The sequence below is a fragment of the Xiphophorus maculatus genome, chromosome 1 (genome assembly GCF_002775205.1).
Source record: "Xiphophorus maculatus strain JP 163 A chromosome 1, X_maculatus-5.0-male, whole genome shotgun sequence".
NCBI lineage: Eukaryota > Metazoa > Chordata > Actinopteri > Cyprinodontiformes > Poeciliidae > Xiphophorus > Xiphophorus maculatus.
The window spans coordinates 5214328-5787381 of NC_036443.1; the positions used below are offsets into that span (position 1 = coordinate 5214328).

The 573054-nt window shown below is 40.4% G+C and overlaps 30 protein-coding genes across 54 annotated transcripts; 18 read left to right on the top strand and 12 right to left on the bottom strand.

Annotated features, from left to right (window-relative positions):
• Positions 1–400: 400 nt before the first annotated feature.
• myt1 (myelin transcription factor 1) lies at positions 401–59298 on the bottom strand. 8 transcript variants are annotated; one of them, XM_023333183.1, is made up of 23 exons: positions 58979–59298; positions 52821–52927; positions 44334–44388; positions 42371–42401; positions 39640–39702; positions 35450–35817; positions 32549–33583; positions 26629–26757; positions 26210–26300; positions 25875–25991; positions 23285–23499; positions 22003–22190; positions 18349–18606; positions 17631–17785; positions 16070–16132; positions 15675–15743; positions 13593–13655; positions 13208–13288; positions 12508–12729; positions 10597–10688; positions 9189–9292; positions 5733–5876; positions 401–4950 (listed from the first exon to the last, which is right to left on the bottom strand). In XM_023333183.1, the coding sequence occupies exons 2-23, from the start codon at positions 52821–52823 to the stop codon at positions 4810–4812; spliced, it is 3687 nt and encodes a 1228-aa protein (XP_023188951.1). In that variant the 5' UTR covers positions 52824–52927; positions 58979–59298; the 3' UTR covers positions 401–4809. The 8 variants fall into 8 exon arrangements, with proteins under 8 accessions (XP_023188951.1, XP_023188940.1, XP_023188947.1 ...); XM_023333172.1 differs by having other exon boundaries at positions 401–4953; XM_023333179.1 differs by having other exon boundaries at positions 12508–12732.
• Positions 59299–150183: 90885 nt separating this feature from the next.
• tbc1d22b (TBC1 domain family member 22B) lies at positions 150184–169468 on the top strand. 2 transcript variants are annotated; one of them, XM_005804829.2, is made up of 14 exons: positions 150184–150469; positions 153692–153748; positions 155361–155550; positions 155655–155820; positions 157329–157496; positions 158199–158269; positions 158490–158618; positions 158728–158793; positions 160077–160191; positions 161583–161689; positions 161767–161842; positions 161930–162057; positions 164993–165088; positions 166336–169468. In XM_005804829.2, exons 1-14 carry the CDS (start codon positions 150414–150416, stop codon positions 166462–166464), a joined length of 1554 nt encoding a protein of 517 aa, XP_005804886.1. In that variant the 5' UTR covers positions 150184–150413; the 3' UTR covers positions 166465–169468. The 2 variants fall into 2 exon arrangements, with proteins under 2 accessions (XP_005804886.1, XP_023191973.1); XM_023336205.1 differs by lacking the exon at positions 153692–153748.
• Positions 169469–171987: 2519 nt separating this feature from the next.
• LOC111612275 (zinc finger protein 594-like) lies at positions 171988–176344 on the top strand. 2 transcript variants are annotated; one of them, XM_023353357.1, is made up of 3 exons: positions 171988–172147; positions 172791–173242; positions 173511–176344. In XM_023353357.1, the coding sequence occupies exons 2-3, from the start codon at positions 172967–172969 to the stop codon at positions 174942–174944; spliced, it is 1710 nt and encodes a 569-aa protein (XP_023209125.1). In that variant the 5' UTR covers positions 171988–172147; positions 172791–172966; the 3' UTR covers positions 174945–176344. The 2 variants fall into 2 exon arrangements, with proteins under 2 accessions (XP_023209125.1, XP_023180445.1); XM_023324677.1 differs by having other exon boundaries at positions 173514–176344.
• A 789-nt stretch (positions 176345–177133) lies between these two features.
• On the top strand, positions 177134–179791 carry snrpg (small nuclear ribonucleoprotein polypeptide G). The gene is made up of 4 exons (XM_005804830.3): positions 177134–177248; positions 177434–177456; positions 179212–179336; positions 179584–179791. Exons 1-4 carry the CDS (start codon positions 177217–177219, stop codon positions 179632–179634), a joined length of 231 nt encoding a protein of 76 aa, XP_005804887.1. The 5' UTR covers positions 177134–177216; the 3' UTR covers positions 179635–179791.
• Positions 179792–180621: 830 nt separating this feature from the next.
• plpbp (pyridoxal phosphate binding protein) lies at positions 180622–186001 on the top strand. Its single transcript, XM_005804831.2, has 8 exons — positions 180622–180752; positions 181785–181892; positions 181964–181999; positions 182081–182156; positions 182236–182376; positions 182452–182594; positions 183734–183832; positions 184273–186001. The coding sequence occupies exons 1-8, from the start codon at positions 180663–180665 to the stop codon at positions 184462–184464; spliced, it is 885 nt and encodes a 294-aa protein (XP_005804888.1). The 5' UTR covers positions 180622–180662; the 3' UTR covers positions 184465–186001.
• A 79-nt stretch (positions 186002–186080) lies between these two features.
• On the bottom strand, positions 186081–191242 carry LOC102218196 (transmembrane emp24 domain-containing protein 4-like). The gene is made up of 5 exons (XM_005804860.3): positions 191046–191242; positions 189661–189761; positions 189449–189574; positions 188626–188772; positions 186081–188532 (listed from the first exon to the last, which is right to left on the bottom strand). The coding sequence occupies exons 1-5, from the start codon at positions 191182–191184 to the stop codon at positions 188383–188385; spliced, it is 663 nt and encodes a 220-aa protein (XP_005804917.2). The 5' UTR covers positions 191185–191242; the 3' UTR covers positions 186081–188382.
• A 1954-nt stretch (positions 191243–193196) lies between these two features.
• Positions 193197–206370, top strand: ikbkg (inhibitor of nuclear factor kappa B kinase subunit gamma). 2 transcript variants are annotated; one of them, XM_014470921.2, is made up of 15 exons: positions 193197–193548; positions 195615–195755; positions 196584–196849; positions 198532–198606; positions 198935–199120; positions 199487–199545; positions 199843–199890; positions 200322–200424; positions 201654–201769; positions 201845–201997; positions 202092–202164; positions 202240–202374; positions 202869–203005; positions 203788–203864; positions 204497–206370. In XM_014470921.2, exons 2-15 carry the CDS (start codon positions 195617–195619, stop codon positions 204679–204681), a joined length of 1752 nt encoding a protein of 583 aa, XP_014326407.1. In that variant the 5' UTR covers positions 193197–193548; positions 195615–195616; the 3' UTR covers positions 204682–206370. The 2 variants fall into 2 exon arrangements, with proteins under 2 accessions (XP_014326407.1, XP_023194220.1); XM_023338452.1 differs by lacking the exon at positions 199843–199890.
• A 502-nt stretch (positions 206371–206872) lies between these two features.
• LOC102233767 (selenide, water dikinase 1-like) lies at positions 206873–214894 on the top strand. The gene is made up of 8 exons (XM_005804833.2): positions 206873–207251; positions 207692–207795; positions 210571–210678; positions 210828–210982; positions 211566–211656; positions 212753–212852; positions 213000–213212; positions 214062–214894. The coding sequence occupies exons 1-8, from the start codon at positions 206903–206905 to the stop codon at positions 214301–214303; spliced, it is 1362 nt and encodes a 453-aa protein (XP_005804890.3). The 5' UTR covers positions 206873–206902; the 3' UTR covers positions 214304–214894.
• A 1784-nt stretch (positions 214895–216678) lies between these two features.
• ap4b1 (adaptor related protein complex 4 beta 1 subunit) lies at positions 216679–236899 on the top strand. 3 transcript variants are annotated; one of them, XM_023341435.1, is made up of 14 exons: positions 216686–216720; positions 216856–216986; positions 217941–218165; positions 218251–218381; positions 219345–219492; positions 222005–222290; positions 222568–222666; positions 223381–223492; positions 224814–224897; positions 225022–225125; positions 228656–228863; positions 228941–229255; positions 232581–232733; positions 236215–236899. In XM_023341435.1, exons 2-14 carry the CDS (start codon positions 216874–216876, stop codon positions 236640–236642), a joined length of 2406 nt encoding a protein of 801 aa, XP_023197203.1. In that variant the 5' UTR covers positions 216686–216720; positions 216856–216873; the 3' UTR covers positions 236643–236899. The 3 variants fall into 3 exon arrangements, with proteins under 3 accessions (XP_023197199.1, XP_023197210.1, XP_023197203.1); XM_023341431.1 differs by having other exon boundaries at positions 216679–216986; XM_023341442.1 differs by having other exon boundaries at positions 216679–216986; positions 236218–236899.
• A 3774-nt stretch (positions 236900–240673) lies between these two features.
• LOC102218707 (alpha-1,3-mannosyl-glycoprotein 4-beta-N-acetylglucosaminyltransferase C-like) lies at positions 240674–250126 on the top strand. Of its 2 annotated transcripts, none has more exons than XM_005804862.2 (5): positions 240674–240877; positions 244751–244849; positions 244992–245133; positions 247860–248114; positions 248206–250126. In XM_005804862.2, the coding sequence occupies exons 2-5, from the start codon at positions 244754–244756 to the stop codon at positions 249090–249092; spliced, it is 1380 nt and encodes a 459-aa protein (XP_005804919.1). In that variant the 5' UTR covers positions 240674–240877; positions 244751–244753; the 3' UTR covers positions 249093–250126. The 2 variants fall into 2 exon arrangements, with proteins under 2 accessions (XP_005804919.1, XP_023194516.1); XM_023338748.1 differs by lacking the exon at positions 240674–240877 and adding an exon at positions 240884–241337.
• Positions 250127–253397: 3271 nt separating this feature from the next.
• cfap126 (cilia and flagella associated protein 126) lies at positions 253398–262054 on the bottom strand. The gene is made up of 5 exons (XM_014470912.2): positions 261988–262054; positions 261832–261894; positions 261542–261613; positions 261264–261452; positions 253398–253896 (listed from the first exon to the last, which is right to left on the bottom strand). Exons 1-5 carry the CDS (start codon positions 262012–262014, stop codon positions 253603–253605), a joined length of 645 nt encoding a protein of 214 aa, XP_014326398.1. The 5' UTR covers positions 262015–262054; the 3' UTR covers positions 253398–253602.
• An 898-nt stretch (positions 262055–262952) lies between these two features.
• On the top strand, positions 262953–271012 carry ccnq (cyclin Q). Of its 2 annotated transcripts, none has more exons than XM_005804834.3 (5): positions 262953–263331; positions 263641–263824; positions 264720–264852; positions 265195–265413; positions 270557–271012. In XM_005804834.3, exons 1-5 carry the CDS (start codon positions 263199–263201, stop codon positions 270644–270646), a joined length of 759 nt encoding a protein of 252 aa, XP_005804891.1. In that variant the 5' UTR covers positions 262953–263198; the 3' UTR covers positions 270647–271012. The 2 variants fall into 2 exon arrangements, with proteins under 2 accessions (XP_005804891.1, XP_023189552.1); XM_023333784.1 differs by having other exon boundaries at positions 270361–270650.
• Positions 271013–280155: 9143 nt separating this feature from the next.
• Positions 280156–342337, top strand: atp2b3 (ATPase plasma membrane Ca2+ transporting 3). Of its 2 annotated transcripts, XM_023335977.1 has the most exons (26): positions 280156–280797; positions 286447–287257; positions 295038–295235; positions 299428–299685; positions 301044–301169; positions 302943–303068; positions 306016–306057; positions 307329–307493; positions 310744–310815; positions 310927–311069; positions 311449–311581; positions 313269–313378; positions 313995–314129; positions 314981–315087; positions 315273–315348; positions 318357–318515; positions 318634–318813; positions 320578–320665; positions 320750–320856; positions 322585–322776; positions 323826–324039; positions 325301–325512; positions 326443–326550; positions 329112–329294; positions 331800–331959; positions 340803–340925. In XM_023335977.1, the coding sequence occupies exons 2-26, from the start codon at positions 287008–287010 to the stop codon at positions 340826–340828; spliced, it is 3570 nt and encodes a 1189-aa protein (XP_023191745.1). In that variant the 5' UTR covers positions 280156–280797; positions 286447–287007; the 3' UTR covers positions 340829–340925. The 2 variants fall into 2 exon arrangements, with proteins under 2 accessions (XP_023191745.1, XP_023191738.1); XM_023335970.1 differs by lacking the exon at positions 331800–331959 and having other exon boundaries at positions 340803–342337.
• Positions 342338–347688: 5351 nt separating this feature from the next.
• On the bottom strand, positions 347689–354467 carry crebzf (CREB/ATF bZIP transcription factor). Of its 2 annotated transcripts, XM_023335991.1 has the most exons (4): positions 354281–354467; positions 350113–351178; positions 349077–349740; positions 347689–348997 (listed from the first exon to the last, which is right to left on the bottom strand). In XM_023335991.1, exon 2 carries the CDS (start codon positions 351131–351133, stop codon positions 350363–350365), a length of 771 nt encoding a protein of 256 aa, XP_023191759.1. In that variant the 5' UTR covers positions 351134–351178; positions 354281–354467; the 3' UTR covers positions 347689–348997; positions 349077–349740; positions 350113–350362. The 2 variants fall into 2 exon arrangements, with proteins under 2 accessions (XP_023191759.1, XP_005815855.1); XM_005815798.3 differs by having other exon boundaries at positions 347689–349740.
• Positions 354468–355619: 1152 nt separating this feature from the next.
• On the bottom strand, positions 355620–358952 carry las1l (LAS1 like, ribosome biogenesis factor). Its single transcript, XM_005815799.2, has one exon. The coding sequence runs from the start codon at positions 358778–358780 to the stop codon at positions 357092–357094; it is 1689 nt and encodes a 562-aa protein (XP_005815856.1). The 5' UTR covers positions 358781–358952; the 3' UTR covers positions 355620–357091.
• Positions 358953–360094: 1142 nt separating this feature from the next.
• On the top strand, positions 360095–368410 carry LOC111606209 (proprotein convertase subtilisin/kexin type 5-like). 2 transcript variants are annotated; one of them, XM_023326245.1, is made up of 15 exons: positions 360095–360328; positions 361371–361498; positions 364072–364165; positions 364303–364428; positions 364867–365022; positions 365172–365259; positions 365345–365435; positions 365798–365891; positions 366029–366154; positions 366824–366979; positions 367129–367216; positions 367302–367483; positions 367570–367601; positions 367694–367739; positions 368047–368410. In XM_023326245.1, the coding sequence occupies exons 2-15, from the start codon at positions 361466–361468 to the stop codon at positions 368148–368150; spliced, it is 1416 nt and encodes a 471-aa protein (XP_023182013.1). In that variant the 5' UTR covers positions 360095–360328; positions 361371–361465; the 3' UTR covers positions 368151–368410. The 2 variants fall into 2 exon arrangements, with proteins under 2 accessions (XP_023182013.1, XP_023182066.1); XM_023326298.1 differs by having other exon boundaries at positions 360095–360316.
• A 6138-nt stretch (positions 368411–374548) lies between these two features.
• Positions 374549–382191, top strand: LOC102234281 (nudix hydrolase 24, chloroplastic-like). The gene is made up of 8 exons (XM_005804835.3): positions 374549–374667; positions 374737–374978; positions 375942–376005; positions 376106–376236; positions 376722–376840; positions 377914–378046; positions 378126–378222; positions 378303–382191. Exons 1-8 carry the CDS (start codon positions 374577–374579, stop codon positions 378347–378349), a joined length of 924 nt encoding a protein of 307 aa, XP_005804892.3. The 5' UTR covers positions 374549–374576; the 3' UTR covers positions 378350–382191.
• On the bottom strand, positions 380718–389726 carry LOC102234531 (rho-related GTP-binding protein RhoA-C). The gene is made up of 5 exons (XM_014470929.2): positions 389661–389726; positions 387768–387923; positions 384091–384211; positions 383883–384013; positions 380718–382534 (listed from the first exon to the last, which is right to left on the bottom strand). Exons 2-5 carry the CDS (start codon positions 387921–387923, stop codon positions 382361–382363), a joined length of 582 nt encoding a protein of 193 aa, XP_014326415.1. The 5' UTR covers positions 389661–389726; the 3' UTR covers positions 380718–382360.
• Positions 389727–389802: 76 nt separating this feature from the next.
• tpx2 (TPX2, microtubule nucleation factor) lies at positions 389803–403472 on the top strand. Of its 5 annotated transcripts, none has more exons than XM_023330519.1 (16): positions 389803–389822; positions 394160–394292; positions 396101–396220; positions 396326–396437; positions 396532–396594; positions 397292–397401; positions 397474–397622; positions 397863–398034; positions 399640–399778; positions 399904–400123; positions 400219–400314; positions 400390–400563; positions 400644–400790; positions 400873–400984; positions 401376–401560; positions 401936–403472. In XM_023330519.1, the coding sequence occupies exons 2-16, from the start codon at positions 394184–394186 to the stop codon at positions 402041–402043; spliced, it is 2016 nt and encodes a 671-aa protein (XP_023186287.1). In that variant the 5' UTR covers positions 389803–389822; positions 394160–394183; the 3' UTR covers positions 402044–403472. The 5 variants fall into 5 exon arrangements, with proteins under 5 accessions (XP_023186287.1, XP_023186268.1, XP_023186294.1 ...); XM_023330500.1 differs by lacking the exon at positions 389803–389822 and adding an exon at positions 393782–393856; XM_023330526.1 differs by lacking the exon at positions 389803–389822 and adding an exon at positions 393782–393856 and having other exon boundaries at positions 401394–401560.
• A 1452-nt stretch (positions 403473–404924) lies between these two features.
• plod1 (procollagen-lysine,2-oxoglutarate 5-dioxygenase 1) lies at positions 404925–421185 on the bottom strand. The gene is made up of 19 exons (XM_023330494.1): positions 420769–421185; positions 418333–418424; positions 418113–418246; positions 417280–417443; positions 415994–416106; positions 415262–415325; positions 413817–413914; positions 412993–413094; positions 412752–412883; positions 411800–411921; positions 410120–410224; positions 409866–409991; positions 408621–408762; positions 408390–408503; positions 408243–408308; positions 408045–408149; positions 407738–407884; positions 406239–406364; positions 404925–405619 (listed from the first exon to the last, which is right to left on the bottom strand). Exons 1-19 carry the CDS (start codon positions 420857–420859, stop codon positions 405464–405466), a joined length of 2199 nt encoding a protein of 732 aa, XP_023186262.1. The 5' UTR covers positions 420860–421185; the 3' UTR covers positions 404925–405463.
• A 659-nt stretch (positions 421186–421844) lies between these two features.
• On the top strand, positions 421845–430720 carry kiaa2013 (KIAA2013 ortholog). Its single transcript, XM_005804838.2, has 3 exons — positions 421845–423313; positions 424353–425206; positions 427589–430720. The coding sequence occupies exons 1-3, from the start codon at positions 422356–422358 to the stop codon at positions 427637–427639; spliced, it is 1863 nt and encodes a 620-aa protein (XP_005804895.2). The 5' UTR covers positions 421845–422355; the 3' UTR covers positions 427640–430720.
• Positions 430721–431209: 489 nt separating this feature from the next.
• Positions 431210–441791, bottom strand: LOC102219498 (polyhomeotic-like protein 2). Of its 2 annotated transcripts, XM_023341272.1 has the most exons (7): positions 441433–441790; positions 438660–438825; positions 438230–438308; positions 437759–437870; positions 435766–435889; positions 434934–435147; positions 431210–433598 (listed from the first exon to the last, which is right to left on the bottom strand). In XM_023341272.1, the coding sequence occupies exons 2-7, from the start codon at positions 438798–438800 to the stop codon at positions 433444–433446; spliced, it is 825 nt and encodes a 274-aa protein (XP_023197040.1). In that variant the 5' UTR covers positions 438801–438825; positions 441433–441790; the 3' UTR covers positions 431210–433443. The 2 variants fall into 2 exon arrangements, with proteins under 2 accessions (XP_023197040.1, XP_023197047.1); XM_023341279.1 differs by having other exon boundaries at positions 438660–441791.
• Positions 441792–444635: 2844 nt separating this feature from the next.
• Positions 444636–461181, top strand: LOC102219749. The gene is made up of 9 exons (XM_023340946.1): positions 444636–444979; positions 447694–447976; positions 448271–448789; positions 449951–450085; positions 451249–451423; positions 453896–453994; positions 456643–456734; positions 458209–458349; positions 460895–461181. Exons 1-9 carry the CDS (start codon positions 444729–444731, stop codon positions 461147–461149), a joined length of 1950 nt encoding a protein of 649 aa, XP_023196714.1. The 5' UTR covers positions 444636–444728; the 3' UTR covers positions 461150–461181.
• A 1427-nt stretch (positions 461182–462608) lies between these two features.
• Positions 462609–473068, top strand: rcc2 (regulator of chromosome condensation 2). 2 transcript variants are annotated; one of them, XM_023337814.1, is made up of 13 exons: positions 462609–462673; positions 464906–465122; positions 465573–465666; positions 467884–468027; positions 468108–468239; positions 468356–468444; positions 468553–468667; positions 469548–469714; positions 469800–469980; positions 470042–470147; positions 470239–470311; positions 470393–470470; positions 472216–473068. In XM_023337814.1, the coding sequence occupies exons 2-13, from the start codon at positions 464922–464924 to the stop codon at positions 472318–472320; spliced, it is 1485 nt and encodes a 494-aa protein (XP_023193582.1). In that variant the 5' UTR covers positions 462609–462673; positions 464906–464921; the 3' UTR covers positions 472321–473068. The 2 variants fall into 2 exon arrangements, with proteins under 2 accessions (XP_023193582.1, XP_005804896.1); XM_005804839.3 differs by lacking the exon at positions 462609–462673 and adding an exon at positions 462693–462801.
• Positions 473069–473704: 636 nt separating this feature from the next.
• On the bottom strand, positions 473705–479631 carry LOC102235575 (60S ribosomal protein L22). The gene is made up of 4 exons (XM_005804840.2): positions 479565–479631; positions 478961–479071; positions 476719–476843; positions 473705–473894 (listed from the first exon to the last, which is right to left on the bottom strand). Exons 1-4 carry the CDS (start codon positions 479574–479576, stop codon positions 473750–473752), a joined length of 393 nt encoding a protein of 130 aa, XP_005804897.1. The 5' UTR covers positions 479577–479631; the 3' UTR covers positions 473705–473749.
• Positions 479632–484095: 4464 nt separating this feature from the next.
• Positions 484096–489379, bottom strand: icmt (isoprenylcysteine carboxyl methyltransferase). The gene is made up of 5 exons (XM_005804843.2): positions 489148–489379; positions 487545–487633; positions 487003–487172; positions 486364–486581; positions 484096–484894 (listed from the first exon to the last, which is right to left on the bottom strand). The coding sequence occupies exons 1-5, from the start codon at positions 489364–489366 to the stop codon at positions 484715–484717; spliced, it is 876 nt and encodes a 291-aa protein (XP_005804900.1). The 5' UTR covers positions 489367–489379; the 3' UTR covers positions 484096–484714.
• A 685-nt stretch (positions 489380–490064) lies between these two features.
• On the bottom strand, positions 490065–511253 carry rtel1 (regulator of telomere elongation helicase 1). Its single transcript, XM_023339189.1, has 33 exons — positions 511011–511253; positions 510345–510543; positions 509439–509532; positions 508351–508432; positions 507585–507645; positions 506825–506900; positions 506661–506745; positions 506288–506353; positions 505839–505995; positions 505600–505638; positions 505439–505514; positions 503459–503556; positions 503248–503303; positions 502530–502601; positions 502066–502147; positions 501294–501426; positions 500863–500976; positions 499412–499452; positions 498965–499050; positions 498290–498367; positions 497881–497958; positions 497056–497202; positions 496860–496975; positions 495799–495922; positions 495458–495617; positions 494724–494878; positions 494546–494641; positions 494043–494253; positions 493833–493967; positions 492421–492537; positions 491261–491449; positions 491060–491173; positions 490065–490886 (listed from the first exon to the last, which is right to left on the bottom strand). The coding sequence occupies exons 1-33, from the start codon at positions 511110–511112 to the stop codon at positions 490828–490830; spliced, it is 3498 nt and encodes a 1165-aa protein (XP_023194957.1). The 5' UTR covers positions 511113–511253; the 3' UTR covers positions 490065–490827.
• Positions 511254–513990: 2737 nt separating this feature from the next.
• Positions 513991–532874, top strand: mfn2 (mitofusin 2). Its single transcript, XM_005804844.3, has 18 exons — positions 513991–514405; positions 515571–515752; positions 517746–517881; positions 519051–519213; positions 519337–519461; positions 519613–519721; positions 519885–519992; positions 520546–520699; positions 521384–521451; positions 521666–521787; positions 522471–522597; positions 523069–523173; positions 524608–524710; positions 526305–526525; positions 526868–527023; positions 529028–529224; positions 529421–529555; positions 531528–532874. Exons 2-18 carry the CDS (start codon positions 515575–515577, stop codon positions 531595–531597), a joined length of 2277 nt encoding a protein of 758 aa, XP_005804901.2. The 5' UTR covers positions 513991–514405; positions 515571–515574; the 3' UTR covers positions 531598–532874.
• A 4645-nt stretch (positions 532875–537519) lies between these two features.
• LOC102236974 (zinc finger protein PLAG1-like) lies at positions 537520–543664 on the bottom strand. Its single transcript, XM_023341687.1, has 2 exons — positions 543426–543664; positions 537520–541799 (listed from the first exon to the last, which is right to left on the bottom strand). Exon 2 carries the CDS (start codon positions 541380–541382, stop codon positions 540117–540119), a length of 1266 nt encoding a protein of 421 aa, XP_023197455.1. The 5' UTR covers positions 541383–541799; positions 543426–543664; the 3' UTR covers positions 537520–540116.
• Positions 543665–546310: 2646 nt separating this feature from the next.
• Positions 546311–564444, top strand: LOC102237232 (putative Polycomb group protein ASXL1). Of its 2 annotated transcripts, none has more exons than XM_023332364.1 (12): positions 546311–546626; positions 550801–550883; positions 551360–551362; positions 552338–552455; positions 552752–552953; positions 555906–556066; positions 556628–556712; positions 557718–557884; positions 559373–559469; positions 560100–560205; positions 560390–561347; positions 561452–564444. In XM_023332364.1, the coding sequence occupies exons 1-12, from the start codon at positions 546570–546572 to the stop codon at positions 564026–564028; spliced, it is 4614 nt and encodes a 1537-aa protein (XP_023188132.1). In that variant the 5' UTR covers positions 546311–546569; the 3' UTR covers positions 564029–564444. The 2 variants fall into 2 exon arrangements, with proteins under 2 accessions (XP_023188132.1, XP_023188134.1); XM_023332366.1 differs by having other exon boundaries at positions 555948–556066.
• Positions 564445–573054: the final 8610 nt, after the last annotated feature.

The following is a 573054-nucleotide window of genomic DNA, read 5'->3' on the forward strand; positions in this document are numbered from 1 at the left end:
GGGAACATGTTAACAAGTACACAAACACACATCCACAAACTTGGCCAATCTACAGTGTTATAACCCCCCCCCCCCAAAAAAAAAGGTTAAACAAAAGCATGAATCCCTAAGAACACACAGCCAAGGCCTGTCCCACTTTACAAAACGGTGCAGTCGCAAAGGAACAGCCACATCTACAAAAGTAACTAAAATGATCACACATTCTATAGTAATGGAAGTGCTTGTACTTCTGGAAGTTTTATACTATTTTTTTATTTTTTTTTAAAGGATTTCAACGTCAGTGTCTAGAAAATCACCAGTAAAAATAGCTCATCTCTGTAAAAATGTGCTAGCAGGACAACCCTTGGCTGTGGAGTTTTTTTTTTTGTTTTGTCACAGACTATTCTTTATTTTTAGAATCGTTATTAGTTTCGAAACCATTTTCAACTTCGATACAACAACAAATAACACTGTTTTTTTTTTTTCTTTTTTGTCTGGATACAAATATGTACAGAAACTCTTTCCACTTATGTCAAAATAATGCCCTGCACTCTGATGCATTATCTAGAGATGACTGCCGAGCTTCAGATCCCTTCACAGAAACTGTCCGTGCAGTTTGTGGTACCTGAATCGACAGAATGAGATCACAGTTTCTTCAGAGAGACAAAAGCTTTGAGTTTTCCCCTGTTACTCAGAGTGCTCTCTGTCTGCAGCGGACAGAAGATGACACGCTTTATTCCACAGAGTAAAACCGTTAACCCACCCCCACCCGTTTCCCCCTGAAAGTCAGACATCTGGATCAGGACCGAGGATTTTCAGCAGTAATTGAATGGGTGTAAACATACCATATGTTGACATGAGTGGAGGGAGAAAGGCACACATGATAAGACCACACATATCTGAGAACTACGGCTGGGGAGGTGGGAAAAAATGGGGGTTTCTTTTGGTTTTGTTATATTTTGGACAGCCTGATGAAAAAGTGCCACTCAGTTTTTCTCTCTCTCTCTGTCTCTCCTTATATATCTCCCCTTCACACTCACATTTGGATTTTGGTGTTGACTGAATTCCCTGAAAAGTGTCGTCACATCAAATAAAATTGAGAGAGGGGGAAAAGTGGGGGGGAAAAAAAACGGAGCCCCGTCTTGTTAAATGCTCTTTTTCCGATCAGAACAATAAAACTGACTCCATCACTCGGTACTTCTATGTAAATAGGAAAACATACAGTGCGTGGGTGCAGGACCGACCGTGGGCTGAGTTCGCTTTCTTAGCTGACTTTTTCAAAAATTTTTTTCTTCTTAAAACGCTCTGCTTTCATGGCCTCAGTGTTCTTCATTTACATATCTCAGTAGACAATTTCATCAAGCAGTTTAAAAGGGGTCATGCCATATCAAATAGGTTAGGAGAATATTCACAGTCTTAACACTCTCGGGGTAGAATTCTTGTGCATTTCAAGAGGAAAAAATACACTACTTTGTTAACCAAATGCATCCAAGCAATCTTTCTTGAGGAAAGACGCAAAGAAGACCCGGGAGAGGGTAAAGAGGGGCTGGAGCGACCGGGTGGGGGGTGGGAGCGGGGGTTGGGAGGAGGGCTAAAAAGTCAGGAAAAGCTTTAACATTCTCTTGAGTGACGTCCACATATTTATGCAACAAACGCCTCCTCCGACAACAAAAGGGGAGGCTGTGCAGCCCGGCAAATCAATTTTCCACTCCCACGCGCTCGTCTCATTTCACACGAGGCCTTGATCCAGCCGCTGCTATCGCCTCTGGCCTCAGCTGACTGCTCGACCTGTGGCTATGCTCCGCTCTGCCGCAGGTCACCTGAGAACCAAGCAACTCCTTTCCCGTCACTCTCTCTTTTTGGTTTCCCAGAATTTGAAAAAAAGAAAATCCTTTAATTTCATGAAACTCAGGGGGTAGAGCGCGCGACCCATTTACGGAGACCTTTAGCTCTCGCGGCCGTTGCAGATTCGAGTCTCGGCCTGTTGCCGCATGTCTTGTCTCACAACGCGCTTCTCCCGTCTGACCGCTGTTAAATAAAGGCCTCCAGAACATAAAAAGTAATAATAATCATTTCATGAAACTCTTCAGAGAAAACACAGGAAATTTCCTGATCTCAGATCTGTCCGACTTCAACTGCTGGCATCTTCGACGAGTTACTCAGAAAGTGCACATTCTACGCTGGCTAAGAGCACATTTACAACATGCCTTGGACATCAGAGCTACACATGGGAATAGTTTCACCCCAAAGGCAGGTCACACTAACGTCTCCTACTGGTTTGTCTGAACACGAAAGAGCTCGGAGCGAGCAGGCCTTTACCATGAACAACACACAAAGAAGAAGAATATTCAGAAACTGCACAACGTCGCTGAACACAATGTGCAGAACATTATTCAGAGGCATCGTCTTTTTTTTTTCCACTATACATGAACTCACACTGACACTTAGGATTCAGGTTCAGCCGTAAACATGCAGCTGATGTTTAGCACACCTTCGGGCCAAAGACGAGACAGGTGGACGAAAAGAAGAAAAAAGAAAAAAACGAGACGGGGGGGGGGGGAGGAAGGAAACTGACGGGATCCAAAAGTACTGTTCCACTAACCATCAACGACTTCAGCTTGACTGAATGTTTAAAGCCACAGTTGAGCAGGTCTAAGTGATATTAAAGAAGGAGCAACCGCCTCCTCACCATGACGCACCCTTAACGTCTCGCCTGAACAGCTTCTGATAATACAAGAGAAGAAGAAGAAGAAGTCAACAATTACACTGGAAAAATATATGTATGTTTATATTCATATATATAGCTTCTTTAAAATCTATTTGTACAGAATGTATATATAGTGTACTTATGGCCATCTTGGCAGAGAAATAAAGGCATTTTGAAACAATCCGCGTTCTCTCTCGATGCCGTGGTCGTCCCGGGCAACCAGACATTCTTACATTGCAGAGATGCAGAGAATCAGGAAAAAAGTAAGCTCTCCTTTTTCTTTTTTTTTTGCTCTTTTTCTTTTCTTTTTAATCAGTGGCACTTTGTGCATTGAGAAAAAAAAAATTAAAATCTAGAGTAAGGCTACAAGGGTGTGTATGTTTTGAAGTTAGTCAAAGATAGAAAGGACCTTATCGTATCCTCAAGGGTTTGGATATGTCGCAGTGTATTTTAGGAATCATCATGCATCCAGGCTGAAACACGGCCCGGAAAAGCGCTCTGTGTGGAACAGTTTTACGGACGATCAGAGAATAATTCGCCAAGCAGCCTCGGCGCATCGTAGAGGTTCTGGGTGAGCCAGTGCTGGCCGCTACAAAGAGCTTGGGAGAGGTACAAAAATTACTTTTTTTTTTTTCTTTTTAAGCTTTTTTTGTCTTTTCTTCACCTGACAGAAAGCAAATTAAAACACAGAAATGTGACAGTAACAGAGAAGTGAGTGCTTCTGTTGGGTTTACAATCAGCTGCTGGTTTGTCTAAGTACACGCCTAAGCAATCAAACAGTACTGGTATTGATGTCGTTTCTTTATTTAAGTATTAGCAGTGGATTATTATTTTTTTAAATCTTTTTTTTTTTTCTTAACTACTCAGACTCAACCGTCACAACACGCACATAAATAAGGAACAAAATAAATACACATCAGTCGACTTCTTTCTCATTAAATAAATAATAAATACATCATTTTGCGTTTTCTTTTTTCCCTCTGGCCCGTGGGGGGTTTTGTAGCAGCAACAGAAAAAAGCACAAACAAAACGGAGGAAAACAAGAAAAGAAAAAAAAAAACAAACCCAAAAAGATCATTTTCTTGTAAAATTATCAAAAGAATTTTGATTCCTTATAAAACATCTGCACGTAAAAAGTAAAAAAATTAAATAAATAAATAAAAAATACGCCTCGTCTGTCGTTATAGATTCTTAAGACATCTGCAGATCGGTTATCAGTAAAGTTGCATTTTTTTTTTGTTGGTTTGTTTTACAAAACAAAGTTATTAATAAATAGATTGCTTTAAATAAATAAACCTCAATAACATAAAGGGCAATAAGTTACAATTTAAAAGTTCACAAGTTTAAATAATTCATATATAACAATAATTATCGTACCACAAAACTATTCATTGAAATGAAGTGCAATTCCTATGTTGATAAATACTATTGATATGACTAACCGAAGCTGAGATGTGTGCACACTACTCCTATCATCATTCCAGAAAAAAAAACAGAGAGGGTTTGGTCTGCTGAGTATCCAGGCTGCTCTGAGATCTGCCTCACCGCTGCAGACACACACATTCAGGTGAGCATGTCTCTCATTTCGCTGGGATGTGTGTGAGAAGTGTGTGTATGTGCACGTGTAGGCGTGAGTGGTTGTGGATCACACAGCTGGTGAGCCCCCCCCTCTCCTCCCCTCCCAGCCAATGCTACAGGACAGCGGCGAAAGTCCCGTCGTCCGGAAGCAGATCCCGCCTCCTCGTTCCGGCGTTCCGGCCCCGTTGGAAGCAGACTCAGCAGGTAAACATACGGCACGTCGAAGCCCCTCGGATCTAGTTCCTACAAACATTATTCCTGCTTTTCCAAACACTCTGACTTGAAGGTTTCCTCCTCTGAATCTCAGAAGCAGCATGATGTGGATTTTGGTCGCTTTTTCTTCAACAGAGGTGCTCCCTGGGTTGATTTTATTTGAAAATTTGCCGTTTATTTAAGTAACCTGAATTCCCTTTTTGTTTTTGAATCATATTTAAATATATCGTCGAGCATTTCAGCATCTCTCCAACTCCCTCCCATCCCCGCTGCGTCCAGCTCTCCAGCTTCAGCAGCCGTTTCAGACTCCCTCCTGTGCCGCGCGTCGAGCCTCACACTTTGATGCCCTTCACAGCCTTGTTGATACTCTCCAGTAAGGCCTTGTTTTCCGGGCTCTGGAAGCACTCCTTGTTGGTGTACATGTCGGTCAGGGTGCTGACGTAGTTGTCAAAGTTCTGCTCGGTGATTGGCTCCTGCTGCCATGCAAGATAGATTGTGATAAGTGAGATAAACAGCAAGTGAGATAAGTGGAACGGTATGTGCATTTCTACTCACCGTAAAATTGCACAAATTTAAAATACGAAAAGAATTCAGCTTAATGGAAACATGCCAATTTTGAAGAAAACCCTCATATTTTTCGATAAAAGGTTTTTGAGTTACAATAAAGTGGTTTTTCAATCAAAAATGCAATGGAAACAATTTCTTTCACACCACATGAGTCATGTGTTCACTAGCCGGATGTTACTACTGGTGAAAACGCCGAAGAAGACAACAGGAAGTAGTAGGAGGGCGATGGTTTGCTTTTGTTTTTTTCGGACCATGTGCAGCTGGCTCCACCAGATATCTAGTGGCATCACAGAGCTCATAAAAAGTTGTGTGTCATTCCAACGCGCTGAATCCATAGATCTTCTGTAAAATCGGCAACTATGATTTCCCCAAAATGCCGCATGCATTTTCAAGTAGGCGGGGCTTTTTGTTCCAACGCCTGAATAAGACGCAGACTGTCTATCAGAAGGTGACGGCTGATAGAGGATGGGGGCCATCATCTATCAGCTGTTCATATAACTGCTCACACTCATGATTTTTAATGACTTATCCATGAACAAGCTTATTTACTTGTGATTTTGATATAATTTCTTACTTAATGGTAAACACAGCAATTGAAAAGTTGTGTTTCTTCGGCATTAGCAAAATCTAGACAAAGATTTGTGCACATCTGTAATGGAAACACAGCCTGTGACGTGAGAAGCCTCACCATGTGCGGCAGGCGGATGTTAGCCAGGCTGCGGATGAGGGCCCGGCTCAGACCGGACAGCTCCATGAAGAGGGCCTCGTTCTGCTCTTCGATCATCTTGTTCTCGTGCTCAATGCTCTTTAGGTTTTTTTCCATGGAAGAGATCTGCAACACAAAGTGACATTTTCAAATTAAAAAACCTTTCACTTAAGAAAGTTGTTTTTATCGGAGACTCTGTTCACACCGGAGTAATGTCCACACAGTTCAGATCCAGCCTGGGCCGCGGCAAGCGTAAATATATGGAGAGAAAATCGTCGTATATATTTGTGCACACGTAAATACTTGATTTGTAAACTGAGGGGGTTTTCACACCTGACAGTGTGGTAGACTCTGTTTGATTGGAGACCAAAATTACATTTCCATTTTCAGCTGCTGTGGTTCACTTCCGCACAGCTCTATGTCAAACCAAACCCTTTGAAAAACTTGTACTCCCTCCCTCTCCTGCACCAAGAACCACTAAAAGAAATAAGACAAAAACCTCAGAAGGAGACATAAGCACAACTTCCTTCTTAATGAAACGATGGAGAGGCATGAGATTTTAACGGTTGTAGGATTTCTCTTTTTCCATTGGTGTACGACTAAGAGACTTTTCTGCCCCTAGAACTGCTTGCATGTTTGGTTTGGTTGTATTTACCCCGAATGCCCTGTTCTATAGGCTGCTACCTGCTTTTGGAATGGTCTCTGGTCTACTTGGCCTCCATATATGCATTCAAACCGCACCAGACTGCAGTTATCATGTGAATGTCTAAAAAAATTCAAACACCTTGATATATTTTATATCTTCTGCCAGCTAATGTAAAATGAATAGCTATTTATTTAAATACAGGGATTATTTAATCCCTTTTTTTAAAGGGGTTAAATAGTTAGCATTCTTGCTAGTTAGCTAACTAACAAAAACGATGTGCTGTCACAACTCTGGCCTAATTGAGTCAATTCTAATGCAGTATGGGTGAGGAGCTTTTCTTTTTTTCAGATTTTTTGGACCGTGGTTCTAAATGCCATGATGTATTGTTAATAACTTGCCAATGACATCAAGAATAAGACGTGGCTGGGTTAAAATCATTTATGTCTATCCACTGACACTGAGCTATGTGAATGAATACAAGTTTTGTTCTTCTTCACTTCATTCACAGCACTTCTCTTAAGCATTATTATTACACTCTTTAAAACTTTTGTAGCAAATAACTCCACCAAAAATGCCACTCATATACAGTTTAGCCATGATAATGTCTAACAGAGAACTGCCTATGATTGTTTGTTACTCAGGTCAAAGGTCAAACGGTGATGTGGCTGCATGTTGGGGTATTTTTGCCGGTAAAGAGGGTAACTCAGGACATGTTTTATTGTGCCAGGGGTGAGTGGTTGGATTTTGTGAGTTTTGTTTTTGTCTGGATCAGCTGGAATGGATGTCAGCATCAAGGTAAAACGTGGTCTGAGAAATCTGCAGCGTTTGGCTCATTGTGGCAACACAAAACAATGTGAATGTCTGTAAACTTAAGGAATTTGAAAGGACAGACTCCGGTTGTCAGTTGTGGATGTGTTGGACGGTGAGGCTGTTACACACACTTCTACTTTTGTGCTGAACATTAGAGATGGATGACAACTACTTTAAATTTTAGCTTTTATATTTTTTTGGTAATTATTGTCTTAAAAGATAAAGTAAGCCATGAAAAACAAATATGTCACACACACACAAAAAAATCTAACTACCCATTATGAAATAAGTGACTTCAGTACACTGGGTACATTAACACTAATACCTCTAAGCAGCACAAAATCAGTATTCAAACATATATTGATATATATTCTCCACTTGTGAGAACAAGTGGAAAAATGGTTCAAGCATCAAAAGTAACAATCCAAGTAATACTGTCACCTCTCTTGTGTTTGTAAACATCATTGTCTCCTGCCACGAATGTCCCAGCTAACGCTAAACTCCTCCACATTCTGGTTACTGAATTAATGTTAGCGCCATGTAAATAATCTTCCACTCATCTTAACATTTACAGTCATATCCAATAAATTAGAATATGGGTTCCGATGAGGCTCGGTTGTCAGATTTTGAAAACAGCTTAGGCAGATATTAAGCATATTTTTCATGAGATTCTTCTCATTTTGCCTAATGACATTTAACCCTGCAGGTCATCCCTGAAATTATGATGCATAGAATCACAAATCTAAATCTAAACTGTGTAACAGAGAGTGAATACAATAAAAACACGCTTTATCTGCAGCATTGCTCATTAAAATGGCCCATTACTGATGTATTAAAATGAAAAATGAGAGGTACACTTAATTATATTGTATTAGCCATTAGGTAATACATCCCAAGTACACCTAAGTACTTTTACTTTTAATACTTTTAGTATTTTTAAAAGCCAGTACTTCCTTACTTTTACTTAAGTAAAAATGTTAAAGTGGTACTTTTCCTTTTACTACAGTACATTTTTGTCTGTTTATTTGTACTTTTACTAAAGTACATTGTTTGAGTACTTTCTCCACAACTGAATAATGTACAGTTTTGTTCCATATTTGAACGCAGACAGACATGTACACTGCAAAAACACAAATTCCTCCAAGTATTTTGTAGCCTATTTTCTACTGCAAATATCTTAGTACACTTGAAACAAGACAAAAGTAACTTACATGTAACTTTTAAGCAAGATATAGGAGCTTGTTTAGAGTCAATAATTCCTTAATATTAATCTTCTATTGGCAGATTATTTCTTTTTTTTTTTTTTTTTTTTTGTAACCCCTCCAGGGGGTCTTTTTGTGGGCTCTAGTGTCCCTTTTCATGAAGTAGGCTGACAGGAAAGGGGGAGGGAGAGGGGGGAAGACATGCGGTAAATGTCGCCGGGTCCGGGAGTCGAACCCGCGACAGCCGCGTCGAGGACTTGAGGCCTCCAAATGTGGGTCGCGCTAACCCCTACGCCACCACGGCACGCCCTGGCAGATTATTTCATTTATAACATGGCGCAAAAATGTTTGGTTATGAGTGAAATAATCTACCAACGGAACAAGTCATTTATAAAATACATTTTTTAGGAATTGTTGACTTAAAACAAGTTCCTATATCTTGCAGAAATTTTACTTGTAAGTTAGTTTTGTCTTATTTTCAAGTGCACTAAGATATTTGCATGAGAAACTCAGCCAAAAATACTTGGTAATATTTTGTGTTGTTGCAGTGTCTGATTGTTTTTGTTAACCCAAAGTTACTCTGAAATAAATAATAGCTTTTAATCAGAAACAATTTTGAATTCTCTTGTTACTGTGCCTTGAGCTTCAATGCTCATATTTGCTGCTTTTCTTTAAATTTAAATATACTGATGGGTCTATTTCAACATGCATATAAGATTACCTACAAATGATGTTATGCATTATATATGCAGAACCCACCTGCAGTACAGTGACACCCACCTGAGTTTGCAGGTTGACCATGTCGGCCTCCATTTCGTTGTTGGACTCGTTGAGGTCGTTTATCTCTCTGTTGAGCTGCTTGATCTCCTCATCGTTGTCCAGAACTAAAACAGAAGCGCAACCATGTCAGTGAAAGAGGAAAACCTGAGTATAAGCAGCCTTCTCCCATCAATTCACTCAACTACAAACATAGATATTGTACACCATATAACAGTGGTCCCCAACCACCGGTCCATGGACAATTTGGTGCTGGGCCGTGCAAAAAATAATTAAATATTTCCGTTTTATGTATTATTTGACTCTGGATGATCTTTTATTTTAAAAATCCTTTAACTGGATTCTCTCAGTCACGTCTTGCACCCCAACATTGAGCCCACAAGCAGCAAAATGAGTAAGAAACAAATCAGATTCTTTGGAAAGTTTCTTTGCGAAGGGGAAAAGGCCCAGAGAAGAGACAGGAGAATGGATTTATCCCGGCAGGTGATTCCCACATTCCAAGCTCTGCATGATATGGTGACCGGATGTTAATGAGCCAATGAAGCTTCAAACTGCTTCGCCACGTAGAGACCATGAGCACCCTGTGCATAAGCAACACTTCGGGTGTCATTGTCTCTCATCACTCCCAGGTGGGACCGTCTCGTTGCAGAGAAACGAGCTCAGGACTCCCATTGGTCGTTATCATGAGTTAAAATTTTCACAAAAGTAAAATGTTCGCTTTTGTGGCGCATCTGTATCTTATTTTGAAGGGATATGTAAACGTTACCATAGCGACCAGAGTCAGAGAGCGTTAGGGCAGTGGTGGAGACGAGATGAGTTTGTGAGTTTTAGGTCTGGTTCAAACGGCACGATTTAAGGATTGTGGACCAATTACATATAGTAATAAACATTTCCACATATGACTTCTGATGTCCACCGGATTCTCAGTTGCCATGTCAACTGTTTGGGATTGCTCTCCGTTCTTACGTCACCGCGCTTTCTGATTGGCTACCTGTCACATTCAACAGGCTGCGCTCTTGCTCCCAGTCAGGGAAAATCCCACAGGCTGCGATAATCAGGCCAAGACAACGTTGAATATGCCTGATTTCAGATCGGGCATATTCAACACACCACCAAGTAACACACCGCACCCTGCAGGACGTTGTAGGATGATTGTCATAAAGGGAAAATCGGGGCAAAAAACAACAAACAAACAAACAAACAAAAAAAGGCTTTAGCGGGTACACCGACATGCAGAAGCATTATCTGACGGTTCCTCCCCCGGGCCGCAGCAAAATTGCCAAGTCTTGACCGGTCCGCAGTAATAAAAAGGTTGGGGACCACTGGCATATAATGTTTTGTTCTGTGGTTTTCTCAGTAACCCCTCCTTTGTAACATAAATGCATTAGGGTGTTAAGTCCAAACATCATACCATCAGTGGCTCTGAACTTGGTGCTCATATATTCCTCGGAGGGGAACTTGGCCTTCTTCTTGGCGTACAAGGCTCTAGGACATCCTGAGAGGCTGGAGAGAGACAGACAGGGTCGTTAGCTGACCTATCAAGTAATAAAGACACCTGTCTACTTTCTATACTTGGCTTAAAACTTTCCTTTTTCATAAAGCTTATAGTTAGACTTGCGTAGGTTATCCTGAGATAGCTCTAGAGTTATGCTGATGTAGGCTTGGGCTAGTGGAGGACAACTGACCACTTTTTCTCACTTTCTTCTTCTACTCCTCTCCAATTTGCATTATTTACTGTTATTTCAACTGTTAACTTTATGTTTTCTTTCAGGTATTTTTTTTTTCCTCCATGGAAGCTACACCTGGTCTGGGACTCCGTTTGGCTGCGATTCCTTCCTGAAGGAGAACGTCGACCAGGAACTAATCGTTCTCCCTCTTCTGTCATTAACTTTTTACTTTCATGAACATTAAGAAATAGTCCTACATCAGTTCTTCTGTTTCTTTGTGTGTATCTGTCCTCTCGGTCTTTTCAAACCTCCAGTTGGGTCGTGGCAGATGGCTGGTTGAACTGAGCCACATTCTGCTGGAGGTTTCTTCCTGTTAAAGGGAGGTTGTTCCTCTCCACTGTTGCCACGCTCATGCTCGGTATCAGGGATTGCTGTAAAGATGCAGCCTGCTGGATTGAAACCGTTTTAAAACTCACTTGAAAAATAAACTGAACTTGACGTTTGATAACTATGATCAGTTGGAATTTATATATGAGTGAATTGAAAATAAATTTTTAGGTTACGTTTGCTGTGAATTGACACTATGGAAATAAAACAATTTGAACTGAATTTCAAATTGTATTCAGTATGAATTTTGTTCACTTCTTTTTCAAAAATGTATTTTTGCTAATATGAAGATTTTGTTCTATTAATTTAACCAATTAATCAATTTGAACCAAAACTAAAGGTATGCTAAATGTAAAAATCTATTATTTTAACCCTAACATTCTTTGTTTAATAATACAGGTTGTTTTTTTCCAACCCACTTCTTGATTGCTTTAATATATTAGATATTAGTCACTTTAGAAATCTTTTGGTGTTAAAGACCTAACCCAGTGCAGTGAGTCAATTCCTGTTGTGTTAAATCAACCCAGGCATGGAACAACCCCTACTGGATCCAGAAATGTTTAAGCAATATGATCCAAATTGGGTTTTTTACCTTTTCAGTTTAAAAGGGCAGTAATATGTATTTTCCAGGCACATAGTGCAATTTTATAACACAATCAAGTAACTATGTTAACTTCAGTTGTTAAAGAAGTGTTATATATATATATATATATATATATATCAAATATGACTTAAAAGAAATTTGACTTTGTAATTTAACATCTTGAAATTGGGTCTCTGTCTCTTTAAAAACTCCTGCTCTTTCTGAAACTCCACCTACGTGAAGTCATCACAACATGGCTCCTCTATTAACTCTTTAACAACGTTTTTACCAGCGTTGCACTGAGAAGTGGAGCTCAGCAGATTAGCAGTTTCACCAGGTCTTTGCTAATTGCTGCTGGCTAGTCTGAAGGAGCTGAGTGGGGGAGTCACGGAGGAGGGCTGCTCTGTGAGGCAGAAGCTTGCCGAGGAGGAGCTGCGCCTCGAAGGCGGTGCTACGTCCACCCAGGCGTTTCCCACAGCTGAATGGTTGCCATAGAGATTAACAAATTTCTTAAGCATGCATGAAAGAATCAAAGCAACACTCCAAATATGTTTTTGATTATAAGTAAAGCTCAAAAAAAGTTGATATTACACAACACTGCCCCTTTAAGAGAGTCCAGCTAGAGAAACAAAGCTAAGCTCAAGTCGTACCATGAAACAGCTCGGCTCGTCTGTGTGCACCTCACCTGCGATGTGTGAGGAAGCTGCCGTTGGCGTGTCCGGAGCCGTCACAGCCGGGGGTGGGGCAGGTGGGGCCCTCTGTCTTGAAGGCCTTCCAGTTGAAGGGCATCCCGTTCAGCAGGCCCTCCTTCTGCCTGCGGGCGGCCAGCGGGCAGCCGTAGGCGCTGCGGTGCGTGGCGTACTTGCCGCTGATGTGGCCCAGGCTGTCGCAGCCCGGCACGGGGCATCTGCTGGGAGGGACGGAAAGACGTCGGACAGAGAGAGAGAGACAGAGAGAGAGAAGAAGAAGAAGAAGAAGTGTTTAGGAGATTAGTACTCAAAAATACTCTACAAAAGTTATTTTTGGGGATTATTTAACAGATATGCACTTTCAATTTTTTAGGTAATTTTTTTTTATGTATTCTTGCTGTAGTATTATTACTAGTACATGTTATCAGGTTTAATGTTTTATGTGGAAATGCAACATGTATCCTCCATGCACTGTGCTCTACATCACTCTAAGAGTCAGTGTTTGCAGCTGGAGTGCTTCAGCAGTGAAGGCGATTACTGTTTGGTTCAACTTAAGGCCAAGGTCAGCACCTCCACATAAGACCCACAGTGACTGTCCTCTCTGTGCTTCTCTGTCTCTCTGTCCTTTATTGCATTTTACTCTTTACCGTCAGTCATGCTAAAAGCAGACGTTATGGCTTTCTGAGCGGTACGAACTTTAAAAGCTCCGAGTCCTCCTGGTTGTCCTTGGTAGGAGTTTTAATTCCACTTTTCTTGGCACGCGGGCACCCAGAGAGACTGAAAACAGAAAGTATGGAGTTGATAACAGAGGGTTGAAAACGTTACGGTAAGGTGACTGTTGCATAAAGGGACAGAACATGAGAAGGAAGGATATTCTTTAAAAAAAAAAAAAAAATAGAGGTCCAACCAACCGAAAAAGAAAATCAAATCAAAAACGCCTGAAAGGTGAGGAAATGTGGATGTGGTTCCTGTCTAACTCTACCATGAGCTGTAACTAGGCCTCTCTGACTGACTGACTGACTGACTGACTGACTGGTTGTGTGTTTTGTTGCAGGAGCTCTTTGCTCGGTGTGTTGGTTACCTTCGGTGAGAGGCGTAGTTTCCTGTGATGTGACCCGAACCGTCGCATCCTGGCGTGGGGCATCTGGGGACGGGAAGAGTTTCATATTTAGCGTTTAGAAAGGAACGCCAAACCTTCCCTAAAGGTGACAGAACCCAGCCGAGACAGCGAGACAAGATGGCTCGTTACTGCACCCTGCAAACGTGTTTCGGATTTTTATCACTTCGCAGTCACTAATTTTGAAGTCATTTATTGAGATCTTGTGATAGACGAACACAAAGTGGAAGTAAAAAAATCCATATGTTGAGAAAAAGGCTAGAACCACCTTTTGGGTTGTGTCTCTACCACATTGGCTCATCTAGAGACTGACATTTTTTTCTCCACTTTTCTTTGGAAGATAACTCAAATTCAGTCAGATCGAATGGAAAGCCTTTGTGGATAGCAAAGCAGTAACAAGTCTTGCTACCAATTCTCAATTGGATTTTGTCGCAGACTTTGACTAGGCCGTTAGAACACACGAAAGTGCTTCATCTTAAAATGGGGTCGTCAAACTCATGTTCATCTCGGGCCATATCAAGATGGTGAATGACCTCAAAGGGCCGGTGGTGGCAGAACGTAATGATAAAAGTACCTGTTAGCAAACTATTAAAGAATATTAATTATTAAATATATCTGCATTCAATTAGCACTTCTTAATTAAATCACTCTGAAGTGCTTTCCACATTGATGTACATACAAATTGATTTGATTTAGTTGATAAAATAATATCCAAGCAACTTTCATCTTGAAGATCCTCCAGTATAGTAGACAAAGCAAAAGCCTCCCCATAGCATAATACTCCCATCACTATGTTTGTCTGAGAGGAAGGCGTTATTTTAACATCACCATTATGCAGTAAAATAACAATCCCAACAAAGCACATTGAAGTTGGTGTCATAATGTGAAACTGTGAAAGAGTGTGAAAACATTTGTGTTTTACTCGTATCACATATCCCAAACGTGTTGGAGTGACCTTGAATTTCACTTTCTCCACTGCGACTGAAACTGCACGTTCATTGAGACTCAAGGATATTATCTGCTATTACAATAACTCTGACAATGGTAATTATGCAGTATAAAGAAAACGTCTGCAAACTCTGTACTAGCGCTGCACCGATTGCAGTTTTCTGGCTGATTGCCAATTATCGATATTCAGTATTTGCCCAATGCTGATTTTTTTTGTCTGAAATGTTTCTAAATATAGCAAGAAAGTCACCGAGTTTGCCACACTGGGGTGAATACTGTTAATTGCAAACATGCAGACAGGACCCGGTGGGCGGGGCCAGCAGTAAACCTCTCTCACAGCAGAGCGGAGTGGTTGATTTTTAGACCTTTGCCAAGGTAGATAGGGTCGGTGGATAAGATCTGCTTCATATGTAAGTGTCAGCCCTTCGCTGATCTGCCAAAATTAAGGAAATCTGGGCCAATTTATCAAAACAACCCTACTCGATACCAAATATGACTAATTTTCTGTCGGAATTTCTGTGTGAATCCTTCATTTTGATAAAAAAGCAAAAAAAAGCAACATGTTTCTTTCTAAATACATAAAATATTTTCCCAAAACCTCTGACTAATGTTTTATTTAATCAATTATTTAGTGTTTTTGTTTGTGTTTTTCTTTTTTCTTGCTACATTTATTTATCTTGGAAGAATTGTATTACTGTATTTCCTATCCCTAAAATATGTCTTTCTTCATCTTGCTTAAATTTAACCTTCAATTGTCTCACAACTGATTCTCTACACATTGTATCATATCTGTTGTTCTTCAATGCAAAACCTGTTTGTTTTGTGCATCTTTGCTCAATAAAGATAAAAAATTGAATTAATTAAATTATTCAAAAATAATTAAGTAAGGCATTTTTAGCGCTACTTTTTTTTTGTACTTATTCGTATGAGCTGAGTGATGTTAAAGCGAGCAGAGAGCAATCTGCAGAAAGAAACACAACGACAGACGCAGCAGCAGAGACAGTAGCTGAGCTAACGTCAGCAGAGTGCAGCGCTGGACGGTGTCAGTAGCAGTGCGCCGAAACGACAGTGAAAAACGAAGGTGAAGAGCAGACATACTTGAGTTCAGGAGTGTGGGCCGCCATGAGGGACCGAAGGCTCTTATCAGCGAGAGGACACCCAGACAGACTGAGAGAAGAGAGGAGAAAGAGCGAAGGAGAGGACGAGGAAAGCGAGAGGGGAGAAAGACGTGAGTGAAGGGAAATCCAGAAAGCAAAGGCTTACCAAGGTCATTTAGGAGTAAGAGGGCAGACAGAGAGAAGTAAATCACTGATAAGTATTAAAGTCATTGACAGTCTTTGCTTTAGGGCTCACTCTAGCAGGTCAGATCAGATCAAATGTTTGTTTTGGTCTTTTGTTGGACTCAGAGTCTCAGCAGAGCTAAACGTGTCACATTAGCGCTGACAGAGCAGGAGCCGCACACGTTGGGCTAACGGGCTTCAGACTGAACGTACCTGCGGTGGGATGCGTAGTTCCCTGTTATGTGGCCGCTGCCATCGCAGCCGGGTGTGGGGCACCTACAGAGAAAAGAACAGAAGTGCAAGGAGGAGAAAAGGGAGGCAGAGACCAAGAGTTAGAACAGACGAGCACAAGAAGAAGAAGAAGAAGAAGAAGAAGAAAGCACAGATCCCTGATGGAGACGAAGAAGCTGCCCTTAATGCATGTAAACCTCACAGTTTTTATCAAGTAATAACCAAAATAAGGTAGATAAATGACTTCTATTATTGGATCTAGCACAAAAAAAGGAAAAAATAAATGTGTGTGGTGGTTTGTGTGAAACTATCTATTAAAATTAGTGGAGCACCGATACATTAGCTGGCCGATAAATCAGCCCCGATTTCCTTGGCAATCGGCTGATACTTCCATGCGAAATCGATCTGACCCACCAATCCTATCCACCTCTCTGATCTACATCCACAAACTTATGAAAATCAGCCACTGTCCCCGTTTGCTCTGCCATGAGAGAGGACTGAGCGACAGCTAAGTCGACCCACTGCTGTTGCCAACCTTGTTGCTCTGCTTTTCAGACCAAAAAAATCGACATCGGCCAAAATCAAAATCAACACATCAGGCTTTTAAAAGATCGTTGATCTGCCAGAAAACTTCAATTGGTGCATCTCTGATTAAAATAATAAAAACTGTAATCATGTATATTAGTTTGAAACATAATGTGCATTTCTATCGACTCGTGAAAATTGTCTTTATATTTTAATAGAGGATTTTGTTTCTGTCAGCTGTTGCTTTGAGTCGTCATAACTAGCATAGCCTCGGTGCTAATGCTTTAGTCAGACTTGCTAGCAAGCTGAGCTCCTTTCCCTCTAGAGCGGCCAATGAAAGGCACATGCTGCTTATCAGGTTAGACATCTTTTTACAATTTGAGTTTTATTCCTTATTTGTAAAACAAAGTTTCTGACTCTTTTCAACAGGGAGAAAAAAACTTAACGGCTTCCTGAAATAAACAGTGAAGGTGTTTGTTTGGCATGATTCTACTGCCGTACGGCACTTAGCAGAGGTGTCTGCTTTGATAGAGGAGATCCTCTGCATCCATAAAAGTGGTTTGTGCTTATTACTGGCAGCAGCTGTGAATCAGTCGTGGCAATTTAGTGCCAATCGATCTGAGCTCGAAGGTTCTAAACGTATGTATGCGATTATGGATTGAGAGATAATACATTTTTGCTGTTATCCTATTTCTCGTGAGCCTCTAATTTTGTGAGAGCGCGGCTTCATTTTCAACTATTTCTACTCAGAAACGTAGAGTAGAAGTTTTGGGGATTAAATTGCATAAGTGATGTTAAAAAAAAAAGTTTCATAAGCGCAGATGTTGTACGTTGAAACAGCATGAAGCCACCGAAAGCGAATTTTAATTGAGTTGTGCACAGATGCTCAAATCATACTCAAAATGAAAGTTTCCTCAAACACAAAAAGCTCTGAGTTTGAGTTGAACCACTCTTTGGAGTGCTAGGATGTCATACAAAATAACGAGCCTGTCGAACTGTTAGTGTAACGGTTACTCACGAGAGCAGCTCTTTCTTGCTGTCCTTGGGCTGAAACTTGACTTTGAAGCTCGGGGTCGTGACCTCTCCGGGGTACTTCCTGTCCTCCACACAGTCCTGCATCATGTCACAGTCCTCTGGGTCAGATGAGACGTACGACTGACCTGTGTGTTCCATCTAAAAAAAGACATACCAGGAACAGATACGATATATTAACTCAATCTCTGATGATTGTCTCCATGAATCACTTCGCTTGGCTGTAAACAAGCAAAAAAAAGAAAACACGAAAAAGAAAAACTTTGCAAAACTCCAAACACACACGACCCCCTTTTATTCTTTTGTAGACTCAATTTTCCAAATGCAAAGTGTCCTCATAAAAAATTAACATCCAAGGCCCTTTATATTTCTTTTGAAAAAGTTCAAAGCGGTGAAAATTAGCATATGCCAAATCCTGGATGGTGCAATGCACCTGACACACCACCTCTGCTACGCAGTGCAATGTTTTAACCTCGTGGTAACTCTTGCATTTCACTGAAATAAATGAATAATAGAAAGAGGAGAACCGGGACAGGAAATAAGAAAAGGCGATTAGACAAAGAAAGTGATGTAAACAAGAAGTTTTCATTCCAAAGGCTTGAGGCTCTGTTTCGTCTATTGTTATTTATGCCGCAATAGCTCCTCTGTGACTAATGCAGCAGGAAACGTAGTGTAATTGAAAGCGGCCGTTTAATTGCACTGACCTCGTCTGTTTCCTCCTCCCTCTGGCGATTGGGTTTGGTGAAATCCAGAGGTCCCTCCCAGTCTTCCTGCTTGTACGTATGAAGGTTCGGGGACGTCATTCCACTGTTTCCGCTGTGATGGAACGAAGAGGAGGAGGACGAAGACGGATCCGGGGAGCGGACCCCGGGGCTGGTGCCGGACACGCTGCCCTCCCGTTTTATAGGCTTCTTCATGCTCAGGTCCAACGTGCCGTTCTCATCCACCTCAATGTCCATTTCCTGAGTGGGAAGCAGAGAAGCACAGCTGAATGAACAAACGAGTCAAACCAAATACAAATACCTTTTATATTTTTACAATTCATAGCATTTTATATTTTATTTTTTATTTTATCTAGAACTACTACTCAGTGGTAGTTGTTATTGTATCTTGTCTCTATGCTGTAACTGCGAAGTAATTTCCCTGCTGGGATGAATAAAGTACCTCTATTCTATTCTATTCTATTCTATTCTATTCTATTCTATTCTATTCTATTCTATTCTATTCTATTCTATTATAAAACAGTCAGACTTTTTTTTCAGTTTTTTTTTTACTTATGTGCTATAGGGCGATATTTACCGGTTATTATTAGAAAGCCAAGCAAAAACTGGCAGGTGACCAGATCGCATGGACCTGTCATAGTAAAATATTCTAGGAAGAGACAGCCTAAGTTATAGTCATGGCACATTAATAAGTGATTTAAATGTCTAACCCATAATTGAAAATCAGAGCTTTTTCCAATCAAAACAGTGAAAAAGAAAGAAATATTTTATGATGTAGTAGTGCACTTCTAAATTTTTATGTGTGTAAAAAGGAGAATTTAAAAGTCATTCAGCTATTATCTCTGTCATAAAATATTAGATGAAACATGCTGTAGCTCTTGTAGCTGGTCTTCATCTACACACGTTTCTGTTCAACAGCCTGGAGGATTTCACTGCATTTGTAGATTTTCAGTGATGCAGGGAGACATCTGTGCAGCGTTGAGCTCTGTTACTGTAGTCATTTCACAGCTAAGATGGTTCCATTTTAAATTTATCCAGAGAGTATGAAAAAATATTCTATATTTAAGTTGTTCATTATAGTTCTTTAGGAGGAATCAGAAGATAATCAGTAATGCCAGGCATGCTTCACAATATCTGTGGTCTATGATTGTGTGATTGATATTATATATAATATCTCAATAACCCACCTTAAAAATGACTTTTATGTTTATTCAAGTATAAAAAATGTTGCTCTACACATCTCAGCTTACTGAAAAAGATGTATTTTTAAGTATTTCTTATCAGGCTAAACACCTGACTAACTAGCTGTTTAGGACAAATAATGTCTTTGTTTGAGTCCTCTGTCTTTAGCTCAACAACATTTGAAGAATAATAATAAAAAACTGCTTCAGTATTGCTTTACAGAATAATTAAATTAATACAAACAATAAAAAACTGCATGTTAGGACGCATAGTCAGCAGCATGATATTTAGCTTAACTCTTCACTGTGGCTAATTAGCTGAAGCTAACTAAAAACATTTCCTGTTGCCTCAGAGGTGGTATTTGCTTATCAATACACAAGCAAATACTGTACATTGCTTATGTATTGTTGTATTATGGTTGTTTAAATCCATAAATTAGTTACATTGTTCAGCAAAAGGCCTTATTTAGACATTTTACATGGCCTAGCTAAAAAAAAATCCTTTTGTACGGAGGAGCATTAGGGCCATTCAAAAAAAAGAATTCCGACTTCTCAGAATTCAAACTTTTTTTCTTGGAATTCTGAGAAAACAAATTAAAATTCTGACTTTAAATTTCACAATTCAGAGAAAAATAATAATAATAAAAATATATACTTAAATGTTTGCTTTCTTATTTTTAGAACTTATACTTTTATTATTTTTACAGAGCAATTCTACAGCCATACATCAGTGGTACATATCACAAGTGTTGACAATATGAAGTTTTCCATAAAATAAACATCTTAGCATGATATCTTACGACCTCAGCATCACATTTGTAAACTCATCACCATACAACCCTAAAATAAGGATATACTTTGGCTGGGATAGCTAAACACCATATGCCAAAAGACAAACTAGTTGGACTTATTTACACCAACAGAGCTTCTGCTGGCCCCCAGCGAAGCTAAAAGTGGTTTTTTGAAGTCTTAATGAGTGGTTTATCTAAATCTTTGCTTTTGTGGCCGTAATCCTCTTCCTATCCTTTTGGGACGTATTAGCTAAACATGCTACTAATGTCAGCTAACCATTTTAAAATACAGCTAAATAAATAAAATAAAAAATGGTTGGCAAAATGATACATTCATCAGTCTTAGCTTTTGTGTCTGTACATCTTCTCTAAATGTTGTCTTCCAACCTGCTACTAAAGAAGCACTTATTTAGTCCTAAAGCAGTGTTATGCACTTTGTCGTATCGATTCCACAGCTTAAGAATGCCAACTCGGCTATCCGAGGTATTCCGGTGCCAGGAGCGCTGACATAGTGCTTGAAAACTCCACACTTCATTTTAGCGCTGGCAGGTGAACAGAAGCACAGGGGTGAACCGGGTTGTGTTTTCATGTAAAATGCTGCTCATATAGCCTGGTCAAAATCTAAAAATATCAAAGCCTTGTGAGAGGAAGGAAGCTAGCTGGAGCAGTTCCCAGAGACGTCCCGGGTTGATGAGCACAGTGTTCCGGTGCTTTAGTATTGGATTTCAACTGACTCCAACTCTGATTCCAGATCAGTTCCCAGCTGATTTGCCAAGCCTGCTCTTGGAAAACAGCCTTGCTGAATAACACCTTGGTTTGCTTTGCTGCCAGAAACGCAGATTTTCTTTTTTATCACCCTGAAACCACGCTAAGAAACCACAAAAATGATGAAGCAGTCACTTTCTCTCCTCAGCGAAACAGAAAGGCCATCCAAAATCACAATATGGGAGAAAGCGATATTGTAACAACAATGTTTCCTGTTGCAAAGAGAGGGAAAAGAGTAACAGAAAAAAAAAAATAAAGACGCACAAGCACACATAGAAAAACGTACACCTCGGTTTGGGAGAAAAGTGATGGAGATAAAGCGGAGTACCAGAAAAAAAAGGATGCTAAGAGAAAATTAAAGAAAGAGTGACGGGGGTGGAGAAGCAGAGTGGGAGATCCGTCCAGCAGATAATGAAAAAAGGCTACCTGGTGGAAAAGTAATCCAGGGAACTGGCAGTCAGCCAAATTCAATAACAACATGAAAAGTGTGTGGGATGGAGGGATGAAACGATGAAAGAGGATAAGAGAGGTGATGCAACTGAATCTCAACACCGTCCTGTTGCTGTAAGCCAATGCCTCCTGATGATATATTCATGTGGAGATGATGGGGAAAGAAAAAGTATGATGGAGAGGGAAGGGCACACCCACTGTTATCCCTTCCAATCTCACCAGCTGAGGCCTGAAATGTTTTATCTGAACTGCAGTCAGCTAATGATCCTTCTGCAAATGCACTAGAAAGAGGACCAGGGCAGCACTTGAAATGTTTAAATAAGCTTAGAGTGCCGATGAGGGCACATGTTTATCACTCATCACTTTATCATTTTCATTTTCTGCTTTGCTTAATGACTCTCCAAGATGATGAATGTGACATGGATCTGGGATTGTTGCAGAGAGCGTACCTTGGTTTGCGGTTTGATGCTGAGGTTCTCGGGTTTCTCCCAGCAGCGAGTGGACAGGTTGAGGATGGCGGTGGCGGCCATGTGGGCAGCTTCGGCGTCGTGGGAGTAGTCGTAGGGGAGGGTGGCGCTCTTCCCGTAAGCGTGGAGGCTCAGGGTGGGAGAGGACGACTTGGGGAACGAGGGCTTGGCTGCAGGAGAAGAGACGGGAATGTTTACCAAGAGGAAAATTCTGAATCCCAAACAAATCCCATGGTGGACATTTTACTCAAGAGAGCAGTTTCGGAACAAGACAATTATGGAGGAATTTTTCTGCCATAATCCAAGAGCACACATTTTTGTTTCATGTCTTTTGTTCTTAAAAACTTTAAAATACTTTTGCTTACATTTTTATTTTGAAAGCAGGATTTCATATATTCTCAAAACTTGTAATGATTGTACTCATTTTATTGGCAGAGAGGTTGCCAGGCGACGGTGCCAAAAGGCAGTACCATGTTTCACAAGCGAGCAGAGAGTCCCAGCGCGAGGACAGGTTTTGCGTACAAGCATTACAAGTTTTGAGAAGAAAAACATGAAATACTGCTTTCCAAATGGAAATGTAAGCAAAAGAATTAAAAGTTTTGAGAACAAAAGACATGAAATCCTGCTTTCAGACTGAAAATGTGTGGTCTTGGATTATGGCAGAAAAATTCCTCCATATAAAATACCTTCATAAACTTTTCCAAAATCTACTGTTGTAACAATAACAGTAACTTCCTCCAGGAAGTTGTGATGTTGCAATCACAACTATAATGCAAATTCACTCATCATTTGCACATTTAGCTCATCAGTCATCGCAACCTCTCCACAAATCTGACCAATCACCTATCTCTGCTTTTACTTCTTTCCTGACCAATCACTGCAACTCAGCTGAATTCTGACCAATCCTCTGAGCTCCCTTCTAGTTTAGCTTCCTGTTTCACAACAACTCTTTTAACATTAAATCATGTGTGACACTAATGATAGCATTTGCCTTTTCTTTCTTTTTTCTTTCTTTCCTCTTTCCATTTTAGGCCACGATAATCCCCCCAAAAACACTGCAACATCCTGGAGGGACTGAATAAAGCTTAAAAAAAACAAAACAGTGTAAGGATTTGTGTGAAATAATTGATTCTAAGAATAATTTCAGACCATGATCATTAACTGCTATAGCTTTTATAGTTTATAGCTCGTGCCAGACGACCGTTGGAGACTGGAGCAACCCCTCAGGCAGGAATCCAAACCCGAGAAAAGAATCCAGTCTTACTTTTGAAGGCTTTGGGTGAAGTTTCGCTGGTGGTCATCTTTGGAGCGAGCGTGCGCTTTCCGAACACTTGGGCATCGAAGCTTGCATAATCGAAGGAGACCTTGGAGTACTTCTCCAGCTCCTTGGCCAGGTTGGCGCGCGGCGTTGAGGGAGCCATGTTGGGCCTGTAGTTGCCATACTGGGGCACCTCCAGCTGCTTCACAAAGCACATGGGCCTGCAGAGGGAAGGGGAGGAAGGAGCAGGACATCAGAGAGACAGATTAAACATGATTTACACCGGAATGAAGACAAAAAACATAAAAAATAAAAAAAACAGAATTGATGAGAAAAGAAGACAGAAAAACAAAGCGATTGTATAAAAGAAAACAAGAATGGGTGAATGAAAGTAGAATGAAACAGAATGAGCAAAGATAGGAGCACTGGTGTACTTAGCAGGAGTGCAGCAGGATTAAAAGCTCTCTTATCAGCAGAGGGCACATTTGCATGTTGTACAGCATGGAATTTATGAGCCTTAAGCCCTCTCGTTTTCCTGGAGAGCCTGGGCTTTTGTCAAACCTGTTGGCGTAAATCCATTGATAGACCAGGGAGTGAGGGAGAAAGGAAAAAAAAGAAAGACAAAAAAAGAGAGCGCTCCTCTTTTCTTCTCCTCTTGTTATTTTGCTCTGCAACTGCGATATGGCCACAGAATTCCCAATCTTTGGTCTCCAACCATATGCTTGTTAATAAGCTCCATGACCTGGCCTGCAGTGTGAAGGAGGACCCTCATAACAGGGGGAAAAAAAAACTTTCTACCAGCGATCACAGAGGATTTCCTTTTGTCTTTGTAACAAATCAACATGAATGCCATTAGAATGAGGACTACACCAGGAATCCAGCGTACACATAACAGACAAGCGGGCTCATTTCCATAACAATCTGCAGAAGGAAAACAAAGGGAGCCTTATTATGTTTTAATCCAACGCTTTGTCCATCTAGTGAGGTTTTCCTCTAGGAAAGCAATTATTCTTTTCCCATCCTCCTGCAATGCCCCTATAACTTTCATAATTAGCATATCAGCTGCATTATTAATTAAAATACCAGTGTGGGAGAGCATGGACTTAGCATAATGCCGGTGTCTGGTTGGTTTTAATTAGCATTCTTTCTGCTGTGAACGTGGTGCCTAGCTGGCTTGGGGAGATGACTGAAGATATAGAGATCTTAAAGTGAGAGAAGAGATTAGTTTACACACAGGTCATCTCTGCATGTCGTAACTAAGGTCGTCAGAGGAGCAGCGACTCATGAGAGAAGCCACAACCGGTCTGCCTTTAGCTCTTCAGACTGACAGCTACTTGCCAAAGGAAATGTAAAAAAAACTTTAAATGTATATCCTTGTTACGTAGCATACTGTAACGGCTTTCTAACCAAACAGCCGGAGAGAAATTTGAAGAGGAGCTGCAAAAGCAAACGATATGGATTAGCGGTGCTTGCCAGCGACTGACTGAGTCATACAGGACATGTCACTGTGTGGAATATTATCTCTGCCTCTTGAAAAGCTAGCTGTTAGCATGTCATTACAGAAACAGTCTTCAGTCAGAGGCCTCTTCAGATTTGTTGCAACACTGACTGTTACTGGAGATCCTTCCTGCCCACTGCATCACCGCCCACAGTGACTCTTTTAAGATGATATGAGTTACAAAGATAAAATTTTGCTTTTGGGTAAATTAAGTATTTTTTAAATGAATTGAATTTAAGACATTGATGTTTTATGAAGCTGTGAAAGAATCAAGCGTGACTCAATAGCCTCGTTAAAAAAAAAAAGCAAAAACACTTTCCTAAAGGGTATCAGTCTTTTGATGAAACGTCATCAAGTAAAATTCACTTAAATAAATTTGCACTTAATCTACACCTGTTAATGCATCTGTTCATATGAAACTAAATCTGATTGGAATAGGAATACAGGGTGAAAAACTGATAAAGCAATAAAAACAGAGGGGTTGCATTTTAATAGGAGTTTAACAAGACACCTAGATCACAGTTTAGTAAGTAGCTCAGTTTTGGGTTCGTGGTTTGGTATGTATTTAGTAGAAGAGAAAGGAAAAGACAAAATGTAGGTTACTTTTCCATTATTAATGCAGAAAATAGCCCAGACAAAAACACAGGCAGCCAAAAGAAAACAACCCCTCCAAATGGAGAGATGATGCAAAGGTCTGTAGCCATCTGCTGGAGAAATATTTGAATATCAAAATCGAGGTGCGTCGTGTTACAAAATAGCATGAAACGTAAAAAAAAAAAAAAAGAAAAAAAAGTAGTGTTTGTTTTAATTGTTTTGATTTGGCTGTATCTTATTGCAAATATAAATAGTTATGTAGAACTGATGTGAAGTAAGATTACTGAACCCTCATAATGTGCTCACTCTTATTGTGTAAAAGAAGATCACCTTCATTCTCCATGTGATTACATGACTGATATTTGTACCATTGCATTTCAGTATGAATACTTGGTACAGGAAGGTACAGCTCACTTTTCCCAATAGAAAACAAATATTTCAAGATCCATAAATTGCACTGTCGATGCTTAACCTGCCAGTTTGGACTTTACAGTCTACACCCACCTCAGCACCCTGTCGTTGGGGCTTCCTTTGAGCAGCTCGCTGCCCGGCTGAGCGAGGTGTTGCTTATCGTGGGTCTTGGAAAGCTTCTCCGCAGCAGCGATCGGGCATCCGGAGAGGCTGGGAGGACGGAGGAGCAGAAAAGCCGATGAATTTTAAAAACAACGCAGAGCCGCTGACAACGCACATCGACATCACACTGATGCGGGCTGACACATTTGCTGTCCTGCATGCAAGCGCTTGCAAATCCTCAAAGGGAAATGCGTATGCTGTGCAAGAGCCCGTCCAGCAGAAACGCTCATAAACGACACAGATTAGCAACGGCTCAGACGGGATACCTGCGGTGTGTGTTGCGGTTGCTGTTTACGTGGCCCTGACCGGTGCAGCCAGGAGTCGGACACTTCAGCACATTTTCATGCATGGCCAGAACTGAGCAGAAGAATCACAGATTCAGAAAAAAAAACACCACACAATCTAAACAACTTCATGCCCTCAAACTATCATCAGACAGGTCTTTCAAACCAGATTGGTTCTTTCCACAGATCTGCTATTTTACACTATCCAAGAACTTCTAATGCTGCAAGTGTGAACTAGAAATAATAATAATAGTAAAACAGTGAAATCAAAATCAAAAAATGTAGCAGCCAGACAATCTTTTGGAACCACAAGTAAAGCTGCCATAATGATTCTGCCATTGTGAAATTTCCTCTCCTCAGAAATGTGTTTGTATTCAGAGTGAAGACCAACCCAAACTCACTCTCTGGGGGGATCCTGTCCTTGTGCGGACAGCCTGACAGGCTGCGGTGGTGGGGGTAGAGGCCGGTCACATGGCCCGTCCCGTCACACCCTGGCGTGGGACACTTGTTCTCTCTCTTCTCCGGCCTCTCTGGAAACAGACAGACAGAAAGAAAGAGAAATGAGAAGGGCAAGAATGAGGTGGGAGAGTGGGATGAGAAAGGAGGACAGGACCGAGTGGTTAATGCCATCAGACCGTCTGCTTGGCTGAGCGTGAAATCTAGACATATTTCAGACAACTGCACCAAAGCAACACCATCTGTATCCCCTCAGGTCTTAAGCATCTGCGTAAACGCACAAGGTGTTTTCTGGATTAACCTGAATGCAATTCTGCATAGATTATTGAAGACTCATTCTCAAAGATGCCCTGTTGCTATAAGGATGTGACATTTTCAGCAGTCTTGTTTGGTAAAACAAGGCATCCTTCATAAACTATCCATAATTAAAGAGGTGTGCTTTCACTTCAAATCTGGTTCTGGTGTAGGATGCAAAAATTCATTGCAACTTCTATCTAGCTACATTTTGTGGAACCATCCTGTCCGGCATGATGCATAAAAACCGTGGTTGGCTTTTACTTTCTTTTTCTTTAAATGGTGTCATGTCACAGGCAGTGAGGTGCAGAGGACTCCCGTACATTCCCACTTCCAGATGCTACTTGACACACTATTAGCTGGCATTTGCGAAGCAGCCAATCCAGTAGAGCCATTCATTTTCTTTGGCACTTATTAGCTGCACCCCTAGTCCAGATTTAAGGAAGACTGTAGATGTTAGCTTCTATGTTAGAGCCAAGATGGTTTCCACTATGTGTATTAATGCATATTAAGTTATGTTTGGTGTCTGAAATTATAAAAAAAGGAATTTGTAAACATTTTAGAGGTAAGGACTTATTTAAAAACTTGTGTTCTTTAGGTGTACAGAAGTTCTACCAAACTTTCCAATATTTCTAATAAGATTGCATAAAATCTGTAAAAGCTATGAAACAAATTTATGGGAACAATAACAATTGAAAAAAAAAATGTCTTGACTTTACATTAAACCATTTTTACATGCTGAAATACAGAAAGCGATAATTGGAATATCTAGCAAATCTGGTTTTCATGATGATGTTTTTCATTAGTAAACTACAGTCATTAAAAATTATTATTTGTATTGTTTGTATTTTTATTATTTGTAAGTTATATATATACATATATATATATACTGTATTTTCAGATTATCCAAATGGTAGTAGGTGGCTGGAACCGAAATTCATTCAAACTTAAGTTTTTCTTAAAGTCACAGGACGTAACTTTTACAAATATAAACAAATCATTTAAATATTTGCTAAAACAATATCATGAAAATATGAGATAAATAATTAGTGAAGAAAACCCGAGCTCCTCTCCCATCTTCCTATAGTCCTGCTATCGTCTGAACAAAGACATTGCTCCATCAGAAGCAACCAATCAGAGCCAGGAGGAGGGGATTAGTGCTGTCAATCAACGTCATGTACAGTCTATGCTACGCTGCAGCTCGTTCACCACACAGCAAAGTCTGCCATGAGTGCTAAGGTTAGTTAGCATGGCCACTGATGACGGAAGAAAAACAGTTTTCCTGGAATGGTAAGTTATTTCTCTGCCATTAGCACTTTTAGCAGCGTATGAACAGGAACAAATGACGGCGCTAAAATCCTCCTCCTGGCTCTGATTGGTTGACAGCAATAGCAGCTCAGGGAGGAGATCAATATTTCCACAGATTATCTGTCTAATATCAAACTGTCACAACTTGGTCACATTTTTAACACATGTGTAAAAAACATTTCTTTGTGAAAGTTAAATACTGCAGTTTTAACTAAGTTTAAAATGTTCCAATGTACCTTCAAAAACCTTGACTTTCCTAAATATAAGCCTGTAAAAACAGCCACAGAGATAAACATCTTTCCAGTTGAAATCCCACTCAGGTTTTCACTGGTACATCCATTTTGGCCCTATTGTAAATCAATGTCACATCTACTCTCCACAAACTTAACCCTCCTGTTATGTTGCAGGTTAAATTGACCCGTTTTAAAGTTTAAAAATTAAAAAAAAAATACTTGGAAGTATTTTTTTGCATGAAACTTTTTCTATTTGTCTTAATAGGTGCACTCTACATATAAATTGAAAATGTATTCATTTTACACATTTGCAACCTCCCTTGCATCTACTTTTTACATAGATACTGTTCGGGTCAATTTGACCCGGCAGTCAGGTTAAAGTGCAAAAAAAAGGTAAAAAATGTCCAATTCTATATGTTTCCTTGCTGCTATGAACCATAATTTCCTTGAAACTGATCTTTGGTAAAAAAAAAAAAAAATTATATTACACTTTTTTTTTTCAATGGGTGACCTTTATAATTGAACTTGAGACACACATACTGTTCAGGGTCAAATTGACCCGCTGATTAAAATCAAGATAAATGAGTTATGCAGAGAATATTTATGTTTTCCTCCACTTCTGCTGAGTGTCCACTCAGTGTGGGTGGAGTTTGTCTACGGACACAGAAAAGATTCTGTCAAAAGTTGTATGAACACCTGCTTTCTCGCAGTTTCCTACTGAAGTAAAGAGAGTAGTGAGAAAGTGGGCTTGTGTATGTCGGGGTGTGCATGTATGTGGGTGTGGGGGGGTGTTTGTGTGTGTGTGGTGAAATTACTGTTCTTTTGTGTCTAGGTTTTTTTCAGTGGACATAAAAAATTTAAATTCCTCATTGATCCTTCATTTCTGAGAAATGATAAAACATCATTGCACAAATATTGATTGAAATGGCTAATATTGGAGTTAATAATCAGATACAAAAATGTATTGGAGGAATATTTTGATTTCTGACACTACTGCATGATTAAACGTTCCCTGGGTCAAACTGACCCACGAACATTTTTGCTGTACCTCCAAAACTAACATAACAGGAGAGTTAAAATGCCATGCCATTTAGCTTTTTAACCATCTACTTCCCACTGAGCATGTTTTGGTTAAAATTACATTTACAAAATGTTCACATGTATCTAGGTTAATATTGGGGTAAGTTCATTTGAAAGGTAAATGCGGAAACTGGCACATGTAATTAAATATTGACAGGATGAGGGGCTGAACGTGCTAGCTTTGGTTTAGGAAGCCCGTATTTCATCTCAGTGAGTTAATTACACAGAAGTTACACATTGAGCTACTTGTGTTTAAAGCTACGACCAGTCGTGTGTGTCAGCTTAAATACTGAGTTATATACAAGTCCTTCTTGCATCAGCAGTTGTGTGTGAGACAGTTTGGAGTAATATTATAATCCATGCTAAACTTTTTCTGTTTATGCAGACGTTGCTGTGTTATCTTGTTGTATGGTTTGATCAAACGTATTAACCTGCATTGAACTTTTTTCCCTAAAATCCTTTACAAATATGCGAATATGTCTTCATTTTAGCGTTCAGTTGAAAAAAGGGCTTTTGGAAGACATGACATTGTAGCTATGATATTCAATACAAAAAGAGGTCCAAAATGAATAATTCAAAGAAATGAAGATTGGTTTGTGCTTTCTCTCTTTTTTAACGACTTGCCAATTTTGCTCATGTTTTTCCAATTTTTCATTTCTTTACATGGGAAATGAAAATGAAGGAATGAGATCTAAATGACAATCACAAAGTGAGAGTTTGATACGTAACAAACATACAGTACATCATTCTTCTTTGCCCCAAAAGTAAGAACTAGATTGAATTAAGCTAAGAATTAGGTTCCTCACCTGTCTATTTATTGAACAATTTAGCAGCAAAAAGGGGATTTTGAGTTGAAAATGTTGCTTATCTTGCCGATACATGGTTTTTGATTAAACTGCAATTAATTGTGATTCATTAATAGAGTCCTTGCAGTTAAATCGATTAAGCATTTTAATCGAGTTCCACTAGTCTTAACTATTTATCTGTTCTAAATTGGACTTTTATTGTTTTGTTCTATTTTTTATTTTTATTTTAAAGCATTATTATAATTAGTTTTATGTATATTTTTACTTGAATCTTATTTGTCTTTAACTGTTTCCCCTGTTTCCTTTTCTTTTAAAGTATTATGAAATACTGTGTGTTTCACAAATATATTTTTTAAAGATTTTAAAATGTATTCAAGTGGTATTTTTTGAAAGGTGGCCAATTAATTTCACATTATTATTTACATGTTTATTTATGTCAGAATCAGGTCAAAAAAAAGCAGTAATGGTCTGATTGAAATTGTGGCTGTTTGACCTCTTGTTTCATGTTTTCTATTGTTTATTTAATTAACAAATACTTAAGTAAAATCAATAAAAACTAAGCATGGTCCTCCCAAATGATTTTGGAGATAGGCCAGGAAATATCTGTGCCACTGGAGAGGAAAGTGGAGCAAGAGGACGGTGCGATGCTCTGTTGGCCTTCAAATTGAATGTTAACGAGACATGCATCTCCTAATTAGCGACGGGGAGAACATGAACGCCACCACAGGAGGGAGCTGGGGCCAAGGAGAGGGCAGCACTACCAGGCATGTAATCACACTGCTGCTTCACCGTGAGCATGACAAGTGGGCAGCGTGCCAGCAGTGAAATACGAGGCCCAAGCACACGTAAACAAACACTCCACGCACGCTAGCAGCGGAGCAACCCACACTCCTCCTTCTCCTCTCTTGACATGCCGTCTCCTCGGCCTTTCTTCGAGCACATCCTCTCCACACTTCGGTGCTGTCTGCTCAGCTGGAGCCTCTTCATCCACGTTACAATGAAGACGGGAGGACCCGCACAGAGCTCTGTGACTCTCCACTGTTAATTTGGTACACTGTTTATCTGGACGCGCTGCTTCCATGGTTAGGGTTTGGACGTGAACATTCGCGCTGATTTACTTCAGAGTTTTCTCGTACTCTCATGCAACTGTTTGCTTTCGTCATAAATATTACAATGTGAATAGTATATATGACTATCTTCCGCTTTAATCGGGCGTCACCAGATCAGCAATCTAAGACGCAGACTTCCCTCTTACTCACTTGGGCCACTTCCTCTGGGGGAATCCCAAAATATTAGGAGTTGAGGAGCCATTTGAACTGGCTCCTCTCGCTGTGGAGAAGCAGCGGCTCTACTCTGAGTCCCTCCCAGATGAACAAGCTTCTCACCCTATCTCCAACAAAGATCCCAGACGCCCTACAGAGTAAGCACTTTTAGTTGCTTTTTGGTCTTTTGGTCACTACCCAGAGTTTGTGACCATAGATGAAGGTAAGGAACATAGATCAGCCAACTGAGCTGTCTCTTCACCACAGCAAACTGCTGCAGTGCTCCCGTCATAGCAGATGCTGCACCAATCTGCCTATTGTTTGCAATTTTTTTTTCTCATTTTTGAACAAGGCCCTGAGATACTGGAACTCCTCCACTTGGGGCAGGACCTCTTCCCCACCCAGAGAAGCTCTACTCTTTGTCTGGTTCAAGATTGCAGTCTTGAATTTGGAGATGGTAAATGCCATTCCGGCCACTTCTCCTCAGCCACTCAGCAGCAGGTGTGATCCTGAGGACTCCAAATTGGATTCCCTCAACACTGTGGCTGGGTCTAGAAATTCTGTCTCTAAAAGTTATGAACAGAATCAGTGGCAAAGGACAATCCTGGAGGAGTCCAATTCTCACCTCTCACCTCAATGAGGCCCAAACGCTGACATGTGCAGTCCATATGAAGGTGTGTGATTGTATATTCAATAAAATTCTATCAATGTTCAGATGAGAATAACGACTCTCCTAAAGGTGACACAAGAGCCGAGCTGTCAGAGAGTTTGATATCAATACATCACTAGTTGACTGGAATCCTGATTATCTACATGTCTAAGGAAAACATGGTAAAACTACATTTCTGTTGTGCAGGTAAAATATTTTAGAGACTTTCTAACCTTTGCTGAAGTAGGTCTTCCGGATGATGTCTAGGTGCTTGGGTCTGTCCTCAATGGTGAAGTATCTCTGGTGGTGGAGGTCTGGAGCTCGGAGCAGCTCCCTAGGCCCAGCGGGCTTCACCTGCTCGGCCTTGAGAGCGATGGCCTGCTCCAGGAGACCCAGGTTCCCTCTGGTCATGTCGAACATCTCCGACTCATCGGTCACCGTGGAACGCTGAGACAGGCTGTCTTCATCATCTCGCTCATCGTCCCCGTCGAGGTCATCAAAGTCTTTGTCCTCCGACTTATCGGATCGCACTTCGATGACATCCGGGGAGGCCGAGGAAGAGGCCTTGTGGAGTTTGTAGTTCTCCAATCTTGGGATGGAGTAGTAGTCATCGAGCGGGCTGGCCCTGTGGGAGCTGAAGCTTAAAGGAGGGCTGCTTTTGAAGTTTTGAAGCGAGTCGTACCTGTCGCTGCTGTAGTCCTCCTGAATGATGTGGTTTTCTGTCTTGATGTGAGTTCCCTGAGCTGCTGCTGTGCTGGTGATAGTTCGGACGGCGGTTGGCACATCAGATATGGAGAGGAAAGGCCTCCTTTGCTCCTCTTCATCTTTCTCATCGTCCTCCTCATCGTCTGTCGGGGTCTCCTGCGTCTGCTGCACCGACACCACCATCTCCTCCTCCTCTTCGCCTTTGATCTGTTTGCCACGGCTCACATGGTTGCTCATGTTAACACGCTCCCCTTGTTCTTCCTCCACCTTCCTCGCCTCATTCTGCAGAACAGATGACTCCTCCGGAGATCTTTGTGCCTCCTCCTCCTCCTCCTCGCGCGCGGCCCCCTCCTGCTGATGCTTTGCTTCTTCACCCTGTTCAGCTGCCGCTCTGACATCTTCAATCTGCTGCACAACCACGCCAACAGCGTGGCCGTTGGAGACCTGGCCCAGGTGGAGCAGGGAGTCAGCCACCTCTTCGGGGCTCTGGGAGGGAGGCTGGTGCACCTCAGCGTCGGGCGAATTGGCTCGGTGCTCCGGCTCCACAATCACACACTCTTGCTCTGTGGAAGGCAGAGAAGAAGAGGTTCCAGCAGTCTGAGTCATGCAGTGAGCTCAAGCTGTTGTCAGCAACATCTCTGTCATCGCTTGCATCACCTCGCTGCCTGCGAAGCGACAGTGCAGTGAAAACGACCCGCTGCGACAAATCTGCAGCTTGTAGATAGAGAAGGAGAATTGATCCAGTTCTAATCAAGAGGTATTGCAGCACATTTCGTCTTTACTTTGTGTCCTCACTCTCTTGAAGATGAAGAAGCACAGCACTAACTCACCCTGCATAGTTTCATATAGTTGCTTAAAACCCTCTGAACTTTTTACTAACTTTTAAAAATGGTTTTAATGATCAACACGGTGGGATTTCTGCAGGTTTTTATGGGGATCTTGGTTTCTTTTTCACATATTTTTCTGTTCAGATTGTTGAGTCACCAAGCATCGACCTATAGTGTCCTGCAAAAGTATTCACACCCTTGAATCTTTTCACATTTTGCCCTGCACTTATCCTAAGCCATTTTCTCATCTACTCAGTTCAGCTTCACTTATCCTCTCAAACAAAAGCATTTCAGGAGAATAATGCCGTCACCACCATGTTTCATGGTGTTTTTAGGATGATGAATAGCATTTTGCATGTGGGTCAAAATACTTAATTCGGTCTCATTTGAACAGTGCAATTTTGGGTGCACCATTAATCAGCCACAAAGTCAGAGTCAAGTTTCGGAAAAAAAAAGCAAACAAACATTTTTTAATCAAATCTACAAAATCTACATCACCTCTAACTCTGCATTTCTGTAATCTGTCAAGGGCATGAAAATTGATTGAATGTGACGTTTACTCCATTAGAAGTATAAGTAGGCATTCAAGTGTTTTATTTTCAGAACACTTTTTCTGCCAAACTGTGTTATCTTTTAGCACTGTTGCCTTGCAGCAAGAAGGTCCTGGGTTTGATTCCCGGCTCGGGGTCTTTCTGCATGGCGTTTGCATGTTCTCTCTGTTCATGCGTGGGTTCTCTCCGGGTTCTCCGGCTTCCTCCCACAATCCAAAAACATGACTGTCAGGTGAGTGTGTGTGTGCAGGGTTTTTGTCCTGTCCGTCTCTGTGTTTCCCTGCGACAGACTGGCGACCTGTCCAGTTTGACCCCTGCTCTCGCCCGAAACGTTCGCTGGAGAGAGGCACCAGCACCCCTCCTGACCCCACTAGAGACAAGGGTGTTAGAAAATGGATGGATGGGTGTCAACTAGTAAATATTACCCTGTTGTTATTCATTTGTGCAAGTTTTATGTATTTATTGTTATTGACTTTGAAGTATTGTTTATCTTTGTTGCCTTGTCTCCTCGTCTAAGACAAATTTCTCCCATGTGAGACAGAGGAATTATGTTAAGTAATAAATATAGCTCATATTTTCTATTTTTCCATAAATTCTTTTAAGTAATTATCATTAGGAGTAAATGTTTGAGCGGTATTAAACTAAGAATGATATTTAGCTTTAACGTCCATAGGAATGTTTTCTTCTTTTAAATTGTCAACAAAGTGAAATATAAACCCATAGAAAACAGCCTGATGGCTTACCCGGATTGTTATAGCAACCTTGTAAAACGGAAAAATTTTGCACAGGTTGTTGCTTTCCAAAAATTCCTCAGCTTAAGCTCTGTGTGAGAAACCAACTCCTCCTCATAAACTACTGCGAGGTTACGGGATGCTTCATTCACAAGCTCCATGCTGTCTGTGTGGAAAATGCTGTTTCAAAGCAAAAATGGCTGAATAATGTCTTAATTATTTAAGGAGAGGAAGCTGATGGAGGAAACTTATGAAGTCAGAAGTTTTGTCTAAAGTTAAAATAAAAAAAAATGAATAACCTTCAGGTTCTTAAGCCTTACCTTCATCATCTGCTGATGTTTTCTCCTCCTCCTGCTGCTGCGTCTCCTTCTCCTCTTCCTCCTGCCCCTTCATCAGTCCATCAGCATCCTTCTCCAGGGACTCAGCCGCTATCTCTTCTTCCTCCGCACCTCCATCCTTCTCTTCCTCCTCTCCTGACCCGGTGACCGCCTTTTCCACCTTCCCTCCATCCTTCTCGGCTTCCTCCTCTGCCTCGCTGCTGCCGTCGCTCTCGGCGCTGAAGCCCTCATCCAAGGCGAGCTTCAGGGGGTGGGACTTCCTCTTGGAGGCGGGCTTCTCTGCTTCCTGTTCCTGCTCCTGCTCAGCTTCCTCCAGACGGCGCTTCCTGGCGATGGGGCAAGCCAGAAGGCTTGTTTGGGGAGGAGACACAATCGGGAACCGTTTTAGGACCAGAATCAAGTTCACCTTTGACCTTTGTGAAAGCTCATGCAGTATCAGGGAGCAGAAGAAAAGAAAAGAAAAAACAAAGGAAAAAGTTTAGAGATGAAGAAGCATGGAGCTGATCTTGCAGTATGACATGTGGCCTGCGGGTGGCGCCCCGCTCGCTCCCCTAGACATCAAAACCAATCTCAGCCAATTGAGTGGAACGTTTAATGAACAACTTGTATGGAGAGGCGGGCTGGCGGGCGAGGCAGCAGAGGGTGAAATCCAATAAACTCCCTCTTATTCGCACCTGGAAGTTGCCGAGGGACGATCTATAAACAAAGTGCATCTGAAATTGCCTGCTGAACGAATACACATGTAAACAGATAGCTAATATCTTCCCTTCAATAAAGAGGAGTCACAATCCGGTGAACCTCCACCCTCCCACCCCCTTTAGGCATCACAGGGTCTCTGTGGGCGACAGCACATGTGTGGAGTGGAAGGAGGAGAAATGAGGCTGAAGCGAAGGAGCCGGACAAAATCACATCTAGCTGCTGTTAGCTTCAAGAGTCAGAGCAGGAAAACAGCTGCAAATGGCATCTTTTGATTGGCTGTTATTCATGATGTAGTTCAGATTCCTCTGATCTTAAGTGACGCTTTCATATTAACGCTGCAGTGTGTCATTTATAGAATTTTTTTTTTTTGCATATTTGTTGAAACTGTCACCATATCATGACAATTTATGAGACAGATAATCTGTGAAAACATTGAGCTCCTCTGCTCCTCCCAGTGTTCCCAGTGCTAACTAGAAACAACCAATCAGTAAGTGGGTCTTAGGGCTGTCAATTACCGTCCGTATGGCGCTGCTCACTTCCCCTCCCTAGCCCTCTCCTTGCGCTGCAGCTAGCATAGCCTGTTGTGAATGCTCAGGCTAGATAGCATGACCACAGATGATAGCAGATAAACAGTTTCCCTGTAAAGATAAGTTGTTTCTCTGGCATTAGCATATTTAGCAGCAACTATACAAGGTTTACCGACAGCGCTAAGACCCTCCCCCTGGCTCTGATTGGTTGTTTTTGGTCTGGAGCTGTGCATCCAGACCAAAACGATCAATTGCTCTAGCTCTCTACAGCAATAGCTCAAGGAGAAGATGGAGGAGATCAATTTTCTTCACAGATTATCTGTCTCATAGCATACTGTCCCGACATGGTGACAGTTTCAGCAAATATGTAAAAAGCATATTCCTTACAATACTTTCATACTGCAGCATTAAAGCTGGAAATGCAACTCTACATATCCAAGTAATCAGAGTTGTATTAAACCATAAGTGCTTCATTTTGGATTCTTTTAAAACAGACACCATGTTGCCTCCATTTTAGTTTGTCAAGTTTTACCCCCGCACAATTAAACTACAGCCAAATGTCTCATCAGTTCAAATCTGAAGCTTATTGTCTCTAAACTGAACGATTATTTTTTATAAATGCTTTAAAAATTTATTTATACTTGTTGAATTTTTAGAAATACATCATTATATTACAAAAAAAAAAACTGCATCCTTTAATGGGATTCCGTGTGAAAGACCACCATGACGTGGTGCCTACATGTGGAGCAGGAGGAGAACGATACATGGTTGTAGTTACAAATAAAAATCTAAGAAGAGTGGAGTACATGGAGGGCTCCCTCTACTTTAATACAAATAAAAAATTGTTCTGCCGAAGAACTTGAGAGAAATCTACTGATTTGTGATCGTTACATTCTTTTAATTATTGTTCTTACACTATATTTAACTTAGCCTTAGCTTGCTCATATGACAGAGAAATTACTTCTCTGTCATATTTCAGAGAAATTTCAGTACAAATATCAAAATCTAAGGAGGTTGTTTTATCTTAAAGTTCTTGTACTGCCTACAAACAATCCGAACATATTAAAATGTTTGGCGTAGCGTGGAACACCAACGTGTTTGGATATTTTGACGTGATGAAGCCAAAAAGTTTCAGCAAGGCTGTTAGTATTTATTTAATTGAAAGAGGAAATCTTGTGTCCGGATGATGTTGACATGTAGAGATTCATAGGTCAGTTACTTCTTTGCCTGATGTTGGCATTTACTAGTCTTGCTGTGATCACTGTATTGTCAAGTTTGTCGCATCAGATCAAACTGCAAGAGTCCCAGCTTTTCACTGACACGTGTGTTCATCTAAACACACGCGGGACCTGAGTGCACAGCCCACCAGCTGCCCATCAGGTTTAATTAAAATGTTATGGATCATTCGTTTTTCATCTGTAATCCACGTTGGGACTCAAGTGTTTCTTGGCTGTGAGCAGCAACTCAGTGTTCGGTCTGCTCTTGACTGCCTGCTGTATCATTCATATTTTTTTTATTTATGAAGTTAATAATATTGTATTTCTACAGTGAAAATTGATTAATTAATTAAGAATGAATTCCCAAGGCAACACATAGTTTCAAAGCTGAAGGAAAAGAAAGAATCAGGACATTGAGATGTTGAAGGCTGTGGTAGAGGCCTGACAGTCGAATTAAAAGCTGATGCCTCGCTTTCACAGTTAAGTTTAGAAAGAGCCACCCAAAATATCAAAGAGTCTAATAAGACTAGTTTCTTAGATTTGGGGTTTTCTGAAAGAATGGAATCCCTTTGACACAGCATCTGTGGCCCCTAAAATATGAAATATGATATTGGTCTTGGAAATAAATCATGATAACGATTTCAATTTCTTGTATGAAATCAAACATTTTAATTCTAACATGCAATCTTTTACTGTGTTATATTATCAGCAGAAAGTGAGTCATTCCTTGTTTTTGATTTATTTTTAATTTTCTGCTTTCATGGCCAGTTTTTGACAAATTAATCCAGTTTAAATGTGTTTGCTTTTAGGAGTGTCAGCGATGTTGTTAGTTTTTAAACTTGAAATTTGCGATGGAAGCACTGTAAGCATAGCTTCCCCTAAACACAGGTCATCAACAAACATCTGGATTAACAATATTCCTGGCGATAGCCTTCCTGCTCACTTATCATCTCCCTTCAGTGTTCTGTCTGGGATTTCTCCCATTGAAGTGGATTTCTCTGGTAAAATTTGAAAAGGGCAAATCAATGAACAGGAGACGTTGTGAACAATGACATTGGTTTTCCACGCTGTTTTAGTATTGCTGTCTGTCTGTAGTTTTAGCAGTGGAAGAAGTGAGCACAGGCATTCAGTCCTTGTTGGCTGCACTTCCAAATAATGAATTAGCATTAGCAGCTGCCTCGCAGTGGAGGACGAATGTTTAATTTCCGGTAAGCTTCTTAGCGTCAAACTGGTAATGACAGACGTCACGGCCAACAGCCGAGGGTCCAGACCACAGGACTGGTTTTCACCAGGCTACAGCCCTTATTTAAAACAGAAAAAAGAATCAAAATTTTTAGCCTGTTGGTCTCGTCTGAATGTAGCCTTAGCAAAAAGGTTGACTGCCAGGCTTCCTCAACACAATTCGCTTTACAGTTAGATGTGGATGATTAGATGGTTTGAAAATGACTTCTCGAGTGAACTTTTTGTTTGTTTTTTTTTAATTCCTGCAGTTTCCAAAATTTAACAAAATTCTTTTTATTATCATACTGAACCCTGTCGCTACAATATCTAATCTAAGTCGAATCCCTGAATCTTTCCGGGTTCAAATTCACATTTGTGGAAGCGCTTTTTGTATCTTAAATCTGTCCAGAAACCTGTTTCCTCTGATTGTCTCTAAAAGCAAACAGCAGGTGGAGGATGGCAGACAGAGGAGGGGGGACAGACAGAGGGTGGGTTTAATCTGCCCTACCTTCTGTGTCGTGAGTATCTCCCACTGATATGGCCGGAGCCATTGCATCCGGGGGTGGGGCAGCTGGATGGGATGGATGGAGGTTAGAGATATGTTTAAGACACAAGAGCATTTTAGTCCTTGTGCAGTAGCAGCAGCAGCAGCAGCAGCAGCAGTGATAAACACAGGCAGTAAAAAGAAAATTAAGATAAAGAAAACAAAGCAAAGAGATGCAAACGTGTCACACAAATGCACATGTACAAAGGAAGATGTGCAGCCCGGCCCGTCCAGCCGACACACATGATGCATGAATGCAGGTGGCATCCAGCCGGGGGAAGCAGAATATTATGTGTCGTACATCAACCCTGGCCTATATCCTGTTACTACGAGTGATAAAGATCAGCCGAGACCTGCTGTAATTTCCCCTGTTCGCCTCTCTTCACCAGTCATCATCATCATCATCATCATCATCACCATCATTTTCGGTGCTCACTCCCTTCTTTTCTCTCTGCTTTTTGATTCAGGTTGCCATGACCCCTCAGGATGGCTCATTTTAATTCTCATTAACTTCCCCCAGCAATTGCCCTTTATTACTCCAATTATCCCTATTATTAATTTTACTTATTAAAAATTACCGCATTAGCATTTTAAATGAGACACTCGCTGGCCTTCCCTACTGTTGTCTTTTTTCTCTCCCCCTCTCTTAATCCCTAAAAAAAGGGAAGCTTTTTTCTTTTTCAAAGCGCTGAGTGCAGATCGATGCTCCGAGGTGAAGTATGACAAAATGAAGGCGGGGATGAGGAGAATCATTTAGAACAGGGGAGGAAAATTATTTTTCCCCAAAGGGCCTCATGACAAACCAGGACTGTTGTTGAAAGCCAAAACCACTGGCAATCAAAACTTTCCCAGTTTTATAATAAACTGCAAAAATATTGTTTTTCTTCATGTAGAAACCTTAGAAATTGGAAACAGCTGAGACTTTGCATTTGTAACAAAATCCTGAACTTCAATTTTAGCTCTATGTGGACACCTTACCATATTACAATAATATTATGGATAGCAATTTTTCAATTATTTTTTCCCCCAGAAAAAATCAAAGACTTTTTGTTCCCCTCATCCCATTTACGCAAATTGGATGTTTTTGCGCTTGATGAGTTTTCGTATTGTTTTGGTGAGCAGTACTTAAAAAAACATCCTAAACTTGATTCTTTTTCATCCCACACACAGAAATGTGCTCATGCAGCCAATAAAACGAATATCTTCTAACGCAGTAACGACAAAACGGACTTTAAACCAATGAATTAAAAAAAAGGGAAATTACAAATGCTTTGTGTTCTGAAATGGGGTACAGAGATTGCTAGTTTCAAATGCCTATAAATGACCTTTCCAAAAATAAATGTAAAAAAAAAAAATTAGTAAGATTTCATATTCCACTGTATGTTTGGTTCGATAATTGAATTGGAGTTTCTCCGTTAATACAGAACCTGCTTACCTCAGTCAGTCCCTCCCGGATGTTGCTATGTTTTGTATGGGATTGTTGCGGCCTAAAATTACTAGTTTTGCAGCAACCCTTTTCAAAAGTTGCACATTTTTAAAAAAAGTTTATATATGCCATAACACGAACTTAAAAAAAAATATTTGGAAGAGCTGCACATAACTTGTCCCAAAAAGGCATGATTTTAAGATTTGGAGTGAAAGTGACATTTTCATGCACCTTCTTGAAATATCCTCAATATAAATCAAATCATGTCAAAGCGCAAAAGAGGAATTCCACACTGGTCATTCAAATTAACATGAACTGATTACAAAGTAGAAGCAAATTCTACAGAACGTCTCAAAAAGGTTTTTGGAAAAAAAAGAAATGTGAAAAAACAGGAAATGTTATTCTTTAGCTTTCATGCTGTCATCTCATGAGCTCAGCTTTCAAGAGACATTGTGAAACAGTAAGTTAAATTATCAAGGGACAAAAGGAGTTGGTTAAAATTCAGCCGAGTTGCAGTGATTGGTGAGAAAAGAATGAAATGCAGAAAAGGTGAAATTTTGCTGTGACTGTTGAAAATCAAAAACACGTGCCAAATTTGCGAATGATGACTGCATTTGCATTAATAGTTGCAACATCTCAACTTCCCTGGAGGGACTGGGTAGCGGGCGGCTCACTGGTGGAGGACTTGAAGAGGAATCCCACATGGGAAAATGAAAGCTCTTTTTTTCCCTCCAAAATAAAAGCAACACATTCAGATTCATGCACAGTTTGATTTCATTCGAGTTTGATTTCCAATTTTTCCACAGGCTGGATGAGGCTGTCGAACGGACCGGATGTGGCCCGCAGACCATTAATCTGCAGGACGAAGCGGAGGAGAAGCGGCTTCCTGGTCCCCAAAGATGTCGGCTGTGTGGGAAACTACAGGAAGGCTGAGGCCGACCGACGAAACTACATAATCAGGCCTCGCCGTCCTCCCGGCTCACGCTTCCATCGGAAAGCAAAAGAGATCACACGGCTCTTTCATCGCATCTACTGTACGCGCTCGTAAGCAGGAAACAGCAAAAAGCTGCCAGGAATCAATAGCAGCATGTTGGAGGCACTGACCATGAGCTGAAAAGTGCTGATAATAACGAATAAAAACTAATACTGTACAGCATTGTCTGAAGGAGCACTGCTGGTGCACGAGTGCTGAGGGGGGCTGCTGCACGGCGGCGCACATAAAAGAACTTCATGAAAGGATTCTGTACAAAGATGAAGGTGTTTCCTTACCTCAGCTCTTGTCCTACGAGCTCAATGGGAACTGAAAGAAGAAAAAAAAAGGAAGGAGAGGAAAGGAGAAGGGGGAGAACAAAGGTGAATGACTGCTCAGAACGCAGCGCTGCTAAAAGAAACCCAGATCAATAAATCACAAATGCATACGAACCCCATGAGGATTTTCTCACAGAGGCTTACACGCTGCTGAATGTGTGATCAGATGGGGGGGAAAACCACACCTTCCGAGTTTACTTACACGCATACATATATATTTATATCTAAACATACACACATCAGCACACGTGCAAGATCGAGCACGAAACAAACAATGCAGTGTAAAATCTGGCAGGTGGAAACACACACACACACACACACCCACGCACACACACGAGCGGAAAGCCTAAATCAGCCCACTGCTGCTCAGAAAGGAGGCGGGTTATGTGCAGACTTCAGCAAGAAAACAAGATTAATTGTTACACTTTAGTTATCATAATTGAGAAAATGAAATTAAAAAGCAAAAAAAAAAAAAAAAGTGCCTTCATCAGTAGAAAACAGGACTTCTTTCAGGGGCAACTTATAGTAATTGGCTCGAAAACATAAATCAAGCTGTGCTGGCGCGCAGCACCCTGCTCCAGGCCGGCCGTGGGGCATCGATTGGGCGAGTTGAGCGATAGAACGAGTTGGGAGAAATATCCTATTTTCATTTGGAGCAAAATAAGAAAACAATAGCTTCCTGGAGAATTCAGTTTGGGCTCTGATATCACATGCATTAATCACATGTCAGAAACAGCCTGGGTAGCTGGCTAATCCAAAAGCAAAGAAAATAAACACTAACACACACAAGCTTCTTATTTTTGTCTGTGTGGGTGCGGGCGTGTGCGTGTGTGTGTGTGTGTGTGTAACATTTCAGTTTCTCGGTCTTTCATCATGTGGTTGGAATGACTGGACGCCTTCTTGCACTCTGAATGCTACGTGAACTGCCGCTCTGCTGTCTCTCTTCAAAACATCAAACACACACGCACGAGCGCACACAGTTATGCACAAAAGTTTTATAAATATGTGCGTAATAGACACTCATTCAAGGATACACCATACATAAATTACCAATCTCTTGTGAAAATTCCTAGGAAAACATGAAAACGTGCACAGGATTCCTTCTAAACGTCAGAGTCACAGCTGAACTGATTTGAAGACAGCTTCCTGTTTCTGTGGCAGATGTTTTCCCACATTAACGTTTTGCATTGTCTTTTTTGTAAAAAAGGATTTAGATCCAAAATACAAGGCCTCAACTCTTTTAGAAAATCTTTACACGCATCAGGCGACAGAGATGGCTAACAAAAAAAACTTGGATTATATCACCTTCTCATCAATATTGTTTTATATTAGTTAATATAAAACATTAGTTAGCAAAAACATGTTATGACTGTGGTCATCTGTTGTAGTAGACTTACTTACATAAGCTTGATACTGCAGCTTGAGCCCAAGTTTAGCTAGTGCTACACAAAGTGATGTAAAAAATTGGGGGAAATGAAAGAAATCGGGTTTCTACAAATGTTGCTTCAAATTCCAGACTCTTCCAGACTCAACTTGGTCGACTGGAATGAACAGTTAGACAGTGGAAGTCTGGAAATACCAATATGTTGTCTTGTTCATTAGTTATCCAGTGATTCCGTACTGGACAAGTAGAAACAATAACTAATCTTCGACAGCAGCAGAATGTCAAACATCTGGATTATGATCCATCAAACATGTCAGAATAATCTAGAAATACGCATGGGCAGAAATAGTTACTCCCTAAGCTAAATTTTGCACAAACTCTTCTACATGGAACATATGCAATGCACGCAAACAAAACCAAATAATCAGTCAGCTGCAGTAGATGAGCGGAGGATGTTAAGATGTGAATCAGGGTGACTGAATGTGTATTTAACAGCTGCAAAAAAGCTTGACAAGGTGGAGAGACGCTCCCGACGCTCACCTCTGATTCCCTTTGACCGAGTGCGAGTTCGCTTGTCGTCACCCTCCACACTCATCTGGGATGAAAGGAAGAGGCAAGAAGGGGTGGAAAGAGAAAAGCACACAAGGGAAGAAACGGGAGGAAACAGAAAAAAGAGAGAGAAACAGACAGTCAGTGGTTAGTTGTCGAAAAAAGCCTCCAGAGTTCATTGTCTTTGTGTGCTTCAAAACAGCTGCTATAAAAAGATCCGTTCAAAATGTTCCCGTTCAAACACAGATGAAGTGTGGCGCTGACGCAAAAGAGGCTGTCGCATCTAGACACTGGTGTTCACACACACCGCTGCATCGCCACGGGAAAAAACAAAAACAAAACAAAAACACACTTAAAACATGCTAACATCATGTTCGCTTCATCACAAATGAGGGTTACATGGAAAACAAACTAGGAGCACCCACCCACCCCCCGTCGCTCCCCCTGTAATTTCCTGCTTCTGAGTGCTACTCATGATTGTGGCCTGCGCGGAGGCAACAGGCGGCGCCGGCGCAGGGGGCCGCGGCCCCTGTAAGCAGGGGGGCCGCCGACAATCATAACTACGCTGAATATAATAATAAAGCGAAAACACACGGGCCGCTGTAATAACCCTTTTAAGAAGAGGAGATGTGTGTGTCTGTGTGTGTTTGTGCCTCGGCTTTTAAAGCCACAAAGGAGCAGGTGTTAACTCTCGTGCACACACCCCTACACTTACACACACCCGCACGCGTGCACACGCCGACTATGGACCACACCTCCTCATTGCTACCTCTCCACGCTTAGGGTTCCTCTATAAAGCTATCAGATGCTCTCTAGACACAATGGAGCCATTAGCTTTGATTACTGGACTCTGTTTTTGTATATATATATATATATTTCTGCTCTCCCTTCTTTCTGTCCCGCACTTCCTTCTGCACGCTACCCGTCTTCAAGCCTTTCATCCCCCCTACAGACATGCCGGCTTGCCCATCCACTTAACTGCTTTGTAGCTCCTCTTTAGTCAAGTTGGCACAGTCACAGTGGGATTCAAACATAGGGTCTTGGTTTCTCTGAGTCGTTTTTTTTTCTCGTCTTCACCCTATTTGGCAGAACCCCTTTCCTGCTAATAGACTACTTATGAAAAGAAGGAGTGGACGAAGGATGCAAGGAGGATGAAACAAGCTGTTGTTCTTGTTAAAGGCTTTTCTTCGCCCCTGACTCCCATCGAGGGTACATTCATTAGCAGTTGGCTGAAGGTACAGGTGCAGCCCCCAAGCCCCTCCTTCCTGTTCCCCGCCTCAGCCTGCTCCTCTCAGGCCTCAACGTTTTCCATCAAGCTACGTCGCTTTCTGTCCAGCCACTACTGAGCGCTTGAGTCCTTCTGAGAGAGAAGACAAGTGTATCATAGTTATTTGTGAGCTTGTCATATTTGTTCTTGCGTTCAGCCCAGAATTCACTCTAGTGTCTAAATGTGGAAGGATTGCCAACTTTAAAGGCATAACAATGGATTATTATTATTTTTTTCCCATACAAAATCACATCTGTTTTTAACAGATTTTTGACAGTCATAGATATTTTTTACATATGAAGAGCAGCTGTCTGTCACAGGATGTGGTGACCATGCCCAACTGAAAAGTCGCCAGCATTAACCTTAAAGCAATAACCGTAAACATTACTTCTGCTAAAGCTAAAGCGCAATTTCAACACTGTACTTAGCTTAAATTAATGCTAATATGCTAAATTCATGCTAAAAAGCGCTAAATTCAACCGTTTAGCAGGTATTTGTTTAATTAACATCAAAGTGTTGCATTTTTGTATTTCATGTGAGTTTTGTTTAGCCTACTCATTTCTTTGAATAAGGTAAACAATTGATCAATAAAGATTATTTTTTTAAAAAAGAGAACGTGAGGAGGGAAAACACAACAATCTTCACCTGTTTTGAAATATGAGCAACAATGTAAACTACTAATTACCTGAAAAGTTCTTAACAGCCGATAAGCAAAACTTCAGCACAGATTGCAATGTTTATTCAACTGAAGGTTTACAAAACAGCCAAGTGAATTTGTGCTTTAATTTCTATAAAAATTAATTTGGGGAAGCTAATTGCCCTTAGCAAAAAGTGATTAAAAGTTAGCAAAAAGCACTAAATAAAAAATGAGCCCCTCTTCTACAGCATTAGCGGATTAGTGGAAGTGTGCCGGCCACTGCGACCAAATTTAAGATCATTTTCAAAAATCTAATTGACACGGCTCCATTATGATCTCACAAAATGGCTTCAGGTGAAAATAAACGTGTAACTATTGCATTTTAAGGTACAGCGGAGGACGTTAGGGTTTGGGGACGGATTGTCTTCCAAACAGACAATGACCCAACTTCACACCACCAAACCTACGTACGTCATGAAGCCTCAGTATGACAGAAAATTTGTGGAAAGACAAATTTTTAGAAAAGGTAAAAAGAGATTTTTTCAGCAGCAGCTTGAATTTCATGCTGCATTATTTCTACTTTGCTGCAGACTTAATAACAAAGTGAACTTGTGTGATAAACAGGCCCGATTCAGAATGTATACTTGAGTTGGAATCTTTCTTTGGGCTTAGATTGAACTGACTACTTTTTTCGTGTTGTGTTGTGAATTGCTGCCATATAAATAAACTGAACTGAACTACATTGATTAAAATGAACTCTCTAAGCTAATTCAAGTTCATAATGTGAAAGCTGGGGGTCCACACTAAACCTAACCAACATGGCCACCAAAAAGTAGTGATAATTGTGGTAAATCGTCCCGATTTCTGTCTGTATGTCATTTGAAGCGTCTGACGGTGCACAGTGTCTGTTTTTGCAGAGTTTGAATGTGTGAAATGTAGAGAAATGCGTTGTTGTTGTTCACTTCAATTCCTTAAAATTGTTTATCCATACTGTTTTTCAGTGTTAAAATGGGAACACAGTGATATCGCTCCAATATGGATGGTGGAGAATTCTATTGTCACCTTGCCATTTAGTTTTTGGGGTTTTTTTTAAGTAAAGCAAGAAAAAATATTTGAGCTGACATTCTAGTCTAAGACATATTTTAGTTTTGGCAGACTACTAGAAGAATAACCAGTGTATAGATAAAATGACAATAAACACTCTTCAGCCAGCCAGGGCCAGTTCACAGCTTGGTCAGCTCTAACCAGTGACCAGCCAGTTTGAAACTCAAAACCTTGAGCTTTCTCTGACTGGTGAATGGATCGTGCCTCAGCTCTACCAGGCAACAATAACACTCTTCAGAGCAGATGCTGTTACTGAGCGTAGAAGACTGAAAGCGGTCTAATTTCAGCAAAGTGCATAAAAATGAAATCAGAAAAGAATAAAAACGTGTAAGATGTTATTTAAAGGGTAAATTTGCTGCATGTTCAGATGACCTTCAAATAGCTAGTAGTGTGACCTCTACAGGTAACAGTTTGGCTGAGATGAGTATCCTTTCGGCCTCGATCTGCCAAGGAACACACAGGATCTAGAAATGGTGGTAAATGATTAAGGGCAAGAGTCAGAGCTTCTTATGCTACTTGCTGGTGTAAAAAAAGCTAAATCTAAAACCACAAAATCATTTTCTTTGTTTTAAAATAACACTGATGTGTCTCAAACACACACAATGCTGCTTTTCCAACTAATGTAAAGTTCCTATCAAGTGGGCTATAAAAACATATTTTGAATGGTCTCTCTGCATCTTCCTAAATCACTGTACTTAAAGAAACATCTGAATCGACTAATTTCTATTTCAGTGACGTTTATAGACATCCCCTGAATTTTAAAATCCTCAGTACTAATACACTGAAAATGTGTTTATCTAGGTACATTAGCCATTACCACCTCAAAAACCTAAAACGGACAAATACGTTCTAAAAAGCTTGAAGATGACCAAGAAAAAGGCTTTTTGGTTATAACAATTGGCCGTTTCATCTATTTAAAAAATCCTCTGTGATGAATATGAAAACTTCGTAACCAGTAGGGAGGATGCCGTTCGGTTCGATTCAGTTGATTTATTTAGTGGCAGTTCACAGCATACATCACCGCAAGGCATAAAAATAAAGTCTAACAGGTTAAACAAGGGAAAATATGCTGCAGAACCATTTTAACTGGCTGAATGTAACCACAGGCTAACATAGAGGAGGATGTTTATGATAGATAGAAATTCCAGCTACATAATAAAACATATTGCACTGTTGTGCTTCTTTTTCCCTTCCTTTGCGTCCTCCTTACATCGAGAGTCACCGGGTGAATCAAAACCTGGACTGAAAAGGCCTCCTGTTGCTTTCATGTTTGTGTTACCATAGTTACGTACATTCAAATAGGTAAGCATATCAGAGTTCTCTTCTCTTTCCTGTCCCTTTTTTTTCCCCTCAGTTCCAGCTCATTAGATTAGCATGAACACAAATTCACAGCAAATAGATCCCAATGCAGACAGGCAGGCATTCACCAGGATCTCTTTCAAAGGCCTCCGAGTGTTCACAACTTGTCCTTTACAGTCGTTTAATTAGAGCACACCGACAATGAATGCATATGGGAGCACAGACGGCGCGGTCAGTACGGAAACCGGGAGAAAAAGGAGTTTGTGTGCAGAACCTGCTGTAGGTCCGTGCATGTCATGTGCTTTAACGAGTGTGAAATGTGCAGAGCAGCTGCCAGGGGAGGTGGGTGGGGGGGCTGAGAAGAAAAAGAAATAGGAGGAGGAGGAAGAAGACGCCGCTCGTCCCTTCAGGCTGTGTTGTACATTATCAATTACGTCCTTCTTTGTGTGCAGCGGCCGGAGCAGGAGGGCCTCAGCTCTGCTCCCGATTCTGACAGCTCCATGTAAATGTCTGGCTGGGGGGCAACGTCTTCACAGAGAAGGTCACCCTCCATCCCCTGGTGCACGTAAATGACTCTTTTATCCATTTTCGGGTTTACAACAACTGATGAGGGGAAGGAGGCAGGTTAAGGTGGAGAGAGAAGGCGGAGGAAGCTGACCTGCGGACAGCAGCTGCCAATTAGAGCAGAGCTTCAGAGCCTCCATGTCGGCGAACCTCTCTGCACTTTCACCCTGACAGTTCACACGAGGCAGAGCAGATAGGGCGGAGGAGGGGAAGGGTGTGACGGGGGTGGGGGCAGATGTCATGTTACCCAACTTGTATGTGAAAAAGAACGGAGCAAGTGTGACCACACAGTGGGTCATATGTGTGTCTGCCGTCAGAGGTTTGCCATTTACAGGCTGAGTCATCCTGATGTGACTCAGGGCTCAGAGTTAAGCCTCTTCCCGCTCTGATCCGGGGTCAGCTCATGCTGCTGTCGTAAAGGGAAACAATAAGAGGAGGTGGAAGGCCCAGCGGTGAGGAGGTTCTTTATTGATTATTAACCGTGTCTCCTTCAGGATTAAAAACATACATTTTTCTATGAGCTAAAACCAGATCTGATGCAAAGTCAAGAGTCAGTTCAGGAAAAGAAACCAATTGGAGTACTTTAGCTAATTAGAGCAGCAGAGTAAACGGTGAACTATTAGCTGGAGGTTTCCCCCTGATGTTCAATATTTACACTTCCCACATTCAGTGGTGGGCACACTTTTACTAATCCGATAATGCGCTAATAGCGAGATTTTTTTGTTTTATCTACTGCTTTAACCCATTTCCTAACTTTAATTTAGCCTCACCTAAATTACTGTTATTGTTTTTTGGGGTAAGGGATAATTTACTTGGCTGCTTTGTAAACTTTCAACTGAATGAAGTTCAACATCTGAGTTGACATTTTGGTTATCGACTACTACGAATTTTTCACGTAGTTAGATGTTGACATTCATGCTCTTATTTTGAAGTTTGAAGACTGTTTACGCAGCAGTTCCGTTTCCTCTCCTGACATTTATTTCAGACAAGAAACATGCAAGACCATAGAGAACAAAATATTAAACAATACAATATCCAAGAGCATTCTTAACATGTAAATTGTAATGTAAAAATGAAATTGGTGCTTGTCTACACTCTTTCAAGTGTAGATATAATATTAATTGATGTTAGAGCTTCAGCATTAGCCTCCGCTAAATAGCATGATAGCCTTAGCTTACATATGTATATACATAGTTTGAAGTTACTCACAGTGGGTAGAGAAGCCATAAATTTTATTCAGGAACAATGATACTTTGTGATGACATTAGTACGTTAAAGTAAAGAGTATGGTGTAGTAAAAATCCTCCACATTCTTGCAAAGTTAGTTAGGTAAATGTAACTAGTTCCTACCACTTCTGCATGTCTATCGCTGAATGACTTAAAACGAGCCAAACTTAAAATCTATTCGGATACCGTGGCATGACCTTCAGTGGGACGCTCATCCTTGAAGACCATCCAATGTGGCTGAATAAAAAGAGGAGGGCAGAATTCCCCCCACAGTGATGTAATAGACTAACTGGCAGTTATCATGAACACAGTCAATGGCTCAAGGGTGACACAACCAGCTATTAGGTTTAGAGGGCAATTATTTTTCGCATGGGAGCCAAACAGGACTGCATTTGATCATCTTTAGTTAAAAAATGGAAACAGTTTGACTGCTTAAACCTGGACTGGACAATTCAATACTGCACAACAGCGACGTCATAAAATACTTCACCAAAGGTAGAAAAAAAATTACATAGGTAATTTTGTGATTTTCTACATTTCCCTGTAAGAAATATTACAAATGTCTATTTCTGCTTCCTTAAGGTTAACATTTGATTTATTTAGTAGGGTCAGGATTTTAACGGGTTAAATTTGATTAATTAAATATGCAGATTTTAACATGTTAAAGGTTTTTAGCACAATTGATCAAAATTTTTTCTTGGGGTGTGCTGTGGTGGCGCAGGGGGTTAGCACGCCCCACGTTTGGAGGCCTTAGTCCTCGATGAGGATGTCGTGGGTTCGAGTCCCGGTCCTGGCGACCTTTGCTGCATGTCTTCCCCTCTTTCCTGTCTGCCTATTGTCGCAAAAAATATGAGCCACAAAAACTCTTTGGAGAAAAAAAAAGTGTTTTTTTTTCTTTTTTATGTTGTCTTCTTACGTTGCTGGTAGGCCAGTAAATCTGACGACAACAGTGACAGAGCCGCTTCTCTCCCCCCCCTACGGGTTAATTTCTGCTTCAAAAACGGACCTGATGGGACGCTTGGAAAGACTGTAGTTATGTTCAAGTTGTGCTAAAATGAGTTAGCCTATTAGAGAAGCTATTCAAGCCTAGGCAACAACACAGACATCGCCGACGCTAATGTCAGCGTCCACATTCCTAAAGAAGTTCCATGAATGATCAGGGCTTCTTGAAACACTGGAAAGCTGAATTGGTAGAGGAGCATTTAGGACCAATCTGATGGTTGAGGAACCTAAATAGCAGATTGAAAACTATAAATATCTTTGCTGTTAAGCTCATATGTCTATTTATGCAATAATTTAGCAGCACAATGAGTTTTTTAATTGCAACTGCTGCTTATTTTGTCAAGATATAGTTTTCAATTAACAGCGATTAATTCATTGCAGACCTGCAATTAACGAGATTAACCATTTTAATAGGAGTCAAAGTAGTATTTATACATAAATGATGCTCATGTTAGAAGTAGAAGTAAACAAAAAAAAACACTTTGAGACAATGGCCAGCTAATCCAATGCTAGCCCCTGCACATTCTGACTCTTGGGCTAATTCTTTTATGTGTGACCCCTGATGAGGCGTTTAAAAGCAGCACCTCTCACTCCTCGGTTGTGGCAGAAATCAAACCCAATCAATAAAAGTCATCTCTTCAGATGAACCCGAGCCATCAGGGGGAAGCAGAACTACTTTTACAGAGCCCAGGGGAAAACAACACCCCCACTCCTCCTGCTTCCAATCCCCGCCTCCACCCCCACTTCAATCCCTCCATCTCTTTGTTGGATGCCCCCTCTCAGTTGCTCGGCTCTGGAAAAAAAAAAAAAAAAAAAAAAAAAAAACAGGGATCAGGTGTTTAGAGAATCCTTGAAATGGTGGCAGCGGGGGTCAGACGTTTCTCCGCTCTGCTGATAACGCTGAATATCATTGCCTAAAAAAAAATAAATAAATAAAAATATAAAAAGTATGAGCCGCTCAAGGACATCCTTTTGAGATTTTTTTTCTTCTTCTTCTTATTGTGAGTCCTGTAAAGTGAACTCAGCAGCAGGAAAAAGCTGAGCTGTGCTGAGCTTAACTAAACCGAGTCGGAGCCGAGGCCGAGGCGAGGGATGGGCGGGGCCGGGAGCCCAGCAGAGATTTGATGTGCTGCTTGATTCATGTACCCCTCCACCCCCACATCCTAACCCAACCCCCACACTGCAAAATAACAACACCCACAAACACACACGACCCCTCCTTCCTCCATCCGAGCCAACTTTCCCCGCTGAGTTAGGGATCAGGGAAATGCCCAGGAAGCAGAATCAGCTCTGGAAAAGAGGGCGTTGATGGGTGTGGTGAGTGGGGAGAATAAGGTGGAGGGGGAGGGCGGGGAGGGGCAGGGAGGGTGTCACTCACCATGATTGGTCGACGGCTCTGCAGTCTCTGGGAGGCCTGACAGCGGCTGCTATTCCTCTCGCCTCGTGTCCACCGCTGGTTCACCAGCTCACCCCGAAACTCATTTTCTGAAGGAGAGAAACGAAGGAGGGGGCAGGACAAAGTGAGAGGAGGGAGGAGAATACAGGGGGGTGAGGGTGAGAGAGAGGGGAAAAAATATGTAAAATCATCAGCATCAGTACCAGTGGATTGGGTTTGGGTGAAGGGAGAGTAAAGTGGAGGGGGTTTTATTAAGTGGAAGAGGAGGAAGCACAAAGCCGTCCCTAAGAGCCACAGCTGGGATCCCTGTCACTTCGCTATTAGAATCAATCAAACCTGCACATTTTGATCCAGCTTTCCGAGGCCCGTGTATGATTAGAGAGAGGGTGAGAAGAGGGGGAGCAAATCACACATAAATCAAACCTTTTTCTTTCACCCTCTCACCCCCCGCCTCCCTGTTGTTGTTTTGTTTCTTTTTCCTCCATCAAGGTAAAAGCATTGGATCCAATCTTTGTGATGCCGTCCCAGGAGAAGCAGACTCTCTGGTTCTAAAGACACGGCGGACTGGAGGTGACGAATCTAACAGCCGAGCTGCAGCTTTAAGTTCAACCAAAGTGCAGTGCATTACACTACGAATGCCCAAGGCTGAACTTTTCAACTAATGCAGCTTTACGACACCTCAAACACACACACTCTCTCTGTGCGCGCACGGGTGTGCGCGTGTGTGTGTGTGTGTGTGTGTGTGTGTGTGTGTGTGTGTGTCATTGCCGTTTTCAGGCCCAGCTGGTGCTGTGAAATCCGACTCCTTTTCGGATACATCTCCACCCTTTAGCTTCACCCTCTGGAGGCAGGTGGGGGCTGTTGTGAAACAGGAAGTGTCCTTGAGTTTACACTCAACTCTGAGCAAACAGAAACCCAAACAGAGCAAAGTCTGGGTCACTCTGTCTCAGAAGTTCATCAAAGCTGCAGTATGTAATGTGTGTAAAAGAATATATATATATTTTTTCCATATTTGTTAAAAGTGTCACCATGTTGTGACAGTTTGCTATGAGACGGACAGTCTTGGAAAAGATCGATCACCTCCACCTCTTCCCTGAGTTCCTGTTGCCTTCTGAAGAAATGCACCACTCCTGAACAAAAACAACCAATCAGAGCCAGAAGGAGGGGCTTAGCGCTGTCAATCAACCCCATATGCTCCCTGCTCAACGTGCTAATGGCGCAGAAACAACTTACCGTTACAGGAAAACCGTTTATCTGCCTTCATCATTGGCCATGCTAACTAGCCTGACATAGCCTGGCAGGCTATGCTAGCTGCAGCATAGCAGAGAGCAAGGGAGCAGTGCCACACAGGATGATTGACAACACTAAGATCCACCTCCGGGCTCTGATTGGTTGTTTTCAGTTAGCACTGGGAGAAGGCAGAGAAACTTAATTTTTTCACAGGGAAATTTTTTCACATAACTGTTTTGTTGACAGTTTCAACAAAATTGTAAGCATCACGTGGTTTATAAAAGCTACATATTGCAGCATTAAAGCAGCTCATTGTGAATTATTCTGACAGAAATTCCTCCAGATTCCAACTTTAAATGCCATGATGTTGCTTTCTGAAGCACTCTGGCATTATGAGTGGGTAGACGCAAACCTGTCCCCCTCTGTCCTCTGTCTCCATTATCCCCCCCCCACCTCCCCAAATGTCCTGTGGCTGAACCTAAACTGCAAGATAAAAGTGGGCTGATGGGATTCTGTGGGCTCTCTCCTCCCTGCCTCACCTCAGCACTCTTCAGAAAACGCTTGTTTATCAACTTTCATCTGCCAGCAGAAAAAAAAAAAAGTGATTACAGCAGCAGTACTGTTGGTCTGCATCTCTATCTCAGCTATCCGTGTCTCCGCAGACACACAAACCACTTTATTACAGAGGGAAGGGGAGCATCCATCCGGCCGCTCCACGTTCAGCTGGGATGCCGGGAAGGTGAAAGAGGATTTTTCAGGACAAGTAGCCTCCGGCTGTGACCGCTTCTCAGGTTGCAAACGCATGTGGACATTTCAGAACGCTTAAAATCACAGGAAAAGGGTGATGAAAAGTGATCAAAGTGACCCCTCCTCTGATTTTTTATCTCTGGTTTTATCCCGCCTCTGTGCTGACAGGGAGACTAATCAGAGTTCCTGCTTCCTGTTGGATCACACGCTGCTCACCCCCACCTAAAAACGTGCAAAGCTCATTATTTTACGGTGAAAATTGGAGGAGCGCGAGACAATTAGCTGTTCGCTGGGGGAGGCCCGGATCGGGAGGTGGGAACGATTGGGAGACGAATACAAAATGAGGGAGTTTTAAAATCAAATCCCATTTTATAAAAAGACAAAATGTGTGAAACAAACGCTTCGGCTTTACTGTCGATCCAAACGAAAGAAGAAAAAAAAACCCCGTAAACTTTAGGATCAAGTAATGCTATTACAGGAGTGGGGCTTACTCTGCTGGGACAATGGAGCAAAGAGGCCTAAATCCAGAGTTAGATTAAACAGCAGGGTGTTCAATCAGTGACAGTAATACCGCAGGCCCAGATATACAGGCCTGCTCCTGTTCAGCAGGATTTACAGACAACTTTGTGTGATTACAGCGATCCACGCAGCAGAGACGGACGGGGCCAAAGGTGGGCTTTGTCTTTGTCAAAAAGCATGAAAGAAACGCCGAGCAAGAGGTCAGGAATGACTTTATGATGCAGAGTCAAGGAGTTCAAACACCATCATCAGGAGGTGAGTTAAAACAAAGAGCAGCAGATGTCCGATTTTTTCAATTATAGGATGATTGGAGGGAGGCGATGGAGGGGCCTGGGGGCGGATTTAGAGGAAACCCCTTCGGGGCTGTCGTGACCTCGGTATCAAATGTGTCACCAGAACACAAACTGTAAGAACGAGCGTCACGACTCATGCATCAAACATTTCTTTAAGTCTCAAATGGATCTTGCCTTACTAGTCCTGCCTATTTAGTAGGACTTCTTTTTTAATTAGCGTTCTTTTATTTAAATCAATTCCTCTTTCAGAGCTGAGGCATGAAATTCATTCTTCCCGTTCTTTAGATTGCGGATGCCTCCTCTCTCCGTTGAGAGCGTACGCGCGGTGCGACCCTGACCTCTGCCCGTGTTGCTTAGATTCTTGATACAGGCTCCGGGAAGAGGAGGGTGCAGTTTGGCCCCCCGCTGCTCTTCCACCGTGTTTACGGCCCTCCCTCCTCCGGCACCTGCTATCCTCACTGCCGCATTCTTTTTAGGCCCTCACAAATAAGAGAAGTCTCCTCTTATCACAGGAAAATAAAACAAAACACAAAAAGGGATGCAAAGGAGAAACATCTAGTCTATACTTCACTGTTACGGCCTCCTCTGACAGCATAAGGCACCGATAACCTAGTTCTGTAATCCCCCTCCCCAAACTAGGCTACACTATAAAAAGGAATTTTGCGAGGAATTAAATACAGACAGATACCACTAAATTAATTCGTATGTTAAAAAAAAAAACTTTTAAAAACTGTCTTGAAGTAAAAAATTCTACATAAACATTTTTAAAAGAATTTCATGGAGGATGTCAGTCATGATTCTCATTTGTTGTCCGACAAATAACAACAGGCTAATATGTTTATATAAGATGAATTAATATGTAAATTACGCAAAGTTAACAAACACCATGAGATTTGTAGGTGAAACAGATTCTCTCTTGGAAGCCATTTTTTTGAGTTTGAAACAGCTTTAAATGGCTTCCGAGCGCTAACGCTAAAGTCAAGCATGCTAGCACAATCAGCTTCGGGTGACTTCTCTTGACGTTTTTTATCCGTTATTTTAACAGGTTAAAATCTCATTAAGATTAAAAACTAATCTTTTCAAGGGAGTTCTGGTCAAGAGGCAGCAAAAAAAAAAAAAACAATACAAAAATGGCTTTTAAATGCTGCCACTAAAATCTAGCGTGCCAGCAAGATTAACTTCAGTGTCTTCTCTTTAGACTTTTTAAAAATCTTTATTTTACCAGGATACAATCCCATTAAGATTAAAAACTCGTTCTGTCGTCTTCTATTTTTAAAAGAAAATGACAATCGATGAAAAAAAAAAAATCAGCTTTAAGAACTTCAAGTTTAAGACACTAAATGAAATAAGTTCAGTCAAAACCTGACAGGGAAGTCCTGACATGACAAGACATGTCCTTTTGAAAGTCGAAGGTTGCTGAGTAGTGCTAGGTTAGCCAATATGGCTGCTGCATACAAAGAATGCAGCTGCAGCTACAAACAGCTTTTGCACATTGGACAGTTTGTGTCTTGTTTTGCACACAGTACTGTACAACTTCTATTTATGAAAATGCTTCTTTAAAACAGGAAAAAACTTAGTTGATAATTGTTATAAATGTTAGCGATTAGCACTACACCCGCATTGCCTGCTGCTGGTGGTTATTGAGCCCAGTGGCACTGATTGAATGGCTGCAACGTAGCTTAACAGCATCAGTGTGTGTACAGAGATGAATGTCTGATTGTTGTGTGAGGCACTTTGGAGTCCTCAGACTTGATAAAGTGTTGCAAGTACAGGCTATTCTCTCCTGCTCTGACCTTTTTTTTAAATTATTGTTTCTTTCTATTCAGTTTGGGAAATCAAGCCAGGTGAAAATGGTCTTAATATTTTTGTTCCTATTTAATTTAGTTCAATAAGTAACTTTTTAGTTATGTATTTAACTGTTTTAGGCCAACCACAACTTTCTTTTTTTTTTGTTTTCACCTACTCTGCCCAATTAAAATAATTTTAAAAAATAATATATATATTTTTTTCTATCTGGGTGGAATTACAGAAAAAGTTAAATTAAGGTGCTAACTCGACACATTTCTTGTAGAATTACAACATTTAGAAACTGGTTAAAGGGGAAAATCGGCCTAAAATTTCACCGCAAACAGCAAAAACATTACAGCAAAAGCCTCAGAAATAGCAAACACCTGGTTCTGTTTATTTACCTGGTGCTCTAAAACACTCAGCTGAAGTTTTTTTTTTTTGTTTTTTTGTTTTCTTTCCTGCTGGGATGGACGGCAAAGTTACAGAGCACGCGGACATGACGCTCCGCGCATCCTCATCCTTCATCTCCTTCCTCCATCTTAGGACGCAGGTGCTCTGACAAACCACGAGGCGCACACGGAGCACATTAAGCGGTCATGTAAGCAAAGCAAGAAGGTGGGAGGGGGAGGAGGAGGAGGAGGAAGAGGAGGGGGAGATAGGAATTAAAAATAAAAGATCCCAATCTGCACAGAGCCGCTGAATCGCTTCGGGAAAAGCGCTGAAATGAGGCTGCGCTTATTTCTGAGGACTTTTTTCCCCCCTTTTCTCTTTGAATCTGCGCACTATGAAAGGCGGCTGACATTTGAAGGGACCAACTCTGTGGGGTTTTTTTCCGCTGCAGAAGATCAAATGGCCAACCCCTCCCTCCCTTCCTCCGTCCATTCATCCATCCTTCCTTCCATCCGTCCGTCCATCTATCTGCATCTTTACGCTCAGCATCCTAACATCGCCTATAATCGGACGTACGGCTAACAGCGGGGAGGTCAGTCGGTCGGTGGAGACATTAAGGGGGGAGATCTATTCCCGGAGATCCGGAAGGTGAAACTAGAGGACGGGGCGCACTTCAGCTGCGACCCGGTCCGATAAGTTGGAACAAAAATGTGGTGCGTTTTTTTTTTTTTTTTTTTTTAATTATTATTTCTTTATTACACACAGAGGACGCTTCAGCTGATAAACTGTGAGCAATAAACACGCAGCGTCACCGAGCAACTGGAGAAGCAGCGCCATGCTTCCTCTGACTATTAAACATTAAAAGCTTCAATCTATTCCCGACAAGACGGAGCCCAACACACACTAAAAAATAATAATAATAATAATAATAATAATAATAATAATAAAAAAAGAAAACATTAACTTTGTTTTGCTCTAAGTTTTAATTCTGCGCCAGAAATGTAAAAATAAATCAAACAGAATCCAACATCAGTCGGGAGAAAAATCCACGTCCCCAAACAATGATGCGGACAAACATGAAAGTTATGCAAAAAGAGCCCGCTCACATCTGATCATCAAACACACACACACACACACACATCCGTACACACACATGCGCTTATTTCTAGTTACCTGCATCCAATTAGATGTGTTGGTTTAAGGTCCTCGCTGCGCTCTGAGAGTTCCGCCGCTGCTCAATTTGTTCGCTTTAAAAGATATCCCAAGTAAAGATTTGTAGACAGCAGCTATCCCGTTTCCAAAGATGCGAGGAATGAGAGGGGGGGGAGCGGGAGGAAGGTCGCAGCGGCCTCTCCTTACGCAGCGCATCGGCGCATGGCTCCGCATCCACGCGTTAAGATGTTTGTAAGCAAAAACATGGCTTCATTTGCCTTTGTCAGCGAGGAGGAAGGGGAGAAAAAAAACGTAATATTGACTTACCTTTCCCTCATGAGCCATTGTACCACCCCCCACCTCCCTCCCTCCATCCCGGCCCCTCTCCGCCCCTCCGAACCTCCCACCCCACCCCACTCCAACTCCTCCCTCCGCCCTTTGCCATGACATCACGGAACTGTAGTAAAACCTCCAGCATCACATGGGCAGGGCTTAGGACCCCCTCCCCTTTTACTACACACTCCCCCCCACCCTCTCTCTCTCTTTTCCCTCTCCTCCCTTTTTAGACTTTCTCTCTCTCCCTCTCTGACTTCAAACCAGATTTCCACCCCACATCATTTCCCAGATATGAAGCCCCCACTCACCCACCCCCACCTGCTTCCAACCATTTCAAACAGCTTCCTGCCATCACACAGTTCACACCACGCTGAGCTCAGATTTTACACATTTCAAGTTCCACAAACGGAGGGCCAGACTGAGCCATAAACCAATTTTGCAGCGTCGCTAATAGATGAGGAAGTTATTTAAATGAAAAAAAAAATTACTATTCTTATACTTTTTTTTTTTTTTTAAAGTGAGGCTCGGATTAAAACACTTATTGTTTTATCTATCTGTCTATATCTTTTCTTTTCATGTAAAAAGATACGCTGAGAGAAAAAAAAAGAGAATTTAATTAATTGTAGTCATTTGTACATGTTTAACTCTTTGTTTTAAATCAGAAATTAGTAGCAATAAGGTGAGTTTGAAAACCAAAAAGAAAAAAAACACTTAAAGAAACTAATAAAACTAAAACTATTTCTCAACTTGTTTAGTTTTATTTTAAGAAAAATATTTTCACATCTGTTTTGTCCTTTATGCTGAACAGAGATCTAACATAAGAATCAGTTTGGCATTGAGACCTACAGCAGAACTAAAAAGTTACACACATTTTAAATAATAAAGTGGCATATCTATTTTTCTTTTTTTACTGACAGCTTCTACACTGCAGTGACTGCTGTAGAAGCTGCAGCTTGTGACTATATTTGACTTGAGCGTTAGAAATGTAGCTACATTGGTGATATTATGATGAAATATGACGAAGAATATCTTTGGAGATGTGATAAAGTTAAATACTTTCCTAAGTGTATGTTTGTAGCGCAGACGCTGCTTAACGTTTCAGAGTCGAGTCAACACAGTTCACACCAGCATGAGCTCTGACATTCATTCCTCAAATAACGTCTGAGCATTATTTGAGGAATGAATAACGCTCCTTATTTTAGGTATATATACCTAAGGTTATAGGTATGTATAGTTTATAGGTATGTATAGTTTATAGGTATGTATAGTTTATAGGTATGTATAGGTTATAGGTATGTATAGGTTATAGGTATGTATAGGTTATAGGTATGTATAGGTTATAGGTATGTATAGGTTATAGGTATGTATAGGTTATAGGTATGTATAGGTTATAGGTATGTATACCTATAACCTTAGGTATGTGCAAACCTTGCAGCTGCTTGGGCTCACCAAATAACCTGACAGGTTGACAAGTTCTATGCAGACTTCAAAAGTACTTTCATGGTTTTAAAGCGAAGGTAACAGAAATCCATATCTAATACATTATCCCAACTGCAATTTTCTGTATTTATCATGGGCAAAAAGAAGCCATTGTGGTGGCTGATGAGCCCATTCTGATTTGGGCCTCAAACATTCTTGGACCGGCTCTGAGTCAATGTTTTTGAACCCAACATTTTCTCCCCCTACTCATTCTTTGCGGTGGCCCTTCCCAGTAATTCATTCAGAGATGACTCCTCCCCCCTCCCCCACCCACTTGGTTCAAAAATTAATATAGTAGTTGTGTTGATAGTTTGTATATGACGGCATCTGATAACTGCTCTGAATGGAAAGGTTTAACGCTTCTGAAAGGAACTCTGCTGGAAATTATTTATGCGCCGTGGAAGCAGAGCATATCAATGTGGAATTGCCAGAGTAGAAAAGCAGCTAAAAGAGCGATCAGAGTGAGAAACTGATTTTTATTTTTTTGTTTGATCGTTTTCGTAAACAACAAACAGCGAATCTTGACGGTGCAACTTGGACCCGGCCCCGAAATGTTGCTCACACCGCGGTTTTTGAGACCATTAGTGGAAATGACAACCATTCATTACAAGCCATTTGAGAATAGTCACCACAAATGCCATCCTTTATCTGCTGTCTCCACGCCACGCACGCAGGGAATATTCAAAAAGCCCAACCTTCAGCTTTCTGAAATTCTATTAAATTCTTATCTCTTTGCAGCAGGCTCTTTTTGTGCAATCCCATTGTTATGCATTGGAGCTGAAATCAATCACCGGGCCGTGCGCGCCGCCATCAGTATGATTTCAGACTGTGGCTGCAGAGAGAGGGAGGAAAGGATTCACAACTGCAGCAACAATCAAATAAACAAAGGGGAGGCTGTGGAGGGAGGAGGGGATCCCTGATCCAAAAGGAAGCAGGAAGTTTGATCCCAGGCAGGTTAGTTTCTACAGATAGGCCACAAATGAGCTCCAACTGCTGCTGCAGCCGCTGCAGCGTCGGGAGGCTTCAGCACTGCGGACAGCGCCGGCAGGCCGAGGTGAGCCCTGCTCTCAGAACCTCGGAGAGCTCCGCCGCGCCGCTCTGTCACTCCTGGAAGTCATTGTTGAGGAAACAAAGAGCCTCCAACCTGATCTGAGGAAACTCAAGTTTAATGGCTTCCTCTCCAAAAAAAAAAAAAAAAAAAAAAAAAAAGCCACAAGGGAACCCAGAGTCTGAACGTCATTTCAGTTCGCCTTCGATTCACCGCCCGGATCTACTTCCTACCTCTGATCAGCCTGAAAGCATCTGTGGAAAGACGAGGAACTTTAAATTAGAGGAATTATTTGTTCATTATCAACTAAAGTACAGAAAACGTTTGTGGCAATTATGCTTTCTCCTTTTGTAGTGGATGAAAACTTTGAAAGTTCTTCTGTCACCACGCAGGATTTGTTACAAGCAAAACTAACAAAAACTCATATGAAGTGTTTTATTTGTAGTTGATTAGTTTTGCTATGACCCTCTAGAGTAAATAATAGAAATGAACTTTAATGATCAAAACAGATTTAGGTAAATGTTCAACAATTTCTCTGCACACAAACTACTTCATCCATCAGGCAACGAGGTAGCTGCTAACTGTGAGTTTGTGTTTTTACAATTATATATGGTATAAGGTTTATGGGCTTTTAATAATACTTTTATTGTGCTTTCTTTCATGCATTATGAAAAACTTTTTTGTAATTCCTGCTTGTTCTTATTTATTGTTATGCGATGTCTTCAAATGATGTTTCCAGCCGTCCTCTGGTGAAGCTAAAAACTTCAATTCCTAGTATGTCAAGTTCATACGATGACTTGACAATGAAAATCAATGTTGATTTTGTACCAAAAACAAAACAAAAATACAATAAAACAGAGAAATCATCTTCATTTCACATACTTATTAAATCAACTATAAATAAAGACTAGATTAGACCCATTAAGAACTATTGAGCCTGAACTGAACTTATGAAATGGACCATTCCTAGTCTAAACTGATTTGTTTAACAATCTGCTTTTGACAAACTTTTTCCACTTGTTCTTCCAGAATAAAAATAAATAAATCCCATTAAAACTGCATCCTATCAAGCTGAAACTCTTGTCCAGGGGGGTCAGAGAAGCACAAGAACAACCTGAGTATTCCCAGGACGAGCGGGGAGGGAATCAGAGGCGAACTTGAATAATTAAAGGCGGCTTTCTGTGCGGGGATCAGGCAGCAGCCGCGCCATCAGCTGGGAAAACTTTTCCTCTTGTTGTTCACAAGTATGTCTGGATGCAGATGGCGCCGAGGCCTCGCAGCTCTTATGGATATATTGTGCGGCGCTGAGCAGCCAGTATAAATATTACATGGGGGCAGCAGCTGACTGGGCGCTGAGGCTGGGACCGGGGGAGGCCCCTGTAGTCCCTCGACAGATGGAACAAGCCGACAGACTAACACAACAACAACAAAAAAAGTTTTTTAATAAGCCCGCAGCCTGGCATTGTCCCCGCGGTACCAGGGCCACACGGTCCCCAAGGGGACCGACTGTCCTTTGTCTGGGCTGCTTTTTTCTTTCTTTTTAGCTTCTCCTCACAAAGCGACTCAAACTTTCAGCTTTGGTTTAATAGCACAAACTTGAAGTTTCTTGGTCTGGATGTAGAGAAGTTTTACAGTGATTAGACGGATGTACGCTTCGTTTAATCCCCGCAGGAACGTGTCATTTTATTCCACTCGGACATGCAAATAAATATATATATATATATGTTTGTTTATTTATATATAAATAAATTTACAAAATCTATGCTCGTGCGGAGTTTTCTTTTCTTTTCGTCACGAACTGAAGTCAAACGTACTAAGATGACGAAGGAGAGAAACTCGCTCTTTTTAGGCGCCGTTGAGATGCCGGAGCACAAAGTTCATCTCTTTAAAAAAAAACAAAAAAACCGAAAACAAAAACAACGTTGCGCAGAAATACGAGACAGAAAAAAAAAAGAGTTACGAACCCAGAAAAGAGCGGCACAGCTTCATGTTTGCGCTCTTCTTCTTCTTCCTCCTCTGAGTCTCTTCTGTCCCGCAGCCACCGCACAGAGTCCCGCAGGCAAGTTTAACTTCTGAGCCACAAAGTTTGAAGAACTTTACCGAACCCGCCCCCCCCCCCCCCCGCCCTCGCCCCCGTCACTCCCACCCTCCACAAAAAACCCGGAGTTCAGCCGGTCCACGGGGGGCGGGGCTACGCGCCTGATTGACGCTGAGGGAAACAGCCAATGGGAAGAGGAGCTGGAGCCAATCCAGAGCTCCCAGTGTCAGCTTTCAACAACAATAACGGTGAGCTCTCCAACAAAGAGCATCTGCTGCGACCCGAACTTCTCCCGGTCCGAGCCGCAGCCTGAAAACTCTGTCTGACCACCTTATCCTCCACACCTGATTGGACCAAAACAACCAAACAAACTCCAAGAACACTTCCTGAACATTAGAACACATGCACCTGATGGCGCGTGGAGTTTGTTTTTTTTTTTTTACTGGGAGCACTGGTGGACGTGTGCATGTCGCTGTGGGAACACAAAGGGCGACTTCCAGGAAGGTTTTCCCCCGCTAGTGGAGGCCTATTGACGGTGTCTGAGTCTGGGACGGACAGACACGTCCTCCCTCCCCACAGCAGATGGTCTGCCAGATAATGAGCTCTCCCATTGCTAGCTCCCATTATCCCCCTCATAACTCCCCCTCCCACAATACTCATTTTTTCCAAGATGGCATAAAGGGGGTTAAAGCAGCTACAACACACTCTCCGTTTCGTGTTATCTGAGAAATTATTGCTTTGTAGCTGTTTGTTCTGGTTGGCTTTGTGTCACCAAGCAGCTCAGCTGCTACCAGCTGAAGGATCTTTTTAAGGAGCTAAAATGTGAGTTACTCTGTAGATGTTTCACACAACAGAACTAACCTGATTTCTATTCACCTTTGAATATGTTGCGCTTCAAAAAGAATAACCCAAAAGCTAAACAGAAACCAGCCGCCCTTCAGGTGAAATCAGTTCAAAGTCTAAACTCGTGTTTTCCAACCCAGTGCCGTGCGAAACTTTTGAAACCATCTGTTTCTTTATATTGGACTCACAAGCAGCCAGAGATTCGTCTGATCTTTTAAGTTGGCATGACAGACTCTCTGCTAAAAGCGACCTCTCTCCATCTCTACCTGAAATCCCCATTTTCCTTCTTTCCAACATGTGGCTGGAAGGTTTTTAGACTCAACTTAAGAAACGGGAACAAAATGTGTCTCAGTGGCAGGAGCCTAAAGATCCTGTCGAAAACAGAATCTTTGATACAAGCTGACTCAAAACTTTGCGGCCCTTTACGTCACAATGATCATAAATGATTTATTGGTAAGACTTGAGTCTATTACAAAAGAAAAAACAACAACAACAAAAATACAAGATTCATAAAAAGCTAAAATAAATAAGCAGATTTAAAAAAAAAAACTGCTGAGGGACTCTGCATGGTGTAAAACCTTCCAGATATTATGCTCTTCTAACTTAAAGTCGTCAGATCCTCGTTATCGTGACAGATTGTTTCATAAAGCTGAAGGAAGGAAGATAAAACCCAAACAAGGCCACGTTAAATGCAAAAGTCTTTTTCCGTTTATGCTGTTAAGATTATTTTCTTGATATAATGTACATTTCAAGTAAGTCTTTGCATTGTCCTTCTTCTCCGCTGTGTTTTAAGAAAACAAAACTTCCCGGTGCGTAACGTTCTACAAACCTTCTGTCAGTAAAAAGCCAAAGATCTCGTTGTTGACTGAATTTTTTTAAAGTAGAAGAATTCTTACGATATTTGAAGAGTTTAAACTACTTTAAACCACGCCAAACTTGTGTTCACTGACACACGTTTTACATACATAAATATTACTATATAAATATTACTAAACGCCAGCTGTATTCATTTCATTTTAAGTAACAATTGGTTTTGTGCATAAAAAGTGAAAGCAGCACGGTTTAAAAGATTCAGGATGAGCTTCAATGAAGCTTGATCTCTTCAAAGCTTTATGAGGTATAAGGAAGATGTTTCCTACGAAGCAGCAGATGAGCGTAAGAAGACGCGTCTGCAGGTGGACAAGGTCAGATGTCACAAAGGTTGAGTTAAGTTCACGAGGAAGAAGAAAATAAAAGGTTCTGACCTTCTGCTTACAGAACTCTGACCTAAATATCACAGACAGCCTCTGCAAAGGCCTGAATGAGCTTTGCTCTTTCGCTGCCATTTTCCCAGAGCTGGGAGCGTCTGGGACCCTCAGAGCGTATCTCCTCACCCCTGAGGGTGAAATTACTTTGGCAAATAAACAAATTATTTTTCTCTTACAGCCAGGTTGTACCAGTGACAAAGTAAAGTCGCTTTCAGGGAAGAGAAGTTCCAACCTGAGAAAGCGTCTCAGTTTCAGCACCACACCACATCATCTCCCTGAGTCCGGCCCCGCCCTGTCTGTGGTTGGCCAACTTTTAAAAAAACCTGCAAACTTACAGACAGAACGAGATTAGATTTTGGCTCTGACCACCGTCGCCGCTGCCGTCCTCAGACTCACGGAACAACAAGCCTTCAGTCGGCGGACTCCAAGAGGCCTGAACAAAGCGCCTCAGTGTGGCACATCAGGGGTGAGAAAACAGCATATGGTCATGTTAATGAAGGACGGCGTCTTTAACCCAGGACTTAAGCCTGAACTCTCACCGCTCAACAGACTCTGCTAAAACCCAAATAGTCCTTCAGGCTCACATTGAGACAATCAGTTTTGATTTGGGAACAACTCATCTGACTGTAGTCTGTCTGACGGCTTCAAAATATGAACAAAAGAAAGGAACCAATATCACTTTCTAAAAATGAAAGTCCCCCCCCCCCCCCCATTATTATGACTTGCTATAAAGTATAAAACACCCAGAATTTTTAAAAAAAACCTAAACCTTCTGTCTTCTTTATGCTATTATATGATACATAAAGTTAATAAACTACATAGGAAGTCCAATAAGTTTCTACTCAAACCGAATAATTGTGTGTTGTTTAAAATAAACGTAAATAATAAATGAATAATAAATCATCTTAATATGTAATAATAACACATTGGATTCAAAAAGGTGACTTCAGAGCACCTTACAAAAATAGAACCAACGGAGAAATGGTGGGTCATGCTGATCGGTCAGAGTCAAAGTGCTTGTGTTGTTGCTGCATTATTGTTTTCTGAACTACCAGGGAAAAAAATTCAACTGGTGTATGGGGCATAACAATGCCGACAGAGAAAAAGAAATACCAAAAGTTACGATTCAAAATTAATTAAGCAAAGAAACTGTGACTTTAGTTGTTGTCACATGATGAAATTAAAAGGAGACATTTTAAATACATCAGTGATAAATAAGCAGGCATATCTTTAGGCAGCTCAGTTTCAGTGGCTGCACTGTCGGTGTTTAACATATAAGAGACGTCTTCAAGTCAGTCACAGGGCTGCGGGGAGAGCCGAGAGGTCAGGGGTCAGCTGTCTGAGTTTTCATTTCTGGGGAAAAGAAACAAAAAACTATGTTGAGAACTGAAGTTATTTTCATTTAATCAAATATCAAACGGGAAAAACCTTCAAAAAGCTCGGCTTCATAGTTCAGCTGTCTCTTTCTGGATATCTGAAAATGTGAAACACTACGGCTTTTATAAGGTTTACAGACAGAATATATAGCAGTGGTAATTCTGCTGGTAAGAAACGTTGATCATATAGTTTTTGTCCAAAACTTTTATTTCTGGACCAAAGCAAAACAAAATTATCCAAAACTGATGAATTTAAAATATATTCAGTTCAAATTAATCAAAAGTTTTTTCAAATAGAAAAAAATAGAATCAATTTACTGTAACTATAAGGTCAACATGTTTTCAGGCTGTGGGAGGAAGCAGGAGTACCCAGAAAGAACTTAGACATCAGAGTCTCATTAAATCTCATAATCAGTAACAAATACAGCTGCATTAGTGGATCTTTACTTATATATCTAAAAAAGCAAAAACTAATTCCCTAATTATGGGTCCATCTAACTGACATGCTGTTATTTTGGTCTGGCAGGTTTACACACGCCCACTCCCCGTCTTCAGCTCAGTACAAAGAAAAGAGTGACAGAGGGACACAAATCTGGAATGAATTCACAGCTGATTAAAGTCACTTTCTGAGTTTGTGGATAAAGAAGGTGTCACTGCTGAGGGGCACACACACATATAGAAGAACTGGAGGCAAATGAACAGAAATGAATGCACAAACAGATTCTCCTCTTCTTCTGTCTTCTCTCCCCCCACTGGAACTTTTTTTTCCTGCGCAGCAGGCAGCTGAGCTGAGCCTCCAGCTGTCCGGCAGACAGTGAGGACAAACCCGGTTCAAACACGCCAGGAAAAAGGGAAGCCTTGTTGGTAACATGTCCCACGTGACATTATCTGTCTTCAACTTCATTATGTTTATTCAAAAGTTCCCTCCTGTATGAGTCGTTATCCGACATCTGGAGCTTTATTTCTGCTTGAAGTGACAAAGAGAATAAAGCTTCTCGAGTCTCTTCCGCCGTCAGCTGCTTTTCTTTGGGCCGCAGACAGGAAGCCAGCGGCTTTATTCGCGTGCCGACGTTTGGCAGCAGGGTCCTGCTCCCGGCCTGATGATAACAATCAGGATCACAATGCGACGACTTTATTGTTCCGCACTCCCTCCCTCTCCATCTCGTCCACTTTCACACCCCCGACCTCGCTCGCTCTTTCTCTCTAACATCCATGGCGGCGTGATCATACCCATATCTGTCAACTCCCATTAGACACGGATAAGTGCATCATCCACGAGCCGACACACAGACGGGATTTGTGGAAAAGCACTTTAAACTTCTGTCTGATGTACAGTACCGCACGACAATTCTGGATCCAGTCCTCGTTTCTTCGCGCTTTCCCTCCAGGCCGACGTTGAAACAAATGCGTGATTGGCTGCTCACCACCGTTTACCTGACCATTTTCAGAGGAAATGCATTTCAAATGTTTGTTCAAGAAGCAACTTAATGCTAAAATACGACTCATTCGGCCTGTAAAAAAAGGCATTAAGTCTTTGCAGGGTTACACAGACCCAATTGCACAGAACCCATTTTAAATAAAGTTTTCCATTTCTTTTACTGTAAAAAAAAAAAAAAAAACAACAAAAAAATGTTTTAATGATGCACAGTTTTCCAGGGACTGTTCATACAATTGCCTTTTTCCGCTACTGCCGACTCAGCGCGGCTCTATTAGGTTCTAAGGGTTTTCTACCAGGAACTAGGAATGCACCGATCCACTTTTTTCAATTCCAATATTGATCCAGATATCAGAGCTTTAGTATCAACAACAGAGCTATTTATTTTATTTATTTATTCTATTAATTTTATTAATCTAATTTACAAACTCATTTTCACAACTGGATGGTCTGGAAAATGCAGCTGAAAAGGTTTCTTTAAAGAGATCAATAATACAATAAAACAAAAGAAAACCCTTAATTCTTTACACCTACAGTGATGCAATCAATGACATCATGACCCTATGCAAACAGGAAGTGCCATCCTCTGGTATGAGCAGAATGTGTGTGATGTGACGGAACCATCAGCAGACCCTGTCCGCGCCCGGTTTGTTGCCGGAGTGACAGTCCTGTCTGCTCCCTTGGCTTTGACCCATGTCTGACCCCCCACACCCTCTCCAACGACAGCCCCTCTCCTCTTCCTCCAGCTGCAGGTCACTTCTCTGACGCAGAAGCAAAAAACTTTTCAAAACCACAAGACAAGTGAACACAAAAGCTGTGACAGAAATGTCCAGGTGTGTGCGAGTTGTCGTGCCTGTCTCCGCGTTTCCATGGCACAGAAAGCAATGTTTTGCTGGACATACTGAATTGACCAGCAGTGGATAATCTGATTTTCGCTTCGATGGATGAAAACAGGATCCTTAGTTTCTCGGGTGACACAGTTGCAAAACAAACGTGTCAGTCTAGAGCCAGCTGGAGAAGTGGCTCCTGTTTTTGTTTTTGTTTTTGTCAAAGACGAAAGCGGAATTCTACATTTGCTCAAATCTGACATCACTCTATTTTCGTTTACATTTTGTGAAGAAGGAAGTCGTGCTCAGTTTCTTCTTCAGAGGTTTTCATGTTGTTGTTTCTTTCAGTGGTTCTTGGTCCAGCGTCCCCACAGGCCAGGAGGGAACCGGTTGCTCAAAGGTTTTGGTTCGTTTGCCACAGTGCAAGTGTGAAAGAAAGAGAACTGCAGCAGCTGAAAATGTTACAATCTTGATCCCCGATCAACCCGAGTCTATCTGACTACCAGACCTGTGCACAAAGGTGGGGCGTAGTTTATTTTCTCAACTTTTGTCCAGCTCATTCGCTTGATTAGAATGTTTGACATCCTTGTGTCTCTTTTGGACGAATCATGTCTATGTGCATGGCGTCTTTTGAAAAACTCTTTGTTTCCACATAACTCAGCAACACATCATTTTTTCAGTCAATATTTCAGGCTAAATAAAAAGCAAAAGGCATATGGTTCACCCCATGATGTCACCAGCAATTTATAAAAGTGTTGTCCACATCGAAAAAATGTCCGTCCATCCATCATCATACAGTGAGTGATGGTTCCAGCAGTCAACGGCGATGAGAGACGGGGTCACCCTGGGCAAGTTGCCAGTCCATCACAGGGCAACAAAGAGACAAATGGGACAAGGAGAATTTAGAGAGAACAGACAACCAGACAGCCATGTTTTTGGACTGTGGGAGGAAGCCGGAGTACCCAGAGAGAACCCACCATGCACAGGGAGAACATGCAAACTCCATGGAGAGCCTGGGCTGGGATTTGAATCCAGGACCCTTTTGCTGCAAGGCAACAATGCTACCAGCTGATCAACTGTGCAGTCCATCATAAATTATTATTTTAAAAAAAATGTCATCTGGAAACATTGAATTTGTCAACACTGCTTTCATTTTAGATCTGTGTTCATTTTATTGTCCTCTTGTTAAATATTACATGGGTCAACCCCTTCAGGAGTTGACCCATGTTCCCCTGGCTCTTTACTTACTTCTGGATCCCATTTGTCTTCTTTGCAGGATTTGCAGATGTTTTTCTTTGCAATCCAAGGAGTCAAAGTGAAAGCAAAAGGCCAGAAGACAGAGAAAGTTTGGTCTGGGTGCCAGTTTGGATGATTGTCACCTCTGGAGACTCCTCCCCCCTGCTCACCCAAACGCCCCCCTCCTATTTGCCCCTCCCCCCTACCCCCACTCCTCTCCCCAGGCAGAGGAGGGGCTGAGGCGGGGAACGAGGTCATCCCTGCCAAAAGGCATCTCATGGCCTGGTTCCTCTGCCCCGTCACTCGACCTGTCACTTCCCCTGATCCACACCAACTCTGGAGCTTTTTTTTCTGTCCTTTTTACAGTAATGTGGGGATTCTCATGAGAGCTGAAAAGCCTGCAGCCATGAGACAGCTTCTAGGGGGATGTAAATAAAAAACCCCAGCCCCCCTCAAACCTCCAATCTTGTCCAGACTAACATCCCAGCAGTTACCCCCCTCCCTGTAGAGGTCCCCTGCCTGACCCCGTGTCATCCTGCAAAGTCACTGACTCAGATTCTTCAAGGCCACCCCTCACTTCCACTCCCCTGTCAGGGCTCCATCCCCCCTTTTACCCAATAACCCCGCCTCACCCCTAACCCCCTTTCTTAGCAGCCTCCATCTTTTAGCTCTTCACCCTCTCTGCCACAGCAGCAGGCCGGTCAAATACACACCCCGAGCAGCGGTAAATACAGGCAGCCCTTCACAAACAAGGCCTGATTACAATGACAAAGGCCGCCACACTTTAGGGAGGAGCTTGGAGCAATTTGGAGGCTGCGGGGGCCATTGAGCGAGTGGCATACTTAATGGGCTTTGTGCGCCAGAAGAAAAGGGTCTGAGCTTCTGGGCCCAGCTGTCACCGCAGAAAATATCAGACTGACACAGCACCCGACGCTCTCTGGCTTGCTCTCTTTTCTTCTTCTCCCCATCACCCCACCTCTCCCTCTTTCTCTCCCTCTTCTCTTCTCTTTGCACTTTTTTTCTCCAGTTAGCGCGCACAAAAAAGTGAAAGCTGGAGAAGGGAGAGAAAAAAAAAAGCTAAATGAGAACTCCCTCTCTTGATCTTGCACACAAGTGAGCAAGTAAACACGGTTCTCTCTCTCTCTCTCTCTCTTTCACACACACACACACACACACATATCAAATGCACAGTAGGCTGACTCTGCAGCAATTACTCAAACCCTAAACCCAGAGGGATAAATGACATTATTACATTTCACTACTTAATTACGTATGTGGATAGTTACTAAGCGTTAGCCATCATGCATGCATAATGCAGTAAGATATAGTTTGTTTTGCTTCATAAAGCATCCTTTCATAACCAAATATATGGCAGCGTAAAAACAAATTAGCTCATGAGATGTTTTTTTTTTTTTTTTAAAGTTGCAAATATATGATCGCAGATCCTCACAAAGCAAGAAATGGAAGAAAAAAAAGAAAAAAGAAGAAACATTTAGTGGATTTCCAGCAGTGCCAAACAAGAGTTTATTTTGTGGAAATGATTTTTGCTCCAGTGATAATGGGCTTGGCGCAAAAACAAAGACTTTCAGAGATCCTCTGAAGCAGCTCTCTCTCTCTCTCTCTCTCTCTCTCTCTCTCTCTCTCTCTCTCGGTTCCGCTTTTCAGAATCCTCGTATGCAGGGAAGCGCTCACACTCCAGATCCGACTGTATTACACCAGCTCTGTGACTTATGGCACTGTAACCCCGAGCATAACATACACACACACACGCACACTCACGAAGAAGAAGAAGAAGAAGAATCACACACACTGGGGGCGAATGCATAAACACATGCGTGCACGGTCGCACAACGCTGCGTTATTGAAACCCAGCACACAAAGCCAGAGTTGGGTGTTGTTTCACCTAATCTCTTTGATACCACTGTGGTGCTGCTAAGCTCCAGAAAATCAGCTTAGCAGATGTCCTAAAGTGTAGGTGGCTTGTTTCATAAGGCAAGAGAAGATGCACGGAGACGAGGGGAACGAAAGGAGCGTGGGGGCAGGGCAAAAAGATTTGGAACTGCTCCCTGAGTTCAACTCAATCCCCTTTTTACTCCAGTCTGCCAGGCACAGTTGTTAAAGCGAACCAAAAGATGCTTCCCCCCCCGCCCTCCTCCATCTTGATCGTCCCCTGCAGCCTCTCACTTCAGAGCGCTCCCTCTAAATATGCATGTCTGCGTGTGTGTGTGTGTGTGTGTGTGTGTGTGTGTGTTGTCTTTATTCAGCCAGTGAAGTTGTCTTATTTCTGATAATGACGGTGATAATGACTGTAATGAGGATCTTTTTTTTTTTTTTGCACATGCTACTTTCACTTCAAGCTCCAACCTGTCCTCAGATGTCAGCTGATTACATTCACAACCGAAACAAGCTGTCGCCCGCACACTCATGTAAGCCGCATGCATTATCGGCACAAGTGAGACATCTGTATGCAAATGCCATTATGTGGACGGCGATGGGGGCTCGACGTGGGCCGGCGGTGAGTGATGTTGTGATAGTGAAGGAGGGACTGGAGAGGGCTGGCCTATGAAGGAGCAAGCATGTCAACAGTACGGCGTCCTCAATCATTCATTCCTCCTCCGGTTTCAGAGATTGTTGCCATGTTGGTTGATAGTCCAGCAGAATCACATACAGACATTGTTTTTTTCTTTTTTCACCCCAATCAATTAACACAACCTTTAATCTTCTGAGATATTTCCATGTTAACATAAAAAGGTCAATGACCTTGTTATTCTGCCTCAGTCAATGTGCTCAGTTCTTCCCCTCAGTGCGAAGGCATATCGTCATTACATTGTTCGATAATTATAGTGTCTCTAGGTGCTTCACTGGGTTGAAGGACTATTAAATACATTCCAATTTTTGTTTGCATATATTGTGAACAAAAAAATGCCCACAATACACGACACTTTTCACTAAGTATACATTTCTCAAAGCTAAGGATCTCGATTTTGTGTCTCGGTGGACAGAAGAAAGGTTCGCTAATCACAGATTATATTTTCAAGAATCAGTGATCAGTGCAGAATAACTCAGTCCAGGTTTGACTAGCCCAACATGTTTATATGTGGGCTGGTACAATGCATTCTGACCTTGTCTGTTGCAGTTTTCTTTTTAACAACAACAAAAAAGCTCACAAAAAGCACAACTGAAAAATGTTGGAGGGATAATTTGCTGCTTGTGTAACTAAGTGTTGCTAACCAGTGTGATGAATAGTCTGTAAAAGGCGACTGTATGTCAATCGATCGGGGCAACTCAGTTACTTTTTTCCTCTCCTTCTTCAAAAGAGTCTCAAACAAAAAAAATCATCAAGATTAAAACACCAACCTTCACACCCAGGACTTACTACAGTGGTTTATGTTTACTTCACCAGATCAAGTCACAATCTAAAAGCAACTGGATGAAGCTTTAGGAGACCAATTTGATTATAGGACTACAAATACTCTAGCATTTTAACATGTTGTGGCATGAGCTCTAATTGCTGCTCCCAAAAGGTAAGATAAGATAAGATAAGATAAGGTAATTTTATTTATATAGTACATTTTCAGCAACAAGGCAACTCAAAGTGCTTAGTGTGAACTACAGGATGAAGTACACCATCATTATTTCACCTCAGGACCGATCATAGAACCATCAGGATGTGTCTGCTTTCAGCCTTGTGAAAGGCTGGGGCAGCTCAGAACAGGTGGTCCCAAGTCCTGTCCTCTTTCATCCAGTCAACCTTTATTCAACCAGGATAAAACTCATTGAGATCAAACATCTCTTTTACAAGAGTGTCCAGACAAAAAAAAAAGAGTGTCCTTGCCTGGGACCTATGAAGATGCCATCCTGCAGCATTTGCCTGCATCCCTGATCCAGCACACCTGAATGAAATTACTGAATTCTCTCACCTGCAGTCATCCAGCTCTGCAGAGGCCATTAATTTGATTCAGGTGTTTTTGGTGACGGGATGCATCTAAAAGTTGCAGGACTCCAAAGGCGTCTAGGGCCCAGTGTCTGCCGTGGCCTAGAGACATATCTGTAATCCATGTTCAACAAATTCCTTTCATCTCAGCCCAAACCAAGACAATCTTCAAACTCTAGTCTTTGTAAGAAACTTAGCAAACATCCTCATTAGATCCACTTCCCTGGAGGTGCGTAGGATGTTTCCAAGGAGGGCTGTGGGCGCGCAGACTCTACGACAAACCCCTTACAGACTGTTACCACTTCATCCTTTTCTTAGCATCTCAGCATCCTTTGTAGTATTTCAGTCAATTGTGAAGAAACTTTTGTTATGATGACATAACATCACTGATTACTATGTTTTATGAATGCAACAAAAGGTACAGAAAAGTTCTGGGTTCAAATTTCGGTCTGAGGTCTTTCTGCTGGGAGTTTGCATGTCCTCCTGGTGCATGCTTGGGTTGTCTCTGGGACTTTCGGGTGACCTGCTCTCTCTGGACTGCCTTTTTAGTTTAAATACTCTTAAAATTAGTGTGCAAAAACACTACTTTAAAATAATGACACAGGAGAGTTTTAAAATGCTTCTCTAACTTCCTGCTGAAGCTGCTCTGCTGTGAAAAGCATTTCCTTCTGCTTTTGCCTACACTAAGCTGGGCAAATACAAAATGTAGTTTTCAAACAAAGACGTCCTTCATTGGATGAAAAAACAATTGAAGCCACAGCACCTCAATTCAATTGGTGTCCAGAATTTGACTAGGCCACACTAAAACCTGTGCTGTTTGAGCAATTCAGAAACTAAATCCTATTAACTGCATTTCTGATTCAACATTCCAGGCAGTGATCAGGTTTTGATAGCGAAAGTGAACCAAAAACATGGCTGATCAAAGTTAAGATTTAATAAGTTGTGGATACACATGTTCACATAGGCTAGTGATGATTTGGATAGCTTTTGAGCCTTTTTCCTTTAATATATGAAATTATTATTATTAGAAAAATGTGTTTTGAATTTACTCAAGTTATCTTTGTCAGATGTCAGCATTAAGCATGTCAAAAAAAAGGAAAAACAGAAAAAACCTGTAAGGTGGTAATACTTCACTGTCAGCATTGCGTTGCTAATGGTGGCTGTAATGCAAACAGGAAGAGGAGATTTATTTCCTCTGGTGTTTGTTCTCTTCTAACTCTACAGCTAACACGCTTCCTACCACTTCATATCCCGCCGCTTTATTTCTGTGTGTAAAGTATAAAGCTGCTCTTTGCCAGTATATTCTCCATATTGAATATTCTTGAAGACTTTGATCTGAACAAAATAAATCACAGTCCAATGTGGATCAACAAGAAAGAAAACCATTTAGTCAAGATGGGAAGCATAATAATCCATCCTATTTCATAAAAAAAATTTTCTTAAAAAATGTTTGATGATACTAAAGTATCTACATTCAAACCAATGCAAACATTTCTGAACAACTTTACCTTTAAAAAAAATCTCTATTGGAATAGCAAGTCTGTTGTCTGATTGGTGGTCACATCAAATGAATTTGATTAGTGCTTTCCTGTTTACTGCGCTTTGTGTAAAGTGACAAATAAAAGCTGCTCATGGAATTAGTTTTGAAAGCATTCTTACTACTCGCATTGCCTTAATCCAAAAGCTCTTTTCTACATTTCATTTATGGACGGACAAAGGCAGCGCCAAAGACTCAATTCATTTAGAAGCTTTCTAAAATAATTGTATGTTTGGCGCAAAATCTAATGTCTGGTTATTTTCAATACACACACGCATGGGTGTGCGTGTGCACATGCCTGCACCCCCCACCCCACACACACACACACACACCCAGGACACAAGATGGTGGGGAAATAAAGTTAAACACTAATAATTTGTCGGGGAACCAGACAGTGCAGTTGGAGCTTCAAAGATCAATGACAGGTTAAAAATGTCCTCTAGATCTGAAGAAGAACAAGCAAAATGACTGAAAAGCTGGGACTGGCAGTGTAAGGTAATGCTGTGGGGTGTTAGTAAAGTGGATCCAGGTGTGCTAAACGTGGGACAGAGAGCAGGTGGCAAACATTGCGTGCATCTTATTCTTTGGCAAAGATGTCATGGCCCCACTCCCCATTGTGTACATCGCACACAATATCTGGTAAGCTTCATCGATCTGGCACATTGCACAATGGCCAAATGTTAGCAAATTGGACAAAAATCAGATCCAATCATTTAAAACTTCAACAGAGCCCACGCCTCCAGTAAGCAAACATTTCTTAATAGCCGAGGGTCGAGACACTCTGTACGAAGCCAAGCTGAGAACGAGGAGCAGGTTTCTACCAGGCTATCGCAGGAATTAAACATGGCTGATTATCATGTTGTGGAAAGTAGTCTGAATTTCAACAATCAGCCTAAAATTGTTGTACTCAAAAGCACCTCCAACTGGTGGAAACCTGCCCAAACAGCGATAGGATGGATGGACAAATTCCATCCATCCTAATTGGGGATGAAACTTCTTTTGATACAACTTTCAGTCTTTCACCACTCCACAGTTACCACTAAGGCTCATTAGTACAACAGCCCCGACTGCTTGGAGGAAGCTGTTCTCCGAGCTTTCTTGGAGAACAGCTTCCTCATCAGGCTCCTCTGTCTTAATCCAATTATTTTATTGATTTTGGTGATGTTTGTTTAAGCAGTGCATGTTACAGACACTTCCACTTCCAACAGGACACGTTTCATGACCCGCTGACACCTTAAACACACAGACCTGAAGTCAGGCGTGCAACTGGAAAATAGTTTCCATGTCGCTTCCATAGCTGAAAAGGTAGAAAATTGAGCTTCTACCTCCATAGCTTCTGAAAACATAAAGAAACAAATTATAGAGGGAAATCAGCTTAATGATATGTGTGTGTGTGTGCGTGTGTGTGTGTTGTTTTAGAAGGCATAATGATTTATCAGAAAACTATTTGTGGAAAAGAAGGGAAAAAAAGGCATGTAGTGAATGTCTTGTGGTGATCCTCTGTGGTTCATAAAACAAAACAAAGTAAATCCCATATTAACACAGTTTCTTAGACGTTAAGCTTCGTCTGTTTACTCTGCACACAGTAATAAAGCCAAACAGAACAAGTATTCAGAGAGAAAAAAAATCCTTGTGATCTTAATTTGAACTCAACTTAAGTAGGATATCAGGCTTCCGTTCTCATTGCGTTGTAACTTGAAGCTCAAATCGTGAACCATAGCTAAATGCCACGTCGCCTTTTTACTGGGCTTCAAAGAAGATAATGTATATATTTTTTGTAGACATAAACATTTCGGAAAAACCTCTCGGAAATGGAGTATGAATACATATGATAACTCCCAGCAGTAGCACACTGCTTGCTACTGCAGATGGAGAAGCGACTGTTTACTTGACAGATGGGATCAGAAGAGTATTTTTGAATTGAATTGAAAAATAAACTAAAGCTAAAAAAAAAGAGGACACAACCCAGCTCCTGCCATGGCTGCTACTTTCATTAATAGGGCAGTGAGCAGTCAGACCATTGAAGAGTGTTGATCATGAGCAACATGGATCAATCAGTAAACTTTAATAACGGCTCTTCCTGAATGTTTACCCAAAAATAATTAGCTGCAGCAGCAACGTGTTTTCATAGCGCCTGAACAAAATGAATATGCAGGTGTACGTTTAGCTTAAATTCAAACCATTGTATGAACAGTATTAGTTTGATGTAACTGTTTAAGGCCAGATAATGTGATGGTGTGAGAAAACTCACTGTCAATGAACTTATTCATCTACAGTGACCTTTATATCTGTTCCAGATATAAAAGATCTGGAACAGAGAGAGAATGCTGGTCAGAACTGGAGCAGAAGTTGTGTCAACATGGACTCTGTCAGAAATGTAGTTTTGAGTCTCTGGGTAGGATAAATTATTTTAGGTATCTGACCTGTTCCTCTTATAAAACATTCTCCTGACATTCTCGTTCTCACTGCTAGTGGTAGCTCTATGCTATCGCTGCCTCCATCTTGGGGGAACATTGTGTCAACACGTGAGCTCACTCTTTGTTTTTTTCTAACATTTCTCAATTTTGTACATGGAAATGAATATAACTGTCACAAGCTTCAAGCCCAACACAACTGCTGCAGCTTAGCTTCTTATGCTTCTACATTAGAGGTGGGATTGATCCTAAATATCAATAATATTGACACCAAGTCGGTATCAGTATCGGATCGATACCGATACATTTTCTATCGATACTTTAGTGTCAGGTTGCCTCTTGAAATTTTATTTTATTTTTGTACTGTAGTTTCTCAACTCTACTGTAAAAAAGATTTTGTTTTCATTTGCTTTCAAATAATTATTCTTTGCACTTTGATTATTCAGAAAACAATACACCCACCTTTGTTTTGTTTCTCTACTGTTCCTGTTTATCATGCAAATATGTTATTAAAGTATTTTTTTGTAGACACCTATAAACTTTTTCTTAATTCTGTTGACAAAATAATGAAAAAGGAAAACACTACAAAAACACCCAAAGGTCAGAACTTTGACACTATATATTGGCAATATAATATATTTATACAGTAGATTTAGTTCCGGTCCAAAACAATCCCCCAAAAAATAATAAAGCAAAGACGCCAAAATAAGTATATAGAGTGTTAGTTTGAACAATGTGTCATCCTGGTAATCCAGCCCTGACTCCGTCCCAGTGACAGCAAAGACAGGCAGAGCAACAGAGGTAGGTGGTTGGCAGAGTGATGTGTAAATAACTGTCATGTTACTGCTTTCCTATAATATGGCAAAAAATAAAAATAAAAAAATCAAACCTTTAAATATAAAGGGATTGTGTTGACCCAGATCAGAGATTACTTTAATCACTTTGTCACAAATACATTCCCCCTCCTGACCAGGAGATTAACTGAACTCTTCCTTACAGGAGTAATTTCCTGCCAGGGTGAGGGTAAAGAACATGACTGACAGGATTTAAAGACTCCATCAACAATTTGCAGTGTTTGATTTATTAATATTTGATTGAATATTAGCTGCTGAACAATGGGGGAAAGAACAACCAGAGGTAACTAAGTGAAAATGACTTTACAGTAAATCTTTAAAATGAGAATTGTATGACTTGTTGAACAGGAAAACAGTTTTTCATATCTTTTCTGTTTTTTCCCACTCTGAGCAGGCAATCTTTGAAAGGAGTGTGTGGGGAAGGTGTTGTATAGCTGCTAATTAAACTCACCTTCTCTTTATGTTTTCCTTATTTTTCAGTTAATCGGTTTGTTTTACTGTTTGATTAAGAAAGAAAACTGTATTAGCTTAAACAATGTGTATTATGACCCTGTGTGACATATGCATAGAAACTGTTTTGAATATACAAACCGTGGGTGTCTGCTTTACTTTCATTTGGATGACTCCTTGAATAGCTTGGCAGCACTTTATAGCAACAATGCGCTTATAGAAATTTAAAATTGAAATTATTATTAACGTTTTATCAATTCTCGCCAAGAGGATTTCCATTTTTGCTACTTTTTTTTTTGTTATTTTCCAGATTTGTATGCATTTTCTTGACTGTGGTATAAACAAGTCATTTTATAGCCTTTACTACAGTTTGCTTTTTTTGTCACATTTTAATGTTTCAGATCTTAAAACAAGCTCTCACATTAGTCAAAGATAACTTCAATAAGCAGTTTTCATAAGATTTCATTTCATAAAGGAAAACATATCCAAACTAACCTGTGTGATCAATACATAACATAACATAACATAACATAACATAACATAACATAACATAACATAACATAACATAACATAACATAACATAACATAACATAACATAACATAACACACAATACAGATTTACAGCAGGTAGAATACGGACCCTGGGAAGAAAAGAGGGGGAAACCGAAGGACAGGGATCAAAATAAAAAGAAAGAAAAGAAAACATAATATTGGAGTGAAAGAACATGAGGAAGGGAGAAAGGAAGGAAGGCCACAAAGAAGGGAAGGAATAACTTTAAAAGGAAAGAAAAAAATCCAAACTAGAGGAAGAAAGGGAAGAAAGAAGGACACAGAAAAGCGAAAAAAAAAACTGTGTGGCTGAAAAGACCAGAAGAAAAGTCAACATTTTTTGTTTGAAATTGAGACGTAAGAATAGAATAGAATAGAATAGAATAGAATAGAATAGAATAGAATAGAAAAGAGAAGTTACTCCATCCAAGGTGTTAATATCAGATGAAATATTACAACACTGCATCTTAGAAGGTCAAGAAGATTTTTGAATGGTAAACTAAACATTAAAAGATTAAAAAGTAACTCCTGAGAAATAGTCAAAGACTGAAAGATAATTATTAAATGTTCTTGTAATAATTTGGGCTTCATGACAAACAGGACAGGTTTGGATTCCTAAACTATGACCGTACAGGTTTAGTTAGAGGTGACCCAAATCTGACCCTCCATAGGTTTCTATGTGGCCCTCCTGGCCCTAGGGAAAGACATACAATGTTTAGATATTTTATCAATTAAATCAAAACAGGTTTTTTTTCTGTATACTGCCAAATGACATCAAAGAGATGCAATACTATTTGATTTTAATAAGTACTCATCGAATGCAGAAACAAAAAGTTTGCTGATGGGAAGATTTGTCAAAACATTCTGTCACAACTGGTCCTTTGAGGATAGTTGTGATCTTGGAGTGGCCCAAAATGAAAATGAGTTTGACCTAAATGATGTGGATTTGATGAGAAAATGCTTAGGTGAGTAATTAGAGCTCGACTCTGATTTGCGGTGAAAAGCTTGAGACCTGAATTGGGCTTGGACATCCCCAGACAGAACAAAAAAAAGTAGAGGAGGACAGAGGGAAATATGAAAGGCAGGAAGGAAGATATTATATCTATAATTTCAGCATGGTTTAGTTAGTTTTACAAACACATCATGTAGTTCCAGTTAGTGTTTATATTTATTTCAGATAACAAAAATGTCTTCTCCATTTCAATTTTCGTCATTTTGTTCCTTTTGGATAACCTCGCTCTGCCGCCTCTACCCACAACACGGTGGAGGCAAAACGGCTAAGCAGAAAACGGTGCATTAGGTACAATTTCAACACATACAGTGTTAGCAACACTGAACGGCTCATGTATGCTACAACGGCCAGCAACGGTGGCTCATGAAGTCCAATCAGACGTACATTTCCTGAAGTTGGTTCAGATTGAGATCTGTATTTACGCCACCAGAAGCGAACCATACCGGATTTTGCTCGGAAGTGGGCAGACACCGTCTCGGAAAGCGGGTCTGGATCCAGTTGTTTGGTCCACACCAGGATTCGCTTGAGTGTATTCACACCTGCACAAAAAGGGACGGCCCAACGGGGGAAACCGAACCGGTCCGTTTGAAGCAGACCAAATGTGTCAGGAGTGAATACACAAAAATTTGCAAAACTCCAAATAAAAACTAGAATCTCAGATCTGGGGAAACGCAGGCCAGCAGCAGAGATAAGGAATGTTTTGACTCCATCTACATTCACACACATCCTGCCTCTCCGTCAGGCTGATGGGTAATTGAGGCAGTCACAACACAGATCGGGATGCAGTGTCATGCTGGGTTCGTGGTCTGGCTTCCTGCCCCGGCCCTCTGGCAGCGTGCTGCGACACACACACACACACACACACACACACACACACACACACACACACACACACACACACACACACACACACACACACACACACACACACACACACACACACACACACACACACACACACACCCACACACACCCCCACACAGAACACTTGCTCGCTGCGCCTGTGCACTCAGAGACATGTGAAGAATTCACACTCACACACACTCATTACCAACATATATAAACGCTAACAGGCTGTCGTTATGTGATTGTGCACGGTAGCCCAGACTGATGAAGACGGAGACGAAGGGCGCTGGGAGGCACCACCTGGGGCAGATCATCCATTTACCCTGATGAAGCTGAAAAACGTCCTGAAGAGACAGAAGGACCCAAAGTGTCTCATTTAATAAGAGGCTGATTGACGGTGTTACTGCCTGCTCACCTGATGCTGCTCCAACTTTTCATTTTCTCCCTAAACAGCAGTGTTTACATCGAACCCTGACACCACGTGAATTTGTTACAAAGTCAGACAAAAATAGGAGTCACACTTCAAAACGCTGCAGTAATCAGATGGCATCAAACTACTTGTTCTAGGCGTCTCTGTAAAAAGTTCTGATACAGTCAGGACTCCGGGTTGTTTTACACCCTTTACAAACATGCAAAACAGAGTTTGTTTTTTTAGGAGAGAAAAAATACGTTCATGTCCAAAAGTTCACACAGCCATGCTAAAACGAGAAGAGAAGAACAGAGTGAGGTTTTAGGACTTTCTCCACTTTTAGTGTGGCGTTTATTATTCCGTACAACTCAACCAAAATGCAAAAGACTGAGTCAGTAGGAAAAAAGGTTCAATAACCTGGTTGCATAAGTGTACTAATGCTTTGTTGGAGCACCTTTTGATTCATTTTCATATCATCAGCTCGGTAATATTCGGTTACTCTGCCATCCAAAAGTTCTCCAAACCGATCAGATGGTGAGGAAACATCTGGTCCAGTCCATTCCAGGTGACCTACAAACAAACTAGAGTTTGGACCAAACAGAGCCGATGTGAATTCACCCAAACACCTGCACAGGTCTTGCTGACATGGATTTTAATTAGTCAACCCCAGTAACTTGGTATGACTATGTTGTTTTTTTTACTAGTAAAAAAAAGCTGAGAAAGTGTGTGGAGCATCCAATCACTTAAGAAGTGATTCTGTCAGCAGGAAGACGATGTGCTGTATCTGGTCCTGGGTCATGTCTTCCTGATGAAACCCTGCTTTCTCTCTGTCAGGTTTGAAAATGTTAACTAGAGAAACGGGAACAAATTGTGTGTGTGTGTGACAGACCGGGTCGACGTGACACTGGTCCAGCCACTGAGTCTAGCCTTTCTGAAGGGTCCGTAAATCAGACATCAGCGACTTGACAAACAGAAAGCACACGATGCCTGGCTTGAGACTGGCTGAAAAACCAGCCAAAGTCTGATGGAAACGAAATATTAATCAGGACCACTGAAAAATGCAGCAGTCTGGATCCTTGGAAACAACTTTTTAAGAGAGATGATAAACAGTTCAACACCCCTCCACTCTAAACTCCTTCTCTTTCTTTCTTTTCTTGCCTATATGTCCCTCCTTTTGTCTAATATCCCCTATATTCACCTTTCTCTCCTCCAAGCCTTATATTCCTCCTTCTTCCTGATCTCACTCTCTGCCATCCTCTTCTCTTTCTTCCTGTTTGTCAGACCTGAGGCAAACACGGCTTGGCCCTCAGCATGCTCCTCTTCACCACGCTCGCTTCCTCTCCATCCCTCGTTTCTGGCTGCCCTCCAGTTTAAACAGAAGGCTGTGCTGGGGGAGAGATTGGGGGAATGGGGAAGGAGAGGGAGGCCAGTTGCTTGTGTGAGTGCTGCATGATTCATGCTGCCCTGTAATGAAGCTGGGCCGGTCTTTTAAGTGTTTGGTGTGTAATGGAGTTTCAGGGACAGGCCTATCATTTTCTCCTAATAGTGCTTTCTCCGCCGCACGCCATGACCCCTCTCTCCACGCCCCCCCCAGCCCCACACACCCCCTTCGCCGCCGCAGTAACTGCACATTACCCCGGCGCGGGCGCACACACACACACCAACAGACACACGCAGCGATTACTGACAGCTGCGGGAGTTTCTGAGCAGCAAAAGTGGCCAATTTTCTCTCCCTTCCATTTAAACAACAAACAGGGCGGTGTGTTAAAATGGGCAAAGGGAAGAGAGAAGGGAAATTGGGCTGATAAGGGTTATTGTAAATCAGAGGAGACCGAGTAAGCAGCAGTGTGGCGAAACTTGTGATTTCAATATTTTTGAGGGATTCTCACGACGAACGAGTCTGAAGAATTAACATCGGTTCAGTTCAGCCTCTTTAAAATGTAAATCTAAAGGCGAGTGTGTTTATCTGCCATTTATGCTCAAAACCAAACCAAAGAAAAAACATTAAATCGACATTCACCAATGGGAGTCTGCTCTCTGTGAAGCTAAATTTGTATGAAAACTTAAGATTAAAAGTGGTTGAATAAGAAATGGAGTCAATAGCTGGTCTTCATATGGGCTCATCTGACAGGAGCTGGAGTCTGTGGGGTGTGTGTGTGCGTGTGTGTGTGTGTGTGTGTGTGTGTGTGTGTGTGTGTGTGTGTGTGTGTGTGTGTGTGTGTGTGTAAAGACCAGTTTTACCAGAGCAGATTGTGCAGTGTGTGCACAGACCAGACCTGAGATTACTGAACAGATTGCACAGCTGGCACGCAGCCCTCTCTTCACACACAAACACCACACACACACACACACACTAATGCAGAACGGGAAAAACAAATATTGACAAAGTATTGATCTTGGCTGTTTTGGCTCTTATTGACAAGACACTAATGCCATGAATCTCATTCCGCTCCACGCGCTAATTCGCTACCGGTCAGGTTTTCTGGTTTGGGAACAAGAACTTTAGATGTTAAAAGGAGCAAAAGCTGCATAAACGGACATCAGGATTATATTGTAATTTTTGTGAACACCCTCTCAACATCCTTTCTTTTTTATGTTCCTTGCAGCAGTGATCATCATCACTTTCGTGGTTCTCAAAGCTTTCAGAAGGTCCTTCAACGATTTTCTTTAGACTTTGCACTCCACTCATTTTTAGCTCAGCGCCTCACAATTGGAAAGGTTCTGATTTGAATTACTTATCCAGTTAAGAAAACATCAGACACTCACTCAGGCTGTAAATTCCTCCTTGGCTAAGGGGATGAGGCAGTGTAGAGTCTACATGCAACTGGGATCCATTTTCATATTTGATCTTTGACCTTTTTACCATCAGCATGTCACCAAGACCTTATTATTTAAGTCTGCAACATATAATCAGGAAATGGCTTCGTGGCTTTAGTTGTCTATGTGTGATTTTTTTTAATGATCTATCAAAGAATATAAAGGCTACACCTCTGAGCTGAGTGGCTCCACCTTTCACCAGTGAGGAAAGGAAAACAAGAGAAGAAGAAAAGTTGGCTTCCTGTTTTCCTAACCATGGAACACCTGCCGCTTCACACCGTGCCATCGCTGACGTGCGGATCTTTGCTCAGTTGTTGCCAGTGTGCACGGACGGGCTCGTCTGTGTGTTCGTGTGTGTCCTGTCTTTGCTTTCCCCCAGTGCTGACATACAGGGAGTTTTCTTTAAGAGTTGAACAATTAAATAGAGACAAAGCCAGGGAGGGAGCACCTGCCGAGGCCTTTGTGTTCCTCAATATGTGACACCACTGATGGTGAGTGCACAAACCCCCACTCTAAACGCACTGAGCAGATCTGCAGATATGCAGAACGGACACACACACACACACACACACACACGCACACACACACACACACACACTATATCTATATATATAATTATTTTAGATGTGATCTATGAAAAAAATCCTGAATGAGTCAATTTTCGTGTGAATAATTTGGTCCAGTAACCAGGTGAATCTGTGGACATTGGACCAACTGCTAGCCAAACACTTTACAGAAACGGAAAACTGGTTTAGTGTAGCACCACCAGCGTAAGGTGAAGGTGATCTAGATGAGCCAATGAAACCCAACATATGTGATGTTAAAGTGGCTTGTTTGTCCCAAAGTGGCATCAACACAAATGGTCTAAATTAGCCTTAGCAGATGCCATTATTAACACCGGCCATTTGTGGGTCCAGAAGCCCTGGATTGTCATGTCTCTAAAAATTTAATGAAGTCACAGAGTGTGAGCAAGTAGTTTATGACCCAGCAAAGGAGGCAAAATTAAGAGGCTGGAAGCTAAAGACATAAACTGATCACCTCAGTAAGAAAATACCCCTGCCGACTTGATTGAATAAGCTTAGCTCTCAACACAAATTTGGAAAAGTATGCGGTCCACTGTAACATCGATCAACAAGGTTCCCTACTGTGAACAATATTTTTTTTCCTTATTTTGTGTCCTTTTTTCTGTGAATGTTTTCATTGTTAGGTTGTTCTTTGTTGTTGCCTGCCTGTTTTTATATTAAAATTGCAAAAAAATATATTTTTATTAAAAAAAAATACCCCTGCTAACTAATTGACTGATGTGAAATGAGATGGTCAGCAGAGTACTCAGACTGTTGTGTATATCAAGAAGACGGTCCAGGGAAAGAAACTGAACAGTTTAAACAGTTTGTGTCCAGGATGTGTGGGGTGTGCAGGGATGTCAATTGTCTTAAATGGGGAGAGAAGAACTAATTTGCAATGAAGGCTCAGTTGGGTTTGCATTGCATTGAATTTGCATTGCAGCCTTGTAATGTAATGGTGAAATCCTAGCAGAGTTACTGGTCTGTATTATTCATATCAGACTTTCTCAGTTACTGGTCCTCAAAGCAATATTCCACTGCCAGTAAAATCTAATGTATTAAAAAAAATGCCACAGAAAGACACTGAAGGTAAAAAAAAACAGTCTTCTTTTTCATTTACAATGCAGAATTTCCATCACTGCTGTTTTCCTGAACTGAAAAAGCGAAGGAGCTCTGGAGAGACGGAACTTTTAATAAACGAATACTTGGAAGCCTCCTCATTTGCTGATTAGGCTTTTTTAAATCATTCGCTGCGTTTAGTGAACGCTCAGCAGTACATTCAGCCAACACAACATTTCAGGCCAAGAGGCTGTTTTTTTTATTATAATTTTTTTTTTTTAAGCAGACAGGTTTCTAAGGTACAACACAATATAAAATTAACAGCTGATCAAAAACACTGGTCAAAACCACAGTTTGATATTTTATACTTGAGAAAATGTATTTAATTTAATTCACAGTGTTTGTCACCAGACTTTCGTAGTTTTGTTTTCTTCTAAACAGTTTTTATGTAAATCACTAAGAAAGCTTCACTTTTTTGTAAACACTGTCCTGCATCTCAGACGTTTGCCCAGTCGCTGGTTTTATTGATCCGCATTCAAAATCAGAGTACGCTCTGTAAGAAAAAACTAAATTAAAAATGGCAAAGAGAAGCAAAAAAGAAAATATCAGTGAGATCTTCTCCCCCTCTTCCCTCCGTCATCGTTTAATGCTTCATGCGTGTCTCTGCAGAGGGTTTCATTTATCTCACTGTAGGTGAGTTTTAACACATAGCAAGGTGATAAAGTTTTACGGCTGATTGGAACTGTTAGTCATGAAGGTGAGGCAGCGCTCATGTGAAACATATAAATGGAGATAGTCTCTTTTCCCCAACATGTTCTTTACAGTGACCCCCCTCCACCAGCACCCCAACAGCCAAGGCCGTACAAATGGCTGTATATTAAGAAGATCAACATTTTTTTAAAAAGGACTTTTCTTCAAGTGTTGCTCACTTAGTTTGTTTGAGGATTTGTAGTGGAAAATTAGGTCAGCAAAGTGGACCCCTGTCACTACCTGCGTTTACCATAACCATAAAATTGCACAAATTGGAATTATAAAAAATATGAATAAGATATGAAAAGATTCGGGGAGGCGGGCTGCAAACCCGACTGTGTTCTCATTAAGTTTTTTGGCATTCAGCCAATAGAAATAATTTTGGTAATTCTAACCGACCTAAAATAAGTCTGCTTTAACTTCAGACAGCGAGACAGAGAGATGAATGTGTCTGTTTATTTGCTGTATGTGTGTAAGCTTCTGGTTTCTACTGCATACATGGCACATCCTCTCCTCAGCCAGACGGTCTACTAGCTTATCCACGCGCGGCACGCCATCAGTCAGATTCCCATCTCTGAGGAAGTCATCCGCTCCTGCCCCCGATTCTTATCCAGACTTCTTCTGAAGCATCAAACCTGTCCACTGAAGTTGTGTTTGCTGCTCCCAGCTGTTTGTATGTGGGGATGGGTCTCAGAGATTATTAACTCCCTGCAGCCATCACACAGCAGGAGGACCCACGCATGCCTCCTCCGTGGCAGGAGTGGAGTTGAGTGAGTTAATGCAAAGTACAAAGAAGCAGCTGCAGACCTATTGATTGCTTCTCCAGCTATCAATTATCTGGATGTGCTGATGTGACTGGTAATTATGTAATGGCAACAACGTCTTTTCAAGTTGTTAAAAACAAACAGAGCGAATCCAGTAGCAGTCGGGTCTCCCTCAGATTGACTTCTTCAGGTATTTATGGTTTTAAAGCGGTCTTTAGGACCAAAGAGGATACTTCTTTGACTGCCAAAGCATTCACAAAGCCAAAGATAGCCGTCCTTGGCAAGGAGTGGTTAGAATATAGGCCTGCTACAAACAATTCAGACCGATATGTAATAATATTTTTGGTCTCACAGTAGGCGACTCCAAATGGGCAGAAGAATGACGGTTTGTGGGGTAAATTTCCATATTAAAGGGAAGCAGAGAAATACACTTTAGGATTTTTCTGCGTTTACAGATTTACTTCCAGCTGAGATGCTGAATAAATTCAAACCTAACAGAAACCTACTCAAAATGTCACACAGAGGTCCGCAGTTCTAAGCATTGTGCTTGGTTATGAATGGATGTGGAAAACCACTGGAGGGACATTTCTGGACTAACCGCTCAGTCCTCTGGCTTCGTAAAGTCAGCAGACTAAACCTGTCCGAAGTCTTTAGAAATAGGTTAAAAACTGCTTTTGGACAGTAAGAAGTGATTTTATGTTTTGTTTGCTTTAGGATACGGCAAACTTTGTTTCCAGTCAGTGAAAATCCCATCCTACCAATATTTTATAGTAAAATTTTAAATGAACATTCTTAAGGCCTCTGAAGAGTACTAGTTATGGTGTCTTGTTGAAAAAAGTACAGCATGGAGCTGGGGCTTTGTGCTGTCAATCACTGGTGTGTACACGCCGCTCACAGCCTACCCCTTATTCTCTGCTACGCTACAGCTTCTCTTCATCAGCTAAGCCTGTCATGAATGCTAAGGCTATAGTTGGCATGGCTACCGATGACAGCGGATGAACAGTTGTTTCTCCTCCATTACCACATTTAGCAGCGCATACATGAGGCCACTCCTGGCTCTGATTGGTTGTTTCTGAAATGGTGCATTTTTGCAGATCTATAGTGTTAGATAATAGCAGATTATCTAACATTGTGCTGACACAACTTGATGACAGTTTTATCAAATATAGGAAAACCACATTGTTGTAAAAGTGACATACTGCAGCTTTAAGAATGCTTTCTAAAAGGGGCTCCAACTTGCGCAACAAGCAGCCTGTAACGTCAGGTGTTTGGGATCGTTCTTCTGATTTAAATCCATTAAAGCCACTATTAAAGTAACGTTGGATACCCATGGTAAGTTTAAAGTCGAAAAGATGAAAAATAGTTCAAATCACAAGAATAAAGTTATGTCGATATCATAGCGTCACCACTGAACCAACCCAACACTGTCGCAAAGACCTATGATTAACATGTCTTGAGTAATGAGCAAAAAAGAGTAATACTTTAGATTTATTTAGAATTTTAGAGAAAAAGACATCAGGGCAATTTTAGCATTCCACATCTTCCTTTAACATAATAATACTTACAGTATTTTGGCTGTCATGAAACAAAATTTGGACTTTTTTCCTCAACATTTCAAACTTATTCTATGATTTTAAAAAAAAGGGAGAGAAGAAAAATCATCCCCCATGTTTTGCTCCTTTTTTATTCGTCAACAGCTGTGTCACATTCAGCAGACATTTTCCTACTAACTGAAAAAAATGGCCTCATCTCAATGAACGCCAATGATGAGTAAAACATAAAACTTCACTTACACCTACGCTGAGTTTTTTTTGTTCATTTATTTCCTTCCTTTTTACTATTAAATCTCAGTTTAGAATTTGCATTCAAATTTTAAAAAGGCAATTTTTTTCGGGGGGGGTTTCGTAAAACAGCGAAATTAATCAGTTTTAATCCGTTATTATTGAAAACACAAACTGGCGTAAAGGCTGTGCTTCAATAGAACAGAAAATACAGTTCTCAACAAAGAGCTTCCACTTTCTCCAAAGAAATATCCTACAAGTCTGGTGCCTGTCAAAGAATCAGCTGTAATGTTTTCTTGCACGCGAGCATTACAAGATATCCAGTCAAGTGACTTATTATTTCTCCTAAAAATCCCGACCAATATGAAGCAGCTTGTTTTGTCTTCATGCTTAGCTCACAGCATGCTTTATCGTACATAAAGCAGAATGTCACAGTCCTTTTTTTGCAATGACAAAGAGAATCAAAGTGCTTAAGTGGAAAGTAACTTCACTTCTTTTCAGTTGTACACAAAAGCACCAAGAGGAGTGTGAGGGCAAATATTTGCAATAATATTTTTGGTCTCCATTAGGTGAATTGCTATTTCTTAGACAAATGCTCCTGCTTTAGAACAGCACTGCTACTGAGCGTAGGATGGCAGGAAAGATCTTGAGGAAGTTCATTCATCAGGTAAAAACACAGGGGATACAATTTTCGCACCTTGTATGTTAAAAGGGGAAAATAAAGTAAAATAAGACATAATCTATGTCTGGGTAAAGCAACAAGCAATTTACAGTTACAGTGACAGATTCCCAAAACATACATTTTATAGCAGGATATAGTCAGGCTGCTACTGCTGTCATTTTTAATCCACCACCCTCATCATGCTGAATGCTTGAGTGGCTCGAACGGCAGAAAGTGCCAACCTATTGTGTGATATTTTTTTACAGCAAGTAATTATTTGACAACTTGCGGGCACTCGTAGACTGTACACAAGACCATCTGGATTGACTTGAATGAAACTGTGACATCACAGCAAATAAGAGCATGAATATAAATGTCTAAGTAGCTACTAGAGGAATTCTTAAGTCAGTAATCAAAACTTGAACTTCATTCAACTGAAATCTAACAAACAGTCAGTTTTGAATATATCGTGAACAATTAATTTAGGGGCAGCTATATGAGCCTAAAATTTTCAAAGTTACCAACAGGGTTAACGCATTAAATGAAAAACTAACTCTGCTATTAGCTCTTTAGTGCAAGTGAGCCCACTGCTGTCTGCCAGCACACCAGCCAACATAAGACAGTCAGCCAGCACTGAATGTAACTTATGAGCCCTGAAGGTCTTCTTTCCTCCAAACAAACACCACTGTATGAATGCTTTACAGAACATGCCAGGCAGAAGCCACATATTAATAATGCAATTTTCTATCTAAATTCTTATTTATGTGAAGCAAAAAGTTCCCCTGAGATTATTGCATTATTCATAAGCATCAGAGAGGAGGATACAAATCATCACACAATGTGTGTGTGTGTTTAGTGTGTTTGAACATCTTGTAATCTAACCACAGCAACAATGGGGGATTTAGATACATGCACTTCATGTATTTAAAGAAAAATGCTTTCCTCTCATCTCTGAATGGCTTGTGATATTGTTGTGGCTTTGTGGGGAATTTGCATCTGTTTATGGGTGAGTTTGCGAATGTTTGTGAATTCAAGTGATTATCTGAGAGGGGAGGCATGTGTGAAGGCGAACGTTAACGTCGGTGTTTGTGAACGACAAGAGGAGGAGGTAACACCGTCGGCACGTATCAGCGTGCGTGCCTGTACTGTATCCGGCTATATGTTGCCTGCTAATGTGAACACGCAGAAGTACTCGGCATTCAATGCAGCTTCTCTCCTTTCTGTCAAGTAGGAAGTTTGAGAGGAAGAAATGTCTGCATGCAAATGAAACACAAATCAAGTTGTTTTCTCATTCCAGAGCCAAACTGATTTCTTTTTGTTGAGAGTGCCATGATGGGTTGTTGTTTTGTTTTTTTTTTTGTTCGTGTATAATCACATTTACACTTAGAATTTGGGTGTGTGGGGAAAAAAAGGCATTATACTTGAAAGAAAGCAACAACAACAGCAAGAAAGCATTGCTATCAATAAAACATATTGTTTATTACCATTCTTCTATTGGGAAGAGACATGGGAGTAGAATAAGGAATTATCATTGGAATCTGAACACGTCTTGGGGGGTACGAGATGATGACTTCCATCTGTGCAGTGGTATTAATGGACGTGTTAATAGAGGTTGTAGCTGGGAATGGAGGGACTGACAGGGAAACAGCCAGCAGCACTGCAACCTCCTTGAAAATCATCAAGTGGGACAGATAACATCCTAGAATAACACACAAAACCGCAAATGAGTTTTGCATATGTCTGGAAAAAAATACCAAAACATACACATCAAACTCCAGGCTCTGGAAAAAATAGGGGACACTGTAAAACTCCTGGGCTAAAAACAACTCAATTCTTTGTCATTTTGTGAACCTGGTCAGGGGTCAAACCCGAACTGATGCACCTCTGGTTGAGCTAACAGCAGGATCTCCTTCATCAGTTGTGGACCCCTGCATGAGCCTTTTTAAAACTTCACAACTTTCCCTCTGACCAGTCTGCAGATTTCCGTGGTATTCATACTGTTTGTGCACTAATGGTCTCTCTTCAAAGAACAGCTTCCTTTGTATGCACAAGTAGACTCTATTCACCAATTAGTTGACTTTTGTAGAGAGTTAGTAGAACTGGACTTTATTTAGGGGCGTCTTACTAAAAGAGCTTACAAATGCTGACTGAATTTTAATGGTGAAACATTTTGAAAACCATGTATTATTGTCCTTTCACTTGATAAATGTGCTGTTCCTTGTGTTGGTCCATCATAAAAAAGACATGTGGGCTTTAAGCTGCAGTATGTAACTTCCATAAAAAATAAATATATATTTTTAACATTTTTGTTAAAGCTGTCACCTTGTTTTGACAGTTTGTTATGAGACACATAATTTGTGAAAAGATCAGTCTCCTCCACCTCCTTCCTGAGATGCTATTGCTGTCTGAAGAAATGCGCAGCTCCCGACCAAAAACAACCAATCAGAGCCTGGAGGAGGATCTTAGCGCTGTCAATCAACTCACTGCAAAATGTGTCAATGGCAGAGAAACAGCTACAGGAAAACTGTTTGTCCACCGTCATTTGTGGCCATGCTAACGCGGCTTAGCATCCACTACAAGCTGTGCTGTCAGGAAGTAGCTGCAGCTTAGCAGAAAGCAAATGTGGCATGGGATGGGGGAAGAGCAGCATCACACAGAAGCTGATTGACAGCGCTAAGACTCGTCTTCTGGTTCTGATTGGTTGATTCTAGTTACCACTGGGAGAAGGCAGGGGAGCTCGATTTTTTTTTCAACACATTATCTGTTTCATACCATACCACCATGACATAGTGACAGTTTCAACAAATAGATAAAAAGTATATTTTTGTATAAAAGTTACATACTGCGGCTTTAGTGTCATAAAATGCCAAAAAGTTAAAATGCCGGGAATGCTTTTGAAAGGCATTTAAAGTTTTGCTTATCTATCACAGTGCATCTAGTCTGAATGTCACAACTGCTGTTAAAAATACACATGGAAAATAAAATAAAAAATGTAGTGAACTCGTGTTTTCACAGACACAAAAAGACAGATGTCTCTTCCATAGTGCAGATTCAAACATAAACATATGTACGCAAAAGGCTTCAACGTGTACCTAAGCAAACATAAGCCCCCTTCAAAAGCAACAAAATAACCATAATGAACCACAGACACCTGTTAAATCATTCACACATGTATGTGCAGCGCTCACATGCACAAATTGAGAGATTTGAGGGAAACGTGCGACAGCTAGATAATTGAAAACTAAGAGCACAGAAAGCTGATCTGCCTTCTAAATCACCCGAGCAAACATGTAAACAGCAAATATTTGATGTGAGCCAATATTTATTCAACCACGCACGAGACGAAAAGAACGATAACAGCACCACGAGTGAACTAATATTTCCAGTCCAGTTCTATTTAAGTTCCTTTTGGCAGATGGCATCCTTGTTGTCATAGCTTGAAACATATTGACTATCATAAAAATACCTAAACGTGAATCAACAATCATTTCTGTTGCCTTCTTGTATCTAACAGAGCTCCGAAACGGTTTGATAACTAGTGAAAACGGATGGCCTTAGCAGTTTTTAAAATATTCCCAGAGAACAACTTGTGTTTATTCCCTCAGGAAACTCTCAGGTATCCATGGATTCACGTTTCTTCAGTTTTGCCTTTTTAATCACATGACAACCCCCCCCCCCCCCCCCCCCCCCCCAAAAAAAACCTGATCCAGTCTAACTTGTCCTTATGTGAAAATGTGACTAAACCTACTAGTTATGCCACGTTTGCTGGCAACACTTGACAGTAAGTGTTTGCAATAACAAGCAGGAGTCTTTAATGTAGCTGTAGAGGCATTTCACCCACTCTTCTGTGCAGAATTGTTTTTAATTTAGCCATATTTGTGGGGTTTGCCAGTACAAACGACTTAAGGTCATGTCACAACAACTTAATTGGATTTAAATCAGAACTTTGGATAGGCCACTTGGACACTATCCTTCAGGACTTTGTGCTAGAGAGCAGAATCCATGGTTCCATCAGTTATGGCAAAGCAACAAGGCAGCCCTCAGGTTACCACACTCTCACTAGTGTTTGACTGTCAGTTTTGAAGTTTATTTTTTGTTTTGTTTTTTAACATACAGTCAATTTTACACCAGATGTAATGAGACAGCACAGCTCTGTGTGGTGTGTTTTCCCAAAGGTGTTGGTCAAGATATATATATTTTTTTGGCCTTTTTTGGTCAGCAAAAGTTCTGGTCAAATCAAAACTCAAATCAAACTTTATTTGTATAGCACATTTCAAAGTGCTTTAAATAGTAAAAACACAAAGTCATGCACATAGAAATGTACATTGATGTACATTGAAACGTAATCAATTACAAATTTATTGATGAAACATGACTTAATGTCGTGTTTTGATTATTGATTCTATGTTGCTTTGTGTTTCTGTGTTTGTTATGATGTAAAGCACTTTGAAATGCCTTGCTGCTGAAATGTGCTATACAAATAAAATTTGATTGATTGATTGATGAACATAGAATCAACAATAGAAGTCTTAATCAATTATGCTTCAAAGGCAACTCTAAACAGGCGGGGCTTTAGGCTAGATTTATAGACACTCAGTGTTTCAGCAGTTTTGCAGTTTTCTGGAAGATTTGTGGTGCATAGTAGTTGAATGCTGCTTCTCGTTTGGTTCTGGTTCTAGGGATACATAGCAGAACCAGAACCAGAACCAGAAGACCTGAGTGATCTGGAAGGTTGGTACAACAACAGCAGAACTTTAATGTATTGTGGTGCTAAGACATTCAGTGATTTATAAACTAACAAGAGTATTTTAAAGTCTGTCTTGGAACTCTCCAATAAATGTATTTTTGTCCCAGTCTTTTATTGTGGAATCATGCTGAACTTAACTGAGGTAAGTTCAGCATACCTCAGTTATGCTGAGGTATGCTAAGGTATTGATGAGTGAAGCCTGCAGTGGCTTGATGTTGTCCTGGCCGCTTTGAGACCTCCTGCACTGAGTTGTTGAAACTGTCTTGCAGTAATCGTGGAAGGCGGACCACTCCTGGGACGGTTCACAACTGTTCCAGTTTCAGTTTGTGGATACTGGCTGGTCTTCTGGTTCACTGGAGTCCCAGAGCCTTAGAAACACTGAGTTCCTTTTGATCAAGGATTAAAAACCCACTGGCTTAGAGTTGCTTTTGACACATAATCACTGGAACATTGACGAATATGTTTGATTCGTACTGATGATTTTGACGATGGGACTCGACAAAATATGTTTACTGGTTTCACAATTGGTGACTGTATGATGGTTTTGTTTTTTATATATATTTTTGTGATGTAAAGCACTATGAACTGCCTTGTTGTTGAAATATGCTACAAATAACCATTTCTATACTAAATAACCTCAATGACTTTTCTCATCCGATCTAAATATTTAAATCTGGGCATGATGTGTTTAATGAGATGTTTTGGCCAACTTTATGCTGTCGGACGAGGTTCTTTAATGTCGTTTGAAAATAAGGTTCATCACAGTTAATTCATAATTTAACAAAGTGGGGTGATTGATGAGGGGAGCAAAACTTTTTATTTTTTACAGGTCAGGAAAGTTGTATTTATTATTACTCAGATTATATTTGTCTTGTATAAAACTTAGTTTGATGTGAGCATTTTTTTTTTTTTTAAAGTCAGACTGTCAGGAATGAGAGTCAAACCTTTATTTTGTGTTAATATAGTAAAAAGGGCCCAACACAGCAGCAGTGATAAAATCTGTGGTTCATGAAACCAAAGGTGTGGGATCGGAATATTTTTTTTAACTGCTACAGTAAAGTGAAGGCTACTTTACAGGCTTTGGCGAGTGTGTATGAAGATGAAAGAGCTATGTTTCCATTTATAAAGGTGATGGACTGAAAATGCTGATCATCCAGATTTAGTTTTTGGCAGCAACTCTGAGCGCTTTACTTTACGAATGTCTTGTGCATAATTTCATTTTGAGAAACGCTTATTAAACTGCACGAAACTTTGAACTCAAAAAATAATATGCTTCTGTAGTTTACTATCGGTCAAATTCAGAATCAGTATTTCATAAAGCAGAAATATGAATCGTCCTGGAAATATGGAATCTGTTTCAATTTTGATGAGACGACTGGAATCTGACTGCTGTTGCGAGAAGCTAGACAGTATATATACCTAGAAAGCATTCCATTTTGTGCTATATTATGTCACGATACTGCATTTTGCAGTTTTTATATTTCTTTGTTGTAAGTGGGCACAAAATAAAGCCTGACAAGTTGGACTAGAGAAGTTATGGGATGGTTTCCATGAGTTTTACCTTTAAAAAAATTCTCCTTTTATATATACTTTCTGAGAAAATAAAGCAGCAAAGAAACAAAGAAACTCCAGACTGTAACCTGCTTGCTGCAGGCTGATGGACGTCCTTTCACAGCCTCCCCTGTTTTGTTTAGTTGTTACTCTAAAAGAAAAAAAAAATCTTCAGTAGTTTGCATGTAGGGCAGCCAGCCTTTTATACTTCATTATTGTGAATTCAGAACAGAATAAAGAAGTAAGAAAAGTGACTGACAGGATGAAAGACAACAAAAGTGCATTCTTCCTTGTCAGTCGCGCTCTGAAATGTAACATAGGATCGTAGTAGGAAAGCTTTCTTCTGTGCTGAGCTGCAGAGAAAAAAAAAACGTTTAATAGGCTAATGTTCTCCGCTAAGATAAACAACCATCAAAATTAATCTACAATTAGTTGAGAATGTGGAAAGCAATAACTTCTGTGATTTATTTCTGTCACATCTGTTGTCATGTTCGGTTTAAGGTGAGGAGCCAAATGTAGAGAGTAACAGAAAGCAAAGTCTTTAATGAAAAAACAAATAAATAAAAAATAACGTACTGTACATCTGGCAAAGAGATGAATCAGGGAACAGCCAGAGAAACGGGGATTCAGATGGGGGAACCAGTGAAAAACAATGCAGAAAGGAAGCTTTATAGTGGAGAACGACATGAGAACCAGAAGAGCTAATCACAGGTGAGTAGATGCAGCTGGGTAAGGGGATCAGGATGCAGACTAGAGGAAAGGTGAAAGGTAAGTATGTAACTGCAGTATGTGACTTTTATTGAAAAGTACATGTATGTGTATATATATTTTTTACCCATTACATACAGTATGAGTATGTAATGATAATCTGTGAAAAAAATGTAGCTCCTCTGCTTTCTTCCTCTGCTCCTATTGCCATCTACAGAAAAGCAACCAATAAGACCATGGAGGAGGGTCTTAGCACTGTCAATCATTCGTGTGAATGCGCTGCTCGCACTCTCCCAGTTGCTCTCGGCTACACTACTGCTGGTTTACCACAACATAACCTGCCATCAATGATCTGGCTAATTGGCTACTAATGGGGTTTTTTATAGGATGATAAGTTCTTTCTACGCCATTGAGCACTTGGAACACAAGCATGATCGACAGCGCTATAAGACGCTTCCACTGGCTCTGATTGGTTGTTTCTCACCGGGAGCGGTGCATTTCTTTGGACAGCAATAATACCACTGGGAGGAGCTTCATTTCATCACATATCATCTGTCTCATACTATCACAAAACAGTAACAGTTTAAATAAAGGTGTAAAAACATTTATTTATTTATTTATTTATTAAAGTTGCATACTGGAGGTCTCAGGGGAACATTTTTAAAAAACTGTCAAAAAGTAAACAGAAAGAAACACTAATCTAAACAAATACAAATAACTAATGAAGAGAATATAAAGTGCAATAGAAGATCGAGGTGAATAACAAAGAAATGATCACAAACCAGAAGCACAAATGAAACTTTAAAAAAAAAGTTCAAACACCTACAGATGATGTCAGCTATTCCTTCAAAGTATTGGCTGGAGAAAGTGTGTGTACAAAGTATTTACACGTGCCACTCTCAGGAATACTGATTGTAGCGATTCACTTCATTCAGTCCTGACTTGCTGTTTCTTAGTGGAGCTGAGATCAACAGCAGATGTACAGTTTGTGGCGGCAGAATGTGGCGCCGTGATACGACATGCCACCCCCGCTACGACTGTGGCACAAACACAAGCAGTCTGCTGCCAAGCGGGAGGGGAGGGGGGCGTACATGGCACAGACGCAATGAGTAACAAATGTTCCAGGAGATCAGAGAGGGCGGTGAGATCAGGCGGGATTCAGGTTCTGAATGGCGAGGTGAGACAACAAAAGTAGCATGACAAGCAGAAAAATGTTTTCCTTATTCAGAATCAAAACAGGGGTGGGCCTAAACTTTTATCACGATATTTTTTTATTTTTAGAACTTACACTTTTATTATTTTTACAGAGCAATTCTACAGCCATACATCAGTGGTACATGACACAAGTGTTGACAATATGAAGTTTTCCATAAAATAAACATCTTAGCATGATATCTTACGACCTCAGCATCACATTTGTAGACTCATCACCATACAACCCTAAAATAAGGATACACTTTGGGCGGGATAGCTAAACACCATATGCCAAAAGACATTATCACGATATTTTGCGTAATCAAAACAACAGAAGTGATGAAATTAACTATTTGCTACTTCTTTTTAATTTTTTAGGTAGCGTTATAGCTCTGACTGCATGACACAGCAATCACAAATACAAATACTGCTCTTGACAAACAGTCCCACTTATAACATGGGTCTTTAGGACACCAGTCACATAAAGAAGTGCGATGTTTATCACTAAGCTGCACAGATATTTTTCACATTTATTTAACTTTTATTCAAAGGACTCTAGGGAAAATAGTAAAACTAACAATAACCACATCACAGATTGTTTTTGGAGGTTTTAAACGTCATTATTTGGGATTTATCATGACAATAAATGGTAAAACACAATAAATGATAAACGATGCGATAAATGCTCACTGCTACAGGTGAAGTGGTTGGGCCTGAGAGCCCACTGTGGGAGCTGAAATGCCAAATGAACAGGAAAAATTAGCAATCAGAAATAAATAAGAGGTGCATGGAGGCTCGGTTGTTAGCAATGTTGCATCAGAGTGACAAAGCATTGGGTCAAATTTACTATTATGATTTATTAAACTGTTTAGTAATGGAAGAAAAAGCAATTACTTTCACCAGATGCCACAACTGGCTCAAGGACATCATATGAAAACAACAAACAAAATGTGCATTTGTTGCTTAAGCAACCTGGTCTCAACATATTGCTTTGAAAGACGGAAATGTGCAACAGATTTCACATGAGCAGGTCGTGCGCTCCAGAGGTGAATAAAGCACCAAGCTGACTGAGCAAAAAAAAAAAACGTTTACAAAATGAATGCCTGAACATTACCACAGAAAGCAACAGCGGTCTCCCTCCTACCGGAATCACATAAGATCCTTTAAACATTTAAAGACAAACTTTAAGAACAACAACAACAAAAAATCAAAGATGTTCACCAATCAGTGACGGCCCTCAACCTGTTTTATTCAGACTTTTAAAAGCTTGATTGTAAAGAAACTCAACAGATTTGATTGTTGACAGATTGGTTTTTCACAAGCACTGTCATGCCATCACACAAATATGAACATTTCCACAAATTCAAAAATAACAATTGCACATTCAATGTTATTACGGCGAAGATTCATTTTTAGCATTTTAGAAATCCTTTTACAGCTAAAATCCATAAATTAACAGAGAATGTAATAAGTTAGGAAAGCATCTACATTCTTCCTTCTTTCCGCTCTTGGCAAGGGGAACCCAATCAGCCAATCAGCACCAAAGAAAACTGAACGGTGCTTCTGGATTGGCTGCTTTGCAAATGCCAGTGAATAGCGTGTTGAACAGCATCGCACCAACGCCTTTCAGGTTCAAAAGCTGCATTTTCTTTCAAATATTTCACATGTGCTCTACGGGAAAAACTCCACAAATAATTTAGAGTCACGTTCAACAAAAAAAGCCATGTTTAGGTGAATCTAACCTGAGAATATTGAATCAACAATCAGCCCCCGCCTATATGCGGTTCAGGACTGTGTCCACAGTATATTCCCAGACCCACCATATTCCCAAAAGTGCTGCAATTACTTCCATGGCCATATTTGTGGTAAGATGGGTCATTCCCAGGGAATTCCAATGTGGTGCCAAGATTGGATGCCACCTGTGCTGTTAGTCCGGTCCTGGAGTTTTCTTGCTACCAAATATTCCAAAATCCGCTTTTACCAATATCATCACAAAGTGAAAGTGATTGGGATTATCAGCAACTCATCTATATGTTGCACCCTTAAAAAGAACTAAAAAACTCAAAGGTCTTCGCTTTTGTGCAACTTCATTAAACAAAATCCACGGTTCGAGCAAACACAGGTCATGAACTTTTTACTCCCATCATGCATTGTGTCCTTAAAGGTGTATTATCATGACAGAAATCTATGAAGTAAAAAAAAATAAAGTAGTTTGAGCACATATTTAGCCATAGACCAAATGAATTGTTCTAACTAAATACTAAATCAAATGAATGCTTGCCCAATAAGATAATTATACCTATTAATTTAACATTATCACATTCTTAACATATTTCCAGGGCTCTACATATAGTTGTGTTTCCATTACAAATGGCAATATTCCAGTTGAATAAACACAATCTTGCAATTGTCGTGTTTCCATTTAATAAGAATCAAATCACTCGTGAATAGGTTTGTTCGTGTGGTATGTCATTAAAAACATGCTGTGGCATCATCCTCCAACTATTCCCTATTGTCTTCTGCCTTGTTTGTACCAGTGGTAACGTCCGGTTGTTGATCGTGTGACTCGTATGATCCAAAATAAGCATGTGCATCTCAGCTTTATGAGATAAACCAATTTTGTTACAGCCACAAATAAAAACCACCTCATCCTGGCGCAAAAATTTTTTATCACAAAATGATAGATTTTTTTGAAATTGCAATGTTTCCATGAAGCAAATTTATTCTCAAAATGTCAAATTACACATTTATACTCTCAATGGAAATGCAGCAAATGTTGTGGAAGGCCATGAAAATCTTAGACTCCATGTTACTGTGTGAGGACAGCTTCAAAGAGTGGGTTTCAAAAGCCATGCAGTTACACCCAAGCCCTGAAACATCAAGTCCAACACAAAGCGCCAGGTAGTGAGGCGCAAAACAACAAACATGCCACCACTCGACTCGAGAGCAATGGAAGCGTGTTGTCTGGAGTAATGAATCATGCTTCTCTGATTTCTAATTTTCTGAGTTGTGAAGAAACCACAAAACAGAAAATTAAAACACAGGACAAACCAGGTGAAGATTGCGAGATTAGATTCAAGATGAAGCAGCACAACATTCAGCAAATGGGCTTACATAATGCTAAATTCAATACAATTTGTTGGAAAATTATCATCACTTACATCCTGGTTTGGGTTCAGAAAGAAAAAAGCTTATTGCACCTTAAAATGTGTAATTCTGGACCACTTTTTGACCCAGAATCACTGTTTCATCGATACCTAGAGGAAATGTATGGGTCTCACTCAGAGCTAAGAGTGACAGCAGCAAGCCTCAAACTAAGGACAACATTTCTTACCTTGTTTTCACATGGCGGACATCAAATTTGTAGCAGATTTCAATGACTGTATGTAAAGCAATGTTTTTAGGATTCCCTTCGTCAAAGGGATTAGTGTATTCCTACCCAACTCTACGTGACGTTAAAATATCAGCCCAACCTGGTAACCCTCAATTCAGGACTTTGCCTTGTATTGAGGTTTGGGGCATTAAAGAAAAGGCTAAAATATGACCAGTTACGTCTCTGAATAAGTAGGGCATAAAGTCGCTCAGCTGGCTGGCAACCGATTTCAGGAAAGAGTCTCTTTACCACTGAATTGTGGTGCGAAGAATAACACAACAGTAAAAACCAGGAAAAACAAATAAAAGTAATGGCCACATCAACAGAAGCGGTAGTCTTGGTTGAGAGCTGGCAGCACCCCACTGGGAGCCTGATAGCAGGCACGGTTCTGAATGAAATACGGTACGAACCAAGAAAGAGCTTCAGAAAAAAAAAATCCTCCCTGTTCGTGTCGTGTACTGTTGGACTCGAACTGGACTGAGGAGATAATGTGCCACAGCAGTACACATTTTAGTCCCTTTAAAGCCTCTTTGTCCCCAAGACATCACATGTCCGGGCCCATTAGCATGGGCAGCTGGTTGTGGTGCCAGCCACAAAGAAAGCTTAAAGTGGAGTCTATTTCATTTATTGATTCCTCTCCTGTGTAGCGGGATACTTCATTGCTTTAATCAGTGGGTGGTTTAAACTGGGGTGAAATTACAGGTGTGGTGCCTGCAGATGCCATGTTTGCAGGTGGGTCGGATTGCATTTGCATCGTTTCCTTTGAGCTCTCTCGCTGTAATTGGAACACATCTTTCTGTGCTGCACTGAACCGATGAAGGATGTGTTAGTGAGAACATGAGAGTATGCATTTCCTGGAGTTTGTCTCATGCTTTGACCCCACAGTGTGTCAGTCTGTGGGAAGTAAGGATTGTTAGGGCAGATGGAAAATAATCCAAGAAGTCCAAAGTGGATGCCTGAAGTGATCCTGAAACAGGGAACTGGAATATGAATATTAAGATGTAAAACAGTCTTTTTTTTTTTTTTTTTTTGCTGGAGACTTTACAAGTAAGTCTCAAGTTTTTGTAACCAAGTCTCACGTCAAGTCCAAGGTTAATTATGCAAGTTCCCTGACTCTCTACTGTGGTTTACAAACCAAGTTTCACCAACTCAAAGTCATATCTTTTTCATCAACTTGTGATTTGGGCAAGCAAATTAAATGATGTGTTGTAGATTAAACAATTTGGAGAAGTTACTAAATTGGTTTGAACTTTGTTATTCCAAAGTGGCACTTTGGAATATACAGAGGAAGCTCTGGATTTAAATGATTTCATTGAAACAGTCAATTGTAGCCTGCAGATCTGCATGTGGAAAGAATTTTGATTCAAATCATTTGCATGAATAAAAATGTTTTCCCACTTTTGTCCTAAAATAGGTGCTCATCAGCGTGTTTAAATCATTCACAAAATACAGTAGAAGATCTGCTATAATAAGATCCTAAATAAAAATTAAAAAAATCATCAGCTGCATCTCTTCTAAAGCCACCAAGGAGTCAGGTTCCAGTCCCCGGCCTCAGACTAATCACAGATTACATTCGTGAAAGATCTGGGGTTCTTTAGCTTTTTCTCTGTGCAGGACCTATGGTTCTATTAATCTAAAATTACAACACAGAGATGATGAGGAGAAAAAAGAATGTGCCGTTTAGTTACTGCATGAGAGCTACAGCTGGGAACTCTGAGACAACATCGCCTTTTGATTTGTTCTGATGCCGCACATCACATCCCAAGGCTCTATTCTCGGTCAATTCCCTGCTTCAGATCCGAAAGGAGTCCAAATCAAACCAGGCACTAATAATCCACACACAAAAAAAATTACATTTAGTTACTGTTGAGATGAGAAGAAAGAAAACACAAAGAAGTTATTTTATTTTATTTTTTTATTATTATTAAAAGCTGAATTTGTGCAGACCCTGTGGCAAAAAGGTTGGACACCACAGGTTTAGATCAAAACATATTCAACCCAATCAAAGTCTAGACTTTCACTTAATCTGTTGCAAAATGATTTTAACAAAGAGGCAGCTGCTATCAACCATTTGCTTCATTTTGCAAAAAAAAGAAGAAGAAAAGAAAAGCAGCTTTGTAATCTAGTGAATAGTTAGCATATGCTAGAATATGGCACTGCAAACTGCCCACTATGTGGAATAGCAGTTATAGTGAAAGATACTTTGACTGATACTAAATAAAATTTAAGGAACATAAACATGATCCATCAGGAGCTCTAATGAAAACCTGGTTAGCTATTTGTTGGAGGTTTTTATTGTGTTTCTTATAAGTATGACATTCAGATACTGTTGATCTTCTGTTGTCCTGAAAATGATTATTGTCCCTCTCATTTTAAGCTAAACGTTGGTTCGGCATCACATCCACACATCCAGCTTTATGGATGTGTGGCGGCTTTAATAAAAGGTAATCAGCAGGACAATATGCTGACTCTCAGCACTCAATGCCCTATGACCTCTCTGACCTTTCACCTCTGAGTTCCATAGGGGTTCAACAGCCGTCGACGTATTGATCAAGCACGTGCTGAAAAGATGGATTCAACTGAAAGCAGCAGGCAGTAAACATACTGGCATTTGTGTAATTGTTTGGAAATGATGTGTCCGAACGCATCTGAAACGAGAATAGACAATGAGAAAGAATAAAATGTATTTCAATTTAGAAATAGATCCAGATTATTAAAATGAAAAAAATTACAAACGGAAGTTTCCTAAAAGAGTAAGTGTGTAAGAAATTGACATAATGTGTTTGAATCTGCATTTTGTTTTCATGCTCGGTGAAGACGGCCGAAAGCAAATGCGATAAGAACAAATTGTGAAACAGAAAGAAAAAGTGTCTTCGCAAAGTCAAATAGATAAAATCCCCAAAAATATTCCTTCTCAGACAACACAACTGTTATTCCTACCGCTTGCTTTTGTGTTTGGCCTTTGTAACGCTGGCTCGTTTCTGTGAATGATGGGAGTAGAATCCAATTTTTTATATGTCTAAAACATATGTGTCTGAACTTTGTATGTTTGATATCATCGCATAACAATACCTGAAGGCTTTCCGCACATTTTAATCTGTCATTTACAGTGGGCCGTTATCTATTGAAATGTAAATGATTATTTACCCAAGAAAGGTAGAACGTGGAGTTCTGATGATCTTAATGTGTAATACTTGAGCTGAGACCAAATATATGAATGATCTCAGTGCAACTGACTAAAATAAAGGGAAATGGTGTCATTTGTTAAGTATAAAACCATTCAGAGAATCCTATTTTAGTATATTAATGACTTTTGTACACTCTGCCCAGTGTACGCAAAAAACCAGAAACCAGAAACCCTCTGTTTTGGTTTCTGGATGAAAAGGTCTGCATTCGCAGCAGTCTTGTTTAGTCCGATTCAGAGGAATTCCACTTAGGTTGTCTTTAAAGTCTGGTTCATTTGGGGAGGTGTGAATGGAATCAAACTGCTGAGGGCCAAAAAAGTGATCACTAGTCCATCTCCAATCCCACATTTTCGGTACAGCGGAAGTGAATTAAGGTGCAAATGCATACGTGAACCAAGCGGACAAGAGACCGGTCCAAAAGTAGAAAGTGGACTATATACCACAGGGCATTCTGGGCAAATACAACCAAAACCAACGGGTGAGTCCAACACTAGCAGGAGAAACCCTACAATCACTTAAATCTGACAGCACTCAATTTTTGTTTACATGTCGTGAAGAAGGAAGTTGTGCTCGGTGTCTTCTTCAGAGGTTTTTCTTTCATTTCCTTCTGTGTTTCTTGGTGCAGCGCCACCACTGGCAAGGCAGGGAAAAAGTTTTTCAATGGGTTTGGCCGGTTTTACTCAGTGTAAAGCAGTGGTACCCAAAGTTGGGGCTCGAGGGCCGGCATCCTGCATGTTTCAGTTCTCTCCCTGGTTTAACACATCTGCGTCAAATGACGGTTCATTAGTAGGCCCAAGAAGAGCCGAAAAGGTTGTTACTGCCACCAGGGGGAGAACTAAAACATGCCGGACGCCGGCCCTCAAGGACCCACTTTGGGCACCACTGGTGTAACGTGAAAGCGAACTTCATTAGCTGAAAATGTAACAAATGTTGCAATCTCGATCCCCAATCCAACCGAGCCTACTGGACTATCAGGTCTGAAAACATCCTAAATTAGGGTCCGATGAAGTGATTGATAAGTTAATTCAGTGTGAAATAGAATAGTTTTTATTTTCACATTGTTTCATACATCCGCTCATCAGGCATTTAATGTGACCAGAAACATTTTGAACGAACCAAACTCAGAATTAAAGATCATTAGTGACCTTCTAGCTACAATCCTTGTATGAATGACCACCTTCTTTTGTGTAAATACCCACCAAATGCACATGTGATAATGGTTTAGAGGTCGATAAAAGTATTTGGATAAGGTTTTCTAAGATTTTTTGGATTTTTTTTAAGGTAGCAGTCCACTTTGGTCTAGGCCCATTTCAGCCTACAAAGTCATCCTCCAAGACCAACTAATCTGGACTTATACTCAGTAATTAAGCAGACTTATAAGATACTAACTCCTGAGAAACTTTCAACAGAACCCACCTTACAAAGTTCACCGACCTTTTAAACAACAGCAGCTACAAAGTTTTTTCTTCCTCCTTCTTTATTTCGAGTTGAGGCAAACGATGTGGATCCTGGCAAAGTGCAGGAATTCCCATCAGTAGTCGGCATGCAAAGTATTTTGACCGCAGCTCAATCTTCACACCTCTCCGACTGGCTTTCATTGATTTCCACGCCGTTAGATGGAGTGCGAAGGTCTGCACATCCCGGAGAGGCGACGGCTCACATGTGGAAGGCTTATAATTACAAACGTTTTCTCCATGTGGGCCCCACTGCACCTGAACCGGCAGGTGAAGACGCATGCATTAAGACAAAAAGCGAACACCTGTGTCTTTCTTTTTCAGTAATAGATCCAGCTCTCACAATCTCCTCTTATATTACGCACGAGGATTCAATCAAAGAAATCTGATTGTGTGAAAGCCAACGGCTATATGCAGGCGTGCAGATACTATTATACACTTGACAAAGAGTGACACACACACACGCACGCACCCACATGCTGAAACACACAGTTACTGAACTAACAGGTTATAGCTTGCCCCATGTGTTTCAGTAAGTGTGTTATTTTATCGCCTCTTTTCATCCCCTCTTCTCCAATTCTGCTCGGTGACACAGGAGGGAGAGTGAGGGGCTTCAGGGGTGGGGTGGGGGGGGATCTGCACCCTACTTTGTTGCCATAGATACCACAAACACCCCACATAGAAAATTCTACACAGAATAATAAGTGGCCAATTGCGTCTGTTTGCTCTCCAACAAACCTCGGGATTAGAGGCATTTTCTTGTCAGAGGCATAAACTATTTTTATGTTTGCACGGAACAAGCGGGAAGAGGAGAGGGAAGGAGAGACAGAGAGAGAGAGAGAGAGAGAGAGAGAGAGAGAAAAGGGAGAAAAAGAGGCACGGATATGAAAAGAGCATACTAATGCTGCGTGGTGACAGGTTTCTCCCTGCTTGGTTGAGATGAGAGAGGTTGGGAACAGAGGGGGAAGATAAAAAAAAAGAAAAGAAAAGGAAAAAGAAGAAGGGAAGAAGAGATGCTCATAAAAAAAGAGAAAGAAACTCAGGTGCTCGGGGCAACCTGAACAAATGAAGGAGAACATGGCAGAGAAGAGGCTGAGAAAGACGAAGCACATCATTTCAAGTCCAGTTAACTGGCAGCGCTGACATTTGTAACAGACAAGAGGAGCGGGGAAGTAGGCGTTGTTTAGCGGGGCAAACTCCAGCTAAAATGGTTCATTTTTGCTGCTCTTTTTAGATGAAACACTCCTCATCCCCCTCCCACCCCCCACCACCACTGAGTTTCAGAGAACATAACCCTAGAGTGCAGTGATGTCATTATGATACCATCTGTTTGTTGCAATGGAAAAAAAAAACACACACACACACACACACACGCCAACACACGCATGCACCAGATCAAATAACACGCAGAGGAAGGAAAACCTTTGACATTTGCTTAGCGTGCTCTGTATCCTGCTACACATGTCGGACTCTTCAGGGTTTATTGTAAAGAGGAAGTCTGATTGTTGACACAGAGGAAACTACAGCAGGATTCTTAGTGGCTGCTTTTAAAAGGGCAGGGCGGCGTCTTTCTGCTCGTCCTGGAGGGTGGAGCACTTCGCCTCTCAAGGTCAGAGGAGGAGATACTTTATGTGGATGCCAGTCAACCCCATCCCCCATTTAGGCATGGACACAACCCCCCACCCCCGTACAGTGTTTACACCTTTGCCGTCTACTGGCGGAGCCGGATGGGCGCGATCCAATCACGGCAGAGGTCAGCTGACGTTGGCTGACAGCGGCTCTGTTGAGATCACAGTACAGGTTTGCTCACAGCTCTGCTGCGTGAAGATGTATTAGCTTGACGTCTTGTACAAAACATTAATATGCAGAACAGTCGCTACATGAATTATACATCAACTTATCCGCAGCGGTGGAGTGGCCAGTTGTTTTTAGTGGAGTAGAGTAGTTATGTGTCATTGTGACATTCCTACAAAACCACAATGTTGTGAGACTTGAACTTTTATACCTTTGACATGTTGCAACTAGAGCTGCACTGATCTGTTATTAATGTCTGTATTGGTCACAATACTGAAAAAAATTCCAGATCAGGTATCAGTGAGCAGGTGCCCAATCCATAAGGGCAAATCTATTAAGTCTAATTCTACATTTTGTGCTCTGAGCGACGTCATGCTTTATCACTTATTTTACATTATATTTAGAATTACTTGCAGTTTATTTTTACATGTTTGACCAACATAGTCAACCTATGGTTTTTGTCAGTTTCAGTTTCTTTATTATTTATTTTTCATTAGATGTTCTACTCCTAATTGCGCTGACTGAACAAATTAAAGTTGTGTTGTTTTAACACATTTGACCAAGTTTCTAAAGCTATTGGTGTATTTAAGTGTGCTGTACTGGTGCCGTTATCAAATAAATTTGTAATTAAGTACACTTATGTCTGTGTTTAAGAGAGGAAGCGGGTTCCATTCATCACTGTTTTCCTATATTGGAGCGGAATCGGTCGAGGCCAGGCCTCAGATATCGGTATTGGTATTGGAAGTGAAAAAAGTGGATCGGTGCCTCCCGAGTTACACCCATAAACTTCTATTTTTGATTTTGACTTTTTGTCACAGAGTAGCACATGATTGTGAATTGAAAAGAAATTAAACAGGTTTGATTTGATAAATGTGTCTCACGTAAATCATTAGAGTGACTGGTATCACTGATTTTAGAGGTTGTACGAAATGTTTCTCCATCCTAGCATCTTTCTTACTGCTAATGACGCCACACAACTATTCTAATCAAAACTTAGCAATTATGAAAGTGGCACCAATGACTGAGGGCAAGAGAATGTATATGTTTGAATCTGTTCATATTTTAGGAACCTTGTGCACTTACTTAGCAAAGCAACACAAAAATAACTCCTGAGAATATAGTGAAAACAAACAAAGTTTTACAAATGCGTTGTTTACTTTTGACACAGCCCGCTTGTAAAGTGTGAGGTTTGAACACTTTTGCAGTGCATTGCAAAAGTATTCATGCACCTTGAACTGTCTCACATTTTGCCATATCACAACCAGAAACTTCTATATACTTTGGTCTGATTTTATCTAATAAAGTAGTGTGCAATTGTAATATAATATTTGGTTTTCTGTACAAGCCTCAGAAGTTTGGTAGAAGATATTGTGAAGATCAAGGAACACAAAAAACAGATCAAAGAGACAAATTGGATTTTTTTAAAACATACTTGTAAATTCTTAAGATAATTAAAAAAAAAAAACATTTAATAAACAATTAAAAACAGTAACCTTCCTTCTCCTTCAGAAATATTCTCCTTTATGGAAACCAGTGCCTGCCTGTGCTCATGTTTTGACTTCTGAACTAAATGTAGACAAACAGCAGGTACAAGCAAAGCCGCATGGGTAAAGTGGCGTGCTGTGCATGCATGAGCAGGCCAAGCCGACGTAGCAAATGAATTTGGAGGGGCGTAATGAGAGATGGCGCTGGGCTCAGGCCCGATTTCACAGCCGCATCATTAGGGTGAGGCAGCCCCTTCCCCTGAATTAACGCGCGCACATACACACACAACTCAGCAGAGTGGCCCGAGGAAAGACGACCAAGGTCAGTCGCCATGCGACTGTCTAATGAGAGGTGACAAGTGAGAAGAGAGGCTCCAGACTTTGCTCATTAAACGTACATTTTTAGGGCGCGTTTGTGCGTTTCCCCCTGTGTCCCAGTACGTTTCTCTGAATCACAACCAAATTCATGGACAGTGAATTGTGGGGAAGAAACTGTGTGGGCGCTAAAATATCCACACGATGCCTTTCAGGTGACCTTTGTGTACTTCCTGGGAGGCAGGTGTTAAGGCCGTAGGGGCTGAAACGAAGGGCCGTCAGGAGGTGGTGCTGCTTTATCCCTCTACATGTCCAGGTCTTGTAAATGCTGTGAAACCACAGGTTTGTTTTGGCTATGAATAACTGCAGAGGACAACTTGCAACACAACTTGTCATGTAGATCAAAATTGCCAATTCGGGGAGCCAAGTTGGCAGTATCATTAAAATAATAAAATAATAGCCAAATAGTTTAGTCTCAGTCACTGCTCATAAATAGCTGTGTTAGGCATTAAAAAAGAGATGAAGGAACGAGTCCAGCACAGGCGTTTTCAAACAGCACGGCTCTTCTACACATGAAGAAACAACATCTCTGCCACGTACAAGATTTTAACAAAAAAGAAGAATTCAACCTTCCAGTTAAAACACTTTTATCAATGGACTCACTAAGCCAGTAACTCTCACCTATTAAGCAAAAAATGAAAGAGTAATGAAACTAATAAACTACCGTAAGTAAAAGAGGAAAAACACCTAAGTAAAATATCCATATAGGAATAGACAAAAAAAAAATGCTATGATGTCACAGTTAGCATCTAGATTTTATCTTTAGCCTAGCATTACTCTAGGATAATGGACAATTTAATGTATCTAGTAAGAAGACAAGGAGCAGCCCTGGCATTTAGGAGCTGGTCTCTTTGCACAATGGCAGATGAAATATTGAGAGAGTGGCTTGGTTTTATTTACTGAGAGCAAGAGAACCTTGTCATCAGGCTCCTCTGCGCCGGCGTCTGAGTTCATCGGATAGTTCAGAGGCATTCTGAGTTTGGCAAGTTTCACCACCAACTCTGGGAGCTGATATATATAGTTATCAGTGTTTACATATATGTTAAACAGAAGGGTTTGAAATGGGGAGAGTGTCAATGAATACCCAAGACAGAGAAATCCAAACTGAAAACTCTCCTCTCCATGGTGTTGAGATGGACGGAGGGTACAGTAAGTAGCAGAGGGTACAGTAAGTAGCAGAGGGTACAGTAAGTAGCAGAGGGTACAGTAAGAGGAGTGGAAGATGAACAGCGGACTGGGAAGTGGATGTGAAGGAATCCAGACAGATGTAGAGGTTAAAGGTTGAGGTTACACATTTTGGCAACCTATTGCTTGCAGCTTTTGTACTTATAAGATAATCTAATTCATTGTTTTTCGCTTGAGTTTCACAGAGTATGCATTACATTAAATATAGAAAAAGTTTACATCTTGATCTAATTTTTGACAGATCTGGAGTTCCTAACAGACTTTTCAGACTCTCAGCGTGTTCTGAGGTTAAGATCTGACTGAGGCCTGTCATTGACGTCGGCTGATCTCCTCTGGTCGCGATTGCAGGTTGTTCTCATCCTGCTATCCCTTGATGCTCGAGCATCCCATTCCGCGTCCAGATGGCTAACCTTAAACACAGCTCTCCGCAGCTGTCCTCTTTGCAGTTAACTCTCTGAATGGCTTGTAACTCGGGAGGCATCTGACATTTCTAGTGACAGCCTCGAGCTTGACGAGGAAGCCTGAACGCTTGATAATCACCACGGTGACACCATTAGGATGACGCTCAGGGACCTCCCTCAGACATTTATCAAAAGATAAAAAGCAAACGAGTTAAACATCACATCCTGGTTTCATCGCGGCAGAAGACTGACACGCCGAGGCTGCCAGCGCGAACACTTGTGATTGTTATTGAGAGTTGTATCTATCCTCTCTGTGCCTTCTTCCTTTGCCTTGGTCACATTTTCCTGAACTGGAGTGTCTGACTTTACACATGCGGTTGAAACTAGATAGTCACATACTCATTTTTTTCTCACTGTCTGAAGTTAAATCAGACCAAACTTTGTCTTAGCTCAGTCAGAGCTACCAAAATTATTTCCATTTGCTCGATGCCACAAAACTTGGTAAGAAGATCTTTTAGAGATTATTTAGTAATTTTCCTCTAATTTATATGTTTACATACTTTGAATGTATGTAAACAGTATTTTGTAGCATTCCATTTGAACCATATGACCTTGGTCTCCTCTTTTGGGTTTCTTTCCAGAAGCTTCTCACAATAGTTTGCTGGAATTCTAGCTTTGCCATTCCTCCTGACATAGCTGCTGGAACTGAGTCCAGTTTGTAGGCTCCCTCTTCTCTATCGCACTGAGATCAAGACTTTGTGATGGCCACAACAAAACATTGACTCTGTTGTCCCCAAGCCACTTTAAAACCACTTTGGCTGTGTGCTGAGGGTTTCTGTCCATCTGGAAGACCAATCTGCTTTTACTTCCTGGCTGAGGTCTTTAGCTGTTGTTGCTTCAATATTTTCCCATGTAATGTTCTTTCCTCATGATTCCATCTGTTTTATGATGGAATCATAAAATTTGTACTGCAGCAAAACAGCCCCACAACATGATGCTGCCACAACCACGCTTCACAGTTAGGACGGTACAGGCATTATCCTTTTTCCTCCGAATGTAACAATGGTCAGTAAGTCCAATATGTTCCATTTTAGTTCCATCAGACCACTGGACATGTCTCCAAAAATGAAGATCTTTGTCCCTGTGTGGATTTGCAAACTGCAGTCTGGCTTTTTATGTTTCTGTTGAAGTAAAGGCTTCTTCCTCACAGAGTGACCTTTCAGCCCAGGACATTTCGTTGTGGATGATGACTCTGTCTCACCAACTCCAGCAGCATCCTCTGGGGTCAATCTGCACATTTTGGACCTGAACCTGTTCATCTCTGCCAGAGCCCGTCTCCTTCCTGAGCGATGTGATGGTTGGACATTCCCGTCATGTCCATACTTGGATGAAATTGTTTGAACACATGAACGCAGCAAATTAAATTGCTCTCAAAAATGAATCCGACTGGTGCAGCTGCACAATTCTCTTCCTGATATCTTGGCGGATTTCTTTTGACTTTCCCATCCTGCTAAATCAGAAAGCAGAGAGTTCCAGGTGTGGCTTTAAAATACATCCAAGTGTCAGTTAACCTATCAAACCCAGAAGGCTTGACCCGAATCATACGGCTTAAAAAACCGTTATCCTGACTCTGACCACATGTACAGTATGTTAACAAAAATCTAACTTAGTTTTCTGTCATTTAGCAAATAGAAATCATTTTGGTAATTACTACACAAACAAAAACAAGAAAAGTTTGGACTGATTTAACTTCAGAGGGGGAAAAAAAATGTGTCTGTGTCTTTTAATTTAGTGGAAACATCAGGTTTCAATTGTAAAGCTGTGCGTTTCATTGAGTTCTCAAGAGCTTCTGTTATGACACATTCTCTCTATTAAGACTTAAAGAAAAGTTTCCTTGGAAAATATCACTATCTGGGCTACAATAACACCATGTGAAACTGAAATCTTTTCTCCCTGATGATTCCTCCCTTCTTTTATTAGTCTGGCAAAAGAGATTCTGTAAAGATAATCTTTAAACAAATCATGAGAAATTGTATAGAAGTGAGGCAATCTCATGACCCTTTTTCCCCCATCAGTGATGCCCCTGAGTGACTTTCCTATCTTGTTAGCCTTTGTTGTAACATCATGTTCCCCAACCAAATAAAATTAAATCAATCACAACATGATCATCAGCCGCCTTAGTGTTTTCAGCCGTCCACTTTTCTATTTCCAACTGAGCCACAAACTGTATTAATAACTTATTAAATCAGATAATTGCATTACAGACATGCGTGCATTTATATACGTGAGCGCATCATCTTCCCTCGGATGGATTCGCCCTGCAAATCAAGTTAATCACAGCACTGAAAGCAATAATGAGTGTGGCATGCTACTCGACAAACTAACAAACCCATTAGCTAGTCTGCCTGTCTCCAAATCCAAAACCTTATATTCATTAGATAGTAATTCAGAGCAGAAAATGAGATTGAGATCCTTGATGCTACAGAGAAATGCATGCCAATCCCTTAGAAACAAAACAAACAAAAAAAGAAACCTGCGACGGCTGAGACAAGATCGAAAAACAAATTTCTAATTTTGTCCATGAAGTGAGAAAGGAGTTGATAATTAGTCTGGGATGAGAGGAAGACGTTCCAGACACGACCGAATCAGTTTTCAATCCATTCCTCTTTCTGTCCAATTTAACGCAGCTGCCGGAGCCGATCACGCTGAGGAGCGCTCTGCGAGCTTATGTAACTCCAGGAAGAAGTGGTGTGAAAAATGGTGCCATCAATCCATTTTGCAGTTTTGTGCTCTTTACCGTGGGGACTTTGTCACACCCCTGCAGAGTAGCACATCAGGATGATCCAATTCAGCTCTCTCAGGTTTGTAGGACAAAGGGTGGAACATTTAATCCAAGACGCTATCAGCCATCTTTATGAAAATGTCGACGTGATAAGCTAACTTTCCTTACCTTTAAATCAATGAGCGACCCGGAGGCCGTTTGCGGGCCTCAAAGTTATTTTGCGCGCTCCACAAAGACATTTTAAAATGGTGATGGACACTTTATTTTTGTCTTAATTACTTCTTCTTTTTTTTATAACTGTTTTGTAGTTTCCTTGGTTTGTATTTATTGTTTGCACTGACTGTATTTTTTGTACTTGTTGATAAAATTTGTGAAGTTAAGTCATTTTAACCTTGTTTGTATAGCCTTTGTTTTTAGCAGGATAAGTTGAGCTTCTGGCACATTTACAGAAAAGTTAATTAATGTGCATTGTCCCTACCAATTACATTAAATCTCAAATCTTTTTAAAAAAAACTTACTCCCAAATTTTCTCTAACAAGTTTAAATCTGCTTCAAATGTAAAATGTTAGGTAAAATACAGTCTTTTAAAAGATCTGTGATGATTTAAAGCTCGCTTTTGTACAAAAATACATCCACATTGTTTGATTTATTAACATACTGGATGTTTAGCTAATTTTATTGCAGAGCACAGATAAAATGACCAACTTCACAGCAGAATATTTTTGTAGTAATTAAGGTGGAGAGGGGGGAAATCTCATTTTTGAATATTTTTGTCCTTTCAACGCTGGTAGAAATAATTCATTCATCCAATAAAATCCTTTGTATTCTAGAGTCAAATGTGTGAACAGCAGCTACAACTGGGCTCAAAGTTATCCATCGAGAGACCTGTGAATCTAAAGGCAGCAGCAAATCTTCAACAGAATGGCTGCAGCAAAAGAATCGAGGAGCTGCAGTGGCCCAGTCAAAGTCCAGATCTCCTTCTGAAGTAAAGGTTGTGGTAGGCCTTTGGGTGAGCTTTGCAAATACAAGCTTCAATGATGTTCTCAAAGGCTGATGAAGTCATGCAGCAACCGACTGCTAACAATTTAGATACCTGAACTGTTAGATCATGGAAGGAACTGAATTTTTTATTTTTATTTATTTTTTTCAGTTTTCCATTTGGGCTTCGTCTCTGTTTAATTAGTAATGACAAAGGTAGAATCCGTTGTGTGTTTCTGTGTGTTTAAGGTTGGACTTAAATAATTTAGAGCCTGCATTTGACTAGATATTTTTATTTAGTCCGCATATCTATATGATTATATCAGAAGTCGAAGCCAGTTAAAGGTAGCGTATCTGGAGAATGAATGCGAAGTGGAGGAATCCAAGCTTCTGCTCGATGTGACGTCAATAGAAATATTTATCAAAGATATTCCGTTGGGGTGTGCTACAGACTTTTTCTGAGAATACACTCGAATTACATTGATTTTATTGTGGAAACACTTTCATGCCGTTTATTTCCCCGTGTGTTTTCCCCTTTTCTTGCTTTCCAATAGGAGGAAACTCCATTTTGTTTTTGTATATTCGCACTCTGCCATCACTCTGACATTCTGCTTGACATTCAGGTAGCATAGCAACATGACAAGATGCCCCTACAGCCTGGTGTGAGAATATAGATGCTTTTTGAAAAGGTTGACAAGAGAGAGAGAGAGAGAGAGAAAGAAAAAAATGGATGAAGAAGAAGAGGAGGACGAGGAGGGGTAAAAAGTGGCGTGAATCCCTTCACAGATTCGCCTCTTCTTTTCAACCCTCCTCCAAAATCCCATTTGAAATTTAAAGCATTGCGTTTTGTGTCTGAAAATACCTTTACTCATGCTGCCATAATACTGCCCAGAGGGAGAAGGCTTCACTTCCTCCTGCTGACTTGCATGATTCAACAGGGATGAGCAATTCTAATGGAAATCACACATGCTCTCACACACAGCATCTCTAAACGCACATATCATCACGTAGTTGTACGTTTATTCTTCTTGCGCACAAAGACATGCGCCGACGCGGACCTCAGGTGGCAACACTTTGCACTGGTTCGTCGAGCACAAGGAGAGGAATGTGAGTGAGAAATAATTTGCTGTAAAAAAAAAAAAAAAAAAAAGGAGTGCAGAACCAGAGCACAGATAAAACATGAAGCGCCGGTCATGGGGGGGGGGGGGGGTTATGTAAATGCAGTTTCTTTTTCAACCACAGAATTCGATTCATAATTCATAAAGATTAAAGATGAATTTCAGATGAGGCCGAGGCCCCGTTCGATTGCCCCTTTTTCACCGGCACGAACGCCGCAGCCCAAAGAGCTTCTCGTTTCTCAATGATTAGAGAGAAAGCAGATCTCTGTCTCCACTGACCAAATCAATACATCTGCTGATTTGATCCTTCATGTTCGGCTCCAGCTGCTCTTAAAATATATATATAAAAAAATCACACCAGCCAGTGTCAGATATCACCTTCAACAAAAATAACTAGTAGGGACATTTAGGGCCAGAGAGAGGTTTTTATTATTATTATTATTATTATTATATGGGTAGTGTTTCATGCACTGTAGCGTGTTTTACATTTTGGAAGCAGTGACTGAATGTCTGGTTGGATATAGTTAAAGAAAATGAATAACCTGGTTGGTAAGAAAATAAAAACTGGCGCTTTGTAAAAGAAGAAAAACGTGCAAAAGAAAATAGAATGAATGTTTGTCAAAATCGATTCCAGCCATCTTTTACAATAAAGATCCAGAATTTGGATCAAGTATCATGGGGCTTATTCGTTTAGTTCTTTTTTTTTTCTAGGACCTTTTCAACAGTAATGCTTCACAGTGTTTTACAGAGAAAAATTACAGAAAGAAAGCATACAAAACATGTATGCTAAGGATGATAACAACTGTGACTAGAAAGTGCAACTACAATATTTATGAAGTACAGGGCAAAGGCTTCATTGTTTAAAAAATAAAAGTTGCTTACCTTTTTCAAAAGTGCTTGAAAAGATTTCTGGAGACAAGATGATTGTGTTGCTTTGAATGAATAATTGAAACCAGAGTTAAAACCAGTACAGTGAAATATGTTAACAGGGATTATATTAACATTTATGAGTGTATTAGCAAGCAGCACAGCACTGACTTTTTCATTTCCAGTTCACCCTTGAAAAAAAAAATTCCTTTCATCCTTCCTGACTGCAAAAGCAGCTAAGATGCGTTACTGTAGCGTGTTCTTAGGGTGAACTAACATGCATACACACGTATGTAAAGTTACCCTGGTGTGAATACTGAAGACTTCTTAATAGGTTGGTCAGTCATTTATCTGTACAGACGTTGAGTGGGAAATAAATCGTGACTGAATGACAGAAATTGTATAGATAATAACCAAGTTAGAGTACAGCAAATGACTAGCTAGCCATTAGCCACAAACAAAGCTGCTTTGGGATTTCCCATTGAGCTTGTTGGGCTGCCTGACAACAAACAAACGGTTACATATGCTGTGATAAGGTCTTAAATCCAAAAACTGCAAATCTTACATGTGCCTCATTTAAGATACTCGGTAGAAAAAAAGAAACTTCGACAGGGTGAGACCAAATGTGAAGAGTTTGGAAAACTGTAAGAATATCCAAAGTGACAACACGGATGTTATACGTTTCCTGCGCTAAGCTAAGGGGCTACTTCACTGCTTTTTCATCAGAGGATAATCTCGTTTCAAATTTAAAATACTTGTAGCGCTAACCGAAAATGTATGACTCTGACATTATTTTATGCTAAGCTAATTTACCTGAAAAGTCGTTTCAGGTAAATTAAAGATGAATTTCTGGTTATTCTCAGAAATAACTTACGCTTCACTTCTACTTCCAAGAGCTCCAATTTAAACTAAAAGGATTATAGGCTGCTGCATGTAATATATGAATTTGATGTATTTAATCTTTGTACAGAAACCGACTTGGATTGATCATATTCGTTTTAATATAGTTTTTCTTCACATCTGCATACAACAGGCCCTCTTCTCTACAAGGCTGATTCAGGCTTTTGTTGACTGGAAATTCATTAATGACTTTTCCGCTAAACTTTAACGGGGGGAGAAGGGGGGAGCTAAAAGGCCACAAAAAAAGCCCCGTCTTCCCAGAAAGATGCAGCAGCCCACTCCAGACTTTATCACTGACTCCATGATGTAATTAGCCAACATGGTGGTGCAGCTGTGGTTCCGCTGATTGTATTAGTGAATCAGAGATGTCTTTCTGGGCAAAACCCCAGAGATTGGCAGAGGGACGCTCAGACAGCACGAAAACACAATAAAGAGGAGCACCAGAGCCCACAGACCTCCGAGGGTCGGCTCCTGCTAGAGCCGACTCTGAAATCTGAGGAGGAAAGTTTCTCTTTTCTCACTTTTGTGGCGGCTTGTTGTTTGGGATTGTGTTGGCTATGGGTTTATATCGCTCATGAGTTGTTATCTCTCAAACACAGAACAGAAGCAAAGACCTAGCTTCCGACAATGAAAATACACACGCATCACCGCACATGGAAAAAAAAAAAAAAACTCCTAGAAGGACACTGGGGACGGCTGGGGGGAAGCCCTCCTGGAATGAAGTGACTTTTGACACGAACGGCAACATATCATGGCCCTGAACTCACACACGGATCGAACATCACAATCAGCGGCCTTATTCGCCCCCGAGGGGCAAAGAGAAGGAGGCCGGCGAGGGAGATAAGCTCTGCTTTTACCCCACCACCTTTCTCCTCTCATTTCTAAAGCCATTCACCCCTCCATTTCCTCTTTTCCTTGCACACCTGCCCTGAATACACATCCTCTGCCAAGCGGTGTGTGTATGTGTGTGGGAGGGGGACTATCTGATCAATCTTTGGCGGGGGACACACAGAGGCCCCTGAAGCCACTCCATCCAGGGACAACAGACCTCCCTCACAGAAGCTGTGGGTGAAGATTTTACAAGAATAGAGTAATTAGAGAGGCACTCGCCTTCTGGAGGAAATGAAGGAGAGAAGAGGGGGATGGGAAGGGGATCCAGGAAGGACGGCTCAGTGCAGAAAATCCTGCCAGATATTTTTTGTTTTGTAAACTACTTTTGATCATTGATTCCTTGGACTTTCTCTAAGATGTCTAAAGTTTTTTGTTTTGTTTTGTTTTTTCTGATTCTGTGTACTTTTGGCACTCATTTTCAATTTAATACTCATAACGTATCTTATTCATGGGAATGCTTTGCTACTATTATGGTTAGTTAAAGGGTCGGTATTATGCAAAACGGACTTTTTTGATCTTTTCATCATGTTACATCCTCATCAAACACACACCTGGAGTGTTGCCTCGATCCTTTCATGCATGTTTGAGGAATCCTTTAATCAGGAGACCATGTGAACACAAATGTGACATACTTTAAGCTACATTGTAGCCACAGCTGACAGAACACGGATAGAAGTGAAGCTGCCATTCAATCGGTGCCACCAACAGGCAAGGTGAGTTACGGACACAACGGCAAAGTGACTGAGACACAGAGGATGGGGATTCGAACCAGCAACCCACGAGTTACAGGATGGACCAAAGATATTCCGACCGCTGCCGCCCCCTGACCTTAATAATCGGTGATTAACAGTTTGATTTTTGAGCTGCATGACAATATTTTGATTTAGCATCAACCGATATGCATATAACTAGCATCTTCAGTTTTTATAAGCACTGTTTTGCAAAGGTAATGCAATGTTTCAAATTAACAAGCAAGGAGTCTCTTATTTAAAAGATTGAGTCTTAAACCATTAATTTCCTCAGTCCAAATCCATTTTGTTGTCCAATAAAGGTTGAATACCAAAATGCTTCAAGGTGTGCCAGAGATTTTAAACTAGCATGCTTCGTCATTCCATTCCTAAAGTTTCAGCTCTTTTCATACAGTTTCCTTTTGTCTTACATAGCATTGAGTAGCACTTCCGTTCTCGTAGCCCGCTGCTGCACGACGTCAGTCAGGAAATGTCCCAATGGAGGACATTTCCTATAACTTTTTATTCTGTTACATAAAAGAAAAAAAGCTGGATTGTTAATCAGAAAATCAAGACCATGGTAAAAGATTAACCAAAAAGGCTGAATTCAGGTCAGATTAAGACATCAGGAAGTATAGAACGAGGGAAAGAAAACCAGATTAGACGTAGGAGGCATCAGGAGTCAAGCTAAAATCCTGTAACCACTGCAGAGGCGGCAACCACCAAGGAACAATCCAAGTGGAGATACAATGAAGAAATGGCCAGAGGGCAAACAGAGATCACACCACGGTCATGGCACGTGAGAGGAAAGGTTTACGGCTTCAGAGCAGTCAGGCATTAGAATATTAAATCAGAGGGAGCGCTCTCAGGCCTCCACAAAGAGCCTCATCCATCAATATTCTCTTTTGAGTGAAGCCTTAAAGATGATGCTGAAACAAAGAACTTCCCTGGCCTGATAAAAAAAAAATTGCTTTATTTCAAATGTGTCTTTATTTTTCCCCATCGGTGATTCAAAAATGCTCCTGAGCCTGAATTTAGCTTCGTCTCAGTTTGTTTTCTCTCAGTGCAACCAGGAGAAGATTATCAGATCTAATTACAGAAGTCAATCTCAGTGCTGTCAGCAGGAAAAGGCTCAGATTAGGATGCGACCATATGGCTTGTTGGGACGACTGTGGCTGTGGGGTGAAGTTAAGCGCGCGCACACACACACACACACACACACGCATATATACGAACAGGAAGTTTGGCTTACTCATACCACATAAGGAGAAGTGAGTTAAGCCATGCTGTCAGTCCAATATGTCTTCACCATCAGGAGTCATTTTAAACTAACGTACTTTTAAATTTGAGTTTATGTTCACATGAGGAGGTCAGAGATGACTTGTTCTCGTGATTTGACAAAAGAGACATTTAAGCTGGATTTCATACAAACTTCTACCTACAGAAGCAGATTCATAAGACAGTCAGGACAAGAATCAGTCTTGATGGATTTTTCTTGTTGTCAAAGGTGCATTGTTTCATAACCAATGGATGGACTGACTAATGCTTCTTCTAACTTTGTCGTTTAAGTTGTATCCTCCTGTCTGGCTTTTTTGGCCAGTTGTTCACCATAAAAATCCTCACTTGCCCTGGAATGACATGGCAAATTTTGTAATTTTATGATATCGCCTGAACAAACAAGCGTCAGTTATCCAAGTAAATTTTCTCTGCAACCTTCTGGATGGTTTGCTAGCACATTCAAGATCACAGCATTACAATATGAATATATTAGCTATTACTCAGAGTGCTCCTCTTAAAAGGCCAAATATGTCCCATTAAGGCAGTGCTTCTCAAATCCAGTCCTCAGCCGCCGTTGCCGCCCCCCCCCCCCTGCTCTGCATGTGTTAGATGTGCCTCTACTCTAGAACAGCTGATTCAAATGATTGCATGACCATCAAGTGCTGCAGAAGCCTGTTAATCACCAAAATATTCAATCTAGGTGTGTGGTAGAAGGGAAACACCTAAAACATGCAGGGCAGGTGGGCGTGAGGACCGGAACTGAGAAACACTGCATTAAGGTATGAAGAACCATTGGGTTTTCTGAAATTGAGTAAATTTGTATAGAATCTGAAACATGCAAATTGTACACTGGCTTTTTCCAGTATTGTTTAAAGCTACAGCCCACACTTTAGACTCAGATTACCTGCTGGAGACCTCACCAGGAATCATAGCCTTGATGTGGGATCATTCCTGGTGAATTTCTGCAAACCCACATTAATAAGCCTCACAGAGTTGGTTTTATTTATTGCACATATGTTCATGTTTTGCACTTTGATAAAATCCAGGGCGATCTACCTACCGTCCACATCTACTTCCGCATTTTAGGGCTTTTTAAACTTTCTGATAAGAGCTGACGTAGTTTGAGGGGGTCACAAAACGCATCCAGGGTTCCGACCTCATTGTCATACTTTACAACCAGAAGGTACTAAACAAGCAGTGCCCTCTGTTCTTAGCCAAGCTGTTTAGGTACTTTTTGATTGAAATGCACCTTCAATTGAGAACACAAGAAAAATTCCCAGATAAATGGAATGAAGTCATATGTCTTTTAAACCCCCAGGATGCATATCTTTGTTGATTACCAGGTGTTAGGTGTGATCTGGTCACCAGTCCAGCATTTAGACATTTAGAGTCTGCAGGGAAACTGGAAATGTGTCCTTGGACGCTGTCAAATGAGGCGCACATGCAACAACTCCCAGGAAGACCTTTTAACATCTTGTTATCCTGGGCTTTCACTCTGCTAAATGATGAAATGAATGAGAAAGTGTACAAGTGGATTAACTTTGAAGACAAGGCCAAGATTTACTTGTGCTCACGAAGGTCATTAATTAACTCTTCAGCCACAAAATCAGATTTGAAAACCACCACTGCCAGTCCATTGAAAGGAGGGAAAACATTCGTTTTCATTCACATCAATACTTTTCTTCACACCAGGTGGCAAATGTCTTTTTCCATGAAGTCGCTAAGATGCCACGAATCAACAGAGCCGCACTGAACAGCCTGATTATTAACAGTATATTAAATTCTCAAGACTCAAATGTTGCATTTTGCCTTCATTAGAAGACAGAGAATCTACCTCTTATTATTGATTTACAGACATGAAAACATTTGCTGACCCCCCCACGGAAAATATGTTTAAAAAAAAAAAAGCTTTTAATGCAAAAGTAAAAATTCACACAGAACATTTTTTGAATAATACAGCCTTTTAATTTCAGTAAATTTATTCAGAGAGTACAAATGTTGAATGTTACGAAATAATTGTTTTATCTAAATCAGTAGTGGCCCCTCTGGGATCAATGCTTTGAACAGCCCTATTTTGTCAAAAAGGACAGCATTTAGTCTGCTGTAGCATTTTCACAAGGTTAGAGTCTACGCAGAGAAGAATCTTTAAACATTCTATGTAATACAAGATTATCAAAAGCCCACAACCTGAAACTTTCCACTCGCCAACTTACTCCAACGGTTTTCAACAGAGTTTATATATAAGAACCAAGGCGTTTGATTTTGTGTTTGATCAACCACTTCTGTGATGCTTTGGCAATAGATCAATATACTTCTGAGAGACCCAATGACAATCAATCTTTTTTGGATTTGTACTAAAAATATCCAGATATTTCAAAGTGTTACCTTTTACTCTTACGAGGTTGCCAGGGCCTTTTGAAGAGAAACGGTTCCACAGCATCAGAGACCGTCCTCGATATTTAGCATTAAACATTAGGTGTTTTTCTTCCAGGTATCGATCTTCTGTTTTGAACTAAACCCACCAGGAGGATTTGTTGCTGAAAACCCAAATTTTTAGTCTCATCTGACCAAAGTACAAACTTCCAGAATCGTTCAGGAAACAGTACATATCTACATTTGTGATGGTAGGACAATAGGGGGCTTTTCCGGGCATGACTCCCAAACAGCTGGTTGGCATGGTGACAACATCCAGAGCAGGACTCTTCAACCTTAACAAAGAAAAGAGCCATTTTTGCCCTCAGTTTACAGACAAAAAACAATTTAAAGCCACAAAACATTCCTTTGAATATCCAAAGGAAATTTTTGGAAATTGACCGGTGATTGCGAAGCAGTCAATCCAAGAGCACCACTCATTTTACTGGGCACTTTCTGGTGGTACCCCTAAGAGCATAAACAAGGAAAGTCAGAGATGATAAAATCATCTATAATATCTATGACTGCAAAGCACTACTAGCTTTGCAGTAGTGCCAAATGGTTTCCATTCTGTGTATTGATGAGTATTACGCTATATTTCTTGTTTGAACTATTAAAATTGGCAGTTATAAGCTTTTTTACAGCGGGTTTCAAGTATTTGTGGATTTTAGCTAATCACGGGTGGCTGTGGTCTCTAACCACCATGAATACCAGTCCACTGTATTTGGGTTTATCCAGAGTTAATAAGACCCACTGTGGAAGTTCCAACAAACCATTTGTTGGCTCCATTAAGAGAACTGAGTCTCTGGGTCATATTTATACTGTCAGGTAAACCAAAAGTCATCGATTACCAAGTTTATAAAGAGCAAAGCTTAATTATAAAAATGTTTTTAAAGGGGAAATATAAAGGAAAATATACTTTTTGAGATTTAGATAATATTATGTTATTCTCTCATCAAAGACATACCTGGAGTGTTGTTTTGATTCTTTCATGCAGGTTTAAGAAACCCTTTAATCTCCATGGAAACCCTTTAATCTCCAAGGGTGGACCTAGCCCCACCTTCGAGGACGAAGCTCCTCCTCGGAGCTGCATTTTCCAAGCTTTCGCCTCCAAGAGCAGTCCTCCCCTCCGACTCCCCCACTCAGCTCCTTCAGACTAGTCAGCAGCAATTAGCAAAAACCTGGTTTAACTGTCCATCTGCTGAGTTCATTATACAAGCAACTTCTCAGTGCAAAGCTGGTAAAAACGTTGTTAAAGGGTTAACAGAGGAGCTATATTGTGATGACTTCCTGAAGGCGGAGATTCAAAAAGAGCACAAGTTTTTAAAGAGACAGAAGCCCAATTTCAAAGTGTTAAATTACAAAGTCAAATTTCTTTTAGGTCATATTTGACATAAATAGCATTTCATAATATCCAAAGGTAACACAGTTACTTTTTTGGTACTATAAAATAGCACTATATGCCTGGAAAACGCATAATACTGCCCCTTTAAAGAAATCAGTTTTTGGACAACTGAAATTAGATAATAGTTCTTAATGTTTCTCAATGTGGGATTTCTCCCCCGAGTGAATAAATGTATGAAAAACAAAAGCTGGCTTTTCTAAACGGTACAACATGAGATAAATGCATGGATCCATACGTATCTTGACCAGAATGAAAGTGACTCAGGAGATGTAGATCTTATTCTCCTTGCAGGTTTAACTCGTTTTGATGTAATTTACATCCATTTCTTTTAGAACTGAGGTGTATGTAGCTAGACTCCAAAGAGTTAATCATCTCTTTTGGCGAAAAGATATAGCGAGGCAGAAAAAAAATGCTTCACAGCAAAGGTTAGTGGCATAAATAATGAGCGAACGAAAACTGCGCCTGTTTGGCCCTGCAGTTGCAACAAGGCTAATTAGTCCTTAAGGGAGAAAAAACACATTTTGAGAAGAAAATGAATGATTCGGAACTAATACAATGCAGTGATAACAAGAAGGTAGCGGAAAATAATCAAAACAAGAGAAAATGACTGTGGAGGTCTCTAATGCACTTCAGAGAGTGAAAACAAAAGAAAGCAGAAGCCTGGTTTTAAAAAAAAACTACAAACTTAACCTTATTTGCTATCGGTGTGTTATTGATTGGCAGCATTTATGTCAAAGAGGAAACAGGCACAGAGAGAAACAGATGCAGGAAGGCTAGAAACAGAATCCTGATCAATACTGAGAGAGAAGTGATTGATTTACACACATAAACACAAGCATAGATAAGGACTTTAAGACCAGGAAGGTAAAAACATTGAACTGTGCTGTAATTCAACATTTCACCGGCCCAAATATGAGAGACTTTTGCTTGAAGATGAGATGTGCTCATTTTTTTTGCTCTCAACTGAACACAGTTTGGCTTATCTCTTCATTTTGCTTCTTCTTTGTTCTTTGATGTTCCTCTGATGCCAAAATGAGGGCCGCGCCGATTGCAGTTTTTAGGCCAATCCCCGATTACCAATCCTTAAAAAGCCTGACCTGCCAATTTCGACTTTGGCTGATGCCATCTTTTTTTATCGGAAATGTCGCTAAATATGGCAAGAAAGTCGCTGAATTGGAAACAGTGGGGAGACTATTGTTAACTGCAAATGGGCAGACATGACCTGGTGGGCCTGTATATCAGTCAAACCTCTCTCATGGGAAAGCAATAGAGGACTTTGGCTGATTTTTAGATCTTTGCAGAGGTAGATAAGGTTGGGGGATAAAATCAACCAATTACCGATCGCCCAAAGTTAAGAAAATTGGCACTGATGAATGGGTTGGCCGATAAATCGGTGCACCTCTAGCCATAACAGCAACATTGGTGACTGGAAATGCTCTTAGGAAGATAAAAGTGATTCACAGAACTTGCATGATTTGTGAAGTTTAACTGTTGGGATTTAACGGTAGAAGGGAAGTTGTCTGCTGCCATCTTTATGTTTCACAGCTTACAGGCCGCTCTCCTGTGCAGCGTGTGGAGGTTACAAGATGTAACCCTCGGAGCACTCAGAGGAAAGTACAGGCCATGAAAAGAATTAGCTCCCTGCAAATTTCTTCTGTTTTGGCTTTTTTTAAAATTATTATTTTAACAATGAATAAGGTGCTTCTGAGCATCAAACAAACTTTAACAGCCAATAAAAAAATAACGAGTCAAAGCAAAAGGTTTTCAAATAATGATTTCATTTACAGTATAAAGGCACACAAGTCAACCTGTCTATATGAATACATAATCCCTCTCTTGTTAAATGGGGAACTAACATTGTTAAAATAAATAAATAAATAAACATTTGGTACAATTTTACGTCACACCTGATTGAGATTCAGTGTTTCATGCTCAAAAATTCTCTGCTGTGGCAGAACTGAAAATTGTATTTTGTACTTACAGAGATTATCTTTGTCTGATACTGATCTACAAGAGCTAGAAGACATCACCAACACAATGCAATTGTCAAAACACGATGATCATAAATATTATTTTGTCAGTCTGCTTCCCATATGCCAATAACAGTCGCTGTCATATGAAACCATCTGAGCCCCATTGGTGAGTCGGTATCGGTCAAAGTCACACAAATGTGAACATGTTAAAATATGAGACTTGTCTTAATTTCCTGTTTTAGTAAAGAAAGTACTGTTTTTTAATCTCATTTAAGGATCCACTATCATAGTATTATGTTAAAAAGGATTATGATAAAAATTGTGATTTACTAGGACAACAATAAACTAAATGTTGCCGTTTACAAACGCTAAAACCTGACACAGTGGTTGGAATTGTTGCTGGCTGCATAGCAACATCTCAGTATTATTGGTCTACTAAAATATTTGTTAATAGGTAAGATAAAACTTTAACACAATTTGTCTTTTGAGAATCTGAATGTGTGCCGTGAAAGAGGCGCTGCCAGACAGCGATGAATCTTAATAGACAGACATTCAACACATGAAGACACAATGCGGGGTTTTGCATATCAATTAAACAAAGAAAAGTCAAATTTGAAGTATTTTCGTCTTCTCAAAACTCCAGTAATTTCCTTCAAAAACATTCAAAGAATTTTTTTCTAATTAATTAAGGCCTTTGCAACAATCTTCATTACAAACGAGTCCGCGTTCCTGAACGGATTCCACGCTGAAAAAGGTTTAAAGCTCTGAAGCCAAATATTTTGGAACATAAATCACGATGTTGTGACTTTTTCTCTGGCTTTTGTGTCTTTTGTTCGGCATCAAATAAGCTTCTGATATATTCATCCAGTCATCTGCGACGACCCCTCTATTATAAGCAGGTGAGTAAGAACGAGGGGTCAGTTATAAGAGAAGGTCAAGGTAAGGCATTACCATCACATTACCATTTTAACACAAAAACCTGCAAGCATTCCACAGGCTCCAATTTTTAAACAAATGCCCACTTTAATGAAATGGAAACAAAGTTTGCTTTTTTCAACCAAATATGAAAATGAAAACGCATCAGAGGGTCGAACAAGATGATGCATGTCAGCTTATTTTGTTTGTCGAGGCCTCTGCAGACAGAGCCGGAGTCATAAGCCTTTTTCGATATGTGTGATAATGAAATTCATTTCTCCCCCCCTCCCCTGTTCTCTTCATTCTCCTCTTCCTCCCCCTGTCCTACACACCATCCATTTAAAAAGGGAAAGCACTGCATTTGAATTACGTTGGCAGCTTACTGTAAGAGTCCACCGGGGAAATCGAAGAAGAGACAGATAGAGAAAGCGGGGCGGGAGGGGGCGGGGTGGAAAACAGAGTTATGGGAAACAGCGCAGGGCGAAAGTGCATCTTTAGATGGGGAAGATAGTGATGGGGATGTTGGGAAGAGGCTGGCAGGGGAAGTGGCGTGTGTAAGTGGATGAAGTGAGTAAAGAAAAGCAAAAGGTCAGGGAAAGAAGGAAACTCTGAATTAGGAGTTTGAAGGAAAGATGGCGTCGTGAAGTGACGGTGTTTATCCTGCGTCCTTGATCTGTGTTGCACCTTCTGTCTTTCGTCTTCCCTTCTCTCATGTTGCGTCAGCTCTCTCTGGTGATGGATGGCAAGCAGACTGGCAATCCCAGAATGCTTTTTGTCATCCGCATAGCAGAGAACTGCTGCGTTTGGCTATTTACATGCAAATGGGGATCCCCCTCCACCCGACTACACCCCACCCCCACCTTCCATCAGTCCCATCTAAGCTCTCATTCATTCTGTCCAGGACTGTTTTACTTCATTATATAGGTGTCTTCAGGGAGTGTTAGGACAGAAATTCACTTTTTAGATAAACACAAATGCTTCAACATCAGACTGACAAAAAAAAATGGAACAGAGAGCATTTATTCATCAACTAAGCCAAACTTCAAAAGCCATGTGCTTAAAAAATTAAGCCAATCTTATGATTTAGCAGCTCATACAACCACCTTCAGCAGTGACAATGTGAAGTTGTTGGCAAATATGACTTTAATAGACTGTCCGATTAAGGTTATTTCCATAAAACACAGTTAATCGTCTGGTATGACAGTCTGAAGGCTCAACGTTGCTTCCATGTTTTCTATTGTTGTGTTTTTGTCACATGCAGATCACACCATGTTAGTTTTCCAGACTCAACCACCCACTAGAGCCGTTACTCAATTCCAATGGAAAACCACCCAAAATGCTCAAGTCAAGTAGAGCAGAGTCGATGCCTGACTAGGTTCTAGTAGAAAAGGGTCCAACGGTTCTTCTACTCCAAACAATGCCGCTGCATTGTTGACTTTGTGTTAACCTGCATATGGGGGTGATAATGTACCAGTTTATACACGTCCCACTCAAAGGAGGAGAAGATGAGAACTGATAAGGAAAAACAGTGATTTCTAACCAGAATATCAAACCTGTTTTTGCATCTTTGATGTCTCTAAGAGATAAATTGTCCACACTGGGAAATGGGCCGACGTCCCCTACCTGTGCTTCTTACAAACAAGCCGTTTTAAAATACAAATGATGAAATTTACATCGCTCGGGTTCTGATGTCAAGTGGGCTGACAGTAGAGCAGACCACCGCACCTTGGACCACCTTGACTCCTTTCCTTTTCAGATATTCAGCTGTATATTTGCTTCTGTGTTTGGGGTTGTTATTCTTTTGATGACTTGATTTAGGTCAAGTTTCAGTTTGGATAACCGCACATTTAGCTGAACAATGCACTGGCATAAAGAGGACTTAATGATGGACTCAGTGAATGCACAGAGCCTAGCTGCGTTTCCGTTACAATTGTGCGAAAAGCTCAGATGGTATACCGTTAGTCAAGAAAACAAACAAAACAAAACACAATTTCACAATCGTGGTTTTTCTATTGAAAAAGAAATGTAACTAAAATCTCACATTAGTTTGTTCACATCATTAACAAACATGGAGCGCCATCATCCTCCTACCACTTCCTGTCATCTTCTTCTTTGTTGTTTCTGCTATTACTAACATCCGGTTGTTGGTCATGTGACTTGTGTGATGCTAAAGAAGTGTTTCCACTGCAGTTTTTTCAAAATACACTAATTCTAATATGACCAAAGAATAACAACATAAAAACCACCTTGTTCTTGTCCTAGCATCAAAATTTTACATCCAAAAACATTTGTTTCTTTTTTCAAAATTGGCATGTTTCCACTAAATACGTTTATTTTCAAAATGTCATATTGCACAAGTTTAGAGTTAATGGAAACACAGCTAGTGAGGCTGAAAAACAAGCCCTGCCACCACGCTGCTGATTGCTGGTCTCATGTGTTTGTGCTGATATATTCTGAGGAAATGGTTGTGTCTGTAATTCAATCAATGGTTTGCCGGTTCAATCCCTGCCGTCTGTCATTGAGTCCTTGGGCAAGACACTTCACCACCTTTCCTGCTGGTAGTGGTCAGAGCCCCCGGAGGCGGCGGTGATAGCACCCTCGCTTCTGACAGTCTGCCCCTGGGCAGACGTGGCTACAATCAAGTAGCTTGCCCACTAGTGTGTGAATGACTGAATGTAGTGTGTGGGGTTGATAAAGTACAGGACATTGGCCATTTACTGTATACTGTGTTTGGTTTTTAACAAACATGGTACAAGACCTTTTCTTACTCTGTGGCTGTCATCTATGGTGCAGTTTATTGGAGCTGCAGCTCATCTCATCCTCGGTAAGAAACCTTGGGATGTCGTCCGATTCATGTCTGACTCTGTAAAATCGAGTCAAGTCTCTGGTTCGCTCTGGATCCTACCATCAACGAAATACAGCCAAACCTAGCCCTGTTGTCTCTTGTTCAGAAAAGGAAATCGTAATTCATGTTTTTGATTCATCTTGTCTAGATTGTTGCAATGTGTTTAAACAAGATTGTACATATGTTTAAACAAAACTTCTATAGAGCTGTTGCAGTCTGTGCAGAATGCTGCCGCTTGACTCCTGACTGGATCTTCAGAGTTGTCTCATGCAGCTCCACTTCTAATGTAAATCCACCCGGTTCAATATCGAGTGGATTTGAAGATATTGGTTTTGACTTTTTGAGCTCTGCATGGACAGACACCAATCCACATCTCAGAACTTTTACATCCCTACACCTGCTGATTGTCCTGAACAGTAAAGGAAATAAACCTCCTCCAAGATCCTGGATCTCCCGCTCTCTGACTCTCAGATCAGCAGACTAAGCAGCTTCCTTTAAAGGCCAGCTCAAAACGTATCTTTTGAAATCTGCTTTTGCTTACATTTCTTTTGTGCATTTGTTATTTTGTTTGTCGAAGCACTTTGTGATTTTTATCTTGAAAGGTGTTTTAAAAATAACGTTTTACTTGCCATCTATACATGAGAAATTCATAAAATGGTTTACAGGCTGGCTAAGTAGATGTCAAGAACATGAACTTTGCTTTAGTCTGTGTCATATTTTTATCCTTAGTGGAGTTGGTCTGCTAAAAGCTGGTTATTTTTCTGTTTGCAAGTCTGCCGAGCTTCATAACTTTATTTCAGACATTTGAAGAGTCATCTTTTTTTTTTACATTTAAACTTCTTTTGAGAAATACACAACATACATTTAGTCAATATGTGACATTTTTCTTTCAAAGAGAGAGAGAAAAAAAATGAGCCCATGAAGCAACAGAGTCTTCCTCACTGTGTCGCTCTTTTCTCGTCATTTTCCTGTCCTTCCGTCAAACCCTTACAGCAGCACAAACAGACCATTACGCTCGACAGGCAGGCACGGATTCCTCTCTATCTGCCTCCGTCTCTCGCTTGCAGACTCAAACGCGCAATACACAACCCCGACACTTCCTCTCTGTGTAAATGAAAGAGGAAGTACGGAGGAGACTGAAGTGTAAAGAATCCTCTGTCTCCTCCGTCTCTCTCCCTCAGACAGGAGTGACACTGCAGCGACAACAACAACAACAAGGACAGTGACGAGCCGCACAGGCGAATTATTCATGAGCCCCAAAAGCAACACCAAAGGAGCTCAGTGTCTCCAAAAAAACTCACTCACTCAGCAGTCGGCTGAGCGCTTTCAAAGCCGTCCCGTTCATGAGTTACAGCCCGAAACTTTCACCCTGCGAGAAGACATTTCCCTCTCAATGGCGCCCACCTGGTCTGAGGAAGGAGCGCTTCCACGCTGAGGATTTGGGAATCAAAGAGCCTATTCTCCAACTTGTTTGAAAAGTTTGCAGTTTGTCACAAGCGGCGCTCTGTTGCCGAACAAGATAACTTTGTGTGCCACCTGAAATGGTACAAAGCACCGGTTACGGCACCAAGCTGCTGGAGGATACGCTCCTCATCCGTAATGAGGGCGTAAACAAACTTTGTCTGGAAGCACTTTTGACTTGGGGAGACTTTGAGAAGCACGAAATCAATACTTTTCCACAGAAGGAGACCTCTGTTTCTACTAGAAAAAGTAGCGATCGTCTCTCATCTTTAAAAGGAGCTATGAATCCCACATTTTAATGACTTGTTATTGCTGCTTAATGTTTATTTTATGCAAGAAACGATTATGTGTTTCGCTGGGCTTTACAAAGACACCTCTATCTGTGGTGTCAATGAGACAAACTCTAATGTTGGAAATTGTTTCAGTTCTCTTTAGTTCAGCCCAATAATGTTCTGAAAATGTAAACTTAAAGGTCTCTAATGTTAATCTACATCCATTCATTATCTATTATCCTTGCAGAGTGGCAGTGGGGATGGTGTGTTTTCAGTGGTTATTGGGCAATAGGCAGAGGCTACCCTGGAACAGGTCACCAGGGCAACACAAACACACACACAGGGCAAACAATTATGTACATGCACTTTCACAACTGAGGGTAATTGAGAGAGAAACCAATTAACCCAACAGTTGTGTTTTTGGACATTAGTTGTGTTTCCATTGGCCATATAATTGCACAAATTGGAATTACAAAAATAAATTTGCTTGATGGAAACATGCCGATTTAAAAAACAACAACTTATGTTAGTCAATAAGTAGTTTTTTTGGGGGGGGGGTTTTGCTAGGATCCGGTGGATTTTCAGCCGCAAATAAATGAGTATTTCGCAAAACTGCAACGGAAACTGTTTTCTCGCATCACGTGAGTCACGTGATCAACAGCCGGGTGTCACTAATGGCAGTAAAAACAAAGGAGACAACAGGAAGTGGTAGGAGGATGATGTCTTTTAATGAATTGTCGTGTGAACAAACCTTTAGACGTTTGATTTTGATTGTGCTTCTTATTTAATTGAAACATCGAAATTGGGAATTTTTTGTGCTTAACAGAATACCAACAAAGTTGTTGTTATGGAAAAGCAGCTTGTGAGAGGAAGCCCAGAGTACCTGGAGTGAACCCACACATACACAGGGAGCAGAAATGTTCACAAGTCATTTTTCCAGAAACAAGTCAAATCTCAGGCCCTTTGAGGGAAAAGTGCAAGCCAAGTCTGAATTCTTCCACCCAAAATAAGATCCCTTTATTCTCACCTTTTGCATCTCTAAAGGGGCCAGCATGGTCAGACAGAGGTTGAACTGTCAACGCACAGTGACCTTTCAGGATCTTGGTTTTCGCATAGACCCTTCAAGGTCTACAAGACACCTTAAAGTCAAGCTCCAGCGAAGCTTCTCCCGCTGCAGTAAACATGTTGGTGTTTTGTTACACCAAAATGTAACATTGCTGTGTCATGACAGAGACAAGTTAGGAGGAGAAAATGATGATTGATGAGTTGCAACATCTCCGTGTCCTTGCAGAGTTACCGCTAGCTTAGCAGGAAGAAAATGTCCACGATAGGTTAGTTTGCTTCTTAAATGACCCAACGTCATTTAATACAGCATTTATTTGGAGAGACATTCATGTGGTCATTGTTATGCAGCTACAGCTAGAATGAACAGACTGCTATGAGCCATTAACATCCCATGAGCCACATACTTTTCACTCTACATTACACAAGATAAAAACTAGCACCAAAACTCAAGTCTCAGACCAGGAGTCAAGTCCCAAGTCTTTAGGACTGAAGTCTAGCCTGAAGTCTTTTATTTTTATTTTTGCCTCTTAAGTGTGACTTGGGTCGGACTTTCAAACAGAAGCCTTGGGCTCTGACAGGAAGACCATGCACACCAAATGCATACGGACCGAAAGCTTGGACTGGAACCCAGGAACCTCTTTCTACCATGCAGCAGTCCTACCAGCAGCTTCACTGTGCAGCCCAATTTTAATTTCAATGACATAAAAATATCTGATCTAACCCATCTGATAGTCATAACATTACCTTTGGTGCAGCAAAAACTTTATTGAAGGACTAGCGATTATAGTAAAAAGAGTCAAATTAATACTAAGCAAAACTAATTTAAATTTGTCTCCAATCATGTACAATTTTAAAGAAATCCACCATTAGTGGCAACAATATACTTTATATGGGAAACATTTATTTCAGTTCTAAAAACAATAAAGTAAAAACATGTAGGCCGTTTAGTTTTTATAAATTGAAATAATACATCGTCACACAGACGTCGCCATTTTATGTTAAGCTGAATTGCATACTGTGGAAATAAGGTGTGCTAGGTTCTACGTTGATAGCTCTGTCCAGGCAGAACAGTAATTTTTGCGCAATAAGTAACTGTCAGTTTGAATCGGAGGCCGTTGAAACTGAATTGAGTGCAGAAATGAGAAACGGAAATTAAAATGAGAAGAACCGTGTGGATGAACAGGGGAGATTCTACTGAGTACGGTCCGCATCGGGATCAAAATATTTTCTCAAATATATTAGAATATATACTAGAATGGTTTGTTACAAAGACTTAAAGATGTAACACTAACAAATCCATTCACAATCTTGTCTTGATGTTTCGTTAGCTTTTTCTAATGGTGTTAGATCTAGCTAATACAGTAAACAGTGGATCAAAACCAATTTTTTTTCTGTTTGTTTCAATGGATATCTTATGTATAATCCACATGACAAGTTTATGAGGTAGTTTGCCCCAATCCAGATGTTTTGTGGGCTGTTTTGTTTATAGGCTCAAATCTACTATAACCTACTTGCTTCATCGGTCCGGTATGCATTCCGCAGGTTAAAATATCGCAAAGAAATGTAATATATATATATAAACAATTTTGAAGTAATTATGTGGGGTTTTTACGCTTTTACGTTAAAAGAAAAATTACAAGATATTCATCTCAACATGTCCAACGAGACGTGGATCCCTTTAAGCTGGTCAGTTATTAAAAACATGGTGAAAAAAATCTGACTTTCTATCTCAACTAAACAAATAGTTTCATTCAATTCAGTTCATTTACATAGTGCCAATTAACAAATAAAAGTTATCTCAGGGACAGAGAAATGGCTCAGAGATGAAGGATGGAGTGAAATACAGGACAGTCCTGCAAAACAATCACTGCTAGAGCGTTCAAAAGATTCACCATATTGCTGAATAATGACCCCACAAGGGTAAGTGGGTATAGACGGACGGACGGATAACAGCAAACAGACACCAGTCTTCACTAACTGTAGTCTCTTTGGACATAAAGGAAGGTCCGACGTTCATGAGCTGCAAAATTCAGAGTCTCTGCCTCACCATAGCGCCCCACACAGAGGGCACGGCCGCCCTGAAGCTCTCCTGAGGCCCCACAGGGTTGGATCATATGAATGTGGGTCACAAACAGCTCCTTCTCAATGCGCTCGCGCTCGGGACGCCCACCTCCCAGACTGCCTTTGGGGTGAAAAGGAAGAACGGGACGGTCTCTCAAAGCGGGTAGTAGGGCGGAAAGACAACATGCAAACACAAGAGACACGGAAACACAATCAGACGAATGTAAACCAGACGCGTACAAGATCAAATGAAACTTAAGTCCTGTAAGGTGAAAATGTTTCAGGGAGATGCAGCTCTCCTGAACAGAAGCTGACAGCGGTTCCCCGTACCCTGCATATTGTGTAACATCATCTGAGCTCTGCTGAGCCGCCCGCAGTGCACTTCCAGAGACTCTGCCGTTTCCACCATCCCTGCCTCACAGATCCCGTGACTAAGCCATGAATACTTCATGGCTTTCCTGAAAGCACAGGCCCCAGTGGAAGTAGCAGGCGAAGTGTACGAGTTCCTCTGCAGGTCACTGTGCCACACTGTCTCTGCTCTATATTTACTCCACACCGAGGGGATGTGTGAGCAAGCGTGTGAACGTGGGAGGATGTGTGGGTGGGGGGTGAGAAAAGGAGCGATGATAGCCGACACATTTTTTGCACTTTCAGATGTAATATAGCTGCTTGATGAAGCCGGAAGATAAATAAATCTGTGCTTGTGTTGCAGGTGAAATAATCCCCGGTAACATCACGCATTTGCCTGCTAGGAACCTCAGTGCTCAGACTTGCGTGGAGAACATATTCATCAGAGCAGAAGAATCATGTCTTGCACCGGCCGTTGGATGGGGGAAGGGTGTGTGTGTGTGCGTGTGAGAGAGCTAACATGTGAGACAGACAAAGATGACCAAACACTAAGCTACAGACAATCTGTGCAGCACATTTCCTGTAGCTCTTTCACTGATAATAGCAGGGAACACAGACAATGGTGAAGGTGATTCAATAAACAATCCAGATGGTTCATTTTGCAACAGAAAACACACACACACACACACCCACACACACACACAAGGTGTGCCATGAAAACCTCCTTTGCAGAACTTGACATATGGCGCACACAATTTCCCTCTCAATTTCAACTCCCACAGACGTTCCTCGCGCGCCGCAAATTACCCCCCACGCCTCCCTCCTGCTACCCCTTTTTCCTCATCTCCCCATCTCGTCATCCCCTTCCTCTAAATTCACTCTTCTTTCTAAAAGTCATCTGCTCGCTAAGCAGTAAGCAACATCACGGGCCGCTTGCAGAAATGAGAGTATACAAATGATTTGTGGCACAGCCGTCCCACTGGCGCCAGGCTGCGAGGACGACTGGGTTGGAGGGGGGTGAAGGAGTGAGGGTGGTGGGGCGGGATAATGTCACTTTCACCTTGTGTTTCCCTAGCAGGTCCATGATGATCATTTTTACCCATTTTCATTGCAAATTTGTTTTGGGTAAAAGCTAGCGAGGGAGGAAAGCAGGCATGAGGTGCTGCCTTTTGCTGAGTGGAGTCAAAAAGGCGAAGATGGGGGTAAACAAGGTGGAGGAGGGTGGATGTACATATATAAAGGAGTGGGTGGGGTGTAACAAAGGGGAAAGAAGTAGAGGGGGGGTTGCATCTGCACGGTGACCTTTTTCTGATCCAATCTCACTGATGAATCCTAATGAAGGATTTAATAAAAGCACAGTTTTACAATCTGTCTCTGCATCAAAGCGTGCAATTCAATTCAACAACACAGGCCTCGCATCTACATCTCCCAATATTGCAGAAAAACCCATCAAGCTATTCTCCGAAAACAAGCAGGCGCATGTTTGCATATGCTTGGTAAGAAATTGGAGAGAGAGAGTGGGGGTGGGGGGGTGGAGGGGCAGGAATTGGCTGGGCCGCAAAGCGAGCGGCTGGCACATTTGTTCCAGCTGTAGCCTAATGTCAAAACTCGTCATATTCATTTGGCCTCCTAATGAGCCTAAAGTCAACAAGGTGCAGCACACATGAGTGGAATCGCCGCTGCAGCCCCACCGCTTAATGAAGGGGGTGGAGGAGGTGGGGGGGGACACAGAGGAGCAGGCGGTAGGAGAGAGGGAGAGCAGAACATGGGAAATCATTCCAAACTTGATAAGACAAACACTCCTCACACACGCCGTCATCTGACATTTCGGTGAAATCAAAAGGGCACACCTGCTACACTGTCAGCGAGCTCAGAGTCTGTAAACAAGACAGATGGACAGATCAACACAACTGTCTGAACAGCTGCAAGTTGATGCAATAAAGCGATGAAGAAGAGGAGCAAGTGCTGGCAGACGAAACTAAAAATAAAACTACCGCTGGAGTTTAAAACTCCTGAAACACTCTACAACAGTGACATCTGCTGGCGGTGAGCTGGGATTACAGCAGACTATCCCAAACTTATCTTAGTACAAAAAAGAAGCTCTACATAACTGAAGCAATAAAATACTGAGGAAGACTCATCAAACCGGCATACAGTCACCTCCGCTGCACCAGAAACAACCTCCATGATGAGATCAACAGGAAATGTTTCAGAATGTTCTCACTTCCCCATGAGAACATTGGTGTCTCAGTCTGGTCAACTTGTGTTTCTTTTGGTAGCTTATAAATTCAATTAGAGAATTGCTCCAAAGCTTTCTAGCAACAACAAGAATATCCAGTTAAAAACTGGTGTTTTCTTAACTTATGTGTTGACACAACTTTGGTTAATCTCTTGACTTTGGAAGTCCTTTTAATCACTACATGACTTTCAGATAAAATAATGTATTGTCATGTGAAAAAGTATTTGCCTTCTGTTTTGTTTTTTTTTGTTGCTGTTTTTTCACCCCTCATTTTTAAACGTTTAATGTCCTTAAGCAATTTGTAATATTAAACTACAATGACTTGAGGAATTACAAAAGGTCTTTGCTTGCCACCCAGTTTTTGGCTCTCTTTCCCAGAAGTATAATTTTATGTAGTGGACACCTCACTGGCAGGAAGGAGCCAGAACTGGTTCAGAAGAACTATCTGGGACAAGTTGGTCTGACCTCCAGCAGCTTGCAGCTTAGGCTTTGGAGACCCTAACTCTTTGTGTTCGTCGGATGTCTTATATCTGTCTGTCCTGTTCTATCAACTGGTTGTATCAGGTAGTTGTTCACACTGTGGAGAAGTTATCCGTTCTCCATCCTGAGGTCTTGATGTATGAGGTTGAAGAAGAGTCAGTGAGTTGAATTCATGAATTCTATTTATTAATTAAAAGAATACAGCCGGTCCGTTTCTCTTGCTACCTGTAGGAGTTAGCAGGACGAAATGGCGTCTAACAAAAGTTTTCCATTCCTTTTGCTTGCCTCTATCTAAGCTACGCCCTAAAGAGGACGTTCCCTAGTGTGTCATATTCTTTAACCCTAACTCTCATTTGCATTTCCAAACATGTAATTTTCTTTAGCTTTACAACTAGCTAAAAGAGATAGAAGGAAAACACAGAATTATTTTTTGTCAACAACACTGAGCCCTGTTCTGAATCTTTTGCAGTTCACAATTGTTCACCAAAGTCACAAAGAGTTAAACTCTAAAGCAAAAAAAAAAAAAACAAAAGAAAAACTCCTTGATGAGTTTTGTTTCATAATTTTTTGAATTGTACCAATATTGGTTAGAATCAGCTAAGGAAACCATCTTTAACTCCGTGAAACAAGATGAAATAAAGATGTGTTATGGAGAACATTGTCACTAATACATTTGATTTCACATAAATGCAATTTTTGGATTTTTAAGACAGCAAATGCAACTGCCCAATCAGCTTTTTAAGGCCGGCCACTAAGCATGTCTCATAGAGCACAAATAAACCAATTAAATATGTTTAAAGAAAGTTCTACAGTCTGAATAAAACAGAAACACAATTTATTTGAATTTTATTCTATTTAAATTGAAATGGGTCATTTTTATTTGGACTGATTCATTGTCTCTGAGATTACTTCACACATTAAAAAGCACCTACAAAACAATCCATTTCTACAGCTCCAGTTCACAACAAATGTTGTCTCAAGCCGCTTGACGAAAAATAATTTCAATTCAATCACACTTACATTCCAACAAATCCTATTTATCAAAAAGTATGGTCATCTTATTATTCAAAGTAGCTTAAAATGTTTGTATCCAAGAAACCCAGCAGATTGCATCAGTCTTCCAAAATTGCTAATCTACCTAAGTCATATTATAAATGAATATCCACACTTTACCTCAATGCAAACAGCAAGTTGGAAAACATATATGTGGAGCAAGCAGTTGAAAATGCAGCTTTTTACTGGATAAAATAAAAAATATGCTATATGGAGCCACAAAACATGCCATAGGAAGTGCATCAGCTGGTTTTATAGATCAATAAATTCCTCAGTAGAAGAGATGAGTTACTTAAAGGGGCAGTATTATGCGTTTTTCAAGCACATTGTGCCAATTTATAACATAATCAAGTAACTATGTTAACTTAGGTTGTTAATAAAATGCTATTTATATCAAACATGTCTTAAAATAAATAAAATTAAATAAAATTACTTCCTAATTTAACACCTTGAAATTGGGCCTCTGTCTCTTTAAAAACTCTTGTTTTCGTCCTGAAACTCTGTCTTCGGAAAGTCAACACAACATTGCTCCTGTATCAACCCTTTAACAATGTTTTGGCCAGTGTTGCACTGAGAAGTAGCTCCTATGAAGAGCTCAGCAGATGGGCAGTTCAACCAGGTGTTTGCTAATTGCTGCCGGCTAGTCTGGAGGAGCTGACTGGAGGAGTCGAGGGGAGGGATGCTCCATGAGGTGGAAGTTCTGAGGAGGAGGTGGAGCTAAGACCACCTAGCCGCTTTGCACAGCTGAATGGCTGCCATGGAGAGAAAAGGATTTCTCAAACATGCATGAAAGAATCAAGGCAACACTGCTGGTACATTTTTGATGAGGGAATAACATTATAACATGAAACTCAAAAAATTAAATTTGATATTACATACCTTTAAATATCAGATTTTATGTAGAACTGCTGCCTGGATCTGAGAACATGTAATGTTTTCCTGATTAGACTGTACACTTCAATTACGGTACTTTATGTTGCCACAAAATGCATTTACTAGACAGCTTGTGCCAAAAATCTGCATGAGCCGTCACATCTCAGTATAACATTTTCCATATATACACGGTAAATGTGGACATTTAGGTGTGGCCTCAGTTCAGATGCAGATTGGTTGTGTGTCTAAATGTGTGATGGGAGAGTGTGGAGCGACAGCTGTGCCACAAATCAGCACCCATTTACTGGTGACAGAGTCATTAAAGCTTGCTCATCTCATAAAACACAATGCACATGGTCAAACACCGTGCACTCCATTCACGCTCATAACTCAGCCTGCTGCACACACACCCGCACATGCAAATGCAAACACACAATCCCACAAAGCGAAACTGAGTGTGTCAACCAAAGCGAGCGTTTGGGGGGTGTTTTGTGCGGGTGTGTTGTTTTTGAATCTATAATAAGGAGGGTGATAACGACTCCTGAAGCAGAGACGGATCTTTACTAAAAGCAGTGCAGCAGTTAACGGTGTCACACTTTGTTTTACGATAAGTGCAAACCTCCCTTTCCGCTCCTCTACCTCTCTCGATTTAGCAAAATTGCACAAACTATATGAACATTATGCAAATAGGCAGTAAAGTCCTCTCTTTCCGCAGTGCTCCACAGTCTAATTAATCTTTAAGACTAACTGAGCAAACCGGGGAGTCAAGAACTGTTTTTCATTGCTGATGCTGACTTCTACCTGCTGCTTTCAACTCCACAGATTTATACACCATATTATGAAGTCCCATCCAAGGGTTAATGTGCCATACGAAGGCACTGAGGTGTAAAATGTCACCAACCTCAATCTGATCCGGGGTCAGCTGCTAGACACCCAGAAGGTCACAGCAATACCTCAGCCGACACATTGAATCAGATCAGTTTGGAGAGAACTGCGAAATGCGTGCTTCACCGCAAAGTAAAGGTTATACATACAGATGTTTTCACAGATTTAAAAAAAAACATATCAAAGTGCTTTGAGATTACCAAAGGAATATAAATACAACATCAGCTTCTGGCTGACAGCTACTAGTTGACAGGGCAGATGAATGCTTGAGATCTGTCATAGAGAAAGCTCAGTGGGTCTGAAGGGCTGAAGCAGGGATGCACCGATCCACTTTTTTCACATCCAAGACCAATACGGCTGTCGGAGGTTTATTATCGGTTGATACGGAAAATGAGAGCTGAATTGACTTAAAGTGTTTTTTAAACAACAACAACAAAAAAAAAAAACACAGACATTAAAGTACTGAATTAAAATTGATTTGATGATTCTGCATGGGTACAGTACATGTAAATACACCAATCGCTTCACAAGCTTGGTAAAACATCTAAAAACAACACAACTTTAATTTGGTCAGTCAGTGCAATTAGGAGTACAGCCAATGTAAAATAAATAATAAAGAAACTGGAACTAACAAAAGCCATAGGTTGACTATTTTGGTCAAACGTGTACAATAAAAATAAATAATAAAGCACGACGTCGCTCAGAGCACAAAACATAGAATTAGACTGAATAGATCTGCTCTTATGGATCTGGCACATTGTTACTGATACCCAAACTAGAATTGCTTTCAATATCAGGACCGATACAGATATTAATAACGGATCGATGCATCTCTAGTCTGAACCGCCTCCGTCTGATCATCAAAGAACAAGTGGATATGGATATGAGTTTTAAAATGGAGTCACAATCAGTCACCTCCAAATCTGGATGAAATCAAGCTGTAGATTAAGAAAGAGACAGGCATCCACCAAACCAGGACAAGAAGCATTGGGGTATCATTCAGACTAGATAAGGGTAACCAAACTGTGCACAAGAGGGGCAAGGTGATCACTACCAGAAAGCAACATTACAGACTTTAAAGATAGCTATGAATGCCTTTTGATTCCACAGGCAATCGGTACCTTGGTGAGACCAAAAGGAAACCAGCCCCAAATGAATCCAAAGTAGAAGGTTTTGAGAAGCAAGTCGCACAGTAAAAGGAAAAAAAATCCAAACAATCAATGGCTAAGCCTTGGCAGTTGTCAAATACACTGCAGGAACAGCAACATGGCAGAGGAATGAGATAGAAACCTCAGATATGAAGACAAGGAATCTCTTCACAATGCCCAGAGGGTTTCAACCAAAGTCCTGAACCCTGACACTCTACAATGAGTGGACTAGTGAGTGCTAAAAGCAGGAAAACATCACAAAGAAGTTGTAAACATCATGAACAGGAATCAATACAGAGAAGCCCAAACTGGAGTAAGAAAAGCTATTCTGTTTGTAGCAGCAAATATTCTCATAGCTGAGTTCTGCAGAATCTGATGCTGATCCAGCATGGGTAACATTGGAGACAAGCAAAAGCAAACACATGCGAGACTTATCATCTCCAGTTTCGTGTTTGATGTGAGCTTCCAAATATTATTTTAAATATAAAAGTAATCTGAAGCCACCTATTTGAAATGACGCTCATGAACACATTTCTGAGACTCACTAAAGCAGAGGGGCTTGAAGAACAAATTATGTCAGCATTTACAGGAATCGTGTTATCATGGAATATGATCAGTCTTCGAACTCAGTACAGCTGGTGTCATCAGCATAGAGCTTATACCAACTAATAATCTGGAAGGACAAGGAGAATGGGAACAAGAACTGAACTCTGTGGTATCCCACAAGGCAAAGCTGTCCTTCGCAATATTATCTCTTCAATAAATATTTATATCTCGTAGAGCACTTCTGGATAGATGCAAACTACATCTCGTTGCTTGTACAGTGCAATGACAATAAAGTTGAATTCTATTCTATTCTATTCAATTACAGAAAGCAGCAGAATACTCCCCTTTGTTTCATCCGGCTTCTTGCCACTAAAAGGCCAAACACATTTCATCGCTCCTTTCAGGATAAACCTCTAATGACGCAAGAAGGAATAATTTACTCAGTTCATTATACTTACAGGCCCGAAAATTAACAACTGGATGAAGTAGAGACTTGTAACATGCAAATCTGAAATGTCCGACAGACACACACAAACAGACTTCCTCTTTCTGAGGCGTCGGACTGACCTTTCTCTGAGAATCCACAATCCTTCATGGCCTGGTCCCAGTCAGAGTGAGTGGGCAGTGAAAGTGATGACCTGTCACCCTGCAGAATAACTTGGCTGGACATCACCATGTGCCTACAGGAGGAAAGCCACCAAATCCAAAGTTCTAAAAGGTTGAAGTTGAGGAAGCACAAGTTGGAAAAGTTGTGCTTTTCCACAACTTGGAGAAGTTGTGGGAAATCAGTCACTGGACTGAAAGTAGTCCAATGAAACCTGGTTTCATTCTGACCAAATTGGATTTGCTATAATCAGATAATACAGATAGGACTCTTGTGTTGGTAGTTCAGGAACAAATATTGTTTATGTAGAAAGTTTAAAAATCCTGAGCCATGAAAATAAAGATTTAAAAAAGTAAAACATTAGCTTACCTCAGCTTACACAAACTCAGAATATGCTCCGACTTCAGTGTTGAAAACCTTCTAATTTCTTCGCAAGCAACTCTACAAACTCTGCACCAAAATTACAGGATAAGACAGACCAAAAGAAAAGATCCTCTTTTCTTAAAGAATGCAGACTGATTGGTTTTGGTGGTACTGAGGAGGAGAGTCACGATGCTGTCCTTGCATGGGTTGTGGAGAAGGAGCGCGAAAACACTGGAGGTCACATCCACAAAAATGAGGCTGAGGGGCAAAAATCTCACAGGGGATGTTCCATGGAAAAGCACATTTACATTCACTCTGATTGCATACAGCCTGTGGCGTGCTCCTCAGAAGCAAAGGTAGGATTGTAGGGATGCTTTTGGAAAGTTCACAGTTAAACATCAGTGTACTTAGAGAGCAATTTAAAGTAAGGACAGATAATCTTAAATTAAAGTATGAGGGTAAAAGTACAACATGAAAGCAGAGTCATTCAGCAAGCTGTTGTTCCCCCAGGCAACTCCAGGCATCCCACACAGTTCTTCATAGTTCTGCCTTGTGACTGAGCGGATCTTCTCTTTAGCTCGTTCCTTTCACGTTTTATCCCATGGCTTCCCACTCCAAACACAACAGAGGCAAACTTCTGAAAAAAATCAGCTCAAGTCCATTTTTTTTTTAGTCCAGCCGAAAAAGAAAAAAAAATGTGTGTATGAGGCGGGGGGGGGGGGGGGGGGGGGGGTTCTGCTAATAATCGGATTACAGTGTCACTTCTTTTGAAGTTTAAAGCTCAGAACCTATAAACAGCAGGGCGACAGGGGAGGCACCTCACCTGGATTTTTGTCAGTTGATGTCCGTTGGAGGTTGGAGGTGAGGGCACGTGGGAGGAGCCTGCTGTTATTTCCCTAAACAGACACAGAAACAGCACCTGCCATTCAAATACACAACTAAACCAAAGCATGTCTACAAAGCCCTCCATTTGCCTACGTTTGAATACACCAACGTAACGCGAGGACACTGGGATTCACTGAGCTCCTCTGAACTACACACTCATAGCAGTTCAACTCAATGCAGTTTGAGTTGAACTGCTATGAGTGTGTAGCAGTTCAACACACTCATAGCAGAAATATGTGTCTTACTATGCTGACACGGGCCGTGGTTAATCGAAAAGTCAAGCATTTCCTGTAAATAGGGAGGCAGCTGGACTGGTTTCATTCTGAGCGAAATTGTGTTTTTTTTCTTAGAGCGGAGGAACCCTGCCCCCTTGTGGCATCAAGCTGTGAATGCAGCATCTTAGAAAAAAGAAGTATCAGCGCCAGATAAGATATAATGGTCACCAAGCAGAGGAAGTATTTTGATTTGCAAACTCATAGTGGTGTGAAAAGGTTCTCGTTTACGGTGCATCAGCTCTGAATTATCACAGGCAAGTTCAATTCTTAACAATCTTTTTTTTCCTTCTCATTGAATGCCCTAAAATGGAAAATTCCCACATTTTTCAGTCTGTGGAAGGATTATCTAGCAGTATGTTCTTTGATGATGAGTTTTGAGTTGAGAAGAATCAGATGACGGGTTAGAGACATATGTCTTGATACAGCATCATACAGTGTTGACCATACATCTATGACTACAATCTCAGCTTTCTTGTTTACCTTAGTTTTATTTTATCAGAGACAAAATCTTACTGTGCAAGAATTCTTTCAAGCTCTAAAGCCTGCAAGTTCACCTTTTTAATGAATAAAAATTAGGCTGCACCATTTACAGGTTTTTGGTTTGCCTGACCTGCTAATTTTGATTTTGGGCGAAGCAAAAATTCAGACTTTTTTCTGAAGAGTCAAAGTTTCTAAGTTGGCAAGAGGGTGACTACTGTTAACTGCACGCATTCACACCTGACCTGGTGGGCAAAAGGGGACAGTGGCTTACTTTTAGACCTTTGCGGAGGTAAATAGGCTCAACCTGTAAGTATTGATTTTGATCACTCAAAATTAAGAAAATCAGGGCCAATTTATTGGTGTACTCCTTAGTTTAAGTGTAGGTGTGCTACTAGTTACTGGGAAGTGAGGAAACACTTATGATGCAGAAACAGGAACACTTGAGCATTATGTTGAGGCATTAAAAGTTTCTTTCTTTGGTATGAGGGGGAAACTTTACAAAATGTTTCCAGTGTGTGCTGTTCTAATGGCAACAGCCAAATCCAGACTCATCCACTGGGTTGGCAGACAGAGAGGCATGGCTCATCAGTCCAGAGAACACGTCTCGTCCAGTGGAATGGTGCTTTACCACACTGGACTTAACTTTTTGCATTGTCTTGGTGATGTGGTACTCAAGTACAGCTGATTGTCTGTGGAAACTCATTCTCAGTTAAAACCAGAGGTTTACACGCACCGAATAAAAACATACATCCATCTGTTTTTTCTCACTGTCTGAAGTTAAGTTTGACCAAGCTTCTCTTGTTTTAGGTCAGTTAGAATTACTAAAATTATTTTTATTTGCTAAATGTCACAATGAAGCAAAAAGATTCCCTACTTTTTCTCAGTGTTTGGTAGTGTTACATTTTAACTGTAGGGCCAGCGTGAAGCATGATGGACATCCTTCCATGAGCTTCTCTCAGAGTTTTGCTAAAATTCTGGCCCATTCCTCCTGACAGAACTGTGGAACAGAATCAAGTTCGATGTCGGTACAGAACATGTTTCACTGTGGATAATGACTCTGTCTTACCAGCTTCAGCCAGTGTATTCATGAGGTCTTTGGCTTTTCTTCTGGGGTCAATCTGTACATTTCATACCAAAACATATTTATCTCTTAGTCACAGAACCAATCTCCTTACTGACCGGTATGATGGTTGGACATTCCCATCATTTCTATACTTGCGTATAATTGTTTGGACAGATGAAAGCAGCACTTTCAAACATCTGGAAATTGTTTCTAAGGTTGAATCAGATGTGTACAGGGCCACAACCTTCTGCATCACTCAAGTGATTGGCTATATATACGTATATATACTGTATATATTCATTTGAAGATGTTTTTATGATTTTGACCATGCCTGGTAGATAGGTCCCACATAGTATTGATACCTTTGTAACAAACTTATAGCAATCTTTGGAAAACCAAGAACTACCGTTCAGTTTAAAAAACTGAACTCTGGTTTCTCTGAGGCAAAATGCAAAGAAAAGAGGGATTCCTCAAGACTGTGCTGTAAAATAGGCTTCGATATACCAGCCAGATGGTGCTGGTTAAATAATAAATAAAGGGGTGGATCTGGGTCACATACTTATTTATCTCAACAAATCTATGAACATACAGGCATCAACACAGCTGAAAGCCACATGAACAGTCAGATGTTTTATCATAACACATTACAGACTGCTATAGGTAGTTCATCAGGTAGGTGTTAAGCCAAAAAACATCTCTACAGTGAAGCACCTACTTTGCTATTACAATGCTCTTGTAATAATAATAACAATCAAAAATGACTGTTGATCCTTGGTTTGGCTGCTTCATTAAGACATTAATGTTTCTAAGGGCAATACAGCCAAAAACAGTGAGGTGGCTGGGATATGGGGGGCAACATTCACCCTATATGTGCCAGACCCGCCTGATCAGGGAGTGTGATGGCTGCAGTTACAGCCACACAAATGTGGTAATATTCACTCTCACCACACGCAATAAGTTCATTTCACTTATATTTGGATTTCTTTAAGTTTAGGATTTAATTTACAGAATAACTGGTTTTGTTTAGAAAGCAACACATCACAGTGTATTCTAGAATAAGTGCGCACATTTTAGTTTATATTGTTGTGTTTTGCTTGATTTAATCTTTGTTTTGTTTCTGAGTTTAAGTGCTGGCTGCCCAATCCTTAGGAGAGCAGAGAGGTGGAGAAGGGGTGGAGCAAGCCAGCTGAGACTGCAAATTGGTTCACACCATTACTCATCATCCAGAGGGGGGGAATGGGATTTGCTATGTTAGTTTCAGTTAGGTTTCTGTGTATTTTCCCCTTTGTGTTTTGTATGTGGCCTGATCAGCCAGTATTTAAGTCCCCTTTTGTCTCTGTTTGGGAGGTCTGTTTTTTGAGTTAGTCTGAGTTGATGTCTGTTACTTTGACCTCTTTTATGGGCCCAAATGTTGTCATTTTTTCTATTATTTACCCAAGTTTTGTTTTGGGTTAAATAAAAAACAATTATTTTTGACTTTGAACCGGTGCCTGGCTGTTCCTTAACTGCTCGGTCCATCACAGAGAGTCTAGAGGAATCGAGCTGTCTTGATGAGCTCCAACAATTATTTGCTTTTCTGTTTTCCTATTTTACATTTTGTCCCTGAAATGATAGCAGGATCGGATGCTTAGGCAAAATATTAGGAGATTCACTATATTTGAAATTTATGGAAACTGTTCTCTAATATCAAATCAGCTGAGTTTTGGTATTTAAAACATTAAGAAACTATAGACACATTGTATGTTTATGTTTACTTTCCAAAGTATGCACAGTGCACTGGTTGGCAGAAACCAGGAGGTGGCTTTGAAACCAGCAGCATTCCACTGAGGTGAGACATTCCATGTCAACAAAGCCAGGTTAGGCCATCAGGAATTAGTGCACTATGATCCATGATCTCACCTCCCACTCAGGATACCAACATTCTTCTCTGCAGGTGCTAGGCCCACTTGAATAAATTAATGTCCATAAAACTTGACAAACATATTTGCATTTTACATTATGTAAAGTCGGGGCATAATTTTGGTTTTAAAATACCAGAATAATCACAACTTTATATATTTGTCTGTCTGCATTATATTTCAAAAATATTAAATCGGATACTTTTTTACTCTTACTCGAGTAATTACGGGACTACTTTTTACCTTTACTTGAGTAAAAATATGATGAAGTACTGCTACTCTACCCAGCTCTGTCTGTTGGTCATTTTTATTCATTTGTCTATCTTTTTCCCTCTTTTCCCTGCACAACATCTGCTGCTATTGGCCACCTTCACCGCACCTGTTCGACCCGCGAGCCAATCACGCGCTTCGACCGTTGCTCCCCAAGATGGCGGCTTCCATTGAGCCGCTTTGCTCATCCTCGCAGCAGAACGACAGATATCGCCTTATCTCAGGATCGTTTGAACTCTCCCCGAGGCTGACCGCAGAGAGCTGAGCGGGGCCGCGCTGCGAAACACGGAAGCCGTCCCTTCCTCTTCACCCTATTGCGCTTTCATGGTACGCGGAGCCGGGCTCGGCGTTGGGCTGAAGGGGGTTGTGCTATCCGAGTATGGCCACCGACAACAGGATCAATTTCTGGAGGAGAAACACTAAGGTTCCCGGAAGGTTGGTTATCTCATTCTTATCAAAACACACCGCTGCCTCCCAGTGCTAACTTTTCGGCCGGACTATTGTGGTCAGGGAAAATCTCCAGGAAATCCTGTTTGGCGCACAATGAGAGAAACGGAGTCTTTGGTTGACATTAAACGGTTGACGTAACTGCCTGAAGTAATTATAGTTAAAATGCGCAAATTACTGTCGTTTTGAGTCAATCTGCTGTAGCACGCCAGAGAGGTTTCATTTGATTGTGTTGTCAGCTAAAAGATGACTGAGCTCCATCACTTTATTCTCTGCGGTTCGTGTTAAAGTGGGGGTGTCATCTGTCACCATCCGCCCGCCGTATGCTTCCTGGGTCTGTGCTGACAGCTGCTGCAACACAATGGACTCCATTCACCCTCATTTATAAACACCGATTTAAACTGGAGTTCAGCGAGCCTCCATTTAGGGTCATGTAGTGAAATAACACTTTAAGCCCCCCGCCCCCCCATTATCATTATGAGTTATAGCTTTGTGTATAAGTGATTTCTTTTCCACCCAACCTACTGTAGAAACAAACACTGCAGCTGGATGGACGTTTAAAACATTTAGTCACAGGCTGGTTGCCACCATCAATACCAAGTTTTAAAAAGATACATTTTGGAAATTACAACAAATTTTGTTTATGCTGTTGTGATTTTGTGTTCCTCCATAAATGTTGCTATGCACTGCTTGTCAGCTGGCTGAAAGAAGGCTCCCACACAGTCTGCTGTCAGCCACCAAAAAACTGTTTGCCAGACTCTAATATCTTTTCATTATTGGTGAGAAGAAACATGTTAGTAAAAAAATAAAAGTGAATTTAAATCCAGCCAGTTTGACCCCAATTTGACCCCAGCTACATGGCAAAAAGAAATATTTCTGCATAGGTTTTTCCTCAATAAACTTCTTCCAAAAGTATATTATCATGAGTTACGCAAAATAATTTTTCCCCACGCTTGCATATGATGGTAAATGGGATTTTTTTGTTAGATAACAGACTATGGCTTAACAAGTAAGGTTGAGGCAGAAGTGTGGTAAGAAGTAAGACATATTGTCACCTGCAGGTGGGAGTTAGGGTCACTTAAATCCCAGGTTTTTACCATTTTTGCTAATGAATTCTCACAATTACTCACAATGATGCAGTGGCATGAAAATATGCGGGGATTTGCTGATTTTGCGTGAATTTCCACTAATGCAGAACTCAAGAACAACTGGAGGGACCGCATTTTACAATAGTAAAGATAATTGTGTGATTTCTGTTATAGATATTTGAGCAAATATTCGACATGCGAATCTTTCACAGTCTAGCGATTCAACTCAGAAGCAATTTTTAATTTGAAAACCAATTTTTCTATTCTCTAGGGAGATTGTGCTTAAATTATGTGACAAAAGGAGAAGACGGTATAAACGAATAGAATACATTTCTATCTTAACCAGGGGTGTACCAATTGCAGTTTTCTGGCTGATTACCAATCTTTGGAAAGCCTGACTTCCCAATTACAAATTTTGGCTGAAACCAATTCCTTTTTTTTGTCTGGCACACGCAGCAATCAGAACTCATTGGACCTTGTTAAAAAGAGCTGAGCTGTGTGTTTCACCTACGTTGAGCTGTATGTTTTTAATGACTGACTGACTGACAGGCTGATGTGTTGGTTTCAACTGTCAGAGGGCGGGGCAGGAAGAAAACAGGAGCCGAGTCTGTTTGGGAAACCCGAGAGGAGAGGATTTCCAAGGAGAGGGCGTGTCTCTCTCTCTCTCTGTCCCACAGACGGATCTAACCGCGGAGGTTGGACACCAACAGATGTTTGAACAGGAAGACTGGAGGTTTGCGCTTGCTCCCTGTCCTTGCTGCTGCTGCTGCTGATAAAGCCAGCGTGACGATTGTAAACAACAGACTCTGGCACTGCCAGATAACCAGCAGCTCCAGTTCCCAGCCACAAGGCTTACTGTAAGCTATTCCAATAAAACGCCGCCAGTCATATCAGTCTTTCATGGCCATAGTGTGACTTGTTTTCTACAAGAAAAGGGATAATTGTGTTTTTATATCTCCTGCTATCTCCTCTACAGGGCTTGTGGCAAACTGCAACAAGACTTCCTGTGATTTTCATTTAATAATTTTATTTGGTCAGATTTAATCCAGAATCAGACCCATTTTCATATTAATTTGACATAAAAGTGAAAAAACATGGTTGTTGAAGGATGAGTACTTTGTATTGTACATTTCATTTTTAGAAGACTTTCATACGTGTGCATCTTTTTTTTTTTTGCAACTTGATTAAAATTCTTTTTTTTTTTTTTTTTTTTTTTAAACTTTTTAAAAAAACCAAGTTTGGGCCAGTTTTGTGTTGCAATCGGGGGTCGCCCAGAATCACTAGGCAGCAAATGGCCCCCATGCCAGACTTTGGACACCCTTGGTTTAAGAGTTGTGGAGAATTTTACAAGGCACTACGAGGTTGTCGAGGGGGGCGACATTTCTATGAAGAAACAAAGAAAGAAGTGGGAATTGTGACTTTTCCTTGTTTGCTCCTGGTTGCCAGAGAGTTGGAAGGGAAATGGAAAGCTGAGCTTTAAGTTTGTGCTGTCTGCTGAACATACTGCCCACCACAGGGATGGGAACAACATGGCCGCCCTGCAAGCTGTCGGCTACTTCTGTTTACTGCAGAACTACAGTCTGACTAAAAGGAAAGAGTGGTCAACAAAATACTGAAACTAAACAAACACTTTCTGACTTTGAACCTGTCACTCAAAATAAAAAAATACCTTCAGAGGAATATCCCTCTGAAGGAAAAACATATTCCTTATTTATGTTGTGCTATATTATCTTCTTCAACATTTATAGAAAACAAATTGTCATTTTTGTCATTGAAGAAGGTTTTTGAAGAAGACCCCCGACTTAGATATTACACCTGACAGCAAATGGGGTCCCAAACCCAACTGTGGAAACCTCTTCTTCCTAACTTTGTTCGCTTCCTGATTTAGTTCTCACATATGAGTGGGAAAAGCAAATTTAATGCTGTAATGTTGCGTCTGTACTCGGTCATATTTGGAACAATTGAGATAATAAATGAGCTTTTGGGGGGAAGAAAAACCACGACGGACAGTTTGTACCATCGCCAGCAATCATTAAACGATGGATGTGAACATTTACCCTCAGGTTAGCCACAAGTGTTTTTCCACGTCGAGGTGACTGCATTTTTACATTATCATCCACAGCGTGCAGCCAGTTTATGGAGCACAGCATCCACCTCTCGATCCCCGTTTGCGACGCACGTAAGTGCTCAGTGTACGCCTGGGCTGCTGCATGCCACGTGGACGCATTTAATTTGTCCTTTTTACCGGTCTTTGCAGTCGTTCCATGTTTTGAGTACATTTGTGTACTGCATGCATTTTGCTTTTGTTCTGCTTTTGGATCCAGTATTTTATGTTTCTTTTACTTTATTGCATTATTTTGACATGCAACAATTAGATTTTTTTTTTTTCTTAATTCAGATCTGTGTTGGGTTTTTTTTTAAACTCCTACAGAAAAATAAAGACTACAGTCAATTCCAACTTCTCTTTAATGACAATGATTAATCTGGGTGCAGAATATTTCTTTTTAGGCTTTCTGCCATGAACTGTTATGGCAAATTTGAACTAATTATTCAAATTTGAAGTGTCCAATGTTCAACTTTGTAGAGTTTAGCTCAGGACTATTCATACCCCGGCCGGATTTTGAATCAAAAATGACTTTCATTCAACCATAAAGTTGTTTCTGATGGTATATGAGACGGACGTCTTTAAAACAATAAGGTGACGGGAGTTTCAATGGATTGTAAACTTTGACAGTAATTAGTTTTACTTATGTGTTCTTGTAAAGTGATAAGGAAGGTGTATTTATACTCTTAATAATCAATGGATTTATTTTTAAACACCTTTCTTGTGCTGAAAGTACCTAACTTTCAGTCTTGATTTCCTCAGTAGCAACCTTACCACAGAAGAGCATTGGGAATATGGCCTGGTAACAATTGTGTTTCCCTACAATGGAGTGTTATGGCCAGGCTAGAAAAAAAATTAATGAATTACCAGAATGAAGTCATAATTTTATGAGAATAGGTCGTAATAGTACATGAAAAAGTCGTAAAGTAGGAGAATAAAGTCATAACATTACCAGAATAAGGTCACAATAATACAAGAAGTCATACAACAATAAAGTCGAATTAATGAGAATAAATTCATGTTATCAGAAAGTCATAATTACTTTCTGATATGGTCAGAAAGTCATTATGAATGAAGAATGAAGTAGTAATTTTATGATAACTCCTTCATGAAAGATAAAAGACTAAAATGAAGAGCATCTTATGAAGTAGTACTCTGGTATCGGTTTTACAAATAGGACATACTTAATCTTTTAACGCGTCAGCATCAAATTATTATCAGCAGGTGTTTGAAACGATTGAGCAATGACTGAGTCTATTCTGAATGAACCACAGACTTGACGATCTGGTCACATTACAGCTTGTAAACTATAAAAGCTTTGCTCTTGTTAAAACAGTTTTTGTACTTTTACGACTTTCGTCTGGTAATGTTGTGCCTTTATTTCTTCTAATAATAGGACTTTTGTGTCATAAATATGATCACTTTAATTTCATAATTTAGAAAAAAGTTATCTTTTAGTCTGGCCCTATTTGTATTTGTGTCTTTACCCAGAGAGTTTGGGTTTTTTTATTGTTTAGATTCCAATCAGTTGATAACTAAATAGGGTTGGTAAGCTGAAATGATGGTCTGATTTCCCCCTCACCAGCTGATTACATGGATGGATGGATAAAATTCATCCATCAATGGGATCTACCAGGTCTTGCATCTTTTTTTAAATTCCCTGTTTGTTCTTTATTCCAACCTGCAGGTACCCAAAAGACACAAAGCCCAAATTCAACAACGTTAAGTCTAAAAAAGCTTGCAGCTTCCACGAGTTTGCTTGCAGCACAAATGATGCTTGGGACATTGACGATGAGGAGGATGAAAACTTCTGCGGGACACCCTTCTCGGCTTCCTTTACGCCTTCAGGCCAGGACTTCACGTCTGCGCACAACCAGGTATCTACAAGACCTCCTGTTTCTCACTGAAAAACCACAGGCTGGTCTGGAACGGTGACAGATTCTCATCCAGGTGTGTTCTGCTTATTTCTGCGTCCACTTAGCAACTCCGGCATCAGACGGGTGAAACCGAGCATGTGTTGCCTCACATACTGACTCCACCCAGGGACGAGGGTCACAACTCCCTAAGGGATGACGGCTCAGAGTGCGAGCGCGTCAACGGCAAATTTGTGAAGTCTAGCAGTGACGCAGATCTCAACACGACCTCAGGTGTGTTGTAAATATCAGGCAGCAATTCATTCTGCTTAAAGAGTTTCTGAGATGCCCCTCTTGTGATTCACGCTGAAGCTAATTATGGACTTTGTTAGAAGGGACTTAACACTGCAGGTAGGTCTGTAGAGATTATCGGGATTTAAATATATGCCTGACGGGACACGTCCCAGTCCGCAGACACAACCACTAAATACTGGAGGCGTTTGAGGAGTTTTGTTTTACTGCTTGTATTCTGTTAATCATTGGAAATGTTCTCTGACAAAAAAAAAAAAAAGAAAGTCCAAATTGATTTACAAAACTGGGTTGCAAATCTGATTTTTAGTGACTTGGAGTCTAAATATAAAAGCTTACCCAAGACAAATATGTATACACGGATCACAATAAATAACAAAGCTATCTATTAAAGCGTCTTTCAAAGAGTACAAAGGAATCAATTAGTTAATTCCAATAAATAAACTTTCAGTTGAATAAAGTTCGACATCTTTGTTGAAGCTTTGGCTGTCGACTGTTAATTCTTCAAGGACTTAGACATTTACATTCCTGCTCTTATTTTCAAGTGGGTGCAGCAGTTCAGTTTCCTTTCCTCTTGTTCTCTCTCTTCTTTTCCGCTAATAACTTTTTTTCAAACAAGAAATAAATATAAAACAAAGTCATGTCAAAATGATGTCAAAAGTTAGTGCTTTAGCATTTGCTTCTGCTAAATAGCATGTTGGTGTGCCGCTTAATGCTAGCAAAACAAATTTAAGTAGTAGTGCCAACCCCTGCTGAGAGACATGGCTGCAGATGACCTTGTAGAGCGCTGTAGGTCTGAACGATCTCCATTATTTGTGATGTTTTAGAATTGATCTTAGTCTCTGAATTACTGACGGATCTCCCACAAACACAGTACCTGCTTCGACTGCAGTACTTGAGTGTTTGGTGATTGTAGATAGGAAACCACTCTAACACATTCCCAGATGACAATGTCACCAAACTCAATGGAGCCATTTCAAAATTTGATTCTGAGCACATCTTAACACAGACGTTGCATTAAAACAGAGTAAAGTTTGTGTTTTTTTTGAGTATGAATATAAAGGTGAGAGAGTCGTACTGTGTAAATGTTTTTTTGAAGGTATGTAAAAAAAAAATTCCCCTCTGCTTTGGAATCTACGTCTATAGAACATGTGGATTGAAACTTTTTGTACTTTTTGTATTAGTGTTGTGACCTGCAGGCACATTGTGGGTTGCTGGGTGAATATTTTGAATAATGCACAGGCTGCGTACAGCTTCATATTGAGGAGCATCTGCCACATGAATAGTTATGTGCTGTTCACCGAGCACCTGGACCTCTGCTCAGACGTCACCTGGATGCAGAATATTCAGGCTGTTGCGAATTAATCCTTTGATCTTATTTAAGTCACAAAACCAAAACTCAGTGGTTGTTCAGTTACTGTGTTCTTTTATCTGAAGAGAATTTGACCAATTTTCTTTCTTTTTTGTTTGTTTGTTTGTTGTTTTTTCCTCAGTCCGCTCCTCGCTGCAGAAGCAGCAGTCTCTCCCAGTGCGTCCCATCATCCCTCTGGTGGCTCGTATCTCGGATCAGAATGCGTCAGGGGCTCCACCCATGACGGTGCGGGAGAAAAGCCGGCTGGATAAATTCAAGCAGCTGCTGGCCAGTCCCAACACCGACCTAGGTACTGTTGAAGAGGGAAAGGTATTTGGATGCTGCCTTACTCAGCTCCACATGCTCAGCGATGCTCCCATCTGTCCTGTAAATCCTGTCCAGAAATTACACATGGTGTTTTTGATCTGTAATTGGCAATTGGCCGGAAAACTGCAATCAGTGCAGCACCCCTACTGTTTTTAATGTGGTTTATAAATTGTTTTAGCTTTTTTAAAACAGGGAAACACTCAATTAAAATATAATTATGTTTACCATAACTTTGCACTCTGTAAGATATCGTCCATCCAATGGATCAGTCATTGGATTTATTTGCTTGTTGTTGTTAAATGGCCTCTAAGAAGCTCCCAGAATGCTGCTGTTCCCAGTCTGAGTGGAACCTTTAGTGACTGCAGGTCAGGAGCTTCGCACAAAATACAGCGAAGCTCCTGACCTGCAGGATCTGACAATTATTGCAGATCCTGCAAAAGAATAATCTGACAATTATTGCAAAACTTTGTAATCTCTCCTCCAGATAGACCCTAAAGTTGAGTCAAAGGGGAAGATAAAAGTTCCACATATCATCCAGCGTCTGTGAGGAAAACTTTAATAAGTCCTTAATGAAACTTGTTCAAGAAAAGGAATTCAGTATAGCTCCCTCTGACAGCCGCTCTCTGGACTTAATGTGAAACTGACCGTTGATCTGATTGGCCTGTTTTGCTTTCTGCCATCACAGAAGAACTGCGGAAACACAGCTGGTCGGGAATACCAAGAGAAGTCCGACCAATCACGTGGAGGCTTCTCTCTGTAAGGCTCGCAACCTTCAGTTTTGCAACATCGCATAACTCACAACTCAGTACTAAACGCTTAATTTGTTTTTTCGTTTGTTTATCCAGTACTGTTTATTTGGTGTCAGCAGTTGTGCGTTTCAGCGGCAGCCTTATCTCCCCTCTGCTCTTATCTCCCTCGGCCAGCTTGTTCTGTTCCCCAGAAAGAAAAGTTTATTTTCTGTTCTTGCTCCTCTCAGGGTTACCTGCCGGCCAACAAGGAGCGCAGAGAGCTGGTCCTGAAGAGAAAGAGAGAAGAGTATTTTGGGTTCATAGAGCAATACTATCACTCCAGAACAGATGAGCACTATAAAGACACATACAGACAGGTAAAGATCCCATCTGTATAGAGTGGAAGCATTATGTTATCACTTTAAATGAATTAGACACGCTGCGCTTATCTACCTTCGCCTAAGTTTCATTATTTGTTCCTGGCAGATCCACATTGACATTCCAAGAACCAACCCGCTCATCCCTTTGTTCCAGCAGCCTGCAGTCCAAGAGGTGAGGTCCAGTAGAAATCCAGCGGCCAGAGAGTTTAAGGGCCAGCTCTAGATCAGTGGTACTACAGGCCTTTCTGGAGGAGGAAAACTCTCCTGGCTCGGCTACCTCAAAAAGATAAAGGCTTAAAAATAGTTTAATTTCACTTTAACAAAATTACATCTACACAATTGACTTAGATGTTCTATAATAAGTTGGTGATTTCATTATTTATTCTATGTTGTGTTTGACATTTTGTCAAAAAAAATGAAAGCAAAAAAATTTAAATGTAATGCATGTAAATTCTGAATATATTCAGCTTTTACATCTATAGATTTTTATATACCTTATAAAAATCAAAATACCTTTATTTTGTATTGTAGAAAATTTTAAACTCTAACTCATTTCAAACTTGGTCCAACTTTAATAACAATCAAATCTGTACTGCAAATTTACAGTAAATGTTCATGAAATTAGAGTCTGGATAACTTTAGAGCCTTGAAAGCTTTCTGTGTAAACTGAGGATGCAACTAATCCTCTGCTTCTTTTAGGAGTGTAACACATAATACATGTTTGATGAAGACTTAACATTGGTCCTTTTTGTGTTGTTTGATATCATCTTGTTTTCTTGATTGTAAATATAAAAATAAATTCTGCTGTTTTCAAAACTCCTCTTAGTCTGCTCTCCTGATAATTCTTTGTTCTGCTGCAGGTGGCTGGTTTGGAATTCAGATTTTGAGTTTATAGATTAATAATTAGATCACGCACAAAGCTTAATTTTCTCAATTTTTCTTCTTCATTGGTTTGTGGGGGGAAAATCGTATCAATAAAGCAATAGGAATTGTAACAGTTTGAAGCAAAGAGCAATTTCAGAATTGTACTCATCAGATTGGAAGTATCAGCTTCACACATCAAAAATCAACAACACTTCAAGTTACCGGATGACTAGACCTAATACTACTAAAAAATTTATAACTTGGGGAAGTTGGTGAAATATTGTGTTGCTGAGTCACTGAGGACGAAAAGAGGAAGTACACTTTGAGACAAAGCTTGACTGAGTTCCTCAAATCTCATTTTATGATGCTACAATTGAACATTTTAAAGATTTGTAACAAACAATTTGTAGATAATGAGTCTAAATTTGACTGTTCTAACAGATGGACACAGGTTGAACGTTTGGGACGTAGCAACAAACTCGGCCCTGACAAACGGCTACAAAATGGCAACAAAGGGAAAACAGAACGGAGCGTTCTGTTCCGCACAACATGATGTTCCTTTAAAACAGAGTTTTGCCATTTTGTCTTCAGGTGTTTGAGCGGATTCTGTTTATCTGGGCCATCCGTCATCCAGCCAGCGGTTACGTCCAAGGGATCAACGACCTCGTCACGCCTTTTTTTGTCGTCTTCTTGTCCGAGTTCGTCAGTAAGTTCATTTTTGCTCTTGAGTATACTTTTTTTTTCAGTACAGAGATGCACTGATCTGAGTGATGAATTTCATTCCTGATGTCCAATTTTCTGTCTGTGCAAAACTTTGATTTGCTTGTGTGGACTTTAGATGAATCTAGTTTCTCTTGTATTTAGGATGTTGAAGTTTGTCCTTGTGCATTGCTGGCCTCATTCTGCAGAAGCCTTTTTTTTTTCTTTTGTAAAAGTTGAATCCACATTGATCTGAAATCTGAAAACAGAAATAGATATGAGTTTATTTACTTAGTTTTCCAAAAATCTGTCTCATTTAGTACATTTATATAAATAAAAATCCCCTTCAGTCTCCTGCCTTCTCTGTAGTTAATGTGTGTCTTACTTACTTTTGAAAATATGTTTCATGTAGTACATGATTTTATAAAATGTATCTCTTTTTCAAGGCAAATTGCATTTTGGCTCTCGAGAGATTTAACCCTGAGATATCCAAAATGCTTAAACGTTTCCAAAGCTCAAACTGATGAAAGCGCACTTTCCTGACTCTTCACGTTATCAGCTAAAAGTGTTGCCTGGATGACCTGCACCCATGCAGTCGCAGGAACACGAAGGCCGAACGCCAAAAACACTGACGGTCATTACTTCACTGTTGTTGGAGAAAATAAAAATGAACAAACACCCTGATCATTATGGAAGTGAGCACAAGGTTGTTTTTTTTTTTTTTATGTGATAAGTATTTTTGGTATTCGGTTCAACTCCAAAGCATTTTGAAAAGGGAGATTTTTCTTTTATGCTAAAAACAACATTCAATGTTTGAGTTCTTCAAAGAAATGAGGGGAAACAATTATTTAACACCTTGTAAAAGAAAAGTTCTGTTGACCACAGCAGCCTGTTATATTTGTGAAACTGTGGATTGTTTTCATTCACGCAATAATTGTGTTGATTTAAATGCGGTTAAAATGAAAAACAGAAAAAAATTGAAATCAAATTGGAATATGAAAACATGAAATGGAATTTTGAAAAGAATAAAATAGATTTCATAGGATCCAGTTTAAGTAAACTACTAGGGCTGTAACGATTCCTCAAATTATTCGAGTACCTCGATTGTTAAAATTCCTCGAGGAAAATTGATCTGCCTCGAAGCTTCGTTTAATTACGTTCTGTTATTTAGCTCGCCGTGTTCCGGCCGGGTCGTTGTTTGCGGTGGGCAGCGCGGTCACTTCCACCTACGAGTTGTCGCTAAGTGCTAGCAGCGTGACGTAGAATTTTCCAGCGTTTCATCAGGTTTTGGAGAGACCAATAAGCACTGGTTAAATTGTCAAGCTGAAAATTAGCTGAGTCCTTTACAATATGGCTACTATACAAGAAACCTTTGATTTTTTTCCGTTCTCATCCTAGCGGAGGATGTGGAGAACTTTGACGTGGCGGCTCTGCCTCTGGAGACCCAAAGAAACATCGAGGCTGACAGTTTCTGGTGCATGAGCAAGCTGCTGGATGGCATACAGGTGAGGATGCACGCTTGGCTCTCAGGCTGCAGGTGATCTGTCTGTGTTCCTGACAAATAACATGGCCCGCCTTCCAGGACAACTACACCTTCGCCCAGCCTGGAATCCAGAACAAGGTGAAGGCGCTGGAGGAGCTGGTCAGCCGGATAGACGGTGAGGAGATGAACGAATTGTTCAGGCCAACAGAAATCATGAGAAATCGTTTTTAAAAATTGTTTGTTTTTTTTTGTCTGTCTTCAGTGGATATTCACAATCATTTCAAGAAATACGAGGTGGAGTACCTGCAGTTTGCGTTTCGATGGATGAACAACCTGCTGATGAGGGAGCTGCCACTTCGTTGTACCATTCGTCTGTGGGACACCTACCAGGTGGAGTTCTCTCCTTCAGATATTTAGATGTTCAGGTCTTCCTCACAGTATTCTTTACCGAACGAAATCAGTGCTAGTAGTGATTAGGGAAGCAGCGATCCACTATTTTCACTACCGATACAGATACCGATACCTGTGCTTTAGTGTTGGCCGATTCCAATGCTGGAAAACAGCTGAATATACTTAAAACGCTTCTCTTTTTTTTTTTTTTTTTTTTTTTAAACACAGACATAAATGATATTGAATTACTGATGTATTTGATAACTGTACAAGTGCAGCACACTTACATACACCAACAGCTTCACAAGCTTGATGTAGAAACATCACAACTTTAATTTAATAACATAACAGCCGATGTAAAACAAATAATAAAGAAACTGAAACTGATAAAAACAACAGGTTGACTACCGTGTTCAAACATGTAAAAAATAGCAACAAACCTGTTTTCAAATGGTTCAGAAAGTGCAATTGTTTTACATTACTGAATATGATGTAAAATAAATAAAGCATGATGTCACTCAAAGCGCAAAGTATAGAATTAAACTGAATAGATTCGCCCTTATTGATCAGGCACATCGTCAGCGATACCCTGTCTGGAATTGTTTTCTATATCAGGACCGATGCAGATATTAATATCGGACGGATGCATCTCTAGTGGTGATGGAGGCGTATACTCCCCGTCCTTTGGGCTTTACTCGTCTTCCTGCTTCAGGGCAGTTCATTTATAGAACAATCACAGAACCTGTTAACATGATGAGGAACTTTTTTAGATTAGATCATGGTGACATCAGTAACAGGCAGGACCGGAAAAGGCTGACCTGGAATAATACAGAGATCCAATAAGTGGTAGAGCTGCCTCCTCTGCTCTAACCAACTGAGGATTTCACACTAATTGTCTTAAGACATGAAATGTGTGCCCCAGCCTTAGACATGCACATGGATAGTCACTGATCTGGTGTTGGTAGAAAACTAATAAACTGGGGGGGAATTATGAAATCCAGATGAAAATGATCTGGTACATTTCTCAACTCCTATCAGCTTCTTGCTCTTGATGTCATATTAATTTTTTTCTTTTTTCTTGATAAAAGTGTTGGGACAACCAATTAAAAGCCTTGGCATAGCGCTGCCCCAGGGAATGGAACTTCTTGGAGCTTACAGATAAGCAAACACACCTCAGTTTTATTTTTAGCTGAGCTGAACCTCAGCTTTCCAGTTAGAGATCTAGTTTTCACTCCAGCCTTTAAGAGGGTGATGATTCGCTGGTTTACACACGATCTGCTTAGAGGGAAAAAGAAGAAAAGAACTATATCGAAAAAAATACTATTATTTCTCACCTAAATACCAAATATATTTTTGTGGTTATGGTTCCTAAGAGGTAAATGTTCTTCTGTTTCTACTCATGATCAAGTTTTCTGTCCTCTGTAGATGCTGTGTGTTTGGCACCAGCCTTTGAATTGGAGTGTTTCTATCTTTGTAGACACACACTGACGTCTGGGATCTGCATCAGATGAGCCTTGCAGCTGATTGGAGGGGGGATGTATGTCTCTTTGCCTGATGACTCTGATTTGCCTCGTATTGTGAATAAACCGGACCGACCAGTTAAACCCAAACAGTTTTGGTTTTGAGGTGGAAAATTAGAGACGTCATTTGCATTAATTTTGGTCGTGAGCAATCTGATTGCATTCGGATAGCAATAAATACATTTCTGTACACTGCTGTTCAGCTGGCTGAAAGAAGGCTGCTGCATGTTGTTAGAGATGCACCGATGTCATATTAATATCTGTATCAGTCCCAATATTGAAAAAAATTCTAGATCAGGTATCGGTGACAATGCGCCCAATCCATAACGGCAGAACTATTCAGTCCAACTCCATGCTTCGTGCTCTGAGCGTCATCATGCTTTATTTGACATTAATTTTAGAATTCCTATTTTCACTTTCTGAATCATTTGAAAGAAGGGGGTTGTTTTGTTTTGTTTTTTTTACATGTTTGACCAAGAACGTCGACCTATTGTTCTTGTCAGATTATTGATTTTACATTGGCTGTTATACTCCCAAGTGTGCAACTTTAATTTGTTCAAAAAAAGAACAACACAAATTCAAGTTAAGATGTTTTTACAAGTTTAACCAAGCTTGTGAAGCTATTGGTGTATTTAAATGTTCTGTACTGGGGCAGAGTCATCAAATACATTTGTAATTCACTACATTTACGTCTGTGTCTTTTTTTTTTTGTTTGTTTTTTTTAAAAAAAGGAAATGTTTCAAGTTCATTCAGCATTGTGTTTCTGTATCCGGTCGGTAGTTTGTCAGTATCAGAAGTGATACTAACAGTATCACTAGAGATCCTGTGTATCTCTACACAGGAAAGACCAATTTATCTGTCTACAAATGTTTTCTGTTGCAAAAACACTAACAGTCACGGTGGGGAAACTAAAGGAGCTCCTCTTATTAGCCTAATTCACAAAACCTTGCTCTAGAACTACAGCTGATAAGCTGTAAGGAATAAAATCAATTGGATCTTTGTTGTTTTAAATCATGTGTATCCTAGTAGACATTTTACTCCACTATGTGACCCATGCTGCTGTTGAATATTAGTCCATCCTGCAGCTCACTTTGTCCTGGTTTAAACCAAAGCCAATGAGAGAGTGAACTCAAACACTGCATTTCAGAGATGGGGTTAATTTTTTCCTAAGCTAATATTTGATATGGTATGACAGAACTCAGTATACAGTACTGCACACTGACTTTTCTATGGGAGAGATTCTATGGGAATCACTCATTGCATAAAGTGATTATTCAAAGATGAGGTTTTTAGGTCCTTTGTTCACAGAAGGACCTTAAGAGTGTAATTCCTCCTGATTTATCTCTAGGTGTTGCAGCAAAGACTTCTGGGTAAAGGTGTGTTGTAACAATCCGCTGTGTTTGTACTTTCCACAGGCTGAAGCTGAAGGTTTCTCCCACTTCCACCTGTATGTGTGTGCTGCCTTTCTCATCGAGTGGCGCAAAGAAATCCTCTGCATGGCTGACTTTCAGGTATTGATAGGAGTTTTTGGTTTTATTTAACGATGATGCAAAAAAAAAGATTTAAAAAAAAATATTTAAAGAAACCTTCCTCATATTTATTTCTGAAAAAACGAGGAATGGTAAAACATCCCGTTACTCTAACGTCTCTGAACTTGCTAGTTAGGTAATAGCTTGCTAGCATAGAGTGATTACTCAAAGATCTGCTATAAAATTCCAGGAGGCATACCAATAACCAGTGTTTTATTTACCTAGCAACAGAGCTGAATTCTGATAGGTTGCTTTTTTGAAGGAATACTGGAAGCACTAACATTTACAGAGGTTCATTTCTTGATAATCTAGTTAATCAATACACATATTAATTATAATATAAATCTTTCTTTTTTTGTCCATTAAAACACGTGGGTAAGCTTTATTACACTGTGGCAGTCCCCCTCTGATGTTCACTATAAACTCACATAATCACTTCTAAGTTATTAGAAGTTATTAGCCTATTACATTCCTCAAAATTTGGTTCTAATTTTAATAATTATGTATTGATATTTGGTCATCTATTTTTTTTAAAAAAAAACAACTCAATGCGTTAAAAAAGTAATTTTATCCCCCACCAAGGTCCAAGTGTCCATCTCTTTTTTTTTTGCTTTTTTTTTGCTTTTTTTCCAACATTAGCGGCATATCAAAGTTTTGCGCACATTTGTAATGGAAACGCAAAGACCCGTCACAAATCCATGCTGCACAGACGTATGCATCCCTGCTCTAAGCGCCAGTAAATTGTTTACAATAACTTCATTTATTCGACTTAATATTTTGTTGTTGAGGCTCATCCACGTACGGCTGCACATCCTCATATTTCCTGACAAGAAGATTACTTTTTTTTTTATTTCCCGTCTGTCTGCATATAAATCTTTAATTTGCCCAATTAAAGATTTATAAATCTGCTTCTTGCCATCTTTATCACAAAGACGCATCTTGGGTCGACGGGGCGTCTTCTCCACGCTGCATTTCCCTCCATTGGTGACCTTGTTCAACTATTCCCCGCATCAGCGTCATATTTTTGGAGTTTTTAGTGATATTGTTAATTTAGAACCCAGCGTGCCAAAATCTTCTTCGAAGACCAAAACACACAAACTGTTGATAAGAGAGTGCGATACGTTTTCCAGCTACGCCTCAGCTTAACCCGGCAGGCCTAGTTTACCTCCTCTCTGCGTCTTTTGACCAGAGCGATGTCGATGTAAACACATCGTTTGTCTTTCCTTCAGAGCCTCCTGATGCTTCTGCAGAACCTCCCAACCATCCACTGGGGAAACGAGGAAGTGGGTCTCCTCCTGGCCGAAGCCTACAGACTCAAGTACATGTTTGCAGACGCCCCCAACCATTACAAGAGATAGGCAACGAATCAAGCGCGCCTGTGACTGCGAGCGCCTGAGCAGTGTTTTGTTGCAGCCCTGACCAGACCAAACAGTGGAATAAACTGAACTTTATGCTGTGAAGAAGAAGTTTGCAGAGTCTCGCCATGATTTTTGGATTTTCGAGCAGAGCCACAAAGCTCCGGTGAATTTCCTGGACTACATGCAGTAGACGACATACTGCACTGCATCAGCGGACTGTTACAGTATATCAACCACGTGTATTTAGTTTTTCTTCCTCTCGGAAAAACCTGCTGGCATTTTAAAGGATGGTGAATGTTTGTGAAATCCTCCTTTTAGTGACATCTGCAGATTCTATTTTGTATTTGTTTTTCTAAAACAAAAGAAAACACTGTAAGAACCAAGCAACTACTGTTTTACTTTCCTCATTTTAAGCTTATTAAGTCAGACACTGCTGAGTTGTTCTAAATAGGAAGCACAACGAAGGCCAGGTCTCCCCTCTGATTCGTTTAGGACGACCAAATCTGCTGGGAACAATCAGCCTTTCAAATCCTGGGTTTGGACTGAATTGGCTTCCTGTTTTTACATTGTAGAAGAACTGTCGGAGTTTCTTTTCATGTTTTAGTTTTTTAGGTAAAAACTGAAAACCCAACTCTATTCCTGGCTGTGAATCACTTTGATCAACTTCTAGAGGGTTCAGCTTCCCTTTTTCTGTGTATAAAATGATATTTAAGGTATAATTACCTTAAATAATACCTTATGTATATGGTATTTAAAATACCTTAACTAAAAGTGCAACCTTTAGTTAAATGACCCCGACGTAGTGATTGTGAATTAAGCATAATGTGTGACGTTTTACACAATTTTAGTTAAAAAAAAACTAAATATGTCGACCCTTCTTAATGCCACTGAGTTAAAACTCCTGCAGACCAATATGGAATCCCTTTTGTTGCATGGTGGATCATTCAGTTTTAATCTGTAGCCAGAAAATGTATTCACATATGACAGAAAAGCTGAACATTTTTTTTGCTTTGGAAAACACGTCTGAGTGAAATTGTTGTAATTATCGGCACATCGTCTTTTCAGTTCTAGTAGAGGGAACTCATGGAATCCCGAATCAAAAACATGGGGAGTCCTTGAACCTCCTCTGAACCTTACTAGTATGAAAACGGGATTCCCGTCTTGTTTCAAGGTCATCAAAGAGCAGCTGGCAGATCAAAGTTTCAGGAGAAAGGCTTGTTGTGCACAGCGTTTTTTATTTTACCCTAAGTTTTCTTTTGGCTTGACATCCAGCATGTTAATTTAGCTGGTCTGCCTTTTTTTAGAGAAGGCATTTTTACTCTGCAACAAGACGCGTTATCATCGTCATCCTGATAAAATGACTTTGTCATTGCTAAATCTATGATGTATTGATTTTACAAGAAAAGTACCCAGCGATACATTTCCTGAGGAGTTGATCACTGCTCTCTGCTCTCCTGTCTTCCCTGTCGTACTGTCCTGCATCATCTCTGCTTCACCATCAGTGTGAAAAAAAAATCTGAATCGGAAGGTCAGGCTTTTTAAATATTGATGATCGGCCAGAAAACTGCAATTGGTGCATCCCTAATTTCTTTTCTTGCTCATTTTCTGTTCTCCAGGCACATTGCACAAGTAATGTCTAGTTTCTGAATACTTTCCTTTAGTAGCCTTCCTGTTTTTGTGGACTTGGTCCAAATTTTAGACCCAGCTAACCAACATTTGGCCAAACTACACATTGATTTCACCGTCTTAACGATGCAATGTGTCGTTAAGGTCTTCAAATTATTTTTAATAGAGACCTGTGTGTGTATTTGTTTTAGAAATGTTAGTCACTCAGAATCCAGAATTGTTTCTTCTGTTGGATTTTTAAAATATATGCTGTTGATGGCAAAGTCATTTAATGGCTTCAAGGTATATTTTTTAAAAGCCATAATGTTCAGCTGTTAAAATTATTTAGTCCTCTGTGTTTTGCTTTATATTTGTTATGTAGTGAAATAACGGTGCATTCTCCCAGGCCAGTGATTCCTCATTCGGTTCTGGTACGATTAACTTTTCTCCACTCCAGTAAGAATCGTTTCTACAGTCGGAAAACAGAATTAGTGTTTGTTTATTTTTCATGCCTGTTGGCACTGAAGAACGTTTAGTCTTAACCTGCTGCTGAACACAGTCAGGGCAGCTGAACATCCATGATGATGCCTTTGTTTTGAACATTTGCAATGTACTCCTGGGAGGTTTTTCTAACTTGTATTTATGTTTTTGGTTGTTTTTTTTTCTATTTGTTTGTTTTCCTGATCCAAGTTTGTTTCATACGACTTGGTTGTTTTAAACATTTGCGTTCTCACTCGTCCAGCTACCGTGTGGTAACGGCACAGCATACAGCACGAATGCTCTGTATTATGCGACTACTTGTTTACATCCTCATGTGAGCCAGTCTGGATGAAAACCACTGATGGAGTCTGAACATTGGACTGCAGCTCTGAAGATTTCGCACTTTAATTCAGTCAGTTGACGAGTTTCAGAGTTGAAGGTGCGACTAGGGGCGCTTCGGTACTTAAACCTCATCTCCCTCCCAAGACGACCTGGCCCCATCTTACACCACTTATGGTACAGTTAGTGTTTAATATTGAGGCTCATCATCTCCATGGAGTACTCTGAATGTTTTGTGAGCGTTGCAGTTTAACTGTAGCCTTAAAACCCACATTCATTCCTTCATTCAGGCGAGTCCGCTGATTGTCGCTACTACGACGGTGCTGTTCGATCCACGCCGACGTACTTAAATGTCATTTGCTTTCAAAACATGTGATGTGAAGAACTAAATGTTAGTTAGGGGTGATGAAGCGTTGATGTGGATTCAACATATGAAGCCAAGTACGTTGTGGGCCAAGGCAAAATGTTTTTGAAGCGCTTCGGTTGTCAGAACTGGCTTTAGCCTTAAATGAATAAATCATTACAGTTCCTGCTGTATACTCATTCTTTTTGTTTATATTAAACTAATTGCTATTATTCATTTCGGTGTCTTGTTTTTGAATGTGAAGTTTTTTGACAAACGTTTTCATCCAAAACCTTTGAGGCTTTCAAAAGTCTGCATGTTGCATCTAATGAGTCGAACCGTAAAGCAATTGGCCTAAAAGTATTCATGTCCTGTGTGTGTTTCAGGTTTTGTTTTACAAACTGTAAAAGTTTATATCATGATTTTAGCTGAACTAAAAGATGCACCTTAATTATAAACCAGTATAAAATAATCAAACAAATCTGATTAACTAAAAGTTCATATGTTCTTTTTTTTTTACTATGTGATGAAAACAAAGGTTTTTCCACACTCTGTCTGCAAGAGGGTTTACCTGTCCCTGAGTGACGGTCAGTAGAGCTTAGTTCAGAATATTCAAATAAGAGTCAGTTTAACCTAAACTGTCTTTCCCTAAAATTGTAACTTCAGGCTTCTACAGGAGTAGAGTTGGCTTCAGCCTAAGGTGAACAGATGTTCTTCTTCAGGATGTTTTGGTCGACAGCAGAATTCACGGTTCCACTGTCATAGCAAATCTCCCAGGCCCTGAGTCAGCAGAGCAGCCCAGACCATCACACTACCACCACGTTTTGCTGATGACGTGATGTTTTTCTGAAATGTGGTGTTAGTTTTATGCCAGATATAGCAGCACACACACTTTCCAAAAGAGTTCAGCTTTTGTCTCGTCAGTCCACAGAATGTTTTTCCTAAAAGTCTTGAGGATCATCAAGGTGAGTTCTGGAAAAACTGAGACAAGACTTAAAGTTATTTTTACTCTGCGGTAGTTTTTATCTTGGAACTTTACCATTGATATGGAAAAATTACAATAAGGTCACACCTGCTAGTTGTATTGCTATTTGTTTATTCTAAGTTCCTGTATATTCCCACCAAGTTAAACCATTTTGGTTACATGTACAAGGTTGGACGTTGTTTTTCATAGTTGCATGGGAACCAGTGTGTTTAGGATCCTTTATCCTTTGTATAAAACTCATGTGTTGTCTCTGCCTGGCAGAGCTTTTCATCCAGACCTGCTTCATTACTGATTGTCCTACAAGCTCTCTGTTTTGTGCACAATATATGAATAAACCTGATTGAGTGATTTCACCTGAACAGTGCTTGGAAATAGTTTTCTTCCACGACACCATCTAGGACATTTTTGTCTCTTTTTTTAACAACGTCATGACCTCTGACCTTAGCTGAGGCCAGAGAGGCCTGCCGTTCTTTAGATGTTGCTCTGGGGTCTTTTGTGACCTCTTGGATGAGTTGTCACTGAGCTCTCGGGCTAATTTTGTTCCACCAGCCAATGGGAAGCTTTACCACTGTTCCATGTTTTCTCCATGTGTGGATAATGCCTCTCACTGTGGTTCACTGCAGTCCAACACTTTAGAAATGACTTTGTGACCCTTTTCAGACTGATAGAAATCAATTACTTTATTTTTGTTCCTGAATTTCCTTGGATCTCCACATATTGTCTGCCTTTTGATGATATTTTGGTGTTCTTCACTATGTCAGGCAGGTCCTGTTTAAGTTATGTCTTGATTAAGATCAGCTGTGTCAGTAATTAAACCAGGGTGTGTCTAGAGACAGTGAACTCAAGTGTGATAAATCAGTTATGATTTAACAGGAGGGATAATCAGCTTACACACAGCGCTATTTAGGTTTGGATCTCTTTTTTCCCCCTTTAATAATAAACTTCATCTTAAAAATGCATTTTGTGTTTGCCTGTGATTAATATTTTTATTAACAACATTTGTTTCTCTCTGTTAAATCAGACCAAACGTTTCTTGCCTTAGGTCAGCTAGAATTACCAAAGCTAATTCTATTTGCCAAATGTCACAATAAGAAAAGAAAGAACATTTCAAAGATTTACTTACTGATGTTTTTCATTGAAGTCCAAGCATTTTAGGCTTCCTTCCATTAGCTTCCCACAGGAGCTTCCTAGATTTCCAGCTATTTACATCTCATATAAAGAGTTTGGTGGAAAGCAAATTTTGTTTCTGAAACACAGGACTCGGGGTTCCTTAGTGCTTCTCAATTCCAGTCCTCAGGCCCTCCTGCTCTGCATGTTTCAGATGTGCCTCTATTTCAGAACAGCTGATTCAAACGATTGCATGATCTCTTCTGCAGCGATCAAGTACTGCAGAAGGCTGTACCCACAGCCTATGAAGAACTTTTGTATTAATGTCTTACATATGTAAAAAAAAAAAAAAAAAAAAAAAAGAAACTTACTCCGAAATGGCTGAGAAATATAACTGCTGCAGAAATAAATAAATGTTTTTGCAAAAACTACGTCAGGAAAAAAAAGGAACAACTAAAAACAATATTATTATTGAATAAAAATCCCAAAATGATGCTACTTTTCTTTCCTTTTTTTTAGGAATATATTATTCCTAAAAAATATATCATATTTATATTTATAAAAATCTAAATAGTTTTATCTATTTATATTTATCGGGTGCATTTGTGGGCGGGTCAAAAACTCACTGGGAACTACAAAACTGTTTTGAATGACACACCGGAAGTGCCCCTGATTACTACAAAAACTTCGCTCGAACGAACCATTGCAGTCATGCCAATGCCGTGGTTCTGGACCACGCGGTCAGAACGGACCTGTGCCGCTTCCATGGTGTGACTGTAGCCAACTGCCCATACACAAGTCCCTCAGGTTGTGAAAGAGAGCAGGTGAGCCGTTAAAATACGGAACCATGTTCGCGCAGCTTAGCAACGAGCTAACATTAGCACACAGGGAGCTAACTGTGTTTACTTTCACATGGAGCTACTGGCTTTCACTTTGCAGCTGTCTGCTCGTTTAGGCTTCAGCCACATGGAAGATATCAAACTTTAGCAGCTACTGGAAACGTCAGTGAATGAAGGAAGCAAGCTAGAAGGGAGTGAGACCTCACTTTCACTGTCGTATCTAGACCTCTGCAGCTAAGTTTATTTATTAATAGAACGCAGTTAAATGTGGACGTGATTCCAAATGGTCTCGCGCCATGTTAGACATTCTTGTATTTTCCAAAGCCGCGTTCTGCCATTTGGGAAAAGCGGAAGTCCACACCTAAGCAGACATATCAACGCGTAAATGATCAGTGTCTCAACTTCGTGGGTTTTTTTTTGGGGGGGGGGGTTTAATAGAATAAAACTACAACCAAGGGTCACCCTTAAGTGAACAAGCCGGATTAGAGTGAGTTAATATTCTTGACAAATAAACGTACAAAATGTGACTGGAAAAACCACTAGCAGTTTCTCAGAGTGTGCTTATTTTACTTCCCGTTACTGATATTGTAACCCTATCAACGCTACATTTTCCTTTTATTTCTTTCAGAACAAGAAAGCTGGGGCAGGCCACAGAAAACCAGACAAAACTACTCCTGAAGATTAAATCAGAAGAAATGTTGCCTGTTCAGCCCCTTCATTCTGATACTTGTACATAAAATCAAATGCAAAGTCGACCCCTGCTAACTAGGGTCGAGCTATAATTACTAGAGGTCAAACGGCATCATGAAGACCAAGGAGCACAGCCGACAGGTCAAGGAGAAGGTTGTGGAGAAGTTTAAAGCAGGGTTAGGTTATAAAACAATATCCAAGTCTTTGAAGATCTCTCATAGCTCTGTTGTAGCCATCATCCGAACATGGAAAGAGTACGGCACAACTGCGAGCCTCACAGGACGTGGCCGTCCACCTAAACAAAGAATCCAGTCACAGAGGGTGCTGTTCGCAGAGGCGTTGAAGAGGCCTGTGGTAATCCTGGAGAAGCTGCCGAGATCCACAGCTCAGGTGAGAGAATCCGCATTAAATACCTCAGTTGGCTACACACTCCACCACCTTGAAAAGACATGAGACGTGGGTGAGGTCCTGCAGTCCAGCAGAATGGTCATATTACAATAGACAATTTGCAATACTACTTTATTGATGAAGTATGACCATACTGTGTCATACAAAGGGTTTCTCCCAGACCCCCCCTTTTTTTTTTTTTTTTTTAAAGAAAAATTATTTCCATTTGCTAAATGGAACCAGTGTGACTCTGATGTCCTCTGTCTTGTAGCAGGGCAGAGCGATGGACGGGGTCGGCTGGAACTCCTCTAGATCACAGGGCTCCTTCAGAGCGGACACCCTGTCCAGGCTGGCCAACTTCATCGCACGCACCGATGCCAAGCAACACGCTGCAAACCATCCGTCCCCCTGCCTTCCTCTGTACGGCTGTCAGGAATGTGGAAAAGGCTTCCCTTATCCCAAAGATGTGCTGCAGCACCAGGAGACGGACGGCATGCTGCCGAAGCCCCACCGCTGTACGCTGTGTGGCCAGCAGTTCTCCCTCAGGTCGTCCCTACAGCTGCACCGCTGCAACCTGGAGGCTGACGGCTGCAGCGCACCATGCGCCGCTCTGCTGTCGCACCCCGGCAGGCTGCAGGAGACGCCGCTGCACCGCCAACCCCACCTGTTAGACAGTAGCCCGTACGCCTGTGCCCCCTGTGGGAGGGGCTTCAGCCAGAAGCAGGCACTGCTGCACCACCAGCAGGCCGGCTGCAGCGAGTCTCCGTCCAACGCTGCCGACGCCCGCAGCCTCCCAGATGACTCTCCACCCGTTTCTGAGGGCGACTCCGCCCACTCGGATTTCTCAGACACGCCGGGGCCCAGCGGAGGCGCCATCAGCGCGTGCCGGATCTGTTCCAGGATTTTCTGCTCAGACACTGCGTTGCGGCGGCATTTTCAGGATAGCCACGCAGAGGAGACGCCCAGCACCAAAGTGACGAGTGAGGAAGAGGAGGAGAGGACTGAAGTGGTGACCCTGAAAGCCAAGAGGAAACTCCTGAGCTGCCGCTCGTGCGACATGGTCTTCAAGAGCACGTCGCAGCTGTACATGCACCGCAAAGAGAAGCACCGCAGAGAGAAGCTCATCAGGAGGGAGGTCAGGCCCGTGGTCAAGAAGAGCCGGAAGCACGGCACGTATCCGTGCCAAATCTGCAGCAAAGTCTTCAGTCACCATCTGACTTTCAGGGCACACTGCAGGCAGCACAAAGCAGCTGGCTCCGCTTCCATCGCCATCAACGACAACGGCAGCTCCGCAGACTGTGCTGTCCCTGACTCCCTCACTAACGGCCCGGCAGCCGGACCAAGTCCACTCGGGAAGCCGCACAGTATCTCGCCCAGTGTGGATGATTCGGGAGGGGAGTCAGAGCGAGAGGACAGCGAGTTCCCCTGTCCCTCCTGTCCAGAAGTTTTCTCCACCCAGCAGCAACTGAAGGAGCACATAGAGCTGCACCAGGCGTCGGTGAGACAGCGCCAGTGCAGTGTGTGTGCGTGTGAGATGGACGGGTCCAAAGGGCCAGCCTCCAGGAAGCAGAGGCTCTACCACTGCGTTCCCTGCCAGCAGGGCTTCTCCGCTTTGGACTCGTTTCTAGAACACTGCCAGGAGCACCTCCGGGTTCGGGTGGAGGTTGAGGAGCAGCGCCTCTCCCTGCAGCCCACCAAAGCCTGACCGCCAGCTGCAGCTCCCTTATGGGCCAAACGGACAGCAGCGGCTGGACCCAGAGTGTTGGTTCTGCTCCCTGAGTCGGGTTGTGATGCGTTCAGGTGCTGAACATGTCAGCTTGGTGTATGAGAGCTGAAAATGCTAAAATGTGTGAAAGTAACTATTTGACTGATGGAGCTGATGACTGAATGTTATTCTGTAGCAACATATCAGGTTCTAAAGGAAGCCCATGTAAGCCTTTAACCACAGATTATCTTTCAGGTGTTCTGATCTCTGGATTCTGATTGGTTTAAATGACACCCATCAGTTTAAACATAGCTGCTGATGACGGGACCAAGCATCGCCACTAAAACGGTTAGGAGCAAATATGAAATGGCAATCAGAAACTGCATTACCACAGATAGTTATCAGCTTGTGTACCACAGCAGCTTTTCACTGATGGGTTTAAATCTCTACACACTACAGTTAACATTAGCTAAGTGGATTTTTGTTCTTTAGTCAAATATCCAGTTTGCCTTAGAAAGTGAATAAATGCATTAATCAGATCATCCTTTCCCCCTAATTGAATCGCAACAGAAGGATCCTACTGGATCTCTATATGCGTTTGTGGATTCTAGTCTGGCTTCTTTTTTTTTTTCCAGCACATTTTTGAAGGACTTTTGTTAAATGCTCTGCAGCAATGTGTGCTATTATGCTGATGAAGCATACTTTATACTTCTGAAGACACAATAGTTCTCAACACCACTGGATTTGAATTGTTGCATTTTTTTTAATTGTCTCTAAAGTTGGTTTAAATGCAGCTGCTGATGCAGAAAATGGTTGTAGGTCCTGTGCCAAGTATTCCCTCTTTCCCCCTTCAAATGTGTCTCTACACTCCCCCCGCCAGTAGAATAAACTGGTACAAGATACTTCAACTTGAACATTTCTGACAATAAATCAATAATTCTGACAAAGGTTTTGGTTCAGCTGAACTGTCCCAAGCATCTTTCATGAAAATACTTGTTCTCTGTAGTTCAAATTCAGTTTGAAACAGTTGGCTTGAATGTCTCACCTATGCAAACGTGGATTAACAGCAGTTGAGAAGCAACTGGCATTTCTTTCTTTTTGTTTAGATACTGTCTTTAAGGTGCTACTGTGAAAATTATATAAATGATTATTTTATAACTTTTTTTTTTCAATAAATTGGTTCATACTGCTTTATAGATGACAGAATAAAACAACTATACAGCTGAAATATTAGGGTTTTTTTCTCATTGTGAGACTGGTGTTAAGGTTTGATGGTGGATTATTCTGCCTTAACATGACTGGCCTCTTGTATGTACCCAATGAATTTATTTACATCATATGAAGACCTTGACTTTTTTTTAAAATTTTTTATAATGCCCTAAATAAAGTAGTTTATTGCAGTACTATGTCAGCCTGAGAATTATTTTTGGGGTGGGGAAGCATTTTAGTGCATTTGTTCATTGGAAAAATCCTATATTGGAATTTTTTTTAACAAAGCCACATATGGCATATATATTGGTTCTTAATTACTTAAGATGTAACATATTTTTGGAATTTATGCTTTTTAACTTCAGAGTTTCTGAAAACCTCCATCTTCTGTTTAATCTGGGATGGTGTCATGGTGACAGCAGCTTATTAGAGAAGCCAAGACTTCCCTCTTCCCAGCCACGTGGCCCAGCTCTACCGGGTGAGCAGCAGGGCTATAAGCTGTTCAGCACAATAAGGTTATATGCATAATCAATTCTGGAAGTTCTTTCAGTTTATTGACCTGCTCATCATTTTCTGTCTGAATTGTTTTGAAATTCTATTGAACTAGACTGTGAATAATTGTATTTAAAAATATTTAGTCTGACTGGATACGTTTCTTATAAAATATCTTGACCTGACATATAGTATGGTCTGATTTATCTCTAAAAATATCTGGAAGTATATGTAATTAAACTGATGAGACATTTGGACTTTTTTTATTCTGAAAGACTAATGCATTGTTCTTCTATATAAGACTTTTGAATTGGTTTAAAACCATCACATTTCAACATTAAACGTGTTTTCAGTGATTCTACAAAACCTGTTTCGCTATTAGTTATTCAAGACTGCCTCCTCCCGGCCTCTTGGGGGCTGTGTGTGGTTGTTGGAACGTTGACGCCGGTCCCTGATAGGCCCTTTTCACAATTACGTCAGACAACTTCCGTTCTGACCCTATGCACGCTTTCCTTCCGCGGCTTTGTCAAACGAACAGCTAGCATACAGGCTTTCTGCAACTAAACACAAAATGAGCAAAGCACACCCACCAGAGCTGAAAAAGTAAGTCAACTTGGGTTTAATGCAAAGCGGGAAGGGTAATCTGACTGTTTTTGTTCTTGGTAGAAATTAAAGCAGCGTATTATCTCAGCTGTATTGTTTTCAGTGGCAGGATGCTAACATTAGCAGTGTTGTTGGAACTGTCCTGAATATAACTTTCATTTACAGAAAATGTCTTTCTATTTTAGGTTTATGGACAAGAAGCTTTCCTGTGAGTATGGCTCAATTTTCATTCACAGACACTGCACTTTTGTGTTAAAGTGTTAGCTTGTAGCATGCCAGAGGCAGATGTGGCTAGTAACTAGCTGCATTTACTCGATCAACTTTTTGAGCAATGAAATACTTCTAGGAGCGGTTTTACTCCACCTTCTTTGGGTAATGTTATTATGAAGTAAGGGTTGAGCACTGTTTCCGTCTAATTTTCCATCCTCTAATTATTTCACTGAATGACAGGCAGCCATGATTAAAGCAAAAAGAAACCCCCACACACCTCCAGTTTATGTTAAGACTTCTAGTTTGTTAGACAAGTTCATAGTTCTAATATTTTACCTACCGATCCTGTGTGACAGTAATAGTCGCTGTCATTAAGTATTTTACTCTCTTCTAACATGATTATTTTTATTACCTAATGGTTTCCACAGCTTTATGGAGAAAATCTTATTTGGAGTTGTATTTCTTCTGCCTAAATATTGTTTTTGTCATTTTCATAGCTTATTTCTTCATTGTGTTTTGAAGTACCACACTTTGCGTATAGCTTTATATTTTTCACTTCGGTTACAAAATTTCTATAAATAAAATTTTGATCAATTTAGAACTTGATTGGCCTTTTAAACACACAGTTTCTTTAACTTGTTTACTTCTTTATGCTACTACTACTCCAAACGATAGCACCAGAGGCTTTTAATACTATTATTTTGGGCTTTTGTTCCTACTACCTGGTTGGTGAGCAGCTTCACAAACAGGTGGATTTTGGTCTTGTTTTTGTTCGTTGTTGCAGTTACATGCCTTATCATTCGACTGTTCCTTCCATCCTCCTGTTTTGTCCATATAAATTCCTGCCATGCGCTGTTGAATTTGTACTTTAAAATGGGCTCAATTTGAGATGAAGAACGGGGAGGAAAGCTGTTGGATTTTTTCCCCACATCATCAGACTTCAGTGTTTCAGCACTTTCAGACTAGTATTGTAAATAAGAAGTTGTTCTAATGTTTTGCCTAGTGAAATTAAAGTTCAACTGATTAAGAAATTCCAGATTGTAAAAAATATAAAACACCGACATCAACCCTTTTTATATTTTCTTAGTAACGGCCTTTAAAGCCTTTCGAATATTTGTTCCAACAATTTCAGTTTAATTGTAGATTAAATTAATTCCTTGTTTGATAAATCTTAGTATTTTATATTTTTGAACTAGAGATGACCACATCTGCTGCTTTAGAAGCTGTGAAATGACCCTTTATTTCATTTCTTTTTTTCACTAAATGTTTATCGTCTCCTTTATGTTCTAACTTCAACATAATTTTTGTGAATTTGATCTAAAGAAATAAAAACGTCATCTGGAGCCGACTGCTTGTAGCAAAGCATTTCACGTTGGCAAAAAGGCAACATATTCACATGAGCAAACACCTTTTCTATTGCGGAAAAAAAAAAACCTCAGATATTTTCAGGTAGTCATATTGTTTGATGGATCAGTAAATCTCACTTTAACCTTACAAGAACATGACTGATAATTTTATCTATCAATCTTTTAGAAACACTGACTTATGCAAACGTTTGTGCTCATCAGGTTGTAATTTCTTTCTCTTTTTTTTATACCAAAATTATTAAAAATAATTAGACCTCTTAATGCCCTCAATAAGAAATCTGACAGTCCAAAGGAAACTGATCTGGAATAAATGTAGCTTATCGTTTTGTTTCTGGCGTCTGATGTGGTTTAAAAATCTTCTGAGAGGTTCTGGGTTTGTGTTGCAGTGAAGCTGAACGGAGGGAGGCATGTGCAGGGCATCCTACGAGGGTTCGACCCCTTCATGAACCTGGTGATGGACGACTGCCTGGAGATGGGTCCAGGTGGACAGCAGAACACCATCGGCATGGTGGTCAGTACCTGGTAGCTCAGGAACCCGCTTCAGCTTTTAATGTTTGTTAGCCGAGAAACGGCGAGTTAATCTGATAACAGACACGGAGAGAAACCACCCAGATTTCTCTCACTGTTCTCTGGGATTCTTATGTCACTTATTAATGTTTAAAACTACTGATTATATTCAATTACGATATAGAATTATATTTAAAAGAATGCAGTGTTTGATGTTTTGTATTTTCATAAGGGTTTTTTCTCTGCTGCAGGTTATCAGAGGAAACAGCATCATCATGTTGGAGGCTTTAGAGAGAGTATGAGAAGAGAGGAGGATGGTGGAAAGAATGAGCTGCAGTTTTATCTTTTGTTATTCATTTTTTAAAGTTTTTGTTCTACAGACTCAGCAGTTGTGTGATGGCGAATTTCTCTTCATTTTGGTGTTTTGTGATTTAATGGGAATAAATTACATTTTCCTTATTTGTTTTTGTGCCTGTCCTTTTTATGATAAGGGAATTTATTGTTTTATAATAGCCACTTAGCTAAAATGACTGTAAAGTAAATATTAGCTGGGTATGTCATTATATGATTTCTGGGTTTTATTTATTTTTTTCCAGATGGCAGTTTTCTCGAAAGCAGCGGTTTCTTTAAGCTGACCTTGAATGGAAATCCTCCAGACAAGATGTACGCATCAAAATTCCTGAACTGCAGTTACTTCCTACTTCTACAAGCTGCAAAACAGCATGTGGATAGCTAAGCTACAGCATCTGAAAGTTGGAATGATACAATATCCAAAATTGTTGTAAGGTATTTGATAAAAATGAGTCTGGCTTGTTCAGTTTAGGCAGGAAAGGCAATGTTTCTAGAATCAATGTTCTAGATCTAAATTTATGTTTGAAAAATTACATCTAAACAAACCATAATGCACAGCAGCATATAAAGAGAAAATCAAAAACTTATAGACACAAACGCCCCATTTCAGTGGTTAAGTGATTTAAGGGACTGAGTTAAAGGAGACGGATGATATAGAAAACATGGTCTGAAATTTTTACTTTAGTTACTTAAACAAACCTGCTCTCATCAGTGCAACAAAAGGGTTTCACGGGTATATATATTGAAAAAAAAGCAATATATATAATGAGCTCCAATACATCACAAAAACATTTGACAAAAAATACGTTTCAGTAAAAGATATACTGAATGTACTTCTCAAAAGTGAAACTCTAAGAGTTGACCAACAGAGGGCGCTGTCTGCGCTTCTGTCCTGCAGGTAGACTTTTACTTTGAAAGCGTATTGACGTCAAAGACGTTGCGTCTCCTTCACGTAGCGTTTCGTAGCCGTTTTGACGGAATGTGGAAAGTAGCAATGTCGGAGGAGGTTGGGAAGGCGGTCCAGTCGGTGCTGGAGCGGGTGAAGCAGGCGGCGGCGCGGCGGCCCAAGGTAACAGCTGCCCCGGGAGAGCCTCGCTGATGCTCCGCTGTGTGGAGGCGGGAAAGCAGCAAGGCGGTGGAGAGAGCTGAGGTTATGCAAGGCTGCCAAACATCTCAACCTTTGGATGGAAGGCACTCGAGCCTGTAGCAGCACTTTCATAACACGATTCGTGATTTAAAGCGACAGCATGTTAATGCGAGGATCCGTTCATCTCTTGGCATCATTTTGTGGATTAAGCTGAGCCAATAAGAGTAGCGTGTTTTGTTTGTTTTTTTTATCACAGCATTTCTGATTGTTTGTTTCAGATCATAGAGACCTTCTTGTTATTTTTTCATTTCATCTCTGTCGATAATTTTCATTTGGCCTAACTGAGCTGTTTCAGAATGTTTCTCGAAGCATCGGGGTATAAAAAGCCTCCTAAACTCTTGAGATGGACCAGTGTTGTATCAGACATATTGACAACCAAAGTCATTTGGAACTAACAGCTTGTCCACCAGAAAAAGAAAAGAATGTATTAATATTCCAACACAAGATGTGATTCTCAAAGTTATTTGAATGAAGGTAATGTCCGTCAGAGTTGGTCATAATGCAGCACACTGTCCCGGTTTGGTCCCGATGTTGGTTCCTCACAGCATCTCAACCAGTACAGAGTAGCTCATACTTGTGGACTAAACGGGACGTGGTGTTTTTCAAGCTTTTTAGCAAATATAAATCTGAGAAGTGTGGTACGCATTTCTATTCAGTCTTTGCAGTTCCAGGAACACCACACATATTCTTGTGGTGGTCAGAGGCCCGGTGTATGTACGCATCGACCGATCTTGTCCCTTAAATGGGTTCTGGCAAAGCGCAAGCAGAGATTTTTGATGGTTTTCTTCCAGCAGTACCTTTCTTTTTGCCACTCTTCCATGATAATAACAAACAATGCGACAGAATCTGAAAGAATTGTATGGTGTGAATGGTTTTTGGAGGCACTGTAACAACCGGCACCAACCTCGGAGCTCATCCACCGATTCAGATGACGGATAGTTTGTCCTTCCTCAGACGCTCCCGGCTGTGCCGCCCCGCCTTGTAGCTGTCAGCAAGACCAAACCCCCAGAGATGATTGTGGAGGCCTACAGGCAAGGACAGCGCAACTTCGGAGAGAACTATGTGAGTATGGAGCGCTGCAATTCATCAAGGAATTGATAGAGAGACTGACCTCCATACGTCTGTCCTTCCAGGTTAATGAGCTCGTGGACAAAGCGTCAGATCCACTGGTAGGTTCACATGTTCCAGAGGATGGAGTGCAGAGTTCGACCTTTTAGCTTTTACAGATGTCCTTCTTCCTCCTTATCTAGATTTTAGAGTCATGCCCAGAAATCAAGTGGCATTTCATCGGCCACCTACAGAAGAACAACGTCAACAAGTTGCTGGGTGAGTGGCGTCGGCTCTGCTAGTCTTTCCTCCATTAGCTTCCTGTTTGCAAACCGTCACAAGTCGTCGTGTCCTCCAGGCGTCCCTAACCTTTTCCTCGTGGAGACCATCGACTCCGCGAAGCTGGCCGACAAGGTCAACAGCTCGTGGCAGCGTCTCCGAGGGGCGGGCAGCCAGAGGTTAAAGGTCATGGTGCAGGTCAACACCAGTGGCGAGCAGAGTGAGTGTCGCTGACCACAGAAGTGAAGCTCCTGATTGCGTTTGCTGATGCAGGGCTCTACATATTTGGTTTCAGGCAAACACGGCCTGCCGCCGGAGGACACGGTCAACACGGTTAAACACATTGTGTCGCAGTGCTCCGCCCTGCATTTCTCAGGACTCATGACCATCGGTCGCTACGGCTACGACCTCACACTGGGGCCCAACCCTGACTTTCAGGTACAAACCTTCAGAGAAAGTCAGTTAATTTCTAGGAATGAAGGACATTTTTCACATGTTAATACAACTGAGGGAGCTCAGAGTACGCCAGGATATTATTTTATGAGTCTTGGCGAGACACTTTACTCCACTTCTGTAGGTTTTCAGATGATGTTTTTAGAGTCTGCCCATCAGTTAATCAGTCAACCAATAAACTGGATTTTGGTCACGGGGGTAACAGGTCCTGGAGGGAAAACCACACACCCCGTTCCCAACAACACTCCCCAGCTCATTCTGGAGGCTCCAAAGTTATTTTGGGTTACAGCCTATTTGGGTTTACCCCCAGCCTCGCTCCTCCAGACTAGAGGCAGCAGCCATTAGCACACACTTGGTGGAACTGCACGTTTGTTAAGCTCATCATATGAACTGCTTCTTAGACTAACGCTCCTAAGGATGGTTGTAAATGGCATAATGAGAAGCATTGTCATGACAATGAGCTGAAGTGGAATGTTGGAAAGGGTAGGAGCTTCTTAAAGAGACAGATGTCAATTTTATGGTGTCAAAAATGGCTGTGATGAAAATCCATATTTCTTTTAAGTTATTTCAAATATATATTGCATTTTCATAGTAACTCAAGGTAACAGAGTTACTTTATTGTGCTATAAAATGGTACCGTGTTCCTAGAAAATACATAATACCGCCCTTTAAATGCTCCAGGTCATCAAACAGATTTTGGTAAATACCAAAAAGTAGTTTTCAACTCATGGATGATTTATTGCTTCTTTCTTGGAGTAGTTTAGATGGGCACTGCTGAGAAGCTTCACCGGTGTTCCATGTGTTTTTTCATCTGAGCGCACAGTAACAGCTCCCACCGAGTCCTAATGTTGACGAAGGCCCTACTTCACGCAGTCAGGTTTTCTTGAAGTGATTTATTTTTTTTCTTCTGGCTAGGCAATAAAAAAAAAAGCCCCAAAAAGTGACTAATCACAGTTAGTTGTAAATAGACAAAGAGGGGAGTTGAAATTAAAAGAAAAAAACAACACCGTACATACAGATAGAAAGTCCTGTTGCCCTGAAGCATTTTGTGCTGTTTATATTTATATTAAGTTAGGACTTCATGTTTACGTACATTAAAGGTTGAGGTCTAAATCGTCCTGTAGATGCTGTTGAGTCGGCGGCAGGAGGTGTGTGAGGGCTTGAAGCTGCCCATGGAGGAGGTGGAGCTCAGCATGGGCATGTCCACTGATTTTGAACACGCGGTAAGTTATTTGCGCTTGTTGTCGTGACAAAGCAGTGCGAGCACTGGTTATAGAGACGAGGAGAGGGAACAGAACTGCCGTGCAAGCAGTCTTCATCCACTTCAAAATAAGAGCATCAATGTAGACGTAACTATTTTAAGAAGGCTTAACAGCTGATAAACAAGATGTTTTATGCAAGTGAAAGTTTATAGCTTAGCTTAAGGGAAGCCAAGTACGCCGCACATTTTCAAAGTTAGCTGAACCGCTGAAAGGAAAACGTAGCTATGCCGTTAGCGCATTAGTGGAAGTGTGCCCACCACTGGAGCATGCTAGCTCCATTTTTACTTTTTACCTTCCATTTTACACCGTTTTGGAATTTCAATGTTACTTTCTGAACAGCACTTCCAATTGACATTTCTTTCCTCTTTGGTCTGACTTGAACTCTCTCCTGCGGATTCAAGATCGAAGTGGGCGCCACCAACGTGCGAGTCGGCAGCATCATCTTCGGCAACAGGGAGTACCCCAACAGCGCGCTAAACACTCCAAATCCCAGTCCCCTTCCCAGTCCGGCTCCCAGCCCCGAGAAAACAGCCAAGACGGTGTCAGAAGAAGCTGCTAAGAAGATGCACCATCTCACCGTATCTGAACACTAAAATGAGATTATTAAAATACCTCCAGGACAATGAGGGGGGGGGGGGGGGTGGAGAACTAACATACATTTGGAGTTAGGACTGCAGCCTTCTTACATTGTTATATTAAAAAAAAGTAGTCACAAATTAATACATTTTCTTTCCCCTTTTAGATTTTTCTAATCATTAAATTGACATTCAGTTAAGAACTAAATTAGATGTCTTTTCCATCTCTACCAGTTGTGTCTAACAGCTGTTGCTCTCACTTCCAACGTGTGGAAAAACAGTGACCACCAGTGGATTCAAGCCAATGAAAAACAGGAACTCGGTTGTAGTAAGACTGTTTGCGGTGGTGGCTTAGGTGTTAGCAGTCAGTATCTACCATGAAGTTGACAGCAGTCCTGTAACAATAAGTAGGCTCAAGTTTTCCACAACTCTCAAATCAGAGATTTTTTCAGCTGTTTGATTAAATTGCTGCTTAAACATTTTTTTTTGCACCTCATATTTAATGAGACCGTCGCACAATTGGGTCACTATTTATTCCGATATGTAGCATGAACACCCATAATGGAGCTGTAACATATGCACCAGGAGTTGTTGTGGCTCTTTAAAAAGCAGATATTCCCTGCATATTATTCATTCCAGGATAAGGCCTGTGGTCTTTTCTTTCTAAATCTTACACTTTCATTGTCCAAGCTATCAAACATGATTCGTTTTTGCTTGTTTTACTGACAAAAAGTAACTGTTGCACAATTGTGACTCTTCATGGTTGTTATTCTTGACTCCCAAGTGAGAATTTCTCTTGGACTCCCCGAATGGCATGATTATTAGATCTACCACTGGTAGGATACTGACTGCTCACAGCTAGTCCACAAAACCTCACATCTAGTACAGTTGTTTGTTTTTAGTCAAATATCTAACTGGTGTAAACACACTCCACACATATGGAAGCCTTTTAGTTTCCATTACTTTGATACAGTTTATTAAAAAGAGACTAGCTTCATGAAATCAGTTTCCCTTGTTCTCTTGTTAATTGTTGAGTTGGTTCATTGTTTTCTATTTTTCCAACTGAACAACGCGAGGTCAAACGTTCCACTCGCTCCAATGAACCACTGTCCTTGTAAAACAAAGATTTGATTTAATAAATTGTTTATCCCTTTATAACAATTACCGTGCATTTGATATGGTTTCGTATGATGTGCCAAACGTCTCAGATTTTATTCTTGATATTGACAAATCCGAGGGGAGGTTTTGTTTCCGTTCTGTGTGTGTGTGTGCTTTTGTCTGTACAGTGGTGTGTTATTCCAGATGAGAGAAAGTGAATCTATGCAAATGTTTGGTTTTCAAAGCTGCCAGCTGTGACGTCCAGCGGTTTCCTCTGAGGAACGCAGTGTTTTCCTGTTCTCATATAAAAGTGTCAGTGGAATAAAAAAATAATAACTCTAAGATAGGAGGTAAACTTGTGATTAGACGTGTCCTTACTGTCAATAAGGCATTTCGGCATCGTTTGGTTTGGTTTTTCAGGAGAGGCCAAAGCCAAGCAATAAATTTTACTGTTGAAAATATCGGTTAATTGCTGTGTATTTATTCCTTTTGGGGGGGGGGCGGAAGTGGCATATTAAGCAGAAGACGTGGACATCTTTTGGACAAAGTTTCTTTATTAAGCTTTTCAAAATGAAATCCAGATCAAATTTAAATTAAACATATTGAAAAACAATTTTTAGCACTGACGTCTTCTTTTATGAGTTATTACCATACGATATTTGACAGCCTGCCCTGGACTGACAAATCGGCTCCCAAAATGGCAAACTTGACGTTTTGTAACTGCTAAATAAATAAAATCTGAGGAAACAGCAGTCTGTCAGGCAGCCTGTAGAAAACAGTCTGTGAGCTAAAACCTCAAACAACCTGGAGGAAAAACCTTCAGATTCACTCCCTATTTCACATTTATAAGACTTTAATGCAGCTGTAAGCATAAAGTACCAGCAAAACCAAATGTTTCCATTTTTTCCCCACCATACTTCCATGAGCTGAAACTTTGACTAACTGAAGCAGCAATTTGGCTTTTTTTTTTTTTTTTTTTTTTTTAATGGTGTTAAAAGGGTAAGAAAATGTATGTATGTATACATATATAATATCATAAATAATGTCAATAATATCCCTACCCTACTTGGTGGGATTTTTTAAAAATTATTTCCTGGAAAGAAAATTTTGACCCCGCTTTGCATCAGCCACTGGAATGATGAAAATACAGCAGAGAAACCTGGACTGGTGGGTCAAACATTCAATCTATAGCAGAAAAAAACAAAACACTGATGGTGACTGAACAGTTTAAGCTCAAAATATTCAAAATTTAGTAAAAAAGAAAAAGCCAAACTGCACAACCACCAAAAAACATTCAACACCTGAACCAACAATCACAAACTCGTGTGTTGTGGAATGAGTGAAACACATCGGCTAAAACGTTTACAATTACTTTATGAATTTTTTTTAAAATCTAATGTTAATCAAGAAATAGAAAGTGTTATAAAAACTTTTACCTAGATCACTATATTAAATACTTCCTGCCTCTGAATGTGTCGACAAGCTGATAAATGTTCACATCATGCGTGAGATCCAGGATAAAGAAATTCCAAAAGAGAAAGAAGGGCTTGCTCTAACGTTCTAAAATTCAAGTACACTTATATGGTCTAGTCCAATCACTGGAGAATTCTGTCCCTTTAATCAGTTACTGCACGTCCTGGTGTATGGCTTCATCTGACAATTCTTTTGAAAAGCACCTAAAGTCTGAGATGGCCATGCAGCCTTTATGGCCTCTGCAGAGACACGAAGGACGTGTTGCCGACATTCCAGGATGAAACACCCCGGGAAACCTCCAGATGGTCCTAATCAAAACCTGAACAGCTAAAAGCTGTTTTTGGACGGATTATTTGAGCTTTTGGTCACAATGTTGTGACTGATTGGTGTTTAAATTCAAGCAAAATTGAGAGGAATCAAAATGCATTTTGACGTACGTAATGACAGGCTGCAGCTAAAGTCAATATTCTTGTAGGTAGGACTTTAATTGGTTACAGCATGTTTTTGTTAGTTTTAAACCAATTTAATCATTTTACCTTTTTTTTTTACAGTTAAAAAAAAACCTCAATTTCCCTATGGGACTAATAAAGTTTAACCTAACCTAACCTAGCTCCTTTCACCCAATAACCACTGTGACCTGTATGGACAATACCTTCAGACAGCCTCCATGACGCCAAGCCAGATGGAAAAGGTTCCATACGTCTTATATTGGACACAGATCCATGAACACAGCTACAGACCACGCCCCTTTGGTTCCACAATCTCAGCTCTGTGTTCTGAAAGCTCACATGACCCCTGATGTCAGCAGGATGTTTAAGGTGGACTGATTACCTCAAACGGGCTTTAGAAAGGTTCCATGTCAGGAAACCAAATTCAACAGGTCAAGCTCTGACGTCTCCTATCTTAAAGAAATATTGAGGACAGAGATGAAAATGTCCTGAAATTGCGAACCAACTGTTCATGTATCGGGATAATATTTGGACACGTTGGAAATCAGGTTGAACACAACTGAAGGCTGTTACGAAACAGCAACAAAACAAACTAAACAACCAAACTTGTTAAGTTATTTTCATGCAACAGTTTTAACATTCTACGTCTTTCACAGAAATCCTTTAGTGTAAAAACCCACAAAAAGAACAAAAAAAAAATGTCCAGTGTGGTCCAAAAACTTTTTAGAAAAAACCTAAACATGAGTAGAAATGTAGCTGGAACGCGGCGCTTCTGCAGAAAACCGAAAACGCTAAGAAGTAAAACCTAAAACCTTCCCAGGACTGGTGTGTGGGTCAACTGGTACCAGATACGGCTGCCGACCGGGTTCTGCTCCTCCTTTTAGTCCACCGTGTTTCTCTCGTCTCCCGGAACGCGCTAAACCAGTTTTTTGGCTTCAAAGAAGCTTTTCAGGTGCCTCATCTGCCAGATCCCGGTGACGATGAGGATGAAGGTCTGAGCGATGGACCACCAGAGGACGCGCTGGTTGGTGCTCTCGCTCGTCATGCGGAACCTCTCCTCCCGGTACTGCCAGGCACAAACCAGCGCAGTGAGCTCAAGGCTTAAGCAGCTGTGGTAAACATCTCAAACGTTTTTCTTGTTTTGTTTTTCTGAACTGACCCGTTGGTAGCTCTGCTCCTTCTGGATCTGCTCCACCTGGTCCAGCAGCTGTCGCACTCGCAGCTGCAGCTCGGTCAGCTTGTCTTTCGCTGCGATCTCAGGGTAGTTGTTGGTGTGTTCTCCGACCTGGATCTCCAAATGGACTCTCTGCAACATTACAGAGGAGTTTACTGGCTGGTGTAAGGAGGCTGAGAAAAAAGCAATTTATGATGGAAAAAAAAAAAAAAAATGTGACGAACACAAAGCAGTACATAAGGCTGAAAGGGAAGGAAACTTCTAACTGAATGCAAACTAATTTAAAAAAATAAAAAATTTAAAAATGTGCGCCGCTAAATAAAAGGTAAGCCTTAGTCATAGACATTAACTTGCGCTAAACCAACACAATATTTAGCAGAAACTAATGCTAAAGCACTAGCAATAGCTAATCATAACATTATACTTTCAATATTATGATATTGCATTTATGTTCATTTCTTGTTTATTTTCTTCCTGTACGTTTCTTGATTGAAATAAAGTTTAATTAACTTCTGGTTTTTATTCATAAAAACACAGAAAATCATTATTGTTCTTCCAGGATGCATTTATGCACTACTTTGTATATGAGATCCCAATACAATACGTTAATGTTTAGGGCTGCAAAGTGAAAAATGTCCAGGGGTGTGAATGCTTTTGCAAGTCGCTAACGAAACACAGCAGAAAGTTAACAGCTTTAAGCTAAAGAAAAAATAAAAATGTCAAAACATCCACATGGAAGCCGTTTCTTTAATTAAATGTCAATCAGTCAATAAACCGTCAATGTGTCCGTCTGAGGCGACGTTCCTACCAGCTTCCCCCCAGCGAACAGAGCCATCTTGGTGGAGTTGGAGTGCAGGCAGATCTGATGCTCTCCAGGCGTGTGGGAGGTGAACGTGAAGCGGCCCTCGGAGCCGTACTGACGGGACAGGATGATCTGGAACACACAGAGACCAGGAGCTTTAGGTTGCCGTGGTGAGCGACACGCTGGGTGTCGTGGCGACACCTCCGCTGTGAGCTCACCTTCGTGTCTGGATCCTTGATCTCGACGTGCATCCCGAGGCCAGGAGTGGAGGGGAGGAAGGAACCGGTCTGTTTGTCCCAGAGCTGGGTCCGGTATTTTCCTGCCAGATACAGAACATCCCACAGCTCTTAAAGGGACAGTAGCGTGAATTTGTTACTTGGATTAAATAGTAGACTTTTTTTAAACAAGAAGATGAGGAGTTGGGATGTGTTAGCCAATGCTGTTAACAGGCAAAGAAAAAAAAGGATCCAAGTACTGTCTGGCTAACTTACGATTTCACAATAAAATAAATTTCCATTAGATTTTTTTCATGCTTGTTTTTTATGAGTATAAACTCTCAAACTTTTTTCCATTCATTGCAATGCTGAAGGGATGCAAAAAAATTAGCTGCATGCTTTTTATTTTGCTCTGTGGATTAAAAATCAAGTCTGAATTTTTTCCGCGTGAAAATATTTGTGACGACTTTGACTTAAGGTAAGCGATAGCGGCATCTTTTGCTGCTTTCTGTTACTTTTTACTGTGAAACACTTTGTGACTGCACTCTTGACAGACGTGCTACATACAGAGTCATTTATCTCCGATTGGAAGGCCTCCGTGCCATCGCCTTAATCTTTAGCGCCTTCAACGGATTCTCTTTAAATTTAAAGTAGGTGAGCCATTTCAAGCCTTTTTATTATATGTGCTGCTGATCAGACAACAAGCATAGACAGAAAAGTGTATGTCAGCTAAGATGGATGACTGCTTAAAACCCCACTTCAATCCAGAGGATTCCTCTGACCACTCTGACCTCTGGTTATGGATTCTGCTCTCTGGGTGGTTAAAGTGTCACCAGCTCTGTTCTGGATGATTGGATTAATAATCATCCTGACAGTAACGGTGTGACAGTGACTTCCTGCTGCTCCCTTCAGGTCACACTAAAGTGAAACCCCCACAACTGGCCTTCTGTCGCTGCTCTTCAGCAGATTTCATCTCCTTCTCTTTAATGAGACTTTTAATCAGATCCTGAACAGCGAGTAAAGTGGAATATACAGCTGAACACCCAATAGTTTACTGTGACAGAAAAAAAGGACCTCATGTTTCTTTTCTCCCTGTTAAATCAGACCAACACTTATTTTGTGAGAGGGGGAAAAAAGAGTGAGTGTTTCTTCTTATTCGGTGTATGTAAACTTCTGGTTTCAACTGCATATTGGATGAGACTTGTGTGTGGTGCAGTTAGCTGCTACATTAGAGAGCGATGCAAATGTCATGGACAGCAGAAATGTCATCGTTTCATCAGAATCACTGTAATCAGCCCAGCCGGCTTTGTCCGACGCTGCACCTTCGTTACAACGAGCAGCTGTTAGCGCCGCCTGCTAGCTGGCCTCCGGCTCAGCTGCTAGCTTACCGATGACCATGGTCTCGTCGGGAATTTCCTCAATGAAGCATTTTTTCTCTGTCTCTCCGATGTGGAAGTACAGCCCACAGCTGGGGTAAATCCAGGCTAGCAGGACAGTAACAGCAGCGGCTGGCACGGAGCGCATCATGTCACCTCCTTCGCTTTAGCATACATCAGCAGCTTCCCCTGCGGAACAAGGAAGGGGATTTCCTGCTAGCCGGAGAACTGTATGCCCTGGGTTTGAACTGACAGGCACAATGTTTTCGTCTAAACAAAGCAAAAGCCCCCTTGTTTTTTTTTACGGAAGAGGATTTGGACCACTGAGAAAAAAAAAAAAAAAAGAATTCTGGGGGGGGGGGGGGTTAGGTTTGTTTTCACCTAAAAATTATTTGAAATGATTTTTTTTGTGCGACATGTTCATATTCATTTAGAGATCAAAGATCTATCTGACAAGAGCATCTTGGCCAAGACAGGCAGCGGCAACAATGGAAACAGTTTTAAAACATTTGATTTGCCAGAATAAAGACACTTCAACCATGATCTCAGAAATTCAATCCATCAACAATAAAAGCAGCATCAAAGTTTAAAAATAAACTTAGCAGAATCACTTGCAATCCAATCCAGGAGAGATTCAAAGGTAATACACTCCAGAAGATTTCATGAGTTTTGTAGTTTATTCGATGAATACTTTAAAGACAATTTACTAAACATATCGGTTAAATTTTTTTTTTTGTATTTGAGTTCCAAGTTTGAAAACAAAACGTTTCACCCATTCGAATAATCCAAAAAGTCAAAGGTCATACAAAACAGAGGTCCATGTCTTATTAATGTGACCTGTCCATTTTGATCCCAGGAGCAATGATTTCATAAAGTGAATCATGCAATCAGGTTACCAGATATACTCTTTGTAGAGCGAAGCTACCCTGCTACATGTAGGCAACCAGCCTCTGTCTCTATGCCTGAAATCCCTCAACAGGACGCAGAAAATGAATTGGAAAGTTGGAAATTCCTCACCAACCCTGATCTCAACATCCATTATGTCAAAGTGAAGTCATGAGTTATTTGAGTGAAGGTTCAATACAAGTCCAAAGTCTTTCATGACGTTCCCAAGCTGAATCCAAGGTAATTTAATTTGTGACACATGTCTGACCTGATTCCAAGTCTCATGACTCCAGTCCACGTCTTTGTGATTTGCACTTTAGAATATACATCTTGGCATTTTGCAGCGGCATGTTCACAAAAGAGGTTTTTTTTTGTTGTTATTCATAAGACTCATTCAATGTGACAAACCTTCAGAGGTTTGCAAAGCTGGTTCATTTCTGAAGCGATTACTCCCTGCATAACACTCAGAAGCCTTTCTGAATTTAGGAGTTAACGCTGACAAGGAGCCTTTAACTTTCCAAGCTCAAACGGAGACCTGTGACTTCAGTGTGGCAACTTGGAAATTCCACCTTCAAGAACAAATACCACAAACCACAAGCACCACCCTCAACCAGCTGCATCCAGAGCACGGTTATGGTAGCTGTGACATCCTTTCCAGATTCAAGTTCTGGATTGTTGCAAAAAAAAATAAAAATAAAAATTTAAGTTGTGCCTCTAAAGTCAAACAAATTAAGTGGGAAGAGGAATGCATTTTTCAGCATTACGTTTTCTTTGCTGCTTTCACATCACAAGAATTTAAATTTCCCAAGAACTACAGTCTAGTTTTCAGGATAAAGAGGACAGATTTGACTTCAACTATTTCTGAAACCAGAGTTTAGTGTTTCAGTTTCAGTTGCACGAGAATCATAATCACTTTATTTTCATTTTCATCACTCAATTTTTTTAAGCTTTCACTTCTAATGACTAATGAGCCAATATACTCCTAAAAACTTACAAATTGTAGTGCTACTTTTTTTTTCCCAGTTTACTGAAGGCACAAACAAACGTGTAAAACCACACACAAGCTTGTTTGGTCTGACAAGCTTGTCAGACATTTGGTCTGTGGTCTGATATATATGTTTATATATATATGCATATCATTTTTTGACACGAATTCTTGTTATATTTACTAATACCTTCTGTCGCCTCTCTGGAAACTCTCAGAATGCTCTGTGGGTGACGTGTGACCTCAGTGTATTTGGATCTATAAACATCCTCCATGACTCAGAGCTAGTTGTACTTGACAGTCAACGCGCAGGGTAAAATACCCACACGGTCTCCAGCTAACAACACTCCGAATCGGCAGATTTCTTCAGTCAACCTTCAAACGCACTCGGGATAAGTTACAAAACAGGACAAAATGCCTCTCCGGAGATACTTAGGTCGTTGATTTAGGCCGGCGTTTATATTGGCTTAAAATAACTTCTTAATTTGCCCTGCCGACAGTTTGCTACATTAGCTTACCAAGCTAATTAGCTAGGTCTTAGCTGTCTGCTATTAGCCAGCTGTCTAAATAAACTGTGAAGGGCAGTTCCTTAGCGACAGCTTAGCCGTTTCTTTCCTGGCTTCAAAACTAAAAGAGAAGAAGAAGGTAAGATGTGGTTTGTGACTATAAATGCTCCAGGTTTCGTGTAAAAGTCTTTTGCGTTTTGACGGTAACGTTTAACGTTAGCCTAATATAACTGTCAAACGTTTTGTTTATGTCCCCCGAGCGATACCGTGTACGCTTAGGTGTGTTTTTATTTTTCATAATGCACAGTTTTATTTATTTGAACAATTTTCCCACGTTGTTTCGTCGCATTAGAGTCGATTTCAGCCCAACAGTGGCACCTTGAATGATGAGGTCATGTTTCTTTTTTTTTTTTTTTTTCCGCTCCTGCTCACCTGTAAGCAGGTTAAACTGCTCACGCGGAAGGGAGGTTTGGCATTTTTCCAAAGATCCTAACAATCTGAACCAGAGGCTCCCTGGGTAGTTTTTCTCCCACTTCAGGAGAAATCTGTCAGATTTCAAATGAAAGTGAAAGTAAGACTCGGCCACCTTCATCTGCAGAAAACGTGCTCAGCCCCACAAACCTATGAATAATGAATTGAATAGTTGTTGAGTGAGAGAATATATATTTTCCCTCAAAGGCTATATTAGTCGTTTTTGTTTTTTTAAATCTCCCTCCCCCACCCCGTTACAATTCATCTTAATCATTCACAATATTCAAGACCCTACTGGGAGCAAAAATCGATTTGTATAAAACCAGAAATATTCATACAGCTGGAGTTTCTTCAAACTTGGATTCGTTTCATGTGATCGGCCAAAACAAAACTGCACAGTGGAACGAAAACGGTACATGGGTTTGAAGTCTTTCACATGCAAATCTGAAAAGTGTGGCATGAGGTTGTATTCAACCAGGTTTCTACCCGGCTTTGCTTTTTTTGTTGTTGTACGTTTATGGTAAATTTAAAAAAAAAAATCAGTCCGATTAAATAGGATGCTTCTGTGAACATAAATCTTCCATTGTTGCTGCGGATTCTCCAATACGTGTACACTGGGATGTTCTACCTCGCATCCTTTGATCTACAGCAGCGTTATCGTCAATTTATCCATCGTTTTGACGATAAATTCCTACCGTGATCAATTTCTTATCATGATAAGAATTTTGATTTATTGTTGGCGCGATAAATTTCAGTTACTGATGATAAATTAAAAGAAAAAAAATTCAACTGTATGTATGATCAGAAATGTTATTTTCGCTGTTTTCTCTGCCGTTTGTTTCCTGAGAGCATCAATAAATATCAGTAGTTTTACAAACATGATTATTAAATGCAGCGTCTTGCAGTCACAGCCAAACAGCTGCCTATAAAATGAGTAATTAATAGTTTTCTTTTCTTTTCATCAGAATCTTTACCACAATAGTACCACAAAATACTGCAATAAAATTCTAAGTCCATATCGCCCACCCTTTTCCCCAGCCCTTGTCTTACATGTTTTAGATGTTTCACCACTTCAGGACAACTGATTGGGTGATTGCATAATCTCCTTAGTTTGCCTCAAATTGCTACAGAAACCTGTTAATCACCCATTCATTTAAGCCAGGTATGCAGCAGCATCTCTTCTGATTAGAGCAGCTTCTCCTCCTATTTACAAGTGGCTCTTGGAACTGATCCAGGTTATGATTCAGTGGCTCGTATCCCAGGGATGTTTTATTTATTTTTTTATAATTTCGTTCGAAGGCAACCGTTTGGTGCCTTTTATAATGTTGTGAAAAATGGATTTTATATGAGGGCATCTGAGTAAAAGGAGGGTAAATACCTGCTCAAAAAAAAAAAAAAATCATATTTGTGTTTGTTAAAAAAATGTGAAGGCCTTTTTCTTCCACTTTACAATTTTGCACTACCTTATTATTGGTGTATCGCAATGAGGTTTGTGGTCACGCAAAATGTGAAAAAGGTTTCAGGAGTGTACTCCTTGTAGTTGTCGGACGGTATACAGTACGTGTTTCTCTAAATCATACATACACAGAGACTGGACTGAAAGTGAGTGAAAGGACTTGTAAGCAAATGAATCGAGGCGTTTGCACTTTGCCTTACCTGCATTTCTTCCACTGTAGTAATACTTTCCTAAGTTGTGGATATTTATCAGCCTCTCTTTTTCCTGTGCCTCTGTAGAAATGGTGCAGCCACAGCCGGACGGCCCCATGCAGTGGGACATGTCTGGAGAGGACAGCGGAGGGACACTCAGGGTCCCACCAGAGCTCGCTGGCAATGAAGTGGTGACCAGACTGTTGGGCGACAACCAGCAGCTCCGAGGTATTGACTTACAAAACATAAAAATGGTGTGTATAAAAATAAATAAAATAAAAAAAGATGAAAAAAAGCAGTTTTCTGGATCCAAGATATTTCCACAATTTGTCATGTCAGCTTCATCTTATTCTCTTGTTCCCATCCATTCTTGTAGTTTATGCTGCAACAGTTTTTTTTTTTTTTTTTTTTTTTGGATGTTGCCATTTTTTACTGTGGAATGCAAAGGAACAGCTGAGGAAGAGCAGTCAACAGTTGCCAAAAATTATAGGCAGGAAAAGTGTGAAATCTTGTCATTCAACTTAATTAAAATTCAAAATGCTGTATTTATCCCAAAAGGGAAATTAAAAGTTGCCGTAACTCCTGTTATCCAACTATCCTTCAGTTGTTGTGGATGGCGGTTCTGTGGTTGGGGACGAACGATGGTAGCAGTTTGTGTTGCAACGAATCTAAAGCAGCCTCTGACAGACAACTGGTGCTGTATAACAGCCTCATGACATGCTAACAGCTCAATTTCCACACAAGCAAAGATGATGTTCCACAGCAACATCATCAGTTGTTAGCAAGCTCTGCTAATCCAGCTCATTTGTTTTTGCTGCTCCTCTTTAAATTTCTGGCTGCACGGTGAGAAAGTTAGAAAAGTTTGTAATTTGTTAAATGCAAGACGCAGCTAAAAATAAACAACCCAGTGAACTGAACCGGAACTGCGACATGCTTATTACGGTTCCATATGAAACTCTTGTATTTATTAATAGTGGTAGAGTCAAAGTTGGCTTTTCTAATTGTTTGTGCTGGAAGAAGACATAGACTGAAAGCTGGTACGCGTCTGTCGTCCAGAGGCTCTGCGGAGGAGCAACCAGGCCCTGCGTCAGCGCTGCGAAGAGATGGAGGGATGGCAGCGGCGGACCAGGGAGGAACGGGAATTCCTCAGCTGTCGTTTCCAGGAGGCCCGGGCGCTGGTGGAGAGGCTGGCGCAGGAGAACCACTCTTTGCAGAGCATGGTGAACGGACCAGGCTCATCGTCCAACCGCAGCTACAGCTCGGCCCAAATGGAGGCGTCACCGGGGCTTCCTGCCCGGAACGGCCCGCTGGATGAACCAAAGGTGGGTGTGCTCACTAAATGTGTCATTCATGTTCGAGATCATGGTGTCATGTGCAGTTAAAACAAGTTTGTGTCCTTATAACACCTGACAGTGCTAAAAGGTCACAGAATACACCTTCAGTGTTCCAATCTAATTTTATTCAAAAGCGCTGAGCCACACTGTGAAACAATACAAAACTTGTTTCAACTGCACATGATAGTGATCTTTAATATGAATGAAATGATTTAGGGACAATTAAGGTGACGACCATCTTGTCTCTTTCATTTCAAGAACTATAAGCAGCAGCGATTTCTTTAAGAAATAACCTTCAATTTTTCACATAAAATACAAAAGCACGTCCTCTCTTTGCTCGTCAGAGTGAAAGCAGGTATTCAGCCCAAACCCACAGGTGATGAACACAGTTCTCAAAGGAATCTCATTTGGGTCACTAGAAGGCGAAGTCCTCTTGTGTTGGACTTCGCCTTGTTTAGAGAGTGACTCTCCAAACGACAGTGGCTGATTTTCAGACCTCTGCGGGGGAAGATAAGATCAGTTTCACGTATAATTATGGGCAGATCCCCCAATATTAATGAAGTCCTGGCCAATCGGTTCCTGCTGCGTTCCTCTTTGCAGTACTGTAAGGTCTTCTGTATTGAGCCGCTGCCTTTTTACACAAATCACTGTAACTATCGCATGGAATCATCTCTCTTTGTTAAAGAGCAAACTTTAATAGTTAACATTTGAACATTTGTGGAATAATCATCAATCGTACCGGTTATGTTTTGTCTTCTTCTGGCTGCGGTTCTTATTTTTCCCAATCCAGCGGTTCTAAAACAGAACGTCACAGGAACTCGGCTGCAAAACTAGATTTTCCTGTGAGTTCTGTCATGAATTCCTCATTTTGTGAAAACAAAAATGTTTTATTTTAGTATGTTAATTTGCTTAAAGAAGGCTGAAAAGTAATTGTACATAGTTTTTAATATTTTTTTGTTTTATCACTAAACATAATAATAAAGCAATTACATTTATATCACTAGGTCTGTCACAATATCAAATTTTGCAAGACAATGATTTGTTCTAAAAATTACTGCAATAAACAAAAAAAATTAGATTCTATTTTCATGTAATATAATAATAATGGTACAATAATGAAGAAAAAAACAATAAATCAAAATAAAATAAAAACCACAAACAGCTGAAACAATAATTAACAATGGGTTATTGAATTTCTGCAAACAAAATTGCTCTTTAAAAAATATTAACCATCAGAATGGAAATTATTGTGATTATTTTAATTTATTGTACAATTAATTGATTGCTTCTATAAATATCAGTTACAGCAAACCAATAGACACAAGAGCTCTATTTATTTTACATTATATTTAGAATTCAGTTTGAAGAATTTAGTATGTAGGTGTGCTGTACTGGTGCAGAGTTATCAAATAAATGTGTAATTCAGTGCAGTTCCGTCCGTATAAAAAAGAAAGAAAGAAAGAAAGAAATGTTCAGCACTGTATTTCTGTATCGGATCGGTCTCGGCTGATACTGAACCTCGGATATCGATATCGGTATGAAAAAAGTGAATCGGCGCATCCCTAAACTCAATCTAGAATTTTCGATACATATGCTGTGGAATTATGAGTCTGAAGAAACAGAATTCTAGTTTTTTGAACAAAGTGGTGTTTTTATGTTTTGTCTTTCAGACTCTAGACCAATGGGAGAGGAAAAGAGTTGAAGAAACGGAGCAGCAGACACAAACCACACCACTCCGCAGCCTGGTAGAGTGTTTCTTTTGTTTGTTCCATTTCACCTCACGCATCTCTTGTTAAAAATGTTCACATCGTTTTAAGGGAAAATCATCAAATAAAAACCTATAAATCAGTTATAATAACTCTTTGTCTTCAAACACTTGCCCTACTTTTTTGGCATTGGTTCCTGAGTTGACACTAAGCTGCCAGCCAAGGGTGCACTGATTGCAGTTTTGGGACCAATCACAGATCTTTAAAAAGACTGATATGCCAATTACAATTTTGGCAAATAAATTTTTTTTTCTGTCTGAAACATCACTAAATATTGTGGCAAAGTCACCTGCTTCTGTCTCTCCAGCCTGCAGAGGGTGCAAATGAGTTCCTGCAACTGCTGAAGAGCCACAAAGAAAAAACAGAGGAAGAGATGAGAGAGATGAGAAGGAAAAATGAAGAGTTAAAGAGGGAACGGGACGAGGGAAAAGAAGTGTTAGAGCGACAGCATCGATGCATTGAACACCTGCGGGCTAAACTGTTCCATACACAGGTAGCACGCTATGCTAACTTCACTTCCTGTCCGCTAACATACAAGTAGACATGAGGTCTGTATGTATGAATTTCAGAAACATTCAGAACCATAGAAAATAAAATATTTCTTATAAGTGGGTGATATGGACTTAGAATTTTATCATGATATGTTGAGATGTCATTGTGACAACGATGAAAATGATGATTTAGAGTAAACTGTTAATTATTTTTCAGGCAACTGTATGGGAGTAACATCATATTCATAGCACCACAAACAATGTTTTTGAAAAATATTCCCAGCTGGTTTAGTCTTTAGTTATCTTTTTAGGATTTTTTTGTTGTTGTTATGTTTTGTGGCCTGAAGGATTGTGTTAATGTTTTGCAGATGAGCAGTAATGAGGAAGCTGTTCAGCTTCGCTCAGAGGCTCAGCACACCTCTGACTGGTAAAACTCAGTCACACACACACACACACACACACACACACACACACACACACACACACACACACACACACACACACACACACACACACACACAGGTAGAAGATTATTTAAGCTAACAGTGCTAAACTAACTTTAAGCCAAAACCTTAACTTGGTTCTACTAAATGAACTCGCGCTGTACCCTCTCATAACTGCAGCTTATTCTACTCTTCTAATGAAAGTTCTGTCCTTCCTCCTGCTTAACAAAACCTCTTCCTCTTCCTTATCTTCTTTGGCCTTATTTGGTTCCTTTTGCCAGCTCTAGTCTGGCTAAACTCACAGAGCAGCTTCAGGCCACACAGGGCAGGTGAGCCTACAGCTCTGTGTGGCTTTTTGTTCCCTCTCTGCATGTGTCACTGCTTGCCTGTCTGTCTCCAAAATCTGAACTCAATTTGTTTCCTGTGGGTTTTACAAGTAGATTAGACGTGTTGCACTGTATTATTCATCTACTTGGGTTTATTTTTTATGCCATTCCAACACACCACAAAGGAATTTTACCATGGTAAAAAATATCATTTACTTCTTATTTATTTTCTGCATCTTTTAATTCAAAGATATTTTATTTTGAATTATTTTCTCAACAAAAAAATGCATTGATTTCAGGAAAATGAGTGTTAATGGAATAACTAATCAGCAACTTTACTCGTGTTTGTAACTTCATTGCTCAAGAATGACTGATTTATATCAAAAGTTGTGCCTATAATAATGCATTTACCATAATTCTAATGTCTGCTGTAGGTATCGGGAGCTGGAGGAGAAACTAGATTACCTGCAGAAGAGCTCAGCTCAGCGGGACAGAACAGAAGCTTTGCTCAAACAAAAGGACAAGGATTGTGCCCAGGTCTGCTAGAAGGCTTTGCTAATCTTTTAGTATAACCTTAGATTTAGATTAGTTCATTTAATCTGAAGACTGCCAACTACAGCAGTTGGCAATCTTACAATACCCATGTTATATGTATACAAATCTCTGGAACTGCTGGGGATGGAAGAGCAGCTCCACCCGTCTCATCATTCTGCTCTGTGTTGTAAAGAGTGTCCCTCATTTCCTGGAGACAATAAAGTCTCCTAGGTTCATGTAAACCCACAACATGACCACTTCAAAATTATCACTACCAATGTTGTCTGAGGCGTCCTCTGTGTCCAGTGACCTTCACTCAGTGTTTACCTGGCTGTCAGAGGCAACAGCAACTGTTTCTAACACTGTTTCTTCACTAATGACTAGGGGTTCACCGATAAATCGGCCCCAAATTTCTTAAATTTTGGGAGATAAGCCAATACTTACTTGTGAATCTTATCTCCGCAAAGGTCTGAAAATCATCCCTTGTTCCCTTTTGAGCCGCAGTATGAGAGGGCTGACTGGCCCACCAAGTGAGAATGAACAAATTGGCCTTAAATACATCTAAGTTTATTCCAGACCTTCAAAAGAACAAAAGAATCAGATGGAAAGAAGTCAATTCAGAATCAGCAAAATAGATAACATAAATTAACAAATCTTCAAGACATCTCCTCCGCCTGTTATTCATCAGTTCCTGATCTGAAAAGTCGATAGCTGCATGTCTTAAATTTTGTTTTGGCAGGACTATTTAAGCTTGTTTATTCTGTGTAGTTTTCTTTTTGTCATGGGACTTTACTGTTACGCAAAACGTAGAATTATGTGCAGACATCTTCATTGCGTTATTTGAGTCAAGACGGTTGCAGCTACCGGTAATTAGCCGCCAATAGCCGCTTAAGCTACCTTGTTCCGTAAGTGCAAGTCTATTGGCAGTTGCCTGGATGATGTTCGTCTTAAGCATTGACTCGCTACTGTTGTCAACCCATATAATTTATTTGCAATTTACTTTCGTACTTTTCTGTTGTGATACAGGTCTTAAATTTCATCCATACTGCTCTTAAAAAGCCTTGCATTTGAGTTAACGAAACCTGCAGAAACCCTCTAATCACTTCTTAGTCAAATTATTTCCACAACTACATGTTTGTTTACCAAATTACATCCAAATCGCTCAATTACTTCTTGCCCTTATCTGTGAGTGCATATTTACAGCTTATTTTCTTCTATTTGTGTTCCACCAGTTGGCCAAGGACTGTGAGGCTCTGAAAGCTCAGGCGACGTCGCTGTTAGGCGAACTGAACGAGAGGCAGATCCTCCTGCAAAAGAGCGACGATGAGCGCAAAATGTTGGAGGAGAAGTGAGTCGTCTCGTCGCACCGGCGAGGTCGTATCCGGTCCGTTTGTCACGAGCCGTTTGTTGTTTCTGCGGTTAGGCTGGTCAGCAAGGTGAAGGCCCTGCAGGCGGCGGAGCGGGAGCTGGAGCAGCAGAGGAAGCAGCATCATGTGGCCAATGACAAGCTGCTGCTGCAGGTGCAGAGCCTGGAGAGCGCGCTGAAGTCGGAGAGGCACGTGGTGACAGAGGAGAAGTGGGTTCAGCACACCGTTCTGCTTGATGAAAATACTTGAATGTTTAGAAAGACAAAGTGTGTTTTAAAATCCCTTTTGTTCTGCGCTTGTCAGGAAAAAGCTGTCACAGTTGCAGCACGCCTACACGTGTCTGTTCAGAGACTATGATTCCAAACTGAAGAGTGAGGTAAAAAACACACTCGGACTCCTGTACCCTCACTAGCTCTGCTGTTCTAACGTCGGGTTCTGCATATCGCTGCAGGGAGGAGACCTTAGCAGTAAGCTAGAGGAGGCAGAGCGGGCACTGGCCATCAAGCAGGACCTGATTGATAAACTCAAGGAGGAGGTGGAGCAGCAGAAAGGCTCGCTGGAAACCGTCCCTGTCCTCACAGCACAGGTAAAGTCCAAACTGCCGCTCATGTCTTCGTAGTTTGGATTTCTGGCAATATCTGCTAATTTTAATCACGGCTCTCTCTGCTACACTTCCGACATTTCAGCAGTTGGTCAGTTGCTCTACTATAGGAAACATAACATTGGATTTGTTTTACGTAAATGTTTGTATTTGGAAATATATTCTTCAACATTTGTAACAAGCCACAACAACAGCTGTAGGATTGTCAGAAAAGATGTAGAGAGAGATGCTTTTCAGAGGCCGCCTTTAAAAAACAAAATCATCAAGCCACATGAAATGACAAGGAAGTGGAGTTTCTCTAAATGAAAAGATCAAAGTTCAAAGGTTGTTTCATGCTATACCAGTTAGGAAAGAACATGTTCAATTTAAAACAAGTTCTGATAACGCTTTTACCATCTTAAAAACGTAAACAGAATTTAAATTTTATTTTTTGTAAAGTATAAACACATCACCTTGTTCCCTGTTTGCGCTTGTGCCAGGCTGAGATCTACAAGGCAGATTTCCTGGCAGAGCGAGAAGCGAGAGAGAAGCTGAACCAGAAGAAAGAGGAGCTGCAGGAACAGTTCACTCAGGCTCTGGCTGAGATCGAACGGTTGAAGCACGAGCTCACAGCACGGTAGCCACACATTCATCAGGCTCCATGTTAATATTAATGTGTACTGTATATTTGCACATGCTTCTCGTGTGTGTGTGTGTTTTAAAGGAAATCTGTGGTGGTCACAACTCAGAGCTTAGCTGCTTATCAAATGCTCCTTCAGCTGCTTCAGCTTAAGTGCAGATGTCGTCAAACAAGGCGAGGTTTTTGGTACCGTCTGAGGCTGAAACCTCACATGGAAAATCACCTTTGTCTGGATCTGCACAGCTCTGACAATAAACGTAATCCGAGATGAAATCATTTCTACCTCAATAGTTTAGAATCTCAGTTTAAAAAGGTTTTGACAGAGTCAAACTTAGATTTCTGTCTGTGTGGGAATTAAAACTAAGTGGGTCTGCACTGTAAATGAAGAATCTTCAATTTAATTCAGTTTTGATTCAAAATACTTTAATAATCCCAAAGGGAAATAAAATACTGTAACTTGTACTGTAAATGTTTACCCAGTCACTGTAAGTATTGACAGCTGTTGTTAGGAACAGTCTCCATAGGTTGCTGACTGAAGACACTCAGTTGAAGATTGCTCAAGGTTGTCAATTATGATCTTCTGTTCATGATGGACAGCATCATTTGTTTTTCATCTTCAGTTGTAATAAATATGTATGAGTCCTATGGGTTCTTATACTTCTTTACCTGGGGATCAACAAACGTGTCCATATTTGTAGTTACCTAGTGTGCAGCAAAAATAAATTGGATCTTTTTTTAAATTATTTGTTTAAGGGTCTAACTAGTCACCTCTGTTTCAGTGCACGTTTGGAACAAATGAAGCTGAAACACATGGATGATTTTCCTGCACGGCAAACTCACATTCCCCCTCAGCAAGGTACAATACATCCAACACACACACATACACAGAATCCTACAGCTTTAAACAGCCTGGCCAGAGGGAATCCAGAGAATTTAGACATTAAGAAATGCAGAATTTTCTGAATGGGTTGTTCTAACTGAATGCTTCTCAGTTAACATTTTGTGGGTAGTTTTCAACTTTTTGGACTATTTGAAGTGCAACAACTTTTGAAACAGTGTTACTGAACTTTCTGGGGGAAGGCTATATGCAGCAATTTCACCTTTTTTAAGACAATTTTGTGGCAAAACAATGTTCATCTTAAACTGCCAGTTTTTGAAAAAGGTGCCGCAAAATCAGTGATTTTAGGCTGCAACAATGTAAAAAACATCCCCAGCATCCTGGAGGGACTGACTCCGGTGCCACATGCTGCCTCTGAGTTAACTCTGAAAATCTTGATGTGTGCCAGTAGGTTGTAGTTAGCGGGGATCCTGTCCAGTCTGGAATTTTATTTTAGCATTTCCAGATCTGCAAAAGTGTGAAAAAGGAGCTTGGAAAAAATTATTTTTCTGACATTCTTAAATGAATCTTAGTCTTGCACATTAGGCGTATATCAAAGAATGTTTGTCCTGTAGTAATCTGTGTTACGATGTTCTCCTCTTCTGCTGCAGTTGTTGGGTTTCCTGGTGCTGGCTTCAACACCGTGCCACCGAACCGGAACCACGTTTTGGCACCGGTCATCGATCCTGCTGCAGCAGGAGCTGCAGATCTGCCTGATTTATGCTGTCCAAAGTGCAACTACCTGGCTCCAGATATGGACACACTGCAGATACATGTCATGGACTGTATACAGTAATGCAACGGGCAAGCGCAGTTCAATGCATCACAATGCCAACACACACACACTTAGTATATTTACTGGTCATCCAGAAAGTATTCACATCCCTTCATTTTTAAAAAAATGTTGTATGTTGCAGACCAACTCTAAAACCCACCTAGGTAAGGTTTTGTTTGTTCTATAGCTAGACAACATGTTTTCAGACATATTTTCTAATTTTTTTTTTGATTGACAAATAATAGCAACATAAGTATTCACACCCCTTCCTATGGCAGTCAAAACTCAGTGTCTTGATTATTGGTAATTTTTTTTCCCCCCCTGTGCTAAGATCAGAAGATTGAACATGATTTGGAATGGAACTCATTTGGCTGCAGAAATCAAGCAATAAACTCAGAGGAATTATCTGTAGACCTTTGGAACTGAATTGTGTCAAAGCAAAAAACATTTGAGAAAGGATACAAAGCATTTTCAGGATCATCGCCAATCTTAAAGAACACTTCCCTCTGTTATTTGGAAATTGTCGACATTTTACCCCCAAAATTTACCCCAAAGCCAAGTTTAGAGAGACATGCCCAAGACAACTGGAGGCTAGAACTGCTGCCAAAAGGGCTTCAACAAAATATCAAACAATGGCTGTGAAAACTTATTTTTCTGTTAATTTAGAAAAATTGACAAATATCTGTAAAAACTATTTTGTGTAGATTTTTTTTTAAAGAGAGAACTGTACTCAGGCTGGTTTCAGTCTGCTAAGGTAAGAAATGTGGGGGGAAAAGAAGGAATGTGAATACTTTCAGAATCCATTGTACTTTCTTTGTCCAGCTCTGGGGGAAACATATTTGGTTATTGCACCTTATTTACTTTCTGTCATGCAAGGACAAATACAAAGACCTAAGCCTGTTTTGGATCCTGAAGTAAAAACCCTAATATATTAGAATAAGGAGAAAGTATGTGGAGGCAAATAAAAGGTCATATGATAAATTAGAAGACTTTTATTGTATTTCCTCTCCTGCTTCTGGGTTCCGTTTCTTTTGGCACCTTTCAGTCTTTCCTCATGTTTTTTCTTTTTCTACCAACACCTGGCCTTTTGTTTCCTTTTACCCCTCCCTGTCCATTCCCTGACACCACTTGCTGTTTTAAAATAAATAAATAAATAAATTTTATTACATAATTCAACTTTCCCTTTTCCACCATTTTGTCTCTTGTGCAAATGAACAGTAAACATGTTATGAAGTACATGTGTATACTTTGACACCGTCATCCAACATATCAGTATTCATTTGACCCAATACTAAAAATGTGACAATTTTTTTAACAATAGAAAATGCATGTGGATTTACCTGAAGAGCTTTAAAGAATAACGAATATTCAAATGTTTTGGTTGTAAAGGTAGCTTTTTGCATCAACTCAAAACATGTATTGTTATGTAGTAGAGATGGATTTACTCTTGTTGGAAAGAAAAGTAGCCATTCTCTGTTCTGTGCCTGTGTTTTGACTGCCGCTGCTTTTATCTCTGATGCTAAACCTGACCCTTAACCCGTCATAACTCTTGCTGTGCCCCTTATCCTGTCTTATCCTTTATCTTTTGACGCCTGCTATTTATCAGTATGAATGTAAGCACATTAAACTTTTTATTTCGTATTGTGAGGATATTCTTTGTAATTGTAATTTGTTGCAAGGATTCACGAAATAAATCATTTATTCAATTGCCTCTGTGTATTAGTGGCAGTTTAATGAGCCACTCGGGAGAAACCATTAACGATGATTCTAAGGGGTCGTCGAAGTCTGTTTTGCGTTTCCATTCAAAAATACTTTAAAAGTACCAAAGGGAGATTAAATAATTGGGAATGTTTCCCACATTACATACCCAGCAATAAAATGTTTATTTTAAATGCAACGAATTGGAGAAAAGGATGTTGGATTGATGGTACAGCCTAACCGTCCTGTTCTGCGACACGCGCTTCGATTTTTTTCCGGCTCAACCTGGAGACAGAAATCCCTGTTGAATTTCAAAATAAAAGGCCCTCTGACTTGTATATTGCCAACTCTACCTTTATTATAAAATTTGGCTATGATATAAGATAACGCGCAAATGTAGTTTACCATACTTTAAAGTTTCAAATACAACTGTGCATTTTCTAACTTTTGTTTTTAAAGTCTACGGTCTGTCAGGAAGTTAAACGGACTTTATTTTGGTAACGCGGGTCTCCTAGTCACACAACGGGTACTAGACACTCACCCCATGTTGCGTCTTTGCATATCGGGCCGAGCTGTCCGCCTTGCTTCGTGCTTTAAGACCACTCTGCGGGCAGGCATGTCGGGCTCACCTACCCCACCTCCCTCAGCTGAGGCTTCGGGTTCCGGGGGGTGTTTCCCTCCTGGATACAAACCATTTAAACCCGAGGACCACGGCTTGGAACGCGGGTTCCGTCTTACGTCTTACTCTGAGTTGAAGGGATGAGGATGCAAGGTCCCGCAGGAGGTTCTGCTCAAACTCCTCGCGGGACTGGAGACGGACCGAGGCGATGGACCGGGCAAGGCTGGAGACCAGGGTTCTGAGTTCGGCCAACAGTTGCCTGGACCCCGGCTTGGTAAGAAACTCCAGCACCATTCCTTGTGCTCCGAGCTGCCGAAACCCGGTAGCTAACCTAGATTAGCTAACGAACAGTTGCTAATACTATTAGCTTTGAGGACTCGTATGACAGATGATGTGGACCATTCACAGTAGAGAAAGTTTTACAAATCATATAACCTTATTGTAATGCAAACATAAAATAAGCGCGTGTAAACCAGAACAATAGTTCCCCGAGCTGTTAAATTACTGCACAAGGTAAATGATTCAGCAGAAACATGTAATGCTTCAAGTACGAAGTCCACCAATACTCATTCCAAGGAGTTACAATATATGCACAGTTACTCCTGAAATATGACCAATGAATGTTGCTGCTGTATAGTAACTCTAAGCAACAGCTTCACTTTAACTAATTACAGCTGCTTTTCACACTAGCATGTCTCTTTGTATTTATTCCAGGTATTGGGATGGACAGTTGTGTGACTCCATTGAGGCATGGAGGTCTCTCTCTGGTCCAGACCACTGATTTCTTCTACCCTCTGGTAGAAGATCCATATATGATGGTAAGTTTTTGCTGTGGATTTTTTTCCACACAGCAGAAGTTATTAAAAACTCTTACAAGTTTAGTATAAAAACATATCTAAAACTAGATTTGGCCCATATTAGTTCATCAGTCAAATGTGGCTTCAGACAGACAACAGATTATTGAACACACTGACTTGACATGGGTAGGTATCCACATAAAAGTAACAATTGAGAAAGTTTAGTATGTTGGCTCACTGCCAAAGAGGGCAGAGAACAGTGGCTATTTCTTTGGATCAAACTGGGGAGGGTTGGAAAGATAACAGATAAATGATTTAATTAATATTCAGCACGCTGAACAGAGAACTAACAATGTTAACGTCACACATCAAACATGTTTAACTTTTTCTTCACAGTGACTGCCAACTGTGGAGCCCAATAACTACATTAGAACAATGAATTTAAAAGGCTGCACCTAAATTCTGAAAGATTCACCTGGCGTGACCTGAACGCACCGTCACACAACTTCCTCCTGGTCCGCACAGACCTGACCTGCTTGTTCCTTGTCAAATTTCCCACGTTTTTGATGTTCTGTATGAATTTTCCTTCTGTTTAAATAATCGGAAGGAATTATTTATAATTATAATTATTAGGACTATTGTCCTTCTATTCAACAAGTGAAATGTGTTTTTAACACAATATGCGAGTAGCCATGTCTGAAAGTGAAAAGTTTGAGTTGCTTAAGAATCAGACAGAAAAAAATTCTTCCGGAAATCAGAAACGAAAATGAGATTGAAAAATACGACAAGATTATTCAGATACTAAAAAAGCACTCAGAAGCTGGATATGAAATGCGCTTCCAGTGTTTGCTGTGGGTTGAAGCTGCAGTAGTAGCTGTACAACGGGTCACTCTGAAAGGTTTCTAGACTTTTATAGAAACTCACAGGATGATCAGTGAAACCCTCCAAGAATCCTTTCTGCTCTGTGACTTGATTTCTGATCGTAGTGACTCCGACTTATAAATGATTGATGTGACTAAGTGTTAATGACTAACCGTGTCAGCTTAACTATCACCAAGGGTTTTAATGGTGATTGTGTGCAGTTTGAAGTTTAACTACGCCCGTCGTTGCATTAAAAAACACGCTAGCCAACTGAACGTTATCATGTTTGAGAGGGGAAGATGAGCAGAACTAAAGAAAATTCACGTTGTGGATCAAATGTCCAGAATTACTAGAGAGCGGAAAGCTTTGGCTGCAAGCTTAGCCGGTTTTCTTTTTCATTTGGCTCCAAAACTGCATTTTTAATTCCTCTACAGATGGATGTATTGGTAGGTGGATGAAACACACACACACTGTGGCAGCGGCTCGGTCATGAGTTCGGTCATACGTTACCACATCCCCCCTCAGAGCCTCATGAAGCAGCAGGGTGGTGAAAATTCTTGCCTAATGAAAACATGTAAGAGGTTTTTAAGCAGTTTGCATTAACTGACACTAAATGAAGCATCCAGCCATTGTTCTGCAAGGTTACGCTTTACAAAAAGAGATCAAACTTTAAACTAAATCTACATTCACCGTTTACAGCTCAGCTTCTGTACCAACCAGCCCTTTTAAATGGGTTTCCACTCTTTTTTCTTTTTTTTTTGTAATGCATTCACTTTTTATTTTCTGATTTCTTTTTAAGAATGATGATCTATAAGATATAAGAGGAGCATTTAAAATTTCTAGTAGCCCTGACATGAGTATCAGCATGCCTAGTTAAACCTAGAAATAAAGGACCTTTTCAAAAATGTTCTAATTTGTTGAATATGAATGTATCAAACCTTGACATTTCTAGAACTTTGACCCTTTAAAGACCGTATGCCTAAACAACTCCAGTTTTTATTGAAAAAATGTTCCCAAAATTTAATTCACTAACTTTTTAACGCAGGTTTCTTTATGCAAAATGTAGTCTGTTTCACATTTATTTCAGGAGGAATTGTTGCAGAAGACGGTAGAAAGTTGTGATGTTTTGCCACGAGACTATGACAGCTTTTTAGGGCCATTGTAAATTTAATTTTAAAAAAAGTATTAGAAGATTTCCACTAGAAAACTAAGACATTTTGTGAGTAATCTCTGGAACGCTCTAGAAAAAACAAGGACATTTCTGAGTTTGGAATGTTGAAAATCTAGAAAAAAACAAAGAAATGTAGATATCTCTGAAATCTTCTTGGGGGGGGGGAACAATCAAGTTTTTTCCAAGACACTTCTGTGTTTCTAAAATTCTAAAATGTTTATCAAATTCTGAAATTAGTCTCAAAATTGAAGTGTTTTGTTTTATTTTTATGGCAGAAATTAGCTTTTTTTTCTGCAGTGGCTCTAATGTGCCGTGGAAACGAGAGCTCATGCAGCGGACAAACATGAATTCCAAATTGACATCTGGTAGGTCCAAAATGTTCTAATGAAATGAAAGATACTATGAGGTGAAGAAAAAATGTAACTCATCTCACAATATCCACTTATCACAGTGGAAATCCTCTAAAAATGGATCTGTCATGTTGAGTCAATGCTGTCTCACAGAAAGGGGGACAGCATTGTCCCCCTTTCTGGAGAAAGGGGGACAATATTTGGAATATTTGGTCCTCTGTTTTAGTGAATATTTGGAGAATATTTGGTCCTCTGTTTTAGTGATTCTGGAAAAAAACTAATTTGCGGGGGGGGATATTTTTATTAACTAAATTCAGGTTCTGATCCTGTAACACTAGTTTGATCCTTCAGTTCAACGCCACATTTTTGTGACGGTCCTGATGTCGCTCATTTGTTGACCTCGCCGTGTCCCAGGGAAGGATAGCGTGTGCGAACGTCCTCAGTGACCTCTACGCCATGGGCATCACGGAGTGCGACAACATGCTGATGCTGCTGAGCCTCAGTCAGAAGATGAATGAAAAGGTAGCGACATATTCTATTTGTTTTGTAACTAATGAGCGCCAATGCCAGTAGATCGCAAGTGGCAGCGTAACTGATCCACCACAGCATCTGTAGCTGCGTTGTGTTCCCTTCACCGCTGATCTTTAGGTTTTTTGTTCGTCTGCCCGCAGGATCGAGAGCGAGTGACACCGCTGATGATCAAAGGTTTCCGGGACGCAGCGGAGGAGGGAGGGACGTCGGTGACGGGGGGCCAGACGGTGATCAACCCCTGGATCATCGTTGGGGGTGTAGCGTCAGTCGTCTGCCAGCCCAATGAGTTCATCATGTGAGTCGGATCTGAGCTGAAGACGTCCCAAGATGCAACACGTTCGCATTTCCACCTTCATCTTCCTTTTAAAATGGAAACATTCCGTGTCCAGCACCCCCTCCATCTTCACTCTTTTACTTTCTTTTCCCCTTTCTGTGTCTTTCATTCCTTCTGTCTGTTTGTTCTTCTCCCCCCTTTCCCGTAACACGTCAGAGACTGAATCTCATTATTGATTCCTGATTGGGAAGATGGATTGTTTGAAAAAAAGAGATTAAAATGCAGTTATATAACACCAACACTTGCTGCAAGATTTATTGAAATTCAAAAATATTTATAGAAAACTGTTGGATTTGTAAAAAAAAAAATCAAAATGAATTTCATAAATTATAAAGTAATTCACTGCAGGTTTCTCTGAGTTTGTGTGTTGGCAGGATTATTATTATTATTTTTTACCAAACATTTCTGGCAGCATCATTCTCTGGCCCTCTTGGGTTAGAAGAATCTTGTTTCCTTTTGGCACAAAGAACTATGAACACAGTTGAGTTTTTAATAAAAAAGAAAAAAAAGTAAATACGCTTGACGTTTTGTTTTTCTGTCCCAGGCCTGACGGCGCGGTACCAGGTGACGTCCTGGTTCTGACCAAACCTCTGGGGACCCGAGTGGCTGTAAACGCCCACCAGTGGCTCGATCAGGTCCTCCACTCACTTTAATATTGCTATATTTTTATTCATTCATTCTATCAACTTTGGGAGATTCATCTGAAACCAATCTCGCCCAGTGACCTTATCCACATCCACAAAGATCTGAAAATCCGCCGGTGTCCCTGTTCATTCTGCCATGAGAGACGGCTGACTGACAGACCCACCCACCGGGTCATGTCTGTGGGCGTGGCTAACAGCAGTAACTGTGCCAGCTGCGTTTCCATTTGCCATATAATTGCACAAATTGGAATTAATAAAAATAAATTATCTTAGTGGAAACATGGCAATTCCAAAGTAGTTCACGTTTTTTGATTAAAAACGTTTGCTCTTGGGGTGCTGTGGTGGCGCAGGGGTTAAACACAACCCACATAAAGACGCCATCACAGGTTCGATTCCCAGCCTGGTGATCTTTGCCGCATGTATTCCCTCTCTCACATTACCCACTTTCCTGTCCTAGCACTTTCAAATAAAGGCCACTAGAGCCAAAAAAAACCATTTATCAATATTAATGTATGTCGTAAAACTGCAATGGAAATGCTTTTTTTCCACATCACACGAGTCACATGATCAACAACCGGCTGTTACTACTGGTGGAAACGACGTGAAGGACAACAGGAAGTGGTTGGAGGATGATGAGGCAGATGTTTTTTTTTAATGACTTATCGCATGAACAAACCTTTTCATGTATGATTTTTAATCTCATTTCTTATTTAGTGGAAACAGTGCTATTGTGAAATTGTGTTTTTTCGACATCAGCGGCATATTGACAGTTTTGCGCAGTGGAAACAGAGCTAAAGCTACCTACTGGGCGACTTTTCAGACAAAAATATGAATATCGGAGAAAATCAGAATCGGCAGGTCAGACTTTTTAAACACTGCTGATCGATCAGAAAACTGCAATCAGTGCACCCCTAGTCTTTTACGTTATTCAGTCCTGGGGTTTCTGCAGTCAGAATGACAGATCCTCTGAAACGGACCCTGGTTCTGAGAAAAGGCTCCAGTCAGAACCCAACTGAAAATTAAAACCGTCTGTAGATCAGAAGTTTTCAATTCCTAAGCCTGCCTGTTTTTTTTTCTACTTCATCAGCCTGAAAAGTGGAACAGGATCAAACTTGTTATCACCAAAGAGGAGGTCAAAGAGGCTTATTATGAAGCCATGTTCTCCATGGCAACGCTAAACCGAACAGGTACAACTCCTCGAAAACTCCGTGATTTTTATTTTTGATTTTACCTAACTGTATAAATTCATGTCTACCTGGGATTCAGATCCACATTAGTTGTCAGTTGCCAATGTGTAACCACGTAACTAACCTGTTCTTTCCTTTCTCCTGCAGCGGCGAGTCTAATGCACAAGTACCAGGCTCACGCCGCCACGGATGTGACCGGTTTCGGTTTGCTGGGTCACGCCAACAACCTGGCAGAGCAGCAGAAAAACGAGGTGGCCTTCGTTATCCACAATCTGCCCATCATAGCCAAGATGAGTGCCATCAGTAAGGCCTGTGGGAACCTGTTCAACCTGCTGCAGGGCAGATCGGCAGAGACCTCCGGTAAGAGGATGACCTGCAGGGCTGCTAGACTGAGAAAGTAGACCTGTGTCAATATTTCTCTGCTTTTCACATTCTCACTTTTGAAGCTCATTAGTAATTTCTGAATGAGAAGCTAGCCCTGCTCCACCTTGCAGCTTGGCTGAATGAGAGATATTAAGGTGAAACTTAAGAAGTGTGTATATTTCTAAATAGAACCGCATACAGTGTATTTTTCATCATGCTCTGTATGGACCGTTTCTCTTTCTCTGGTGTTGCTCTGCCATCTTTGTTTCTGTATCAGCTGGCTCTGCTAAGGGTTGACCAGCGTCAGCCTCTTCTGGATGGAGGCCAAACTACAACACTAAAAGAAGGTCTAGGTGGGGGCGCGCTGTAGTGGCGCAGAGGGTTAGCACGCCCCACGTTCGGAGGCCTTAGTCCTCGACGCAGACGTCGCGGGTTCGACTCCCGGTCCCGGCGACATCTGCCGCATGTCTTCCTCGCCCTCTTTCCTGTCTGCCTACTGTCGCAAAAAATATGAGCCACTAGTGCCGCAAAAACTCTTCAGAGAAAAAAAAAGAAGGTCTAAGTGGATGTTATTAGTAAATTGATTGGAACTAATTTTAATCTAATAAATTATTGATCTACAATTAGCTGTAGGTCGATTGTTTGTGTCCCTGTTTCAGACTTTTATTTTTTTTTAACTTTTAACATAAAATGGGATTACGTTTAGATAAGCAGAGAAAGTTTAAAGAATAAATAAAACTTGAACTTTCAAGCTCACCTTAGAATGAAAAGTCTGAATGCTTGTAAAAACAATAGAAATCTATGAGGAGTGAATCCAGACGTTAACCCCCAGCCTCTCCCAAACAGGTGGGCTGCTGGTGTGTTTACCCAGAGAGCAGGCGGCCAAGTTCTGTTCAGAGATGAAGAGCCTCAACTCGGCTCAGGGCGCCTCAAACGGAGCCTGGATCATCGGCATCGTGGAAAAAGGCGACCGGCGGGCGCGCATCATCGACAAGCCACGCATCATCGAGGTGCCGGCCCGAGGAAGCCAGGCGGCCAATCAAGATAACAGCACCGCCAACCCCGACCCGAGCAGCAATTTGGCTTAGACAGCGCTGCTGCAATCTCTGACACTACCCTGGAGTGCGTGTGTGTGTGTGTGTGTGTGTGTGTGTGTGGGCGTGTTTGTGTTTATATGAAATTGTTCATCTAACTGGTGAAAGGTTATGAACCAAAACGGCCCTGATCTGTTGGAACGAGACGACTTCTACCTTTGACATGATCAACTCTGGGTTCTTTCTAACCCCATTCCTTTGCTTTCTAGCAGAACACCTCTTGTTTCCATTATGTCTTAATCTGTTTTATTTAATTTTGGGAATGTATTCGGATGGGATGTTGTTAAACGAGCGATGTGGAAAATCGACAGACTAATCCTGGCACCTGGTTCTGTCCGCTGTGCTCACTGGAAGGCTTGAGCAGCTTCCTCAGAACAGCTGGGTAGAGTCCAGGATGGCCGTCCATCAGAGTCCTTTCCTCTCTTCCCGTTTTATGAAGCTCTGCATATTAAACCCGAAGCACAGGGCCAGGCAGAGCGGATGTTACTGTTGGATTAGAGGAGGGACTGAATCTGCTGGAGGTTTAAAGCTGTTTGTCTGTGGATTTATCTGCATTTCATACTCAATAAAACCACCAAAACTCTGTTTAGCTGTTTTTGTTGAAAAGATCGACAAATTTAAAAGTAAAACTGAAGTTAAAACACTGTTCTGGAAAGTAAGTATATTCCATGTCTGGATAGATTTGAAAATGATCAAAATATGCAGCAATGATTGTTTTTGCAGACCTTATACTCTGAAAAGTATAAATATTTTATCCATCCATAAAACATACTTTTTGTCATCCTTAAAACATGTTTTTTTGTTTTTTTTTTGCTGGTATATTTATAGCCTTAGCTTGGCAGAAGATTCTGCAGCGAACTGAAGTTTTGCATTTACATTTTCAAAATAGACCAGGAATGAACAGGAAATTGTGGAAAAGTGGTGAATATTGATGTGAGGGCTCTGTCACGTAGCTGTACTTTGAGCAGAAGCATAAAAACATTCCTAAAGATTTAATATATAAATAGAAATGGCATCTTATTTGCCTTGAATATTTCTCTGAATCTTTTGGAAACATTTTGCCAGTTGCTTTTGCAGCGCACAGTGTTGTGGTACACAGGTTCATTACATTTTGAGCTTTTTGGTTGAAGGATGAGGTTGAGTTTTGGTGTTTGAACCTCAGATTTTCCTAGTTGAAAACATTTTTTTTGTTTTGTTTTATAAAACCTTGAACTTATGTTTAGACAAGCAAACAAAAAATAGTATTGGATGCAGAAGTAGTAGGTGCTATTTATGAAACAACGCCTCCTGGGTCCTTGAGCCACAGTTTGAAAGCCATGGATGACAATAATGTAGAAAGATTACAGGAAAGTTGCTGATAGCAGCAAAACAACGGATGAGTCGATGTTTCCAAACAAAACAACATTACTGAACAGAAATAAAAACAAATAAATTCTGAAGCATATGTACTGTATATACTGTACAGACCAAAAGTTTGGACACACCTTCTAATTCAATGGGTTTTCTTTATTTCCATGACTATTTATAAGGCAAGAAATCCGACTTATTAACCTGACAGGGCAACACCTATGAAGTGAAAACCATTTCAGGTGACGACCTCTTGAAGCTCATCAAGAAAATGCAGAGTGTGTGCAAAGCAGTAATCACAGCAAAAGGTTGCTACTTTGAAGAAACTAGAATATAAGGGCTATTTTCAGTTGTTTTACACTTTTTTGTTTAGTGCATATTTCCACATGTGTTATTCATAGTTTTGATGCCTTCAGTGTGAATCTACAATGTCAATAGTCATGAAAATAAAGGAAACTCATTGAATTAAAAGGTGTGTCCAAACTTTTGGTCTGTACTGTATATATATATATATATATATATATATATATATATATATATATATATATATATATATATATATATATATATATATATATATATATACACATATATATATATATATATATATATATATATATATATATATATATATATATATATATATATATATATATATATATATATATACACACTGCTCAAAAAATAAAGGGAACACTTAAACAGGTGTTTAACACTTAAAGTGTTCCCTTTATTTTTTTTGAGCAGTGTATATATATATATATATATATATATATTTGTTCTCATAAAATGAAATGTAGATTTTACTCGGAACCAAATTCAGCAGAGTATGAATAAGCAATGTGAACTTTTTCTTAAATTTGTGTAAATCCAGAATGTTACCTGATTATTCCACAATTCTCATGAGCGGAATACAGTACACGCAGAGTTTCTACATCTCTCCAACATGACGGCGCTCTTGTAAATTCCCTCCAGGACAGCAGAGGGCGATGTAAAATCAAATCCCCTGCGCCGCAGAAGAAAATGAAACATGGCGGATGTAAATAAACCAGTCATCAAAGCAGGTTATTGTGGGGGGAAAAAATAGTAGTTTGAAGCTCTGCTGAGTAATAATTTGGGAATATTTTATACTGAACCTATCTTGTGTTAGTCCGCCCTGTGTCACCTCTGACATTAAGATGGTAACAGGTAATTTATAGTTTTTTCTAGTTCTCATCATGCCGTATCTGAGTGGTAAGGAGACGGTGAAGGAGCTCAGGAGGGCTCTGTCCAACCCCAACATCCAGTCCGACCCTCTGCGGTACCGGAACACCGTCCTCAAAGTCATCAGGTGGGTTTCACCAGCTGTGTCTGCAGGGCCGCTTTTATTGGTTCACAGGGTCGAAGCTCCACAGCTCTCGGGCCCGCAGACACCTTAAACATTAAAACCTGTAAGAGCTTTACGAGACATGGACTACAATTTAGACTGAGGGAGCAGAAGCCAAACACGGGGAGCTGACTAATAAAGATTCCTATTAACAACTGAACACAATCAGTTATTATTCTAAATTCTTCTGCTGCTAAATCTTGCTGAACAGTAGAAAAGGGGTTTTATATGCCTTTAAAAATTTAAAGGGATTGTGTATATTCCTAATCTCTGTGAAGCAAATCAAAGTTTCTTAATTGAAATTAGCATTAAATTCACTTTTAAGTATTTTTTTGTAGCTTGCCTTCTCTGAGTAGTCATTAATTATTTACATATGGAGCAGGGGTGATGTCCCGCTGTGTGAGTGAGCAGTTTCTGTAAAAACTAGGCCATGCGAACAAAGACAAAATCATTTGAGGTGATACTTCAACACGTCTTCAGCATCTTTTGTTAGTGATTAGTGCAACTGTTACAGCTAGCATTCCCCAACCAGCTGTCTCCTTGTGTTTGTTTCAGATAATAGTGATCCTCACCTTGATTCTGAGATTTTTAAAAGCTGGTAAAATTTTATAATTCAGCTATAAATTTGAGGAATAAAACAGAGCGACTTCCCTGTACTTCTTCCAGCTTTCCGGTCAACCGTTGATGTCTTGCTCTCTCTCTCTACCTGGCAGCCTGAAAGTACCACAGACTCTTCTTCGATGTTAAAGTTTCCTTCCAATCAGCTTCCTTGTACTTGTCTTGACTTTGTTTTAAACTCCTCACATATACTGAAGACAGCTAACTTTGTTTTTTTTCTGCCTCACTAACGGGTTCCGCTCCGAAAAGTGTTTTTCTTAGCCACATGTGGTGATGCTGACGTGTGCTTCTCCGTCTCAGGGCTATGTCTCAGGGCGTGGATGTGTCTGACCTGTTCAGTGAAATGGTGAAAGCCTGCGCCACAGTAGATGTCGTCCAGAAGAAACTGGTGTACGTCTTCCTGTGTTGCTATGCCCACCTGAACCCAGAGCTGTCCCTTCTGGTCGTCAACACTCTGAGGAAAGACTGCCTGGATCCCAACCCCATGGTCCGCAGCCTGGCCCTGAGGAGCATGACCAACCTGAGGTGAGCAGGGAGACATGCATGGCGCTAACGCGGGCCCCGCAGCGCTCCGTGACAGATTCCTGATTGCTGCTTCTGTGTGTGGCAGGTTGCCGAGCTTGGTGGAGTACGTGGAGCAACCTCTGACCGCAGGGCTGAGAGACAGGGCGGCTTGCGTCCGGAGGGTGGCCGTCCTCGGTTGGGCCAAGCTGCATAATCTCCAACCTGGCTCTGAAATAGGTGGACTTGTCATTTCTTCTGTCTGTCTCTTAAAAAAGAAACAAAACAAAAAAAAGAGCGGAAAAAGTAAGAAATCAAACCAGAATAAGTGGGAGATCATTTTTCAGCCAAAAGTGATGCAAAAAACAAACAAACTGCCAAATCAGACTGATTTGATCATCATCCAGAAGCATGATGATCAGCAACAGCTAAAGGTTTCTCGTATTGCCAAGGAATTGTTAGAAAAGTTTGATTTAATCCGTGGGATCAGTGCAGGACCTAGCAGATACTGTCTTTTTGAATTCCTATAGAAGCAACTAATTATGAACGCAGTCTATTTGACAAACTAGCAACTATCCAGTTTTTTCATTTTAAAGACACATAATATGAGTTTGCCGATTAGAATTGATGTGTTTTAGTGAAGCGGCCTGGTGGTGGCGCCAGCGTTCACATATTTTATTCTCATTTACTCATTAGCCTGTTTTTATCACCAGTTGTGGAAATGCAATAGGAGTGGGTGATATAGTCTTAGAATTGTATTGTAATATTTTGTGGTACTATTTTGATAATACCAAAAATGACGATAAAAACGATTTAGTGCTACTTTTTATAAGTATAGAAAGTAGCACTTTTATACCTACAGGCACTAAATCAAAAAAACATTCTATATTAAATAACATTCTTATTTGATAGGGGCTTGTTCAGGAAATCAGTCACTTAAAGAAGTGTGACTTGTACCACTAAACTGCACACAATAACTGCTTTTTCATATTTTCAAATTTACTGACATTTATTAATTTTCAGTCATTTAGAATTTTGAAGAAATCAGTAAAAAAAAAAAGTGATAATACCGTCAGCTTTTTTATTATTTTTTTTTAGCATGATTAATTGAATGATAAATCAAAATTCTTTTCATGGTAAGAATTTTTTCCACAATAAATGATGAACGAGCGAATAACAGCTGGTGTTTGGGATGCGCTCCAGACGGCGCGGTGGTGAACGAGCTGTACAGCCTGCTGAGGGACCCGGACCCCGTGGTGATGGTGAACTGCCTCAGAGCTCTGGAGGAGGTCCTGAAGGACGAGGGGGGCGTCGTCATTAACAAGCCCATCACTCACCACCTCCTCAACAGGTTGGTCCAGGCAAACTGCCCTGGGTTCACTTAGGGTCCAGTGAGACAAGTTAAGGCATAGCTGAGAAGTGGAAGGAAAATTAAATATGGATTTTCAACTTGTTTCCAACATCCGGGCAATATGTCTGAAAAGCTGAATTAGGGCTGAAGTATGTGTCACAATATTTTATCAGTCGATATTGACAATTATTGATTTGCTTTTTTGTTTGTTTTAAATATTACCAAACTGGTGACACGACCTTTCCTGTTTTATCCAAAGTTTTCACTCGACGTCGTTATGTTTTTATTTTAAGTGGCGAAACCTGAAACTGCTGCTGCGCAAGTTACTCTACAGCAGGGGTGCCAAACTCCAGTCCTCAAGGGCCACTGCCCAGCAACTTTTAGATGTGCCTCTGCTGCACCACACCTGAATAGAATAATAAGGTCATTAGCAAGGCTGTCAACAACCATCACAATCCACAATACTGCTCTGAAGAACCTCGGATAATATGAGTTCCAACAACATTTAATTCCCTTTTGCGATCAATAGAGTATTTTTAATTGAATTGTATTGATCACGTGAAAGCATAACCGTCACAGAAATGTCAACAATCCATTCCCGGAAAGGGGAAACTCCAGGTAGAACTAAGCACCAGCACACAGAACTACAAGCAAAACATACTGAAAATATACTGAACTAAAGAAGAGGAACGCAAACGAGGGACAGAACAGGAAGTCATTACTGTATGTATGAGAGGAGCAGGAAATCAAATGAAGGAAATTGGATTGTCATCATAAACCTCTATTAGCAGCTGAGGGGAGAACAGGGTGGATGAAGGCAGCAACAGCACCATGCTAGCTCCAATCAGAGACACTTTACACTTCAACAGACAGCCAGCTGGATTTGAAACCACCTCCCCCGAACATCATTTATTCTCCCTCCTGCTGACCAGAAGAAGACACAGTCTAATTAAAGCTGAACTACAAAACAGCTTCCTCCCTTTTAGCGTGCTTAAACGTACACTTCTACAATGACTGAATTATTTCGTTCACCAGGGTCCTAAAAAAGAATTTGGATTATTATATATATTTTTTCTTTAGTCTTTTTGTCCTAAAAAAAATAGTCTCAGTTTGATTTTCTTTTAATTTGAGTTAAGTTCAACCCAAAACTGTTCAAAATATTTGTAATGATTCTTTCAATTCTATTTTAAGGATGGGTAAATTTCATCATCATCATCATTCCAGAACAATAAGAAGAAATGTTGTGAAAACAAAGAAATGATCTGGGCCAGATTTTAGAAAAGGACTGATTTTTTGAGAGGCACTTTTCCTTTTTTGATGAATGTGTTTTTTTCAAACATTGTACTTTATATGAAACTCATAGGCCCAAATTAAGTGATGTGTATTCATTTTGGGGGGAATTTTATGAATGCAGATATTTAAATATTTGAAAATAATGCAGCTGTAGCAGCTTTCTTTGGAAACAACGTTGAGTTATTGGTTAGAGCAGGGGTGGGCAATCCTGGTCCTCGAGGGCCGGAGTCCTGCAACTCTTATATGTCTCCCTGGTCCAACACACTTGAATCCAACAGCTGAATCACCTCCTAAGTGCAGTCAAGTTCTCCAGAGTTCTGCTAATGACCTCATTATGTGACTCAGGTGTGTTGAAGTAGAGATGCATCTAAAAGTTGCAGGAGACCGGCCCTCGAGGCCTGGAGTTGCCCACCCCTGGGTTAGAGGATGTATTAAATCTACCATGCATCAATTCCTACTTGCTGATGTGTAGGTCTGCCAATTAATGTACTGTAATTTGCATAAGTTAAAGCTGCAGTATGTAACTTTTGTAAAAAAAAAAAAAAGATTTTTTCTCATATTTGTTGAAACTGTCACCATGTCATGACAAGCAGATAATCTGAAAAGACCTCTTCTGCCTTCTCCCAGTGCTAACTAGAAACAACCAATCAGATCTTAGTGTCAATGATTGACAGCACTCCCCTCCCTCGCTTTCTACTCCGCTGCAGGTAGCATAGTCTGTCGTGAATGCTAAAGCTAGTTAGCATGCCCACTGATGACGACGGATAAACGGTTTTCATGTAACAGGAAGTTATTTCTCCACTACCAGCACATTTGGGAGCGAGTACATGAGGCCGATTGACAACACCAATCCCCTCCTTCTGTATCTGATTGGTCGTTTTTGGTCGAGGGAGGCGCATTTCTTCAGACGGCAAAAACAGTTCAGGGAGGATGTGGAGGACTACCTGTCTCATAACAAACTGTCACGACATGATGACAGTTTTAACAAATATGTAAAAAGCTTATTTTTTTATGAAAGTTACATACTGCACCTTTAAGGACTTTTTTTCGTTGGTGAAGAGGGCCCCAAAACTGGCTCCGGCCCACGGCCCCTCATCCTTGTGAATACGGCCCTGGTAAAGATAGACAATACATATAGAAGAAGAACAAGATGGAGCCCGCAATGAATCCTTCAGGATGTCTACCAGTGAACGTCGTATATAAAATGTTTTGCTTCCAGGCTAAAGGAGTGTGACACTTGGGGCCAGTCAGAGGTGCTGAGGGTCCTCCAGCGGTACCGACCCCAGTCAGAAGACGAGCTCTTTGACATCCTCTCCCTGCTGGACTCCTCCCTGGTCAGCCCCCACCCTCCTGTCATGGCGGCCACCCTCAGCCTCTTCCTGAGCCTCTGCTCCAGCCTTCCTGCGGTCAGCCAGGCCGCCCTGGAGCGAGTGCGAGGACCTCTGCTGGCCGCATGCGGGAGTGGATCGAGGGAGATGAGGTTTACGGCCCTCTGTCATATACAGGTGAGAGTTTCAGCACTAACCTCTCATTTATTTATGTGTCACTTCCAGACTGTTTCTACTCTGCAGTGTATAATATTTTTGCATACTTCTTACAATACAATGAATGCATTTTGAGCCTTATATCAATCTTATCTGTAAAATCTTATGTGCCTGATCATGTTATTACTTAACCCATCATCTGCCTCTGTTAATACCCAGAGACTAAAACCTAATATTTTGAGGTTTTATTTGTTCATTAGTGTATAAAATCAAATAAAAGTTTTTTGTCTTTTTGCAGCTGCTGCTGCGTTCCATCCCCGGCCTGCTGGGGGAGCACTACAAGCGTTTCTTCTGTAGCTACGCTGAACCGGCCTACATCAAGCGGAGAAAAATGCAGGTAGTGCTTTTATGCCAAGCAAAGTTTTTGTCATAAGTTATTCCTTCACACTTTGTGTGAAGCTGGCTGTTGGTTGCCAGCTGGAGGCAACCAACAGCTGGTTGCCTCCAGACAACCAGCTGTTCATTTAACCCTGGAGTGGTTTTGATCCGTGGTTCTCTGAAGGACTTTTAGATGACAATGTTCATTGTTGTCATTGCAACAACGATTCTCCAAGTATTCGATTGGTTTCTTTGTTGCTTCTTTTTATTTTGCTGAATTGTCAGACTTTTTGTTTCGTGAATATCCACAAATCGATCAGCATCTGTCACATCTACTGATGCTGCAGCAGTACCGTCCACTTCCAGCATTGGGTCCAGTTTTAGCTCAGAGACGTCCCACATTGGTTGCTAGTAACTACCACCGGGAGCAGGAGGAGAAGTCAGAGGAGCTCAATTTTTTTCCAAAGATTATCTGTCTCATACCAAACTGCTATGACATAGAGACAGTTTCAACAAATGTGTAAAAAGATTATTTTTTTTAAGATTTAAAAAAAGAGAGGAAATTATTGAGATTGTCTTAATGTCTCATGCGATTAATTGATTTATTGCTTATTGCTACAGACCTAACAGCATGATGTATTAACCAGAGGTGTGTGTGTGTGTGTGTGGGTGTGGGTGTGGGTGTGGGTGTGTGTGTGTGTGTGTGTGTGTGTGTGTGTGTGTGTGTTTGCAGGTGCTGGTAGAGCTGGTGAATGATGAGAACGTTGTGATGATACTGGATGAACTGAAGGGTTACTGCACTGACGTCAACACAGACACCGCTCAGACCGCCATCTCAGCCATTGGTAAGAACACACACACAAACACACACGCGCGCAAACCGTCACTTATCTGTGACGATATGTATATACGGTACCTTTTTTGTGTTTCACTTAGCTAAACATTGTCATTACAAGTGTGTATCCAAAAGGATCTAAAATTCAACCATCCCCTGATGGCTCCATTAAAGTTTTAAAATATAAACAACAAACAAAAGCAAGGTTTTTTACTGAAGAAGTAGACATCTGTAAAATCTGTATAAATAAATAAATAAATAAATAAATAAATCTGAAAGGGTTTTCTAACCAAATTAGAAAAAAAAAGCCTTCTCTCCCAAGAGTCCCACTTAAACTATCACTACAAGACATAGCATGCAAAAAAAATCCTGTTCTAGCAAGATGCACAACTTGTTAAAACGAGAACGTCTTCTTGTTTTGAGGAGATAAAAAAAAAATCTTGCTGCGGCAACATTTATATCTCATTTGAACAAAAAAAAAAACCTCTTTCAAACAGCAAAAGTTGTAACAGCAAAACAGCAACACCTCTCTGGATTCTCAGATGTCGCGTAGAAGAACCAGGGAGAGGAGGAGAATTAAAGCGAACCCTTTTACGCGTTTTTAAGAAGTAAAAAGCTTCAAAAGGCGAATTTTTATGTCTCGGTGTAACGAGAATCTTTTCATTCAAAACGAGAAACTTTCTTGCTGTAACGAGATATAAAGCTCATCTCACTGGGATGAGAAAGGTTCTCGTTTAAACGAGACACCGTCATGGTTCTGGGTTGTATTGAGTGCCTTGTGTACATAGTATCACCTGCGTCATTGTTTCCCTGCTGGATCCTTCCCTCTTCTCCGTCCTCCTCCTCTTCTTTGTCACCCTGGGTCTTCTCCTGGTCCTCTTCCTCTCTTTGGAATTGTTTCAGACTTTTATTAAACCTTTATTGCAACTTCCAATCCGGTCTCTGCCTTGATCCTCTACTCACCTCCATCAGATCATGACAGACACTGCTCCCGAATTTATTTTCGAGATCTGGCAATTAAACACATTTGTAATGATCAGTAAGAAAATCACAAAGTGTCTAAAACTATTTGTAGCATGAAATGGCAGGTAGTCTCTGTGTGGGGGTGGGGAAAACGTGCTGTTATTCCTGTCTGTGTTTCCATTGCTGAAACCATATTAGACGTAAAACAATTCTGTTTCCCTTTATTAAATCAAATATGCAGCAAAAGGAAAAAAATTTTTTGCTTATGTTTATGAAAGCACATTCCGGGATCTGAAGCTGAGATTGCTGTGGTGTTGACTTTTAAGCTCGTATATCCTGTTCCGTCTCCCTTTGTGTCCCTCTGTCAGGTCGCATTGGCCAAAGCTACAGTGACAAATGTCTGGAGATTCTCACCGGGCTGCTCGGGCTGAAACAGGATCAGATAACCTCAGGTATAAATCAGCCCCGCAACATTCAGAAAAATAATCCCCATCATCCTCTCTTGAGAACATGTTGATCACTAGTAACTGTGTGGTTTTCTGTCCTTTGTCCTCCTGCCCCGCCCCGTTCTCCCAGCGGTGGTGCAGACGATACGTGATCTGGTCTGGGCGTGTCCTCAGTGCAGCGATGCCGTGTCTTCAGCCCTGGAGGGCTGCGAGGAAGTGCTGCAAGACAGCCAGGTTAGAGCCCAGATCCTCCCGCTGTCGCCCTGATGGGGCTCCGTTTCACAGAGTAAATCAAATCAACCTGATTCATTGGATTTAGACATACACATAGGCCTTCATACACATAGGCTTTGGTTTGCAACGTTTGCAAATCAAGACCTCAAAGTCCACCTCCCTCAGCAGCTAGGACTCTATGGCCATCAGGGGCGCTACAAAAAGCCTCTTCCAACCCAGAGTGGTCATGAGGTCATTTTTCTCTTTGACACAGACGTCAGACTTTATTCAAATGAACGTTTACAAAACAGCCAAATAAAATGTTTTGTTGAGATTAAAATAATACATTTTTTGTTTTTCAGGAACTGGATAGACTTGCTAATAAATGGAGTATGCGTTTGCTTTGAGGGCTAAGTAGAAAGGCCGACATTCATCAACCGCTTTACATATTGTTGTTTCTTCATTTTGATCAGCCCTACTGCTTCTATTCCTCCCGTACACGAGGAAGCTGTTTCTTCCATGTTTGTAAATGAGAATAGTTTTTGCATTGTTTTACATGTGTGGTCTCACTCAGGTTTATGAGTAGTACAGAAACCAGGCCGCGTTACAACAGTGAGAAATCGCTCCTGTAACAGGAAGAAACCTCCAGCAGAACCAGAACCACACTCAGTGTGAGCGCTCACCTGCTACGACCGACGAGACGGAGCAGAGACACAAAAAAGATTTGTGGTCTCAAATCTATAAGAAGTTTGTGCATTAAGGGCAGAGGAAGTCTGACTACTAGCATGCACTGAGTTATTTTCATGTTCCTTGACTTAGATAACAGCAACCAACAAAATGCTGCATTCAAGCAGCTCACAGCAAGTATCATTATACACTAATATTGTGATGGTGACTGCAGCAAAGTAGGAGCTCTCATTTCATCCTTTGCTGTATTGTGTTCATTCCACAAGGTGTTTTTCAGGAGTGGGTGTGTTTCAGTGGGAGCGGCGCTCTCATAGGGTCGTGAGCTCAATTCTAGCTTTTCCCACCTCATATCCATGCCTTGCTCTAAGCCCCCGATGTTGAAACCCGACGGGTTTCAACAACGGGTTCACACATTGTCATGTAATGTGCGAGCGCGGTAGATGTTCCGCTCACTTAGTCAATTAGATTTCTATTTGCAATGACATAGAGCCCTGTTGTTTGTTGCTCTCCTAAATGTCGTCTCTGCTTTAAGGAAGGTGGTTTGTGGCTTTTGTGAGACAGGCGTAGACAGGTGAGATAAAAAAATACCTTCCCCCGAAACCCTCATACGCTCAGTTCTGTAAAATAGAAGCTGCACCCGTACTGACTTCTTCCGTTTGTTTTGGGGGTTTTTGTCGCACTTTCAGAACATTTTAAAATTAGACAAAGAAATCACTTTTTTCTTTCTTTTTTTGTTTTACATATTGACTAAATTAGTGCAGAAGGCCTTCATCTTGACGTCACTGAGCAGAAATAGTTTTTATATTACTAACTGAGAGTGCAGCGCTTAAAGTTCACTGAGATCACTATCTAAATGTCTTCAAGATGCAGTGGGCTTAGCATAGAGTATTACTGAAGAATATAAGAGGTTCCACATGTGAAACATTTCCGAGGATGTGGTAGGAAGTCCAAAGCGATAGCGATGAAGCCAAGAATTTCCACCAAGGCTGCCCTGCAGACTGTGGACCATGCCTTGGTAGCAGTCCAGCAGACGGTTGCTACTGCTGGACTCCGTAGATGCAGACCAAGGAGGAAGTGACCTCTGACCCAGTGCAAACGATGGGAGACTAGCTATGCTCAAAACTGTGTCGATATTCCGCTAATGTCAAGAAAACACAATTGCACAGTTTTTTCACAAGTGTTTCCAGTAACTAAAAAAATGCAATTAAAATCACACGAGTCCGAATGTTCACACAATAAGTTGTTCAACTTGCTGTCTTCTTAATTGTTTTCACCAGCAGTAAAATCTGGTTGTTCATATGACTCATGTGACGTGAAAAAAAGTGTTTCCAGTGCAGTCTTTCAAAATACACCAATTTCGATGGAGCCGAAAAACCGCCTCGTCCTAGCACAAAAGCTTCTGCCGCGTTTCCAGATTTAGCTTCGTAATTCCAATTTGCACGATTTTATGGTCGGTGGAAACATGACTAGTGTTGGACATCATCTCACTCCTGAACTGGAGAGCTCCTGCAGTGACAGACTGTGGGTCCTTCCTCCCAGCAAGGGAGCAACTCAAAAACTCAATAACTGTTTACATCCCTGCTACCGTTTGCATATTTTTTTTCACTTTCTTGTAAATATTCCAATATTTCTATTATTTGCACGTTTCTTAGTCTGAGAATATTTTTAATAGCCGTACTATACTTTTTCTTATGTTGTAAATTCTCACAATACCGTCTCATATTTCTTATTGTTTCTCAGAATCAGAATCAGAGTGCCTTTATTGTCATTGTACAAAAGCGCCACAAAATGCATATTGGTATTATTTCGTGGTTTGATTGGGCTGTTGCTTTGCTGCTGGTATGCCTGAATTTCCTCACTGAGTGATGATGAGGCAAGGTTTCCCCCAGTGTCATATTAGCCTGGCGGACCACCAGGCTTCACTTGCATCGTTTGTTTATTTATTCTAGGCTTTTTTTTTCCCTTTTCTTTTTTTTTAGACACTAGTAACAATCAAGCAGAGACGACCTGAAGTAAACTCTCTGGTGAAACTGTTATAAGCACAACGGCAGCATAGTACAGTATATTGTACAGTCAGTATGTAAACAGAAAAGGAGACTGAAGTCATTTGTCTTTTTATTAACCACAAAGAGCTCTGCAACCACTTCCTGTTTCTGCTGCTCCATATGATAACAACTTCAGCGAATAAAGTGACAAGTCATGGATGAAGTATCAAAAATGTTCTAATGCTTTAAGTAGGATTAAATAACAGAAGTGAAAAAAATATTTTTAATTGTATTTTTATGTGTTTGCCTTTTTTAAGACGTTAAAGTTCCTGTCTTGGTATTGTTGGTAATGTCGTCTAATTTCACATAACTACTAAGTCATGTTTTCAAATTTCCTGTTAGATTTAGAGTTAACTCATTAACACAGTGAGCCACTGGATGAATGTGCTAGCTGCTCAAACCTATGCTAGCATAGCCAGTTTTCTGGGGGAAACTGGGGGGGATATTTCCATTGTAATACCAATGGAGACATATAAAAATTATATAATGAGTTAGTAGAAGTGTTTTAGTTGCTGCAACAGCCACTAAAACATTGGCTTTTCTATTGTTTACTGAAAGGGCTACGAATAATTTCTAATTCCACTTCTAATTCTTATTCTAACAAAACAGGCTTTTACTGTTTTAAATCAGATACAGAGATGCACACTGGGAAACATTCACCACATGCTTGCATACTATTTTGTTTTATTGGATATATTTATGTATAAATTTCAAAAATAAACAAAGCATGTGGGGAAAGGTTTAAAGGCCAGGCCTGCACTGCCCACATTATTCCAATCTGTCTGGAAATAAATGCTTCATTAATTTTTCATCCACCAGGGCAGGCAGGCGTTGCTGTGGCTGTTGGGCGCCTATGGGGAGAGGATTTCCAGCAGCCCCTACACGTTGGAAGCGTTCATCGACGGAGTGAGAAGCGAAACCTCCATGGAGCTGAAGATGGAGCTGCTGACGTCCACCATGAGGCTGTTTCTGTGTCGTCCTGCTGAGACTCAAGACATGCTGGGGAGGCTGCTGCACTACTGTATAGGTGCGTGTCTGCAATTAGACGCCTGACTTGAGTGATAAACTGACAATTTTCACCAAACACAACGTTGTGTTTTACAGAGGAGGAGAGAGACATGTGTGTGCGCGGCCAGGCTCTCCTCTATTACCGCCTGTTGCAGCGTGGGATCGCAGAGACGCGAAATGTTCTCCAGCTCCGGAGATCAGACCCCTCCATGGGTGTTTTAATCGGCCGCCCGGCTGAACCCTTTAGCCAGTGGGTGAGCAGCTTCAACACTCTGGAGCCTCTGAAGCACTGTTCAGTAGAAGTAGAGTCAACCAGTAGAGGGAGCCCAGAACACCTGGCATCTATTCCAAAATCAAACGCGGACCTTCCGGATGATCTGGACTGCAGACAACTTGAGATGGTTCATTTAGGTGAGCAATCAAATTTTCTGGATTTTTCATTTTGCTTCCTGTCCTTGCACTGTATGCTGGCGTTTTTGAAAACACGTTACGTTTGTCAAAACGTGGTGAAATGGAGATTTCGTGGAACTCCCTGGAAAAGTCCTGACGCACGTTTGATATTTCTTGTTTTAGATGTGCTCCCATGCAGAAACGCTTTTGTATGCCGTAGCTCAATGATGTGCATTCATAGTGTCCTGCTGTGTCATGTCCGGGTGTGTTACTTTTTCTCCAAGTCATCGTCTCTTTGTTGTTTTTGTTTTGTTTTTCTTCACTAGAGGATCCGCTAACCACCTGGGAATGACATTTCAGAGCTCCCAGTGCGTCCACAAGTGCTCAGATACTTATTAGCCAAATGAATTAGATGGTAAATGATGGCCAAGATCAAGTGTTGGTATAATTCCAGATTTGAGTTGCAATGATCAAGCTGAAAAGTGGTTACCAGCCAACTTTAGTTTTTTATTTAACCTTTATTCGACCAAAATTCCATTGAGATTAAAAATCTCTTTTTGTTTAAGAGTCTCGGCCAAAATTGAGGAGAAAAGAAAAAAACTTTAAAAAGTTACACAGCTGAAAGAGAATGACAAGCTATGAAAAGCAGGTGCATGGTTTCTCTGTGCATCTCTGTTTTCTACTTTTGATATGTAAGGAAAAAGAAGATACAAAAGGCAGCCTGGATCTGGGGAAAAAAATGATTGAGACATAAAATAAGATTTATATATAGCGGTGGGAATATCTGGGGAAAAAAACTGTACGTTTTAAGAAAACACAGTGAGCATGTAGGAGTTTTCCAGGGGAAAAAAAAAACCTTCTTGAAACATATATTATACATAACATAATTCAATCAGCGTCTCCTTTGTAAAGCAATGCTTGATGCTTAATCATCCACAAGCAGACAGTGGCATATTTTTTGCAGGGGGAAGTTTGTGGTGTTCTACATAGGCTAAGTCATCACTTTGTGTGTAAATACATTTGACATCTCATAGAAATCGGCTCAAACTGCAGGAACCATGTAGTTTTAACAATTCTGTGTACCGTGAAAAGGGAACCCACGCCATGCCTGTTTGGCATGCAGTGAAACACAGCCTGGACTTGCCCAGGCCTCAGAAGCATTTAGCATGTGATATATTACACTAGACTATTGTTTCCTGCATAAAAACTAATCTGAATTGCAGCAGCAATGAGTGATAAACAAAGCAGCTTTTAGAACCACCGTTAGCAGCCTTGACCTGAGATGGTCCTCTGTCAGCCTCTTAACACTTTTGTGGGGAATTTTATCTACTATTTGCTCAAATATTTGTGATTTTGATGATGTCATTTGACTAAATGTAATGTTTATTGACTCGCAACTTACTTTAATTGGTTGTTTTAGTTTTTCTCTTTATGTGAATAGGGGCAGATATAAGTTTGTACTACTTAAATGTACTTATTTTGAATATGCAAATAATACCTAGCTTCCCACTTGTTTCTTAATAACATACATCTCACAATAATTTAATAAAAATTAAAGGAGGCACAATAGCTATAGAACACCATAACCAAGGAAAATTATCTGGCATAATCAAAAAGGATTGGACAGAAGTAGAAGCTTATTGTCTTATTATTAAGAATAATTATACATAGCCATATAAACACATATATACACAAATTCTTTACATACATGCTTGCACATACCTGCATATTTGCGCACACATACTTGCATAACATACCAATATATATATTTATACCTCTACAAATACAAATCTTCCCTATTATCACCATCTCAATTTGTGATAAACAGTCTTATCCACTATATGTTTCTAACATTACATTTTTATACATTTTCTTAAACTGTGTGATATTTGGATTTTGTTTGAGATCCTCACATAAATGATTCCATAGCCTAACACCAGAAACAGATACAGAGAAACTTTTGGTTGTTCGCCTGGTTAAGATTTTCAAGTTATACTCCCCTCTTAGATCGCACCCTCCCTCACAGTTCTTAAATAAATATTGAATATTTTCTGGTAATTGTCTCTTATTTGCCTTATACATAGTAATTGCTCTCTGGTGTGACACAATATCAATAAGTTGTAGTAATTTTGACAGCTTAAGATCGGTGTGTTCCAAATAGCTGGCTTCGTGTATAGTGCTCCATTTCATTCATGATTTCTTTTCGTCGTTACATAAACTATTCGTGTTAATTACTGAGCGAATGAAATTTGAAAAAAAAAAAACAAACATAAAATGAATTGAAAATTAAACTAAATCACTTAAAAGTACTTTGAACTGCCTTGTTGCTCAAATCCATCCATCCATGTGAAATGTGCAATACAAATAAACTTGACTTGTTCATTGAAGCACACAACAGTCACATCACCTGCGTATCCGCTGTGGTTAGCCTGGCAGTCATGGGTAAACAGGGAGAAAGGGGCGGGGCCTCTCCAACAACTTATCAAGGTTAGTTAAAAGCCGAGCTGAGCAGCATCCTGACTGAAGAATTTGGCTTTTCCAAACGAATGTTTTGGACGTAGGGAATTTTTGAATGTTTTGGGTTTAAAAAGCAATTGGTCTCTCTGTTATTTTTGGATGTAACGCCTTTGTATTTACAGAAGCTCAAGTTTTGCTCAAGTTTTACTCAAGTTTTGGTAACCAGATCTCTCCTCCATTATGAACTTGTCGTTAAACAGTTAAACCAACAGAGTGGTTTAATGCAGAGTGTTGCGATAAGGAGCTGGATTAGACATGCTCCAGACATTCTGACCTGTTTGGAAGAATCCGGACCAATCAGGCAGCATGACTCCTGTAAACACAGCCCGCATGTGATCGTTATTGCGCCGGACCGGTTCTGTGAATCCTACTGCATAATGCTTGTTGTGGTACCCCGCAGTGTGGTTTTCTGTCTCAAAGCGTGACTGCAATGTCTGCAGTGGGACCATCAAGGACATTTCATATTGAAAAGCTGCTCCTGAAGTGCATTTTGCTCTGCAGTTTTCCCCCAGTGTGTCTCAGGAAGTGACCGGCCCAATAGACTGAGCAATTTAGAGTGCAATGACCAAAACCGGAGCTGAATCGCATTTCTTCCATCATCGTGTTGCATGCCACACGTATCCCGCTACTAGAGTGTATTTATAGCTCTGACATCAGAGGTTCCTGTTTACTCCCTGCTAATCTAATGTGGCTGGTGGTCGTGGTGCACAACAAGCACAAGACGCTCGGGTCAGATTTGATTTAGTTTGAGATCAAACGATGATTGCATGTGCTTGAGTAGCAACTGTGTCTCCTGCACCCTGACTGTGAGCCTCTGTTCATCCTCCAGGTTCAGACGGCGCCGCTCAGCGTTTGGGCTGCCCGGCTGGCCTCCCGGCTCCCGGCGCCGAGCCCAGCGTCACTCTGTCTCTTTCTCCAGCCGTCACCCCGGAGGAGTTTGAGCGCCTGTGGACGCAGCGGCGTGCTTCACGCTCAGAACAAGGTAATGGAGCCGAAGCTTCCTCTCGCTTACATTGGTCAGGATTAATGTAAGCGTTAATGTGATTTTACGTTATTCGCTTACATTAAGCGAATAGGTCTGTCGAGGCCCAGGATGCGAAGTTTTCACCTGAGTGTCGTTACCTTCTCTATTTGAAAACAGCTGCAGCGTCTGATTACACAACTTTAATATTAATGTTGTTGCAGCCTTTTTCTGCAGTCCATCTGACAATTTAGTAATAAGCAGCTGTGTAGTTACACCATAGCTACTGTTAAACTGATTTAGGGTGTTTCCACACCCTAGTCCGGTAGAATTGGTTCAATTGGAGACCGAAATTGCAACGTTTGTTAGCTCCTGTGGTTTGTTTTCACGCTGCACTGAGTCAAACAATCTAAACTAATTGAAGAACCTGTTCACTCTCTCGCCTGTGGCTGCGCTGCACCAAGAACCGCTGAAGGAACAACACGAAAAACCTCAGAAGAAAACACTCTTCACCAAAAGTAAACAAGAATGGAGCAGCGTCAGATTTTAGCAGTTATAGGATCTCCCTTTTGTCTTTGGCAAAGGACCATGAGGCATTTCTCTCAGTAGCACTCGACTTCCCCGTTTGCTTTGGTGGTGTTTACCCACATAATCTGGTTCCTGCTTTCGGCCCGGTCTCCTCTCAGCTCATACATGCTTTGAATATGCACATTTGAATGCAACCGAACCGAGACTGAGGTTTGTGGGCGAGCCAGAGTTCACTTTTCTGATCCATTCTGAGTTTTAGTACTAGTTTGATTACTTTAATCAAACAAGAAGGATTGTTACAACAAAGAACAGAAAACTCCACCAAACACAAATTTCTTTAATTAAAGTAAGGGTTTTCTAGCCAAATTTTTTTGCTTCATTCAAAATCATACATAGCACTTTTGTAAGTAAATATTGTTGAAATTTAGTTAGCTGCTTAGTTGGCTTGGTTGATACTTCTTCAGCGATTATAATGTCTTCAGCGATTTGACTGTATTTGACTTGTTTTCAGTCCAGTAGCTGAACAATGATAGATCCTTTTTAACACACGTGAACTTTAAAAAAATAAAAATAAATTAACATCTGGGTAAAGAACCTGTTTCAATTTGGAAATTGCACATTTGTACAAGCTGTTTGCTTGAAGGACACAATTCCTTCCCATTTCTTAAACTGAATTTATGAAAAATATCAAAGAATTACTGTTCCTCTGAATAGGAAACTGAGAGCTGTTAGCAGGAAACTGTGCTAAACGATGAGGCATTTCCTCTGCCCTGTGCCCGGCCCAATTTCTGTTTTCCTCCTCCAAATGTTATTGCCCCTTAGTTTTGGAAGGAAGCACTGAATACAATAAAGATAAATACCAATTAAATTTAACTCTTAGCTCTTTGGGGATCAGGCTGTAGTCTATAAACCATGTTATCTTTTGTTGAGCTTTCTGGAAAATGCAACTAAAGGTTCTCGGCTAGCCTCGTGATATACTGGACTATAACACTTTTCACTCCTGTGGACTCGTGTAGAGTTGAGTGTGAAATGACCTTTGCTCTCCATGATAGGGTTGGAACAAGTACTTTTAGTTTGTGGGATGAGAAGATGGTTGATCCTGTGTTTGTAAGATATGAAAGCAAAGTGTCTCGTTTTCGTTTTTTACAGCCAGCGTAAAACATTTCCAAACTTTAAACTCACTTTTTATTGGCACCTGAACCCAGTTGGCCTTGGCTTCACGTATTTTGGAGCTGTTGCCACATTTACAATTGTTGGAGAATACTTTCAATTCTCCGACTCAAACCAACAATAAAACAAAAGACAAACTGATCTACAAAGACAGAAAAGGAGAAAAGAACAAGAAGAAGGAGGGAACAACTCAAACTCGGTGTCAATTTATTTGTAAAGCACTTTAAAAACAACATGAGCTGCTAATAGCTGTAGGGTAAAAACAAAGTAATAAAATCATCCCATAAAACAATAAAAGTCATCAGGCTTTACTTGAACACCATGGAGTAAAACGGAGTCTTTAGAAGCACCTTCAAGTTCAACTCAATCATGTTGTTTCAGTATTTAAAGAAAATACCTCTGCGAATTTCAGACAAATGAATTACACCACACAAAAAAGTTAATATTCAGCTTTCAGGTGAAATCTCTGGATAAACCTGAAATAACCTTACATTATGAATATATTGTCCGTGCAATATCAGTGTGCTCAACAGTCATGTCACAAAGGACTCGTTGGATTGAGATTATTGGTGGGGAATATATTTTAAGAGTTGGGAAGTTGTATTTTTCACGCTAATGTAAAGTCTCTGAGCAGGAAAAGCTCACACTACACACACATAACAGCCAAAAATGTTGAATGTCACAAAGTAGGAAACACAGACTAGAAACAAGAAAACACACACATGTACATCGCCTGATATTGTCACCAATATGATCACCATGGCAAGATTTTCTAATATTGTGCAGCCCTGTGACCTTTACAGTCACTTTCTCTAGTCAAGTATATCTTTATAGAATATTGAAGCAGGAAGACTCTTCAAAGTTCTTTACATCATAAAAACATCACACAGTCACCAATTGTGAAACAAGCAATAAACATTTTGTTTTATCAAATGCCGTCATAAGAATCAGCAATAAACAAGCAGAACATTGATTAGAAACTATTTATCTAAAGCAACTCTAAACAGGTGGGTTTTAGTTTAGATTTAAAGGAACTCTGTGGTTCAGCTGTTTTGCAGTTTTCTGTAAGGTCTGTGCGCCACAAATTGTTCCACATTTGTGGTGCATAAAAGCTGAATGCTGCTTCTCCTGTGTTTGGTTCTGGTTCTCTGGGATGCAGAGCAGAACCAGAACCAGAACCAGAAGACCTCTAAAGCTGCTTAAAATAGGAACGTCAAAGTTTCAGTACTTTTTGCACAACTTTGCTGTTTCACCAACAATTAGCTTAACAGCTAAATTCACAACAGGTGTTTGATCCATGAATCGATCGATAATAAATGTCCTGATTTGATCAGAATTGAATCCTTTCAAAGGAGGATTTTTTTTCCCAAAGAAGTTCCTGGATAGCTGAATGGCTTGAATAGCACTGTGCTCCAATCTGATGGTTGAATAACATTAAAAACAACAAACATCTGTGTTGCTGAGCTCTCACTTTTGCTATATAACATAATTATTCTTGCTGCAATAATTTAGCAGCCAGAGGAGATTTTGAATTGAAAATTTTTCTTATCTGGTCGCTATATGGTTTTTCAGTCATTAATTACAGACCCTCCAATTAACTTGATTAAAAAATGTAATTGAGTCCCGCCACTATTTTTTTAATATGCAATTTTTTCGTGTGAGATCTTGTTGCATCCCTAGTCTGTAATAGTGTATTGATCACTTTGAGATTAGATTTGAATATAATAGTTACTCAGTTACATTTACTGCAGCACACCCACTTGTTTCATGGTGTTTGTTAAAGACCTTCCTCATTCTGTTTCAGCAGAATCGGCCGATGAGGGAGATGACGGCACGTGGATAGAGGACACCATCAGGTGTGGGGCCGTGCCCCACTGCTCCCCACAGAGCCTTCACGCCGCCATGCAGCTCGTCAACATCCAGACACTTGCCTTCACGCCGTCACACTCGCTCCCGTGGAAAGTCTTCCTTTACACGCACACCTGGCGCGCCGACGCATCCTGCAGCACGCTGGTGCTGGGGGAGCTGCTGTACGCCGGAGAGCTAAATCCAAAACGCCCCGCTGAAGGAGAGACGGAGGGCAACGAACAAACGCAAGCAACTGCGGATGGAGATAAGGACGTTAAAGTGACTCTTCGGCAGCAGCCGCATGATGTTAGCGCCCTGAGGGTCTTTCTGTCAGTCCTCACCACTGTACTGCACACACTTTCCTCTGAGGTGGAAAGTGAGTGAAAAGTGAAAGTGAGCCTAAAGTGAGTTGCTTAGTTGATGTCTCTTCCATCGTGACGTTATCCAGTGCCTTGAATACGGACGTGGGTGAGAAAAGAATGACATGACTTTGACACAGTAACAGGAGAGTACACACCAACACTTGTTACAGATGAGGTTGGGTAAAATGTGCACAAAAGCTGTTCATATTTTGTGCTTAGTCATATCCAAAGTGTGCTACGCTGTGAGAAGCTAAATAAAAATCAGCTGAGGTTCATGAATCTCCTGTGTTCACTGTTATTTTGTTCTCATAAAGCAGAGTAAAGAAATCCTTTGATTTCTTTCTGGCCTGATGGCACTGGAACCACAATGAACTGCATTCATTCAGATTCAATTATTTTCAGGTGGAGCTGGGACCTGGAGTCATAAATTATAGCGCTGTTTACTTAGAGACTCACAGACGAAGGTAGTGTTATACTTTTAACAGAAGCAACTTGAACTTTAAACTCTTGTCTGCAAATCATGTGTTTAGATCAGTCACTCTGCTTTACACACAGAAACAGGTTTTTGTTGCTCTGTACGGCTGTGCAGGTCTGACAAACATTTCTGTGAGAAGGGAATAGAAGACAAGCAGGAAAAGAATCCTAAAAGTAAAACGAGAAAATGTCTGAAGAAATTTAAACGGGGCCTGCCAAAGTGTGCCCTTCGGTTGGAACCCAGTGTTCTGATGCTAAAAAACCAGCATAAATGCTAAGCTTAGCTAAAATAATATTAATAAATAGCATGTGGAGAATCTCAAGCGTGTTGACTAACATGGACTTACTCCATTCAATATGTTAAAACTAGTGTATAAGCTGAAATTTGCCAAAATGCTAATGTTAGCATAAATTCTGTCAGTGGCATGTAGGGTATCACTAGCATGATCTCTTTCTGTGCTAAACATGGCTATTAAATAAAAAAATAGTGAAGGCTTTTATTTTGGAGGGTATGTGATGCTCTCATTTGGACAGTCCAGTGTGGTTGTCAGTTAAGGGGTACCAAGTTCTGTGACTCATATGATACTTACTTCCTTTGCTCTACTGCCATCTTGAATATATTAATAGTGTTATAGTGTTCTGTCAAGGTGCTATTCCTATATTTCTAAATGCCAGATCTGCCTTCTGTAGTAACTCAGTGTTCCACCATCACTATAGTTTTTAGCTTCCTGCTCAGCCCTCCTCTGTAGTAACTGAGCGCTCCGCCATGTCTGTAGTTCTGACATTCTGCCATCACTGTAGTTCTAAAGAGCAGCTCGATGGGCAGACAAGGTTCTGTCTATTTTGAGTCTAACTGACACAAAGCAGTGTCAGAATTTGTTTTGCTTTGAATTTGGCTCATTTTTTTTGTTAATTATGTCGCCATGGTTACTCGAAAGGCCAACAAAAGTAATAGCACCCCTCACGGGATCGAGCTGCACGTTTTGATATGTATTGTGAGGGGGCACGCAGCGGTACGAGTCGCTTTAATGGTAACAGGAAGCGGCAGTTATTTTGAGGTGCCTGCCATAGCAATGCATGCCTTGTGAATGCAGTGAAATTATTTGCTTCTCAATAAATTTCACTGCTCTCCTATGCATTGCTATGGCAGGCCCCAATTAACGAATATGCATTATTATGTGCCACTTTATACTACAGTCAAATAACTGCTACCTTCAGTTGTAATGAAAACTCTGTATATACTGTATATCAAAATAAAAGACATTTGACTTTGTATCATAACTGTATCTGGGGCCTGAAATTGGTCTCTGTCTCTTTAAGAACCTCCTAGCTTTCCTGACCCTCCCCCTTCAGCATGTGATGATGACAACAGTGTTTCTCCATAATGGTGTCTACAATCATTCTTCGGAGTGCTGTAGTTCCTATGATGAGCTCAGCAGATGTGCAGTTCCACCACTGGGTGTTTGCTAACTGCTACTGCCACTAGTCTGGAGGAGCCGAGTAGGGGAGCTGCTGGGTGGGGGCGCCAAGCTGGAGCTTTGGGTAAGTAGGCGGTGCATTGTATGATCAGGTGTTACCGGCAACACTCCAAATCACAGGAGATTCAAGGATTCCTCAAACATGTACAAATAAATCAAGGCAAAACTCCAGGCATGATTTTTAATGAGGAAATAGAACTATTAAAGGACATAAAGCTCAAAAAGATGATTTTGCATAACATCCCACCTTTAAATAAACACATCAGTTGAAGAACCCATTGTCGGACGGATTCTGACAATGGGAGAGTTGTCACCTGTTTTCCCACAGGTTTGTTTTAGGTCAGTCACAATTATCAAAATAATTTCTCTTTGCTAAATATAAGAATGAGAGAATCTGAAGTTTACATACATTTCCTCAGTTAGCATTCCATTTGAACTCTTTGATCTTGGTCTCGACTTTTGGGTTTCCTTCCAGGTATTGTGGTTGAAATGAGTCCTGGTTTTTTCCTTCTGATGTAACTGTTTGAAGTCTGGTTTCTGGACCGCCTCACTCACACAGGCCTTTTCAGATTTCAGATATACCCACAACTTCTCCATAGGATTGAGATAAGGACCAAAACATTGACTCTGTTGTCCTCAAGCCGCTTTAAAACCACTTTGGCTGTGTGCTGAGGGTTTCTGTCCATCTGGAAGACCAATCTGCTTTTACTTCCTGGCTGAGGTCTTTAGCTGTTGTTGCTTCAATATTTTCCCATGTAATGTTCTTTCCTCATGATTCCATCTGTTTTATGATGGAATCATAAAATTTGTACTGCAGCAAAACAGCCCCACAACATGATGCTGCCACAACCACACTTCACAGTTAGGACGGTACAGGCATTATCCTTTTTCCTCTAAATGTAACAATGGTCAGTAAGTCCAATATGTTCCATTTTAGTTCCATCAGACCACTGGACATGTCTCCAAAAATGAAGATCTTTGTCCCTGTGTGGATTTGCAAACTGCAGTCTGGCTTTTTATGTTTCTGTTGAAGTAAAGGCTTCTTCCTCACAGAGTGACCTTTCAGCCCAGGACATTTCGTTGTGGATGATGACTCTGTCTCACCAACTCCAGCAGCATCCTCTGGGGTCAATCTGCACATTTTGGACCTGACCCTGTTCATCTCTGCCAGAGCCCGTCTCCTTCCTGAGCGATGTGATGGTTGGACATTCCCGTCATGTCCATACTTGGATGAAATTGTTTAGAGTTGAATGCTGCACCTTAAAACATTTGGAAATTATTTCCCGAGTTGAACCAGAATGGTGCTGCTCCTGATTCTCTTCCTGATATCTTGGCTGATTTTTTTTAATTTTTTTTTATATACATTCCCATAGAGTCCAACAAAAAGCAGAAAGTTTCAGGTCTGACCTTAAAACACATCCATGGCTGTCAGTTAACCTCTCAGATGTTTCTGAAGCCATGACATCATCTGAGCTAGTTATTTAAAGAGACGGTAATCATTCTGCATGTAAACTTCTGCTTTTGAGAGCATTGATAGATAAATGTTTGACATATTCTGTCTCTCATTATTCTGGCATTTAATAATCGAAATTATTTTGGTAACTGACCAAAAACGAGACGAACAATTTGGTCTGGTTAATCTACAGACAGGGAGAAAGAAAGAAAGAAATGTGTAGGTCTAAGTAAACTTTTGTTTTCAGCAGTTGCTTCTCCTATCATTAGCTTAGTTGAAACTAGAGGTTTACGTATTTTCTAACTATCTGATGTCGTGGTCAGTAAGGTCCACCAGTAGGAAACTTATGAGTGACATCTGTAGTTTGGAGAAATTTGATCATTCAGAGATTGGATGAAATTAGTTAGGCCAGGCTGGCTTTTTAAGAATGCAGCATAATAATGTGCTACTATCTTAAACGGCTCATTTAAGGGAATACATTTTCAGTCTCTCGGTGTCATTCCTGAGCCTTTCCACGCTGGGTCTTCCCACACTGTTTCTGTCTCCTAGCCCAGCCCCTGAGTGCAAACTGCGCAGCGGATTGGGCCTCGTTCCGGCGCTACGACACGCCCTCCCTCCGCAGCCGGGCGCCGCCACCTGATGCTCGGCAGCCTAAACTTCAGTTCTGACAGCGAGCAGAGGAGCACAGAGCTGCAGCTCTGGCTGTTTCCAACCCACTCAGCTTCTCTCTGTGGATTTCCGAGGCTGTTTATAAGTACCGTCCAGGGGAGGGAGAGGCGTTGGCTGTGAGGTTCTGCCGCGCCTCGGAGGCAAACTGACTGGAAAGAGAGAAGGGAAGTTTCAGTGAGGACGGTAAGCTTTGCTGCAGTGTGTCATCTCAGATTTGTAAAAATGTCGGACATGTTTCGGGGTTTTTTTTTTCTTTCCTCGAGCTGCAACTGAGAGTTTGTTATCTGTTGGGAACCGACGGAACAAACTCGCCCGACCTGCCGCTCAGGTTGGTTCAGGCTGGATGTTTTCTTCGCGGTATTTGCTAGAAACTCTTAGCGCAGACGGACGGGACAGAAATAGCGTCCATCCACAGCCTCGGTTATATTTGGAGCGAGCGCGAGCGCCCAGGCTGCTGGCTGAAAAGAGAAACATTTCCTGATTTATTGCGTCTCGCGCCCAGCAGAGAGGAAACCAGACCGCGAGAAGAAACTTCCATGAAGGGATGAGATCTTCAAACGACTCTATTGAGTTTAGGTTTGTCTGTGTTGCAGTGCCGCAGTGCTCTCTTCCGCACTGTACAGTGACATGAAGTGGATATACTGTAAGTATAAAAAAGTACTTCATGAAAAATAAGGCACTTTTTAATAGCAGGTCGGTTTACATGCTGTTATTTTTTAGCAGGTAAACATGTTTTTCAGACGCCCGCACATTGTAATATTCTTTTTTTTTTTTTTTTTTTAAATTGCCGCGTTTTCATTAGCTGCTAGGAGAAAAGTGATGAGACGACACACATTAAGAAAATATAAAAGTCTTTGTGTAATTCATCTATTTAATGTGTTTCATTTGGTGATGGAGTTACTGACGTAAACTTTTCAATAATATTCTTATTTACTGAATATGAATATTGTGTCTGATGTCCATATGGTCCAAAATAACTGAAAGAAGAAACCTTATCTTTAAAAACAATTCACACTTATTCTTTTAAAAACCTGTTTTCGTTTAATGTATTTTTCTCAACACCTACTTCTGGCTTAATTTGACACTTTTTACACCTTGAGCTGTTCATTTTCCTTGGATTGTTCTATCTACAGCATTGTGTACCTGTGATTTTTGTGCATTATTTGTCACCATGTGTTATTAAAAAGCTAGACCTGCACTAAATTTAAAAAAGTCACACCATATCACAACAATTTCAATTTATTGCCGACAATATCACAATATTAACCGCAACCATTCCACATTTTTCCGACTCCTATCTTTGTGCTTCCAGCAGTTTGTGTGACATTTATCACCTGGATGATTGCAACAATGTCAGCTGTGAACATACTCACAATTTACTGTACCAAATGGCCCGGAATCGCTTTTCAGTTCATAGAAAAATGGGAAAATAAAACTTAGGTTTTCGAAACAAAATATGCTCTCTCCATCACAATTTGGACTCCCTAAATGTCTCGTTGTTGCATGGACCTCGAGGCAAAGTGCAAAACAGTTGAAGTCAGGAGTCGGCAGCTTTTATAATCTAGAACCAATTTTTCCCCTTTTCCCTACAAACAAAATGTGTTTAGAGCAGTAAATCTTAGTTAATCCCCTCTTTTTGATGTACACTTACTGTACAAATCCTTTTTATATTTTATAGTTAAAGAACTCAAATTTTTTAAAGCAATTTTAGGTTTCAAAACAACAATAAAGACATTTTCTTGAGTGAAACACTTCACATATACACATGAAAAATAACATTAAAAAGCATGTTCCTTGCAGCTAAATGACAAAATTAAGAACTGAACAAGCAAAGAAAACAATCATAACATCAAGGTCATAATAGTGTGTGAAATTTATGCAAATATAGGATAAAAACATAGAAAATGGTGGAATGAGTTTTTTTCATTTGTTTTTTAATCTATACATTATAGACATTGTTCAGGCCTTCGCCAAAGAATTGAAAGGCTACTGAGGACACACAGGACTCTGGAGCTGCAGGTTTAACTGCAAGAAAACACAACGCTCATCTATGTGTTTACTTTTAAATCTGCTCCTATAAAACATGTCAAACGTGGACCACTAAGATTGACAGACTTTGGCTAAAACAAATGACAGTAACATATATATATAATTTATTTTTAGCAAAGTGATAAAATAAAAAGTAGCTACGATGCAAAATCAACTTTTTTGAGCTTTACATCATGTTAGAATGTTATTCCCTCTCATCAAAACCAAATCTGGAGTGTTGCTTCGATTCTTTCCTACGTTTTACACCTAACTGAAGTAATGACATAAATGTGTCACCTAGCGTTAAAGAAAAGCTATATTGTGCCTATGAGAAGGTTTATGGGTTTATGGGTCTGTGTGAATCATAAATTGGTGAAACATTGATCGGATGTAAGATCCAGAGACATGGTGAAAACTTAACAGAGGATAAAAACATCAGAGGACACAGGCTGTCCTCACGGTTTGCCTAGGGTGGAGGCAGATCCAAGGATTTGGATTGGAAATCAGATGCACTGTTGGAGAAGACTGGTGACCTGTCCAGGATGACCCCGTCTCTCACCTGGAAGGTTAGCTGGAGATAGACAGCAGCACCTCCAGACCTCACTAGGGACAAGGGTGTTAGAAAATGGATGGATGGATGTTGGAGAAGAATACCAACTTCTCCACACATACAAATGTTTTTCTTTTAATAGCTAACTTTGATTTGGAATCTATAGATTAAATACACGGAAACGTTTTTTAAAAATCCAGTTATATTATTTTACATTTATGCTTTAAACATTTTGTAATTGCTTATAAATAATAAAAAGCAGTAAAATCACTGCAAAAGACAAACCACTCAAGTTCAACACCTGAAGATGCTGTATGCATCCCTAAAACAGCAATATCTGAACAGCGTTCTTTTTCTTTTTTCCCCCCAAATTAACACAGCAGAGACTTTAAAGTTATAAACACTTATGAACGCAATAGCTGGGAATGAACAGTGATTAATCTGGGGGAAATGCGGTGTAAGCCAAAGTCAACAAAAGCATAAATGTAGGTCGGAAAGCTGCAGCAGCTGCAGCCTTGCTGTGCCAGGCCTGTGAGGTCTGAGTCCAGCAGAGGACCAGAGAAACCTGCTGTCAAGTCTAAACGCAACAAAATACTCCTCACAATCTGTTCCAGCACATTAGATTAACACTGGCCTCAAGTTGAATGTACCGCTCTGACGATGCAATATCTTAGTTTTAAAGGGACAGTATTACGTGTTTTCCGGCCACATAGTATTATTTTATAGCAGAATCCAGTAACTATGTTGCCTTCAGTTGTTATAAAAATGCTCTATATATCTAATATGACTTAAAATAAATCTCACTTTGTTATTTAACGTGTTGAAATTGGGCCTCTGTCTCTTTAAAAATTCCTGCTCTTTCTGAAACTCAGACCTTCAGGAAGTCATCGTAACGTCTGACTTTTATTAAACCTTTAGCAACGTTTTTACCAGGACTTCACTGAGAAGTAGCTCGCAGAAAGAGCTCAGCAGATGTGTTGTTTCACCAGGTGTTTGCTAATTGCTGCTGGCTAGTCTGAAGGAGCTGAGTGAGTGAGTCCTGGAGGAGGGCTGCTCTGTGAGGCGGAAGCTTGGGGGAGGAGGAGCTGCGTGTTGAAGGCGGTGCTAGGTCCACCCAGGCGTCTTGGACAACTGAATGGTTGCCATGAAGGTTAAAGGATTTCTCAAACTTGTGTGAAAGAATCAAAGCAACACTCCTGGTATGTTTTTGATTGTGGAATAACATTATAACATGACTTAAAGGTCAAAATAGTAGATTTTTGCATAATACTGCCCCTTTAAGTTAGCTGGAGAACAATCTTTGGAGTTCAGATCTCCAGAAGACACAGTGAGTTTATCTCAGTCTAGTCACACACAGCCGGGTGTTATCTGTATCTGAGCCTTCTGAAATATTAATCCTCCCACAGCTGAATTATTTACTGTTGCACTGACTTGGTTTCACCTCAACACAAACGTCGATGTGTTTGCATGTGTGACAGGAAATGCGACGGCGTTCTAGAAAGAAGAGTGCAGTTCTGGGAGTTCTGCTACTCGTCACTGTCCTGTACTACTTCTATCCGTTCGAATTCCTCCTCACGGTGAGATCCCCGAGCTAAACAAAAAATGAGGTGAATCCTGTCCAACAGGAAACGACACCTGGAAGTGTTTGAGTCTGCTCTGTTTTCCCCTCCAGATGTGGTTCCACCGAACAAGCAAACATTGGTCGTTTGTGTCTTTCAGGGTTTGACTAGATCGCCTCCAAAGCAACTGAGCTGGCAGGTGGAGAGGCTCGTCAGTAAGGAGTCCTGGGCGGAGCAGGGAGATTATCTGCCTCTCAATGTGTCCTATCAGCTGCTGGCAGGAACGCCATCGACTCAGCAGAGTGAGTTCCACTCACAGTTGGCTAGTAACTGGTTATATTTACTCAGTTACACTTAATTGAGTAAAATTATGGGGGGAAAAAATTCTTTTAGGAGTATTTTTACTATGCTGTACTTTTTACTTTTACTTGAGTATTTATATTATGTGTCACTACTCTTTGAGTAAAATTCCTGGATCCTCTGCCCACTGAGAGTAACTCCACTGAATGAAGAACAAACTTGTTTTAACCAAAACTTCACCACACATATACACACACACACACACACACACACACCCCTGCAGTTCATATTAAAGTTTTACACATCGAAAGAATTTGATTTGGTTTCTTTTGCCCGAGTTTATTTTACACATATGTTATTTATATGAATCATCATGTAGGTCTGTAAATATCAAAATCTCCACGTCACATCGTTGATCTCAGTAAAAGGTAGCGATATTGACTGACTAACAGTTACACCAAGCCCCCAGCTCACACTGGTCCAAAACACACTGATGAGCCCCAAGATGTTTGGAAAATATTCACTGCAAAAGCACAAAATCTTACCAAGTATGTTTTTGGTCTAGTTTCTGGTGAAAATATCTTGGTTAACTTGAATTAAGACAAAACAAACTTATAAAAAACGTTTCTGCAATATATAGAATCAATCTGTCGATCGATCGAGTTGGGGGTGATCGATCTGTGAAAAGATCGATCACCCCCAATTTCTCCCTGAGCTGCTTTTTTTTATTTTTAGACATTAATATTGATTTAAAAAAAGTATCAGTTCCACTATCAGATTATTTCACTTAAGACAGCAAATTTTTCCCAAATAATCTATCAAAGGAATTAGTACTTTTTTAAACATCAATATTAAGAAAGAATTGATTTCGAACAAGCTCCTATATCTTGTTAAAAAGTTACTTGTAAGTTAGGTTTGTCTTATTTGAAGTGTACTGAGATATCTGCACTATGAACTAGACCAAAAACACTTGGTAAGATTTTGTTTTGTTGCAGTATCTTGAGGACTGATGAGACAAAAGCTGAATTTTGGAAGGTGTGACCCCCTTGCATCAAGTGAAAACCTAACAGAGCTCTTCACAATAAAAACAACATACCTGCAGTCAGACATGATGGTGGGTGTGTGATGATTCTGGACCTTGCTCTATTGATGGAACCGTCAATTCATGTCTCGTAAAATGACCGTATCAGTTCGTGACTTAAAGCTCAGTCTCTTGTTTTATGTAGCAGGACGAAGATGAAGCAAACCACCAAGCCCACCTCTGGATATCTCAGAAAACCCAAAACTAAAGGAAGGTTTTAGAGTAGCCTGGAAAAAGCCCACGGTTAAATCTGATTGAAATGCTGTGTCGTGACTGTAAATAGGCCGTCCATGTCCGAAAACCCTGCAATGGGAACAATTCTGCAAGGAGGAATGGGCCACAATTGCTCCACAAACACTTGATGCCAGTTGCTGCCATACGGCTAGGACGGTTAAGATTGGCTCTTCTCTTTTAAAACATAACATTTTTATTAATTTAGTATTAATAAAAAAATCAACAGTCAAATTCAGTTGTTTTAGAACAATTAAATGAACTCTAAATGACACCATTAACAAAGTGAGTGTTCTGGCCCTCTAAACCTCACTAAACCTCTGACATTATAAACCTGATTGTATAAAACCCCGTCGGCGTCTCTCACCCTCCTCCTCTCTGTAGCAACACTTTGTAAAAAAAACAAACTGTAAAGCAGATTACAGTCTGCCTCTGTCCATCAACTAATGCCTTTAAAAAGACTCCATCATTAAAAATGCATGAAATAAAGTGACAAATCCATTTATCTGTTTTTTTCCAATTTAACTACAGCAGTAGTCATTTTAAGTGTATCAATAATTTGAGGGGTTGTGTGTTTTATTAAAAGACAAAAATCAGCATTTGTTGGGTTTAGAATATTAGATTATAAAAAGAATTACCTCATAAACTCCTCCGTCTCACTATTTATAAAACATTATATTTGTCTGCCTAGGATTGTATTCGATAAGTTAGAATATTGCTACATTTCAGTAACTCTGCCCTTAATTTATGTTTATAAAGATTTTCTGCTTACAGTTAATGAAAATGATATTTAGAATTACATCAGTCATTACATTTTAAATGGAGAAATGCAAACTTAATGAAAATGATGTTTAAAGCTGCAGCTGTCTCCATGTCGTGACGGCATGTTATGAGATGGATAATCTGTGAAAAGATCGATCTCCCCCAACTCCTCCCTGAGTTGCTATTGCCGTTTGAAGAAATGCACAACAACCGACCAAAAACAACCAATCAGAGCCAGGAGGAGGGGCTTAGCGCTGTCAGTCAACCTCATGTACTCACTGCTCAATGTTTTAATGGTGGAGAAACAACGTTTTTCCTTACAGGAAACCAGTTTATCCGCCATCATCTGTGGCACTGCTAACTAGCCTGAGCATCCAGGCTAGTTAGCAGTGTAGCAAAGAACAGAGGATGTCAATTTAAAAAAAAATAAAAAATTCCCCACATATTATCCATCTCATACCATACTGTCATGGCATGTTTTAACAAATATGTTATATATATATATATATATATATATATATATCATAAAAGTTACATACTGCAGCATTAATATTGAATAAAAGTTGTTATTTTCAAAAAGTACTTTTCAGGACACGTTCTAATTCATTAATATGACTGTATGTAGATTTTCATTCCCGTCTGGATACATTTCAGAGTTCCTAACCATCGGCATGTCGTCAGTCAAGCGGAAGAAGGGCAGCTACCTGGTTCCCACGCTGCAGTCGCTCTTCTCTCAGTCGTCTCCTGAAGAGCGCTCCTCCATGGTGGTGGTGGTGCTGATCGCAGACTTCGACGTTCGCTGGGTAACCAGTACCGTCAGGGAAATCAACTCAACGTTTGCCTCTGAACTGGACCGAGGCCAGCTTTTAGCCATCCACGTGACCCAGAAGTGGTATCCTCCTCTGACAGGTGCAGCAGATGAATTCCAGCCAGGCAGGAAGCTTGAGTAAAGTTCTTGCCGGTGTTTTATTCATGCAAGTCTCTCTGCTTCTTCTTGAAGGCTTGAAGAGGAACTACGACGACGCTCCCGACCGGGTGTCGTTCCGCTCCAAGCAGAATGTGGACTACGCCTTCTTGATCCACTACAGTGCAGGTCTGGGCCAGTACTACCTCCAGCTGGAAGATGACGTCTTTTCAGCGCAGAACTTTCTCACCACTATTCGGAGGCACATTGAGGAGCAAAACACAAAAAAGGGCACCTGGGCGATGTTGGAGTTTTCAGCCCTTGGTTACATCGGGAAACTCTACAAGTCCTCCGACCTTCCTCTTCTGGCTCGCTTCCTTTTTCTCTTTTACCAAGAAATGCCTTGTGACTGGCTGATGTCTCATTTCCGACAGTTGATGACCCAAAGAGAGACCATCCTCTTTAAACCCTCGCTATTCCAACACATGGGCACTTTTTCGTCATTCCAGGGAACATACAACAAGCTAAAGGATAAGAACTTTGAAGAGGGGCTGTACACCAATCCCTCAGCTGAAGTTTATTCAAACATTTCCACCTACCAGAAGAACTTCCCCAAACTGGCCTGGGCTCCCGGGGAGGGTTTCTTCTGGGGACGCTCTCCAGAAAGAGGAGATCATTTGACGGTGGTGTTCCAGGAGCCGGTGGTGGTGACGGGGATACTGGTGGAAACGGGATCAGGAGGAAAGGACCTCCTGGACTCCGGTCAGGTGGAGCTAGGCCAAGACGTACTCACTGCAGCGATAAAGAGCTGTAAAACCTTCCAGTCACTGGGAGCTTTTATGAATGGGAAATTTGAAATGCGAGAGGTAGACAAACTGCGCGGCTCTGCCTCTTCATGTCTGAGGATATCGGTGACAGCTGGGCAGAAAGACTGGGTGATCGTTCGGAAAATAAGAATCACAACGAAGTCCAGCGCATCCTGATGCCAAACGTAGCTGGTTTGTCTGTCTTCCAGCCTGACTAACATTTGACTTTCCAGTTGGAGTCAACATGCATGTTACGAAACATCGACATCGACCGTGCCTCAGTGGAGCTGCTTCCAACCTGGAGTTGTTTGACCAAAGCAAACAATGTGCAGTGATTAGATAAGCCATAGCAGATAAGCAAGCAAATCCATTTGGTCTTTGTGTTTCTTATTGTAGGACTCTGCAACATTTTTCGTTTTTTTTATGCTCCATTTTCCTCTAAACTATGTATTTGTACCTTTTTACTTAAAGTATAAATCACTTTTTGCAAATGTTTTCTTGCATCACATTTTCTAGAAGGAAACCCGTGCTACCTCACACATCAAATGTGTCATTTTCTTGGACCAAGGCTTGTGTGCATCAGTCTTTATTTATATGTAAAACCCTCAAATCTATCTGCTCGTAATATCTATCAGAGTAGCTGCGTTTCCATTGACTATATGATTGCGCAATTTGACATATCAAAAATAAATTTGCTGCTTCAGAAATACAGGTTTATCGCCAAACATTTTGGTTAATAGAAAACCATTTTTTTGCATCACACAAGTCACATGGTCAGTAAGTGGATATCACCATCGGCAGAAACCGCAAAGATAACAACAGGAAGTAGTAGAAGGATAATGCAGTGCTCATGTGTAATTTTAGTTGCGTTTCTTATTTAGTAGAAACACTGCAATTGCGAAATTGTCTTGTTTTCAATATTAGTGGAGTATTAACAAGGTATTGCGCACATTTCTAATGGAAACACAGCTACTGTCAGGCTATGAGTAGTTTTTTTTTTGTTTGTTTTTTTTTTACATACAAATGAACTGTTATCGTTTATCTGAACTGTTTCAAGGCAACAGATGTGTGGCCTGAGGCAGGAGTCCTTAGGAAATGTGTTTTCTGACCAAAGCTGTTATTTATGCAAAGGTGTGAGTTTGTCGGACAGCAAAAACTGCTGCTAAATGTCCTGCTACCCAAAACCATTAAAGTTATGCACCAACTGGTTACTGGTACAAAGGTTTACTGAGGTTTTACGGTTAGGATTCTGACTTTTATTATGACTTTTTCCACATCCACGGCTACGGTCAAAATAATATTGTTCTAGACAATAAATCAAACCAATTTTTGGTAGAAATTGTTTCTATGTGGGAAATGGTTTACCTGCAGGTGCATTAGAGTAATTGGACTCCTGCAGTCATTCTAATTTGAAGAGGGGTTAGACTCCAGATTCTAACTGAAAAGTGTTCCTCCTGAAAATCTGGGTAAAATGACTTGTTTCAGACATTGTTCAGGAGAACAGCTGAGCTTTGGTTATAAAGATGGTGAGGGGAAACCTATGAAGTTCAGAAAATGGCCGGCTGCTCAACTGAAATGATCCCAGGTGCTATGAAACTGAAACAAATATAAGAAAAATTTGGAAAAAAAAGAGAAAACTACATTTATGATATATTGAAGCATAGGCAAAACAGCCAATGATGATGAAGAGGGTCTAGAATTACCTGTTAGGTCTGTAACAATTAGATAATTTCTATGTGAAGCTAGCCTGGCCATTGCTTTCTTACGCAGTTCCGCTCTATTCTCATCTCCCTTCCATTCTCCGTCAGGGACTTCTGCTATTGAACTCGATTTCTCAGGATGCATGTCATCTGGGCCAATCGGCAAACAAAAGGAGTTGTGAAAAAAAAAAAAAAATTTAACTGTACTCTGCTTGTGGTTGTAGCTTTGTAATGGAAGAAGTGAACAAAGCCGTTCAGCAAGTGTTGACCTCGCTTCCAAATATGGAACAGTTAGCCAGGGGGATGTTTAAGACAAAAGGCAAAAGTTTGCTGGTTTTCCAGTTGGCTCAGTTCATTTCTGGTAAGCTCCGTAGCGTTGAGTCGGTGCGTTGCATACAGCATGCCGCCGCCAAATGTTAGCGATTTAGTAAAATCAGTTCCAATCATTTAAAACTTCCACAGAGACCACGCCTCCAGCAAGCTATCGTTTCTTTGTAGCCGAGGGTCCAGACCCTCTGTCCGAAGCAAAGAACAAGGGGCTGCTTTTTACCTGGCAAAAGTGAAGCAAAACTACCAACAAGAACCTCCCTCCATGTCCCAATGTGGTAGATGCTTACAAATACAATGGATACAGGCATAGAGGGAAATGTACAACGAGATGTAGAACAGGTTGGGAAGTGCAGACGAGACGCCTTAGAGGTGGGTCTTTAAGAGTTCCTTCAAAATAGCCGGGGTCAACACTGTTCTAGTATGACTCTGTAGATCATTACATCATCTTGAAACGACACATGAAAACAATCCGAATTGTCTTTAACAGGCGTGGGGACTGCTGGCCAACAATCCTTTGACAAATAGAGTGACAGAGTTGTCACAATCCTTGGTGACAGCATTCAAGTAGATGGGAGAAGTTCCATTAAACTTAAATTTATTTTGAAATTACATGCAGAGAAGGTTTCGATTTGTGAAAGAACACACTGACTGGCCAGAACGCTGCAACCACACAAAATCTTACCAAGTATTTTTTGATTTAGTTTCTAGAATAAATACACTTAGATTGTACACTTAGATTACGAAAAGTAACTTTTCAACGAGATATTGAAGCTGATTTTAAGTAAGTAGTTCCCTAATGTTGATGAAAAAGTACAAGTTCCACTGGCAGGTTATTTTACTTATAACAAGACATTTTCCCCATGATTTGAATAAAGTCTAGAAGATAGCACAGCAGCCTTAGAGGCTAACATCAGCTTTTCATACTTGTGTTGATGAGTCAAAAGTAGAAAAGTAAAGAGGGATAACATTCTGTGCAACAAGCACTTTAAAACTTCATTCATATTTTTTGGTCAGATGTTTTCTATTTTTTCTGTTTCAAGATCAAATGCTTACTTTAGAAAGAGCTGGAGAGGGGGCGGGGTTATGTTTCCTGTTTTGTATAAAACAATTTAGACTGTTACTGATTTTGTTTCAGATAAATCTAAAAATACCACATTATATCTCCATTTACTGAAGGTTATATCCGCTCGTGCATGTGTGGCAGTCAGTTAAAATTGTTTTCAAAAGTGTGAAAGAAAAGAAGAACTCCTGAGCAATCTGGCATGAGCAGAAGTAAATTTTACCCAACAAGTATTTATTTGGTTAAAACTGCCGACAGATATATTTATAAGTCAATAACACAATATAAACTTGTTGGAACGCATGTTTTTGTTCTGATGTTGGTAAAAAAAAAGAAAAGAAAACAGGACAAAATCTCAGAAAGAGGGAGTCCATCAGTTAATCTGATAATCCCTGCTGTGTCCTGTGAACGTTTACAGTACACACCAGGTACAAAATGGCCTTTGGCTCATCCAGCTGTTATTATTGCAGCTCTCCATTAACATCATTTCAACACGCTAATCCCTTTCCATTGAGCAACTATAATACCGTTTGTCTCCTCACTATGAAACCAGCTTAAGTGAATGGAAAATAGAAGTGTAAATGGGGCAACAAAAAATAATATTATGAAGTTATCTTAACCCTTTAACTGTCATGACGACATCGGTGTCCTCATGGACCCACTGACTCACATGCAAGCATTTTGAGGGAGACAGTCGAGGGGTTTTAACGTGTTAACCTGAATTCCACAGCAGCTTATTTACATCGATAGAAACATCTTTGATCAAAATTCTAATCTTTTGATCCAAATTGAGACTGACATGCATTATCTGCCAGAGACATGCATGGTGGATGAGCTGGAGGAAAACAATCCCTTTTTCTTTTGTTGCGTTCAAGGACGCTGGAACTCATAACACCGATCAGCTGACAGAACAATGAGACACACAGAGCTGGGACGGCAGCTTCTATCCAAATCACGCAAGTCTGTTAAACATGTTTCATTTGCTTTGAATGTGTTTGTTACTAGTAAAATTGTTGGAACAGCTTCTGTTATCATTTTTTACCTTCTAGTTCAAATTCTCCTAGCTAGCGCCTCTCTGGCCTGCGGGCGGCTCCTCTTGTGTTTCCATGGGGACTGATCTGTCCCAGGTTCGGCTGGAGACCCCAGCTCTGGGGGAGGAGCTTCGGCTAAATAGGCGGTGCTTTGTATGAGCAAACGGTTAGGTACCCCTGAATGGTTGCCAGGGGAGATTCGAGGATTTCACAATCATGCATAAAAGAACCAAAGAACACTCCAGGTATGTGAGGCAGTAAGATTATAGTATGATGAAAAACCCAAAACATGATTTTTCATAATGCCCCCCTTTAAAGAGACAGTTCAGATTATTTAGAAACAATCAAACATTTATAGAAGGTTGCCTTTAGATATTAGGTACCAAAAATGTATTAATAATCACACTTTATTTGAAAAAACAAAACAAAAAAACACTGAGAAACTCTGCAAACAGATTAAATCAGGTACAGTATCATTACATATTTCCAAAAGTATTGGACTCCAAATGCCTCAGTAGTCTGCAATAAGTTGAACTCTGACTTCCTGAAAACCACGTTTTATAATGTCACTCTTTATTCATGACATTTGCCTTGGTGTACCGTATAATTCTGTGTGGCGTTCCCAGTATGGACTCTGGTATGTCTTGGGTTTCACTGCCAACTCTACTTGTCAAAGACGGACTCTTTTCAGTTGCACTTGTTGGCTTGTCCTTCTGTGCGGCTTGAAGGTTTTGTTGAGCAGGAGATCCAGGCTCACGTCTCTGTGAGCCCTGGCTCCCACTCCCAGCGACGGAGCGGTTCTGAGACTCCGACCGGACTTTAGATGGGTCAGCAGCTTGCTCAGGTGCGTCCTCGCTGGTCTGAAAGAGAGTTTATTGTATATTATTATTATAAAACGATGGATTATCAAAGTTAAAAAAGCACAATGGAAGAAGATACCAAAGAGGGCCACATACACACAAAACAATTAAAGATGAGAAATTCTTCTGGTTTTTCAATTTTACAGTTTCACTGCTGCTCTTATTTGCTGAGGTATGAGAACTTATAAAATAGAGTATTGTTTGCCAACTACACTATCCTTTTTTATACTGAAAAGGATAAAAGCCAGTAGAAAAATTATTGCATTTTGCAGTCATTTTTTTATAATGTATTTTCTTTATTTACGTATTTCTTTCACGTTCATTATATACATAGTTTCTCAAGTAAACATTTTATGTAACTTTTAATCCTGTGTTAACCTTTATGGTGCGTTCAGTTTCACTCAGATCCCAGGTGGAAATACAAGGAGAAATATCCTGATGTTGGAATTCAAATAGGGAAAGTTGGAGATTGTTGAGCAGCAATTTATTGTACAATGTCTGTTTATAACCATTAATGTTTGAAGGCACAACACAGAGACAAATACATTATCAGCTTGTATTCCTACTAGTATTTACATCCAAAGCAGCCAGTCATACTGGTTTGCTGACGTGGAAGTAAAACAGGTTCAGTTCTGGCACCACAGACTGAAGGTCCGACTTCCCAGAAAAACTCATTCGCATTATTGTCATTGTTAGCAGTAGCAGCTAGCTTAATTAGCAGCCAGAGCAATAGCCTAAAAGTAGACAACTGTATCTGCTACGGACTGGCGACCTGTCCAGGGTGTACTGTTGTTTCTCTGTCATGTTCCAGGGACGGAGATTCAAATTAAATTCCCGTTCTTCAGATCGATCGAAATTTGTGTCGAACGTTTTAGCTGGTCTTCAGCAAAAACATTTTTTTATTTGTGCTGCTTCTGCTTTGCAGATATTTACAAAAGTTTAAAGGTCAAAAGATCAACCTCCACCCCCACATTATCCAAATTACACGAAATTGGTGTCTATTGTTTGCCATGTTTGTGCAGGAAACCTTTTTTGTTTGTGTGTCTTTTTAAAGATATTGATAAAAAAAAAGTTTCCAGAGGTCACCAGGGGTCAAGCCCATGCCTCTCAATTTCACAAAATCAAACACAATTGGTGTCAATCAACTCTGCCATGGCATTGCTGGTTTGTGCTGATGAAATGTGCTGCTTTTGACTCGAAGACATTAATGAAAGTTTAAGAGTTAAAAGGTCGACCTTTGACCTTGTTTGATTTGAAGGAGTCTAGTTGACCTTTCATGACCTCTTTAAACATTTATTACTACTATTAATGATAGCAGAATAAACAAAACATTGTTGCTGCACAAATGTAGCAGAAACATTTGGCACCAACTTTGTTAGCTTTGAATTTTTGGGGGGTGTAGAACTCCACTCAGGCAAAACCCAAATAAAGTTGTTTCCCCCTGTAGGACTCTGTGTGTAGCTGCAATGTTGGGAACCTTGTCATAACATTTTAAAGGCAGAAGCAAGAATCGATGAACAAACTTATTTTTAGCTGCAAGCCTGGAGAAAACAGCTCAGCTCCTGCCAGCGCTTCTGAATGATTATTACGTAATGCCAGCGACGATAAACTTTACATTGTCGTGTTGGGTTTTGGGCTCAGATCAGACGGTTCTAGGATTTATTCATTAAGTCATAGTGGAAGCTGTTTGTCTTTCCAAAAGTAAAAATAGTGGAAATCAAAAGATTATTTAAAATTTGCATAATAATTTGAGAGTTTTTCTTCTTTTACTCATAGAACATTGAGAAATCACAGTGTTTGAGGTTTGTGTGAATTTTAGATTTCTGACTTGCTTTTTATGTTCTGCAGGCCACATCTAACGAGAAACGCTTTTTAAAAAAAAAAAAACAAAAAAAAAAAACACGCACTTGTTGGCATTTGCTTAGTTTTTGCTTCCTTGTTTTGTTTGTTTTAACATATTTTTTTCCACATTAAATCCCCACAAATGAATTAATTTTTAACTTACATGTAGTATTTTATTTATATGGGATTCAGGGGAAGAATCTAATGTATCATCAGAAGACACAGCAGTTAGCACTTCACATTTTATATTGGTATTAATTTCCCAACGGGAAAAGGGAAGTTGTTTATTCCCAAACCTCTCCAAAGTGACTTAATTACTCTACTGGGGCTGATGCTACTTGGAAAGAAAAAAAAAAGAAAGAGAGCCTATTGTGATTCACTTTTCTCTCAGTTAAAATGTGCACAATCTGCTTCTACAGAACACACAACATTAGAAATGTATCTTCTTCAAGACATTACTGAAGAAACGTCCTCAAAATGTTTTTTTCTGATATCGACGGCCTGTTATTTAGGGACACAAAAAGCAGTTTTTTAAAACCAAATTTAGGCCTGAAGATGTACAGTTGTAAAAATAAATTAGGGTACCTCACGAGAGCTGAGTTTCTTTAACACTAGAAAATACTGACTTTATATATTTAAAAAAAGTAAAGAAAGAGGATTAAAGAAAGAAACTGAAACAAAAAAAACCCTGATTGCACATGATTAGAACACTGTTTTCCTTTTTTGTTTTAACACTTATTTATTTTTAAAGTAGAGCAAGTAGAAACTAGAAAATTCCTGAAGAAATTTAACCGGGGCCTGCCAAAGTGTGCCCGTCGGTTTGGACCCAGCGTTCTGATGCTACAAATTAGCATCAATGCTAAAGAAAGCTGCAATCATATGAATACAATGACAAGAATGTTTACTAACATTGACTTGCACCATTCAGTATGATAAAGTAAGTGTATCAGCTAAAATTAGCAAAAATGCTAATGTTAGCGTGATTGCTGTCAGTAGCATGTGGGACATCACTGGGATGTTTTCTATAATGGTATTACTCCATTCAGTAGACTAAACATGGCTAATAAGTCAAATAAATAGCTAATAGCTTATATAAGCTAAAATGCTAATGCTAATGAACTGCCTTGCTGCGCAAGGCAGTTCCCTGACCTGAGAGAAAAAGATAATGCAGAATAATATTATTGCACCGCCTGCGGCGGTGCACTAACCTCAGGGGCATGTTGAGGCTTTTATTTTGAAATTTTTGTTAAGCTTAATTTCAAAGGTCCAAACTAATCCCATGTCTAATAGTCATTGGGTTAAATCAGTTATTTATTGCTCAAAAGAGCAATTACCTAATGTAAGATTTCTCAAGGCTTTTATTTTGAAATTTTTGTTAAGCTTCATTTCAAAGTGCCAAACTACTCCCATGTGTAACAATTGCTGGGTTAAATCAGTTATATAATGCTCAAAAGAGCAATTATCTGATGTAAAAATTGTCAAGGCTTTTATTTTGAAATTTTTGTTAAGCTTAATTTTAAATTGCCACACTAATCCCATGTGTAACAGTGCTGCTTTGGATAAAAAAGTCACATAAAGCCAAAAAGAGCAATTATCTGATGTAAAAATATTCAAGGGTTTTATTTTGAAATTTTCAGTATGCTTCATTTCAAAGAGCTAAACTAATATCATGTGTAACAATGGTTGGGTAAAATCAGTTATAAAAAGCCCAAAACACAAGTAGTTCTAAAGGCCAGCTCAGTCCTCCTCTGTAGTAACTGACAGTTCCTCCATGTTTGTAGTTCTGACATTCAGCTCAGACCTCTTTTGTAGGCACTCAGTGTCCGCCATGTTGTAGTTCTAACCTTCAGTCATTGTAGTTCTAAAGAGCAGTTCAGAGAGGCAGACTAAATTCTATGTCTATTTTGAGTCTAACTGACACTGTTTTGTGTCAGTTAGACTTTTGTTTTGAGTTGAATTTGGCTCGTTTTTTGTTAATTATGTCGCCACAGTTACTCGAAATGCCAACAAAAGTAATAGCTCCCCTCACGGGATTGAGCCTCACGTTTTGATATATATATTGTGAGGGGGCATGCAGCGGTACGAGCCGCATTAACGGTAGTAGGAAGCGGCAGTTATTTTGAGGTGTAGAACAATAGGTGCCTGCCATGCAATGCATAGGGATTACATCCCTATGCATTGCTATGGGCAGGCCCCAAAAAAACAACTGATCCAGTTTTGCAGAATACAAGAGAAAATTAAGAAGATTATAGTCTGCTAATCAACTCTAGTTATTTACCTTTTATCCCTTTAACTGGGGGAAAGCAGCACCAATACAAATTGCCCTCGATGTTCAAAAAGTTAATTTTTTTTACAATTTCACGTGTCTCTTTAACTACACACTCCCAAAACTTGGATATGCAGCAGCATTCCCAATACGACCATTTTTATCTTTAAATGAGCCTCCGATGGTCAAAGACATCAGGGAACCTTTCCTTAATTCGAAGCGTAAATATAATAAATTTGAGAAGCTTTGACTTAATTGTTTCTGACCCCCTCATATATGTGTGGCATACGGGGTTTTCCAAAAATATTTTCTGTGTTTTGCATTCTGATTTGGGAAGACTTCATCAAAACAACCTCAGCCTTTCCCTGCATCAGCCCATGCAAGGCCTGCAACTATGAGGATGTGTGCAGAGAGCACTTAGCTGTGACCGGCCCTTTTTGAAATGAACCGCAAGACTCATTCAAAGGATGCAGTGCAAATATTTGCAGCAGCAAGAGACGGTAGGAAAAGACAAATCTACTACAACACAGATGGGACTGTTTACATTACACTGTGAAATTGAGGCCCACAAGCAGATATATATATATTTTTTGTTTTTGAACATCCCAATCAATAGTTACATTTCTATCCAAATGTGGCTTAAGTTGTTGTGGAAAAACCTGCAGTCTGTGATCCCCTAGCAGTCAGGGGTGGGCAACTCCGGGCCTCGAGGGCCGGTCTCCTGCAACTTTTAGATGTATCTCTACTTCAGCACACCTGAGTCAAACAATGAGGTCATTAGCAGGACTCTTGAGAACTTGATTGCACTTAGGAAGTGATTCAGCTGTTGGATTCACGTGTGTTGGACCAGGGAGACATCTAAGCGTTGCAGGACACCGGCCCTCGAGGACCAGGATTGCCCACCCCTGCGCCTAGCTGATAGGGTGCACACCGAGTCCTTTCAAAATCTCTGACGACTATAAAAGTTGTCTAGTGCACCTCAGAACTCAGCTCAAATGTATCCCAGTTACTCTCCGATTACAGTGTACAGTATTGTCACGAACAGAAGAGAGAGAACACCTGTACTATACTCCCCAGGGCAGTTTCGGAACCATTCAGACTTGAATTGGGACTGAAACGCCTCATGTTGCTTGGGTTGGTAAACACCTCCGAGGTGAAAACAACCTAAATGACTCACAGTCACAACAAAAGGATCAGTAACTCGAAGAACACGACTGACTCTTTCCGTCTGGCATTCCCCAAGTAAAACTGGCAAAACTTGATCTGTTAGAATTTTTACTTCCTGCATGTGGTAAGTTACATATTCTGGGTCAAACTGGGGGTTAAAAAAAAACCTTTTGAATGAAAGTTGAAACATCTACCAGGAAAAGACAAAAAGCCCCATTATTAAGGCACCTGGGGCCACCGAGCTCTGGACGTACACAAAGAAACCTTAAACATGAAAAATGCTGTAATCAATGAATTTGTTATTGTTGAGTATTTTTATAGATTTCTAATTTATTTTTTTCTTGTAATAATTAGACCAACCACTTCTCCTATATGTACTGTAGCTTCTCGTAATCAAAAATAAAAAAGTCAATATAAAGTTGTACCAAATTAGCATAAAAGCAAACGTCTGGTGGCGATGGTAGAAGGAGTTTGTTCTGTAATACTTATATTACAGGACAGCTTTTCACATTGATGGAATTTGGTGGAATGCAGATAAAAACAGCGTTGATTTGATTGATAAAATAATATTTAAACGCATAATTGTAATTGTGAAAGCTGTTTTTGTGGTGGCTAGCAAGCCACAATAAACTTATGGTGGGCTGGATTTTGCCTCTGAGCCTTGAGTTTGACACATGTGCTCTAAATGCTCCACCTAGCTAACATTTAGTGAATATGAGATCTGGAACATGAGGGCAGCTTTAGACACTAAATGGAGTTTAATAATCATTAAATATCTTTAAAACACAGTCTGAAATGATCTTTTGCAGTTTTTCTATTTTAGCAAATCAGGACTTAGTTATAGCCTTTAATTTGGAAGAATGGATTCGTCTTACGGTCTGGAATATTGGAAAATTCTTTATTTGAGTTCTTCATGGTGGTAAGTCATGCGGAACAAGGAAGGAAAAACTGATATTCACAGGTGAGTGTGCTGATGTTCAGACAGCACTATGTTATTCCTGCCATAAAATTACAGATTTGTCGGATTAATACACTCCCACACGCCACTTGCAGTGTGACCTCAACAGGAGTTTTTACAATGTAGAATTTACGACATGCTCTTTAAATTGTTAAGCATTGATTACAAGAGCTAGTAGTCCCTGGGAACTACTAGCTCTTGTGGACACAGCATTACATTTGTGTCCATGTAACGCTTCATGTACTCTGTTTTTCTTTTAAATAAAAAGGAAAAAAAATGTGTTGGAAGCACTTTGCTGTTTGGTTACTCTCCCCCTGCAGTGAAATGGCTAAGGACCACTTCTACACAGTCCAGTACTGTGAGAGTTAACTCAGGTAAGTAACCGGGTCAGGAAGCGGCTGTTCTTTTTATTTCATGTTGCATAGGTGTGCAACATAGCAACTCTATTGACACAACCTGAAGTGTCCAAACTGTTACAAGAAGAAGAAACGACATTTATTAATTTATCTTGATAGGGTCACTTTAGAACCGTGATGGAGCTGGGTCTCCACTGGGGGGGTCGTGAACTAGGATTATTCAATATAAAAGTACTAAAATATGATTAAAAAATTTGCTGTGATAATTTTACTCCTACAGTATTTTTGAAAACAAAATGTTAATATAGCTATTATAAATTGCATAGTCATTATAGCCACATTTAATTAGGTTCTACCTCTCTGCACTTTTCCTACTGTTAACTTACTACTATCGTTGCTTACCCCTCTGACACAGTGACTTGCCCTGTTACCCACGACCAAAATAAATAGATTTAAAACGAATGTAAAAGCAGCAAATCATGAGCACCTCATAAAAATCAATTTTGAACATTTTCTTTTAAACACAGCACAAAAAATTTACTTTGGTTTGGCTTGATTTATGAGAGTCAGACTGATTCATTTTGGCTGCAGCAAGATTGCTAGTAAATTGTCCCAATTTTCACATTCCTCAAAAATGCTGGACGAGGAAAGAGCAGCGATCAGGACGTGCAAAGGGTTGGAGTGACAAGATGGAGGCAGATAATCTGTTGTGGAGATCCTTCAGTAAGGGAGCTGAAAGGAGGAGGTGAACGTATCACACTGTTTGTGTGGACCTGACCTGCTTGCCAACATCTGTGTTCCTGCTGCCTCTGCCTGATTCTGATTTCCCCTCCTGTGGTGGGCAGATTCCCCACAACTTGAGTCTCCTGAGACCGTCCTTTGAACGGGCAGTTGGGTTGATGTGGTGGGCTGGGATACGAGTCGGTAAATCCCAAGTGCCCTTAAAATCTGGCCAGGTTATGCCTTTCTGTAAACCGCATTAGAGACATGCAGAATGGTCCAATCAGAGACTGCCTCAAATGAAAACAGAACAAGTGAATAGTTTTGTGCGCAGACCTTCACCCCTGGGAGCAGATGACCCCTGCTGTTCACAATGAAGGAGGTGTGACCCACGTGTGCACTGGGTCGCTGCAAACAGGGAAACCCACAATATCGTCACCTTCCGAAAATAATCTTTTTCTTTTTAATAAATAAATAAATAAATAAATAAAATCACCATCTCCTTTTTGCCAAAAGATGATTTCTGGGGGGCTTTTAGGAAAGGATTACTTATGCCTTTATTTTAGTAAGGCGACGATATTTACAGATAATCATAGCAGGAACAGGCTGTTGATTTCCATAACTACCTCTTTAAAGTCTTTAGATGTGCACCAGTTCTGCAGCCTCTTGGATCCAAAGGTGCCCTCATACTTTTATCCAAAAAAATATATATATAAAAAATTACTTTACGAAGTTAGAAAAACAATATGTCATTTCTTGCCGTTTACACGAAGTGAGTTTACCTGGTTGGCTGAGAAATTGGAAGACATTGCTGCATCTGCTACCGTCCGAATCTGTTGTGTTGTTGACTGGTCGCTTAGCAACTCTGTTAATCTGAACGCTGCTGAAAAGAAAACTACGGAAACCATCTAGGACAAGGGAGATTTTATTATTATTATTATTATTGTTGTACTACCTCGCAAACGAGCCCTCAATAAATTTGCATATACACTTATTTCTGTCATATAGTCAGAGAAATAACAATTAATGTCAGTTTAAAATGTCACATATGTACAACTTTAAGTTTAGCCAAGCAAAATTGTGCTCACATATTCTTGACTCTTTGGTGCAGAGAAGTGGTTGAAAATCAATCTTTTAACGCGTGTTCATATTTGCCTGAAAATAACTGAAAAATAGTCCAAGTACTTTGGATGTATTTTTTCTCTCCCTTTTTTACAGGATGTTTCTGAGGGACGGCCCTTTGTGCGTTTAAGAAAGCAGGTTTGAAACTTCAGACATCTCAAACGAGACATTAACATGCAACGTAAAATCTTACAAAAACAATGTTGTAGCAGAAAAACTGTTAGTATTCGAGATGCCGCAATGTTGCTAGAGAACTCACAGAGCTAACGCAAAAATAAAAGCAATATGGGGGGAAAGTACATGAACTGTCATTGTTCGTGAAAGAATAAATATATGAATAAATGTTATCGCACACATCTTCAGAACAATTCACATGAACACATACACTTATGGAAAATATTCGCATTCTAGTCTGTGGAAAAACTGTGTAGATTCTAGCGTCAAGTGTGGAGCATGTCTTGTCTTTGCTGTTCGACCAAACCAAGATAATTAAAAACCCGCAAGAAATGTCAAACAAAGAACATTTCCGTATTTAATTATATTTAATTCTTGACAACCCAGTTCAAAGGTCAATCTTCAAGTTACTTTTATTTTGAAATCATTGGGCGGAAGCTTATATATTTTTCTTCCGGTGTCAGAATGAACGTTGCGCGATACAACAGAGCTAGCTAAATGAAACGATAAACGTTTAGCAACTTCTCCTTTCCCCGCCGTCCCAGTTTTTTTTTCTCTGAAAAATGTTGAAATTAATTTAGGGGCTGCCTTAAAGTGTGAAGGAATTTACGGAGAGGAACAGTTTTAACGCCCACGTTGTTCTTTAGGCTCTCAGAGACAGTTTGGGTTTTGTGGTTTTCTTTCGGGCCCAGGTGTCATGGAGGGTCCGTCCTGTCGGGTATCTGCTGGGGCAGAAGAACCCCGGCCGTCGGGCAGGAGGGACGCTGGGTCGGAGCCCACGTGGGACACGAAGACTCACTTTCGTGTGTGTCGCTTCATAATGGAAACAGGTGGGGAGGTGGGCCAAGGGTTGGCCCTTGTCATTTAACATAATTTAGGACCATGCAGTCTACATGTGAGAGAGCAAAAGAATTTAAACTAGAGTTTATATAAGGTATATACATTTGGGGGGAATGTATTAGAAAAACCCTCTTCCCCTCTGCATATTCAGATGCAAACTTGGCTAATATAGTGTAAGAGGACCACGGTTCATTGAAACAGGTCCATCATCACAGAAATGCATAATGTGTGTGACTCAGTTGTAAGGAGGTAAGATGGAAAACCTTCTAATCTTCTCTGCTTGGCTTCTTGTTGCTCAGGAGTGAAGCTCTGTATGCGCTCAGTACCCGTGGCAACGGCCTGTGTGTTGTACCATCGTTTCTTCCAGCGGGTCACATCCCGTGTTTATGAACCCTACCTGGTGGCCATGAGCTGCTTGTACTTGGCTGGAAAAGTGGAGGAGCAACACATCCGGACCCGGGACATCATCAATGTGAGCCACAGGTAGTACACATGGATAAGTATTATTTGTTATTATTATTATTTGTAACTTATTTGTCAAAAAAAGTGAAAAAAAAAAACCCAACACAAAATCAGTTTCCAACCTAAAGATAAAAAATAGATGTATAAAAATTTTCTGTTACGGAAATTCAATGCGCTTATTCAATGGCGAAAAAATAACCTACTGAAAACTGAATTCAACTCAATATTAAAAAATATTCTTCTTCTTCTTATTATTATTGGAATAATACATGTGATTACTTATTATTAATAATAATTAATATATCAATAATAATATGATTACAATAATATCATTCTTGTTATTAATAGTAATAATAATATTGTTATTATTATTATGGCACTATAAGCCATGACACTGAAGAGCCACTTGTGCCTCCTGAACCTCAGGTTGCAGACCTCTGGCCTAATGCGACATATAGCCTACATCTTTAAAACTTTAACAAAAGGATGCGTTCATGAAAAGAGGGAAATGTCTAAATGTGAGTTGGATTTTGTTTTTAAAAGTTATTTATATATTTTTCCCTCTTTCCCCTGTGGGTTGGTCTCTCTTTGTATAGTTTATCTATTGATCTTATTTTTTTTTTAAAAAAAAAAGCTTTTATGTGATGCGTACAATAACTAAGGGTAACAACCTAAAACTAACAACTTAAAAATGTTCTTAAAAGTACAATATATGTGTGGAGTTGGGCTTTGTGAGACGTCAGTGGCGACACATCCATCGTCACGCTGTTCAGGTTACAGGACTTTCTGTTCTGTCCAGAAACTATGGAAGTGCTGGATATTTCCCACAATCCTTAGACCACCTGGAGACAAAGTTGAAAGCTGAATTTAAATATAAACGAAAAGCCTTTCCATTCTGTCTGTTTGTGTCTCTCAGGTACTTTAACAAAGGCAGTGCTCCTCTCGAATGTGATAAGGAGTTCTGGGACCTAAGGGACAGCGTGGTGCACTGTGAGCTCCTCATCCTACGACAGCTCAACTTCCACGTCTCCTTTGAACATCCTCACAAGGTGTGTGTGTGTGCAAACGTCCATGTATCCCTGTCTTCCTAATCTAGTTGTCAGCCACTGTTATTGCCTAGTGCTGCTACTGATGTGTGTTTCTGTTTGCATGAAATTCATAAAAGTTTTACATCTTTTAATATAAATGAAGCTTGTTGAAAGGAAACTGCACAATTGGAGTTAAATAAATCCATAGTGGTGTGAAAATGGACAAACAATGCCATCTAGTGGCTGAGATGTTACACCCTAATGCATGTAACTGTTTCATCAAAAAGATTACAAAAAGTGTGTGTTCTGTTGATTCCTAGTGTTCGATGCAAAGTGTGTTTTCCGCTCTGCCCCTCTCTGCAGTATTTGCTCCACTACCTGCTTTCTGTGAAATCACTGGTGAACCGGCACGCTTGGTCTCGAACCCCCGTGGCTGAGACTTCCTGGGCATTGCTGAGAGACTGTTACCATGGAGACATGTGCATCCGCCACACACCGCAACACATTGCGGTAGCTGCACTCTACCTGGCGCTGAGCAGCTATGGAGTGGAGCTGCCCGCTGGAGAGAAGGAGTGGTGGCAGGTGTGTTAACAGTGAGAACGTGTGTGTGTGTGTGGGTGTGTGTGTGTGTGTGTGTATGAGTGGCAGAGAGAGGATAATTTAATGGGGCCGACTGCTTTGATTGGAAATTTTCCAGTTTCTGATCTCTGGAGAGCTCTGTCGACTGATGGATATTTTCCACAATTCCGCTTTCTCTTAAGAACTACAGATGGCAACAAAATTATTATGTTATTTTCTGCTTTCTCAGTAAATTGAACATTTTACTCATTTAATACCAGAATTTCTAGATTATGACCCAGAGCATGTCTACATATAAAACTCAACTAAATGAATGATCGCTACATTTACTCCTCTGTCAGACAGGTTGTAGGTTTAATTTAATTAATGGGAAAATTAAATGCTGTCATAACTCATCATCCAAGTATCTTCAAAGAGTCATTTTGGATGGTAAGGGATCTCCAGTAGCAGTCAGTCTTGCAACAAGTATGAAGCAGCCTCTCACTGAAGAACATTGCTGCATAGCAGTCATATGATTCTCATAATATGCAAGCAGGTCACTATCAGGGCAGCAAAGACGATATTCCACAGCAACATGACCTGGATGCCATCAATTGTTAGCAGTTCTGCTAATCCAGTTCATTTGCTTTTGCTGCTCCTCTTTCACTCTCTGTCTGGCCGTTTGGTTAGAAAGTCGAGCAGAGAGACATTGGAGTCGGGATATGATCGTAGATCATTATGATGGTTGGAAGAGATGGTTGGAACTTTTTCCTAATAGTTCAGGTATTACACCGTGTTCCAAATTATTATGCAAATTACATTAAAGTGTCATAAAGATAACATTTTTTGTTGTGCTATTAAATTTTGTGTGTCAGGGCTCTTTGAATTACTATAATTTCAGAGAGCTGGTTGATTAGTTTGTCTGGTGAGCTCAATTAAAGGAAATCTACTTAAGAAGGATGTTCCACATTATTAAGCAGGCCACAGGTTTCAAGCAATATGGGAAAGAGAAAAGATCTGTCTGCTGACGAAAATCATCAGATAGTGTAGTGCCGTACGACAAGGTATGAAAACATGACTGATCACTTTCTTTCATGGTTCAAAAAGAAGAGCCGTACCTTCAGTTGCAAAATCATCTTCATCATGACAATGAATGCTGCAAGGAATACCACTGTGTCATTGGCTGCTATGGGCATGAAAGGGGAGAAACTCATGGTGTGGTCACCATCCTCCTCTGACCTCAACCCTATTGAAAACCTTTGGAGTTTCCTCAAGCAGAAGATCTGAGGGTGGAATGCAGTTCATATCAAACCAGCAGCTCTGGGAAGGTTTTCTGACATCCTGCAAAGAAATTCAAGCAGAAACTTTCCACAAACTCACAAGTTCAATGGATCAAGAATTGTGCTGTGATATCAAAGCAGGGCTCCTATGTTAACATGTAACTCGGTCTGTTAAGACGTTTTTGATTGAAATAGCTTTTGATTTTAGTACATATGGCCACTTAATGCTGCACATTCAAAGAATGACCGTTTGCAGTTCTTCATAATCCATAAAATGTTTAGAAAATCTGCTGTGCATAATAATTTGGAACAGAGCATTTTGAGTTTCTTTATTTTTGAAATAATTACTGTTCTCATGGGGAGCTTTGTTCAGTAAAATTTGATTTACACTGTAATAGTTCATGACTTGAAAATTATACTGACCATCATTTGCATTAACCATTTAAGAAAATCTGAGAAAATATCACTTGCATAATAATTTGGGACACGGTGTATTCAGCTTGTGAAAGCAAGGCTTTGTTCCCACGGTTACGCATCATAAAAGCTGTCCAAAAGTCAAGAATAAGGTCATATATCCTTGTAGCTGCACAGCAGCCAAAACCAGAGGAAATAATTGTCCAGATATGCATCACCTCAACCAGGAAATGATGAACACAAATCTACAAGAAGATCAAATTAGAACTACAGTAACAGCTTCGTCAACATGCTGCCACCATGAGTAGTTTTCATTAGCAATAATAGGACCAGAGGCATTGTCACACTGTGTGTGTGAGGCAGAGAGCAGCTGCTCTTACACTGCTCTGCAGTTTAACAGGATTTGACTAATGCTGCAAAACAAAGACAACCTGATTCAAGGGTTGAGACTTCAGCATCTGATGTTAGTGGTGAGCAAAATTAGAGTAATTAGCATTACGAACAGCATCATTCTCTAAACTCAGATTATCAAAACACTGGCGTCATTCGGACTACTGAACAGGATGAAACAGAACAACTTTCCAGAAATAAGCTTGCATGTACCAAATAAAATGCAGCTTTCCTTTTAGGTGCTTGTTGCCCATCTTGTTCTTTCTCTGACTTTATTCTTAAAGCCCTCATTATATACGGTGTGTTCACTGATGTGATAAAAGATTGGAGTTTTAAGTCCTACAAAGGGGAACATTTTCTAATTTCAGTCATTTGCTCAGTTCTTTTTTTATTTCTATCTTTAAAAGTCAAACCTACAGTAGATCTCACATTAATACAAATCCTTAAAATCAGACAAGATAACCCAACACATCACATATGGGAATGTGTCTTTCTGACACGTAAGTCGATGAAAGCAGTTAGAATGTCATTTTAAGTAATCAGGAAATTGTAAATCATAAAAGTTATTGAGATCTCAGGCGGCTGCGAGGCCTGCGGGCCGGAACGAGCCAAAGCACCACTGCATGTGGAAGCGGCGGCGGCGGTGGCTGAAACGTCAGATAGCTGGAAGCTGTTAAACAGTCACAGTGCAAATTAATTGCAGTGTAAGCTGATGTGTAGAGGCAGTTAAGCTGTCAGACGAAGACTGAAAGAGCTTTCAGGAAGCCGGCAGACTCCAACCAGGAGTTGGCCTGCTCTCGGCCAGATCTGGATTTTATCACAAGCTGCTGGAGCCGGGCAAATACTGATGCGGAATATTCCAGATGGTACCAATGTTGATCCAGAAGTACTTGAGGAAAGCAGTTTGTTCTTTTGCAGGCTTCGATGTTTAGGTGCCACAATGTTATATTTTTAGCGCCTTAAAAGCATCGAAGAGCTTAAAAGTTTTTCTATTGGGACCACATTGTATGACAGACCAGCACAAAATAGTGTATATTGTGAAGTGGAAGGAAAATAAAACCTGGTCCTCCAAAGTTTTTAACAAACTTGATGTGTATTTGCATTCAGGTCCTCTGAGTCAATTCTTTCTAGAACCATCGTTTTTCTGCAGCTTCAGCTGCAAGACTTAAAAGACCACCTCAATCAGAAGAGCTCAACATTCCTCCATTCTTCATGGAAACTAACATCTGGGAACATCTGTTTTCAAGTTTTGCTGCAGATTCTCAGGTGGCTTTAGGTCTGTTCTTTGACTAGATTCATATATGAATATACTGACGAAATCATTCCGTTGTAGATCTGGCTATATGTGTATCATTGTTGTCCTTTTAAAAGGAGACCATCTGCAGCAAGTCCTCTGCAGCGTCTGAGTTATTGTCCATGATTGTCTTTTATCATGCTCCATCCCAAACCATGTAATGGTTTTTAGAACCACCTCTGCTCTAAATGTCTCAAAACTTTGACCCCGACCCGTCTGCTGCGCTCGCTGGTCTTCATGATGCTGGTTGTTCTCTAACAAACCTCTGAGGCCAGAAACAGAAAATCTGGACTTATGCAGATGAAGTTACACACAGCCAGACTCTATTAGGACAGCTGATAGCGCTGCATTGTGTTTAGGTGCATCACATGTCAGAGGGCTGTCCCTTTGATGAAGTATCGGGGTTATTGTACATAGAAGAAAACAAAAAGTTGACCAGGGAGGAGTACATTTTTGCTAAACAAAGAACAAAAAAATAACTGAAAAATGTTAGATTAATTTCACATTATTTTTGAGGAAAAAAACGTTGAAATTCTGTTGAAAATGAATAATAAAAAAAAAATTCCACAATTTAAAGCATACATTTACAATGCTAAACACAAATTGTAAAGTCAGAAATTTGTAAGACAAAAACTCAAAATTTTTCAGATTATGAAGTCAAACAAAAAGTGACAGAAGTTTCAGGAAATGCACATGTGGATATCCTCCAGAGTGTAAGTGGTATATCAGACTCACTATGAACACCTCTGATGTGGTTAAACTTTTTGTTAAGGCCACATTTCTGTGTCAAAATGTATTTTTGTTATTGGTCTGATGTAATATTCTAATTTGAAATGTCTTTGTTGGCTGTAAGCAGAAAATAATCTTAATTAACAGAAATGAGCATCAATTTGTGTATAATTAATCTATGTAATCTCACTTAGTGATAACATTCCTGAAATAAATGGGCATTTTAATATTCTAAATTACTGAATAGGTTTCTAATAGTTTTAATGAATATACGTTGCTAATCCCAGAGGGAAATTCAAATTTCAGTTCAATACGCTGTCATTTAAATCCAAATACATGGAAGAAAAAAAAATTAAAACCTTATTTCATTTTCCTTCCATGTCCTGATTACACACCACTGTGTGTTTCCCATCCAATCCCAGTAAAACACTACAGTTAACTAGAAGAGCGAAGTCGGTTTAGGCAGACTGGTTCACTGCTGGATGAAAAGCAATTGTTCAGACTATATTGTATATACATATGACTTGCAATTCACCCTGATCATTGTGGGTCATAACACAGCAGGCCATAAAATGCATCAACGTAAAAATGTAGGTAATAAAATGATTACACTAATGTGTGAGTATGGAGGTTTTCTGTGCTACCGCTTCAAAATAATATTTAGTCCAAAGATGCTTGTGCTGTCATGCAGACTGTTTCCTAGCGCTCTTCAGCTGGATTACATTACGGCTGTCTTCGACGGCACAGACGGCTTATGTAACTGTTAGGCATTCATTTATTGTTGGCTGCAATTCTAGTTTTCTTTTTCTTTTTTTTGCGCCCCCTATTCACACGATTTCCTAAATGAGATCTCTTTTGTCACAGGTTTTATTTAGCAAGTCATCCGATTCCGATTGAAACGGAGAGAAGTCTCGTTTCGGTTCAGACCTCCTGCTCCATCCCTGAAGGCCGCCGAATCTGGGTCGTTTCAAATGGCGTGTCAACCTTTGATGTCCCTCCTGCTCAGTGAGGCCAGGTGTGGAGCTGAAAGTCTGCGCCGTGTGTTTGTGCGTGTGTGTAGGTGCTGTGTGAGGACGTGACCAAAGCAGACATCAACGCTGTGATCTCAGACCTTCTCCGGCTGTATGACATGGAGGCCAAGTGTATCTGAAGGACAAAGCGGTGGACCGGAGAGCCACGTGGAAGTTCTGTTGGTGTCGGTGCGGGAAGAAGGTGAACATCCTCTGATCTGTGCAGTGGACGGCTGGGGTTCAGGTGCGTTTGAATATGTGTGCATCCGAGGCAGAGAAGACTTTGGTTTTGCCCCAGTTACCCTGTGGAGCTGAGAAAATCGTACCTGCAGTACCGCTGTCTGCCACTGAGGGGAGACATGTCTCACTTTTGGGTGTCTCAACACTGCATGAGACAGGTTTGTACTTCAGATACCACAGTGGGAAGTCCTAGACCTCTCTGTGTAATTATTGGTACATTGGTTTGTAATAACAGAGAATAAATAAAAATGTTATGGAATTGTGAACGAAGGTGGGCTTTTCTTGTTGAGCTGCATCACAACACATGTCTGCATTTCCAAATGTTTTTTTTCTCCAAATACAAACCAAAATGTATTCATATATTTGAAATCCAGAATTAATTTCTGAGACCATTTATTACTAGCAAGTCTATTGAAATGAGGGGTGCAATAAATGCTTCTGTTGCTCTGCTTTTCCACTTCAGTATTTAGAATTTATTCATTTATTGCAGGGATAATCCATTCTTTCAAAAGCAACATGAAAATCCAGTAAACAGCCTTCTGACACACTCGAGTTGAGTCTTCAGAAAATAACAAAACTGCTACATTTGGAGGAAAAATAAAGCCCCTTTCCAATCGTCAGACTCCCATCCCAACTGTGACCTAGAGAAGTGGGTTTTGCCGCAGGAGGAGCTGCTGCACTTCACAAAGTAGATGACATCGCATTGAAAGAACGTCATGCAGCAATACTGAAGCAACATCTAAACAAAATCCGCTCTTTCTCATTTATATTTATTTGACTTGTTTTATGAACTATTCAGATTTATTATTGAATGAAAAAAAAAGAGAAAGACATCAACATGGAAGTTAAAGCTCAGGCTCAAACGGGTCTTCTAAATGAATGATGACCCTAAGCACAGCACCAGGACTGTTCCGAAGCCAGTGTTCTGGAGTGACCACCATCACTAAGTCCTACTGTGAGCCTCACTGCTCTGTGTGGACGGAGCTGGAAAGACGTGTGAAGGTGAAGTGAGTTACAAACCTGATTCACTTCCACCGGTTCTGTCTGGACTAACGGCCAGAATCCCAGCAAACTGTTGCGAGACGCTTGTGAACCACTGATCTCCCAGGTCTTACATGCTAAACAAACATATAAAAACTTCTCAGTTGGAAGAAAGTAAAAAAATAGAAAGAAATCAGCCAATTATTTTGAAAAAGAGCAAACAGCTCCAGAGTTTGGTGATCCTTACTGATGTAAACAGGAAGTGTTTAGTCCGATTTCCTGTCAATACTGTAAATATCAGCTGTATGTATTTACTGCATATGCAGCATGCTTCTCATCTCAGACTACCTTTGGATATCTGATCCTGAACAGTTCATGTCAAGGTCCTGACATGTTGTTGCAGTGAGATACGGATGGAGCACATCCGTCTGTTTCTGCTGTACCGAGTCCCTCTGTGACTCTGCTGAGCCTGAATACTGTTAAAGTCCGTCTTCATTTCCTCCTTCTTATCGCAACAAGCTTCTAAAGAAGTGATATTTTTAGCGGTGGAGTGCTGGGCTACTTTTAGGTGTGTGCAGGCAGGTCTGTGTGTCTGTTTAGTCCAGGATGAAGATGTCACATGATCAGTTGTGACACATGTGAGCCCCCCCTCCCCCACACTCCCTCTCCTGTCTTTTCCCGGGACAAGAAGCGCCGTGTGTGTGTTCCCTGTTCTTCACATGTCGCACAATATTCCCCATCTTGATTCTTCCAGTTTATTCCCCCCTCACCACTTCTAGGGGGAAAAAAAAAATCTGCCTGACTCTCACTTCATTTGCTCCAGTCCTCTCCTGCTCTATTTTTTCCCCTCGTCTCTCCATCTCTTTTGACTGATACCTTCGCTTCTTTCCCCTCTTTCTTATGTTGCCATCTGTCCCTCTCTCTGTGTCTTCCACATTTCTTTCCTCTCCCTTCCTCCTCTCCCTTGTCTCCCTAATGTTATATTAATAATGGAGAGGGCGCGTGTTCAGCCAGACTCCATGAATTAACCATCAGCTGGGAAGGAGTCAGAGGAGAGAAGAAGAGGAGTGCTAACGTGGACGGATGGACGGACGGACGGATGGATGGATGGATGGATGAATGGATGGATGGAGGAAGAGGAGCTTATCTTTGTATCACACTTCGACACCCTTCACTCCGCTCCGATCGCCTCTCCTCTGCGTGCCTCTGATCTGCTTACACATCACTTCAGCCTTTTACTCTGGGCTGGAGGGGAAGTCAGAAGGTCACACACACACACACACACACACCCACACACAAGCAGCTGCGTGCATAGGCACGTGCATGTGTGTTTATATCAAAATGACAGTTTGGGATGTTAACGTTACATCAGGCCCACAGTCTGAGAGGAGAGCACCCTTGAACTGATAAAAGCTCAGCAGCCTTCAGACTGATCAGACATCAGCCGAGCATTTGTAAACAGTGTAAGCGCCTAACGCATAATGGACAATGGGTTGAACTCAGATGTGTGTGTGTGTGTGTGTGTGTGTGTGTGTGTGTGTGTGTGTGTGTTAGGGTTGAGGGGAGGGGAAGAAAGAGCTGCGTTCATGATTTATTGTCCATGCAAACAGGAAGACGAAGGAAAGATGGAGGAGTCGGCAGGCGGAACAGATTATCAACCTCTCTATCAGGGTGTTTGAACTTCAAATGTCGGTAAAAATGAAGAAAAACCATTCTGAGAAAGTATCTTTGAAAGTATTTATTTGTTTATGAGTCAGCGAGGTCAAATCGATTTCCCGATGAGGGCTGAAACGATTAACTGTGATGATTTTTTAAATAATCGTTAACTAATTTGGTGAACGATGAAACGCTAACTCAGGCCATTTGCTAAAAGAACGACATATTCAGAGAAATAATTGACAAAAAAATATATGCACTTTGCTGAACCTCGCCACCTTTCCTGTCTGTAAATGTGCTCTACTCAAAACTCTTGAAGTGAAGGTTGAGTCTCACCTGGTTCAAATTCTGTAAAAACGAGCTAAGAAAATCTCCTATAATCTCCTTTTGCTATTATCAGTCCATTGATCCAATAAATAATCACCAGATCTGTCTGACGTTAGTCCAGCAGAAAGGTCTGAGCTTCTCACATGCGGACGTTAGAAGAACTTTTTACCTACAAATGATCGAGTGTTGTCGCTGCTTTTTAGGAAATAAAATGTCTATCTTCTTATTTAAAACAGGGAATTGAATTATTGGTTTACTTGTATCTTTTAATGTATTTCCAATACTGTACACATAAAGGCTTGTGTGATTAAAGATAAGACAAGAGATAAGATGAGGTAAGGTCATCCTTTCTTACTTACACAAGAGGGATTTTTAAGCTGTCATGGCAGAAAGTGGACAGAACAAAAGAGTAAAAAGAGTTCAGTGTAGATAAAAAACACCGTGCAGGCTAAACTCAAATCTTAAATGATAAATCTGCAGAATGTGCAGGCTTTTCAAAAACAGTATTTAGACATGTCGTCTGTGAAATGCTCTTTTTGTCCATGTTACAAAGGAAATGGTTTCCAACATCCATTTAAAGTGGTTCAGAGTTACACAAAAGGTTCTCCAATGATCAAATGGTTGTTTCCATTTGTGCACCATAACGACGGTTTTCCATTTGCAAACAAGTGCACCCCCTGAGTAAATAGGAATTTTGCTAAACATGAATTTCACTAAATCACCAAGTGATCAGCTTCTTTTGTTTTGGCAAAATGCTCCAAAAAACCCCAAAAAGCTGAGTTTTTAACTCACTCTGAAAGTCCATAAAAATGACCAAAAGTCTCTCAGAAGGATGCAGCAATCATGAAATTGCTAACATTTTGGGATGTGGTCACAGAATCATCAAATTTCTTGTTGCAAATAGTCAACAGGGTCACAAGAGATGTCTTGTCTTAGTTCAGATTGTGATTATTTTGTTAAGCAACTTGCAATACTTGATTTATGCCTTTTATAAGTAATTAGGTGACTTCAGAAGCTGATGGGTCGAACTGGGATTTGATTTAGGGGATCAAAGCAGAGAGGTTGGGAAGCAATCTGTCTATGAGACTAAAGGTCTGTGTTTCATTGATACAGTGTGCAGTATCATTAATGCAGGCTCACTGGACTAAAGTAATAACTGAAACCATTTGACGGCTGTCAGGATGGGTAGGTCTGGCGTAGCAGGGTGAACTGACTCGGGAACAGCCCCGAACTCCACCCTCAGCACTGCAGTCGCCTCTGATCAGCTCAGGTCGATACTGATGTCGTTTAGGCTGTGGCAGCAGGAGAAACACCTCGCTGTCTGGCTCCTCCACAGCCGACGTCTCATTTACTGATCTTTGTGCCTTAATTCTCAGAGTTTTGACTTTAAGCAAACAGGCTGCCCTCAGGAGCAAATGGGCGTTTTTGCACATCTCTTCAACATTCAGCGACCGGGATTAGAGAAAGTTTCTTCTTCTTTTTTTCTGTACTGGCCTGTGGGAGATGGAGAGGAAGAGTTAAAGATAAGAGCAGAGAAAGATAAAATCGGCAACAAAGCTTTTCATCACCATGTGTATGTGTGTGTCAGCATCTGGACAGGCGAGCGAGTCTGCAGCCCATCTTCCTCTAGTGTAGAAGACATCTATTAATAAGTTTGTCTGATTTATCTATAAATACATTTCTCCTCCTGTTCCTCACACAGACTCACTATTTAAGTACTTCTGACAGTCAGTGGGGTCGGTGAGGGGTGGAGGGAGGAGTTGGTGAGTGGGTAACTTGGCAGAGTGGGGGATGTTTGCAGGACCTCTCCGTGTGATTCGTTATCTGCGTGGAGAGACCCTGATCCTCCTGACGATCACAGGGAATGCTGGGAAACGCCAGGTGTTTGCACCTCTCTGGCTCCATGCTGGTGTCAGTGAACATGCAGAGGCCGGCGGCCATTTTTTCTGCTGCTGCCGCTTCTGCGGCCGGCCGACGTTTCCCAGAACCACAGGGGTACAAATGGTTTGGACCCTGAACGGAGGTGGAGTCAATGACTACATCACTTTTTAGACACTTTGTGCATTTACACACAAAGTATAAAATACTTGTACCTTTGGAATCCTCTCTCTATTTTCTGCAATCATCTTATAGCCTGTTAATCCTGTTGTTATGGAGGCTAAATTTCATGTCTATGAATGGAAATCTATTGTGAAATATTAATTCTTTCTTGCAGTCAGAAATTCAAAATGTACAGTGATTAAAAGAAGCAATCCTTGGATCCAAATCTAATTAACATCGTAGCACCGTTTCATAAAGCCAAAGATTTAGCTGAACATTTTCAGCACTTTTAAAATGTTTAGCTTTAGAGTTTTGGGGTTTTTTTTACAATGCATTTCATCATCCTAGCATTTTATTTCATCTATCTGTGTATTTGCATGCCTCTTACTGCTAAAAGAACAAAACCAACCACTTATAAAGGTGGTGTTAGATTCAGCTTTCAGTCACCAGGTGTTTTTCATATAAGCAGTGAGGCTTTCTGCCCAGGGCTGCACAGCCTGTTCTGGAAGGGGGGACTGTTGTGCTGATTTAGATGTCCAGTTACTGCAACCCGGTGGTGTGGACCAGTGGCTAACGATGCTAAAGATGGCGTCCGATTCACAGTTTAACGATTCAGCTCAAAATTAAAGAGCTGATTTTAGAGGATTAAAAAAAATAAATAAATAAAGTAAAAGACTGCGCTTAATTTGATCGTAAAATTGCACATCCTCATCTGAACAAGTCTACTCTGAATGCAGATTTTTTTTTTTTTAAAATGCAGTTTGAGATTTGTGAAAACTTTATTATATTAGGCTGATGTTAAATTGACAACAAATATGTCCGTTTCAACAAATATGTAAAATAAAAAAATTGTGCTTTTTATAAAAGTTACATACTGCAGCTTTGAAGTCATTTCTTTGGTGACTACTTTCTTTTTTTTTCTTTTTGTTACATTTGAGTTTGATTACTTTAAATTAACGTGATTCATACTTGTGTACATTATTTGACAATCTGCCCACATCTGTGTTTTATTGACCTTTCAGGCTTTATGTGTAAATGTTCATGTTTATCCTGGACTGCACTTTTGTCTTGAACTCCTGGCATCTGGACCGGAACAGCCCTGTAAATGAGGTTTTAAATGTAGTATATTTAAAGAAAATTGTACAAATGACACTCCCCCACGACAAATAATTTACAATGCTCTTTTGTGATTAAACCACCTCAACTTTTAAGTGTGAAAAACACAACACAGCGCTGTGAAAATTTATTTGCTCCCTTTATAGGTTCCTTCTCGGTATTTTTTCTTTTGCTCTCTTTTCTCAGTTAAATGTTTCTCATTTTCAAACTAATTTTAATAAATGGCCTGATGTTTAGCCCATTAGGACACGGTGTGCATAAGAGATCAAAAGTAAACCAGGGAATGGATTAGAAAGTGGAATATTTATAGAATTTAAGATCTAAGCAACAAGCATGACTAGATTAATGAAACCAAATCTGACAAAATTCAAGTTTAGAAAACGAGGGACAGAACCGCAGCGACCGCAGGATTGTTTTCTGTGATGTGAAGGTTACCCTAGCAACGCAGTAAATGAAAAGTGTTAAGAAGAGGATTTCTTTTATAGTTACAAATTCATGTTTTCGTTTACACTAAAGGTTAGTATTTAGTTTCTATAGGATATTTTTTGTCAACACAAAGAGGAGGTGTCACAATTCATCTGCATAATTCACGTCAACATACCAAAAAACCCAGAAAATTAAACAATATGAAAATGAACTGTTAATATCTTCTTAAATTTAGGATTGTATACATTGTTGATTGGGAGAACTGCGACATAAATTGCATTATTTATTATCAATAAATCACCGCCTTGTGTTGATTACAACTCCTTAAAAATATTGAGAAATTCAAATATAGTTTTTTTTCATCATTATTATTTTTACCAAACTTATTTTATACATTTCAGGATTTTCTGCAAAAAACGCAGGTGGTGTCGTCATCACGCAATTTATAGGCGGGGATGATTTGGACCAGGCTTCTCCTTTATGGCAGGCGATTGTATCATGTAATTTATTCATCTGCTGTTTCAAACAGAAATATAAGCGTCTTTCCCAAAACGCTGCACTTTAATTTCATCTTAGAATATGGAAACATGGTAAACTGGAAATAAATTAGAGAGTCATGAAAGTGACTGAACAAAGTACATTTTCAAAATCATTAATATATTTACAGTGAAACCTGGACACAGTAAAGAATGAAAAGTTATATTTTAAATATGGATAGGGTGAATTTTGAATGAGTGAAACTTTGTTTTGAATAAAGATTCGATTAAACCTTTCTTGATTATTGTTTTAAAAAGTTTTTTTGTTGTTGTTGTTGTCATTTGGAAAACAAAGTCTCATTGACATGATTTGTAAAATTTCCAACAACAACATCAGGCTCTATCCTGACCCTGACTGGCAATAATAGTGAGGTTAATAACACGTCATAAAAGAAAAGGAAGAGTTTTTCTGCAAATGGTATAGCTTCTTTACAATCAGTGTAAATCTGGAGTTTATTGGTCACACAGTCAGAACAAAGACAAAAAGGAAGGAAAATGTGTAAAAACAGCTTCATTATGGTCATAAAAGCAAGCTTTTATTGCAGCGAGTTGCACCAGCATGTCTCTGTCGGCCATCTTGAAGCTGAGATGAGCTGGTCAAGTGAATAAAGGAGCTGTCGCTTTAAGAACAGCACTAACGTTTTTTCCTTTCTTTTTTTTTCTTCTGGTTTATACTTCAGTTTATTTTCCCAGATGTAGGCTTTCATTATTTTCCTGGTGTTTGGTCTACAGTGATTTTGAAACTTTGTTGTTAGGCAGTACCACACAGACGCTCAAAAGGAAAGTCTTTACAGGCTGGACTTGGAGAAACTGGTAGTCAAAGAAAAGCACTCAGAAGCAGCTAGGAAGACTAAACTATGCAACGCTATGGAGCATTAATTTGTGTATATTTCACAAATCACATATTTATTTTTAGTATCAGGATTTTGTTTCCCCTCAAGTGATTTTATTTTCCTTGCTTATATTGAAATTCCAGGAAGAAAACAATCAAATAAAAGTAAATAAGTAATAAGTGGTGCTTCCTCTTTTTTCTTCTTATTGTTTGTTTGTTTATTTATTTATATTTTTATATAAAATGCTAAGGTTTCCAGCGTTGTCTATAAATTAACAGTCACTTTGGTTTAGATATCTTTGTCCAGAGATTAGTTTTAGTTAAAGGCTTTTGGTTATTCCCAGATACTGGAATCACAAACAATTATACAAGCTGGCCACTTTTTTAGGTACACCTGTACACCTGTGCTTAGCCAGTCCCATTGCAGAAACTTAACACATTTGATGAAGCTCAAAGCAAGCATCAGAATAGGGGAAACAGGAAGGTTTAAGTGACTGTGAATGTGAATCTGACTAGTTTGGATGCTGGTGATCTACTGGGAATCTCTTAGAACATATCCAGTGAGCATCAGTTGTGTGGAAGGAAAACACCTTGCTGATGGGAATGGATGAAATGGTTAGTGTGGTTAACACCACCTGACACTCCTTTGGGCTCAGAACAGGAAACTGAAGGTACAGTTTACACAAACTCAGCAGCGCTTGGTAACAACAGAATGGAGAAAACGCTGCCTGGTCCGATGAGTCTAAAGTTCAGGTGTGACTTTCAGATGGCAGGGTCAGAGTTTGGTGTAAACAACATGAAAGTACAAATCTGTTGTGCCTTTGATTAATGATTCAGGCTGGTGACAGTGTGAGGAAAGGCTTCTTGACACATTTTAGGGCCCCTTGGTATCATTCACTTACCAAGGCCTGCCTGAGTGTCGCTGCTGAGAGCGTCCATCCATCCATCCCTTTACGACAACAGTGTGCCCTCCTGACAGCTACTGCCAGGTGGAAGTTGCACAGCGTCATGAAGCTGAGCAATTTTGACTCAGATCAAGTCAAACTGGTTTCTTGAACATGTGAAAAAGTTTACTGCATTCAGATGGGCTCCAAAGTCACCAGATCTTCAAGAGAGGGAGATCTCTGATGTAAGCATATATATATATATATATATATATATATGGGGTCAGTGAGGGAGAGAAGAAACTAACTCCAAGTTTGACGTGACTTAACACAAACGTGTGAACTTTGATAATCAAATGCTTTTTTTTCTGCTCTCAATTTTATAAATTACTAAGACTCCAAATTATTTGACAAGTTCCTGAGGGATATACGTTAGTCCCTGAAGGGAAATGATCTATTTTCTTTGCCGGCCGCCCCTATAAAAACTTCTGGTGTCGCCACTGCCATCCATCTATCCATGGTGTGGTGTTGACAGCCTGAGTGTTTTATGACCAGTTTGCTTGCCATACCAGCGGATGCTGCGACCGACTCTCCTGTGCGCGCGAGCTGCAGCAGCTCCTCCTCCTCCTCCTCCAAAAATGTCGCAGGAGCTTCTCCTCTCGCCGCGGCGCTTCTTTTCTTTCCCTCTTTTCTTTTTCTCCCAGCGCCCCTAAAACCCCACCGAATTTGCAGCTGTCACAGCCGGAAACAGCGAGCTTCACCCGGACGCACGAACCGGCCCTTTTCCCCTCCCCACCACTGAGGTGTTTAAACCCTCAGCCCGGCGCATCCTCTCCCGCCCTCTCTCTCTCTCTCTCTCTCTCTCTCTCTCTCTCTCTCTCTCTCTCTCTCTCTCTCTCTCTCTCTCTCTCTCTCTCTCTCTTTTCATCTCTCTCTGTCATTGTCGGTGCCTCTCTCTCCTGAATCCGCCGCAGAACTCCGCCGACCGTCCACCAGGTGACTGCGCGGAGCGGAATATTCATCAGCACCGCCACAGTCGTCGTCTTTCATCCCTCCGCTCCTTCGGACTCCACGGGGACCGGAGCTGCCGCATCCCTGCATCCTTCCTCCCCTCGCCCCGCACCCTCTCCCCCCTGCGCTGTCTCCTCTCATCCGGTTCGGGACATTCTCCGCTCCACGCACACGCAGATTAACGGGGATTCTGCCTCCCCGCCCGAACACTGATGCTGATGTCCTTGAGCTCGGCCTGCACGGTGAGTCGGAGAGTCCGTGCGTGGCTGCGTGCGTGACTGTTATTTACCCCGGGCGCCTTGTATGGAGGGAGGATGTGTTGCTCATTAGTAGCATGTCGGACGGACTTGCAGAATGTGCTCGGCCTAATGTTCTCATCATAGGCCTTTTTTTTTTCTTTCTTTCTTTTTTTTTTTTAACAGAACTGGCCATACAGTAGAGCAGAACGCAACAACCTGCATGCAGACAACGTTATGACATTAGGAGGAAAATGTGTGTGTGTTTGTGCGCATCCATCCCTGCGTGTCCTGTGTCCGTGGATGAGCTGCCATAACATTTTCACCGATCAGCACTCGCTGTTCTCCACCCCCCCCAGCTCGCCTCCGTTTTTCTCGGACATCAGACGCGCAGTGTGTCTCGGTTCCGGTGCACCTGCAGCGCCGAGCCGAGGGAAGCCGAGCTGCCGGGTTTCGGTTCGATCCGGCGGGCAAAAAGGGACCCAAACAAGTAGCGCCGGCACAGGATGGCGGGGGAGGGAGGGAGAGTTTGGCAGGTGGAAGGCCGGTGGCCGGTAACCTTGCGGAGGGACATTGGTTGGAGACAAGCAGCACTCCATCGGCTGCGCTTCCTCCTCCTCCTCTTCTTCTTCTTCTTGGGTTTTAGTCTTTCATCCTGTTGTTGCTGTTGAGCTTGAGCAGTGGAATGAAGATCAAGCACGTCTGAAGGTGACCAGCAAAGGTCGTTTAATGAGTGGAATACTCACTGTTCCACTCCTGCACGGAGACAATGATTCAGGTGTTGCTTTGGGTGGAGTTGGGGAAGAGAAGGACCTGGGATACCTGGAGCGAGTCAAGTTTGAGCTCAGCTCTTAACTTCTCTGTTTTTTTCTTTCTTCCTTTCTTTTATCCTTTCTTTCTCTTCCATCCATCCTCTATGATAATGCAGATGCCTGTGCCCTATTGACAGCTCACCTTCAATGGCACAGCCTGCATTGCATCCTAAGTGTGCTTGTTCCCGCCGGGTCCTATAGAAGTGTGAGTGGCGCCGGGCCAGGCGGGCCAGGCGGGCCAGGCGGGCCAGGCGGGCGGCCACACAACACCGGAGGGTCCTCTGCTAGAGGTGACCCTGCAAACCTCTCTGCTGGAAATCAGGTGCTGCAGCTGCACAGGGGAGTCACAGAGCGTTGTCGGGAGCAACACGGCGTTCAGTCACATGTGCTCACGGTGTGGATCTGCTGTGGAACTGGTGTGCTGTGCCGAGTCGCGTCGCCGACCCCTCTGGCCTGGAATGAAATCCCGTGAGGAGCCTCTCCTCTGCTTTGTACCATTCTTGACATTGACATTCATTCTGTAGCGATGAAGAGAGAACGTCCTGAGGGGATGAAGAGTGGCCGCTTTTTTTTATTAAAAATGAAAATAAAAATAAGTAAATTACCCGTCCCCTTCGGGGGACAGTGCGTGGACGAGCTTTCAGGATAAATGGGCAGCCGGCTGAGGACTGTGCTGACCTTTTGTCTGACTCTTTTCATGTTAAAACACACAACCCCTCGCCCCCAGACCCCCTTTCTTATTCCGAAAGTGCTGCCCTGTGTGACACATTAGTGTGTGTCATGACAGAGATCATAGAACTCATGTCTCTGGGCATGAGTGCCCACGTCTTTGTGTGTCTGCTGTCCATTTCCCCTTGCATCCTATAGATAAAGGCCTGCATATTATTGAGTTAGGGATGCAGAACAAATGAAGTAATAACTTTATTTTTTATTCTTTGCATTATGCATAACAGACTCACAGGCGAGCATCAAGTCTTTGAGGGGAACAAACAGGACAGACTGAGAGCCGTGGCTGCAGTAGTTGTGTGTGTGTGTGTGGGTGGGCGTGTGTGTGTGTGTGTGGGGTGGGTGGGTGGGTAAACAGAGGAGGATTTTCCTGCATGAGCGTTATAGTATCAGACAGAATCAGTGAGTGAGAGATCAGGCAGGTTAGGGAAAAGTACAACTGACTGGGTAAATAAATGATTGCAGTAACAGGAAGCAGACGCAGAGGTGGGGAGACAAAATGAAAGAAAAAAAAGAGAGGAAGGTGACATAATAGGCAAGGATGTACAGATAAATATATGGTAGAGAAGGGAAGCAAAAGAAGATGGAGAGCAAAAAACGGGGGGAGGGGGGGCTTCAAAGGAAGCTGGAGCAGGGTGACTCAGTCATAAACTAACACTCTCAGTCAGGATGGAAGCATGGCAGGGCAGGGAGGAGAAGGGAGGGAGAAGATGCAAGAGGCTGAGGGAGCTGAGGGAGAGCAGGGAGAAGAAAAGGAATTCATGATGAGCTTCTGCTAGTTTCTTTCTTTCTTTTTCCTGCTCATCCTTATGCAAAACATCTTGATCAGAATACGTTTTGTCGTGCGTTTTGCTAAGAATATTTACAGCTGCCAGTAATTACTCGCGCGGGTCGAGGGGGGGCAGCTTTATGTGAAAGCAAGTTGAAGGGACCAGTGTTGGGTTTGGTTTATTAGGACCGAGGATCAAATGGAAGGCTTTGCAGCAGGTGCAACGAAGACGGGCTAATGCTCTCTGCTTCGGTTTTCACTAGAAATGCACCAACTGGAATGTGTTTGGATTGATTGCTGATTTTCGTAACGCATGAAGCGATGACAACAGCATTGGAGATATCTTCTCTAGCCTTCCTGCCTTGAGCAGTCATTAATTATTTACAGTAGGAAACGAGACGGCGTCAAACGGCGTGTTTCTGAGATCAGTAGCTTTAAGGCAGGGTTTTACTGTTTTAAAAACAAGACGAAATCATTATAGATTTGACCTTTCAAACTGGCGTCTACATTTTCCATTAGTGTTTACCTTGGTGGGACTTAGCATCTCTAACTGGAAACAGCAGTCTCCATTTATATTCTCAAGTACCACGTCAGAAAAACCAGTAGCGGCACAATTCTCTGGAATTGTGCCGCTACTGGTGACAACATGTTAAAGTATTTCTGCTACGTTCTGATTTATTCTTTTTGTAGACTTTTGTTTGTCGTTTTATTTTGTTGAGGAGTTTTTGACAACCGTAACCCTCTGCTACTGGATCCTGTGCAGCTGGAAGGATTTTTGCTCCTGGGGTTGTAGTTCAAGTATTATTTGAGCTTATGAGATGCTAAAACACATTGTTGCCATGGTTACACATTATCACCATTGTCCAAAAGTAAAAGCCTACTTTTTTTTTTGCTTCATGAATGCAGAGCAGGACCAAAGAGCAGAGAGGGAAGGAGAAAGTTCAAACCATCACTTCCTTTGATCACAACGGACAAGGATGATATCCCCTACTCCAACATCTCTCTAACCGTATGGCCAGACTGAGATTTAAAGTAAATGCAAATGAGGTGAATTAGCAGTTATTACTAACAATCGATGGTGTCATCCAGAATGTTATTGTGGAATATAGTCTCTGCTGTTAGCATGTTGCTAACTGTCAAACTGTCTTCAGTCAGAGGATTCTTTAGATTCATTGCTAGACTGACTGCTGCTGGAGATCCTTCCAGTCTACAGCATCACCATCCACACAGACTCTTTGGAGATATTTGGATGCTATGAGTTCCGACTTCCCATCGGCACAATGTTATTTATTCTGTTCTATTTATCAAGTTCTTAAATAGTAAAGTATTACAGCAAGTATCAGCATCAAGTTAAAGAAAAGTGGTACATTGAAAAAAATAAGAATAAGAAACTGTGCAGGGAGGGTACAGTTTACTTTCTTTACAACGTAAGAAAAAATAATACTGCACAGGTTTTAGAAATAGCATACTCAGACTGAAAGAAATGTACAACTGAGTAGAGTAATTTAAAAATGTACAAGATGTGCATGGAAATCTTGTGCACAAAAAACAAGAGACTTCACAAGAAGTAAAAAAAAAACATAAAAATTGAGATGTGCAAATAGCAGCAGGGATGTAAACCTATTGAGTTTGTTGGAGCAACGATGGTGGTAGAGTGTAACTGCTGCTGGGGGGGAAGGATCAGTGATAGCGCTCGTTTGTGCACTGAGGATGCAGCAGTCTGTCACTGAAGGAGCTCTGCAGGTCAGCCATTGCTTCTTGCATGGAGTGAAAGACGCTGTCCAGCTTTTATTTTAGCCAGAGTTCTTCTGTCTTTTCTTCTCTTGAAGAGAAACACATTGTTATTAGCTTATATTGCTGGTATTAGTTATCCTGGTTCATAGCATGCTAATTAGCCAAACCAGTTGGTTTCAGATTTTGAACTGGAACGGGTCCTGGTTAGATTTAATGTTGTTCCCAAACATTACAAGATCCAGTTTCAGATGCTAAGTGAAACAAAGTAATAGAAGCTACCATCCACTAAACCACATTCCGTCCGTCCGTCTGTCCGTCCATCCATCCATCCATCCATCTTCCACTTATCCGAGGTCAGTCTTGGGGTTAACAGGTCCAGGACGGAACTGCTAACTTCCCTCTTACCAGTGACATCCTCTGGTTCATTCTGGGTGTCCCAAGGCATTTCCAGTCCCAACAGGATAGATCGTCCCCACAGTGAGTTCTGGGTCTTCCCAGGGTCTCCTCCCAGTGTGACATGCCAGAAAAACCTCCAAAGGAAGGAGGCCAGGAGGCATCCTGATCAGATTCCCAGACCACCTGAAATGAGTCCTTTCGATGTGGGGAAGCAGCAGCTCTGCTAGCTCCCTGTGAATGATGGAACTCCTCAGCCTATCTCTAAGGCTGAGTCCAGCCACCCTGCAGAGGAAGCTCATTTTGGCCGCTGGGATCCAGGATCTTGTTCTTTTGGTCTTGATCCATGCCTCGTGATCATAGGCGAGGGTCGGAACATGGGTGGACTGGAAAATGGAGAGCTTTACTTTTTGACTCACCACAACAAACCAGATCAGTGTCTGAATAGGCCTGTCTCAATAACAAATTTTGCTGAATGACAAATTGACCCAGGAGTTACTGCAATAAATGACTTTAGTTTATTTAGCATGGTGAAAATATGACTGAAAAATTTAATCCCCTTTTTCCTCTCTTATGACTGGCTCAATAATCCAAATTATTGCTGTTAATGTTGGACCATGTATCTGTTCAAACAACACCCCACAGTTTCATGCTTCTCAGTGTCCTCAGTGGATCACAAGCTCTCTCTCTGATTTGGAGCTTTTTGAACTGATGTTTATTTGATTTATTTAAACCGTCTTTAGTTTTTGGATAAAAATGTTATCCAATTAGTTGATGACTTTGCGTTTGCTCCCTTTTTAATTCAACAAACGGTTTCACTCAAAAAAGCCGATAGAGTAATGTCGCTTGAGAACCTCATGGACCCTTTGCTGGACTGAATATTGAATATTAACTAAAAAAAAACAAAACAATTGTATCCTGCTGCTTCTCATCTGCTTGGATGAATAAACATGCTTTTTTGTGTGCACTTATAATTTTATTTGGAAGATAATGTTTCATTATTGTGTCTACGCCTTGTTACAGTGCCAAAAGGAATCAATAGATGTCGGTTTAAATATCACACGCGGTGATCTGTGGAAGGGTGCTTCAGGGCTCACAATGTGCTAGTTTGTGTATTTATTTAGATGAGGATGGATGCTGCTATGATTTTATTCTCACTTAAAAAACAGATCAATACAAGTCAGCATTGACGTTTTTGGTGTGTGCTGTGCTCTCTTGCAGGTCCTGGTGGTGTAGCACTAGCCACCTCTAAACTGGATCTGCTTCCTGCCTGTGATTTATCAGCCTCCTTTGCCCTCTTTCCATCTGTCCATCATCGCTTCACTCCTGTCTGCGAGTCCACCAGCATGTCTGTCCGCTTGTCCCCGGACCAGCCGTGACCCTGGAGGGAGGGGGACAGAGACGAGGAAAGAGTGGAGTCGCCGGGGAGACGGAGGAGAAGAAAGCTGGATTCATTCAGACGTCACGTCTCTGAAGTGCTCCTGCTCGCTGTCCTTCATCCTCCTCACCCTCCTCCCTCTGTTATGGAGATTTAAAGGAGCAGTGGGAGGTTAGGTCAAGGTAGATAGGAGGGGGAAAAAACACAACTACCACCCTTTACGAAGAAGTAAAAAAAAGACAAAAGAGAGAGAGGAAGATTAATTCAGTCACTCCGTTTAAATAACAATAACAAAGAAAAAAAATTAAGCGCACATGAACAACCCTTCACCTGCCAGACGAAGGAGGAGCTGAGTAGACTACGGAGAGAACGGACAAAAAACACATCTAAATTATCTTACTGACATGTCAACAACAGCAACAATGGGGGAAATGGCTAACAGCGCTGTGGAGTTTTATCCCAAAGGGACTCGAGGCGGGGGCGGAGGAGGAGGAAGGGCAGATGGCAGCCTCACAGGGGGAGACTTTGGGGTCACGGTGAAGGAGCTGAGGGAGCTGATGGAGCTGAGAGGAACTGAAGCCCTGCAGAAAATCCAGGATGGCTACGGAGACACAGAGGGCCTCTGCCAGAGACTACAGTCCAGCACCACTGATGGTGAGCACACACGGGGCCTGAATGGGCTGGCAGACAAACATGAATGGATGCTGAACTAGATTGATGACTTGTTAAGAGCACAGACTGGTACGCGCTCTTAAATGTGTCTGGAAAAGTCTTTAAATTCCACGTAAAATGTTTAACATTGCATTCACAAACGGGTGAGTGAATTGTTTCGACGGGCACGTCTGTGCTGAATGAAAGCGCAGCAGCATGAGCTGAAACGATAGTACAACTGTGAAAGCTGCATCCAAGTCATTTGATCTCTGGTATCAACATTTGGCTCAAGTGAACGGCACAGACTGTAAACACAACACACTAAAAACACAGACTGGAAATGAGCATTAATGGAGTTTCAGGCCCGGGTTATTCCTGCTCAAGCAAACTGAATTAACTTCAGTGCATCCTGCAGAATGAAAGCACTTAGGACAAAACTGTAGAAACACACTTCACTTCGGCCGGGTAATCCTGGTTATAGGAGGCAGGTTTTGGGTGAGCAGCATGCATACGGGTGGATGGACTGATTGATGAGTGGATGACAGGATTATGGTGGATGAATGAAGAAAAAGCTGAGAGCAAAAAAAAAAAAAAAACCAATGGGTGAATGAAGTAAAAGTGTGTTACTGTGGGATTACCCAGGAATCTCAGACAGCTCCAACCTGCAGATGTGCTTCGGTATGAACGACCATGGCAAAAAAAAAAAAAAAAAAAAAGGATTTCAGCAAAAAATCTGAATTTAGCTACAATACCTGCAGTGTGTACATGGCCTTAGTTCACATTCCTACCAGTCCCGTTTAGTTCGCTTTTGTTGAACTCTAGTTCATTTGCCTATAAATCCTGGTTTCTTTGGGGAGGTGTGAATGCATAATTGAACTTTGACTAGACCAAAAAATTGAACTCTGGTCTGTCTGAAAACCCAGGTCTCAGTTCGGTTGAAGTGAAGTCTGGTGTGGTTTGAATGCATATGTGAACACCAAGTGGACTGTAGTGCATGGCATTCTGGGAAAGTACAATCAAAACAACTGTGCATGTCTAGCGCTAACAGGAGAAATGGCTCATCGTCTTTTGCCAAGGACAAAAGAGAAAATCTTACATTTGCCAAAATCTGATGCTACTCCATTTTTGTTTCCGTTTTGTGAAAAAGAAAGTTGTCTTCTTCAAACGTTTTGTGTAATTTGTGATGTAAAAAGTGATGGTGCAGCGCCTCCACAGGCGAGAGGGGAACCGGCTTGTTTGCGGTGTGAAACAGAATCACCACAACTGAAAATGTAACAAATGTCGCAATCTTGGTTCTCAATCGAACCAAAATTGTCTACCAGCCTATCAGGTATGAAAACACCCTTAGTTTTCCTCCGGTGGTCCTCTGTTTTTACAGTGAATCTTCAAATATCCAAAGGAGAATAGAAATTTTTATTGTTTGTAGATTGGTGGGCGGAGAGGTCCTTTTTGCTATTGAACCTGTTTGGTCGTCCACAGTTGTGATGCAGACATTTGCTTTGTATGACAAACAAGAGGGAAAATCTGAATTCAGAGTGAAATCTATAGAGCATGTTGATTTTCACTGGTCGAGTGAACCTGATATTGACCCTCAGCTGGAGGCTGTTTAATTGTTGCAGCTCTTCTTTCCACAACTGTAGTTGAAATGTGCAGAGATTTACTGAGGCCAGCTGATTTAGGTGCTTTACAGCTTGTATTGGCCCAGCCACATTTCATTAAGCATCCACTAACATTAACATCATGGATTTAGTTGTAAAGCCGAACGCTGAGACACTTTTGTGGATGCATATTGCAAGTCAATAGAGGGGAAAAAAGCTAATTGCACAGTGTAAGGCTATATTTAACCTATTGCATGGTTTCAATTATACCAAGGACTTACACCTTCTTCTGTTTTTCGGCGGTCCCATTCATATAGCCTTTCACTTTAATTTATTCAACAGTATAACAACTAAAAAACGGAATGATGAAAGCATATTAATATTTTTCTTATGTACCAACTCAGTAGCAATGTAAAGTTACGATAAAAGAAGAGTCACACTCATAGCACTGGAGTTGTAATGTCTACATAATATGATCGTTAACCACACAACATGTTCCACCTCGTCACTATTTACTAAACAAAGATGAAGCCAAACTGGAAAGCTGTTTATGAAAAACTACGTGGGTCCTGTGGTTCCACAGTTTGTAGAACCATTAAAAGCCTTTTGTGTACGCTTTTCTTAGGCATATAAAAAATGATTGTGAATCAATTTTAGCCACTTTTCTGGACATATATCTTAAAGTTATTTCTGAGAATCTTTTCTGCACAGCTCACTGTGCAGCTCACTTAAAGTCCCAGGGCAACATTTCTATCATGCTGTTCAATATTTGCTGCTGTGTTTGTTGATTGGCCAAAGTTGAGCTTCAGCTGAAGGCCACTGTGTGTTAAGAATCTTGTCAGTCTGTCTTTAACGTATAGTGTATAAAGTAAGTATTTGGTATACTGGAAGTTTCTCCACTTCCAACGAATGGAGAGATCGGTCATTTTCATCATAGGTGCACCTCAACTAGGTCAGAGATTTCCTCTAGTTTTTGACCATACACATACATCTTTAAGGTTCTCTACTGGATTCAGGTCTGGAGACTGGCTAGGCCATTCTAGCAGACAAGATGGATGAAGTGTCATTCCGAAAGGACACAAACGACAAAGGCAGGTAGAGTGGCAATTGAACAAGTGGCCCACTGAATTCCTAACACCATTGCCACCGTCGTCTCTACTGTGTATATAGCTTCTCACCTATTGACAACTGTAGATAGATAAACTGGTTTCCCAGGAAACCAGGTTATCCTGGGAGTAGAAAATGAATGGATGGTAGAAAATGTTTCCAAGTTGAAACCATTTCACTTGAAAACATTTCAAAATTGTACTATATAATGTACACATGAGGCTAGATTTTAAAGACCTGGGTGCATTGAACCCATCACCTGTGTATGCAGATTACTTCTACAAACATTTGTTTAAGACTGGATCACTCTCAAAGAGTTGAGTGAATTCCAGTGTTGCACCATGACACGATGCTAGCAAGTCCAGTTGAAAAATTTCCTTGCAGCTAAATAATTCACATCCAGCTATTATCAACACAAAGAGGAAGCGGCGAGGAATGAACAACAAAAAAGTGGTTGCTCATGTGAAATCACAGCGTTGGGGTTAGACACATGATAGTGTTCAGAGGGCACCAACTTTCTGCAGAATTGATAGCATCATAACTCCTCTTCATGTTGCCTTCAGGTTTGCTCAAGTGTAGAGAGCTCAATGGAACTGGTTTCCATTCCTGAGCAGGTCTTACACCACTAAATGGAATGCAACGTGTCAGATGGGTATGGCAGTTTCCTTAGCCTGGTAAAAAACCAGCCCCTTGTTCTACGCTTTCCTTTGCCCAGAGAGTCTGGGTCTCTGAGTGTTGTGGAATAATTGCTTCACAATAGCGTAAACTCTGAAAGAGAGGTGTGGATTCGGTTGCTGAATTGGATCTGGTTGTACCCATTGGCTGATGTTTGGCTGTGACATATGTAATGTGCTTGTGAGGGAAGCTGCGCTATGAGGCTTACTAGAAATTGCTTGCGCTGTAAACAACATTTCCTGAGAAGAGCTGAGTCAAGCACACATATTAAATGCAATAAAATAAAATGTCTTAAACCTGCCTTACTCCAAGTTTAATTGTGCAATATTTGGAAGCGTGGCCAACATGAGTGAATGGCTTCGTTCACCTCCTCTACTGTCACTGTCATAATCGTAGTTCACAACTCCTCCTTCTGTTTGCTGATTGGCCCGGTGGAAATGAATCCTGAGAAATCCTGCTCAATGGGAGAAATCCCAGACGTAGCACTGAAGGGACCCAGACCTTCTGTCATAAAAATTGATTTAAAAAAACCCCAGATTACTTCTTTTTAGGTAGCTGCATGGCACAGCTTCCTAATGCCACGCACATGAATACTGGTCTTGAAAAACATTCCTATTAGAGATATGATATGATCACTTAGCTGCACACTTCAGACTTCACTTAATCATATTTGTGAATTTACTGATATTTATTAATGCTTTTGTGGGGCAAAAATAGTAACATTTACATTTTATTCTTTTTTTTGCACTAACTGACAAGCATAAATGTAAATTCTTATAACAAGAAATTTTCATGAGAAATGATAAAGATACAATCAGTGCCTGTCTTCGCCTGTTCATGTACTGTAAATGAGCACAGTGGTTCTAACAGGGGTGTGGTAACACGCTACGCCCACTACTTCAACTAGTTGTAACCTAGCAACACAACAGCGGCGACAAGTTGGCTCACAAAGTCAGCAACAGAAAGAAGGATAATGCCGAACTGTCAGATAGAGAGAAACAGAGATGGATGAATAAAGGAGGCTGAGTGAAAGTGTGTGTTTAACTGCAGCATCTGTGAGGTTTGTGGGTGTGTGTGTGTGTGTGTGTGTGTGTGTTGGGGTGAGTGAACGAGGGAGGTGGAGGAAAAGTGTAAGGGGCTGCTGGTGTTGAGTTACAGTAAGTCTGTGTTGAGTGTTGCTAATTTGATACTGTGAGTTGGTCAGGAATCAGTGCAGCAGGTCCCAACAAACCCATCACAAACACACAAGCACGCACACACACACAGACTCATGTCGGCAGAACCACCTACTGAGCACAGTTTACCCACAAATACGCATAAATGCTGCTCTCCTGTAACGTCTTTGGAGCCACAGCTCAAAAGCTGCCTGTATGAACTCGAGTCAGAACCCAAAGCATTTTAATCTGCTGCTGATCGGCTGCATCCTCTGCTTCCCTGAGTCCAAAAAACAAAAACAAAAACAAAAAACTGAGGGCTGGATTTGGCAGATCCGACGGTGAAGTATGGGCAAATGCATAGACATGCATGGATACGTTACAGTGCACTTGGTCCTGTACATCATCTGTAATGTGATACATAAAGTAGGATGGCTCTTCAACCAATAGAGTGAAGTCCCATTCCCTCTCTCTGACACATCTGGATACACCAGCACTGCGGTATGAGAGCATTACATCCTCAGCAAACAGCCAGAATGTAGGAGGGACAGCAATTTGGAAGAGGGAGTGAGAGACTGTATGTGTTTTAAGAGGAGAAGGCTAAGGGGCGAGGAGGGAGAGCTTGAACAGCTTGCCGCATTGTCAAGGACACATCAAGGAGAGATTGAGAGAGAGGGAAGAGAGCTATGGAAGAGGGATGAGAAAGAAGAGAGGAGAAGAAAGAGAGCTAATGAAAGGAGGATACGGCTCTCTGCGATTACTCAGCACTGGGTCACTTGTTTTGTGTCGCTCCTCTCTTTGCCTCGGCCTGAACCCTGTTGAGTGTCAGAATTCCACGCAGCTGCTCTGCTGCATGCGAATCCCTGCAGCAAGAATGTTTCATCCAGGATGGAAAGACAGCCGACCGTATCAGCCAACCGCAGCTCACAAAACCCCGCCTCCCTCAGTGCTGGTAGCCAATTGGAAAAAAAAGAAAAGAAAGAAAAAACTCCTCTCAAAACACACACACTGGAGCAATGACATCACCTGTTGCTGGGCAGTAACCTGTTAGACACAGGAAGCCCTGGACCTAATATCCCGGTCACCTTGGAAACTGCTGAGGCTGAAGGGGAGAGGAAGTTGAGGAGGCTGCAGATTGAGGTAGAGTTTGCAAAAACGTATATGCTCTCAAAATATTTATTTAGATTAACACATGAGCAAAATACACTTGAAATACAGGAAGAGCTCTTGGCCTGACTCTTTGATTTTGTTGAAGAAATGAACTCATCCATTTTCTAGAGCCACTTAGTCATTTTTAGGGTAGCAAAGGAGCTACTGCGGTAAGCAATAAATCAGTTAATCACATCATGACAAATTATAACAAGCTCAATAATTTCTATTTCCATGATTGTTTGTTTTTTTCTTTTTTCTCCCTCTCTTTCTACCAAAGGAAAAGCAAAGGTTGACAGTCTGGTGCACTGGTTTCATCTAGGCAATATTCTTTTTTGAAGAATAGTTTTGTTTACAGAGACTTCCATATCCATTTTATTTATTGTTTTGAGTTGTTTGGCTCATTTATTTGAGATATTTAGAATGTCTTTCAGGTCCAGTGTTAAATGTTTGTTAGAACTTAATGTTAATTGATCTTTGAGTGGGTGTACTGGCCTTATTATGCTGCCACCATTGTTTCTATTACAGAAAGGAAATAGAAACAGGAGCCAATGGAAATTAAAACAGCTGAAGATAAACTTATAAAAGACTCTCACGATATGATAGCCCAGAGATGAAATATCGCTGATTCACCTTTACACAAGAACTTCTAAGAAGAATGTATAAAATGGTCTAACTTTTTACATATAAACAGATCTGCAGCAGTTATTATCACTGCTACCATAATACCATAAAATACTGATTATAGTACAGGGTTCTTAACGCTAAATCTGCATCGATGCTTACCCCACTGTTGCCAACTTAGCAACTTTTTAGACAAAAAAATCAATATAAGCCAAAAACATTGACATTTTCAGACTTTATTACTTTTTTCATTGTTTAAAAATTCCATCCATCCATCCATCCATCCATCCATCCATCCATCCATCCATCCATCGGTTTGTCCTTATACCAATCATCCATCTCCCTTCCACCCCTCAGTCTTTTTTCAGGTTTCATATTCAAAGCCTGACCTCTGTAGAAATAATTTCAGAAGTAACTTTGCTATTACATTTTAAGAACCGAGCATTCTGGATGTTTTTGTCTGAAAAATGATGGATTATAGAAAGCTGATTTTGATTGGGCACTTTGTCAGCCTGTCTGCTCAGGTACAATCGGCAGCCACCAGCTTAGCAAATGTGCCGCTTGGAGCTTGGTAAATGTAGTTTTAAAGCAGTGCTAGCTCAAGAGTGTTGGGTGGTGTGTTTGTGCGACTGAGTATGGGGTGCTGTTTGTGACACAGTCAAATATTAACATCACTAACTTGGGTTACTTAAAAAGAACGGGTTTGTTTTTGAAGTCATATTTATTTTTACCACATTATTCATACATCCGGTTCCAAGCTATATATTTAGTTAGCCAGCTAAATATTTAGCTCCAAGCTAGATATTTAATTAGCAAGCTCCAAACTAAGTATGTAGTTTGAGCTCATACAGTATAATAAGACAATTCTACATTGATTTGAAGTGTATTTGTCATACGACCCGGAAAGTTAAAGTATGATCCACAATTTTGCATACAAATATTAAAATTGAAGCAATGACAATCTCATGAAATCAGGTGTGTCTCTATATGCAAGTGCAGAAATAATTTAGTATTCATTCTCGGTGTTTGGATCCCCTGAAAGCCTTTGATTTTTGGCGGCCTATTTGTTTACATGTTTCAGCCGAGTGTAATTTGTTGATGGTCCCTTTTGTCTGTCGGTCATATTGGATTTAACAAAAATAATTTCTTGCATTTACAGCTGATGGCCAGTAGTTGATAGTGTATTTTATGATGCATTAGTGTCCACTTCAGTGGTCTGTGTGCATTTATAACATAAAAATCCACAAGAAGCACAAGAAAATGGCTTTTAGATAGCTGTCCACTGCAGTGACCACTATGCATGAAAGGATTAAGATGAAATTTGGAATATTTTAGATCACTAATTAATCAAATCTCACTGGCATTCGACTGCTAAGTATAACATACGGAAGTGAATCATGTTGTGAAAGCGAATGTTGGATGTGAACTTCACCTTGCTCTAATTTTTGCTCTGACCAAACACGTTGGATCTTTCAGGTGTCAGCGGCGACCCAGCAGACTTGGAACGTCGATGTCAAACTTTCGGCCGGAACTTCATTCCGCCGAAGAAGCCCAAGACATTCCTGGAACTAGTGTGGGAGGCTCTACAAGATGTCACCCTCATCATCTTGGAGGCTGCCGCCATCATTTCACTCGGCCTCTCCTTCTACCAGCCGCCTGGGAAGGAAAGTGAATGTAAGGAGAAGGGTGGTGTTGGGCGATGTGGTGGTGGTGGGGGGCATTGGTCGGTTTTTGCGGACGTAAGAGACAAAGGTGATCTTTACATTGTAAGGGTTTTACATGAGGCAACAACACATACAAGCAAAGAAAGGCATTATTTCACCACAAAGAGGCATTTCCGAGAAAAATATTTAATAAGTATTGAATGGACAACAGGACCCAGCTACACACAGCTGGAGATAGATTGTGAGCAGCCAGCAGCTGTGCAAAGTGGCCAGAAGATCTATTTTGCTTCCATTTATTCACAGTGGAAATTAAAGAACCTCGGTGTGAGACACTTTGGTTGGTAACTGTGGTTTAATAAAAGGGTTTAAATGAATTCTGCTCACATTCTTGCGTTGGAGAGCAGGGCTGGAGGGATCGAGGTGACAGGTTACAGAAATATTAATATGTTTAAATGCAGCGATCTCTTTAAACTTTAGCTTAAAGAGATTGCTAGAACTCACAAAATCTCAAAATAGTCCAAAACTGTTTTTCTCTATTTGGAAATTTAGCAAATGACTGAAATCTAAAATGTAATACTTCATACTTTGGTATGAGGTATCAGTAATAGCAATGGTTTCTCAAACAGTAAATGAGTCGTGCTTACAATTTAGAAGACATAAAAAAATACAAGAAATGTATAGTAAATTGTACAGTTTAGTTTAATTTGTCTAACTAATTAGTCTAACATCTTTTTTGAGCCTGCAGTCTTTGCCTTCTTCTGAAAGTAATATTTTACTGTGCTTTAATTTTCCCCTGTCAAATGTGGTTGCAGTGAGCGTAAACTACATCAAATCATATTGATGTTCATAAATCAATCAGTCTCATCATGACTTTGCAAAATTGATCCCAAAGATTAGCATTTCATACAACTAATGAACCCCGACGACAATCAGACTTGTGTGTGAACGGTTAACAGGCTATTCAGCTTTGGGAGCCCAGAGTATTGTCACAAGATCATAGTAAGATGAAGGAAGCTAATAAAAAGAAAGCACAAGTAATGGCGACGGCCATTAGTGGAGCACTGACTGCAGCTTCTGCAGGGAAGTCTGTTTGGATGTGGAGTCAGAGCCAGGAGTGGTGAGACTGTGATGTTAATTGACACAGACTTCCTTCATAATTTCATAATATAGTGTTCAGCCTTTGCTTGCTTCTTGACTTACCTGACCTGGCTTCTTGTGTTGCAGAATTATGATGCATGTCTCACATCAATGACATGAAAGTCAGATAAAATGCGATATGACCATTCTGACTGCAGATGCTTCGAAAACAATCAGATTTGGTTCAGTACCATACGTGGAAGTGCCACAGATTGGATGTTTTGGGGGTTAAAAGATTGGAATTGAGCCGTTGACAGATTGCGGTGAAAGATTTGGGTTTGGGTTGCATTCACCTGCTGTGTGAACAAAGTCTTAGTTTCAATGAAGATTCAACTTCCAAAGATGGATCAGCCAGTTGGGAACTAATTGACCAATCAGTCGCAGATTTGCGGAAAACGTAAAAGTGATCAGCTAAATATGGATATGGCTTACTTTCACAGTCAATGGGAAAATTATAGTTAATTCTAAACTATTTCAAAACATTTACAGCTAGGTCATTAATCTAGATTATAGATAATGTTTGTGTTTGACAGAATCTATATGCTGACTTTCTTGGTGACGTCTTGGTTAAACAAATTGTATCAAATAAAGCAAAAAAAGTAGAATAAACCAAGGCTGAAGCATTTGTCTTGTGTCATTACGTATTTATTCTGGAGGTAACGTTTAGTAAATTATTTTTATTTTGTTTTTGGTTGTTATTTATCTTGTTTTGCTGTACAACAATAAGTATAAATTGAAATAATGTTGATAAAGAGAAACAAAAGGCCAAAAAGAAAGAAAGGTTCAACTGTGGTGTCCTGGTGAAAAGGAAGTGGTGTGAGTGAGCAGAGGATGCAAATATGGGACAATGTGGTTCAGTCTGAAACCTCAGAGTGTACACTTGGTAGCAAGCTGCGAACTGGTGCTACATCCAGCGCTGTACGTGAAGCAAGCATGTTCCAGCAAGCTGGATCCGGATGGATTTAAACTGTCAAGTTAAATCTAAACTGAACAAGCAGCTCTGCTTCTTTTGACAGTGAACGGCTGCTGGGAAGAAAAAAAAAACACCAGCAGGTTCACGCAGAACAGAGCTGATATATTAATAGCCTAAGAAGAATAATTTGCCTCTTGTGAGGTTGCCATGCGATCAACTGAGTAAGAAAACAACACGGCCTTTTGTCGGAAACTGCTACTGGTGAAATGTTGTTCTTCCTTGCTTTAGGTAAAACCTTTATTCTGAAACTAGGTGACATTAATGAACAGTAATACCAGAATGTGCCTGCATACCTGGCATGGCATCCTGATGCCGGATCCGGCCACAGAGGAAATTTAGATCCCAGAGAAGGAGAGAAGAGCAGCATCTTAAAAAAAATAAATACAAAAAAGCTGTGAGACATTCTCTCTCTTCTGACCTTCTCTAAGACGAATAATTGTACAAATGTGTTGAACTTACATAAACGGTTATGCTGCGCTTGAGATGAAATTATATAAGAACAGAACATCAACCATGAATCGCATTTAATGTGCCATGTTCAGGAACAGTAGCGGACTGGTTTTTGAGACTGGTTTGAAAAATATGTACAGTTAAGCCTAAAATTATTCACACCCTTCAAAAAAATATATTTTTAAATTGACTGATATTTCTTCTTACAAGAAATATTAATGTTTTGAAGTGGGCCAACTAGAATGCTGACTTAAATCTGACCACATCCCGGAATCCGTAGAGGGAGTTAAAGATTAGGGTGATGGCAAGGAGAACATCCAACCTCAGAGTTGGAGCTTTTAGCAAAACACATGTCAGAAATATCAGTGGAAATGTGTTGAGTACTCGCCACCAGATATAGGAAGTGTTTGATTGTTGAATTGCCAAAATTTTGTTGGCGAAGGGTGTAAAAAATGTGTAACAAGACAAAATTATTAAAACGTAGATAAAAACAGAGACGACCCTATGAGAAGCAAATTTTTCGATTGAATTTAAATAAGTTTAAATTCAACCAAAAATGTTGTACATTTCCCTAGGCTGTGAATAATTTTTGGGTTACCAACACATGAAATCACTTATGTGGGAAATTAGGTCATTTTAGCATATAGTGTGAGAGTACAGAAAATAGGATGAAGTCATATAGATGTAAAAGGATGATGGTTCGTAATTTAAATTCAATGAGATCATGAACCAAACAAGGCCATAAACACGACATCATGTAGCAGCATTAACTAACCTTCTTAAGAAATTGATGTGTAAATTTTACAGAAATGAAAGCTCAGTGTAGAAAATGTATCAGATATATCCGTCCATCCACTTTCTTACACCCTTGTCCCTATTGGGTTGCTGGTGCCCATCTCCAGCGAGACATCTGTCTGATCACGGATCATGTTTAAAAGCCTGACCTGCTGAATGGGATTTTGGATATTGATTTTCTTGAAAAGTCGAGAAAGTTATATAGCGACAAAGTTGCTAAATTGGCAACAGTAGGGTGATTGCTGTCAACCTTCCTCATACAGATGTGACCTGTATCAGCCAGGCTCTCTATCTGCAAAGCACAATGGCAGATAGAGATTTCACAGTGTCTGATTTTCAGACCTTTGCTGAGGCGGTTAAAACTGGTGGATAAGATCGGTTTCTATGTACAATGTAAACTGCCAGAATTCCACTGTAAGATTGTGGGTGAAATATTTTTTTTTCCATGTTTACGTGGCATTCTCGTTGTTAGAAATGATGCGGCGGTCAACGTTTTACTGTAAGACAAAATGTTTTAACTTAAGAAAAATAATGTTTTTCCAAAAATGAACATGAAAACAACTTATAAAATGAATGTACTAAAGTAAAAATCTACAAATTACTGTTTTCGCCAATGAATTTATTCAAGGTAACTTCATATCAAATTTGTAGTTTTGAATTGCTTTATAGTTTACAGATTTTTCCTTTCTCAATTTTACTGTATACTGTACAATTTTACTAACCCTACTTCCTAAAATTAAGGAAATAGGGGTCGATTTAAGGGGCCGCCAATGGAAATATTACACTAGTTGGTCAGTTAGAGTTTGATTGAAATGTGAAGCCTAACGTCTACAACTCCTCTCTTCAGTGTGCGGGGAAGTGAGTGGCGGAGCGGAGGACGAAGGGGAGGCTGACGCAGGCTGGATCGAGGGCGCTGCCATCTTGCTTTCTGTTGTGTGCGTTGTCCTGGTGACGGCGTTTAATGACTGGTCCAAAGAAAAACAGTTCCGGGGTCTGCAGAGTCGGATCGAGCAGGAGCAGAGGTTTGCGGTGGTTCGGAAAGGAAACGTCATCCAAATTCCCGTGGCTGACATGGTGGTGGGGGACATGGCTCAGGTCAAATACGGTAGGGGAACTGCACCTGTCTGCACCATCCTGCATAAGCTTACTATGTTTCCCTCGCATTGAAAAGTCGCAAAGAAGGTATAAGATAAAAAAGTTATGCAGATGACGTAGGGAAATCATTTAATTAAACTTACATGAGTTTGGTGTTTAAACGTTTATGGAACATGTGACTCTTTTTCTGCTTAAATATGATGTCATAGCAAAAGAAACCCTGATAAGTTAAAAAACATCATGTTTCATGTTTTTTCATGTATTTGATAGAAAAAATATGTGAAGTTCTTTAAAAGAAGTTGCATTAAAATCATGTTATTTTTGTTTTTCTCAGATTATTAACTCATCAAGTTGAGTTACGCCGAGCAGAACTATGTGATCAACTTCCGATCTGCATTTTTTGAGAAACTTTGACCTGCCATTATCAATTTTAAGCAATTTCAATTTCTCTTTAAGAGCTATAAAGACATAACAACAGCCTATAAAATGCGTTTTTCTAGCTTTGCTTCAGTGAGAGTTAATTAATTATTTATCTTAGAAGCAAATGTGACGCCATGATGTGTTTGTGGGAGTGGAAAGTTTCTTTAAAAGTGTTTCACCTATATTTTAAAAGAAAGACAAAATGTCATGGATTTGATATTTTAGACAGCTTTATAGTTGTGGTTGTTAGGTGTAGCATTACTAATACATCGGTCTCCATCTGCCAACGTTTCCAAGTCCAACTTGCTCTATGACAGAGAGGCTAAACGCCATTACTTTCCTCCCTGTCATCTTTGTGTTGGAATGAACCATGTACATATTTAAACAAGTTGAAAAACTATTCATTTAAATATCGTCCTACAGCTTCTGACTCTTTTTTTAAACAATTAACTCATACTGACAGCTGTATGAGTGAATTTAGTGCAGTTCTTTGGCTTCTGTTCAGAATTTTCCTCCTTTGTTCATCAAACTTGCATGTTTTCTCTGTAATATTATTTAAATAGTTAATACATAAATTATATTCCTGTTCGGTCACCCAATGTTACAGTATTTGTAAATATTCAGATTAGCCACAACTCTCCTCTTCTATATGTTTTTACATTGGCTTGTTTTTTCACTTGGGTAAAGTCATCTTCTCTAAACATAAACATCTATGTGAGTCTCCTGTGAAGGTTTAGTTCTTTTCCTCCTTCCCTCTGACTCTTAGCCCATTTCCTCATTAATTATTCAGTCTATCAATGGACTGCTGGTCCCTGTAATATGTAATGGTATCCACTTCTTAGCACAGGAACAAGATACTGTATATTGAAACAATAAGCGCATGCTTGATATCATTTGAACAAAAAAGACAAGCATACAAAGCTGATCTAGATGGGATTTGTGCTTCAGGTGACCTGCTTCCAGCTGATGGCATCTTGGTCCAAGGCAATGATCTGAAGATAGACGAGAGCTCCCTGACAGGAGAGTCTGACCACGTTCGCAAATCTGTGGACAAGGACCCCATGCTGCTCTCAGGTTGGTTCTGACTTCTTGCTACTCTTATGATCAAGCTAGCTTCAACTATATCATTATATTATATCTGCACTACATGATTTGATTGTTTTTAAAGGGCATAGTTGCAAATACAAACTTAGGTCATTGAATTAATTAGAATCCTAACTCACATTGTCAACTAGAAAGGTATGGATTTAAGTTGATGGAAAGTGCTGGGCATGCAGCTCTACCACTTTTTATTTAAAGAGTTCCTTGGCGGCACAGGAATGAGCAACAGTGATTCAGGTCAGATTTGTTGGTACATTTCCAAGGAAGTCACTTATTGTTCATCCACTCTAGGTAGGGCTGCATATAAACTCCAGGAAATGAGAAGGATTCATTTCTGAACCACACCAACAAGCTGCTCTTGCAGAACGATAAATTCAAACACCCTGCCTGGAAACCTTCTGGCCTTAAAGGGGCAGTGTTATGTAAAATCGACTTCTATAAGTTTTACATCATGTTATAATCTTGTTCCCTCATCAAAAACATGCCAGGAGTGTTGCTTTGAATCTTTAATGGAGGTTTGAGAAATCCTTTAATCTCCCACGGCAACCATTCAACAAATGCTTGCTCCAACAAAGCTCCACCTACTCCCAGAAAGCTCCTCCTCTGAGCTGGAGTCTCCAGCAGAGCTTGTGCCTCACAGAGTACCCCTCGCTCACAGCTCCCCCACTCAACTCCTCCAGACTAGCGGCAGCAGCAATTAGCAAACAGCTGGTGGAACTATGAGTTCCTATGATGAGTCTGCTGAGCTCACCACAGGAACTACTTTTCAGTGCAATACGCCTAAGAATGGTAGAGTAGCATTGTTGTGATGACATACTGAAGGCAGAGTGTCGGAAAGAGCAGGAGCTTCTTAAAGAGACAGAGGTCAATTTTAAGACGTTAAATTGCAAAATCTAAATTTTTAAAGTTACTTTTGATATATACAGCATTTTTATAACTGAAGGTAACAAACTTACTTAGCTGTGCTATAAAATGGCACTATATGCATGGAAACTACATAATACCGCCCCTTTAAGAAACTTCTCTCTTCACAGTTTTCTTCTAGTGTGTGTTAATGACTTTGTTAAAGTGAACTTCCATTTTATCGCTTAAAATTACAGTTGAATTGAAAAACTTTTCATATCCTAATTTTAAACATAAAGCATGTTATTCTCCACAAAGCACTGCAGTAGCTTGGACCCATAATGCTGTGAGATGATCGAGGTTCAGCTTCCTGCAGGAAAACTCCAAGCATAGAGCCAGAGCTACAATGGGATGACTTAGATCAAAGCATATTCAAGTGTTACAATGGCCCAGTCAAAGTCTAAACCTAAATACTACTGAGAATCAGACACTTGAAAACAACTGTTCGCACATGCTCTCTATTCAATCTGACTGAGCTGGAGCTCTACTCTTTTTAAGAGAGTGGGTAAAAATTTCAGTCTCTAGATGCGCAAAGTTAGTGGAGACAAAGCAAAAGATCTGGTTGTAAATACACAAAGGTGAAAACCATGGATCAGTTATGATATTTTGTGTTGGTCTATGACATAAGATCTCAATAGAACACACTGAAACTTGTGATAACAAAAGAAAATGTAAAAAAGTCAAAGTGGTCTGAATATTTTTGTTTTTTGCAAGGCACTGCAAAAAAAAGGAAGAACATATAAATGCAAGATTACACCTTATTACTGTTATGCTTCATAGCAAAACTTCATAAATATCTCCTGTCTGTGAACGAAAGCCAACCCGAAGTGTTTTTCTGTTAAGGAACCCACGTGATGGAGGGCTCAGGTAGGATGCTGGTGACAGCCGTAGGTGTCAACTCCCAGACGGGCATCATCTTCACCCTCCTTGGTGCCGGAGACATGGAGGAGGATGGAAAAGAAAAGAAAGGTAATCTACCCTGCAGTGAGACACACGACTAAAAAAAATAGACTAAAACAGCAGTTTACAGTCAAAAGATAAAAACTTTTCTTCTGGAGATGCTGTTCCACTTATTTGTAGTTTTGCCTGCTTGTATCAGTTTTTATTTGTGTAAATTAATTTCTAGTCATGATTATTTTAAACTGGTCCTAAATGAGTAAGTATGACTACAACACACCCACATAAATGAATTAATGAACCAACCACAGAATTAGCCCACTCATGCCTAAAGCAAGAGTCCTGGTTAATGACTGAGCCTGATGATGATCTGAAGAACTTTAGTGTAAGGAGCCTAAAGTTAATATCCAGAGGTGTATTCTTTCCACTAACTTCAGTGCAACAGTGACAAAAACACTACTGAGTAATGAGGTGTGAAGTCCCACTGCAGGGTCTTACATGTATATAAAATTTATATATATATATAAAAGTCCTGTTACACAAGTGCAGTAGACTCTACCGAAAGTCTCAGTAAAATACATAAGGAAGAAAATACAGTGAAAACCTGTGGTGTGCACCACTAAGTAAAAAATTAGTAACCCTAAAGCAATTAGCACTTTAAGCGAATGCTAAAGCCATCTGTTTTGAACCAAAACTTCAAAACAGATGTCGAACACCATTCGACTGAAAGTTTAAAACAAAGCCGAGTAAATTAATGCTTTAGAAATTATCCATAAGAATTTGTTTATGTGAAGCTAAATGGGCTAAATTTGCAGACCATGTTTGGTCTGAATCTACGGAAAAGTTTGACTTGAAGATTAAGCTACATACAATATAACAATTAAGAAGAAAGGAACAACACAAAAGCGACCACAACACTTTTGTGTTGTGTTGTGGTCTATATTACCAATAGTAATATTACTATTGGAATATTATTTATTCCAATAGTAATAACAACCATAAAGCAACGAGATGACGCATAAAGCTAGATGATCATCTTTGCTTTATGTATTTGCTAAAAACAGGCCATTATATGACCATAAATAAATCCAAAAAGAGCTCCATCAGATGCAACTCCCCTCTATAAGTAATTAAAAAATACATCACACCATGATCCTCCAACTACTTCCTGTCTTCTTCTTCATGGTTTGTGCCAGTGGCAGTTGATGATCGTGTGACTCGTGTAATGTGGACAAAGTGTTTGCGTCGCAGTTTTACACAATAAGCCAATTTTCATGCGGCTGAAAAGCCACCTCATCCTAGCATCAAAACTTTTTATCGAAAAATAGGAGTTTTGTTCTAAAATGGCATGTTTCCATTAAATACATTTATTTTCCGTTAATGTCACATTGCACAGTCATATGGAAACGCAGCCTGTAGTCATTGCTTGCTTTGTTGTTGCCATTTCTTTTTCTACTATAGTTTTTCCCTCCCAATTAATACTTGGACATTGTGTAAACAGTTAGCTTTTTTGGTAGTGATCTTTTGTGACTAACCTAATAGTGGCCACACACACATGAATTAATTCTTTTATTGGTCTAAAATGAAATGTTAGAAGATGACATAATTATTTTTAAAAAGTCTCAATGAGTAGCAGGCCACCATTTCTTTTGTATTTCCTTCCCTCTTGGGAGTCCTGCCTCTTGAATAAGGGGAGGGGAACAGGTTGTCACTTTAGTGCCCTGAAGCTTGTTGTTTTCATAATCCATGCACACTCTCACGTTGCTCCACGTGTGGTTTCTGGTGCTTAGTCAGATGCCTTACTGATTTCAGATAACAGATATGACAGGAAGCACGCCCGTTTACACTAATAGATCATTTAACCAACGTCCTCACCATCCTCCCTCACTATCTCTCTCTTTTTTAGATCTTCCTCACTTATCACTCCTCCTCACAGCTTCTTCCCTGTCTTTTCTCTGCTTATCCACACCTCTCACTCCTTGTTTACCCCATTATTCTGCCCCTCTTTGCACTCCCCTGTTTCTCCTTCTCCTCCCTTGATTTGAGCGAAAGAGAGGCTGTAGATTCAATCAATTATTGAAAGAGCAGAAGGGGAGGGTGGGTGGAAGGGGGATGGCAAGGAAGGGATTGAGGGTAAAGCGTTGTTTGGTCAATGCTCGAAGCATTAGTCTATTCTCAAATCTGTTTTGGAAGTGCCCTGTGTTCAGGAAACGCAGGCTGCACGGACTTTCAGAAGCACTTATAGTTAACGTCATTAGCAGCTTCCACTGCTGCTCTGGCTTCTGCACAGGAATGTATGTGCTATCATTGGCATCTTCGAAAAGAGAAAACATCATCCTGGGACGCAGCAACAGACTGGCTGATGATGGCTAGTTTCTGAAAGAAATACTCTCGTGACTCCTCCCTCTGCTCTCAGATATGTGTCAGGATGTCATGATTGGAGCCGATAAATGATTTAAAAACCGTAACATGCTAGCTTTTCCTTTCGCCACGTGTGTTTTCTTTTATAATTCTGTCGTTCATTTTCATGCTGAGGGAATATCATATCACATCTTTCATTCTTTGCAGTCATTTGAACAAATACTCACTTGTAATTATGATCACATTCATTGCTTGAGTTTCTTCTTTTTTTCTCCTTTTTGGCCAAATTTCCACCCAAAACCTTCCTTTCTCACAGAGGACAGTACTCAGTTGCTCATCTCTGCAGATGCCACTAACAGCACAGTCACCAATGGTATGTGAGCATAAAGTTCTCTGCCCTGTCCCTTTCCTCAGTCAGTGAATGGACCCCGCACTGTGCAGTGACAGTGACAATATGATGGGCATTTAACAATGTCTTTCAGTTTCCTGATCGACTGTAATAAGATGAGTGCACTTGGCTTTCTCTTTCCTTTGGTATTGTGTCTGTGTGTTCATTTTCTGATTCTGGAAGTGTGTGATTGTCCCCGAAATCAGAAATATAATATGTTTGAGTGTAAATATAGTTCTGTTTAACTCAGCTTTATTTTTTTCCCCTCAGGAAAACAAGCTGATGGAGCTGTGGAGAACAATCAGAATAAAGGTAGATGCTTTTGTCAGTTCGGTAAAATTCAGTGTAAAGTTCAACAATATGTCATCTCAAGGCGCTTTACAAAAACAAAACAAAACAAAATTTAATTCAATCCAATCATACAGACAGATTCCAAGTCAGATACATCAAGTCTAGTTGATCCTAGTTATCAATCAATGCCGTCATGTTCAGTTTATTACACAACAGAATACATTTGTCTTTGTTAAAGCAGCAGTATGTAACTTTTATTTTTTTTTAAATTAAACATTAGTTAAAACTGTCTCTATGCCGTAACAGTATAACATAAGACAGATAATCTAAGAAAAGATGGATGTCCTCCATCTCCTCCCTGAGATACTATTGCACCACTCTCAACCAAAGACAACCAATCAGAGCCAGGAGGAGAGTATTAGCTCTGTCAGTCACCTGCTCAGTGTGCTGATAGAGGAGAAACATCTTACTGTTACTGGAAAACCATTTATCCACCAGGTGGCAAGCTAATTAGCCTTAGCATTTATGACAGGTTATGTTAGTTGCAGCATAGCAAAGAGAAAGGATGAGACAAAGAGGAATGAGCAGCGCCACACGGAGGGTGACTGACAGCGCTAAGACCAGCCTCCTGGCTCTGACTGGTTATTTCTAGTTAGCACAAGAAGAGGACCTCAATTTTTTTCACAGATTGTCAGTCTCATATTACGACATAGTGACAGTTTCAGCAAATATGTAAAAAAATATTTTTTTTTATAAAAGTTACATACTGCAGCTTTAAAAGGGTGACATTTTTTATAATTTTGTCTTTAAGACAAGCTTTTAGTTAAAATTATTGGATTATCAGACTACCTAGATTTACTATAGCAGGCAATCGTCAGCATAGCAATTAACTTTTTTGACAAGTAACGTTAAAAATGGTGTTCTCTTTAAGTGCAAGCCCGGTGGAAACACCTCAAAAGACTTCCAAATGTATTTGAATCACTAGTTTAAGAACCTTGCAACTTTTACTTTCCACTATACAAGCATGCGCTTTATGGTGCTGGTCTATCACATCATTTCTCAAAAACGTAAATTGAGGTTTTTGGTTGTAAGAAGACAAATGAGAAAATGTCCAGGGCTACGAATGCTTTGACAATACACTGTAACCAAGCTTTAGGTTGTAAGTGAATTTTTTAAAGTTGCTACTTCAGATTTCAGTTTTTGAGCCGAGTATGGCTGTGGCACTGGCCTACTTCATCTTAATGTGTAAAAGTTTATTAAATGTTTTCTTTTGACGTGTTTTTTTTTTCTAGCCAAGAAGCAGGATGGGGGTGTTGCTATGGAGATGCAGCCCTTAAAGAGTGCAGAGGGAGGAGAAGTGGAGGACAGAGAGAAGAAGAAGACCAGTGTCCCAAAGAAGGAGAAGAGCGTTTTGCAGGGAAAGCTCACCAAACTGGCTGTGCAAATCGGCAAAGCAGGTGCACAAATCAGCCTTTAATATGTTTATGTGTTTATGGGTGGTTGAATGGAGTGCTTATTAATTCAACTCAGGTTATTTATAAACTGCTAATTAATAATATGTGAAGGAGCGTCAGTACATACAAAAATAAATTCCAACTTCCTTCCAGCTCTAATATAATGCAGTCAGTCTCATTTATAATCCTGGTCGGTTAAATGTTCACTAGTTAAGGAAGATAAATGTTTTATAAAGCATTCGGTACAATTTATGGGACGTAAACAAGAGTACATGCAGTATGACATCTGGCCAACAGACAGTTTTGTGTTAATTCCTCCCTAACAAGAACTATCTGGTTCTAAACCAGTTTTAACTACCTGGTTAAAACCAGTTGATTCATGTTCACATTACAGGGTGACATAAGCGTGGCTCCCCGCCAGTAACAGTGATAGCAAAGACGGGTTAAAGAGCATCGTTAGTGAAAATGTTGAAAGCGAAATGGTGAGATATAATTGTTTTTTGGTGTTGTTTTTGCATTTGTCCTTTTTAATGCTCCGTAGTTGATATTTAAGTATTATTAATAATCTCATCAAATTTCCTGTCAATTTTGACCATTTTTGTACACAAAAACATGGTGGGCTGCCGGTGTGCTGCCCCACCACTTCTACCTCCACCCTTAGCTTGTTTTCTAGGGGGAAGCTTGCACGTTGGCGTATGTATTATCACATTACCTAGCATTACTGTCTCCTGACATTTTGCAAATGGTATTTTATATTGCCTGAATTCCCAAAACAATTAATCACATATTTCGATGCTTTTATAAACTGAGAAGAGAAGTGAAATTTTGACCCAATTTAAGCTATTTTTGTAGATGCAGCCACTTTTAACCCTCTTAATTACCATCAAGTCAGAACACATGGGATTTGTTTTTTTTTCTTGCCCTTGAAACTATTATTATGCAGTGAAAAAGACATAGTAATACTGATTGACTTCCAAATACTGAATTTTGCTCCAATAACATGAAGATAAATTCTCATTGTCTTTTTATAATTTTGTCCGTATGACGTTCCTCTTTCAAATAAAATCTCAGTTCTGTTTTAGCACATTAGCCGACAAAGTCTTCGATCATGTAAACTAAACATATCTCTGTTGGGCTTCACTCTGGGCGAGGCCTCTTTGCTCCATCCATAAACAAACAAACCAATAACAATCGGGCAGCAAAAATCTCTTCAGTGTAACCCGATAGTTTTACGGGTTGAAGCTTGAGCATTACGTGGAAAGGAAAGTCAAGCATAATCAAGTTTAAAATGAGGGGAAATACATAAATGACCAGTATAAGTCTGCTGTCACGCACACACACACACACACACACACACACACACACACACACACACACACACACACACACACACACACACACCCACACACACACACACACACACACGCACACTAAGGAAAAACATCATGCACGCCTTCAGAGAAAATGCTGCAGCTCTTTCTCTGTGAAATATTTAAAGTTTGACCTAAAAAAGGCTCTGAATCTTTCATTCACCCACAAACAGAGTGTTGATAAAAGAGCTGTTTAAAATGGCATCATTCAGTTCTAAGTCTTCAAAAAAATATGGGCTCATGGTCATACAGCTCCAACCTGGTTCCACAGGAGAGGAGCTTGGTAGATAAAACATCTGCCTCCCGTTCTAGTTTAGAAACTCAGTAAACTTGCAACCTGATAGCAAAGGGCTGCATTGGGAAGATACAGAACGATTAGATCTGTGGCATATGTAATAACTTCATTATTAAGGGCTGTGTATTGTATGTTGGTAGGCGAATGTTAAATTCTACTTTGGATTCAACAGGAAGCCAAAGAAGACACACAAAAATTCAACAAAAATGATTTTTTTTCTGTTTAATTTTCATCAGAATCTGGCTGCAGTGTTTTGGATAAGCTGAAGGCCATGGTTATGGTATTACTGTTGCCCTGACTAAGTCAGGTAAAAATTAGGGATTTCAAAAGTTATGCAAATTTTTTTCTCAAGAAAAATAATTGTGTGTATGAGACAGATCCAAGTAGGAAAAATTATTTCATAACTGAGACTAGGCCTCACTAAATCAGTACTATTAGGTTTACAAAGTGTTTTTTCTCCATTTCATGTGTTTAAAAAGTAAAGAAACATGTTCAGAAATAGATATGGTACAGCTGTTTGTCAATAGTTTAATAAATATGAACCATCAGGAAAACCTCACTTCAAACTAGAAACAGGACGCTGAAACTGAAGTCTGTGATTCCTGCTAAAAGGCTGAGAGCAGAAAATCTTATTTTTTACGGTGTTGTGTGGGAACATGTGGGATGGGCAATAATTATATTATTAATTATTACTGGGGGGGGGGAATCAATTGCAACATGGATATTAATTTATATTAATGATATTTGATATCTGATATTTACAAACGCTGAACAGAGATTGTTGCTTTTGCAGATTTTTTTTTCTCCCCACTGTTGATTCCATTAAAAACATCAATAAAAATGAATACATAAAAAAAAAATGATTGGACCAAATAATTGTCAGCTGCTTTGTAAAATGTAATGTAACTGGTCTACTCAATTAAATGATGGGCAAGTTTCTGTTGAAATGAGTATTTAAAAATTGTGATTAATGTTTAGATGTTTTTTTACTGTCATTTTAAATGTTACAGCAATAAATACTAGAGCTAAGAAGAAATGACAACAAAGTTCAAAGTGGCCTCTAGCAAAATTAGCGATGTTTAAAAATACTTAATGTGACATTTGTCAAAACTATTATGAGTTTGAACTGATGAAGATAATGGCTCTTCTTTTAGCCTCGTTCTTGTGTTAGTATCGTTCCTTCATAGTTCTCTTTGATTCTCCAATCCTCTTGCATACTTATTAGGATGGATTGTGTTTTTGTTGTTTTTACCTGAAATAAGTTGCATATAATATTTACGGCCAGTTTTGTAAGACTGTTTCTGCTTGGGACGGCTTCCAATCCTGGAAGAGAGCTTGTCTTGTGGTTTGAGTGTCTAAAAGAACTGACAGTGCGAAAATAGGATAAATAAAAATACATTTTAAAAATTCTGTTGTAGCTGACGTAAAGCAGAAGACGCCTATTATTTTATATAATAAATATATAATATAATATATATATATATAATATAATATAATATAATATATAATACATATATAATAGTACGGCTCTAAGCAGAATGCTTCGTAACTTGCTGTTTTTAATTTCACTTCTCTTTTCTCCCTGCAGGTTTGGTGATGTCAGCCATCACTGTCATCATTCTGGTGCTGTACTTTGTCATAAACACATTTGTCGTTAAAGGTTTGTGTGCATGAACCATTTTAGCAGAGCAATGCTGAACGCTGGCTACTCTAAGGAGCAAACTTGAAATGAAACTGTTTGGCTAAACATGGTCTCCGGTTTGTGTTGCAGGTCATACGTGGCTAACAGAATGCACTCCGATATACATCCAGTATTTTGTCAAGTTTTTCATAATCGGAGTCACTGTGCTGGTGGTGGCTGTGCCAGAAGGCTTACCTCTTGCTGTCACTATTTCTCTGGCCTATTCTGTGAAGGTATAGCCAACACACCTGGTTCATGTAGTCAGCCTTCACTTCAGTTTTACTCCCGGTGCAGACACTATCTGAAGTAGTCAGTGTGATGTTTAAAATTATTTCTGGTGTTGTATTGAAAATATCACTGTGCCTGTTAGTGTTCCAGTTAAAAACATTCAGGATAGTTTGTCAAAATATGTTTTAAAGCCATTGAATTAGTCCTTCTAGAAGTCTGTTTATGTTTAATGTAATAAAAAAAAAGAAAAACCTTCACCCTTCTCTTCATCTTCGTCCTGCCCAACATCACATTGCTCCGTGCACTCATGCACAAACCATCCATCATCATTTACTGCCTCCTCCTCATCCACTCCACTGTTTTCCCTTGATATCTCATAACCAGAAAATGATGAAGGACAACAACCTTGTACGGCATCTGGATGCATGTGAGACCATGGGGAATGCCACGGCCATCTGCTCCGACAAGACCGGCACGCTCACCACCAACCGGATGACTGTAGTGCAGACTTACATAGGTGAGGCAGAAGAAAGTGCATGTTAAAGATTAAAGCTGCATATGCTGGGTTAGACAGAAAATAACTCCTGTTGCATTTAAACAACTGTTATTTCCAAGCTTGTTTTTTTTTTCCGAAGGGTGAATATTTTTTCTACAAATCTGTGTCCTTTGAGCTAATTTCTTTTTTTTTTTTTTTTGCTACACAAATTGTTGTTCATACCTACTGGCAACTCTGGTAAAGATTCATGACCAGTCTTGAAATAACTGGGTTCTTTATCAATCAATCATGTTTATATCCTACAAGGCAGTTCAAAGTGCTTTAGATCATAAAAACATGAAAACATCATAAAAGTATTGAAAAAGTTGTGAAAACCAGCAACAGATATTACATTTTGTCAAATGACATCATTAAAATCATCAGTACACATAAAATATGCTTATTAAGGTTCAGTAACCATGAGTCAAAAGCAACTATAAGCAGGTGAGGTTTTGAGTCTTGATTTAATGGAACTGCTTCTCCATGTTTGGTTCTGGTTCTGGGGATACAGAGCAGGACGGAACCAGAAGACCTGAGGGGTCTGGAACGTTGATACAACAGCAGCAGATTTTTTATGCATTGTGGTGCTAAGCCGTTCAGTGAGTTATAGACCAACAGTATTTTAAAGTCTATTTTCTGAGTTTCACGGAGCCTTTGGAAGGACTTTAGAACTTCCACTGGTTTTAAGGTGAGCAGCAGCGTTCTGGATCAGCTGCAGCTGTCTGATTGATTTTTTTAGGCAGACCTGTGAAGACGCTGTTGAAGTAATCAATGTGACTAAAGATAAACGCACGGATGAGTTTGTCTAGATCTTGCTGGGATATTAGTCCTTTAATCCTTGAAATGATCTTCAGGTGATAGAAGGCTGACTTTGTAACCATCTTTATGTGACTCTGAAGGTTCAGGTCTGAGTGCATTAAAACAGACTTCCTGATGGCAGAGTTCCAGAGAGAGTAGGAGTTTTTAGGGACAGATAAGTTTTAAGGGACAGAAGCCCAATTTCAAGGCATTAAAGTATGAAGTTAAATTTCTTTTTAGTCATGTTTGATATCTGGCACTTTAAAGGGACCAGTTTTGTCAGGGCTTTGTGACAGAATGATGCATTGTTAAGCTGGAAGTAACCAAAAGAAGATGGGCACACTGTGACTGTAAGAAGGAAATGGTCAAGTATGGTTGATCATTTCCTTCCCAGCAAGTATGCTGGGATGTTCAACCTCTGAACTGTCATGTGGACACTGGTATCCCCTACTGTGTAGTCAGTGGCTATGAGTGGTTTCCATCTGACCATTCTCTTCACACAACTGCTGCTTATTGGATAGTTTATCTCTTTCTCTGACCTTACTTTCCAAACATATGAGATGGTGGTGCATAATGCTCTCTATAGACCAACAGTTTTGTGAAACAGTCAGACATTTATGTCTGGCACCAAAAACCATGCTAAATTCAAAGTCACCAAATTCCAATTTTTTACTCCATTTTAACACTTGTTTTGGACTCCAGCAAGTTTTTTTATCACCCTGATATGCCTCAATGTACAGAGTTGCTGCCTTGTCCCTAACTGACTGTATTTATGTTAACCAGCAATTGAAATCGTGTCATACAGAGTGACCCTGGAGTGTTTATGTAGAGGTTATCATTCAAGGTGATGAAAGTGTGACTATTGTTTCAGGTGATGCGCACCATCGTGTGATCCCAGACCCTGGACTGGTCAATCCTCGGACACTGGATCTGCTAGTCAATGCAATCGCCATCAACAGCGCCTACACCTCCAAGATCTTAGTGAGTAACCCTCAGACAAATACAAACATTTGTTCTTTAAAGCAGCATTTTTTAAAAGAAATAATAAGATTCTGGGAATAATGTTGTGTTCTTTAAAAGGGACTTATCTAAAATTCACATTTTGCATGTTTCTATATTTCCACTTGGGTTTCTACTGCTTCTGAAAACAGCCCAAATACTTACAAAACCCACCCAGACAGTTATTAGCAATAAGTTATGAGCCATTTCAAAAACCTATGGGAATCAGCAGGCACTGTCCCTCACCTCGCAACCCCAGCGCACGTTGCCTGTCACCTAGCAACCCAACACACATTTGGTCAGCTGGTTTTGCTCTGTATGCCCTGTACAATAACTGTTGGCTAAAGACAAGTGTTTTATTGTTGACATACCTGTAACCACTTGCTTCATTATGGTTGGTTGTGCAGGAGGCTCCACTTTTGCTTTTCAAAGTTTGTATAATTGTTTCATTTTGCAGCCATTTTCACATGCTTGTGACCTATCCTAACCTGTTCAAGGAAGCATAACAGCTCACCTTTAAATCATTTGTTGTTTCCTTTTCTGTCTCTTCCTCTCCAACTCTATCATGCTAATTTGTATCACCCCTGTTCTTTAACAGCCACCAGACGTGGAGGGGGGTCTAGCCAAGCAGGTGGGCAACAAAACAGAGTGCGGCCTGCTGGGACTTGTCTTAGACCTTCAGCGGGACTACACCCCTGTAAGAGAGCAGATCCCTGAGGAGAAACTCTACAAGGTAGAAAATCACAAACCAAACTCAGTTTTTAACATTTCCCCTTAGATAACAAGTGTGTAAGACACTCGGTAGATGGAAAAAACAATTGATTTTCTTCTAGATTTTTCTTTTTGCGCCCTCCTTTTTCATTTGGAGGACTTTTAAACACTTTTCAGTTTTAGAATGCACTATAAATTATGCTCCCCTTCATCAGAAGATCTTCAGTTTCCCCACACCATGCAGAAATATGTCTTGTTTTTGACTCAAACAACTAAAATGAAAATGCAAGAAAAACTTAAACTGAAACCTGTTGCATCTGAAGAAAAAAGTAGTTTCCATGTAGTTGTGAACAGGTTTAACCCCAAACTTGTCTCATTCTGGGATGTTTAAAGTAGTTTGTATTATGGCTCCATGAAAAAACTGTATTGCAGTATTTGGCCATCTAGTTGCTGTATGATAATACTGATTATCCAACGTTTTCCAGGTTCTTTTCTTTCATTTCCTTCTTCACAATCTCCCCACCACTGTTTGTTAGCTTTAGCAAACTAGCCACAAAAAAAAAACTACTACTGTGGTATCAACGGCAGGAAACCCTCATCCAACAGGCCTAAATACACTGCTCAAAAAAATAAAGGGAACACTTCAACAGGTGTTTAACACTTAAAGTGTTCCCTTTATTTTTTTGAGCAGTATATATTATTGATATGACAAATTTGCATGCCTGGTGTTTGAAATTTATCTTATTACGCCCAAGTGGTCTTTTGCAAATGTGACACGTAACTATTGACACATAAAATAATAATTATAATTTGATACTTTGTGCAGATTTAGTTGGTGTTCCTCTTTATCACTCATCTTTCTCTCTCTCTCAGGTGTACACATTCAACTCAGTGCGCAAATCTATGAGTACTGTGATCAAGCTGCCTGATGGTACCTTCCGCCTTTACAGCAAAGGAGCCTCTGAGATAATGCTGAAAAAGTGAGTGGCGCTTTCAATTCAAGTATTTCATTTTTATTACAGCTGTTTTAAAATTCAGTCTCACTGATATGCTTTCTCATTAATCAAAGATGTCCAAAGGCAGCGAATAAAAGCAGATTGCGTTCAAGCTTAGTGAAAAGTTTCAATGTGGCACCAAAGATGTCATTCTTCGTTTTCCTTCTCAGGTGTTCCTACATCCTGGATGCCAATGGAGAATCTCGCAGTTTTCGTCCACGCGACAGAGATGAGATGGTCAAACAGGTGGGGCCGATTCATGGGTGCATATTTGATGATTTAACTCTATAGTCAGAGACAATAGTTCTGGAGATAGAGACATTGATGAACAGTAAAAGTAAATCTCATGGTGGTAAACCCTAGCTGAACTTTGATTAAAAGTTGTTCAGTGGGGAAGCAGGTGAGAGGCTCTGCAGATCATATTAATAATTTCAAAGAAATGCTGTGACTCAGAGTTTCACATTGCTGCTATATTTTAACTAGATTTCATTCTTCTTTTTCAATTAAGTTCCTGGAAAGATGAACAGCTTGATCTTTTCAGCTTAAACTTAGCAACATAGCAAATACAAATTTGGTAGCACATTTATAGCTTGGGGAACCTAATGGGGAATAATAGCTTAACAGTAAAGATATAATAAGTTAGCTGAGATGAACTAGTCAGTTAAATTTGTCCATTAGAAGGTAAAAATAAAACTATTCAAACTATCTGGTCTTATTGGGGAAACAAGTCCCTGCTCTTAAACCTGATAGTTGGTTGTGCCACCTCTCCCTGCCAGAGTTTGCTTGACTTGAGTCTAATCAAAATCTTTTAGCATTTTAGAGATGACCTTGCTGGTGTTCAGATCATTAACCTGCTGCATTAACCATATGTTCCCTGTCTGAGTTTTCTGGTTGAGGTTCATGGTTCCATCAATGACAGTTTCACATCACAAAGTGACCCATTCAAGCTTAGAACAAATCAATGTGTGGATGTGCCATAACTTTCTTCAGCTAGAAAAAAAACTGAGATCATTATCTTTGGGCCTAAGAGGAATGATTTAGAGTCAGTACAGAGTTATTCAACTATTATAGCTAGAAACAGATCAGGCCTGAAATCTGGGTGTAGTGATGGACTCAATCCTGAACCTTCAGAGCCACATAAAGACGGTTCCAAAGTCGGCCTTCTGAAAAACATTTCCAGGATGAAAGAACTAATGTCCCAGCAAAATCCAGAGAAACGCATCCATGCATTTATCTTTAGTCACATTGATTACTGCAACAGCAGGTCTGCCTAAAAAAATCAGGCAGCTGCAGCTGATCCAGAATGCTGCTGCTCATGTTCTCACTAAAACCAGGTAGACAGAACACATAACACCGGTTTTAAAGTCCCTACACTGGCTCCCAGAAAATAGACTTTTAAACACTGTTGTTAGTTTATGAATCACTGAATAGCTTAGCATCAAAATACATTAAAGATCTGCAGTTGTTGTATCAACCTTCAACTCTGGTTCTGCTCTGCATCCCCAGAACCAGAACCAAACCTGGAGAAGCAGCTTTCATGCAGCTTTTATGCACCACAAATCAAATAAATAAAAACACTGACATTCTTTAAATCAAGGCTAAAAACCCATCTGTCTAGAGCTGCCTTTGATTAATGACAGCTGGAATAACATAAAAGTAGTCTTGTCTGTCGACCCATCAAATGCTGTGTTTGGGTTGTACCAGATGCAACACCATGGACTCCTTCCAAAATCGTTTTTCTCATCAGTCTACTAAATTGTTTTTCGAAAACGCTTGGGAATCACACCAACATGTTTCTTTTAGCAATCGTTAATGGTTGTTTTGCTCTTTTTTTCTCATCAGTGGATAGTCACCTTAAAACTCGGGTCCCATTTTTGCCAAGTCCCAATCTTATTGCTGAATTATAAACTAACTGAGGCCTACAGAGCTGTAGAAGTTGAGTTCTTGTGTGACCTTCAGAATGAATCAATGAATGAGTCACTGATTCGCTCTTGGAGTAATTTTGGTAGGTCAGCCACTTCTAGGAAGGTTTCCCAATGTTTTCACCATTTGTAGATAATGACTCTGTGCTTCACTGGATTCCCCAAGCCAAACGGTTTTGTAACCGTTTCTAGTTTGATTCAGTGACTTAGTTTCTAATCTGTGTCTGAATCGTTTAGAATCGTTCAGGTCAAATTGAACCTAAACGATTAATCATATAATTTATAATTTAAAAACTAAAGGTTTTATGTACTGTCTTATATTAATCTACATTGATCCAAAATATTTAAGTGCAACAAAAAATCAAAAACAGAAAACAATCTCCCAGGACTTTATTGTTAAACATGTGCATAAAGCTGCTTTTACGGATTTTGGATTTGTTCTTCTAGTCTGTATGCTGATTAGATTCAAGTTTTTTCATCATGTGAACAAATTCTTCCTCCTCTGCAGTGTAATTACTGTTTTATGAGGCACATATTATGATTTTGATCCCAAGCTTTGAAATTTTATGCTTGAAACATGAGTAAAGGTAGTTCTTATAAGACCAGCCAGTCATTAAAAATCATTCTAAATATAAAGACTGCTGATGAAGTTAAAATATCAAGATAAGCTCCCATGTTTTCATACACATTTACTGTGTAATTAGGATCTGTTAAGTAAGCTGCCATTGGAACAACATGAAGATAATGTTGTAAAGAGTGCACTGCTGCCGACTCCGTCTGATTACCTTGATCAAAACTATTGTCCACATTAACAGTTTATGCTTTCAATTTTACACTAAGTTATTCAATCCTCCACAAGCATGGCATTTAAACAAAAATGTGACATCAGCTTTGGCAGACTTACATTTTTACAAACTTGTGACATGTGAAAATAGCTCTGTCAGCTCTACTGTAATACAAACGTTAGCAAACAAACGCATGTATTTGTGAATTTTCTGAGAGTTTGCAGCCCAAGCGCGGCGTAATTGACTGACGGGCGGACAGATCTAAATTTGGCTCATGATGAACACAGCTTGTGCCGTGAGAAAAATAACTGCTCCTTCCGCGACTTGATTCCAGCTCAGTAGTTGAGTTTGCGTTGTGGCAGCTTCATGTCACCTCGTTTCTGTGTCACGCTGCGCCGTCTGCAGCAAGCCGGGGGTCTTTCCCTTCAGCTGCGTCACATCGGATCCATCACGAATACACCTCAGACCTCATTTCTGCTTTACATATCGGAATCCAAATGACTGGTGAAGTCAGCGTTGTGATGTGTTTTATTAATTGAACTGCTAGGTGATTGAACCAATGGCCTGTGAGGGGCTGAGGACCATCTGCATCGCCTACCGTGATCTGCCCCCAAATCCGGAGCCAGAATGGGACAACGAGGCGGAAATTGTGACAGAGCTGACCTGCATCACTGTGGTTGGAATAGAGGACCCTGTTCGGCCCGAGGTATGTGGCTTTGAAGGGGTGCTGAAGTTTGTCAGTACATTAAATCTTTTACACCGTCTATCTGAAGCATGATTGGCATTTTGTTTCTGTGTAAATAAATCCCTCTGACCTTTTCGAGGTGCCGGAAGCCATCCGGAAGTGTCAGCGCGCGGGCATCACAGTGCGGATGGTAACTGGTGACAACATTAATACAGCGAGGGCCATCGCTGCCAAGTGCGGCATCATACACCCTGGAGATGATTTCATCTGTCTGGAGGGGAAAGAGTTTAACCGGCGAATCCGGAACGAGAAGGGGGAGGCAAGTTTGGGTCTCCGTCAAGTTAAAAGGAACTTCAATGTTCCAACCGGGATGCATTTCATTCTGTTTGTACAATACAAACGTTTTAAAAACAATCCTAGTTTCCTCATGATCTGCTCAGATCAAGCTGGTCCTTTCTGATGTTTCAAAGCTCATTTTTTAGCTCTTGTAGATGCAGGATGAAGCTCCTCTCAGGTCCTGTTTCAGGACTTAACTAGATTTTGTTTCCTTTTACTTAAAGTAATGACAGATAGATTGTATTAAAATTAATACCAAACCACCAGGGAACTACAGATGAAAATTATCTCTTGTAGCTAAATCTGGCATATTTACAAGATTGTTCTAATGGATTCATGTTGATTAATATACACTGTCCCTTATGAAATAAATTCAAATTCAATATCTGATAGACATAAATTGCCAGTATATAGTTTTTATGACTTCTTATAATAATCAAATTTTGCAATGTAAAAAACAGCAGCCGAAGAAAAACAATTTGTTGATTGATTGACTATTGATTGAAATCATTTTGAAATCATTTAAGAAAGTCCGACTGATATGAAGCTTAATTTAAAAACAACTAGAAGTGTCTCTTCATTGTAATTTGCAGATTTAGTTCTCAGACGCCATTTCGCCAGTGAGAATTTTTGCATTTAGTTCTGGCCTCTTGTTGCTGAATTTAGCTGATTTTGATGCTCTAGTTTTAAAAAATATGGCATAAGAAGATACCAGAACAACATTCAAAAGCTTTTTCTAGCCTTCCTCCTCTGAGGAGTCTTTAGTCATTCATATCAGAAGCCATGATGAAGGGAGAGGGTTTTTTGTAAAATAGGACTCAAAGATTATTTTAAAACATCCACAGATTGATTGGGAATTGATAACATAAAACATAAACCAAACCAGCATTCATGTATCAGCTGAAAGTCTGACTGAATAAACTCCAAACATTTCCCATTGAGGACAACATGTTTAAACAACTTCTGACAAATCAGTGCTTCGTCTTTAAAACTTAAAAAAATAACCTTGACAATTTATAACTTAAAGTTTTTTTTTCTATTTGTAACAAGATACACACAAAAGAGTGTTCTTGATATCTCTTACAGAATCTCTTCAGTAAGAGATTCTGATGACCAGTCAGCCGCCAGAAAAAGAAAATGGTTCGGTATCGTAGATATTAGCCATTTTTTGTCCATATATAGGTGCTCTGGAAAAGTGATTCTTTTAAAAATATTATTGTGTATAAAGGCACTTAAATTTACAGCTTTTCATTTCTTTTTCTATTGAAAAATTTATGAAAGGTGGCAACACAAAGACAGACTGATTACTCTAAGAAACGGAAATGGAAATAGAGTGAAATATTCACCATGATAAGGTTTCTATTGCAGCTTTCTCCTGAAGTGGCTGAATCCACTGAGGTCAGAGCACAGAATAAAAAAAAACAACATTCATTCAGAATACTTTCATCCAGCCCATTTAGCTGTATAATTTGAATTTAGCAGAATGCTTAATGAGATAGCAAGCTGATTAGTGCTGTGGCTTTGCTTTTCTAAGGAGTGTGAATTTAAATATACTCCCTAAAACGTAGGTGTAAATCCTAATTATGCCAGCAGTCTGCGGCTGATTGAATGGGAGCGCAGAGCACAGTGTCTCTCTGATCCTGGTTCCTCCATAGAGCCCAGGATTAACAGTGACATCTAGCGAAGCACTGCTGAGTTGGTTCTTCTGTGTTAATCTTCATCACACGCGCTTCCTTCTCGTCTACAGATTGAACAGGAACGTATAGATAAAATCTGGCCCAAGCTGCGCGTGCTGGCTCGGTCCTCGCCGACAGACAAGCACACACTGGTTAAAGGTGAGGCTCCAGGGTTTGATCACTGAAGCACGAGTGTGTTTAGACATCACAGGAACATTTTGAGCCTGTTTCGCCCTCCTCTAGGCATCATTGACAGCAGCATCGTGGAACAGAGACAGGTTGTCGCGGTAACAGGAGACGGGACTAATGACGGACCAGCTTTGAAGAAGGCTGATGTGGGCTTTGCCATGGTAAGCTGATCCATAATTATTCACCTATAATGTTTATGAGCTGCTAAAGGCCCACTATGCCTCCATTTGTGTCGGTGTATTTACAGCTCAAGCTTTAAGTGGCTCTTTATGTGCTGCGCCAGGCTGATGTGGATTTGGCATTTTGTGGACAGAAAAAATGGCTCGTTTTCCTGCAAATGTGCATAGAATTATCACAGCAGAATGGCAGTCGTCCTTATGTTCCTTTTTTTAAGTTACTAAACTCAAATTATGTGGTTAATTTGTTTCAAACTCAGAAAATTAGGTTATTCGTTTACAAAAATGTGAAGGAAGACATTACTTCTGCCTTTTTTTATATATATTAACTTTGCATTTTTTAAATGTAGAAATGCATATATATTCTATGTAAATTACATAAAATATTGTTTATTTTATACTGTTTTTTCATCTAAAATCTGGAGATGCAACAATTACAATTTTGCAGCTGATTTTCCACACTCCAGGTTTTGTAAAACTTTACCATGCTGTTTATTATGTAACACTTTTAGAAAAGGACACATGGTTGGCCAAAGTACTGCAAAATAGTACGTTTCCACAAACACAATTAAAATTGTAATAACTCTAACATAGCACAATCAAATCTGAATAAACAGTACAATCAATACCAGATTGACATTATGTTAAAAGCTAAATAATGAAAAGTAAGTTTTCAAGCGAGATTTTAAATCCTCAACTGAGGGAGCTTGTCTTATGTGTGGAGAAAAACCTCGGTTGTGGTTTTTCTCGACCACAACCGAGAAAAACTGATCACAAATCATGCTGCTGGATTGGAAGTGACCTCGCTAATTTCTGTTAATAAGAAGAGTAGCAATAATCCAACTGGAAGGTTTTGAAAGGATGGATTACGAATGAAAGAGGATGATTTTACAACAACATTGATGTTGTTATCAAACCTACACGCATCTATCTTAAAAACCTAAGTTGGCAGCAACAATCTTTAAATGAGGAATCAAAATAGAGAGATCAGCTCAGGGTGGAAGATTTTGGGACTGAATAAAATAAAATGTTCATTAAAGTAAAAAACAATTTAGGGCCTTCCATGATTTGGTGTCAGCAAAACAATCAAGATGAATCACAATACTTGGTAAAATGTTGCCTATCAAGGAGAAAAAAAGACTTCTTTCTCCTTGATAGTCACTTCTAAAACATCCGGCGTCCAGATCCAGATCTCTGAGTGCTGCTACACTCAGAGCAGCACTGTGAAATCAGACCTGAGCTTTTTATGGGTAAAAGTTTTAGAGATTAGAGGGTTGAATCTCTCCGTCCTCTACACATATTGTAAACCAGCTGATTGTTGTCTGAGGAAGATCTCCACATTGACTGAAGTGACCCTTGACTCATGTCACATCCCTCTGTCAGCCAATGGATTTCTGAAATGACTTGTTGGTTAAATTTGGTAGGTGGTTTAGAGGCATTGGCACTAAAAGAGGCAACTGCCTTTAAGGTTGTGTTGTTCTCTGTTACATGTTTTTATTTTACACAAGAGGCCGAAACACACAAAAGGTCGTGGGTCCTCCCGGCCCGGCCGGTTCTACAGTCAATGCTCTTACTCACGCCAAGTGGCAGCGCTCAGAGGCAGAGCGACACGATATCGAGACAGTGGCATTCCACAGTAATTTGGATGCTTGAACGCTCGCATGAATCATGTCATGAGTCGTGTTCCTCTCACTCCGTCTCAATCTCTGCCAGGGTATCGCCGGGACAGACGTGGCTAAAGAGGCGTCCGACATCATCTTGACTGATGACAACTTCAGCAGCATTGTCAAGGCCGTGATGTGGGGACGAAATGTCTACGATAGCATCTCCAAGTTCCTGCAGTTCCAGCTCACGGTCAACGTAGTGGCTGTCATCGTGGCCTTCACCGGGGCATGCATCACTCAGGTGGACACATTTCTTAACACTTAAACATGCTGACAAATTTCCACACACCCACGCCTACACCCACACACACACACACACACACACATACCCCTATACATAATGTGGACACATAAATGTCACTTCTGGAAGATTCACTCACCTTATATATGGGATGACAAAGCAAAGCAGGAAATGCTTTTATTGCATTTTTAAACTACCCTTTGTAAGCAGAGATGTCCTGACACTTGCAGCGAATCACATTCATTCATATGAAAGGAAAGTCAAACTGCACACATGGATGTATTTGTTAAAAATACATAGAATTTTCTTCATATAACTATGACTGAAATAAAGTTATATGACAGGTTTATCCCAAATAAACCAGTGAAAACACCTGAATATGTGACAGAAGCAATATAACAGAGCAACCTGCATGTGATAATGTGGGACACAAGGCAAAGCATGAAGAGATTTTAATCAAGACTTTTGGAGTAAATGTCTCAGACTTTACAAGTTGTGTGTTTAATTAATTGTCATCAGGTCCAGGTTTGTCTAGTCCATCAATTTACATTTCTACGCTTGTCTAATTTGGAGTTGGTTTTAATGCCAAAAGTTTGAAAATTCTTCCTGTGTACTTTCACAAATATTAAAAAAAATGTTTCACACTAATTTGAAATTGTGTTTGAAGGAATTGCTGCTCAGTGCAGAATAATCTGGCTGAGGTTTGATCAGTCTAAGTAGATTTTGAGGGAGTGATTTTTGAAAGCATTTCCAGGAAGGACATGGGGAGATTCTCAGTGCTCTGTCACCATCCCTTTTTCCATGAAGTTTCCAAAACAAAGACAAAGGCCCAATATTTTAAAAAATTTATAGTATGAATACTCCAGTTAATGACTGATTCCTAAATTACTTTATGGTTATTTCAATAATCAATAAATCCCAATTAATTTGATTAATCATTTCAGCCCTGCATTAAACGTACGTAGTTTGCCTGTAAACAATGAGCCTAACAGCCACAGATCTCTGTGTCATCTCAGCAAGGTTTATGAAACAGGAAAATGTCTCTGCAGGATTCTCCTCTGAAGGCGGTGCAGATGCTTTGGGTGAATTTGATCATGGACACGTTTGCCTCGCTGGCTTTGGCCACCGAGCCCCCGACTGAAGCCCTGTTGCTACGAAAACCCTACGGTCGAAACAACCCGCTCATCTCTCTCACCATGATGAAGAACATCCTCGGCCATGGAGTGTACCAACTGGTCATCATCTTTACTCTGCTGTTTATCGGTACAAATTCAATCAAATGCATTTTTACCAAATTCCTAAGCCATTCTATCTATCTATTTATCTATCTATTTATCTATCTATCCTGGAAGGACTGAAAGTGACAGTAACTGGCCAAATGGGAGAAACAATTTCCCCGCTCAAGCTAAAGTTGGTCCACGAAAACACGTAACATGGACGTTGTTTGTGCAACTGAAAACGTCAGATTACTTTTGTCAAAGAAAGCAACAGAACATAATTCTGCCCTAGTAGAGACACACACACAAATAGCCAGCCAGCCTAGCAGTTGTCTGACTCACCGGATGTCTGCTGTTGATAATTGGCCTGGTCATACTTGTTTGAGAATGCTCAAACGAACAGCTACAGGCAACATTGCTGTTTTTATTCGACTTCTCTTCAAGTGAGCATAAAGGTCTTATTCTGGACGTGTAACTACAGGGACGATAGATGTCCAAGGACAACAAGAAAATAGAAATAAAGAGTTATGTCCTTTACTAGTGCAGCAAAGTCTCTGGGGTTTTTTTTTTCAGAGGAGTCAGAATTTCAAAGTGGCCTCTAGAATAGTTATCCAGGCTTTCTAAAGCCTTCTGAGAATTAAGCTGCTTTTAGAAAACATTGTATTCCAGGTTAGTATTTTTTACAACTCTATGTTAGCCTTTAGCTGAATGCATTTCTCTGCATTGTGTGTGAAAAATGTTTTTACAGCAGATGATCAAATAAATCATGTTTTTAAGAGTCAGAAGAAAACTGGACGCAGAAGCTAATTAATATCATGTGTTCAGTTGATCATCAACTGGATAGCATATTTTCAACTAAAATATAAAAATCTTATTAAAATTGTATTTCTGTGTTTTGACATAATTAATTCTGGGAGGCTGTTGGTAAAAAGAAGTGCCTATAGATCCAGTTTAAAACTGAACTGATTTGCTTAGTTGCCAATACTAGTTCATTTGCTCAGTTTAAGATTCATTTCAGTTTATTTATTTAGCACTAATTCACAACATGTCATCTGAAGGCATCAAAAAAAATCCCTTCAGTCCAATTATACATACAATCCAAATGATAGATATCAAACAGTGCATTAAGTTCAGTTCATTGTTTAAATCAGTGTGAGACGTTTTCTGTCTAAGGACAATTTATGTGCAAAATGAAGTATTTAACTGACAGTGGTCAAGTTTTGAGCTGCAAACCACGTCTAAATGTGGCAAAATACAGACAATCGCAGCATAATGTTTCCTCTCATTTCCTCTCTTTCACCCACCAGGCGAGCGCATGTTTAACATCGACAGCGGTCGCAACGCGCCGCTCCACTCCCCGCCCTCCGAGCACTACACCATCATCTTCAACACCTTCGTCCTCATGCAGCTTTTCAACGAGATCAACGCTCGCAAGATCCACGGAGAGAGAAATGTCTTTGACGGCATATTTGGCAATCCCATCTTCTGCTCCATTGTTTTGGGGACCTTTGCAGTGCAGGTCATATTAACCCTTTGACACACATTCAATGGTCAGAAAAAAAAAAGATATTGCAATGTTCTGTTTGTTGTATGGTGTTTTGCTTTTATGTGATATTCAATTCAATTTTAATGCAGTTTATTTATATGACCCCAATTCACAGCACTTACTGTCTCAAGCCAATGTACCCCTTTCTTTTTCACTTCCTGAGTCTTGTCTCACTTCCTTCTGTATCTTTATTCTACTCCCCTTCCTTTCTTTCTTTTTTCTTTCATCCTTTCTTTCTTTCTCTCAACTTTCTTTCTTGTGTTGTACGTCCAAATTATTTCTTCCTTTCCATCCTTATATCACACCTCCCTTAATTCGTTTCTTGTGAGCCTTCTTCTTTCCTTCCTCGTGTTTTTTTTTTCCTTTGCTACCTTTCTATCACTCTTTCCTCATTACTTCTTTGCATCCTTCCTCTTCCTGGTTTTGGCTATATTTTAAGAAATATTTGTAGAAATATCTGCCAGGTAGTCAGTGCTACTGTCATGCTTTAAAAGGAACCTCAAGGACTGAAAACACTGGAAATTTGAGTTTGAAGAAAAATACAGAATTTTTAAATAACAAATGTTGGCTGCAGTACAAAAATTATTGTAACAATATTATAAATATTATTTTAGCTTCAGTTGGAATAATTACTCCTTTTCTGCAATAAATAAAACGGAGGAAAATATCTAAACTTTTCTTCACTTTATAGTATTACATGCAGCTCAGAGAACAACATTTTGTCTGTCTGTAGTGACACGCTTGACAAATACTGTCAGAAATCGACAGCGACTAAAACAAGCAAACCAGTTTACGCATTTTGTGTTTCATAATTATTATAGTAACGGCTGCTGTGTGCAGCTCTGCTGTGTGTTTCCATGTGTCAACGTGATGACATTCTCCTTCCTTGTGCTTCTGCTGCAGATTGTGATCGTGCAGTGGGGAGGGAAGCCCTTCAGCTGCGCCCCTCTCAATGTAGAGCAGTGGCTCTGGTGTCTGTTTGTGGGTGTTGGAGAGCTGCTGTGGGGGCAGGTAGGAAGCTTCCCAGCCTGCTGTGTCTTATCAGTCAGTAGTGGTCAGCCTGGTTTTCCCTCAGAGGAGATAAACTAATCTTATAGTCTTCTCGCAGGCAGCCAGACGGATTCAGTCCCAGTGTAATGGCAACTGTGTTAGAAAATTTTGTCCAGTTGGTCAACTTGTCTTTTCCTAAGCTCTTTTATAATTTCTCACACATCTTTAAAAAAAATCTAATATAAGAAGAAGACATATGTGCTGCAATAAGACTTACACTAAGCTGTAATGTGAGTCCCTAGTGTTAAAAAAAACTGAAACTAGTACAAAATTATTTTTAAAAATATTTCCAATCAATTACATATACATTCAAATTAGTCCTAGTTATCAAATAGTTCATTAAGTTTAGTTTATTATTAGTTTCAAAAGTTCAAACTTTTTAAACTACTGAAATCCACCAGAGAATCTAGTGGAGAGGAAATACTCCCCTTTGACAAGAAGAAACCTCCTGCAGAACCAGAACCTGGCTTCTTTAAAACCTCAACTCTGACTTTATCTACATCAAATTGTTTTCCCAGTATGTCAAGTGTTGCTGGAGTCTTTTCCTCTCCAGTTATAGTGTCATAGCATTCTGTGTCAAGAGCCATCACAGTATATCCATCTGACCTGCTTATTATATTGACACTCTGAGTTAAGGGGAACTTTGACATGGTCGGTTCAAGTTTACTGTCTCAGGTTGGTTCAGTTGTTTCTTCTGCCTTCATGTTGAAACTTCTTATGAAATCCCTTACAGTTGTGTTCTGAAATGTTCCTTTTAGTTTGCATAGCCTGCATGTGGTGTGGCTTTTGTCCAAGTCATTTTCTCCTTCATGCAGAGGAAACAGGATCCTGCATATATGAACTGTCTGGCTACTGAGTTCCGCCATCTGCATTACTCAAAATTAGGTCATAAATTAACATTAAGATAATTGAGTTTGTTAATTGGGTCAGAATCTGCCATTTCCGCATCTCGGATCATCAAAATAGATTTCATACTTCCCGCCCCTGGCAACACAGTTCTGTGCACTGTTGAGTGTTTGGATGGTTCTGATGAAATGTCGGCAGAACAGCAAATATAAACAGAGGTTACCTGCCTTGTGTGGCTGTGGGAATTTCGCAGCAGAAGGATACGGAAACACTGTTTCCTAGGGGCTTGCAGAAAAGGTCTTCTTCTCAGGTGTTGAAGGAACAGATACAATGAAATAAATGAAGGATTTTCCCCAAAAGACTCTTGACTGGGACCAGGTGGATAGCACGTCACGCCACAAGCAGGAATGTGTTTTCTGACTGTCACACTAACCACATTTCAGCAAGGAGGAAATGTTTTTCACCCAAGGCCCCAGAGATGCCTCCAAAGTCCTTCAACCACAAAAAGGGCACTTAAAAATACAGTACAGACCAAAAGTTTGGACACACCTTCTAATTCAATGGGTTTTCTTTATTTTCATGACTATTTATAAGGCAAGAAATCCCACTTATTAACCTGACAGGGCAACACCTATGAAGTGAAAACCATTTCAGGTGACGACCTCTTGAAGCTCATCAAGAAAATGCAGAGTGTGTGCAAAGCAGTAATCACAGCAACAGGTTGCTACTTTGAAGAAACTAGAATATAAGGGCTATTTTCAGTTGTTTTACACTTTTTTGTTTAGTGCATATTTCCACATGTGTTATTCATAGTTTTGATGCCTTCAGTGTGAATCTACAATGTCAATAGTCATGAAAATAAAGGAAACTCATTGAATTAAAAGGTGTGTCCAAACTTTTGGTCTGTACTGTACATTTAAACTATCATAAGCATAAAAATTCAAAAATCATTGCAGAAATACATTCACATTCAGGCATTAACATTGCAGTCATTATTCATAAACTGTATTTTGTAGGTATTTAAAACAGTGACACAAACTGTCTTTTCTGTAGATCTCTCAAATTTGGAGATGTGAAGCACTTTAGTCAGTGTCAGCTATTAGAAAAAATATAGTAAGATAAACGAAGTTTTGACTATTTTCCCGCACATTGATATTTTCAATCTTCTCTTTCATAAACTTCACCGTTTGAACCCAGGTACAGTAGACCTCTGGTATCTGTGATTAGATACCAGAACTGCCCTCGATTAACTGAAACCTGCTGACACTTGAGACCGCCACTAAAAATACTTCTAACTATTTTATTGGTTCAAACATCAAATATACCTTAATATGCATTCATACATGCAACGGAAACTGTTTTAGCCAAGAAGCTAACATTCACGGTCTTTCTTATTTTCACTCCAGGCTACTCTGCAAGCACTATATATTTTTACTTCCCAATCTGTATTTGTTTTTGATTATTTTTGACAGGAGTAGATCCAAGAATTGGCAAATTTTTCACATTTAATTTGGAGTTGTGCTCCACACAGAAATTCGCAAATACTGAACCTTGAATACTTACAGTATGTTGAAATTGGCAGGACCATAATTTGGCTTTATCTAAAACTGCTTTGTTTCTCCTTGATAATCACCGAACTAATTGTGTTAATTAATACCAACAAATGTGTTTCCCAGGTGATTGCCACCGTGCCAACAGAGCGGCTGCCATGTCTGAAAGAGGCTGGGCTCGGCCTGGAGCCTGGGGAGGAGGAAGGGGAGGAGCTAGCGGAGGATGAGGAGGAGATTGACTGCGCTGAGCGAGAGCTGCGTCGCGGACAGATCCTGTGGTTCAGAGGCCTCAATCGTATCCAGACTCAGGTACCACATGACCGGACCCCCCAGTTCAAACCGTAACCATTACTTTGTCACAGGAGCACACACAGACACCCAGACATTTCAACCTGAACCTTCACTCGGCCATGACACGTGTGCAGTTTGTTTGAGGAGATTTACTGAAAAAGGAAGTCCGCGCCAAAGCAATTTATTGTGCATGATGTTTGCACCACTTTCATCAAGTTGTTAAAAAATGAATGCAACTCATTCAGCATTGTTTGTGTAATGTAGCACAAACCCAAACAAACTGCCACTATCATGGCCTTCTCATGCTAACGGAGCAGACTTTTGTAAAGAGTTAAAGAACTCCTTAGAACTTCTCTTTATTTTTGAGCAATTTTAGAAAATGTTATGGTCTTTATCTGACTTGTTCTTACTCTTCAAAAGTCAGTCTATCTCATCCAGTCTCTGCTGTTCTTCTTTATTGTGCCAAACATAATAATTTCTTTTCTTTCCGACACAGCTGACATTTCTGTTCTGCCTAAATCCTCTCGAAATGGCTTTCTCTATCTTGGAAGTGGGACCATAGAAGCACATGGTCACCATGAGGGGGATAAATGCTGTGGCTGTTTATTTGTGTTGGGGTGTGTGTGTGTGTGTGTGTGTGTGTGTGTGTGGGTGTGTGTGTGTGTGTGTGCGTGTGTGTGTGTGTGTGTGTGTGTGTGTGTGTGTGTGTGTGTGTGCGTGTGTGTGTGTGAGGAGGGAGGGGGGGTAATATTGGGTGTGTGTGTGTGTGTGTGTGTGTGTGTGTGTGTGTGTGTGTGTGGAAAGGATAATTCTTAGTCTCCAAGGTGCTTGAGTTTTTTATATAATTATCTCACTGTCTTATGTGAAGATGAACATTTATCTGCATGAACGCGAGCTCTTCTCAGAGCTTCTTAAGTGCCTCCCTTATATGTGCTCAGTCGTCAATGAGAGTGTTTGGTCTGAACACAGAAGTATGCAAATATACCGCCTTAAACCAAGTCTTTGATATTTTCCACTTGAGCAGCCAGATTTTCTTGTAATCTTGTAAAGAGGTCTCAATAGTTCTTCAGACATGCTGGGTAGGTCTGCCTTTGGCCCGCATCTTTTAAAAGAGCAATAATGTAGCATAAATGTATCCTTGGTGCATATTTAAAGATATATTTCTAAATATCTTTAAATATGAGAGAACATATTTGAGAGAACATATTTCTCCACCCAAATCAGTGGGCGGAGATTTTATTTGCAGATAAAATGTTTTGAATCCGTGCAAAAAATAATTTTCTCTGAAGCCACATTGGCTTTGCCTGTCATCTGCATGTAGTTGAATAAACGCTCTTATAGCATCAGCTTCTTTCCCAGCCATGAGTTTTTCACAATGCTTTAACTTTTCAGGTTTGGTTTGTTCTTTATTGGAAGTATTAATAAAACTGTTTGATAAAGCTACGGATATTTTTCCTCAGATATTTGACACCAAATAAGTTACCTGACTTCAATCTAACAGCCATATTTTTAAGAAGCAGGAAAAAAAAAAAAAAAATATATATATATATATATATATATATATATATATATATATATATATATATATATATATATATATATATATATATATATATATATCAAGACCTGGTTGAAGACCTGCCAGGTGGAAGAATCATTTGATCCTCTACTTGTGCTTTCTGCTAACAGCTCAGTAGAGATCACCGTGATTGAGCTGAAATCCTGTTTTCTGTGGAATTTTTCAAAGATTCAAAAAGAACATTTTTTGATAAATTGACAGGCTGCTTGAAACAGAATGTTTAACATTAAACTGATTCTTTTAACACTAAAAAGTCTTATTACAATTAAGGCCTTAAAATGTCTTGAATTCTTTTTTAAAGTAAGTTGGCTTTTATTATGTTCTTTTTATTTTTATCTTGCGAGACTTTTCTCTCAGGCAAATTTTGAGACACGCTTAGGCTATCGCTAACATCATGCTAATATGCCCTTGCTAGCTGGTTAGCTAGCTTTTTGCGTCTATCACGGGTAAGTGCAACTATGCCGCCAGAAGGTTGGATGAAGTTTGCACGTTTCTGTGGAGATTTAGCTCTTCGGTACCATAGTGATCTTAAATGGTCTTAAAGTTGGTGAAACCCGCAGAAGCCCTGTCTAAGTTGCATCCAATGTGTAAAAAATATTAGGAGCCATTTTATTCTCATTTGGTTATGGTCAGAGACTGAGCTGAAAATTAATGAATAAAAAAAAAAGATTCCAAATAATATATATATTTTTTTAATCTGAAAACTTGGAGAACTATTGATGAAGATCACTTTTGAAGATTTGAAGAAAGTGCAGCTGCTTGGCAGGAAAAATATAATCAAAACAAGAGATGACCCAAGACTTTTGCACAGCAGTATTTTTAGTGAGGTTAGGGGAAAAACCAAGGCCCCATAAAATATTTCCCTACATACGAACACACTCGCAGGCCGGCCGGCCCCTCCTGCCCTCACCGAGTGATGCTGCTGTTTTGTCTCTGTCCTGCAGATGGAGGTAGTGAGCACATTCAAGCGAAGCGGTTCGTTTCAGGGAGCGGTGAGACGGCGCTCCTCCGTGCTCAGTCAGCTCCACGACGTAAACACTATCTCTACCCCCTCTCACGTAGCTCTCTCCACCGCAACAGCCAATACCAGCCCAGCCCCTGGGAGTGAGTTCGCCGAAAGCATGTACACACATCTCCCACACACACACACACACACACACACACGCCCACACATGTACTTGCACACACTCATCCACAGACACAAACATATGTACACACACTGCTGCACGGCACGTGGACTGCGGTATTTTTACTCTCTCTGGTTGTGTCCCCTCCGGCTCGCTCGCTGCTCGTGTGTGTGCAATGTCTCCTCTGTTTTTTGGTTTTTCCTTCTTACTCTCCCGTTGGAACAGCACCCAGTCCCGACCGGCTGTGTGGTTCTGGTCTGATCTGGACTGGTCCAATCCCAGTGTGGCTCTCAGGCCAGAGTTTGTTTTGTCGTTGAGTGTTGGTTCGTGCAGGAGGCAGCTGACCGCTCACTCTCTCACTCTTTCTCTACAAGGCGTCCCGTGACACGATCTTCAAACACGGATTGGGGCTGATCATTAATTAAAAAAAAGAGAAGGCGATTGATTTTCAGATGTCACCGGCGTCCTGAAGTTCAGGGGGTGAGCAGCAGCTCCTCCTGCACCACCTATTCTTCTGTTTGCATATGAGGTCAAGCGTAGTTCTTTTGGTTTTGTTTACTCCTAACATCTCTAACAAGTGGTGTCATTTCTTTACTCTTAAAAAAATAAATAAGACAATATACTGTAACAATCATGTGATGACATTTTAATAATGGTACATTATATCTCACTGCATTCAATTCATATTCATCACCAAATGGCTTCCATATGGCTTGTGTTAAGCTGTAAACCTTCGAGTATAAAAGCCCATGCTTCGCTGCTGTTTCTAAGAGTAAACGTAAGGAGCACTTCCCTCTTCCTCTCTCACTCTTGTTTCCTCTCTCCTTCCTCTGCTGCTCTCTTTTGTTTGGTTCTGCAATGTTGTCAACTGGTTAATTATGTAACAGTATTTCCAGCTCTGACGTCACACGTTTGGGTACCCCGCGCCCCCCAACCCTGCCCCGACGTCTTCAGAAAGTCCCGACTTCTTCCTCTCTGTCCCAATCTGTTTTTGTTTTGTTTTTCACACTCCCTCTCTTTCTCACCATCACAGCTCTCTTTCTTCTTTGTTCTCTATCCATGAAAAGATACAGGTTCCCCGTTTGCGGAAAAGCGCTCCTCGAAATGTCTTCTGATTGTTCTTCATACGTAGAGCTGTTCTGTTGTAGAGCTATTTAGATTGTAACGGATCTAAATGCAGGCTCTTATGTGTAGCATACTGATAAGATTTATTTAGTCCACTTTCCTTCCTTTTTCCATCCTGTTTTTCCCCCCGTTGTTTTTGGATCTCACCTCATCCTTTTTGTCATCCTCCCTTGTTCTTAATAATATAGCTACCACACCTCATCTTTTTTTTTTCCTCTTAATTATTATTTTTTGAATGTCAGTTCTGCGTGCGTCTGTGTGGAAGCGTGCTAAGATGTGCGTGCATATGCAGACATGTCGGCAAGCCGCAGCTTGACCCGTGCAGTTACCTTAGTAGTGCTTGTATGCCTGTGAATAAGTGTGTGCATGCATGTGTGCTGTCTCTTCATTTGGTTGTCTTCATCTGCCTTCTCAGTTGCTTATCCTTACCTTCCTTGCTCCTCTCCGTCACATCCCCCCACCCCCACCCCACCTCATTCTACCCCACGCTGACCCTCCGCCACTTATACCCCTCCTCCCTTCATCACCTGCGGTGGTAGAAATAGAAAGGCCCGGGTCGATTGATGTCATCCTGCACAGTCATGAGGACACACCTGGGCTTCATGTTTAGATTAAACATCCTTCACTTCAGCTCTTTGTAATATCATAAACAACAAATGTGTTCAGATTTGTAAAAATTTGGCTGCCAAATGAAAGAAAATACAATAAACGTTGAAGTAGGGATGTTCAGTCAAAGTGTGGAGCTTAGCCTCAGGTCGGGCCTCTGCCAGCTCATTGCTTGCTGTTTTGATTCTTTGAGCGTGTTTTTAAAAGGCTTGGTTCTGATTGTTTTACTCAGTTCTGGACTGCAACATAGTTTGCAGCCTCCGTCTTGTGGTTCAGTCCCGTACTCAGACAAACAAACAAGGAGGGGAACGCGAAGGAGCAAGCACTAAATTTGTGTTTTATGTGACTTCTCTCTGAATCATGTTGCCATGACCTCCCGTTGGAGCAGCACATGATCTGAATCACGTTGTGCGTTTTAGTGGTTTGAACTCTCAGAAAAGGGGAGGTAGCTGGAGCTTTATGTATGTTTATCAGTCTCAATTATCTTTAAACAATGTCTTCAGTTCAAATTGTGATAATTTGCTACGATCAACAAATCCTTTTCAAAGAGCGGGGGGCGGGGGGAAAGGAGTCCCTGCTGGTGACGAGCATCGTGCTGTTTGTGCAGCCCTCTTGTTTTATTCATTGGATTGTTCAGAGCTCCACAGCTAAACAGCAACTACACAAATGGATTGTCCAACACCGAAGAGTGAACTCATTGGCTCAGAAGTCACCAGTGCAGGTACACCTCGGGGTCACTGTGTTTAAGATGGTAATGTAAACATTTTGGACGTGGAACACAGGTGTTGAGGATTGAACATTGAACAAAAAAGAACAAATACTAAACCGAAGAAGTAGCTTCTGGTTTCATTTAACCAGAGCAGCAGTTCACACCTTGGGCTATATGATCAGCATACCCACATGGCACCGCTTAGGACATGTTTGAATCGTCAAGTGGCAACAACCCAAACAGTGAACTAAATTTAAGGTGTGGCCAGTGGCTCATGTGACTTTTATGGTCCCATTGGTGACCCTCATAATTCCATTCGTGGGTTTGTTCTGACTAAAACTTACAAGTCTGTTACTTCCAATCTTTGCTAAGAACTGAAATGGTTTCTTTTTATATACAATAAGTCAGATATCTTTGAGAAACAAGAGAAGTCCACTTGTCTTTTACTAAGGCAGTTATTCATCCAAATCATGGATGTCTGAAACTTAGTACCCCAAAGAAGAGTGTTGTTGCCCAAGAGACTACTTTGGTATTAAGTATGTTAAATAGATCTGTCACGATAAGCAATAAATCAATGAATCGCATTATAAATTGAAACAAATTCAATCATTTCTATTTTCATGATTTATTGTTTTTCTCTTTCTTTCTACCAAAAACTAGATGACAAAAGTCTTCAGTCTAATTCAGTCTATCCCTTTTCTGGAGGACAGTTTTGTTTACAGAAACTTCATAATTCATTTTATTTGTTGTTTCTGTTGTTCTGTTTTTTGTTGTGGTTATTTCTCTTCTAGTTCCAGTGTTAAAAGTTAATTGAATTTGAAGTTTATTGATCTTTGGTAAAATGTTCTTGCATTTCTATACTATTTCCACAATATTACTTGGAAACGATCTCAAAACAACAATATTATTGTTTATCATAATAGTGTCTGGGACAATTTATCGTCTAGCAAAATTTGCTATTGTGATAGTCCTAATGTTGCACCAATTGATCAGAAGATCATGTTTTGAGTTTCCGAACTTCTGGTCACTATCAGGGCTTGCGATGTTCATTACCTGATATTCCAGGTTTTGATGTTTGGTCAAATTTTGACATGGGGCAAATTGTGGTCATTTATTTCAAGTTGCCTGGGGTTTCAATCTGTAATTTGAGTAAGCCATAAAAATGGCGACTGTTGTTAGTGTTGCTTCTAAGCTGACAGTCATCCTAGGACGTCAGCCCAGCGTTTCTGTCTCTGAATGGGTGCTTACTGGTTGGAGCTGGTTTCATAGAGCCAATCACAATGAAATAGCAGGAAAAAATAAGGAGATAAAATCTGTGAATGTGTGAATTGATTTATAACATCACAGGTACAACATGTTTTACACTTTCCATTTAACACAAGAAAATAAATTCAGCCTCTCTGGCTCTGTGAGCTGATTTTAATTCTCTTTAAACACATAATGTTTGAGTCCAGCTAAAGAAAATGTAAAGGCCAAGTTCATTTTCTGCCATTCTTAATGCTGCCGCAGTATTAAGTGGCTTGGAGAGTGTGATGCACTCTGTATCCCTGCACTATAATTAGTAATGACTAAATGGTGGGGAATCTTCTATGACTTAGGCTTTTTTCACAGTAAACATTAGCTTATCTTCAGGTCCTCACAGGAACAGGTAGTAGAGTACCGAGTCAAATATTTTCTTTGTGTCAGTCAAACCTGAAGGAGGTGCACAACGTTTCATGAATTAGCTTTTATGCTGTTGTGAAAGCTAAACTTTCAGAACATGACTTTCAAAAATATTAATGACATGTATTGATAAAGAGTTTGATACTTTGTTTGCAGTCACCCTCTTTAGTGATGCCCTAAAAAATTGGTTGTGCAAACTCTAACATTAGTCCCAGCTAATGTGAAGGCTGAGGTTAAAGCTCTTCATCAACATGGTATTTACCGGAAGCTAACGCTAAAGCAAAAAAGTCTACCTAGTTGATACCCACCGTGTGTCATATGTGTCAAGGTCAAATTTATTATTGTGCTTCAGGAAGTGATTCTTTAGAACAGACCTTTCACTCACTGCTTCAGATTTATGGCTTCACCAAACAAGTTGTTTGAAAAGATTCGCCTGTGGTGAGGGTTTGTTTTACGTCCAGCTCTGACACGCTCACAGGTCAGCAGTTATCTGATGATTCTAGAGAAACCAGGATCTCGACTAGTTAAAAACCCTTATATATTACAAGCTACTGTAAGTATGCCATAAGTAAAAAAATTTACTGTAGTCTAATCAGTTACCTCTTTTTTTTTTTTTTGCTTTTTGGAAAAGATAAGGAACAAAATACATATACAGTAGGTAATGTAACTAAGAAACTGTTTTAATAAAATGAATGTCCTTTGTTTATCCTGCCTCTTGCTCAATGACAACTGGAGAGAGGCACCAGCTCCCCCAACCCTGAAAGGACAAGCAGATATGGACAGTAGATGGATGGATGGATGGATAAGGATGAGCATCTGACAAGAAGCATCAACAAATCTATAAGGAGAGCCACTGATGGCAGTAAATGACATTATGTGCTGTAGAGGAAGTCATCAGAAAGCAGGTCAGAAGCTAATCTAAATAAACACAAGGGAAAACCCAGCAAGACCAGAAAAGAGGAAACTCAAAAAGAACTATTCACCTTTGATTTCTGTTAAATCATATTTCATATGCATTACTTTTTAACAAGAAGACATGTGGCTATGAAATCCCTAGCTTTGCGGTCTTTGTGGTTCTGTAGATGTTGAGATCTTGAGGAAGATGTTGACGTTCAGTGCAGGTAGACGTACAAGGTCGACCGTTTCATGTCTCCATCTGGTGGAGTTTTGCGGGGATCTCTTTGAATTTTTGGAACTGATCATTTCAGGCTGCTAATCAAATGCAGGCTGTAGATTGTTATTGGACAGGAAAGACGGTGAATGAGTTTGATGTTCAGATCTGAACTGGCGTCCGCCTTCAGCTGGGGAGGATGAGGAGAGTCAGCGAGGGTGTTTCGGTGGATGGCAGCTCAGTCATTAGATCCTGAAGCGAGGCGACGCTGTGGGGGAACTTGCTCCATCAACCAGTCATCTACCTCAAAGCTTCTCCCTGTGTTTGTGTTGCAGTTGTTTTGCAGCCTCTCATGTTGCAGAACCCGTTTCCTCCTCGATCTTTGACCACCGTTGTTTTTCCATCAAGCGCCGCCGAAAGAGCCAACAGGGAGAGAGAGGGAGAGAAAAGAAACGGAGATGTGTGAGAAAAATACGTAACCCAGCAGTGTCCTGACCTTCTGACCTCTCCGGTCACATTGTGGGCGTCATATACTCGAACGTTTACTCTTTCCATGAAGACAAAATGAAAACACGCGAGCGCTGAAGAAGTGAGGCAGTAACATTCGGAACCCTCGTCAGTCTGCATGAGGTGTTTCTCTACCGTCTGAAAGGCTCTTTGGAAAAACAGATAAGCACTGAACCTACTGCTTGACCGTCTGTCTGTCTGTCTGTCTGTCTGTATACATGAGCCAGAGTCATATATAGAGACGTCAGCTGCAGCACTGATCTCCATTGAGCTGTCTAACCATCCACCTCCCATAACCACACGTTTGGACTCCAGTCAGTGTTGCGGTCAACATAAAGCTTCATTTTTTCGAGCTCATTTGGCCAAACTGTCTCTATGTAGGGTTCTGCCTGCCTCTGTCTGTCTGTCTGTCTGTATATCTGCACTGACCTGTCTTGATTTCTTTTGAGCTCATGCTGCTTCTTCTCCTCTGTTTGGGTTTGAGGGATGGTTGCATGGACCAACTGCCATGGCAAAGGAACGCGTTCCTGCACGCAGCCACCATAAACTGCATAACGTACTTTAAAGTATACTCATGAAACTCGCTCTGGTGTGTGCGTGTGCGTGCGTGCGTGTGTGTGTGTGTGTGTGTAGGAGAGTGGAAGAGAGCATTCGTGACACGGCTCTGATTCAGCATGACCTGGCTGCCTCTCTGTATGCGACGGGGCTGACGCCCGAGCTGCACTCCGGCCTTTGAACCAATCTCCTTCTGTTTCTAGTGATCTAGCGAATCACACACTCTTCTAACCCGCTGATTCTCTGTGATGGTCACTCTTCTGTTTTGCAGTATATTTTAATTATTTAATTTTTTTTATTGTCCTGCAGCAACCTTATCATCAGCATCATTCTCATCATTTAAGTCACTCTGCTCTCCTCTGGCTCTCGACGCTTGCATGGCTGCAGAACAGTTTGCACATGTGCATGTGTGCGTGCGGGCAAGAAAAGATGCTGACTGCCTAACTGACTGACTCACTGTTTGGCTCTCCATGTGTTGTGCGTGTTTGAACCAACTCTCTTTAACAAACAGCCTACATGACAGACAACTGCGTGATGCATGCAGACATCAGCCACCGAGCTTTGCAATCCGGAGACGTCTTCAGCTTCTGGTTACTCACTACTGCTGCATGCGTCTTTCTGTGTTCTCTCCATGTATGTTCGCGTGTGTCTGTGTGTGTGTTAATTGCCATAGGTTCTTGCCAGCTTTGTGGGGTTTTTTTTTTGTTTGTTTTTTTACTCTACATGAAACTAACACACTGACCATCCTGCTTTTCTCCATCTGTGCCTAACAACCATCTCTTTGTGCATGCATATGATGCAGTGGTGTGACTGTATTACCACCCCAACACACACACACACTCACACACATATTATCCATGGGCGTATGATGCTTCTGTGGTTTTTTGTGGTAGTGGCAACTGAGTCGTTTTGTCTTTTGATGTCTGATTGACGTGTGAGAACTGACAAACCTATCATCATCCAACTAATTTTAAAATACATTTGTTTATTTATTCATTTTATTTTTGGCACTTTTGGGACACACGATCAGGTGGATGTTGTGCTGGCATTCAGCAATGTATCTCTGCTGTCAAGGTCAAAGTTATTAACATGCACATATTGAGACATGTCCACTTGTACAATTAATAAACCCACACAGTTTATTTGTGTTGCATTTATTAATAACATTTAAAACTCAGGTAAATGGAATCATGATGATTTTATTCCCACTCATTTACACTGTAGTTGCTTTATATGGACACTGAAAACCTCACATAGCGATTCGTTTCTGTGTGTTTCTTAAAAAATATTTTTTTTCCCATCATAAGACTACTTCCAAAAAGAGAGAATGGACACGCAAAAAACTTTTTTATTTATGAGCATATATGTTTTCTGGAAAGTGTATAAAGTTACAAACCTTGATTGAAGATTATTGGGAGCAAGCTACATCATAAAGACCGAAAACAAAAGGAAACACCCTGGAAATAAATTAAATGTAACTGAGAAATACTGGAAAATAAAGTTTAAAGAAAATGTGTATTGTGAACTTAAACACTTCAAAAAGGAAACATAATTTTAGCTGACTTTTATTTAGCTTAGTATTAGTATATCGGCTAGAATAAAGGAACGTTTCACATAACCCGAAAACCCCTTTTGATACATTAACATTAGAAATAAGTAGTAAAAATAAAGGAAAGAAAGAAAGCTAGCATAGCATGATGTTCCTTCTAAATTTCATTAGCATTAGCGCTAGCTGTTCAGCTCCATTCTTCAGCTTGTGCACCAGGTACTTGTTTGCAATAATCGTAATGTTGCTGTTTGGAGTATAATGAGATATGTGGAGAAAAAGCTAACTTCTTGTTCATTACGAGGTCAGATCGTATTTACTGCCTGTGAGCCACAGAGAATATGTTTTAAGTCTTTGCTAGCATTATTTCCAGTTTTTGATTGTCATGTTAACTAATTCCAACTATCACTCATGTGGGTAAATGTTGCTATAATTTGTGAATTAAGCTGAATAAAAATGTTATGCGTACTACTTCAATTAATTTATTTGATCAAACCTAATAGATAATCAAGGAATCACAAAGTTATTAAAATCTATGGAAACATATTGATGGTTTTGATGTATAGCTATCAGATAAAGCTTCGTAGACATTTATCTGATGGCTATAAAACAATAAATAAAATGTAACTTGTGGATGTTTACAGATGAAAAGAGGAACCTTTTCATTTACATATGCTATATCTAAATATGACTACCATACTTCAACGACATGGACTCACTAAAAAAAGGCAAATTCCTAAAAGATATTTGATGTGCTCCAGAAACTCTTGTGAGGCTATTTTAAAATCAGAAGAAATAATAAAACCTATTCTGAGCAATGCTAAACTTTATCCACCTGGTCCTGAGTTTCCATCTGTCAGTCTGTCACTTTCTGTCCTCTGGAGGGTACAAGTCTGTCTCTGGGTCTTCCCCTGCCTCCTTCCTCCAGTTCTTATCTCTGACTTTGTCCTTCTTTGTCCTCTCTTGTGGTCTCTCCCTCGTCTTCCTTCGCCTTGGCAGATGCGAGTGGTGAAAGCATTCCGTAGCTCGCTGTACGAGGGCCGGGAGAGACCAGAATCCCGCAACTCCATCCACAACTTCATGGCCCACCCAGAGTTCCTCATCAACGACCTCATCCACAACATCCCGCTGATCGACGACACTGACGTGGACGACGAATCAGAGCTCAGCAGATACCAGCACCTGCACCCGGCCCTCCGCAAGCCGCCGCCCCCCCCGGCCCAGCCCCCGGCCCGCACCAGGCCGACCCGACCCTATCGCCAGTACAGCCTTCCAGTGACCCCGTGTAACCGCAACAACAACAACAACAGCAGCAGCAGCAGCAGCTCCACGGTCAGCAACAAGAACAACATCAAAGTTTCCCCTGACAGCCAGAGTCACCACCACAAACATCACCACAGCCACCACGGCAGGCCCAGGCCCGTGAAAGCCCCCGCCCCCCACCCAGCACATCTCTTCTGCGTGGAGACGTCCTTATAACTGGGAGAAAGGGAATCCCAAACCCCACTAAGATGAGGGGAGGGACGAAAGGGTTGAGCGTGAGAGAGGGCTGAGAACACACTGACATTTTCATCCAGTCGCCCTCAAAACAAGCTCACAGAAAAGAGGAGGGGCGGAGGGGCGGGGGGTGGAGAACGGCTGGAGACTTCTGCTCTCTGAGAACAACTTTTCCTCCCCTTTCCTCTCTCCGGCTCTCAGTTTGATTTTCCACCTCGATACCCCTGGGCCCCACCCAGCCTTGTCACGCTCACCGTGTCGTCCTGAGCAACGGTTCGGATGGGGAGGGAAGGTGGTTGTGTTGCCGGGGCATCGGGGTTGGGAGGGCAGGTGGGACACCCACAAAAAAACCCATAAAAGCTTCTACACAACCGGTCATGTGACTTCGGGGGCTGACTCACTCTGATTCTAACAGTGTTCATTCTTAGTGTCGTTGCCACCTACTTACCCACCACCCACCCACCCACACCTCTCTGGATACAGCCACTCTAAGGTCACTGCTCTGCTTGCGATATATGTGAAGCGCTTTGTTGAAGCTTTACCTAGACCTCAGTCACTTCCATCTCGCCTGCATTTAGTTCCCCCATGCTGGTGTTCATTTGTTTCCTTACTTAACAGATTTCGTTCGCGCCTCTGTTTTTCAGTCTGTGTACGTGTGTCGTCTTTTCTCTACTTATGAAAAAAACCTGACAAGAACAGAAAGTTGCGAAGAAAAAAAAGCTATTTACTTAAATCTATAAGTAAACTGACTGAATGCAGAACTAGGTGGGGGTATCACATACGCATACAGGGTGTGAGCATGTAATTTCAATGTTTGGGAAGCAGGTTAGGGCCACCCCCACAAACCCCCAACACTGAACTGTTCATGTTCGTCACATGACCTGCTCTCCGTTGTGATCAGGATCCCTCCATGACTCATAAATCCTACGGCTCTCCTCCCATGTCCACATGTTTCTGTTTTGTCCCATGATCTTCTCTCTTGCTGTTCCTCCTTTGCTCATTTTGTGTCGTCCCTCTCGCTACTTTTGCGATGGAAATATGTAAGAGGGCTTTTTTTCCTTTTTGAGGAAAGAAGCTGATCGCTAGTGAAGCATTAACCCTTTAAAACGCCATTAAACATGCACGATGCACAGGCGACGTCCCTTTAAGACTCACTTGTACCTACTTCGCTCCCGCTCTGACACGCTGTTTAATTTGATCTGTCGGATCTTTGGTCCAGTTGTTTTCCACAGAAGGGAAGTCCAAGTTCTCCCTCGGCTCCCGGAGCACATCGGGCCCAAATCCAAAGTCAGTTACCGGTTTTATCTGCAGGCTCAAAGTTCGCTCGGTCCAATCAGATCCAACCAGTGAGAGCTTGTGTGTCAAAATGTTAAGTTCAACATTGTTAACTCTTGAAAAGAAATGTCATATTTAGGCGCTGTCCACACAGAGACGATTTTAGTTGAATCTCCCATCATTTTCTGCGGCTCTGCAACCCGTTGTGTGGACGAGGGGCACAGGTACATCCTGTCTTTAAAGACTGAAGTAACTTACCTGCTGTCTGTCAACCAGTTTGAAAAGCGGTTGACAGACAGCAGGGATGACGAAAGAAAGGGTCATCCCTTTCTTTCATTTTTATTTTTGCTGCAGACCTTTCTTTTCTGCCTCTCTATCTTTAGCTCCCTGTCATCAGACAACAATGCAGTTTAAATGGGGGGTAAATTGCACCCCAGTGCTTTCTCCTCTAGGAAAAACATTGCTGCCTTTATGTTGGGACACCCACTTTTTTCACCATTGGTGTGGACACACACTTTTTTTTTTTTTAAATCTTACAAAAATATGCAGCACTCGTCTCTGTGTGTACAGGGTCCTTCTGCTATAAATACAGACATTACGGAGGATTCCAAGAAGCCCAACACACTCCTCACACACTTTACTCTCTAAGCTGATGCTGGTGTCCAGACAACATCTGAAAAGTGTGGCCGGGTTAGCTTTGTCTCTCTTGAATGAAAAGACTTCCAACTCTATGCTTTTATCCAACTTCTTGCATAAAAGCAAAACTATTTTCCCAAATATTCCCTTTGTGACACGTCTCTGTCAAAGCTGTCCAGTGTAAAAGGGCTCAACGTGCTGGACAGCCAATCATCAGACAGAGACCTACGCAAGGTACCGGTGCAGAGCCTGTGGCACCGTCGCCAATTAACATTCCCATTAAACATTCCAAACAGCATTCCATGCCAGATGTTGAGGTCACCCCGCTCCCCCCCCCCCCCCCCCACCCCCCCCCACCCACCCCCCCACCCCACACACACACACACCATGAGTACAAAGCTTAGTTCATGTTGCCTCTCGGAGCGGGACTTGGCTAAACAATGCAAGCATTCCCTAACGTTCCTCCCTTTGCTTCCCGCTTCCGTTGACCCCCCCCCCCCCCCCCTCGCCCCTCCTCACCCCAACCCTCTCCCCTCCTGAACTGATCCCTCCACCAGAGCAAGGCAGACAATATGCAACAGACTGCCATGTCAGCACACTCAGACACAGCGAGTCACACGTCTGTCCTGCCTGTTGCGTTTCCAGGATGTTCGCAGAGCTCTCTATGAAACACCCTTACCTGTAAAGAACTCTTTGTCTTCTTGAATGCTCATCCTCATCATCATCGCCCGACCCGCCGGAGCAGCGGGCGGGCGACTCTGTATTGGTCAGTCTGTTTTGAAGCATGCATTTGGTATCATTAATGTCACTCTATGTGTTGGTAAATCATTTAGGCTACTTGTCACTTCTGTGTGCTATTATCTCTCCACATCTGCTTTCTTCCTCTTTACCTCTCACGCAAACACACACACACACATCCTTACATCCCATTTGGAGTTTAATCTGTTCCAGCACCTCTGAGCACAGCGACATCAGTGCTTGTTGTAGGAAACGTGCAGCGCGCCGATTGAACGGGGGGAGAATGTGCAGAGGGGGTGTGTGTGTGTAATTTGACTGTGCAGCTCCGGGCTTCTCCGTTCGGCCGTCGGATCCACGCGTCCATCCAGCCACGTTACACGATGTTGTGAGACAGTTTCACAGAAGGTGAAAACCACAATGTGAAGAAGAAGAAGAAAAAGAGTATATTTATTGAAATTGTGAAGTGTACGACGGCACCACAACTGTACAGATCGCCCAAATGTGCACATGTACATCTTTGGTTTTACAGGTACCATGTTCCTGTTGCACTTTTTTTTTTTTAAAGTTAAGTTTCTTTCTTCTCAAAATCCTATTGCTTTTTCGTAAAGAGAGGAACAACAACAAGGAAGCGCTTGTATTATATTATTATTATTATTATTATTCATTTTTCTCCACCGGTGCTCCCACTGATGGACAAAGACAGTTGCACATTCTCCTGAGCAGATTCTGAGGGCTGTGTTTTCTGTCCACTGAACAGCTCCCTGAGGTGCGCAGAGGAACTTCAGGTCTTTTAAGACACCGACTCTGTAAATAAGAGAACTGGAGACAGAAATGCACCTCATTACGACCTGAGGGATCTGACAAAAACTTGGCGGGGGGGGGGGGGGGGGGGGGGGGCGGGTTATAGAGGGGGGTGGGGGTCCGTGCAGAGGAACAGGAGGCGCCATGCAGAGCTAGAGTCTGCAGAAGTGCACTGCGTCCTCGCATTGTTTAGGCTGCTCTCTTAGATCTGCCACCAGTGCTTACTGCCATGGTACGCGGGGGTCAGAGTTCAGGTTTTACATTATTCATTATACATATTGCTGTAAATATTCTGTGTAGAACGGTTCCCCCCCACACACACACCCCTCACACACACACACACACTTCTTGCACAACGGCAGTGCCGTTCGGCAGACAGAAAACACAGCCTTAACTGTGCTGAAATGACATTTAAAGAGCAAAAAAAAAGTTGCAAAAAAATATACCAAAAAAAAAAAAAAAAACAAGAGCAAAAGCAAAACAAAAAAAATCTAAAGACTATTGAATATATTAAAGAGTTACCTGCCTGTTATTTAAGCGAATAAATATCTATATATGAGAAAGAACACACCTGTATACTGTAGACTAAATCTGTATTGAAATCTAAGAGAATTTACTGGGAAATAAATCCAACACCTTTTGTCTGTATGAAAGAAAAAAAAATCCATCAAAGTATTCTACAATAATAACTTTGACAAACTCTGTTTGGTCTTGTGTTGTTTGTTCAGGTAACACAGTGACTCCTTCCCCAGAACCAAAAACACCTGAATAATATATTTTTTAGATAATATTTTTGCTTTTGGTCGCCTGCTGTAAAGATTCAGTTTTTTTTCTTTAGCCTGGGAAGATGCAGCACTGTGAAAAACGAATTGCTTCCTTAGTGATTTCTCCTGATTTTGCTTCCAAGTCTCACGCAAATGTTTCTTAAATTCAAACAAATGTTAATACCCGGCAAAGATAATCTGAGTAAATACAAAAAGCACCGTCAAATGATTTTTTGAGTATATTCAAAATGATGTGACTCATTGTGGAAAACGTATTGCTCCCGAACCGAATTACAGCTTTTGCCACTTTGCAGCAAAAACTCCCATCAAGTGTTTGCGGTGAGCGGCAGGGAATCTTTTACGTCTTTGTGGAGAAAGTTTGGGTCTTTCCTCTGCGTTCTTGTTTCAGTTCGTCTAATTTATAGGATTTTGCAAGATTTGAGTCCCAACTTTAACTAGACATCTGCAAAATCTTCAATTAGCTTTTTTCTGAGCCTTTTCGAGGTGAACTCGCTGGTTTGCTTTAGATCATCAGGCTGCTAAGTTTAAGGTCATAGACTGATGGCCAGATATTCAACTTCAGGAAGAGAGGTCAGACAAAAAGCAATGGAAACAAGTTCCTGAAGATCTCGTGTTTGACTGTTATGGCGTTTCTTTCTGAATGTCTTAAAAAGTTTTACTCTAGATGTAACAATCTTCATGAATCTATGGAAGACTTAGCCAAAGTGTTGGGATGTTTTTTGGAGGTGAGATGTTCCTTGTCATTCTGTTTGGTCAGCAGTGGCCTTGGCTTTGAATGTCTCCATAGATATTTGCTCAGTCGCTTTCTTATTGCTGAGTCATGAACACTGACTTTAACAGAGACCTGCAGCGATTGGTTTAGTTGTTAGTCGTTTGTGCGCTCTGGTAGGCCGGCCGCTCCTGGAAAGGTTTACCACTGTTCCATGTTTTCTTCATTTGTGGATAGCTTTAGAAATGTGTTTATAACTTTATGCAGAGCATAATTTCTTTAGCTCATGTGTTGCTTTTGGAAATTTTTAACCACCTTCATGTTGTCAGATGAGTTATCTTTGTGATTCAAGCGGTCAAGCACTAAAGTCGAATCAAAAATGTGGCTAATTGCTGTCATAAATTTAAACAGAACCAAGTTAATTTGGAAAACATTTTATAATAAATCAAATTTGATCACTACATTTTGTGTTTACTCAAGTTATCAAACACATTAAAATAGGTTTGATTATTTAAAACATAAGTGTGATAGGATCTGATAACGTTAAAACCACAGGAATATGTAAATCTTCAATGTGATTCATAGAATGATTTTATTTCATTGGAAGGAGTTAATAAAAAATTATTTATGTGTTGTCATTCCTCATTGAGAAACTCTGTCAAATTTGACAAAGTTCTAACCACTATGGAAAAGAAGCCTTATTTAAACCTCACATCCAGAGGCGCCATATGCTGGTCTTGTCCATTCTGACCAGGTCCGCCTCCTGGTCAGACCAGGTCCGCCTGCGACTACATCTACACGTCTGGCAGATGTAGTCGCATCTGACAACCTTTATTATGCTGAGCTAAGATTCAGTACCTACACTGTGTAAAAACAAGACTTCAATCAGTTTCACAATACAGACATACCATACAAATTGTCAATACTTCACGTGTCTGAAGCATTGAACAAGCAACACCAATCAAGGGCAGTACATTACTCAGTACAAAACAAAAGCCCATTTTTCTACTCAATAGGTTAACTGACAGAGCCAAGTGAAGCAAAAATCATATTTTTCTTCTCAGTAAACTGAAATGGTTTGCCTTCATTAGTGAGATTGTAAAATGATTGAGTCTTGCTCCAGTGTGTCTGGAACAATGACGTCAACTAAACTGACTAAATGTATTCATCTGTGCCAAATATTGGCCTGACTAAATGAAAGCATCTTAAGTTTAATATATGCTAAATTCCACCAAACCCTCATAAAAATATCCTCACCCATAATGGAAGTGAACTAATCAGTCTTTACCTCCCAGAATGGGAACAAAACACTGAGAAGCAGCATTCAGTTTTTATGCTCTAATCTAGAAATGTCCCAGAAAACTGCAAAGATGCTGAAACACTGAGTTCCCTAAATGAAGGCTAAAATCCCACCTGTTTTGTTTAATAAAAAGTGGATCATCTGTAATTTTAGTCTGTATTACAACTTTTTATTACTTTCTTTTATTTACTCCTACAATATAAGGTTTTATGCCTCCATAATGTAAAGTACAATGTTGCTGAATGTCAAAAACTCATGTACTTGCCTTGCATTAACAGTCACTGAGGTGGGAGCATAGACCAGGGGATTTATCAAACCACTGAATGCTTTAAACACAACAGGGAACATCTGAAGTGTAACCAATATACCAATAGGTGGCAGTAACTGATTACTTTTCTGCTCCACTCTCCCCGGAAACAATATGAATACTAAAGCACTTACAGCTGAATGAGCTAAAATACAGTACATTCAGAAATATTTACAGTTCTTCACTTTTTCCACATTGCCAGGGTGCTATTATGTCGTTTCCAAGCACATCGTGCTATAAAACAGCACTGATAACTATAACTTCAGTTATAAAACTGCTGTACATGTGAAACATTAAATAAATTTGACACTTTAAAATTGGCCCGTTTCTTTAAGAAGCTCCTCTTCTTTCCAGCACATCATCACAAAACTGTTCCTCCATGCTGCCATGTACAACCGCTCCTAAAAGTGTTGGACTAAGTAGTTCTTGTGAGCTCAGCAGGTGAAGGAGCCAGGTGGGGGAACTGCAGGTGAGGGGTGCTCCGTCAGGTGGAAGCTTTATGGAAATATGTAGCACCTTTTTTACTTATTTCATTATGTCCACAACAAGTTAACTGATTGAACCAGGTGAAGCAAAATCATGCCTTTTTTTCTCAGCAAGCTGAAATGGTTGGACTTCATTAGTGAGAATGTAAGATGATTACAAAAACTCGTAATCTGGACACCCAAACGTTGGGGGAGATTTCACAATTTCTCAAACATGTGTGACAAATTCAAAGCAACACTCCAAGGAGTGTCTTTGATGAGGGAATAACATGTAAAGCTAAAAAAAAAGAAGGTATTTTACATTATACGCTACCTTTAAATTAGTCTTCCCTCAAAATTCTAAAAACAGAAACCAAATTATGACAACATGGAAAAACGTTTTGGGATTTTACTGATCATTTATGAAATGTTTCTACAACTTAAAAGGAGTCCACCTGTGGTAAATTCAGATGATTGGACCTGATGTGGAAAGGCACACACCTGTCTACATATGGTCCTACGGTGAACAGTGCAAACACCAAACATGAAATCAAAGGAATCGTCTGTAGACCTCAGAGACAGGATGGTCTTGAGGCAGAAATCTGAAGAAGGATCCAGAAACACTCCTGGTGCTCTGAAGGACCGATGAACTCCGCCTCCATCGTCAGCCAATGGAAGAAGACTGTAAAATACTTATGTAAATGTGATTTCTTGGTTTTCAAGTTTTAAGAATTTAGCAAAAATCTCAAACTTTTTCTCACATTGCTGCCCTCATGGGGTGTTTGTGTGTCAAATTTTGAGGGAAGGTTGTTTTAATAAGGCTGGAACATAAAATGTGGAAAAAGTGAAGTGCTGGGAAAACCTTCTGGATGCACTGTAGTTGGGCAGATAAATGACATGAATCTTTCTATGCTTTATAATTCCATCCAATGGGGACTGTCATCTGTTCTGACAACCATTACCAGACTTGACCCAATGTTCAGGAAAAGTTAAGACCTTTATCGGCAGAGCTTGCTGTTTAGAAAGAAAAAAGAGATGCATTAATATCAACAGTACACAACAAGACTCAGCAGATATTTAGTATTTCACACACAGAGAATGGGATTTATTTGTCCAACATTTCTCAGAGCATTTACTTCAAAAGAAAATATATTCAAAATTAAACATTTACAGTTTATTAGATGTGATTTAAAAAATTAACTGTGATCAGTTTTTTTTTTTAAATGTACATTTCAATATACAAACAATATACAAATTGCTCCGGCTGCTGAAGGAGCTTTGCTGATACGACCAACAGCTACAGGTGATGCAGAATGTGGGTAAAAATTAGATTACATGTACCATTTGTTACCGATACTACCTTTAAAAAAATACCAGGCCACGTTGCAGCTGCGTGTCCAGCTTCGTCACCTCCCATCAGCAGAACTTCAGCATAAAGAAAAAAGGTGGCGCTAAATACATGTATTCTTCGGTAAACAGGTAACGGTTCACAAAGAGATTTTTTTTTTTTCATCCGATAGATAGGATGTGTTTTCTGTTTTCTCTTTTCCTTTTAAGATCAATTACTTTACAGTTTGGCAGATTTTAGATCACTCTTTGTGGACCCTTACCATCATCTTATCAAACAAGCACTAATTAGTTATCAAATTATTTCTTATGACAAAACAAAAACAAAACTGAGCAAAGTGCTCAACATCCATTAATTGCAAACATTTGGTATATTAAAATAAAAAGAAAAAAGTACTGATGTTGCTGCTGAATGCTGAAGCCAGTGAGAAGTTTCTGTCTATTCCTTACCAGGGCGTCAAGCAGGAAAAGGAGTTCAGAAAGCCACTCATCCCCCATGGCGGAGCAACCATTACCTAGAAGAAACTGTCAACAAGGTTTAGCAGTAACGTTTACTTATCCCACCAAAACCATAAATCACATGCACATTCTGCGGTTCTTAGGCAGCTCTAATTAACTCGGTGTTCATCCATCCTGATAAGGTTCAGTACAGAGTCACATACGGTTTAGTCTCAATATGAGAAAACAGAAGTACTTGACCCTACATTTTGAGCGACGTGCTCGCGCTCTCTGCACACTTTGGGCAGAATTCCACTGAGACGTGGTTCTTGTCTACATGCAGGCACACGCCGCCAGACGTCTCCTTCTCCTCCACCTTCACCCGCTTCCTGGGCAACGCATAATCGTGCTCGTTGGAGCGAGGCCCCTGGAAAAGCGAGGAAGATAATTTCATCCCATTCACACCGCTCAGTCTGGACAAGAGCTGGGCTAACATGCTCTCATTGGCCAGCACAGCTCTCAGATACCTGGTTTCATCCTCCAATTCTTCCACCCGTTTAGTCAACTGACAGTTCTCTTGTTTGAGCACGGCGTTCTCCGTTGACAGAACGCCAACCTGCTTCTCCAGGGTGTTGACGTGCTCCTTCTTCTTGAGACGGTTCAATCTGGCAGCGATGGCGTTTTTGTTGATGACGTGGTTCGACTGGTTTTGTCGGTTTTTCATCCTGGAGCCAGAAGACGTTATGTCTGGAGACGAGCGGGACGAAGCGTCAAACCCCGAGTTTTGGTTTATGTCGCTGTGTGCTTCTAGATCGGCAAGATCGACGCCAAAGAGTAGAGAGGGAGAATCTTTTTCTAGAGTCCATTTCAAATCTTCGAACAGGTCGTCTAGCTCGATTCCTGAAGGATCGGTGTCATCAGCAGCAAGCGGATCAGAAGGGCTGGGGAGATCGTGAACATTTTCCATTACGTCCACCTCCTCAACGTCTACCGACGGCACCTCCATGGCACGGCTTCTCCTCCTTGTGATCATCGTGTTGTGCCAGACGAGATCGCAAAGACGTTGAATAAAGAGGCTCTGTGGAAACAAAAAGCTGCATTATTAAATCTTGCAAATAAACTCAGATAAAGTAGATATGAATTACAAACAATTTTCAGCCAGTCAATTATTTCATCTCCAAGTCTTTCAATAAAACAAGATAAATGTTTAACTAGATAAAAAAAAACAGTTACATACTGTTTGCCTTTCAGTTACATACTGCTACTAAAACGTTAGTAATTCTTGTACATATAATCTAAAGTAAGGCCTTTAAAATCACCTTAATAAACTAGAAAATTTCGGAAGAAATTTAGCCGGGGCCTGCCAAGGCGCGGCCGTGGGGTTCGGGCCCGGCGTCGTCGCGCCACAAATCGGCGTCGACGCCAAAGAACGCCGCGACGTAAGCAGTGGCACGCGGAGAACCGCAAGAACGTTAAGCGAGGCGGACGTGCACCGTTCGGTACGATTTAAAATGTTGTCAAGGCTTTTATTTTGGAAGTTTTGTTAAACTTCATTTCAAAGGGCCAAACTAATCCCATGCGTAATAGTCCTTGGGTTAAAATAGTTATATAATGCTCAAAACACAAGTAGCTGATGTAAAAATATTCAAGGCTTTTATTTTGAAATTTTCAGTATGCTTCATTTCAAAGGGCCAAACTAATACCACGTGTAACAGTGCTTTGGATGAAAAAGTCATATACGGCCAAAAAGAGCAATTACGTCATGTAAAATTATTCAAGGCTTTTATTTTGAAATTTTCAGAATGCTTCATTTCAAAGGGCCAAACTAATACCACGTGTAACAGTGCTTTGGATGAAAAAGTCAAATAAAGTCAAAAAGAGCAATTACCTGATGTAAAAATATTCAAGGCTTTTATTTTGAAATTATTATTATGCTCCATTTTAAAGTTCCAAACTAATCCCATGTGTAACAGTGCTTTGGATGAAAAAGTCATATAAAGCCAAAAACAGCAATTACCTGATGTAAAAATATTCAAGGCTTTTATTTTGAAATTATTATTATTCTCCATTTTAAAGTTCCAAAGTAATCCCATGTGTAACAGTGATTTGGATGAAAACGTCAAATAAAGCCAAAAACAGCAATTACCTGATGTAAAAATATTGAAGGCTTTTATTTTGAAATTATTATTCTCCATTTTAAAGTTCCAAACTAATCCCATGTGTAACATTGCTTTGGATGAAAAAGTCATTTACGGCCAAAAAAAGCAATTACCTGATGTGAAAATATTCAAGGCTTTTATTTTGAAATTATTATTCTCCATTTTAAAGTTCCAAAGTAATCCCATGTGTAACAGTGCTTTGGATGAAAACGTCAAATAAAGCCAAAAACAGCAATTACCTGATGTAAAAATATTCAAGGCTTTTATTTTGAAATTATTATTATGCTCCATTTTAAAGTTCCAAACTAATCCCATGTGTAACAGTTACTGAGTTAAATCAGTTATATACAGCCCATAGCAGCAGTAGTTCTAAAGGCCAGTTCTCAGTCCTGATCTGTTTCAACTGAGGATAGATAGAACTACAGTGATGCGTATTCGTAGTCCTAACCAGCAGCCAATAGCCTCTTGAGTTCCGTTGCTATGGCAAATAATGGTCTCAGCAGGTGTGAGCTCTGAGCTGTGAGCTCTCAAACACACAAGTGTGTTTGAGCAAACACACTTTACTGAAAAAAAGCATTGGAAACAAATCCTTCTTGTTCGGGAACCGTAATACATATTCGAAAAGCGTTTCGAGCGTATGACAGTTCAATGTGTCTTCTGCGATAGTCCCGAGATTCATATCTGTACCTCACTCAGAGCATTTACAGCGATGAGAGAAAGAAATGTTGTGCCCAGATCTGAAATTCTATTCAAATACATGGGAGAGAGCCTCAGACAGCCTCAGAAAATCCTGTCGCATGACTTTGCTCTGAAGCACCGTGACAGAAAACCGTACGGTCTAGATAAATTTCGAAAACATTTTACCGGAGCAGACAGGCGTATCAATGTCAGGACCGATTTTGATACTAATCGTGCGATATTTGTGGGCGTGATGGCGATTTCAAAAATGATTTGGGCTGAAAAAGTTGTCTTGATCTCTCACTCTAATCAGCGAGAGAAGCACTCTAACTTTAGGAAATATGAGAAACTTTGGGTCGCTTAGAGGCAAATTGTGGACAAACCGTAACTGGTATCGACGAGCCGTCTTCACTTTCGAAGAGATCACAGACGTATCTACAAAATGAAATTTGAATGGCATTTCTAGGTGAATTTGTGACGACACAGCAAATCCTCAAAAATAGGGTATTTCTAGGATTTTTCCCATTGAGTTATAATGGGGTTTTTTTCGTAGTTTTTTGCGAATTATGTCGCCACGTTAAGCCCAAATCCCACCAGAAGTAATAGCTCCAATGGCGTGAATTTTCTGCACGTTTTGATACCTCATTTGTAGGTGTGCACCCAGCGGTACGAGCCGCATTAACGGTTACGGAAGAAAAATAAAGATTAAAGAGACGCTTCTCTCCGACAATAGTAATAGGTTCCTGCCATTGCTTTGCATGGCAGGCCCCAAATATTGCTTTTGATAAACACGTTGACAGTAAACTGCATGAAGGGCTCTAGACAGGTTTATATAAGAAATGAAACCTAATCCTCTCAGTTAGCGCGAACACGTTGTCACGTGATACACGTGACGCAAGTCCTCGACGTCGTACCAACGTTGGGAATTCTGTTAGCTTTCCCCAACATGCCACAAAGTCACATTTTAATCGTGAACTGTCTTCTAAAGTAGGTTATTTTAAAGCAGAAACAAATAATGAACACATTATGTGCTTAGTATTAACCGTATTGTCGTTAAGATAAGCTATAGAGCCTCTATAGCTTAATATAGGCCGCGCTAGCTTCCCCGCGCTTTTGTTTAGCATACAGCTAATGATAAAAACCGGTGTTATAGCATTAGTTTGGGTATACTAAAGTTAGTATACGACGAGTTAAGAGTACCAAAAAGTGTGGTAACTTTGTGTAATGAAAGCCTATTATGAACGACAAATTCCCTGACTGTGCCTGAGTTAGCCTTTGTGGTTAGCCACAGGACAACCAACTGAGCTAATGTGACGCAGCATTTTCTTCGCACAAATACTTACCAGCCCGAGTCAAAAACACAAAAACTGTGCAAAAGGCAAGTAGTAAAACTGTGTCGGCGGCCAAAAGCGTTATAAATATATATTATTTCTTCAAATTGAACACAGCTAAAACTTGTGAAGAGCAAGGTACCCAAAGCGACTTGTTCTTCTTCTTCTGCTTCTTCTTCTTTTTCTTTGCGGAAGTTTGCATTCAGTTTGTTGCATTATCGCCATCTCCTGGGTCAAACGTTCATTACACTTCTACTACACATTTCTACAAGGTAAATATCGTTCGAAAAACTTTTCTTTCAATAATTCAGTGTTATTTTATTGAAATAACATATCTTTGAAAATCGGTTCCCAAATACGTCCTTGAATAATATTGTCCTTTTATTTTTAAATGTTCCTACATATGAACACGTTGTACAGTTTCCTCAACATTATGATTACAAAAAATTAACAGTATTCTCCCCTATAGGCTTCCAATCAAGTTGCATAATTCTTATTCTTACTTAAATTCCTTTTTTTGTAAAGTGCATTGATATTATATTTGTTGTGAATTGGCGTTGTATAAATAAACTCAATCGAAACTGAATTGCAAGAAGCATTTCTTCTGACTTGAATTTATTGCTAAATTATTCTTTTAAAAAAAAAATCTTTTCTCAGTTGCTTCCTTTGCCCTTTCTTTTCTCACTATTCCTGTGCAGGAATCCATTTAATTGCTATGATTTAATTTTGCACACATAATCTTAAATGAGTTAAATAATGTAGTTATTGTCTGGTAATATTTTAAATATGTACTGATAATTATTCACTGCAGAAAAGTATGTTTTTTTAACTTACTTTTCACCATTCTAAGGCTGATGATGTTGCTGAGATTCTTTTCGTTGTTCTAATAAATCCTGGAATCACAACTGCTGCGCACTAGTCTGTACTTTGATCTTTTTTTAAAAAATAAAATATGTGTAAATTTTAAAAAATTGCAAATGATTACTTTTTTTATTCTTGATATGATTCTGAATCTCTTGGCAAATATCAGTGGTTTGCCTCTTTTCTTTTAAAATCTAATAAAATCACATTTAAATTTATGGATACAAAAGTCCATATTGATCTTAAAGGTCAAAACACTGTTGGACATAGCTCTTGTCATTTATTAATTTCTTGTCATGGTGTCACTTACATGCACTCAAAATTATTTTTATCCCCATTCCATTCTTCATTTTTACAAAAACTGTGTCCCCTTCATCTTCACTGTAGTAGTTCTAGACCAAATTTACCTGGAGAGCCAGTGTTTTTTTAAATTTTTTATCAGGGCACAGAGAAAAAAAACTAATGAAACAAAACAAACGAACAACAGGACAATATTTCATCATTTAATATGTCAAGTGAACCAAAAGAGCCACTTGTATCATAAGAGCTGCAGGATTGCAGTTCTCTGAAAGTCCTTTTTTAATCCATGCATTGTTTTTGCAATTATCTGTACTGCATTAACCCTCTAGAATCTTTATATATAAAAATATTACATTCTGCTATTTCATCTATATTTAATCCTGTTTTCAAGAGCTGCACAGCTAATCTTGTAAAGTTCCCCTCTGCAGTGTTATCCTTACTTTAGTGGGGTTTTTGTTGCATGCCCACATTTACTGTTACACCTGAATTTTCACATTGTGACAAAACAGGACAGTAAGGGTGCATGTGTGTCTTTTATCAAATGAGAGCCCCAAATATCTAAAACAATCCATTCTTTCTAGTTCATTACATTCCCATATGTGTTTTTTATTAATCTGGAGACTTAACAGCTTTTGTACAACAGCTTTTGTTTTGGATGATGAATATTTATAAGGAATCCTACATTCTGTAATGTCTTTTACAATTCTTCCCCCATCCAAATAACAATCACCTCTGAATAATCAAGAAAGTGATGGAGTTGTTCATATGACTAAAATATGACTGTAAATAACAGACTAAAAATGCAGCTATGAGGAGTTCCATTTTCCATGTGAAAAAAAATGTTCCTATTTTAAAACTAATACTTCTTTGGGTTACAATTTTTTTTTTTTTTTACCCACCTGTTCAGTTTTAATTTTAATCCCATCCCTCTCTTTCGTAACATATTCATTTAACTCCTTTCTGTTCTTGTCTTGTCCCACCGCCATATTGAGAAGTTTGTCCAGGAAGCAGATTCTTATTTTATTGGCGACACAAAATTATTATTTTTTTCTGTAGAAAAACAACATTTATTCCACAGTGTACAAAAGAAAGTGAACTATACGACACTACTTGTTTCTACCTAAGTCGTCATGTGAAAGAAGTTAATACGAAAAAAATACAAATAAAACCTTGTGTTCCCCACCAAAGTCGCTTCCACATCATCATCACAGTGACCCAACAGTTCCAAGATCTACAATAATCCAAACCAGAGACTAAAGGACATGTTCAATGTTTGTTGGCATCATTAAAAGCATCAGGAGTTTTCCCATCAGGGTTGCAGCGGTGTTGTGTTTAATACGGTGTATTTGGCAACATTGTCTTTTCCTAACTGATGAATCATTTTTGACTGCGCAGTTGCAGCATTTACACCAAGAGATTGTTATTTTATAATTGTGGAACAGAGTCAGCGGCTTTTCGTGGTGAATAAAACTATGCCACCGTATTAAAAGGTGAATATTTATGATGTTTATGATGTGAATCATAAACAGAAGGTGGCACTTTAACAGCTTTCTATACTCAGATCCAGTTGATTATTCAAGAACTGAACTCATAACTGACAACATACTTTCATTCTGTGTACCAAGTTGGTATTTGTGGAGTCCCCAGCCAATTTATCACAACTCAGAACAGCTTGAGTCCACATTTCAGTCTGTTGACATCACTTTGGTTCCAGATGAGACCTTCTGCGGCCCTAGCGGGTCCATGGACCCCCGGGGCGTTCTGTCCCCGGCTGCTCTCCATCTCCACCGGCTGCTCACAGACCGTCATCGCTGAGTAGGTCTCCACCATGAGGGACGACGGGTCCTCCGACTGTCCAGGAACCTTCCCGAGAGGAAAGTCCTTCCATAAGACCTTATCGAAGCACACCTGCCACGGAGAACCTCTGAGCACCTTGGCTTTCTCGGCCAGGACATCCATCCGCTGGAGGTCGCCGGACGACTCGCTCCTCTCCCCGCTGCGCCTCAGCTGCTGCCGCCGCTTCTCGTGCAGGCTCTCCAGGGTGTAGATAGGCTGATGCTTCTGCTCCCGGGGGAGGCTGAACTCCACGGCGGGGGTCTGGGTGTAGATGGAGCAGAGCTGGAGCAGCTTCTGCTGGGTGTCCTGAGGCAGCGGGTGCTCCATGTCGTCCAGGATGAGCTGCAGCAGGTGAGGCGTGGAGCCGCAGGGAGCGTCCAGGCAGGCCGACAGCAGCTGCTGCCACCGCAGCTGGAGGCGGTTCATGAAGATCCTGTCCTTCATCCGGGCCTTCTTCTGCGTCTTCCGTTCGAAGCGGAACTCGAACTTGTTGCTGTTGCACAGGAGGACCTCCGAGGCCCAGGCGGAGAGGTAGAACACCCTGAGGTCCGTCTGCTCGGTGGCCGCCACCTTCAGCTCCACGAACAGCTTCTCCAGGAGCAGGTGGATGAACGAGGGTGAGTTGAGCATCTTCAGCAGGGGCAGCCAGAACTGCAGGAAGGGCTGAGGGACTCTCGGTTCAGAGGAGCCGGCGGTCTCAAACGGGTCACAGCCCAACGTTTCCAGCTGCTCGGCTGTCGGTACCAGAAACCCGTCCTCCAACAACACATCGACCAGCAGATCGCTGGAGTCCAAAGACAACTGCTTGATCTCCCCCAGCAGCCAGCTCATGTCTGCAAGGGGAGCCAGGCCCCGGTCCTCCTGAGGCCCGTCCAGACTCCGGTACCGCTCCCTCTCATAGGAGATCAGGAGGTCCCGGGCGGCCTTGTAGGCCTCCATCTCCTGCCTGCTCAGCAGATTGCCCTCCTGCCGCTTCAGCTCACCATCCTCCTCCTCTCCATCAGAGTCTGACTCCCAGTCCTCGCCTGCGCCCCCTCCCAGCTGCCTGGACCAGTACTCCTGCTGGAGCCACTCCAGCACCACCTTGCATCCCTTCCGGCACCACTTCAGCGTGGGCAGCTTCTTATGGGTGAAGTCGTGCCGCAGGTCCACCACCCACTCCGGGATGTTGAGCTTCCCGGCCAGCCGCCTCAGTGGCCGGGCTTTCCTCCCCTGCTGCCTCTCGGTGATCAGATTCACAAACCGGACCAGGGCCGCCCCGTACAGCAGGACCAGGTCGTCTCCGCTCAGCTGTCCGGACCGGTCCAGGACCTGGCCCCGCACCAGGTCGGCCGTGCAGTCCACAGCCACGGGCGTGTTGTGGGCATACCGGCCCCTCCACGCTGAGACCCTCTGCAGAGCGAACCTCTGCAGGGCGGGATCCTTGGAGTAGAGGTGGTCCAGGACCTGGTCCCACTCTGCCTTGTTGACCCAGGCCACCACATGGCGCCTCTTCCCCGAGCTGCTTTTCTTCATGGCGGAGGCGCTGAAGAACCACGGAGAGTTCAACTCAACACCGATACCTCCGATACACTGGAGCTAAAAACACGGAGGATAGAGAAACGAGGCATGAAAAGGTTCAGGGCCCTATTCTTCTTCTTCTTCTTCTTCTTTGCTATTCTTCTTCTTCTTCTTTGCTATTCTTCCTCTTCTTCTTTTTGGTTTTAATGGCGGTTGGCAAGCAACTTAATGGTGTGCATTACCGCCACCTACTGGTATGGAGTGTGGATCAGGACGCAACTTAAAAAAAAAAAAAAAAAAAAAACTAATTCTTTGCTATTCTTCTTCTTCTTCTTCTTTTCTATTATGGCGGCTAGCAAGCGTCTTTGAGGTGCATACCGCCACCTACTGTACAAGCGTGTGTAGCGACACTACTTTACGTCTATTAAATGTTGTTTTTTTTAATTAATCTGTAAGGAAAGCAGATTGGTGAAATATCCGCTAGCTTTCCTTCATTTCCCAATATTCCTATAAGAAGATCATTTTATTCAGAGTGGCGGAAACGTGCTTCCCATAATAAATATTCAATAAAAATGTAAAAATAAATTTTTTTTAAAAAAGTAACGTAAATCAATTTTATGCTGAAACCGCCACAGGCCATGTTTTTGCTCTTGCACAACGGAACTGCCTTTACTACAGTAACTGCGCTGCCATGATCTGAGCTCCGTCCTGCTGAAAACTCTCGTGGCCGTGGAGCTGCTAGACACATTTCTGCAGCTGAACTCTTGTACAGGATACAAAGTTACCTCTGGCATCAATCAACATTTTTTTTTTGGAAAAGTTTGACGCGACACAATGAGCCTGCCCGACAAACTGGTTTTTATGGCGGTTGGCATAAACTGGAGCTACTGGATTGGGATGACAAAAAAGGTAGATGGTGATGATGGTGATGATGATGATGATGATGATGATGATGATGATGATGATGATGATGATGATGATGATGATGATGATGATGATGATGATGATGATGATGATGATGTGGATTTTGTCGAATGGACTCCGATAGGTAGAGGAAGAGGTAAGGAAAAACATGTGAAAGATGACAGAGAGTCTGGTAGCCATAATAAAAATCATCCATGTCAAGAAATGTTAAAACCTAGTTGGGAAAAGGGAAAAAATTATTTAAATTCTTTTGGCTGGGAGATAGAAAAGATTATAAAAGACTTTGATTTATCTCGTATAAATATCAAACAGTTCCTGTGTCACCAGTTTGTCCGTCTCTGTTTCCTAACAGTGTTGTTGATTTTACTTTGTTGCAGAAAAGGGAAAAAGAAAACCTTTCAGATTCATGTTCAGCACAATCATATTTGCAGAAAGGAGGACGATCCTTTTCAGTTTGCCCAGCTATGCGCATAACTCGAGGAATGTGCAGAGCTTCCTGTCGCAAACCTGAAAACCAACGAAAAGCAAAAAAACCCACGGATCTTAGGACGTTGTTGACCAAATGAAATCATAAAGTGAATGTCTGACGATGATGAACATTCACCTGAAAACTAACTTCATCGCGATGTAAGACTTCAGGTAAAATTACATTGTAAGCTGCTCATTTTATGCCTCTGTGTTTTTAATGAAGGTCCATAAACGACGGTAGTTTTCCTCTGTTAGAAGAACTGGGTGGAGAAACACTGAAGACTGAAAATATGAACTTTAAAGGAGAGGAGTTCTGTTCTGTAGTTCAGGGATTAGTTTGAAACAAAGTTATGAAAACTAGTGTTGCTACTGGTTTAGTTAAAACTGTTTATCTTTGTTTGGCAAAAAAAACTGTCTCGTCTTATGTTAATTTATGGGTGAAATGAAAGAGTAACAAACAAATCGCTTTTATCACGTCAGTAAAACAGATTTAGACATGAAACCTGTCAGTTTATTTTCTTAGGTTAATTTGCTGCTCTCGTTGTTTATTGATGAGAGATATCAAGGTTTTATCTTAAGAGTTCACGTTGAGCGCGTGAACACGGGGACTTTCCAATCCGCGTGACGTCATCACTCAGCGGTCGCGACGCCGCGTTGGGTCGCGCGCCTAATTTAAAGTATAAACTACAAATCTAATTTCAAACTAGTTTCATCCAATATTTGAATAAATATAATAACAAAAAATAAGCATCTTGTTCGCAGCACAATAATATCAACAGATGACATCAAACAAAAAGTAATAAACAGGAATAAAATAATTTGTAACCAGAAAAATATTACTGTTGCTGTTACTTGAAAGTTTCATAATATACAAAAGGTATTAAATGTGTTTATCTATAGACCAGTGATATTTTTGTTTAATACAGTAGAAAATATTTTCCAGGCTTTAAGATGACAAAGTCATTGAGAGATTACAACTACAGCAGATTTAGAACTTTAATTTATTTTCTCAATGTGTTTGTTTGCAAAAACTGTAGAAGAAAGACATCAATAATATTTAGCCATTAATTTATCACAAGTCATATTATCACCTCAACATTCAACAACAGCATCACATGCTGCATGATTTCCTAACATTCTGCAGCCCTGCTTCATGCTACAGTTCCCAGAGTTCCTACAGGTTAACAATGTGTTTGTGTTTCCTGTTTTACAGACGTTGACCTTCAGCATTAAGAGTCACAATTTGGTTCATCCTCTATTAGAGGATTTCTGTTCCAGACAAGTTTCATCCTCATCCTGCCTTTGACAATGACATCTTGGGCAACAACATCTATGCTGCTGGTAAATTTATTTATGACAAAGCAATGGATATATTTATTAGGAAAGTGTTCGTTTTGTTGTTGTTGTTTTTTTACAAAATGGTAATTTTATAAATGATTTGAACTCTGTCTTCAGAATCAGATCCATGGTTTTACAGTTTCTTCTTAAGTTTGACATGTCTTGAAAACAAATTCCTGTGTTTGTTACACACAACATGCATATTTTAAAATGTTTAAAATATGCCAGAATGTTGCCAGAGGGTTTTACTGTCAGAGGTGAAAACGTATGACATGTACTGATGTTACTGATTGTTGGTGTATTTGTACTCTTCAAAGTATCTATTTTTTAAATTGTGTACTTTGATTTTAGTATATTTTGTTTCAAGAATTGTACTCTGTCAGCTTTGAGATCTCACACCAGATTGTGCTAAAAAGTGCCAAGGCTGAAGCATATTATTCTTTGTAAGAGCACACAGCCTGTTGACCAGTAGAGAGCGTTGCATGACCTTTTTTGCTTAGTTTAGCTTTGCCTCCATCTGGTGTTTTGCCTGTCCGACATAGTGAAGAACGCCGAAAGACCCTCAAAAGCAAAACATCATGCTGAGTTCCAAAGAAATTTAGGAACACATGAGAAAGAACATTAATTCTCATCTCAGTTTTTTCACAACTCACCCTGATGATCCTCCAGACTTTTAGGAAAACGTTCTGTGAACTGTTTGGAAGGTGTGTGTCCCACTGTATCTGGTGTTAGCGTAACTGCATTACAGAAAAAGATCACACCAACAGTAAAACGTGGTGGTAGTGTGTTTTTATGACCTAACATGCAGGATCTCTTCATGTTGTCCTTAATGCTGGACTGCAGTTGCTGCTGCTAAGAGTGACCCAAACAGTTATTAGGCTTTGTGGCAATCTCTAGGTTTGAATTGTTTCTCCCTTAATGATGAACATCGTCATTTAAACCTGCATTTTGTGTTTTTACTTGTGCTGTCTTTGACAAATATTTAAATGGGCTTGATGTTCTGAAACACTGACAAACATGTAAAACGAGAGGAAACCTGGAGAGGGGCAAACGCTTTCACAACACTGTAGGTTCTGATTCCCTGACGCCTCCTCGCCTCCCTCATCCTTTCCTTGGCCATCGGCTGATGAACAGCACCAGGCCAGTGGTGCAGGTGTCCTGGTTCGTTTGATAGATCTGGAGGAAGGTCTGATGAATTTGATCAGAGACCAGTGCTTGTAGTCCTGCAGATCAGAGGTGGATGAGTGTTTATTAGAAACAAAGAGAGCAGACACACCTGGGCAACAAATAATAACAAATAAACAATAAGCAGTAGAATGCTGCTTTGTTTAACTGGGATATAGTCATGAACAATAAAAACATATCTCCCTAAATGTCAAGAGTTATCAGGAGTTTTTTTTTAGTTGATGTGAGATGGACCTTTATGTTGTTTTGGGTCAGCAGTGGTTCTGAAATTGAATCTCTCTTATAAAGGCCACTTTACCCATTCTCTCTTTCTTATTGTCTATCCATGACCTCTGACCTTAACTGAGGCAGTGAGGCCTTCAGACGTTTAAATGTTCTTCTGCTTCTTATGTGAACCTAGATCAACAAGTTTGTCTGGACAGATTGTTGATTCCTCTTGGAGTCATTTTGGTGGACTTTGTATCGTTGGAATAATCTTCACTGTTCCATAAATAATAATAATAATATAATAATTAGAACTTCATTTAGCCATTTTTTATCCCACTGAGTTCAAAAGATCTTTTGTAAAATAAAGACCTGGCCAAGACTGGCAGCATGTAGAGAGACAGAAAAACAGCACAAAAACAAAAACCACTCAGTCACAATAAATATTAACTTACAATGAAAAATGAGTCTAAATGAATTCATAAGTTCTCCATCTGTGGATCATGGTTCTCTCTGAGGTTCTCTGTCATCCCAGCCTTTGTGATGGAAGGTTTTCCAGTCTGATGGATGTCAGTGAATTTATTTCTCATTTTAAATCACTTTAGCTCAGCATGTTAAGTGTTGCAGTTTGAGATCTTTTAGTTACTTCATGTTGTCAGAGAGGTTCTAATGAAGGGATTTTCTGTTTCAACCGGTCAGACTGTAGGTTTGGTATTTTCATGATAAATAAAATTATCTTTACAAAAATAAAAAAAACTTTTGTATATACTTGGGTTATGCTTTTCTGATATGTAAATTGTATTTTATGACCTGAAACATTTAGGTTTCACAGAAAAGCAAAAGCAGAAGAATGTAATCAAATTTGGACATCTGTAATTGAATTGTATAGATTGTAGCTATTCTGGGTGGATAGTCTTGTAAAGTTCCTTAAGATGAAATGTGTTGTGAATTGAAACTTCATAAATAAAATGAATTAAATTCGATAATTGCAGCAACTAATACTAAGGACAGGTTGAAGCTAATCTAATAATCTAAATAAGTGTTGATATAAATTAATGTTATGCTGACATAGAACTGCTAAAATGTTTCATCAAAGCAGGATAAACAATAAATGATCTTAAAGGGAAATGCTGCTGTCAGCTAGAATCTGATCCTAATTGTTAAAAAAAATGTTTTTCTTTTAACAGGTGATTCTGATGAGAAACTTCAGAGTCGATTCCATCAGATGTCATCTAACTGAATACAGGATAGGAGAAGAGTGCTGTCCTATGTGTAATGTTGGTATGTTCCAGTTATGAATTATTGTTTATTCTGATATATATACTCTGTTATAGGTAGGCTGCTTTCATTGCCTGAATCTTGTTCAACCTGCAACCCATCTTATTCTTTAAAATGATAAACTGTTTATTTTCCAACAGGCCATCGGGTCAAAACAGACTGCACTGAGTTTAAAAGGACAATCTGTCAGACATGTTCAGATGGGACATTTATGGACCTGCCAAATGGACTGAAGAGATGTAATCCATGTTCTACCTGTGACTCAGGTGCAGTTATGTTGACTTTGTATTATATTTGTATTTATTTATTTTTTTCATGAAATCATTTTCACATCTGCTTCCTCAACTACACAAACATCTGTGTTCTAAATATCTGCAGTGTTAAAATCTTTTATATTTCAGCAATAAATGCTTCACTCACTCCATGTTGTTCCTTTTCTACTTTCAGTTCATGAAAGTTGGGTTTGTTGTTTTCTGTCTCTTTACATCTGATACATATTCACTTACAATGTAGAAATATAATGCCTATAAAATCAGTGCTAAATCTGGTTAGTGATGTTGCTGTTATTTTGAACACAAATGTAAATTATGTAAACGATTCAGATATTATTCAGCTGGACAAACTGTCTGACTTAAAGATGTCTTGAGATTCACCATGTTGCTGTTAGTTTTCTCCATACATGTATAATCTGAACATGTTCACAGGAGCTGGGCTGAAAGTAAAGCGACAATGTGAAATAACTACAGACACAGTTTGTGAACCAATGGAGGGATTCTACTGTACAGACCTTAAATCAGGAGGTTGTTCTGTAGCACAGAAACACAGGAGCTGTGAACCAGGACATTACATCAGCAGGATGGGTTGGTCTGATTCTCTTCAACACATAAATGCTTTTATTTTTAGATGAATTCTGACTTTTGAAAAGAATAAACTGAGTTACATGTTGGTCAGAACTAAAAATCAGATCAGAATCTTCTGACTAACTTTAAAGTGATTTGTGTTTCTCCAGGAACAGCCTCCACAGACACAGAATGCTCTGAATGCAGCAGTGGATCATTTTCTGATGGAACAATGTTGTCATGTCAGCCTCACACACAGTAAGCTGGTCTCTTACAAACAGCATAAACACAGGATAATGTTTTACCAAATGATTTACCTGCATTCATGTTTCTGTTATTTCAGATGTGAAAACAAAAACCTTCATCTGATAAAAGCAGGAACAGCTTCAACTGATGCTGAATGTGGAGGAAAAAGTTCCAACATCACAGGAATTGTAATCAGTGTTCTGGTGTTTTTTTAGTTGCAAATTTAAATATCTATAATTGAATTGTATAGATTGTAGCTTTTTGGAGTGTATAGTCTTGTAAAGTTCCTTAAGATTATGAATTGAAACTTCATAAATAAACTGAATTAAATTCAATAATTGCAGCAACTAATGCTAAGAACAGGTTGACCTCTATTAGAAGCTAATCTAATAATATAAATAATTGTTGGTATAAATTAATGTTATGCTGACATATAACTGCTAAAATGTTTCATCAAAGCAGGATAAACAATAACTGATCTTAAAGGGAAATGCTGCTGTCAGCTAGAATCTGATCCTAATTGTTAAAAAAAATGTTTTTCTTTTCACAGGTAATTCAAATGACAAAAATCGGAGTCAAATCCTTCAGATGTCATATAACTGAATACAACATAGGAGAAGAGTGCTGTCCTATGTGTCCTGCTGGTATGTTCCAGTTATGAATCATTGTTTATTCTGATATTTATACTCTGTTATAGGTAGGCTGCTTTCATTGCCTGAATCTTGTTCATCATGCAACCCATCTTATTCTTTAAAATGATAAACTGTTTATTTTCCATCAGGCTATAGAGTCAAAACAGACTGCACAGAGTTTAGAAGTACAATCTGTCAGAGTTGTTCAGATGGGACGTATATGGACCTGCCAAATGGACTGAAGAGATGTAATCCATGCTCTAACTGTGATTCAGGTGCAGTTATGTTTGTGACTTTTCAACTTGTTTTTTTATTTTTGCCTAAAAAATTAATTCACGGCCACAAACACCTGTGGTCAAAATATATGCAGAGTTTAAAGATGAAAGACCCAAAATCTTTAGAATGGCTTTTATCTTACAGAAGAAAATGAGCTCACTGATTGAACTCCATGTTGTTGGTCCTTTTCAGCATGCTACTTTTAATGATGTAATCACACATTAATGATTTAATCACACATTAATGATTTAATCACACATTGCAGGTGGGCAAGGGCAGTTCTACATGAGGGCATCTGTGGGCAAATACCTTTCTAGATTCTAAAGGTGCTTTTCGCACACTAAGGGGTTAACATAACAGTTCTACCTCAGGCAGTGAGCTTTTCTATTATACAATCTGTTCCTCGCTATTGTGGGTGGGATGTGAACATGCAGCATCTGTGGTCGTCTCTGCTGATGTTTTCAAAGACACTCAGTATTGGAGAACCTCAAGGTTCTGGTTCTAATGGACTGAATTAAGCCCAAATATTTAATTTTGTGTTATAGCAAATCATTCATTGAGATGTCTCTTTTCATTCACTTGGAGAAACTATTCTGTCTCACTTAAATGAGATTCACCATGTTGCTGTTAGTTTTCTCCTTACATGTGTAATCTGAATATGTTCACAGGAGCTGGGCTGAAGGAAAAGCAACAATGTGTAATAACTGCAGACACAGTTTGTGAACCAATGGAGGGATTCTACTGTACAGACCTTAAATCAGGAGGTTGTTCTGTAGCACAGAAACACAGGAGCTGTGAACCAGGACATTACATCAGCAGGAATGGTTGGTCTGATTCTCTTCAACACATAAATGCTTTTATTTTTAGATGAATTCTGACTTTTGAAAAGAATAAACTGAGTTACATGTTGGTCAGAACTAAAAATCAGATCAGAATCTTCTGACTAACTTTAAAGTGATTTGTGTTTCTCCAGGAACAGCCTCCACAGACACAGAATGCTCTGAATGCAGCAGTGGATCATTTTCTGATGGAACAATGTTGTCATGTCAGCCTCACACACAGTAAGCTGGTCTCTTACAAACAGCATAAACACAGGATAATGTTTTACCAAATGATTTACCTGGATTCATGTTTCTGTTATTTCAGATGTGAAAAAGAAAACCTTCATCTGATAAAAGCAGGAACAGCTTCAACTGATGCTGAATGTGGAGGAAAAAGTTACACCACCACAGGAATTGTGATCGGTGTTTTGTTTTTGGTGATTTTTTTATTAGTTGCAGCAGCAATTGTTGTTGTTCTCTGGAAAACTAAAAAAATTAAAATACCAAGTGAGTTGGAAAAAAACTGTAGTTAAAATATTATCAGCATTTTATTTTTTACTGTTTTAATAATTGTAACATTTAATTTTTAACAGACATTTGTACAAAACGACAAAAACCCCAAAGGGTAAGTAGGTTTTTAACTGAACTGTAATGTGAACAGATATTGATAACAATATTTAGTTTAGTCAATAATTTGTCTCGTCTTCTACATGAAAGGACCAAGCAGAAGAAGAAGAACAGGGAGTCCGTTTAAATGTACAAGGTAAGAAGAACTTTGTTCTTTACTTAACAATAATAATAATAATAATAACAATAATAGCATTAATAATAATAATAATAATAATAATAATAATAATAATAATAATAATAATAATAATAATAATAATATAGGATAGATAGTTTTTTCTGGTTATTGTTCTGTGCATATAGCTTACATAAGTTTGATTATTTTCTCTAAGGAATGAAATAAACGTCTTTATAGTCTAAAATCTGATATCAAGGATTCTGGTTGAGCAGCTGTCTGGATGTTTCCATTAAAATCTAATAGGTTTGTTGCCTTTTTCTAACAGAAGTGATGATACCAAACATTGACACCACCAGGTTCTCTGATCAGCACCAGCAGGCAAGACGACTGAACTGTCTTGCAGAAGGACACAATGACAGAGATCGGTGAAGCGGGAATTAAACCAGCAACCTGCCGATTGCAGGGTGAAGTTTTACCACCATCGTCAGGAAATGAATTACTCCATGTGAAACCAACCTCAGACATTTGTACAGTTTTATAAAAAACCTGATGATCCACCAGCTTTAAGATCATTTTATTGATGTTCATGTTCTGCTTCACAGGAACCTGACATGAAATATACATACATACATATACAAATATACATAAATATACATCTGTATAATCTGTGCATATAGCTTACATATTTATATTTATACACAATATCTGTATGGACTACAGATGTATATTTAATATTTATTAATCTAAAAATAAATATTTACATCTGTAAATATTACATATTTATATGTCGTAGAGCACTTCTGGATAGATGCAAACTACATCTCGTTGCTTGTACTTGTGACAGTGCAATGACAATAAAGTTGAATTCTATTCTATTCTAAAATGTTAACATTGCTAATATGTTTCAGATTTTCTGAAAACCTAAAACCACCTGAACAAATAGAATTACAGTTTTATTGTGTTTTTCTTTTGCAGATAAAAATGCACAAGTGAATATCTTTATACATAATTTATTTTTTTAAATACCATCATGCTTTTATTGTCACAAAGACATATTCACCATAGTGACTGTTGTAGCAAAGTGGTGAAGAAGTGAATTACCAGATCCATTCATGTGTTCATTTGTTCTGCTCAGTAGAGACTATAGATTATATAATTTTAGATAAGAAGTTAATTTAGATGCCAGCTGAGAAATGAAGAAAACTTTCTGAAACTGGAGTCGTTGCTATGTTGAATTTTCTGCTTCTGACTGTAATAATAATATAGTCAGGCTCTGACTTGTTTTGATGTTTCTTTGAAGAGCAGCTGTATATATACATTTTTAAATTAAATATTCAAAATGTTAATTTTGAATATTTAACTTATAGATTTGCCTAAAATTTTGTTGACCTTGGTTTTCTGGCTCAGGTGTAGTGTGCTTCCTCTGAACAACAAACTTAATATTTAGTTAGCAAGCTAAATAAATACCTAACAGTTAAAATTTTTCAGTAGTAGTCATTATAAAAACTGAATTAAAAAATCAACAACATGACACACTAACCATGTTGTTGGTTACTAGTGAATTATAGATTCACTGAGTCTGTGATTATAGATTCTGGCAGTGTTGAATGTAATAAACCTGATAACAAAAACACTGTATTTATTGAACAAACACAGATTGGCTCAAAGGTGCCTCCATACTGTGTAGTCTGCTATGCAGTCAGTATAAACAGAATCAAGCACCAACTTTTTTCAGCCCTGCTGTATTTATGTTTAAAGTAATTTTTGACTGGAAGTTAACATTTTGGAGCGAACCAGCCAGAGTCCTGCCTTAAGTCTGATGAGAGCAGTGGTGGTTTCTGATATGGGCAACAGCCCAGGGTGGCATTTTGTAGGGGGAAACATAAGCACCCCTTCTGCCCCCGATGTAATTGGAATCCAAGATGGCTGGCAGACACACTTGTTGACCTTTCTTGGAATATCTTGTCAGTCCTTCTATTTTAGGAGGATCCTAGACGTAAAAACATGCTGATATGCAGAAGTATCTATGAAACAATATTATTAATTTAGTTTAGAAAATTTTATTTCTAATAGGTAGGAAATTGTGATTCACCATGTGTCCAACACAGTGCAGCTCATTGAACTGTCTTATTGTAAAGTTTTCCCATTCCTCTCAGTGCGCTAAGATACCAGTCGGCTCTGTAGAAATATTGGTATGCAAGACTTTTATAAGATTTTATTTTTTCTTGTTTTTTTATATGTTATGTTGTTGTGTAATCTATCTATCTATAAGTTAGTTTAAAATTTTTTTTGTGCAGATCAGTTGTAGTTTGTGTTAGTACAATTAGATCACAATGCAGCAAAGCATAAACAACACTATAAAATAGTCCTGAAAAGTCTCTCTAACTCCTCTGATGATGAGGCAGCAGAGATGAGGAGTGGCTGCCAGAGGACACTAGAGACACAGGAGATGTGGATGATGAAGGAGACGCAGACAGTCAGGATGCTGAAAGTCAAGATGATGATGGACAGGATGCAGAGGAAGGTCAGCATAATGAGGGAGCTGAAGAAAATGTCCACATGGTACCTGTCCAGAGCAATATTCTCAATATTGTTGCCTGCACTCAACCCTGAAAATATGTCTGGAAAGTCCAAGACAATGACTTTGATGGAGACTTTCCACCTTTTCCAGGAGAGTAAATATTTTTTTGACAATTTCTTCTGCAGCATTCAATTCATTGAGGCATTGAAAGACCCAGGCATCTATGGCACAGGTCAGAAACTCAAGAGTGGAAAACAACTGAAAGAAGAAGGCAGAGGGACCTGCTCTGTTGAAAGATCACTGTCATACATTGGCTTGACAGGTCAGTTGTCCACATGGCATTGACCTGTGCTGGCCAGTCCCCTGAAGACAAGGCCCAAAGATGGCTGAAGAAAAAACAAAGAAAGATCAGTGTCTAAAGACCCTACATGGTGGCCCTTTAAAACCAACACATGGGTGGGGTGGATCTTGTTGACCAGTGTGTGGCCATGTGTCCCACAGACGTAGAAACAAGCGGTGGCACATCAGAGTCTTCTTTCATTTTTTGGGTGTGACTGTTGTTAATGCCTGGCGACTCTACCTGATGTCTGTACTGGAAAGGATGAATCTCATTTTCAAATCTTCTGTGACATTTACACTGATAAATTCTGGCTCCCTTCAGCTGTAGGAGGTGAATAGAAAGGGAGACGGCACAATTCCCTGGGGAGCTGCAGTGTTACATATCAGACTGTCTGACATGCAGCTCTGTAATCTCACAAACTGAGGTCTGGCTGTCAGACAGTCGATGATCCAGGTGATGAATGATACGTCTATGTCCATTTTAACCAGCTTCTGGCGTAGTAACCCTGCCTGGATGGTGTTGAAGGCTGATGAAGTCAAAGAAAAGGATGAGGACAATGGTGTCAGGTTGTCAGGGGATCAGTAGGCCTTCTGCAGCACATAAATGCATCATCCACTGTGGGGCAGGTGTTACGGCAAACTGGAGAGGTTCCTGGATTACATCCACCTGAGTCCTCAGATGTACCAGAACCAGCCTCTTCATAACCTTCATAAAGTGAGAGGTCAGAGTTAAAGGTCTATAGTCGGTCAAGTACTTTTGGAACAACCTCCTTTGGCACTGGGACCAAGCACCATATTTTCCATAGTTCTGGTACTTTATGGAGTTTCAGGCTCACATTAAAGAGGTACTGCTGACTCCATTTAACTGACCTGAACATGTCTTTAGGACCTTCGGGCTGATATTGTCGGACCAGGGATTTTCCCAGGGTGAAGTTTCTCCAGCTCTCTTTTCACTTGATCATCAGCAGTAATCATAAAACTGCAGGCAGAGAATTACCTTCACCCAACAGCATTACTAGACTCACTATACTGAGCTTGGGAATGTTGCGTCGGGCGCTCATGCTGCGTTTAAAGGCGGCTCGGAAAAAACAATGGATTAAACAGAAGTAACGACTGAAAAAAAGTGCCGGGCGGGGAGTTGATTGAGAAGTAGAGGTTTCCCGGCCAAAACGGGAGACTTGACAGAAAACAGAAACAAGATGATCTTATCAAAGACAAAATACTTAAGGAACACAAAATAATAGTGAAACTCAAATCAAATCAATTCCAAAACGAGTCAACAACTCGGGATCCTAACAGTAAATACCTAATGTGACCCATCATGTGATCCAGTTGGCTGCAACAATGTGCTTTTTTAGTTTAGGTGGTTTTAGTTCCCAGCAGACAGAACTTTTACCACATGAAACAAAGACAGGAAAAACTGTTTTTACTGGACTTCTAGAGACAAACTCGATGTTGACTTGTTGAGAGCAGTTCATAATGAGAGTTGATATTTACATGAAACAAGTTTACACCAAGTTTTCAACAACCTCTTAATTAAGGTTGTTGAAATAAACACGTGCAATACATGGGAATTATGATTCTGTTATTTTCTGCTTAATGATGAAGTAACAAAACTCAAAAAGATAAATCACCGCAAGTTCAAAGTTTAATGGGTTGGAATTGAGGCGCTCAGCTCGATCAGCTCCTTCTGCTCCGTGTGCAACAACAAATAAAAGCCACAGGAACGACACCTGGACAGGTAACCGGCAGAGAGTTCAGCTCAAGTTAATAAGGAGAGTGTGGTGGCTGTTTTCTTTGATGATGTGGAAAGAAGGTTTTTTTTAATTAAATTGAAAATAATGGGAATTAGTGGATCAGTGTTTTATTGGATAAAAGATTTTTTTACAAGATAAATCAATACAAGTAAGAATAGGACATTTGTCAGAAAAGTTTTTGTTGAAAATGTTACACCTCAGGGAAGTGTAGTGAGTCCTTTGGGGGCTTTCTATTATGATTAACGATATGTTGGACAATTTGGAGAGTGGAATGGGGGTTTTCTTTATTTGCTGATGATGGAGCAATCTGGAAGAGGGGTAAAAAAAAATTATTTCATTGTTAAAAAGATACAAGAAGTAATTAATATTATAGAAGACTGGTCTTTTAAATGGGGATTTAAAATTTCTATAGACGAAACAAAGACTTTATTTTTTACGAGGAAGAACTTATTAAAACATATAGTTATGAGTTAGAAAGGGTAAAGAAATTTAAGTTTTTGGGTTTATGGCTGGAGGAAGAACTCAGTTAGAAAGTTCATATTCACAAAGTAGTGGATAAATGTAAGAGAGTTTTAAATGTAATGAGGTGTTTGGTGGGGAGTGAGTGGAGTGCTGAGAGAAAAGCATTGAAGACAAAATACACAGATTTTTATTATGACAGTATAGCTTATGGATCAGAATCAGCAACATTACTCCAAAAATTAGATAATATTCAGTATGGAGCCTTGAGGTTATGTACAGGAGCCAGAACAACTAAAACGTCAGATTTACTGGTAGAAATGGGAGAGATGCCACTTCAACTCAGAAGGTTACAGTTAACTTCAACTTATTGGTGTCATTTAAAGGGCCATAATGGAAATCATCCATGTCAAGAAATTTTAAAACCTAGTTGGGAAAAGGGAAAAAATTATTTTAATTCTTTTGGCTGGGAGATAGAAAAGATTATAAAAGACTTTGATTTATCTCGTATAAATATCAAGCAGTTCCTCTGTCACCAGTTTGTCCGTCTCTATTTCCTAACAGTGTTGTTGATTTTACTTTGTTGCAGAAAAGGGAAAAATTAAACCTTTCAGATTCATGTTCAGCACAATCATATTTAGACAATAAGTACTATGGATACGTCCAAGTTTATACAGATGCTTCAAAAAACTCTAATATCAATAATAGGGTGTCATTCATTGTTGCAGAATTTATTATTAAAAATGTAAAAGAATTACTGATGGAGATTAAGTTTATACAGGAGAGATGATGGGAATCATTTTAGCTTTAGGATGGACTGATTAGGATGGATTGAGGAAGTTTCTCCACTAAGAAGTATAATATGTTCTGATTCAAGTTCATCATTATATTCATTTAAAAATAATCATTCTATTAGTAGACCAGACCTTTTATTAGAGATTCAGTTATTAATTTATAGAATTCAGGCGATGGGTATATTAGTTATTTTTACATGGATATTATGACATGTAGGAATAAAAGGAAATGAGTTGGCAGACAAATATGCAAAACAAGCTACAAAAAACAGATAGTTATATTGATATGTTGGTACCATTCAGTAAAGAATAAATCAAATCAATTATTAAACAAAAGGTTGAGGAAAGATGGCAGAAACAGAGGGAAGAAGATAAAACTGGCAGGCGGCTTTACAGTATTCAAGGAAAAGTTGGTGTAATGAAGAGAACAGGGCGAAATAGAAAGGAGGAAACCATAATATCCAGATTATGTTTTGGTCACACAGGGTTAAATAGTGCTTTATTTAAAATGGGAAAACATCCAACAGGAGAATGTGATTTTTGTTTTCAAGAAGAGACAGTAAAAGATGTCTTATTCTGTTCCAAATATTCGGTTGAGAGAAGGGAAGGGAATATGTAACTACAAGACAATAATATACAGTTAAATATGCAAGATATTTTGGACAAAATTTCTACTTCCGAATATTTTTGTTCTTTACTGAAATACCTCAAGAAAACGAAATTGATAGAAAGGGTATAGAATTATTATTATTATTATTATTATTATTATTATTATTATTATTATTATTATTATTATTATTATTATTATTATTATTGGGTAATGTATACGTAGCATCCCGGTCCACAATCCACTCCACTAGATGGCGGTACTGCAATCCATTTGATACGTTGCTTCCCAATCGCCATAAGAAAAAGAAGAAGAAGACGTATACCGCTCCAACACATCTGCACATGCGCACTGCACAGCTGACTGTTGACGTAACGCATGTTGACGTTTGTGTCTAATATGGCTTCCAGCGCCTGGTCCGAAAGAATACTGCAGCTCCTTCGGCGAATGAACAACTTTTATTCAGCAGGTATTCAAGTGAAGCGCCACACATTCACTTCTTCGACACGGGGCCGTTTTTAAAGAGCTGTGTTCGCAGGTTCCAGTCGGTCCAGCTGCTTCAGGTTTGAGATAGACGGAGCCCAGGTTGGCTGGATTCCTCCCCATGTCGTCTCTCTGCTCACGCCACACACGGATGTGTTCCTTCCGCCACAGAGGGGCGCTGTTTCCCTCTGTCCCAGCCTCGACTGCTACGAGAAGAGGTCAGAGGCGGTGAACGATGTTTTAGGGGCCCTCAGGCAGGAGAGCTCTCTGACCTGCCTCAGAGGATGGAGGGATGAGGTCAGACTTCACACACCCTGATCATTAGTAGCACGTGAGGATTTTATAATCACCAATATGACTACATTAAACTGGAATAAATCTTAGTTCCAACTACATGTGGAATGATAATAGATGTGATCTGTGACGACTTTCCCCCGTCTAAAATATGAAAAACCCAAATGTCCATTTGAAACCAGAAATCTACGTAGGCATGTAACCTAATTTTTTTCCCCCCACACGGTTAAATGTTAAATCAGAGTAAACTTTTCTCGTTTTAGGTCAGATAGAATTGCCCATACAATTTCTATTTGCATATTATTAAAATAAGGTGAGATATTTTTTAAAGCTATCTTTAAATAGGTACGTCTGCATATACTTAGTCTGTATTTAGTATAATTGCTTTTTAAACTGAATGACTTTGGTCAAACGTTTTGGTTCTGATGGTTTGCTGGATGCCACCTGTCTTCCACAATATGATGCAGCCAGCCCCAAATGGGTGGTATTCTCAAAAGGTCACATCTCCAAAAATGGAGAGTCTTTGTTGCTGGGTGTAAAACTTGCTAAGCCCGGTGTTTGGGGTGCCAGGTTAGTCACTCGTCCCGTCGTGTTTTTCAGTTAAAAAATGTTTAAAGTTTACTGGAAATTTGAAAATATCAATTGATAATTATGTATTATTGAAAGACTAAGATTAATACCTGAACACCAACTATAAAGTCTAAAAAAAATGCAAACATTAAAAAAAAAAACTTAAATAAATAAGCAATGCTTTCTGGTTGTTGTTGTTTGTTTTTTTTTTTGCTTTAGTCCTGGGGTTGAGACACATATTTTCACACCAACACGTTTATTTTTAGGACACAAACTCATCTTATTATCTTGGCGTTTATCAAACACACTGACTCATCCTATCTGACCTTAAACAGAAAAGTCTTAGTTCGATTCACCTAATAACACAATCAAATCTAAAGCAGTGTTATTTTTCAGAGGTACAGTGTGAAACAGAGATTCTGTGACGTGCCTCTGATGTGGATGGAAAGAGCCGCCACAAGTACGTTTCATCACACCGAGGTCTGGACCCTGATGCTGCTGCTGCTGCTGCTGCTGCTGCTGCTGCTGCTGCCTGACCTGACTGCGCTCTTGTTCTGCAGGTATTTTTGGTGTTAAAAGGTACGGAGTTCATATTAATGGATACACTGTGAACGGCAGCGGGGAGATTAGCATGTGGCTAGCCCGACGGTCCGTCACCAAGCAGACGTATCCTGGACGGCTGGACAACATGGTGGGTGCAGAACTAAGACTTAAACAGCGATCAATACTGTGAACTGGAAAAAAACACTTTTTTAACCAATGTTGATATACAAGTCAGATATCTATGCAGTAAAGGTAACATGGCTGGATCCAAGCTTTTGTCGATATTTAAGTAATATTAAAGAATAATCACTAAGTCCTAACGCTAAATCCAGACCCAAAGTTTGAAAATGAAATGATTTATAATAGTGACAGTTATGGTCTTGATTCTTTTGTCTTGGAAAAAATAAGTAGATCAAATTTGGGAAATTTCTTTTATCGCAACCTAAACTCAACATTTCTGTACCAACTACTGGAAAATAATTGTAACCAGCCACAGACTCACAAGGGAAATATTTCAGTTACTGACTAAGAGCTTACATATGGATAAAGAGACTTTAGAATCTGAAAATCAGTCTTCCTCTAAAGTTTGAGCACTCTGTCTCTACTGAGTAGTCTCTTCCTATCTTTCCCCAGGCGGCTGGTGGTCTGGCTGCTGATGTTGGAATCAAACACACTCTGATCAAAGAGTGTGAGGAGGAAGCTTGTATCCCAGCAGACATCGCTGCGAAGGCGTCGCCAGTATCGACTGTAAGGTGAGTTTTATTCTCCAAATAATCCCAGAAAAAATCTTTTTAAAGGAGTAGCTACTGTATGTCTACATGTTGGATCATTACTGATTATTGGCAGTAAACTGGAGGAGTTATGAGTTCATGAAATTCATCCCTTTGACTGATTTCCCCAATAAAAACTAAAGAAGAGTCCTGGAAGAATTCACTGACTTTTGACTTTTCCTGTTTGTCGCTTTTGAGTTTTCTAATTTGCACACATCCAGACAAAAAGGGTTTTATATGGAAGAGGATTAGGGCCACCAAAAAAAAAAAAAAAAGGAATTCTGACTTTAAAGTGAGAATTCTGAGTTTAATCTCACAATTCCTTTTTTTTTTCGGTGGCCCTAATCCTCTTCCGTAGTTTTAAAACCTTTCGTCTGAAGAAAAACTGATAAATGGGTTCAGATCGCCTTAATTTTGGATGATTGATGATTGGCCAAAACAAATAAAAACTGATGTTATTCGCTTCTGCAAAGTTCTGAAGATCAGCCGCTGTCCCTTCTGCTCAGCAGTGAGAGGGCCTGGCTGACAGAGGTCACATCAGGTCACACCTGGACATGAGTGAATAAACTACAGTGACCCCATTTTTGCCAACTTAGTCACTATCTTTAGTGACTTTTACGACAAAACAATCTGCATTGGCCAAAATACAAAATGGCAGGTGAGGCTTTTTTAAAGATTGGTGATTGGCTAGAAGACTGCAGTCAGTGTAGCCCTAGTTTCCTGTTACACTGACCACTCAAAGTGCTTTACACTACAGTCCCATTCATACTCACATAAACACACCAATTGTCCTGTAAGCAACCTGGTGTCTTGCCCGGAGCTTTCTGAGAGGAATACATGTTTGCCTGTTTACATGTTCAAATCCTGAATAGAGCTGAATTTATTGACTCGATAAAACTACTGATGGTCAATTTAATAACAACATAGCATTGAGAAACACATCCTGTATTCCTGCCAGGATTTCTCCCTTTTTTTATCATCCACGTAGATTACTTTCATGAAGGTCCCCAGATATTTCAAATCTCCTCCTCTACTTACTGGAATGCCTGTGGCAGCTACACCTACGAGAATGAAGAGGGGGTTTTCCCAGAGAGCCAGTTTGTCTTCGATTTAGAACTTCCCCTGGACTTTGTGCCCTGCGTAGGAGATGGAGAAGTTCAGGATTTCTACCTGCTGCCCATAGAGGAGGTCAGGCCTTTAATTGACCAGCGTTCCCAGAGTTTCCAGAGTTCCCAGAGCCTCTTCAGTTCACTTTGTCTTGTTTCAGGTGAAGGAACTGCTGGCCACTGACGACTTCAAGCCCAACTCTGCCTTGGTCATCCTGGACTTTCTCATTCGACACTCGCTCATCGAGCCGGACACAGGTTTGTGGCTGTTAACGGCCACCGCTGCGATAAATAAAATCAGCCACGTATTTGACACATGACGACGCTTCTCATTTCAGAACCGTACTATCAGGAATTTGTAACGGGACTCCATCAAACACTGTAGACCCAAGAAGCAGTTATGCAGAGGCCATCTTGGAGTCCGGTAACTCGGAGCCGAGCATTTAGGGGAGTTGGTCACTTGATAACAGCAGACTGGGCGTCAGAACTGGGACGGATCCGGTCTACCTCAACTCTTGGAACATCTCAGAGATGTTTATATAATGGATCAAAGCCCTGAAGTTGGGATTTTGCTCATTATTTAGGGATTCTTCCAAATCTGTACGACGAGGAATTAAAGGTGGAATGCCGAGGTGCAGAACCTGACCTGAGGATGATCGCCCAGACTTCACCCAGCTCTCCTTCCTCCTCCTCAGCCTTTTCTTCTCGTCATCTCTTAAAGCGCTCCTCACCTCTGAAATGACTCGTCCTTCTTTGAACACAGCCTTCTTAAGTTACTGTAAATCATAAATGTTTAACATTATCTGAATGAAATGACCTCCTGTTTGTTTGTTTGTTGGTTTTTTTTGGTTCCAGCTGTTTAAAAGCCAGATTTTCTTTTTCTCAATTTGTGTCTTGTTCTGTTTTTAACACTGGAGATTGATGATGAAATGTTTCCAGAAGACAGGCCTGTCACAATAACTGATTTTGTTGGACGACTAATTGTTTTAGAAATGATTGCGATAAATACTGTTGTTTTGAGACCATTTTCAGAATGAATAATGGATAAATAATGCAAGCGCACCCTATCAAAGATCAATAAACTTTAGTTTTAAAAGAACATAAAACACTGGAACTGGAAGACATTTTAAATATCCAAAATAAATAAACCCAGTAATAAAAATAAATTAAATGGACTATTAATTGCCCTTCAAAGCGTATTAATCATTATGCTCAGACAGGGAAAATGGCTGCAACTGCCCGGCAGGAGTTTTGTCAAATGTTTTCTGCATTTGTCAAAATGGCAGCTTTTCAATAATATTAAAGGGCACCTAGAATCTATTTAAAGATTAATCAAACTAAACAAGCATTTACAGAAATGATTGTGGACACACCATTAGCATTGATTGACCTTAAATGAGAGATTGGTTTGTGAATATCAGATATTAATAAAAGCAAACATAAACTGTTGGCTCACCTTCACCTCAGCAGGGATTGTTGGAATAATAATTCTGGGCAGTAAACTATAAAAACTAGATAGTTATTATATAAACAGTATATAAATAAACTATTATATAAATAGTTACTATATAAACTAAAATAGTGGAAGGAAGATTCATCTGAAGACCGTGGCGGTTTCTGATACGGGCAACTTGGGCAGCCACCCAAAGCGGTTCCTCACCTTAGGGCCAAGAAGTCAGTTTTGGTCCTCCGAGGCCTTCCAGGAGTGTGGGAAATTTCAGTGTAAAGAGCCTCGTAGCACAGGATCCGTCCATAATCACCTCACATTGCTAGCTCCTTAAAATCTTAAAATATTTTAATTTGTCTATTCTGAAACCATGAAGTCAAATTTAACAACACTGTAACTCTCAATAAACAATTGCTAAATTCTAGATCTATTAGATGTTAAAATGTTTAGCATTTACAGGTGCCCTGAAGATCTGGAGGACCGTAAGCAGCTGCCGAGTTCAGCTATAAATGTGACCAGCATTACATTTAGACCACTGGATGATTACTTAGGTGGGATTTAACAGAATCTACTGATGGTAGTAAAAATGTTATATTTTACTTGTACTTTTGGTTTGTCGCTTTTAAGAGCCTATAGATGTGTGATAAGTATAATCTACGAGGTCTTCCAGTAAGTATACAATACAGAAACATGGCAGCCTGCTGGTGAACTGAGGCCCCATCAGGCCCCAGAGGCCCCATCACTAGCCTTGGCAAGTTTTATGGGGGAAACTTTGTATTGCAGTGAGCTGCTTCTCAACAATTGTTTGATAGCCTATTAAATACGGATGCACAAACATGAAAATTGGGGCTGATAACCGATATTTACCAATATCACATAGATTTAAAGTATTTCCTTACAATTTTGACACTGTAGAGGCCCACACCACTTTCATTCTCTACTACTTCAAAACTGGATCAAACCTGTTGCCTCCTCTGAACCTGGATATTCTGTATGGCACAGAGACAAATGGGTGGAAAATATTCACAGAACAAATATTTGACCTCACATTTGTACATCTTTTCAGCTCTTTGTTTTTTTTTGCCAGTTTGTCATGTTTGGATGTAAATGAATAATGTGGGCTCCACTTAAATCACTGGAAAACAGGAACTGGTAATAACTAGACCGCTTAAGCTGCTTTCCTACATCTTGATCCGTTTTTATGAGAGAGCTCTGTTACCGTTTTAGAAAACATGAATGTCTTTGACTGTGAAACACTTCACTTGAAATCATCTTGTTGACAAATCACACGAGAACGAACCGCAGCGCCTTTCTCTGTTGACTTTATTTCCTTTAAAATACATTAAAATCTGCAGAAGTTTCAAGAAAGGTTTTGTGTATAAATGAACAACTGTCTTACAAATCCCTCAGGAGCTGTGTGCATTTCAGAAGGTTTCCAGAGTGTACACAACACTGACCTAATGTTTAATATTTGTGCAAAGTACAAGGTAAGCCAGTAGAATATCACATAAAGTAACAGAAAGCCCAAGAGGAGGCGAGTTAGCTTGCAGACAGGAAACACGTTAAGCTGAAATTAAAACGGTCCATTTTAAATCATGGGAGAACGACAAAGTAGATGAGGTTCAGCAAATTCAGCAGAATCTGTCACTGAACAGCAGGAGTCACATCAGCGCAACACGATCCTGAGAAACACAGACGGGCCTTTTTTGTTAGTTTGTTTGTACGTTTCCGGGTTTGTCGAAGCAGAAGTCGTTCTGTTGCAAAGGAAAAACCTACAGAGGCAACAACTAAGCGCTCTGACAAAAACAGCCCGGCTTCTGCAGAGCGTGACGGCTGACTGTGGTGACAGATTTTACCGAAAGTACCGAGACAACGTGGCAGGAGACCAGAGAGCACGGAGAGATCTGCCTCTCCAGCCCATCTTAAAAACTGCTCCTCGCACTTTTAATATTCCATTCGATTTAGTCCTCAAGCAAAATAAACGGGTTAATACACAAGTTAGATGATATTTGCCATTTTTAGACGTCTTTAAATACAGAAAAAGAAGCGGAGGAGTATTCAAAAGCTGTCACTACACACAGAGTATGTGCTTACTAGTTTTGATATATTTATCTAGAATTATTTCTCCTTTTCCAGAAAATATACACATAGAAATATCTCAGTAATAACTAAAAGTTACATATATGTGTGTGACTTTCATTTGGAGAATTTGGGGGTTTATGATTGACTTTGAGAAATGCAGGCTTGCATGATGTCTAGGGGCCAATCTGTAAATTCTAGCTGAATGTGATTCTGCACTAAACACGACATTTCGTAAAAACAGTTGAACTAACAGAGCTGTGTGTTTACACAGGCCTGGAACAAAACAAAACAAAAGATAATTTAATACTCTGCAGTCTACAGGAATAAAAACATAATTTTCTGACTGTGTAGCCGAGATCATTTCAGCTAACTGAATTAACATGGTTATGTGTTGAAGCCCAAACGCAAGCCAGCAAATACAGTTTATAAAACAGAAATTCAGGCACAAGTAAAGAAACCTGGAGAATACGAAATGAACCCATTCAGAACAGGTGGGAGTATTATGGTGACCTACTTTATAGATGCTTTATGTCATAATCAGATACTTTCTTTCAAAAAAAAAAACCTGTTAGCCAAACAAAATCAGAAACAATCTGAGATGTTCCCTTCTCTGTATTCTTTTATATCGTCTTTTATGTTTACGGTGAATTTATAGCTAAACATGTAGCCTTACGTTCATAATTATCCCTTTCTTTTTTCTTCTTTTTTTAAAAAAAATCTTGGTTAATTTTTCCCTTTGGCTGACATCAGCATGTTTTTGACTCATCTGAGTTAGAGCAAATTAAGTCTGCCTGCTCTGGTGACAAAGCAGACCCAGGAGGTCTGCTCGGCCTTTCCCTTCCCACCATGGACTCTGTAATGGATTCTCTATAGCAGAGCGCAGCCACTCTTCCTGCCTCTTTTCTTGGCCTGCAGCGCCGCTCTGGTGGCCATCTCAAAAACATCCCTCACGCCATCTTTTGTCTTGGCTGAGCACTCCAGGTAACCAGAGGCATTGATCCGGTTTGACATGTCCCTGCCCTCCTCCGTCTTCACCGGTTCCTGATTGGATAAAACATGAAGAAGAAAAACAAAACTGGATTCAGTCAAAGCAAAAAGAGTAACAAGTTACTTGGTACGCTGCAGTCAGCAGTTACCAGAAACCATTTTTAGGGTGTTTTCACACCTGTTAATTGCAAATGTGTTTCATGTTCAGCTAGTGCGGTTCACTTTCACACTGCATCGTGTCAAGCGAACCAGCCCCTTTGAAAAGCCTTTTGCACCGAGAACCACTGAAGGAAACAACATGAAAACCTCTGAAGAAAGCAAACATTGAGCGCAACTTCTACCGTCATGAAACATTAAGAGAAATTGAGTGGCGTCAGATTTTAGCAGTTGGAGGTTTCCTTTTTTTGCCTTGGGTAAAATACCACGAGCCGTTTCTCCCGCTAGCACAAGGCGTTTGTTTTGGTTGCATTTACCCAGAATGCCCCTCACTTCCTGTAGTTAGCTTCCTAATTTTGGAGGGGTCTTCGATCCACTTGCATATGCATTTGACCAGCGTTAGCTCTGTTGGTTCTCATTAGAGGTCAATTGTGCATTCACACTTCCCCCAAATGAACCAATCTTTCTAGACTTTAAGGTGGACTAAACACGACTGGTGTGAACATACACTTAGAGCCATGTTTGTTTATTAAACACCATAATTCTTTGGAGTCCATCTTTAATTTCTTTAGAGGCAGGCAGCTCAACATGCTTTAAGCCACGGGTGTCAAACTCCAGTCCTGGAGGGCCGCTGCCCTGCAACTTTTAGATGTGCCTCTGCTGCACCACACCTGAACAGAATAATTAGGTCATTAGCAGGACTCTGAAGAACTGATCTACACAAGGAGGAGGTAATTAAGCCATTTCATTCCAGTGTTTTGTACCTGTGGCACATCTAAAAATTGCAGGACAGTGGCCCTCGAGGACTGGAGTTTGACACCCCTGCTTTAAGCCATTAAAAAACATACATTTTAAATACTGTTCATCTGATTCGGAGAGTTGTGGAGCTACGATTTTTAGACTTTTGTCTGGTTTCTCCCTACTTTCCAGTGGCGTACTCTACACCACGCAAGCACATAGTGTAGCTCTAAGAAACTTGACTCCACACTTCAACTCTGCAGTGTGTGTGTGTGTGTGTGTGTGTGTGTGTGTGTGTGTATAGTGACACAATTTTGCTCTTCTCTGTTCATGTGGCATTTTCTCTTTTGTATGAAATGACTTCAATAATCCATGACACATGGTGTGAAATGTATTTGTTGCCGTGCTTCGATTGAATGGAAATGTGACGTTTGAACCGTTCCCATTGAGTAGAACATATTTGAAATTTGTTCAAGCAGAAGCTTTATGAACTGAAAGCTTCACCGACCTGTTTCATCTTGGCCAGCTCTCTGCGGGTGTGGTCATCGTTTCGCAGGTCTTTTTTATTTCCCACCAGGATTATGGGCACATTGGGACAGAAATGCTTCACCTCCGGGGTCCATTTCTCAGGAATATTCTCTACGTGAGGAGCAAGGAGAACTGCGATTTACTTGGGAGCGGAGAAATCCAGGAAACAAACGAGTAAGAAGTCATACCTAAGCTGTCGGGGCTGTCGATGGAGAAGCACATGAGAATGACATCTGTGTCTGGATACGAGAGAGGTCTGAGACGGTCGTAATCCTCCTGACCCGCAGTGTCCCACAGAGCCAGCTCCACCTGCGACAAGACAACAAACACACAGCTGTCTTCATAAAGCTTTGTCGTACATTTCACAAAAACTAGCCCAAGCCTTGGGTTCAAAGGCAGACATTGGTTATTTAAATCAAGAAGTATGCCTCTTTAGGCCCTTTTAAATCATACCTACTGTCTGGGACCTGGGTATTATGTACACCTTGCGATCAGAGAACAGAGATCCTCCGTATCTTCAGCATGACCTTCCAGTGTTTCGTCTGATCTGAGCGATATGTCAATTACCTGAGTCTGATGCAGAGTAATTGCCTGCTGAGCATGCAAGATTTCATGGGACTTGAGTTTTTAAAAGTAGGGCAGGGTCTACTGTTTGGTCTGGGAGAGCATGTGGTGGACAAAGAAGTTTAGGGCTGACTGCTGCAGGTCGGCTTTAAATCATTTGGAATAACTTGTTTTTTTATTACATGTGCCTCTATTGCATGAGCTCCTCTGCAGCCAGAACTGCAGAAGGCTGTTAGTGACCCACAGATTCAATCCAGCTGTGTGGCAAAGAGGAAACACCTAAAACATGGAAGGCAGGTGAAACACTGATCTAAACCTGCTAACGACTGATTCAGTCTGTTGATTCTTGGATTGGCTACTGGTTAAGCTCAACTGGGCCGTTACTACTTGTGTGGAAACTTTATCAGCATGTGGATATTTCCTAATGAATTTAATCATCAACTTGTTTGGAAACGTTTGTGATTAATGGAGGATTGAACCAGTTGTTTGATGGACGTTAATCCTGCATAAATTGTAAATCATTTTTCCAACTACAATACAAATCACCTTTTGCACTATTTTTCTGTCTCTGGTGTGTTAAAATCAACCCTGATCCTCCCTGAGTTTCATCTTTAGGTCTTCTGATAAACAGCTTTTTACTTTAAATATTGATGGCCTCATTTTAATACGAGTGCAGCATCATAAATGCTACACTATGCTGCAGCTTGACAGGTAAATGTGATTATATATGTCAACTAACAGTAAGATACATATTCATAAATAGTCATTAGCGTGTCCTTATTAATTTAACTGTGAATGTACAAAGGGAACTGTACGCTTTGTATGTTTGTTCTCAGACTTATAACCAGTACACTATTTAATATTTCAATGTTTTTTATCATCTTTCTGACCAGCGTCTTTCACACTCTTACTTTTGTGTTTTTCAGCTCCTGCTCAGCCGTTTGACCCAAAGTTGACTGACAAGGACTTACAGTGAAACTGTCAGGAAGTGGCTTCATTACGTGCCAGAACTGGAGGAAGCCATCAAGGAACCAAAGTGACGCCAACCAGAGTAAAACTTGGGTTACCCGAACTGGTTCTGTTTCCCTGGTTCATACAGTACAAAGCTTAACCTCGTGAATGCTGTTCTTCCATAAACAATAGACTGTTGTTCCGACAGTCAAAAAGGAGTTAAATATGTTTATGCCTGTTTTCTTAAACAAAATTTAATATTAGGGCGTGCCGTGGTGGCGTAGGGGATAGAGCGACTCATATTTGGAGGCCTTCAGTCCTCGACGTGGCCGTCGCGGGTTCGACTCCCGGACCCGACGATATTTGCCGCATGTCTTCCCTCCTCTCCTTCCCCCTTTCCTGTCAGCCTACTACCATATAAGGGACACTAGAACCCACAAAAGAGGGTACAAAAAAAAGTAATATTAATGCCATATTGTAATTTTTTAAGTTTGTGTACACACATTTTTGGAAATATGGTCATGTAAGATCATTTTGAATGACGTCGCCTGCCAACAAAATGGTGCATTTAACACCAGTGAAGAAACTTTTAATCGTATGTTATGATGTAGACCTATCAGACCAAAAAACGTACATGAATCATTATTGACCCCTTAACTTTGATTTAATATAAAAGCAACACAAATGTACAGTAGATCCACATTCAGATGATGGTTGAATCAACATTGATATAGTGACAGTCATGGTTGAAACACTAACGTCGATTCAACATGCAAGTCACCGACCACTTTCATGTTGTTCCAGTGTCAGGCTTCAACGTGGCTTCAACGTTTCTAACTAACGTTGATTTTTTTTACTGTTATGACATTTGTGATGTGTTGCCATTGCAACGAGGTGTTCTACAACTGGAAGCAGCTGATAGACATTTAAAGTAATACCTCAAATGCAACCCCAAATCAGACAAGTTGACAAACGGGCAGATGATGGATAGACGGAGGAAGTTCAAACCATCTCTTCCATCCATTAAAATAGGGAATGTAGGATCTTTGGCAAACAAATTGGATGAACTCCAGTCGCTAACAAGGATCCAGCCAGCACTCTGGATATGCGGTATTATACGTTTCACTGAGTCACAGCTATAGGATCATATCCCAGACTCCAACAGTTCTCTGACCATCGAGGCAGACAGAGATTTAAAGAGGAGTGGCAAAAGCAAAGGAGGTGAATTAGCAGAGACCACAGATTGTATAATCCAGGACAAGATCCTGTGAAGAGTCGTCTCTGCGGCCCAGATATTAAGCTTTAATTAGTAAGGTTTCACCCATACTACTTGCTAAGCGAGTTTACCCATGTTACTCTGGCAACTACTAACACTCCACCATCAGCTGTCACCAACACTTCATGTGATGTCATCAGCTTACATGCTTTCAAGCTTGTACAAAACATCTCAATGTGTTTGTGGCAAAAGCTGATGATTTAAACCAGGTCTCACTCTCTGCTACACTTCCAATGGTTCAACGGTTTGCTAGCTGCTCTAGAGAAATCAAAATGTTGGATTGGTTTTATGCAAATGTCGTGGATTCATGCATCCCCAAAACAAGACCTCCTCTTGGCAAATTCGCTCACAATCTTGATGCCTGCTCAGAATATAAACCCCTTGTTCAGAATCTGTAATGAAGACGTGATGCAGTGAGAAGACGGTCACAGGAAGCTGAAGAAGCAGCCATGGCGGGTTGTTTTGATGTTATAGATAGGGATGCATGGAGCCAACCACATGGACAGGACATCAGTGACATGGCTGACTGTGTAACCGAATTGATAACCAGGAAAAAAAGAAGAGCCTTCAGGGAGGGAAACGGGGAATTATTGAGGCTCATGTTCAAGTTTCACGCAAGATTAGAGCCAGTAAAGAGGCGTACAGGAAGAACCAGGTCCAACAAAACGATATCACAGATGTGTGGTCAGGGACGAAGAAGATCACAGGCTTCAAAAACAAGGAGGATCGGCTGGATTCAAGTCCAGACAGATCCAACGATCGGGACACCCATTGGTCCTCGATGACTATGGACTTGTTGTCCTGATATGACACATAATGAAGGTGCTGAAAATAATGAAGGTATTTATGCTTTGTGTTGAAGCATAAATTTGTGTTGAGTGTTAACCTGGACAACAGACTCGATGCAACAATGAAGTCGTCTACAAGAAAGGACAAACCACTACAAAACCCTCCCTGCAGAAACGTGCATGTTATGAGCAATAACAACATTTCATTTCTCTTTGGAATAAGTCGAGTATTTTTTAAATTGAAAATGTATGAATACCGTCACACTTTATCAAATCGTCAGCTCACCTGTTTACCATCCACCTCGATGTCTGCCACGTAGTTCTCAAACACGGTGGGAACGTAGACCTCAGGGAACTGATCTTTGCTGAACACTATGAGCAGACATGTCTTCCCACAGGCTCCATCACCCACTATCACCAGTTTCTTTCTGATCGCAGCCATCTGGGAAGACAACAAGACTAACGTGACTGAGATTACCAAGCTCAGGGTGGTTTACAGCAAAGTGGAAATGTACAAGACAGATTGTGCGTATTACAAATATAGAAAATGAATCAGTAAACTATCACTAGCAAATCATTTTGTCTTAACATAAAGTGTACAGAAATTCTCTCTTGTTGTTACATATCTAGTATATAAGCAGTCAGATGTTTATTTATTCTTCAAATCTTCATCAATAATTCTGCTCACTGAAATATAATTTTCAGCTCCCACTCGTTTGGATTATCATTTGCAGATGTCAGCGGTGTGTCTAAAATATTTGAACATGTCTGGAGCTACCGTTTGTGCTCCAACTGACTGATCGGTCAGTTGAACACAAACCCTGTAAATTCTAGACACTAACAGGAACCACAGAATTGCACAAAAATCCGTGAGGGACGGTGGAGTCCCTGCTAGAAATTCCATGAAAAAGGTGTACGGAGCCTTGTGCCAGAAGCCCATTAAAACGCTGTTTACATCGTTTTAAACTGTGTGATTGTGAGCGTGAGTGGGAATAAAAATAGCAACAGGTATTTTGTTCCATATAACACAGTAGGAGTGTAACAGGTAAACCTTCTAAACTCGACTAAAAACCCACCTGTTTAGGATTGTATTTGAAACGTAATCAATTACAAATTTATTGATGGAACCTGAATTAATGTCGTTTTTTGATTGTTGATTCTATGTTGCTTTGTGTTTCTGTGTTTGATATGATGTAAAGCACTTTGAAATGCCTTGCTGCTGAAATGTGTTATACAAATAAAATTTGATTGATTGATTGATTGATTGATCGGTGACTACAAAATTGCTTTTTATTTTTGCTACTGTGGTTGTAGTTTGGAGTCTTCACAATATTGTGGACAGCCAGGATGTCAGTCGTTATTGGGGGTTTTTCCCCCCATTCTTGTTAACAACATATTATTACGGAAATTGAGATGGAGACTTTTGCACAGACGTGATTTTGAAGTCGGAGAAATCAATTAGAAATCTTCATTTAAGGTCATATTGTTTGTACTCATGTTGTCCAACTATTATTATTTGAACAGTAGAATTGCAACTACATGTAACCAACGATAATATATATATATATATATATATATATATATATATATATATATATATATATATATATATATATATATATATATATATACTATTTTTATTTTTTTCTTCCAAAGTAAATCATGATGATGGTTCTGAACCCATTTCTAAAAATCTGAATTTTTTTTTTGTTAACTTAAAACGGGCTCAGTTCAGTGTTAGTTTCTCTCTACATGAAAACACACAAGATGTTTTCCGGAACGAGCGGAGCTGTTTTGTCTTACATGGACACCGAACATGTTTTGAACCGGTGAAGTCATTTGGCGCAACAGAAAATGCGGACGTCTTTGTCTCTATAGTGAAAGGCAGCTGGGATTTTTTTTAAATAAAAAAGTTCAATCCGACCTGAATGCGGACTGTGACGTTCAGGACTATTTCTGTGTTCTTTACGGAAGTGTCAGGCAATCACAAGAAGCTAACTGTTAGCCTGTTAACTTTGGGCAGTTGTTCGGCAGGAGCCGGCCTTTTCCTGAAGCGGAAACAAACTCGTTTCAACGCGTCGGAGTCTAGCTGCTGTTCTGGTGTACGGAGCGCCCGAGTAAAGAGTGGTTCTGGTCAATAAATGACGAGAAGTTCGATGGTTTTAGGAGAGATACTTGCCTTTCTGTAGTTTCCCTGTTAGACACAATAGTCCCGCCCCGGTGATGCGTAATCACATTCCCTGCCTACAATTGAGTCTTCCATCCAATGGGACAGAGAGAAATCTGGACTGACAGGTAGACTGACCAATCAGAGACACGGATTCTGATCATCAAGTTTTCCGTAAGCGAACAAAACTTTATTTTGTTTTACTTTATCCTATTCTGTTTTTCACTCGCCAGTGTTTCCACCTGCCTACTAATACAGGAGGGTTTTTTTTTTTGTTTTTTTTTTTACTGTTTGAGAACAACAAAAAGTATTAAAGTTGCTGTACTGAGTTGGTAAATCACTGTTTTTATTTTAATTGTATTGGGATGCAAAAAAAAAAATTGCACAAACTTGGTTGAATTTAGCGATTTATTCCAGCCTGACTGTTCTGAATGTAAACGCAGCTTGACTGTGAACAATAGAAATCAATTTCAACTGAACCTCACCAAGATTTAATTTAGATTTTGGAGTTTTTTTTGTGTGGCTCTCTTGGCTGATTCCTAGTCCCCTGATAAGAAATCCAACCTACTGATACATGAACAGTTTTCCATTAATCTCAGCGCCATGTGTTAATTTTACTTTACAAGTTCAAGTAAAATTTGATGAACCTCAGACTTGTGTGGGCCCCATGTGAAGTTGCTTTTAGGATCGACTCACAGTACAAAAGCTCAAAGTGAAATCTTTAGGACATTTACACACTGGCCACTTTTTTATTTAGCTTCCTCAATCCTTCGTTCAGACTATTATAAAGATGAAAAGTGCCATGGTTATTTAAGTTGAACTGAAAACCACGAGAACTGTTGTAGTACATCCATTTCCCTTTCTGTGCACCACCCAGGTCCGTTTACCAGAATAATTTTGTCCCTAACAGAACAATTCTTACATTATTACATTATATTTATATTATTGTTATGTACTATGATTATGTATTATATGTACAAAATGTTAGTTATTTGGCTTTTGGGGGAAATTTTGGGATGAACCTAAAATGCACAATAACCTCTAAAAGTGAATTTAAAGTTACTCTCTCTACACTTTTTTATTGGACATGTCCAACTGTTCAGTGTGTCAGTACTTTTTTTTTTGCACAACTTGTTCTTTAACAAGGAGGTTAACAACAAAAGTCACGAGTGTCTGATCTGTGAATCGCCCATGAATTTCCTGGTTCAATCAGAGTTGGTGTTGAGACAGTCCCCATCATGCTGTTCGCATTTTGACACAACCAGACAAAGGCAACACCCAACAACTGATTAACAGCAGCTCAACGTTGAGAGGCTGCAGACAGGATGTTCTCAGACGGAAGTGGCCTCTGAGCTCAGAATGTCACAAAGTGTCATCAGCAGGTTGCAACAGAGTCACAGAGAAAATGGGAGAGTTACAGAAAGGCATATAGTAGTGGATTTTCTTTGGCTGAATGCAGTCGTCATCTGCAGGGTTTCATTGTGAGCTGTAGCTTGCAGAGCTGGATGATAAACGGCAGGCAACGTCAGGTGCATTTAAGGGAGGCCAGAGGTGTCCAAGTGCCACGTCAAACCAAACTGTTTACATCATCATTGTCTGCGTCCTAGACAAACTGTAACGTGTACTTGACCACACCACCAGACACGATCGTCATCGTCTCGCATGACGTACTAATCAGCCATGCAAGATTCACCGGTCAGTTAATCCAAAGCTCCCTCATGGTGAAATACAGGAACTGTTTTAACCGAGCATTTATGCTTGACAGGGGACCAATGGGCCTCCGTGTTGTGTTGTGTGTTGAGCAGGAATGATGGCCACCAACAATGTTGGAGACATCAAGGAGAGCGCTATGCATCAGTCATTGTTGGAGAGAAAGAGGAGCCTTTAGTGGTCGTAGTGTGACCATATGGGCAGGTGTATCTAGTCTAAACAGACCTATTCAATACTTTTTGAATGTTAGTGTCAAACCCACACTACCTGAATAATATCAATAACCCTGTCATTGTGCCTCTGCATTAACAACACAGGCTTAATGTTAGAAAAATTATCCTCCTGTTCATTTACTCATGAGTTTATTTTACAAGTTATGTTTTCATATTATTCTTTTCATATTATTCTTCTTTTTATATTATTCTTCTTTTTATATTTTTACTTAACTTCTTTCTTTTGTAGTATATTATTAACTTTGTTTAGGATGTTTGCTTGGAAGCTAAAAACGTTAAACATTCATGTGTTATTAGTTCCATATGTAACTGATTAGTTGTGGTCAGCCACATGCCCTTGTAAGGGCATGTCCATAGGAGGCTCCAGAATGTAAAGACGGTTGGTCAATTCTCTGTGTGACTGTGTGAAGAAGCCCAACCTCCTTTTTCTATACAATAAAGAGAAATGCAAAGAAAGAACTGGCAGAATTGAGTCCAGACAGTGTTTGACAGCGATTCGTCGCGTCTGTTCTCAATTCTCCTATTCTGCAGAAAAGAAATTAAAAGAAACCTAATCTCTGTCTCTGGCTGATTCTTTGCAGGTTATGACAAATAAACCTATCACTTAATTTCATCTTCATGGACTAGAATCTTTCCAGCTCAATAAGATCGCCTTATTGTAGTCTGGCGGTACCTCAAATGGAGGGGTCCACACTTTCTCCAGACCCAAATCCCTTAGACAGCCTCTGGGATCAGCTGAGTTGCTGTTTGGAGGCTCGTAACTTTGTACCCCAAAACTTAATGACCTGCAAGCCGCCCTTCAAATTTAAATTCAGAAATACTTTATTGATCCCAAAGAGAAACTAAATGTTTAATCCAAATTCTCCAGAGTTACTGTAGATAAGGATGATTGTTGGCAGGAATGATCTCTTGTAGCGGTCAGTATTGATCAGGCAGAGACTGACTTGTGAACAGCATGAAACGCTGTTGTCAAGCTGTAATTGCTTGTACATGACACGTTATTGAGACATTGTTGTGGAACACCAACCCCGATGCTTGGCTTTTGTTTCAATACACAATCTGATCTCTCCGTCCTGGCCATAAACACGTCTTGTATATTATTTTAAATTTTGTTTGGTCTGAGTATGCTGTTTCTACTTTAGTAACTTTACAGTTATATTTTCCCTATACTGTAAATTTTCCCCTACTAGGCAGTCTCTTATTTATTTTTATTTTTATTTTTTTTAACCCTTGTATAAATTTGCATGCGGTCTGCACCGTGGCCTTGAATTTGGGGTCTTTCTGTATTCACATGTTCTTCCTGTGCATGTGTGGGTTCTCTCCAGGTACTCTGGCTTCCCCTGATGGCCATTTCTCATTAGGTGTGAGTATGTGTGTGTTCATGCTTGTACTGGTGACCTGTGGGGTGTAGCCCTGACCCGGTGACCACTGGAGACAGGCAGCAGGGGTGTGATCCTGCTGGGTTGTATAAAGGATGCATGGATGAATTTGTATACAGTACTTCCATTTATTTTAAACTTACTACTATTTCCCTGACATTAGTGGATCTATTCTATTCTATTCTATTCTATTCTATTCTATTCTATTCTACCACATGTTAACTGAAGGACATCAACTTTTCCACATTCCCTTAGTTTGTACTGCTGTACCACTAAAACAACCAAATGAAAATAACAACAATATCAAGGTTTGTTTGTCAGACTATTTAATTTCAAACATATTTTGCTAGACAAATCAGAGGTTTCATGTCTAAATAGCATTTTAGGAGAACTTATAAAGTTTAGCAAAGTAGTGGAGCTTCTAATCAGTTTAACAGTAAAAGTGATAGTAATTCTGACCTTGGAAAAAACTTAAAATGAACATTTTTGCAATTTCTTCTGCGGTGCATGAGAGTAAGAAAGTTACGGATGCATGGAGTTATTTAAATTTGTAAGTTGTCTGAGAAAATGTAGTCACTTTTACAGAAAAATAAATCATTGTTTAAATTGTGATCCAAAGACTCTAGATGGCCGTTTTGTTTTGATTCTTTGCTGTCTCTTATTGAGAAAATATGTTTACAGTCGGTGAAAGTGGGCTGGAGCTACGACGTTTTGTGCGTAGAATTCGTCACGTAATACGTTTTCGTGTAAACCAATGAGCATCGAGTTGATGACTTACGCTGCCAGACATTGGCTGGTTCGAAATGGACCGGTCTTTTTAAACGTTAACATCTCAGCCCGACGGTTGCGTTTTTACCACTGAGATACTGGGGAACAGCTCAATACGGTGAGTTGTTCTTACTGTTTCTGACGGTAAATAAGTTCTCTTTATATGGTTTTGGGATATTCTTACCAGTTTGACTATTGCTCCAGTGGTCCAGTTACAGTTAGGCGGTACTTTGAGTTCTATTTTTTTTAAATATTGGGGACGTGTTACGTTCTGGGGTTTTTTTTTTGCTAACATGTTTTGCTAACCGGGGGAGGGGAGAGAGAGGCTGTACACGTAAAGTTGTTTATCGTCTTTTTATTAACTCGGTCTGATAATTTTCCATTAAGGCTAACAAAGAGCTATTGAATTAATCTGTTTTAGAGTAGCTGTTGGAGAGACGTGATTATGGCCGAGACGAACTCTGGGGAGACTTCTGGGCTCTACGACTTTGACGCCCCGTCTCATGTGGACTTCAAGGAGCTTTTAGATGCAGAATTCGACGACCATTGGTTTGGTAAGCGTCTCCGAAACTCCCGAATCCAGCACCGATTCTCATTTAGCTCTCGGTTTACGCTCGGAAACGCTTTGTTGCTTTGTTTCTACAATTTGCCACTTCCTGTTTGGACTGAAATAGGCGGTGGAGTTGCTAAACATGTTAAACCCGACTTCTTTAAATGGGATCAAACTTTCCTATGCAGAGGGAAGGTTTTCAGAAACGTGACGATTGTCTTGAGCATTCAAACACGTCTGCCTGATAAGTGGACGGATTCAAAATGGATGAAAAGATATTCAAAATTCGTAGACAAATAACAGTTTAAAATGCTAAACATTCTAACTCTAATGTTGTACAAGATCCATAACTGTCAGCAGAATGGTGTATGTACATATATATATATATATAGTACCTTTTAATTCAATGAGTTTCCTTTATTTTCATGACTATTGACATTGTAGATTCACACTGAAGGCATCAAAACTATGAATAACACATGTGGAAATATGCACTAAACAACTGAAAATAGCCCTTATATTCTAGTTTCTTCAAAGTAGCAACCTTTTGCTGTGATTACTGCTTTGCACACACTCTGCATTTTCTTGATGAGCTTCAAGAGGTCGTCACCTGAAATGGTTTTCACTTCATAGGTGTTGCCCTGTCAGGTTAATAAGTCGGATTTCTTGCCTTATAAATAGTCATGGAAATAAAGAAAACCCATTGAATTAGAAGGTGTGTCCAAACTTTTGGTCTGTACTGTATATGTGTGTGTGTGTGTGTGTGTGTGTGTATATATATATATATATATATATATATATATATATATATATATACACACACACACTGCTCAAAAAAATAAAGGGAACACTTAAACAGGTGTTTAACACTTAAAGTGTTCCCTTTATTTTTTTTGAGCAGTATATATACACACACACTCAAAAGCTGGTCATTTTGAGTGCATGTGGTGTTGTGGAGGTGTGATGCCTTTAGAGCTGATAAGGGGGAGGGGTTTTTTTTTTAGACCTGGCTTATTTTTCTTCCCAGCAACCATACTACCTTTTTAGGTGACTCCTTCTGTTTAGGGGTCACTTGAGTTTCTGTTTAGGAGAACTTGATGAAAAAAATAATAATATTCAATTTAGGTTGTCTGTCTTTTGGATTAGAGCCACAGGGGGGGAAAAGAAATCTGACCTTAAAGCATATTAACTAACTTTCCTGAGGAACATGTGTGATTTAACTTTTTTATTAATTTTTTTTTCAGTGGTCCTAAACCTCCTCTATATGTTGCAGAGAAAACTTGTTCCCATTTTCTTATAATTGTTCTTGCTAATAATTATTTTACCAATGGAGAATTGTGTTGTCTATTCTCTCGATTAGTCAGCTAAAAAAATTGCTACATTCTGCAGATTTTATTTCAACACTCTCACACAAGGAGTACTAGGTAGAATTTAGAGTGTTTTTTTTTGTTTTTGTTTTTTATTTTCCTGATTAAATACTAAATGTCTGTTGGCATAGTTTTGGCTTAATTACTGCCGAGTATGTTCCTTCAGAAAATGGTTGTACTTTATTTAGAGTTTGCATTTTCTAGTCAATAACTAATTGATTTCTAAATTATTGATGATTTTCATCATTTATGTTTAATCTGATTAATTGTTGGAGCCCCAATTTCTCTAGGCGTAGCAGAACCCTCCCCTCTACACAGTGAGGTGAAATAATGCTAATACTTGTCTTTATGCAAGAGGGTGTGTGTGTGTGTGTGCGCGCGCGCGTGCGGTTTTACAAATCTTAACTCCACTTCATTGTAACACTCTTTGGACTGTCTTGAACAGACAAACATGCTGACGGAGCATGTCCTCAACTCGTCACCCCTGCAAGACCAGACCAGCAGTTGATGGAGGCTGATCATTCTGGAGCTCATGGGGATGAAGTTGAGAAAGATGTGAAATCTGGTCAGTGCTTCTGTACGCTTGTCAACAAGATTAGAATTGCATCAGTAGGAATAAAAGTTCTCTATAGGGTTGAATGGAAACTTATGAGTGAGTGCTTTGTTTCAGGTCAAAGCCAAGCTAAATGCACCTCATCAAACATGATCAGCTCCGAGGAGGCCAAAAAATCAGGCCAGGCGAAGAGAGAGCCTGTCAAAGAACGCCATGCACAGCCTCGCAGGTACAGTTTGTTCAGGAATTGGTAGTAAAGGATTATTGTGTGTGTGTTACATATAACGTTAAAGATCTAAACTGTGACCTGCATTTTATTTCAGGATTTCAAAACGTAAAGAGATGAGCTGCAGTGCAGCTGCTCCTCCAGTAAAGAAATCAAAAGGGTAAGCAAACACCTGAAATTATTACACTTTCCTAAAAAAAAAAAAAAAATTCAATTTACCAACAAACCTTTATTTTTTTTTTTCTTGGTACGTTTTATTATTCTTAGTTTGTTTGACTCTTTCATGTATTCTTGAGAAATCCTGTAATCTCCATTGGAACCACTCAGCTGTGCAAAATGTCTGCATGAACCTAGCGCTGCCTTTGAGACATGGTTCCTCCTCTGACCTGCAGTTTCCAAGATTCTGCCTCGTAGAGCAGCCCTCCCACTCAGCCCCTCTAGACTAGTGGCAGCAATTAACAAACACCTGGTGGAACGGTGCATCTGCTGCATTACACAAACTATATGCTGCTAAGAACGGCGCAACTGAGAAAAATGCTGATTATGTTTTGCACTGGTAAAACCGTTACTTACTAGAAGAGCAATGTGATGACTTCCTGAAGTCAGTTTTTTAGAAAAAACAGGAGTTTTTAAAGAGACAGAGGCCTAAATTTCAAGGCACTATATTACAAAGTCAAATGTCTTTGAAGTCATATTTGATAAAAATAGCATTTTTATAAAAGCTGAAGTTAACAGTTACTTGATTGGGCTATAAATGGCACTATGTGCCTGGAAAACACACAATACTGGCCCTTTAAATAACAGGCTGAATATACAACAGTTGGTTTCTGTCAGCTGCATTCACTTTGTCCACGCAGGCTGAGCAGCTCTGAAGAGCTGGAGTTGGAACGCATCAGGAGCCTGCAGAGGGAAGTTGCTCTGCATCGCAGGAAAAACGAGGCCAGCTACAAAGCTGCTCTGGCTGGCAGTGAGTAAAGACGACTCTATGCTGCAACGGACAACAAAGTGTTTGAGAAATTTCAACGGCCTCTCTTTTCAGATCCACCACCAAAGAAGATGTTGACGTCTGCGACTGTGCCTAAAGACTTCCACTTCAACACAGAGTCCCGCATTAAAGCGCCCGCCTCATCAAATGCCTCGCAGAAGGAGGTGAATTTCATCAATCAGCTGCGACAGCCCTCCTCCCCTGTGAGTTACCCCTCCCACACACACACACACACAATCAACACATACACATCTGCCAGTAATGGCACATCTTCCTGTTCTGAAGCAGGACATCCAAGTTATCAGAAGTCGGAGGGCAGTAGTCCAGATCTGTTGGCTTATCATCTAAGATTGTTCTTTGATGGAAGTTATTAATCGGATGTATTAGGGGTACAAGCTGACAACACACTTCAACACTTCAAGTTGTTAATGTTCTTTTTAAAGGCCAAGGCGAGGAAAGGAGCCACGGTGCCCAAACCGTTCAACCTGTCAGCAGGTCACAAGAACTGTAAGGACGGGCCTGGTGTCTACGTTTCGATGGCTCAGCTGGTAGAGCAGTTCCAGAAGAGGACCCCCACCCGCTACCACCTGCGCAGCCGCAGGACTCAAGAGAGAGGTGAGGCAACTTCAGGGTGTGTCTGTAGTCTGAAGCTTGGAGCTGAGATGTTCCTGATGTTTTTATGTTAGTTGGAAACCTGCTCCTCACTTGCTGTTCTGGAGCCTGTTTCCATGCCAACACTGGAGCCATCGTAAAGAGTCATTAGTGGTTCATGTCTTGAGCTTAGGATCTTTTTTTTTTCTTACCCTGCCAGGGGGTCTTTTGTGGGCTCTAGTGTCCCTTATTTTTTGAAAGTAGGCTGAACATGGGCGCTAACCACTACGCCACCACGGCACGCCCCCTTAGGATCTTTTTTTTAAAGGAAATGGTTGATTGTTCAGACAGAGTAGACCTGGGTGATGTGACTGGATATAAAATCTTTTTTTGTTTGCTTTGTTTTTGTTTTGGTACCAAGTCAGATTTCTGATTTTTCATGCTTCTTTTTCTTTAAAAGAAATGACAAATGAAAGAAAATATCTTCAGAAATGATCTTTTATTCCAATCATTCCTTCTGTGAGTTGACCTGAGTTCAATGGATGAATGTTTTGGGAAACCTTGAGCTTCGTCACGATCACAGCATATTGTATTAATAGGAGCTATGAAATGTACTGCAGATCATGCATAGCTGAAGCTTTGTTCTAAAATCTGAAGATCAAAAGAAAGGCATCCGTTTGAGTCTGGCAAAATTTATAATAAAAAACAAAAAGCAAAATAGGGCCCTTTTTTCAGCATAAATTTAATCTTTGACCTTTTCTATTGAGTGATAAAATATTCTCGTGAACTCTACCTTGTGTCGAGTTTTGGGTATGGTTACACCCTAATACCGGTCACGGTGGGACCGGTGCAAATCTCCAGAGATCACTGGATGTGAGGTGGGGGTACGCCCTGGAAAGGTTGGCAGTTCATCACAGCTGCATTGCACTGTGACGTGCAGAAAGAAACGATGCACTTACACGGGAGGGGCAATTTAGAACCACCAGATAACCTAACCTTTCGCTGTGGGGAGGCTTGTTGCATTCTTGGGGAGAGCAACAACAGGCTAGGATTTGAACTTGGAACTGTTTTGCTGCAAGCCAGCAGTTCAAAGCAAAATACAAATCCTAGTCTCATTCTTTTATTGTCCAGCCCCTTTTCCATCAATTTAGCAATATAAACCGCGATAGACATGCGATCAATATCAATATTAAATCAGGTAGAGTATTCAATAATTCTGAACCAGAACCACATGGTATTTTTAGGGGTGTAGGCAGAGGGAAGGGGTTAGCTGCTCAACCATCTTGGCAAGGTGGGTGGCGTCACTCGCTCTTTGGTTACCTAGCAACATGTTGAGTAACTTTTACGGCAGCATTCTCAGACTTCACCAGCGTGCCTCATAACTTTTTCAAAATAAAAACTCAAACATTGTGGTGTGAAAGAAGATGAGGGAGAACAGGTGCTTGAGAGGAAACCGTTAAAACAGGAAAAGGTCACATCAGTTTGGCAGTAATTCAGATATGCAAAAGCAAAAACTGTTGGCCGACGTGAAACCCTTGTACTGCAATACATTTTTCCACCATATCAACCAACTCGAGATGAAAGTATAGTCATTTTATGGGTTTTAAGTCTCTCTTGGACTTGTCTCAGGGCCGTCTCCGCTGAAGGGACAGCACCTGCACCTCACCCAGCCTCACTCCCCCCAGCTGATGACCCGACAGAGAAGCCGTCAACCTTCTGTGAAGAGCAGTGCAGAGCTGGAGGCAGAAGAGCTGGAGAAACTTCAGAAGTAAGAACCCGTCTCTAAAGAGCTCATCATTAGAGCTGGGAATTCTGTAAGGCGTCAAACTCCTCCCACAAGCTCATATAAGGAAGTTCTGTGTGTGGGAACGTTGTGTGTGTGTGTGTGTTCAGGTTTAAAATCAAAACCGTGGAGCTGAACAAGAAGATTTTGGAAGGCCCCGAGGAGCTGAGGAAGCCAGCAGCGAAGGAGCCCACAGTACCTGAAGGATTTGAGCTGGAGATAGAGAAACGACTTCAGGAGAGACAGTTGAACAAGAAGTCGCAGGACAGGGAGAAGCCTCACAGTTTCAAAGCAAACCCCCTGCCCAAGAAGGTCCTGGATGGTATTGTGGTGAGTCTCTCCAGAGGGTTCATCTGGAACAATCTTATCTGGAGAACTTCAAACCATTATAAGCGTCTATAAAGCAGACATTCTCCTGTGGGCAGGGCTTGCCTGAGAAGAAGGTAACGTATCCAACTGTACCAGAGTCTCCAGCATTTGTCCTGAAGAAGAGAGTCCGTATGGAGCGCAAGGTTGAGGAGGTAAGGAAGGGCTGCCTTTTCTGGGCCTCCTGTTACTCTGTCGCTTCAGTTTGGTGACCTTGTTGTTGTGTTCAGGTAAAGCCACCCTCACCAGTCAAAGCCGTCTCCGTCCCCTACTTTGGGGTCCCGTTCCAGCCGCAGCTCTCCGAGAGCCATCAGGTGGAGGTGTGTCCCTTCTCATTCGAGCAGAGGGACAAGGAGAGACAGGCTCTGAAGGAGAAGAAGCTGGCAGAGTTGCAAAACGAAGAGGTGGGGTTTCGTTAATCCAGAACTGGAAATGTCACCCTTCAGAGTCCATACAGCTTATGGTGTGGCTGCACTGGTTCCAGGTGCCGCATTTCAAGGCCCAGCCACTGCCAGACTTCCACGCAGTGGTCCTTCCTGAGAAGAAGAAGCCGGAGCCCACCAAGCCCGAACCTTTCAGGCTCCAGATCGACGAGCGAGGAGCAGGCAGGCTCAGGCAGTGGGAGCAGATGGTAGGACAGGCCGCCTACGGCTGACTGTGCCTGGGACTCGTGGCAGAGTCTTCTAGCCGACTGACTGTCCCGTGTCCTGCAGGTGAAGGAGGAGCAGAAGCAGCAGGAGGAGGCAGCTACGTTCAAAGCCAAGCCCAACACAGTCACTCAAAAAGAACCGTTTCGACCCAAGAAGGAGAACCGGACATCAGTGGGTAAGTTTAGAAACCAGCCTGTAGTGAAATGATGATGACTCGGGCTTGTAGTTCAGCTACTGACATTCTGGCATTACTTAACTGCCTACAAGAGGTCCTATTGCTAAACTATCTGCTTCTGTAGAAAATGACCAAGAACAATCATGTTCTGAGTCCTTGTTCACACACAGCTGGGTCTCCCAGTGTCTCCACCACATCATTTAATACTGTATGTCTTAATCTTAGTGATCTGTATTATGCTGATCAGTATGAGTGGAAGACTGTGTAGGAACCCTGCTCATGTGTCCTGAAGGCTGTTCCAGCCTCGTTAATGAGGCTGACGCACTCTTCAGTGGCGTCACTCTCCACTTCTGTTGACTTGCCATCATAATTCTGGGCACCTCCTGAGAAGACATTGATCCTTCCGCAGCGGTGGAGCCCTTCCAGTTGGCCACAGAGCGCAGAGCCCAAGAGTGGCAGGAGTACGAGCGTCTGATTGGTGAAAAGGAGGTGCTGAGGGCGCGCATGGAGGCAGAGCAGAGGCTGGAGGAAGAGCAGAGAGAGAGGGAGGAGATTGCCAGGCTGCGGCAAGAACAGGTGAGCTCCTGCCTGGGTCGCTCTGCGGCTGCCTGACTTGGGTCTGGGCTTTAGGAATCCAATAATTTTGTACCTTTCCGGGGGGGAGGGCATATTTTGTGACGCATCCAGCTGTATGTTGACTCAAACTGGGGAATTCTTAAGACTTTCACAAACATTTACAAGCTGGGCTCCAGTTCATTCGCTTTCATTGATTCTGTTCTACTTAGAAACAGAAGCTGGAGTTAAAACAAGTATGCACATCAAAAATGTGATCCCCCATTAGGAGAGATCTCTGTCATGCTACAAATTGATCTATTTCTAACCATGGGAAGCATTGAAGATTAAATCTGCCTTAGAACCACTTAACCATGTGACATTTCCTCCTGCCTTCAGGTCCACAAAGCTCAGCCCATCAGACACTATAAACCTGTTGCCGTGAAGAAGAGTGACGCTCCTCTCACAGTGCCAGAGTCGCCAAACTTCTCCAAACGCTTCCGGTAACAAGAAGCAAGACCCCTTTTATGGCAACATCCTTTGCAAATATGTTTTCAGTTTTTAACTGTTGCAATGAGGTGTCTGAAAACCGCTTTTGTTTATAGTTCTACTTGATCTCTGCTTCAGCTGGTGCTTTAACTTTTCTCTCATATGTTGACTTTCTAGTGAGTTTCTTGGTAAATTTTAGTGTTTTTTTTTTTCTTTGTTTCTTTTTTTAGGTTTTTGACATGTAAACTTCCACATGTAGTACATTTCTGTAATAAAACTTTTATTCGAAATCCTAGCTTGTCTGAAGGATTTGAGCTTGAGATGTAGCTCAAATTTGTATTTATACAAATCCAGAATACAAAACTGGCAAAAATGATTTGGTGTTCCATTTCAACGTTGCTGTTCTTGTGTGGCTTACAACAAATATGAAAATGACTATGCACTAAACCCGTGACTATAATTCAGCCTTTACTCTCCTCAGGCTCAAAACAAACGGTGCAGGGTGCATTTTAGCATCAAAAAATGTTACTGTCCAGCAACAAACCTGAGCCTTTAACAGTCATACAGCTTACATCTGCTTGTTTGTGGTACAAAATTCAGGTCAGGAAGCCTAATAAATAAATAAATCAAGTACTCTTCATGTTTTACATATTTTCCTAATTTAAGACACCTGATTAGTTCAACAACTAGTTAATCAGCCATCAGTTGAAATTGTGTGCTTGAAGTAGGGGAAGATCTAAAACATGCAGAGCAGTGTGCCTTCAGGACCGAAGTTGGGAAATGCTACTCTGTTGCATATTACTTAAAATGTGAGAAAGCTCAATTAAATGCAGCTTGATTTTAGCAGTCTGACAACTGAAGGGTCTCTGAGTCTGGTGGTCTTGGTCTGGAAGCTCCTCAGCCCTTTGCCTTAGGGAAAGGGTTGGAAGAGTCTATGTGCAGGATGGGTGGAGTTCTAGAAAGTTGAGAAGATCATCTAGCAAAGAATTTGCACAAGAACCCAGGGGAGCTTCACAAGGAGAAGTCTGAGGCTGCAGTAAGAACATTAAGAGCCTCTACCAAGATGATTTGTATTTTATTTGGAAATTTTAGTCTGAAGGAAGAGTAGAGAGAATGACTTTGCTTGAAGTTTCCATACTCAGTGATGCTTTGGGCTATCATCTCCTGGTTCTGGTTCTCTCAGTCAGTCATTTTTCCCCCATAGACTGTCTCTAATGGGTCAATGCCATAGTTGCACTAATTCAGTTTAGTCTTTCTCTTTTATGAAAACATTGTGTGTGTATATACTATAAAAAAGCCTTTATTTTACACTTGTTTTAAATATATTTCAGAACAAAGCTTTTTTTATGTACAAACTTGGGTTTAAAACTGATTCTGACTTTAACTGTAAGCTGCAATCTTACAAGAAATAAAGGCTGGGAATATTTCACTATGTGCAGTGAACCTATACAACTTTCCCTTTCTGAAATAAGTGAAAATGCTCGTTTGCATTTTTTATTAAAAAATTAAAAAGCTTTAGGTGTTCTGGCATTCCTGGAGTAATTTTGTATTTCCTACAAAGGTTCAGTCATTCTGTGTCTTCATATGTAAAAAAAAAACAAACATTGTTTTTGCTGAGGTTTACTGGAGCAATCCAGAGCCAAATCCTTCCAAATGCATTGGTAACCCCAAGCAGACTGATGGATGCTGAGTTAAAAAAAAAAAAAACTAGTTGTTGAATTTCTTTAGAACAGGTTAGGAGGCTTTGTAAATCTGAATTTAATCATAGGAAACCTTTGATTTAACAAGGGAGAATTACTTTTTCCACATCACCAGGTTTATCTTGGATAGCTTTTCTTCCCCTCTATACATGTAGTAATAATGTTGGTATGAATATTTGACTCCATTCATCCTTTAAAGCTGAGGCTTTTTAGAGGAAAGTGAGCAGCCTGAAACGCATCTTGGTTGGCTTCCCCGCTTTATTGTAGTCTTCTTCAAATCTCTCCCATAAAACACATTCAACTTTTTAATGAGGCAAACAGTGTTACAGATCATTTCCATACCGCAGCTCTGACTCCAAACACCTGCAGGTAGTCCAGCTGTTTCACATCTAACATATATAAAAAGAAAAAATAAATAAGCTTTCTTTGGAGTATTTCAGTAAAATAGCTAGGATACAGAAAAAGGCACTGGTGATTTAAGCAGCAACAGTTTAAAGCAAAGCTTAACATCAAACTAAATGCATCTAAAAACGAAGGGTTTTCTCCTGAGAGAATCTGATTCTGATCCATAAACCCTGACCTACTTCACCTCCTGCTGTGAGCTGTTGTTGCTGTAAAGGTGGATGTCTGGATGTCAGAGAGGATGATCAGTTACTTGAAAGGAGAACAAAATGATTCGCTAAATCGACTCCAAGCTGGAGCCTCGGTGGTCCCTGGAGAATCAATAATAAATCTTCAGTTTAAAATCAGATGTCTACTTCGATCTAATCACTGATTGTAAACTTCTATATTACAGTGGCCTACAAATCCCAGGATGCACGTGCACCGATGACATTTGTTCCATTTACTTTTACAACTTGCTTTGAGGAAGAACTGGGAATGACATTTTACGGGTTGCAGTATCTTGCATTATGTTACCATTATATTACTTGAATATGGTCATGAAATATTATCCATCATTGCAATTATTTCTGGGACAATGTATTGTCCAGCAAAATTTGTTGTTGCGACAGGCCTACATGCAATACCACAAGGGACAGCCTCTTGTCTCATAAAATACTGAAAATAATTTTGTATTTGACCAACTTCCTTCATTTATCCCCACAAATCCATAAAAAGTTGCAATTTTAATTTTTTTTTTTAAAGTGCTTTGCACACATCAGCCAAAACTGTCACTATGTTGTGATATGAGACTGAAAAATCCTCCCTGTGGTCCTACTGCCATCTGTAGAAAAACAGCCAGTTGGTCAGAAACAACCAATCAGAGTCAGGAGGATGGTTTCGGCGAGTGGTTCACACTCCTTTTCTGTTTGGTTCTGGGACTCTAACTGGAACACAGGTGAGGTGAAATGTCATTCTCAACTCCCACTTCCAAACGAACACGATTTTGCCCCTTTGGTGCGTTCAATGAGACACGAGAGCCTGTCTCCAGGCTGACTGGGTCCAGGTGCAGACCAGGAAAACTGCTTCAAATAAGGCACGATTTGGTGAGAACTCTTTAGATCCCGTCTCCTTTACGTTCCCAGTAAGTTGTTGTATTTTCACATGCTAGAATTAAAACGTCCCCAGCTCAGTTAGTAAATGATGACGAACTAAAGCTTACAGTCAACATGGAGTATCGGTGATTGAACTAATTAAAAATGTTTCGGAGATAAAGATAAAAAAATATATAAAAAACAGTCAGATTATTTTGGGCGTCACAGTGTCCCATACAGTCTGGAATATGCGGTGGTGAAGTTCAGGGATCCACAAAGGACACTGCGATGTAGCGGACCCCCGCAGTGGTGGGCAGGCCTTCGTGGTAGTGAGTGAGGCGGCCGGGGTGCATGAGGGCCCAGCCTTTCCGGGGGGCCTGGACGGAGCAGTCGTATCGAAGGAAGCGGCATCCACCACCCTGCATCCATAAAACACTTTACAGCTTTCACTCTATACGCACCTCAACTGAAGGTTCACTCATCTTTGAATTCAGGCAAAAGCAAAAAAAAACAACACAAAATGGTCTCTAAAGATACAAAAAAATGTGTTATCTTAAAAAGCTTAGGCCTGACGTCGGCAACACGTTTCAAGAGGAAAACCGGGTTTTCATTAGGCCACTGATGGGCATTATCGGTAAGAAATGAAATGTTTCTGACTGGAGTTTGGCAGAAACCGATTCAGTTTTTGAATAATATTTCTTTCCAGTTTGAAAGAAACACTTTTAAAGCCGAAGTTGAGATTTAAAGCCTAAATGATATGTTCTATTACATCTGAAGGATGCAGAAAGCCATCAAAGATCCACACCTTTATTTTTTTTTAAGTAAAAGTAATTTCTCAATGAGGAAAGACATCAAACTTTAAAAGCCAACATAATCAGTCAGTTACATGTGGTTTCGTCTTTTTATCTCGTTGTCAGGAGCTATGACTACTGTACCTCCTGACTGTATCACGTGTGTGATGAGCAGCTTTCCCTGTCGGTTAGCATTATTGCTCCAAAATCTGTGAGGTGCAGAGTAGAAGGGCCACTGTCCGCTTACCTGGTAGTCAGTGCCGACTTGATTGAGTGCAATGTTTATAGTGAATGTAGAGGCGTCGTGATGCGGCCGCAGAAAGGGCTGCTCGTCTGGCTTATATCTAACTACGAAGGCCAAGTCAAACTGAGCCTGCAAACACAGAGACACAGCAGACATAAAAACCTAAAACAAAACTAAGAACTGGAACTTCATTAATTCCATCACTTTATTTTAGCACTGCAATGCAATGTTTGCAATCACAGACATTACTGTGTCAATGTTGAATTGACACAGCATTGTCAATGCTGTTGCTGAAATTTACTGTAAATAATAGCCAATAAACTTGCCCTACATTGCTTTAAGACTGATGCAGAAAATCCCCATGAATTTGTTTCATTTGAAAGCCAGTCTGTAGTTTGGTCACAAGGTGGCGCTACAAGACAGTGCAAAGTGCAAAATCCCAGCCTGTGTCCTGTACTCTTTTGAAGTTGTCTTCATTATTACTATATGAAACTATTAACTAGTTTCACTAACTAGTTAATAGTTAGCAACTGCAGAATTATGTTGTGGCAAAATTCTGCAGTCAGAATTGCAGAATTCTGACTGCAATTCAGTCAGAATTCTGGCAAAATTCTGCAGTCAGAATGCCTGTCATGTATGCCCTAACAGAAGCTGCTTCAGGAGCTCTGCTACAGGCTGGCATGCTGCCCACGTCATTGAGCCTCATTCAAAGATGCTACACACAAAATATTCAGTTTATCTAGAGGCTTTCCAGATTCCTATTAAACTATCTTAACAAGAAGAAGCCTTTATTTTCATAGTACAGTGCAGCAGTAATACAGTGAAGCAGTGCAAAATGGCTGCTCAGAAAGCAGCCATTTTGTTTCCATCGCTTCAACGATTCCTGTTCAGAGGAGATAAAAAGGGTTAGACTATATGAAAAAGTAAAACGCTACATAGCAAGTACTTTCTGACTGACTTCTGCAGAGCAAATTCAGGAAAACCCCCAAAAAGTGTTTTTCAGATGTTGCTTTTCAAGACAAAAGATATGAGCAAAAATCCTTGGTAACGCCTTTGTTGCTTAGTGTTCTGCTCTACAGTAGAGTCTTATTGGTGACAGCTCTAAATTGGGATTGCTGACACGTTTGTCAGAAATGACAACAAACGTGTGAAAGAATCAAAGAGTCTAAAAGATATCTTTTCATTGGTTTAGCACAGCTATGTGGAATCAGGCCTCAGTGACCCTGGACAGATCAAAGCACCACAGGTGGACGGATGTTTGTTAGCAGCTAACAGGTCATTCATTGAGCTTAGGAGCAATTTTTGCCTGAATGATGTAAAAGTCAGCCCAAGTCCAACTCAGACCTCAGGATCTCCTACAGGGGAACTACTGAGCGTGACCATTTTAATGCCTTACTCTGGTTGCTAGGAAGCAAAAGATGAGGAAAGGAGGGTGGATCAGGACTTTTGGTCCAACACTCCTCCCAGCTCGCAGCGGATCATTTAGGGTTCAGAGGTCTCACCTTGGTGTAGTACCCAGGGAACATTTTCTCTGTTATGGGTGCAACAAACTCCAGCAAGAACTTTTGCCATTCCTTGTCAAAGTTGACCTGGTTCATGTGGATGTCGATGGTGGGGACGTTCTCATAGCCCCCCTGGATTCTGGTATCCTGGGAAATAAACCAATCCAAATGTATCACTGAGGGACGGCATGGACCGAGACAACAGAGAAAACTCTCATAACACTAGCAGCTATGTCCACTCAGCCTCACTGATGCAGGTCATGCATTGTACAACGTGAAGGATGAACACATCCATGCAACAGCTTACCACATTTCCCCCTCCTGACCACTTGCCAAAGTGTTCCATTTCTTCAACGAGATGGTTACAGGCCACATCAGTGAACACTGGGAACCAGTAAACATCTGGACACGGCTAGAGAGAAGACAGAACCGATCAACCCCGGGTTAGAGAGTCGTTTCAGTTTGGTGGGTTCTCTCTGGAATCTGGCTTCATGCTGCTTCTCACATTTTCAATCAGTTTGTCCTTAATCATGCGGGTGTAATTCTCGTGGATGTAACGTTCCTGCCAGTCCTGAAACACACAGAGACAGACCACACTCCGATCAGTTCAACACCATCCGTCCAGTCCGTCCGTCCGTCCGTCTGTCCTTACCAGAGGATTTTCAAAGATCTGCCACAGATCATTGTGAAGATGTTCTGTCTTGTACTTCTCTGTCGACAGAATGCGGCCAAATGTGTGTAAATTGTTTACGTACATGAAGACACCCTGGCAAAAGGACAAGACAGAGTTGCAGGTTTAAGGTTATGGAGAAACTTTCCATGATAATGTTTAACAAAACCCTTGAATCAGAGTCTAATTTTGAATCTCTGCTCTCCTGAAGACCTTGCTGCGAACGTTGTGGCAGAAAGCCATGTCGGGGTCTAAGCTCTCTGAGGTAAACAGTTGGTAGTCCTTCAGCTCTGCCTGCAGCAGGCTCGCCTTCACCAAGTAGACGCTGGAAACGTACGGTACATTCCACAAGCCCCTGCAAAAGAATTTTAAAGCAAACACAAGGATCCGACATCAGGAAGAGACTGCTGCAGATTCTAAAAGACCATGACAGAACAAGGCTTTTACAAAAGGCCTTTTTTTGTACTGTATTAATGTCCCTCTTTACTGATTCTAGAATCGTTGCAACTTGTTGGAGTACCTCTGTGTATAATATAAATTTTTTTTGTAGTTTATTTGAACAGTTATTCCTCTGGTTTTTGATTCTGTGCAGCTGGAAGAATTTCTACTTTTGTAAAAATACAAGAGCAGCACAATGATCTGTGGCAGATCTTTTTATGTTTTTAAAAGTAGTTGCAGCTGGTTAGCTTCTCAAAACCTCAAATAATACCTGAACTTTGACCCCCAAATCACAGCGGAGTCGAAAATGAGGCATAAGAATGGGTGTGGAGAGAGAAGGAAGACGTTCAAACCATCTTCTTCAATCAAAATGGGAAAGGATCATATCCTGGCTTTCTAACAACACAGCCAGGAGCAGCAAAGGCAAATGAGAAGGACTAGCAGAGCTTGACACCAACTGATGAAGTCATGCAGGACATGTCCTGTGAAATATTGTATCCAGACATTGAACTGTTGGCATGCCATGATATCATGAGCAACAGCCTTCAGTCAGAGGCCTCTTCGGATTGGCTTTTAACAATCCCTCCTGCCCACAGAATCACCATCCACAACGACTCTCCGGAAACACTTGAATGATGTAAGTCCCAACAGCAAAGCATTTTCCTTTGTTATGAATAAAATATTTTTAATTGAAATGAAATATTATTTAATTATTATAATATTTTTAAAAAACTGTCTGTTTTCTGGTTTGATCCAGAAACCAGTTCTGTTTCGTCTTCCCTCTGATCGTGTCTGGATCTACAGCTGGCTTCAACTTTGACCTTCTCTCTCAACACGACTTTTCCCTCCAACATCGCTGTTTTGGGTTGTTTTTTTTAATCACCACTTCAGGCGTTTCAGGTTTAGAACTTCCCAGTGGTTGGACCGATCTAAGTAAACATAACTTCCTGTCAAATTATTGATCATCAGTCTACCCAGTAAGATAGCATTCAAGTCCTTGGGGGACACCAGCAGACTCACACTCTCCGTCCTTGGACGATGTCCACGTAGTCCTCAGATCGGGCGTAGTAGCCGTCCTCGCTGAGCGCCCCCCAGAAATTGCTCCACAGTCGGCCCGCTCGAGTTATCATGGGCGCCACGATGGGCCTGGGGGACAAGTTCAGGCATGAGGGCATGGTGACCGGGTAAATAAAGCAGTAAATAAAGCCTTACAGTTTGCGCTGCAGAAATCAAATCTTATCTTTAATTTTTTATTTTTTCGTAAATGTACTTACAGGTTTTGCTTAATCAAGATTTTCAATGTGTTCTCGTTCTTTAGGACCACCTCAATGTCCAAGTTGAAGAAATAATCACACTCCTTGTCTTTCCGGCACATGTCACTGCAAGACAAAGCAGAGGTGCTAGGGAGGTTAACCCTTTACAGGTTTTTAACATTTCAACTACAATGAAGTTTTCTGCACCATCATCTGTAAAATGGAGTAAACAGCTCAGGCAAAGCCAGGGCCCCGGAACAGCCGGCATCAGATCTGCTCTGATTTATTGAGACCACAGACCTTACAGGTTGGTTCAGGGGTGTCAAAACGTTTTGTTATGAGTATTTGCAGGCCACATTTTTGGTTCAACGTTTCTTGTAGCCACTCAACAATAAGCTGAGGATTCGCACTATTTTTTAAAGAATTTAGTACTTTAAATCAACAAATAGGTTTGTGTAAATCAGTGTAGATCCAAAGCTCTTTGCCTCATTACAGTAAAGATGTCACGTTTGAATTCATTTGGCCTCAAATGGGGGACAAACTGAAAAACATTTAGTCTATTCTCAGTAATAAAAATGAAATCTATTTTTTAAAATATTTCTTTTATCATCCTTTTTGTCTGGCTGTGTGTATAAAGCTGCATAATATTCTTCAAACTAGAACACTCCTGAAGAAATTTAAATGGGGCCTGCCAAAGTGTGCCCATTAGTTGGAACTCAGAGTTCTGATGCTAAAAGTTAGCATCAATGCTAAGCTTAGCTAAAATTTACTAAATAGCATGTGGAGAATCTCAAGCATGTTGACTAGCATGGACTTACTCCATTCAGTATGTTAAAAGTAGTGTATAAGTTAAAATTAGCCAGAATGCTAATGTTAGCCTAAATGCTGTCACTAGCATGTTGTCTTACATTGACCTCTTCCATTTAGTGTACTAAACATAGCTAATACATAACAAAAATAGCTAAAATGCTTATTTTGGAGAAAAGGCTAATGCCTACTGGGGGGCAGTGAAATGCTAATATCTCTGCTAATGTTTACCTAAGGAAAAAATATAGCTACAATGTCTATTTTACAGTAAAGGCTAATATTAGTGCACCGCCTGAGACGAATAGCTAAGGCGGTGCACTAATGAACATTCCTGTGAGCATTTCACTGCTCACTTATGCTTATTTCTGAATTTCTTCAATTTTTAGTTGTCTCATTTTATAGATTATGTTTTCTACCTGTTGCTTCCTAGGTTTCCATGTAAGCAGCTTGAAAGCTTTAGGCCCTGGTTCATAGCCTCTTTGTCTCATGTATTTGAAGGGTTTTTTTCAGTGTCCTCACCCAGAATTTTGTGAATCTTGGAATCTTGCTTAATAGGCCTCGTTTGTTCCAATAGGAAGGGTTTTTGTTGATAGATTGCAGCTGCTCCCATCTTTCTAACATGTTCTCGATTAACTTAAATCTTTGGGTTTAGAAATAAATTTAAATCACCTGCCCATATGCATGTAACACTAACTTTTGCAGCAGTAAAACTAAATGGGATTCCCACTCATTCTTGTTGAATGAAAGTAACTGTTAGACTTTTAGCATATTAGCAACTTGGACTAGGGGGGCTTCTATATTTATCGATGCAGGATAACCTTTCTATGCCTCCATAGTGGTTGCCATGACACTGGAAGATGTTAAAAAATGTTTTGAACATAAACTGAAACTCACAAGGCCAAGTCACGAGCATCTGCTCCACCCATCTCCTCGTCAGGCCGGATGGATTTTACATCCTGATACAGACTCCCATGATTCTGCAGGAAGGAGCTGACCTGCTGCTCATGATGAGGCTCCTGCAAGAACAAAAGATTTAACGTGTTTCTTATGTACATTCACTTCTTTTGTCTGTAGACAAAACAGGAGAGACAGGAATGTCTCTCTAATGTTCGCAATGTGGCAGCTTTAGCACTGCTGAATGTGGATTTACACCAGGAGTACTGCAATTGTTTCTTCCTGTTAAATACAGTGTTGACACACAAAAAATAATAATGTTTCGATTCTCTTCACACCACAGAAACACTTTCATTACTGAGAGAGAGTTAGAAATAAAAAGAGAATCAATGTCCCATGGAGCCACTGTTTCAGTTCAAGCAAGAAAAAGAAACGGCCGCCTTTAACCCAAACTTCAGAACCCTTCACTACTGAAACATGCTTATCTGTAAGAGTCTTTAATAACATTAATGACGCCACTCTTCAGTGAACTAACTGGTCTACAGGCTGCTGGGCTTCCATCCGTATCAAAATCTGTCTTTATGTTCCCCTTTTAGAGTAGTTATAGTCACCAAAATTATTATTTCTATTTGCTAAATGCCACAATAGCAAGAGAAACAAAATGTCTGAAATGTATTTATTAATGTCTTCAAAATCGTAAGTTTGCTAACTGGACACAAACGAGGGATGTATGGCCTGATTTAACTTCAGACAGTGAGGAAAAAGTTGGATCCGCCTTGGATGTGATTCTAAATCCAGGCCTCCATAGGATAATAACAATACATTGGCCATTTTTGCTATTTTGTTCTGAACGCGTTCCACTATGTAATAAATAAAGATTTTCAACTGAAATAATTGTATTCAGTGTGATGTAGGGCGTGCTATTTTTTGAGAAGTGTAAATCAGGGGTAACCTGGTTGGAAATGAAGAGCTTGAGTCTGTTCTTCGGGTACTGGAGCTTCAGAAGACGTTCGAAGAAGACAGATACGAATGGCGTTGGCTGCTGAATGAAGATCCCGATCACCACCAGAGGGTACTCACTTTCCTGTAGAAGACAACAGCAGACTTCATCCGACTACTGTTTTGCGCAGACTTAATGTATTTCATGGAAAACCTGGTTGGAAAAGCTGTGGCTGGTTGAGAACTGAGCTGACCTTCAGCGATGAGAGTGAACGCAGGTTCTCGAGGCAAGCGGTGCAACCGCTCTCAAACGTCCACGAGTTGGGGACGTAGTTACCCAGATAGTTCATCTGGAGCTGGAAAACAAACGTGTTCCTGTAGGTCATCGCGTCACAACTGGGGATGCACCGGTCCACTTTTCCCAAGCCGATACAGATATCTGCTCAGTGTCGGCCGAGGCCGATCTGATACAGAAAAACAGGGCTGACTTGACTTCAATAGTCTCTTTTTTTAAAACAGAAATAAATGTACCTAATTACAAATTTATTTGATAACTCTGCACCACACACACTTAAGTACACCGATAGCCTCACAAGCTTGGTCAAACATATAAAAACAACACAACTTTAATTTGTCCGGTCAGTGCAACCAGGAGTACAACAGCCCATGTAATTTAAGCAAGAAAGGAGCTGAAACTGACAAAAACAGTAGGTTGATCAAACATGTAAAAAATTAAATGCAATAAACCTTTTGTCAAATGGTTCAGAAACTGCAATTAGTATTTCTAAATGTACTGTAAAATAAATAGCAGAGCACAGAGCATTGAATTTGCTTTGTGCCCATATGGATTGGGCAAACCCATCTAGAATTTTTTTTTTCAGTACCAGAACCAGTGCATGTATTAACATTGGATCTGTGCATCTCTAGTCACAACTAAAAAAATATTTTACAGGCTACACCTCTTCTGCCAACAGACTGCTGCTCATGTACTCTGTGTAGCTACTTTGTAGTTGAAAGTCGTGGGGAAAGCGTTGGAGTCCAGTTGAGCAGCTTCATTCCTTTTCTCTATCTGCAGTACCTTAGTTGGTCCGTTTCCATGGAGGATGACGGGCAGGGTGTCATACTGTACATTTCTGGCCCGAACTCGACCGTCTTCAAACTTCAGCACCACCTCATCTGGAAAGACAAACATAAATAGAACTGACCAGGCACAACATTATGACCGACCTGCAGCTCTGTACAGCTGAACCTGCATGAAGTTCTTCAGCCGTTTGAACCCATTTGTTGGATCCGAACAAACTCACAGGCGTGGTATGTTTATGGCACATTTAAAGGCAGAAACAGCTGACTAGCATGATAAACCACCATAAAACTATGAAATATAAACATGTTAAAATAACTGCCTAAAATAAACTCAGGCAATACTTTTTTTTCTAAACAGAGATTTAAGGTGGTGCCATGGATTAGTTGGCTCCACTGCTGAAGCTCTGTCTAACAACAGCTCATTAGTGGACCTTCATGCTCTTACTGGACCTGAAGTTCTGACAGGACGTGTAACAGAACTAAACTGGATCCTGAAATGAACAGGAAGGCAGTGAGTGTAGAAATCAGCACAGGTTTGACAGCGTCTGTTTCTAGTCTGAACACATTCAGCTGTGTCTTGGACAGTTCACACCTGCTGAGGTGAGACTTTATCAAGACGGGCGCACAGAGTGTTGCAGTAATCCTAGCAAGATATGACAAAAGCAAGGAGGTCTTATGCAGATGAGTGTGAATTTTATGGCACTATGTCACATGTGGGGTACCCCAAAGTTCAATCCTGGAGCCCCTTCTGTTTAACATCTACACTACCACCAGCTCAGGTTATCAGAAGCGAAAAGATTATTTACCATAACTACGCAAATGATACACGGCTCTACATTACGATGTCACCAGGTCATTCCGACGCCATCCAATCACTGCTTAGAGAAAGTCAATGCATGGAGGTGCTGTAACTTCCTCTAGCTGAACTGAGACATTATTGAAGTCATTATCCGTGAACCTAAAGAGGAACCATCCAGAGTCAGCACACAGCTTCAGTTATTACAGCTGGAAACTAGCAATCAAGCTCAAAACCTGGGTGCAGAGATGAACTGTGACCTGAACCTTCAGAGACACATAAAGACAGTAACAAAGTCGGCCTTCTATCACATGAAGAATATTTCCAGGATTAAGGGACCAACGTCTCAGCAAGATCTAGAGAAACTCAAAAAATGTATGGTTTTAGCTTAACAATCTTCTGATCTACAAAACTGTTAGCTGGAAAACTAATAACGTTTCACTAAAGGTAAAAACACCAATAGTTATTTATTCCAGGAAGGACATTGATGGCTCATATCCTCCCAACAGAGCAACACGTATAACAGGGCGGGCTTTCAATCCTACTTTAGTGTCAGTGTGATGTGTGGCCACTAAACTAAACGGTGAAAAGCTGGTTGACGTGTTAAAAGACTCTCCTTATTTGGCCTCATTTTAAACACTCACCAAGAGCTCCGTGAAGGTTCTGGAACAATCTGCACTTTGTGTCGAGGGTGATGTTTAAGGCCTTCTGAAAATACATTTAGAAACAGTCGAGTGAGTTGAAATTATTAGTTGATTGTTTACATTTTCAGCTTATTCGTGTTTGCATGTACAGTACAGACCAAAGGTTTGGACACCTTCTAATTCAATGGGTTTTCTTTATTTTCATGACTATTTATAAGCCAAGAAATCCCACTTATTAACCTGACAGGGCAACACCTATGAAGTGAAAACCATTTCAGGTGACGACCTCTTGAAGCTCATCAAGAAAATTCAGAGTGTGTGCAAAGCAGTAATCACAGCAAAAGGTTGCTACTTTGAAGAAACTAGAATATAAGGGCTATTTTCAGTTGTTTTACACTTTTTTATTTAGTGCATATTTCCACATGTGTTATTCATAGTTTTGATGCCTTCAGTGTGAATCTACAATGTCAATAGTCATGAAAATAAAGGAAACTCATTGAATTAAAAGGTGTGTCCAAACATTTGGTCTGTACTGTAAATATTTATTTGTGTGTTCTTCAACAGCCACACTTCAACACTGCATGTTGAAGTGTGGCTGAAAACGTAAAAGTTGTGCCACCGGCAGCTTTTTTAACATCAAACACGTGCAGGACATGTGGAGTCTCATTAATTGTAGCTGAGTGCTTTGATTAAAGGGGCTTGTTTGTGTAATTACAGTGACACATGTCTTACCCTTCTAGCTGGATCTACGTAAACCTTAGTGAAGAAGAGCTGGTCGCTGTCGCTGTCTGCTCCCGTCCAGTTAGCAACCATCTCTCTGATGTTGGGCAGGTAGCCCATGAAACCTGGGAACCAAATAAAGTTCAATCACAATGGAGGTGTGGGTGCGTGTGTGTCAGCTCCACGTCGGCGGTACTAATGAGGGCTTGTAGGCACAGTTTTACAGGCTCCACAGTCAGCAATTCACCAGACTGTAAAATCTACCAACGGCCACGTCAGCAGCTTCTGTGCACACGGAACACCACTCAGACACAGAAAGTTTAAATAGAGAACGCCGAAATGAATATTTCAAAGACCACTGACACACAGAGAGCGCCGAACGACAGCGACAGGTGATAAGTTTTCTACAGCAGCAGACAGCAACAAAAGTTGAACATTTTTCAACTTTCTTGTGTTGCGCCATTGGACCGAGCGTGCACATCGAAATTTCACATGCACAAGTTATGCTGCTCACTCGGCTGCAGGAGGATAAGTGGCTGTTGCCTCATCGCACAAGTCCCATGTGAAATTATTGGAAAGGGACACTTTTGAATGAATGTTTAAATCAAAACGACTTCCTTCATACTGCACGTCCAGGAATATGAAATCCTTGAAAACTGAGAATCTTCAGACATGTTTGGTTTGAGACAATAAAACATTTTCTTAAACATTTTTTGGATATGGGCAGTTCTCCATGGCAGCATAAGAACGGGGTGAGGCGTCCGAGAATTAGAAAATAAAATGTATCTTATCTGTCGGTTGTCCCCTGCACAGGTTTGCTGCTACTTGTATGTGTGTGAAGTGAAGTAAGTTTCTGTTGAGTGATGGGAAATTATAGCACCTGCTTTCAGATAGTTTCTTACAATTTTAATTGGTTGGAGTGTGGCAAGTGTGCACAACTGTGTGCATATTTATATTTCAAGCTGACAAAGGTTAGGCACGGTGATTAGATGTGATTAATCACAGTGCCAGAGTGTGATTAATCTGATTATCTGATCGATTGACAGCACTTCTTAATTTGTTACATGTAATCAAATGAAGTTTGTCAAATTTAATCTACTTGCATTTGCTTAGCATGACGACTTAATAAACTTAACACATTTACTTGGATAAACTGTTGTCTTTTTTCAGTGTAGCACATAACACAGTCTGAGAAAACAACCCATGTTTAGCCGATTTAAAGAACTAAAATATTACTTTTGTCCACCTATCATAGTTGTTAGCAGTAAGAGCCACGTGATCCAACCTGGGTGACCCACCTCCTGAACCCAGAAACCTGTTGCCCTCCCTGATATGGGGGTACTTGTCCTCCAGATGTCTGTCTGGCCAGATGAGGCTCTCTGAGGAGAACACCACCTTGTGCTTGGCCTGCTGGAACTTTCTGAGTAGCTCTTTAGGGCCCGAGGCAAAAACCACGTCGTAGCTGTGCCAACGAGGGAGAGAAAGAAGGAAACATTCAAAGCTCGACTCTGGCTTCGCTGTGTGAAAAAAAAAAGAAAAAGAAAAAAGGCTGAGAAGAGCACTATAAATGTGAGGAGTTAAGGTAGTTAAGGTGCAAGTGGTTTTGGATTCAAAAACCAGCGTTTTTTGAATGATATTGCTTTTTCCTATTGCTATCCCAGAGATGTAGTTTATGTGTACGAAACACATTTTCAGTGAATGTTTCTTTTAAAAGGATTGTTTGGGATTTGCAGCTTTTTTTAATACAAAAAAAAAACAGAGTGATTTGACCACATCTGAATTTGGTCAAATGAACCTATTGGCTATAACACACTGTCAAAAACGAACAGAAAATGATAGCCATCGCAATAAAACTAAACATGGCAAATTTTACATATGCGGGACTCTTTCAATCTCGGACTCCTTTCCATTTTCCTTCAAAGCAGCCAGATGGTTTACAACTGCAATTAAGCTTTCTAAATGTCTTTAGCTGGACTTTCTCTGAAGTTGACCATCTTCAGAGAAATGTTGTTCTCATTTTGTTTTGCCCTTCACTTAGATCTGTGAAACATTCCGCTATAAAAGCAAAAGGGACAGAATAGACAAACCGGCAAGAAGGTCGATGCAGGTTAAATGTGAGAGTCAGTCCCACCTGTCGATAAAAAGGATGACCTGGTCCTCGGACTTTATCTCCACCACGGCATCTTTCAGCAGGCGAACCTTCTGACCTCCTCCTGGAGCCGACATGTAATCACCTCCCCTCCACTTCTCGCCTTGGCCGAGCACCTGGAAAAACAACACAAAATAGTTACAATTAGGGTTTTCTTTTTCTTTTTTTTTTTACCTAAAGAAATAGAGAAGCTGTGACTTACTTTTACAGTGTAGTTGAAGTGCTTGGCCGACCTCAGGAAACGCCTGAAGCCATCTGTCTCTTTGGTTGCCACAGTCAAAACTAAAAGTTTATCTGGAAGAAAAAATTATGAGATGGAAGAGTGGTCAAATGGTTTGCTTCATGCCCTACAAAATATATGTTTTAGATTATAGAAAAAAAAAACATAAACATATAAACTTATTTGTTTCAACTTTGAAATGTTGCTCGGCTGTAAATTATAGGTTCTCCTTGACAGAATAACTGGTCTGTTCACGACAGGCAAAGTAAGAAACTGTTGAGCTAAGTGACTCTGGGCACAAGCACAGGGCTACGTTTGCTTTGGCAGAGAACCAGAGGAAAACACAAACCAAACTTACAGAAAAGAAGCAATTAAGTCTTGAATTGTTTTCATGTCTGCACAAAAAAATACAAAAATGTCTATTTGGTTCATTATTTAATTGTTGTAGCAATGCTTCTAAGCACTAAGTGTCATACAGTTGGAAATCTTTAAATGGTATCACATTAAATTGAGCAGTCGACTTAAGAATCCATGAAAAACTCGCCAAATCCTCTGACAATGCCAGACAAATTATTCTGCTATTGACATTTATCTCTCTGAGTGAACTGAGTGTGTAACCAAGTGGAACAGTAGATGAAGTCCTGCGGATCAGCAGGAGATTGTTTGACTAACTGTCCTGTAACCCTGTTGTCACTGTTCAAATTTCAGGACTGCTTCCTAAATTTGGGATCGTTTTTCCCCATATGCATGTCTTCCAGTGTGTTTTGATGTAGATATTTATCACTTCCGGTGTGATTAAGTTTATAAAGCGTGTAATCTTTGTTTTCCAGAGCTGTGTACTCTGGGCTGTAAGCAGCTGTGTGTGTGTATAAACTACTTTGCTGGAAATAATACATTTGCAAAGACAGTAAAACACGCCATTTATAGAAGTTTTAAAGGATGAATATAAAAAGATGAAGTTAAAATCAAAGCATGGTTTAGCACCATGCAGCTTTTAGATGTGTCCCTCGTCCACCAGTTCTCCAGAGTCCTGCTAATGACCGTGTTACTCATGTGTGCTAAAATAGAGACACATCTAAACATTGCAGGACATCGACTACAACTCCTCTAAAAACCCTTAGAGCTGCCTACTTTACTCAAATGAACTGAATTTAAAATACTTACAAATGTAACTGCAGAAAATGTAGACCTGTCTATTTTTGAAAGTCTTTTTATTCCTTTATCATTTGCTTCAACATTTTTATAATTTTTTTTTTTAAAGTGTTATGTCTGGAGAAAGATAACCGGTGTTGCACTGACATAGCAGGAGCACATAAGAAAGCGCATTTGATAAGGATGTTTGTAATACAACTGTAATATCTGAACACTGTAAACACACAGTCAGTGTGATGGGGTTCTCTCTGAAACGGATTCAATTGGCTGAGAACTATTTCGTGTGGTCTCTTTGTTTCGTTTAGCGTCACTTCTACATAGTTCAAGTTTCGACAATAAACGACCATAATTCTATTAAACGTTGCAGATGTTTGACGATGTAGAGAAGAAGCTGCAGGAGCCGGAGGATGCGTTCTCGGTCCTCTGCGGAATCCCGTCCACGTCAGCGGCATGGAAGAGCTTCTCATGGCGCCGAAGTTAGCCTCTGCCAGGATCATTTCTTTTGGGGGAGCCTCAACTATTCATAGTTTGAAATACTGGAAACTAAACTGGATTAGTAAATATTTTTACGACTGTGTCTTGGACAAAGAAATAAAATAAAACAACTTCCTCCATTCTATTGTAATCACTTCTGGGTTTGGCACGTAGGCTACTGTCTTCAGCAAGACGCTGTACAATGTTGTCTTAATGCTAAATCCTCAAAACATTGCAACTCTCGTTTTTTGTTTTTTTACAAATAAATTATTCACAAATATCTAATTTTGCAGTCAATGTACAAAAGGTCAGTCACGTTGAAACCTGTCAAGGTTGAATCACTAAAATCAGTTCAATAGTTCTTTATTACGTGTGAATCAGAAGTCAACTTCAGGTCTGAGTTCTGAGCTGAAAGCAGCTAAAATATATATTTATCACAAATATAGATTGAAAAGCTTTTAATAAAGTCCCCAGATAATGTAGTTCAGCATGAATAGTAATAATAATTCGGAATGAGGAAGGGTTGAAAACTGAAACCCGTAACGACTAAAACAGATTTTTCCAACCGAGCTGCCGCGTTTTAACGGCAGCGAATCTGCTGGAACGTTCTCTAAGCGAACCGACACATAACCGCAACTACCAGAACACCGAGCGGGTTTAACTTCACCCGGAGCCACAGAGGCTGGTGAGCAGAGCTGGACACCGCGCTGATAGACTGAGAGTAGCTGCAGCCTGAGCGACACAACCCGGTGGGAAATGTGAGCGGCGGCTCCGGCGGAATGCTCCACTTACCCTCCGGGATACGCTGATCTCCACAGTTCACCAGCGAGGAAAGTGCACATAAACACATCCATGAAAGGATGGGAAAACATGCGAGTGTCATGTTAACCGGAGTTTACAGAATATATAGCAGAATCCCAGTGTGTGCGAAGGCTTCCTATGTGCCGCCTGGTCCCGGACCGAGAGCCTCACTGACCGTACACCCTACTGGACGCTTCTACCACCCCCGTGTGCCTCTTCCCACCATTCCACTCTTCCTGTCTTTGCAGCCAACGGTCCCTTCACGTCCGTGAAAAAATATGGTAAAACTTTCAAAGTATTGTTGTTGTGGCGTTTTTGAAATGAACACTTCTAGGTCATGATGTAAATGGACCACCCTCTCTCCACGAGTGGGTGGGATAAAAACTTTGGGGAAAGGAGGACATGATTCCTTGCACGTAGACTTCCCCACTTCCCATGCGACACTTTCCTAAGGGCCGAGTGAACGCCTCATTGTTCTAATACTGGGCTTCTGTGCGAGAGGCAGAGTTTGCTGGGAAAATTGGTCTTGAATTACAAGAAAACGACCTAATTTCCGCATTGACTGCTTTTGCTCATTCCCCTTGATGCCATGACCAGCACTTCTTCACAAAATGTTCAAAATATCAGGTCAGACAAGTGAAGGATTACAGAGTCCTGGTCAGTGGACATCAGGTAGGCGTAAACACAATTTCAAGGGATTTTAGAGATTACAACTGTTGCGGTCAAAACAAAAATAAGTAGAGTCACACTTACAAAATAATCGTTATTGGGATGGTCCAATACCACAAAGTCACTGCTTCTACACAGCCAGTAACATCAGAACTGATAAAAGTAGGTTGATCTCTCCAGAACAACAAAAGGTCACAGGTACAAGACAGAAGCTCTTCACAAATGCCAGTTCATCTAATATTTTACAGAACTTGTTTGTGTGAGTGTTAAAGTATGTATATTATATAGTTGTTTTTAAGGTTAGAAGATACTGTACATAGGACAAAATGAATTTCTGAATTACATCTCCGTCCAGTTGATGGCGGTAATACACCACGTATGTTAAACTGCCAGAAAAAACGATAGAAGAAGAAGGAGGAGGAGGAGGAAGAAGAAGAGACCACCGGAAGTGTCAGCCGTTGGAGTCTACTACAACGTCAGGTGATTTCTTCTCGGGTTGACTAACAAACGCAACTGAAATATTTTGGACGTGATACTTTTGATGAGCTTCATGCTTACTTGGCGAAGAATGTCAGAGTTAAAAAGATGCGAGAAAGAAATGTTCCACTGAGTTGGTTCTCAGCGCTGATAGCTTACTTAGCTAAGCTACCCTCCCCGGTGGAGCCTGACAACTAAACTGAATGGAACACTTTCAGTTTACCTTCAGCTGAGGAAACTGAACCTTAAAGTTAATGCAGCTCCTTAGACTCATCGCTGCCTGTCGGAACTTGAGCTAACACCATAAATGTAGCTTCCTGAACGGAATCCGACACCTGAAATGAATGCAAGACTTTAAAGCGACCCGTAAGCACTCGGGGTCTCGTGTTGACGCGCAGACTCGCATCTGGGCTTCCGTTGTTTGAACATAAAATGTGGCTGCAGCAGAGACTGAAGGGGCTACCGGGCTTGTTGTCGAGTAGCTGGGCGCGAAGGGTCCTCATCGGACTGCTCCTCTTCCTCATCTTCTACTGGTACCTGGGGGCAGAGCGCAGGTGGACGTTCCTGGGCGGTTCGGCTGTGCCCGGAGGCGCGGCGGGGGAGTGCCTCCAGAGTGAGATCCACAAGTGGAAGTCCATAGCGGATCGGGGAGAGGGGGTCTACAGCACGCACTCGGAGCCGCTGGACACGCCTTTCGTGACGGGGAACGGCCATATTCTGATCGATGTGGACGCCAACAAGTTGTGGGTGGCCTCGTCTTCACAGCCGGGCTCAGCCCCGGTTCACCAAACCGAACACTCTCCGAGGGTCAACGTCCACCTTGTGGGGAGACGAGCCGAGGCTGAAGCTAACTTGCTGGGGTACCGGAAGGGAGCAGTGCTCTCGGTCCGGTGCGCCTCGCCGGCCGCGGTGCAGTCCGCCCGGGACTGCGTGTCCATCCGAGAGGAGTTCATCGCCCACCGGAGCCGACCCAACGTGTACCTGCAACGAATCCACATCAACAACCCCTCAGATCGGGTCGCTAACGTGGACATATCACCCGGCAGCCCAGGATCGAGGAGCAGGTTTTCCTCCAGCGTGGACACGCTCGACGACAGAGAGGTGGAGCTGTCCTCCGGGACGGTGCAGGTGGAGAACAGCCAGGTCGTGCTGGTCGTGGTGGTCACCAGAAAGCTGAAGAACAGGATCCAGGTCGCTGCAAAATCCGAGTACTCGGACAACATCCTGTCTGTGGTCTGGACCTCTGAGCCCATCGAGTCCTCGAAGCTGGAGGCGACCTTCAGCAGCCTCAGAGATGGCGCCAAGAAGGAGATGGAGGAGCTTCTGAGGGCTGACGTGAAGGAGCTGGTTCAGGAACACCAGCAGGCCTGGATGGACCTCTTTAGCTCAGGTAAGCGGCTCACTGACTCTTGTGTTTTTACTATTCTGAGCCAAACATCATCCAGATCTGTGCTAAACTGTCAGCCCATCACTCAATCCTTTATGCCTTCCTTCCAAGCTGCCTGAAGTTCTGAAAGGAGCTCGTGTTATGTATATTTTAGACAAATGGTGCCATTTTTCTAGCACAATCAAGTAGAAGTGCACTGGTAACAGTCTGCTGGCTGATCACTGATCTTCACAAAGCCTGACCTGCCATACAAATATTTTTGTCTGAAATGTTGCTGTATATAGAAAGAAAGTCCCTGAGTTGGCAACTGTGGGGTGGCAGTTGTTAACTGTAGACATGCAGACATGACCTGGTGTGTGGGTCTGTCAGTCAAGCCTCTCTCACAGCAGAACAATAGAGGACAGTGGTCGATTTTTAGACCTTTGCTCAGGTGGATAAGATCGTCCTCACATTTAAGTATCGTCCGATCTCTGAAAATTAAGGCCAGTTCATCAGTGCACTCCTCAGGGCTTCCCCCAGAGACCTTGCTAAGTTCGGTGAGCTTAGCTCATCGTGTTTTTTGTACTGAAAAATGTTACCTTGACAGGAATTGTAAAAACATTACTGGTTAACTATACTACTGGAAGACATTGTTAACAATGCTTAAACACACAACTATAGTTTTAAAATCATCCATCCATCCATCCATCCATCCATCCATCCATCCATCCATCCATCCATCCATCCATCCATTTTCTTACACCCTTGTCCCCTAGTGGGGTCGGGAGGTGCTGGTGTCTATCTCCAGCTAACGTTCCGGGTGAGAGGAGGGGTCACCCTGGACAGGTCGCCAGTCTGTCGCAGGGCATTTTAAAATCAACAAGCCAAAAAAAACCTCAAAAAACTAGTAAACCAAATAATTTTTTTTGTACATCTGTTAAATCTCAAATAAGGTAATAAGCCTCTGTTGTGCTGACATAAGCAGAATATCGACAAGCATTTGCACACATTTGGAACGGAAACCCAGCTGCTGACCAGATGAAATTCTGTCTGTTGAATTCAGGTATCGAAATGAGAAAGATCACGGACTCCAACACGCCATCCAGCCGCACCGTGAACAACACCCTCTACTACATCCTGTCCTCCTCCACTGCGCCTCTGCTCGACCAGCGGCTGAGCACGGAGGAGCGCGCGCGCCTCGTATCCAGCCTCAACTACGCCGACCACTGCTTCAGCGGCCACGCCACCATGCACGCAGAGAACCTGTGGCCCGAGCGTGTGAGCAACACGGCTCAGATCTTGCAGCTGGTCACGCTGTGGACCCTAACCCTGCAGAAGAGGGGCTGCAAGGTGCTGGTTGCCGCCGGCGCCCATGGTGCCATGCAGGGCATGGTGCTCAGCTTCGGCGGCCTCCAGTTCACAGAGAACCACCTTCAGTTCCAGGCCGACCCGGACGTGCTGCACAACAGCTACGCCCTGCGGGGGATCCACTACAACCAGGATCTGATCAACCTGGCCGTGTTGCTGGACGGTGAGGGGAAGCCCTTCCTGCACCTGTCGGTGCGGCAGCAGGAGGCGGCAGTCAAGCTGTACGCCTGCGAGGCCGGCTGCCTCAACGAGCCCGTCGAGCTCACCTCCGAGGTCAAAGGCCACACGTTCCCCGTCATGGTGACCCAGCCCATAACGCCGCTGCTCTACATCTCCACCGACTTGCGCCACCTGCAGGACCTGCGCCACACGTTGCACCTCAAGGCCATTCTGGCTCACGAGGAGCACATGGCAAACAGATACCCCGGCCTGCCCTTTCTGTTCTGGTTCAGTGTGGCGTCGCTCATCACCCTGTTCCACCTCTTCCTGTTTAAACTCATCTACAACGAGTACTGTGGCCCCGGCGCCAAGCCTCTCTTCAGGAGCAAGGTATAAACAGCGCTGACAAAAGCCAGCTTCACTCTAATCTGCTCTCTTGTTTGTGTCCAGCGTGTCTTCTCTCTGCTCACTCTCTCTCTCTGGGGCTCTTGGTCTGAAATGAGTTTGTGTGAGTGAACACCAGAGCGGGCCGCCATAGCCTTAAACACTTTCCTTTTTCCCCCTCTGTTGAGAGGTGATTGGTCAGCGTTGGTTCTGGGTGGAAGGACTTGGTGCTCTGCAGCTGCAAACAATGAAACGATCCAAGCTGAAACCTTTTTCCTAAGATCGGCAACACGTCTGGCTTCCAGCATCTCGTTAGCACACTTCCTGCTCTCTTCACGTCCGCCGTGGATTGGAAAGAAACGTTGGTTGCTGTGGAAGGACAACAAGGACAAGAAATCTTTTCCTTTTGTCGATATTTTGCTGTTCATCTCTGCCAGTTTGAGTTTGTTGGAAGAGGTGTTACATTTTTATTAAGGTCATCATCTGGTGGGTTTCTGAAAGTAAATAAGAACATCCAGAAGTCCTGGTCAACCCCAATTTTTCTGTTCTTTTCTTCCCAGCAATCAGATGTTCTTGTAATGTTTTAAAGAGGTCCTCATTTGGAGTTCTCCACACTTTCTGAAGCAACACATCAGAGGGAGGTTTTTCTTTTCTTAGAACTCCAACCTCTAATTTTTACGTCCCCGAAGTATAGGATATTCAGACATGTTGAACAACTGGACTGAAAATATTGGAAAACAGCAGTAAAGTTGCCAGAGAAGCTTTTAGAACTATTGATCCAGACCAGTTCAAAAGATTACTAGAATGTCTGAGTGCTTGGATGGACTGGATCAGAATCCTCCATTACTGCAGATCTGTCTGTCATAGAAACCTGTAGCCTCATGTGGAAGAACAGCCAAGTCTTCACCTTATGCATAAATGGTGTAATGTAGTCAGTAGGAGGCGCTGTGGGCTAGATGACAAGTGTTGGTGATAAACCCAGAGAAATGAAATGACACCAGACCAGGTTGGGGTTCGGTTATCATCTTTAACTGGGCTGATTGGTTCCCATCTCCGTGCCTGAATCAGCTGATCAGTTCTATAATCCGGTACGGAGTTTTACTTTCACAAGTCTTTGTGAAAAGTGCAAATATACTTCACACAACCAGACACCTAAAACCTTGTTGGTACCACGGAGTGTTGGGGCCAGAGTAAAAGATTTTTTAAAAATTACAACAAAGTCATAATATTAGTATTATAAAGATGCAACATTACCAGATGAAAGTCAAAAAAGTTGTTTTTTAATGAGAAAAAAGCTTTGATAACTATTACGATCGAACGTGAGCAGCTCAGCAAGTCCCCGATACTTTCTTTAAAACTTACTCTGTTTGCAGAATTGTTTCAAAATCTTGCTGCTCATAATAATTTAACTCTGATGTGTTAAAAGATTAAGTAATACTTCATATACTAAAGTATTACTTCACAAGTTGCTTAACAGTCCCCATTTTAGTTTGTGATTATTTTTTGTGGAGAAATTCTCATAAAATGACCACTTCATTCTCCTACTATACAACCATATTCTGGTAATATTATTACTTTATTCTTGTATTGTCATGACTTTCTTGTCGTATGACTTTTTGTAATGCGACGTTCTTGAAGTGAAAAAGCATTCTTGGCCTGGCCCTAATACTCCATTATATGTTGGAAACACTACATATGAAATGTATTATCATTATTACAGCTAAATATAGTTTTTCAAGAACTATATTGATTGTCTTAATGCAGACAAATCAGTTTGTTCCCACACTTCTAAACTAGACACAAATGCCACACACACACACACACACCGTTGATGCTCAGTGTGATCAGTGAGCTACTCTGAGCGTAACTCCTTGCGGTCTGATGAGTCGGTGTGGTGACGCTGTGACTGTGATCAGGGATCAGAACCTGGTGCTCAGGAAGTCATCTGGAGGGACATCCTCAGAGAGGATTCTGGGATTCATCAGGCGGCAGGTTGGGGTCGACATGATGGAGCCCTTCACAGCTTTTTGTTTCCTCTCTGAGGAGGGTGTAGACCTCTGGCTGTCAGTTGCTGTTTCCAGCTGTGGTGCCAAGCAGCTGGGCGGACCTGCCGCACTCTTGAGACGGGCCGGACTCTGAATGCATGAACTGCTCTGTCTCTCTGCTTGGACTCTTTCTGCTCTATTTTTCTTCTGCCTTTTTCATAATGTTTTATATTGAATCACATGATTAAATTAACAACAAACTTGTGGCTTTGGTTCTTTACTGCTCACACCCCCTCCTGCTCCTCCTCCTCCTCTGCCATTCTGTCTGTGTCTAGTCAGGGGTGGGGGCAGACAGTTTCCGCTGTGCCTCACCTGTTCTAACACTCCGCTCTGACTCCACCAGGTCTCCAGCAAAAGGGAAGACGACAGCCGCGACTCCTCTGAGGTCGCTTAAGCGTAGCTTCAGCGCGGGTTTGCTGCTGCTACTGTTGTTGTGGACATATTGACATGGTGGGTGGGTTGTTTGCTGTTCGTTCCGATCCTAAGACCTCTGATCTCCAACTCGCCTACTGTGTTTTATGGAAAATAACATCCAACATGGCGGAATATTGCTCAGAAATCAGCTGGGAAACCAAACCACAGGGCTGGAATTAGCAATAGCGTTCATAAAAATAATTTGTTTTACTCTGCATGAGTACATATACTGAAATTGTGTTTTAAAAAGAAAATCACAAGTTATGAGAATTGAATATAAAACCGGTCTTTTGTAGAAAGTCTCTAGATTAAGTCTTTAAAAAAAAAAAGTCCTGATTGGTTCAGACATGGTGGTGTGAGCCACCAGGTCAAACAGGAAGAGCTGAATCTATGCCAGGCGATCCAGGTGGAAACCAGCAGTTTCAGCCTTCTGTTCACCTTTCACACATTTCATTAGAACCTGCAAAACTATTGCAGCATGCAATAGTTTTCACCATTTACTTCTGTAAACCTAGCTTCAGTGTGATAAGCAGGCATGTTTTCTAATGGCGTTGTGCAGAAAAAAATATTTAAAAACCAAGTTACCTTTCTGGTTTTAATATAACAAAAACATACGTTGGAGTAAGTAGTTTGATGCTGGTGGTAACAAAGTGCCTAAATATGAATTTAAATTAATTTTTTGTGCAGTTGGTGTATGTTGATTATCATTTTTCTGTGTAAAACACTACAGAGAGACACGATGAAGGACTGTTAAGCAAAGGTAGGGAGGGCTGGATCAGGCATGCCTGTATGGAGGATTAAACAGGACAAAATTAATACTTTAAGTCGTTAAATAAATTCACCATAAAATAAATTCTTAATCAGATGTTTACATATGCCATGAAATAATTAAAATACACACTTGTAATATCAGATAGTTAATCAGATGTATATTTATTTCAAGGTGATATTTCTGAGGCATGTTAATGAAACAATCTGTCAAATTCGCCTATCAACCAAGCAGGGATAACGTCGATCTACTTAACTCCACTAGTTTCCACTAGAATGCTCGGCATTCTAGCAATCCTTCGACTTTATCCTCCACTTAGTCTGGATGATTGTCTGCTAATTGTATAATCTCTCCAACTCCCAGAAAAGCTCCTGTAGAGACTGCCATGATTTTCAAAGAATCAAGCTAAACTAGTGGAGTACAAGTTGCCCCCTCTGATTTTGATATGCGAGTATGACTGATTAAAGTTATTAATTAGTATTATTTAATTAACTATCTCCATTGGCTGTTATAAGTTTGACTCTTTTTTTTTTACCCTCCATATGTATGATTGCGTACTGGGGACAGGGCTGATTAGACAGCAGAAGCATGAAATGGTGACAATTGTTCTGAAACATTTGGGCCCCCCTTGGGGTCGGCCGGTCATAATTACAATGCAGCTTCATGTATTTATTCACAGCCAGTCCCAGTGTTGGTCTTTACAACTAAAATCTTCTGCAGAGGAGGGTCTGGGTTTTTCTTTGGAGCTTTAACAGTTTACCCATTCAATGCCTTGCTAGTTGTTCACAGGGAAACTGAACAGTTCTGCTAATAAAGTATTCAAGTAAATGAATGTAAAGCAGTGATATATCCGTACAATACAGGGCAGCGCGATTTTCTATATCAACACCTTTTTAAAATGAATGGCCTGAGTCATTTCTTGCCAAAAAGTGACTTAGGCCATTATTTTAGGAAGGCTATGATATGCCAAGTCACATAGGGACTTGTGATAAATGAAGTGTTAATGTCGTTCTGCATTGGGGTCACTGCAGACATTGACCCTAGTAAAGGAGTCGTCTATCCAAGTACTAGGAAAATAGTTTCTTATTTCCATCTCAATAACAAAGTTTTATTTTTTTTAAAATTAGCTTTGAGTCAAAGTTTGTAGTTCTGGCTTCAAAACAACATAGTTGTAGATTTGTCTGCCTTATGACCACTTTTCCATCCAAAACAGTTTGGTGCTGCATTTAACAATATCATCCAATCTGCCACTGCCAATACGTCTGAACACATCTTTACAATATGCATATTATAATAATGACCAACTTGGGACATAACGTTCAGGCCTAGTGTGAAACTACACAACAGCAGAAGCTGTCCCTAGAGTGACTAAGATTTCTCCAGGGAGAGAAAACGTGAAAATCTGGCTCTGACAGAGAAAATGTGAAGAAATGGGACTGTGGTGAGTTCTAGACGAATTGTGGCTGTAGTTCTGTGACTGAACTGAAACATGGCGTTCAGTTCAGTCAAGCTTCAAGCGGGACTCTGATGGAGAATCCCAGGCAAGACTGTTGGAGTCGGTGAACACGACTCCGTCCTTTGGTTGACTGGCAGCCACTGTGTTTAGCTTCTCATGCTAACCAAGTCCATCCTCTGATGGCACGTTAGATCGTATTTAGCCTTTTCCATCATTTTATTTTTAACCTGAAGCATGTAACCTTTCTCCAGTTCACCATCTTTACTTCTCATTTTCAGCATTTCTCATAACATCTAACCAACATCAGCTTTGACAAGTCATGCTCTGCCTGGTTTTTCTAGCTTTCCTCGAGCTTTGGAGGTGTCTCTGAAAGTGTCGCTCAGGTTGCCTGACCCCTAGTCTGGATTTAAGCCCCAACATCAGACTCACTTAGGAACTGGACCCTGATGGACAGCTTCCTCACTGTATTTGGGAAATAGATTATTCTGGGAACGCAGGGTGTATTGAATCTTCTTTGGGCTTTTCCCCCTTCCAGACAGAACATTAAAACTGATTCCTCTGTTCACACACGGTAGTTCCACTTGGCTTCATTCTGATTTTTAGGTCCTTTTCCCTCAGTTTTCATTTTCCAGGTGATTTATTTTTGTTCCGTTTCTCTTTATGGGTTTGTTTATTGTTTCTTCTTTAATGTGAACTACTGAATATGTCTGAATGAAGAAATAAGTTAATTTATTGAACATTTGCAATAATCCCAATGCTTTGTACTTGAAGTCTTTGTGCTTATAAGTTTGATTTGGGTTTATTTTGGGGAGAATAAATCACTTATTAAAATCTGGCATTGTGTTGTCACTTTCTTCAAAATTCTTTAGCACAGAGTTTAATGTTCTGGTGATGGTGACACCTCAGACAAAAAAAGTTAAAGGTAAAAAGTTCACGATGCAAAAAGAAGCAACAGGAGGAGCAAGAGGGATCTTTAATAAATCATTAATATGAATCTGTGAAAACTGAGTAATTTAGGTTCAAAAAGCTCCTAAACCACAGACTAGAAACAGTGTTACTTTCTGTCAAACTGTTGGTATTTCTTATAGATTCAGCTGCAAAAATCCAAGTTATTTTTTGGCATGGGGGGGGGGAAATCTGCCAGTGGAACTAGTACTCAAGTAATTATTAATTTAAGATGGGCTCCTATATCTTGCTGAAAAGTTGCCTCAGGCTAATTTAGTCTTATTTCAGGTGTACTAAGATAAGTATCCAGAGTTCCTGTAGATAATCAAACTCCAAATATTCACCACCATTAAAATAAAAACAGTAAGTCAGGCACAAAGAACAGATCTATTGACTTTATTAAAGTGTGTTCTGTGTGTAAGGCCAGAGAACATGTCCAAGGACTGAAACATAGTCTACTCTAGAGGAGAGCGTCACCATTCGCATCCAGCGGTATGTCAGCAGAGCATCTCTGGCTTCAGTTCCACGTGACTTTGGTAAAGGCTTGATGACGGAACAGGCAGTCTTTTTTTTCCCTCCTTCTTCTTTTGTGTATTCTCTAATTCCCACCCATGATTTTGGCAGCTTTATCTCTCCACTCCCACAGGCACTTATTGCAGTCACATTTGTGTGCATAGACTTTCATATAATTGCCTGGGGGAAAGAAAAAAAAAAAATCTGTTTGCTCCGAGTCAGATTGATTCAGAGCAGCACCAGAGGAAGTGAACGGAGCTTTTACAGCCAGACCACTCATCCATTCATCGACTAAACACCAGATGCAAAGCAGACCTTAAGGATTTTCACATTAAATCTTCAGTTTTTTAGTCCTATTGAAGAATTTTGGTAACCCTCCTGTCATTATGCAGAGAAGTAAAGAATCAATACAACAAATAATCACAGCTTGTGTGTCACAGTGTTTATCAGTGTCATTCTGAGCTGTGGATCAGTTTCTAAGAGTGCAGCAGAAAACAGCTGTCGGATGCATCATCGTCTGATTGTGAGCGAATCCAGAATGAACCTGAACATTTCCAGATGTGGGCTGGTAGAGCTTGTGCCTTGCAGTAAGAAGGTTTTCTCCCACAGTCCAGAAACAGAACTGGGAGCTTAGCTGGTCCTGCATGTTGCCCTGGAATGGACTGGTAACCTGTCCAGGGTCGACCCCACCTCTCACTCTCACCATAGCCAAAAGGTGGATAGATTTCCCAACGTCACCACAATGGGTCAATGTCAAAAACACTTGTATTCCATCCTGACGGTTTATAACCTGGGACATCTACTCCTTTCCTTCTCTACAGCCAGTTTTTATTAATTGTGAAGTTTAGATTTAAATTGCTTCAGCATAAACATCCATCTGAGTTATAAACCCCGTAGTTCTGATTCAGGACTGTTAGATTTAAAGCTGCAGTATGTAACTTTAATTACATTTTTTTTTTTTACCGATTTGTTCAAATACAGTATAATATGAGAGAGATAATCTGTGAAAAGATAGATCTTCATCTCTTCCCTGTGCTACTGTTGCCTTTGCAGAAATGCACCACTCCCAGTTAAAAGCAACCAATCAGAGCCAGGAGGAGGGTCTTAGTGCTGTCAATCAATGCTGTTCAACATGTTAACGGTGGAGAAACAACTTACTATTACAGGAAAACCGTTTATCCACCGTCATTGGAAGTCATGCTAACTGGACTGAGCAGGCTCTGCTGACGGGGAGAAGCTGCATCTTAGCACAGAGCAAAGTGGGGAGAGACCTAGCTCTGATTGGTTGTTCCTAGACAGCACTGGGAAAAGGCAGAGGAGTTAAAACAAATTTTCACAGGTTGCCTCATACCATACTGTCACGGCAAACTGACAGCTTCAACAAATATGTAAAAAACAAACAAAAAAAACATTTTCTTTTAAAGTTACATACTGCTACTTTAACAAAGCAGTGAGAAAACACAGACTGTGACTGAAGAAACTTTGTTCCTGAAATGTCCAACATTGTCTGAGGACACAGCAGGACAGAGCAATGATTATCAAACCGATGCAAACACATTACCTCAAGACAGCCGGGAGAAAAAGCCCCACCCTCTTTCTCCTCCACCATGTCCACAGACTGGGACATGGGGACCAGACTGACAGCTGGTTGACGGGACTTTCCAACCGCCACCTGCTGGTTCTAACTGGTGGTTAGAACCAGCAGGCTGTAATCAGCCCACGGTGGAAGGCAGCATTACTTTAGTAGTTTTCTGCTTTTTAACAGCGAAGTGACTTGTGCAGGTTAAGCCATCAGTCATGCTAGTACATTTGCACACACAGCACAGAGAAAGTCCCGATCTCCTGATCAAGCAAGTGTCTTTAGTGAAGACATCAGACTGCTGCTGACCTGAAGCAAGGGGTGAACCTGCTGGATGGTCACCAAATCTATGTGGATTCTTGAAACCGGCATCTGTCTCCAGCAGACAATACCTTTAGTCCCTGAAGTAGTGTGAACATGTAAGAGGTGAGACGAGGAAACACTGAGAGAGTCTTTGAGGTCATGATGGATATCTGAAGATCCTGAGCAGGCCTGCTGTGTCCGGTCAGTAACAGAGACGAGCTACGAGTCTTTGAGCATGCTAATCTGAGCAAAGATTTTCAGAGCTGGGCCCAGTTTGATGTTCATGGTTCCCATGAGGTGGTCCTCCTTCAGCAGAAGCAGAGCCTGCCCGTCAATCTCCTGAGAGCGGAACTCCTCTGCAATCTCCAGACAGCCTGCGACCAACAACAATGACAACCTTCATGTCAGGGTACGGTGCAGCGCTTTTCATTCACCTGTTTGTTCAGCTGTGAAATACAAAGGCTTATTAGGGCCATTGTAGATGGGGAGGAGGAAGTCGATTTGTTGATTTCTGCCAAAAACCTCTGAAATTTTACAATTAATTTCAATCTTTTTTCAAGAAAAAAAGTTGAACATTTTCTACTTTTGAAACTCAGAAATTTCTAATTTTTTTTCTAGAAGATTTCAGAGATTGAACTAAAAATTGTAGTTTTTTTTCCAAGCTCAGAAATGTCCTTGTTTTGTAGAAAATTCCTGAGATCCTAATATTTCTCCGTTTTTTTGCTGAAATTTACTCCTTTTTTCTATCTACAGTGGCCCATTGGACATGCTGCCATTGGCTTAAGTTACTAGAGGACAACTTTTCCATCGCCCTGGAACTTTCTTGTTCTACTACTCTACAATTTGCAATATTGTAGAGTGTTATTTTAACTGTTAGCTTTCTGTTTTTCTTTCCATAGAGGATCTTCCTGAAGGAAAGCAGGAGCTGAGATAATGCTGTCAGGAGCTAAACATTCTCCCTCTCCTGCTAATGACTTTCTACTTTACATTAACAAAGAAAACGACTTCAAAACCAGTTGATCTGTTTCTTGTTGTGCATTCTGCTCCGTCTTCTCAAACCTCCGGCCGGTTGTGGCAGCTGGCCGCTTGCACTGAGCCCAGTTCTGATTCTGCTGGAGGTTTCTTCCTGTTAAAGGGGAGTTTTTCCTGTCTACTGTAGCTACATGGATCGTTGGTATGAGGGTTTGCTGTAAAGTCAACGATGCAACACAAACAACTTGAGATTGTGGACATTTATCTTTTATACTGATAAGTTCAAACAGGTGCCATTACTACAGGTGGAGGATAGAGGAGCCTCTTAAAGAAGAAGTTACAGAAATCTTGTTTGTTTGTTACTGACCAAATACTTATTCCACCATAATTTGCAAATAAATTCTTAAAAATTCAGACAATGTGATTTTCTACTTATGTTTTCTCATTTTGTCTCTCATAGTTGAGGTCTACCTACAATGTCAATTACAGGCCTCTCTGAGAACTTGCACAATTATATGCTGACTAAATACCCCCCCCCCAAGCCCACCCTGTATATTTGAACCTGTATATATAATTCTGACCCTGCGTACAGTCAAGAAAATCTTCAATAAATTCACATTTGTGCGCACAAGTTTGAGCTTAATAAAAAATATCACCGAAATCAATTGTTGCACAGTAATTCTTCTAACTGGAGCAAAAACTATCATCATGTCCAAGGATCAGCGTGCCGCACCCACCTGGCAGGGAGGATATGAACCCATAGACATCCTGGATGTTCCACTGACCCGGATCGCTGTGGGGATGCGGCGGGAGGTCGGGGGTCTGCACCGCAGGAACCCGAGGGGCCGTAGACAGGGGGGGTGACGGGACTCTTTTATAGCCGGACAGGTCTGAACACTGACTGGACTCTCCGTGAGCAGGGTGAACAGCGTGACCAGCAGAGGGCGCAATCTGACAGAAACGAGGAAATCAACTCATTCCAACATTTGAACCATGAATCAAAACCTGAGGTCAGCTTCAGAGAAGACAGTTTGTCCGAAGCTAAACAGTAGCTTCTTTGCCATGCCAGAGCCTGCTGTGAATGCTAAGGCTAGTTAGCAAGGCCAACAGCAGATAGCAGCAGATAAACAGTTGTTTTTTTTTTTAGTTTTATTGGCTCTAGTAGCGGATAAACAGTTTTCCTGGAAAGGTGAGTTGTTTCTCCGTCATTAGTACGTTGAGCAGCGTGTACAGACAGACAGACAGCGTTAAGACCCTCCCCCCGTCTCTCATTGGCTGCTTCCCAGTCCTGTATTTCTGCAAATAGTAGTAAGACCACAAGTAGGAGGCAGAGGAGCTTCCTTTTTTCATGTCTTATATGAAAGTTTTTAAAAATACGTAAAATACCCCAAAAATCTTAAGCCTCGTTTATTATAAATCCTGAAAATAATGATGTCAGGAGTTCTGTGCTTTGTTTTGCACACCGGTTCCTCTTCATACTGTCAAAGTTGGATTCATCACGTCAATTATAAAAGAGCAGAAATCTTCCACACAAAAATATGTCAAATAAAATGTCTCCAGCTGCCTCACCTTCTTTTTAGAGTCCAAGCTGCTGTTCTTGTAATTCCCATTCAACGTTCGTCTCTTCAGGTTCTCTAGGCTGGTTCTGCGGTTCGGGAAGAGACCCATTCTCTTTGTGCATCCCACATTGTAGCTACAGGAATATTTTAGAATATTGAAAAGAAGTAGTGTAAATGCCACCTTTTCCATTAATTTGGTTATTCGTTAGGAAACTCCACGTCTTGACTTATTTAAAATAGATGGAAAAAGACACAATAACTTCATAATGGGAGATTATTTTTTTTTCCCCTTGATGCTTTGCCACTTTCATAGTTATTCAACACAGTCACTGTGAAGGTCAGCCTAAACATGATTCTGTTGATTAAAATGGTTTTGCCTCTTGAAAAAGAAGGAATTTTCCTGTTTGTTATAAAGAGGGAGCTCTTCCTTTATTTGTCTCCAGGTTCACAGAGCAGCGTCATGTGAAAAAAAAAAAGGTCACTCTTGAAATGAAAAACTACGTAAAGTTGAACTATAAAGGAATCTTCCTAGGGCTACATTCCAGATTAAATCTATTATTCATACTGGCCTAGCTTTTAATGAAAAAAAAAGAAGAAAAGTCAGGCCTAATTTATATCTCCTAGGCTTCTGTCCGCTCAACTAGAGAGCGCTGCTTAAGGACCCAAACAACTTACTATGATTGATGGAACCAAGAATTCTGGTGCGATCTGGAACACCAAGTCTAACTCTGAATGGCTGAACAGCACAAAACACAATGAAGGTTTTGAAGTGGCCAAGTGAAAGTCTAGACAAATCAAAGTGGAGAAGCCCTGGTGTGACCATTGAGAAGCCCTTCATGCTCATCAACGCTCTAATGCAGAGAAGAGTGGCCAAAAAGCTAACTAAAAGTTGAACTATAAAGCGTAGGATGGCTTTCTTTCCCTTTATGAATGAAATCAGTATTTAAAAGCCACTTCTTATACATATTTAGGTCAGGGGTCAAGTCCAGCCTAGGAGAGCAACTGTAGATGCAGTTCTTCTCCAACCCGCCTGATTTAAATGAACGGCTCATTAAGTATGCAGAGCTGCTGCATACTGTAGATGAAGGACTTCAGTTCTTTGACTACCTGAATGAGTGTTGGAGCAGGAATGCATCTAAAAGTTGCAGGATTAGACTGGGGTGCACATGATCTAGGTGATCTGAGTTTTGATTGATGATCGAAAGCTTAAGTGAGAAAAAAAGCAAAAAGGAAAGACATTTGCAAGGGGATAAATTAGGGCGTGAAAATAAAATCTCTGGTTTTTTCACACCATATCCAATTTCTCATGTTAATTTTTTCATAGCTTTATTTTCTGAAAGGAAACAAGAAATTAGAAATGACAGAAAATAGCTTTAAAAAGTAGCTTTCATTGCAGTCACCTTTTATGTGAGTTGTTAAATGGAGTCTTAGGGCCAGGCTACAAAATATTTTTGTTTAATTACAAGAATATAGTCAAAGATGCAAAAGAACGTCTTGAAATTACGAGGGGAAAAGGTAATTTTAATGAGAAAAAAGCTTTGATGCCGTTATCCAGATCTGATGTAACCTGTTTAGTTCGTGTGGTTCTTTCTTCAAAAATAGACACGTTTGCTTTCTTAATCATTTCAATGTTCTGAAAATAATTTGATGCTGATGTGCTGAAAGATTATTTCCTTACCTGTAAAATGTTCATGTTGCGGAGTTCTCATAAAATTACTAGTACATTCTCCTAATAGTAAGCCTTTATTCTAATAATATCACTTTTTCTCATATTATTTCAATGTTATTACCATAGAACGTTTTTTCTAGTAATAGTATGACTAGTAGGGTCCAAATATTCCATCATCCAAATAAGGTCCAACTGTTGTATGTTTATGACTCAATGTTTGCCAGAACTCCCCAATAAAATTGAGATTTTATTTGGATAATTGTGGATAGATCCGAATCAGAGCAAAAAAAAACAAAAAACAACAACCTCAGAATGAAAAATAAATCGGACTCACCGTTTAGCACACACTGTGGAGCAGAACCTCTTGGATCTTTTGAAGATGTAGGCAAAGTCCACCTTACCGCAAAGTTCACAGGTCAACATGGGCTCCTGCTGGGCCTTTAGCTCTGAGAGGACACACAAAACACAAAGTCACTGTTGGATGACTCCCCAGTTTTCCTTCTGTAGAACTGAAAGACTCTTCTTGAGAGGAGGAAAAACAAGGAGAAAGGCAAGGAAACACACTTTTCAACAACTCTATTCCAATTCACTGTGTTACTTATATTGTGCAGCACTACAGGAGAACAAAACTGCAGTTCAAGGATAAGAACTCACAGTTCCCGGCACATCTCCCTGATGTACATTTTTCTTAGAATAAGGATTTGTTGGCTATGTATGTATGTATGTATGTATGTATGGGTGTATGGATGGATGGAAAATGAACTTTACTATTGATCTAAAAACAAAAACAAGGAAAAATGTTTACCCTTGGAAGATAGGCCATCCATCTTTGAATCTGCTGCCCGTCTCCGGAGGCTCTCTATAGAAAAAGATGGACGCTCCACCTACAGAAAAGAAATGTATTGATTCAGCTGATTGATAAAAATGCCACGTATAGTGAACTGCTGGTATGAGCTCAGCTTAAGATGGTGCTAATAGCATTAGATTGTTGAAACAAAAAGAGCTTTGCATATCTAAAGAAGATTAATGCATTCTGAGGCATCAAAACAAGAAAAATTCCCTGAAGGATTACCACCAATGGCATTTGGAAATAAAGACCTGCCCCTAATCAAGCCAGCCTGCATTACTGCAAGTCAGAAATGACTTTAGGTGTGAAGCTGTATGTCAGAAGAGGTTCCCAAATCTCTGTTACTGCTGACATTCCCCAACAGACCAATGCATGACCAGGTACTCACAGGGAAAGGCTCGGCACCTTCCTGGATAACGAAGCCTTCAATCAGGTGCGTCAGGATGTGGGACTTGTCTATGGCCTGCTGAGCTGTTTTGCTGTCTCCATTGTGCTGGCTGCTGTCAGTGCTCCCATTCCCAGAGGTCATGACTGGAGCACAGGCCGCCCCAAACCTGTCAACACAACAGCAACGTACAACTGCCTGAATCTGAAAGAGTGTTCAAATATAGAAATGCAGCACAGTCAGTGTGTCCGGTAGCTGATGAACCAGGATCTCAGTCCTTTTTAAATGTTGCCCTTCAGACACACCTGAGCATCTTTAGATAATAAGCAAGAAGCAACATTGAGAAAGGTCCAGCTTAAAACCAGAAATCAGCTGGGAGGACTGGAAGGGAAGTTACATGAAACATCTCCACCACCATATCTACAGAGGCACAGGTTCCAAAAGCAGACAGATGTATCTAGGTATTGGTATCTAGATACAGTAAAAGGTTTCTCCTTCCTCTTCTCTTTCAGTTTTTCTCTTCAGAGGTCACCACAGCCAATCATATGTCTCCATTTAGTCCTGTCTTCTGCATCCTTTACCTTCACTCAGACTGTCTCTCCCCTGAACGTGTCCAAACCGGACCCGAGTGAAGAGTAAAGAGGAATCATCTTTTCTCTCTTTTCCAGTTCATAACTCCACCTCCATCTTTTCCTCTACCTGTTCCCCGCTTTAACTCCAAATCAAAATGTTATCTGCAAACATCATAATCCACAGAGTCTTGCACCTTGTCAAACTAGATTTAGTTTTCTCTAAATCTAGAAATACACAGTGCAGCTCTCGCTGGCCTTTTCTGTACACTCCATCAGCATCTTTCAAGTAAAAAACTTGCATCTGTAATTCTGGCATGAAACCGTTCTGCTGCTCACTTCTGACCCAAGTCTGGCTTCCACTAATCTGTTCCACAGCTTCACAAGTGTGAGCTATTTTTCATACAGCTCATACCTGGAGTTGTATAAAAAAAACAAATTCATACCTTGAGTTGTATGAAAAACTCAAATGGGTTTTTCCTCCATACCTGTCACAATTCTATACTTCTTAATAACAGACGCCACAACACCTTCCCTCCATTTCTCAGGCATCTTCTCAGTCTTCAAGATTTTGTTGAAACAACCAAATCATAATCTCCAGGAGTATGTCATCAGGACCCAATGCCCTTCCCCTCCTTCTAAGTAGAAAACCGAGGCAGTCATGGTGTGGAAATTAAAGAAGCACCCGGCACTCTTATTAAGGTATTGCAGTTTTCAATCCTAATGCTAACAAGCATGTGTGTTCAGCAGATAACTGTAGGCTGTACCCAAGCAGCTAATGCCAGTTTGTCATACTTGTTACAGAAAATATAAAATATGAAAAAAAAAATTATATTTTGCTCAATAAGCATTTAAAACCTATGTAAAATTCAGCAAGGTCTTAATCTGTATTTTTTTTTTACCTCAGTATATTATTTTCATAGAAGTAGGAATAGTTCACAGTGACAATAGTCTATTTTTTAAATAAAGGTAAGCAGATAATATTCTACATCAATACTGTAAATTTCAGATTAGATAGATAGACATTTATCAACCTTGAAATATCTGACAATCCATACTTCTTTACTTATATCAACGTCAATATTATTTCAAAGAACACAAAGTTACTCTCATAGCTGACAACAATTTTTATTTTAAATATAAATTTTTTATTTATGAGATAAACAGATTCATCAAAAAGTAATCATCCATGCCTTACCAACTGTATTCTGCTTTTAAGCAGCCATATTGTCTCAGTACTTTCTTGATCAATTCACTTTTGCTTATTTACAAAGCGACAAATTCACAGGAAATCTCTTCATAAAAACAAACAGAACCAATTAATTTACAGAAATGTCAAATTTAATACAACACAAGCATGCAAACAGATTCAAATCCCTCAACATACATTCAAGCCTGCATACAGGCCAGAACATACATCCCACTTCTAACATAATGTAGCCAAATTCAGTTTAAATGCCATTTGGTAAAGATGGATTTAATCTCAGCAGATTAAATCCAGACACTAACTCTGCAGCAACACCTAAACTGAGCAATCATTTGGCGACTATGGAAAGGAACAACAACTCCACTTAATATGAATAAAACCTCCAGCAGAACCAGAACCAGGATCGGTCTGAACGGTCATCTGCCTTTACAGAATAACACTTCTCAAGGTTTTCTGAAGACCTGTCAGTTTGTCTGACCCACTTTTAATCAGTCCACAAGATCCTTCAGACAAAACATAGTAATAATAAACTCAAGGATTGAAACATTTGACACTACAGTATTCAAGCAGCTTTAAGTCCACTTTCCATCTACTTTGAAAAAGAGAAACGCGCTCCATTATTACGAAGCAGCAGGCTGTGGTGACCAGCGGCTGCTGTTTGGCATTCAACAATAAGGAAGCCTTAAAATTGAATAAATAGAAGCGTATATTATCAGGGAACATTTCCTCTCCTGGGTAAGTTTAGGTTCCCCCTGGTGAGAGCAGTTTGTTTACAGCCATGCTCGTTCTCCACCGAGCGCGTCGGAAGTTTCTTACTCTAAATCGCACAAAGTAAATCTAAACTGACGTGAGGGCGACATTAATCCAGTTAGTTGGGAGCAGAAGTCAGTGTTGGGCAACAAACATGTAGCCTTCCTATCGTGTGTTGGTTAAAAGTACACCAGGCTAAAGTCATTTCAGCAGCACGCGCCTGTAGGACCGAAGCTAACAGTTGGCTTACTTTAACCGTCCGAAACCGGTTCGGAATCAGTTTCGGGCGCCCTGCACGGTAACAATGGTCCGGGGAAGAAAAGCTCTTTGTTCAGCGGCTCCAAGCTGAACAACTGCTCCGCTCCCGCCGCTGGGAGGAACACCAGAACACCGGCCAGCCGGCTGGAACCCTCGCCGGTAAATGTTCACCGCATAAAGCGAGCCGAGCCGCCTCGTTACGCCGGTAACCGCGATGTTACCGACTGCCTCATCGTTTCACCGCGGTCCCCACGCTGTACTTTCAAACGGCGTTATCAACATCCATTACAACTCATCGCTCCAAACGGATCAAGTCGGGATGTGAACGCGCATAGTTTCCGCCAACACACGTCAAAATAAAAGCACGCTCCGTTGTTTTGGCCGGCGGTCAGTCTGCTGTCCACCCTTACTCTGAAGAGGCTGCCCGCATGGCGTCTTTGGACGCAGGTGAGCTTCTCGGAAAGGCGCTAAAATCACTTCAAGCTGAGATCGAAAGCGCGTTTATTTTGATATTCCCCATCATGTTCACCAACAGCTTGCCTGAAGAACTGATCTCCCACTGACTAGTGAGCGCTGCTACAGCCAACTGGGATTACATCAGTAATATGTGGAGCTCCGGAAATGCATTTTATTATTTTCTTTTTTGGTTGTTTTGTGTGTGTGTGTGTGTGTGTGTGTGTGTGTGTGTGTGTGTGTGTGTGTGTGTGTGTGTGTGTGTGTGTGTGTGTGTGTGTGTGTGTGTTTGATTTAAAGACAACATTTTTATAAAGAGACATTGCAGGTTCGAACCCCGGTCCCTCCTTCTCTGGTGGCTGCCTCGGGAGGAGCATCCAGGGTCAAACATCTGGCCAAGTCAGTGTACAGGCTATGAAGCTTCAAGCAGAGCGATGTTAGCAGCAACATAAGGAGTTAGATCAGGGGTGGGCACTCCTGGTCCTCGAGGGCCGGTGTCCTGCAACTTTTAGATGCATCTCTACTTCAACACACCTGAGTCAAATAATGAGGTCGTTAACAGGACTCTGGAGAACTTGACTGCACTTAGGAGGAGATTCAGCTGTTGGATTCAGGTGTGTTGGACCAGGGAGACATCTAAGAGTTGCAGGACACCGGCCCTCGAGGACCAGGAGTGCCCACCCCTGAGTTAGATGATAAAAACATAACAGGAAACAAACAAAAAGCATTAAATGGATGCGGCAAAAATAATTTGCAGTACTTATGTAACGTCCACTAATAATCATGTATTAGTCTACTAGTCATTCCAGTTATTATGAGTCAAAGATAACTCTAACTCAGGGTCTCAGCAGTTTTCTAGAAGTTTTTTTTTCCAGATTAAAGGAGCATAAAAACTAAATCCTGCTTGTCCATGTTTGGTTCTGGTGAAGCAGAGTAGACTGGAACCACAAGACCTGAGTTCTCTGGAAAGTTGATGCGACTACAGATCTTTAATGCATTTTGATGCTAACCCATTCAGTGATTTGTCAACTAACCAAAGAATTTTAAAGTCTGTTCTCTGAGCTGCAGAGAGCCAGTGGAAGGTCTAGAACTGGGGTGATGCACTCTATTGTATCAGACAGCTGCACCTTGTCTGGTCCACTGTTTGTCACAGGTATTTGGGTCCTTCATCTCACCAATTTATGAGATGAAGGACTCGATGTGGTCTCGTTATGTTAGTTGAAACAACAGTTAAGTTATTTTCATCCAACAAAAACAAGCAGAAGCAAAACCTCAACCCACCAAGCACAAAAACCCACAGGACAAAAACAAAAACAGAGCAGCTCTAGAAAACACGCACAAACTGATTCTTTGACAGGGCTGCACAGTGAAGCAGGTGCATGGTCGCCCTGTTGTCTTGGGTGCGTCATGGATTCAAATCCCTGATTGGAGTCTTTCTCCATCTAGGTTCCACGTTCTCCTGCATGCATGCCTTCTCCCGGGTACTGCGGCTTGATCCCATAGTCCAAAAACCATGACCGTTAGGTCCATTAGTTCCTGAATTGTCCTAAGGTGTGAGTGTGTGTGTGCATGACGTCCTGTGTGTCTCTGTGTTGCCCTGGGCAACCTGTCCAGGATGTACGCCGCATCTTGCTCAATGACCGTTGGTACAGACGGTGGACGGATGAATGGATTGTTTGACAAAGTCAGACACACAAAATCTGTCCCTTGGTTCAGCTTCAGACTTTCTGCTTGAGAAAATAGAGGGATTTCTTGCAGCTGAAGCCAAACTCTGTTAAGAATAACAAATCCATTCGAGATATGATGTCTGAAAGCTACTGGACATTTGCAACTAGGAGCAGCAGCCTTCTACCTCAGGTGTATGGCAGGCCTGGTTAGAAGCACTGGTTTTACTATTTCAAATCGGAGCCTGGCCACACATGACTGCAGTTGTAGAAATACACCCCCAATTAGGGAATCAATTGTTTTTGTACATTGCTATAAATAAGCATTTCTTTTAGACAATTCTGAAAAGTAATCTAATTCATTTTTAGATTATTTTGTGACCAACGTGACTCAAAGATCTAATCAGTGAATATTGTAAAATTTTATATCTCTTATTAATGATAATAATAAAAATGTGTTTATTATTTTTTATTATTTATCAACTTTAAACTATTCTGAAAGCATCAAGACGGAGGTGCTTTCCCATCAAATTGTGGTAAATTGGTATGTTTGTTTTTACGTATGAAGACCCAGCTCCCTTTGGTGATGTTGAAGTGCCAGAGTCCAATTTATGGGCTTTTAATTACTGTCCATTTTATTCGTTTAATACACTGAGCAAATCGTTAAAAAAAGAGACCTGCATGAAAAAAACTCACCACTTTTTCAATTAGTTTAGTTTAATTAATTAATTTTTATATGTAACTCAACATTTGAAATGTAACTTTTTTATAAGACTTGTGTCAGTGTATAAAAACGGATTAAATTAAAGTAACGAAAATAGGCCTATTCTACTACTACTACTATTAACGGTAGTAGTAATACTACTACTACTACTACTACTAATAATAATAATAATAATAATAATAATAATAATAATAATAATAATAATAATAATAATAATAATAATAATAATACATAAATAAACAAAATAACAAAACTAATCATTTCATTTCAGAGAACGTACATCGATGGATATGTTGCACTACTAACGGTGAAAGTTGTGATTAAATAAGAAATAATAACCACGGTTACAAACATCATGTGTGATGTTCAGTGTGTTTTCGTTGTGCCGTTGAATGATGACCTGCTGTTGTAGTGACCAGATCGCGGTGGGCTGCGTGTTCCTGCCGCATGTTGGACCTGAGCCGCAGGTTGACAGCGAGGCGCTCTCCGGTAGTAAACTCGCCGGAGGAAGCGGATCTGCCTGGAGGACCAGCTGGAGGGAACGGCCTCATGTCGTCAACGCTGGGCCTGATGAAAAAGCAGCGTTTGGCCCCCGGGACTCTGTCCTCCGCGTCTCTGAAGAGGAGGCTGCTGAGGAAAAGGAGGAGAGTGGCCCCGGAGGTGCAGCGCTCCGCGGACAGCGATTGCGAGCCGTGCAGGTCAGACCCCGGCTGTTCACGCTGCTGGAAGTTGTCTATTTACAAAGTTAAGCCAGAAGTACGCACTTACTGAGCTCTGGTGTCTTAGTTATATATAAGTAAATAGAATCGAGTGATGTTAAACGCGCCTCTTCTTCGTTTTCATTAATCATCAGCAATTCTTCAGTCTTTGACACATTTAATTTGACACCATCTGATCATTCTGAGGAGCAGGTTTATTGTTGTTTTTGTAATGCCTTAGTTACTCTGGATCAGCAGTAAATTGGTTATGGCAGCTTTTACAAAACACATACATTTGTTTCCTTTCTATGAGTTGCATTTAAAAACAAAAACGGTTTTGCTGACAAAATAACTTCCCGAAGGACGAAGATCACCAAAGCTATACGTTTCTGAAAGGAAGGTGAACTACGGGTCATACAAAATCAATATAATTGTAATAGCAACCGAGGATCGGACCAATAGCACCAATAGCACCAATATATAGCAAACAAGAAAATACCACATTCAGCATCCAGGGGGCAGTGTGGTTCAATCAGCCTTCTCACTTAAAACAACAGAGAGCAAAAAAGGCCAGCAGTATTAGAAGTTAAAATTAAAGTTAAGGCTAGAATTTAAAACCATTTTGCATAGAACAAAAATAATAAGAAAAATAAACAGGTACTCCAGAGTTAATGTGATCATTTGGCATTGATGCTGCATCAAAGAAAATATAATTTTAAAAAATTGCAATTTGTTTACTATACACCATGTTCCAAATTATTATGCAAATTGGATTAAAGTGTCATAAAGATAATTTTTGTTGTGCTATTAAATTTATAGATGGTATTGTGTGTCAGGGCTCTTTGAATCACTATAATTAATTTCAGAGAGCTGGTTGATTAGTTTGTCTCATGAGCTCAATTAAAGGAAATCTACTTAAGAAGGATGTTCCACATTATTAAGCAGGCCACAGGTTTCAAGCAATATGGGAAAGAGAAAAGATCTGTCTGCTGACGAAAATCATCAGATAGTGTAGTGCCGTATGACAAGGTATGAAAACATTAGATATTTAACTAAAACTGAAGCGTTATCATAGTACTGTGAAGAGATTTGTGGCTGATTCAGAACAAAGATGGGTTTGTACAGATAAAGGCAGAATGAGGAAGGTTTCTGTTAGACAAATTCATCGGATTAAGAGAGCAGCTGTTAAAATGCCCTTACAAAGCAGCAAACAGTTATTTGAAGCTGCTGGTTCCTCTGGAACCTCAAGGTGGAGGATCCTCCAGAGGCTTGCAGTGCATGAACCTGCTATTGGGCCCCTAACCAGAGCTCACAAGCAGAAACGGTGGCAGTGGACCCAGCCATACATGAAGATTAATTTTCAAACAGACTTGTTCACTGATGACCGCTGTGCAACCCTGGATGGTCCAGCTGGACGCAGTAGTGGCTTGGTGGTGGATGGACACCACATCCCAACACGGCTGTGACATCAGCAAAGAGGTGGTGGAGTAATTTATTTGGCCGAAGTCATGAGGAGAGAATCATTGGTCGGCCCTTCAGAGTGCTGAAGGTGTGAAAATGACCTCAGCAAAGAATATGGACTTTCTGACTGATCACTTTCTTTCTTCACAAAGAAGAGCAAAATCATCTTCATCATGACAATGAATGCTGCAAGGAATACCACTGTGTCATTAGCTGCTATGGGCATAAAAGGGGAGAAACTCATGGTGTGGTCACCATCCACCTCTGACCTCTGACCTCAACCCTATTGAAAACCTTTGGAGTTTCCTCAAGCAGAAGATCTGAGGGTGGAATGCAGTTCATATCAAACCAGCAGCTCTGGGAAGGTTTTCTGACATTCAAAGAAATTCAAGCAGAAACTTTCCACAAACTCACAAGTTCAATGGATCAAGAATTGTGCTGTGATATCAAAGAAGGTCCTATGTTAACATGTAACTCAGTCTGTTGAGATGTTTTTGATTGAAATAGCTTTTGATTTTAGTACATATGGCCACTTAATGCTGCACATTCAAAGAATGACCGTTTGCAGTTCTTCATAATCCATAAAATGTTTAGAAAATCTGCTGTGCATAATAATTTGGAACAGAGCATTTTGACTTTCTTTATTTTTGAAATAATTACTGTTCTCATGGGGAGCTTTGTTCAGTAAAATTTGATTTATACTGTAATAGTTCATGACTTGAACATTATACTGACCATCATTTGCATTGACCATTTAAGAAAATCTGAGAATATATCACTTGCATAATAATTTGGGACACGGTGTATGTCATTTATGATCTGAGCAAAGGAGGGCTGATGTAGGTTAAAAGAATAGGGTATTGTAGCAATATTACTATTAATCTTTTTATATTTTCCTTTTTCAATGTTAAATGCTAGTTGGTAATGTACAAATTTATGATTGTAACTACATATCATAATATGTAGTTACATATACATATTAACTACAACTTGTACAAAAAGGTACAAGTTTTTTGTACTTCTCTTAGTCCAGTTTAGTCTCATCAAGTCTCATATAGTATCTTAGTCTCATCTCCCCTCAGACCACAGAGGGGAGATGAGAACCAAGCAAAACTGCACAGGCCAGGCTGTCCTCCAACACACCTGAATAAAAACAAAGACTTGTTACCAAACCTTTTTGACATGCTCAGGAGGTTTTAGATCTGAAGCATATTGGATCAGAAAATATAACCGGTTGTTTTTCTGCGTTTCAGATGTTCTGACTCTGGCAGCAGTCGCTCTGTTCGGCGGATTCTGACGGCCTGTGTCTTCTCCTTCCTGGCTCTACTTGGCTCTGTATCTCCAGACCTCAGCTCCAACTTTGACCTGCTCGATGCAACGGAGGCCGCGTATAGCGAACTGACTTCATGCAGGACCACAGGTCTGATGCAGCTCGTCAGTGAGCTTCAGAAGATGAGGCTTTTATTAGCCAAAGACATAAGCAATGAGACACTGGGGTCCGGTTCCCCAGCACTGGATCACCTCTGTGGTAAAATGGTGAACTACAGTAATAATCATAGACTTCACTGCAGTGCGGAGATGTCTGAATTTTGCCTTCAGATGAGGAGAAACATGCAGGCATTTCCACGTCCATCCTTGGATGGATCAGTTTTCACTCAACTCATAGAGAGACTGTTGACCATCTGGGGCTCAGTTGAAGTTGCTTTAGCTAAAGCCAAACAAAACCCTAACTGGGCAGATGTTCTTTCTGCCAGACTATTGGTGATCTTCACAGAACTAAACTACCAACTGATGCTCCACCATAACACCTTGACTCCTGCTGACTTCCAGCGCAGGTGGACCAACACTCTGTATCACCTGAGCTTATGCAGACTGATGACGGAGCGGCTGAATGACTGCTGGTCAGAGAACGTCGACCTCAAAGTAAACCTGAGTCTGGAAGCACAGCCGGTGCATATTCTGGACCCAAGTCCGTGGCAGATCTCTGGAGCAGGAAACAAGCTTCTTTCGGGGTCACACACTGGAATCCAGGCTCTCATAAAAACCCAGCAGTGCATCTTTGATCGCTCGTCGCTGGCTCTCCGGCTGGCATCTCGAGCTGTGTCTTCCAGCCTCAGCGTAAGGATCTGCCTGCTGGCTGTGGCGTGCCTCATTTATCCTCTGGTGATGTTTTCTTTCAAGGAGATGACAGAGTGGATCCAGGACTATGCTCGGAGCTTAAGGGAGAAAACCGAGGATCTGAAACGCCAGAGGAAGCTGGCTGAAGATCTGCTGCACCAAATGCTGCCAAAGTCAGTCGCCAAGCAGCTCAGGAAACGCAAGCAGGTTGAAGCCGAGAGCTATGAAAGGGTAAGGGAAACAGCAAGTTATCAGAATAATAAAAATGTATGAAAACATTCTTTGAAAATGCCTTTGAAAGTCCTTTTTAAGAAGGCACACTTCTAAGTTTCAGACTTTCCTATAAACTACAGTTGTGTTTTTGACCTTGGGAAGAAGCCAGAGCACTTGGACAGAACTCTGCATGGAGAGGGAGAACGTGGGAACTCCATGCAGAAAGACCCCAGGTTAGGATTCAAACCCAGGACCTTCCTCCTGCAAGGCAGCAGATGCTACCAACTGCTTCACTGTGTAGCCCCACCATTATCTCATCTCCCAGAAATAGAAATAATATATTGTTTAAATAGCTGTTTATGAAACTAAACCAGTCATCACTTTTCAAAAGTGATGGAAAAAGTTGGAGATACTATGTGATACTATAAGTACTTCTGTTGTCCTACACCGTTCACATGGAGCTGCAGACTTCATTAAGAACAGATCTACATCTGCTCTCCTCCTCTGTCACTCTTTGGCCAAAGCTGCTACGAGGAGGTTACATCTGCAAGATGTGCAAACACCCTGACTGAACGTGTGTGTTTGTTGCCTTTGTTGCTATTGTTGGTGTAATTACCTGTAATTGCCCCGTTGCATATTCATGTGGAGATAAAACACGTTGTACAGGTGAAATTGGGTCTGGCGTATTGAAGAGGTCTGAAGCAGCTGGACCAAAAAGCCTTACGGCGGCGAGGTGGGGGTCTGGGCAGCTTAAAATGATCAGGAGGGTTTTCCGCGTCGAACTCACTGAAAAGACAAAATGCTGCTCTGATATGGAAATGTAGTTGCAGACTCTCAAACTGCCCACGTTACTTTTAGCAGATATGGAGGAAACTTTGATGCTGATTCCACAGATTTAGTTCATTCTCTTGTCCACTCGTTCAATGCAGAGAATGTCATTTTCTACTGATAGAGGCGGTGCGGACTATATTCTGATGAGTTGTAGCAAATGTTCTCACCAAAATTTCTCTAAATAAAATCTCACTTCAGCTCAAACCCTGAACATCAATAATAAAAGGAAACGCATAAATCAATATTATCTATTATATTTCTGTTACCTCACCCTGTGAGGCTGACACAATAGGAGAAGACAAGCCGATATGTTGTGACGGAGCAAACGTTTTCTCTCTTGTTTTCCAGGTCACCATATTTTTCTCAGATATTGTGGGCTTCACATCTATCTCAGCATCTTGCACCCCTCTGCAGGTGGTGGAGATGCTCAACAACCTGTACATGTGCTTTGACACTCGCATTGATTCCTATGATGTCTACAAGGTAACAAACCCACGCCAACAGAGCACGTTTCTGTAAGTCTGAAGCTTTCCATCAAGACATCCATACCATCTCTTTAAAAAAGAGCTCTTGATCAATAGCACTCCAGTCTGCCTGGAGGTGTTTTAAAGTTTTCGTTGAACTTTGGCTAATTTTTCTTTGGTTAAATCCCTGTCTGTACAGTTGAGTTGTTTTATTTATCTTACTTTAGTGAAGTAAAATGGAAAAAAAAAGTGTCCAAAGTTGGACTTAGTCCCTGTGCATGTCAGACTCCACCAGCATTGTCCCTGGTTTCACATTCAGTTTTCTTGCTTTGGTCTTCATAGACAGGATCTCAGGGATGTGAGGATTTGATTTTTCTGTCTGTTAATTTAAGTTTCTGTGTTTTGTTGAGTCTCCTGTTGTCCCACCTACCCTTGATTGCTCCCAGCTGTGTCTCGTGTTCCCTGATCACCCTCTGTGTACTTAAATCCACCTATGTCTCTTGTTTCCTTGTCGGGTCCTCGTCTAGTCTGTCGCTAGTTGTGTTTCCTGTCAGTTGCTACCAGTGTGAGAGTCTTTGCCGTTGCTTTGACCTGTGCTGCCTGGATTATTGTGTGTATTTCTTCATTAAATCATCATCTACTCTTTGTACCTGGGTCCACCGCATCCACCTCACCACCTCACCGCGACACACCATGACAAGTGAGAGGAGGATGTCTGGGTTGGCAATCTGCAGGGTCTCGTCTTTACTTCTAGCCGATGATGTGGTTATGTTGGCTTCTTCAGGTTACGACCATCATTGCACACTGGAGCAGATCATCACTGAATGTAGAGTGGTTGGACTTAGTCTTAGAGGTATTGCAAGGAGTTTGATCACCTGGGGGAACATGGAGTGGAGCTTCAACTCTTCTACATCAAAAGGAGTCAGCTGAGGTTTCTTGGTGATGTTGCAACAGGGGGAGACCAACAATTTACTAGATTGTTCTGCCCAGAGAATGCCTGGTACTAACCAGGATGAGCTGGGAAGCTGTGCTTGGAGAAGAGATGTCTAATGTCTTCTAGGAGCTGTTATGTACAGATGGCAGACTACAGAAACTGCATTGCAATCATTTCCTGTTTTGTCTTTAATCAAGAAACTTTTTCCCCATGTCATTTGAATGAATTTAATGGAATGCTCTAACAAGGTGGAGACAATCGGAGATGCCTACATGGTGGTGAGCGGTCTACCTGAGAGAAACGGTGACAAACACGCAGATGAGATTGCCAAGATGGCGCTGGACCTGTTGGCGGCGGTCAGGCAGGTGTCCATCCCTCACATGCCCAACGAGAGGCTGCAGCTCCGAGCTGGCATTCACACAGGTCAGAGGAGCTCCACATGAGACTGCAAGGTCCAACACATCATTCTGGCTTTGTTAGAGTATCAGCCAATTACATTTCAACAATGTGGCGGTTCAGAGTGCTTTACATCATGAAAACATAAAAACATCATAAACACAATTGTGAAACCAGTAACAGACATTGCATTTTGCCAAGTGCCATCATTATAATCATCAATACAAATCAAATATTTTGGTCCATATTCCATTTATTATGGTTCAAAAGCTCTAACCGGGGGGGTTTTAAGCCTCGCATTTTAAGGAACTCAGTGTTACAGCTGTTTTGCAGTTTTCTGGTAGTTTGTTCCAGACTTGAGATAAACAGAAGCTGCATGTGGATGTTTGGTTCTGGCTCTGGGGAATAAAGCCAGTAGTTTTATTTGTAGAGCTTTAGACTGAGATAATTCCAGTTGGTTTTCTAGAGCTCGGTTTTGTTTTTCATGAAATGTACATTTCTATTATTTCCAGCGCCTTGAAAAAAACATGACACTGAGGCTTATTTGGGACAACAACGTGCTGTAATGTGTTCTATGTTCAGACCAGCAGCTCCATCTCTCTGAGGTTCAACCTGTACCGTATTCAGATGTGTTTGCAATCAAGACAGCATAACTAGATTAATTCACAGTGAAGCAAAAAGATAGCTCACTAAAAATAAAGCTGATCTGGAAGTATGTTCATTTTATTGTCTGGCATTTTATTTTCTTCATTTAAATAAATTATTCAAAATCTCAATTAAAAGTTGTTGTTTTTTTAGTGTTTTTAAGCTATTTAGATATTTTCTGTTCTCAGCCTTCCTTTCTAATCTTAACCTAATCTTGACACCTTTTCTTATTTTGTAGTGCACTGACTGACAAAATGTAAATTTGGGGCGCTTATAAAATGTTTTCATTTCCAGTTTATTTAAATCCAAATTACAACAATAATACAATAATTATTGTTACATGTGTTGTTTTTTGAGCTGTGTGGAGTGTCTATGTGGTTATATGTCTTTCATATGGATTTGTAATATTTAGAAGTAAGTTTTGCTGTACACACGAGCTGCACAGCAGCACAGCTCTGTTACCTTGCTGCAAAAAGGCCGTGGGTCTGAATCCTGGCCTGGAGTTTGCATGCCCTCCCTGTGCCTGTGTGGATTCTCTATGGGTACTCCGGTTTCCTCCCACAGTCCAAAAACATGACTGTTAGGTAAATGTGTCTCTCTATATTGTCTTTAGGTGTGACTGCGATAAAATATGTGTGTACATTTGTTTGTAATACCTTGTGGGACCATTTTTCTGACATACTATGTTGTGGGGACCCACTGTTTCTTGTGGGGACCAAGCAAATGCTGTTTTTGGGTCAGGGGTTAGATTTAGGACTAAGGTGTGAATTGAATTTTGGTTAGAGTTAGGTATGTAATGGATAGGGTTACGGTTAGGATAAGGTTTCCCTAACCCATATCCTACATTTCTACATTTAGGCTGTAGAAATGACTGGTAGTCAAAGGAATGTTCCCACACAAATAGCCACGCAAACATGTGTGTGTGGTGGGGGCATGTGTGTGGGGGAGGGTGTGTGTGTGTGTTGGCCTGCGATGGATTGGTGACCTGTCCAGGGTGTTCCACAACTCTGTAAGGATAAGCAGGTATAGACCATGGATCAAAAAAGATATTTATTGGGGAGGATTTTTTTTCTTTTTGATTGTGATATATTTGTGATACATTCATTTACAAGAAAAAAGTTACTACATACTACACAAAAAGGATCAAATTCAATTAGAATTCCTACTTGTTTTTCTCTTTATTTTTTGTAACTTCATACTGTCTAAATAAAGTTGAATTGACTCTAAAATCCCAGAGAAACCAATATTCAGCTGAACCCACAGCGCCATCTAGAGGAAGTGCTGTGGGTTCAGCTGATCAGTTGAAAGTTTTAGTGTGTTCATGTGTATGTGTGGCCTTGGATTTGCTACAGTGTAAGAACCATTTCTCCAACAAATATTACTCTGCAAGGACTGATTGCTCCTTAGGTGCTGTTTTGAGGTTAGAAGTTAGATTTAGGACTGGATTAAGGTGTGATTTGAGTCTAGGTGTGCACTGGTTATGGTTAAGGTTGGAGTAAACGTTAGGAGTAGGCTATAGAAATGAATGACAAATGAATGAAATCACAGAAACGTAAAAAACAAATAAATAAATGAGGTGTCATGTTCAGCACTGAATGGGATGTGAAGCTTAACATCCAGAATCTCAGGAAGATGAAGTAACATGTAACACAATATTATTCCTACTATTGCCTGTTTGGGATGTTCTAAACATCACTTCCTTATTTGAGAGTGATTGCATCAAATTAGTTTGAAATCTATTTAAATTCTTCTGTTTTATTTCTGTGTTCTGGTTGTATTGGTACCTGATTGTTGACCTTACAATTTAAGCTCCAAAGCAAAACGGAAAGCAATTTGTATTTTTTGGCTCCATAGGTCCATGTGTGGCAGGAATTGTGGGCTACAAGATGCCGAGATACTGTTTGTTTGGAGATACGGTCAACACTGCCTCAAGGATGGAGTCCACCAGCCTGCGTGAGTCCTCAGTAATAATTAAATAAACCTTTACAGCTCTTAAAGAAAATTAGATTTTTAAATATCCTGCCCACAACTTGCTTTTCCTGCTCTTCTATAATGATGATTATGTTAAGGCCCTTGCTGTGCACTGCCATGCTGCAACTACCACAAATGAACTTTTCAGAAGACTATTTTACACGAGAGAATATTTTACACCAGCATACATTTCAAGTAGTTGATTTTATTTAGGTTGGTATTAACAGCAACCTAAAAAGTTTAACTTAAACCAAATATAGCAACAAAAAAGAAGCTAATCTACCCCAACGTAAGAGGAAAGAGATCCATTCTGACAGTTTGAGAAGCAGAGAACTACATAAAACCTTTACACTATGTTGTTTCACTAATTGAAGGACCCAAAGTCTGAATCTTTTCTCCCACCTACAGAATAATCCACAAAGCTTTACTAACAGAAATCTCATATAAAAAACAAAAACTGAAATCGTTATGTAACTCTAAAAAAGAAAACCAATCTGGGTTTAACATTGGTTCTCACTGAATCTATTGCAAATACAAATGACACGATTACATTTTGTTGTAAAACAGAACAGAAGAAGACTATTAATTAACCATTTTAATCCCTTTTTTCCCCCTGCAATATGCATTTCAATCCTTGGACTTCCCTAACACATGATATTTATGAATTATTACATTTTATGTTGGTTATGTTCAGGGGCGCTGTACAGTATAAGGGGGAAAAGTTATGACAATTCTAAGGGCCTCTGACCAACAGGGGTCCCTCCTGAAATAAAAAAAAAAATTTGGGGCCCTGTCAATTACAAAATTAATTATATTGTATTTTCGAAGATTGTTTTTAGCAGTAAAAATTTAATGTTCCCACTCCCAGACCAAAAAACACACATCCATATTTGCCCTGAACCCTGGATCTGCATGAAATAGTTTGTTCCTGCTTGGCGCGCCTGACGGTGACGATGTTCAGCAGCAGTCAGTGGAAAACAAGAACGACTGTGACAGTTACTTTGCTACTAAGAATAATTATGAAATCAGGTTTTCAAATAAATAAAAAAAATAGAGAGAGGGAGAGAGAGAAAAAGGCAAGAGTGTTAATTTAATTTTTTGTCAGGGGGCTCAAGATTCCTTGGTTATGTTAGTGAAAATGTAGGTTTTATATTAGGCAACAATTGTTGAAAAATAGAATGGTTACAAGAGTGTTCAGAAATATCTTAGATACATAAAAGATTCAATGCCACATCCAGCAGATGTCATAGTCTCAATGAGCCGAGTGACCTTTGACCTCATTTGGTCATTTCATCAATGAGGCAAAGTCAGGTGAAAATGTTAGTATGAACAAATCTGCCTCCGGGAGGAAATTCTCCCTGTTCCACCAGACCAAGCAGTACACCTTGGCCCTGTCCTAAACTAGTTTCAGGCGTGGCGTCATCTTGTAGTGATCATTCAGTGCAAAGGCCCCACTTTGTGGAAAGGATCACCTATTGGGGCAGTGAAATAGGGGAGGGTTTCAACTGTGGGATGTAGAAGACAATATTTTGAGGTTCCTTCAGGTCTAGAAAATCTTAAACATCTTACAGTTATAAGCTGTGTGGGAACAGCAAGGCACATAGAATAAACAGGCAAACCATGGACACACAGCACAGTGCTGTCTATGTATTATGCTAGCTGCAACAATTGTTGCCATGCTTACATTCACTCTTCTTATGATCAAAATATGGATGAATGGATACAATTTTCTTTATACATCAGTAGAAGACACTTGAAAGAACATATGTTCAAAATATTTGTTTATTTAAATATTTTGCTGACTTCCTCTTGTACAGGTTTGTGTACCTCCAGCGTTACAGGCAGGAAGTAAAGAGGTCTGGTCATGTGACCTTTCACACTAGATACATGAAATTGATATTGCTTAGAATAGACACTATTATTTTATTTTAAAACTTCAATTAGCTGCCAAAAGTCAAAACAATTCTTCTAGAGCTTCCAGAAGTTAGAAAAAATGTCTGGCAACAATTGTTGCCGGTGGGATTAAATAGGTTAATCCACTAAAATAACAATTATTAATTGTAGATCGAGCAGGAGGCTAACTTCAACACCATCTAACATACTGTAGGTGTTACAGCAAAAACATACATAACAACTGCAAATACCATGTAGTTTTATTTTTATTCACTGATTACTTGTAACCGTTGAATTCTTAACCAATAGTTTCTAATACCTCCTTTTCCAAATTGTACAAGTGCCTATAACAGCAATAAATAATCAACACTGTAAATACTTGACTACAATAATATTTAAAAAATATACTCTGTTAGATATTTCTCATCAAAATCTTTTTCTATAATTCCATTAAAGCTAGAGATGTTGACTGATTTTGCACTGATGTGGAAGATCAGATAAGTTGTGTTTCTACAAAAAAAACGACAACAAATATTTCAGGTAACTCAGGCACATGCCTATAATTTACAAAGTACTGCATGTTTACAATGTTCTTTCAGGTATATTGCAAAGACATAATATTAGTTCCCTTATCAATCGCACCGCAAAAAGCTTAAGCTTTGCAGAGAAGCACCTAGGAATCTGCTTAGAGCTAAAACTGTTGCTCCAAATGTATTTCATATGTTTTCCTGTTCCAGCTCAGAAAATCCACACCACTTCAGAAACCTATTTGGCTTTGATGAAGGACAACGCCTATGAGCTGCAGCTACGTGGAGAGATCGAGGTTAAGGTAATGGATACAAACCAAGCTCTCAACTTTTAAAATTGTCTTTGTGAAATTTTACAATCTTCATATTTTTTTCAATCTGCTTGGAAAATAATACACAGTGAAAACATGAATCTCTAGTTCTACTTAAAGGAAAATTCAGTACATTTTCAAATGATGGACTGTAGGTATGGTGAAGATGAGTGGGGCCTTTTATTTAATTCAAATCAAATATCCCCACTCAGTCTGTCTGTGAAGAAACCCAACAGATATTATATTGAATATATTACTTTAAATACAGTGATAATGGAGAGAAATTGTAAATCGACTGAACTTATAAAGTACCTTTCAAGTCATATTGACCAAGACTTATGACACCAAGACAACAAATGTACACTGGAGTTACATTTTTACACTGATTGGTTGGCAACTTCGCGTTAAGTGGCTTGCTCAGGGGCACATCAATATGTGACAGGAGGAAGATAAGAGTCAAACCAACAACCTTCCTGTTGTAACACAGCTCCTCCACCCACTGAGCCACAGTTATCCCTAAAACACAAAGTTCTTAAACAGTTTATGTATCAGAAAATGATTTTTTAAAAATATTCTGGTTCTCAATGAGTCTTAAAATTAGGTAAAGAGAATATTGGATGGGGCTGCACAGTTGGTAGCACTGTTGCCTTGCAGCAAGAAGGTCCTGGGTTCGATTCCCGGCCCGGGGTCTTTCTGCACAGAGTTTGCATGTTCTCCCTGTGCATGGTGGGTTCTCTCCGGGTTCTTCGGCTTCCTCCCACAGTCCAAAAACATGACTGTCAGGTTAATTGGTCTCTCTAAATTCTCCCTAGGTGTGAGTGTGTGTGTGCATGGCTGTTTGTTCTGTGTGTCTCTGTGTTGCCCTGCGACAGACTGGCGACCTGTCCAGGGTGACCCCGCCTCTCGCCCGGAACGCTAGCTGGAGCTTGTCCTCTAAGGACAAGAGTGTTAGAAAAATGGATGAATATTGGATGGACAACAACAGAAGATTAATTATTCCGTTTAAATGTTCAAAATTTTACCTGAAACAAAGACACATTTTGTGAAGAACTAAGTCCTCCTCCATGACTCAGTACCATATAAAACCATCTATACGAACAGGAACTGGCCAAAAATCTCTATGTTGTTCTCATCTGTTAAAAGGACACTGTTGCTCAAGTTCTGTTGCGTGATTAAACGCAATTCTGCAAACCCAATTGTTTTTGTTTTTTTGAAGGAAGAAGTATTTTGCTAGCAGCATCTAGATTCTAGGTGCTACTTCTCTCATTCAGCAAGCAATAACATGGCTCTCTCAATACTTTCACTTTGTGATAATTAAAGTCAACTCATACAACAAAGTGAAACCTTGTTTCTCATGGTTTCTCGCAATCAGTGTAGTTATTTTAATGTAAACATTTGATTTCAGTGCTGTCTAGCAAATTGTTTAGCCAGTATTCATCACTTGCACCCATCACTCTCCTGTCAGGGCAAAGGCAAAATGAATACATATTGGCTTGTTGGCCATAAGAGCTACAGCGTGCAGAATGACAGTCTGGTTTGCAACTGGAATCCCAACATGGCCAGAAAGAAGAAGACGGTGGCTGGCAGTCAGGCCTCTGTAGGGAACGTGAGTATTAATGTCTTCAGATTGTTCGGTTGGCACTCTGACATGTTGTCTCACAATATGTGCATCTCTTATTTATTTACAAGTAGAGAGGACTATTTGTTATCAACATGCATGGTAGCCTGAAAAGAAAACAACAGATCTGATCTTACTGGTGGTGTTCTCCCAACAACCATTTCTGTCACAGTGAAACTTTACAAAATGTGTCCAATAAACACTTAATTTATTGGACATTTCAGCGGCTGAAATGTCTAACTTACAGACATTAAAATGTGTTAAAGTTCTATATATTTGAGCTGTAACTCATAATTGAAGAATATACAGTACAGACCAAAAGTTTGCACACAATCTCATTGAATTCAATGAGAAAGTGTGTCCAAACTTTTGGTCTGAACTGTATATCTTTAGTTTGTGTTTACCAATAACTTTCATTTGCACAAAGTTGACAGCCTGAACAGTTATGTTTTGTATCCCTCTATCCTCCAGCAGTTACTGTATAACCAGGGGTGAAACACCGGTCCGGTCCGGTCCGGTACTGCGTACCGCTAAAGGATTTTTGAGCCGGTCCGGTACCGGGAGAACGGCTGCAATAAAGCCGTCATTCAGAACTGCTGCACTTCCGAGTCAGACTAGATGTGCTAGCAATAGACGGACCAAAACACGAGTTAATCCGTTTATAAAACGCATTTTATTTTATTTTTTTATTATTCCTAAATATTTCTCTCTCTTCTCCCCTCCACCTCCTCAACCCTCCCGGACCCCGTAGCTTTCGTCAGCAGTCTTCAAACTTTCTCCCCGATGTTCATCGTCTGTGCTTGTTGCAAAAATGTCCCAATTAAAAGCAAAAGAAGAACATCTAGTTGTGTTTCATGTTATTTTTGCTCAATTAAAACAACATAGCACACCTCGAAAACAGATGTTTATTAGCTTATGCCCGGAAATATCACTGGTATTAAACGATAACGTAGCCTATTGTACGAGCGCCTTTCTCTAAAAGATGGTGGCTGGCTGCTGATTGGACTTGGTGCGTTTGATTTATGGACGGGGACATTTTACACAGGCGGTCCACAGACATAAAAAATGCCGCTTGCGCTGGGACAGGACGAACAATAAATCGCTTATCATTTATAAACTTTAAAATATAAACCGGGAAAACACCGCAGGACAGTGAATTATTTTAATTCAACGAAACCAAAACCTGATAAAAAGTGCAGAAAACAATGATATGTTCAAAGGAAAAGAAAGTGATGCCGAAGTTATTTATAAAAAAAAAATTGCATTGAAATACTATTAAGAGTAACAAGTACCTCATTACAATTTTACTTTAGTTACTTTGTGATGAGCAAATGTTCTGCTCTTCACAAAGAAAATAAGAACAAATTGGTCTCAAATTGTTTTGATTTAAAGGAGCACATTTATATATATATATATATATATATATATATATATATATATATATATATATATATATATATATATATATATATATATATATATATATATATAAAAGCAAAACAAGATATTATGTGTATTTTTAATGAGACATTAATTTCCAGTATTTTAAGTCAGATGCTGTTTGTTACTTCTATCTAATAGTTTTAACAAACCGACTCCAAACTAAGCACCTGATGTTCTGTTTTCAGTTTTCGTCAATGCAAATTATGACCACAAGTATCTGATAAAATATACATTTGTTGTTCAAATATTAACGTTTACAATGCCTTAAGTTCAGCGAGAGCTTTTCGTTTTCTCAGAGGTTAACTTGATGGGTTGTGCTGTCTGTCTTCCCATTGATGCAACTCCATGAGATCTTTTCTCCCCTCCCCTCCAGGGGGTCTTTTTGTGGGCTCCCTACGAAAGTAGTCTGACAGGAAAGGGGGAAGTAGAGGGGAGAAGACATGCGGCAAATATCGCCGGGTCCGGGAATCGAACCCGCGACGGCCGCGTCGCGCTATCCCCTACGCCACCACAGCACGCCCCAAATCCATGAGATCTTAATACAAACCCAGCCAAAAGATCAGTGCAGCTTTTTTTTCTGGTATTTTCTTACGTTTTATCTTTACTCATTAATGGATATGATTTCAAATGTAACCGAGTAACTTTATTCATAACAAATTCAAGGGAAAGGAAAAGTTCAGGTTTTGTAAACAACCTAAAGGACAAATTAGACAAACTGTAATAACATCAATAAATATAGATGTAACTAATTACTTTCCACCCCGTAAGGCAGAATATATATTTGTTTCACATTGTGAAGTGCTTCTACTTTCTGCGTTATCCATACAGGGACTGTATGGATAACGCAGTAAAAATATTAGTGCAGTAAAATATTAATGTTTTTTATTTCTTTTGGTTCACACAATGAGCCCCTGACAATTTTCATCACAGTACCGGCAAGAATTGAAAACTACTTTCACCTCTGTGTATAACTCAACCTAGAAAATAAACTTTTTTGGTAATGGACATTGCAGATGTTGTAACTGATTGCTCTCAGTTTTTTATCACTCTATACCTTATCTTTGTTACTGAAACTTGTACATCTGTGCAGTCGTCTGTCACGGTGCAGAGCCTCAGCGACACGCCCGTTTCCCTTCGCTCTTCAGCGCTGAACCAAACGCCCAAGATGCCTCGGACAGAGAGGCTCAGTCTGAGCGTGGCCGCTCAGATGGAGCCGTACGGGGGAAGCTACGGGACCCTGGGCTCCATGATTGGGGGCCTCCAGGGTGGAGACGAAAGTCCAGTTACCAGCCAGCGGAGTGGGCTCAAACCAGACCTGTTGCCTGGTTCTCACCAGCAAATGTGACTTTATCGCTGTTGTGTCCATTGAAATGTAATTCCAAGAAAAATTAGTTTGCAAATTATGTTAAAGTTTTATTATGGAAAAAGAATATCATAATAAAATTATTTTTTTGCACTTAGAATTCAACAGTACTTTCAACTTGAATATTTTGTCCCGCGTGTTTGGCATTGATTGGAAGATATATGTCTGGACAAGAATTTGGTAAATGGCTTTAAACTTGTATAATGCTTTATCAAGTCCAGAGGACCCCAAAGTACTTGACGCAATAGTCTCAGTCGCAATTTTAGTGACAAAATTGGTAGAGTTTGTTTAGACTGGTCGGTTGTCTAGGTTTTTAAGGCCTGGCTTTTAAGGATAGTTCACAAAAGCGAAATTGTGCTGAGCTTGCATCTTTTGAAAGGACATTATTTGTGTGCAGTGTTCCAATATCATGTTGGATCACACAGTTTTGAACTGTTCGAGCCAACATGCCACTGGCATATTAAGGTAATTTGGTTAGGAGAATGCAGAAACCAACCATGGCACAATCCTTTCACAAACCAAGAAAGACTGCTCCAATATCAACCAGCTGGAGGTCGAGGTGACCGGTCTGGCTCCTTTGAGAAGATATGTTTGGCAATGTTGGAACTGAGAATATGATCAAAGTTTTAAACCAGGAATTTGGCCACATATCCAGTAATGTGAAGAACTCTGGAGACAGCTGATCAGAGGAGCGATCCAGGAAGGTTGTTCCAGCCTGCCTTAGGGAAATGCTCTGTAAGAGCTTATTAGAACCAACTCTCAGAATAAAAGGGGCGTTTAACATTAAAAACTGAGGAAAGATATGCTTAGAAAGCTCCTCTCAAACTATTTTGGTTAGTTTTTGTTTTGCCAAGATACTTCAAGAGAGCTGCCTGTAGTAAGCACTTTATACAGTGCTAAGTCCAGAGGACCACAAAGCACTTTAGGCTACATTCAGTCACATTTACAAGCAAGTTACATTGTAGCCATGGCTGCAACTGGGGGCAAGCCAGGCTGCCATGACCGCAGCTGGGCCCTCTGAGGATATCACCTTTTTTCCTTTGGACTTAGTCTTTCTTTTGTTTTTATATTGCACTAATGTGGGCTTTGTTAATCTAAAGTTATTATTGAGCCTTTTTTTTTTTTATTTTTTTTTAAAAAGGCAATTAATGCTTGCTTTTTATATGGCTGACAAAACTGAGCAGGTTCCCCTAGATTTTCCATTGCCGCACAACAAAGTTAACTTTGGTTTTGAATGAAGTGGAATTAAGATTTAGTTAATTATACACACACTTGAAAGTTTAACTAGATGGGTGTGTGTGGTAGAATCAGAGGCCTTATGTGCTGAAGTGGAGAGCAGACATGGTGTTTATGTTTCTTGAAAAAAAACTTTTCCTGAGTGAAAGAGGAACTTTCTGTTTCCTCTGTGTCTGTAGTTGAGTTGCGCCCTCATCGCGGTTCTTCGTGCTGCATCACAGCAGCTCAAAGTCACCGCCGCCCCCCTCTCATGTCTGGTTTTATGTATTGGTGAGTGCTCGGTTTCCTGTATGAATGCTAAATGCAAACCACGTGGTGTGAAAGCAGACTGCAGCTTCTTTTGTTCAAATCAATCAAACCGGAGACGGACAGAGAGCTGCTGAATCAGGAAATCACCGGTATATATCATTTCTTCTTAGTTTTAGCAAACCACTTAGCCAGACTACGGAACACCAGCGAGGCAGCAGATATTATGGGGAAGAAACACTTGTAGTTTGGAAGAGGTTTTAAAGTTAGTTGGTGTTGTGTCGTTCGTAAGGAACATCAGACTCTTTGACTGTTTGTTAGCATACACTAGCGAGGCAACGTTAGCATAATGAGCCCCATCATTCAGTTAGGTCTTACTCGGTTTTACTCCAAGTATTCGCAGCTTTGAGATAATTCACATGCTGTTTAAACACACGAACTTCCCAGAGCTTGTATGTGGAGCGGGAAACGGTCTTAAGTTCACCTGCCGTACCGCGGGTCTTTACGGCAGCTAGCACGCTAAATAGCCGAACAAAGAGCGGTGGAGCTTAGCCCGATGAAGCTAACGGGTACCGGCTCACGGTTCGGTCTGCTGTCGGGTTCTGGCTCCTCTTTCGTCTGGGGAATCATCCAGGAGAACTGATGAGATCGTGGTACCGAGTTATATGGAATAATACGGTGAACCAGCGGTAGCTAAATACCGTTCGGTGAACTTGTTCTATGGAGCCCGGACAGTGCCCAGAGTAGAAAAAATGGAAAGGTCAGGAGTTCCTTAAAGTTAATGAAAAGCGCCAGCTGATCTTCTAAACAGAGATTATTTAGGTTGATTTTTATTTTATCCCACATTCTTATATATATATATATATATATATATATATATATAACTCCCAGGATACTCTTGACCAAACCTTGAATAAAGACTCAGTAATTTAGGTGTATTTGATGAAAGTTTTGTTCAAAATTTGACAAGCCATTGGGTAGAATTTTGTCTTGGAAAGTCAGAAATTTCTTCCTAAGTTTGATATTAGTTAGTTAATATGTATTAATTAGCTGGCATACAGCATACTGAAAGACTCCGTATCCGATGGGTTTTTTACACTTCTGACTGGCTTCGCAAAACCACTCAGAAGTCTTTTTTGCGAAGCAAAATACCACTTCTGTCAGTCACAGACAGCCCTGTACAACAGAATGCATAAGATGTAGATGCACTGGTATTGATTCATATCTCTACGAGCCAATAAGGAAGCACAAAATATGCAAAACTCATAAAAGTTTCTTTTATAAGACGGTTGACTTGGCAACACTATTTTAACATTCAGATAGAATTCACATGATCTAATTGAATCATCTGTTCAAATTCTTTTCTTTAAATGTAATGATTGGAATGATTTCAACTGGTGGATTAAATGTCTGTGGAATAAATATTAAACACAATAGTAAGTTTTGTATATACATTTAACTAATGGGGAGAATGTTGTGAATGTATGGAATCCCTCAACTGATTTTGTATTGGGTGTTTTTAGTTTCTGTCTGTTAGTCACTTGAAAGGATGAAAAAGCTTTTTTTCGAGTAACAACGTTTAACACTACTGTGCCAATCCAGGGGTCTCAAACTCCAGTCCTCGAGGGCCGCAGTCCTGCAACTTTTAGATGTGTCTCTGCTGCACCACACCTGAACAGAATAATTAGGTCATTAAGGCTCTGGAGAACTGATCTACACAAGGAGGAGGTCATTAAGCCATTTCATTCCAGCGTTTTGTACCTGTGGCACATCTAAAAACTGCAGGACTGCGGCCCTCGAGGACTGGAGTTTGAGACCCCTGCAATAGATGGAAGAATTTCCTTCATCTGTTGGCACAAAATCAAAATCCGTCTTGATGCATAAAACAGTGATGCATTTCCAGGTGATGGATCAGCAATGAATGGGCTTGAAGTGCTCATATTGTCTTTGTAGTTTTATTTTACATGCACCAAAGTGTGAAAAGTTTTAATGTTAATTAGGAATAAGAAGGAATGTATCTTCTCTTGCTTCAAAGTTGATCTTATTTTGAAATGTACCAGTATTATTATGTGAGGCGTGTTTGGAGCAGTTTTTGATATCGTTTCCTTTTCTTTACAAGTTCTTTAAAAGCCACAGTTTTTCTGTTTGGCTCCAGTCTTCTGCAGTTCAGAGAGACATGCCCCCCCACCATCTCTCTGAACTGTCCAAGCCTTTGCTTGGTCTGAACGCGTCTCGCTTCTTTCTAACCACGAACAGTTAGAACTGCAAAAAGATGCCCCGTAAGAAGGTGACCGACGTATCAGGGAACGGAGGGATGAAGAGGAAGAGGGCGACGGGGAAGAGGAAAGACCGAGACTTCAGCAGTGACGACGAGTTCGACTTTGAGCAGGAGAACAACAAGAAACCCGGCAAGCCTGCAGCCAAGTCCGGGCTCCAGCCTGTCACTGTGGCGGACGACGTCAAGGAGAAAATAGTGGGTTGGATTCAAACTTTCCCCCCCCAATCTGGTAGCTGGCTCTGCTTTTATCTGCTTGTTGTGTTTTTTCTGATATGTGGCTTCGATGCTGTGTGTTGACCACGTTAAGGTTACTGGGAAAGAAGTCCCTACAATGAAACAACTGTATTGTAAGAGCCCAGTTGGTGAAAATACTTTAACTATACCTGATGCTGATGATTTATTTATTTTTTTTGGTCATTGGGATCCTTTTCATGCGACAGGATCTAATCCTGGGCCGTGAATTTAAACGGCGTCCAACAGTAGAAAAATGCTTTGCACGTCTTTGCTCAAGTGAAGCTGCTAAATCCAACTTGTCGCTTTTAATTATTAACTTTCCTGTTATGAAACAACAAAAGTCGTGGTCTTTTGAGCTAGTTTGCTTCTTTTTTTTTTTTTTTTTCACCTAATATTGCTTGCCTTCTGCAGAAACTGGAGCTACCAAAGGTCAGAGGTCAACTTCTCATCTTTGGGGCAACCAACTGGGATTTGATTGGAAGAAAGGAGGTTCCCAAGCAACAAGGTAGAGTGTTAACTTTACAAACCATGCTGCAGCATTTCCTCTGAGTCTCTGTTAGACTCTGGCATGTTTTCATGCTGGATTCCTCTCGTCAGAAACACAAAGTCGGTATTTTCCTCGGTTTGGTTGTTGTGTTCGACTGCGGTTGGTGTGGACAGAACCCTGCCCCACAGAGGAATGTGCTTTCTTTTTTTTTTGCTAAGAAACGTCTTGCTACCTGAAGCGTCTTGTTCTCCTCTTGGGTTTAGGCATCAGAGGTGTGTGCATCTGTTCGATTCATTAAACATGTTGGTGGCGGACTGAGTAGAGACGGCTGATTCCAGTCTCACTCACTATTGAGAGCCAGAAGTGTGTGTTCAACGCTTTCGATACCATGTGAGTTCCAGACATTGTGGTGAGGCCTGAGGGGACTGCTGGAGTCTTGTCAGGGCTTTGGGTTGATATCTGCATTTAGAAGGTTGTCCTGACCCACTGGGGTAAGCGCACCGATCTCGGCCAGTGAAAGCAGACGGGATCAATAGGGGATTGATCGGGTTCTGCGCTGTGTCTGCCACGGAGAGTGAAAGGAGTGGAGATGACCACATGGGCGTCTTTGTTTGGTGTGTGCAGGCAGTGGTGCGTGTTACAGCCAGCAGGATTCTTTTAATTGATTGTGACAGTAATGCCCATTCATATGCATGCATGCTGCGCAGTGAGCCGCCCACCCCCTCAGGCCGCCCTCCCACCAGGCTGTGCGATGCCTCAGGCAGGCTGCATGTTGCACTTCTCTGCTGCTCTCTGAAAAAATCTGCTTTGTTAGGGGTGTTGGGGGGTGGGGGGTGGGAGGGTTGTCTGCAGGGAGCAGTAGCAGAGACAAAGATCATCTACAGATGGTGATGTACCCTTTGAACATTTGCTGTGAAAGAGAAGCTTTGTGTGGATCCTGATGGCTGCAGTTTGGTTCTTAAAAGATAGGGACTGTAATTTGCTAGTTGAAATGTTCGGATCACTGCGGTGGGTCCGGTTAGCACTCCAAAGAACGTAGAGTCGCACTCCAGTGGGTTGAACTTGCTGTTTGTTTCTTTATTTGACATAACTATGTGGTTCTAGAGAATATAAATAATAACACAGCATGAGTATCTGAATAATCCCTTGGTGCTGTGTGGTTCTGTTGGCGGGGGCTTCAGAAACCTAGTTGCCGGTGTGGTGGTTGGGGCATCTCTACCCTGCTGGTGCAGACCTACCTCCATGTTGGGTGGATAGCATCATTGGCGGGTGGAGGAGGTGAGGGAGTGATGGGTACCTAGTGATGACTTCTTCTCAATTGCAGGAGACAAATTAGCACACACACATCTACTGCGCACACTTGCTCTACAAACACACACTACCTCACACACACGCCCATAAGGCCGAAGGTCATACCAGCACAGTCACAAACCATGCAACCTGTCTACATTAGTGCTGCAGTTAACGATTGTTTTAGTAGTCGGTTATTTTGATAATTAATCAATTATTTGGATTTTAAAAAATTGGCACGTTCTCCAGATGTTTTTATTTAACCACTTTGGCCTATTTTCTACAATATTAAAAATGCACTAAAATTTAAATAAATATTTTAGTTTGTTTTCTAAATTAGAAAATCTAAATTTTCTTGCCTAAAATGCAATAACAGGCACCTGCAGATGATCCGATTAAATATTAGATTCTTGACTAATATGGGTTGTTGCTGTGTTGTTGTACAGTGTTCACAGCTGCGTGGTCTGGTACTTGTAATGCAGAGTTGCAAACGTGAGTAAAAAGATGAGCGAGGAGAATCAGACTGGTGTGCTCAGCAGCAAATTTCGCTTTAAAATCCCCACCATGATGGGTGTCTGGATGGGTAGTATACAACCTACTTATGGCAATGTAGAGCATATTCCACTCATTTAGGATGTGCTTTTTTCCCTTTCTATTTTGAATTTCATGCCAAAAACGGATTGCAATATATATTGTTACTTCACCCATGTATTTTATGCTATATCGCAAATCCCCAGATGTTCTTTCTGTAGAGCAAAACATCCCCTGGTGGATGTTGGACATGTGGGAGGAAACCTGTTCTGTCAGAATGGCAGCAAGGACAGAGCGTCTTTGGTCATCATGACTGCTGCAACCCGCTTAAAGGACACAGGATAAAGTTAACAGGTGGTGTGCGTCTGTAATTACTGAGCATCCTAACTGTGTGGTCTATGTGTGTTTTTCCAGCTGCTTTCCGTAACCTGGGCCAGAACCTGTGGGGTCCTCACCGGTACGGTTGCCTGAACGACGTCCAGGTCAGCTGTGTGGTGTCGGGCCCCTGTGCTGCTCACAGCCTCCTCCTGACCACTGAGGGCAAGCTCTGGAGCTGGGGTGAGCTCCATGACGCTCCCACTCTCTGAACTTCTCACTCCAGCAGAGTTCTCTCCTGACCTCCACGGTCTCCTCCTCAGGTCGTAATGACAAAGGTCAGCTCGGCCACGGGGACACCAAACGTTTGGAGGCTCCAAAGCTGATCGAGGGCCTGGCCGATCAGGTGATCGTTTCTGCAGCCTGCGGACGCAATCATACCATGGCACTTACAGGTGGGCAGGAACTCTCAGGTCCAGCAGCGATTGGACCGTTTCTCCAAACAGATCGGAGATCTTTTGGCTCTCTATGTGAATGGGAAAAAATACAGAGCTTGCTGCTGTTTCCTCAGAGGACGGCACCGTTTATTCCTTCGGTGAAAACAAACTGGGTCAGCTCGGCCAAGGCAGCCAGACTGATGCAGTCCTCAGCCCGGCACCGGTGAGTGTGGCTTCCATCCAGATCGTTCCTGATCCATGCCAAATCGTTGAGACTTCCAGGTTCTCCAGTGATTCCAGCATACCCAGTAGTTTAATCTTTTTTTCCCAGATTTCCTACAATGGTCAGCCTCTGGTGAAGGTAGCCTGCGGTGCTGAGTTCAGCATGGTGGTGGACTGCAAAGGAAACCTGTATTCGTTCGGCTGCCCTGAGTATGGGCAGTTAGGTAAAAACTATTCCATTATCTGCTTCGGTCAAGTGAGTCTGTAGGACACAATGGACAGTCTGGGAGCAAAACAAAGTGGTTTTGATCAAAACGTCTCCAGACTTTCTGAATGTCTAACTCTTTCTTGTTCACATCTACAGAATTTCGATATGATTTGAATTCCCAATAAATCTGCTGCCATTTGTAATGTTGCTGTTCCTGATGTTAGGTTAAAATAACCGACATTCAGACTGTGATAAATCTAATTCTGGCTGTTTTACTCTGCCAGTGATTGTTTCCTAGATAGAGGATGGCTTCTGTAATCTGAGGATAAAGGACATTTAACTCGTAGAATGGAAAAAAGTTAGACTTGTCACAATGTTTCAGATGTTCAGATCTGGGCTCTCACAACCTGCCTATAGAAGCTTAATTATAGATGCTCTCAGCATGGATGGTAAAAGTTGTCATAGGAAACAGAATAGAAAGTTTAGGTTGACCCTCAAATATTTCACATCTGACTCATTTCAGGAGGAAAATGACCTAGATATGCTCTGCTCATCACCTAGGTGAGGCCTGGGTCGAGTTCCTTTGGTTCTGTGACCCTTTTAGGGCGATTTCCCACCCGATAGTCTGGTAAACTCGGTTCAGTTGGGCACCAAATTTTCAACATTTGTTCCATTTCTCCCGCTAGTGCTAGATACACTCGTTTGTTTTTCTTGTATTTACCCAGGATGCCCTGCGTGTAGTAATCTGCTTCCTGCTTTTGGTGCGGTCTTCGGTCTGCTTGGCATTCACATGTGCATTTGAACCACACCAGAGTTCACTTCAACTCAGCCAAGACTTGGGTTTGTAGGCGGACCAGACGTTAGCTGGTAAAGCTTACTGACCTGTGTCTCTGCAGGCCACAACAGCGACGGCAAGTTTATCGCCCGAGCCCAGCGCATCGAGTTTGACTGCGAGCTCATCCCCCGACGTGTTGCTATCTTCATTGAGAAGTCCAAGGACGGTCAGGTCATGCCGGTGCCCAACGTGGTGGTGAGGGATGTGGCCTGTGGAGCCAACCACACGGTGAGAGGGCCCCTCCTCCAGGCTGCTGGTTCAGCTGACTGCTTCAACACTCTTGACACTGGTATGTGTGTGTGTGTGTGGACAGCTGGTGCTGGACTCCCAGAAGCGTGTGTTCAGCTGGGGTTTCGGAGGCTACGGCCGTCTGGGCCACACAGAGCAGAAAGACGAGATGGTTCCCCGACTCGTCAAGCTGTTTGACTTCCCGGGACGCGGCGCTGCCCAGATCTACGCCGGCTACCAGTGCTCCTTCGCCCTCAACGAAATGGGTAAGAGAGGAGCAGAACACAAGCCCTAGATGACACGTGCTGACCGTCTGCTGCTTTGCAGGGGGGCTGTTCTTCTGGGGAGTGACCAACACCTCCAGAGAATCCACCATGTACCCCAAAGCCGTGCAGGATCTGTGTGGGTGGAAGATCCGGAGCCTGGCCTGCGGGTGAGCTGGTTCTGCTGTGGCGAGCGCTTCCTGCTCCTGGTTTTCGGGGTTTAACGGTGCGTAAACCAACTGCGTTGTGTGTGTTTGACAGGAAAAGCAGCATCATCATTGCAGCAGACGAGAGCACAATCAGCTGGGGGCCGTCGCCCACATGTGGAGAGCTGGTAATTCTGGTCATGGTGTTGGCTGTGTTGCTGCGAGTCGGGAGAACAACAAATCGATCCATTTCTCCATGTGACTTCTAGGGATACGGAGACAACAAGCCCAAATCCTCCACAACTGCTCAGGAAGTTAAAACTCTGGATGGCGTCTACGTCGAGCAGGTACACGAACGCAACTCGGCACAAAACATTACGCTACACATGGAGTCGTCCAGGTCTAACCTTTAGACCTGAACGACCTCGACTTAGGATGACGCATGTTGTTCAAGTTTTCCAAAGCCGAACAGTCGATGCTCAGTCACGTGGTATTTGGTCTGTTCGTATTCTCTCACACACTTTTCACAAAAACCGCCGCAGACCAACTGGAGGACACAGAGCCCACTTCAGTAAACATCCCACCACTCCCTCCCTGCCTCCTCTGTTTTGTTATTGGGTAACGATAACACAGTGTCACACCTTTCTGCAGACATTTGCCTCTGTGGATGACGACGTTGCAATTTCATCCAGCATTATTTAGCCAGTGGTTATAGTTACTTAGTGAAGAATCGCACAAATGTACATTACGTTATTCCTCATTGCCTCACAACAACGGTGACAACAGATGGTGTAAGTGGACTAATTGAAGAGGTTGCTGTTTTAGCACATTTGTGTATAAAACATTACAACAAGCCTCTAATCAGTCAGACATCACTTCTGTTGAGATAGTTGGACCTGCCGTGTTGAAGTTCGGCAGGCGGACGCCTCTCTTTGAACAAAATGAAGCAATTTTCATCACGAGTCCGTGTCAACGAGAACCGACTTCGGCGCTTCAGATAAAGCATGTCGGAGCCTTTAGGCTTTTGAAAAAGAAGGAATTAATTTGCATGCAGCTTGGAGGATTTTCTGCCCAAACTGGTTAGATCGTTTTAGGAGGAATCTGAAGGAGGAGAATAAACCAACTTCCTCTGTTTATTTTCTGACGTGATGTTGAGCCAGTTTACTGACAGAACTGGTCATCTGAAATCCATAACTCTGCTTATACGGTTCTGGAACACAAAACCCTCCTGACCAGGAGCTAAGACAGAAAACAGAAAATCTGCTCTGGGAAAGGTACGGCTACAGCTTTTTGTGTAAGTCTGGATGCCTATATGAAGTGTAATCACTATGACAGACCCAGCTGTTCTAGTGCCAGTGGAAACACAACATGCAGGTTTAGGCCCGTCCAGCAGATGGACCTGATGTCTTTTTTTCCATTTTTAGAATATGCTTTTCACTGACAAATGGATATCTTCTTAAATGGAAAATGAAAAGTAGCTTTCTTTTACGACCCATGGTTTTATGAATTCATGTAAAATGTGCCAAAAACATCCTGCAACTTTTTAAAATTTTTATTTTTTTTTTAAACTTTGCTCAGTCGTTCATTGTGGCTAAATCCAGTGGAGGTTTTCTGAGACGGTCCTCAAGATGGAAGACTGTCCTGCTTTAGCACCACTAAAGCAGCCGAGGGTCTCAAGGTGGTTGTGGCTTAAGAGAGGAGAACAGTGAAGTCAGTGGATGTATTTTCACATACTGGTTGCTGTTGGCTATATACTAAACATGATCTTGACCAGCAAATATGGAAAACATTCCACCCAAAAAGTTAGGAAACTAACTTTAACACAAGCGTACCAGGACATTCTTTTTATTAAAATCTTTCATGTTTCATTTGCTGAGCAGGTAAAATGAAAGAAATATATCTTAAACGTGTTTTCAATGGGGAAACCTAAAATGACCTGGAGTACATTCAACTTTGTGATTTTTGACCTCCAGGACTAAAAGCTTCTGGTGGAAACTTCTAGTTTGTTCCAAACAGCCAGCCTGTAGTAGCGCTGGCTCCTCGGGTCCCGGATTCCCAGTCCCAGATATTTGAAATGTGTTGGTCTCCCCAGGTGGTGATGGGCTACTCCCACTCCTTGGTCATCGCCAGGCAAGACACTGAGCAGGAACAGGAGAAGCTGAAGAAGCTGCCTGAGTACAACCCCCGAACCATCTAGGAGGAACCCAGCTGCCTCAGCCAGCTGGCGCTCCTGACCCGGTAACCGGTGGGACAGAGGAGTTTGGGCAGAAAACATCTCAACTACCAGCAGACTGGCTGCAAGCGAATTGGGACACTAAAAACCAGAGAGGAGACGATGGATCTGCAGAGCGTCTCTCCCAGCTCTTCAGGATTTGCAGTCGTGCTTCCGCCCCCCATTAGTCCTTGTATCATTTGATTTTCCACTTTAACGTTCTTCTTCTTCTCGTGTCGTTTGTTTGAAAATGTCATGTTTCCTGGTGCTACAGCAGCTTTTAGCTGCTGAGGGGTTTCAGAGACCAATCCTCCATACCTGTGCCTTTTCTCTACGTCCATTTCGGGGTATGGAGGCCATGATGAATCGGTGGTTTAGCAGTTTGAGCCTGTGTCTGCTGCTGCCGCCGCCTCTGATTGCAAACATTTGGAAGCTGATGTTCTGAGCTGGTGCACTCCACTTGATGTTACATTCCTTTAATCTTCTTCCTTCAGTGTTTGTATCCAGGATACTCACTCCATAAGCGGAGCTTGTCTTCGCCAAGCCTTCGTTTATCCCAACGCTCAAAGCGGATCCACGAGCAGGCCAGAACTTCCAGAACCGATCTGTTCTTATCAGGCAGAGTTCTGTTTGTACTGCTTTCTATTTTTATGACGAGATTTCTTGGTTACATTGTTTGTTTTTTCATTGCAATGGTTAAATAAAATCCATGTAAAATGAGCTCATGTTGCTTTTTTGTTTAAATCAATAAAAAAACAAAAGGTTAATAATTCACCTGCGATCACAATAAACATTTTTACTTAAAGCTGCTGTATGTAAATTCTATAAATGTATAATCTGTGGGGAAGGTTAAACTTTAACTCCTTAGTCTGGCCATTGCCTTCCTGTGCAATTCCTTTCCAGAAAAGCTCTCTATTCCAACAATCTGGGCTTTCTCCCCTCGACTGGATTCTCTCAGGTCAATTTTTGACCGGGCCAATGAGTAGACAGCGAAGCAGTGAACGATGACGTTGATTTTCTGTGTTTTAGAATTGTAGTCTGCTTGTAGTTTCAGCAATAACAGCAGAGGAAGTGAAGGAAGATGTTGGCCACGCTTATAAACATCGAATTAACAAGCTGCCTCATCCGGATCGGCAGTGGAGGACGGTTGTTTGCAGCACAGTTAATTTCCGTTGGGCTTCACGGCGTCAAACTGGTGCATTACATCACCGGCAAACGTTGGTAATTAAATAAAATGTAAAGCCTCAACGAAGCAATCGTTTCTCAAAGCCCAGCAGCACCTTCGACGCCACACGTTGACGAAATACCAGACCTGTCCTGGTACGGTATGGATTCGGTCGACTAAAAACCTCAGAAAACACAGACAAGGTTTTGTACTGTAAACAAAATTTATTTAAACCTACAAAATGCCAATTTAATCTTCATCCTCCTCCTCCTCTTCATCCTGATTGATCTGGAAGTAGCGGAGCTCGTAGCTCTCCTTGGTGTTGGCGACGACGCGCAGCCAGTCACGAAGATTGTTCTTCTTCAGGTACTTCTTGGTCAGATACTTCAGGTATCTGCAAAATAACAAATCAGTCTCAAATACAAATACTTCCACCAATTGCATGAATTATGAATGAGCAACATGTCCGAGCATGAATATTGTTCCAGTGAAAGGTTTGTCACAGGTGACCGTCAGAGGGAGTAATGTGGACAGAAAATTGCATATTTTGTGGCACTATTGTGACAAAAATGGGTGACAATTATGTCTTGCCATTGCTAAAATAATAAAACACCCATTTGAAATCAGGTGTCGTCAGAATACATCTACAGTGACTTATCACTGAGCACCATGCCTTCATTTAATCATTTTAATGTAGAATTATTGATCCTCTCAAGGAATCAACAGTGAGAAAAAAATAGTAAAAATGCTCATTTCAACAGTAGTTTGTACAAGTTATGAACATAAACGGCACATAATCCAAATTCATGCACATTTCAGGCATTTTAAAGAGAACCTCCAATATGGCAGACTACACATCCGAGCAACATTCAACCTGAGGCTGAGCTTTAAAGACTCAAAAATAACTGAAGATAACAAGACACAAAAATGAATGACTGTTACTGTTGATTCTAGATGAATCACTTGAGCTTTTAATGAACAGGGTTACTAATCTTCCTTCAACAAAACAACCAGGATGGAATGAATTCATCTCAAAAGATACTAAATGTCATATAAATGCAGTTTAACTGGAAACAGCCCAACACATCAACGTTCTCCAGGAATCCTGATGGTTTCGGATAAATATGGAGCCTGTTTAATATTTAATATCAGCCCAGGCAAAACTGGACTGAAACTCTGTCCCCTGTTGGTCATAATGATCCCTGAGGACCTCAACCTCCTCACCCGGTTGTTGACAACAAACACAGCATCTAAATGATTGCACAAACAGACCCGTAAAGTTAAATTAGTAGAAGTAGAGGAACTCAACATACACTAAAACAACAGATAAGAAGCCTGACAGTGAGCTTCGTCTCTGTCCAGCTGGCTGCACACTTCACTGACCCATCCAGAAACTTTCTGCTAAGGGGGGCAGATTAGTAGCAAAATATCTTTTTCTGCAGTTTTACTCCTGGGAGGATGTCATAGCTTTTCATTTCAGGGTTATTTAATTTCTTTAGTCCAAATACTTGTGTTTAGGAAAAAAATCTTTGTTGTTTTCGGGAGTGAGCGAAACGCTGAATCAATTAGAGAAATGCGCATTTGTCTTTAGAGATTTTATTTAGAAAATCAGAGTATCAGAGATCAGCGAGTGAGAAAAGAAAAGCAAGAAGTGAAGCTTAAAACATGCAATTCTCCTTTGATATCTCATCAGTCACGTTCACGGAGCCTTCCACCCGTCTCTCTCCTGCAGGGAGTTTCTCTCAGTCTCTCCCATCTCTGGTTAATTGGTACCTCTGTCCCCAAATCAAACCAGGTTCAAAGGAGTTTCGGTTGCACAAGGAAGAAAAACATCTTCACTGAAACCTCTGTTATCAGTTCCAGAAGTATAACACCTGCTCAGAAACCTTCGCTATTAGCTCATTCTTCCAAGTAAGCAAACCAAGGTTTTATTTTCCAAGACACCTGCTATTCACACTATGGAATAAGAGAAAATGGACCATTCTTTCTTCCTTTCCCATTGTCTGAAATCTGCAGTAGATGTGTGCTCCTGTTTGTCCTGTTGGTGTGATTAATAGGACATCATCTGACGTTTAGGGTTCCTGAACATTTTCCGGACTGAAAATGCCAAGATAAATCATCCGGGTTTTTTTTAGGGAAACGTTCAAGCATCAACACAAAAATCACACGTTTCTGGACTTTCTACAGCAGCCAAGCGTTCTACTGAATGAACGAGCCAACAGACCAGTGAGCTTGGTCATTCTGCAGACAGCAACATTATGCACCTGACAGCAGAATAAGTCCTCTAACATGTACGTAAGATCTCAACCATGATTAGAAGCTGGCGCTGGTCCATTTTGGAAGCCCAGAGGACACAGAACACACACTGCTGCTGCAGCAGCTGTGTTTATGTTCTGGACAGATGGAAGTACAGCTCCTCCTGTGTTTTCTTTTTTTAAAGGGACTCTTACAGCTCTGCGATGTCAGCATTTCTGTTCTGAATAAAACCTGGTTCACATAAAGCCACGTAATGATGGGATTAATGACCTCTGAGCCCACATAAGTCACACACGTTATTTAATCAGAATATATTGAATTAATCAGCCAGTCGGCCCTCAGGTCCCTCCTGTACGCTGCTGCTCGGCTTGTAACTAGAGTTGCAGAGAGGGAGACACGTCCACCCCTCCTCACCCCAACCCCTGAATCCCTGAGCGTTTCAGAGTTCCTAAAGATTTACAAGGTCTTGTCCCATCTTCCCTCTCTGAGCTGCTCCATATGCCTCAGGCCGGCTGATCAGCTGAACTGAAGCTCAGAGGAGATGGAGCTCGTAGTGTTGCTGCTCCCAGATCATGGAACCATCTGCTCCTACACCTTAAAGGATCCCCTTTACTGTCCACTTGTAAAACTCTTAAAACACATTTGTAAGCCTTGGCTTTCAGACTTTTTAGTGATTTACTGATCTTATTGTGGACTTTCTTTTGTCCTATCCACAGACTTAATGTTTGCTAACACCTAGTCAAAGCTGTTGTTTTTAAAGTGTTTCATAAAGTAGTAATTTTGCACATCTTTTTTTATATAAAGAAACATTTATAAAGGTATGTGTTCTATAAACACAAAAAGGTTGTAAACAGTGCTGACACCAGCTGCTCTTTCAACCCAGACAGCAGGCAGAGGTGATCCGTTTCCATGGTGAAGTCTGATCCACAGTACCCTGAAGCTGAACACTGACCGGTCCTCACCTCTTAGAGAAAGGGACCTCAGAGGAAACTGTGATCTTGCTCTTGCTCCTCTCGATGGACACCACGCCCCCGCCCAGGTTGCCAGCTTTCCCGTTCACCTTGATGCGCTCCTGCAGGAACTGCTCCTGGAAACCAGCCGCACAGGGCTTGCGTTAGTGCAGAGTCATTAATGCAAGTTGGCTTTAACAGGAGATAAAGTCAACTTGTCCGGCTGTCCAACATGGACCTGCAGCTTCTCTTGCTCACGTAATGAGCTTAAAACACCAAACGGCTTCATCATTTCAGGGATCAGACTGGGTATTTGTGCTGCCATCTTACTGAAAATACTGCTGTGCATGTTTTCTGCTGACATGGCTACAAACTCGCATAATTATTTTTGAAAGGTTTTGTCGGCTCTAGTGACCTTTTGACATCAAACTTTAATCTTTTCAATATTTTTTTTTATCCCTTTGAAAGCTGCCTTCTTGCACTGAGGCATCAGTTTAGGCCTAAAGCACAATAGACAGAATCTGACAGTAATGTGCGTTACAGTGACTGACTGATTTTAATGCATTCATAGTTCAGACTGATCTGCTGATCGTGAGATTTAAAAGTCTTGGCTTCTCAAGTGTTTCAGTGGCGTCTTCCAGCCCTGAGCTTCGTGATCCTCACCCAGCCTTCCTCTAGAGCTGAAGTTGGCTTAAAACTGAGGAAACGACTAAAGGACAATTCCACCTCATCTTTCACCACCATGAGAATCCCTAATCTGCTCTAGTGTAAAAGCTGCTACATTTAAACTCTTCAGACCTGGACTAGATTATTATAGACCAGTAGCAGAATGTCTTAAACTCGGGTTGTCAAACCATTATTTGATTTGTGAAAGCTAAATAAAACAAATGGCCACAACACGTTATAATCTGACAATCTGAACCCACAATAATTATGTCATGGACATCTGCACAAACACACACACACACACACACTGACCCACATATCCTTGTATTTCTATGCAAACTGCTGACTTTCATTTATTTTAACCATAATCCTAACTGTTACTGGTCTATTCCTAACCTTAACTTTAACGTTAATCCATATTATATCTCTAAGCCTAACTAGTAGAGCGCAGCAGCATTGCAAAAAAAAAGGGAAGACAGGGAAAAGAGCCTCAGTTTCCACAAATAACCGCCCTTTGTTGGTAGATATTGTGAAAGTGGCTCCCTGTATATGGTGTATACAAGTACACACAGTCACATGTTTTGGTATTTTGTGAGTTTTCTGGATTAAATATTTAGAGCACATAAAAAAAAACTAGTTTGAGGATTTTTTTTCAAAAAGACAATTAATCTGGCTAATAAGTATTACACAAGTCAGATAAATATCACAAACTTGGATTGAAATATTCTATTGCTATAGAATAATATAATCCAGGTTGGAAGAGTCTACATGTTGTCGTTTCTGAGCTGGTGCTGTACTAGTATATCCCAGATAATTACAAAAACACCACCACCAACATGGCTCTTTTACTGACCAAATGAAGGTTTCACAAATCTCAAACTGGCTAGTAAACATTCTGCGTGTAGCGTAGAACAATCTAGTCCAGGTTGGGAGAGTCTAAATGTTGTGGTTTTTAAACAACAGCAGACTGCGCATGTGTGAGTGAAAAATAAGGCAGAATTGTCCCCGAGCCGTTTCCTCAATCGAAAACCAACTTCAGCTTAATGTTTTGGGAGCAACAGTGGCGCAGTTGGCAGCACTGTTGCCTTGCAACAAGAAGGTCCTGGGTTCGATTCCCGGCCTGGGCTCTTTCTGCACAGAGTTTGCATGTTCTCCCTGTGCATGCGTGGGTTTCTCCCACAGTCCAAAAACATGACTGACAGGTTAATTGATCTCTAAATTCTCCGTGGGTGTGAGTGTGTGTGTGCATGGTTGTTTGTCCTGTCTGTCTCTGTGTTTCCCTGCGACAGACTGTATATGTCATTATAATAATGACCCACACATAATAATGTGGGTCATTATAAGAAGTGTGGGTCAAGCTGCTGTGCAACATCCTCTGCATGTTAATCTGCAGACAATCGGACGTTTTGCTGATTTCTCAGAAGAGCACAAACAGGGAAGCTGCTGTGGTCGCCAATTTGCATCTCGTCAAGAAATCACACTTGCTCCGTGATCAGAACATGGTTAGTACTAGCCCAAAAAAAGACGTGGTCCTATAAACAACAGCAGACTTTGAGTTCAGAGCTCAGGTGAGGTGAGCGGCACTTACAAAGTTAGCAGCGTCCATGATGCCATCTTCAACAGGATGGGTGCAGTCCAGAGTGAACTTCAGCACCTGCTTCTTCTTCTTCCCACCTTTGCCGGTGTTCTGCTTCTTCTGCTAATAGAAGAAAACACTTTCAATAAACACACACACATATATATATTTTAAAACTGGACTAAAACACTGGTCTGGTTTAACTGGGGCTTTTTTTTTTTTTGCTTTATAAACGGCGGAACCAAACGCTGATTCTTGGGTGTTTCTAAAAGATTTAGCTTTTGGTTCAGCTCGGTTTCAGGCTCCAGTTGCTCCAGGAGTATAAAGAAAGTCACAAGCCAAGCTCATCATCTGATCTCGTTAGCCATTTAATCTCAGCAGAAGCTAAGCGGAGCCGTCAGCTGTGGGAACAACGTGGTGAGCTACGAGCTAACAGCTAACAGGCCGCCGCAGACCCAAACTAACAACAAGCCGCCTCATGACCGGCCGATAGTGGCATTTTATGACACTAAAACCTTAAACCACAGTCGCGCTGTCACGACAGCTATTTTTCTCGGAAGCTACCACTGGCTATTGAGCTGTAATTAAGACTGTAATAACAGAGCGCTTCACTTACAATAGGCGCCATGGCTGAGAAGCTAGCAGAAAGGAAGAACCAGTAGTGCGCATGCGTTCAAAAATAAAACACCGAGTTACTGATCGTATCCTGTTATCAGGGATCGATTAAAGGGCTGGCTTCGCGAAAAAACATGAATACAATCCCAACTCTAAGAAAACCAAATACGAAATGTTTTTAACGAAGGGTGATTCGAGCAATTGTGTTTTTTGCGATATCATCCTAAAGTATAAGAAGTATAATTCTTGTCTTTTGTTTTTAGCTTTAAACAATGTGCATCTTATCTTTGAATGGTCGTTGTACGTTTTCTTTCTTTTTTTTTAACCGTAATAATAGAAAAGACTACTGCATAGTTTTTTCCCTCCTTTGTAAAAGTCAGATGATTTGTTTTCTAAAATCTGAAAATAGAAACCCATTTTAGAAAACTTCCTTTCAAAATAAAGAATTTTATTTAGTACATGTTTAGAAAATCTGGTGTAAATAAGAGCAGATTATTTATTTACGCATATTTTATGCATTCTATGGATGCATAAAATATCAGCAATAACATCGGAATCGCCCGTCATTTGTTTTGAGCATATTGGCTTTGGTCCATGAATAAAACTGGGTGTAATGAATAAAACCAGACGATATTTAGTTCCATCTTGTCGCCATTTGTTTCTGGAGGGGGTGAGGAGGAGGTTGGTCATGTGGTTTTTACTTGGCTGTGATGCAGCGCAGGACTGCAGCAGCGGAGAAGACAGCAGTGTGGTCGTTTTATTTAAGGTCCCTAAAGGGTAATAAAATATAATACATATGTATTAAATATAATATCAATGAATATCGGTTATCGGCCATGACAGAAATATTAATATATCAGTATCGGCCCAAATGTTCATGCTGATGCGTAGCTTATTCCAGCAGATTTGGGGGAGAGGGGAGGTCGCAGGGGCACATACTGTACAACTAGCCAGTCACAGGGAGAAAAGACTGAAAATATAAATGCTCTGGTTTGTTTACATTTATTCAAATTTAAACAAAACTGTATGAATATTCAGTCTGCTTTCTTTTACTTTACTGTAAAGATCAGCTCTGCATCCTGACAGAGTAGAGTCAGCTATCAAAATAAAGGCATAGTAAAAGTGAGATGCCCAATTTAACACCCTCAAATTGGACATCTGTCTCTTTAAAAACTCGTGTTCCTTCTGGTCTGGGTTAGGGTTTGTTTGTGTGCCCAGACTCCTGCAGCTGGGATGTTGCTGCTGCAGCAGCTCCTTTCTGTCCTCGCTGGGGGACTCTGGCTGCTCCTTGACATCCATCGCCTCCAATCTAACACGCAGCTCTTCACAACAACAGGGCTATTGTGAAGTTCCCACAGTCAGTGATGGTTTGGGTGCCACGTCATCTGCTGGTTCTGGTTCAATGGGTTTTCTATGAGCTCACAGTCAGTGCAGCATCTTGTGGGCAATTCTAGAGCACTTTATGCCTCCCTCTGCTGACCAGCTGGATGGAGATGCTGATTTGATTATTCACTAGTTCTTGCCGCGCACTGCCATCATTACATTACAATAAATAAAGGCCTGAAATATTGAACGTTGTGTAATGAATGTTATTTAAGATGAAACTTTTCTACATCTTTCTTTTGCAATATTTTTATGTATTTTGCTTATTGCATGCCTTTTATTACCATAAAACTGACACAATATTATCCCATGCACTGCGACCATTTAGTCCTTCTCATCGTTACTTGACCATCACTAAACAATGCTGAATTTTATGAGGGGGAGGAAAAAAATAAATAAAGCAGAGCCGTTTAGATAATAACCTCAACTTTATTTCATACAAGCAGTGCTGAATAAACGCAGTCAACAGCTTTCAGTCAGAGTGGAAAACCTGCCGTACAGGTTCTCTACGCAGGTAAAATGCAGCATAAAATCTGTGCATGTGCCCACAACTTTTAGTCATTTACCAGAAATCTCCCACAAGGTCCTTTGTCGAGAAGCTACATGTGTCACATTAAAAGATAAACAGAAACGTCACCTTTACTGAGCTGTTATTCAAATTTAGACCAAAGGTTTGGAGTTTTGTCTTGTTGAATGTGGTGGGAATGAGTCGTCTCTGCAGTCGACGTCAGAGCAGGAGCTGCAGAGGGACTGACGGAAATAAAGGATCAAACTCTGATGGGATTTGCAGGTCCAATCTACTAAAACAGTAGCTGAGACTAACTGTAGGTGCTGAAAACATCGCTAACAGGCAGAGTTTGGGCCTCTACTAGTATTCAAATCATTGAACTGTGTTAATGTTTGTTCCAATTCAATAAAAATATGAAACATTTAATGTAATAAGGCGAATTCAGCACCTTTCAAATGACATGTTTACGTATTCAGTTGATATTTCATGACACGTTGTGTTTCGTTTGGATCAAAGCCAGAGGACCGATGGAACAGAAAGCTTTTAAAGCTCGTCTTAAAACCCATCTATTTTATTTGGCTTTCAACTCTAGCGGGATCTAGTTTTAAATTGTATGTTTTGTTTTTAAATTGTAAGTGTTTATTTTATGTTTTTTATTGTTATGTTGTGTTTTGATGTACAGCACTTTGTATCAGCTGTGGTTGTTTTAAAGTGCTTTATAAATAAAGTTGGTATGGTATGGCCACTTGACTATTAGATAACTGATTAACATAGGGTGTGTAATCAGCACAACAACTTGTCAGTGAGCTTTCAGAGCATGTAATGCGATATGAAATATAAAGTTTGAGTAGCAGCAGTCAAGGTAAGAAGAGATTTTTGACCAAATTATTTCTATATTAAACTCAGAAGAATGACAAGGGCATACACTTGGTTTCAATCATGGATATACAGTACAGACCAAAAGTTTGGACACACCTTCTAATTCAATGGGTTTTCTTTATTTCCATGACTATTTATAAGGCAAGAAATCCCACTTATTAACCTGACAGGGCAACACCTATTAAGTGAAAACCATTTCAGGTGACAACCTCTTGAAGCTCATCAAGAAAATTCAGAGTGTGTGCAAAGCAGTAATCACAGCAACAGGTTGCTACTTTGAAGAAACTAGAATATAAGGGCTATTTTCAGTTGTTTTACACTTTTTTATTTAGTGCATATTTCCACATGTGTTATTCATAGTTTTGATGCCTTCAGTGTGAATCTACAATGTCAATAATCATGAAAATAAAGGAAACTCATTGAATTAAAAGGTGTGTCCAAACCTTTGGTCTGTACTGTATATATATATATATATATGTTTTATTGAATTGGAACACACTTGATTGAAGAAGATGGCCCGTAAACCTTTGTATGTATTGAACATTATTTTTTTTTGGGAGGCAGCATTTTTCAACGGGGTCATGGCCCCCTCTGGGCGCCACTGCATACCCGGCAGCTGAAATTTAACGAGTTTAGCAGGACCACGTGGCAACGCGTCACCACCGGAGTCACAGTAGACCTTCTACCAGCCTCAGAGTGGCCCCGTCCGTCCTTTAATATAGTCGCGGTTTCAGAATTATAAACCGTGAAGGGAAGACTTTATTATGAAACACAAAGTGTGGAGATCAAGACTTCAGTGCAATGTCCTGACCGCAACATTCCTTCCCACTGCGATGCGCCACGCATACATCTAAACATCTTCCGCATAATACTTTGGTCTGTTTGTGGTTTGTACAGAGATGCGCAAGCTATTCATGGAAATGTGTGAGAATTATTGGGACAACTTTGGAACTCACTGCGCTTCCAACATGAGGATCTAGGAGTTCTTAGAGGACGTCCGAGTTTGTGCTACAGTTGTTATAAATCATTGATTTAAAAAAAAAAAAAACCTGCTTAAATATTAAACAGTATGACAAGTCATCATGCCTGGTGACTCCAAATGACGCTAAGTGATGCTAACGAACGCGAGGGGACACCACAAGATGAGCACACATCTGGAAAACAAAATGGATGAAAAAGCAGCCACTACCAAAGCAAAACCCTGAGCACCAGAAGATTCCCCAGACCCAAATCTGCCACACTTACAGCTTCACCCATTACAGAACAGAACCAGAGGCTCACCATGCTACGCTCTTCTACAGTTTTAGAGAAAAAAACAAAGTTCAGGTGTCTTATGTTGCGTAATGTTTTAAATATCAAAGGACACCTGCTCGGCTAAACAGTACATGTAATGTGATATTGCGGCGTCTCATTGAGAGAGAGAAAAAAAGAAGTAAAAATCTACAGAAACATTTACATTTAGGCCTCTCAAAAGTGGAGGTCAATTTTCTCCTGCTGGTTCCTTTTCTATCCCTGCTTCAGGCAGTTCTTATTTTAATTCATCTCTCCCTGTCTAGAAAATACCAGGAGATGAAAGAAAAGCAGGAGGTGATCACAGGAGAGGGTGACTATCTTCTACCTCCTCCCAGCCAGACTGTCAGAACCAGGTCCAGATACCAACCAACAGACTGTCTGTGGTTGGTATCTGGACCTGGTTCTCCTTTCTGGAGAGAAGGTTTCATTGTTTCTGCAGACGTAGAACAAAATGCTCAAAATGAGAAAGTGCACATGAGAAAACATGGCTTTTATAGAAATATTCCCATTTTGATGCTAACCAGGTGACAGAACATGTCACGTGTTTTACGACCTTAAGAGAGTGGGGTCAGGATTAAATTTGGATATTGATTTTATGGTGAGTAAGTAAGCAGTAGATGTAGAAATAAAGGCAGTAGAAGATTTAGACTGCATCAACATGTCCTCCATTTAAATGCTTCTGATTGGGAAAAGCCTTTCGTGTGTCCCTCCACATAATGTTGTTCATTTTCTGTGAAACATCTCTAATACATGAAGTCAACTCTGGCATGTGATGCTGAAGGGTCCGGGCAAAGCAGCCAGCAGATGAGTGGAAACATATCGCCGTGGTGACAGCATGCAGACAGAAACAGGCGAGAGTGGGAATGTGTGTACAGCCGAGGTTCTCTGTTCATATACTGGATGTTGGTAGAAAAACAGCAGCCCAGCTGCCGTCACTCTGCCTCTGCTGGTGCTGCAGGCTCTCAGCCGGGGGCCGGGACTTCACCTCGAGGGGGCGGCAGCTGCTGCAGCAGACCACACGTCGCCACCAGGTCTGACCTGCTATGGAGCTTGCAGTCTGTTGGGCTTGGTGTCCAGGTCTAGGGGGACTAGTTGACCCGGATGCCAGAGATGAAGGGCAGCCCGGTGGGGACCTTCCTCTTGTACTCCACGTAGTCCTCGGCAAAGAAATGGATGAGCGAGAGCTCCTCCTCCTCTATCCGCTCCCGGAAGAAGCGCCAGCTGGCTATCGTGTAGCCCAGGATGCAGACCGGGTTGCACAGCAGGACCTGCAGGAACGGACACTCATCAGCGAACAACACAACATGGCAGCGAACTAACAAAGAGGGCCGGCCTGGGCAATATGAATGAGAAACGCATCACTATATAAGCATTTCATATCAGGTGGTATTGATAATCATTCATTAGTTTTTTTGAATTACTGCCAGACCAGTTCAATTCAGTTTCCTCTCCAGCGGTTCTCCTTCCACTCCGAGTCGTTGCTGTTTATTTTGAAGCAGTTACGAGTCACAGTGGTTAAACATAAAACTGCTGCTGCACTAGTTACTCAGCAGGCTGTTGCTAGGTAACCAAAGAGTGAGAGAGCTAGTTGGTGGCACCCATCCCAATTGTCCAACCGTCATTTATACTGCAAGAAAAATAGACGGCCGCGGTCCACAGAAAAGAAAAGTAATACCTCGCCTCACCCACCCCAGAATATTAAGTCAATAAATCCAAATTCCTTTTAAAAAAAAAGTTTTTTCTTCAGCTCTAGTGTTTTCTATTTAGTAGTTCTCAGACAGAAAAGTGGGTTATGAGAGGGGGAAGACGTGCGGCAAAGTTCTTCAGGCTGGGGATCAAACTTGTGACGGCTGTGTAGAAGACTAAGGCCTCCATTCATGGGTCACGCTTTGGCCCTGCGCCGCTACAGCACCAGAGTGCTAATTATGTCAATTAGCAATTAGATAGCCAAGTGGGATAATTAACCATCTCAATTATATGAGATAGCTAATTTTATTATCTAATTGGAAATAACTAAGGATTTTTTTTTATTATTTGTCAACTTAAATATCTCTTTTAAGCCAAGGAAGTGGTTCTGGGGCCATAAATACTTCATTTTTGTAGCAGTTCTACTCAGCTAACACCTTTCTTCTGTCAAGGTCTAGAGTTGCCAATTTGAAAAATCATTTGTTGCAATCCATTTCTTATGTATTTATATTAAAACATCTGCACAATGGCAGTAAAGTGGAATTTACTTTCTTCTTTGTTGCATATACTTGGCCTATAAATCTGAAAAAACTCCCTGTATGACTGCAAAGTTGCTTTAAGAAGGAGGTTTTCTATTTGGGGTAAAGACTTTGGACTCCGAGATCTCAAACCCAATCCTGATTTTGGAAATACACTGGTGTTTAACACTGGTTAAACTGGTGTCTAACCAGTGTATTCCCAAGCTCAGTGTGTCCAGACTAACTGTCATTTATCACCCTCGGTCCTGTTTAGGGCTCAGTTAAATATTTCTCAAGAGACCAGTCAAAGTGGAGTCATGTCTAAAGGCTTTATGTTGGAATGCTGTAGATGTTCTGGTAACTTTTCATAAATCCTGAATATTAAGAGATTAGACATTGAAAGCTATGAGACATGACAGAGATGGATGAGGACCAGTGAGGAGCAACAGCTGGTAAATGACTGGACCTATTGAAGTGGTTGGTCATAAAGTGAAGTTTGCATCAACACTAAAGAGCAGCATGAATTGTGTCACCTGAGTTCCTATGCTCCAGTAGAACCAGCCTACGTAGGACGGGTGTCTGAAGTAGGCGTAGACCCCGCTGGTGACCAGAACGTGGCTCTGGGCTTTCTCATTCTGGACAATGTGGTTAAAGTTGGAGCCGGCCGTCAACATGGCAGCCTTCCGCAGGCCCTCGCCACACAGCACCATGACTAGTCCAACCAAGCTGACCCAGTTTAGATGCTTCAGCTCTATGGCAGGAGACAGAGGTCAAGAGACAGGAACAGCACATAAATGTTTTGGAAAAATCTAATAAAGATGTAGGCAAAACATTAGCATCTAATTCACTGACTGGAGGGATGACCTTTTTATTTTGGTTTTGGTTGTTTTATTTGGAATATTTAAAATATCGTCCAGTTTCAATGTAAAGTGTTCTTTACAAAACGATAAGTGTGTTCGTGTTTGGGAGAGCAAACTTGCATTATGTTCCCATCATCTACATATTGATTGAAAATGGTCTCAAAACAACATTATAATTTATTAGCCCCAGTGATGTTATTTAAAGCAAGCTCATCTTATTCTACTTTGGAAACTCAAACATCCTGTTAATAAAAGCCACATACAAGCCAACAGCTGTTAGCTCACAGAGCAAAAACCTGCAGGCAGCGGCACCTGGAACAGTGAGCTTCTCCACGGTGAACTCCAGCCATGACGACATGGCGGCCAGCGTGTACTCCAGGCTGTGGTTGAGCAGGAACGAGTCCAGCGACAGGCTGCGAGGGTTGATGACGGCGGTCACCAGGTATTCAGAGTAATGGAAGAACGAAAGGGAGCACATGTACCTGGAGGAAGACGCATTTAACATGTTACAACTTGTCTGCCTCACAAAGGATCCAACCCCACACCCCACCCTTAAACCTCTGACAACTTGTGGTGGAATAATCTGCTGAAACATCAGGATTTAATAGTGGGAGTTTCATCAATGTAATTCAGAACCAAAAGTTTAACAAAGTGACAGCATCAAGGGCAATGGCTGCCCATCGAATAAAGAGATAATGTATGGGACTCAAATAATGTTAATATGACCCAAGCCATATTTCACTAATCAATATATTAACCAGCCCTTTAGTAAACCCTCGTGGTGATAAAGACAGCTGAAAGACCTTTTTTATTGACAAAAAACCAAACAGACAAACAATACAGTTCATACATACCAGCCAAAATGTGTCCAAGTGGTGTCAGAGAAGCTAATGATTAGGCCACAGCCAAACGTAACTCCCAGGAAGCAGGCTCTCACAGCAACCTGCAACAGGCCACGACATTAACATCAGACCGTTCTGTTCTCATGGAGAGGATTAGCTGGAGCTAACATGTCCTATAAAAAGAGTCTGTAAACTCCATAAACACTATCTAATAGTGTTTACTGTAGTATAGTATACATATCGTTTATATAGTATTAGATAAACACAATATAATAGTGTTTCTGGCGTTTACAGAGGAGCGGCAAAAGCAAAGAAGGTGGATTAGCAAAGCTTGATAACTTATGGCGTCATCATATGTTAATGTTGGATATTGTGGATATTGAGCTGTTAGCATGAGCGTCATACAACAACAGTCTTCAGTCAGAGGCTTCTGCAGATTTGTAGGAAGACTGACTGCCACTGGAGATCCTTGGCAACACTGTCCAAAATAACTCTTTCAAGATACTTGTACGATATGAGTTGCGACAACATTTAATTTCCCTTTGGGATAAAGTATTTTTTTAGCTGAATTTGAACTGAAGACAAGTATAATGGCCTAAAATGATGAAGGAAAAAATCTGAGCAAATGCAGAAATCCTTAAGATCTTTGTTGATTAATGACGTCGAGAAAATTTAAGTATGGAGCTTCTGAGATGCCACCAGTGAAAGCTTTACTGATCTATGCTTAACGTGAGGCTCCATGGTGCACTGCTGTGAACTGAACTGATGGACTGACATCCACAGGAACAATTCATGTTGTGGGGAATTTAGTTCCTAAACCTTTATTCTTCCTCCTGCAGAACATAAGGGCATAAATGCAACAAGAAGGATAAAGTACCCCAGGGTACCAACTCCTGCTAAACATTACCACCAGAGTTACTGGGAATCCATTTCTTAACGATTCATTACACAGATTGAAGGGATCGGGGTCAAGCAGCCTCCAGAGCTGTTTGGACTTTGGAGCAGTGAAAACAGGTGATGTTGGGATCAACAGGGTGAGAAGGAGTCATTTTGTCCCCCAGTCCAGCTAAATAAAACCCTTTCGGAGCCACTAAAGATACCAGACTTTTTGGAAAAAGACCAACTATAATCTCTGATAAATATGCACTAAAGAACACGTGTCATTTTTAAAGAAACACTATTTAATTTCTGTTTAAAAGTTAAAAAAAAAAAAAAAAAAAAAAACCATTCTTGCATACTCCAGGGTTAGTCTGGGTGGGTGGAACAGTTCAACAAAGTTACGAACACGACTGAGTTCTTCAGCAATGGCACGTCTGAGCTTCCGTACAGCTTCATATGTGAAAGTAAAACAAGATGTTGCTAATGTGCCACTTCAGCGCTATGTCCGGAGCTTCTATGCTTAGCTAGGCAACACCAGCTGTCTTCTGGATTCGTCTAATCAGATTATCTGCACCGAGTTGAAGCTGGGGGGTTTGCTAATCCTGCTCTCAGGCTGAAACAGAGAATGAAATTCTCTGCTCGTCCCAGCAGCAGACTGAAGAGCAGGAAACATTTTAAACACAAGCAGTGGTCTGTTGGTCAAATTTACGGGATGTAGAGCATCGTATGTGCTTACCTTATACACTGGTCCTCTGTATATGACAAGCAAAAGGCCGTTAATCGCCGCAATGTGGACACAAATTGCAATTTTCCCGGGAGTTTCTGTCAGATAATCAAAGACCCAGTCCAGGTGTCCGAACCAGGTCCGAATGAGCGGGATGAGAACGACGCTGAGGCCTAAAAGAAAGCTTTTTATACTCACTCTGCCTTCTAGCACCAACTTACTGCCTGCCATGTTGGAAGTACCGGGATGTGCCAAAACAAGTCTCGCGAGGTCTCGAGGTTGTTGACGTGTGCCGCATTCAATGACCATCAGAAAAAAAATCTCGGTTTTTGTAGAAAGTGGGCTAAATTTAAAACTCCCGAGTTCTCTGACCCCGAGTATGGAACAATTCTGGATTTTCAGCTACAGAAATTCACGTCCTGTTATATAGCTATAGTAACAGACTATAAAGAAAAATTCATTGTTTCTACTGAAACACTGGACACCTTAAGCAGCTGTCCGGTGACAGGAGTTGAGGCTTCTAATGCTGGAAGAGGACACTGGATAAAACCAGGTGTCATGCAAAAATCATTAATTCGATGTTATACAGGCTAATTTTCATCCGTGACCTACTTTATTATTTTGCAGAGCTTCATCCTCATCCTTGGCATCATAGCACAGGTCTCTACAAAGTGGGATGTTAGGAGAGAGGACTACTCTGCTAAAAGAGCTTCAGTTAAAATATAAAGAAAACGTGAAGTACAAATTGAATTTGTTGACACCGCTGGGGTTAAAATAAATTAATCTTCTAAGCTTCCCCAGTTACACATTTTTCAATACATGAAGGCTGGCCTGAGACTTTTTTCATGTTTCTATTTTCAGCCCACTGTGTATGAGTGTGACACTCATATTCCATTGAAATGACATAATCACGCTGAAAAATCCCATTTTTTATTTATTTAAACTGTTGTAAACATAATAGAAACATGATCAGAAAAATCCATTTATTTTTATTCCATAAAAAAAAATTCATTTGAACTTTTCATGACTGATACAAATCAGAAAAAATATACATTTATATTAAAAGGGCAATTCCTGAAGCCTGGGCTTCAAAGCTGAAACCTCTCTCTGTTTGACTCTCATTAGGTTACTTTGTAATTCCACATAATCTGTAAAAACAGGTGCTTTGATTTGTTATAAATTCACTAATTAAAAACAGAATTTTAAAATTACTTGATGTTTTCAAAGCAGACAAGCTTAGAAAGAAAAAAATCTACTGGATCTGAGCTGCTGTTGTGTAACATTTCTGTAGAACTCCGCGAGTCAAAAACCCAGAAATAACCAAAGTGTTGGCCGATAGGCGGAGTAACCTGATTTGATCTGACACAAAGTTCTCTCCACTACACACACACACAATTAGTGAAAACCAAACACAACCTGAAGGGAAGAAAAATACATTGATGTGGTCAACATGTAAACTTCCAGAATTATGCGGACCCCAATTTGGGAAACATTTGCTGAAAGAACTCCAGGTTTCAGCATTGTCCACTGAAGTTCACAGATGATCTCCTCATTTTAATCAAGCAGAAAACATGGAAAACTTGAACTTTCATTGGCTTTCCTCACAGAGGAAAACAGGTCCAGGCTGCTGTACAACACAATTATTCAGGCTGATCTGAAACAAAAGTCCAGTTTCAAGGATCAGACTTTCTTTCACTTGGAGAAAAAACTGGAAATCTTGCTTTGAGTCTTCAGAGGTGGTGAGAGAGGAGCTGAAAAACAAAGCAGAATCCTAAGCACGGTGAAAAACTTTCATCCATTAGACAGAAACGTCATCTCCAGTATGGAGCTGTGATGACATGGAACTGCAACAAACTGAAAACCAGACAGAAAGTCAGACAGATTGATCAGAGAAACATGTGTAACATCACTGATGGATCCTGACCTGCAGAGGGCTGCTCCTCACTCACAGCAGGACATGACACGGGCTGACCAATCAGAGCATCCAGCATCTCTTTGTATTGCTTCTTATGGTGAGGGCGAACAAACACACCAAACCCTTGAAAACACACAACACACACATCCTTAGTCAAATCTCCAGCATGCAGAAGCCAGGAGATCTGTGGAGGACTCATGCAGAACCTACTGATGAGGAGGTGGAAGTTCTCATCCCTCTCTGTGAATAAGCTCACCACGGTGGCCACCAGGCTGTCGTAGTTGTCCGTCTTCTTGTAGCCGTGGATGGCCTGGAAGAGCTGGGCGGACCTTTCAGGTCCCAGGGCTTGCTTCACGTCGGCCAGGAAGGCAGCGTGGATCTCGTTCTTATGGTCAGAACCTGGCCAGAAGAACGCTCAGTGAGCTTATTCATCCACCCTGCAGCTAATTTTCCAACTGAACTATTCAATAAAAACTACTGCTGTCAGTCAATTAGATGGTTTAATCAGATTAATCACACTAGCTCTGTGTTTAATCACGAGTTTCTTGTTTATTTTGTAGCAGAAAGCAGGTAATGTAATCTCCCAGTACTCAACAGGAATTAAGAGAAACTTACTTCACTACACATGCAATCAAATAGTAGCAAACTTGTTCAGGGGGAAGCAGACAGATGAGATTTATTTTATTTTACAGTTTTTGGGTGTCCCACCCCTTTCTCATGCTGCCCTGAACAACTGCCCATATAGCTCATGTCAAAAACATCACTATATGCATGCTTTCAAAAATGTTTTATTGTTTCAAACCAAACATGTCTGAAGATTCTCAGTTTTCCAGGTTTTTACATTCAGGAAGACGTGAAGGAAGTCATTTTGTTTTAAGCATTCATTTAGAAATATCCCACTCCGTTCATTTCCTACGAAACTTGTGCGATGAGGCACTTGTCCTTGTCTTCCTCCAGCAAAATTATCACCATAATCTGTGCGTGTAAAATTTCGAGCTCATATATGTAAATGTGCACATGCAGGCTAGCGACGCAACAAGTTGAAAAATGTACATTTTTGTTCCCGTCTGCTGTTGTGTAAAAAAATTAACCTTCCGCTGTTGTTCTTTGGTCCTTGTCTGTAAGGTCCATAATGTTCTGCTGTGAACTACATAACGCTCGGCGGGAGAGAGGCTTTTAGGTCAAAGTAAGTAGTTTGATTCAGCTGCATCATGTAATATTAACACCTTAAAATTTTCTGATTAATTGCATGTGTTAACGCGTTAGCAATGAAAGCTAAGAAACTTTAGCTTTTCAGAGCTATAACGACTCTGTCGGACAGGCAAAATGGTCAAACACAGCAGTTGCCGCCCTGGCTTAAGATCTCCTACCAGATGGAGCTGCTCTTAATCCCTGCTGGCTCAGGTAGGGTCCTCCTCTGTTGAGCTGCTGAGTGTCGAGCTGACTGCATGTGGACCTGGAGCTCACAGCTCCCACCGCTGAGTGATCTACAGCCGGAAGACAAACACATCAAAGTTTTCACAAACTTGTTGTTTCTAGGAAATGAGTGTAAATTTGTACTTTTTAATGGTCATTTCTTTTTTTTCCCCCTTCCATCGAGATCACTGCACTAGTCTGTATCACTGCCGTATAAGGGGAGTTTCAGACACTCCCCTAGACTTCCACAGAACGACTGGAAGTCACGTTACATACAGTTCCCAAGTTGCAACAGTGTGTGAGCGTAATTTGTTCTTGGTGGGTCAGAAGTGTTTCTCTGGCAAGTTGAAAATGTAATATTTTCTCGCTGTTGTGAAGTGTTAGCTTACTGCATTGCACCACAATTAATCAACAATTATATTTTATGTCGCCAGTTTTTGTTAATTAAAATCGTTTTCTTCCTAGTTGTGTTTTAACTGCAGCCATCTCATTGTGAGCACTGAAGCGGGCTTGAGTCTGTCTAATTCAGCGTTTTGCAATATCCAGCTTAAATGCTGGTAGTTGATCGTTTTTTCATTTTTGTGGTAATTCCAGTTACTGAACCACCTCAACTAGAAAATCTTTAGTTTTTTTTCTGCAAGATTGATGCGTGTAATTTAGTTCAAGTTATACATCCTTTGTCAGAAAGGGCTGCATAAACGGAAACATCATCATTAAGAAAAAACTTAATTGTGAAGATGAGTCATTTTTAAAATATATTTTCCAGATAAACCACACGAGAATGATTTCAGTGAACTGCTGAAACAAGCTGCATACAAAGCATTACAAAGGTAGCAATCTCATTTTCTGTTCTACAAAGTAAGAACTCTTCATCTAAGTCAATATGCTGAAATGTGCTACACAAATAAAATGATTTGATTTTGATTGATATGCCCACCTGAACACCACACACACGGAGCTTGTCACACAAACACACTGAAGGATCGAACTTGTTGGAAGTTAGCATTTAACTCAAAGCAATCCCACCAAAGTTGCTGCTGTGGCTGGACAGTTCCAGAATGCAGAAGCATAATTTTCCATAAAGTGAAACAGAACAAAAAGCAGAACTGACAGGATAGTTGTAACAACACCACAATAAAATGTGGCGATAAATCATCCACATGTTGGAGAAAATACTCCTGATGTTCAGTTTTAACAACAGCAAAAATAGATTTTTTTTTGTCCTGTTCTTATCGCTGTCATGTTTCCTGATACATGGTATGCAAAGTCAGACTGCTTTGGCAGTAAGGGATGATATTATTTTTACGTCTAGGCTTTTTTTAGAGCCTCCATCAGTAACACAAAGAGAAGTGGCTCAGTTTCCTACCAGTCTGCAGAATCTCAGCTTTCTTCTCCTTAGACAGCGAGTGCTCCGGTTTGAACCCACAGCCCTGACCCACCAGCTCCTGACATTTCTCATCAAACGTCTTTTTGTGATGTGGACGAACAAACTGGTAGAACCCTACGGCAGGGAAGCAGTCGTGGTTAGAGCAGACACGCTTTTACAGACTTCAGAGTCTGAGGCAGAACAACGCACCTCGGAACAGGCTGTGAGTGTTGGGGTCTTCAACCAAAACAGCCGTCTCTGTCAGCAGGACGCTCAGGTCGTCTGTCTTCTTGTAGCTCTGCAGAGCCTGGACGATGTGGTCGAAGCTCACCTTGCTCAGAGACTTCTTCATGTCGGCCAGGAACTGTTTGGCCCTGCTGGCCTTACTCTCCTCTGACCCATCCTCAGAGACACTCGTTTTCTTTAGGGACCAGGTATAAAAATTAGAGGATCAGATCCTGATACAAACATGTTTAAGTTAGGAGAGTAGCAATAAAACAAGCAGCTGCTGAGTTCGTTTGGACCTTGGTTGATCCACTGCTTGATTATTTAGAATTTAACAGAAGTGCAAATTTTATTCTAATTGAGTTTTTTTTTTTGTTTTTGAGACTTGGTGCCCCGACCACCGGGCTTAGCACGTTTTCTGGGGAAAACCCTGGGTTCAACACTTCAGGTCAGAAAAAGCAGGATTTAATCATCAGTGTAACGTGTACCTGTTCCTGAATCAGCTTGATTTTCCGCTTCCCTCCCCGCAACTCGTCCTCCATCTTCTTGTCGTATTGGAGGGACAAGGTGGAGAAGCGGCCGGCCTTCAGAAGCAAAAAGTCCACAAATCATTTGAAATGACAGCATTGTGACTCCATGTTGATCATGAAGTAACCAGCAACTGACCTTCTCCTCTCCGACATTGTTCTTGCCATCCTCCCAGCACCGGTCACCTCTCTCCAAAGCGTCCAGCAGGTTGGTTGGTTTCCTCTGATTTTCCTGCACCTCACTCTGATAGGCGAGGCAGAGCTTAGCCACTCCGTTAGCTCTGCTCTGCTCATCTGATCACAAACACGCCACACAAAGTAGTTATTTTAACATAAAATATGTCAGGTTTTGTTCTTTGTCTGCAGTTCCTATTAAGTTAATGATGTCACACATGAAAGGATAAGAAGAAAACTATCCTGTTTGATAAAAGACACAAAAAAACAGAGGAAGAGGATGATTTGGTCAGATCAGGTGAAAATAGGTACTGGACCTTAGAAGTTAGTGTTTTCATAAGCTTTATTTCAGGGAACGTAGCATAATGAAGTAACTATGTCACCTTCAGTATATAAAAGTATATATCAAACATAACTTAAAAGAAATTTGACTTTGATGTCTCAAACATGAACGAAACATTCCATGAATGCTTATGATGAGAGAATAAGATTAGGACATAATGCAAGGCTCAAAACAGTGAATAACACAGAATACCTTCCCTTTAAGATGTGATATTTCTTGAGTTCTGTAGGTTTAAAATTTCCACTATGAACTCAGCCTTTATAGAAAGTATTGAAGGGCGGGCAGACAGATGAATACAATAATGAACAGAAAGCTGACAGATTGATGGCAAAGCATTTTTAAAATACAATACTGACCCAGTTTTCTTCTCTTGAGGCTGGGAAGGTGTGCATCCAGCGCCTTTGCTTTCTGGGTGTGGTAACTTTCAGAGGCAGAGCCGGAGGAAAAACTGGGAGTGTTTGATGAGCATTCGGTTGGAAGGTTTTCTAGTGCAGGCATCTTCACCACAACAGGCCTCTGGAACATTCAAACACAACCACACTGAAGCTGTAGTCACAACAAACACCCGCAGTACAGCATAGCATATCTGAACTCACTTAGAAATATTTTATCAGGACTTTGCAGGTCAAAATGGTCAAATTCATAAACAGGAAAACGGTTTTAATTGATAAAATCCTTCAAAGTAATAGAAACGTACTATTTTCTGTGCAACCCGAAAGAACTGAGACACATCACGGACAATGTTCCCAAATCTGTCGTAGAGGCGAACGTACGGCTTGACCCAGGATGGGAGCTGAGCTCTGGCATCAGAGCTTTTAAACCTAGAGGAGAAAAAAAAACAATGTAAGTTCCCATTTTCCCCAGAGAAACACAGATATCCAGTGTTAGGAGTTGTGGTTAAAGTTATTGTGGGAGTGGATTAAATGTAAAAATCAACAAACTTTCAATTCAGTTCAATAAATTGTAATTCATCACAAAACGAAATCATCGTGACTCATATCACCAAGGAGTGATTTTGGAGTGTAATATCTAGGGTTCATGTATTATTATTGAGCTTTTGAGATGCTAAATAATCAGCTGCTCCCAACTGTAAAGAACCTCCATCACATCGTAAACAACTGTTCAAAATTTTTAAGCGCAAGAGCAAAAATCCTTTCAGCTGCTCAGCATCCAGAACCTGAGAAATAATTGTTCTTAAAAGCAACAGCTGAATCGGAAAGAAACATGAACAAAAGTCTGCAACTCTCTTAGCAACCCGGTCTTGTTACTTCACAAAGTCAAATGCTAAACATTTTTGGCCCAAAAATGTTTAGTATTTGTGTTGCTCCCAAAATCCCTGGATGAACCAATATTGAATAAATCTTAAAACAACAACTGTGTATGTTTGAATGTAAATTAATTTCCAATGTAATTCCAAAGTATTTAGAATAATAAAAAAAAAAACTTAACAGAGGCTTGAAGAACAGTGCAAGAAAACTGCTCAGTGAGTCATCATGATAAATAAAAAAAGAACTAAATTATGACAGCTGATTATGGATTAATAACAGTAGAACCACTTTCTGCCCACCAGCTGAATGCATCATTAAACTGTCACTTAGACTCTGTTCTAACCACCAGTTGCCTAATTATACCCCAGGTACTTAAAACTACGATGAACAAACTTGGAACCAAAAATAATGCTACTACTACTACTAATAGTAATACATTTAATTTATAAAGCCCTTTTCATATCACCAGGATAAAAACAAGGATATATACCTTTGATCACAGAGAAAGATGGCTCCGTAGTCCTCCTTGTGGCGGATAACTCTCCCGATGGCCTGGTTCACTGCTCTGAAGGCCTGCTGTTTGTACCACTCCTGACCTGACAGGTACTGACAGGAAGAGGCTTCATGTCAACACTGAACATCATCAAACTGGCCTTCCTGGGGCTCAGCTGCCAGTTTAACCTTACCCTCATTCCTGGAGATTTTTTTCTGCTCATTTCGTCCAGAAACTGCATCTTCAGGATGACTCGTGGGTCAAACTTAGGAGGAAACGGCAGGCCGGTGATGATGACGCCCCGGCCAAAGGTGTCTGCAAAATCCAAACCTTCACTAGCCTACGGTAAGAACAACAGGAACGGAGCTGCTGTGAGACAGTCTGTCATTCACACAGTGATGATCCCATTTACTGCGGGTTAAATTTGGGGAGTTTGTTAAAGGGTTTTTTGCTGAAAGGTTGGTTGAGGAGCAGTGAAATCCCTGCAGAAGTCAGGAATATTTCTGCCTAGTTCCATTTCTCCATGGCCTTCTCACACGCGGGTGTTTGCTTCAGAAACCACGCGAGCCGCATGCCGCTCGGGCTCCCAGTAACCATCAGCTGCTTCTGGTCAATAAAACCTCCAGCATGGATTTCTCAGGAGTACTTCCCACAACTACGATGGCAAAGATTAAACATCTTGTGAACATAACTTTACAAGTTCTGATTTCAACTGAATCACACATCTACATGCGTAACATGTAGAGAAGGGATACTTTCAGCTTCTTCCATTCACTTGTTTCGCTTCAGAAAAGTTCAGAACTCTTAAAACTAAAACATTTAACAGAAACCTTGATGCATCATCAAAACACAGAAAGCTGTAAGAATCATTCTCATCATTAAGATTATTCTCAGCACACCATCAGGGTCTGGTGTACCAAGTCAACAGTCAGCTGCATATTTCTTCTATCATCCATGAAGCGTTGGAGGAAAACCATGATGAAGACGATGTGCTGCTATTGTGTTGTTATGAGCTTACCTTCCCACGGCAGACGGCAAAGAAGCTTCCTCCTTTAGACACTGGGTCATTCACTTTGTTGTAATACCCATCAATAACCTTTAAACACACACAATCAGGCTCAGGTCAGCAAAGAAATCCAATCCAACTACTACGATCCCCGAGACCCTGAATATGCAGGTTCTTAACATTAATTATTGAAGAGCAAGAAATCCACAAAAAAATATGAAAAAGAAGATGGATGCACTTTGACAAAAATTTGATTTGACAACAAACAACAATCAAAATAATGTGTTAAATATATATTTAATATTGTTATTTAAAAAGGCTATTTACTCTGTAAGAAGAAATAATTCCTGATTTTTTCCCCTTTTGCTCTTCATTCCTCTGTGTTTTTCCAGTTGTTCCATTTAATGAAAACCTAGCTCACCTCGTTAAAGGTTCCCTTCCCTTTGGGTTCAACAAACATGGGCTTCATGTTCTCGATGCGATCCGTGTGTCCGTTGGCCTGGAGAAAAAAACCAAACTCAGAGCAAAATGCTTTGACACGTAGCTTTAAGGCGAGCAGCAACATGGTGCCTCATCAGCTAGCATGGCACCTTTACACACACAGGATGCATCACGCTGAACATCAGCGAAGGGGGTTCAGGGCTTCCCCCAGTGTTTTACAAGCCTGGTGGGCCACCAGGCCTCACTTGTGCCCCCACCAGGCTTAGCATTTCTTTTTTTACTTAAGTATATTTAAAATGTTTGCAGTTTTTAAGACTTTGTTGTTGGTGTTAGCAAGTTTTCCAGTCAGAAGCAGAGCTACTGTTTCTGACTGGAACCAATTTGAAAAGGAACACCGGGTCCTTACAGCACTGACAGCTGATCAGATGATCCTGGTGTGGGTTGGTTGATAGAAAACAGTTGCAACATATGCTCTGACACATGTCTGATGCGCCCAGTGTGTATTGCTCTTTACTTTCAGAAATGTAAAAATTCTGTCCAGCAAATCAAAACTTTTAATTCATAGAAACTAAGACAAGAAAACAAGATGGGGGGGAGATTTCCTTGAACTGCATAGATGTTTTCTACAAAGGTATCATGGAGACTTTGGACTCACCCTCCAAAACTCCAGAGTTTTCTCCATCAAAGGGAAGGAAGGAAAAAACACCAAGAGGCCATGAGGAACCACCCGGCTAAGGTTGGCTGAGGAGAAAACACAAACATCAAGAAACCAGAAGGAGCTTCAAAATGAAACGATATGGGAACAGAAAATGTTCATTATTTCCAAAACCTGACAGCTTGTGATTGGATAATATCAACTATCACAACTGATTTAAATTCAATTGAGTATTCAACTACAACTGGAGACATCGTAAAAGATTTGTTAATTTTTTTGTTTGCTCTGAGAATTTCCTGTTACACATTGATCTAGGGCTGATTGTATTGTGGCTAAAGAGTGTTGATTGTGTCTTTATTTTCAGCAATATGGAAAAGAATGAAAAAGAAAGTAAAAAAAAAAACAAAACAAACAAAAACCAGAAAAAATAAAGAAGTTGGATCTTACCTACAGTGTTTCCTAAAGAAGTCATGTTATCAGGATTAAACCTAGCAAAGAAAAAACACATCAACACAGCTGCTGCACAGGTGCCATCACAGCTGTCAAACAATACATTTACATATAAATGAATACACATATTTGGATGTAGAACTTTGTATCTATATTTTTGTGAATTCATATAGCGTACCAACTTAAATAGAGATTGTCTGTATAATTCTCTAGTTTTGGTGTTTTAGGTTTTTTTGTCCCTGTGTGTGTTGTTCAACATGCAGCACAAGCAGCTGATGCAGATTGGCAAAATGGGAAATGTTGAATACAACATAACATTTTTCTATCACTAGCATTGTATTGTCTTTCATTTTAACTTTATGGAAAGTAGGATCGTAAACTCCAGTGACTAAAAACCGACCAACCAACCAAAAAATAAAAAATAGAAATCTTGACTTTGGCCCAAGTTTATTTACTTGACAAGACAGAGCAGTTATTTTCAAAGAAAAGGTGACTCACATCCCATTATTGATCAAAGCTGACGAAACAAAAAATAAAAAAAATAAGTAACAGAGCAGGAGAGAGAGAGACAGTCACTCACACTGTGACAATCTAATGTCTACGTTCTAACCACAGCTTCTGATTGGAGCATTTCTATTTTTAATGAATCTAGATGTTGGATAAATTGTATTTTTAGTAATTATCAAATATTCGTTGTATCATGTAGCCTTGTAGTTACATTTAGATAATGTTTAATTATATGCTTTTTCTCTTTTTCTTCTATTTTAAGTAATGTTTCTGTGTGTTAAATAACTTTGATTCCTTCCTGTGACTTCCTTGAGAAAGAGAGCAGTGAAGCCTTCCTGGGAGATAGCGGAGACAACTCTTCTAGCAGAGCTTATTGCTGGGCAATAAATTCTGCTAGAAGAGTTGTCTCCGCTATCTCCCAGCAATAAACTGCCCAGCAATAAACTCTGCTCTCCTGTGTGATATACAACTTGTCCTACTCGACGCCGGCCGTGTCTGGTACTCGACTGGAGCAGAAGGATTTAGAGTGAAGATAACATGTGTCTAAATAGTGAATGTCATTAGCGCTGCAATTATGTGATGAATTGTTTTCCCCCTCCCTTTGAGAAGTTGCAAGCGCCCGATGTACGAGGGTTTCTGAAAGTAATAAAAAGAGAGGAGCGGACAAATGTGTTTCAGAGCGGTTGGAGATTTGTAACTGTAAACACATCTCTGTCCGTTCTCCTCGCGAGTACAAAAGAATCTAACTCTCTTGTCTTTCCTGTGTTTGTTTAAATTGTCTCTAATAGGTATTTAGACCTGACACTAGATTAGATGAAGTCCTTCATTTAGCCGATGTTTGGAAGGCTTTGTCCAAAACAATTTAACATCTGTGGGAAAAATTGAGAAAGACCGACACCACGATTCCAATAAGTTCTCCTCATGCTGAGGAGAACATTTACCTTCGATCGAATGCTGAACTCAGGTGAACTCCATCTGGACCTCGATCAATAACGCTCACAAAGATCTGGTCTCGATCGATCACATGGCCATTTTCGAGAAGCACCGGAAATTTTCTGGAACAAATAAAAGAATCGAATCATAGCAAAACACGGGTTCGAAATACTGACAACACAACCCATCACAAGCTGTTCAAATACAGAAGGTTAGAATAAGAAAACATAGAATAAAGGCTGTTTTTATGAACTTAATAATTGAACAATTTAAAAAAACAAACAAATAAAAACCATCAGTTCTATAATCAGCTAAGAAAACAAAAAAGTGAATGATTTAGTTAATTTGTCCAGGCATGGGCCAAATATCAACCAGGCCTAAAACAACCTTTGTTTTATTCTCGTCGTTTCTTATTATAAATTGTTTAGAGGAGTCTTACATCCTCATCTCAGAGGTGAAAGAGGTCAGGGGAGAGAGGGTGCCACTGGTCAGAATAACACAGCGAATGTCTTGATTCACCAGGTCCTGCATGCTGAAGCCAGGGGAGAAGCACCAGTAACTCAGGACGTTGCCTACAACACACACACAGAAGCAGATCACACACTTTAACTCATCCAACTGTTGGATGAGTTCACTGTTGGATGAGCAAGCCCCTCTCTCTGCCTTGAGAGAGAGCAGACTGATCAATTTACTCACAGATCAGAATAATAGCAATCTGAAGAAACTTAGTCTTCAGTGACAACACATGTTTTTTGTAATCCTTTAAAGTGATCTTGATCAGTGGTTCTCAGGTTGTTCTTTGGTAGCTTCCTTGTTCATTTCCAGTCTTATGTCGTCTCATTTGCATCTATAAGATGAGCTGAACTTATAGAGAAACACTAATCAATACGTCAGATGAAAATCTGGTAATCAGTTTATATTTATGCACCTGAAAAATAGGTCACATCCTATTTGTGTGTTTCATTTGTTCTCCATTTGTTTATTGTATTGATAATTTTACAAAGAGCTTCTGCACTCAAAACCATTTTCTAACTAATAATAACTAATAATAAAACAAATACAGAAACCAGCTGCTGAAGAACCTACCACAGTTTGGAAAATGCATATTCCATCATCCCTTTTTTTTTCTAAGGACGTAACGTTACAGAATAAAAACCATGAGCTAAAGGTAATTGTTTTAAATAAACAACCATGTTACCAGAGATCCATACCTTGTTTCTTTGAAGAAGGAGCAGACCACAAATCAGGGGTCTGTCTTTTTCTCTGGTAGCTGTTGTCAAGATGGATGTGAACCTGAACCAAGCAGACCATCACACCTTAAGTTAGCGTGCAAGCAAGATCAGCAGACAGTAGGTAAAATTGTTATTATTGCTTTTTTTTCTGGAACAAAAAAAGGGGGTGACAGCGGTAGGAGTTCTCCCTGCAATCGGTGGGTAGCTGGTTTGATCCATGCTCCCACTTGTTGTTTGTGTCCTTGCCACAAACAACTTGGTCAGAAGGGCTGATAGAGCAAAATGGCAGCTTCGCTTCTGCCAGACTGCCCAGGGCAGCTGTAGCTACAATCCAGTAGCTTCCCATCGTCAGCGGGTGAATGTACTCTTTGAGATCTCAATTTGATATAAAGGGCACTATAAAACAATCTATTATTATTATTATTATTATTAACTGAACAGACCTTAAAATGGGCTGTGTTGAACTCCATCTGCTTCTGTTTGTCCTTATCCGATGCTTCCCCACAGAACACCAACTAACAGACCAGAACACAAGAAGAAGTTACTGTTCCACCGCAACAGACTCGGGAAGAATAAATTAGCTTTAGATGGCTAAAGCTAATTTTGCTTTAGCCATCTAAAGCCAATTTTGCCAGCATATGTGGCTAAAGGTGACCTCAGATATCTTAAGATTTTACTGTAAAATAACAGAAGATTTAAACTCAAAATGATCATCCTTTATTAATAAGTGAAATTCAGAAATATCACCAATCTGGTAAGGAAGAAGCACAGACCTTTAAAAACAGCATGCCAATCAAATGCTACACAGAATCAAGGATTTTCTATCAGTGGAACTGAGTGGGTGAACCTCCTGGTATATAAAGAAAGTCTGATTTTATAGGATTTTTCTCTGCTTAAAAAAAAAGTTTCCTGACATCCTCTTAAAAGAACTACTAGTTTTAATCCTACAAATGGTTTTATATTCCACTGATGTAACTGGATGAAATGTAGAAACACAAACTACATCCTAAAGATGGAAAGATAATCACAACGTTTTCTGAGTTGTTAACACACATTGAATCCTCCAAGTCAAAATAGCTAAATCAGGTCAATTCCTACATTCCCACATATTTGTCTGGACATTTAGAGAGCGGTTTCCTCAAACTTCATCCTGTAGCTCACCTGTATCATATCAACCAGTTTCTGCAGTCCAGCCGTACTGAGGAAAATTCCTGGCACTGGTGAAAAACATTATGTAAACGATTGGTTAGAGAAAAAAATCTGCACATGCATAACATTACTGTAACACAATTATTACATTAGAGCCTATGAAAAGGAGTAGAAAACGTATAATATACAAAGCAGCAATATGAAGAGAAGCTGTCATACTGACGTCCAGCCAAGCTTCCAATGATCTGCTCCAAAGCGTCATGGATCTCTGTCTTGGTCCTATAGGTCAGATGGGCTCTCTCCAGCAGCTCATAGATGAAGCTGATGCAGAAAGAAGGGGACATGTCATGTCTGTCTAGAATCAGCCCAACACACTGATAAATTGGCTGGACAATAAATCATCCCATATTTCCTTAATTTTGGGAGACTGGCAATCGGCCAATGCCAACATGTGACACCAATCTTATCTTCCTCCACAGAGGTCTGAAAATCAGCCACTGTCTCCCTCTGCTCTGCCGTGAGAGAAGGCTGACGGACAGACCCACCCACCAGGTCACGTCTGCACCTATGGGATTAATAATAGTCACCCCACTGTCTCATACTTAGTGACTTTGTCGCTATATTTAGGGACGTTTCAGACAAAAAATTATTAGAAACTGGTATCTGCCAAAATTCGAAATTATGTTAATAGAAGTTTTTTAAAGGGCCACTACTTTACTTTGTTTCTGTCCTTCCTTTTTGGTGTCTCTGCTTCTAAAAACAGTGTAAGAGCAAAAAGCATAACAAAAAATCCCAGCCATTTTTTGGTAATTGACCTTTTGCACATGAAGTCACGCTGTTCAGAATTGTACCCCCCCGCCATGACGGACGTCAAAACAACCTATGAGCTCATGTGTAGCCTGTCAGAAAACAGACATCTGGTGGCCTAATGTGACTTTTATTTTGTTGATTTCACTTTAAAAATGATCATAGGATGCTGCACGGTTGGCTGCACAAACAGACAAAGATGCAAACTTTTAATGAGGAAAGATATATTGTGGGTAAGGCATCATTTACTGTCAGGACTGAAAGTGATAGTAAGTTTACATTTAGAATTTGGTAATGTTCTAGTGTCTGCCATGTTTTCACATTAAAAAAGCAAACAAAGCAAAGAAGGGTCTTTCTGCTGAATTATGGTGCTGATGTCAGCTTCACATCATGGCACACTGGCCTGAAGCAAAGCAGAATCTTGAGTTTGAATTAATAACAATATAAATGTGTTTCAGAGCTGCAGTGTTTAATCCTTCAGTGGTTGTGGTTTGAAGGTTGTTCAGGAGGCTGCACTTCTTCTGCTTCGGGGTCAAAGATGAACGCGTTGTACCACTGTGTGTCTGCTGGTAGCCATTTTCACGTGTCTGAGGTGCTAATGTAAACACTGAGTTAACGCTACAACAACACATTCCTCAATGAGCTCAAAATAGGCAGAACTGATTGGGTGAAATCTCGATATCTAAGAATGATTTTGTGTATTAAATGTACTTAACATGTTTTGCATAGCCGACAGACCTATCCTAGCTTGTTCAAGGAAGCATAATAGTGAACATTTAAGGGACATTTAATTAACACCCAACTCAATTTTTTTGCTGATAAACTATCTGGTTGTTATTTAGGGTAATATCTTTATGTTTCTGTGCAATTGTTGACATTCTAATATAAATTTGTCTAGTTCTGCATTCTTTTGCCTTAAACCGTCTCATTGCCTGCTTTCAGTCGAACGTTGCCTAAGTAGTTGAATTTTCCCCTTGGTTGCAGTAGCACAGCTTGGTACAACTACATCACAGCCCCACATTCAGGTCTAAAACCATCTCACTCTGACACACAGTCTAGTAGCGAGTGTGGACTTGGAACAGTGAGCGTGGCTGTGCAAACCACTGATCAATTGTGCTAGAAAGTTTGGCAAATGTGTGCTTTATAAGTGAAGTGGACACAGAGTGAAATACAGTAAGTCTCTTCTCTGCTCTGACTGTATGCTGCAGCACTGTGGGCACAATTTCAGTCATATATATTTTGTATTTATAAACTCAGCTGCGACTTGAGTTTTGTAAACTTGTAAAACAAAGGGTTGAAAATGTTATTTTTGTGCATCGAAAAATAAAAATGTCTGTATGTACAAAAGATTTGTATTTGTAAAAGATAATTTTTACAAACTGTTAAAATCACCCACATTCCTGGTTTTGTGATGCCTTTGTCACTTGGAACTTCATACGAATCAATGGCAGCTTCCAAATCCAGCAGTATTTCTGTCAAAGCAGACAGAACATGTCATGAACTTCAAATACAACCAGAGATACCGCTAGGAAAATGTTGCTCATAAATTATACTTACTTTTGATTTTAGCGATTGTATTTATATCTATTTTTGAACCTGAAAAAATACAGAGATGAAACAAAGTTACTTGTTTTCCTGGTACAAATCTGCAGTTTATGTTTTCATAAATTCTCAGCCCAAATGACTCCAATTTATGACTTCAAGACTTTGATAGCATTGCATTACAAAGAAAAGGGTTAATTCACTTGCTTTCTAGGAGTCAATTATTCATGAATTAGTTATTCAAGAAACTTGACCTGAGCTGAGGGACTCTACATTGTGGTCTTCTGTAACAGAGCCTCCTTGGCTGACTTCTCTAGCCTGCTCCACCAGCAGCCGGTCCACAGCAGTGATGGCAGAAGCGATATCGTATGGAGTCAGGTCAAAGGACGTCGATTCTTCACACGTCTTCTCCTGCAGAGAACAGAAAGGCATCATCTGATGTGTGTGCATATAAAATCGTCAAAACAAGGTGGCTCCACAAAGTATTGACTCAGGGGTGATTAATACTTTTGCACACCGCACTTTTCAGTTTTTTATTTGTAAAACATGTTTTGGATCATGTATAATTTTCTTTCTACTGTCTGGACAGCGAGTGTTTGAAGCCGATGCCAAATTCTTTGTTTGGTCACACAATAAGCGACATGCAGGCATGCCGCCGATTTAGACAATCAATATTTTTAAGAGTACAGGGAATAGCTCTTACCACATTGTGAGCTTCGTCAAAAATCACCACGGCTCCATTCAGCTCAATATTGTGAGCCCTGCGGCTCTGTGGAGAAAAGGACAACATTACAACTTCTTCAGAGAAAATTGGTTTTCTTAAGACACACCTGTGACCTATGAATCATCAGAACATAACAGGTTCTTCAGGAGCACAGACACCTCACCAAAGGAACAAAGACCCTTTGATGCCAAAACAAGGAGCTTTATCAGTCAGAACAACCACGTTAGGAAGATATGACTTATTTCTTTTGCAATCATGACTCCTTTTCTTAATTTAAAGTGTTTGATTATATAAAGAGAAATGAAAATCAACACAGACGAAGACAAAGCCATCCATCCATGACTTAGCTCACTTTTGGATCCAGCAGATAGTTGTATGGCATGAAAATGACATCAGCTTGCTGCTTTAGAGAACGACTGAGGTAGTACGGACAGACCCTGGAGAGATACAGCAGATCACATGTGATCTTTAGCCATTGTTCAAGTAAATAAACAGACAGAGAGGTAGTAGGGTTACCTTTGTTTGTTGCCAAATTTGACCAAGTCCTCCACATCAAGGATAGAGTTAACCAAGTCTCTGTCTGTGCTCTTCTCTAAAGGAAGACAATTAAAAGGAAGAATCATAATTTAGACAACTGCTAATCTTATTGTAAAGATACACTGCATATCTTGGAATATCTAATTAATGAACCTCTAATGCTTGTAAACAATTAATGTTAACTTAAAAAGAGACTTAAAAGAGATTGTTTAAACACCAACATATGGGATTCTTTGAGTTCATTTAAGAAGCCTTTGTGGAATTCCTAATGATTAAATTCTTGATAGCTACAGTAATTGATAGATTAAGAATCAACACTCCAAAAAATATTATTGATTTCTACTTCAGTCAAAATTAATAAAGCACAACTTTCTGATAATAAAATTCTGTATTTTATTTTGTGTGTACTTGTAATGTGTGCCAAATCTGTCGATAACTCTAAACTAATGTTAATTAATTCAGAGCTAATTGGCCAGTGCTGCGACTTATGCCTTCATCTATTAGTTTAAAACCTAAACCCTATCAGGCAGGTATGCATAAATAATAACTGAGACTGAAATATTTGACTATTTTCTTAAATTCAGATTTAATTTTGATCTGAATAACTAGCTTCAGTAATAATTGCCCAAAGCAATTATTTCACATATTCATAACCAACACTAGACTCCTAGTAGCATTAAAGCATTCCTCTTGTTTTTGCTCAGTTAAGGTCACTTCCCTGGTAAAAACTGATCATTACCGTCAACATTGTTGTAGTATTGACATGACCTGGTGGACACCTTTCCTCTGCACATATGAACCTGGATAACAGAAGATTTAAAATAATTATCTCCAGATATGTACAAACTAACTTAGTACAAGGATTCATTTTGAGCACAAAAATGAATGTGCTCATTCATTTTAGGCCATATCACATGAAATGGCATAATGTTACACTGCTTGGAGCAAGCAGCAAAAGGCAATGGCCTTCCAATTCTTCTCGAGAGACTTGAAGGCAGAACAAGACGTTTTGGCTCATGTATGGCTTGAAGGAGTTTTAGACTAGGTGTGCACCAATTAATCAGCTCCGATTTCCCAATTTTTGTATGATCAGGAAATTTTTGTGACACCAATCTTAGATGCTTCTGAAAATCAGTCGAGCTTCTGGTTTTAAGAGAGAGAGCTGACTGACAGACCACCCACATGTGCATGTCTGCACGTGTGGGTGGTTATCAGCAGTCCCCCCGTTGTTGCCAACTTTGAATCTTTGCCGTTATATTTAGCAACTTTTCAAACAAAAGAAATCTGTATGGGTTAAAAATCGAACTCAGCAGCCAGAAAACTGCAATCAGCTCATCCCTATTTTAAGCCTCCAACTAGACTGCAAACATGGCCCAATTTATTAGCTGATGGTTAGTTGGATTGGTGGCAGAATTATTCAGTCTACTTGAGACAACAGTAATGTTGTGTAACACTACTGTTACTGTCTCTAGTAGTGTTTACTGTAACACCCAAGTCGAGGTTACCTTGATGTGGTTGCTCTCCTGACGCATTACTTCCTGGTTGATACACAGCTGCTCTCTTGACCCCAGCACACACACCTTTGGCCTAATTCAACAGACATACAGAGGAATCCAAATTATGATGCTGACGTTCACCAATTTTAACCTTAAATACTAAATTCAGCTCAACAGTTCCAACTTTAACGCAGTCAGGCTCCCGTTTGACTCCAGAGTACTTTGGTATACAAATGAGTTCATGGCTGCATAGATGCCTGCAATTAGAGGTGGGCATTTATTGTATCATTTATCCTGATAAACTTGATTTATTGTTGCCACAATAAATTCCAATAAATTATATTTATTTATTTACTCTTTATTTGACTGGTTTCCTAAAGAAGCGCATTACACATGGGTGTGTTTTTCAAAAGCACCTTTTGTGTTTGTGGAGTTACCATTGCTGTGCCATGCAGTCAGCTCAAATTTAAACGCATAACACACGGTAAGAAGTAGTATAAATAACAAACAGGGTAAGGAATGGAAAGCCAAAAGAGCCTCAATTAAGCCAATTAAAAGGATACATGTGAAAATGTTAGTAAAACTTGAGATGCCTTCATCAAATTGATTGAGATCTTTTATCTTATCTTAGTTTTCTAAAGAAAGAATAACATACAGAAACTGTTATCGTTTAGAATAGGAAGAGAGTAAAGTAGAACATGAATGGAAAAAGAAGGAGACAGAACAACGTATCAATCATGTCTTCAGAGAGTAAATATAAATTATCTTCTAATAGTTCCAGAATGTCATGGCTGGCGGCCCATCTCAGATAATCTGGCCCATGTAATATTTACAACAGTGTAATGATGAGAATGTATTCTTACATAAACACAATTTCTCAGCAAATGTAAATGTATATCAATCAGCAACAATGACTTAAACAACTGACTGAATAAAAACTACCAACTTGTATTTTGTACAAGTTAACATAGCAAATGCTTACCTGTCTCATATCTGTAAAATCTTTAAAAAAATACTTTCAACTCTCGCTACATACGATAATTTCCGTTATGCAAACCCAATGACACTGTATGAAGATGATCAATAGGATAATTTACCTGTATGACGTATTCTTTAACTCATTGATAACCTGTGCGAGCTGTGAATGAGTCCTGGAAGCGTAGATGATCTTGGGAATATCAGTGTAGTAGGCTGAAGGATAGAAAGATCAGAAGAACCACAGTCAAGTGATGAAGTTGCATCAACTTAGTTGTTGCTTCTCTCTGAAGTTTCTAACAGGATGATCAACTCCATCAATCCATTATCTTCATCTTAACCCGGGGTCAGGTTGTAGAAGTCCAGACTTCCCTCTCTCCAGCCACTGGGGCCACAGCGCCAACATTGAACCTCCAGCATATCCTGGGTTTTCCTCTGGACCAGTTTTTAATGCTCCTCTAATCTGGAAAAACCTTCCAGAAAATTGCAAAGCTGCTTGTACTTAAGAGTTTCTTTAAACCCAGGCTGAGGAGGCTGAAACATCACCAGTTTATAACTGTCTCTGACTAATAATAACTGGAACATTAAATAATTCTAGTTTTTATTCCAATATTTGATCATTATTCTTGATGGTAATTGAGAAAATGAATATGCAGGCTGTTTACCACTACCAAATTATAGAGGACAACTCAATATATGGAATCACAGTGAACAACAATAGTATACATGAGGTACAGTACAACAGAAAGTATAAAACAAGAGATAATAAAAACATAACATGAAATAACATGGAATTACAACAAGTCTGGCATCCAAAGATATCTATCTGTATCATAAACAAATGCTGTAGCTGATGTTATGACAGGACAACTGTCTTAACATTAAATCTTGTATAGTTTTTGCTCAAGATGATCATCCTGTAAGAACCCCCTGCTGGTCAGTACCTGTCCGTAGAAAATACCAACTATGGTTCAAACATGCAGGGACGTCTTCTGTGATGAAGACACAGAGAAAACAAAGTAACATACTTGGCTTGTCCCCGTCAGTAGCAGCTGTCCCCCAGGAAGCCAGAGGTGTGTTTGGGAACAACTCCTGTCCTTTCAGCTTGTCTGCCAGCCTGCGAGCAGAGATGGAGTCCCTGAAGTGCTCCCTCCATGCAAGAGTGGCACACAGCAGACACAGAGTTTTGCCAGTTCCTGTAGGACTCTCCAGAACCCCATTAACTTTCTGGAAACAAGAAACCAGACACACACCTTTTACAGAATTTATTTTCTTTATTGTACATCAACTCCTAATAGACCAAGGACAGTAGGGATGAGCTCGAATCGTGGCAGTGTCAGCTATACTGTCAGCTGCCACAGCTTAGTAGCATCAGCTTCTGACTTTTGTGGCAGGTGACACAATTTCTACCACGGATTCAGTGTCAAAATGACAAGAAAACATTTACTTTTAGGAGTATGTATACTATGCTCTACTTTGTACTTTTACTTGAGTCATTTTATTATGAAGTATCGCTGTTACTTGAGTAATATTTTTGGATTCTCTACCCTCTGAAGGAAAAATAAACACGTTTTAACCAAAAGTTCCCCATTCATTCCTCCTCAAAGTATACAAAGCACTTATTGCCTGCTACACAGCAGATGTAACAGGTGCGGACGTTTCTAGAACGCTCTCGTGTTTCCATGGGAACTTACCTCCTGCAAACATTGCAACACTTTGCTCATGTAGTCTTTCTGACACTCGTACGGAGTGAAGGGGAAATTTACTGTCACTCCTCTCAGATTCAGTGAAGGCATCTCTGTCTCCCCAGCCGGACTAACTACAGTTCAGACGGCCTGTAAACTCCTGCTATGTTCAACACAAAGAAACACATTACAGGGAAACTTTGTTGTCACTGATGGAAAATTCATTAGCTTCGCGCCAGCTTCTTCTTCTTCTTCTTCTTTATTTCTTCTTCTTGAAATTTACTGGCGGTTGGCATTAAACGGCCAGGTGTTTTAGGTGAGCATTACCGCCACCAACAGGTAAGGAGTGTGAATCACATGACATAAAAAACGACTATATCAACTTACACTGTTTCAAAAAAAATCAAACATTGCCTGATATCCTCTGCTTCCTGAATCCTTTTGCAATAAATCAACAATGTCAAATTTCATTTTCATATTGCTAAGATTCCTAATTAACTTGTTTCTCTGAATCTGGTAATTCACACCAAAATAACCTGTTCTATTGTATGTTCCCCACAATCACATTTTCCCTGTCACATTTCCCTATCAAAAATAATGAGCTATTCAATCCTGCGTAAGTCGTGAAATAATGATCTCTTCTCTCCTGTTTCTTTCTGTTCTTCTCATTTGTCCAATTCTCTTTTGGATTTTATAAAACCACCGTCCTTTCCTTTCTTCTACCCATAACTTTTGCCACCTCTCCTTCATTTTTTGTTTCATTATACAATTTATTTCTGTCATACTAATACTAACATTAATATCAATTGGTACTCTCCTTAGCCATCCCCTTAATCCCGTGATGTGCTGAAACCCATATGAAATTTACTGTTAGCCCCATCATATTGATTGTATAAATTGTTTGTTGCATGTCAATTAATATATCTGGTCTACTGTCTGGCTGACTATGTTGTAAACTGGCCAATGAAGAACTAGAATCCAAGCAAATTATTGATTTTAATGGTTTTACCTCCTTCACCCATTGAACTGCTAAAAATAAAGCAAGCATTTCTCCTGTATACACTGAGACTCCAACACTGATCCTTTTCCCTACCTTAATTATCTTTGTTCATCTTTTCTAATAAGGAAAAATCAACTTCAGCATCAGGAAGTATCCAAGGTGGTATTGTGGGTAATGAAACTGTCTGACATATATCTAGTTGCTCTAAATGGATTTTATTAACTTTAGAATTTAATACCCATGCAGGTGCTTAAAGGTTTAAGCACCTCTATTGTTGGACGATCATTTCTTTGTCCCTCTAGATTTACTGGGTCAAATCGATTTGACCAGTAGTTTAAAGATAATTGATCCCTTCTAACTTTAAGAGGCATTTTTCCCATTTCAACCTGTAATGCTGCTGTTGAAGATGTTTCACAAGCGCCAGCACATATTCCGAAAGCCTGATGTTGGACATTATTTAACTTACGGAGGTTTGTATCTGCTGCTGAGTTATAAACTATGGATCCATAATCCAAGACTGACCTAATTAACCCAGTATAAATTGCTTTTAATGAATTTCTATCTGCTCCATTCTGCTCCAACTAAACACCTCATTATATTTAATACCTTCCTACACTTCTCTATTATTTTGTTAATGTGTACACTCCATGTCATTCTTCCATCAAACCATAATCCAAGAAATTTAAATTGTATAGCTCTTTCCAATTCCTGGCCATTTAATTTTAGCTTAATTTTTCTCATCAACTCTTTTCCTTGTAAAAAAAAAACACATTATTTTAGTTTAAATAAATGGGAAAATTAGTAGAACATGCAAGAAGAAAAAACAGAAAACAAGTCAGTTTACTCTTTTTTACGACATGCCAGAATACAATTTAATGCAAGTCTTAAAACTGAACCTGTGACTTTAATTAAAAAAAGTATTTTTTTAACATAGTAGTTAAAACTGTCACCATGTCATCATAGTGTCATAGGATACAAATAGAGCTACTACTACTGTCTGAAGAAATTAACCTCGCCTGGTCAAAAATAACCAATCAGAGTCAAGAGGAGGATCTTAGCGCTGTCAATCATGCGTATGTGCTGCTCAAAGTGGAATGGAGTAGAAACAACTTACCCTTTCAGGAAAACTGTTTATCCATGTTAACTTGCCTGACCATTCATAACAGGCTCTGCACAGCAATGAGCAACACTGCACAGATAAGTATGATTGACAGCGCTAATACCCTCCCCCTCGCTCTGAATCTCCTGTTTCTAGCTAGCACTTGGAGCACTGATTACCCATCTCATATTATACTGTCATGACATAGAGGCAGTTTAAAAACAAAAAAGGTCACATAATGAAGCTTTAACAAACTTAAATTCATTAAAATCATCAGAAAACCTTCATCAGGGTAAACACCCTCATTGGAGTTTACTTGAATTTGTCCCGAATGTTTTCATGTATGGAGGACCAGGAAAAACAAAATATATATTAATGCTTTTATTTTTTTATTATGTCAGTTTTGGTCCTCCATACTCATTAAGGTGCATCACATATGAACCACAAAGGGGCTCAAACAAGGACTGAATAAATTAAATACACAAAAGAAAATCTTAATGGAAACAAAGTAATTAAAATAATAGCTCAAGTCATGTCATTTCTGAAAAATAAAAATCTTCTAGAAAAAAAATCTAATCGTTTTTTGTTGGTTTTTTTTCCCCCAAACTCCAGTCCAGTTAGTGGCGATAATCCATCTTTATTCTTGGTCTGTTAACCGACAAGAAGAAGAAGAAGAAGAAGAAGAAGAAGAAGAAGAAGAAGAAGAAGAAGAAGAAGAAGAAGAAGAAGAAGAAGAAGAAGAAGAAGAAGAAGAAGAAGAAGAAGAAGAAGAAGAAGAAGAAGAAGAAGAAGAAGAAGAAGAAGAAGAAGAAGAAGAAGAAGAAGAAGAAGAAGAAGAAGAAGAAGAAGAAGAAGAAGAAGAAGAAGAAGAAGAAGAAGAAGAAGAAGAAGAAGAAGAAGAAGAAGAAGAAGAAGAAGAAGAAGAAGAAGAAGAAGAAGAAGAAGAAGAAAAGTTTCTGTCTTTAGCGGATGTGCTTCTGTTTCCGCTTCCTGCGGAGCTCAGCTGTTTATTTGGAGAGAAGGGACAGGACGAACATAAGCTAATAGGAGCGGCGCTGAGCCTGTGCTGCCTTTTGCGCTTGTGGCTTTAACCCAACAGCATAACCGATATTTATAATTTTACGAACAGAAGCTGTTAAAATCGCAGCGTCGCCAGAAACGCTTGCGGCGTGACGGGTTTTATTGTCGCCTGACAGCTCAGATGGTCACACACTAACCTTCACAGCCCGTGTGTGCATGCAAGGATACCGACCCTGTCCTAACAACGATGCAAGGAGTCTGTCCGTGAAAACACCCCGATCCAAGGCAAGTAGCTGAACTATTTTACAACATCAGTTTTTAACATTTGCCATTTCGAGACGAAGACTCCCGGATTGTTTTATTCTGAGACGGTTATTTATATATATATATTTTACAATAAATTGGGATAATCGTGTATGCAAGACCTTTGAAAAATCATTATAAGTAGCCTCTCACGAAAATGTCTCATAGACGCAAAATAAGAAAATTGGGTTTTGTTTACGGAATAACTGCTTTGCCTAGTCCAGGTGTCAGCATACCTTCGGAACCATTGTGCTAAGTAAAATGTGTCTACAATTACAAAATCTACATGGACTTTCTGAAGAAAGTTACCTTTTAATAGGTGAATAAAATGTTCTAGAAAAGCCTTGTAGTTTGTACCTAAATAAAACATGATTAAGCTATTTTCTTTTCTTTCATTAGTACCATTCTCATAATATTGCTTGTATATTTAAGGTCTCTTTGTTTTTAGGGGTGCACTGATTGCAGTTTTCTGACCAATTGCCAACCACCGATCTTTGACCAGCCTGACTTGCTGATGCTGCTTTTGGCCAATACATTTTTTAAATTTTTTGTCTGAAATGCTAATAAGTATAGCAATAAAGTTGCTGAATTGCCAACAGTAGGGGTGACCATTGTTAACTGCAAATGTACAGACATGACCTGATGGGTGGGTCTGTCATTTAACCTCTCTCACTGAAGGGCAAAAGAGGACAGTGGCTGGTTTGCAGGTGGAGAAGGTTGGTGGATGAGATCGGCTTCATATGGAAATATCGGCTGATTACTGAGCTCCCAAATTTAATGAAATTGGGACCGGTTTATCGATGCACCCTTATTTGTCTGTTGAGAGGTTTCGCTAATATTCATTAACCACTTTATTGGACCTCGAGCCTGCTGATGAAAACCTGGCTGTATACAAAAAGTTTTTCTTGTTTTTCTCTTTTTTAACATAATTGAGCTGACTTACAAAATGAGGGAAAGAGAGGTGTTAGAATTGACTTGTCACTTCTGCTTTAGAGTATTTGCTTTTGTGAGCTTACAAATCCGTGAACGTCTCAAACGTTTTGGTAAAGCAGTTTAAGGGTCTTAAGGATGTCAAGACTGCGAGATTTATATGTGTGGATTAATTTTACTATAAATGTTTGGGTAACCTTTATTCTGATTTCTGCAGTGCCATGTCTATATCTGTTCCAAGACCCAGCCCTTTAAAATTTCAATGCAAGAAGAAAAACAGAACAATGGCTGAAGTAAATGTGTCACCACTGAAGCATTTTGTCACCGCAAAGAAGAAGATCAATGGAATATTTGAACAACTTGGGACCTACATCAAGGAAAGCGCAGCCTTTCTGGAAGGTATATTCTATCTAAAATGATCACCTATGATAACATCTGGTAAAAATGTCACTGTTATGGGGTCTCGCGGTATTATTTTTGCGGCTCTAAAATGTGTGATTTTGCTTCTTCTTTTTTCTTTTTACATGCTTTGATGTGAATACATATCTGATCTTCACCCTTTGACATGACCTGTTGCTGTCAGAGCAATAATAATAATAATATATTTTATTCATAATGCTCCGATCTATCACATTTTCTTAAATTTTATTTATGAGGCAGTAGTAGAGACAAAGCTTTTCCGTTTTCTGAGTTTTTAATAAGCGTCCTCTGACTGCCACTGTCATTCAGGCATGTTTTGTACGTAGAGCAACCTTCTTCCTCCTAAGTTGCCATCTGTCTTCTCATGGGAGCAAAAGAATAGCAGATTTTATTCGTTTAGACAGGTTTATACCTTGAAACCCATAACCAGCCAATGCCTAATCTCCACCGATCTACTGTGAGACGGGAACAATCTTCCCCTTTGTGAAAGTTTTTGAATCAAGAACAAAACCCTGAAAGTTTTATGTGTGAAGAAAAGGTCATTCAAATAAAATCAGAATTTGTTAACAACTCAAGTCTGATAATCAAATACAATAAAAAAGAAAAATCTTAACAGTTATATTAGGAAAAACAATGTGTTGAGGGGTTTTATCCTGGGGATCACCTTGTTGAATTTAAAATGCAGCAGAATATAATTCCTAATGAAATTCTTCCACTAAAAATATGTATATTTCTTCAGTGGACTGACATGAGTGCTTTCTTCACATCCTAAACATAGGTCTAGTTGGGGCATCTACCTTTGAAGGTTTCCAGTCATGTCTTGTCTTAAGGTGTGTTTTTCCTCCTGTCCTTGTAGTGATCCGTTTGGCTTGATGCTGCAGGAGTTTGATGACTTGACAGTTTATTTCAGGAGGTGGTGAGATTCAGAAAGTTAGAACTGACCAGTGTGTGAGTTTTAGCTACCCTTCAGTGGTGACATTTCCATTTCTCTCAAAGTACACCAGACTTTCTACCAGAAAATGTAGCTTGTTGTCTTTAGCATCATACCAACATGAAATTGATGTGGTTGTCCACGGACTTGAGTTCAGTAATAGCTTACTCTTCTATGATTTGGATTTTGACCAAGGTGTTTTTATAGCTCAACTAGACGGTAGGTGTTGAGTTTGGTGCCCTGTCTCACAACTCCATGTAGAGATTGGCTAAAATAGGTAAAACTGGGGACCCTGCTGTAGCACATTCATAATTCTGGTAACCAGATATTTAGCAATGCTCTGATGGCAGAGAGATTCAGACACTTTGAAATTATGAAGCAAACATTGAGCTTGTTGACAGGAAAACATTGAAATGGCTGCAGGGTTAAACTATTTAAAACAGACATGAAGCAGGAAAACAACCTTAAATTTAACTTAAATGTCTTCAACGTTGGAGAAATCCTCAAACTAAACTTTCACATGGGCAAAAATAGATATTTATATACTAAATATGTAACATTTTGCCACCATATAACTTTATGCAAGGCAGCATTTTTCCTTCACATTTAAATCTTGAGTACCAAGTTGTCCTTATTTGCTCAAACAGAAATGATCTTCTCCTACTTTAAGATTTCTCTCACTTTTCTAGAATTGGAATATAAAACTATGTTTCGCTCCAGTTTAAGCATTAAAACATCTTTATGTAAATACAACAATCCCTCTTTTAGATAACTGATTTGATTTGCTTATGATTGATCTCATAATCTATCATTTTGCTCCTGCATTTTGTCTTTGGAAGATCATATATGCGTAGAGTGTCCTTTTTCGAGTTTTAGTAAGTAACCTGTGAGTGTAACAGTCTGATAATTTACAGTGGGTAAAACACTGGCTGGCTCTATAGTTTTCATATCCTGAAATTATACAAAACAGGATGCCTTAGTATTGTTTCAAGGATAAGACAGATCATTAAGCGACTAACCACTGTCTCTCTCACCATTTAGATACTTACAAAAATGAGCAGCTGGACCCACTGACCACTGAGGAGCAAGTTCAGGAGGTCTGCAGTTACCTGTCCAAGGTGGCAGGAATAGGAGAAGTGCTTGCGCGGAGGCATATGAAGGTGGTTTTCTTTGGAAGGTAAATTAAATGATATTTTCTTGTAGTTTAGAGCTTACCACTCTGGCAATTGTGTATTTATCCTCACACAAACTTTTATGAATATGTTGAACTGTTTTGTTTCTTTCGCACAAACATTCAAACTCAATTCAATTCCCTTTATTAATCCCAAATGGAAAGTAAATGTTGCAACTCAAGTTACGGTGATGGCTGTGGACAGAAAGGACTTTCTATGGTGGACTTCAGTGTTTTCCTTGGGTCTTGGTCTTGGGGGTGGGTAAATTTTAGGGGTGCACCGATTGCCCTGATTTCTTTAATTTTGGGTGATTGACGATCGGTCGACACCGATACGTGAAACCGATTTTATCCACCGATCTTTTCTACCACCATAAGAGTCTGAGGGAGGGCTATGTTTCCCAATAGTTTGCCTTCTGTTGCCAACTTTGCAAGTTTTTGTTATATTTAGCACAGAAACAAATCGGTGTAGGCCGAAATCAGTCAGGCTTTTTAAATATTGGGATTGGCAAGAAAACTGCAGTCGGTGCACTTCTACCACCTTTTACAACAGCAATAACAACACTTATTCCTGCTGTTACTTGCAGGAGAGCAAGCTGCAACCATTAAAACAACACTTTGCACGTTTAAACTTCCTCCAGTCCTAAGTGACGGGGTCATTTGGACCCCACAAGTTTTTTTACTCGGTGCGCGGTGTGGTGGGGTCACAATGACCCCATTTTCTCTTTTACAAAAGTTTTTTTTGTGTGGTTTTGGAAACTGACGGTCTGTTTAATTTCCCTTTGGGATCAATAAAGTATTTGTGAATTCAAATTTTGAATTTGACGGGACAACCCCTCCGCTTCCCCACTGTCCAACCGTGTCATCTGCTGTGCTCCACCTGAGCGTCGCCCTAAGAACGCAGGAAGGTTGGAAAAATGCAGGTATCCTTTGCTTGCCTTGCTGTTTTTTGCGACTGTGTGGTCGGATCGCGTGTTCATCCGTGTGCGAGTGCACCTCACTCAGCTCGTATTAGAATCGATGACAGAGTAGGAGACGTACAAATTTAAACTTAGCAGCAGAGTTTTTGCTTGTCTCAAAATATCAAACCTTTTACATAAAGTGTAGGTAGGTTCCTGAAATGACTGCAGGTTTAACTGGCTTTACATGCTAATAACCGATTTGTCCTTTCACAGAACCAGTAACGGGAAGAGTTCTGTGATCAATGCCATGTTATGTGATAAAGTTTTGCCATCTGGAATCGGACACACAACCAACTGTTTCCTGAGGGTGGAGGGCACAGATGGCAATGATGGCTTCCTCCTCACTGAAGGCTCTGAGGAGAGGAAAAGCATAACGGTTAGTGACCGTTACAGTTACAGTTACAGTTACCAGTGTAGCCACCAGTGTACGTTAAATAAGTCAGTTTGTGGTAGAATGTTGTTTGTGAGTAAAGATTGACCCATTGATGTCTCTGACCAGACGGTGAACCAGCTGGCCCATGCTCTACTTCAGGATGTGGATCTGGATGCTGGGAGTCTGGTCTGTGTCATGTGGCCTAAAGCAAAGTGTGCTTTACTAAGAGATGATTTGGTGCTTTTGGACAGGTCAGCTGAAAGTTGATTTTTAGCTTTAACTGGAGTGTTAATACTCAGTTTTGAAGAAAAATGTAACCGATCATTTCCATTTGATCCTTTCTTTCACAATAGCTGACACTGCCTCATAAAGCTTAGTGGTTCATGCTTTTCTCCTCTCCAGCCCAGGCATCGACGTCACCACCGAATTGGACAGCTGGATCGACAAGTTCTGTCTTGATGCAGATGTGTTTGTTCTAGTAGCAAACTCAGAATCCACACTCATGCAAACAGTGAGACACAAAAGCTTCATTCTACAGAAACAACTGAATCAAGTATTTTACGAGATAAAGCTAAAGTAACTGGGAATTGTGCAATTGCTTGTTTAATGTAAATTATTTAAATGCCCATCGTGTTTCAGTTATCCGTTTTAAAACGTATCTTAACCGTCTGCAGGAGAAGTCCTTCTTTCATAAAGTCAATCAGCGTCTCTCCAGTCCTAATGTTTTTATCCTCAACAACCGCTGGGATGCCTCTGCCTCAGAGCCAGAATACATGGAGGAGGTTAGTCAGCTTTATATGATAAAAGTGTGCACACAATTCTTTTTCTTTTTTTTTTTTCAACAGTTATACTTGTTGCTAAAAAAGTGATTTTTAGAATGAAAACAAGACAGACTGGCAAAACAGCGCTACTGTTACCTCAAGACAAAGACAGCAGGGTCAAGCTGAAGTCATGGCAATTCATAGCTAGTATTGGTAGCAGTTTAGTAGCATCAGCTTCTGACACTAGGGTACCTAGTTGCCTGACAAGCATTTAATTTTTGTCAGAAATGTCAACACATCAGATGAAACTAAGATGCACTTGATTTTGAATACCTTACAATTACAGCCTTAAATATCTCCTTTGAACATCCAGTGTCACATTTTAAAGACTATTAAAAATGGCCCAGCAAGCAGGATCTCCTCTGCTTGCCGGGAAAGAAAGTCTCAGTCCTGGAGGAATTTTATGTTGATGGTAAACTGTATGGAGCGTTTGCACATGAGTCCTCCGGTCAGTTCAGAGCCTTTGTTCCCGAATCTGTTGCGTTTCTTACAACGTGTGTTTATCTTGACACAGGTTCGCAGACAGCACATGGATCGCTGCACTAATTTTCTTGTGGATGAGTTGGGCGTTGTTGACAGAGCCCAGGCCAGCGACCGCATCTTCTTCGTCTCAGCTAAAGAAGTGCTTCAGGCTCGGGTGCAGAAGGCCCAAGGAATGCCTGAATCAGGTTGATTGGATTCTAATTGCTTGCGGTGTTTAACAGGCTTTGTGGCAGGGAGCCAGGGTGGGGAGAGTGTTTTTTTTTATATACAGTACAGACCAAAGGTTTGGACACAACTGTGTGTCCAAACGTTTGGTCTCCACTGTATATATGTGGGAACAGAACAAAAGAATGACACAAAAACAAAGGCTGATCATTTACATTATATTGCAATAATCCCAACCCCTACCAATGACTGTCAGCCAACAATGGATTTTATGAGAACCAAATCTTAAAGATCCGTTCACTTTAAAGAGCCATTAAAAGTGTCAAAGTATCAATTTTTGAACATTTACAACAACCTTTTTTTTTTAAAAAAAAAAGCCATTTTTTTCTCTAATATAGTTTTTGAAATTCACAAAAAAGTCGAATAATCTATTAAATTAATCTGCAAAAAAATTATATTTGTTGAAAGGTTGCAAAATACAACAACAATATGTTCTTACTTAAAAAATGGTTTTAAAATGTAAATGTCAAATAGCTGTTATTTGTTACTAGGTTTTGTGTGCATTAATAACACTTTAGGGATAGGAAATATATATATATATATATGTATCTGTCCAATATGTGAAGTCAGTCTTGTTAATCATTATGTGTAATGTGACAGTGTATAGGATTTTGAGGACAGTATTGTTCTTGCCGTTGTTCCAGGTGGAGCTCTCGCTGAGGGATTTCAAGCCAGAATGTTTGAGTTCCAAAACTTTGAGAGGCGATTTGAAGTAAGACCCTTTTACTGTGGAGCATCATAAAATATTTCCATTCCTCTTATCGCGCTTCAGCTAATTTCTGCATATCATTCATAAACACTTGCACGTTTCAAAATGACGGTTTTCATAGGAGCAGGTTACAGGTTTTAGATTTTTCGAGACATTCACATTTTGCATTGATGTCCGGATTTCTTGACTGCCTGTTTAATCAGTTTGCTGTGTTTAGGAGTGCATATCTCAGTCTGCGGTGAAGACCAAGTTCGAACAGCACACAGTAAGAGCAAAGCAAATATCTGAAGCTCTGCGGCACATTATGGACTTGGTACATGTAGCTGCCCAAGAACAGAGGTGAGTGTGTGTTGTACTGTCCACACTAAACATATGAGCACTGTCACAGTGGGGTACGTCTCTGACAAACTGAAGTTGTACTAATGATTTGGTGGTGTTAAAGGACTAAAATTTTGTGTGACAGTGTTTTGCAAAAGTATTCATAACACTGAGCTTTTTTTGTACTCTAAATTTATTTAACATTTTTCATTATTAAAATAAAGCATATTTTAATAATGTTTAATTTTGGATTTTGGGGGGACGGATTTGTAGTATAGTGGGGAAAAAAAACCCAAGCAATACTACAAAGTGTTAGATCTAATTATGCTTCCCTGCTCTGTTACGTAAATCATTTAGACCAGCGTTTGTTGAAAGAGTGTACTTTGATGTGTAGAAGTTATGTCAGCTTGTCTACAGTGAATCTCCTCCACAATTCCTTGCCAATGATCCAACTGAGGTGGGAGTCTCCAGGTTATAGACCCGGTTAAAGTTGGGTTTTTTTGCTTGCAATTGGTAGGATTTAAAAAAGATACATGTCTTATTTTTGAAACACTTTTCCAGATATTAGCCCCAATAGGAGAAAGTCTGTCTATGTCACGGTACCCTGAGTACCACTTTTAAAAATATATAACTTTACAGCAGGTTATAATCAAACTCCTTTCTCCATCTCAATGAGTTTGTACTTTTGTGCATGTTTTTCTCAGACTCTACTGCTTGGAGACAAAAGAGGATCGTCAACAACGGCTGGAGTTTATAGAGAAACAACTGGATCTGTTAACTATGGACTGCAAGGCTAAGATCAAGAGGATTACAGAGGAGGTGGAGAGACAGGTGAGAAAAATTGCATGTAAAATTGCAACATGTGACGTCACAGTCCCTGTGATTACGTGTCATCACGTTTAGCATTTGTTCTAAAAATAATGGCGGCGCTTGACTGTTAAAATTTGATTAATATTACTGTATTTTAGTTCATTAAATCCATATCAAATGAAAACGTCAATAAATTGTGGCTTTCATTTCATATATTTTCAATAGCAGAAGTAAAAGTTAACAGAGTGGCATTGGGTTTGAAAATCCAACACAGTTTAAGAAACATTAAACAAAATGTGTATATGGCCGTTTTATCAATGAAAGAAAGGTCTATTTCAACTGACAGTAAATCTTTTGTCCTTGACCACTGCCCATTGTTAGCTTGGTTTAACAAAACGACAAAAAATAAAAGCAATAGGCTGTGAATTAGAATGTCAAAAATGATTTATGAACATTTGCTAATTAATGTGGTGTGTTTGTTGTCCTGTCCAGGTAACCAACACTATGGCAGAGGAAATAAGGAAGCTTCATGTCCTAGTGGATGACTTCCACATGGACTTCCACCCATCACCTGTGGTCCTCAAGGTCTACAAAAATGTGAGTTACCCTTGGTAGTTTCCAAAATGATTAATTCATTAGTCGGTGCATATCAAAGAATTAAAAAAGGGGAGAAAATGAAACCTTTTAGTGCTTTAATTTGTTTGGTGCACTTTGGGGTCAACATCTATTCATTTAAAAACAAGAACTACCAAACTCAAATGGCTAATTTCCCTATTGTTATGTAAATGTAAGGAATCGAAAAATAGAAAATGAACTGAAAACTGAAAATAAATAAATAAAAATTATTAATCTTAATGAATGATGACATTTGGAAATAAAATGTCAAAGCCAAAACAAAAGAAGTTTCAAAGATCTATTTGATAACTTGATCGGTTGCTAGATTACTATAAAATTCTGTATAAATGAAATATGATATAAATGAAATTTGACTTTGTAATTTAGCGCCTTGAAATTGAGCCTCTGAATCGTTTTTACATAATAATGCCCCTTTAAGCAAAGAAACTAATGTAGAATTTATGCTAGTTACTTTAAACACTAAATACCAATCTTCATAGAACACAGTCTTTAGTACCGTAACTTCCAGACCATTGTGCGCACCTGAATATAAGCCGCACCCACTAATTTGACAAGAAAAAAAGTGTACATGTATGGGTCGCTCTTGCCTATTCTTCAGGTTTCCACGTTGTAACATGAGAGATACATTTTTTTTTTTTTAGACTTAAGCAGCTTGTACCACGGTTGCTTAAAAAACAAACGAGGAAAGATCATTGATCACTACCTACACACTAAAGTTGCCTTCTTCGGTGCTGGAATTGAACTCGTAAGTCTTTGATTCGTTGTTGCTCTCATTGTCACTTTTGTCTAGAGGCGAATTTGCTGTGGAGTTTGTCCTGTCCTCTTCATCACGCAGCAGTTTCTAAACCCGCTGATAAAAAGGCGTGCGTTAGCTGCATAACCGTGTTTAAAACACATGAGAAAAGCACTGGCTTATAGTCTGGACGTTATAATGCTTGCTTTTAAATGTAAGAAACTTTTTCAAATTACACAGGAGACATCCTTTACAGAATAATAATGTGTTTTAAATAATAATGATCAAATCAGTCACTACTGGTGTGGCCTTTACAAACTCAAGCAATAGCTTTTTTTGGTCACTTGATGACTGTGTAACTATTTTTATGTATTTATTTTTGCTTAATTTTGCCAGCAACCTATCATGAAGTCAAACTGGTTTGGAGAGGTGTTGAGTGAGGAAGGAGAGGTAACGGTAGAGAGTGTGAGATGTGTGTGTTCCCTGCAGCCTGACAAGCACCGTAAAGTTAATTGTGTCATATGAGTTTTAAAGCAACTGACTTTATGGATGTTTTATTTTAGTTCCTCGCTCAGTTTGAATTACGCTGTCTGAGTTTTTGCTAAACTCCCAAGCAGTTGTCCAATTTTAATGACAAACAACAAGATCGTTTTGTGTTTTAGGAACTCCATCGGTACATAGAGGACGGTCTGGGTAAGACCATGTCTGAAAGGTGCTCCAGCTCCATCACGAACGCCCTGCAGGCCACACAAATGGAGATGATAGGTAAAATATCAGGCAGCTAAATACTAATACTTCTTGTCTGTTGTCTCTACACAGTCTCATGTTTGGTTTGTGCCATTTACATACTGCTGTACTCTACAATGTTAGATCAGTAATGTCTATGGATGTTCCATCAAAATTGCATTAGATTTCATTAGACTTCATGAACACCTCTGACCCTTAAATTATGTGTCTGCTGTCAGGAAACTAACTAGCGCCTCTCTGTCCCCACATTTAAATGCAGAGTTTTGTGCAGGGTTAGCTCAAACCCAATTTCCATCATGGCAGTAGAAGTGTAAGTGGTTGAGGAATATAAATACCTCAGCGTTCGCCTGGACAACAGAATGGACTGAAGACGCAACAGTGAAGTCGTCTAGAAGGATCAGAGCAGACTGGACTTCTTGAGGAAGCTCAGATCCTTCAAATTTTGCAGCAAGATGCTGCAGATCTTCTGTAAGTTTCTTGTTGAGGCCGTCATTTCTTCTGCCATAACCTGCTGGGGCAGCAGCATCACAGTCAGGGACTGAAGGCTGGTTCTGTTCTGGAGACCACAGTGGAACCTCTGGGGATGCCGGTGCAAAGAAGGATTTTACATAAAATAAAGAAAACTACAGACAACCCTGACCATCCTCTTCATGAGACTCTCTTAGAAGAACAGGGTATCTTCAGTCAGAGGCTTCTTTAAATTTGCTGTAATACAGACAGCTACAGGAGATCTTTCCTGCCAACATCCAGCACCATCCACAATTACTCTTTGAAGATTTTTAATTAATACGAGATGCATTTAATTTCCCTTTAGGATCAATGCAGTATTGTTGCATTTGAATTTTGAAGTCGAAATAGCTCATTTATACACCTGGCCTACTGATGATCTCTGAGATTATAACAGAAATACTGTACAGTCATAAGAAGTGGAAAAATCAAGCTAAACCCTTGGAAATGGGAGGGCTGGGAAGACTGGTTACTGAACGACATGCACAGGACATTGATATGTTGGAAAACATGCAGAACTTGAACCACATACCTTAAAGTAACAATATTATTTGAGCTAAGCCATGCAGGATAGAGAAATCTACATCCCAGCCTCCACGTCCTCAGATGGTTGGTGCCGCTTCACAATCTCTACCCGGAAAATCGGGGAAGATGAGGATCCATATCCCGTTTGTCAGAGGGGGGGTTCTCCCGCGCCAGCCGCAGTATTGTCTCCTTAACTCGAAAGCTGTGAATCTGTGACGTCGTGGGACGTGGCCAGTGTCAGGTGGCTCCAACAGTCGGTGAACTCTGACAACCTCTGTCCTAAAGGGACTTCTACTGAAGAAAACATTGCTTTCAGGGAGGGAGACGGGGAATTAATGAGCGTACAAACTCAGCTCAAAGTTTGCACTTACAGTTTGCACATTGTTGTTATTAGGAAGATGAGCATTTTGATCATATTTGAATGTAAAAATCACTTTCACCATCTACTTAAATCGGGTTACTGTTATCATTGACCCCAGTTATCTACTGCTTAATGCTTATTTTTGTCATCATCTTATGGATGGTATGGACGGTAAATGTAAATTGATCTCAGCTGATTTTTAAATCATTTTTATTATAGAGGGCCTGAAGCCTCTGCTGCCAAATCCGATCAGAGAGCAGGCCAACAAGATCATTCCTCGTCAGTTCTTCAACCTTACATATGACCTGGCCTGTGACAAGCTTTGTAGTGATTTTCAAGAGGATATCAGCTTCCACTTTTCCCTTGGTTGGACCATGCTTGTCAACCGGTTTCTAGGGCCCAAGAACACCCGACGGGCCCTCATGGGCTACAACGACCAGGTAATCTTTCCCAGGTTTTGGAAAAAGAAACTGCTTAGTCAGTCACATTATCTGGATGGCATTAAATTGGCCTCTGGTGAAAAAGAACCTTGCTGTTGTCTTTTACCAGGATGTTATTTTTTTCAATCCATTATGTTAGCAGGTTTCTAGGATTTCCTTCTTTCCCCTTTGAAATACTGGAAACATTGGAGTATTATGGTCAATAATTCACAGTTTTTTACATGTTTAATTACTACAAGAAAGGTTGTGGTGCTGTAGAAGCATGACCTATAATCACGCCCGAATAAAAGAGATCTGTGCTGCTTTTCTTTCTTTCTTTTTCTTTTGCTGCTAAACTTGCAGGTTCCTCGGCCCATGGCCCTAACACCAGTCAGCACCAGCATGCCTCCATTCCCACAAAGTTCTGTGACTCAGGAAGAGCTCATGGTCACCATGGTGACAGGTCTTGCATCTCTTACATCGCGTACTTCCATGGGTGTCCTTGTGGTCGGCGGTGTGGTAAGTTAATTACAGGGTCAAATACATTTTTTGAAATCTTTCCAAATCTGTGTAGTCATAAAAACATTCTACAACAATCAATAATCCCCTTCCAATTGAGTCACTGTTACACTGATGGTCAGAGTCCATCACTAACCACGCCTTGTAGGAAAATGACGTAGTGAACGTCAATTATGTAATGCTGACAGACCCTGCCAGCATTACATAATTGCTTATCGTTACTGTCATTAATCAGTTCTTACCCTCTTTACCTTGATAAGAAAACCCTTAAGAGTCAGGCTACCTCGCTGCTGCTGGGTAGCTCTGTTTTTGTGATGCTGTTTGAAATTAGCTTAATTGTTTTTGTTAGAGTTAGCCAGTCCTGGCAAGCGTGTCCGCCTGCAAAGCACCAATTCCAAGCCTTCTGGCCTGGCTTTGTGCCTCGGAATGAGCACAAAGCTAACACAAGCAAAGTAAAAGTCTTAAATTTCCCTCCGATCTCAGGGGTGCAGCTTTTCGCTTCAAGACAAGGACCAGCATCGGTGCTTGTCCCATCAGTCCGGGGATCGTTTACACTCGGAGAGCAATGGTGGAGACCGAAGCACATGCGTTCTGTCACCAGCTTTGTCACTCAACTCTGGAGAGACGGGTTGAGTTCTTAGAGAAAGTGCTGGGCGAGGCTGCTATCATGTAAAAATTTACTGCCCTGCAAGTCATTTTTTTCAATTTGGACGAGGATGGCTTTTCAGTCGTTGTCCCCGCTTCCAGGAGGGCGGACCAAATGGAATATATCAGTGAAGCTAACAATGAAGCTGCATAGCAGGAAGAAAAGAGAGGTCATGTATACTTACATGTTTAGGCCCTGTCTGTAGATGGCCATGAGTCTTTAAATACGTCTTTTTTTTCTGTGTCTAAAGCTGGATGTGCAGTGGCTCTCCCATCCTCCTTCAAAGAAAGCTTTGTGATTCGCCAAGTTTTATCTGTGGAGCAGGCTACAGACACAAGCTGTCTGTCCATGTTCCCAGAGTTTGATTTGGAACTGAGGACTTTGTGTCTCAAACTACTGTCTAGCCGTGTCACGGTACCTGGCTGTGGACAGTGTTTGGACCTGGATGGTGCCGAAATCACTGTAGATTTCAGCACCATTTGCGCATAAACATCAGCAACTAAGGAGGTGGTGATCGATTTCAGTAGAAGGGTTACTGACATTGTACCAGTAGACATCCAGGGTTTGGACATTGAGATAGTGGATCAGCACAAGTATCTCGGGGTTCAGCTCAATGACAAACTCGACTGGTCCCATAACACAGATGTCCTGAGCTAGAGGGTGTAACTTGTCTCTACTTGCTGAGCAGACTTAGTAGGACAGGACATTACTTAGAGCTTTGTATGAATCTGGTGGCTTCAGTGATTTGCTGGGCCGGTAGAAGCTGAGAGAGGGACAGGAAGCCCTCTCTCCATTGAGGAGGTGAGAGGAGAATGTTAGCTAGATAGAGAGCAATTATAATCAACTCCTTTCAGCCTCTATATGAGATGGTGGGGGCCTTAAGTAGCTCCTTCAGCAGCAAACGGATACATCCACGTTTTAGAAAGGAGAGATGCCACACATATCAACTGCTGTCTCTTTGACATTTATTTTTATGAAGTTTTCTTGTAAACAATATTATGCTACAATCTGACACAAGTCACACTGCCTGAATACATTAAAATATTTTTCATTATAACAAAGGCGCATAAGACTCTGCTCTCCTCATTAGACGCTGACATCGATAGGGTTCACTGATTACATCTTTTTCAGGTTCTGGAAACATTTCAATGAGGAAACAATTTTGTTAAATGGGTCTAAATATTATACAACAATCCCTCAGCTGAAATAATGACAAACAGGAATATGTCCAAATCAATAAAGATCAATAGGGGCTACAGACAAGGCTGTGGGACTGATAATTGTTCGCACAATTTTCTTCAGTATGTTTTGATGCCAAAGCGGTTCAGATAACTTGAGGCTTTTGCTACTGTCTGCAGATTTGGAAGGCGGTGGGATGGCGCCTGATTGCGTTATCACTGGGTCTTTATGGGCTTCTCTACGTCTACGAGCGACTCACATGGACTACCAAAGCCAAAGAGAGAGCCTTCAAGCGACAGTTTGTGGACTACGCCAGTGAGAAGCTGCAGCTAATTGTCAGCTACACTGGATCCAACTGCAGCCACCAAGTCCAGCAGTGGGTTTCAATCATGGTGTCAAAGGATACAACAATCAGATTATATGCTTCGACAGTAAAAAGTGTCTACTAAGCACTTTGAAATGCCTTGCTGCTGAAATGTGCCATGCAAATAAAATTTGATTTGATTTGATTTGACTGCTTGGTCGCAGCAGAGCCACGTGAACTTGTTGTGTTTCGGTCTTGTCTTTGGCAGAGAGCTGACGAGCGTGTTTGCGCAGCTGTGCCAGCAGGTAGACGTCACCCGTCAGAACCTCGATGATGAAGTCAACGAAATGAACAGGAAGATTGAGCTCTTGGACAATCTACAGAGCAAGGCGAAACTTCTACGGTAAGATACCGCTGTATGATGCGTTTGGAGTTACGGGGGGAGGAGGGTATATGTCTGTGTCTTCGCTGCCAACATGACTACGCAAGGACGGGATCTTTGAGACCTGTTTTATTTTATTTTTTTAAAACTTTGTGTTCATTGGTTGTTTTACATTTATCGATCACATACGAAACAAAGAACCGAACAACTGTCGACAAGAGAAACTACTTGCGTTCTGACAAAGATAAGCAGTTACAGGCGTGAATCAGCATTCAGATTGACTTTCCAATTTTAGAGCAGCACATATAATGTCAAAGAATAAGAGACCTGATTCAGTTATTCTCTAGAAATCTAGTCCGTTTGCTCCATCTCTTTTTGTAAAGATCCGCCTGCGGTCTCAGCATATAAACGTTAACTTTTCCATTTTGTGTGTTTTCCTCCATCAGTTTCACACAGTCCTTTAGCATCCGTGGGGTCAGGTTGAAGTCATTTCCGAGTGACCTTTTTTTTGTTTGGCCGTAGCACTGAAGATTTTTACTGAAACCTGTTTTAAGAGAAAACTGTTTTGGGTTTCCTAATATTTCCTTGTGGGTTTGGGGCACAAATACCGTATTTTCTGGACTATAGAGTGCACCTTACTATAAGCTACATCTACAAAGTAAAAAACAAACAAATGGGAAACGTACATATATATAAGCCCCACCGGGCTATAAGCCGCTGGTATCTCCGCCTCTTTCGGTTTTCCACATCTTCTTGTAAATCTGTTATTAAGGACGCAGCCCTGCGTCTCCAACGCCGAACCATGGATTCGTTCACGCCGAGCTTACGTGCAGCAGATGTCGATCTGTACTGTCAGATCGACAGCCTTCAACGTAAAAGCTGCGTCATATGAAGAACTGAATTCTGTTCTGCCTAATTGCAGATCTGAATTCCGTCTTCTTTTTTTTTTCTCGTTAGGAACTTCGTGTTGTTTCCATGATGAGGAGGTTTGAGTTTGAAAACATTTCTCCGTCATGTCTGCTGCTAGCAGGTGTTTGTTCTAAATGAAAATCAGCACTTTCTTCTTTGATTTCCAATTCTGACTTCCAATAACTCACTTCCTGCTAAAGACCAGAAAAATCCACAAAAAAGCCGCAAAAGCTGAAAACTTGTTTATTATTATTAACTGTTTGGTGCAAAACACTGATTGAAAATCGATTTTTTTACTGCATCTTTATGTCTGTTAAGGCTAAGATGGAGCGGCACTGAAAGCAGCTCTTTAAACCATTCAGACTACGAACACAACAGAGACACAATTAAAACTGTCAGATGATTTATTACCCACGATAATAACTCAGAAATAGTCCAAATTAGGATGTATTTTTATTTCTTTCCTACTTACGGAAAGTTTCTGTTTATATCGTAGGTTTGTGGTGCCTTTCTATCCTAAAGAAAGATATAAAACTTCAGATATTTCACAAAAAGATACTAACATTCATGGAAAAACCTCACATAACCTTATATTAAAGCATAAGGTTACGGCGGCCACCGTAAGAAAGGCTGGCAGTGTTCAATTATGCTGCATAACTGACCAGTACAGTATTGCGAGGGAACGCAAAAGAAAACAATTCCCCATGTCCCCTAGAGGGCTCCGTAATAAGCGTGGAAAAAGTAGCGGCTTATAGTCCGAAAAATACGGTAGTCAAAAACTTTACCATTATAGAGAAAAAAAAACTTTGCTGTGTGATCAGACCATAAGGAAATCCAGCAGACTGTATTGAGTCAGACCCTAAGGACCTTATGGCTTAGTGGATTTACCTGTTTGTGTACTCAAAGTCCCCCAATATTCTGCCTTGTGTCTGTTCTAGTCATAGCTTTACTGAAAATTAAAATTAAACCCATCTTAGAAAACCGGACTTGGTCCTTTTATTAGTATTTTTTTTTTTACCCCGTCAGACACTCGCCGATGCCCAAATGCAGATCTGAATTCCGTCTCTTTTCTTTCTCTTGTTAGGAACAAGGCAGGTTGGTTGGACAGTGAGCTCAATATGTTCACCCAGCAGTACCTCCAGCAGAGCAAGTGACCCAGGCGGAGCTTCCTTTGAGTCTGAGCATCATCAGGGGAACATGTAAAATGCTTGCATGGCTAATTTGTGATGTAATTGTAATGTTCTGTTCAGAAAACACGGCTAACACAAGTCTACAGAGCTCTGTGGTAATTGCCATGTGTTTCTATAGAGATAAACTGTGCAGTATGCATGTCATGCGAAGCCTATTTGAATGGCAACAGAAGTAAATATTCCTCTCTGTACATCTCCATGTGCGTCCTTTCATCCTCACATGCACAAATTCGGTACATCTAAGGAATTTCAGCGTCATGTTTGTAGAATAAGTTATATTTTAACTGAAAAAGTAACACACTTTGTTCTCACTTATTCACTGTCAGCATCTTAACTTGTGGGTGTTCTCAACCAGTGTGTAAAAGGCTTCAATGTACTTCTGCTTTTGGAGTTACGTTCGGTTCAAATCAGTTTGCTTTATAGCTCTGATTCAGCAACAAACGTTTCAGGTAGGGCTGCACAACTTATCGCGAACATTTTGTCGTCACAATATAAACTGTATGCAATATTCATATTGCACAGGACTGTTTGGAGTGCAATAATTGCTGGCTAATGTAATTCGACTGTAATGAACTTAGATTTTGTTTTATGCTATTGTTATGTTTAGCCAGTTTGATAGTCTCATGCCAGCAGATGCTAAACACTAATGATTTTAGATCAAATGCTAAAGGTGAGAGAGTGATAGAAGCACAGGTCAGGAAGGAAAAGAGAAACTGATATTGTCGACAAAATATTTACCAAAGTTATCGCCGCTACAAGATTTTCTAATATCGTGCAGCCCTATTTTCAAAGCACTTTACGAAACAGACAGATCCTGTTTGTGTACAAAAATATACAATAGTCTCTGTCTAAACATACAGATACCAAGTCAAGTACAAAATCATTTCAATTTGATCCTATTTATAAAACAAAGCAGTAAAGTTTATTCATCGGTCAAATTGGTCAAAAGTTTCTATCAGCAGAAACCTTTTGACGCATGTACGGCTAAAAACCAATTAATCCAGAGACATTTTATATTCAGTTTGTAGCCTAATTTATTGTTGACCATATTGTTGAGCCAAATTAACAATAAGTTCAGATGTATGATGTTTGTTTTTGTTGAGGTCTTGTATAAATGTAAAAACTGTTTATTTTGTCAATGTATTTCCCTCTTCAATAATTGGCTAACATTATTTCCAACAAAATGAATACACTGTTCTTGTACGTGCTAACAAATAAAAAAAAAATTTTCTTTCTCGTTATTCTGGTACTTGGCAAAAATGATCAACTTTGGTGAGTCTCGCTCATCTACAACTTATGCTACTGCTTTATTAATAGCACCTTATCCCTATTTGGGGAAAAATGCCCTTGGGATTTTTTTTGAACAGTTTATAGTCCGAGGCCCACGTAAAGCTGCAGTATGCAAATTTTATGAAAAAATATTTTTTTACATATTTGTTGAAATTATGTTGAGATAACCTGTGAAACATTGAGCTCCTCTGCCTTCTCCCAATGCCCCCAGAAGCAACTGCAGAAATACAAAGCTTGACCAGAAACAACCAGAGCCAGCACAATCACTGTGGTGTATTCCCGGTGTTATCCTCCCTTTGCTCTCTGCTGTACTACACCACCCCTTTTCCATTTCCTCCAAAACGCTTCTATATTTTATGTCTAATTAATACTTAGCTTACAGTATGGATAACTTCTGGTCAACCCTGTTTTTGCTTTCGTTTTTTTACGAGCTTTTTGTTCAGAGACAGCGTGTTTATACCAGGTAGCTTCTGATGTACTGCATCCCACCAAGCAACCCGAGCTGAGGAGGAGGAGGAGGAAACATGGGAAATATGCGGATATTGAGCAACATGATGATGAGCAACAAAGTCTGTTGCCCTTTGTCAAGAAAATCCGAGCTCATCCCACTTCCCCATGCTGGAGATTTTAGTTTAACAGTAATAATAAATAAAGTTATCTTTAAAATGAATCACTCAAGTGATATCTAGGCCCAACAGTAGACTTAAGTGTCAATAAAATAAATCTGGTTGTGTGTGTTGTTTTTGTCTCATGCAAACTTTGCTTTAATTCTACTTTTTTCTATCTAATCATAAGAAATCATAGTCAGTCAGAGAGAGTCATTAAACAGGAAAAGCAGGTTTCCTGGAAAAAGAGGAAGTTTCCAGCCTGCAGATTCATAAAAATAGATGAGACTATTTCTTATTTTAAAGCATGAAAGTTTAAAGAATTAAATCTAAACATTTTGATAATTTGATAAGATTCAAAGTAAAATACTTATATTAATATTGGTTTACTTGTAATAATACTTACACTTATATTTGTGGGAACACTTACAAGGAAAACAAGTAACTGTAACTTTAGTAGTAAATAATTAGAATCATGTATTATTCTTTTGGTTTCTTTTCAGAAAAACATCTGTAATAACTCACATTAGGATTATAATAAGGATAATTAATAAGTTATGGTTATAAAATCATAAATGAATGATAAATCAGAGAAGCTGAAGAAAATAAATGTGATATAAGTTATGGTTATAAAATTATAAATGAATGCTAAAATCAGAGAAGCTAAAGAAAATAAAAGTGATATAAATGTGATTTTGACATTGAACTTGAAATGGTGTAAAAGGTGTAACTGCAATTAAACATCACTGATATGTTGGAGGTAGAGAGTAGGTGAAAGGTGAAAGGCAAGGAACTAACAGGAGAGCAGAGATGATCAACGCCTTATTTAGAGAGTAGGTGAAAGGTTGTGCAGGCAATGGACATAGGAGGTTGAGCAACTCTGAGACATTAGCACAGACATCAGGAAATGTCTGTAAGACAGGGATGGATATGAGATCATCTGTCTAAGTAGTCAGAAACCCTATAAAAGGTGAGTGCAAAAGAGGAACCGTTCGTTGGATCCTCCGGGCAGCTTCGAGCCAAGATCGAGATGGACAAAGAACTCTGCAGCTGAAGAAGAGCCGGGGCCACGGAGCCGAAGACTGTCCTGCTCATGCATGGGGACCAACCCGTCTGGCCCACAACCTGTGGCTTCGAATCGCACTTCTCTCATCGGCTGGGTTCAGACCCCAAAGACAAAGATGAAGACAAAGGCAAAGACAAAGAAGAAGAACTGGTGCCTTCCTTCCTGCCAGCACCAAGTCCTGTGTGACCTCACCATCCATGCGGAGAGGAGGCTCATCAGACCTACAGAGATTCCTGCCTTCGCTGATCAACATCTTCCTCCTGCTGCAGCACCTTCTTCGTCGTCGTGCCAGGTCTGGGGTTCGAGGCGCCAGGCTCCGTCCGTCTCTCTCAAAGGTTCCTTTTTTTTAGTTCTCAGTGTCAGCAGTAGGGAAAGATAGACTAGATGATTGATTTTACTTATTTGATTATTTCTGCTACTGAATTAAGCTGTACTGACCCTTGCAAAAATGCTTTACTAATAAAATATTTAGCATAAAGAAAATCTAAAAGATGTTGTGGACATTCAGTTAATGAGTCACCTTAAAGTTCTTTGATGGTTGTAAAATAGCTGTGATGTTTGATTCTGGAGAGGAAGAGGGGGAAAATGTTTTATAGGTTGCTGGTAGCCCAAATTTAAAACATCATCCTTGGGACTCGCCTGAGTCACTAAAACCTACCTGGTTCAATAACAAATGCAAGTTGTAAAATAGAGAACGAGCGACCGTTAACAGGTGTGCTCTGTGAAACTAGTTGGCTGTAGGCTGCTCAGTCTGGCTAATTCACAGGGGGAAGAAGGGTGAGACACCTGGATGTAGGCCGTTAAAAATCAGGTGAATCGTTTCTCGAAACCAGCTTAAACAGAGTTTACTTCAGTTCTGGACAGGGTAAATCCCGGCAGATTTAGGAAACTCAATTAACCCGTTAGATGGAGAGCTGGTAGCACATCTCCCCTCTCAGAAGAGGAAGCAGAGAGTACGAGAAGTAGAGAGTGAGAGAGTAGAGACAGAAAGGAGGGGGGGGGTGTTGCGCAACAACACCTTTCAGCGGTGTAAGTGAGGCTAGCCTTTTTTCTCCCCACTTGGACTATGCACTTGCCGCTGCAATACAATATATCACCACATGGTGGAACTACTTGCCTATCATTTGATTTGTAGGGTACCTGTATTCTTCGTTGTGGATTCTTTCTGATGGATTCATACAAGCTGGCGTGATCCCCAACAACGTGTGGTGAAACTGGCTCGTAATTTCTGATGTTTAAATAAGGACTTGTGGAGAGACACGAGTCTTTGCTCTCTTGCCATCTATACTCCGCACTTGACTTCATAGACATGGATGCGCAGACACCCCACTGAACCCGGGGTTTCACCTCACTGTAGCAGTGAACGGGAGTTGATTTCCTGCTATTTCCCCACGAATCTTAGCACCATACTTCTATATTCCTCTGTAACACCAAGAGCGAGATGGAAGTGCGTCATATTGACCTGTCTCGTGCGTTACTAAAGTTTGTATATACAATCACACGTATATAAGTAGCTGCGCAAAGGGGCACATCTTTGCGCGGTGCCACAATTACGCGGCACAACGTAATTTTGGAGCGTTTTGGCTCTGGTGGAGAACATCGCCAACAGAAGGATTCAGAGGGAGCGTTTCGTCAGAGATCACACCGACCTGCTGGTAAATGTTGATGATGGTTAATTAGCTTTTAGATTGCCCGGACTGATCATCCTGGAGCTCTGAGCAAAACTTAAAGAAGGAACCATGCGGTACCGACACCGGTACCGGTGCAGCTGCCTTCAGTCGAGCCATGTCCGCTTTGTGAATGCGCCTTTCCGGACAGAAAGCATCTCCGCTCTGTAAATGTACAACTTCTGCACATGATTCTACTATTTAGAATAAACGACCACATTCCCCACTCAAATGACTGTCTGTCTTTAAATCCCGGCTGATCGCGTTACTCTTCAAATAGGCATTTGCGCGATCTCTTTATTTTTTCTTTTTAAATTTGGATTCCTCCCCCCCTTTAAAATGTATTATTTTTACTTTTGTGAGGTGACATTATGTGCCCTCAAAGCACCTTTTAAATAAAATATATAGTTATAAATATCTATACTGCTTCAAACAAGGACGTTGCCATGGTTATTGCTTCACGTGGAGGCAGACTTCCGGGTATTTATACTAATTTATGTATGTATTTATGGGTGGCGACAGGGCGCACCATCCGCTGCGCTCTATTTCACGCAAATTGGGAAAATATAAAGGAAAGGTGCGCGGCCATGTGCGCGCGCACGGCTTTATACATCCGGATTTTTTTTGTGCGCCGCACTTTTCTAAATTTGTCCGTACGCCAAGTTTTAAGTGTGAAAACTGCGCACTCATACATAAGCCCCCGGCTTTGAGCCTTTCTGGAGAAATCTGAAAATCTCCCATCAAATCTGATGGAGTTTGAAAAGTACTGCAAAGAAATTTGCCAAACTGCCTAAAGGCGGATGTGCTAAGCTTGTGGCAAAATATTCAAAAAGACTGAAGGTTGTAATTGCTGCCGACGGTGGATCAACGAAGCCCTTAATAGTTATGTAAATATGTTTTCTTAGTTTTCCATTGTAATAAATTTGCAGAAATAAATAAAAAATGTTTCACATTGCCATAATGAACCGTCAGGAAAGAGAATAAGAAATAAAGCTGTAGCACTGAGAATACTTTTCAGATGCACTATGAAGGCTTGAAGTATTTCACTGATGGTGACTCTATAGAAACTTGTTAAACTACTTTAAATAATTAACTAAGCTGCTGAACGGTTTGACAACAAGGACAGAATGTATGTGTGATTGAATTGATTTTTTTGTAAAGTGCCTCAAGATGACATATGTTGTGAAGTGGCACTATATAAATAAACTGAATTGAATTTCTGAAATAAAGATACTTAACTTTTTCACAATATTCTTCTTTAAATGTAAATGCAGTGTTCAACTTACAAGCAACATATACACAATTTTCAAATGACTTAACTTAAAAAGAGAACTACAGAACCACAAGTTAGGTTTGTTGCGACAAAAACAGAACTCTACTAAAAGATATTTTGCTGCAGCTTGAGGTAGTAATTTTAATGAAATTAAAATGTTTGTTAAAAAAAAAAAAATCAAAAACAAATCTAAGAATTCCACTATACTTGAGCCATGTCGGCACACTATCATTACAAAGTACCAGTTAAAAGTTTGGGTACACCTCCCGTAGCTTCAGTGGATGTTTTTTGTGAGTGACATTGATGAAGAAAATCAGCAATAAAGAAAAAAGATTGCTGGATTGCAAACTGGAAAAAGAAAAGCACCAGACAAACGTTTACCATGCTTGGGTCCTCCGAAGGAAAAAAACATTAGTGAAAGAAATATGTGAAAGTAAAAGTTAGAAAGGTGCAGATAAAAGAAAGGTTCACTAAAAGTTATTTGGAAGTCTTTTTGTTCATCCACACAATCCCCATGTAGAAAATAATCAAAATACAGAACATAATTTATCAGGAGGTGTGAGCCTTTTTTTTTTTTTTTAACAAGTACTCTACACATATTTCCATTGTCCATAATAGAAACGTTATACATCAAAATATGATAAGGCAGAGGTAGTCTCATAGACTTTCACATACATGTACACACATGTATATGTGTGTATGAACATACAGTCACAGTATTCACTCTAATGTAAGGTTTAACAAATTAGAAGATAAATGGGAAGCTGCTCTGGTTCCTAGAAGGTCCTACATATTAACACTAAAAAAAATTAGTCAACCTCAGATGAACAAGATTATTTAAATAAATCCAAAACTCAGAAGCGGTGGACAGTAAAAGTCTACCCTTACTGTATCCATGGGAGTTAAGAAGCAGCGAGCTGCTCCTGGCAAGATGGATTTATTCACCAAGTCATCATCGATATGAGAACCTCAAGAAAAGTAGCTATTTTGGCATTTTGCTGGCACAGCGGATACATGTGACGGACATAACCCAACAGAAGCAACAGTTACTGCCAGCAATCAGGGATTGTCCATTAGCTGACTTTAAGCTTTTAATCTAGAGGCAACTAGTACGTAAGGAGCAACTACACATCCACATGTGTGTTTGATACATCCTCTTGTAACTACTGTAAGTGCTTTAATCTAGTCAGGACTACACACTCTCACAACAGTAGCAGATTAAGATCCTGGGGCAACACTATAAAAATAAGAATAAGTTTCATAAAGTCTCTTAAACCCCCCCCCCCAAAAAACAACAACTCCACAAAATTAATACTAGGGAGAAAAATCTACCAACCCCTCAAGGCATCAATTTTTCAATTTCACCTAATTTTTCCACACAACGCTGAAAGGAGCTCGTAACAGTTCCTTAATATATTTTAATTCCTTGGAGCAGGAAAACATGGACTCCGAACGTAAGGTTTCTGCTTCCTTCTGCATTTCTAGACATTTTGTAGCAAAACAGTTGGTCAACATGAAACATAAAAAAAAAGCAAATTGGAGAAGTGCCTGAAAATGTCATTAAATTAGACTTCAGCATTAATTTAGAGTAACGTATGTACAGCAGGTCAGTGGTTTCTAGGACAAAACACAATGACTAAGAGGAAGTCCTTCAGACCCCCTTCAGAGGTGGACGATCACACATTCATACATCTACATGAACTGCTTTATGCAGGAAAACACGCCTTCAAATTCTGGGCACATGCCGTTAGACCAGTGGTGTCAAGCTGCAGTCCTAAAGCACCAGAGTCCTGCAACTTTTAGATGTGTCCCTTCTCCTACACACTTGAATTAAAACTGCCTTCCTAGCGTCCAGTCAAGCTCTACAGAGTTCTGCTCATGAACCAGGAGCCAGGAGTGCTGAAACAGAGACATCTAAAAGCTGCAGGACTCATGGCCCTTAAGGACATGAGTTTGAGACCACTGGTTTAGACTGCCATAAGCTTATATTTTAATTTTTTAAAAGTTCTTCTCCTTTAACATGTTTTTTCTAGATTGATATGGTAGAAGATATCTTGCAACTAATGTGCTTAACGAAGACATCGTTTCCGAACAAGCGGAGTTTTTGATACTATTTAGTTCATTTCATTGCAAATCAGAAACTTTGGTAGAAACCCATTTGATGTGACAAATGTTTCCAGATATTTTCAGCAACTTTACACAAGTAATATTACCACAGCTTCCTAAATCCACATTAAAGCAGCAGATGAGAAACATCCTAAGAAAATGCCATCAACACTTTTGTCAGAAAGGCACAGATGATCAGAAAATAAAGTAATCTTTTCTAGATATATACATTTAGAAAAGGTGACTTTTTTTAGAGGTTACATATCTGCATTCAAACATTAATACATTTCCCATGTATGTAATGTGATGCATTTCATGTTAGTGAATCTCAGCTGAATTTTCTAAAACATTCAAATCTTTTCAGTTATGAGGTAATACTAATGAGGTGACTTGTTGCTTGGATGCTCGTTTTCAAATAATATGTACAACAATATATACAACAAGTGCATATGGCAATACTTCGGGAAAAGAGCTGTTTACTGCTGAAAAGCATGGTAATAGTGAGGTAGGGAGCTGGAATTGCTTACAGCAGGACTATATGACTGAGGTAGCTGGCTGTGGTTAAAAACTCCTGAGCCTTGTGGTGCATGAGACTGGGGGGGCTGGAAAAACGTGAAAGGCCCTGGTGCTTGGGAGGAGAATCCTGATGAAGAAGATGGAGAAGAAGTGGGGGAGGAGGATGGTGGATAACCCATCACTAACCCCATGTGAGGGTTATAAGGTGGCAGGCTGAAAGGCAGGAAGCTAAGCAGCGACCCAAGGTCCACGTTAGTGTTGCATGGCAAATCATTAGAGATAGCAGGAGTCCTAGGTAATGCATGCGTGTCCCCACCGACATCCAGCCCGTCACCCAAAATTTGCTTCTGGGGTGAAGCAGAAATGGAGGAATTCACCGTGCTTAGTTGAGGTGAAGGGTTACTCTGAAAGTCCAGCAGGAAGTTCTCCATGTCAGAGCGCGGATATGAGGAAGGTCCGTACTGATACTGTGACATGTTACCGTAGGGTTGCTGCTGTGATGCTGCTGGTGGCTGAAGACCATGGCGAAGTGAGTGGGAAGAATGTGTAGTCAGATGATGTCCTACACCCATGCTCGAGGACAAGGACCCTTGGACGAGTCCATGAGGATGCCCCATAGCAGGGATTAGATTTGTCAAGGTGTAGGAAGTGCTCATGTCCCTGGTAAAAGCTTCAGAGGTATCCTTAGAGGCAGAACTTATCATCGAAGACTCTGGACTGGGCTCTTCTTTGACTGGACAGGGGTTGGTTGAGGTCTGGGGAGCTACATGAGTGCTGGGAGTAGACGGTGGCATTAAACCAGACTCCTGTGCATGGCTCTTTTTCAAATGGCGGGTCAGGTGGTCTCTGCGGCCAAACCGTTGTGCGCAGCATGGGCAAAGGAAGTCACGGCGACCAGTATGCACCACAGCATGACGGCGTACATCCTTGCGGGTATAAAACCGCCGGTCGCATCGTTCACATGAGTACTTCCTCTCTCTCAATGGCACATTAGGGCTTCCCTCTGTTGAGAGAGGCGTGTCACTATGTTCACCCAGGTTCTCCAGCATAGCTGCAGACTCCTTCATGCATTGCTGGCCCGCCGTAGTGCTGTGGAAGGCAACCAGGTGGCGTTTGTAACCCAATTGAGTGTTGTACTGTTTTCCACAATCCTGGCATTGGAAAAGCTGCCTTCTGGCCGGGAGGTCCTCATAAACATGCCCTTTGAGATTATCCTGGTGAAACATGGTCTAATTACATGGAAACTGGTGGCTCCGCAGCTGCGCAGGACGCTGAACAAGAGCCCAAGCAGATACAAACAAGAGTCATGAGGAGAAATAACCATTAGTCACTAGTATTGTGGTTATTCTCTTTACTCCAGAATGAATAAATTTTGGTAGGAACCATTTTTTTTTTAAAGTTTGCTGTTCTTCTGCAGAAATGCAAAAATGATCTGATTACTGTTAATGGGGAAAGACCAGAATTTTAATTGTGCTAAAGACGATGCCATAGCAACCCCAAAAGGGCTGCAGTCATGAAGATGGCTCAGTTAAGTGTTTTTTGAGAAGGGCAGTTGTGCTGCAGTCTATTTTTGGACCGAAAAGATCTAAAAACAGACAGTGCCAGCTGCCAAATCACCTGGGTAGTCCATCGTCATTACAAACCTGAAAAGTGAACACAAAAAGACAAACAATGTCACTAAATGTTAAAATCACCAGTAAATGGTGCAACAAAAGATAAGACAAGTAGAAATATGAATCACTACAGAATCATGAAACCAGTGGAATCAGTTAACTTAATTTGCAGACGCACATGCAATATATATATCTATATGCATTTATACACACATTTAAAAATGCTCAATACCAAAACATCAAGGACATTTCTATTGAAGTAATATCTGTCAGTGTTTTGATTCTTAGCTTTCATGTTCCTGCAACTGCAACCGCACTCTGGGACGCTGCAGGATATTATCGGAGGGTACGCAAACTTCCCCGTTTGCATTGCTTTATAGACAATGAGTTTGTTTAATTTTTTTCCTAAAGAGATTTCTGATTCGGGACACAGAGCAGTAAGCACCTTCAACTCTTGCTTCTACTGATTTATTTAAATGTTTAGGAGACAGCACATGAGACTGGCGGTATCTAGTCATATTTCTGAGTAGTCGTCGTTTCTTTGCACCTGCAATCAACCAAGTGCTGACAAATGGACAGAAAAGTTTCCTCCTGTTTCATGTGGCTCTGAACCTTGTGCTAAGCTACGAGCTACTTATTTTTTGGGGAAGAAGTTCGTGTTTCATAAAGTGCTTTTGCATGGCTGACCCCTTTATTCTGTTGGTGTGTACAGGAGCACATCGGGTGTGGGAGCTGCAGCAGTGATAGTTTGTGGACTCATTTTAAGCGATAAAAGACGTAAAAAGAAAAGGCGTTTGATACTTTAAATCGTTTAAACTGTGGGCCCCGACTCCATAACCTATGAAAGCTTAACTTATTGAAGGGAATTTTGGGAATTAAACAACTTTTGAATCATATTCAAATGTTTCGGAAAGGGCCTGGTAAGAACGGTTATATTTCACACACATTCAGACCTATTTGTGTCAACTTGTGTGGACTGGGTCAAAATCCACAGGGTATATAAACTTTTGGTTAGGGTCATTTGGGAAGTTCCAAATTCTTGATTTTAAGAAGAGTAAACAAAGTTGTTTAGCAGTAAATGGCTTCACCCAACCACTAACCATGAGTGAAAAGGTTTTTATGTTATTCATGTCCTCTAGAAAAATGGCCATAAATAAATAAATAAATAAATAAATCAACTATTCCACCAGTACACTTATGATCACAACTGTCAGTGACGTAGTAACATTAGTCAAACTTTTAGTCCCTATGTAGTTTTCAGAAGACAAAGTAAGACTGTTCAAAAGCTTATTATTACACTGATGCGCTGCAGACGCTCCACCGAATCGCTGACCGTGAAGCCCAGTCCCGGGCTAAACTTCACAGCTAGCCTGCCTGCGGAAACTAACTTTGTACGAGCGTATTTCCAACTCGTCTGTTTTTAGAAGTAATGCTCCAGGTTTCTCTCCAGGTGTTCCCAAAGAGCAGCTGGCGTGTCTCTGCCAAACGGCAGACCTTTGTCCGGAGTGGGAGGATTATTGACAAACAAAAGATGAACGCTTGAAAACTTCTGCCGAAGGTTGTTGTGACTTCAACTATCCAGCGTTCGTGTAGGAAACCAGACCCAGGCGAACAGCTTTGGTTCTTTTAGGCGGACGAAAGCGCGGCTGTACTCACCGGACGCATGTCTTTCCAGCTTTCTGCCCGGCTTTCGTTTTTGCGCTTCACGACGACATAATGGGAGAAGTTTGAAAGCTGTTTGTGGGAGTTTGGGCCTGGACAGCGGGGCACCGCGCTGGGACCCAGGCATTCTGGGAGAGTGACGTCACCACGGGGAGGGCGACTGTCCTGCAGACATTAAACAAGAGAAAAATATTGAGCTGCTCCTGTTTTCTTCAAAGTGCAACAAGTACGCAGTGTGCGATATTATAGTAGTCACGACGTGAGACATGGGTTATAACAACACCATGTACATTAACAACATTTAGAAAATACGCTCATTATACGTTTTAATTGCCTTACAGGTTGTTTTTTTTTAAATTGAGATAGTAGCTGAAAGTAGTTGAATAGATAGAAATTTAGAAGTCACAAAGCAAGGGGTTTTTCTATTGAATTTACACTTCTGAATTAAAAAAAAAAACTTTGCTAAAAATACAATCAAATTAATTTAAAAAATAATTCATCACTTCTTGAATAGTTGATCAAATCAAGGGCAATGCTTTCCCAGCATAAAACAAGCACCTTATATATATCGATTATAAAACGACAGGCCTCTCCCCAAAACGTGAACAATTTCAGGGTGGGAATCACATAATAAAAATGTTGTATTAATATCGTTTTAATAATATTAATATCTTTTTTAAAAATTATTAAAAAAAATATTAAAATTTTTTTGTAAGAGTTCTCTCTAATTTTTATTAAAAACGTGTAGGGGAAACATCCACACTTTTTCCCCATTTATATATTTGTTATATTACACCACCGGTATGAAATAACATATGGGGCAAAGTGTTTTTGAAATAGGGCAAGCATTTATTCATGTTTAGAGATGCCCCTGCGAAATGCCTGTCGAATTTTACGGCGTCCCGTAGGGGATACGGGATTTTTCTTTTGCGTTATTTTGCAAAAGTATTGCACGCAATCACAGCGATGACAAATGTTCACTTAAAATTGGAAATACCTTAAAGAGACGCAGTGAAAACGGGCGTATAAATCCTTAAGTCTTTGGTGCTAACAATGTTTGAAAATAGATCTGGCTTGTTAATGTTTGTGTAAGTTTGAGAAAGGACTGCGCATGAAAACGACCCTTTAATAATCAGATTAACACAAAAAAGATAGTCAAAGCTGTCAGATGACTTTATTACCCTGCAAAAAAATACCTCAAAAATAGTTTGAATGTATTCTTTCTTTATTTTCTTCTTACAGAAAGTTTCTGCTTATATCTTAGAAGAGAAAGAGATAAAAAAAAAGCCCATGTTTGGCTTTTGCACATAGGTTTATGGTGCATTTGTATCTTAAAGAAGAATATATAAAACTGCAGATATTTCACTAACCAGACATGGAAAAACTTTACAAAAACCTTAAGTTGCAGTAGAAAGACTTTCAGTATTCAAGATGCTGCATGAACTGATCCGTACATATGCAGCTTCCCCTATGGGGCTCCTTATGGTTGTCCATAATGTTCTTTATTTGATGAAGAATTGTTTGCCCAGTTTGGACCAGAGGGTCCAGAGAATCTGGCTTGTCTGCCAATGTTTGCCCATTACGATCAATGGAAGAGACGGTTTGAACTTCCTCCCTCTCCCCTTTGGTCCTTTTTCGGGTCCACAGAACCTCTTTTTTGTGGGTGCAGTTGAGGTATTACTTAAGCTTTTGTGATGTTAATCAGCTACCCCAAGTTGTAAAACACTTTGTTGATATTGCTATTATTTTAAGTGTAAAGACACTGTTTGGACTAGAAATGAGACAAAATATTCTTGGTAAAATTTTGCTAGCATTGGCCAACTATTACATTACTTCATCATGCCTTGCTGCAGAGATTAAACGTTCAAACACACAGTTCCTAACTCCTTTGACTGACTGAAAGGACATTTACTGTTTACGAAGTAGAAGAAATGTGAACTAGCTTACCAAATGACTTAAAGAGAAGAGCTGATGCTCCATTTAGAGCTCTGTTTCTCATGTGGTGTGCCATCTTTGTATGTAGCGGCATAATTGCACTAGATACAGAGTGACTGATGATTGAGATTTTTATTGCATATTCTCTGTGTGATTAGAATTTGTCACTGTTCTGTGCGGCAGGTCAGCTACTTTGCTTTGTTGCTGAATAATTTGTTCCTAAAAAATGATTTGGCACAAACACAAGGAACATCCTTTGGGTATGCTGGGATCCTGCCATTACATTAAAAAAGCAAAATTCATTTTGGTCATTTAAATAATTTGAAATTGACATAAGTAGTCAAAAACAAATAGTAAGCAAATAAAAATAAAATGCTCATTTAAAACATTATTATATTACTTAAAATGGCCTTGAGAGAAAGGACTGTACCCTCACGTCTTATTTTCTGGTTCAACTTTTTAAAGCACTCAGCACAGATGTATGGAAGTCCATTTCCGCCTCTCTTATAAAAAAATAAATGTGTGCCTCATAATTATAACTTAGCTATCTCATATTTATGAGATCTCATTATTATGACATCACAAAGTCATAACTATGAGGCAGCAAGTCACAATTTTGAGATAGTATCTCTTTTTGTCGTGAGATCGTAATTATGACATACTATCTCAATAATCTTTGCTTGTACCATCCAATTATTAGAAATTACCTCATTTCTACTGTTCATTAATTATCTACATGCTCTAGAATTAATTTGTCCCAAATGTATTTCTGCTTCCTATCTAAATGTTGCGATGTAATTCACATTTAAATCTGCCACGTCTTAAAGTTACTAAATTGTAAACAGTATTTTATAGAATAAGCAGACTCCATTGCTCTGTTATCATGAAGTGCAACAGTATAAACAGCCCATTTCCTGGAGGCGGATGGGTTTTGTTGCATTCCTGCGGAGGATTTGACCTCTGAACTTAGCTTGTCCTGCAACAGTACGGCTGCTAGCACTGTAACTCTGCCTCGACAGGAAGATGTGTTTGTAGTGTTGGTTTAAACTCGGCAGCAGACACACCAGCAACCACCGCACAATAGCGTTGCCTCGCGTCGAAAAGAGCATATTCTTCGATTATACTTAGCCGCTGCTGCACAGTTCAGTCGCGATTGCTTTTAGGTTGCTTAGTAGCCACCCAGCAGAGTCGAGCGCTAAAGAAATGAAGGACAAGCAAAAGAGAAAGAAGGAGCGGACCTGGGCTGAAGCAGCTCGAATGGTAAGAAATGAGACTTCATTTGCATGTAAACCGTGGATGTTTTAGAAGAGAAACGATCTTAATCCAGACACGTTGCTGCCTGTGGATATTCCACTCACGACCACAGCCTAGCTTCTGGTGTTTAGTTAGCCAGCTATTAGCAGCTAGCAGCTTAATCATATTAATGCGAGAATTAATCTAGCCAACAAATACTTTGTGTTTAGCATGAACGCGACTCCACTTTTACGATTGTTGTTTGCGTGAAACGTGTCTTGTGTAATGTATTAAAATGCGACGTAGCGAAACCCCTAAAGCTTGGTAACAAAATAGCCGCTTCTTACTCAGGTCTTTGTTTGCTAGGCAGCTAGTTAGCTAGCTGGTTAGCTAGTAGCTCGACGCGTTTGAGCATCTGAACAGCCTCAATGCGCAAATGTAGCACAAACTGGCACACAACGCGACTCAAATACCAAAGTAATTTGTATGTAACACATATTTAGAGGTGGATGTGAAGCAAAACAATTTTTTGGGAATAACATTTTGAAGGCAAAGCTATTTTACCATTATCAAGGTTAACGTCTTCAAGTGTCTTGAGAATTGACTCTTGCTGGTAATAATGCACCACAGCTGGATTCAATGTAACCTTGGTTTAAAGCAACACCCAATTAAAAAACAGCAAAGCAGTTTGCAGGAGGTGCATCAATGGTTGTAATTGAAGTTTTTCAGTTGCCAGAGACATAAGTACAAACACAGTAGATTTGTGGTCAGGTTAAGGCCTGTCTTAGTTTAGTCTATCTGCAAAATTAATATTGCTATTGGCTGGGTTTTATTTAAAGTAACAGACACCACACATGCTCCTGTAGACATTGTTTTCTAAATAGTGACATGTTTTCAAATACATGGATAAATACAAGTCTTCACTTTATGGTCTTCAAATTATTCTGTGATTACAAATAGGGGTGCAGTTTTCTGGCCTATTGCCAATGACCAATCTTTAAAAAGTCCAACATGCTGATTATGATTTTGGCTGTTGCCAATTTGTTTTGTTGGAAACGTCCTAAATGGTAGCAACCAATTTGCTAACAGTGGGGTGACTACTGCTAACTGCAAAATGTGCAGACATGACCTGGTGGTGATCAAATTGATCAAAATTTTATTGATCAATCAATCAAATTTTATTTGTATAGCACATTTCAGCAGCAAGGCATTTCAAAGTGCTTTACATCATATCAAACACAAAGCAACATAGAATCAACAATCAAAAAACGACATTAATTCAGGTTCCATCAATAAATTTGTAATTGATTACGTTTCAGATACAATCCTAAACAGGTGGGTTTTTAGTTGAGTTTGCATCCATAAAAGATTTACCTGTTACACTCCTACTGTGTTATATGGAACAAAATACCTGTTGCTATTTTTATTCCCACTCACGCTCACAATCACACAGTTTAAAACGATGTAAACAGCGTTTTAATGGGCTTCTGGCACAAGGCTCCGTACACCTCTTTCACAGAATTTCGAGCAGGGACTCCGCCATCCCTCACGGATTTTTGTGCAATTCTATGGTACCTGTTAGTGTCTAGAATTTACAGGGTTTGTGTTACGCGCAGTGACTTTCAGTCACTCGGCGTTTTTCTTCCGGCACTAGGCTCCGTACACCTCTCACAGAATTTCGCTCTGGGACTCCGTTGTCCCTCATGGATTTTTGTGCAATTTCAACATAGAATCAACAATCAAAACATGACATTAAGTCAAGTTCCATCATTAAATTTGTAATTGATTACGTTTCAAATACAATCCTAAACAGGTGGGTTTTTAGTGGAGATTTAAAGGAAGTCAGTGTTTCAGCTGTTTTACAGTTTTCTGGAAGTTTGTTCCAAACTTGTGGTGCATAGATGCTGAATGCTGCTTCTCCTCGTTCAACCCTTATGGATCGGGCACATTGCCACCGATACCCGATCTAAAAGGTTTTTGTGCAGATATTGATATCATATTGGTACATCTCTAACCCCAAGCCAAGCGCAGCCCCTCACCTGGCAACCCAAGTGGAGCTCCACCCACATCATTACAAGAGATGCAGTCTGTTCTGCCGTGGATTTATGCTGCAAAATGGCTGACGAAATAGGAAAATGTTTTGTTTTCACCTGCAATATAGAGCATTTGTCTATGCATTTTTTCCCACTCACAGAGAATAGAGTTGCGTGGCTTCATTTTATTTTGCTTGTAATGTTCCTGCGATATTACCATAGAAAGTTGTAGTTTGCGCAGTTCGGTTTAGGAAGGAGTTCTTTGGAAACTACATGGCAGGATTTGCCAAAATACTTAGACTGAAGGAAATTTCTGTCCCTACTGTCCATACCAAGTCTCCAAATTATGGTGTTGTAAGCACATAATAATATCTTGTGTTGTGTTTTGTATTGTTGTTCGGCATGTGCAGCACAAGTGATGCTGCTCTCGCCCAGTTCAATGCATTAACTTTAAACCTAGCTTAGTCTGTCTTTTCTGTCACTTTCAGAGGGCAGCGTAAAGTGAATAGGAAAGCTTGGCTATCCCAATAACAGCTTATTGACTCTTTGTATATCAAATTATTTGTTTAATTAAGGTGCATTATTAAAAAATTAAATCCTCCAGAATTAATCTGGGATTTAAAATAAACATACAGTGAAAAAATGCATCCCATAAGTACAAAATAAGACCCAAGATAGATTCAAAGTACATCCATTTGTATCACTAATGTATAACTTGTCGTGTTCTCCGTTAGTGAGGCGTGCAGTTCTGGTCAGATGGAGAGGTGCTACTCCCTCTCGCATGCAGTGGTCGGTTATATGACCTTATGTCATGCTTGAAACTGGAGATAATACACTGGGGGAAGATCCTGTAGTTCTTGTTACACGGCTCCCAAGGAAGAGCTGGCTTTTTCGGCTCCGAAACATCTCAATTTATTATCTGCAGACCCATATTTTAGCTTGACTTGGCTAGAAGAGTTTTGCTCGTATTTTTTTTGCGACAGTAGGCAGACAGGAAGGAGGGTGAGGAGAGGGTGAAGACATGTGGCAAAGGTCGCCGGGACCGGGAGTCGAACCCGCGACGTCCGCGTCGAGGACTAAGGCCTCCAAACGTGGGGCGTGCTAACGCCCTGCGCCACCACAGCACGCCCCACTAGATATGTCTTGCATGATAAATCAATTAGCATTTTGTGTGCCCTATATTAGAAGCCTTATACTTGCTTAATTTTATATGTTTGTTCTGTCAGAAAAGCAGGATTTAAAAAAAAAAATTTGTATATTATTTAAATCAAACTTTACATTTTTATCACAAAAGCGAAAGAAAAAAAAACACTGGAAGCAAGTCTAATGAACAGATCCATAATTCACAATTATTATATAATTAAACTGCAACCAGATGCTGCACTCTTCTCCTCACCACTGTTGTCTGGTCCACTTATTATGGTATGGTCCCATATCCTCACACATGATTGGCCACAAGGCCACCTTGCTAATCAAAACAAAGCTCTGCCCTGAGCCGAGTCACAGAGCGAGAGCTGAGCAGCAAAGGGGGAAAAAATGCGGAGCAGTCTATCTTGAAATCCCGAATCGAAATATTCCCGACCGACCTGTTACTACTGTGTAATATGTGTGCATCCTGAAGTACTAACTAGTTCGTTTTAAGGTGTTCATCATTATGTCAGTACTTCTCTGGATGGACATGTTGATCTATTTGCTATACTGAACAATAAAGAGATAGAAGGATTTGTCTGCTCATCAAAACACCTGCTTCTGACCTATGCTTAAGGTTCATTTTGTATGTATTTTTGTTTATCTATATGTGAAATCAGGGATCCTCGATGCCAATGCCTGATGTCCTGTGATTTTAGCTGTGTTCTTGCTCCAACACAGCTGATTCAAGTGCCTTAATTAGCCCCTCAGCATGTTATCAAGTTCTACCGAAACCTGCCGACTACCCATTTGTTTGAGTCAAATGTGCTAAAACATGGAAGCCTCTAATACATGCAAGTGACTGGCCCTTAGGGATGATTTTGGACAGCCTTGTGTTACATCATTCAATGAGGTCTGATAGAAATGTCTTTCGGAGTGTTGCTCTGGCCGGTACACAGTTTAGATTTTTTTTATGTGAAGCTTTAATTCTCCAAGTTTTGTTGGCTCAGTTTGTGTTCTTCAAAAAATGTATCTTCCAGGTCCTGGAGAACTTCTCTGACGCACCCATGACTCCCAAACAAATCCTCCATGTCATCCAGACCAAGGGGCTGAAGGAAATGAGGTCAGACACAAACGCACAGGGTCTCAGTTTTGCTGGATGGAATAACTTCAGACTTTACTAAGTGCTTTCAGACTTCAATTGTCTAGTCTCCTTTAAGTGAGCAGGTGTCAAATCAAGGCTCTTGGTTTTCTTGGAAGGTAAACATTGTGCACTTAGCTTATAGTGGCAAAGCAAATATAGGTCACTGCTTCATTAATTGCAAGTCATTTCTAAGACATAATTGCCATGGTGGATCTTTAAACCACATATTCATCTATGTGAATATATAATAAAGTCATCTAATTGAACAATTGAGCGAACTCGAATATCATGCTCAAACATAATATTTCAGATTTATTTGACTTAGGACAGGAATTTTATAATACCAGCTGTTCAGCTTTTTTGCAACACATGCATAGGTGAAATTTTTGTGTTGTTAATAACTGACTTTCTTTCTGTCTCCATGAACTTCTTCGATTGCTGCCAACTATAAACAGAAGGTACGTTCATAGTTTTCAAGTAAATGTTGAAATTGGAGCAGTTTTTTCCCCCTCTTGCTACATATAACATTTTCTTTTTCCCTTCTGTTGTTTTACCCACCCAAGAATTTATTTAAAGTGCAACTTGTTGACCAAGTATAAAAGCCACATTTAGGTGGCATTTTAACAACATAAGAGTTTTACTTTTTGGTTCATACACCATTATAAAACTCAAGTATTTCTTTATATAAAAGTTTCTCTTGCAGAACACAATCATGTTTAGTCCAAGACAACATAACTAAGTTAGAAGTGCTAATATTTCAGCTACAAACATCGTTTTTGTGTCAGAATTTTGGAGAAAAAAAATAAAATAAAATAAACTGGGACAGACCAAATGCACATTTGGTAAAAACTATAAGGATTAGAGGCCTTATTTAGAAAGCTTGCGTACGCACAAAACGGGGCCTGAAACTTGCAAATGCCACTTTCCATGCAAAAATTCTGATTTATTAAACAGTAACAAAGTGTTATGTCCCACCACTGCTGCTCTTGAATAGCTTTCCTATTTGTAATAAGTTTCTTTAGGACATCAGTCATGTAAACTAGTGTGATTTCTATCACTAAATACATACTAAGTGGAGAAAATAGTAAAACTATCAACGCTGAACGTTGTCTTGATAAATGACGAATGATGCGATAAATGCCCACCTCCAATTTAAAGCTGTTGCACAGTTGTTCACCCTCAAAAAGAGGATTCTTTAGGCACTAAAGCCAAAGGAAAATACATTATGTGTTCATCCAAAAAGTGTATATTGCACTATGTCATTTATTACCCAAAACCAAACAAGATTTATCAAGCAAAATGTGGAATAGTTTTAAATGAGCTTTTTACATTTCAAAAGGACTTGACATATTATGATAAGACAATGGTGGAAACATAAATGTACTCTACCATCTGTGGAACGTCTAAAAGTTGATTTGTGTGTGTGGCTGCAGTGGCACCGCTCCTCTGGCCTGCCTGGTCACCATGCTGCACTCTCAAGTGAGGGGAGACCGGGTCAAGAACAGCATTTTCTTCAAGCTTCCTGGACGAATGAGCTTGTTCACTCTCAAGGTACTTTATTCTGAAATTGTTTTACCTGCTTAAGTTAAAATAACATGGAATTACAACTATTTTCATATGAAGTAACTCTAACAACCTAACATAGAAGTAATGCATTGGTTTACCGTCTGCCGCAGGTAGCTAGTTTTAGCTTACAGTCTTGATCACAAATCGGCAATTTAACCACTAGCATGTGACCAGTAGCTAAAGCTCTTTTACTTGTCCCAAAAGCCCTTTTAAAGTTAAGTTTTGTATCACTTGTTTTTGCTACAGCACTACCTCACTTTTGTGCCATTTGTTTTCTGTAGAAAAATGCCCTCCAGTGGACAAAACCAACTTCAGAGTCGGAGGTTCCACCAGAGCCAGTGGGAAATGTTGCGCATCCAACTTCAAGCTGCAGTACCTCAGTGGCGGGATCTGCTGTTGCCCTTGTCGACTCCAGTGAAACCATTGAACAGGAGAGCTGTGACTCCTCAGAAGCGATTGTAGCAGCCATCATGGACAATGATGGTAACTCAATAATACACACATCATTCATTCATGTTTTTGTATTGAATCTTCAAAAGTCTTTAACTTTTTCATACACCTTAAAACATATGCAGAGCATCTATATTTTCCATAATTGATCTTCAGTTTAATTTACTTAGTTTTGAAGTGAGGATATTTTAACTTATCAGAACTAGTTCAATGGAAAGATTTCATGACAGGTAGTCAAATGTATTGCTAAAAACTGCCTTTTTTTTTTTTTTTTTAGCAATAACTCTGCTAAAACATATTTGTGGGATGCAATTCTGTGTTATCTAATAACATATTAGTGCTCGGTAAATATTACCTATAAATTCAATAAGTAAAACCTACCTATTCATTAGTGACAGGCCATAGTACCTCAGCCCTTCAGTGGGGATTTACCGATTTAATATACCATAACGACGTTGTAATTATCCAAACCACCAACCAATGCTACACAAAAACGTCAATACAATGAGGCCTAGGATTACAGAGGTCCTGTTCAGCCCTGGTATTAACATCAATATTAAGTGAATGAATTTCAATGCAAAGTTTCCCCCAGAAATCTTGCTAAATCCGGTGGTCGGGGTGCCAGAGCGGTCCACCACCAGCCTGCTGTGTTTTTGTATAAAATTATTTTTAAGTTGACAGGAAATGTAAAAATGTTGGTGGGTAATTATATGTTACTGGAAGACATTGCCAACGATGCTTAAACACACAACTATGGTCTTAAAAATGGCAAAAAAACCAAAACCTATTAAAATAAATATAAATTTAAATCCCAATTAAGTAATCAGCCAGTGGATCTTAAAACACTATGTAATGTTTAGAGGCGACACTACAGGCTCAGTTCATTTGTGCCTAGCGCAGTGAACTAAGCAGCTGCTTCAGGCCCCACAGGCCTTCAGGAATTTTAACTGATCTAGAATTTGAACATTGTTTATTACGAATGACGATGGCGTTAAATTTGATGAGGAGATGAATAACAAGATTTTAATGATGGCACACAATTTAAATGTAAGATTTTAAGAGATGGCAAGTTTGCTTCGTAAAAGTGCATAGAACAGTCTTTATAGTTAGACTGTTTTGTGATTATAGGTACAATCTGATGCTGCGAGTTTAATCTTTGTGTTTGAACTCTGTTTGTTCACAAACGTTCTTGTTTGTAGCAGTATAAGTATTTATAATAATAGTAATTATATATATTATTTAAAAGGTGCTTTCAGGGAACATAAGGTAACCTCACAAAAATAAAATACATTTTAAAGAAAGAAAAAAATCCAAATAACAAAAAGAAAATAAAGAGATCCTGCAAATGCCTGTTTGAACAGTAGAGCGTTTTTAAAGATGATTTACAGCCGGGATTTAAAGATGGAGTCATTTGAGTTGGTAAAATGGACGTTTATTATAAGTAGTGGTATCATGTGCATAAGTTGTACCTTTAAAGAGTAGAGATGCTTTCTGTCCAGAAAGGCGCATTCACAAATCTGGCGGCTCAGCTGAAGGGTGACTGCAGCTGGACCGGTACCGGTACCGCACGGCTCCTTCTATAAGTTCTGCTCAGAGCTCCAGGATGATCAGCCTGGATTAATCTAAACACTAATAAACCATCATCAACATTTCCCAACAGATCAATATGATCAATCGCTCCCTCTGAATCCTTCCATTGGCGATGTTCTCCATCAGAGCCAAAGCGCTCCACAGTTAGCGGCTCACCTTTTTGCAGCTACTTAAATATGTGTGATTGCATACACACCTCCATCACCTTAAAAATAATCAAACCTGTTTGGAGTTAATTTGCTGACATCCAAACATGTTATATATTTTTTTGTGAGAATGAAATTACCCCATAAATGCATTTTGCAGAGAACACTGCGTTTCATCTTTATGAGACAAAAATTGAGGAAATATATTTTTTACATTCTAGTGAGGTTTTCGCATCCTTTTATTTTTGCTTTCTTCATTTTGTGTGTGTTGTGTGTATTTATCTGAGGATAAATGCGGTTTAGTTTTATTGTTGAAACAATTAGATATTCAAACCATAAAAAAACCCTAAAACATCGGGTTCGATGCTTCTTGGTCTAGATAGCAGCGAATGTAGTCGGATTTTAATGTATTTAGGTGAGTTTTGACGCTTTGTAGTTTGATGTTGTCCACAGAAAAAGTTTGCGTGTCTGCTGCACATTTTCACGCCAGCGAAAAAGTGTGCGTATATTTACGCACACTTTGACGCAAAGTAAATTTTTATACATGCCAACTTGTGCGTAAAATATGGCGCCGCACATTTTTGGCCGCACAGATGCTTTATACTTGAGGCCCCGGGACATTTTGCAACTGGCCCTAGTAACGTCTTTTTTTTGGTGAAATGTAACCACGTCTCGGATATTTTCCAAAGCAAAAATACAGAGCATGTGCAATATCGTCACGCAAACGTGTCACACGTAATGGAACCGATGAGTGGGATTGTTAAGCAAGCAGGTTAACTATTCCCAGGAACTGAACAACTGGGTTCTCTTCAAGAACCGTTTCTTGATTCCCATTCCTAAATCGACCCTTTCTCATATCTATTGAGGAAAAAATATTTTTGCAATATATATCGCCATTGTTTTATAACCCAGCTCTAGCCATAACATACTGTCTGTTAAGAATAAAGTAACACTTTTTTATATTACAGCCAACATTGACAGTCTTTCCAAATCCCACAAACTCACAAGTATGAATATTCCAATGGTTGCAGTCAACACTGTCCAAATAATATCACTTGTGAGTCAAACTTGGGGAAGTGGAACAGACCCACCCACTGGTATGTTTGTTCCTTTTAAACCGCTAACTTCACCAGAATTGGCACAGGTTTGGTGCTGTCACTTGGCCATTTTCTTTGTTGTTTAGAAACTATCATAAATATTGTGTCAAATAATACCTGCTTAATTTAATATTATTTTTCCTGGGTTATAGCATCAGTGGATGAGAATTCATCCAGTGCCTCCTGCTCCACAGAGCTGCAGACTCCCACCACCCACCCTCAGACACGTCTGAGCAGGGCAACAGGACAGCAGGGACGCACGGATCCTCAGCAAAGCCAACACGCTCAGACTAGACTGAGCCGTTCAAGACAGGTGAGCACTCTGCACAAAGACATCAAATGTAATTTAGTTTCAGACTACACTCTCCTAAAGACTACTTATGTTTTTTTGACTTCTCAGCCAGTAAAATGTTTGTGACCTGTTACAGTAACATGACATTTTGTTGGAATGGCTTTCCATGCAACACAGATATATTCTGCCTGTTTGTGGTCCCGTCCCTTTACTTTGGTGTTGCTGTATGTAGATCATGAGGATCTGTGTTTAAGTGAAGTATCTTCAAGGTAGGATGTTGCTTCTAAGGATTGCTCCATAGCACAACAGCCCTTATTCTCAGTGGCACCATAACCTTTGCTGTAATATTTGGAGTGAACTTTGTAATTGAACATTTTCTTAGTTGAGGAAACTTATAGCATTACTAGCTTAGTGGGGTTGAGGTTTAAGTTGTCGTTTTACTTTCACATCCAAATCATAGTTTTTGCAGCTTGGAGCTGGAAAATCTGCAAACATGTTTTTGGTTAAATTGCTCATTTGCCTAATGTGTGTGCACAAAGGATAGAAGTTCTGACATCTTCTGTTTTTCCCTACTTTCTACAGTCAGGAAGACAAAGGAAGAAGGCCGTCATGATGCCCCGTGTTGTCCTCACTCCACTTAAAGTCAACGGAGAACATGTGTCCACAGGTAAACATGTGAAAAGCGTAAACTGTGTAATGAAATTCTGTTTTGGCTTGCTGCTTTTCACATACTAAATTAAACATTACTTAAACTGAATTTTGAAATATAGAGAATGTATTACAGATTGCCCGAGTCAGAATACGGGGCCGAATAGGACATATTTCTCAAATTATCATTATTTTTCAAAAAATATTGTCACAGTTGTGGTCAATGACTTTGCTCTTCTGTAACTTGTGCCGTGTTTTTTTTTTTTTTTTTTTTTTTTACTGAAAATATTTTAGCAATAGAAAAATGGCAACAAAGCAAAATCCAACTCATCCAATCCATTTAAAAATCTGATGCATATTTTAAAAAAAAATAAAAATTCATTCATCTAGTGTATTGCTGATTAAATACTTTGAAATTAAATAAAAACAACAGTAGTTGTTGACATTTGTGCTGCAGACTGCAGCCCTACTATTCACGACAGAAAGCCATTCAAAAGAATCGCGTGGCGGGCCAAGAAGGACTGAGGGTTTTCATTGGATTAACCCAATGTCCTTCAAGAAAATCAACCAATGGGCCGTTGCAGCCGGTAAAAACTATTTTTGTTACATTTTTTGGCTAAAGTGTGCGTTAACCCACTCGGCATTGTCCAGTACACCAGATGGGAAGTCGATCTCTGGACAGGAGTACAAACTAAACAGTTTTTTGTGTTTTTTTTTCTGTTCAAGTTGCAAACCCTCCAAGATGGCTGGTGGTGTTCAAAATCACACACCACTTCACACATTTATCCACATTTCGCCAGTGGCACCCAAAGTGGAAATTTGCTAAAAGATTCATACCATTTTGAGTAAGACGGTCGCATAACAAAATACTTCCTGTGTGGACTGTACAGAGAATTTGTGCTGATTCTATTGAACTGGACCAGTTTGTCTTGTAAAGTATAAGGATGTCATTTGTTTGCATTTGGACTCTGTTGAATGTCTTCCAAGTTGAACTCAGTCCTTTTTCTTTTTTTTTATGTCTTAGGTCCCATGAAAAAGAGTCGTGGAGGTGTAGACATAGACTTTGAAACGCCTGGTTCCATCCTGGTCAACACCAACATTAGAGCCCTCATCAATGTGCGGACCTTTTCAGCTTTTCCCTCGCATTCACAGCAGCAGCTACTGCAGCTGTTGCCTGAGGTGGATCGACAAGTAGGTTACTGTGTTTTTGTTCGTTTCGTGTGGAGTTTTCTCTGACAAAAAGAAGATCTCTCTCTGTCCTTTTTCCAAGATTTAGTAAAAAGGTGAAAATTACAGCAAGCTATGAGGACCAAAATGAAGACTACTGCACACCCAGCATCTTCCAGTCACAGGAGGCTTTATGTATTCACAAGCTAGATACCGGTCTCATTGATGGGCCATAACTGGGTTACGGTTAGACACCACTGGTAAATGAGGAGACTACTTACTAGCATCGGCATTGGAGAAGCTACTGATATGCCTAGGATGGTCACTCATTGGATCACCTACTCCCTCTGCTGTATGAATTCTACATGTGTTAAGACCTGGCTCACTGAGCCATCAGAAAAGACAGGGAGACATGGACTTCAAAAATAACCAAACTATTGAGGAAAAACAAGAACAAACAAAGGAAATGGGCAGGCACCTGGCATAACTGTACAGGGTTTCCCCCAGTGTATTATAAGCCTGGTGGCCTACCAGGCTTTACCTAACCAAACCCCCCCCCCAATTCACGCTCACTTCGTACTCAGCATCATGTTGGTTTTATTTTATTATTATTTTCCTGGTTACATTTTGCATCAAACCATATCAAATGTTTTGTCCACTTAGTCAGCCGGAGATCAGAAAATCTTGACCCGTAAAGCTCAGGCAACCAAAACAACTTCTGTGGTCCTTATTAAAAACTGAACAGACACCAAACGGAAGAGCTACTAAAGCCAAATGAATTAAATTTCCAGTTTGTCCAGAGATGTGCAGCGGATGTAGCTCGTCATACAGGGCCGGGGCCTTGAGCAGAATTTGATTTAGGGGCCCCTTTTCCTGCTAAGGACATCAACACCACTAACAGTATTTCAACGTGGATTAAGTAAATTTTGGGAGAAGGGAGTAGTTTAATTTTCCAACCTAGAGCTCAATCTCAAAGATTAAACTCACGGCATCAGATTGTAGCTATGGTAACAAAACAATCTGTGAAGATTGTTCCTTGAACTTTTACAAAGTAAATTTGCCAGCTCCTTAAAATCTTAAATTTAAGGATAAAACAATTTAAAATTTTTGAATTTGTCTATGCTGAAACCATAAAATCAAATTTAGCAGTATTGATAATCTCAATAAACAAATGTTACATTTGTATATCTGTGGTCTGTGTTAAAATATTAGTATTTATGAGGCATGAATACACATTGTTTAACTTCAACTTGCACACCGTCACAGCACAACTATTTTAGACCTTATACCAATGCAACATACAGTATTTTATTTACTGAGGCAAGAAAGATTTTGAATTAAAAACTTGACGATTTTCAATTATTTTAGATAAATTAAGTAGATTGACATGCAGCAAATACATTCTTAGTATTCCATTTTACTGTTATTTCATTTTAAGCATTTCTGTAAGTGTCTTGGTCAGACAAAAAAGTCAGCATTGATTGACTTTTCTTTCTCTCTTTCTGCTTTTAGATTGGGCCTGATGGTATGACCCGCCTCAGTACTTCAGCTCTTAACAATGAGTTCTTCACCCATGCCTCTCAGAGTTGGAAAGAGAGGCTTGCTGAAGGTAACTTAATTACTTACAAACAATTCAGGCTCCGCTAGTAACATTTTATGACACCTGAATTTACAGTTGATGTTAAAGGCAGACACAAATTTTAAAAAGATGTTTATCAATTCCAGCTTTACGCCCTGTAAAGCTTCAATTGAGTCACTGGAAGCAACATTGAGGTCAATAGAAGTTTGAAAAGTAGGAAATGTTCATTATGGTGGCTCCGACTGACCTGTTTTTGTCAAGAATGACATACTGTTTTGAGACTTGTAGCGTACAGTATTGCATTAATTTTCCTATTGGAAATTAAGAATTTTTAAAATCGCACGAAAGAAAGACAGCACTAAGGAGCCAAATATCTAGTTAAAATATCTAGTGGTTCAATTGCTAATTTTAGGATCACAATTCGATTCAGAAGCATCAGATGACATTTGTTAATTGGAACTATATAAATAAACTGAATTGAATTTTTCTTTTTGTTTGAAATGCTTGAAACACTTTCATTCTTTCAAAGTAATTTTTGATTTAACAATAAAAGGCAGGTAGGGCAAGACTTTGCAAGAAAATATGCCCAATTTCCATTAGAGTTTCAATACGTTTAAACACCTTTAAATGTGTTTGATTTTTAAAAAAAATTTTTTTTAGGTGAATTCACCCATGAAATGCAAGTCCGTTTCCGACAGGAAAAGGAGAAAGAGAAAAAAGTAGAGGCTTGGAAAGAGAAATTTTTTGAAGAGTACCATGGGCAAAAGTAAGATCATATTCATTTTATTGAAATACGGATTTGTGTTTTGCATAAGTTTACAATTTAATTTGTGTTTATCGTACTTGTATAGCATACAGAAGTGATGCATGTTTTTAACATCACTGACATTTGCTCATATATTGGTCATATAAATCCACAATTTGCTAAAACTCACCTTGTCCACCTTTAGGTCTGGCTTAACACGAGACGAGTCTCTAAAGCTCATGAGTGAAGCTAGTGAAGTTGCAGGAACTGTGCTGGAAAGTGATGCTGACGTCGTCTCAGCTGGTGTCCCGAAAAGGCGCAGTGTGGGTCGGCGAAGGAGAGACGGCAGGATGAGGAGACGCACACGGGCTGACTTGCGTCGTAGGGCCCGCCGGACCCTTTGCAAGACAGGTCCAGCTCTGCAATCAAAAGACACTAGTGATGACACTGCTGCTGTTTTGGACATAGCAGCAGTGTCCATTGACTCTCCTATATCAAACAACACAGTTGTTCAAGGAGAGGTAGTTCTCCATGTTGACTGTGGTGTGGAGCTCCCACTTGAGAGTACTTTGACAGAGCCTAAGGCCTCTCCTGCTCCAGAGCCAATGACATTGGCAGTTCCTACTCCTCTTCCAAGTCCTAGTCCTAGCACAGCATCCACCAGTGCAAACGAAGAGACTGAAATTACTCCCTCTTCGCTCCCCGAGGAAGCTGCACCTGTTCTAGCTTCCACCACCTCGCCATCTTCCTCATCCAGTTCTTCCTCTTCACCTGCCTCCTCACCTGCCTCATCGCCCTCTTCTTCTGAACAACAGGGAGCTTTTACCACAGGTCTGGATTCTTCATCCTCTTCAGGATCTTCCAGTGCCACTGTTCCTGCTGATCCCTTGGATGATACAGCCTCTGTGGTCACCTCTGTCACAGGAGGGACCGTCACTAGCAGCCGTGAGAGCAGTCCGTCAGCTAGTCCCGCTACCACCCCCATGCTCATTACTCAACTTAAGGAACAGAAGAGAAGGCAAGATGAGGTTGAGGCTTTCTGCAGCTTTCCCGAAAAAAGGGCACGTCTTAATGACCGTCGGTCCTTTCGTACCACAATTGACAGTGTCTGTTCAGAGAAGCCATTGCCGACAACCGAAGAACCCAAGGTGCCACCTATCCGGGTAAGACTTGGTTGCAAAGCTAAGAAATATTTTATGTACAAAAGTACAAAATCCTTAAAATTATCTAGGGAAATACTGATTTGCTGTTTTGTCTGTTGTACTAGATTCAACTGTCCAGAATCAAACCTCCCTGGGTCAAAGGGCACCCCACCTACCAGATCTGCCCCAGAATTGTGCCCCAGACCGAATGCTCGCGGAGGTCGGGCACGGGTGGCGCGCGGACCCTTGCCGACATCAAGGCCCGCGCTCAGCAAGCCCGTGCCCAACGCGAGGCTGCTGTTGCGGCCTCTAGCGAGGGGCCAGGGGCGGCCAGTGTCCGGCTGTGGTCTTCTACTGGGTTATCGGATAGCAGCAGCGAACGAAGAACAAGAGAGCATCCAGGACCAATCGAGCCCGGAGGAGGAGGAGGAGGAGGAGGAGGAAGAGGAGATGGTGAGATTGAAGAGCAGGAATTTTCTTCAGAACCTAATTCGTCTGGAACACAACTACAGCTTCTCGATGTAGAAGCTGCATCCCACTCATCTCCTTCATTGTCAAATACATCAGCTTCCATGTCACCACAAGTTGCAAGTCCTCATCAACACAGACCAGGCATGGCAGCAAAGGTTCAAGTGGATATAGGGGAAACGTCAGCCAAACCCCTGAGATCCTGTAATGAGTTAACAGATGGGGATTTTACAGTTCCCCCAGAGCCTGACTCTAAGTCGGTGTCATCAGCCACCAAATCAGCCAGAAACAGCCCAATACCTGAGTCTACTGCTCCCTTTTCAGAAGTGGCAGATCCAGGTTGTGTAAAACTTACCTTAACCCAAACTTCAATTCCAGATTCCTTTCCCAGGTTTGGGGCTCATGGTGTGGACGTTATTCAAACACTGGGGACCAAAGGACAAGAAAAGGGAAAGGAGGTTGGACTGGGTGGTGTTATCCATCACAGTTCACATCATTTGGACCCACGGGAAGAATTTTCTCATTTAGCCACATGGCCAAAAACAGTATCTTCTCCAAAACGTGCAGAGATCGTTGATGTTTTCAGACAGAAGGATGACGAAGAGGGCGTGCACAGTGATTCAACAGAAACTGCTTCAGACTGTGAAAATGAGACTCAGGAGGATGAGCAGCAGTACTCTGACCCCAACTGGAGCTCCCAGCTGAGCACCCAACGAAATGGCCAGTTGGTAATCTGTAGCCTTTCTTCTCAAAAGCAGCAGCCAGTGATTCAGGGCTACTTGTCTAGCCACAAAGGTCAGACTGTCATCCAGCCTTGCTTCCCCAAAGGTCTGCCTCAACTGCATGACAATCAGCCTCATTCCCAAGACCACCACTCTTTTAGTACTTGTTCACAAGGAAAAAAAGAAAACATTGCTTTAAAAGTGGAAATTGGAGAAGATTGTCAGAGCTCTAAAGAAACCTATACTGAAGGGGAATGTTGTGGATCTTTAAAGTCTCCTGTCACTCAGCCAAATGGCTTGGTGGCCTCCAAAAAACTGACAAGCTCGGCCAGGCCTGTGTCCTCTGTAGAAGCCAACAACCCTTTGGTCACACAGTTACTACAAGGCAGTCTGCCTCTTGAAAAGGTTTTACCATCACATTCTGCAAATAGGCTTGCTTTTAGCATATTACCTGGTCAACCAGCAAGACCACCAGAACCAAGGAACCTTGAAGCTGGCCATAGGTCTGCATTTTCTGCCCAGTGTCCTACTCCAGATTTAACTCATAACCTTCCGAAGTCACCCACAGACAGTCCAGTCTCATGTCTTACAGGTGCCCAAGATGCACCTCAGTACCAGCCCCAGCTAGTTGTTGGGGCTGTCCCCGTCATTACCTCTCTGCCCATTTCTTCAGCTTCTTTGTCATCCAAAGGCAAGTCAGAAGGTGTCTCTCTGGTTGCTCTAGAATCTAGAGTTATTAAAGAGTATTGTGGTCATCAACGTTCACAGAGGGACACTCCAGACAGGGTCCAACAATCTGATCAAATCATGTCCAACAACCCCTCTACTCCTGTGGAAACCTATCATGCTGAAGCAATGGCCAGTACTAAGTTTAACATTCAGCTTTCACAGTCTCAGCATCCCCACTCTCATCAGAGAAAGCTGTCTCCTGCACCTGGTGTAAAAAATGAAATTAATCCACGGCCTTCTTGCCAGGCCATCGCCAAGTCTGTGTCTACCGTACCTGGTGTGACTAAAAAGGAGCCAGGGAACTCCGCTGATGGGTATTTAACCGGAGGAGCAATGGAGGGACTTCTCAACATGGAGATGACATTGACAAGGATATCAAAGAAAGAGCACAGCAAAACCCCCTGCTCATCCAGTTCCGCTTCCCCTCTTTCTCCTTTACCTTCGTCTTCATCATCCTCCCTTCCCTTCCAAATATATGGAAAGTTGCCTAAACAAGGTGGAAGTGGTGGAGTAGTAAGCTACACGGCTAATGTGTCAATGATGGATAACGGTGGTTTCTCCCGCGGTATGGCTGATGGCGTACTCCAGCTGCGTCCCCGCCTGGCCTCCAGCCACGCTACACTCAGTATTCAAGCTTTTACAGACACTACAGCTGAAGAAGTAGCACTTAAGTGCTCATGTCGCCTCAAAGCCATGATCATGTGCCAAGGCTGTGGTGCTTTTTGCCATGATGATTGCATTGGACCTTCCAAACTCTGTGTTTCGTGCTTGGTGGTCAGATAGTGCGTTCTAGTCTCTGTGCACTGTGGAATTGCAGTCTGTAAAATACCAGCAGCATTATTGGGCAGCTTTGGAGTGTACAGAAGCCTAATGAGGCTAGAGAACACAGGGCAATCCAGACTGACAAAACATGTCTTGTAAAAAAAAAAAGTTTCTTTTGTTGTTGCAGATTTTGTGATGTTTTTTTTTATTTCTTCTTCTAGGTGTATTGATTTATGTTATTGTTGTTGTGAATCTGGGGCATGCCTAACTGTGTAAATCTCGCCATTTACCTCATTGTCTTGCTCCATTTTGCATCATTTGGAGGTCACTGTTTTTTTTTAATGTCTTATTTGCTCCGCAAATAGGAACTGACTGTATGTCCAAAGAAATATTTTTTTATCCATTAAAACAAGTAAATAAAATGTCACCTTATTTGACTCATGCTATAATTATCTGCAACTAGGCTCAGATTTAAATACAGTCGACATATGAAGGAATTATTGTTATTGGGAAGTGTTATGTTTTCCAGCCACATTGTATTATTTTATAGCGCTAAAGTGACTTGTTACTTTCTGTGTACAATATATCAAATATGACTTCAAAGACATTTGGCTTTGTAATTTAACACCTTTAAATTGGGCCTCTGTCTCTTTAAGAAAGTCCTGCTCTTTCCAGCGCTTTGGCTTCAGAAAGTTACAACTGCCAAGGTGGCGCTCGGTTTCACCAGGCGTTTTGCACACCTGCATGGTTGCCACAGGAGATTAAGGGATTTCTCAAACATGTATGGAAGAGTCAAAGCATCAAAAACACGTATGTTTTCTATAACATGGAATAAAAACCAATCTCATCAGTTTGATCTCTCTGGATTCAATCCAGTGCAGTGAAAATGTGCAGAAGTAAAGCCGTTAACGAAACACACGAGCTGATTTGAGAAGTAGCCCAGTAAAGCTCAAAAAAAGTCTATTTTAATACCCCTTTAGAAAATCTGAAAAAAAATCTTCAGCCCTATTCAGGGTAAAAGATATAACTTTGGCTATCAATAATATTTCTAAGATATATTTAAAAATGTACTGGTTGCTTATTGATCTCGTATAGTTCTTGTGAGAAATGGTACAGATTACATTCCAGGTAGAAGTTTTCGTAAATTTAGTCATCCAGAATAAACTGAAAATTACTCAATTATTGATTTCAAACTTTAAGGACACATTTATGTCATGTGAACTTTGTAGGTCAGATTTGTTCTTAAATTATGTCACTAATGAGGATTTAACCTTCGATTTGGACTAAAACTTGGCAAACTCTTCAGATGAGTCAACACAGCTGATTTTAGAAGAATTTTACATTAGAAGGGATGAAATATCGGCCTCATCTGAACATTTGGGTCGCAAATAGAAATCTTAAATACAAGTTTATTTACCTCAAAACTTTGGTGTGTGTCTATTGATATGTGCATGTTGTAATGATTGTAGCATTAAGAAAGGTAACAAACCGAAACTTAATCTGAATGGGAATGCAAAGATGTAAATATTTCCGTACTCTGACCCAGACAGAATAAATCAGAATACTGAAATATTCTGCCCTATGATCTGTGGAGTTTATCCAAAATGCAATGGCAAGAAGATGCAATAAAATATTAAACATTTAGTAAAATTTGATCAGAATGAACTTCTGTCATTGTACAGAAGCTCAACAAAATTTCATTTCAGTGCAGCCTGTTCCCTGATTGAATTGTTTGCCCATTTAGGAGTACAACTCTCTGACCGCCAAGGTTTACATCGGGTCCAGACTGTGACCCAATGTTTTGGAACGCACACACACTCTGAAAAGAAAAACAAGTTATGCAGAAATATTACACCTGAATTCAAATGTGATAGACTACAAAAAGAGACAAAGAGAACCAAAGAAACGGACTGCAAGTGAACAGCTGGAACAAACCAAACGTTTCACCCGTTGGAGTTGAGTTTAATTCCCTGGTTTGGATCTTGGTTGCATTGTGTTCTGCAAAAATCTTCCTCCATCTTTCAGCTAGACGGTTTTCCCAAATTGCTTACAGACAGACTGTGAAGTTGGAACTTAGTAACCTCACTAAATTCCAAAGAGATGCACCTTTGGCGCTATGAAAATATTCATTTCCAAGACGAAGCCGCAAACGGCAGTATCTTCGGCGCGACCTGAGCAGCTGCGGTGACAGAAAGGAGCGTGAAGAGGAGCTGGGTGACGGGACCCTGCGGAGGAGGAGCATGCACCTCCATGGTTGGGAGTAACTACATTTACTTGAGTGGCCTTTTTTTTTTAAAAGTACTTTTAGGAGTACTTTTACTACACTGTACTTTTTGCTCTTACTTGAGTAATTTTATTATAAAGTCTCGCTACTCTTGTGTAAAATTTCTGGATTCTCTACCCACTGAAGGAAAAACAAACATGTTTTAACCAAAAATTCACCAGACACAGAAACACGCCTGTAGTTTCTGTTAAAGTGTCATACATTTTATATGGAAAGAAACCGAGTTTGAAGTTCGAGGCACCATCAGGCAAATAGTTCAGATTTCTGGTCGGACTACAAATCTAAATTCTAGTGAAAATGCATCTTTTAACCAGTAATTTGATAAAGCATTTTTGAAGGCTAAGCGAGCTGTATGCCTCCATTTGTGATTTTTATAAAACAGTCAGAGAAGAACAGCCAGCCTTTTGTTATAAATAAAATAAATTTGTCTTCAAAAGTTACTGTGTGAGTATCGATAGCAAGTACCTAAACTGTATGCATACAGTTTAACCTTCCTCTGGTGTTAGCGGGTCATTTTGGACCCGTGTATTAAATCAGCCATAAAATACCCTAAAAACAATCTTTTATCATCCAATGTTCTTCTTAACTCTTGTTTAGCTGGTTGGGCTCCCTCATCCATGAAAAGATTGGTTTTAATATTTTTTTGTGGCCCCCTGGGCCTTTGTTTTAACAGCATACCCCTCGTTTTCAATGTCTAAAAAGTGGTCAAATGAACCTTAAGAGAAGAAGGCAACAAAATAATCAGTTAAAAAATTGTCACAAGTGATGTTGTGACCCTGCAGTCCAGTAGTCAAATCGAGGACTACACGTTTTCCTTGGTTTTTTTCAGGGATGCCGTTTGCAGATTTGCCTGTGTAAATCTGTAGGTTTCACGCATAGCTTGTTTTAGCATCACAGGCTGCCCAGATTTTTATGCCATATTTGCCTGGCTTGCTGGGCATGTATTGCCGGAACGGGCATTTTCCTCGGAAAGGGAGAAAACATTCATCCACTGTCACCTCTGGCCCTGGGTTGAACATCAGTGGAAGGAGTTGCACCCATCTCTCCCAAACATCCCTGATGGGAGCAAGCTTGTCAGATTTTGCTCTGGTGTCTCGATTGTCAAATCTGAGGACTCTTGAGATCATCTGAAAGGTCCGAAGAGACATTGTTGCCAGGAAAATATTTCTGCCCGTTGATGCATCCCAGAGACTCTCAGTTGCCTCATTGCTGGATCTGTAAACTCCAGCAAGGAGGAGAACACCAATGTAGGCATCCAGGTACGTCTCATCAGTGTCTTTCCACGTGTTGCCATGGACTTTTTTCCCCTCAAGGTTTGTCATGGCAATTATGACTTTTTTTAGTGACAATGGCAAAAAAAAAGATCAAAGCACGTCTTGATGTCACTTACTCTTGTCACAGCAAACCTCGTGACCCCAGGGGTCATTTTGATGATGTTTGCAGCAGCTGTCCTTCCATGCACATCAGGAGGAACTGTGCTCCAACGGATGTTGCCATGTTTGGATTGGAATGATTCAGCAGGAGCAGCTTCAGCACCAGTGACCTCCTCTTCAGACTGATCAGTTGTGTCTGTTTCTTCCAATTGGTACTCCACATCATCTTCGTTCTCAGAGGCCTGCTCATCTCCATCGCTAAAATCCTGTGTGTCCTCTGCCTCATTTGCAGCAAAGATGTGACCCAAAGCTTCATTTACAGTGAATCTTCTCCTCATTGTTGCATCCTGTGAATTGGAGATGTGTACTCTGCAAGTCACCACCTCTACACTCAAATGGCTTGACAAGCCTGGACATGTCTCCCTTTGTTTGTTCTCGCAAAAAGGCAAAGAGAAAAGCCCCTAAATGAAGCTCAAGTGGTTGGAGGAAGAGGCTGTTGTTTGATTGTGTGTTCATGATTTAATTTTTGGCATTTTTTATTGTGTTATATTCGAAAATTTTAACCGGGTCACAAATAACCCGAACACCACAAAAGTCATTTTTTTCACCAGAGTACTTTATAATTTAGTAAAAAAATAAATAAATTGATTTTACTTTGTTTAAATGGAAGTCCCTGACAAAGTCAAAAAGTTTCAACGCAAAAAACAAATGTATGAAGTACTTTTATGCATGCTAAAACTCAAAACGGGTCCGTAGGGACCCTAACACCATAGGAAGGATAAACCCAAAATCTAACAGGCATATTAACATGCTGGTCGATGTTATATGAAATAAAATGAAAACATGCATATATTTTTTTAAACCTGTTATCTACAACTGATTTACTCTCAGTAAACTGTATTTATTTAGACGTAGGAGCTAAAAGGTTATGGGGAAAAAATTACAGATTTTTTCAACTATCCTTAGCTTGTTGGTTCTGTAGCAATATAAAGATTTTTATGGGCAACAAATGAAATAAAAATACAATATTTTCTGAACCCAAATTAGTAAAAAAAAATTCCTATGACTTTCTATATAATTGTGTTTAGCCAAACATAAGACAATATCTGATAATAAAACATCTTCACAATAACTCTAAACCCCAGCTTGGACATTCAGCACGGTAAAGTTGCAAGCGATTCTTTAAAAGTTATCCGCAGCAAACTGCTGACCTGATGTGAAACATTTGCACTTCAGTACCTGACCCCAAATGGAATGATGGGATTTTGCTTCAGTGTTTGGCTGTTCAGTTATTTAGTCTGACAGCCTTGCTCATTTCAAAACTCAAAAGGATTGCTCTTCAGCAGTAGGTTAAGTGAAACCAAATTCAATCAAATATATACTACTATTTATATTTATATATATATTATATATACTACTATTGTCTATCTGCCTACCAAACGTAGGCAGATAGACACATGAAAATCCAGTAAATCCAGTTTGAGTAATCCCAAGATATCCATCTTTTAGTTCATGAGGGAAATTGTTTTGTTTGACTGAATGATGTGTTAGTCCTGAAAGAGATGAGGCACATTGGTAACACACAGTAAATTCTACAGTGCATTTTACGTTTGGACCTAATTATTTCAGTACTGTAACTCTGCAATCGTGCCAAAGCAGCTTTGCAAATTAACTGTTGGTCTTTATTTTGTATCCACATATTTATGCAAATAATTTATGTATGATATCTTGCACTTAAATTTTTAAATCAGCGGTGTAATGTTAAAAGTGCTGATACTCTATGCTGTCATTCTCCTGTTTGTGATGTAAGATCCCACCCGCTGTGCTGATCTGTATTCTTACTGTGTTCCATCCTCATGTTATGAGTGACCTTGACAACCTTCAGCTGATGGCGAACAATTATTTCCCCCGATATCTGTAAATCATTTTTACCTGTGCTTTTCTCTGTCCCCTAGCTCAGAATATCAAATGTATAAAACCCTTTTGTTAAACTGCATATTCATTTGTTTTTGTGGAGTATGTTGTTTTTAATGGAAGCTGTGAACATTTTTTTTTTTTTTATTGCATGACTCAAAAATGTGAAATGTTTTTATAATTACACAATTTGAACAGCACAACTTTGCGTCTGACATGTTTTTTTCTGTCAGTTTGTTTATTTGTTCATATTATTTATTGTGCTGCAGTCACTGACCTTCTGAAGACTGGTGTGACCTTTTGGTGGCCAACGCAATACCGCTCTAAAGCAACTGCCCTTTTTAGTAGCGCAAACAAGGAAAATATTTTAAAACGCATTAATACACGCAATGAAACAACGTCTCACTACTACCGCAACACGTATCATTGAGGGTCTTGTTTGTCTTCGCTCTTGAGCCAATCAGGGCCGGAAAAATGAATCGCACTCCTGGCCTCGCTTTGCAAACACCAGCTAATAATGCGTGAAGCAGAGTTGTGCTTATTTCAGCTTCCTAAGCTGCATTTTCTTTCGATATTTTTCTCATGCTCTACAGAGAAGTCTGGCAGAGTTGCCGCTAAGAATTGGGAGGTACGTTCCACAGAATATCTGTAAATACTCCAAATATTACTACTAATAATAATACAAAATATGCAGGAGATCAATACTAAATATGCGAGAGCTGTTAGGGTCAATGTAAGTCCGGGAAAAAAAAGTATTTTCAAGACTTTTACTTTACTAAAAAAAAGTCATGAAATGGTTTGAAGACAACAAGATGGATGTTCGGGATTGGTCCAGTCAAAGCCCAGAACACAGTCTCATAGGGAATTTGTGGCTGGGCTACACAATCCTCATCTAACCTGACAGAGTCTGAATATTTTAGCAGAAGGAATGAAATAAGATGCAGTCTGGATGCACAGCCTGATTGTGAACGATCAACACAGACTTCCTGTTGTGGCAGCAGCCAAATGCTGACTGGCAGTGATGTTAATATTTACTCAAGCACTTACTTTATGATTCACTGGTTTATTTCATTGTCATTATTTAGTAGAAATCAGTTTTCAATTTGACAATAGTTTTTTTTTTGTACTTCTTTCTTTTTTTTAATCCAAATGTTGTTTATCTGGATAGATTTGGGAAAGCAATGAAGAGACTAGAACATCCAGAGATAAAGGTAAATACTCTTTATGTTCCATTGATGAATTTTGGTCCAGCTGGATAAAGACTGATAATAATAAACATCTGCTTTTATTTGCTGAAAAATACTGACAGAAGGACAAAATAAGTAAGAAAAAGCTCTAAAAAGTCCCTGTGACATCAGTTATGTACTTGGATCATTTGCTTGGAATCTTTTACTTCACCTACAGGAAACAGTCACAGTCCTGCTGTTATTTTGGCCAGCAGGTGGCAGTAAGTCACAGCTTATTTAGAAAGTGTTCAACCTTATTAAATACAGACTCGCGTCAGTCCTTATATTTCTGTGTCATAACATACAAATAATGTTTTTAATGTAAATACTCCTTTGCTAACATTGATCTGAAGTGACTCACTTCAGATCACTTCAAACACTTTCAACAAATCAACTCATTTAGCCTCGCGACCGGACTCTGAGCAACGTTTTCCTTCTTAAGAATGAAAAAGACGGAAGAACGATGTCCTGAAGGTTTTCTCTAAGACATCAGGGAACAAATTGGCCATCAGCTGCGTCTCTTGTTTCAACCGCGTCTCTCTGCTGCGCGCCTGCGATGTGGAAACTCGCTGCTCACCGATGACGCGCCGCTCATGACAACATCGAGCTGCAGTAGAAAACGTGGCCTTAAGATTGATTTATGCCTCCATGTATGACGGGTCCAGAGATTCTCATTCCTGACCAAGACGCGTGTTGGTTGTGTTTTTTTTCTTCAGTTTTTGGTTCCACGGCTCCGTCAGTTCGTGTATTGACGAAATCTGTCCACGTTCACGCACGCCGTGTCCTGTGCCTCATCTGAACGTCTGCTGGTTGTCAGAGCAGGAGATGGATTCGGTTTCTTTTGTTTTTGTTTTCCTTGTTTCAAATACACACGTGCAGGTTTCCTCCACTGGCTCGATAGAAATAAAAGAAGTTTTGTACAAGTGAACAGGGAAGACCATCCTAAGAGTAAAAAAAAACAAAAAAACAAGATATTTCCCATGTTTTTTTTTTTTCATTTGGTTCTAATTTACATTGACCCTTATTATCTCATGTTTCAACACATACAGTACAGACCAAAAGTTTGGACACACCTTCTAATTCAATGGGTTTTCTTTATTTCCATGACTATTTATAAGGCAAGAAATCCCACTTATTAACCTGACAGGGCAACACCTATTAAGTGAAAACCATTTCAGGTGACGACCTCTTGAAGCTCATCAAGAAAATGCAGAGTGTGTGCAAAGCAGTAATCACAGCAAAAGGTTGCTACTTTGAAGAAACTAGAATATAAGGGCTATTTTCAGTTGTTTAGTGCATATTTCCACATGTGTTATTCATAGTTTTGATGCCTTCAGTGTGAATCTACAATGTCAATAGTCATGAAAATAAAGGAAACTCATTGAATTAAAAGGTGTGTCCAAACTTTTGGTTTGTGTATATATATATATATATGGCTATATTTGGCGGTTCTTTGGGCCTGGTGCCTGTTTTTCACAAACTGTACTGGCAAATACATTTCAGAATGTCAAAATATATTTGAAAAGTTTAAACTATGTCTGTCGCCAATATTCCACGTAATTTAGCAAACTAAGTTAGGCTTCATTACGATGTTTGTGTTCATATCTTGTAGCTAGCGGTTAGCTCGCTAAGCTACGTCTTTTCTTACCTTGATAGCTGTGGATTTATTCTTCGTGGAAGAACTTGTTTCCTTTCACACGTTTGTTGGTGGGCGAATTCGCCGCTGCGATTTCCTCCGCATCAGCGAAAGAAAGTGCTGGCAAATTAAGTAATGATGATGAAAAGGACCGGAGGAGGAGAGACATTTTTCAGGGTACTCGAATTACGGTCACCAAAACGGAAGTGCCGCAGTCCTTTGAGATGCAGCTTCCGGTTGCCGTGAAAAAGGTCTATAGCCATCAGCTAAGCCGAGCTGCTTTCAGCCATAAAGTATTTTTATTCAAACTTGAGCAGTTTTCTGGTGTTTCTGCTGAGGTAGTGACATCAGTTTGTGACATCATGCACACTGACGTCACAAAGAGTGACTCTCCTTGTTGAGCTAGGCTGCGTCAAAATGTCATAACCACTGCAGAAGAGAGAGAGCAAGCAAGCAGAAGGATTGTCTCCTAACAAGTTTGAGCAGTTTTTATATTTGTCCAGACAAAAAAATTCAAAAATGAGTAAGAGCAACACGGCATCGTCTTCTCATTCTTGCAATGACAACATCCAACTTGCTAGAGAGACACAGAAGCTACGTGACATCTTGAAAGA

Coding starts and splice junctions, on each gene's coding strand:
- myt1 (XM_023333164.1), bottom strand. Junction 13,656..15,674: donor GCCCACACTCCTGAACTCAA/GTATGTCTGCTC, acceptor TCCCGTCCCCAG/ATGCCCCACGCCAGGATGCG. Junction 5,877..9,188: donor TGGTCAACCTGCAAACTCAG/GTGGGTGTCACT, acceptor TTTGTGTTGCAG/ATCTCTTCCATGGAAAAAAA.
- tbc1d22b (XM_005804829.2), top strand. CDS start 150,414: ATGGCCACCGACAACAGGATCAATTTCTGGAGGAGAAACACTAAGGTT. Junction 157,497..158,198: donor CAGTCCCAACACCGACCTAG/GTACTGTTGAAG, acceptor CTGCCATCACAG/AAGAACTGCGGAAACACAGC. Junction 158,794..160,076: donor AGCAGCCTGCAGTCCAAGAG/GTGAGGTCCAGT, acceptor TTTTGTCTTCAG/GTGTTTGAGCGGATTCTGTT.
- LOC111612275 (XM_023353357.1), top strand. CDS start 172,967: ATGAAGACCAAGGAGCACAGCCGACAGGTCAAGGAGAAGGTTGTGGAG. Junction 173,243..173,510: donor TGCCGAGATCCACAGCTCAG/GTGAGAGAATCC, acceptor TCTGTCTTGTAG/CAGGGCAGAGCGATGGACGG.
- snrpg (XM_005804830.3), top strand. CDS start 177,217: ATGAGCAAAGCACACCCACCAGAGCTGAAAAA. Junction 177,249..177,433: donor CACCCACCAGAGCTGAAAAA/GTAAGTCAACTT, acceptor TTTCTATTTTAG/GTTTATGGACAAGAAGCTTT. Junction 177,457..179,211: donor TATGGACAAGAAGCTTTCCT/GTGAGTATGGCT, acceptor TTTGTGTTGCAG/TGAAGCTGAACGGAGGGAGG.
- plpbp (XM_005804831.2), top strand. CDS start 180,663: ATGTGGAAAGTAGCAATGTCGGAGGAGGTTGGGAAGGCGGTCCAGTCG. Junction 180,753..181,784: donor CGGCGGCGCGGCGGCCCAAG/GTAACAGCTGCC, acceptor GTCCTTCCTCAG/ACGCTCCCGGCTGTGCCGCC. Junction 182,157..182,235: donor CAACGTCAACAAGTTGCTGG/GTGAGTGGCGTC, acceptor CGTGTCCTCCAG/GCGTCCCTAACCTTTTCCTC.
- LOC102218196 (XM_005804860.3), bottom strand. CDS start 191,184: ATGATGCGCTCCGTGCCAGCCGCTGCTGTTACTGTCCTGCTAGCCTGG. Junction 189,762..191,045: donor CGACGAGACCATGGTCATCG/GTAAGCTAGCAG, acceptor TGTATCTGGCAG/GAAAATACCGGACCCAGCTC. Junction 188,773..189,448: donor TGTTCGCTGGGGGGAAGCTG/GTAGGAACGTCG, acceptor GTAATGTTGCAG/AGAGTCCATTTGGAGATCCA.
- ikbkg (XM_014470921.2), top strand. CDS start 195,617: ATGGTGCAGCCACAGCCGGACGGCCCCATGCAGTGGGACATGTCTGGA. Junction 199,891..200,321: donor CTTCAGGCCACACAGGGCAG/GTGAGCCTACAG, acceptor TGTCTGCTGTAG/GTATCGGGAGCTGGAGGAGA. Junction 201,998..202,091: donor CACGTGGTGACAGAGGAGAA/GTGGGTTCAGCA, acceptor TGCGCTTGTCAG/GAAAAAGCTGTCACAGTTGC.
- ap4b1 (XM_023341431.1), top strand. CDS start 216,874: ATGCCGTATCTGAGTGGTAAGGAGACGGTGAAGGAGCTCAGGAGGGCT. Junction 218,382..219,344: donor CCAACCTGGCTCTGAAATAG/GTGGACTTGTCA, acceptor GATGCGCTCCAG/ACGGCGCGGTGGTGAACGAG. Junction 228,864..228,940: donor GCTGCTGCACTACTGTATAG/GTGCGTGTCTGC, acceptor TGTGTTTTACAG/AGGAGGAGAGAGACATGTGT.
- LOC102218707 (XM_005804862.2), top strand. CDS start 244,754: ATGCGACGGCGTTCTAGAAAGAAGAGTGCAGTTCTGGGAGTTCTGCTA. Junction 245,134..247,859: donor AACGCCATCGACTCAGCAGA/GTGAGTTCCACT, acceptor GATACATTTCAG/AGTTCCTAACCATCGGCATG. Junction 248,115..248,205: donor GTGGTATCCTCCTCTGACAG/GTGCAGCAGATG, acceptor TTCTTCTTGAAG/GCTTGAAGAGGAACTACGAC.
- cfap126 (XM_014470912.2), bottom strand. CDS start 262,014: ATGTCTTCCAATTTCTCAGCCAACCAG. Junction 261,895..261,987: donor CCAATTTCTCAGCCAACCAG/GTAAACTCACTT, acceptor TTTGGATAAAAG/TATGAGGGCACCTTTGGATC. Junction 253,897..261,263: donor ACACAGATGTTGGCAAGCAG/GTCAGGTCCACA, acceptor ACTCTCTTTCAG/ACCAGCGAGGACGCACCTGA.
- ccnq (XM_005804834.3), top strand. CDS start 263,199: ATGGAGGGTCCGTCCTGTCGGGTATCTGCTGGGGCAGAAGAACCCCGG. Junction 263,332..263,640: donor TCGCTTCATAATGGAAACAG/GTGGGGAGGTGG, acceptor CTTGTTGCTCAG/GAGTGAAGCTCTGTATGCGC. Junction 263,825..264,719: donor ATCATCAATGTGAGCCACAG/GTAGTACACATG, acceptor TGTGTCTCTCAG/GTACTTTAACAAAGGCAGTG.
- atp2b3 (XM_023335970.1), top strand. CDS start 287,008: ATGTCAACAACAGCAACAATGGGGGAAATGGCTAACAGCGCTGTGGAG. Junction 299,686..301,043: donor CATGGCTCAGGTCAAATACG/GTAGGGGAACTG, acceptor TTTGTGCTTCAG/GTGACCTGCTTCCAGCTGAT. Junction 311,070..311,448: donor CTCTGGCCTATTCTGTGAAG/GTATAGCCAACA, acceptor TCTCATAACCAG/AAAATGATGAAGGACAACAA.
- crebzf (XM_023335991.1), bottom strand. CDS start 351,133: ATGATCACAAGGAGGAGAAGCCGTGCCATGGAGGTGCCGTCGGTAGAC.
- las1l (XM_005815799.2), bottom strand. CDS start 358,780: ATGAAGAAAAGCAGCTCGGGGAAGAGGCGCCATGTGGTGGCCTGGGTC.
- LOC111606209 (XM_023326245.1), top strand. CDS start 361,466: ATGACATCTTGGGCAACAACATCTATGCTGCTG. Junction 365,260..365,344: donor TCATGTCAGCCTCACACACA/GTAAGCTGGTCT, acceptor CTGTTATTTCAG/ATGTGAAAACAAAAACCTTC. Junction 366,155..366,823: donor ATGCTCTAACTGTGATTCAG/GTGCAGTTATGT, acceptor ATATGTTCACAG/GAGCTGGGCTGAAGGAAAAG.
- LOC102234281 (XM_005804835.3), top strand. CDS start 374,577: ATGTTGACGTTTGTGTCTAATATGGCTTCCAGCGCCTGGTCCGAAAGA. Junction 376,006..376,105: donor GATGGAAAGAGCCGCCACAA/GTACGTTTCATC, acceptor CTTGTTCTGCAG/GTATTTTTGGTGTTAAAAGG. Junction 378,223..378,302: donor GCTCATCGAGCCGGACACAG/GTTTGTGGCTGT, acceptor TTCTCATTTCAG/AACCGTACTATCAGGAATTT.
- LOC102234531 (XM_014470929.2), bottom strand. CDS start 387,923: ATGGCTGCGATCAGAAAGAAACTGGTGATAGTGGGTGATGGAGCCTGT. Junction 384,212..387,767: donor TCGAGGTGGATGGTAAACAG/GTGAGCTGACGA, acceptor GTCTTGTCGCAG/GTGGAGCTGGCTCTGTGGGA. Junction 382,535..383,882: donor AGCTGGCCAAGATGAAACAG/GTCGGTGAAGCT, acceptor TTATCCAATCAG/GAACCGGTGAAGACGGAGGA.
- tpx2 (XM_023330519.1), top strand. CDS start 394,184: ATGGCCGAGACGAACTCTGGGGAGACTTCTGGGCTCTACGACTTTGAC. Junction 397,402..397,473: donor CAAAGCTGCTCTGGCTGGCA/GTGAGTAAAGAC, acceptor CTCTCTTTTCAG/ATCCACCACCAAAGAAGATG. Junction 400,564..400,643: donor CAGAGTTGCAAAACGAAGAG/GTGGGGTTTCGT, acceptor CACTGGTTCCAG/GTGCCGCATTTCAAGGCCCA.
- plod1 (XM_023330494.1), bottom strand. CDS start 420,859: ATGACACTCGCATGTTTTCCCATCCTTTCATGGATGTGTTTATGTGCA. Junction 413,095..413,816: donor ATGGAAACGGACCAACTAAG/GTACTGCAGATA, acceptor TTTGTTTTCCAG/CTCCAGATGAACTATCTGGG. Junction 409,992..410,119: donor ATCTTGATTAAGCAAAACCT/GTAAGTACATTT, acceptor CTTGTCCCCCAG/GCCCATCGTGGCGCCCATGA.
- kiaa2013 (XM_005804838.2), top strand. CDS start 422,356: ATGTGGCTGCAGCAGAGACTGAAGGGGCTACCGGGCTTGTTGTCGAGT. Junction 423,314..424,352: donor GATGGACCTCTTTAGCTCAG/GTAAGCGGCTCA, acceptor TGTTGAATTCAG/GTATCGAAATGAGAAAGATC. Junction 425,207..427,588: donor AGCCTCTCTTCAGGAGCAAG/GTATAAACAGCG, acceptor TGACTCCACCAG/GTCTCCAGCAAAAGGGAAGA.
- LOC102219498 (XM_023341279.1), bottom strand. CDS start 438,800: ATGACCTCTGGGAATGGGAGCACTGACAGCAGCCAGCACAATGGAGAC. Junction 438,309..438,659: donor AAGGTGCCGAGCCTTTCCCT/GTGAGTACCTGG, acceptor TCTTTTCTGTAG/GTGGAGCGTCCATCTTTTTC. Junction 435,148..435,765: donor GCTTGGACTCTAAAAAGAAG/GTGAGGCAGCTG, acceptor CGTTTCTGTCAG/ATTGCGCCCTCTGCTGGTCA.
- LOC102219749 (XM_023340946.1), top strand. CDS start 444,729: ATGTTGGACCTGAGCCGCAGGTTGACAGCGAGGCGCTCTCCGGTAGTA. Junction 444,980..447,693: donor AGCGATTGCGAGCCGTGCAG/GTCAGACCCCGG, acceptor TCTGCGTTTCAG/ATGTTCTGACTCTGGCAGCA. Junction 458,350..460,894: donor GTCAGGCCTCTGTAGGGAAC/GTGAGTATTAAT, acceptor ACATCTGTGCAG/TCGTCTGTCACGGTGCAGAG.
- rcc2 (XM_023337814.1), top strand. CDS start 464,922: ATGCCCCGTAAGAAGGTGACCGACGTATCAGGGAACGGAGGGATGAAG. Junction 469,981..470,041: donor CTTCGCCCTCAACGAAATGG/GTAAGAGAGGAG, acceptor GCTGCTTTGCAG/GGGGGCTGTTCTTCTGGGGA. Junction 470,148..470,238: donor ATCCGGAGCCTGGCCTGCGG/GTGAGCTGGTTC, acceptor TGTGTTTGACAG/GAAAAGCAGCATCATCATTG.
- LOC102235575 (XM_005804840.2), bottom strand. Junction 476,844..478,960: donor TCATGGACGCTGCTAACTTT/GTAAGTGCCGCT, acceptor GCTGGTTTCCAG/GAGCAGTTCCTGCAGGAGCG. Junction 473,895..476,718: donor GAGGTCCCTTTCTCTAAGAG/GTGAGGACCGGT, acceptor GTTATTTTGCAG/ATACCTGAAGTATCTGACCA.
- icmt (XM_005804843.2), bottom strand. CDS start 489,366: ATGGCAGGCAGTAAGTTGGTGCTAGAAGGCAGAGTGAGTATAAAAAGC. Junction 487,173..487,544: donor ACTTGGACACATTTTGGCTG/GTATGTATGAAC, acceptor GTCTTCCTCCAG/GTACATGTGCTCCCTTTCGT. Junction 484,895..486,363: donor ACTGGAGCATAGGAACTCAG/GTGACACAATTC, acceptor CCGTTCCTGCAG/GTCCTGCTGTGCAACCCGGT.
- rtel1 (XM_023339189.1), bottom strand. CDS start 511,112: ATGCCTTCACTGAATCTGAGAGGAGTGACAGTAAATTTCCCCTTCACT. Junction 505,639..505,838: donor TGTAGAGTCCCTCAGCTCAG/GTCAAGTTTCTT, acceptor GTATTTTTTCAG/GTTCAAAAATAGATATAAAT. Junction 494,254..494,545: donor TCAAGCTGATTCAGGAACAG/GTACACGTTACA, acceptor TGGTCCCTAAAG/AAAACGAGTGTCTCTGAGGA.
- mfn2 (XM_005804844.3), top strand. CDS start 515,575: ATGTCTATATCTGTTCCAAGACCCAGCCCTTTAAAATTTCAATGCAAG. Junction 515,753..517,745: donor AAGCGCAGCCTTTCTGGAAG/GTATATTCTATC, acceptor CTCACCATTTAG/ATACTTACAAAAATGAGCAG. Junction 521,788..522,470: donor GTAGCTGCCCAAGAACAGAG/GTGAGTGTGTGT, acceptor TGTTTTTCTCAG/ACTCTACTGCTTGGAGACAA.
- LOC102236974 (XM_023341687.1), bottom strand. CDS start 541,382: ATGTTTCACCAGGATAATCTCAAAGGGCATGTTTATGAGGACCTCCCG.
- LOC102237232 (XM_023332364.1), top strand. CDS start 546,570: ATGAAGGACAAGCAAAAGAGAAAGAAGGAGCGGACCTGGGCTGAAGCA. Junction 546,627..550,800: donor GGGCTGAAGCAGCTCGAATG/GTAAGAAATGAG, acceptor TGTATCTTCCAG/GTCCTGGAGAACTTCTCTGA. Junction 559,470..560,099: donor GAAAGAGAGGCTTGCTGAAG/GTAACTTAATTA, acceptor AATTTTTTTTAG/GTGAATTCACCCATGAAATG.